At 40.3% G+C, this 507,407-nt stretch overlaps 6 protein-coding genes across 18 annotated transcripts; 1 reads left to right on the forward strand and 5 right to left on the reverse strand.

Moving 5' to 3' along the window:
* Positions 1–7,207: 7,207 nt before the first annotated feature.
* Positions 7,208–46,981, reverse strand: DNM1L (dynamin 1 like). 8 transcript variants are annotated; one of them, XM_030469642.1, is made up of 21 exons: positions 46,690–46,952; positions 36,266–36,413; positions 32,812–32,898; positions 30,307–30,345; positions 29,116–29,162; positions 27,964–28,035; positions 27,391–27,477; positions 26,494–26,656; positions 24,485–24,605; positions 23,715–23,846; positions 23,219–23,425; positions 22,905–23,025; positions 21,515–21,670; positions 21,311–21,400; positions 20,233–20,325; positions 18,631–18,687; positions 17,340–17,417; positions 14,948–15,118; positions 14,182–14,291; positions 11,604–11,763; positions 7,208–10,215 (listed from the first exon to the last, which is right to left on the reverse strand). In XM_030469642.1, the coding sequence occupies exons 1-21, from the start codon at positions 46,789–46,791 to the stop codon at positions 10,159–10,161; spliced, it is 2,298 nt and encodes a 765-aa protein (XP_030325502.1). In that variant the 5' UTR covers positions 46,792–46,952; the 3' UTR covers positions 7,208–10,158. The 8 variants fall into 8 exon arrangements, with proteins under 8 accessions (XP_030325502.1, XP_030325503.1, XP_030325506.1 ...); XM_030469643.1 differs by having other exon boundaries at positions 32,812–32,892; positions 46,690–46,948; XM_030469646.1 differs by lacking the exon at positions 32,812–32,898 and having other exon boundaries at positions 46,690–46,981.
* Positions 46,982–55,437: 8,456 nt separating this feature from the next.
* On the reverse strand, positions 55,438–158,605 carry FGD4 (FYVE, RhoGEF and PH domain containing 4). Of its 2 annotated transcripts, none has more exons than XM_030461089.1 (17): positions 121,033–121,484; positions 94,470–94,634; positions 87,204–87,384; positions 83,780–84,257; positions 77,739–77,828; positions 76,343–76,488; positions 72,938–73,094; positions 71,709–71,847; positions 70,648–70,706; positions 69,858–70,004; positions 67,977–68,149; positions 65,889–65,919; positions 65,620–65,715; positions 65,092–65,217; positions 63,160–63,300; positions 61,662–61,802; positions 55,438–61,463 (listed from the first exon to the last, which is right to left on the reverse strand). In XM_030461089.1, the coding sequence occupies exons 3-17, from the start codon at positions 87,293–87,295 to the stop codon at positions 61,206–61,208; spliced, it is 2,274 nt and encodes a 757-aa protein (XP_030316949.1). In that variant the 5' UTR covers positions 87,296–87,384; positions 94,470–94,634; positions 121,033–121,484; the 3' UTR covers positions 55,438–61,205. The 2 variants fall into 2 exon arrangements, with proteins under 2 accessions (XP_030316949.1, XP_030316941.1); XM_030461081.1 differs by lacking the exon at positions 121,033–121,484 and adding an exon at positions 158,525–158,605 and having other exon boundaries at positions 61,114–61,463.
* Positions 158,606–176,459: 17,854 nt separating this feature from the next.
* On the reverse strand, positions 176,460–336,506 carry BICD1 (BICD cargo adaptor 1). 4 transcript variants are annotated; one of them, XM_030453167.1, is made up of 11 exons: positions 336,249–336,506; positions 251,617–251,829; positions 219,994–220,146; positions 215,674–216,111; positions 209,363–210,457; positions 201,865–202,016; positions 195,022–195,339; positions 193,886–194,076; positions 193,710–193,718; positions 181,899–181,974; positions 176,588–176,727 (listed from the first exon to the last, which is right to left on the reverse strand). In XM_030453167.1, the coding sequence occupies exons 1-11, from the start codon at positions 336,459–336,461 to the stop codon at positions 176,640–176,642; spliced, it is 2,946 nt and encodes a 981-aa protein (XP_030309027.1). In that variant the 5' UTR covers positions 336,462–336,506; the 3' UTR covers positions 176,588–176,639. The 4 variants fall into 4 exon arrangements, with proteins under 4 accessions (XP_030309010.1, XP_030309027.1, XP_030309018.1 ...); XM_030453158.1 differs by lacking the exon at positions 193,710–193,718; XM_030453150.1 differs by lacking the exons at positions 181,899–181,974; positions 193,710–193,718 and having other exon boundaries at positions 176,460–176,727.
* Positions 336,507–368,709: 32,203 nt separating this feature from the next.
* RESF1 (retroelement silencing factor 1) lies at positions 368,710–380,546 on the reverse strand. The gene is given in 5 exon segments (XM_008495718.2): positions 368,710–369,132; positions 370,258–370,332; positions 371,145–372,423; positions 372,425–376,472; positions 380,460–380,546. Coding segments are annotated over 4 exon segments (5,505 nt in total). The 5' UTR covers positions 376,433–376,472; positions 380,460–380,546; the 3' UTR covers positions 368,710–368,989.
* Positions 380,547–456,957: 76,411 nt separating this feature from the next.
* On the forward strand, positions 456,958–481,487 carry AMN1 (antagonist of mitotic exit network 1 homolog). Its single transcript, XM_008495717.2, has 7 exons — positions 456,958–457,062; positions 459,730–459,862; positions 461,612–461,756; positions 472,563–472,780; positions 476,692–476,748; positions 479,923–480,034; positions 480,646–481,487. Exons 1-7 carry the CDS (start codon positions 457,001–457,003, stop codon positions 480,717–480,719), a joined length of 801 nt encoding a protein of 266 aa, XP_008493939.2. The 5' UTR covers positions 456,958–457,000; the 3' UTR covers positions 480,720–481,487.
* A 2,977-nt stretch (positions 481,488–484,464) lies between these two features.
* ETFBKMT (electron transfer flavoprotein subunit beta lysine methyltransferase) lies at positions 484,465–492,837 on the reverse strand. 2 transcript variants are annotated; one of them, XM_030468851.1, is made up of 4 exons: positions 492,753–492,837; positions 490,446–490,884; positions 486,061–486,191; positions 484,465–485,359 (listed from the first exon to the last, which is right to left on the reverse strand). In XM_030468851.1, the coding sequence occupies exons 2-4, from the start codon at positions 490,763–490,765 to the stop codon at positions 484,995–484,997; spliced, it is 816 nt and encodes a 271-aa protein (XP_030324711.1). In that variant the 5' UTR covers positions 490,766–490,884; positions 492,753–492,837; the 3' UTR covers positions 484,465–484,994. The 2 variants fall into 2 exon arrangements, with proteins under 2 accessions (XP_030324711.1, XP_030324720.1); XM_030468860.1 differs by lacking the exon at positions 492,753–492,837 and adding an exon at positions 492,554–492,678.
* Positions 492,838–507,407: the final 14,570 nt, after the last annotated feature.

Here is a 507,407-nt window from a genome sequence, read left to right on the forward strand (position 1 = left end):
TACCACAAACCTTGAATCTACCAGCCATAAGCGGCCATTTTCCCCTACTGCTGAAGAGAGTCCCAAAACTCCGAACAACCGGGACTGACAAACAAATGCAAAGAGTGACCACTGAAAACTGTGGCTGGCCCTAGCCCTCACATGGAACCCTACCCACAGCACCACCAACAATCGGCCTACGGGTTTGTGTGTTACCACAAACCTTGAATCTACCAGCCCTAAGCGGCCATTTTCCCCTACTGCTGAATGGGGTCCCAAAAGTCCGAACAACCGGGACTGGCAAACAAATGCAAAGAGTGACCACTGAAAACTGTGGCTGGCCCTAGCCCTCACATGGAACCCTACCCACAGCACCACCAACAATCGGCCTACGGGTTTGTGCTTTACCACAAACCTTGAATCTACCACACCTAAGCGGCCATTTTCCCCTATTGCTTAATGGGGTCTGAAAGGCAAAAAAACCGGGACTGGCAAACAAATGCAAAGAGTGACCACTGAAAACTGTGGCTGGCCCTAGCCCTCACATGGAACCTTACCCACAGCACCACCAACAATCGGCCTACGGGTTTGTGTTTTACCACAAACCTTGAATCTACCAGCCCTAAGCGGCCATTTTCCCCTATTGCTGAATGGGGTCCCAAAAGTCCGAACAACCGGGACTGGCAAACAAATGCAAAGAGTGACCACTGAAAACTGTGGCTGGCCCTAGCCCTCACATGGAACCCTACCCACAGCACCACCAACAATCGGCCTACGGGTTTGTGTTTTACCACAAACCTTGAATCTACCAGACCTAAGCGGCCATTTTCCCCTATTGCTGAATGAGGTCCCAAAAGTCTGAACAACCGGGACTGGCAAACAAATGCAAAGAGTGACCACTGAAAACTGTGGCTGGCCCTAGCCCTCACATGGAACCCTACCCACAGCACCACCAACAATCGGCCTACGGGTTTGTGTGTTAACACAAACCTTGAATCTACCACACCTAAACGGCCATTTTCCCCTACTGCTGAATGGGTCCCAAAAGTCCGAACAACTGGCAAACAAATGCAAAGAGTGACCACTGAAAACTGTGGCTGGCCCTAGCCCTCACATGGAACCCTACCCACAGCACCACCAACAATCGGCCTACGGGTTTGTGTTTTACCACAAACCTTGAATCTACCAGACCTAAGCGGCCATTTTCCCCTACTGCTGAATGGGGTCCCAAAATTATAAAACAACCGGGACTGGCAAACAAATGCAAAGAGTGACCACTGAAAACTGTGGCTGGCCCTAGCCCTCACATGGAACCCTACCCACAGCACCACCAACAATCGGCCTACGGGTTTGTGTTTTACCACAAACCTTGAATCTACCAGCCATAAGCGGCCATTTTCCCTTACTGCTGAATAGAGTCCCAAAAGTCCGAACAACCGGGACTGGCAAACAAATGCAAAGAGTGACCACTGAAAACTGTGGCTGGCCCTAGCCCTCACATGGAACCCTACCCACAGCACCACCAACAATCGGCCTACGGGTTTGTGCTTTACCACAAACCTTGAATCTACCAGCCCTAAGCGGCCATTTTCCCCTACTGCTGAATGGGGTCCCAAAAGTCCGAACAACCGGGACTGGCAAACAAATGCAAAGAGTGACCACTGAAAACTGTGGCTGGCCCTAGCCCTCACATGGAACCCTACCCACAGCACCACCAACAATCGGCCTACGGGTTTGTTTGTTACCACAAACCTTGAATCTACCAGCCCTAAGCGGCCATTTTCCCCTATTGCTGAATGAGGTCCCAAAAGTCCGAACAACCGGGACTGGCAAACAAATGCAAAGAGTGACCACTGAAAACTGTGGCTGGCCCTAGCCCTCACATGGAACCCTACCCACAGCACCACCAACAATCGGCCTACGGGTTTGTGTTTTACCACAAACCTTGAATCTACCAGACCTAAGCGGCCATTTTCCCCTACTGCTGAATGGGGTCCCAAAACTCCAAACAACCGGGACTGGCAAACAAATGCAAAGAGTGACCACTGAAAACTGTGGCTGGCCCTAGCCCTCACATGGAACCCTACCCACAGCACCACCAACTATCGGCCTACGGGTTTGTGCTTTACCACAAACCTTGAATCTACCAGACCTAAGCGGCCATTTTCCCCTATTGCTGAATGAGGTCCCAGAAGTGCGAACAACCGGGACTGGCAAACAAATGCAAAGAGTGACCACTAAAAACTGTGGCTGGCCCTAGCCCCCACATGGAACCCTACCCACAGCACCACCAGCAATCGGCCTACGGGTTTGTGTTTTACCACAAACCTTGAATCTACCAGCCATAAGCGGCCATTTTCCCTTACTGCTGAATGGAGTCCCAAAACTCCGAACAACCGGGACTGACAAACAAATGCAAAGAGTGACCACTGAAAACTGTGGCTGGCCCTAGCCCTCACATGGAACCCTACCCACAGCACCACCAACAATCGGCCTACGGGTTTGTGCTTTACCACAAACCTTGAATTTTCTAGCCCTAAGCAGCCATTTTCCCCTACTGCTGAATGGGGTCCCAAAAGTCCGAACCATCGGGACTGGCAAACAAATGCAAAGAGTGACCACTGAAAACTGTGGCTGGCCCTAGCCCTCACATGGAACCCTACCCACAGCACCACCAACAATCGGCCTACGGGTTTGTGTTTTACCACAAACCTTGAATCTACCAGACCTAAGCGGCCATTTTCCCCTACTGCTGAATGGAGTCCCAAAACTCCGAACAACCGGGACTGACAAACAAATGCAAAGAGTGACCACTGAAAACTGTGGCTGGCCCTAGCCCTCACATGGAACCCTACCCACAGCACCACCAACAATCGGCCTACGGGTTTGTGTTTTACCACAAACCTTGAATCTACCAGACCTAAGCGGCCATTTTCCCCTATTGCTGAATTGGGTCCCAAAACTCCAAACAACCGGGACTGGCAAACAAATGCAAAGAGTGACCACTGAAAACTGTGGCTGGCCCTAGCCCTCACATGGAACCCTACCCACAGCACCACCAACAATCGGCCTACGGGTTTGTGCTTTACCACAAACCTTGAATCTACCAGCCATAAGCGGCCATTTTCCCCTATTGCTGAATGAGGTCCCAGAAGTGTGAACAACCAGGACTGGCAAACAAATGCAAACAGTGACCACTGAAAACTGTGGCTGGCCCTAGCCCTCACATGGAACCCTGCCCACAGCACCCCCAACAATCGGCCTACAGGTTTGTGCTTTACCAAAAACCTTGAATCTACCAGACCTAAGCGGCCATTTTCCCCTACTGCTGAATGAGGTCCCAGAAGTGTGAACAACCAGGACTGGCAAAAAAATGCAAACAGTGACCACTGAAAACTGTGGCTGGCCCTAGCCCTCACATGGAACCTTACCCACAGCACCACCAGCAATCGGCCTACGGGTTTGTGTTTTACCGCAAACCTTGAATCTACCAGCCATAAGCGGCCATTTTCCCCTACTGCTGAATGGGGTCCCAAAACTCCGAAAAACCGGGACTGACAAACAAATGCAAAGAGTGACCACTGAAAACTGTGCCTGGCCCTAGCCCTCACATGGAACCCTACCCACAGCACCACCAACAATCGGCCTACGGGTTTGTGTGTTACCACAAACCTTGAATCTACCAGACCTAAGCGGCCATTTTCCCCTACTGCTGAATGGGGTCCCAAAAGTCCAAACAACCGGGACTGGCAAACAAATGCAAAGAGTGTCCACTGAAAACTGTGGCTGGCCCTAGCCCTCACATGGAACCCTACCCACAGCACCAACAACTATCGACCTACGGGTTTGTGCTTTACCACAAACCTTGGATCTACCAGACCTAAGCGGCCATTTTCCCCTATTGCTGAATGGGGTCCCAAAACTCCAAACAACCGGGAGTGGCAAACAAATGCAAAGAGTGACCACTGAAAACTGTGGCTGGCCCTAGCCCTCACATGGAACCCTGCCCACAGCACCACCAACAATCGGCCTACAGGTTTGTGCTTTACCACAAACCTTGAATCTACCAGACCTAAGCGGCCATTTTCCCCTATTGCTGAATGAGGTCCCAGAAGTGTGAACAACCAGGACTGGCAAACAAATGCAAAGAGTGACCACTGAAAACTGTGGCTGGCCCTAGCCCTCACATGGAACCCTACCCACAGCACCACCAACAATCGGCCTACAGGTTTGCGTTTTACCACAAACCTTGAATCTACCAGAGCTAAGCGGCCATCTTCGCCTATTGATGAATGAGGTCCCAGAAGTGTGAACAACCCGGACTGACAAACAAATGCAAACAGTGACCACTGAAAACTGTGGCTGGCACTAGCCCTCACATGGAACCCTACCCACAGCACCACCAACAACCGGCCTACGGGTTGGTGTGTTACCACAAACCTTGAATCTACCAGCCCTAAGCGGCCATTTTCCCCTACTGCTGAATGGGGTCCCAAAAGTCCGAACAACCGGGACTGGCAAACAAATGCAAAGAGTGACCACTGAAAACTGTGGCTGGCACTAGCCCTCACATGGAACCCTACCCACAGCACCACCAACAATCGGCCTACGGTTTTGTGTGTTACCACAAACCTTGAATCTACCAGCCCTAAGCAGCCATCTTCCCCTATTGCTGAATGAGGTCCCAAAAGTCGGAACAACCGGGACTGGCAAACAAATGCAAAGAGTGACCACTGAAAACTGTGGCTGGCCCTAGCCCTCACATGGAACCCTACCCACAGCACCACCAACAATCGGCCTACAGGTTTGTGCTTTACCACAAACCTTGAATCTACCAGACCTAAGCGGCCATCTTCGCCTATTGCTGAATGAGGTCCCAGAAGTGTGAACAACCCGGACTGGCAAACAAATGCAAACAGTGACCACTGAAAACTGTGGCTGGCCCTAGCCCTCACATGGAACCCTACCCACAGCACCACCAACAATCGGCCTACGGGTTGGTGTGTTACCACAAACCTTGAATCTACCAGCCCTAAGCGGCCATTTTCCCCTACTGCTGAATGGGGTCCCAAAAGTCCGAACAACCGGGACTGGCAAACAAATGCAAAGAGTGACCACTGAAAACTGTGGCTGGCACTAGCCCTCACATGGAACCCTACCCACAGCACCACCAACAATCGGCCTACGGTTTTGTGTGTTACCACAAACCTTGAATCTACCAGCCCTAAGCAGCCATCTTCCCCTATTGCTGAATGAGGTCCCAGAAGTGGGAACAACCGGGACTGGCAAACAAATGCAAAGAGTGACCACTGAAAACTGTGGCTGGCCCTAGCCCTCACATGGAACCCTACCCACACCACCACCAGCAATCAGCGTACGGGTTTGTGTTTTACTGCAAACCTTGAATCTACCAGCCATAAGCGGCCATTTTCCCTTACTGCTGAATAGAGTCCTAAAACTCCGAAAAACCGGGACTGACAAACAAATGCAAAGAGTGACCACTGAAAACTGTGGCTGGCCCTAGCCCTCACATGGAACCCTACCCACAGCACCACCAACAATCGGCCTACGGGTTTGTGTTTTACCACAAACCTTGAATCTACCAGCCATAAGCGGCCATTTTCCCTTACTGCTGAATGGAGTCCCAAAACTCCAAACAACCGGGACTGGCAAACAAATGCAAAGAGTGACCACTGAAAACTGTGGCTGGCCCTAGAACTCACATGGAACCTTACCCACAGCATCACCAACAATCGGCCTACGGGTTTGTGTTTTACCACAAACCTTGGATCTACCAGACCTAAGCGGCCATTTTCCCCTACTGCTGAATGGGGTCCCAAAAGTCCGAACAACCGGGACTGGCAAACAAATGCAAAGAGTGACCACTGAAAACTGTGGCTGGCCCTAGCCCTCACATGGAACCCTACCCACAGCACCAACAACTATCGGCCTACGGGTTTGTGCTTTACCACAAACCTTGAGTCTGCCAGCCCTAAGCGGCCATTTTCCGGTATTGCTGAATGAGGTCCCAGAAGTGGTAACAACCAGGACTGGCAAACAAATGCAAAGAGTGACCACTGAAAACTTTAGCTGGCCCTAGCCCTCACATGGAACCTACGCACAGCACCAACTACTATCGGCCTACGGGTTTGTGCTTTACCACAAACCTTGAATCTACCAGACCTAAGCGGCCATTTTCCCGTATTTTCTTTGTCTCCAAATGTTGAAGGTACACATATATCTGCAAATTTCAGGCTTTTTTTTAAAGCTTTAGTACCCATTTTTATCAAGTATTAAAAGACTTTTATTTGTTCTTACACATACAAAATAAAAAGGGAATAAATTCTTTGCATACAAGGTTTTTATTACGATCCATAAACTCCGAAGAAATTTTGTCTGTCCCTCCTTTTGATCTAACTGCGAACAACCCAAGCCCTTCTCTGACTCTTTCCTAAGAAATAGCTGGACACAAACAGTACTTGCTGTGACTGTGCAAGCTAGCACAACAGAACATTTGAACACCTAGGCTGAGAGTCAAGGATGACTGAAAAAAAATCAAGTATTCTTTTTTAGCCTGGTCTTGTTTCTCATGTACTTTAAAACTGGTACTTCAGGTAGTCAGACAGCTTTTTCCAATATAAACAAGCAATAACAAATACTATTATATTTCACGTGAGTACAAAGTTCAAGAAGAAAAGTACTTATTATTTGGGCCAGATATTAAAAAACAAATCAGAACCATTTTTACAGAATCTAGAGAGAAAAGAAACTCTCAAGTACTTGAGCCTAACACGATAGTGGCAGCTAGCAATGAAGAGGTAAAAGGCATGAAACAAGTAAACTAGAAGGGGCACAAGAGCACCTTCAGGAGCATATAAAGTGTCCTCCAGTATAAAACCACATTCATGTCTTCTACATTTTCCTCTTAAATTTTGAAGTATTAGTCATCTGTCTATCACCTCAGAGCACAGGTTTTTACTGGTAATAAGTTAAAAAGCAAATGCCTTTGAGATGTTAAGTATCTACAAAAAAAAAGCTAGCAGCCACTTTCCCAGCTAAACAATTTAACTGTGGAAAAAATCCCTCAGCTCTAGATAACTGATGTTACCAACAGGGGCACAACAGACTGGCAAGGCTGTTTTCCCTAATGTACTCCTTCAAGCAGGGACCTGGGCTTGCAACATTCAATCTCACACCTTTCCAAGTCACTCCTCTGTAAAGCACAGGGTAAAGGCAAGTTTTACATGTTTTATTATGTTTACTTCAGAATACAGTTTGAAGCACACAGACAGCCCCCTTACCAGCTGTTTCACCAAGTGAAATGTGTAACTGCCTACTAAAACCCCCAAATAATTTATTGACAAATTCTATTCATACAGGGATACTATGTATTATTTACAGTAGTACCACATGTAGATCAGGTATGAATGTCAAAACATTCACTCACCTTAAACTTAGCTACAGTAGTTACTCTCCCCCATGATCGTGGGTGTCACTAGACAGAAAATTATTTCACGTTAGCTGGAATTTGTGCATTGATCACAAAAATACTTCCAGGTAAAATAAAATAAAGGTGAACAAAACAACATTTGTAAATCATCGGTCTTGGAATTTTTCAGTCATTGCCTTCATTTGGCTTTTTTCTGTAGCTTCCCCCTAATTTCCTTTAATGGTGGCTGTAACTGCAGCATTTTAGGTATTTTAATTTTCATTCCAGAGAACAGATTGTCTAAAAACTATTAGTGCCCACTAGTTGCCTGTCTACACTATTACTTAGTCAGCTATCCAAGAACAACATAGAATTGCATGAGGGCAAGTGCAAACATAAGTAAGGCTGTACAATATTAGTAGGTATTACTATTAACTTGTAGGAGCACGTTAGTCTTGCCACCTGAGCTACACATCAGTTCAAGGCTTTATCTCGGGGCTAATTAATTGTGTGTCTTATCTGTTTATTTAACAACAGGATTGTTACATCATGGATTTTTTAAGACTTCCATTAAGGATTACAAATCAAGTTGATTGCTTGGCATTCAAACATTACCAAATTGAAATTTTTTGTGAAACTTGAAAAAAAGCCATAATATTAAGAAACCAAAAAATAACACGGTGGAAATTACATATGACATTACAGAGCCAGTAATCACTTGCACAAATTTCTTAAATGAATTCATTTGCTATACACAGCATTCAAAAACTTCAAGATCCAACATATTTCTTCACAAGGGACTGCTGACGGAACTTTGGTGGTTAAAGTTTAGGTAGTAGCAGTTCACTTATGGACAGCTCTACCTTCTTGAAAACATACTTTAGATGTCAAAAGTGAAAGAGAGAGGTGTCAAGTGAATTCCAGTCAGAAATGCAATGATTTTAACCAAACTTTTAAGAACTTTCACTGTTCATCAAAACTGATTTGAAAAGTGCCTTGCACTTCAACTTCACTACAGTAACATTTCTTAAATATGAAAACTACCATCCCTGGATACTATGCAAGAATTTAAAATTACTTTCTTTGTATTCATTACATGTAATGCATAAATCATGACATTTTAGGTTGTTTAGAACTACAGAATATATTTCTGCATTCTGCATTAATTATTTCAGATGATACATAAAAGTATCCAAGAATTGCCTCTGTCAGACAGAACTCCTTGTGCTTACAGTGCTGACCATGAGGAAAGATAAATTTTTAACAGACCTTGTAAACTGAGATTTTAACAGTTTTGGACTTTCCAATCTTTAGTACTTTACAGAATCATTCAATTTTTGTTAACTGATGAAATGGGGAAGGAGCTGGATATGATAATAAAAAGTTGACTGTGTTGGCCCAGTATTGTAAAAGCAAGCCATGGATATTAATTAACAGCACTGTCCTATTTTTCATGCAAATTGTGTTAAAGATATAAAATATTAGCAACACCATAGTAGACATTTTTTCACTTTACGCAAAAAAGTGAATCTGCTTGAAAAGTACATGCAAGTGTGCTGGCTGGAGTTTAAATAAATTTTTATTCATAAACATAAAAATGTTTACTTTTTAAAGGCTAATGTGATCAATATTTATCTGTATGAATTACAGTCAGAAGAAAATAATTCATGAACATACTTTCCAACTTATATTTCCCTAATATTAGGATTGTCCTGAGGAGAGAAAAAAAAAAAAGCAAAAAAAAAAGCAGCTACTTACAAGCACAGTGAAATTTCCTCAAAAGTAACTAATATCTGGTAGAAATATTTCAGTCCCACAGACTTTCTTTCATATTGTCATACATTCCAACTTTGGAAGAAGTTGTGGGGACCCCCTTCTCCCTGGCCAGCTTAATTTGTTTGTTAAAGAAACACTTATTATTCCGTAACAGTTTTGAAATCCGTTTTTATTTGTCAATTCTGTCAGAACAAATTTCCTGTCGGATGGTCCAGGGGCTTGGTCCCAGGGGGGAGGAAGGGGAAGATGTTCCTGTACCTGATTGTAATCCCCAACATTTATACACAAGCTCCAGTGCACATGAATAAATTTGCACCCACTTTTTAGTAGGCTCCTATTGTTCGCAAGCTCCAGGCTAACTCTTCCTACATGATACTTCATTAAATTTCAAAGTTTTGTCTGCAGTTTCAACATTTGGAGAAAAAAAAAAATGGGGACACAGATACATAGTAATACGGTAGACATATCTACTGTGCTATAAAATTGATACTTCCATCTGTCATAGTGCATGCAGTATATTCATGAAAGAAAATATTCGGTGCTCTCTTCTCTTCACAGTATTTAAACTTCTATTGTAAAAGCAGCTTAAAACTATGCCACAAGACTACACCGTCCATCTTAACCACAGGCAACCTGTTTAGCAAGTCAGGCACTGGAACTTGAATGGTTTTTCCCCAAGTTCGAATGAGGCTGTCACTGAGACAGTAGACTTGGTCTGCTTTAATTTGCACCAGAAAGCTGGTAAAGAAACATTTAGAGCCATTTATTATGTGGATTAAATACGACTTATTTCGCAAAATACAGCATATATTTGTTTGCAAATCAAACCAACTGTCTTTACATGAGCAGATTTACACAGTTGCAGTACACAGGTAAGAGTTCATAAATAAAAATTCTATTCCATATACCATGCCTAGGAATTTTCAAGTCAATAGAACCTCCAATGCATATAAATAGCGTGGCTGGCAGAGTCTTCACCAAAGGTGAGTCTCCCGGATCTCTGCAATGATCTGACTGGCTCGCTGCAGGGCCTGCACACACAGAAACACCAAAGTTACTCAGTTTTTCTAAAGAGGTTTCTGAAAGAGATAACAGCAGCAGTCCAGAAAGGAGGAGGTTAAAAATCAAATTAAAGCTACTAATTTGCATTAGGAAATGAGTGGTAACAACAACATTGACTAACAGCCCTGAAGCCCTCCATCTGCAAAAGATTAGGCTAGTGGAAAATGCTGCAAAGCAAAAGGTGATGAATATCACAGCTTAGTTTAGGTGTCATTAAATCGTTTTGCTAAAGAGATAAGAATTAAAAAATAATTGAAAATTGAAGTTCAATGGAGAAGCAAAAAGAGCTCATTTTCATAATTTTACCTACTTAGTGTTCAAAATAACACCTGTCTTAACATTTTGTATTTAAATTCTCAGGGACAGACTTCTTCACCACAGACCATTTTAAGGCTTTCAATCTTCTTCAAAATAAAAGGGAAAGTGTACCTATTTTATATCACCCAGCATTCTGATGTATTTCCTACAGTCTAACCAACTAAACTTGGCAAATTTAAATGCTCAGAATACCAACTGATACATTATTTCAAGTATTACTCCAATTTGGGAAAATCTGAGCTGAGATTAGTCCTATAGAGTTTACATACAGTTTAAAAGATTCTTAACAGACAGTTCCCCTCCCTAAAATGTTGATGGTATAATAGGGAAGATGAAACTTGCTGTAGGTGGTCTTGGACAAGCAGTATGTCAGGGTACCCAGGTACCTTTCAAACATGCACTGCCTGACCACACTGCATATGAGAAAGCAGCAGCTCTTGCTATTTATCCAGTGAGCTCAAGTGGCAGAGGGAATCTTTTCTATGCAGTTCAGTCCAAAGCAGCATTATTTCTGCTGCATCTGTAGCAAACTCTGATTCACCACATAATTGAACAATGAAGAAATGAACGAATTCTGAAGACAGGCATGTCACAAACACAGAGGTCATCACATAGAAGTCCCAATATTGTCACTCCATATTATGGGATACCGTCTGGATACACCAGCCATTAGCCAGTAGGCTCTGGGGGAAGCATACACGTGAATGGCAACTAAAACAAGGTATGCTTAATCCTCTAACAAAGAAATGTGGGACACTGTAAAGTTAAGAAACAACAAATTATTAAAACTAAATATCTAATTGAAAAGAACACCATGTTAGAGCTTCTGCTTTACACTCAAAATGCAGTTTAAGTCACATTTTCCCAAATAATCAAGCTACACAATACCCTCTGGTCACACACTTTTACTTGCCCTAGCAGAGAGAATACTACACTGGCATACTCCTAAAAAGCAGCAAAGAACACAGGCAAGTCTTCCAAATATCTCACATTTATACGGTTTTAATTTAATTAACTATTCCCCACAAGCTCCTAATACCTTTAGCATGTCAGCTGCCTCTTTTCTGCGTTGTGCCATGTCCTCAGATTCCGTCAGAAGGTCATCCAACAACAAGGATTTATATAGCTGGCCTACCAGCTCGCTCTGCAGAGTATCTTTCACGTGGTTCACCAGGAAATGCATCACTGCCTTTGGCACACTGTAAGCACATTAAGATTGTTTCTTTACAGAAAGAATCATTCAAAACCAGGTCTGTTCTCGACTGAAGAATGCGGAGAGTGAGCAAGTGGCTACACATAAAGCTTGGCTCCAACTACCAGGAATTTACCACAACTGTAACCGTAACTAAAAACTCTCCATTCTCAAATGCAATAATTTGTGCAATTAAGAGCTGTTGAACATCTTCCAAACAGGATATCTGCATTGTAGAGGACATTAATATATTTATATATATATAGTGTAAAAATGACTTTGCTCACCAACATGAGTCCCACAATGCAAGGAGTAACAAAAAGCTAAGGATTTCAACCCTGTATCAGTCTTAACGTGGGAATGAGAAGGCAATAAAAGAATTCATGTATCCAATCTTACTTAGAAATTAACTGAAAACAGGATCACTGTTCAAGCACTGAGTTACATTATTTCTGATAAAAGAAAGCACAATGTGAAGCCAATTTAAAACTGCAATAGAAATAGAGTTTGTGAAAAATGTATTTGTCTAGAAAGGAAGCGGGCAGCAACCAATGAGAATCAAGACCAATCCATCAGAAAGACACTCCAATGTCTAGAGTAACATTTTTCAGCTCTCTGTCAGGCTCACCTGAAAGAAACCACTGTCTTAGCTCTGATTTCCATGCCACTAAGCTTCCTGAAAAAAATTCAAAGTACTGAATCTAGCTGAACCTGATTTCCTTAGGACTTAGGATGTGTGTAGCAGTACTCTTCTGAAAAAGTGAGGGGAAAATATTTACATGAATATTGACAAAGTCAATTTATAATACTAATGCAGTACCAAAATCTGGGGATATACACAGAGGATCAAAAGTGCACTTCAGGTTATTTCATAAGAGTGTCAGTAACTGACAAAAATATACTCATGGTCAATCCCAACTGAGAAGTTCAACAAGTTCATTTACACATCCTTGTTGGTGTAATTGTTGATGCATAATCAGTACTGACTCATTAAGTAGTGACCACATCATTCTTCTCGTGCCCATACCATAGCCCTAAACTGAAATCAATATAGATCAACAGTTTTTGCTCATGCCCAGAGTGCTACATTTGTCACTGTAGAATTAACAAGGACCATGCAAGTCTGAACAGTCAGACCCAAGATCAACCAGGATCCACCAACACATGTGAGCTTTTGGAATCAAACTCCCAAGTGTGGATGGGAATTTTCCCACTACATTCTGCTGCTTTAATGGTTCATTACTAATCCAGCTGTGGGAAGATTCCTGGGAAATCACAATGACATCATACAGATCTATGAGTACTCTAGTAATTTAATTTACATTCTCCTTTCAAGCCAATACATTACAAGTTCTGCCAAAAGAAGAGCTTAAGAAAGAAGCCTAGAATATTCTGGAAATCACCTGGCTAAGAGTAAAAGCAAACTGAAATTCAGGCTCAAAGGTGCATGGGTACAGAAAGTACCCAAACCATCCAAGCAAGAGCCTGAATTAGTTCTGCAAGTACTATATGTGATGGACATAAGTACCACCTTTGGAAGTATTTACTAAAACATTTTTTAAATTAGATAGGGGTTTCCTAATTAATCCAATTCATAAGCCTTGAGATGGCATTTATTTTTTTTCATTATGCATGCATATTTATGGCAAAGAATGTGAAGGGGTTTTTTTAGAGTATGTAAATGAGGTAACTAACACTGCAGCAAAATTAAGGTAAACAAAGTAATTGCCTGCCACGAAATACTAAAAATTGTATTAAGAATGTTATTTTACTGGACACAATAAAATTCTGTGATCTCACTAATCTGCTTCTCAATCTTAGTTTTCAGATTTCCCTATTTCTCCCCAAATTTCCCATAAATACATATAAAAGTGTGTATATATGAAGTTAGGTCTTTTGACAAAGACTTGAAGTTTTACATTATTCACTACACACACAAAAAGTATGGCAATTCTAAAGCAAAACTGTAAAGGTGTTTTCCATAGTTGTGTACCACAGAAACACCAATTTAATGCTAATTCCATCCTTACAGCTAAGCACTAGAAAACTTAGCCACAGTAGTTCCTTCTCAGCCTGCCCATTTGAAATAACAGGATGGCAAAGCTACACAGTGAAAAGAATTCACTCAAATTATTCACTGCAAATTATCCATCTGCAGTGCAGTATCCTCCAGAGAAGTAGGTATCTCCTAAATAAAGATTTTACTTAATAGAATACAGAACTCAAACTACTACAAAAAATAAGTGCTTCTTCAGGCTTTTCAGTTCTGTGATGTTTTACTGCTGCTACCCCTTCTAAAACAAAAAAACCCCAACATCCTGTATTGTGTCTCTGCTTACAAACCTAAGTGCATAATAACATTATATACATGATAGATATCACAGCCTTTGTATGGCTTAAACAGTTCTAGAAAGTTTTCTTTTACCTGTCCTGAATGTTCTTCCTGACAATAAGGAAGTAAGATTTAATAAGTCTTTCAATCACTTCACAATCTCGTTGTTCACGGGCAGAAAGTTTGCGTGCAACAGGTACAGGCTGCGTAAAAAAATTAAAAACTCATTTTACCAATTCTGCTCATTTGCATAGGTAAATAAAACTCAAACTGTGGAGTCTAAAATAAACTATTGCTTTTTAAGTCTGATAGTTTGATGGATGTAACTTGTCTTGAAACAAACATCTATTTCTTCAGAAATAAGATCTGATACATCAGCATCTAGACCTGTGCCGCAAAGGTCAGAGGGCTCCCTACTAAATTCTTTTTAAAAACTCACTAAAGGAACTAAACCCTCCATCACTTACTGGATCTCCATCTTTTTTTTTAACTTAAGTGGGTTTTGTCTCTAATGACTCTTTAATATAAAAACACCAAACGCAGTAAAAAGAGCAGGAATTTATTTTAGTTGAGACACGAGCTCAGACTTGTTTCTGAAGAAAGAGCAACCTAGACAAGGAGTTCAGTGACACTAGAATTTGTGAAAGGAAGACAGTTATCCCAAATCATAGGCTAAAACTGGAGCAGGGGAAAGAGGAAGGAAAGCAGAAGAGACTGACTAGATCTTCCTGTCTCTATAGTGACAATTATTTACTATGATACCATATATTAGTAGAAAAGTTACAAGATCTGGAATTCAGATGCTTTCTTTCCTGAGCCTGAACTACACAGAGAAGGTTTGTATCTTTTCATAACTCACCACATCTAATAGGTTTACAGCATGTCCCTTCTGAGGACTAGCAGGCAGGGGGGCTGCAGCTGGCTTGGCTTTTTCCTCTGCCGATATCTCTTCCACTTTTGAAGGTTTCAGCATTCCTCTCCAGTTGCCTGTTCCAGGCTCCTGAGACACATCTCCAGCTCCAGGAGCAGCCTGCACAAACAGTACAATGAAGAAATATTGTGGAATTAGACTTTGGGCACTGTAAAGCAGTGTTTGATCAGGTCTACTGTTACTGAGCTATAGATAGGACTGAGAATGAAATTTTCCTTATTCCCTTAATTTTGTTCTTCACATACCCCACGCTTATTCTTCCTCTTGATGACATAACATACCAGTAAAATAAAAGCTTCTAAAAGCTGTATTCTTCCTAATAATGGTGTGAGAACACTTGGCCCAAAGAAGCTCACCAGTATTTTAAGTACCTACAAATCACTTTTGAAATACTGAATCGTTTTCCTAAGCCCTTTGGCTTTTAACACTTCCATACAACCTTGGAGCAACACAAGCTATACTACCAGCATCATTATGAAAGTATGTTTTGAAGATCACCACAGCTCTTTGAAGACTTGAATTTAAATTCTTTGGTTTTTATTTAAATATAAACTGAATAAACTGAAGTTTTTAACAATAACAGCTAAAAAATATGCACATTTATGTTTACAGGTACCACAGCTATCAATGTATTTGTGCTGCCAGAGCCAATCTGCAGATGCACCAAATCAAAACAAAAGCTCCATCCTCTGGAAGTGAAGATCAGAGTTTCTGGGAAATTCAGGTAAAGAATGACTCTGATCTCCTGAGAAACGGGCATAACACCCATCTCTTAAACACTAGGAATCACTGAACAAACTAAGTAATAGTGATATTCACACCATGGAAAATTAATATGAAGCAAAAAGACAGTCGGACTTGATGATCTCTGAGGTCCCTTCCAACCCAGCCATTTCTATGGTTCTATGATTCTATGATTCTGTAACAGTAACCTTGTACCTTTCTATAAGCCTAGTATCTGCTCTATTTACTACTGTGCTTTAAAATCTATTAGAAAAATCTGTTAGAAAAACATGCAAGGCTTTGAAATACTACTACTACTGCTTATAATCTTCAGATACAGAAGGAAATACACTAAATTTATCTATTATGTTTACAATTAAAATACCCCAGCCTGATGCTGAATCTAATTAAAGAGTGAAAAACAAAGCATGTCAAAAATTTTATTAAAATTGCAGAACTGTTCAGAAGTGCTCTAAAAAATACACTAAGAATTCAAATCAACCTCTGCTAATAAGAGAGAACCACAGATGAGGAACGCTCCATTACATTGGAGGACAGCTATTCAAAATGGCAAAAATCCCTTGGTCATTCTCATTCAGTATTACCGTGGAGCCTGCACAATCTCCAGAAAAGTTTCATCAACAAAGTTACATTGTTACACAAGAAAAATAGTTGCTTAGATACCACCTAATTAAAGGACAGGTTTTGTAGGAAAGACAATTAAACAAAGTTTGGCAGCTTCCTGCAACTTCCTAAGTCATAACAGTACCCTCACAGTAGCTCTTGATTTAATTTTAATGACTGCAGCATATCAGAACCTCTAAAGCTCTGATGAAAATAATAGTTTATATTCTGCTGCTGACTAGATTTTAACTACTTTTTTCAGGACAGAAATGGCAGCTTTGCCCTAGGAGCTGAATGTGCATATGCAATGAAGGAGAAAGCCTGAGTCCTCTTGGTCTACCTAATATACAACCTTCTGACTACCAATCTTTTCTGACTGCAAGTGAAAGCAATTAGCAAACAAGTATTTACAGTAATGACTTGTTATTTTTAACAGGAGAGACAGCAGACCTGAGTATAAGAAACGATTGCAGAACACATTTCACAAATATAAGTAAACCAAGGACTGAACAATTACATGAAACAACAAAAAGGAGGCTCAGTTTGAACACCACCTGTAAAGATTCCCTGCAGGAAGCAGGAAACTCACATTTTTAGCTTATCTTCTGTCCTCCTTCTTTAACTGTCAACACATTAAAAACATGCAGTTTAACAACCATGCTGAACACTTTTGATGACAATACTGTTGCACCAAACAATCTACCAACTACAGCTTGAGACAAATTATGCTGGAGGATTGCACCACAAAATAATGCAACCAAGAGTTCAAACAGAAAGCAGTGACTCTGCCACAGACTGGCACAGCTTTACCTGCCACTGCACATGCTAAAATCAGTAATGCCAGGTAGTCTCTGATCTGTAGGGCATACTGTGTCAGTGACAGAGCACTAAATACAAACTGCTTTCCATACTATCTGTGGTGCACCACAACAGAAATGTGCATGCAGTGCTTATAAGAAAAATCAAAACAGACCTTGCCATCAGCCTCAGCAGAAGCAGCAGTAACAGTCTCCTGGGAAGCAGGTGCCAATGCACCTGGAGCCTTAGTAGACTAAGGAAGGTAAAAATGCAGGGAGGAGGGAAAAAAAAAAAATTCAACTGAAGACCACCAAATCTACCTAGCAAATGTCATATACTTTTACCTACTAGTGTCTTGAAAAATCCAGAAAATAAAGTATTTTGAATTTGCAAGCAAAACAGTAATACAAGCAGAAAAAGAAAAAAAATGAAAAAAGTATCTTCAAGACAGTCAAGAGACCTTTGGCATTATCTTCAGTTCCATTTCAGTTCCTACACTCATGATATAAATATGAAGTCAATAAAAAGAAGGATCAAAGAGAAGTAAAAGCAGTCTCTAAATAGCTACCTTAAATTTTCAGTTCATCCATCAGCTGGCTTCTACTGATTAAAAGCAGTAATATCAGATCCATTCTGGGACTTGGTCTCACTAAAAAGCTAACAAACTTAATGAATCAATTTCTGTCACCTGTAGTAAAGGTTGTTACAACCTGTGAGGAACTTTAAAGTACGTTCTCCATATTTGGATTTTAAATACTTCACATAATATTAAATACCTAATTGTCTGAAACTCCAGCTGATTGTCAGATCATTCATTTCTACAGCCAGGCAATGTTTTCCATGACATTTGGTTCTTCCACCCATGTGCTTACTTGTCACTGAACTAATCCCAAAACCTGGTAAAACTAAGCAAGCTCTAGAGACAAAATACATGACTGAGTTATGATGAGCAACTGCAATTGTTAGCTCCATCACCTCCCACAGAAAGACAGAAATAAATTGCAGTTTTAAAAGCAACTTACAAAAAGAAAAAAAAGAAAAAAAAAAAAAAAACCAAACCAAACCAAAAAGCAACCACTGAGTGACTATGTAGGTACTCTGAACATTTTAAATCACTTATGTTTTGAAATCAGCGTATCTCTGGCTATAGATTTCAGACTGCAAGTTCTTTCTCCATCTTTAACATCTGCAGGCACTTTAGATGACATTCAACTAAAAAGTATAATATTGATGTAAATTTAAAGGCAAGTCTTCGGAAATCCCAGAGTTAAAACCTGACAAAACCTGCATCTTTGGAGGAAGAAAATAACATTCCACTTAACTGTCTTATGAAATTGGAAGAAAAAGAGTCAATACCTGGAAGCTCCCAAGACAGCATATCAAAGCTGTCCAAGACTTGGACTGAATCAAAGAAGAATGCATTGAACTTTAAATGAACAAATAAATAAAAATCATCATTTATTTACCTTGTCCCGTGGCACAGCAGAAGGCAATTCCCGGGCTAATCTGTTACGCCTTTGTTCCTTTAAAAACAATCCAGCAAGATCTCAATTATGTATTACTCTGTATCAGCACACATGCAAGATTCATATTTTACAGATTATTTGTATTTTAGAGACAAACACTAAATTTTCTCATCCAGTATTGGGTAGTAACACCACAATCCTATGAACACCTCAATTATTTGGATAAAAATATCGATTACCTCATCAAAACTTATTTTTCAATGTAAAAAGGCTTGCAAAACCTTTTGCAGCAAGCTCCATAATAAAAATCAAAGCCTTTAAAATCAAGATCAAAGCCACGTCATTTGTCTTAGCATTGATACTCTACAGCACTGATTAAACTTAGAACTTTGAAGTAATCTAAAAGAACTTGATTCTGTGGCCAGCAGGTTTAACTACGATTAGGCCCAAAAAGGAGGAGCAAAATTCACTTTAATGCAAGACAGAATTTGAAGCAATCACAACAAGATCTGGTTGGGTTTTTTCGGAATTATGAATTGATTGTTCATTGAATAAGGATAAGATTTTTTTACGTGCTTTGTTTCTTTAAAAATGCCAATGTCCTGTTCAGGAAAATGTTTAGAAAGAACTAGCTTAAGTACCACGTTATAATACAATAACCTGTGTTCAACTGAGCCAAGTCTTAAGTGTTGTACTCAAGGGCAGTCTGCACACACTTGGTTTCTGAACTAGCTTCAAGCACAGTCTAGCAAGGCAAACTCCACTGCACACCCAGTCAACACAACACTTACATATAGAAGAAAGTAAAAGGTTAAAACTAAAGAGCAGAAATAATATAAGCACTTAAGAGAAGAATACTACTACAAAAGAGTGTGTTGGATAAGCAGGGGAACACAAGATTATTACCGAGCTCTTAGCCAGATGGAGGCAGTACTGCAACAAAATCAGATAGCAGGAAAAAATTGAGCAGATCAGTTGTAGAACAACTGCTTCTATAGGATGATGACAGCAACAAGAATTAGCAATCAAAGCTGGGCTTGAAAAAACAGAAAGACTATTGAAATTGTAAAAGGCTTATGGGAGGCTGATGAAGAAAATTGTCCTAGGGAGACTGAAGCATGCTAACACAGATTCAAAAACAATGCTGAAAAATAAGAATTTAGAGCTTGAATAGAGAAAACACTTGTATTATCCTTTCCTGTATAAGAGGAATGTTGTAGCTATTGACACATTCTGTCAGAGGCAAAATGGAGTTTCTTCAATATTAAGTACTACTTCCCAACTATCTATTTAAAATTTCTCTTCCAAAAATTTCACTTAATAGCCAATACTCAGCTGCCCACTTTATTTTCAGAACAGCAATACAAGCAGTCAGTTTTCAGTGAACTAGCAACCACTGTTCCTGAAGGTAACATGCATGTAACAAGTCAACTAGGCAAAAGATAGAAGCATATACTATATTTGTAATCTATCACATTTTTATACTTCAGAATGTGGAATCCTGCTTCAGTGAAAGAAACTAAAAAAGTTGTTCTTTTACCAATTATTTAGGCTCTCACTTAATGGAATCAAAAGGCCTATCAAGATAATGCATTGTCTTACCTCTATGTTGTTATTCATTAAACCACAGGCATCAGCAAAGTCTGGATGTTTGGTGTTGATATAAGCTAACTCAATGGCCACAAGATTGTGAACCTGCAATACAACATCATTCACAGGTCAAAATTGCAGTAAGTAAATCTAGTGCTAGTGAAGAGCAATGACCCTCAGTGCCTGAAAGCATAGTCTAACTGTCCCCACAAAAAACCACCTTTGCTGTCCCAAAGACATTAAAGTTCTGGTTTAGAAAGCAAGAAGGGCATTCACTCATTCATTCATTGGAGTACATTCAGACCTTCAGCCATTTTGGGTGTTACAACAATGTCAGTTTAATCAAGCTCAGTCCTCTCTAAATAAATGAAACTCAGCAATGCAATCAGTGTAAGCTGTACAGTAATGAAGTGAGCTAGTAGAGTCAACCTTCAGCCACAAGCTACATACAACATCTGCATCAGTGAGAGATGGCTCACTATGGGGGACAGTGAGCATACAGAATAATTTTTGCTTTATGCATCAGATACACACAGAGTCAATAAATGAAACACTTTGCTTCCCCCTCAGTAAGCAGACCAAAGCAGAATTTAATACTAAATCATATTTCCTCAAAAACATGAATTTTTATTTCTCACTAACTAAAGGGCATTACAAGCACAATCAACATCTTCTGCTGGCTTTATCTCTAAAATACATAGTATAAGAACTATAATTTAATTTTAATAATTGCACCCCAAACTTGATAGTAAATGCACAGCTTCTGTTACAAGGGAGGGAAATACACCAATACCAGAAAGACTAGGAAATGTTAAATCCAAGTTTTAGTAAAATTCTTCTTAGCAAATTAAAACATAGGGTACAATAAGCTGAAGAGGGTTCCCCCTACCTCTCTGGTCTTTATGCACCTACCTTCTCATGCAGAAATAGTTTCAAACCACCTAGATACTAAATATCTAGCTATCTAACAAATCCACGTTAAAATTCCTTTAGTCATTTGGATTCCTGACGTTACAGAGCAAACAGAAGCATCAAGAAGATCCCAGAAAACACACGTTTTCCAGTGGAATTATAGAAGGTGGAAAATTACCATTTCATTTGTGACAGGAAGTCTTCTCCGCAGAAGACAGGTTACTACTTCAACTATGGCATCGTGCAATTTAGGAAACCTCAATAATTCCTAAAAAAGAAAACAAAAATTTACTGATGGAATGTCCAGAATTTTTAGGGAAGTGAGGGGGTGGGGAGGGCTACCCAGCAATTATAAGCATAATTCTAAAATGTGCATTTTTACCTGTGTACTGTAATTACTACAGTGCTGGATAATCCTCTGCATTTCTTCATGAACCAGCTCCACACAGCGCAAGCTGGGTTCTTCTAAACGTTTGATCTGCCTTTTTACTAGCAGTTCAAATGAAACTTCAGGAACAAACAAGGCAGGACGGGGACCCTAGTTTAAAAGGAGGCAAAAAGCTGCTAAATCCTGTAATAAAACTACATTCATTCCTAAGAAGTAGTATCTGATGAAGCCCAGAATAAATCTGGTCACAGTGCTCAATGCCAGAACACTCTGAAGAGGTCTTAGAGTAAAATATGCTACAAGAATACTTAGAATACAAACTTCATATTCGTGAATCCAACTTTCAATGAAATTTATTATAAAGGCAAAGACATTATCTTTCTAACTTCAGAGAGAAGAGTTACCATTATTTCACAGTCCTGGATGTACAATTTTTACTGTAATGTAGGTGGGTTTTCTGTCAAGTATAATCACAACACAGTGTCACTGACTTACACTGTTTGGGATAACTTAGTTTATGACCATACAGAAATGTACTGATTTGATGGCTGTTTTAGTTTTTGTTTGTTTGCTTTTGTTTTTAGGTTAAAAGACCTTAGAAACACTAAGATGTAATACATAACATAAAAACAAGACATCTCTCCTGTCACTAAATGTTTTCATTTTACATATACAGAACATGCACACAGATTACTCATTGCTGCAGAGCACCCCCAGCTTTGAGTAATTACTAAGCATGCAGAAACTTGACTGCCTCTCCACACCCAACAAAAGAGTATGAAAGCAGATCTCTATGTTTGACATTCAAAGTCAAAATTAATTAAGAAAGTAAGTAAGAAATTAACATTTTATATACTGCAAAATTTAAAAGTCAACTTCATCTGTTAATTCTTAGCAACACCAGTTCCCATATTCACAAGAATCCCAGTCTATCATGTAAACTGAACCACTGGAGAACTGTGTCCCTTACACAGAATAAAAATATCTGAAAGTATTCTAGCCCATTCACTTCATACAAGAGTCTTCAGAAGTGCTTAGTGCAAAATAAATGCAGAAACAGACTTCTATCACCATTTCTGTAATACATGATAGCTTCAGTTTAGGGTTGCCAAAGCAGGGCCTGAGCTGTAAATTTCAGCCTGTAAATAACAGTAATGAGATGTAAGCACTGGCTTTAAACTCATTCTATATTGGATATTGGCTGCAAACTTGGATAGTATATTTTCTTCACTTCAAATACCAAAAGCAGCATTCAGCCTCTTCATACTAACTCATTCAGATGAGATCAATAATTGGCAAGACTGAAAGAGAACAAACTCATTGAAGCCTTATTTTCTAATCCAATATATTGGCACAATGCTTAGAAATACAGAGTGACACTCACAGTGGCATTTCTAATGGCAGTGAGAATATCAATTGTGTTAAGGCCTCCCAGTGGGTCAACAGATTCTAAAGTTCTTCCAAAGGTCTCATGAAAAATATAACAGATTCTGGCTCCACCACATCTGAAAAAAAAAAAATAACTGAAGTAGCGAGCAAGAAAAAAGTTGGCATTGCAAAAATTTTTAAAAGTTACATGTATTCAACCATTTTTTTAGTATGTTATGCTCTAGTGTAATACTAGTGGCAATGAAAGCCCCCAAGAGCCACTGCTCTAGCTGCTTTGTTCAATTATCTAGAAAACCATTTGGCACTTACAGCTCTGAAGTCTCTATGTATTTTGCTGTTCCTTCAATAGTGTTACAATATTCCGTGGCAAATTTGGTAATAAGCTGCAATAAAGTGGCACTTTTGTCCTCAACAGGTTCTCCATAGCTGTTTAGTAGAGACTGGTACTGAGCAGCTAAAACGTTTATTCTGGTTTTCAGTTCTGGTAAGCAATCCCTGATATGATGCATCAATAGTCTAAAAAAAGAGAACAGTCCCTCATTAGAAGGGGAAGTTTCAGCTTTATCATCTCTATCAAAATAGAGAAGAAAAAGAAAATAATTAACAAAGGGAAAATATTTACTCAGGAAAATTACAGTACATTCAGAAACTGAATTAGGGAGCAGTTTTCCCTTATGTATCCTGTACACCAAAAGAGAAAGAAAAGGTAAAAATAGATGTTTACACATACTTCTAACAAACCAATGTAGATCTTAAAGTATCTTTAAAAGCACACAATTATTTTAATTCACATTATATGCAGTACCTGTTCAGTGTTCTAGCCAGATACTTGGTTCCATTTCGATTGGCTAGAGAAGGATACTTCTTTTGAAGAAAACCATATTCATCACGAATGGAATCAGCTACACTCTTCTTGTTGTTAATATCCAACTGACTCCTGAAGTTAAAAGGCTGAGTTACACACTACTTAATAAAGTAAAAATAATACATAATTCTCCTTTTTTAGACAGGACATCTCCCAGCTGGTTTTTGCTGTTTGTTTTTTTTTTTCACCTTCCTTAAACAATATAGGGTTTTATGTGTTGTTCTGTGTAGCATAGCCAACAAATCAGCATGGGTAGCAGCTGTATACAGACTAAGCAATGCTTCTATGAAAACTAAAGGATTTTTGACCTGGGTAATGTAAAATATTACAGTGATCAGTACTATAGCCATATATGTATGCAGTTGGAACTAACACATACAAGATTCAATGATGAGAAGCAGCCCGCAAGGTAAAAAACAACAACAACAAAAAAAAAGAATGAAAAAAAAAACCTAAAAGAAAAAGGAAAGCAGAAAGGACATTAGTTATTTTAGAAGTGTCCCTATTCCTCTACAAATGAGCAGTTGGTTGAGTGGAAGAACAACAAACAGGCTCAGAACAATCTGAGCAACAAGCTTCTCACTTGCTTATTCAGAAGTTTACTTCAACATTAAGTCACCTTACTCTTAGAGCCACACTCACAGTTAAAAAATAACACTTACTTCATATTAACAGAGTTTTAAAAATAAAATCAATGAGCCCAGACAGACCTGTTCACAACTCCAATAATGCCAAGTTTGACTGGGATCACTCTTCCCATAAGCACATCCATAGCATCAGTGCCAGCATCCATGAGATCCAACTTTGTGATAACAGCCAGGGTTCTTCGACCTACCAAAAGAAAAACTCACAGCAACTTGTAGCTAAAACTCAAAGTTCCTCAAACAAACCAGCAAAGACAGCAAAAACCATGTTAATAATCTATCTGGAGGCCCTTGTTAAAAGGGGTATTAGAAAGTATTTGCTGGGTATTGCTCCCCACATACATCTGGTTAAAGAAGGTTTAGGTGACCATGCAGTTTGAAATATCACTCATTACTGATTATGACAAACATTTTTGCATTCTGCCTAAGGCTAGAAGTATTACTAAGCACTTGTGGAGAAGAGTAGGGCAGACAGGAGACTCACAAATGTGAGTGAACTGAACTTATTTCTAGCATATATGTAGGGCCAGACTTAAGGGCAATCTGGTTGAAACTGTATTTAAAATACCCTCTACCCACTAGAGAAGCTGCTACAGGAAGCAAGAGGCCCAGTTCCAGCACAGTGCATCAAATGTAGTGAAAAGCTCCAAGAGACTGTGTAGCTTGAAATCCATCCACAGAAGCAGCTCTGGGGGACTTAATTTTGCTAATGAAATATATCTTCATTTAATACGTGACAATGCTCTCTGAATTAAAACTAAGCTTCATACTGGATACTGTGGAGGAAAAAGTAACCAAAATTTATTAAATAGGTAAATAGTGCACATCTAAACAGGTAGCCTAACATACACAGGATTTGTCTGGCACCTTAATATTTTCTGGGCTCCTGGTTCTGAAAAAACGTGTTTGCCCTTTTTCTTTAAAACATAACACACTTTGAGTCTAAAAATAAACCAGTACCTCAGTGAAATCAGTGGGCTCTTAGGGCCTCGAACTTTCAGATGAATGAAAGTCAGAGTCTACCAACTTTATTACTTCAGGTTCTCATTACATGCTGTTATTTCAACAGAACCCGCAACACAATCTGCAACTCCAGATCTTTAAGGTCTAGAATTTTGTGAAAGAATCCAGAAAGTCATAGCTGATCATTTTTACAGTGGCAAATTAAAAGGAAAGGTTTTACTGCCTTGAACCAGGACAATTTCACTAAGTCTGCCAGAAGAAGAGGTTGTCCCTCAAGGTTTATGTGGCTGTGGAACCCATAAAGGCTTAGGCAAACAGGCCAAAGCAGGCAAGTTTGAAAACACTTAGGAAACATTATACTTTACAGGAAGAAAAAAACTGAGGGAAAAGAATGCTAACAGCAAATATTTGCCTATTTTCAATATATTTATTTTCCAGGTATACTCTTCCATATTCTTTCAAATCACACACTATCACTTATTAGTCAACAGTACTGATAGCACTTCCCACAAACAAGAAGCAAGCACCCAGAGGCTTCAGATCTGTTCCAAAATACATAGGTAAATATGTAATGATATCCACTTTTTTAGATAAAATCAATTTAGTCAGTCCTGTTGCATAAATGCAGGGCATCAAAATTGATACTGAGAGTCTATATTAATATTATTCTTACTAAAAGTCACTAACAGTTTAGTTAACTGGCAATTGCTAGATGCCAGATGGCGTATTTCCTCTACTAAAAGGAACAGAATTGGACAATAAAACAAGGAAGTCACCCTAACAGCCCACTGTAAAGTATTAAAAAAAAAATTTCAAAACCCCCAACATTTGGTAATTTTGCTGCTCTGGAAATTGATGAGGATCTTATGATTAGTAAAACAGTTATTTTGGCCTGTTCATAAGCAAAAAATCTATTGGATACTGACACATCACATTGTCTGAGTTGCAGAGACTGCAGCAGCAAGTCTTTAAGCAAATATAATAACTGTATTTTGTAGGAAATGCAGTGACATTTGTTTTCCTTACTACTTTTTGCCCAAGCTTCAGCTTTATGTTAGGATTTATTTTAAAGGGAAACTGAACTACAAGATCCTTTTTTTCCTTCTGCTTACCATCTGGATCCACCTCCCGGGCAATTTTAAGTGCTTCTGAAGTAGCCATGTCTGTGTTAGCAGCTGTGACTGCCAAAATGATTGAATTTGGGTTGCTGATGAACTGAAGGATTAGCTCTCTTATTTGAAGTTCGATGTCCTTAGGCTGATCACCAACAGGCACCTAGAAAAACAACAACACAGAACTGTTTAAAGTTGTGTATTTATGCCAGTGTGAGGCCTGTCATTGAAAGTTCATGCCTTATGCCACAGTTTGATAGTTTTCCAGCCCAGTTTGATAGTTTTCCAGCCCTTTGTTTCCCCTTCATGAACAAATACAAAATAAAAGATCTTGAAAAGCATCAAAATCAAAACCTGTCTTACAGAAATAAAAATCAGTTCCAGTTATTTGGTGCTGTTGTCAAGATAACCACCTGCATGACTGGCAGGCTTGAGCACACATGTGTGCATAGGCAGGGAAAGAAGTCATCTTGTCATGTTCCAGCATATCTTCACTTTATACAGCTTCTTACCCAAAATACTTCACAACTGCTGGAGAAGCAATGGGGAGAACATTTTCAAACTTGTTAGCTGCCCATCTATGTGAAGATACATCTTTGAAACTTCAAGTACTACCTGTTCTATTAGAAAGAGCAGCCTGCACAATGCTTCCAGTCCCTCAGCTGTATGTAGAAAGTAGAACTTAAGTGGATCTACCTCTTAAAAGAGTGAAGAGCACCAGATATGTAAACATTACACAAGAAGATGGTGACATCTCAAATTTATATAACAACTACTTAACCTGAGGGAAGCTGTTTATCTAATAACACAGAATAATGCCGAAGACTCAACATGCACACCTTTATTTCTAAAGACACTCTTCACAATGAGTCAGAAGAAAAGCATTCTGCATCTTACCTTTGTCATTCCAGGTAAATCCACAAGGGTCAGATTAACAACATTAGAAGAAAAAATCTTAAGATGAATAGGTTCAGGACTGATCCCCTAGAAATATGTTAATAATAAAATTAATTACTATACTGTATTATTTAAAAGCACCCATTAAGAAACCCAAAAGCTGTAGTTTCATACTAGAAAAGCTCTCTTTCATCATACACCTTACAAGTACTGGTTGAGAAAAACCAAGCCAGCCACATCTGTCTATCAATTCTTTGGAAGGCATCCTGTGTCCCCCCCCCTCAATATAATGGACAACAGCTCTTACAGTTCAGTAACTACGTAGACATGCAAGAATTTTTCGTGGTATTATTATGGAAGCTCTGAAATAAAGCAATAGTAATTTTCTGTATTTTCTTTTAGCTAAAGTAATTTATTTTACAAACACAGTGAAAAAATCTCAAGACAGCAAGTAGCATCACTGTGTTCTTCATTAGAATAGTTCAATACTTTTCACTTTTAGCTGCCAGAACTGCTTAAGAAAGGTTTAAGCAGAAAGAGAATCTTCAGCAAGACAAAGATTCAAACATTTACCTTATTATTTCCTGAAATCCTCTCCGTTTCATTTTCTATTTCCTGACGAATTTCATCGAAGTCTGTATAGATCTAAAGTATGGAAGAAAAAAAAATGTTTAAAACTATATCAAAGATAGTACACACATAACCTACTTGCAAAATAACGCTACTTCACTAAGAGGTAGTGAAAAACTGTGCATACAGAAGGTGAGATAAAATAAGAATTACTATTAGCCCCTAAGCTAATGCTAACAGCAGTCACCACTGCCAAAAATTACAGAAATTACAATGTTGCTATTTAATCTGTTGATTAATACTGAGATGTCAGTTATTAGCACTTATTACTCCATCAACGTCAGACAAGGTATACCATTCCTCTAAAGGAAATTTCAAATACTGAATTCCATTTCTAATCTAGCTGCAGTCCTCCAAAGTTAATAAACGACATGTAGCCTAAACCCATTCTCATCTTGAAGAGGACAAAGAACAAGGACAGAGTTTTACATCAAAATTTTTCTACTCTTGTCAATTCTATTCCCTTCAATCAATCCGAAACAACTTGGCACAAAGCTAGCTTTGCACAGGTTTCCTCTACAGATTTCCTTCAATGTCTAGCACTCCCTAGATGTTCAGTAATAAACACTTAAATAATTCATCTGCCAACAAAAGAAGGTAACTGTCTTCAAGTGAAGAATTAAGCTTTGACTCTCATTTTGAAGTCCTAGGTCATCTCAAGTTTCCACTTCTTGCCCTTGATGAGCATTAGGCTCTTCCTTCCTCTTCAAAGCTTTCTAATGAATTTTAGAAGTAGCCAGTTCTTCAGTGTACTGAAATGGCTTGTGATTATACTTCCTTGCCTTTGCAATTTCCATTCTAATTTCACAAATGCATAAAAAAAAAAAAAAAAAAAAAGAAAAATTAGCAAATTAGCACATAAAGAATTAAGGCACAGACAACCATTGATAAATTTCCTGTCTAAAGTTCAAAATAATGTTTCCAGAGGTTTTCTAGTCATAAAAAGCAAACCAGAAAATCTTTAGTGCTCTGGCATAGAGAACAATAGGTAGAATAACCTCCTATTTGGCAAAGTCAAGGGATGAGATATATAATTAAGTACATCTATGACAGCATATTTATGACAGTGCTACTCCATCATCAGAATAAACATACCTTATTTTTGGTATGAAGAAATTTACCCCATTCTTCAGCATCTATCTCTGAAAACAAAGAACTGACATGAGGAAGAAGAAGCAGAATGTTTCAATGACATTTTTTCAAGAGCCTGTTTGTTGAAAACTACAATGTGATTTATTTTTTTCAAGCAGCAATATTAAAAGTAGTCTGCTTTCTAATGTTACATATTAAATAGCTTAGTACAAATACATTTAATATTCTATATTTATGATACTGCTTACTTAAACATAGCTTCTCAGTCTTTTTAGTATTAGACAAGGTCCACCTTCTTAATTGTGATTGAGCCAATCAGCTGTTCTACCATTTTTCAGAAATGATCTAGTCCATTAAATATCAGCTTGTAACAAAAAACATATTAATTATTAGCAACAGCTTCAAAAAAAAAAAAAAATCTGAAAAAATACAAGCTTTTAGCATCTTTTCTTTACCATGCAAGTGAGATTAAATTACAGCTGAAAGGAAAAGTTACAATAACCTGTAGAACCAAAACCAAGCAAACAGAAAACAGGCAAGAATTCTGCATAACAGTGAAGTCTCAGGAGAACATGTCTCATCCCAAATCTGTCAAAGACCAAGCATCTTAACTCTTGTCAATCATTACTGATGTCCAAAATTACTTGGGAGCTATTCAGGAACAGTCCCAGAAACAGCAAAGAAGGTCTTATCAATTCCTGTTTCATAGCACAGGCAGCAGTTGGAGCGACATGGTAAGAAACACTTCCACAACTAAGTTTCCAAGAATTACCAATAAGTTCCATTTCAAATTTTTAGTGTGTGGCAATTTCCTGCCTGCTTCCCAGTATGGCTATCTGGTTTGAAAGAACATTTGGCAAACAAGCTGCTTACCCTCAATGATGTTACCCTTCAAAACATTTTTTCTGCTTAGTTCTCAATATATTGATCAATAGAGAATTTTTTTTTAAGGATTTGGGAATTAAGAGTGCAGGAAAATAGCAACGGCATGGAAGCAAAAAAATCATCTCATTCAGGTCAGAAAACTTAAAATCAACCAGATCACAAGACTCAGCAAAATAATCTATCAACACAGTAGCCAAAGTGTAAAAGGAAAAGTGTAATCAACAATAAAGTGGCATGAAATGTATGCAGTTAGTGTACATAAGCATGCACTTTATGCATAGGGAGAAAAAGCAAGTGGATAAAGGCAACCTTTAGAAAGGTGTCTTGGATTTTTCCATGTAGCAGGGTCTGCAGTTAAAGAGAAACAGCACTGAATGATGTTTAAAATTTTTAATCATGTTTAATATAGTATTTTATTAACTTTCTATACCAGACTGTATTACAAAGTTGCATGCAGACAGATATGCATGCTATTCTAACTGCTGATGAGAATGTTTAACACATTAATAATATGCACAGAAATAAGATCTTAACTAAACAGTTACAAATTATGACTATAAATCCGATATTCTATACGTTTACTTGATTATGACTTTATAGCTATTTATAAAATCCCAATAGCACACAATCTCTGAACACAGAAAACAGCACCATTAGGTTATGGAAAGCTGAATTTATTTGGAAAATATGTTTCTCATTATTTGTTCATGGCAAGAACAAGAAAATGTAAGGAAACATTTTTTATGTCACTCGAAGCAATATTACTGTGTAGGAAATAAATCTGAGGTTTGCATCAATCTTTCTAATGCTAAATTTAAAAAAAAATTATGCCAGTTCTGGGACATATTTAAGTACAGACAACACTAGGTATCACTCTTCCAAACTTCTATTATGGAAAACACATTACAAAACTTTTTATTGAAGGGTTGATGAGGTTACACTCTGTGTTTTTATGTGATACCAGTACAGCACCATGAAAGTGCAACAATTAAAAAAAAAAACAGAAACTGGTGAAGACATTCATGGCATGTACCTGCTAGGCAAAAAATCCAAGCAGCACAACAACAGCTTATCAGTTTCAAAAGCCTACTACACCTGGGGAGTTATTTAAATGTCTTGTTCAGGTGGGTAAGTCAAAAGTTTATCATCAGTATGATGATTTAGATGGACTGGAAAAAATCTAAAAGACAAATTACTTTTCTCCTTACTGTTCTGCAGGCACATAAGCTACGAAGAATCCATTGTTAAAGGCAGCTTTTACTAGTATTTGTTAGTAAATAGGCAAAAATGCATACCAGTCTCTAAAGAAAGTGCAAAATGAAAAGGCTCATTAATTCCAAGTTATTAAGCAAGTTTAAGTTTATTGTTAGTGCAGAGGATATATAGCAAAATTTGTATGCAGAAAGAACAACAGTATTTTCAAAATCATATTGCTCATCTCCTCTTTAAAACTGAATTTAAGAAAGTAAAGACAGGCATAAAGCCAAGAAGATAGAGCACAATACTGCCACCACTAAATTTGAAAGACATGGGCTGAGCACTTTCTTGTTATATCCTTCCTATGAAGATAATATCCTCCTAGAACACGCTGTTTCAGTCTCAAATTACTAGTTTTGCAGTGGCATAAGAAATTGCAGCCAGGTACTAGGCTTAGTTCTATTTATTAAAAAATTATTTCTTGAAGTTTAATTTTGTTATCATTTTCTTTTTCTGTTTTTTAAATATATTCTAGCCAGAGGCATTGCATTTTAACTTAACGTCTATCCATAAAAAAAGAATTTGAAGTTTTTTTAGCTTAAACAAGCCTCAGGTTTTCTTTACTAAACACAACACAAAAGAAAATTGAAGCCATAATAAATGGCTTAGTCTTGACCTCAGTCTTAGTTCACATTAAAAAAAAAAGAAAGAAACAAAGAGTAAAGGAATAAATATTCCTGAGGCACAAAGAAAAATCTCATCTGGTCAAAGTATACATTTTAAAAATTTGATTTTATGCAGCAGGGAAACTCTTGTCCCACTCTTTGAGGAAGTCTGTACTGACACTCCTTTATGTTTGGGAAAAAATTCCCCCTACTTTAATTTAATGCATAGGAGTTTTTAGGAAAAGAGGAAGGATTTGCATTAGTCATAATGCATGGATGCTCAAGGTAAGGAGAAAATATTCAACTATTCACCTATATTCAACAGCCCAGTGTTCTGATTCACATGTAGAACATTTTTTTTACCACTACTTTCACTAGTAAATCAGTCTTCCCCTGGTTATGTTACCTCCTGGCAAAACTTTTCAGGCAAAACTGTCAGGTGAATTAATTTCCTGATTGGATTCATGATTCACTGCTAGATAAAAGCATGAAGAAATGACATTTTGGTCATTATAAAATGAATTTATACAGATTATAAGAAATCATTAAAACAGCTGACAACAAACATCCTGCCTTTCAAAAAATTATCTTCTGAATAAAGCAACAGTCTTTTCTGGCTTTTCTTATCTTCAAGTGAGACCTGAAAACTTTAATTAATATACTAGAAAGCCAGATATAATTACAGTATTTTTCTCAGGACTGCCCTCCACTAAATTCTTATTTTTTTATCTCCTAAGCTGCAATGCTCCTTTAAGAAGCTCAAATACAGTACAATACTGCCTGATTTCTGTTATTCATGGATCTCTTCTTCCTTTCTAGATCAGTAGAATTGTTCTTCATACACAATGGGAGCAGAATGAAGCTGTTAGGAGTCATAAAAGTCTATCAGCATGGCAACAAAAACTTCAAATACTAAAAAGGACAAAAATCAGCAAAGGATGTACAATTTTACCTGTTTTCCTAGCTTTTTCTTTTCCTTCACAGCTCTTAGACCCATTTGAACTCTTTTTTCTCCCCATTACCTCATCCTTTCCTAGCTCTCCAAGTAAAAAGAAAAAAAAAAAAGCCAAGTTATGAAAAAAACACACACACATCACCCAATCCCTTCTTTATGTTGTACCATTTTTTCCATCCTTGACACTAACTAGATGGCAAGCTCTTTGGAGTGAAAGTTCTTTTCCTCTTAAGCTTCTCCAAAGTTAGTTGAAAAGAAGCAGCCCAATATTGTTTGGGAGCTAGGAGTATGACACTCCTAGTTCTAGAATAGAGAGAAAAAAGCAGACAAAACAGTGTTGATTTAGCAAGAGAGATGTCTTAATTATTCCTCTGTTCCATCTCAGTTATATCAGTTCAGAATTTGGAAAATGTTCAGCTTCCTATCTTGGCCAAAAAGAATTTACTAATTGACCATTCCTATCTTTCCTCCTCTTTTCCATTTCCATTTGTTAAATGGGTAAATTACTATAAGAGGTCTTAGCTACAAGGAGAATTTAATAATTCAAGAGACCACAGCCAGTTGTCTCATAAATGCTGCTCCTCTTACAATTTGATAAAAGAACACCACAGTGTGGTATCCCCACATCAAACACTCCATATGTGCTGAATCACTAGAGGCTAACAATAAACAGCAAAAGCATAACGAGAACATTTCCTTCACAACAAAGCACACACACCTGTAGGAGTTATGTATCAATCTGAAATATTATGTTAGGAAAACATAGCACTTCATATTTAATGGAAAATTCATCTCTCCACTACTGTCTGCCTATCTTAATTTATTGCAGTGACCACTGTAAAAGGAGATCACATAAGCTCATCACTGACTTTAAAGATCACCTCTGCTTTTCCTCAGTGTTGCATGATAAAAAATAGAAGTTCAAATATTTGGCTGCAACTCTTTACAACTCTTTCCCAATGAACTCACAAGAATCAAGTAATTTTTTTTTAATTAAACAAACAAACAAGCAAAAAAGCTAAAACCAACCCAAACCTACCAACCAAAAACCCTAAGCTGATATGAACTGATAATCTTTGGCAGTTCACATGCATCATAAGATGTCAAAATTAAGCTGTTGGTGAGAGACAATTTTTCCTTCACAGTTATTTAGACAAGGCAATTGTCCAAGCTGAAAGTAATACCAGAGCAATCCAAAGTACTCTGTGTTAAAAGGAAGAAAGCTTTCTGGATGTAAACACTCAGACAGAGGTAAAATTCAAGCTTATAGGAACCACAGACTAATATTATTTTTAAATGGTGTATTCCTATGTAATACTAGTACATTCAGGATGGATAAAGGTGACATCACAAAACAGAAAACACAAAACAAAGAGGCAGTTGCACAAAAGTATCTGTGCACACAAAGAGTTAATTATAAGCACATTTAGAAAGCAGCATGCTAAGAGACTGTTCTTCATTCTCTTGTCCAACATTCAACTGGTAAAAAAGATACCCCTCAGCTGGCTATAATTTTTTTTCTGCAAGACTATATAGATTTGCCTCTGGTAAATCCCAAACACATATTTAACCATACCTCAGCATCCACCTCAGAACAAAAAAAGACCTCTAATACCCTAGTGACTTAGTACAAAGTCAGACAGCATAGCCAGGATAAGAGATTGACATCTTTTTTTTTCCTTCCAAGCTACTTGAACCCATCTTCTTAAATGTAACACCACAATCTGCACACATGCTAAACCAGATCAGTAACAAAACCGTTTAGACCACAGTTTTCCTGAATTTGGAAGTAGTTTCAAATCCAATTGATAAGTCATAAAGGTTTGTCTGTTCTTACCAAATAAGCTCACATTTCTCTCAAAGGAACATCAAGAAGAGATTATAATAACACATTAATTTTACAAATTGCTTTTTTCCCCCAAAGATCTAAATGGGACTTAGACATTTTACTTTAGCCTAACATCCTTATGCAATATCATTATCCCATTTTAAACTTAAAATCTGAAGCCCCAGATCAAAGGCAACAAACAACAGAAAGGTTCTGCTTTGACTCAGAATACTCTCAATTATAAAATCATCTTTTATACCCATAAAGTCACAGAGCAGAACAAAATCATATCCTATCCTATACAACTCAGAATCAAAGCACTCTGAAAACTACTAGAAACTATAGACTGCAAAATTTAAGTAACTTAAAACCACATTTAGAGATCAAACGTGCCACTTCTAAAAGGTTGCCCAGAGACTCTCAGAATTCCCCACCCTTATAGGTTTAAGACCCAACTAGATAAAGCCCAGAGCAATCTGGTCTTGAGTTCAGATTTGGCCCTTTTTTTGATGAGTAGGTTAGACTAGAGACCTCCTGAGATCATTTCCAATCTGAAACGTCCTACAATATCTCACAACCCAGCACATTCTGGATTGCACACTAAAAGTTCTTAATTATTATGAACTCTAATTGTGTTCACTACTTGTGGCAATCATGAAAACTGGAGCTTAAACCATTTAAACTGCACAGTATTTGTAACTATTCTTCAGAAATGAAAGGCCACCATAACAATTACATGAAAACAAACACTGTAGGCAACTTCTGGTATCTTGATTTACAACTGCCAGGAGTAAATTCAAAAAAATTTGAACAAAATTGCTACTATTAACTATAGCCCAAGTTTATCACTCCAATAAAATCCTGTGTGCTTTTTGCTGTCTACATCAAAAAGCTAAAAATCTATCTTACAATCAGAAGGTAGCTATGCCCCCACTGTTCTTCCATAAGATCAAGAGCACTTGTTAGTATAGAATGAGCATTTAAACTCTCAAGGGACAACTGAGATTACTTTCTTGATCTGCTGAAGATAATATAAAAACACTACAGAAGACAAAAGCTGCAAAATAGACACAAGCATTCAAATTAGACAACATTTATATATTGTTCTTGATGTTCATGGCATACTGTGCCCATTAAAGCAGCATCTGTAAGTTACAGAACACACTCATTAAATTTTTTGTCTACTACAAGTTTGCTTTCAGTTCTCCTTCTTCTGCTCTCTTTAGAACTTAGCAATTTCCTAACTTTCTAAAGCATCACATACTCATCCCCACAGAGAAAAACCTTATTTATATAGCAGCAGAATAGGAGAAAAAAAACACATACTAGAAAATCATTATCATAACTGAAATGCTTTTTTTGCCTGCTAAGAAAAACTTAAAGGAACACTTTAAGGAACACTTAAAACATTAAAGGTATTTTCAATATCCAAAATACTTTGACTTCAAGACATTTGTTAAATGGACAAGACAGATATGACAACAGCTGTGTTTTCTTCTAGGTAAATTTTAAAAAGCACATTCAAGTTGTAATCTTAAAACAACTCATTTTCCAAACAAATAAACAAGACAGATTAAAAGTCTCTGTCCTACCAGGCAAAACACACTCTTGGATCACACTTACCATTTTCATCTCCAGCTGTTTTCCGACCATCCTCTGGTGAAACGTGCACCAGCTGCAGAATAAGGGGTCTCCGGGTGACAACTCCAGTACCTCGAGGGAGCAGATCCCTCCCCACAAGACTTTCCAACACAGAACTCTTTCCACTGCTCTGAAAATTGGAATACAGCTACGTGATTTTCTTAAACATGAAAATGCTGTAATATTTTAGTTTAAATTTGCTTCCATAACTCCTCCAAACAATGCTCTATTTTGTCCTCTATTATACAGAGGCCAGAAGAGCAACTGATAGACTCACTGCATCTAACACAGCAGTACCAAGACACACTGCATAAGCACTGAAGGACCAGTACCTGGGTAAACTTCCTTGGGATACTTAAAAGCCATGTAGGATAGATGTATTTCTATGTCTTAAGGATAAATTAAACAAATAGTAAGTTTTTGAAAATTCAGTATCCTATTTAACCTTCTCTACCCCAAATTTTAATCACTCCGGAAGCATTTATAAAACAGGAAAAAAATTGATTTTCTTTATAATACTCAGAAGGATATTCTACATCTTCTATGCGAAGTGAAACATCTAACACTTCACTCTGTAGACTAAGGAATTCAAAATTCTGTTAGTATTAACATGGGCTAGCCATGTCAATATTAACAGGAGCATTAAATGAAAAGATATTAACAACCTACACTCCAGTACATAAAACTATTACAACTTTGTAGCCCTTTCAGTTTGCTTTTTTGGTACATTGTATTGTATCAGCTTCAAAGTGCAAATATTGGTTTATCCTTTAAATATATAAACAGACATTGTTTTCTAATTGCCTCTCCAGTTGTGTGTGTATATTTAAAAGTACTTACAAGTGAACTGATTGCAAACATCTATCTACATAGTAACAAACTGTAAGAAGTTGCAAAATACTTAAAGGCTGTGAAATTACAAACTGGCTTTTGAAGTATATGCCTAAAATGTTCTCCTGTAGCACTTCTGAATAAACCTGGCTACATGGTCCAATAAGCAGCTGTGAACACATGGGTTAACAGTGATTCAAGACTACTACCACGTTAAAAGCAACAATAAACGACGGTCTAGTAACTGCAGCAGTAGTGGACCAAGGGTTGGACTTGATGATCTCCGAGGTCCCTTCCAACCCAGCCAATTCTATGATTCTATGACCCAGAGATATCAACACAATACTTGGAAAGACCTTTTAAGATTTTGTCTTTTCAATATAACTGTATTAAACTTTTCAGCAGGGAAGTCTCCATTAGTGTACCTTGAAAAGCCTGCTCTGACAATCATTGCCTTCAGCTAGGAAATGTTTCTATATTAATGCTTTAACCAAACAATACTCTTAAAAAAACAAACAGCCCAACAACCAAGCAAGATACAACCAAGAGATAGAATGTGCATTAATGTTACACAACCTCAACTCAGCCTACCAGTTCTGAATGAACAGAATCAAGCTTCAGATCAGTCATGAAATGAAAACACAGCCCAGCATAATATGAAACAAAAGTGTCATATACCTTTTAAATAACATGCAGTTAGTGAAAATTTAGGTGACTTTTCTAAAAATAAAAAAAATAGATCAGCAGAGATAAGGTAACACAGCACTAATAAACAGCACATTTGTACCAGTGCTGTCAGACAAGATAGGAACATATTACATGACAGAATTATAACTTAGGAAAACAGGGCTTGTATGCAGAAGATGAAATAAAATACAAGGCCAGATCCCTAGAAAGCTGTAACAATTAAAATGAATTAATGCCTTCTTTTCTCCTAACATTTCACTGTTTATATATGCCTTATAGTATAGGAAAAATGCTGTTCTATAAATGCCATTTGTGTGAATAGGTAACAAACCAATAGAGATTGTGTGTATTTTTCCAAGAAAATCTAAGTCAAATTTGACAGCAGTGAGGTCAACTGTCTAGAAAAACTAGGGAGAAGGACAGGGTCACAAGAAACAGAAAAATAATATTTTAAAGATTTTTTTACTTGAAAAGGCTCCCCTATGATGTGGTTAATTCGTCAACTGACCTCTCCAACCAACTCTGGCCACCTTTCATTCAAGGGCAGGACATTGGGCACTGAAACCTTACCAAAGAGTAAATGAAAAACAATCTGGCCACAGCACAAACTAGCTTGGGAAAGCCTCCCTGGTCCTACTGAAGCACACTTCTGAAGAATTACTGATAACACAGAATGCCAAGCAAGAAATCACTTCTGCCTGCTCAAAAAGGTGAGACATGATAAAGGTTCATCAGCTGCATAGGGAAAAAAATAAAACCATCAGCGTTTTAATTATTAAAAATATTTGAAACATTTCTTGAGCAAGTTTTCTTACACATGTGCAGAATGATGACTCAGTTTCAAAGGGCTGAAGGTGAGACTTGGATGAAATGGCTTCTCCTGAACATGTAATTGAAGTAGAAAAGGAAGAGTAATAGCTGAAGTCCTTAACAAGAGCCTCCCCCCCCAAAAAAAAAAAAAAAAAAAAACTAAAATCCATGGGACAAGTGCACACTACTGCTCATTTTTTGTCTTAAGAGTGGTATTGCAGGCAGCTGACATGGGCATACTCCAAACAACGCATGGAACTAAACTACTACCTTTTACACTGCTCTCACAGTTGCCTTTGGATGTAGAAGGAACAATTTGGATCCTTTGCAAATATGAAGTCATACATAGGATGAGACACTACTCTACACTTCAGGAAATTTGTTTCAAATTGCATTACATTCCCTTATTAAAGTCATCTGTTCTTGGAACATAATACAGCATCTAATGACACATCCCTTAACACAGCCTCAATACATATCCATTACTAAGAACTGTCTGGAAACATGGTAAGGAAAGCAATAAACACAAAGCTGACCTTTTTCTGCCAGCGAGGGTGAATACAAATTCAGGGTCTGTTCAGAATACAAATTCAGTTAAGCCAGTCCTTTATACAATAGATATAGACTGAGAATTATACCAATTACCAAAGGTACCACAGAACTCTTAGGAGTAAGTCTGCAGCAGCAGCATGTTTGTTTTGTCACCCCATTGGAATGCTCGTCACAGACTGAAATCCATAAATTTATTTCATGACAGATCCAGAAAAGCATTAATAAATTGTAATCTTTTGTGGCAGCTCAGTTAGGTTTTCCTCTGGACCCTAATACCTGATTGGAATTTGAAGTATCTAGAAGATGCAATATTGAGAGGAATTTTATCTAGATTGCTCAGAGAAAAAAAAAAAAAAAGCAACTACAGGAGCATCTTGCTGTCTGCTGCTTCTTTAACCACTGTATCAAACTTCCACACCGAGTATTTTAACTGTTCTGTTAACTATCATCTGTCTCATCTGTGTCAAATTACACCCAGATGGTAAAACTTTTTCCCAGAAGTACTGATAGGAAGAAATGATGCACACAGGAATTAAATATTTTAATTCAATACACACTTGCAGTACATATGATGTAAAGCTTATCAGCTTTTTCATTGCCTCTTTAAGAGTTACATTTTCATCACTGTCAACATAATCTACAGGTCAGCCTAAAGCAATCAAGGATGAAGGCCAGAATAACAGAAATGTTTGCACACTTACTCTCACATATTAAAAAGCTGAAATCTCTTAAAAACTGTGATCCACTCCAAAAAGCCAGCAAGTCTAGTCTCTGACAGTCCTAATGATATTTCATCTGCTTCATTTCTTCTTTACTTGTCCCTGCATACTTCAACTGTGTACATTTCTTAACTTCCAAAAGGCTTTTCCTCCTATCCATTATGCTAATTCTCTTGAGAAAATACGATTTTTAATCTACTGTAATACTAACCACATTTTTCAAGAATTCAGTAGCAGCAGAGAGCAGTGCTTGGCTCTATAATTGTCCAGCTTCATTAACAGCAAGAGATGACACTTTCAAAAACACTTCAGGGTTGTTGAGAAGCCAAATGGAAGTGACTTTGTACAGGAAATTCTGACGTAACACCACAAACAACCTATCACACTCATCCCAAACATTTACTTCATTGGCTTTCTTGTTCTTTTTCCAAGTGTCCAATGGGATTCCTAATTTTAGAAGACTTGAATCCTATGCCTAACAGCATGCAAAGAGGCCTCCTCCTTACGCAAAAAGAGAACCGTGACACAATCTCTCTTCTACTATTGATAGTTACCCTTCACTTTGATCCCTGTCTATAGGTACAAAGATCTAGAAGACCCTACCTGTGAAGACAAAAGCAAAAACACCAATTCCCTCAGCCTTGACCATATTCACTGTCACTAAAACACCTGACACAGTCAGTAGTGAGCCCATATTTTCCTTTTCTTTTTTCTTAACTGCTTATTCAGTGCTGGAAATTTTTCCTATAGCCTTTGGTGTTCCTTACCAGTTTCAACTCTAGTGGAATGTTGGTTTCCTTATTACAGTTTCTGCATATGCAAGCAGCATTTTTATATCCTTGAGCTAGCTTATCCTCACTTCTTCCCGCACAAGTCTTCTGCGTTGCCTCCATCATGAGTTCCCTCCACACTGCTCTCCTTACATGTCTGATCATTTTCTGATCGTTCTCCTGAGCTTCAGTGAGGTTGTCCTTAAAGGCACACTAGGTCTCTTGACCATCAGTGTCCTGTTACTCACTGGATCCCACCAATTAGCTCAGTAAATAAGCCACAGCCTCCTCTGATCCTTAAACAGTCCAAGTAGCAAGAAGGCACCAGATACAAGACTCAGCTGTAGGCTCACTGATGCACAAGAACCATGAGATTGTTTACATCCATTTGCTGAGAATGCTGCATATTTCAAGTATTACTAAAATAATAATGAACTTGTATCAGCTGCAACAAGTTTCATGTCTTCTTACAAGAATCTGCTGCATACCTTCTGTCTATCTTTAGACTTCATAAGTGCTTTGTGATGCCAGTGTAAAAAAAAAAAATCATCTGTGGAAAAGACCTTTATAAGGAAACATGTTCAATAAACTACTGGAAATTCAAACAAGAAAACAGGTTGAAAGAGGTATATACTTTGTTCACTCCTTTTGATAGAAGCTGATAAATGTCTTATTACCTGATCAAATAAGGAAAAACTGAAAACAGCTCTTGAAACAATAGAGATGTACTGCCAGACAGCACACAAAAATAAGGAAGAAGTATCAGTATTCCCCTATGACTTTTTCAGTGGCACAACAATAAAACATTTGAGAATGACAATAAGGAACTCCAAAGTAGGAGAGATTTCTCAGTGAGATATAATTCCTGAGGAATTCTCTCTCAAAAAAAAGCAACATATCTATTTCGATGTCTATGGTATAACTATGGCAATTTTTCAGCTTCCACCATAAAAAGATTATAAAAGTCCTGTTGGCTAAATTATACTCTTAATAATACATATTGTTCACTAGATTTTAATTCTTTTATTGGGAAATACAACCTAATGCATTTTTGCTATGATCTCATCCCCAAGAATAAGACAGGTTCTTTGAAAAGAAGTTCTCTGCAGTAGCTACCCTGGAAGAGTTCAGCAAGCTATAATTAGAACAGGGCAATATTTCTTTTTTTCTTTCCTTGTTTTGCTAACATGAATTATGCTGAAATAAAAGGTCAGCACACATGCAATTCCAGAGCAGTTCCACTAGAAAGCTGCTTTGGTTAGAATATTATGGAAAAACTTTCCTATGTGAACTAGGGACACACCGAGCTATGTTACTTCTAAACAGCCAACAAATTAAAAAATGTATTTCCTAATCAGAAGATAATTTTCAAGTTATAAGCAGGTTCAGTGAACTATTGTAAGGCATTCTTTGAAACAAAATTATACTTCTAGCAGGATGCCCAAGCTGGTGGATCCCAACTTGAAAAAGCAGTGAAACCAGCATAAGTCACTGCTGGCTGCTGCAAACACATTTTCTTTTTGACAGATACTATGTTTGGTAAACATAAGCAGCTAATTAATGTCAACCTTACTTTGCTGCTTGTCTGAAACAGAGACCAGAACAGTCAGGACACGATTTGAGAGGAGGAAGCGATAGAAAAAAGACAAGCAGTTACACCCAAGACCAGATAGAGTGAATGTCAGATATCAAACCAAGCAAAAAACCAAACAAACCAGGAAGTTTGCAAAACATTTGGAAGAAAACCAAAGCTCTCCCCAGCCAGCATAGCCAGCACTGAAGGTCTGCTCCAGCTACATCTTTTACAAATGCAGATACAAATGTGGTTCTGCATCTGCTTGAAATCCCAGGAAAGATCTCTGGATTAAAAAAATAAAAACAAAATTCACAAACCAAGACAGTAAGAAAGACTGAGTGGAGCTTGGCATGGGTTTTTCCTGGTTGCATGCTACAAGCTGAAGTTTCCTTCACCTAAATTTGGCTTCTTGCAAACACAATGAAGGACACAAAAATAAACTCAATAAGCTGAAGTGGCTTGAATTTCTGTTCTCCTGACCTTCTCTGACCTAGAAAGGTCACAGAAGCACTGCTGAGCATCTGCAGTTTTAGACCACGTCTGTCTCTCTCAATCCAAATGTTCTGCTTACAGCATCCACTGTATTCTTCTTATCCCAGCAGACAGGACTGTAATGAGTTTCCCATTGCTGTCAGTTTCCAAATAGGCAAATTAGCATCCTAACTGCTTAGCCTAACAGAATATACAGTAATACATAATTCAAATGCTCAGGCTATCTGTCATCTCAGATCAAGAAACATTCCTCCTTGCCAAAAAAAAAAAAACTGGTCTAGCACTGAAATCTCAAACATGATACTTATTCCAAACAGCAAAACCAAAGAAACAGATCTAATGCTCATCTGTGAGACAATTACAGAGGCTAAGAAAACAGGTCTTCTGAGTGGAATAAAAAAATCACACAAAACAGTCTATGTTACATATTGTAAACTACATCTGCCTATTTAAAGTCCCAAAATAGCATCAAATTAAGATTGAGAAAAAGTACCATATAAATCTGCAACTGAAAGGCCATTTTAAAATCTCATTGTGATTTTATTCGTTTCTAGATCAATCGTACCATGATGTCTCTACTAGAATCAACACTACCAAGTGCAAATAAAGCCCACAACTTGTTTTCATAATGTCAGTATCTGAAGAACTTTACTTCAAAACTGACACTAAAGTTCATATATTACTAGGTCAACGACTTCTAAAAACATAAACCAGATTCCAATAATTACATGATCTGGAAAAAAAAAATAAAGGCAGTTCATTTTCACACATCTCTAGGCAGAATCTTTGTGGTTTCTTTGTTTTTTAAAGTTTATTCTAAAAGCCATACCCACTTTTGTAGTGTAGGCATATCATTTTTGTAGGCATAGCTAGCATTTATGTGCCCTTAATATATACAACACTGTGACTAATCAAACATATTGCCCTTGCTTCCTTTTACTATAGTTTTAACACCTGGTTGAGGCATTTCAATACCACCTTGTTCTCCCTTACGAGTACAGATCACAAAGCATTGCTATAAAACACATCAGAAGGTTGAGTATTACAGCATGCCTGAACAAATATTAATATAGTACTCCCAGCCTGGATATTACTTTTTTTTTTTCACTTCAGTAACACAGTTCTAAAATTAGAATTAAAAAAATGATCCAGGGAAAAAAACACTACACCTATCTAAGAATGCCAAAAAATCCTCTGGAATAGTAATGAAAAGTTGACAGTCTGAGGGTGTCCTCTGCATTCTTTCAGCAGCAGTCTTCATTTTCTTAAAAAAATCTGTACCAGGATACAGACATAACTTACACGGTATTTATGTGGAGAATGAGAAAGAATTCTTATAAGACTGAGTCACAGGAACAGCACTAGAAGAAACAGAAGATGCCATATAAATGTATAGAATTATCTGACAAATATTTTGTAATTAGTACCACATCCACCGAGAAAGAGGAAAAGTTAAGACTTCAGTTGCTTAGAACACAAGGATGGTAGGAGATTAACCCCAGAACAAGAGGAGGAGCAAAGGGGGCATGGGAAACACAAAACACTTAATACTAAATTAAGAATTATAAGCAGTTTCTAGTTCTACATACTCAAGAAAACAAAGAATTAACTTGACGCACAGAGGTAGAAATAAAGAATAATTTAAGATAGACACAAGCATAAATCACTACAAGGGTGGTGATGCAGAAGACAGGTGAGAAAGATAAACAGCAAAAACTCCTTTTAAAACTCCTTAAACTCCTGAGCATTTTTCTCCCTGAATACGTAAAAAAAGTCACTTAAGAAAAGCAACAAGCAACTGGAAGGAAAAAAAGAAAGCATAAACAATTAACAGTTACAAATATCTGGTAGAATTTGTTTCCTACAAATTAAAATGGAGATGCAAAATTCAAAACTCTTTGTGAGTATTATTCAAAGAAAAACACTGCATATGCCAGTAGGCTCCAAAGAAAAGAACTGTATGATCAGACTTAAAGGCCACACAGCACTTAACCAAAAGTATCTCAGGATCCAGACTGGTTCACACATTTCAAAAAAACATGGGAGTAAGCTACCAGAAGCAAAACTGTAAGCTCTAAGGCCATATTTGAGACACTCCAGAAATCTGGTCCACAAAAAACTAACTTCAAATGAATAAAATAATAAAATTTTATTTAAATTAATTGCATAAAATAACTACATACAGAATGAGTATGTCAGTAAAGACAATAATTACTTCCAACAATCCTAACTAAAACCAAATCAAATATGCAGCTTACTAGACATATATATTGCTGTGTATATTATTGGAATCTATAAAGGACATTCTTTCAACATGCTAAGAACTAACATAGTTCAAATATTTTTAACAATACACTGAACGTAGCACTGAACAGATATTAATACTGATGGGCAGACCATTGAAGTCAAATGCAGGTCAATCCTGTCTTGATGCTCAGTATCTACTGACACAAAAAATTAACTAGGGCAAAACTCTTTAATAGGGTAATTTTAAAAAGGTGTCTTCAAATGCATTTCATAAAGTGAAACAGAAAAAATACTTTATTAAATTTACAGAGAAAAATGCCACACCCATCTTGCACTTTCCATTGCATAACTAAAAAAAAAAAACCACAAAAGAAACCCCAAGAAAACCCAGCTTGCTTGTACGACTTTTACAGTAAAAGAGATTTAATGTCTTCATAAAGCGATGGACTCCTGTCAGCTACAAAAATAGCAAGTACCTAATATAGCTCACCACTGCAAAGTCTCTTCCACCCAATTAAAGTATTCTAGATTTATTTTATAAAGTAGCTAATACAAAGTCAAGGAGTCTAGGTGATTTGTATTGGTTAAACAGAATGACAGCCAATTGCCTCACAACCAGTTCAATACCACAGTTGGCTTTGAGCAAACCTATTCCACGCTTCAACAATGTGAAGGCTTTTAACATACAGAGTTCACATGTTTTAAGTCATACAATGAAATCCCTAATTGCAGAAGTGCTGGTAGTACTGCCTTAGGTAGCTCAAGTAATATCGGATATTGAATAAACACGGTTAATTTCAGACAAACAGAGAGATCCATCAACTTTCATTTTCAGAAGGGAGAATGAAAATGAAACGTTAATAGAACAAAACGAGCGTCAAGTTTTAGCTGTGTTTAATGTTATGACTGCTGCAGTTCTGGTCACACATGTTTTGCTGTTAGAAGTTTAGAGATGAAGAACGGCAACCCACTTGAAGAGATCTGAAAAGCTCTGAGCTATCTCCGAGCCCAGCAGAGGCTTTATCGGGCTGAGCCGCTCACGCCGTTTCTGTCAGAGCCAAGAGAGGCTGGCTCTGCCCTTCACCTTCCCTCCCCAGCATCAGCCGAGACAAAGAGGTCTCAACCGGCAGGAGAACCCGCGGCAACGGGAAACGACCCACGCCCGCAAGATGGGCCGTTCCGCTACCACGCTCCGTTTATTCAGCCCTTCCCGGCGGCTGTCAGTGAAGCCAAGCCACCGACGCGCCCATGGAGGCAACAGGGCTGGCAATGAGATCCCGGGGGGGACCGGTGTGTCACCCACCCAACTCCACCTCCCGGTTTTGGGGAGGGCCGAGGCAGGGCCACGGGAGAAGGAAGGGCAGCCCTGGAGAACTCCTCGGCCGTTCAAACCGTTCAGTGCCAAGGCGGGTGGTGGAGGAGGGAGGGAGGAGGACGGTGTAAGAGGCACTCCCGTTACAAACGGTGGGAGTTACAAACGGGGAGGCAGAGGAGCCCGGGGAAGGAACGAGGGGGACTCGGGCAACCGTGGGAGGCCGGGGCGGGTAAGACGCCCGCTCCTGCCGCCCGTGTCCCCCCTGTGCCCTTGGCGGAGGCAACGGAGGGTCAGCACCACCGGAGGCGCGATGGACGGCTCGACTTCGCCCTCTGAGTAGCGAGGGGGCCCCGCCGCCCGCTCCCGCACCCCAGCCCGGCCTGCCCTGCCGCCCCGCCTCGCCTCACCTGCGTGCCCACCACCACGATCTGCGGCAGCTGGATGATGTCGGCCCCCACCGTGTTGAACACATCCTGAAGCTTGTTAATCACGGGGATCAACGCCTCCATAGCGGCGGGGGGGGGAGGGAGGGAGGGACAGGAGGGACGGGGACAGGGAGGGGGAGGAAGGCGAGGGCCGGGGGAAGGCGTCGGCGATGAATGGGCGCGACGGGCAAGGGCTCCCGTCAGCCGCCCCCTCCGCCTGCCGCCATTGGCGCCGGCCCCCGCGCACGGCGCGGTACCCAGCAGGCTCTGCGCCTCCGCCGAGCGCAACGTCGCCGCCGGGCATCACGGGAGTTGTAGTGCAGCGGGAGGCGCCGGCGAACGCGGGCGCCCCCTCAGGCGGCGGCGGCAGCGGCAGCGGCGGCCATTGGGGGCTGTTAGCGGCCGTTGGGGGCTGTTAACGGCCGCTGTGTGCAGCGGGAAGCAGTGTCTGCCCAGGGGCCTCAAAAAGCAGACAGCGTAGTCGCTGTGATCCCGTATTACAAGCCATTCCCAGGTTTTACATTTAATTTAATTTTTTTTTTTTTAATAATAAAGGTGATCCCCCTTGGAGGATGGCCCATGAGTTTGAAGTGCCCCAGTGAGGCCAGGTGTGGGAGGCAGGCCTCATGGCCAGCCAGGGTGACTGCTGGTCTTCAGCAAGCAGCGTGGTATGGCCACAGACGTTTGAGGTCCTGTGTTTTGAGAACTGCTGGAAAGCAGGGAACAACCAAACGTGTCCCCACTATCACCTCTGCTTCACCAGGTGTGGTGGCACTGCTGCCTGACTGCAGCAAGGAAAGGTGCTGAACAGCATAGTGTTAGACCTTGTCAGCTTCTGATCTCACAAAGCCAACAGCACAGGAAAACAAAATTGCTGGGGGTAGGGAGGAACCGCGCTACGGAAGTCTCTTCAGAGGGATAAAACAACAGGAGAAGATCTGGTCCTGCAAACTGCAGCAAGCTTCTGTTTGCATATTAATTACAATGGACACATTTAAATTGACTGTGTTTATTCTGTTTGGTGTTGTGTGGATATTTTTGTTTCTGCTCTAAGTCTCAGATAATCTCTGCGGCTGAAATTTTCTGACTCAGATGCAGACAGTACAGGTGGATGAGATGTCTGTCAGGGCTTGGAAAGGGGGAAGCTCTGTGAGATCTAATACTCAGCTGCATTATACAAGAAAATAGAATGGAAGCAGAGGATGATTTGTGATGCGAGAGCACAACAAATAAGCTGTCTGATCTTGAAATGTCTTTCCCTTGAGTGCCTTTTCTCCAAGATAAATTATGAATATGCTTGCACTGACCTGAATTCTGGCTTTGTCCTTTCTTGTAAGCCAAGATAGTAAAGTACTTCTGAAAACATTCTGGATAGCACTAGAGATTATATTCTTATTCTATACAAATTGGTCTTTTCCCATCTTTAGGTCTTGAAACCCTCAAATTTTGAAGAAAAGAACAGAAAAAGGAAATACTTCCTTATCTATTTATCTTTACAACAAGGTTTCTTATTCTTACCTGGGAAATTCCACACTGCTTGTCAGGTGAATAGTATTTTGTGATAAAAGCATGAAGATAGCTGAGCAAGTTGAAACACTCAAAAAACAGTGTAAAATTTTGTGAAGAAGGTCCTGAATGAGCTGCTGGGGAGGGGTTCTTATCATCACACGGGCATGATTATCCAGCAGTTTCACCTCTTAAGCTTTCAGTGTGCTGGAACCAATTGCTCTCAGAGACAGATCTTTAATACCAGGATGCCAGTTGCCATCTGCCCCTTCTCCTTCCAGGATAATAGCAATTGCTCCCTGCATTTCACTCCTGACACAGCAAATACTCTTTTTAAAGGGTTTGCCATTCTCCCACCACTTTTATTTTCATGGACCAACCAGCGGTTGTGAAGTTGAGCAACTGCAACCTGATTTTTATTTTCATTTAGATGAAAACTGGGACATACCAGAAAGCATGTAGAACTGGAAAAGGGTCAGAGAGGGACAACAAGGGTGATGAAAAGTGTGGAACAGCTTCAATGTCAAAACCAACTATACTAAGCTAAGAGTCTTCACCCTACAAAAGAAATGGGGAGGAGCAGGGAGGATTAGAGGTCCCTGTAATCATTAGCAGCCAGGAGTTGGTCGAAGAGCACCAACCAAAAAGAGTTTTATTTATTCTCCCTTCCAGTACAAGTATTTTGGAAGGATCTAATGACACTAAAAGGAGCCAGAACAAAACACAGACAGTAGCCCCTGATGGGTGGGTTGCTGAAATCCTCGCCAAAGGATGCTGTAGACAGTGAAAGTTTAAATGGTGTTTGGACGAGTTTAAGATAAATGCCTTGCATGTATAAATAGCTATGTAGGAATCAAATGTAACTCTGGATGTTTCTGAACTGACAGTGATTGGAAGCTGGAATGACATGATGCAAAAATAGCTGTTTGTACTTGCCCTTTAGTCTGTTCCGGGATATCTATTCTTGGAATTTCATCAGAATAATACCTCAAAAAGCACACAGAAAATATTAGTTGGAGAACCAAGCTGAGATACCCTAGCCTGTGCAGCAAAGATGTTGAAAGGCCTGTCAAGGGCAGGATACCCAAATGGAGATAAGACAACTAGGATGCAGGAAGTTATTTAATGAAGGAAAGCAAGGAGAGGGGAATAAAGAAGATATGAGGAAACATTGGAATGCAGAGTCTAACATACTGCCCATTCCTGGCTAAAAAGTGGGATCTGGAAATGCCTCTGCTATCAAGTGTCATGTCCTGCACCAACTTAAAAAATCCAGCAGGGGCCTCAGCCCAGTCAAAGGCTGTGCCAAAGGAATAAACATTTTAACAAGGAATGGTTGTCTATAGCTTTAACTCCAACTTTCCATGGCTGATTATATTGTACTGAGCAAGAAACAAAAAGATCTGATAAAAGGCAGTAGTAGTCAGACTGGTTATTTACCACAAGTTAATTGGCATGAGAAAACAGGAGCTGCCCCACTGAATCTGACCTGATATAGTCTATCTCAGACTCTCATCTCTAAGGCTGTTCAGCATCAGCCCTCTGAGGAAAATATAAAAATGCAGGAATAAGATCTTCTGGTTCCAAAACTGCCCATTAAATAATTTTTATATTGCTGTAAAATCTGAAGTAGACAGTTCAATATTTCTTCCATTTTATGTAACTAGAAACTGGATTGCTTTATGTACCATATAATAGCTATTTTTTGTCCCATCATGCTAAGTTCTTGGCTCCAGTGACATCCTATGACAGTAAATTTGCTGATTTAATTATGCATAGTGCAAAAAATCCATTTTGTGCCAGTTTTAAAATTGTCATCTTCTAATTTCATTGTAAGCCTCCTTCTTCTTATGTTTTAAGTCAGGAGAACAAAATTTCCAGTATTTCTTCTCCATGACAGGAATTTCTTGAGAGTTTTGCATTATCATCTGCTTCCATTCTTGCTCAGACAGCTGGAGTCTCTTTAAGATTGACATACAGACAGTAGTGGGGAAGTCATTTGCCATTTATTTTATTTGCCAGACCAGGAGACCACAAACAAGCACCTTGGTAAAGTACATTTCCTTCTCAACATACTTGCCTAGAGGAAGAAATATTTGATTATCATAATCAAAAGTATCAAGTATGTAATGCAATATTTGCACTGCATCCTTAGTCATCCTACCTTGTACTGCACAAACACTATTAGCAAAATACTTGTGTACATCATTCCTTAGTAATGTCACCTCTTGGAATCATGTAAGACAGCAGTTATATGGGCCTGGCAGAAGCCAAACTGAATGGTGTTTTTGTATTCTCCTGAGCAATCTCCTCACAGAGATAACTTTAACACTTTATTATAGCTCGTCCACCAATCTGCACAGTAAACACTATTAAAAGCTGAGATAAATAAATTCCTGAAAGCCTTTGAGAGAATAACCCTTTGTTCGAATGATGTACACAGATTTCCCAAGCTGACTTTTTCTAAACCTTGTTCTTTTTCCAGAAGAAACAGAAATCATAGGTTTCAAATCCATAGTCCAGGGACTGTGCTGAATTGGCAAAGGAGCTCTCACTTCAGCTGGCTGTGAGAAGGTCCAGTGCTGGTAGGAATTTAGTTTTCAGTGTTACCTGTGCTGAGGCTCAGGCTCTGACAAAACCAAATAATCCTTAGTTTTGTTGGAACAAAACCATCAAACTAAACAACTGAGAGCTCCTTATTTATGTTGTCTCACTCTAGTGACAGGGAAGTTATTTATTTAAATTAATTGAATATTTGGGCTGTCACACAAATTCTCATAAAACATGCTTGCAGAACTGAAAGCAGGTTTCAATTTGAGGAAGGTGTAGGGCACAGAAGGTAAGAGCTACAGAGCAAACACAGCAGTCAAAGTTCATCAATCAGTAACAAAGCCCAAGCACTCAGTAAGACATCTGTGTTTCTGACAAGGCCAATAGAGGTATAAGGTTTACCTGCAGATGAAAAAAAATCACTGAGTCATTTTGAACTGATGTTCAACAGTGGTCTCTCCCTCCTCCCCTCATCTTGGGGGGGAGAGATCTCTTGGAATACCCAATACAGCAGTAGCAGCTGCTTCAGTGAATGATTTTCACCACTCCTGTTGCCAGGGCACAGTTAGATGTACCCGAGCTGAGAAGTTAAATTTCCTCTCCAGTTGAGGTGAGTTACTGAATTTGTCTGCTGAGCATTGCTTGGTGATATGAAGTGCAAGTGCACAGTATTAAGTCAGTAGCCTTATGACTTCTAACCAAAGCAGATTTGTTTTCCTCATGTCTTTGATAGGCTCACCAACAACCTCAGCATTCATTATAGGACTTAATTATCAAAGGATGGACATTATAAATAAGTTGTTTCTCACTCTCATTATGCAGTCAAGTGTAGGAAAATTTTCACTTGGTATTTCCGCATATCATTGTAAAAGTTTCAGCTATATCTTTTTGACAGGAGTCTTCTGATTGTTTTGTATATAGTGTGTGGCTGAACAGAAAAATCAACAGGTGGTGGTGTGAAACCTAAGGATTTCCTCCCCAGAATTTGTGTCATCTGAGGTCAAACAATCTCATGGATAACAAATTGCCTAACTGAGCTTAAAAAGTGATTTAAGATGTAGAAACACCCACTGAAGAAATTTCCCATGGATTTTACAAGGTGTATTCTTAAAGCAATGCAAATCAACAACAATAAATTTGAAAGAAAATATGAAGTATTTGCTGCTTGCATAAGGAATGATTCACAATCCAATTGGAAGGTGAAGACTAATTCATTTAAAGGGCTAAGTTTTGTAACTAAGTGCAATAACCTCTTGTCTGATATCAAGACAGTAACTTTTGATTAGAAAACAAAATGCACACTTAGTTAGCATTCAGCTGAGACAATATAACTAGAAAATTAAAATCAAAAACCTTACCCCAGCCAAGGATGTAGGATGTAGCAAACAGCAAATTTGCTGGTATTCAGGAGGAATTAAGCTTGTATCTTCTACTTTGGGATCTAATATTTTCATTAAGGCTGTCTCCTGTGATCTTTTTAACATAAAACAGTATGCCAAGAGGAGCATTTCTTATTTTAAAGATACATGTTTTCTTGAACATGCTGCTTTTTATATCATAATTGTCACAGTTTTAGGTTTAAATTGGAAATAAAACATTCGAGCATATGTGATTTACAACATTAGAGCCTGCACATAAGACTAATGGATACCTCAAGCACAGGTACCTTATGCTCTTTAGTTCAGGTCCGAGTTGCAGTTCTGGAGTGGACATTTTATGTCTTTACCCATTTAGCATCACAGAGTTGTCTTGGTGTGCATGGATGGGAGTCTTGTAACATGAAACAGAACTGCAAGATGCCCTTCAGCCACTAAAGATCATTCAGTTAAGAGGAACAGCTTAATCCTAGTCTGAAATTAAATACCAAAATACAACATAGGCAAGGTAGGTCTTTCATAAATACTGACTCCCAAAGCCTTAAGCAAAAAAACTGGGTTTCCCTTTTGCAAGCCAAGAAACATTCATGTAAGACAGAACAAGCAAAGCAAGTAGCTCTACATAGCTGTGCAGTAAGTCTAAATGGAATTATGGTTGAAATCTCATCTTCCATCATGAGGTCATTAATTTAATTTCATACTGTGGGAAGGCTCTTGCATTCAGTAGCAATCAAAGTCCGAACCTCATTTCTGTGAAGCAGGGACCCTTGCCTAGAGATTGGAAGAATGAGTATGTTAAAACATGCTTAAAAGAGCACAAACATCCAGGCTTATTTCAGAACACAAGCTCATCAAATCAGAGATACAAGTTCAGCCTCCACTGGACCAAAGAGAGGGTTCATCTCCCCATGTTCCCCAAGAAAGAGTGCCATGGTTGCCTGAGACAGGAGCAGGAAAGGGCAGAAAAGAACATGAGGCTTTGAGAGGACAGAGAAAGGAGAGAAGGTAGTTCTGGATTCTGCTCCCAAGACAATTTCTGTGTCTGGAACCATTAGTTATTTTAATATTTCAAATACAGAAACTAAATCTAAGAACCTCTGAAATCTTCAAGCTAAGTAGGGTGGTATTCAGTAAAACTAATGTGAAGAAGTTTTGGCAACTAGAAATCCATCTGCAGTCCACCAAATCTTACCCTAGATTCATAGCTAAGGCTCTGTTTCACAAGGACATACTTCTCCAGTACTTCTGACAGCAGAGATTTCCTTCATTTACTAAAAAAAAAAAAAAAAAAAGAAGAAAAAATATATGCATATTGAGATTTGGTGGCTGAAATCCTTTATGAATTCTCTTGATAAGATGATGCCAATAGTTAGAGACTATGTGAGTTCTAACAAGTGATAAGAAGCACTTAAAAAAACCCCAAACACATAACATAACAAAACAAAACAAAAAAAGGGGGGGGGACACACCAAACCAAACCAAAAAACCCACAAAAAACCAAATACCAAGTCACAGCTGCAGCAAGTGTAAATCCCACAGCTGCAGCAAGTGTAGCTAACAACTGGAAAACTTAAAACTTTAAATCAGGCAAAGGAACTTGAAAAATAAGCTGTAACACAAAGAAATGTAACAGTTTGATACAGAGAGCAGCTAGCATTCTGCTTATGACACCAGAACATCATAGTCTTGAGACTAGCAACAGAGACATGAGGTAGACCCCAAACAAATTAAGTCAGCCAGGGTGTATCCTGATTTACCACATGAGCTGGGTCTGAGAAGGTTTAATATTTTTGTGACTGCCTAGTGCACAGGGCCAAGAGGCAGAGGGCAAGAGGTTCCAAGACAAAATGGTCAACAATGATAAGGATCTCTCTGCTTGTTCATTAGAGACACCACAGGACCCTCCAAGTGATTTCTTTAAAGAAACAAGCTCCAAGTGATGTGTTTACATAAGGCAGGTATGCCAAGTGTCATGTGAGGAAGCTCATACAAAGCCATGAACAATTCTGTGGTAATGAGAGGTAGCATTAGTCAGGCTCCTATGGAGGGCCAGAGAAGATGCCATCTACCACTAATTTACCAGCCCTGGACTTGATGGGCTCCTGGGCAATTTGCTACCGAGTAGAAGTATCAGTGCGTATTAAACCAGCTGATAAAAAGAAATTAAGTAGGAGTTGTGATTATGGATTTCATGTAGCTTTAATGTTATAATTACGTTTTCTTATTGAAGCACATTTTTAGGATAGATTCTGCTATTTTTATCTCCACATAGAGGGCACTACATTGCGCTTACTGAATAATGGTTCTGGAACAGTTAATCACAGGGCATTCACAGAAAAATTAGTGGGAAAAAATATGTAAGCAGGAAGGAAAGCATTACTTTTTGTGATTCATCAATACTTATTTTCAAATTGGGTTTGCAAAGAGAAGAAAATGAAAAAACTAAACAAAATCCTTGTACACAGCTCCTCCCAGACAGGAACTAAACTGACAAGTAATACAGTAAATTTTTCCTCTCTGTATTTTGGGGAAAGTCTTTTCTGCAACATTGTGCCCACCTGCAGAAGAGTAGAAGAAAAAACCAGATACAATCAAAACAGGCTTACTGTGGCCAGATGATGGGAACAGGAGGAAATTGCAAATGGTTCTGTCTGTTAAAGGGCACTTAGAAAAGGAGTAGCTGCAGCCTACATGGCACTTCCATCAACTGAATGTGTACTTAGCTAGCAAATGAATGTAAAGAATCAAAGCTGTGCATGCTTAGGGTCATGATCCAGCTAAATTCCTGATCATTTTTGCTTTGCAGCACCACTTCAATTCAGTGCACAAGAAAGCATCCTGAGCACCTGCTCCCTGCTTTGTTTCACCATTTTGTTCAGATCAGTGCTTGCCTAACAGTAAGAAAAATGTGGGGCTGCACTGAACACGTTTCATTCTTTCTGCACCTTTCAACATGGCATCGTTGAAGTCCATGAAGTTCTTTCATAACATCCTGGTCACATGAGAGAACATTATTATTCCCATTACAGAAATATGGATCTAAACGGTGAAGTATTGCATCTATTATAGTCACAACCTAAAACATCATAGCATCATATAAAGCCCTTTACATATTCAGAACGTATCTTCTATCAACTTAGAAGTACTTGAGTATCCTGCACTTCAGCAAATTAGATACCAGTGTTCCAAAATTGGTAGGTCCCTACAGTCACACACACAACTGGAACTGCAGTTCAAAGATTTCATCAGCAAAGTAAGCAGTAGGTGGGCAAAGAAAACCCCAAACAACAAACAGGTCAACCAGCAATACTTATTTAATGATGCTTTTATTTTACAGGATACAAATTTCTTTTCATTTTAAGTACTCAACAGGAATTAAAGTGCTTAATTTTTACAATTCTCCACCCACCTTATGACCCAATATACATATGTTACAGAAAATATATACAGTATTTGCATTTTTTTTACATTCATATATTTCTTGACCATAAAATGACCACCTACATTTGCAGAACTTACAACAGCATTTATATTTCACTTTTTTAATATTCTTCACTTTATTGCAAAACCAAAACAAATTTACACCTCTTCCAAATATCAGTATTTTTAAAAGTGTTTTCTCAAACCAGAAATGTTTCCATAATGAAAAGGAATATGTATAGCCTATAATTCTGATGTCAAACATTACTTCTGATCCAGCTCCCACTAAAATTAATGTATTAATCCACCTTGAGGGCTGCTGAATAGAGAACATGCTAATTAAAAAAAAAAACCCAATACTTGTATTGCAAACTGTTTCCTATATGCAACAAATCTGGCTTCTTTCTTCAAAATACTAGGACACATACATGCAAAAATGCTTTGACACAGTTCCCCCCTTTTCTGAATTTTTTAGCCATCAATAGTTAATGAATCTACAAGGATGAACTTGAAACTGAAGCAGGCTGGTGTTAGTGCAGTGGCTGAAAACATGTTTTATTCAAAGAAATCTGCTTGAAAATTTTAGTCAAGAAAAACCACGTTCTACGTTCACTTGTGCTAGGAAGAGGAAGGGTGAAAACAAAATGCCATAGTTGAGTCTGGGAAGAAATTTAATCACCAGATTTTCAAGGAAGCAGACTGAATGCCTTACTGAGCTCTGAGTGGCTTCATTTTTAAATACATGAGGTTGAAATAGTAAACCTGCCACAAAAGCAGATCTACTTTGGTTGATTTTTTTTCCTCTGAAACGTGTACTCAATAGTCAATATACATTATATTTTGAATGCAGCACAGTGTATTTTTTGATTGTAAAATACTCCTTGAAAACAGGTCATCTGAATAATAATCTCAAATATATAAATACACATATATACATATACACACACATACATATGTATATGTGTATATATACACACATATACAATCATTAAGTTAAAGTTATGTTCTGTTAAAGGAAAAAGGATCTAGGAAACAATCTGACTAGCAGATTAAGACTCCTATCCAAGGAACATACTTCACTATGGTCCCATGGGTCAGCACCAGCTAGGTCAATTCCTCATACCAACAGGCCACAGACTGGAGAAAAAAATGTAAGTCCATATATTTCATTTCAGATTTCAAATAACACTACACCACAGACTAAGAATGATGCCCATTTCACCATTGGTTTTATCCTCAGGATAGTCAACTCTGACACAAAATTATTTCTCTTCTTCAATCATTTATTTTTTTGTTATAAATTTCCAGCTGTTTGCACTCACCCTACATCAGTTGTCTCCAACTGAAACCTATCTGAAGCTCAGCTGAACACTGTGATTCCAGATGAGACATAGTAAGACAGCAGCTCTCAAACTGGTGAAATCCTGATTTTCCACCAGTGTCTTTGTATAATATAAGGCAGATTCTGTGTGACTTCTAAGTAAAAAAAAGTATATTAGCTTCAGCAGGTCTGCACTAGTTTACAACAGACCTCTAAATAGATTCATGGAGAAAGCTCCTTTTTTATTGCTTAGAATTATTTCTACATGGAATGTTTTGGGGGTTTTTTTTGTGATAGCCTTTCTTTCATTATAAAGAGCCACTACCATCTGTTCTTATTTAATCTTGTCTTCAAATAAAAGGCTGACCTGTTTCTGAACCAGCTATGTGGTGATGTAGGTTTAAAAAAACCACAGACAAAAAAACAAACAAAAACTAAAAAATCCAAAACCAACAAAGAAACCCAAAGAGCCTGTCAAGTGTTTCCACATCTTGCCCCATTATTTTTAAATATACATAGATATTATAATTATTTTTTCCTCCTGAATCCACTTGGAACTCTTCAGTGCATGGTTCTATAGCTCAGCTAAAATTTATGCAAGTGGTACATATTTATTCTACATTTAATCAGTGCCCTGGCTTCATCCTTAATTTAAAAATAGGAATAAAAATCCTCTTTCCTAAGAAAGGGATTTAGAATCTTCAAGGAAATTTATAAAGCACTTTGAGAAGGTTTTTCATGAAAAGTGCTACTATATATTGCATGCATTTAAGGTTTAAAATTAAATGCATTTTGGAATAAATAAAACTACTCAGTGTAAAGGGAGCTGAAAATACCAGATCCTATAGATTTCACAGAAGCTCTTCAATCAAGCAGGAGTAGATGATATCAGAAAACAATTTTCAGAGGATCTGGAAGAATGGTGCAGGTAGCATGATACACCATTTTTCCATGATGGGGGAAAAATACTGTCATATTGAAAAATGTATTAATACATGTCCCACACATAATGCTAAAATTAAGCCACAGTTCTGTTGAACACAGAAAAAACACACACAAAACAACTTTTGAACTGCTTTAAGCTGCACAGAAGATTGGTCACTATTAAAGTGAGAAACAAGCATTTCTTGAACAGAAAAATCTCAAAGATTAAATAATTCAGCAGAGCCTTTCATATACATCCATGTATTATGAATGAATGCTCAGTTATAGTTAATTCCTTACACACACAGCTTAGTGCTAGTGGATTTACTGCCTTAAAAAAAATAAAAATTAACAGCTGAATGGCTTATACATTGTTAGAATGATGGTTTTAATTTTACTTCTCTGGTCATGACACCGAAGCTGCAGCAGTTACTACTTTGAATTTGTTCCTTCATGGCCATAATTTACAACTAAGAGAAAAAATTTGGATGCTTTAAGGGGGGCTTCTTTGTGGAGAATAGAATAAAACAGTTAGGGTGGTTAAATCTAGAAGTACTTCCTCCATCTTCTGATCTCTAATATTGGTGGTACATACTTTTCCTACAAAATACACAAAGAACCATGGATTTGAGTGCCAAGATGTTCTGACTCAGACCAGTTCCAATGAGGCAACTGATTATGAGAGCAAGAAAGAGGTTTAGCTGGGGAAAATAAAATATTCCATGCAAAAGAAACTTTAATGACTGAGAACAAACATGAGGCTACCATCCAAATAAATAACTCCCAATCCGAATTTCATTTCAAATTGTTTATGCCCAAATGCAGGGCTTTGTCTGGGAGATGCTGAAATCATTCAGGCAGCTTCAGAAACTCCATAACACTATTGCAATTGCTGCTTCTGATAATTTCCCTAATCATTCATCTGGAGTAGGTGTTCCTACTCGGCTCAGAACTAAGTTTGCAGGAGCTTGGAAAACGGAATACACGGCCTGGTTACAGTCATACCAACACATTGCTTTCAGAATAGCTAGTCTATCTTATCTGGGGACACCTATAAGGCAACTCTTCCCCATACATTCAACACCTTGAACATGGGAAACAATGCTTTTATATATTAGGGTATGGTCAGATGACCCTCCAGATCCCACAAGTCTTTTAGAAGACATTCAGTTTCAGGAGGTGACCATGAAAGGAAGTTAGCCATGGAGAGTTCTTCTTGCTTACCTGAATATTCCCCCATCCCTCATCAAGATATACACAAGATGACAGACACTAGCTAGGGAGACACAGCCAAAAAATTGATGGCACACATCAAAGTGAAACAAAGCGAGTTGAAGCTGCCCATAAATAACTACAGCTGACAGTAGAAATACTCTTAGGGATAGATAGAGATGTTAGGGATAGAAATATTCTCTTAGGGAATTACAGAAGAGCTTGCCCATCAGATCAAAGGAGTACTAGAGTTACATGCAGAATAATCTGGACACGAGGAGCATCCAAAGAAGAATTCAGAACTGATATGTGCGAAGTCAGTAGTAGAGCTGGTACTCTACAATGCCATGTCCTGATCATTACTAACACTAGGTGTAAAGTTTTGAAGGCTAAAGGCCATGTTGGAATTGTGCAGGTGAGAGCAAAATCCAGCCCACTAACATTAAGTTGCCTGACACTAAAAAAACAGAGGTTACTTTTAACAATACCTTGTTAAATTCTAAAGGAGTATATTTTTTCCCATAGTGTTGCAGAAAAAGTGGGAACGGGAGTTCGGTGGATACTTTGGCTGAAAAATCCATTATAAAAAAAGCAACACTTTAAACCTTCCCTCCTGTTACTAACCAAACTGCACTTGAACCTGAGCTCTTCAGTTTGACATGATTTAAAATACAGATCACAGTTCTAATGAGAAGTAAGACTCCTCAGTGTTCTTAGGAAAAGTTGATTGCAGAAGTTAAATATTTTCTTTCCTTGGAGGGGTCAGAAAAGGAAAGATAATGATTATTTTAATTGTCTACTTGATAGTCAATCACTACCTCCTAATTTGCCATATTTCATCTGAGGAAGTTATAGCAAGAATTTTAGGGAGGTCATTTGCCTTTGTGTGTAAAAACCCGAATATGAATGGAAGTTGATATAGGACTTAATACTGCAAAGCCAACAAGTCCTTATTCCCACGATGCAAAATGCAAATAAGGTCAGTTAATGCAACTTGAGATCTGCAGGCTCATACTTCATATCAAATTCATATAAAGTAGGCTCTACTTCATAACAATAGTCCTCAGAGATTGTTGCCATAAATAAGTATGACAGTAGCTGATCTGCAAAAATTAGAAGATACGAGTTCAAAATGTTCTTTTGTTCTAATAACCATCATAGCAAAAATACAAATTCTAAGAAGGTTACTAGAATCTGTTGCTTTTCTCAAACCACATACTGCATTTTAGTAATGAACTACAGCACTCTTAAATATAACAGTGATAGGACACTGAAGTGACTACTCCTTTTTCAAACACAAGTGGAACTTACTTGTCCATTGCATGCCACTTACGTTACTGCTATTTTTTAATCCTTAAAAATATCAAGATCATTAAGTGTCAGTTATTAAAACAAATCACTGAACAATATTTTTTAATTTAGGACTGTGTTTAATTTCAAATAGAAAACATGCCTTTTAAATAAATTATTCACTAATACGAACCCAGTATCATGAAATCAAAGGAAAAATCAAGTATTGTACATTTTTAATACTGTATATATATTATATATTGTTTTCTCATATTTTAGGTATTCATTTCTAGCTTGAAAATCATTAGATTGTTTCCTTGATAAATTGAAACTTTAAAAGCCAATATACCTGTGAAGGCAATTTGCATTACTTTAAAAAGACAAGTGAACACAACATATGTACAGAGCCACGGAATTCAATCTAAAAACTACATACATGAAACCAAATTGTCCCTGCGTGTTTAGCTAGAGATCTATTTTGGCAATGTGGAGGTATATCTTTTATCCTGTTGCAAGTCCTAACACATAAGTAGGAAGCTTCAATATTTGCATTCTTTGCATCTGAAAGTAGCAAACGTTAACTGAAGAGCAACTGGATTTTCAAAAAAATTTGCGTCATGACAAACAGTGAAGTTAGGAAGTTTTCTTATAGCATTCACATTTTTTTTTAAAGTCTCTGAAATGGACCTGTACACTGCTTTTATCAACAGAACATAAATATAAGAAAAAGATCCCTAAAAAGACCAGAATTTTTCCCAAACATAAAGTGCTAAGATGTGTACGGTAGTAGGATGTTTCTTCTGGTTGTTTTTATTTTTGATTGAGCAAAGAAAGGTTAACGCATAGGTTAACCACAAATTCAACTGAAACCTTTTTAAAATGCCATGTGTTCTTGAGCTTCACCTTTCAGATGTTTTAGAAGACTCAGGTTGCTCTTCTACATTCACTGGCACTTCATTTTGACATTCTGTTGTCTCACCTTTGACAGCCAAATGGATAACTTTTAGCCATTTCTGTTTTAGTTCCTCATTGTCTGCAGCAAAGCTATGCACAGACTTAGACTGGGTCAGTTTGAAGCTGTGTGGGAGGTCAGCACTTCTCGGAGTGTCATCTACTGTATATCCCAGAAGTGGAATTGTAGCCAGAGCTTTGACATCCTAAGAAGAAGGAGAAGTTTCTAATTAAGAACACACAAATAAACTGCTGGAGAGCTTCTACTATACAGGATGAAAAAAAAAAAAAAAAAAAAAATCAAAACCCCGTATCTTTCCTCCATTCCCAAGCTGTTTGACTTCTCTTCTCCTAATGTTAGTGACAGTAATTATTAAAACCTTTTCCATTTTCTCTGTACGTACCTGTGGAGCACCATACATGTAGAGCACAAGAGCTTCCTGTTTAGGTATAACACACCATGCTTTCTGCCAGGGCTTGGATTTTTCCATGTACTGAAGAAAGCTACATATGACACTATTTCCAGAGACTTCTGCAGATTCAATCTAGGAGGTAGTATAAAGCAGAAAAAGTAAAATAAACTTTCCTTAAATAAAGACTAAAATCACCCAGAACAGAAAAAAAAAAGAAATAGATGGATAGCATCTGCAAAAGAGCTTAAGCAAATACCCAAGAAAGATCATGACAGACAAATTTATGGAGACAATAAGTACAATGCAAACATATAAGCACAACGTGTGCAATCTGGTCCTTCTTTCATCACTAATTTTGGATTATACACTTCAAGACCATTTTAAAAACTCACTTTGATGCTACAGCTAATCTTTCTTTTTATCTTAGTATCTACAACAATGTCTGACTTCTTAAAATAACATCATGTTAGGCATCAAGTGCTGCTCACTACCCAATACAACAACTACTCTATTTTGGCAGTCAAAATATTATGACAGGATCAGATGCAAACACATTTTTAAGAATAACATAAGAATGCAAGCACTAATTCTAAAGAAAAGACTAGATAGATTGCTTAAAATCTGAAGACAGAGTGACTGGCTACTCAGGTTAGTGATCCTGAGAAGAACAGAAAGACAGAATTATTATGTGTTAAAATTTCCTTGCATAATTTTTTTCCCCCTCTCCTAGTAGTGATGCTGCTGGATGCTGCAATATTGTTGCCAACTACTGACACTTCTAAGAGACACTATTGCTCCTTCCACTACCTTAAAAAAAACCACCATATCAAGAAGCAGGAGCCTCTTGACTAGAAAGCAAGCGAGCAAATCCTGTGATCTCTACTCTCTCTCATTTAAGAGAATGTAGTAAAGTGTAGTCAAGATAACATGGATTATGACCTGTAATGAACTATAATCTCCATCTTTTTTTTTTTTTTCTTTTCTTTCCCCTGTTGGTATTCAGCTCAGGGTTCAACCCTTTTTTGCTATATTCCAAGATAAACATATGCCTTGGCAAAGTTAGGATGATAGTCCTCTGTGGTATGTCAGGCACTTTAAAAGGGCTGATAAAAGGGGATTTAAGAAATGTGAAGCTCAATTGCAAATGTATGTTGCCTATTTCACCCCCTGCCCATAAATTGCAAAGTGCAGAAGATGAAAACTGAAGATGTACAAGGAAAGGTACTCTCTGATCACATTAGCTGATGTAATGTAAAACAGCAAACAAGCTCTAAGGTTCGTAATTCCTCAATTAAAAAAAAGGTTGTAAGGAAAAAGTAGTCTCATTCAAGATGAATGGTGAAAACCAAAATCCATCAGATGGAATAAATTCAGTCCACACCCCTCTTTGCTCAAAGAGAAAGCATGCCCACAATGCTACCATTTTTCATCTACTGATGAGCTGAAACTGTTTGCTACTATGCACATATAGTATTTTGAAATGACACACCTCCAAGATGCCTTTCCTCTTCTTTTCTTCACTGTCTGTACAACCAATTATAACATGATAGCAGTCCTTGCAGACTTTATTCAACTTATTGCCATCATATTCTAGGTGTGCCTTGTAATCAGAACATTTCCAGCAAACCACCTTAGAAATGAAAAAGAAAAACATACATACAAATTTTCAGTGTTTCTAAAATTTTCTAAAGACAGAATTTAATAAAAAATATTATTTTATCTACCCAGTAATATTTTGTTTAATTATTCACAACAAGAAATACAATGGCTTTATGACATATCAACTTAATTGAAAATAAGCATTTTCAAAATTTGTGTCACTGCTTAACCAGAAGTGCCTTTTGTTATTTACCTGGTGGGAATTTTTTACTTTGTATAAAACCACATCAAGCTTTCAATTATATCTGTAGGTTAAAAAAGTTAGGACTGGAGTCAGATTATAGCAGAAGCCATGCTGCAGAAAGAAAATGATCCATTTTTAAAATTAAAGTGCAAGGAGATGTGGTAAAACTACAATAGATGTTATATATTAGATTAGTTAGGAGTCTAAGCAAAATGAGGGAAAATAGGAATGCTATTATCTTAAGATTAATAGAGGAGTTTTAGAATGATCTAGAAATAATCCCCAGGTGACAACAGTATAATCAATAACTGAGAGCTTCTGAAGAGGACTGCAGTGTCCTGTAAAGCACAAAAGCAGCACCATGAATGCAGTAAGAAAAAACATTGGGAAGACATCACACAAGACAACCTGCAAGACAAAAATTAAACCTGGGCTTGCACTACCACCTGCTGGAGAAAGGCAGAGCTGCTGGATGACAAGAAAAAAGAACACAGTACATTTGCTCATCTTTTATTAATTTCTGAAAACTCTCAAGCCATACCACTAACTCACAGTCACTTTAAAATAAGTGGCATTGCTACTGTAGCATCATAGAATCATAGAATTGGCTGGGTTGGAAGGGACCTCAGAGATCATCAAGTCCAACCCTTGATCCACTACTTGATCCAACACTTGATCCACAGTTACCAGCCCATGGCACTGAGTGCCACATCCAGTCTCTTTTTAAATATCTCCAGGGACGGAGAATCCACTACTTCCCTGGGCAGCCCATTCCAATGTCTGATCACCCTTTCGGTAAAGAAATTCTTTCTAATATCCAACCTAAACCTCCCCCGGCCCAACTTGAGACCATGCCCTCTTGTCTTGCTGAGAGTTGCCTGGGAAAAGAGATCAACCCCCCCCTGGCTACACCCTCCTTTCAGGGAGTTGTAGAGAGCGATGAGGTCTCCCCTGAGCCTCCTCTTCTCCAGGCTGAACAGCCCCAGCTCCTTCAGCCTCTCCTCATAGGACTTGTGCTGGAATCCCTTCACCAGCCTGGTTGCATCCACACGTGGAAAGCAGAAGCAACACCGTCTCCCCTTCCTAACCTTCTCTCCTTCCCTGATGCTTCCTGCATGTTTACAGAGTAACACACTGAACCCAGCTGGGATGTTGTTAACTCAACTGAACAGTTTTAACTGCAGGCATTCATGGTCTTCTTGCAAAGAGGAGAGAGAAGGTAGTAGATTGGTAGGAGGAGGCAGCCAGCACTTCCTGATGGTTTATGTCAGTTTAATGTGGTCTTGAAACTTGAGATCAGTGGAGGCCACTCAGGAGTAACAGTATTGTATGTCCAGGGGCTGGGGACATTTTACACAAAAGCCCATCTTCCACTGCTCCAAATTACTTCCAAATTTCCCATGCCAGCTAAATGAGACAGAGGATCCTTTGTGGTATGCCTGACACAGCTTCTCCTTTCAGCCACAAGCACAGCAGGGTACTGATGCATAACAAGCAGCCATCAGAAGTCAAGTAGGTGCTTAGACCTGTTCTCCAGGCCTCCTCAACAGCTACAGATTTAGCCAGTTTTGCACTTACATGTCCACATGCCCGGCAGTGGTGCCTTCTCCTTGTCAGTGCATTAAAAGGCTCCTTGCATTTCATGCACATGGTTACTTCATTGTCTCGTATCCACCTCGGTGCTCTCTTACCAAGCTCAGCATTCTGGAGAGGAGTGAGAGGAGGATAGGAAGATTTAAAAAAAGCAGTAGAAAAAGTTTTGCAGGACTTTAAATAGAGAAAATAATTATTCTCTCCCTCTAAAAAGGAAATGGCAAAACAGCTCAATGTGCACTTTGAAATCAATACAAGAAACAACAAAGACTGCAGTCAAAAATTGTTATGCATCACTGAAAGGGTATTCTGTTAGGCATTTTAAGAAAATAAGAGGCTTGTTTATAAGGCTTGGCATCATGAAAAAAAAACAATTACCAACAAGATGACTGCTTTGTAATTCCTCTGCTATATTAAAAAAGAGTTCAACAACAAAGTTTCTTGCAAACTTTCTCTGGTTACTGAAGAACAAAACGGGTACTAGAAGGTTACAAAGTAGTAACAGCAACTTACAGAAACCTCCACAGGCATGTCTTCGTATTCTTTAGCAATAGCATTTCTGAAGGTTTCATTCCTTTGCTGAAAAGCTTCTATAGTATTCTGAAGAGCCTAAAGAAACAACAGAGAAATTCCTCAAATATAATAAATTTAAAATGGACTCTTGGCATTCTGACAAGTTATTGATTAACAGAGGGAAGCTATACCCAGAAAATATGAATATTACTTTTTTGAGTACTTTAGTGAAAAACTATTCAGAAAATAAAGAGTGTAGATGAATTTACCTTTATCCATTCTTCCTTATCTTGTTCAGAACTAAAAGAAATATTTGACACATTAGTACAGAATGAGTTTAGGAAACATCTCATTATCAACAACTTCTTGAAAAAGTCAAGCTTCTGAAGTAATTCTCATTAATGTAAATTTTAAAAATGTTAATAATTAACTATGCAACTTAAAAAAAAAAAACAAAAACACCAACACAATGAAACGGAAAACAAAAGTAATTTCCTTAATGCTTTTTTTGTTGTTGCTGTTGTTTAAACTTGTCCACAATGACAAGAAGAGCATCCAACTAAACCAAAGGAAAATATGTGTTTTAATATTATAAACCAAACAGAAGAAATCACCCTTTTCTGCTTCAGGCTATTAAGGCAGACACATATGACAGCATTAGCACAAATAAGATATACAGAGAAGACAGAAATGAGAGAGGAGCCATATTCAACTCTGATATTGCATGACAATCTTGTCCTCAAATATACCAGCAGGATATTCAAATCTTTGGAAAAGCATCTTCTATCACAAGGAATGGCACTATTAGAAACTACTAGCTAGTGCTAGTAATGAAAACAGTCTGCAAACTTTAAGTCAGAAATTAGATAAGAATTAACATCACAGACACTTTGAAACCTTATGAATTAAGAACATTAAGGTATAGGGTATATACAATACTCACACATTAATCAAGATTATTCTCATATAAGAATAAGATCTTGTTTGATACTTGTTCCATCACAATTTTGTGCAGACTTAAAGAATTCTAAAAGGGTTCATAAAACAAAACTGGAAAACATGGTTTTATCACACCTAAAATAAACTAATGCTATAAACTTTCAATTACCAGTATAGAGGAATGTTAACAAAATGAATTTGCTTTTTTGCATCATTTTTCTTCCAATTAAAATATACTTCTTAAATGGTATAGAGAAATGCCATGCTTCACCACTGAAATGGGTATATGGAATAACAACTTGCTCAGTGCTTAGCCAGACATGATACAGGAACTTGTAGTAGATGTGATAGACAAAAACATGCCTCAGAAATCTTGAGAACCTTAGTTGAAAATATTTCCTGACATTTTTCAAAGTATGTATTTAATTTCAAAATCAGTGGTAGTGTAGGTAAATTTCTATATACTGTTTTCTTTCTATATGCACTTCTGTATCTCTCATTAAATATTACCAGATTTTCCATAAAGGTAATTATCGTTTGTCCCCAAATACATGGCATCAATCACAAAACTGCATCCACCGTTGACTTCCTCCTGCTTATTTAATCCTCACTTCTCTACAGTGACAACCTGACTTCCAAGAATAGGATATTTATGCAGTTCCAAAAGGAGAGGTGGAGCACCCTACTTGAAGTGGAGCAGCCTAGACAGGGAAGGTTCAGTCTAGGTGATGCAAAAAGCAGCATCAAGAATTGAGCCCAACAAGAGGAAGATACAAGAACTAAGAAGGAAAGCAGAAAAGTGACAGTCAGAAGAGTGCAACTGGAGGAAAAGGATGCAAGAACTTGCCTTTCAGGGTGAGGCTGATGCCTGGGATTAGAATAACAAGTAGACTGGAAACAGGAATGGAGCAAAGCAGGTGCCCATCTACCACTGCAGTAAACTATGTTCTGTGGACATTAACCCACCAAGGTGGAGAGTTGTTTTGGGTGGGCATGCCATGAGATGAAAAGAAACCATTTGTACCAAGGTGGCTAAGGTATAAAGGGCAGTAAACACACACTAACACACACTAACTAACTAAAGCGTAACACACACTCAGTGTCCCAGAACACTCATGTCAGACTGACTGCCTCTGTACCAGCCAGGTACACTGCTTTTCAGTTTTCCAGCCAGCCCACTCACAGCTATCTTTAGTATTCATGCAAAGCAAGGCAAAGTGCTAGATTTTATAGATGCATCTTCAATCCAAGTGATTCTTGGACTCAGAATATATGGGTTTTGGCAACCTTTCACTCTCACTGCACTACACATCACTTGTATTAAGATGAAGCCAATTGTCCCTTGCTTCAAATCTATCAGTCCACTATTTTGGGGTATATTTAATCCTCAAAAAATTAGATTAAAATACTTTGCTTACCTGGCCTGTAACTCCAGTGTTCTCTCTTTTCCAGACACTTGAAAAGTGTGTGGATATTCTTCATTATGAGTTTCTATAATCTTCATACCATCTATGCCAACTCTGGTTCGAACTGAGAACTTTGATCCTACCAAGCTGAATTTGGGGACGCAGTAGAGCAACATATTGTTAAACTGGGGGGAAAAAAACCCAAACACATGACTTTGCATTAACAGAACCAGAGATACAAAGATCTGAGACAATATTGCAAAGCTGACTGAGTTTCTTACTCAGTTGATACAGAAGACCAGCAGAGCTCTCATGAAAGACAACTTCTTTCACTTTGTTTAGAAATGCAATTAAAGGACAGCTTCATTTGAGACAATAATTCCTCTGTATATGCATCAGTCTCCACAGCACTTATTATCAACTATACACAGACTGTCATTGTAAACCTTCCATTAGAAAAAAAAATTGCATCCTTATGTCCCAATTTTGAGAAAACTAAACAGCAGACAGAGAAGTATTTTCTTCAGTTTATACACTTATATTTACCCTGTACCAAAAGCATTTGTTTTTTAGAGGTTGTAACAAGTATTGTTTGAGGGCATTATTTGTCTTTTCTCCAAGAAAAGTTTTTATTCACTGAAACCCTCAATATCACAGGGAAAAAAAAAAAGACATGAGCAGGACAAAGATATATTCCTTTATTAAAGATTAGAATTTCAAATAATGTTTAAATGTCTAAAGCCCCTGCCTAAAAGTTACTAGATCTGTGCTGTTTCATTTTCTCACATTATTTCCCTTCACATTTTCTCACAATTAATCATTAGAAACTCACTTCAGTTAAATAATATTTCATAGAAAAGCTGTCAAGCCTATGGTCTAGTCTGTATCACAGAGCACACTTGAACTTTTTACCTCTCATATGAAATGTGCATCATTTTAATCATCTGTCTAGGCCCATTTCAGGACTAACCATTCAATGATTTCTCTTTTTGTTTGAAGCAGAGATAAGCAGGAGTCATGCCTCAACAACCTCTTATTGGCCTTTATTAACCAGAAGATATTCAACACCAGAGGCTCATAAGGACAAAGGTTTTAGACATTTTTAATGCATGGGAAGAAATTAACTATATCCAACCATTTCCAAGGGAGTTGTAAAGGAGCATGGCTGTAGTGAGTTAGTTTCAAGACAGGACACAGACACCTGACAGGAGGATGACCTGCCTTGATAACAAACTCCCACAGCACCATGAGACTTACTGGACCCCAACACACAGTCCATCAGAACTAAATTCCTAAGATTTTACATTACATTTTCATGAGAATGTCAAAGTTCCCATGTTCTAGAACCTGCAGTTATAATCAGCTGCCACTTACATAAAGTGTGTTTCTGGACACTGGTTCCACTTATTTAAACCAAGTTTTCTGCTCTACATGGTGCTTTCAAGCCTGTCTGCCAGCTGTATAATGTTTACCCATGCTTCAATATCACTAGTGGAACAGCACTGACATCAGCTAAAGAGAATTTCTTTCTCTCTTTGGTAGTTCTTTCAAGTTTAGAAAGGTATAGAGCCACTTCAGCAAACAGATGACTATGCTTACAAGGAAAAGATACCGTTCTTGCGCAGACGTATTGCGAGAAGCAAGTTTAAGGATAATCAGCTGCCACTTACATAAAGTGATTCTGGACACTGGTTCCACTTATTTAAACCAAGTTTTCTGCTCTACATGGTGCTTTCAAGCCTGTCTGCCAGCTGTATAATGTTTACCCATGCTTCAATATCACTAGTGGAACAGCACTGACATCAGCTAAAGAGAATTTCTTTCTCTCTTTGGTAGTTCTTTCAAGTCTAGAAAGGTATAGAGCCACTTCAGCAAACAGATGACTATACTTACAAGGAAAAGATACCGTTCTTGAGCAGACGTATTGCGAGCAGCAAGTTTAAGGATCTGTCCTTCTTTTATCAGCTCATTCGAAGGGTTCACAATGTCTTCCTCTTCTCCCAGCATCTCATATATCTCTAATAATTTCTTTAGATTCTCCTTTACAGTGGAAATAGAATTATAAAGCTTAGTGATTAAAAGAATGGATCTTTAAGCATGTTTAAATACAACGGTGGGAGCTTGTGTAAGTCCGGAGAGTGTTAGCTTTGAAAATAATAAATTTAAATATATATGCTATGTGTCTTCAGTCATACAGACTGATAAACTTCTTCTGTAGAGAAACAAATACTTTTAGAAATATTATCTCTGTTGTAATTTTTTAAATGCAGCTATACACAGTCTTCATCATTTCACATCCAAAATATCTCAAATATTTAGTGAAGTACCTATAGTCTGATATGGTACAGTAACAGTAGCTATTCTTTAAAAAAAAACATTATCTTCCCAGATGAAACATAGTTAAGAGTCCAGAACAGTGGCAGCTATCTGAGCCAGGAGAGAAATCCAGTCTGTCCCATTTTCCACTTAAGAGTGGAAATGCCAGATTTGTAGTGGTGCAGCACCAGATTTTGTATATCATTCCCAGGAGCTACATAAATACATTAAGCAGAAGCTACCACTTGGACTCAGGAAAATCTATTTTTAGCATTTGAGGGAAGATTTGCAATTCAGACTTCTAGCTTCACCAAATACTCAAATATAGTCTATTAAAGAAGTGAACAGGAATACAAGGATCATTTACCATTTTTCTTATTGCACTATTCGAGTGACTTGCTGCAGTGGATATAATTTCCAGGGATTCTAGACAGAAGAAGAAGAAAAAGAAGAAAAAAGTAAAACCGTTATTGTAAATATTTGTAATATGAGTTGTTTCACCTGAAAAAACACAGTTTGACATTTTGGGCTACTTTGAAAAAAGAAGAGAGAGAACCACGACTGTTCTAGTCACAAAAAATGTGATTTTAAGTGCTGAAGCTCTAATTTGTAATCTGTAATAATTTTCTTCTTCTTTCCAGATTATAATTTCTGATTGGTATCTGACTTTCTTATGCTTTTCACTTTACCTTGGTTACTTTGTATTGATAATTTAAAAAAGATATTTTAGTGTGTAATTTACATAATAAATGAGGATTTTGTGGAATTACTTATTTTTTTTCCCCTCTTCCTATGTAATACGTAGGAATGAGATGTTTAAAAGAATATATATATCTGACAAGAGATTAGAAAAATCTGGGGAAACACTTTGAACTGTTCTTGTGTACATGCAAAGGTGAATAAATTTCAATCTGGGCTGTTCTTTTTTCCCCATAGGAGCTTAAAAATACAATAATGAGCCTAACTCCACTGTTTTACAAATAAGGGACATGCATTCCAAATGTGCATAAAGCAAACCAAAATGCCAAAAAACAAAAAACAAACAAACAAAACCCCCAAAACAAAACCAAACAGCAAAAAACCCCAAACCAAACAAAACCCCCAAAAAACAACAAAAAAGCAAAGAAAACCCACCACCACAATTCCTGATCATCCACAAAGCAAACAAATCAAAACCTATGTGCTATCCCAAAACTATAGAAAAATTTATGTGCTGCAGGATACTAAAGGCTTTACAGTTTTTATACTACCTTCCCTTTACTATTCCAACAGATAATTTTTCAAAGAATCCTCCACTAAAGACATCCTATCACTCTTTGCAGAGGGACTTTGCCTCTTCACTTTATTTTGCCTGAAAATATCTTTAATTTACAGTATCTTCTTGGTAATATCTTATTACAACTCTTTTAATGGATAGAAGGTATTTACTTTCAGCATCTTTCCAGTCTAGGGAATCCTGAGGCAGTTTCCTTAGGTAGTCCTTCAGAAGCATCTCGTAGCGTGGAATTCGTTGTACTGGCTCTAGCATGTGGTGTTGCAATGTCAGATTTCCACATACTTTTTCCTTCTAAAAAACCATAAACATATTTCAATGTAGTAGGCAAAATGTTATTAGGATGTAGAAAAATAAAAGTTCTTATTGATTTATAGAACCAAATGATTAGAAATTATTTCCTAAAAATAATTGCGAAAAAAGTTTTCTAAGTATCCAGTAGAATTAACAAGTAAAAACGCTCCTAAAAACCTCACAAACTCCACTGTGTTTTAATTTAGTTTCGTAATAATTTAGAAAAAAAGAATGTGAACTGAATTAATAAAAACAGTTAATGACATATTAGAACACCATTCTTAAAAGACACCTTTACAGTCCATTTATCAGTCCCAGGAGGGAGTGTTTTCAAACATAAAAAAATGAAACTCAGAGGTTTTATTCATAAGATAACACCCTTCAGAAGTGTTTTAAGATGCATACACATTTGCATAACCTTAGATGCATTCAAAAGATGTCATTAAAATACACGCAGCTCTCCTCCCTGGCTTAGAATCACAAGACCCTGCAATGAAGTACAATTTAACCAGAAATCCCTCATCCTTGCTCTAGCTGCTCAGTCTGCAACTGGGAGACACACAACCTGCTCCTCCAGAGAGAGACCTACAGGGAGCACTAGAGGGCATAAAAAGCACCTTTGGAAAGAATGGTGCATTGCTTAACTCTTAAGCTTTTGTTACCTTTTGTGGCTCAGAGTTTAGAATTATGCATCTATTTCCAAAGTGGAATGCTCTGCACAACAGCCCTGGTGGGAGCCAACAGAGGTACTTAAGGATTCAGTGCAAGCACCTACAGTTGCACTGATAAACAGGATTTACTTTTGGATTCTATGACACAATGTAATATTTTCTTTGATTCTTTCCATGTTTTAACCTTTTTTCTTTGCTGCTCTGTGTTGCACTGGAAAGGCTGGATTTGTGTGGGCATTTGTGTCTGCGTGAAGAGAAAGGGAGAGGAAAAAGAATGCTGTGTGAAGGCGACAGAATCGAGAACCCTTAATTCTAAGAGGTTTGGTATTTAATTTTCTCTTTAATCCTTTTTCCACCCAGACCTATATATTTCAATATATGCTTGTAGTAGTTTGAGACCTACATTACTCCCCCATTACCTGAATGTCTTGAATAATGAACTTGAATTGAGGTGACCGTTCAGTCCATGTTTTCACCAATTCCATTGCATTATCAAAATTCTTCACATACTCTCCATACATCTTGAGGAAAGGAGCTAACTTTTGAAGAATATCTCCAATCCTAGGGGTAGTATTCCTACAAAGTAAGAGGAGGGAATCTCAGAGCAATCAGGAAAGAAGAAGGTTACACAAGGTTACAAAACATTTCAAGTATTTCATAGAGAATTCTTCTGTTTGGGGTTGACTCATGTAGAGTTGCAATGTAATCATTAAAACTGACCTCAGTTAACACAGAAAGATGTTTTTATCCTCTCTGAACATGTATAAGCATATAGATAACTACAGAAATAAAAGCTATATATAATAAAAAACTTGAAAGGCTTTGTTTGCAAAACATGGCCTACTTTATTTTATTTGCAGTTCTTTAAAACTACACTATCTTCCTTTGACCACAATTTACCCTATAAATATCTAGCCCATAGTTTTGTTTGAGGACTAAATCCATCCTGTATAGCCTCCATTCTGTGTCTTTTATAAATACATATATTTACAACTTTTAAAAATCAGTATTTATCTAAGAAAACTATGAAGCCTATCTAAGAAACCTATGAGAGAGAATTTCTTGGATTCCAGTCCTTTGCAAGAACTTTCCCACAGTTTCCCAGTTATTGATAGAATCTTCAAATAAAGCAGAATAGCAAAGAAACTGATGGAGAGGAAGAGAGAAGCTGCACTCTCAATGCACACAAAGAAAATGGAATGGCACATTTGCATCTCCAATACGAAAGACCTTTGACATTTCATGGAATCGATTAGAGAATCGTGGAATACCAGGCTGGAAAGGACCTCAGGGATCATCTTGTCCAACCTTTCTTGGCAAAAGCATGGTCTAGACAAGCCCCTGTCCAGTGAATCTTAGAAATGTCCAATGCATTCTAAAAAATCAAACATGAAATGGCTGACTTACTCCTCCTGATTTGCAGCATCTCATTTAAAACTGTCACAGCTGCAAGAAAATTAAGGAATGGGCTGTAAAATCACAGCACAGAAAAGGCAACTACAGCACAACTCCCTTCTCTTCTAACATCCAGGCTAACAGGCATCCAAGGAAACAAAGTTGCAGGTTCAAAGAAAAACAAATCATAGGAACAGGTCAGATCTGTAACTGCCCATAATTGCCAAAGATGCTAAAACCTTGTGTTGAAAGACTGAAAAATTGTTCCCCCATTCTCCCCATGAGACTTTCACACTGTGTTCTTATATTCTTCCCCAGGTATCTGCTATTTGTTGGCTAAAACCCACAGAGTTAGATACATATTTTGTTTTATGTAGGATCACAGTGTTATGCTGTGTGATGCTATTTTCATGGGAAATAGACTGCAACGAGGCTGTTTACAGTGTTTTCAAACCTTATGTTGTAAAAGTGTTATTCAGGTCCAGCTGTTGCCCAACTCATTCAAAATGCAGCTACCAGCCAAAAAAAGCTTAGATCCACACTGCCTTTTCTTCTAAGAAAGAAGAATCTGCTTCTGATCAGTTTCAAGAACTATATATTTTCACCTCCAATCTTCAAAACAAACCACAACTCAGGGGAAGTGCCAAAAAAAACGCATCCATCTCTTTTTATTAGAAGCTAAAGAAAAACCAGAAGTGCATTAACCTACCAACAGAGCACACTTAAGGATTTTCCATGTCCAGCTAAAGGAACTGCTGAGGAAAGTGAACCCTCTATGCAGCACAAGCTGTTGTTTCAGAGACTGGTGAGGTGCAGAGAAAACATTCCCAGATTTTTCTTGCAGCAGTGATCAGATATTGTTCTCTTCAGCTGTACCCTTTCTTACTCCTCCCCAAAGCATAATGTTTTAAGGACATTTAAATAGGCTGTCTCAGGTGCAACACAGAGACTCTTTCCAAGCAGTGTGGGAAAGTGAATATCCTTATGATGCAATTAATTACTTTTGCACCGATGCTCATTTGCACTCTTCAACCTTTGAAACTATGAAATTAGACACATATTATCAGGGTGCAATTTAGCATCCTGCAAATAAGGAAGGTAGTGCAACCCATTTTCTGTGCTCTGTAATGTCTAGAGCAAAATTTTAAGAGCATATAACAAATTTCATTTGAAATATATCCAGCATTGACATAATGTAGTGTCAGCTGCTTTTTTAAACATGATTATAGTAACTCTACTTCTCATGCATATGTACTCTATTTTAATGCAGGGATTTATATTTCTTATGATTTCTTTTTTAATTGATTAGAAGAAAAGGATGGGTTTACATTACAGTTATTCTGCAAGGAACATTAGTTAAGGGGTAAACTTTCCTGTATTTCACTATGCTTATGTTTTATTTAGTTCCTTGCATTATAGATTACACAGGGCTACCTCTATTTGTGGATGGCAGCTATTGTATTTGAAAGAATCATCATTTTAAAGTCAGGAGACATAGAGCTGCTGTCTAAAGCATGACTGTGTGGTGTGAGACTTTCACATGTCACAAAAATACATTATTTGTCAATTTTTAATGTGATTTTTGATAAGTGTTTTATGAAAGTATAACTGGAAATTTTATGCTGACAAACACTTGATTCCTCACAATGAAACTCTCTAGGACTTTGTCTAGCTAACATGGGAAACAGGTGCTGAGGTGAAACAATATTTGTCATTTTTAAATTATTTTCTAAAAGAGTTGACCTGTTTTCCCATATAAGGTAGGGGAGCAGCAGTGGTTTGGGAGTTGTCTGGTTTCAAGGTTTTTGGTTTTGACAGTTTGAAAATTGAAAATACATGGCTATAATTTAATATCTCCAGAACTGCATACACCAAATGGGATACTACAATATTCTTATGTGATCATTACAGGGTATATTGACAGATAAGCTCTTGTTCTTGCATTCTTCAAATACAGGTCAAGAAAAGATGGAGGGAAAATATCTCCAGAATATACTTGAAATGGGTTATTTTTTTTAACAGGAAACCATGCAGAAAGCCAAGAGTGTATCTCACCTAATTACAGAAAGAAATGTCCAAGGTTACTGTGCTAGCACAAAACTTACTTATCTCAGTTTTGAAAACTGTGCAATGAATTCACTGGGTAAGCCCACTACTTCAGTCTGAAGCCCTAATTCAGGGAGGCATTTAATAATGAGTAATCTCACTGGCTTCAGCAAGACACAATGTCCTTTATTTTGAGCAAATGACGCAAGTCCCCTCCTGAGTCAGATCCTGATGAAGAGAGGGAGAGCAGATGTTCTCCTACCCACTCTTCTTCCTGGGCCTAGAGCACTTCATTATGAAGGTACCATCCCTAAATCAACCCTGTGAGAGAGTTTCTACAGGCATGAATTTAATAGTATATCAACCAGAGAATCACCTCTTACCATTCTTGCATTCTTTTCTCAAGTTCTGGAAGTAAGAATTTACTGTGGAAGGCGTTTATCGATGAAATATTAGAGAAGATTTTGTTGATAACTTCAGCTGGAAATGAACCTTTGTTGGCTTCTTCAAGGAGTCTGGAGTAGAACACCTGCAGTACAGAAAAAGAACCTCAAACCTATTAGCCTGTTATCTTTAATCAATGGATGAAGACCTATCCAGCCACCTCCTTCTCCAGCTGGGGTAAGGCAGAGCAGACATAAGGAAAGCCAAACAGAAGTAGTGCCATTCTGGATCAATTCCAGGCATCCTGTCTGTTTTAAAAGATAGATCATGTCAGCTTTCCCAATCTTCCTGTCATATTTTCCATTCCACTTCTGCTTTCTCTTCAATCAGAATGACGTCTGATCACCATTAGCCCAATCACTCTACTCATACACTGCATCCCCTTATCTTTTTAAAATCAAAGTAATTAGATGACTGTGAGCAGTCCCCACACAGCAGTTAAAGCACAAAAGGATCCCAGTTCTGACTGGAGTCTACTGTAGTCTCCAAAAATGCAAATTATTTCTGCCTCCCTGACTTTTTTTTTTTTTTTTTTAAGACATATAATATATCCCTTCCAATGTGCACCAGCTAGGTAAATCCACTTTCATGAGGACTATTACTTAGAAATTTAAGCAGCAATCTCCAATGAAAATATCATGGCAATGCCTAGGTATAGGTATGCAGGTAAAATGAATGTAGGCATTATGTGAGAGAACAGACAAGGCTTAAAAAGAAAATATTCAAGAACTACAGACTTCCACATGTAAGAAATATCCATTTGATCCAACAATGCACAAAAATTCAACCCTTTCCTTGCAAGAATAGTAATTTTGTTCACTTCAGTGGACTTAGTCAAAATATATAGCAGGAAAATAAGACAAATACAGTTTAGAATGGGCACCTTCCTAGGTTCTTTGACACTAAAGAAAAATGATTTTCAGCTGGCTCAAATTTAAAAGATGTATTACTTTTCTAGTGGGTAGGTGATTTCAGTATTATAAAATTCTTAATCATGTCACCAGAAGCCAAGTAACAAGGGAGCATGATGTTATCCATACTCTTTCTTGGAAGCACTACCCGTATGTGGCTTGCACTACTAGTACTTACAGGGACCATCTATGCTCACAGAACCTATTGCATTAATATCCACAAAATTCTAACACTTTTAAATACGTAGTGTTCTTAAAATAGAAATATAGGCTAGTTACAGGGCAAGAGCAAATGACTGACTGGAAAAGTCAGCAAAATGAGAAAAACATACCACCTCGTATGTAGTTTATATACACATTTATGCATAGCTGTTCAAATGAATTCAAGGCAAGACAATAAAAAACAAATTGAAGAAGAACGTACCCCATCTAGGAGGTCAAGTCGGCTAACATAGGCTTTCTCTGTTTGCAGAAGTTCACTGGCAATTTTGTGGCGTTTCTGGTCATCTGTCTCCTGGGAAAAAAGTAAGAAGAAAAGAATATCTTAGGATACTAGAGAAAATATATTAAAAACAAACAAACAAACAAAAACCAAACAAAAAATAAACCCTGAAAAGACATATGATGACCTTATGTTTCAAAAAGCAACTGAAATCCAGATTTCACATTCACACACCCCGTTTTGAAAAATACAAACTTTCCAGCAATCTAAGCAACAAACAGAAGTCAGAGGAGGAAAAATAATAAAATAAAAAAATCAAACAGCAGGCTGAGTAAAACTCAGAGCCTCAAACATTTAATATTTCTCAGTTTGTACAGGAATCTGTGCCAGAGAACCAACTCCCCACTTAACAGATCAGCTCACATCCTGGTAACTGAGTACCAGTGACCTTTCAGAGCTGGAAGAAATGATTTGCAGAATAAGAGGGAACAGATGGGATTAGTTTGTGTTCGCCCCCGTTTCAAAAGTTACTTGAACTGCATGTTCTTTGCACGGTAAAATTATTGAAAAATACCGTACCAAATGTTTTAAGTTCATCAGTGTACTCATTGGTGATTAACTGCTGACTGCATATAGAGGGCTCCCTCACTGGGTCTTTGTGTAAGTCACTTCTGCATCTTAAGGCACGTTTTCACTTTAAAGTCTTACATTCTACAATATGCATTTTTCATCCTTCTGCTGAACAGAAACTTAAAAAGTTCATTCGAATTTCATTATTAAACTAAATATATTAGCATAAAAAATGATGAGTTGCTGTGACAAGTTATTTCAAAACAAGCAATGAAATCACAGTCTTCTAAAAGCTGAACACATTAAGGAAATGCCTCATGCCCACAAAGGTTGGATTCAAATAAAACGTTTCTTCCATTACAAGATTTTAATTCCAGATTTAGTGCTAGCACTGGAAAGAACTCCTATCTAATGACATTTGAGCCTTTCCTAAGTAAATGGTAGTCTTATCAGGGAGCTTATGGGGAAGTGCAAATTTTCTAGACAAACCATGAAAGATTTCATTACAAAAAAGAGCTTGGAGGACTTATTTCTGATTTCAGACAGCACACTGCTTTCCACAGGAGTATGACAAAAATTTGCTAGTACATTTATAAAGCTGGTTTGCAGAATAATGAATACTAAACACAGTGTTTTCATTTAAAGGACTTCAGTTACTTTTTTTCCCCTTTTCAGTACTCAGTCAGTGTTCCAGATTTGAACACATTTCAATTCTAATCCGCAGTGTTAACAGTGACACTGCTACACGGCAAGCCTCCACCTTAAATACAGGCTTTCAGCAGTGAGTTCAAAGCTCTTCATTAAATCTCTTTAAATCAGCATAGCAACCACAGAAAACCTACAGAACAGCATTTCAAGTGCTGTCAAGAGACATTGCAGGGAGCTGGGGAATTAGGTGTTACAGCTCCAGCACGCTGTTGCATACAGCCTTTTACCAGGGAACTCACATGTGGACGCAAGGCACAAAGCCATGGAGGCTGCTGGTTCCTCTGCCATTGTATTTTATTTTTTTTTCCTCTCTCCAGCCCCCCACTTTCTCCCTGAAGCACTGCTACAGAACCAATCTGCAGTTTTCAGAGGAAAATTAGCTAATTAAAAGAGGCAAAATCATGCGTAGCAGACTTGAATATATCACTCAAAATAAGAAATTGGAAAAAAGCATTTAGTCCTCACTACTGAGTCTCCTCTCACTCTCCCACATATAATCTGATGCCAGCTTCCCCAGCCTCTCAGTATCAACCTTACACATTAATTCTAATTAATTCTTAATTCTTCAACCATAGTCTCTTCTCTATGTCAATCACAGTACCCAGCACTGGAATGGAATGTGGAAAAATTACACACCATGGATGAGTAATATTTTAATCACAGTGGCATGTTCATATTCCAGCATAAGAACACCCACCTGCAGGGTTAAATAAGTGCAAGTATAGCACAAACTAGTATTGCTACTTTTCTTTTAGGGAAGTCTTAAGTTTCCTACTTTATAGCTTAAATTCCTTCCACTTTCTTTTAGGAAGTCCTCAGTTCCCCACCTCACCATCCCAGTATTTTCCCATGTTACATGAACTCCCAAGCTGAGTTTTCACTACGAGCTCCATCTTCCTCCCTATTCATTCACCTCTTCAGTGTTTTACGTAGTATCCTATCTGAAGGAAAGCACCTGATGTCATAGAATCATAGAATTGTCTGGGTTGGAAGGGACCTCAGAGATCATCAAGTCCAACCCTTGATCCACTACTGCTGCAGTTACCAGACCATGGCACTGAGTGCCACATCCAGTCTCTTTTTAAATATCTCTAGGGATGCAGAATTCACTACTTCCCTGGGCAGCCCATTCCAATGTCTGATCACCCTCTCCATAAAGAAATTCTTTCTAATATCCAACCTAAACCTCCCCCAGCACAACTTGAGTCCATGCCCTCTTGTCTTGCTGAGAGTTGCCTGGGAAAAGAGACCAACCCCCCCCCCCCCTGGCTACACCCTCCTTTCAGGGAGTTGTAGAGAGTGATGAGGTCTCCCCTGAGCCTCCTCTTCTCCAGGCTGAACAGCCCCAGCTCCCTCAGCCTTTCCTCATAGGGTCTGTGCTCGAGTCCCTTCACCAGCCTGGCTGCCCTCCTTTGGACCTGCTCCAGGACCTCGATATCCTTCCTAAACTGAGGGGCCCAGAGCTGGACACAGGACTCGAGGTGTGGCCTCACCAGGGCTGAGTATAGGGGCAGAATCAATTCCTTGGACCTGCTGGCCATGCTGTCCAGGAGGTCACTCCAGCTTCCATCCTGTTGGAAACAACAGGTCACAGGCTAGTTTTGCTGTAGTGATATCCATCTCCTGTGAAGCTTTTCTTGATGGAAGTGGCCGACACCTGCCCTGAGGCACACGGAGTGACTACATGTTCAGATGCATGGGTGGACATATGGGTCCTGGCACCTCCATGCACATGGTACATTTGGTAGAAAGACTCACTGTTGCAAAAAGTCAGTGCTGCAGCTGGTGCATATAGAATCAGAGAATCATTTTGTTTGGAAAAGATCTTTAAGATCATTGAGTCCAACTGCTAATCCAACACTGCCAAGTCTACCACTAAACCGTGTCCCTGAGCACCACATCATCATGTCTTTTAAATACCTCCAAGGATGGTGACTCAACCACTTCCCTGGGCAGGCTGTTCCAGTGCCTGACAACCCTGTCAGTGAAGAAAGTTTTCCTAATATCCAGTCTAAATCTCCACTGATATAATTTGAGGCCATTTCTTCTCATTGTATCACTTTTTAATTAGGAAAAGAGACCATCAGATTTCCTGCTTTCAGGAAATTCATTTGCATCCACCCCAGCTCTGCCACAGCACTTACCATAATGTGCTCCATAATGACCTTTACCCCCAACTGCCCACTCACCACTCTCTGAAGTGGGCACAGGGAGAAGAAAGGATTCTGCTTCTGCAGAGCCAAATCTGGGCATTCTGAGAAGTAGGAACCAATTCTTAAAACATAATTTGGACATAAATTCTGAATTATATTTGTAACAGTAGGATTGACATGGAGTGATTTGTTACCAGAGCTGTTCAACAAAATCCTTGGAAAACCTTGTTAAGATAATGGAGGACAATCCTTAAAAGAAAAAAAAAAAATTAAAACCATGGAAAATATGAAATTAGTATTCAGCTCCTGAGAACTTAAATGCTTCCCTGAAGAACTACTTAATCAAATCTAATCATTAATAGTAAAAGAGAATTTTAATTCTCTTTGAAGTTGCAAGTAGACTTTATTTTCTTGGGATACAACCATAAATGCACACATCTCTTTTCACCAGTAGGATAACAAGAAAATAGGAATTAACAAAAACCACAAAAACCACAAAAAAACCCACCACACCAAAACCAACTGCAAGACTAACATTATTTCAAAATAAGCCTCATTTTCTTTAAAAAGCAATTTTTTTTCTTTTATTTTGCACCAGTCCCCAACTTATTTCACCCCTACCAGCTGTAGACACAAGTGTATTTCTGCTGTACGGGTATTCATTTACAATGCAATCACACCACTTTTTCCTCCCTGAATTAGGAAATGTGTCATACAGGACACAAAGAAGAAACTTTGCACTAGTATCAACAAAAATATATATCAGTTTCATAAACTAAACTTTGTCTCTGACTCACATGCATCTGTTCCTACTGCTTTTACTCAATTTTACCTACACTTGCTTAATTGAAAAGGGCAGAAGAATGCTGTTAGTCTGTGCAACTCCAACTGGATTGCATCCCAGTTTAAGATTCTTTACTCACTAAGTGGGTGCTTAGCAAAATCACAGACTGTCTAAATGCTCTTGCTTCTTTCCAATTCTTGTTTGGACACAGTGAGAGCTGACAGCCCTACCAGATCTCCGGTTTCTCAGCACTCTCCCCCGAATTCCAGACAGCATGGCAGCAGCTACTTAGTGCTCAACAGCACTAATTTCAGCCTGTACCTTGCTTTAATCCAAACTAATTCAGTGTTTGATTCAAAATGTCGCCCTTAGATTAGACTGTGGTACATGTGCTTCTTAATCACTAGACCAAAGGGGATGTCCTTGTATCACAAGTGAACTGATATCTCAGGAAATGCTGCTGTGACCCAGTTCACTTTTACAGATTCAGTTCTCCACTGATGCTGACTGAAGGGTCACCCTGCATGGCTTCAGTTTGTTTCAGTTTTTTACCCTTCAAACACCAGCAGTCAATACCTCTCCTAACAATCACCTTACAGCTCACCATTTTACTCTTGATCAATACAGGACAGATCACATCTGGGAATTCAGAACCTCAAAGACAGATTTTGAGGAGATTGCTGACATTAAGAATTTGCCCAGGTCCTTCCTGCCTTTTACCACATGACTGCCTCTCATTTCTGCTTTTTCCTGAAAATGCTGCCAGCCTCTTACTGTGTAACTTGGATTCAAGCTTAACATCATTGCCCCTGGAGCTTTCAGCACTTTATTGGCACAGAGAGGGGAAACAGGCATTACCAAACAGGAGACAGAAACATAATGAGAGGTGTGGCAGGTTAAAGGTGCCTTGGACCATCACCAGGCTTGTTTAGATGGGAATCATAATATTCATTACTGGCAAAAACAAATGCCCTGTGGTGGTTTTGGATGGGAGAGAGTTAGTTATCTTTATATTAGCTAATATGGGGCTATGTTTTGGATTTGTGCTGAAAACAGGGTTGATAATGCAGAGATGTTTTAGTTGTTACTGAGCAAGGCTCATGCAGTCAAGGACTTTTCTGCTCCTCACACCACCCCATCAGCAGAGGCTGGAGGTGCACAAGAAGTTGTGAGGTGACAGAGCTGGGACTGAAAACCCCAACTGACCAAAAGGATGTTTCACACCATATGGCATCAGGCTCAACACATAAAGCTGAGGAAAGACAAAGGAAGGGGGAAATGTTCACAGTGATGGCATTTTGTCTTCCCAAATAACTGTTATATGTGATGGAACTCTGCTTCCCTGGGGATGGCTGAACACCTGCCTGCTGGTGGAAAGTGGTGAATTAATTCCTTGTGTTGCTTGGTTTGCATGCATGTTTTTTGCTTTTCTTATTAAACTGTTTTTATCTCAGCCCATGAGTTTTCTTCCACCCTTCTGATTTTTTTCCCCATCCCACCAGCAGGGATGACCCACTTTTCCTACATCCCAGAGACCCACTTTTTTTTCCTACATCCCAGAGACCCACTTTTCCTACATCCAGAACTTATGCTCAGGTGTTTACATGAAGGATCTCCAGCTAACCAAAATCAAGGGCTTGGAGAGGTCTCTTGAGGGAGAGAGGGAGGGAGAGAGGAAGAGAGGAAAGGGCTGAGGGAGGGAGGGAAGGGTGAAAAGGAAGGAGGGAGGGATGAAAAGGAAGGCGAGAAAAAGAGGCTTATTATTTTGATATTTTTAAAATAAAAACCTAGAGTAAATTTGCTTTTACCTTTGTTTCTACAGGTTGATCTTGCTTACTGACTTCCTCGGTTGGTTCTTCCTTCACATTTGTATTATTTTCTAGAGTTTCATTTTCAGATGGGTGCAGTGTATCACTGCTTGGAGTCCTGTAGCAGCTGTTAAGCATCTGTTCTTCACAGGCAGTCACAGTTTGCAATGACTCTCTGGAAGTACTTTCTCTTTCACCATTTATCAAGCTGCTGTCAATGACATTATCCGGTACTGAGGTGGAGTCACAACCAAGTAATCTCCTGTCCTCATCTTCTGTCTGATCTTGTGCTACAACTCCGTTGGCTGTGTGTAGCTGTGGAACCTGAGTGTTGTCGGTATTACTGTTTCCCTGTTTTTGTAGTGGGTGCTGGGAGGGGAGTTTTGGCTGAGGTGGTGGTCCTGACCCATATCTTCCTTGAGATTTCGAAATGTGGAGAACAGAGGAATCTTTCTTCAAATCACTAGGATTTAGCGGGCTAAAAATATCAAAGAAACAAAGCATAGATGAAAGAAAAAGTTATACTGTTACAAAAAATCCTCTGCATGGGGAGTAGTAGAGTTGCATCATATAACCAATACCTCCCAATCCATTTTTTCCTGTGTTAATATTAGGAAGTTCAGGCCAACAAGACTTGAACTGCATTATTCCATTGAAATACACAGAAACATGCATCTTTTATTGGAAAACCAGAGCACTGTTCATATTGATTCATTACATTCTCATCTCTGTTCAATCTCTCATTTGTAAAATGGAAGGAAGGATGATCAGCTACAGTAACAAATAAGGGAACTGAGGCACTGAGACATGAAGCAACTCAGTTCCCCAGAAGATTATTGGCAGAAATGGAGAAAGATTCAGGGTATCCCAAGTCCCAGTCCAGTGCTTAACTAGCAAGCAGCTTGTTCCCTAGTTGCCCTTTAATTATACAAAATGCATGAAAAATGTCCAAGAACATTTGTCATCCCTTCCTTAGATCAGCATGTTGCCAGTGGAGCTTTAAAATCTTAGCCCCTCTCTTCCCCCAGTTTTTGTACTTAGCACTGCCCTTAGCAGTGCTGCATCCTTCCTGAAGGTTTTTTCTTTTTTCCCCTCCATATTTTATTTGTCCTTAAAACACGTTATCCCTTCTTCAAAACTTCCACTGTCTCTTTCTGTTTTATTTTTGAGATTTTGAATTTTAGGTTATTGTAAATGGTAGCCTACTCTGTAAAAGTGCTTGGCTTCATTACAGTTTTTATAAAAATAAATAATTGGAGTCAAAATAAAACCTGTACATTTTTGCCTGAAGAATATTTAACGAGCCATATTTAACTTGCAAAACAATAGCATGACTGTCCTCTAACATGCTGTTCCTGGTATGGGCCATCAATCTTCTGGAAAGAGGAAGACTGCTTTTAAACTCCATGTTTGTTCCTTATTTATAGGACAGTTTTCACTAATACTGCAAACGTATTATGCATTTTTGTACTCAGAGCTCAAAAATATCTTACACCGTCTTCATCCTCTCCCAATTATAGAACAAAAAAAAATTTAAATCAATTTTACTTCAGTTGTGCAAAGATTGTTTTGGGGTTGTTTTTATTTATTGAAAAAAAAAAAAGGCTTAACTCCAAGATTGAATTAATTTACATTTTTCAACTTCATGCACATGGCTAAGAGGTTTAATTAATTTTTGCCATGTCTACATGTTTGTGGGCTGTTGAGACTAATGAAAATGTTATCATAATTGACAGTCTCAGTTTGGAATTCATGAATGTGCTATGTAGTCACTTGAATACTAATAATTGCAAGTGAAGTTCACCTTCATGGAAGACAACTTTTGAGACCTGAGCTCTTTAAAAAGAAAAACAGGAATGGCTTCCACAGCCACAGCAGAATATCCCAAAACTTAGCATACTAATGATGAAAGTTTCTCATAAGCAGAGATCATGGAGTTAAGGAGAATTTAATCACTGGACAGAGAGTATTAGGTGTACTTAATGAATGATGTTGCCTAGTCCTTGAAATAAAACATCCTGATTTTTAAAAGTCTACAAATAAGAAAGATTTCATTGCTTTCTTTATAGCTTCTTTTAATTGCATACTATTGAAAGAGTTTCTGTACAAACCAGCAGGCATGTCTAGGAGGAAGAATGTGCAGCTCATTGGCATAGGGCACAATGACCCAGAGGAGTTTCCTTTCAGAAATTATGAAAATATTTTTCTAAGACTAGAGGCTTGGGTAATGCTTTGAAGGAAGAGACCATGAAATAAAGTGATAACAGGGTTGGAGATATGAGTTAAAAGACTTCCAGTGCTGCAGTGATTTCTTTTCCCTATCTTTTGGCAGCTGTCATTAGAGCAATGCAATTAAGTCTCTGCCAAATGATGGAAGTTTCCTGCAGATGAAGGTCTGAAATTATTTCTATTCCACTGGACAAATGTATTTCTTGCAATGCTCAGCTGCTTCTGTACAAAGGATTACATTTCCCCCATGTTGAGGGGGAAATGTTTCCATGAAAGTCTTAATACTCTGGCCCCTCAGAAGGGCATGCTCTGCTGTACACCATGCATTCATTTTGTCCCCACAGGGGCTGTCCTTTCAGAACATCATTATCCTGAGCTAACACAAGAGAGCATATCCAAAACCTGCATAAACCAAACTCTCCCTATCACTGGATTGATTCTTTAACTGCCTCTCCGTCACGGGCTTTCTGGAAGGTTTCTCTCTTTACAGAAATAAAAGACATTCTTCTGTTCTAGAGATTATAATGCTTGTCAGGTACAGCTAATTAAAGATGCACAAGTAACACTGTTTTGTGAAAGCAGAGTTCACTGTGGTTCATGTTTCTCAATGCTCCAAATGTTTCCTATAGTATCAAAACTGAGGAACACCAAGATACTCTACCAAAATCACCAAGTACTACAAGGCAAACAGTTCAGTGAATGCATGCCATCTCCATACAAATAGCTCATACACTTCACCTTCTTTGTGTAAAAATTCTGAAGAGGCTAAGTCAGTTTAAAAAGAAAAAAAAAAAAAAATCAAGATTTTAGGGTTTTCTAATTGCTTAGAAAATTAAATATATTTTCTGCAAGAGCAGAAAATTAAAGATTAGCACCAGTGTTTCATTCCAATGTCAGCACTTATTTCAAACAGCTGACATTTTCCAGGATGCTTTAAAAGTGTTACAAGTTTGTGTTTGTTTGGTTGGGTTTTTCTTTAAGAAAAATTAAGATTTAGCACTTTATGAAAAAGTACACACCGTACAGCCTGAGCTGGTGTACATCATCTCAAAATGTATCAAATTTTGCCATGAGCTCCTCTAGCAGGGGTCACTTTGAGCATTACCATGGTACCAACATCCTTCCTCACAAGTTCAAGTTCCAACAATGCACAAACACACCAGAGTGACAAACCACATCAAATCCTATTACATACCTGCCTCCCTCAAAACGATTTATGAGATCTGAGACTTTACTTGACTTCTCCTTTGTAACACCAGAAGCAGGGGTGGGGGTCTCTTCCTCCATTCTTGGTTTCCGATTTGATAAAGCTTTGTGTGTAGGGGTTTGGTATGGAACAGGTGACACCTTCTGCAGATGAATTGGCTTTGGAGGCACTGTAAACAACAACAACCATCAGCTGCTCACAATCTGTTTCTTTGAAGCATCAGAACATATGAGTTTTGTGCATAAAAACTTACTACAATAATGAAGAAAAGATGCTCTTGGCTTTAAGATAAAGTTGCTTTATTAATTCAGGGACTTCAGATAGCTTTTATGTACTGTCTGGTATCATCTATCTTGTTATATTTCTTGTATAAAAGCTGAACCACATGCTTCTGTAACAAGCTAGAAAATCAGTTTGGTTGTTCTTTATAGTGTACACATATGTAGCCTCAATAAAAGCAGGGTTTATTGGAAAAAAAGAATTACATAATTAAAGAATCTAGCTGTGCTATGGAGCTCAGGAGAGAGATATAAATTTTTACACCAAAACTCTGATGCTCTCATTTTTCGCTTTCTCCCTCATGACATCAATACTAATAGCCAGTGGAAAAAGTATTTGTCTACATCTTTGAGCTTCCTGTACTCACTGAACCTTTCTCTATTTTTACTGCTGAAAACGTGGGCCCCTGAAAATATTTTTTATTCTCCTTGCTTTTTCCCCATTCCTACCATAAGTCCTTCTAACTACATTGTTAGTGAACAGATACCATTTAATACAGCAGTGACAAAAAGCAAAGTGACACATAAAGTAACTGAACTCACAAGTGCTGGGGATCTTTAGGTTAACCTTTATCCTTTTACACAGCTAAGCAGCATCTGTGGCTGTCAAAGGACTTTGCAGAGAGGGCCCAAAGGTATTCCACTGTCAGGATAATGCACCTCCCGCTCCATCAAAGAAAAAAACTTAATGGAAAGATCCTCAACTCCCAAGAAGACAACTCTGTTCATTTCTACACATGCTCACAACACATATTGTGGGGAAAAATGAAAGTGTTTGTTGTAAAAGTAAGGAAAAAAGATTGTATCTGTCCTTTTTAATAAAAGGTAGGCATAAACTGGCAGGATTAGGCAATACGCTGTTAGTGGAATTGGTGGCCCCAGGGGCTTGGCCACCACTCCCCATGCACCACAGGCAGTGGCCCTCTGATAACTACACAGACCTGCCAGGGAGCAAACATGAAGGAAAAGAGGACAGAAATTGGAATTAGGAATCATGTGCAGCTCTCATGGTAGAAAAATTAAGCACTACAACAGGATACACAACAGAGAGATGTGAAAAAGCCATGATCCTTGCATTGCTGACTCTAGAATAGCTTACTGACTTACCCTGGAAAACCTGTGCACCACGGGAATTAGCTTAAATCCCATCATCTGATGTTTGAAAGTATTGCTGAAAAAAATCTTGCAAATATGCTATCACAGACTATGACAAATTTGATAAACACTTGGTTAAGGGAGATTTTCTATCTTTACCTTAGATTAAATATAGCAATATTTATCTATGCTTCCAAAAACCTTATCACACTTTAGTGGGATTGTAGTGACCACTGCAGTCTCAAAAGTACAATGAGGGACTCTGTGAAGAAATAAATGTACCACAAAAAGCTTTAGACTTCATATCAACTACAAATGCTTTCAAATTCATTAGAGGGGGAAGGAAGAGAATTCCTGTAAATTAGATTCTTTTTGTGTATATGTGTGTATCTTCGGTCTTTTCAAGCTTTATTTTGTATTTATTAATACAAGCAAAAAAGCAAATTTGAAGAAGGATGCAACACAGAAAGGACAACTTAAAATGCTGCAACTTTCAAACAGTGACAATGCAATCCTGAAACAAGCAGAACATTAAATTGTGTAACTGCTTAAGTATGTGTGGTAACTGAAGCCCCTCCTGAGAAGCCCCCGAGCTCTGCTGAGCCCCAGCTGCAGTACAGTGGAGCAGCATTCCCTCCATTCCCTCTTTCTGGCAGAATTAGGCCAACGAGCATCAGATAATTGTCCAAGCACTGAATAGAGTTTTGCTGCACTGATAATGGCAACGGGACAGCTGAGAGAGGCCTGACAAGTAGGCTGGGAAAAAAGCAGGACACATAATTGAAGCTTGGGCACTGCCATCCCCTTGGGGAGGAGATGGAAGGGAAAGGGGACACTGGGTGGATTTACCAACCAGCAAGGACTACGCTAGTTTGTAGAAACCCCTCTTGCTCTTGCAGTGGGTTTTCTATAACCTGCAGCCCTGTACGTCTCCTCCAGTTCTTTTGTACACCTCATAAAATGTTAATATCCTCACAAGGATATATTAAAACTACTAAACTTGAGGGAATTAACTTCTACTGATAAAGCAGAAGGAATTAGTTGGAAGCTATTTTTATACTGGATCCACTGGGACAAAAATTAAATTCTAGGACATTCTGTAGAGGTGCCACACACTTTTGCAGCTACTACTATTAAGAAAAAGAATGAAAAAAAAAAAAAAAAAAAACCAAACCCAACATCGTAGCAGCATAGCAGCATTTCATTAAGGCAAGCACAAGCAACCTTTAGTCTAACTGGGCAATCCCAATATATTGAAAATCCTTGTAAAGTCTTCAGGAAAGCCACAAATCAAACAGCAGCACCAGTTCACTACAATATATTTCTTCTTTACTCCCTGTTACCACCTCACAGACAGCATTTCCCCTATTCAGCTGCTGCTGTAGCTACTATAAGCTTTAGAAATAGAGCAATGGGAAAAGGACTGTCACAAGATCAATGGAAAAGAAAAAGAATCAGTAGTGGAAGAAAAAAAAATAAAATCCCACTAACCTTCCTGTAAGGTCAACTTTGTTAACAGGGATTATGGAAAACAAATTCCATTAATTCTCCCCTCAGTGTACTTCTGAAGTGTTTTGTTCTAATCAGATTATTTTTCAATGTGCACAAAGCAAGGATCTCAAAGGAAAAAAAAAAAGAAAAAAAAAGAGAGAGAGAAAAGACTGGTCCATTGTAATACCCTGCATAATACAGAGCTCTGTTCAACTCTATAAATACTCTTCTCTCCATATTGTAGAGTTTTGAGCCTATTAGGAGGTATGACCTGCACATTCTGCCCAAAGAAAACATGGCAGTCTACCCAGGCAGCTGCTACTATGGATCACTGAACAAAATACCCAATCAATACCCAAGCTGTAATGCCTAGTCCTGTATTCACTTTTGTAAATATATGTAAGGAAAGGGAAGGTAAAGCTACAAACAGCTGCAAAGGTACAACCACCTTTTCGTATTAGCAAAGGTCATTTATCTCTTCTCTTCCCTTATGCATTTAATCCGTGCTGGTTTAAATGTTTCATTTTTATTCAGTGAAAATACACTTAAATGCTCCTGTGGTAAGCAACTACAGCTCTCCTGGCTGAGTCATCCTTCATAACCTCCTTGCATGCTTCATCATGTTCATCAAGATCAAATGAGCACAGCAGGGTAGACACCAAAGATTTATACTCACAAGAACAGTACAAAATAACCAGTTTCCAAGACTCAGCAGGAGTGGAAAAATTCATCTCCTCCTTAGGATGTGCATTTCCACATTTTTATATCACATCAGACAAAGTATCTTCCAATAATATATTAAGAAAGAAGACCAATAATAATCAGGTATGCTTTGCTCTCTCATTTGGCATCTTCTTGGAGATAATGTTTGGGAGTAAGAAGTTTTGTTGATAAAAGAGGTATTGCTACAGGTTTCTTAAGGCATCACTAAGACTAGAGAGGTCTGGCTAGAAACAGCTCCCAGTTTTAGTTGAATTTGCCAGGCTGTAGAAGTTGCATTTGCCAGAGAAGTACAATGTATGGACCAGACCTTTAAAAGCTCTTTATGCTTTTCTTTATGCTTTTCTAGGCCCAAGCCAATGAATACCTTCAAAACCACAGACTACATTATAATTAACTGAGAAAAGGGGACAGGATTGATGCTACACAGTAGGTAGTCAGATAAAATGGACAGAAGTCTGTGTGTCCAAACCATTTCACAGTAGCACAAACCAGGCCATCTTCTGGAGTGGAAAATCCACTCTAACCCAAATAAAAATGCCTCTTCAGCTTCAGCAGGATATTCATAAGTAATCCTAAGCACTCATTAGAAAAATTTAAATGAGCAACTGATGCACAGTCTTGAACTGACAAGATACTTCACTGCTTTGAAGAAGTGTTGACATTTCAACATATTTTCCATCCTACAATAATACTGCCTGGTAAAGGCAACAGTTTTTCAGTGCCCAGTATTTAGTAATTGGACTTCACAGGAACTCATGCAAGAGGTTCAAGGAGCAATTGAAGAAACTAGAATAATCTGGTCAATTTTTACATGTCACTCTACTTGGATTCTTCTATTGTTAAGTTCTGGATTACACAACTTGATCAGCAAACAGGGCTATAAAGATGATCAGGGGACTAGAACATCTTTATTATGAGAAAAGGCTGTGGAACTTGTGTCTTTTTAGCCTGGAGAAGAGAAGACAAGAGGGGGCATTTTATCAACCTTTATAAATAATTTAGGGGCTGGTATCAGAAGGACGAAGCCATTCTTCCATGGTGCTCAGTGACAAGACAAGAGGTAATAGACACAAGCTTGAACACAGGAAGTTCCATCTAAACATGAGGAAAAACTTCTTTACTTTAAGAGTGGCAGAGCACTAGAACAGCCTGCCCAGGGAGGCGGTGGCTTCTCCATCTCTGGAGAGATTAAAACCCACCTGGACATCATCCTGCTCAACCTGTTCTAGGTGAACCTGCTCTGGCAGAGGTTGGACTAGGTGATCTCCTGATGTCCCTTCCAACCCCTAACTTGCTTCCAACCCCCCCTGTGCTTCTGTGAATGCACAGCACTGATGCAAAGGCAGATCACATTTCAAAGGTGGTAGAGACTGTGGTTGCTTTTCTCTGCAGTCCTGATTTCTTTGCTCAACTCCCTCATCGGCCCTTCAGTCAGTTTCAGGCTTTGCTCCAAATTTTAGAGACTTTCATGGCTCAAACTGTACTCAGCAGAGAAATCTGGCATATGAATTGCTAAATTGTTGATGGAAAGAATTATTGGGGAACAAAAATTGCCCTTGTACTGTCAGTGTATCAGACAACTAGTTTGTTTTCTCCTGGAAATACCAGGGAGGGGAAATGAAAACAGAAAGAAAGAATTATATAGTGGATTCTGTGCAGAAATCTATTTACTTGATCCAGATACCCTGAGTGATATATTCACAGATATCTAAACTACTTCTCATAGACCAAGTACAGACAAAGTACGTTCATAGTCCAGGGTCTGAAACTGGCATCACAATTCAGGTTTCACCTCTTGTTTTGTTTCACTACAAGAACACACATTGTATTTGCATGACTAGAACAGCAAAAACATTTCCTACTCCTGTAAACCAAAACCATTTCTGTATCTGCTTATATAAAGTTGCTTAAAAAAATAAACAAATTAGTAACTAGATTTTAAACCAATAAACTAGAGCAGCTTATTTTTCTTGAACCATTTGGATCCCTGAATACTTATTAATTTACTTTGCTTCAATTAAAGGCCCAAAGGATAATACTATATAACATTTATATGAATGATGCAGGCACAAAACACTGTTTACAACAGTATTATTGAATATAATCTACACAGCTGCATTTCTTTGACTACAATATTCCTGGCTATGCCACATGTTTGAAGAAAAAATTTTTACAAGCACAGAAGTCACGGCTAGGAAAGAACAACAACAGCTGTGTAATGGGCTCTAGTAATAGCCAACTGCTAATTTATCTAACAGCTAAAATTTATAATAAGTGGGCTGGCATTATTTTTGAAAAGCTGAAATTGCCCATTTCTTTTTATCCATTAGCAGACTTCCAAAATATTTTTCTTAAGAAGAACACATGCTCTCTTGTTAACTTAGCTTCAGAGAAGGCATTTCAGAGACCTAGGAACTGGTGCAGAAAGACTTCTCAGATAAGTAATGTTTACATATGACTGATAAAAACATCTGAGTTAGCAAACAATACTGGCAAGAGATCTATAAAAACAAACAATAGAAAAATATAGCTCTATTTTGCTCTTATTCTCCTAAGTAAACAAAGATTTCTTGACACCTCAATAAATTCCTTCCCTCCTCAACTCTAAGATGAACTCAAGACTGATGCAAAATTCTTCAAGATTTATTTTCTCACTAATTGGTACACAGACTGTTAAATCCACTAGATGATGACCTTATGTTGTTCTGGTTTTAATAGGTGCCTTCGATGTGATCTAGTTTTCTATAAGTAATTCTTGTTTCTGTCATACCAGCACTGTGTCTCAGAATCCAATTCCCTGAAAGAATTTTTTGTTTAACTCTTAAGGTGCAAGAAGTTCTTATTGTATACCACTCCTAAACAACATCAGTTCAGATTCACTCTGAATACAAGATTTTCAAAACACATTGACTTTTTGTTGTGATCAGCCTCAGCAGAATCATCAGTATCACTAAGCAGTCTACATAAAAAAGATGCTTTGACATTTAGATATATACAGTTAACATGTAGGCTAGAAACCTATTAATTTCTAAAAGTAAAGATGCAATTTCTGTACAAGAGGAAGGGAAACCTACTACTCTGCAGCTTGGTCAGCTCTTACTGCACAAGGTTCTTATGTCCTTCCACATACTCCTGCAGGAGGGCTCTTCTCAAGCTCAGCTAGAAAGATCCTGAATATTTTCCCCAGTACTCCCACCTTGAAGCCAGCCTGCCAAACTGTCCTAGTTAAAAAACTTCCACAATCTTCCAGCTCAAATACAGTAATCACTTTGAAAAATAGGCCCTGGTAATAGTTAAATACGAACAAGGGGCTTATATGTTTTCTCCCACCTCTACATACCAGCTACTTGGGCAAAGAATGAATTTAGCACTTGCTGCCCAGCAGTAAGCACACAGCAGATACCACTGGACACTTGAGATACATGCATGTAGATGTACCTGTACTTTAACCTGTAAGTCCAAACTTCCTCCTGAGAACCTTTTTCAGACACATATTATCAGAAACTACAGATTCATACAGCATTTGCAGAACACTTGTATTTCAGTAACAAGCTTCCACCCCACTATTTTCTTTCTGTGGTAACATGGTTCCTTTAACGTGCTCTGATTTTCTTGAAATCTGAGATGGTAAAAAACTTCTGTAATCAAAATATTTGAGTCTACTTACCTTGTGGCTTTGGATTTGAAGCTGAACGTGGGGACTGTTTGACTGGCACACTTCCATTTATTCCCTGAGCTGCTTCATTGCGTACATTCTGCTCAACTAGCCTGGTTGTGGCACTCGCTGGACAAGTTCTAGACAATATTATGGGCTTTGGACAGATGCTGCTACCTGAAAAAAGAAATGGGTACAAAAATCCAAGAGTTAGAAACAGGATGAAATACATAAGGCAGAATGATCATAAACACATTCATTAACACTTCTCTATAGAGAAAAAGAATACTTGTGTTCCCTCTAAAGACAGTCCCTTCCTAAAAACAAGCTTTACATTTCATTGAAATATATTATGTTGCTAAAAACCTTGAAGGGCCAGATGTAACCTTTCACTCTTCCATTGCATTCAATTAGCAAGAGGTGTCCTCAGAACATAAAGGTGGCTGATCCCAGAATGATGAGGGTAATAACAGAATGAGGCCCACAAGGTATGGAAGCTTCTCAGACATTTTGATGCGAGTCAGAAATTCCTCAGCTCTGTTTCCTCGGGTATCATTCCATACACCAAAAGTTGCAATGCACCAGCCCTGTGCCATATCCTAAAGAAGGTACTTTAAGTTATATTTCTGTCTTTTCTACAGGAGACGAGAGTACTGAAAGCTCCTATACAAAGGGGATAGTAACAGCAAAGAGCCAACAGTCTGAATTTCCCTCTCCTACAGAATCCCATACCATGCTGTAGCAGTTTAGACTCCAACTGGGGAACCCCAAATTCAGAAATATATTTAAGAGAGAGTAACTCCTGCAGGATCAGTAGGATGCACAAGTCAGGTTGGCAATTGCACATAATGTATAGACCAATACTCAAATCACTCATAGCTTTGCAATGGGAGTAAAAGCGTGAAGCCTTAGAGTTTTCTGAAAACTATTTTGACTGCAGATACGACATTTAATATGCATCAAAATTTCCAAGTCCCCATCTGCAGCTCTGTAAGGGGCATTGCTGCTGCCAACTGTTTAGGTTAAGGCTGGAAATCCCCATTGCAGTGGTACCTTATTTATTAAAGAATTCATTTCCCTCAGAAACCAAGAATAGGAACTAGTTATACACACACAGCTTTATCAAGGCAGCTACTCCTGTTTAAGATTATCACTCACAATCACTTTAAGATGAAGCAGATGCAGAGCTGCTGCTGAGAACAGGGCATCTCTGTGGTCTGCCACCCCTCCTCACCATTCACACCTTGCCCAATGCCAGCACCAGGGCTTGCTCATCCACACAGTGAGTGATTCTGCCCCTGTACTCAGCACTGGTGAGGCCACACCTTGAGTCCTGTGTCCAGTTCTGGGCCCCTCAGTTTAGGAAGGAGATTGAGGTCCTAGAGCAGGTCCAAAAGAGGGCAACCAGGCTGGTGAAGGGACTCGAGCACGGACCCTATGAGGAGAGGCTGAGGGAGCTGGGGCTGTTCAGCTGTTCAGCTGAAGAAGAGGCAGCTCAGAGGAGACCTCATCACTCTCTACAACTCCCTGAAAGGAGGGTATAGCCGGGGGGGGGGGGGTTGGTCTCTTTTCCCAGGCAACTCTCAACAAGACAAGAGGGCATGGACTCAAGTTGTGCCGGGGGAGGTTTAGGTTGGATATTAGAAAGAATTTCTTTACGGACAGAGTGATCAGGCACTGGAATGGGCTGCCCAGGGAAGTAGTGGATTCTCCGTCCCTGGAGATATTTAAAAAGAGACTGGATGTGGCACTCAGTGCCATGGTCTAGCAACCACAACGGTGGTTCAAGGGTTGGACTCGATGATCTCTGAGGTCCCTTCCAACCCAGCCAATTCTATGATTCTATGAGCAGCAGAAGCAACACAAGTGAAACCTGGAGTAAATTTTACACATGCAATTTTTAGCAAATTGCAAAAACACCAAGTACTCGCTCCCAAATTAGCAGCATGCATTTTGGCAGGGCTGCTCAGTTCTGTCCATATAAGTAACCAGCAACATAATCTAACTTTTAGAAATACAGTTGTTGCCCTGTAAACAAAACTTAAAATCCCATTATACTTACAAAAATCATACATTCTGCAGCTTTCACTGGGCTAAGTATATTCCTATTATTATTCTTTCTGACTTGATTAAAGAAATACTTGCATACCACTGATATTCTCCCACTTTATAATAGAGAAATTTTACTTGAAGTCAGAAATGCAATATGTAACAAAATACTACCAGACAGCTACTCTGTTCACTAGTGCAGGATTAATACCACATCTTATAATGGGGATGCCTAAATACACTGAAGATGAGAGAAAGGTGGGGAATAGTTTTTAAAAAAATTAAAATGGGGGCAGGCAAGAATGTAAGTGAGAAAGAGGAGGTAATTAATTTGATAAGCACTTAATTATTTTGCTTATCACCTGGAAAGCAATGAGAAGCTAGAATGCTTGCAAACATGCTTGCATCTGCAAGAATGTTTCAAAGCTGGGCAATACATTATCTATTTTTTCAGAGTATTTTAATTAGAAGTAACTTGGAGCCATCCACATTTAAGTAGAAATAATCAGACAGCTTGAAATGCCAGTAACATGGAAAAAAATGGTTTGTTTGTATTCACAGAAGGTTAAACAAATGTTTCACAATTGGTTAGGTCCCCCATCAGCAGTTCCATAAGCTTCAAGAAGACAATCTCAACACCATTCGGTCTTCTGACAGATTGATTTTCAATCCCACTTATAGCACAAAGTGCATCTACACTGTTCCAGCACTAATTTTTACTACCACTTTCAATCATACATTCTGAATGAGAGAAATACAGCATTTTTTGATGTAACCAAAGTCTATGGGAAAAGGGCTATTCTCTTGTGACTGCCAGGAAGGAAAAATTAACTCTCAAAATTGCTTCCCTTAAAACTATATGGCTATGTATATCTGATGTGTTAAGTCACAAGAACACTTGCCATAGTGGTTGTAGCCAACTCTAGCCTAGGTTGTACTGCTAGATCTTTCCATGGAAGATCAATACAAAGCATCACCCTTCCTATTCATCCCTGGACACACATGGTGGTTCAGCTAAGAATCTATCAACCAAAACATTGGTTTAGCCTCAGTAACACAGCCATACAACCTCCTGATGAGTTCAGAAGAGCAGTAAGTACACCTCGAATACTGTGTCCAGTTCTGGGCCCTGCAGTTTAGGAAGGATATCGAGGTCCTGGAGCAGGTCCAAAGGAGGGCAACCAGGCTGGTGAAAGGACTCGAGCACAGACCCTATGAGGAGAGGCTGAGGGAGCTGGGGCTGTTCAGCCTGGAAAAGAGGAGGCTCCGAGGAGACCTCATCACTCTCTACAACTCCCTGAAAGGAGGGTGTAGCCAGGGGGGGGTTGGTCTCTTTTCGCAGGCAACTCTCAGCAAGACAAGAGGGCACGGTCTTAAGTTGTGCTGGGGGAGGTTTAGGTTGGATATTAGAAAGAATTTCTTTATGGAGAGGGTGATCAGGCATTGGAATGGGCTGCCCAGGGAAGTAGTAGATTCTCCGTCCCTGGAGATATTTAAAAAGAGACTGGATGTGGCACTCAGTGCCATGGTCTGGTAACTGCAGCGGTAGTGGATCAAGGGTTGGACTTGATGATCTCTGAGGTCCCTTCCAACCCAGCCAATTCTATGATTCTATCACTGACACTGCAAGAGATTGATTCAACTCATCCACTTACTCATCAAACACAACAGGAGCTGTAGCAAAGCCAAGACAAGTGTGAGCAGCTTCCTGAGAAGGCAGAAAGTGGCTTCTAGCCCAGGTAGTCATAACAACAGATTTGTTGAGGCCTAAGCAGGTAATCTAGTAAATCAGGTGATGGATTTTTCCCACAGTTGTGTCCAAACCTGCCCAACAAACAAAGTTTCTAGTAACTTGGTGCCTACCCTTCACTGACTTGCCTTGTTTGTGAGGTGAACCAACACTAAAAGTTTATACTGCTGGTACATTACCCAAATAGATTTTAAGAATTACTGAACGAAGGCAAAACTATTTAAAATTAGAAGGATAGAGGAGGAGAGCAGGAAGTCTGGAGGTCCAAAGCTCTCTCAGGAAAAAAACCTCTACCTTCCTCCAAAATCTCTTAAATGCTGTCCTTTCAACTTGGTTATACATCTGTGGTTTGATCTATCCTCACCTCTCCCACTGCAGTGGTGACAGAACTGAAAATGCTTTGCAGCTGGAGAATAGAGCATGAATTCATATTAATACTCCAGTCTGTGCAGATGAGCTCTAAAGGTTAAACATCAGAACAGCCTTTACTGTGGTGCAACTGCTGAAATGCTGTGAACAGTTGAAAGCCCAATGCTGTAAAAAGATTTTTTTTTAAACAATCCCTTTTGCTGAAGTCAGGAGAGCTGTCTAGCTGAAGAAATTTTTTTTCTTTCTAGAAGAAAATGCTTGCCAAAAAGAAAAAAAAAAAAATTAAAGGCAGATATCAGGTTTAGAACAGATCAGCATCTGTTAAAGGATTAGTTCAGATACATACACTGGCAAAATAGAAACATATAGGGTTTTCTCTTGAAAAGCTGTTCTCCAGACACAGGCAAAAATATTCTAAGTTCAATATAAGAGGTAGACCATATACTAGGAATAATGAAGATGTAAAGCATGTAAATAAGGCTATTATTTTTCACTGCTTAGGAACATTCTTAGGACTACCAAACAAATATTATCCTCACTTTTGTAGCATTTATTTCATGGAGTACCTAAATCTTGAAGTAAATATGGTAAGCATGATTTGTACATAGCTAAAAGTGTATTGATGCTACTCTTTTAATTCAATGTGAATGCACTCACAACAGTGATGGTGAAGTTCAACATTTGATGGTGAAGTTAAACAGATAAAACAATACTGAGTTTAAAAGTGGCAGGCATAACACTTGTTACACAATACTTGCTAAGGACTATCTGTGAGCAGCTATGCTATTCTTCTTCTATGAGAAAATCTGCTACCTTACACAGTAACAGAGAGCATATGTTTCCAAATTGTGGTATGTGTGCAGAGAGAGCAGTAATATAGAAGAAGAACTCAAATAACCTTCACCAAGTTTAGCTGCACACAACACACAGATAATATGGTAGATAGTCTAAGGAAAGAAACAGCTTTGACTTTTGAAAAAATTTCAGTTCTAATAAACTAAGATGGGTTATGCAGAGCTTCAGTGATAGAACCCAATTCAACCTAGACACGTACCCATATCTGCTTGAATTAAGATTAAACATTGCTGCACTGGTCTGACTTGAGGTTATTTACAAAACTTAAGCATTCCTTGTTGCTTCTCTTATGTTTTCTCAAGCTTTATAATTGCTGGTTGGAAGAAATTATGTATTTTTCCCATAGTAACTTTATTTTTTTGACTGAAATAGAACTTATAGTAACTGCTACTAAAGATCTACGGTTTACCAAATTATCAGCCACAGATACCACCACATATAAATAGGTTACATACTTCAGGATTATAAAGTCCAGACTTCAACAGGAAGCACTGAAATGTTAAAAAACTAAGATTAAACATCAATAACCTTCTGATCTTCTGTATATCATGCAAACTAAAGGATGAAATGGTGAACTTCACATTCCCTGCAAATGTCCTGCCAACACTGACTACAGCAGGCAGACTCAGCATGCCTTAGTCTGTCATACTGTCTGGCTGCAATCTTTTTTCTTTTGGCTCCGATTTAATAATCATTTCCATGCAGGCAGTCCTGTGCATCTGCTCTAAGTTTTAGTAAAATGAATAAGGCAGCATTTAATGGGATTATTGTTCAATATTTGTCTAGATTTTTGATTAACACAATAATATAACATGTGCTGCTGGTGTTGTTCCAATAAAATAAAAAAAATGCTGTACGACTTCACGTGGCTTTTTCCCAGACTGAGTCAAAATCATTTCCTTAGTAGTAGTCTTCTCCATACAATATGCACTGATTACAGAACATTCCTCATCAGAGAGGGCACACTCTGGATTGGGGAGATGAAATGTGAGGGAAGGGAATGCAAAGCAAGTTTAAAAACCAAAACAAAACAAACCCAAACAAAAATAAACCACAAAAAACCACCTTCAGCATGTGGAGTTTTTAAAATTAAAGTTATTTGATGGAAGTCCAAGTGGTGTAAGCTAAGAATGTGAGCTAGTTGTCTAAAACAAAACTGAAGAAGAAACAGCAAATAACTTTTTAAAACTGTATTTAAAAGACACTATTTTGAGCCTTCTGGTAACAGTCCACGTGTAGTCACCATCTCCTACACCTTTTCCTTGCTGGAGCACTGCTTTTATACTGCTGTCTACAGTCTCAAAGTATCACTGCTCTCTAATCACCCAGTTTTTGGAGGCTCCTAGTGTTCAAATGGCACCATAGGGTCAGAGAAGCTGGGGGTTTAATGGTGACTGTAGGGACAGAATTACAGAGCACTGCTCGTGATACAGGTGGTGAAGGCTGCAAGTCACAGAGATAAGGTGTGACAATCCTACTCCTGGCCAGTGCTGTTGTACTTTGCTACTCTCCCCTCTTCCCCCAGTGCAGGGAAGGGAGGCATTTGGGCTTTGTAGCTTCTCCAGCTGGCTGGAGCTCCAGAAACCTGGCACTGCTGCTTACCTTCACCCCAGGAGAGCCAGGATGCTGGAGAGAGCAGGCAGAACAACCCAGGGCAGTGGCTGAAGCACGGCAGCATCTCCCTTGCCTAGAAACCACTGATGCAGGATAGGCTGCTTGCTATTTCAAAGCAGTAGCTTGTGACTGAGGTCCTCTGACAAAAACACAGCAGTCTCTTAGGTACTCAGGAGTCACCTACACACTGGGACAATGGCTTTGCTGATGGTGGTCATGCACCAACTATTTAATGGAGGTTTCTTATATGAATAGAGACAAGCAACATTCGAGCCATGTCTCTAGAAAGGCCTAATATTGCGTTAAGAGCTCCGAGTATGAGGAACTGTGTTTACAGGAACCAGGGACTGCTCTTTCACATACTTAGTTTCTCTATTACACAACATTCCCTCAAACCCTTGTTTATGCTTTGGTCTTTGAACATGTATTATCAAGCTCAAAAATCTAAAGAGAAAATATGCCACAGTGTTCTTCTACTTGTAGAGATTTTTCATGGCTTGTTTTTCATAAAATAATGTCATTATCATTTTCAGCTGCTTCGGATATTTTTTCTTTCTTGTTATTAATCCCATCTACAAGATTAAAGAGGTGACCAGAGTTCTTGACCCTACAAGCCATCTACCAGGAGCTTCATGTAGTTAAGAACCTCAAGGTTACCACACACACAAAAAACACCAAGAAAGAAAATGGGTACAATAAGTAACAGCAGCTTCATTGCCCCAGGATAAGGCAGGGTAGGTTGATCCTATAAGTTGAGTCAGCCACCCTACATGAGGTAACTTGAGGTAATTCCTCCCTCCTTGTCAGCACACCCATTGGCCAGTGCCATAACACAGGATGGCAAATTTCAGCTCAAGAACTGCTTCTCATATGGCAGTATTCCACAAGACCATGAGCACATTCTGACTGTGTATCTGAACCTCTTTGCCCTTCACAATCATGCTAAAAATAGTGAGCCCTGTATTTAAGGGTCACTTCCTTCCCTCCTCACCCCTTAACAGCTCTTTATAGCTTCCTACATGTGTGACAGAGGAAGGGGCTTGAGTAAGGTTGTTTGGCTTTCTTGAGCTCCTGCTGCATTAATAGCCACTTTGATGATGAACCCAACCATGAGAAAGATGAACAGGACACACCTTCACTAAATTTTCCACAATTTTTTCTTTCTAGTCTTCTGTGCAGTGCTGTGTGAGGCAGCAATGTTCCCTCTACAACTATTAACACTGATATTTTTTACTACAGATTTTTCAATTTACACCAGTGCTTTTTGCACGGAGGGCAATAATAATTTTCAGAATGTCCTGAGCTCCTAATTAATTAATAAGACACCTATTTAATAAATAAGAAAACCTTTTCTGAGACAAGACTGTGGCACCAAGCCCTGTGTGTTTCTTTCCCTTCATTTGTCAAGCCTTAAGATGATTTATTTTCTTATTTTCATAGATAAGACCACCAGCATGACAACCTGCTGGGCAGCACAGTCTAACTTCAAGTCAACAAGAGTACCTGCACTACTGGGGTCATGTAAGGAAAAATGCAGCCAATCTCCTCTCTCCTACAACACACTGGGATGCCTCAAGATGATACATCAGCATATACACACTATGCTGATGGAGTGATAACTCAGACACTGAGAACTCCACTACTTAATAAGTCATTATGAAATAAGTGTGTTGAGATTTTAAGAAAAATATGAACAGGCTTTCAAAAAACACTGGTGAATGTGATTTAACTACGAATTTCACCATTTTGCAAGGTATTGCTTCAGAAGACTTGTCTAACAAGTCAGTCACTGACCTTTTCATCTCCTACTCTGCAAAGTTATTGTTTTACTTATTTCACATACACCTCAACTTAGAGCTATTTTAGAAAATATACACACGCTTTGAGACACGAAACCAGATATTTCAGCTGATGAAAGGACTGCTAAGGGAAAGCAGTTTTAGAAACAGGATGCTAAAAAACAAAAAAACCAAACAACAACAACAGCAAAAAAACACGGACTGAAAGGGGGAAAAAATTAATCTAATTACACAAGGTTGAAACTGTAACTGGTCTATTATTTTAGAAGATATGAGCAGAAGTTTTACAAACCCTGTATGTAAACTTTGAGAGCATTCAAGTAAACATATAAATACACAATATAATATGTCAAAAAAACCAGAACAGCCACATATCCAAAGAGAAGTCAGTTATGCAATACAAGCCCATAAAATCACTGACAGTTAGAAACTGCTTCCCCACATCCAGTTGCTGAGGCAATTTGTGTCCATCCAGCACCTGCCAATCCAAAGCCCATCCAGCAATCAGCTGTCATGGTCACACTTGTTCCACCCACTCTTCCTTTCCCCTCCCCTCCTCCTGGCTGCTGGCTCCCAACACTCTCTGTGCATCAGTGCTGGCATGCATTTAGCCTTAGGATGCAGTCTGGGAAAGTTAAGCCATCAGAAATGTAACTTCACCAAAAAAAAAAAAAAAAGGAAAAAGTGGCATCCAGTTTCATGTATTCGTTCACCTTAGATGCACTGGAGCTTGGGCAAAGCTGCAGATTCAGTGATGGGGAAAGGAAGACATAATTCCCTTTCCAGAAGAAAGCAGCTACCAGATAATAGTAATTCTTTTAAATCAGATCTCATAGGGGTTGGAGCGAACAGTAAGGAAGGAAAAGAAAAAATAGATCCAAAAAGTATTCTCTAAAAACATACGGCTTCAGATTTATAGTAATATGCCCTAATTAAAGAACAGGCTGCAAGGGTATTAACCACACAATAACGTCGCAACAGGCTACCAGGCAGTTACTACTTTCTGTCTTCTGAAAGATTACAAGTAAATATAAAATGATGAATTTGATAAAATAGAGGCAGAGAAGAGAAGGCAGTTGCTCATCCCTCACAGCAGCCCCAGCGATGCAGCTGTGGGGCACTCTGGCTGCTCAGTGGCAAATGCCTTTCCTCCCCAAGCCAGGGGCAGGGGCTGCCAGGCTCCCCAAGCACTTCAGTCTCCCTGCCAAGTAATTAACCACCATCATCCACGAAACACAGGAAAACAAGCAGCTCCCTGGGAATGCTCACTGGCAAAACTGCAGTATAAAGAACCCAAATCTGGACACTTCACAAGAATTTAAGTTCTTCCTGCTTTTGACCTGGTTGGAAAAAAAAAAAAAAAAAAAAAAAAAAAAAAAAAAAAAAGGAAGAGGAAGAGTAGCCACAAAAAGCCCAGCTTAAGTCCATTTCAGGCCTTCCTGTGAAGTAATTGAGAAAGGACTTTGCTTGCCTAGTCCCTTTAGAGCCTACCATAATTATGCCAATTTTTACACTGTTTCTTGTCCATAAGGAACAAAGAGATCACCATTTCAGACTAACTCATAAGCATTCTTAGAGTTCCTAAGCATTTTTACAGAAGGAAGTCAAATACAAGTTGCCCGGAATCCAGGCAGGGAAAAAATCCCTTAGCCCCACATTGCCATAGACAACCACTGTTCATGATGTCCAAAGTATCCCAGACTAACAGACTCCAGACTAACAGACCAGCACATCAGTACATTTACCTCTTGAACTTTATACAGATTGAAGCAGCATTACATTTTATGCTATCAGATACAAGAGATACAAATTCAGAACCCTATCATCTTCTCTTTTTTTTCAGACACCCCCTGACTACAGAATGAATTTAAAATGTCATTTCATAAAACTTCTTAAGTTGGAGAATTAAAATAATTTTGATGCAGACTTGAATGAAGATTTACCATGCTGTTCTGAAAACCTTAACAGTCATCTCTTTGGGCGTGCAAATGGATAGAAAATGCTCTAAAAAGAAGCCAAAACTCAATGAGATGTAAAAAAACATTAAACCTCAAAAAATTCAAGAAGAGAAATAATTCTGTAACAGCTCAAGCTTTGTCCAACACATCTGAAGGATGTTTGGCATTTCACTTCAAAAAAGAAAATGTTTGAAGGTCCCAGGACAGACCAAAAAAAAAGAGCTGCTCAAACCCGAGCTTCAGCTCCCCTAGACAGAGTGAGACAGCCTCTCACAAAGAAGAGAAAGTTTTATCCCCTCCACATCTCTGTAGCTCCCACTGCTCACCTTCTTACCAGCTCTGGCACTCTCTGGGTTTCTCTCTAGGCAGATATCTTAGCAGATATTGGTTTTATCACAGGAGTTTTGTGCTGTGTGAGTGAGTGAGTGAGGGAACTGAACTGGCACATGGATGAGACCAGAAGTTTGGGAAAGTCCCAGGGAGGGACTGGGCAGCCTTTTGGCAGCAATTGGATCACTTGAGCTGTTCAGACAACTGCAACCCAACAAAATGCTGCTGACTACTATGCAATATTTACCATTTTCATTAGAGCCTTGGTTTTTGGCATCAGAAGAAAGAGTATCAAAATATTCATTAAAAAAAAAGCTGATGGCTTGCATGCTGGGGAAGAAAGTTTTCCAAAACAAAGAGTAAATAAAATCTATGAAATTACTCTTAAAAGATAATACTTGCTTAAGGCTAAAAATTTAATTTCTTTTATAATACAAGGTTTGGCAATACTCCAATCCCTCTCCACCTTACATGACCTAGCTCAGTTTCCCCTTCTTTTTTTTTTTTCCCTCTTTTTTTTTTTCTTCTTTTTTATTTAGTGAAAGGTCATGATTGTAAGGGCTTTTTTTTCACAAGCAAGCAAAAGCAGTCACAACATGTTCAATATTTTATGTCAATCTAAAGAAAGATTATGTTTCCTAACTACCTACCCTTCTCAAGGTCAAACATTGCCTGTCAAACTGTAAGGAACACACAGGCACTACATTTCTAATCTCTCAATGTTGAAGGAATTTAATCCTTGTGTTTTAGAATGATTATAAACCCATGGGGTGACAGTGGAGGGGATGGGGAAGAGCAACATTCCATAGCTATCTTGAATTTTTAGTAAAGACAACAAATTCACTGAGTTTACAAGCCCAGACCTATACCATTAGTCTGTCTGTCTCTGTTTATATAGCACCTACACATAAAAGATTAAAATAAGACTTAGGGTGCTGCAGACAAAAAGCAAAGCATAGTGATAATACCAGTGAAAATAAATCCCCTGCTGTTTATTTTGTTTACAAAGCAAAATTTTGTTTACAAAGTGCTTTAAAGTCAGTTTATCAGCAATGCTTTTACCCTACAGCAAATACAACAATTAAAAAAGAGGGGAAAAAAATTAAAAATAGAGGAATTCTATAAAGTTCCAGTCTTCAAAAACATTAAAGCTCCAGAAAAGGTACATGCTGTGTCATTTCTGTATTTCTTATTGACCTCTACTACTTGGAAAAACTGCTTTGCTCCAGCACCTGGACACACTCTCAATTGCAGGTGAGTGAAAGCAGCAATGAATAAACTGACATGTGAATCTTCCTACAGGCACTGCCCCTTCAGCTATGTTGTTTCCTTCTCACCCAGCCCCAGCAGCCTGTACTGGAAGGATTTCTCTCCAGTTTGGACTGGAGGCAGCCAGTGCCTCAGGAAGTAACTCACTGCTTATCTCAGGTGCTATTTAGGAGCATGCAGGGCTATTTCTCCACTTGGTTTCAAATCCATACAGATTGCAACTACTTGCTGTGACCTTTTCTATGCACCCTGTCTATATCCATAGTCTCCTGACACCATTTTGAGATGGTATTTGTAAGCTACAGACTAACCTCTTCTCACCCTCAGGTATTTGCACCACAGTTCCTATGTTAACTGCTTTCAGACAGCTTCTAAATCGAGTCTGGGAAAATATGCTGCCTGGGAAATGCCATGATAATATAACCTCTGTCACCTTAAACCACACACAAACATATTTGTGCTTCATATATTTGATCTCTCTCTCAAAAAAATAAAAAAATAATAAAAAAAAATCATAGCTTCACCAACATATCTGACTTTCAGACTGTCACTGCTATATGCAAGCATGCTGTAGGTCTCTGCAAGTGACATAGTGTGAAGTAAGCTAAAGGGCAAGAGGGAAGATGAGTTGTAATACCAAAAATAGTACCTAAAGCACCACATTGAGTTTCCTGAAAATCCATAAGAGCTTAATGCTCCATTTACAACAAAGGAATGCATGTTATAGATCCTAGAAAACAGCTCTGAACAGCTAGACCACTGGGGACAAGAAGTCTCCTGCATCCACGTGTCGATTCTTCTCAAGATAAGGAACAATTATTATCAAAAGCTAGAGGAAAAGGCACAATTTCAAACTTGATAATAAAATAAATAAGGATCCAAAAGAACAATTTTATAACACGTATTGTTTGTGCCCAAGAAAAATCAGGTGACAAGTACTCTACAACAGGAAAGTTGGGGTAGAGCTCTCTGCACGCATCTGCTCCATGATAATCTAGAAAATCACTGAAACTCACACAGCCAGTAACTCCCTTCCTTCTGTTTAGTCTCAGAGGGCTCTCCAGAAGGACACTAGCATTCTGAACTGAAACCTTCCACAGATCTGTTTCATCTAACTCTGTGGAAAACTTAATTCAGAAAATTCACTGTCTTACATTAAGTTAAGGTCGGGTAAGCCTTATAATTTACTTTACCCTAAGTTGAACTTTTCTCAGACTAAAAAATCCATGTGATTACAAATAAAGCAGTATTTTCAATAGCAGTGTTTAAAACTATGTTACGAGAGTATTTGAAATGGAAAAAATCCAAACCTTTTACTGGATGGTGCAACAAAACATTCTGTAAGCCAATTCTGCACATTAAATGAAGCATAAGCATCAGTAAGTGGATTACTGCAACATCTTATGTGAAAAGCTCAATGTAAGTCAGAAGTGAACAACTAATTCCTAAAACGATGAGAGATAAAAATCTTGGAGCCCATGCTGACTTATAGAAGTGTCCTATAGAAAACTTGAAGCTACAAACACAGTTCAATGAATCTGGCAAGTTAGCCAGGAACAGAAACCGCTTACAAACATCACAGAACTAATTTGCTTTTGAGAAACTCTCGAGCTGGTGAAAGCAGCAGGAAAAGGAGCCAAAAGGAGCAGAGTTTTCAGTGTGGCAGATGTATCAGGCAAGCCGTTCAAGAGACTGCAAGCTTTTTTACTGAGAATAGGAAGAAAGAGCCACCAGAGCATTCCAGCTGTATTGCATCACAAGGCAGCTGGATGTTCACGGGTTTGTTTTCTAAAAACTGTGAAGTTTAACCCTTGGTGTCTCTGGACACAAATACACTCCAGCTCTTGAAGAGGTGAAGGTTTAACAGAAACATCCCCTTCAGTCTTACCTGGTTCAGAAGACATGGTTTATAAATATAATCCAGTACCACTGCACGAGGAATTGGTTTTGCCAGGGTAATAACCCTATGCCAGGCTCACATAGACCCTATTTACAAGACCTATAAGTTGCCAGAAAGGACTTCTCGCCAGATGTCTGCTATATGCTGACAGCTTACATGCTGGGTCTTTCAATTACACTATGCTCCTCCTCTGAGAAGGCAAGCCTGTTTTGAGAGGAAAAACGTAAGCATGCAGACCAGACGGCTTAGAGAAGAGAGTGAAGTCTATTCACTATTAAAGAGGAAAAACAAAGGAATCAGCTTATGCAACCTACAAAGTGCTGGAGCAAGGAGGAGGAGGAGGAGAAGGAGGGACTACTGTAAGATGTTTTGTCTAATGCTACTCGAGCTACTACTGAAGTTTTATCACTATTTATTGCACTGCTCTTTGAAATTAAAGCAGTATTAAGGTGAAAGGGCATTTCTCTGGATGGTACTTTGTTCTCTCTTTATACTTTATGATGCTCATTTCTAATAATCTTTTTCACTGAATAATCTGTATTTAAGTTCATGCCAGAAAGAAGTAAATACGACATGCAGCACGCAGGAACAGTGACCAAAAAAATGTTACATTAAAGAACTGTAATGAAAATGTCAGCCTTTTTGGCACATAGTGAAATTAACTAGAACAATTTTAAAACAATTTTCAAATGGCATAAACTAGATATTTTGCTTCAGGGTAGAATACAAAGATATTCGAGTAAACCCCGAACTGTGAAAAAATCAGATTTTTAAAAAGCAAACCAATTAACGGAAAAGGGAAGTTACTGCAAGTAACTTTCCCCTATTGTTCACAGCTCTCACACCATGTGATCCCCAGCTGGCACACTTTCATCCCAGCAGGAGAAAGAAACGGATTTAAATCCAGCAGCCCTGTCAGTTTGGATAATGCGAATCAGAGCATAGCAGCCAGCTTGTCATTTGCTGCAGCTGGGGTCATCTACAACCACGATGCTGATCCAAACCACAGCTCCCTACAGCCCCTTCCACATCCGGCCACTCGTAGTCCTCACATTCAAGGCTACGAAGAAGCACGGTGCTCAAGAGCTGCTCTGAAGGACAAGTACCAAGGGTTACTTGCAAAACAACCCACTGTTATGAATATCTGTTTTTCACTGAGGAGACAGTCCTCTGGAACAGGGCAGCCAAGTACTTCCTTTCTATTACAGATGATGAACAGAGGGGTTATTGCCAAAACCAGTAAAAACAACTGTTTTCCCCCAGTTATTTCAAAGCTTGGTGCATTTTTCTTCTCGAGATCACCAGATACAAGTTCCATGCATACGGATTTGAAATGTCAGTGGAACCCATTTTTAGCACTTTGACCAAGATTTGCATGAGTTGTTTTTGTTTTGAGCATTTATATTTAAACTGCTGGGCTAGGAAGTTTCATTTCCTCATCCTTGATCCTTCCAGCAAGTAATCCCAGGCTCCTTCTTAAAGACACATACAAATTTTATTCACCCAGCTCATCAATTCACCATTACAACAGAAAATAACAATAGCTGAATTTCATAACCAGGCTAAGAGAACTCCCATATGTTACGTTTCTCTTTTGAAGTCTTACTCCAAGGATTCTTGAGTTTCCACCTGGAAATACATCTACAACAGAACACCTGCTCTCTCCAGAAAAGCCTTTGCAGAGATACATTTTCTGCTCCATTTCCCATATCTGAAACAAACCCGTTTCCTCACCAGTCTGGTTTGTCCAGCTTTGTAAGGCTTTGTCAGCCTTTCTTCAGCCTGGGGTACTCTTCCCAACGCAGGAAAACAACTGATAATGCCTCTAAGACAGATTTTAAATTCAGATATGCTCAGCAATGAAGTTTTCAATTTTCACACAAGCAACACAGTAAGAAAACTGTAAGGAAAATAGCTACAAAACAATACAAGAAGCAATTATTTTTAGATAAGCAGCTACATAAATGCTAGTTACTGACCACTGTGAGCAAAGAGAAGAGAAGGGGTCACAGAAGGAAAAGCAGGGACTGGATGGGAAATCAAGGCTCTCTTTCCGGGAAACATATATAACAACTGTTACAAACTTTGTGAAGTGACGCATGTGGGAGGGATGACATTTGAGCCACCAGACTCTGTGCTCCATCAGTCCCTGACACAGGGGATGAGGCAGAGAGCAGGCAAGAAGTCAGAGCTCCAACCAGCCTGGACCAGGCTGGCAAACCCCTGGCTCACAACAGTCCACAGAGAGAAACCACAGCTCTGCTATTGCTCAAGGGAAGAGAAGGAATTTTACATGGTTATGGAAACTGTGGATGTTACTCCATTTCCAGAAGAAGCAGTGTTAAAACAGGTATAAAAAAGTCTCCAAAACCCAACTTCAAAGCACATGCTTAACTCCTCCCTCTTTAAAAAGGGTAAAAGATTGTTTTATCTCTATTTGATTAATTGGCAGATAAGGGCATTTAGGAGATATTAAAACTGGTATAATGGGCACATCTTCTCAACCTATTCCTCTGATGTCACATGAGTTTTGTAACTTTGCTTACCCTAAGACATCTGCAAAGTACAAACTGCACAATGTAGTTGTATTATTAAGTATTTGTTGAAAACTCATCAACAAAATGTGTATCTATGTCTTACCTCTCACCAGACCATGCCTGTGAGCTTAAAAAAAAAAAAAAAAAAAAAAAAAAGTTAATTAAAAAATAAAGCTAGTCTTAAGCTTCTCTAAAAAGCAGATTAAGAGGCATGGAGAACAAGTAAATAAATTGTTCTTCATATTGTGTAATTAAAATTGTACCAACAAAACAAGTAGTTGGTGAGAATGAGTAAGATAACTAGACAAACTAAATGCAGCATGTTTTTGATCCAGAAACTTGCGCAGCAGATTAGTTCTATGAAACCAAGTTACTTCAAAACTACTGTCTCATATATGATTTCATCACTCCAAGAATTAAAGTTTTTTTACAAGCACCGTGAAAATATACATGGCACTTACTTTGTTTTCCACCTCCAAACACTTTTCAAACTAAACATCACAAGCTTTCTCTCAGGCCCTTATTTTGTATATAAGGGGACTCAAATAATTTACATGACTGATTTGAATATTCTTAATGTGATGAAGCTGGCACTGAAAAAGAAGTCACGTGTGTACTGTTAGGAAGCCTGGAAAGCTGGACTCAGTATTACAGAGCTACATGAGCAGCCACACTGATACACACCCCCAAAAACAAATCAGCTCATGTGACAGTGAATCACAGCCCAGCATGCAGCCTGGCTGTCTTCAGCTGGCTCCTCCTTACTACAGACTTTGGGCACCAAGTGTTTGAAGAGATTTGCTGAGGATACTGCATCAGGACATGACACAAAGCTTCTGCACACCAGTGACGGAGAGAGACTTGTGCCATCAAAAGGATCAGTAACCCTCATGTGGACCTAGCACAGAATGCACCATGAGCACTTCTGAACTGCCATGTATCAGTGCTTTGCACTGAAAGCACTCCCCAACTCTTTTTCCCTTTAGGAGATCTTTAGACATCTCAGTGAGTCCAAGGGAGATGTAAAAGCACAATTTAATTGGCACCTTCCACAGGGATACCAATACCATAAGGTAAATGTGGTTGACTCACCCTGTTATTTACCTTTCCCCTGTATGCTTGAGTATGTCAAAAGCACAGCAGTTTAGTCCAGAGCAAAAATCCAAGTATGCAAAATAGTTTCTGAGGTGCTGTTAAAAACCTCTCTCAAAATCCCAGAAGTAGTCTGAACAGAGGTCCAACCTGGCTCACAGCTATTCTTAGACAATAGGATTAGCTAACAAGATAGCCCACATCCTTGTCCCAAAGCAACTTCAAGATCTGTCAGACCTTTAATGTGCTGCCCTTTTCATTTTTCTTGGTATATTTTAAAATCAGTAACAAGTGATTTTATACAGAAGGCTGGATGGTTATAAATCATTCCTGGAAATAAAAGAAAAAGAAATCCAAAGCACACAACTTGCTAACTCAGAGGACACTTTTAAAACTGCAGATACTCAGAAATGTGTATTGTCTAGGTCAAAATCTGGGAGACAGCTGCACTGCCCCAGGCATGCTAAACAAAAGTGACCATGTGCCCTTCCTGCCTGCACCTTCTTACTGTACTGAAGCAATGAGTATCCTCTACTTTCTTTTTGAGCCCTACGAAAGAGCTCAAGTGAAGCCCACTACCACTGCTGCTTTCTGGTTTCTTCTGATTGTAGTGGCTGACACTGCAGGGTCTTCCTGACTCTGATCACCATGGGTAGGTAGTAAAACTGCAGAGTCAAAAATAATGCAAAGTAAGTGGCTTAAGAAGAAGTCAAGCAGCCAAGTACCAAGAGCAACAAACATGGGAAACCACCACATGGATGTTTAGGCATTTACCCTCTCTTCAAAGGAGAAGGAGATGAAGCACAAAAGGATGTCGTTAATGTTAGAGTAGCATTTCAGTTTAGTTTTTCTACTGTCAAGATTAAGAGAACCCACTCCCATCATTTCCCCTTGCAGCTATATCACATTCACCTCTTACAAAAATGTCCAGTCCACGATGAGCCAATGCAACCTTGCAGGCAAAACAAACTGTTTCATTCCAGGTGAGCAAGCTGCATCAGTGTTTTGTACAACGTGACAAGCTCCAAGAGTTATGTCATGATCATATTGCAGCAGAGCTCAGGGCAGAGGGAAGGAACATGGTGGCCTTTCCCAGTGCCAGGCTGTCAAGTTACCTCCCTTCCCACACCTCAGCTAGAGACAGCAATGGGGGGCCACCTGAGAACTGCAGAGATTAATGATCATAAAATCATAGAACCACAGACTGTGTTGGGTTGGAAGGGGTATTTAGAGGTCATCTGGTCCAACCCTCATGCAGTGAGCAGGGACACCTTTAACTGGGTCAGGTTGCTCAGAGCCTTGTCAAGCCTGACCTTGAATGTCTCCAGGAATGAGGGTTCCACTACCCCTCTGAGCAAGCTGTTGCAGTGTTTCACCATCCTCACAGTAAAGAATTTCTTCATAATATATAGCCTAAATCTGTCCTGCTCTAGTTTAAGCTCACCACTCCTTGTCCTGTCACTACACACCCTTGTAAGCAGTCCCTTTCCAGCTCTCCTGTAGGCCCCTTCATCTACTGAAGGCCACTATAAGATCTCCCCAGAGTCACCATCTTCCAGGCTGAGGCGTGCTCGGGTGCTCTGGCCCTTGGATCATCTTTGTGGCTCTCTTTTGGACTTGCTTCAAAAGGTCCTTGTCCTCCTGTGTTGAGGATACAGAACTCCAGGTGGGGTCTCAGCAGAGCAGAGCAGAGGGGCAGAATCACCCCTCGAGCTGCTGACTACGCTTCTTTTGATGCAGCCCAGGATGCAATTGGCCCTCTGGGCTGTGAATGCACATTGCTGGCTCATCTCCAGCTTTTCATCCACCACTACCCCAAGTCTCTTTCTGCAAGGCTGCTCTCCATCACATCATCCCCCAGCCTGCATTGATGATGAGGATTGCATTTACCCAGTTTGCAGGACCTTGGATGACGCACAGTAGCCATGAAGTGCTGACAGGGACCCATGAACGGGTAGATGAAGGATGAAATTCATGCATGGTTGCCCAATATCTTCAAGAGAAACAAGAAGAGAGAGTTTGTGTGCAGCCCAAGAGCTTTCTTATGCCAAGGCAGTGGCTTGGTGCCAGCAAAGGAACATCCTGTCTTCCTCTCCTTGCACTGGGTCTTGTCTGAGACCACAGCAAACCCATTCAGTTCAGTAATCTGCCATAATCTGCCAAAACATATGATTTTCTTCTTTTGGATGGTTCTGTTAACTTAGCAGACTGATGTGGCCCACGGGGTCTGATAAGCATCAGAGTGAACAGGAGAAAGTGGGAAAGAAGGGCAAACTCTTTCCAGAAAGTAGAGATAGTCATCTGCTCTCTTGTTAAGATGCATCTTTTCAAGGTTTGCCATAGAGGCACGTGAAGAGGAAAGAAACAGCTGCATGACAACTGAAGATTTTCAGGAATATAATGTATAAAAAGATGGTAGAAAATTGTAGATTAAGCAAATGACCAAGAAAAAACAAGTGAGCATGCAGAAAAGAAGGGAGAAGGAAAAGACAGAAGAGGGCTAGGCAGAGAGTATGAGGAAGGGGTATCCAGGATTGCTGCAAAAAGGAAAAGTAACAATAGTATCTAAAAAAATATGGGTGTCTAGCCCTCCAGCAAGATGATAAGCACTATGGGAAACTCTGGATCTGCTGCCTAAACAAGTTTGTTGAAAGGACACTTTCACAGACAGTTCTGAAATCACTCTTCCATCACACCCTCCCCTAGCTCTCCTAGTTGACATGCAAGGAGATTTAAGACTAGAAATCTCAAGGCAAGTGTTGTGATGTGTGAACAAAACTACCATGCCATGATTAGAAAGTAAAAAGCAGCATTTTTCTATCTTTTTTTAGCTTTCTTCCAGTTCAGATGTGTTGTGTGCCCCAAAGGGAAAGACTGTGGCTGCCAAAAACTCAAAAACATGCAATAAAAGTTCTTAGGGGAAAAGCCTGCTTTTTTGCCCTATGCTTGCAAAGCATTTGTCCGTGTAGCATCTTGGTGTCCACAATTTATTCCAAGCATAAAAATAATATCAAAAAATAATTCTGTGGTGGTTCTTCAAAACCAAAAAAATATATTAAAGATCATTGACTGCTAATTCAGCAACATCTGCTTCATTTGCAATTACAAAAAGAGTGCTTCCACGGTGGGGCAACCATATGCTTTACAATAACCAGATAAACCCATTCTTCTGTTGCTTAAAGCATTTCCCATTAAAAAAAAAAATAATCTGGGGGGATATGGGGGGAATCTGTGACTTATTTTTCAATTAATCTTTTCTAGAAAAGAAAGATCAGCAATTTGTGGTTTCAGATATGGGAAGTGGACAAAGCTTTGCCTTTATCAGCTAGGTTTGATTTGTCAGTTCTCCTGTTTTAAAAGAAATGGCTTAACAGTTCAATATTTCTTGTACCTCACACACACACATATATATACATACATATATATATATAAGAAAAGTGAAAGTTTCATGTTATGATTTAAGGAAATGACTATGACTATTTTTAGTGTTATCCACTCTATTTCAATATCATCTGGAATACTGTGTTCAGTTCTGGGCCCCTCTGTTAAAAGATGGACAGGGAACAGCTTAAAAGAGTCCAGTGCAGAGTGATCAAGATGCTGAAGGGAGTGAAACATCTCCCTTATGAGGAAAGGCTGAGGGAGCTGGGGCTCTTCCGCTTGGAGGAGAGGAAAATGAAGGGTGATCTCATCAATGTTTATAAATACATAAGGGGTGAGTGCCAGGAGGATGGAGTCAAGCTTTTCTCAGGGGTGACTTAAAATAGGACAAGGGGCAATGGTTATAAACTGGAGTATAGGCAGTTCTGTGTAAATATAAGGAAGAGTTTTTTCCCTGTGAGGGTGACAGAGCACTGGCACAGGCTGCCCAGGGAGGGTGTGGAGTCTCTGGAGACATTCACAGCCCACCTGGATGTGTTCCTGTGTGACCTCCTGTGGATGACTCTGCTTTGGCAGGGAGGGGTGGACTGGAGGATCTTTTGAGGTCCCTTCCCACCCCTAACTTTCTATGATTCTATGAATAACACACAGTTAATAAATAATACAGAGCTAAGACCCTCTGGCTGTGAACTTCTGCCTTTTCTCATACTGTCTTCATTGCTTTCTCCTTCCCATGACTTCCCCATTGAGACATTTTCAGGCCTCCTGCCTCTCCCACAAGCTGATGCCTCTTCCCCAGTGACAGTGTCACCTCTGATGGTGAGGTTCCCCCTTGTCACTGCACTCTCCTGCCAGCCAGGACATATAGCAAGAGCAGCAGAACCAGGTAGTGCTAGGTCAGAAGAGCAGCTCTGGTGCCCCACCAGCTGAGGACAATGTTGTAGCTGTTAATAAAGAAGCCCACAGTATCATTGAAGCACAGAATGGTTTGGGATGGAAGGGACCTTAAAGATCACCTACTTCCAGCCCCCTTACATGGACAGGGACACCTTCCCTACACCAGGCTGCTCAAAGCTTCATCCAACCTGGCCATGAACACTTCCAGATATTTGTTATGGCAGAAAGCAAACCCTAGGTTGCAGAAAAAGTGGGAAAATTGGGGGAAAATGGTGGACAAGGTGATTTAAGTGCAGTGTTCTGGACTAGATTTTTAAAAGGATGATTTACCCAAAATAATGGAATGCCAGCAGACAGTACTTTGTTTCAATCTTTGTTACCAAATGCAAACCTGATACTCAAGAGCTGCAACCACAACCCCTATTTATTTAGGCGGCTGAATGTGATTATTTCCCCATCCCGCCACCCTTAAAGTGTTACAACAACTGTAAATGAAACAGACAAGATGCAACACTGTTTAATTCCAGAATTATTATAATCATGAAGGCAAAATACTTCTCTGGTGGTGAGAAAACCACAGCATCAAAGTACAGTCCAAAGGACACACAAATCAGAAGGTTTTTACAGATAGTCAAGAGCAAGCATATAAAATCCATAATAAAGAATCCTCTAAAACTCAGAAGTTGGAAAAGCACTTCTACTAGCCATCTGTCAGGACAAGAGTATTTTTCTTCCCTTTAATTCAAAATTTGGCTGCTTTGAGTTCCCCTTCTTCTGAAACACTGGAGAATGGCAGTGGCTACTGAGTCACAGGTAAACACCACGCTGTTGGCCAAGTTAATTTCTCAAGTGCCTGCCTAAATTTTCTGCTAACAGGAATCCCAGGATTCCAGCAATTACTTAAGTTTTTCTTGTTCTGTTTCTGAAGCACACTGTAACATTGCCTCTGGTCATTTATCACAGCTTAATGTTGTGTTTAAAGTTTATTTCTTTTCAATAACTAGGAACCACCTGTGATTCTCATTGGAACACCTAAATGAGACAGAAGTTACACAGCTGCCTGTGATTGAATGAAAAAAAAAAAAAAAAAAACACCACAAAAACCCTTCAGTGATCAAATGGCTCCTTCCAGTCCTGAGCTCCACATTCCCAAATGTACTCAACTACTTGCTTTGCTGAGATTTTAATCAAAAAGTAAACAAACAAAAAAACCCTTTGAAATAATTCCACTTTGAGATTCTGCTCCTGGCATGCTGTCTTTTATCCCCACCCCATCCTTCTCACAGCTGTGAAAAAGGATTACCTGGGAGGAATGTTTTCTGAAATCATTTGAAGAACACCTCTGATTCTTCAGGATCCTCAACTAGACACCTCAACAAGAAAGCAAAGAAACACCTCTGTACTAAATGTAGCCCCCTCTGGAAAAGACAAAAAAAAATCTGCCCTAATTCATAGATATATCATTAATCTGCACATCATCAGTAGCTCACATTTAGTTACTCATAGTCTCACTGCACCAATTTAGCATGGTGATCAAATTTAGAAGAAAATTCAACAAATTTGATGTTTTCTAAAATCTAGTACAGCGATTTCTAGGATTCTGGGGGAAAAAAAAAATTAAAAAGTGCTAATGCATGCATTTTGTCCCCAGTCATATGAAGCAGAAAAGACACAAGCAATTTAACATTACTGAAGCCCAGCAAAGAGCCCAGCAGCAGCAGTGCCTGTGTCAGCAGGTTTATCCTCCTACATCCAGTGTCTGGAGGACTCCATAATTTCATGGGAGCTGCAAAGAGAAGAGTTTGTAAACAGGCAGCAGGACTTTCCAAAACACTTGGTCCTTCAGAGGGAGCTGCAGGCTTTAACCTGGAAATAGCCAGGCTTCTATCAGGAGACTGTATAGAGCCTGGGATTTTTGGTTTTGTTTCTTTTGATGGTCAGAATACACAAGTAAAGAGCTGGAAAAAAAAGTGTATTAAAAACTGAGCATGTTTAAAAGCTCTGCCAAGTAGCAGCCTGAACACAATGTATAAATAAATCCAAGTCATGTCAAACAGCATTCCACAGTCATGTGTCAAATGAGAAGCAGAAAGACTTGTCTGTTTCCTTCAAACAATTGTGATCGTTTATATGCAAGCCAGCTTCCTATATATTGACTCAGGATTTTACTATTTAGTGACAAGTCTCCTGATAGCTTAGTATGTACAGACAGTATAAACAAGATTATGATGAGCCCACTGGATTTCTAGACACTATTTAGTTAAGATTTCATCCAAAGGGTCTTTTTTGGGGTCTTTTTTTGTTTGGGTTTGTTGTTTGGGTTTTTTTGTGTGTGTTTTTTGTGTGTGTGATATCACGTACCAACATGGAGCTTAATCTCTTAAAAAAAACCCCAAACTACTACTCAGTATCACCCATCACCTCTGCTGTCCCCCAAAAACTGTTTTTTTAGGATCAATCTCCTTCAAGAGATCATGTAGCAGATTACACTGACCCTCATTTGTTCGCATTAAGCATAAACATCAGAGCTGCTTGTAATAATCTACCAAAGATTAAAAAAAAAAAATCTTATAAAAAAACCCACATCAATTTCAAGCAGACATTTAACAGCTCCTCTATTACATGGAGATGGGATGTCTAGTATGAAAGGCCAGATGCTCAAATGGATTAAACAGTGTTTAGCCTTTAAATCCTGCATCTGCAAATCAACACTGACCTAGTGACCTAAAGTAAAATTTAATACGGAAAAAAACAAGTATTCAAGAGCCACATATAGATCATACAAAAATAAAATTAAAAAAAAATTAAACCCACAAACGTTTGCTCAAGACTGTATGGATATTTATGCAGTGCCCATCAGAGAATATAATAAGAGCTGGAAAATGCCAAATGTAAAGTCCCCTATTTATCCTTGAAACAGGCTTAGCAATAGCAATGGAAAAGCCAGCTTCTCAGCACACAACCAGCTAGCAATCTGCAGAAATCACCTCTGGAAGGAATATACAAGCCATTACCTTTATTTCCATGTGATCACTTGTCTCTGTAAGGACTTGCCAATAAGACAGTAATTCACAGCCACAGTGAATCTGTAGGCAACAGCTACCTTGCTAAAAACAGACCGAGGAACAGAAATACATCCCACACCAGCTACAAAATAACCTTGATGTGGTTGCCCTTCCCTCCAGCCAGGTTCATAGTAACATCTGAAGGGTGAAAGTCCGATCTCTTTTAAAGCACAAAATCCAATCTGCCTCCTCCAATCTTTTTAACAATGCAATTACAAACCAGCAACTTCCACACGTGAAGAAGTAAGTCCACTGCAGCCCATTCAAAGCAAGCTTCGCATAAATCACCCACCTCTGTGGCAATGCAATACTTACATTCTGGAGTAGGAAGGGGTTAAAAAAAAAAAAAAAAAAAAAAAAAAAAAGTCTTTAATTACAAGATGATAGAACTTCCATTAAAAGCGCTCGCCCAGTTCCCCAGTTCTACCAACATGTGAGTGTGACATGACAGATGAAAGGACTTCAGGCATACATAACAGGCTCCCACAAGCACAAGAAACACATACCACAAACAGTTAAAGCACTCAAAGAAATAAAACCCCCTCAACCTCCTACACACACTTTTGTAAGGCAGCAAGACTTCATCTCCTAGGTTAAAAATTTATCCGAGTCAAATATGTTGCAATCGTGACTCATTAACGCCACTGGTAACTTTCCTCTCAGACTCAAAGGCACTGACATTTTAAATACATAAAAGCAGAGGACTGGTTGGTGGAATTATGACTGACACAGTTTTAATTAGAAGGCTCTAGTAGTGTCCTTCTCTAGACACTACCAGTGTCCAAATAAAAATGGCAGTCTTGGCAAGAGGGATGCAGTGTAAGAGCAGTATTTGAAAAGGGAAAGCTAAACATAACTAAACATAATTGCTAAAACAATATTTTGTCTATTCAAGGTACGAATTCATTTTAATGCCCTTCATTTAAGTTGGTAATTTGAACTACACACAAGCACTCACCATTCATTTGTAATGAAAAATTAGTACTCCTAACACCTACAGCACAACAAAAAAATGTCTTTTATAGGACATGGAAGCCTTGCAAGCATATATTTGTCATTTTACTTTTCTCTTTTTATGAAATCTGGCCACCAACACAGTCACAATATTTGCAGAGTATCCTGAAAACTTGTGTCAAGTCTCTGCAGAATTAAGCTCTATAAGAGAAAGAGTCAAAAATGTTTGGTCAGTTGGTGAGTTGGGAAGAGGGACAGAGGATGGGAATGAAGAGTGGAAAAGCTGCTCCTGCATTCTGCCTCCCTTATACTGCTTCCTTTGAGTAAACTGCATAAACCACCCTAAACATCCATTGTATTGCCAGCTCTGTTTTAACATTTCCCCCTTGTCCCACCCTTCATGCCAGTACGAAACCCAAACATGCATCACATCCAAAGAAATCACTCGGACAAAATGCAATCAGCGTGAAAAGGCATGTAAATCAAATAGATTTGGCAGCCAACAGCATTTCATAAAGACAAGAGATATGAATTGGTCCATTTGTGTCAGTTCGGTCAGTTATTGTTCTGACTTACTACTTTAATGACCCCAAATTAAACTGCTTGAACTGAAACAGACAAAGATCTTTAAAATACAATTTCCCCCACACACCCTCTTAACAATAAGCGTTATTTCCATGGTGCTACTATCCTTAAATCAAAAAGCCCCTGCACCGATTAAAAATTACCTATGTACACATTGAATGTAGTACTGACCTTGCAAAAAGCCGTCTCCTCTTGGCTAGAAATCATTAATAGTTTTGGTAAAAATCCTTTTATGTGCTCCTCCAGCTAGCTAATTCCAGCCTGCCATTAACGCACTCCATTGCAGATAATTGCCGGCAGCACACGCTCCCCTGCTTTTGCTGGTTCCAAACCCAGCAAGGATAATCACATTCCAGCGGGGAGCAAACAGATGGCAGCCTCCATGGTAACCAGTCCTCCCCAGCTAGTGGTAGCACTGGGAAGACTCCCGGGGACTGGGCAACAAGCGCTCTTTGTGCTTCAGCCTTGCAGAGCCGTAATGAAGGGAGAGCCAGCTCCTAGAGCTCACTGGGCATGCCTAGCAGGTGCCTTGCCTTCCCAAGCAGGCAGAGCACCTTAACAAAAGCTTGCAGCCAGGTTTAACCTTGATGCTGCCTTGTCCCATGTCACGCAGGGGGGGAAGGAGGGGTAAAACACACGCTGAGACGGGGGTGAAGCTAGCAAAAGAGTTTTCGTTTGCTGTTAAAACAGAGGGTTCAGAGAAATCAGCTGAGGAGTGATTTTTGCCCTGACCAAATGATTTGCTGAAGGCAGGTTTACTTCCCCTGAACAGGTTTCATTTTAGCCACGATGGGAACGCATGCTGCTTGATCTTTTATCTCCTGGACTTTGAAATCACTCCTGTCAAGAACAGGGTAATCACCCAAGCTGGGTTTTCTGCAACAAGAAGTACACAGACCTTTGCTTTTGGTTTTTGGGCTTCTGTCAGCTTTATCTGCTCCTGCATCTGTCAAGACCAATGCTGATTCAGCAGCAGGCAAAAACCACTGGGTCTCTCTGCTGCACGACCTGGCTGCTAGGGAAGGAGAAGGGGGGGAGCAGAGGAAGGAGAAGAGAGGGCGTGTCTGGAAATGCCCTTATTTTTTTTTTTTATAAAAGCTGTGCCTGAAACCACTGCTCCCACCAGGCAAGATCCTGTGCAGCTACACAACTACACCGATGGTGTGCACCAGCTTGGCAAAATTCCCACTGATATTATCTGGAAGGGAGAAGGGAAGTAGCTTTTCAAGATAGACAGATAATGATCTTGCCTGCAAAATAAAAAGACCTTTGAAAGAACATATTAAATCCTAATAAGTTGCACAGGACCACGTTTCAAAATACTTAAAAGTCTGAACCTCTGGGTGTGAAAAAGCACACTACACCATAGTCCATAGCTTGACTGTTGATGCACTAAGACTTTCTCTCCCTCTCAAAACCATGAAACATTTATGCTTAAAAGCACGTTCAAAAAAAAAAAATGGGGAAATTTAAAGCTGAGCCAAATTTGCACTTCAAGTTTCTACACGCTAACTTAGGTCTCCTGATACTCTTTTGTGGAAGGGAAAGTAGTTTCCTTTCTCTCTTAAAGGCACACTTGACATTGTAGCTGGTCCTGAAGGGAAGCATTGGCTTCTGCAAAAGACTGAAAAAACCCTGTGCTGGAGCCCACTATAACAAAAATGCCCATCTTTTCCTGTGGGTGACTCCAGGCACAAAGCTCCATAATTTTCTTTGCCCCTCACAAATTTACAGTTCCCGCTATCCTCACTGCATGAAGAAGTGAAGTTTTATCTCCTAGCAAGCATAGTGAAGTTTTTCTCACACCACTATTAACCTGCTAGGGCATTAAGAATGGAAGCCCCTACAATAGCTGCTGACAGTAAAGTCCCCACCATGGCAGCAAAAGAGGACCTGGACTTCAGAGAGGGATCATACAGCTTCCAAGGGTGCTGCATGCACCAGTGACAAGTGTGGGCCCAAACCCAGGTCTGCCACCTTTCCTTCCAGGACTAGTTAATAGACACATAATGATAATTTCAACCCATTTTTGTGCTCTAAATAAGCAATCGTCACATCACCAAAATTTTCTTAAGCAATCATGGGCACCAAAGCTAATCATCCATCAGCAACAAGGGCTAAATAACATAAGGAAGGAAGCCAATTTCCTATTTCACTTGCCAGTTGCTAATAATAAAAAATTTTCCATGTTTCAGCATTATGAAACACACCAATAGCATTTCTTGGTTTATCTCTTAAAAATAAAGACCATGGTTCAGAAATTCGTTTTAATAAACTAATATATTTGATGTATTTATGCATTTCTGGGGAAAAAAACTTAGCAATTACAATTTCTGGCAAACGAACTGACTTCTAAATTGCAGGGATTCAAGTTCAGTTTCAGTCTTTTCTCTTCATGAAAGAGACCTCCTACAAAGTAATTTTTGAGATTTATGTTAATTCTAACTTTGCATTAAAATAATGAAGCTGTTTACTGATATGTTATAAGCTATTTTGGGACTGGAAAGCCTGTTCCAGACACTGATAAAAACCCTTAGATCTTCTGTTATTGAACAAGTACTGGCTGTACTCACTGTAGGGGGCTTGCTAGCAGAATGAAGGGCACCAGCAGTCAAAATCTGTTTCAGCTTCTTACTTGGAGTTTATTTAATTCTTAAGTCTCATTTTATGAAGATACAAAGCAAAGATTTGAATGAACCACATGGAACAACCTTTACACAAAGAAAGGGGCAATGGGCACTACAAATTTTGGCAGAAGCAATAGGCAAGTTATTGGAGCAACACTAAAATGCATCCTCTGAACCTCTGACAAATGCTTTTTTCAAACTACTTGAAAGGCAGAGATGAAAAAAGCACAATCAAAATGCTTTTGCAGAGGGTGGATAAGGGAAAGAAAACTTAGCCATTTCCCCTTACTCTTTGGCTCAATCTGAGCCAGATAGGAGTTTAGGAACAAATTGCTTTCAGCTGGAAGATATTAATGAAAAATAAACAACATATTGACATCCTGTCTTCTGAAATGATTCCACTGAAGGGATTCTCTTTTATAATTATGACACCGTGTGCTTCAAGTTTTGGGGGTCCCAGATGCTATCTAATAAACAAAGACTTCAGGATTTCACTCAAGTCATTGCAGACTCAAATTAGGCTTTAGAAATGCATGTTTTTCAAATTGAATATGGATGGGGGCTTTTTCGTAATGACTACTGAAAATCTATTCACCCAAATCAAGTTACAGGAGTTAGAATAAGGCATATGGACAAAAGTTAGGCTCCATTCTCTGTACAAGATCGAAAAACTTTGTTAATAAAGCAAATCACAGCATCCAAGTGATGCCAAGGCTCAGATAGGCTTGGTTTTGAAATTTTTCCTATTTCTCATACCTGTTTTTAGAGTTTTACTAAAACAACCTTATAATCCCTGACACTTGTACCACCTGTAGGTTACTGCCAGAGGTAAAGCAATATAACAGACCATTGATTTGCTCTATTATAGTGTCACCTGTGTTTCTAAAAAGAAAGCAACTTCAATATAGTATGTATATATTTCTTTTAACTTGATAGCATCTGGTATTGAGGAAGCCCACTTCAATGGAAATAGGATGTCTACACTTTTAAGAGTATAAAAAAATAATTCTTCAAACAATTTTAAGGGCTGAAATTTGTATATTTTTCTGTGAATTGTCCAGAATCCCACAATCTAAAATTTTCCACGATAAGCACAGGAGGGCTAAGGGTTCCATCCTGGTCCTTTACAATCCCTCTGGATGACAGAGACTCTCTTTTAGTCTTACTTCATCAAGTAGTTGTTTTCCTAAATTTAAAAAAACCAAACCAACATACAACTTGGCAGGAGAAAAGCCATTAATTAAGCCCTGCAGACAGCAAAGACTTCCTCAGCAGCATCGCTACATGTATAAAGCAAAAGGAAAACTTAAGCCTGGTGAGCTATAGCTCTTACTTGCCACATTTTCTCTCACCCTGTGGTTTTGCATGAGCACATGCTTCTTCAGCATCACAAGAAACAAAATTAAGGAGTGTTTCTTATTTCACAGGGTGCCCACAATAGCCTGGGAGCATTGCTGGGTGCAGGAGAAGAGTCAGCAACTGCTTTGCTCTTGTTCTTCTGGCTACCATTTGATTATGTCTTAAGTGATAAATTTTTCCCTTCTGAGCTGCTTACAAATAGGTGATCTGGAGAAGGGAGACGACCTATCTCCTTCTCACCAGTTCAATGACATGGACTGTCTCCATCCACTGCAGCAATCACTCTTCCAATATTACAACAGCTGTTTTTGTGGGATTTCACCATTGGCAACTACGATGAAAGGACAGCGAAGAACCACAGAGTGAGCTCACACTACGCCATCTCACTGTGCTACTTGGTGTACAAGTCTGGAGGTTATCCTTCCCTCACAGGTAGTCCCCTAGAATAATATTCAAGTTATAAAATTAAATACCTTACCGAAGTAAAAAAACTCAGGACTTCTACTATTACATCTCCAAAGATAATTATTTTCATATCAGGATCATCACCAGCTGAATACACTGAAACACTTATTCCATAAACTGCAATTGCTTCAGTTTCCAAATACTTTATGGCACCTCTTCCACAGAACTGTATCAGTAGTACCTCCAAGTTAGTAATACATGTAGAAAAGGGCATTGATTTTTTTCCTTAAAGCAAATGTCAAAGTATATCTAGAGTTAGTCAGACACTTCAATATAATTTTAAAAGTATTCTGAAAAGTAAATTACACAAAATGTAATTCTAAAAAAATCCATCAATCCAAAGGTCCTAAAATTCCTTTCTCTAGTTAAGAAAATGCTTGTGAAAACGGCTTTGTAAACACTGAATTATTTTTATGTCAACAGTAAAACGTAGCACATGGAAGAACTGTTAAGCAGAATGTACAAGACCACAGCCTCCATGAAGAGGACAAGGCATGAAACAGCTTATACTGGGGGTTACTACCCATAAGCAAGAAGTCTACAGCTGGTTTTGCAAGATGTGCAAGAACAGAAAGAAAGGGAGAGCCAACATCAAGGGGCTTACATCTAACAGCACAGTAAACTGTGACACTAATGCTTTTCAATCCATCTGCATTAAAAAACAAAAAAAAAAATTAAAAAAAGGCAGCAAGAGGGATGACAAAAGCAGAACTGGATTTACTGGATTTAAGCTGAAAACTCTGTCAAGGTAGGACAATTCAGTTCACTGTCTGGAAGCTTCCAACAATAGGGCACAGCAACCACCAGACATGCCTGATTATTTCTGTACTCGCACAGGGTGTTTCCATGGAAAAGCAGCAGCCTTCTAGGTTTGACATTCAGCATATGACAGCAGAGAATGCCAAAGCTCAGACATGCAAGGCCCAAAGAGAGATCACAGACAGCTCTTTGAATGTGGTTCTGAGCTACACAAGAATAAATCCAGCTCTGGGGCAGAACCTAACCCCAGGGGTTCTGCCTTGTGCTCTTTATTTACCAGCTAAGATCCCAATGAAAGCAGAACAGACATCAGAGGAGCACATGGGTGGGAACTGTGGCCACGGGGCTTTCCTTTCTCTTTAGCCTTTAGTAAAGAGTTTCTGAGAAGTCTGGATGGGAACTACAGGACTGCTCTTCTACCATGGCCTAGATAACTCCCAACAGAACTTGGAAACAAAAGATAGAAATGGTGTCTCTGGAAGTACAATACCCTGTACTTTCCCACCTCTATAAAGTATCTTCAATAAAAACTACAAACTGTAGGAAAGTAAAGAAACATAGAGGAACCAGACTACCATTAAAAAATTCAAGATGTAATGAGTATTCAGTGTGCTGCTCTCTTCCATGCAGACATAGGAAGTCCTCATACTGCATCAATTAAACTTGGGAAGAAAAATTTGTTTTAATTCCAAAAATATAATCTATGCTTAACAGAGGTAATCTGGGGTACAGCAGGAGCAATGGTATTTGAGCGTTACTAAATATTTTACCATAATTCTTGTGTTTTAGTCCATTTAGTAAGTGGCTAACCTATTAGTGGCAAAGAATGCAGAAAGATTCTTAAAATACATTTAGCAGATCCACTCACACAGTACAACATAGATTCAACTCAAATTCCACTCCAAACTCAGCAGCTACCACTCTGATGCCCAAGATCTAGAAACACCAGAGTTAGATACAACACAAACACTTCCCTGAGCAGTCTGTAATGGTTTTCTGATCCAGGAACAGATTAATTTTACAAAAGAACTTGTTTTTCCCTAGCCTGAAGCTCCTTCAGCAGATCAACAAATCAGTCAGCATTAAGCCAGCTAAAGAAACCATGTTCTGGTATTTGATCAGGCAGCCGTGGAGCACATCCCAGAGCTGGCAGCTCCACTGCCAAGTGGGAGGAAAAGCAGGAGAGCACAGTTTGCTGGTAGCTGTCAAGGCCATATCACTAAAAGCTAAAAATTCCACCCACCTCCTGTGCCAGCTCACAAAAATGAGTTAGCTTTTTTTTACAGCCCAAATTTACAGTACTACTCAGGCTGGTAGTATGCGTTCCACTGGAGTAACCCAAAATATTTCTGGTTTTATTTCATACATATTTCAATGGCTCCAAGTTCTCTTTGCAGTCTATCTCCTCCCACAGGGATGAGCAACCAGCTTCACATTAGTAAAAAAATGAAAGTTTTGGCAGAGACCATTTAGAAAACTCTGATGAGTACGGGGGGTCTTGGGCACAAGTAAGGCTGGGCCCGTGACAGGTATATAGCATGCAGCACAAAACCACAGATCCTCTCTTTTTCAGATTATTTCCAATATAAGTAATAGGCCCAGTATAGTCTATTACTGCAAAGAATCATGCTTGCAGTAAGAAAATCATGGAGGTTTTTATTATTATTAACATACAACACAACAAACAGGGAGCCGTATCTTTTGCTACAAAGGGGTGTGAGGGATAGTGAGTTTAAAAAAATTCAAAAATTATAATAGCATGTGGGTCACTCTAATACCTTGAAAGACCTAGACTTTTTTTGTTTCTTTTTAATGGCAGAAGTACTTACAACACATACAGATAAGGAAAAAAAAAAATAAAGATCAAAACTTCAAGGTAGTCTCTACTCCTCAAACCATCGACACGTGAGAAATTTGTAATGGCTGACATATATATAATGTGCAAAGTGGAACTAATAAACTGCTCTTGTCAAAAGAATTTTGGAAACATTTTTGGAGTTTTGACTGTCTTTGCTATAGTGCTGGTGAGCTCATTGAGTCAAAACCATGTAATACAAAAGGGGGTGAATATTTAACAGCATTTCTATGTCCCTCAAGTAACACAATATAGTGCAAATGTGTATATATATATACAGTGCAGTGAAATACTCTCCATACAGTCTGCTTGTGCTTCCAGTTTATACAGCTAGAATACAGGCACACTCATTGATAATAAATATTATCTAAGCTTCACTTTCAAGAAAACAGAATATTGAGCACTGCTAGCTAATGATGCGTGTGGGCTGCAGCAGCATGCACCACTTCCCTCCCATCCAGTTTATCATAACCACTCTCAGAGTGCATGTGACAGAAAAGTAGGAAAGAAAGGTTAGGAAAGTGTCATAAACCAAGCTCAAACTTGAATATAAACCCACTGTGTGTGGTGAGGAAGGTCACAAGATTCAACCCCTCACTGCAGGGATCAATGCACTCGTGCTCTGCTTCCCCTGCTGCTCACCCAAGTGATAGGAATTCAGTTCAGTGCAACTCCCCTCTTATGCTGACAGATGACTTCCTCCTCTACGACAGCAAGAAATATACTTTCTTGTTGGTATTAGCAGAAAAATGAGATCTAGACCACAGAATGCATTCCTGCATAGCCAAGTTTGACTACAGGCTGCTGGAGAACTAACTTGACTCCTGCTGTCTTCTGATTCTTTAAGAGAGATCTAGAAATAGATCAGCTGCAGGACAGGATGATAAAACTATGTATACCTTTGTTTTCAAGTATTTCTGAGACTCTCCTATAAGCCATCAATTTACTCTTAAAACAGTAATCTGTTCTTAAAAACAAGCAAAAAACCAAAAAAACAGGTCTACTTACAGCTACCCATGCTTTATATAGGAATGTCATTACTGTGAGCAGGAATCCTTATAATCCATTTTTTTTTGTGAGAGTAACTCTACCCATCTGGGAGGCAATCCTTAAACTGGGTACAGAATGAACACTATCAACTCACTATATTAAAAAGGAACTTCTGAATTTCATAACTTACTGACATAATTCAGGAAATAAGCAACCAGAAATGTTTCAACACATAATAACAGCAGATTGTGAGAGTGGGCAGTTAAAGAAAAAGTTTCAATAACAACTCTGTATCTATGTTCTAAGTCCACCTTATATAAGCTATCTTCCAGCCACCTCTTTCAGACCTTTCAAGAATCCTCACTTCTTAAGGAAAAAATGTGCAGCTCTGACAATGCAGAATGGCTGTCACTTAATGTAGAAGAGTGGTTTGGTAAGAGCTAGAAACACAGGAATGAATTCAGGGAAAGGACTCTTTTAGGTTGCTTACACTTGTAGTATCACTCCTCTTTTCATACTATTAAACTTTAAAGTAATGAATTATTGATTATCTTCCAGCACTAGGAAATTCATAACCATGAGGCTTATCATTTGAACTTGATGTTCTTCCAAATTTGTTTCTCATTTTTCTGGTTTTCATACCTAGATTCAGCAAGAGGCCTGTGAGCCTTCTACTTCTACATGTTTGAGCCATGCATGGAAACATGTAAACAGTGATTACCAAAAATTTCTGATTTTTTTCTGCATTGGCTATTTTACTACTGAAGTGGTGTTAGAGGATTTTTGGACAGAATAAAAGACTTGACATTTTCCAACATGCCATATTAACAAACTCAAGACAAAAGCCCATGGCATCAGGCAGAGATGATGGCAGCAGCTTCCTTTAGAGTTTTCTAGGTAGCCAAATACTCACTTGTCACACTACAAACTCCATGCAGCTTCTTTACAAGTCCATTTAATACCCACAGCTCATTTTAGGTATATTACACTGAGGGAAAAAAAAACAAAACAAAACAAAAAAAGCCTATTTCAACTGATTTCTGAAGACATGAAGTGTCAGCTATATCATACAAACCACTGTGTGTAGCTAACTGCCTCTTTCAGAGAGCTTTCTTCCTTTGCAGCTGCAATGTGTGAACCCCTTTATTAGTATAATTTACAGGCATCAGCTGTAAAAAAGAATTACTTGGAAAAACAGGTAGCATCATCTCTCACTATATTAGAAGTCCCATCTCCTGGCAACAGAAGAAAAATTACAGCAAATCTGAGATGCCACAGGACAGAGTTTTCTAGCCCTCATACTGAGAAAAGTTTCAAATCACAAAGAAGTGATAAAATTAAGCTAGTAATAATCAGAAATGTTTTATAGTGGTTTGGGGGTTTGTTGTTGCTCTTATTTTGAGGAGTTACTGAAGGCTTTGTTGACTTTCATAACAATAAGACACAATCATAATGCAAAGCAGAAAAACAAATGGATAAATGCTTGAAAAAGCAAGATTAATTGCCCCATAGATGCTAGAGGTGCCTGTAAAACTGTGGTTTACAAACAGCTGTGCTAGAAAGATTCCAGGGAGACCAACTGGAGCTCCTTCTCTTCAAACTGTTTTTTTTAAAACAGAAAGTGGAGCATTTGTCAACTGAAATATTGATTCACGAAGGGAGAAAATTTAAATTTCAGAAAATTGTCATGTAATGATCAGTAAGACAGCTCTAGAAATTAATGAATGAAGAAATAACAGGAGATTACACAGTGCAATGTTCATCTGGGAAGCATAATTGATATGCTGAGTCCATCCTGGGAAGATGGCTGTGAGAAGACCATCAAATACGCACACCATACCTACCTCCTCTTAATAGAAGAGAAAGAAAATACAGTGCAGCCATAGAGTTCAGGTAATGAATTTATATATTGTTTTTTAGTGGTTCTTTAATAGAAAGCTTTCTACTGCTACTAGCATAAGTCTCTCACTTTCTCCTAGCTGCTAGCTGGGCTAGCACACCCACAGCCTCAGCACACCCAGAGAAAATGGAGTTTAAACATCATCATCTCTAAGGCTGTCCACCATCTCATTCAGAAACCCTTCATAGAATCATAGAATTGGCTGGGTTGGAAGGGACCTCAGAGATCATCAAGTCCAACCCTTGAACCACCATTGCGGTTGCTAGACCATGGCACTGAGTGCCACATCCAGTCTCTTTTTAAATATCTCCAGGGATGGAGAATCTACTACTTCCCTGGGCAGCCCATTCCAATGCCTGATCACTCTCTCCATAAAGAAATTCTTTCTAATATCTAACCTAAACTTCCCCTGGCACAACTTGAGACCATGCCCTCTTGTCTTGTTGAAAGTCGTCTGGGAAAAGAGACCAACCCCCCCCTGGCTACCCCCTCCTTTCAGGGAGTTGTAGAGAGTGATGAGGTCTCCCCTGAGCCTCCTCTTCTCCAGGCTGAACAGCCCCAGCTCCCTCAGCCTCTCCTCCTTCTCACCCTTCCCCTCAAGTCCTGAAGCTAGCATTTGAAAGCTCAGTATAAATTATAACAATCTTCCTACAATTTCAGATTATCAAAGGAAGTAACAGCTGAACAGAAGTGAACTACACAAAACTCCTGCTTTTCATTTTACAGAGTTACATTTTATTTCAGTGCTAGAACCATTAGGACTGACTGTTGTCATCAACAGGAAGACACCTGCATCCAACAGTCTACAAAGAGAACTTACTCATCCAGACCACAATACCTAGAATACAGTAGCACTTTATCATATATTACACTGCCATTTATTTAAACTTCTATTACTTTAAAGTTATATTAAGCTTTGTATGACAAATGATAAAGGCAGCACCATAAGTGATTTTTTTTGGTCTCTACAAACAGGCTATTTCAAATGCTTCAGTAATTGCTTATCTGAAAGGCAATTGCCTTATTTTAAAGCAATCCCATACTATCATGGGACACAATATAGCAAAATCTGCAGTTTAATGGGTTTCAGACTCAGTGATTAATCAGTCACTCTATCCCATTAAAAGTAGAGACTTTAATAAGTTGTGACTTTCATACCTGGAAGCCACAAAATGGAGACACAGAACCCTAGAATACACTTTCAACTCAGTCCTGCATGATAAAAAACAATTTCCAAAAACGCATCTCGTCCTCAACTCAGATATTTAGCACACCCAAATTCAGGACATTCAATTCTCAAACCAAAGGCACCTACATTTTTGATTTCTCAAAAGTGATGCTAAAAATGGATATAAATACTGACCCAACACAACACAGCAGCAGTAAAAGACAGCCAAACTGCCCACAAGTGTGTTCCTCTGAAGACAGTATACATCCTCTGCATCTACCATCTCCTTCTAAAACAGCAGCTGGCAGCTAGAAACTCCTGTGTTGCTTATTAAATTGAGGTAGAGACTGCTCAATCTTGCATTTTGAAAAGGAAAATTCAACCTTTTTTTTTCACCAAGATCTAAGAATGCACCAAGGAAATAGTTGAAAAAGACTCTAGTCACAGTTATTTAGACTACAAGGACGCTAAACCACAAGAATTCTTACAGTCTTCCTCATCAACCTCTGGAGATTTGAGGGATTTTGTTGTTTAGATCTGGGAGCAGAATGATCTCAGAAATTCTCTCAGGATACATAGGAAGTTCCATACATGATGACAAACACTCTTAGTATTTTCCCCTCCTCCTTAGACAGCACATATCTTTGTAGGATATGAAAACTAAAGTCTGCTGAGGGTCTCTATTTAAAAGACTACCAACCTCTAATCCAAATTAAGCAAAAATGTTATGTGTGTTCAAAGGAATTTTACCATGTTCACACCATGGTCTCTCCCACTTAAGACAATAGCTGTGCTCTATTATAGTCAATAAACTTTTTTTTTTAATAAACAACCAAGATGAATCAGTATTGCCTTTTTATATTTTGTTGCTCATCCACCACATCCTAGCTAAGGGACAAAGCCTCATGTATACTTGAAACAGTGGCTTTGCAGAATTTTATATTTTCTACTCAACATCCAATTTCAGTAGAATAGTCAATAGGAAAAAAGAAACCAGCTAACTCCTTGAAACAGAAAAAATTTATAACAAAAATGGAAGCTCATGCAGCCCATCATGTGTACCACGGGTGTGCAAGCAAGAAAGCTAAAGGTAAAGAGGACATGATAGAGAACACTGACATACACGTAAGCACAAAAGTTTGTTTTAATTTCAGAGGAGGTGATAGTTTGGGGGACTGAGGTGGGAGGCTGTTTGTTTGCTTTTAAGTCTATAAATAAGCTAGGCCCTGCAGTTATTACTAATCATGTTCAAATCACACCAGGTTGCCAACATCTGATTGTCTTTACACTGGTACATTCTGCATGTGTCCCTCTGAATTAAGATGAGAAATTACATTAATCAGCAGTGGCAGCACACAAGACTTTTTCATGCAGCAAGATCCAAGTAAACTGGATTAATATTTAACTCACAGAGCTAAACAAGAACAAAAGCTTTTTACCCTAAGTTTACTTCATGTCAAAACCTTTGTGCTATCTGTACTATTATTCAGTAAATGCACACATTTTTAAATATTTTAATACAGAGGATGATCAATGTCATAAAACCTCCCAAATTTTGAAAGATACCCACTGTCTTTTGGAGCTCTCTCTGAACAGATTCTCAACAGCTGCCCTGCATTTTGCCAAGGTCACATACACCCATGACTCTGACTCACCACTGTAGAGTGCAAATATTTCTACTTATCCTTCAGCTGCTTCCTAATCTTTTTATGGTTTAGGACATCCTTACCATGACTTTGAAATCAGTTGCACAAGCAAAGACACACTGCATCCAAAAGAGCTCTGTGCTAAATGCACAAACCTTTAAAAAAAAAAAAAAATCCTTTACAAACCACAAAACAAAACAGGTAAGTTTTGGCTTTCTCAAAATCTCTTCAATCTTTTCTGTACAGTACTCAAACATATTTGGTATTGCAATATGTTCTAGACATCCATCAGAATAGAGTGTTGAACCTTTCCATCAACTACCAGGACTGACTGGAGATGGGTGGGAAAGATCTCCCAGAACTGAAACTATTTGTCTGGTTGATGATAGTCTCATAAGAGACTTTCAAAGCAGATGCCTAAAGCTGGGCAATCAATTAAAAAATCAAGACACTAAATACCAAGCTCTAATAGGCTTGTATTTGTTGTTCCCATTTGAGAAATCCACTTTTGCAAGGTTCTGTCAGGCTTTTATTTCATATGTGCCAGCCCCCGATGATCTTGGCAAAAAGGACTTGCTGCACTTTGTCACCACCTTTCTTCCACCAGGGAGCCCAGAACTGGACACAACACTCCAGATGTGGTTTAACAGGTGCAGAACTGGCCTTGAAAGATTCACATCCCCTGACGTGCTGCAATTTATCCTGTTTCATCACAAAAGCTCACTGCCTCTTCTTCATCAGCTCCCTATTTCTGCAGCACTGCACTCCCAACCACCAGTGTGTACCACTGCTCAGATTTTCCAACTCAGATACCAACGTTTTCATTTGCCTATGATGAACTGCATGAGATTTCCCTAAATCTGTTTTTGCAGCCTGACAAAGCCCTTCTCCATATAGCATCCATATGCTACCCACATCAACTAGTATCATCCACAAACATGCCAAAGATGCCCTTCTTTTCATTGTCCAGGTAGTTGACAATGTGGAATAATATCAACCCCAATGTTAACCCTGGAAAAAGGAAATTCTTCTCCTTTCCCTCGCTTTCAGGCAATAACTCATTTGACTGGCTCACCAGTGTCCTCCAGAAGACTACTAAAATTGCTTTAGCTGCCAGAGCCATAGCCAGAATCACTGCCTGACCATCGTGTCCCCACCCAAAGGGCAACATTCCAAAAATGTGAGGACAGCAGGATAAGGTGGCTTTTCCTCCAAGCTCAAATACCACAGTTTAACACTGCAAATTGCTTTACTCTGAGAGTAATTTAAAGTACCACAAGAACATCATCAGTAACTATTAGTCATTATCTTTTTACATCTGCTGAGTTTCAATTTTTTTTAAGTTCTTCCCTGCCTTGAATTGTTTGTGTAAGTTGCAGAAATAAAACATTAACAAGAAAGAGACAAGAACTTTGCAAAACTGCTTTGGTGGGTTTCTTTCCCCAACGGTCTTATGAAGAGTTTTAGATGCCAGTAACTTCATAGTAGGGAAAAAATTTTATATTTTTGGTGTATGAAGGCATGACACAACTATTTGTATAAAAATAAAGGGACTCACTAAATGTCAGATTAACGTGGTAGGTTTGGGTTCTTTGGCTTTTATTTGACAGGGTTGGGATTAGGAAGAAAAGCACAGAGGAAAACACAAATAAACAATTTCAATTTATCATTATTGACAAAAAATAAATTTGCATACAATTTCCACAGATTAAGAGCACCATCACCTTGAACCTTAGCTAAATCCATAAGCAAACTCCCTAGAACACCATGTGTAAGAAATCTGGAAATTAACAGCACTCACTGCTGCTAAACTATCCCATAAAACAATGGAATCCATACTCCAGAAAAAAACTAATTTGGAATCTTTTTCACTCATCTAGAATTTTTACTAATGTCTCTTTATTATAGGTTATTTATAACAGGTTGCTTAGTGTAGAGAGAAATAATTTACAGGAATACTCCGGGGCAAGAGAAAGATTCATTTTAGGCAGAAGATAATAGATTATCAAGACCACACCATAGGAAACATGTTGAAGTTAGTTTAAGAGAACTTTTGATTCAAAGATGGCTTCACCTTCTATGAGATAAATAAGCTCTATTAAAAACTGGAGTGGAGCACAGTACATGTTAATCCTTTGTAAAGAAGACAGCTGACAACCCTCTCAGTGAAAAAATATTTCCTAACATCCAGCCTAAGCCTCCCCTGGCACAGCTTCCATCCATTCCCTCTGGTCTGTTCACAGTTCACTAAGGAGAAGAGGCTGTTTCCCTCCTTGCTCCAACCTCCCTTGGAATAGTTGAAGGGAGCTATAAGGTCTCCTTATATAGGAGAGTCTTTCTTATATATATGAGGTGTGTATATATATATATTTTTTTTTATATATATCTTCCTTATACATAAGGTCTTCCTTAAACAGGAGCCAACAAAGAAATTACAATATTATCCTAGATGGAGAATTAAAAACATAAACAATTCCATGACAAAAGAGAACAAATCTGATGGCAAGCTACTGAAGTACTTTAAAAAATTCAAACGCTTTGTGTCTACAGATAAATTTTTTGTCCTCAACATATTCCTTAAGGCTGCATCGAGAGTTCTGTGTGGGTAACCATAGCATTAATAATCCCAGTGAGTAAGACTCACAAACAATCATTAATTACTTGAGGCTGCATAGATATTTACAAAGCAAGAAAAATGAACATGCACTTCAGGATGGCATCCATGGTGCTTTTAAGCAGATAGATATAAGGAGGGGGAAATGAACCAGGAGTCAAAATAAAAATGGGACTTTGTTCTATCACAGGCTAGAGGAAATCACTTTCCCATTAAAGAACAAACAAATATCATCAACTACCTGACACAAAAGGGAAGAGGAAAACAACAGGAACACTTGCCAGCTGGGGAAAGCAGTAGTCAAATGCCAAGGGGCTGCAGCTGCTTGTCTCCACCAACTTTAAAGAGTTAGCTGTTCTAAAAGTATACTCAAAATATGCCACTAGGGAGTTTAAGTACTGACCTTGTAAGGAAAAATTCCATGGAGAAGATAGCAAATTTCCAGGATACCAGGGATTTCATTAAAAGTAGTCCTGTGATTTCCCAGGTTCAGGATCAAAAAAAGCTATTCCAAAAACGTAACTAATGTTGCTTTTTTCCTGCTGACACTCCTACCCACAAAGCCGCCAGTCTCCCATGTGCCCATCTGAATTCAGTTTCGCACATCCCACTCCAAAGGGAACAACTTCTAGACTGAGAATGTTGCTGCTACTACAACATAACAAATCTATTTTTACTGGGTGATGCATGGTGTTTCTGGGAACAAGAGCAGATCTCTCAGTATTTTAAGATTTTTCATGCACAGTTCTCTCAGAAATGCAGTCTCTTATGATTTTAGAGAAGCAATGGTGATAACCATTCTTCCAACCTGGCCTTAAACACCTCCACAGAGGTGTCATCAACAAACTCCCTAAATAATCTATTTCAGCATCTCACTACCCTCATGGTGAAGAATGTTTAAAACCATTACTCCTTGTTCTATCACTACTGTCTGGGGAAACACCCCACCCACCTTTCCTGTAAGCCCCCTTCAAGTACTGGGAGGCCACTGGGAGGTCTCCCTGGACCCTTCTCTTCTCCTGGCTGAATATGTAAAAGTCCTAAAAGTAGTGAAAAACAAGGCAAGGAAAAGTATCAAGTTTTTCCCCACTTACCAGTGTGCTTGCAAATAAACTTTGAAGTATGACTTTTTTTTTCCTAATTTTTTTTTAACCAGAAAAATCTGTCTGCATGGCACAGCGTTGTTATCAAAAGCAGCACGAAGGATGAACAAACCAACTGTGATAACTCTCAGAGTTTAATGTGAATCCCTTCTAACAGATGATGAAGGAGGAAGTGATGTAAAGGTGACCAAGCCAAGGGAAAAAAAAAAAAAAAAAAAAAAAGTGATTTATTATATAACACCTAAACTTCAGTTTCAAATGTATCACATACAGCATGAGCTGGAAAAAGCACAGCAAAGACAGGTGCAGGAAGAAAACCAGAGCCACAAGCAGAGTGTCATGTCCTTTAACACCCCCAGAACCAGCTGACACTTGTTTCCTGACAACCAGGAAACACTTATTTCAGCCTATAAATTTTTAGCCAAAAGTTCTGCTACTCATTCACTTGGATCAGAAGCAACTCAGTGATGTAAAATTTAGCAGTTTTGAGGTACAGACAAATATAATTTTGTTCTTCAGTAGTTACAAAAGTGGCCAATACCCAATGTGTGTGGGAAGCTACTCCACACTAAAGGTGATTATTTGCTAGAAGACTAGATGACTATCATCACGTATTGTTACAAAAGCATAAATATCTATATAGCAGGCATGACAAAAAGTAAAAGCCACTGGAAACCACAAAATATTATACTGAGAAAGGGGCAGAATTCTATTTCTACCTGACAGTCCATGATCTTACAGCTTTCACCTCCATCATTAGCACAACAGAAGCAATTTAGTCATGGTTATTGTATTTCACTGCTGTTTCACAGCCATCAGCATGGCTATTACTTTCAGTGATGGTCAGACAAATCTCTAAGGCAGTATACACTTCCTGCTGAAAAAGCAGCCAGCCAGTCATTTACTTTTCTATTTGCAGAACAAACTGGCCCATGAAACAGGAACTTCAAAAAAAAAAAAAAAAAAAAACCAAAAAACAAAACTACTTCAGCCTTAAGAATCGTATGTAGGGGCACAGAAGGAGAGAGGAAAACTAAAGACAGAACAGGACATCAAAAAGGTTAGTCATAAGTATAGTCTCTTGACTACAATCAAGAGCAATTAAAAGCAATAATAATAATTTAAAAATAATATTCACACTGTAAAAGTAATTTTTAAAATGCATTCTTAATAAATATGTTTCTTAGCCAACTGTTTCCTCTGGCACAGATACATATAGAAAAATGGCATGTAAAAGTTCAAGTGTTAAGATGACATAAAGGATGTTTAACAAGTTTAGAGTTATCTATCAGACACTCACTATATCTTCTGGAGAAGTGAAGATAAGACTGTGTCCGGAATACAGTCAAGACAAAGAAGGAAGTTTTAAAAATAAACCTAATTGTACACACTGACACCAGTTTCATTTTAACTATTATAGAGAGAGTATTACCAAAGAACATTTTCATTTTTAGTATTTAAAAAAGAAATGGACACAAGTTTGACAAAGAAGCACACTGTTCTCTGATACCTGGGTGTTCACTAGGAACCTCCACTACATTCAGACTGCATTTTAATAGAACCAATTTGCATTGCAGTTGCAGTACTGTATACCACAGTCTTTATGCTCCACAAAATTCATGGCTATAGTGCAGTCTGATGCAAAAAATGGGAAGAAAAAAAAAAAAGAAAAAGACCATGAGCTATTTCTAGGTAATGTCACCATCCTAAAACCAAGGCCAGGCATTCACAGAAAGATCACATAACATGGCAGTAGGCAAAAGAGTAACAGGACTAGTACATCATGACCTACAGAAGGCAGAAGCAAGGACAGACAGCCTGGAAGGAATAAGGAGAAATTGTCTGAACAGCCAGGGATCAGGTTAGCAAAATAAAGCCCAGAAAAAATGCCATCTGGCCAGAGACATCAAGGGTGACACAAAAAGCTTCTACAGGGATGCTGATGATAAAAGGAAGACTAAGTAAATTGTGTGCCCACTCCAGAAGGCAACCAGAGACATGATTACCCAGGATTTGGAGAAGGCTGAGGTATTCAATGACTTTTTTGTCTCAGTCTTCACTGAGTGTGAAGCCATACCACCAAATCACAGAGGCAAAGGCAGAATCTGGGAGAAGGAAAAACCACCCACTGCAGAAGAGCAGGCTGAAGACCATCTAAGGAACCTGAAGCTGCTTCTCATTTAAGTCAATGAGACCTGGTAAGGTTTATCCATGGGTCCTGAAGGAACTAGAAAATGAAGTTGCTAGGTCACTATATATCATGTTTAAGAAACTGTGGCAATCCAATGAAGTTTCCACTGACTGAAGTGGGACTGAAGTTCTCCATTTTGACATGGAGAGAGGGCAAAAATGAAGGAAGGACAGAAACTCTGTGCTCTTTCCATTTAAACTCTCAACTGACTGATGAAATAAGACTTAAAGGCACACATGGGAATGTGAAAATGTATGGGAAACATAATCCCCAGTTTCAAAAAGGGAAAAGCAGAAGACCCAGGGAGCTACAGGACACTGGGTCTCACCTCTGTTCCTGGCAAGATTACAGATCAGATCCTCCAGAAGGCTCTGCTAAGGCACATAGATAATAAGGAGGTAACTGGTGACAGGCAGCAAGGCTTGACCAGAGAAAACTCCTGCCTGACAAATTAAGCAGCCTTCTTCAAGAGGGTTACAGCATCAGTGGATAAGGGGAGACCAGTTAATGTTATCTACCTGGACTTTCACAAAGCATTCGACACTGCTTCGCACAACATCCTGGCCTTTAAATTGGAAAAGATTATTCAGACATCTTGGAAACACCACAGCAAAGAAGTTTTAAATGTCTATCAAAACAGGCTGGCAATCTAAAGCCCATCAGCAGTGCCCGTGGTCAGTCACTGCACCATCTTGCAACTGCTAAGTTTGAGCAGATCTGACAGAAAACACTTCCAAAAAGTCTATTCCAGTAAAACACTAATAAGGTTTTAAGTGGTCACTGTTCTAAGTGTTAATTGAGAAATAAAATATTTTCAATATCTGAAGCTTTTTTAAAGAAATGGGTCCATATATGTCAGCATAAGCTTGCAGATGATACATTCAGGAAATCAAGGACACTGCAAGCCCATGAGTCAGAAGAAGGCATTGATATTTTGCTCTGAAAGTACTGTGCTACAGCATGACCTTACCCGGACTGTTTATAGGGGACTGTAAATGTTTCTGAGAACAGCCTTAATCACTACCAAATCAGGCTAAACAGTGTAACAAGCATGACAGATTGAAGAAGCAGATTTGGGGTTTTGTATTAGATTTCTTGCTTATGGCATCACCCCTACCTTGAATAATTAAAATTATTTACTAATGTTTCATGGAGGAATTTCCAAAAGGTCTCTCTTTCATTTACCTTGCTCCAAAGAGAAATAAGTAGTAGTTTTCCTCTTTCATGAGAAAATGAGCAGCTCTTCCTCAGTACTTTCCTCTGTAATTGTGGAACTAAAGAGCATGACAGAGACCTCAGTGATATTTTCTTCATCTGAAGCCAGATTTAGAATAGCCTTAGAAGAAATACCATGCAAAGACTCATTTTCTACTAGAAAACTCTTCTCTATCTTTGATCCTGGAAAACTCACTCTGACAGCTACAATAAAGAAGAGGTTATAGCCACAAGCCAACTATTCAGATCACCTCTTAGAAGTTGGCATCCCAGAAAAAAAGTGGGAAAAGAGCTCATGGGAACAGCACAAATAGCAGAGTAGACAAAATGGAAATCATGCAAGGCATCTGACACTGTCCTGCCCAATATTCTCATCTCTCAGTTGGAAAGACATGGACTTAATGGATGGATCACTCATTGGGTAAAGAACTGGTTGGATAATCACATTGAAAGAGTTGCAGTCAACAGCTCAGTGTCCAAGTGGAGACCAGTTACAAGTGCTGTTCCCCAGGGGTCAGTACTGGGACCAACACTGTTTAAAATCTTTTTTGGTGGCATGGAGAGTAGGATTGAATGGACTTTCAGAAAGTTTGTTGACAACACCAATCTGTGAGGAGTGGTCGACACACCTGGGGGAAGGAAGGGCATCCAGAGGAGCCATGGCAGGTTTGAAAGGTAAGCCCATGCCAACCACATGAAGCTCAACAAGGCCAAATGCAATGTCCTGCACATGAGTTGAGGCAATCCCAAGCAGAATCACAGGTTGGGCAAAGGATGGATTCAGACCAGCTCATAGGAGAAAGACTTTGGGGGTTTGGTTGATAATAAGCTCAGCATGAGCCTGCAGTGTGTGATAGTATCCCAGAAAGTCAACAAGCTGCATCAAAAAGAATTGTGGCAAGCAGATCAAGAGCGGTGATTCTCCCTTGGTGCTCCTCTCTCATGACACCCCACCTGGAGTAATGTGTTCAGTTCTGGAGACCTCAAAAGAAGAAAGGCATGGAGATGCTGATGCTGGTGCAGAGGAGGGTCACAAGCATAATCAGAGGACTAGAGCACCTCTCCTATAAAAATAGGCTGAGAGCACTGGGCATGTTGAGCCTGCAGAAGAGAAGACTCTGGAGACACCTTATAGCAGCCTTCCAGTATCTGAAGGAGGCCTACAAGAAATCTGGGGAAGGACTTTTTATAAGGCCAGGTAGTGATAGGAAGAGGAGTAATGGCTTTAAACTGGAAGAGGGTAGATTCAGGTTAGACATTAGAAAGAAATTTTTCACTATGATGGTGATGAGATTCTGAAATAGGTTGCCCAGGGAAGTTGTGAAAGCCTTCTCCCTGGAAGTGTTCAAGGCCAGGCTGGATGGGGTTTTGAGCAACTTGACCTCATGGAAGGTGTTCCTGGGGCTGGAACTAGGTGATCTTTAAGGTCCTTTCCAACCCAAACCATTCTGTGATTCTGTGGAATTTTAGGGGCAGTAGCATGCCTGGCTACTGCATGGGCATCCCACACGGTTAATGGAATGTGGCAGCAGTCTTTCTCAGGAAGGTTTTTAAATCACTCAAAGAATTTCTAAACTTGTCTGCCAAACACTTCATATTTCATTTATCCTTCTGAAGCAAAAAAGCAGCTCACAGACTGGATGCCTCTCCTTCACATTTTGAGGAATAAAGCCCTGTCAGACTGATCTATTTGACAAAAATCAAAGTTGCATGAAAACGACGTGTAAACCATTCTTAAGAGTAAGCTAATGGAGTCTGTAAATCCCACCCAAAACCTCTGTAATTACTCACACAAATAAAGTACCCAGACATACCCTTTGCAGTCCTACATGTCTTGCATTTTTCCTGAGCTATTTCCAGAACTTTTGAAAAAGACGTTCTTTCTTATTTATTCTTTTTATTTATTTTTAAAGAAAGCATGCCAATTATCCCACAGATGAGCTATGGAAGCATAGAAGGGCTGCCTTAGCAGGTCAATAAGGCATCTCCGGAAGGGCAGCCTTGCTTTGTTCCCCCTTCAAAGACAGATCCCAAGCACTGCCTTTGTTAACAGCTATTGACTGCCCTCTCTAATGACTGCATCCTACATCTCAGATATTCACTGCAGCACAAACCTCAGCTGTCTGCAAATGCCATTTGCCCAGGCTCGGTTTTGCTCTTACTGACAAGTTAGCACTTTGAAAAGGGGCATGCAGGCTTTTTTTTTTTTTTTTTTTAATAGATAATACATTCTATTGTTGGGTTCCAAAAATAGCCACAATACCTAGAAATGTACTTACTGATACTAATCTACCAAATTATGTACTGGAGTCTGTTGGTTTGGTTTGCATGCCTAAAGGTAGAAATACAAATCCAGTATTCAGACTCATAAATTAGTGAACTAGTTTTCAGTATCTCAGCTAAACAGGCTTGTAAGCTGTAATGTTTGTACAGAAAACCCTAGCTGTAGAATGGAACATTTTCAACCTTACTAGCTAGATTTTGTTTGCCCTACTCATGATTTAGAAGCAAACCATGAATCCTAATTAACTACAGGTGGGACTTCAAAAGGCTATTTTAAATCTGACTAATATTGTCAGAAGACTTGAATACAGTTTAAATCATTTATTCATTTGTCTTCTTTTTGACCTTTAATGTTTGTAGGTAGAGTGCCAACAACTTTTTTGCTTAAATATCCACTACATTAAATATTTGCTATAAGAAAGTAAGTTCTGTAGAAAATTATGATTCCCACACCACAGCCTTATCATTCTGAGTGACTTTTGTCCGGTAAGTAATTTATTTACTTACTAGTAAAGACAGCAGAGAACACTTGTTAAGAAATTATAGATTAATTTCTTCTCCTTAAAAGATATTTCTTTCCACATCATGCTGGCTTCCTGTTCACACCCTCAAGACCAACAACCCCAAGGAAGCTGAACAGTCAACAAACTGAAGGGCTCCCTGCCTTTTAGTTCCCTTTGTGACTTTCAGGCCAAAATGAGAGAGACCTTTTGTTCACCAGAATATTGCACTTTTTCAGTTATCTTACAAATATGATGTTTTTTCAGTTAAGTGCTTTACTCCTACCTTCTGATGTAGACTGCTCAGACTAATTTGCTCCTGTCAAGGAGTACAAAAGAAGATGGTAAGACCCAGCACAAGCTCAGAACATTTACCCTTCGTTATTCATGTAACACACTGCATGCAGAACACATATTCCAGAAAGCAGATACTTAAGTGAACTTCAAAAGTCCATCTGGATGAATGGAAAGCACTGTAGCTACTAAGGTAGTATATTATTAGACTGCATTTCACCATTCTTTACAGAATAGTTTTGTTGCCTGCTGAGTATTTTCCATTATTTCCATAGGAAAGCATGAGTTGGCATCAATAACAAGTGAGGTTTTTGTCACCCATACCTGAGGTGACCGTACGTCTTTTTAAGTTATACTTCATCCTTGCCAGTTTATCTTTAAAACAGGACATCCACACTTAAGGGATGATCATAAATACGCTTCATCTAACTCCAGTTATTTTGCTGGAGTAAGAAGTCATTTTCATAGGAGATCTAGAACACAAGAGAGATCACAGCTTCCAGTAATTTCTTTTCAGTTTCACAAGTATTATGGTAATGAGATCATATCAAACAATTTTGCAATAGCCCTGCTGCTGAAACACCTTCTATTCATTGTATACTATCTCAGTGCTTTCAAGAAACATTTCACCATTTCATTCATTTCACCACGATGCCTTCAAAGCAGTCTTGGTATCAGCAGAGCAGTTCAAAAGCAATAACAAGCTAACTAGTTCCAGTTTCAGTAACTTAGTGAAAATATCCTAAAAATATATAGAGAAACATCACAGTCAGTCTTGTGGACTGTACTCTTTCTGAGTGGTTTATAAAGCAACATTAAACATTAATACTTAAATGTCCAACAAGACAGAGCTATAAATGGAATAAAACACTTGGAAAATACACCACACTTCTCACTTATAATCCCAAAATCTAAGAACAGCCAGTCAGCCTCCAGCTGCAGCCAAACAGAAGATTTCTGCCTGGTGAACTAATAACTCAGTAAAACCAGAACTGACTTTCCCAGTCAGGTCAATGATTTGAAGTAGGCAATGAGCTACACTTGGGAGAGATCAATTACAATTTTTAAACAGCTTTAGAATAGCAGCACACTTAATTCAGAACCATGGGCCAGGTGTTTTTACTAATTTTGGACATAATATAGTACAGGATCCACTGTTTGGCCTACAATTTGACAAAACAGTCCATGGGAGCATTTGTTCTTATTTAGATAAAGCACACTTGACAAGTACATCTGCTTATGCTCAAAAAAAATATAGTTATTAACTCACATGTCATTCCTTGTTATGCTGCTCAGTAGCAAGAAGGAGGGACAAAAGAAAGTGGCTATTTTGCCACTGTCAGCAGATTCACTGGTGGATTCCTATTCACAGCAGCAGTCACAAGCTTTCAGAGCAGTCTCTGAAGGAAACTGTGAAGTGCTAAGTTACTCAGAGCCCAGGAAAACGAGAAAAAGGTTGCATATGCCTTTTTTTTTTTTTTTCTTAAGGGCATCTATTGCCATGGAAACAGAAAGCAAAACTGAGTTTGAGAAAATTTTCCCTATTCAACATAAGTAACTGCACTCCAGATATGAAAAGGTTAGTGCCAGAATTACAGCAAAAGGAATTCTGATCACTAAAGACATAAGCATCTCTTCCCAGCAAGCATCTTTATCCATTTCCATTGGCAGTTTATCCTCAGTTCCAAATTTTTGATCTCCAGCTCCAAGTTAACCACTCATAAAGAAAGAAATATGAAGGTAAATCATTGCTTTCATTCTAGACCTCAAATTAAAAGTAGAAAACTAACATGCTAAAGCTACTTCTAAATGTAAGCATTTTTTAATTATTCATAGATTAACCTGTGAAAGAGAGTTCTTTTAAATTAAGCCTGAGGAGGAAAACAACTCTGTGTTCTACCTGGTCATATTTCACCTTGCCCATAAAAGACCAGGTTTGATTAGATATAAATATACAGCTGATAGGGTAGAAAACTTCTTACCTTTCATACCACATGGCCAACTTACTCAGCACAACCATTTCTATTGAATCATAGCATTGCCAGGCACAGAATATTTGCCAATGATTCAGAGTTAAATTAAACCCTAGAGAAACAAAGGTTGTAGAGAAACTAAGGTTTCCTGGTTATAGGTCAGTACAAGACTTTCAAAGAGTTAAAAAAAAGTTTAATGTCTGAACATTACTCTTGAATGTAGCACTTTTCCACATTACCCAGCTTTCTGTTTTGTGTAAAAAAATATGCCAAGCAAGAAGCTTTATCTGAGCATATGTATAAAAGATACAGGGAAGGATGCAAAAGAGTTTGATAATAGATGGGATGATGAGAGCACTCAGAGACACAGGGACCTGTTGTAATTCAGAAGAGAGTTTGTTCCATACAGTCACCAGTACCCCAAATATGATCAATAGTGTTACCAGTTCATTTCACTGGGTATGAAGAGTTCAGAAGCTCTAAGGAGCTTCCCTGTTTTTAAAATCATGCCCCTAGCAACTGCTGAAGCAAAATGCTGCAATCTGTAGAGTAAGAAGGAAAAACCAGACCAATGTTGCTGAATCAGAGGCAATGGAAATACAGCAGTAGCCCCTGCTGTCAGAGCACGACACTACCGCAGTGGTGAGGTAGTGTCCTCCAGCTCCAGCCCAAAGGATGCCAGCAAAAAAAAGCTGGAAAACCCTGACAGTCTAGCATCCAAAATTCACCTTTTCCACTGTTTTTTGTGCCTATAGCTGCAGTGAACACAGTGGAGAGAGAACAAAACCAGGCTTCCTGCTTCCAGCAAGCAAGCAATTTTTTATTTTTTTTTTTTAAATAGAGAATTCAGTGAACTGCCATAAGGAAAATAAGGTTGTTTTACACTCAAACATGAAGTCAGAGAAATTACTGCATTGCCTTTGCCTGCCCATTTTGAGCCTAGGAAGTGCAGGATCCCTAACGAAGCTTTGTGTACTGACACCGAGTTAAACATTTATCTGACAAGACTTGCTGACATATTGTTGGATGTCATCCAATGTTCTGTTGTATTTATTTAGAATAAAATACAATATGCAGCTGCTCATATTTTAAGTTTACATAGGTACTGTATACTAACATTGAATTTTCACATTTTCAGCATAACAAGGCACAGTTCTGTCTGAAAACCGAAAATGGTGGAAGTTTTGAAAAATATGTGAATTGAATAAAATTGTTTAACTTGAAATTGCCTTATTAATTTTGCTGTGTTTAAAATTACCTTCACTGAATTTAAATAAAACACAATTTTAGGTTTCAAAAATCAGATTTTTGTCATATGTCTAGGGTTAAAATATAAAGTTACCTTCATTTTAGCCTCTGTGAAGCAGCAAAACACAGGCATGTTTTTATTTCCTTTTTTAAGCTAAACACCTAAATTAAAATTAACAGAACAAGCATACAGCTGGCTCCTAGTTAATATCAGATAAGTGAACCAGAGAGGATATGCAGACATTCTCCACAAGCCACTAATCAGGAAACAAACATGCATTTTTCCTGAAAGTTATGTTCACTGTATATTCCTAAAGGTCTCTGCAAAGTCCAAATTAAGGAACAGGATAAAATAAAAAAAAAAATAAAGTCTTGCAATATCAGACATGCCTTAACTATTATCCACAAATTCAGTTCTATCTGTAGAGGAAAAATTAGCCTTGTCAGCAGCAGAAAAACTTTGAAAGACAAAACTAAAAAACTGATGGCTTGATTGTGTCAGCCTTTTGCCTTGCATTCTCAGTAGCCACTGTGCTAGGGGAGGTAGACAGGCAGCATTACTTAAACATAGATGAGGGTACACAATCCTGAAGAGCCCCCTGCATTTGTGTAGCCCTTTTCTCTTTTACTCCATAGTTGTATGGCAGACGTGGTTATTTCCAATACAAGACAAAAAACATGAACTGGAGACTCTGAACAAAGCAGAGTTTAAAAAACTTGAGTTAGATGTGGCTAAGAATCAGTGCTCCTGACCTTTCTTTGTGAAGATGAAGAACAGTAAGTCAGGCTTAGTGTCAGAAAAAGATAATCACATTTTACAATTGAAGGCTTAATACTTAAATCTATTAACCATACCCAAATACTTGTGTCCAAACCATGCCCATATTCAACCAGAACCTAATACTTAGGTCCAATACAGTCTATCAAGTTACATTACAGATTAGATCAGTTGCCTGCTTTTATACAAATTCCCTCTTTTATACAAAGGGAATATTTTTGGATTACCAAGAAAAGCTCTATGGAACAACTGCTTATATTGCAATGTCTGTGCTGAAGCCAACAGATTGAGAAATCAGTCCCTTTGCTACAGCAATGCAGAACTGCAGCTGCCTGAAGTAGCCTCTGCAGTAAGAGCACTATGAGCTGGCAAACATATTGTCCTCAGGGACTGTTTCTCTTTTTCTTTGTATTTTCTACATCACAGTCCTTTATTTTCTGCTGTAGCTCTTGAAGGCATTCCTTATTTTACAGAAAAGTTTATAGCTAATATGACTGTAGATTGCCATTATGGCCCAAATAGTTAAACAATGACCCAATGTTGTTTGTAAAATAATAATAATTTTTCAAAAGCAAGCGTTTTTTTTTCCCCTACATTAGTTTCCTGCCTGTAGCAAGCCAACTATAAAAAAATGTTATCAAACTTGTTTATTTTACATAACACTGAAGATTCTTAATTGACCTGCAAGGTCAGAGTAACAGTCAAATTTACCTCCAATTTGCTAAAAGATATCAACTAATTGAAAAAAAAAAAAAAGTTCTACACAAAAGGATTAAAAAAACAACAAACAAAACCCACAACAAAACAAAACAAAAAACACTAGAAGAGGAAAAGGTCCCAACCAACCCAAACTAACAAGAACCATTATACAGTTAGGGACCCCACCCCCCAGATGATTAATGTTACAATTAGCATTTAAACAGCAGCAGCTCATTCAACAGTATAAAATCCCCATAGGGGGAGAAGGCAGAACATTCCACACAGAAACACAGATTATTTTCTTGTCCAAGAACTTGAACATGCCATTAAAGATCTTACAGTAAAAAAAGAAGATTCACCTTCAGTAACACAGGATCACCTAAATTACTCTACATGGCTTGTTAGCAGCTGCTGTAAAGCAGTTTAGAAGATCTCATCTAAAATTTGACACCCTTACCAGCTATCAGTTCTCCTGCCTTTTCTGGACATAAGCCCACACACAAAGAAAAATTAAAAAAAAAAAGAAAGAAAAAATTCTTAGTATGAAGAGTCCTCTCAGCACCATGCAGTCAGCTTGCAGTCCTTTCTCACTTCCTTCCTTAGCTTCTGCTTTTCTAACCCACTGTGTATACCATACCTGGAAAAAACCCTTATCAGAAAAACTAATCCTGCTTCTACACCCTGAGCCACAGTAAACATTGTATTTTAACTTCAAACAACCTGCCCTTCCAAACATACCCAAAAAAACCCCTGTAATACTTCAGATATCTCTGTGTATTTAAATTCTACCAAAAGCAATGTACTTTTTCTGTATTAGTAACTTTGTTTTGATTCTTAAATCACCAGTTCTGAAGATGAATATAATTAGCCAGAAATACTAATTTCCTAACTCAATTACTGATATTTATACAAATAATGCATACATTAATATTCAATTAAGAAACTGAAGTAGCTCAGATGAGAGAGAACGGTGGTACATGAGAGGAAAGTGAAAAAATCATTCTGATTACTCACTGCAAGAAAATGTCATCAAGCCCTCCTATTAAAAGAAAAAAAATTTTAGAAGAAACATGTTCAGATATTGTTTGCTTTAACAATGTTACAATTCAGGTAATGTATAGGTTGGTCTTGTTTGAGTTTTTTTGTTTGGGTTTCATTTTTTGATGGGTTTTTGGGTTTGATTGTGGGGTTTTTTGGGGTTGGTTGGATGGGTTTTTTTAAGTCATCTGTAGACCTTTGCTTTGATTTTTAATTTCAGATGCCAGTTTCATGGTAGAGAACCTACGATTCTGAAACAGCTTAAGCAATGGAATGTCCAAGCCTCATAGAATGATAAAGGCTACCAATACAACCCTTAAGTAAATAAATAAAAAGTCACCCTACTCCAGCTTACTGGCTAGAGCTTAGAGACTAGACAAGAAACAGCAACCAGTTGGGTCAGGATCCTCAGCCAGAACCAGAAGCACTGGCAGGGATCTCTACACTCTCTCCCTTCCTTTTGTACTTCCAGAAGCCCCCAGGGATGGGCAGGAGAATCTGCCCTCAGATTTTCCCCATCGAGGCCTCTCATACTTTCCAGAAGGTATGTACCAAAGGTGCAGATGAAAACTACTACATTGCACTTTTGCTTTGAGGACCACAAAGCCCCCAGAGAGAACACACAGAAGCTCCATCAAGAATCTAGATGGTGTAGAGAAAGCTTGTGGCACTAAACCAGGACCTAGGACCACCTGCAGCAGGACCACCAGCAGCCCTGGTACTGCAGTGCAAGTGCTCCAGGGCAGCTCAGGTCTGGTGGGTTTCAAGTATGCAGGAACCACACAGGTAAAATGTAATGAGACAGCTACAGGGCTCCTTGCCCTAATAGTAGCTGGAAGTCCCTACCATGAGGACTTGGTCACAACAACGACCAACAGAACCAAAGGCCTAGCATGGAAACATCACCCAGCACATCCAGCACGGGTTTATGAAAGGCAGGTCATGCTTGACTAACCTGATCTGCTCCCATGACAAGGTGACACCATTTCCCACAGCATTCTCATGGAGAAACTGGATGCTCATGGCTTAGATGGGTTTTTGCTTTGTTGGGTATAAAAAAATCCTATCTGGCTGGCTGGGCCCAAGGAGTTGTGGTGAATGGAGTAAAATCCATTTGGCAGCGAGGCAAAAGCAGTGTTCCTCAGGGCTCAGTTCTGGGGCCAGTTCTCTTCAGTACCTTTATCAATGATCTGTATGAGGGGATTAAGAGCATCCTCAGTAAATTTGCTGAAGACACCAATCTGGACAAAAGTGTTGATCTGCCTGAGGGTGGGAAGGCTCTGTAGAGGGATCTGGACAGGCTGAATCAATGGGCTGATGTCAACTGCATAAAATTCCACAAGGCCAAGTGCTGAGTCCTGCCTATGGGTGACAACAACCCCATACAATGCTACAGGCTGAGGGAAGAGTGGCTGGAAAGCTGCCTCCTTGAAAAGGACCTGGGGGTATTGGTTGATACGTGGCTGAATAGGAGTCATCAGTGTGCCCAGGTGGTGAAGAAGGCAAGGAGCATCCTGGCTTGTATCATAAGTAGTGGCCAGCAGGACTGGGGAAGTGATCTTGCCCTTGGCATTGTGTTCAGTTTTGGGCACCTCACTATAAGAAATACAATGAGGTGCTGGAGCATGTCCAAAGAAGGACAACAAAGCTGGTGAAGGGCCTAGAGAAACTAGGTGGAACATCTGAGGGAAGTGATGTATTCTAGTCTGAGGAAAAGTAGGATGAGGGGAGACCTAATTGCTCTCTACAACTACCTGAAAGGAGGTTGTAGCAAGGTGGCTGTTGGTCTCTTTTCCCAAAAAAACAAGCAACAGAACAAGAGGAAAAGGTCTCAAATTGCATTGAGTTTAGTTTGGATATTAGGAAATATTTATTCTCTGAGAGGGTTGTTAAGAACTGGAACAGGCTGCCTGGGGAAGTGGTGAAGTCACCATCCCTGAAGGTATTTAAAAGATGGGTAAATGTGGTTGGTGCTTAGGGACATAATTTACTGATGGACTTGGCAGTGCCAGGTTAATGGTTGGACTTGATGGTCTTAAAGGTCTTTTCCAGCCTAAATGATTCTGTAGTTCTATGATTCAACTAATAAAAAAACCAAATCTTTGATAGGTTAGAAAAAACCCAGCCACCAAATCAGTCAGAATTAGTTTTAATTGTTGGTCACAAGTTTCTCCTTGTGATCCTCATCTACATCTGGGCAGACTAACATCTATTTGCGGGTGAGGGCAAGTGCCTACACTTACTTGTGAAGAGAATGCTAGACCTCTAATTCAACTATGTTATCATCTCTTCTGCAAGATATTTGCTCAGAAGTCAGGATTTTACATCTCACATTACAGTTCCACCTCCTTCTTTCTAGGCTATTTAACTTATTGTACATTAAGGTCTGTGATAAGCTTAGTATTAATACTTAGTAACTAACACTGTTCCATTGCTCTTCCCTACTTTCTGCTTAGTGCATTTTGCCTCCAATTATAACCCATTTTGTGCTCAATTTTAGGGAATTTCTGTGTAATCACAGGTGTCAGATTGCTCTGAAAATCACTAAAAATAAATTTCCTTACCTATATGGCTTTTCAGACTATGGTAGCAGTTTAATGTTTCTCTTCTGCTGCTCTTTCTCATTTTTCCATGGCTTCTGGTATCACCTTACTGATGTGTGCTGGTCAGAATCTCTGATTTTTATTTGGTTCATCAACATTTCAACAAAACTCCATCCTTCCTTCCTGACATTAATTTCAAAAATTGTTTATTCTGCCAAAGCCATCTCTGCTAAAATGCTCCTTTCAAGGCAGCTAGTTGAAGAAACCATTAAAAATTCCTCTTTCAATTTCTTCCTTTGACTTTCTTGTGTTATTGACAAAACTACTGCTCAGGGGATACTTGTTCTCCCTTTGTCAGTACAGGAGTTTGTTGATACCAGCCTAAATATACCAAGCTATCCACAGATATATATTTGATTAAACTGTTTTGACCATTCAGAGCTGGAGGCAAAGTTTATACATAGATTTTAACAATGAAAATGAGCATTCTGATCATGTAAATACAAATATTCATCCTGGATTGCCTTATATGCAGGAGAGATATCACATACAGTATCTCATATTGGAAAAGAAAGCAACCCTCAAAGAAAAAAGAGTCTCAGCTATAAGATTTGCAGCTAGCAATTTAGTTAAAATATTGAACTGACAATAAGGTTTTGAAGAAAACCTACACAGCATTAATGGAACAAGAGGAAAAAAAATCACACACGCACTTCATTCTAAAACTTGCTTGCTCCATATTTTTCCTTTCCCTGTGACAAACTGTTAATCCCAGGAAAATAATTTTCTCCTATAGCAAATGCATAACACTGCTTTAACGCATAACAGTGCAATGTACAGCAACTGGAACACTTTATCACAGATCACACTGTACCCAAGACATACTGACAAACAGCACCAAATACTGCCCAGTTCTGAATAGGATTTTGACTGAAATGGTGGGAGATGAGATAGTCCCTCAGTATGACTTCAGAAGTGGGTAAAAAGTCTGATAAGTGCAATTGTAAGCAGCACAGGTATCGGCATACAAGGAATAACATAATAGCTAAAGGTAAATAATAATTTTTTTCTTTTTTTTATGAACTGTTTCCTTTCTCAATATCTGTGCTTTACTTGTCCTCCAAAAGTAGCACATTCCTTGAGCAAGCTCTCCTTTTCCAATAGAAATCTCCCAAACATATTTATTGATTTATCTGCAAAAGCAACATGCTTCTGCAATTTTGTACAACAAACTTATTTGTATCATGTGTGCACTATTACTTTCTCAATTTCAGCTATGCCTAAAAGCCTTTCAGAAATCACATTTATCAGCACCTCCACAATTTTGCCCTCTCAGGGTATATTCTAAATAAGTCTGTCCAGCAAGGGGCAGACAGGTTATTTTCAGCAAATCCATGTGAAATTAAAATTCTTCTTTGAAACACTTTGTGTACTGTCACTAGCTAGTCAGGCAGGAAATACAAAATTGAATTTATTTAAGAAAATCATCATCTTGACAACCAGGATGTCAGCATTACAAGACCATCAATAAGAAATGGGTAAAATAGACATTATATTAGGCAAGGGCTAAATGGACACACTGTGCCAACCCAAAATACACATATAAGTGACCTCAGTTCTGGATATATCTGAGCCAAACAGGCTGTAAAGGCTTTAAAGGGATAAATTTAATCCTAAATGTTGGAGGAGAACAAAGGGGAAAAAACAGTAAAATTGTATTCGGAAAGCCAAGTTCCATTTCTTGACACTTTCACACAACGCATTTGTTTCAATAGGAGGCACGTGGGATTAATTTGACCCCTAGAAACAGGAAGCTCCCTAATAAAAGACAGGAAAATGTAAATTCTGCATAAAGCAATTTTTATACTTAACTTTCCCTCAATTTTGAAGGGAGAAGAATATTCAGAATCAGTTTCCTATATTCATTGTCATCTCTCAGCATTTTTAAGTACCAACTTTCCTTGATAATTCTCGACCTCAGAAAAATTTCAAAACCACTGCATTCACCAGGAAGGTGTGTAAGGCAACTAGTTCTCTTTCACAGTGGTCTCTAATGCATCTGTAGATTCCCCCTGCTTAGATTAGTCCTAATGATATATAGGTTTTCCCTGAACACACTGCATAGCAGTAAGATTTTGCACCATGGCAGACCAGTACTACAAAATGCAGGGGGTATCACAAAGCCAGGAGCAATGATAATAATAGTCCAAAGCTTATTATTTAAGTTTCAAAAATAAAACACAATCAACAACAATTACAAACTATCAGGCAGGGCACAGTTTTCATCCTAGCCTTTACAGATTTAACCACTGAACAAAAGCCCTTTTTCATAGACTAGAGCAGCACAGTATTGGAGTACCAATTAGTTGTCCGCCACTGCAAGATGGAAACCCAAAACACTAATGAATTTTTTTTAACATAATCCCATAAAATCATGTCCATTTAAGAGGCAGAGTAGTGGTGGGGAACTTTTTTTTTTTCCTGTCACTGTTTGCAGATACCTTGCTGCAGTGAATGCTGTCCTGAATGCAAATCACCTCAGCTCCCTAGGAGGCACACTGCAATGCCTGAGACTGCCAATATATGGTACAATGCCAACAGACATATATTTAGGAAAAAGGCAACAGAAGAAAACAGTTCAGACAGGGCATAAATGTGCACCTACATGAAAAAAGCCAAGGAACAGGGCAAGATGAGAAAGGCACAGAAGTTAAGCCAGTGTGTGGGCAGCAAGGTGCAGGGTCTGTGTGCAGAGGTGACTGTGCTGATGGCAGGAAGAATGTACTTGCTATGAAACCAATTTACTGTGTCCTTGTTCTCTGAGCTGCAGTTTTAGAGCTTAATCAAGTCGACTAAGTGGAGATTGAACCTTCTAGGAAAGCTTAAACCCAGGCAGAATCAAAAGTACTGCCACGCTCACACATGGCAGAGCTCTTGGCTTGTAAAAGGGGATGACCAAGGCAGCAGCAGCAGCATCCTACAGCTGCTGCTTGTCAGGGAGCTAATTTTGAGTTAACATGCCCATGTGCATTTAAAGTGAAGGTTTGTTTGAGATGTTATCAACTCTAAATTCTAATTTACAAGAACATCAACAACAACAAAAAGACACAGAATCCACATTAGTTATTCCCTTCAAAAACAGATTATTAATCATGCAACTCCACTGACTGCTCTTCTTTAAACTATCTCCAGATATTGGCCTTGACATTTTCCAGCCATTTCAAAGTATCTATGAAGATTCAAGTGCTCTTTTTTCCAAACTTTTAAATTATTGCCAACTTCTAATATAAAACAATTTTTTGCTTTATCTTGCTTGTAGTTAACACACCAAACTTTATCAAAGGCAAATGTAAAAAAAAATTCAATTGCAACTTTGCACATACCAGTGAACCCAAACGACTTGGACCATAGTGTGCTGAAGAGAGCAGCAATTTTTTGTTGGAACACTTAAGATTGCCATGCACAACAAAAGACTGATACTGAAACAGAAACCTTAAGGAGCTCTTTTAAGCACTGGAAATGTTTTCAAACATCAAGAATGGAAATACTCCCTGATCTGCTTCCCAGAATAGAAAACTTGTGATATTCCCTACTTAGTGTCAAAGGTTGTGAGGAAGCTATCGAGTGCACAGGAATTGTAATAGGTTTTTTTAAGTTTTCTCACTTTTACTAGTCATAAGTACTAACTACACTAATTACTAACACATAATTTACTAATCTGAGAAGAGTTCTGAAATGCCTGCTATATACATAGTCCACATCTTTTTTCTACTGCATTTATATTCAAATGCATCTCATGTAATATATCTAGTCTCTTCAGCTGCTTTCCAGACACAAGATCTGAGACAACTGCCAGGGTTCTGTCCCCAAGCAGTAACTGGCAGATTTCACACCACTTAGCAGATACAAAGGTTGGAGAGGAGATGGCTGGGCTATGCTACCTCCCCCTTCTCCATAAGGTTTCCAAGCAGGCCAAAGGCACACTGCTGCATTAGAAAACCCCTTTAAAATCCAGTTAGCATTTTGCATGCCAGAAAAGTATAAACATCTGCCTTTTATATATATTTATTTATATACATATCAATATGCAGGCTGTGTGTATATATAGATATATTCCTCATATATATATATATTTGAGAAAGAACAGACACAGCTTTATGTTGCACCTGTTATAAAGTTTATACTTGCAGATTCAAGGCAGTCTGAAGTCTTTTTATCAGCAACAGAAGCAAGCACAGTCTATTCCAACTACAAAGAACAGCAATGGAGGCTACAAAGCTATCCTGGGATTAGAGGATGCTGGTGAACATGCCAGTTGTTCCTGACAACAGGAGGAGCAGATAGGGAGCCAAAGTCCCCCCACCTAGAGAAAAGAAGCTGTTTGTATACACACAGTTTCATCACCTCATTTTCTAGAATAAATGGATTATGAAATTTAAAAAAGGGAGTGATTGTGTACCTACATGAGGAGAACTAAAAAATCATCACTGATTCTCTCTTTATTTCCCACATCTTTGGGATTTATTTTGTTAACTAAATTTTCAGAGTTTTTCATATTGCAATCATATTTAGCTACCACGAGGGACATTTGAGAAGTAGGATGTTGTTCTTACAATGGCCCTCTCAAACCTTCCTGCCATCTGAAAGCCACAAAAAGAATGCACACACTGAAAAGTCACGCACTGCACATATATTTAGTAAGTAACATTCACCTGTCGGGCTTGATGTGTCCACAGATGAAAAGGGAAACAATAAATGTCTTGATGAGTATGACACTGTTGCCTAGGAGTCTAAGTGAATAGCTACAGAAGCCTAATGAAACTACTGTAGCAGCTAACAGAAAACACAGGGGCCCTGTTGCTAGCATACCCTGTTAGAGAAGAATGAAGTCCATTAAATTAACATACTACAAATAGAACCGTCAATTTTTCTGCCCTGATGTAAACATGAAAGTATAGAGCCACAGATTCAATAGAATCCTAGATTGCACCCCCCTGCAGCGAGCAGCAACATCTTAAACTACATCAGGTTGCTCAGAGCCCCATCCAACCTAATCTTGAATGTTTCCAGGGATGGGGCACCTACCACCTCTCTGGGCAATCTATTCCAGTGTTTCACCACTCTCACTGTGAAACATTTCTTCTTTTTCTCTACCTGAAGTCTACCCTCTTTTAGTTTGAAACCATTACCCCTTGTCCTATAGCTACAGCCCCTGCTAAAGTCTATCCTCATCCTCTGTGGGCTCCCTTTAAAATACTGAAAGGTCACCATAAGCTCTCCCTGGAGCCCTCTCTTCTCCAGGGTGAACAACTTCTCAGTAAAATCTTGGAGGGGGAAATCTCACCACCAAGGAAAAATTGTGAATTCAGGATTCATGCACTCACCCAAAGACACTACACATTAAAGCTAAAACAAAGCACACTATGAACTTTCTGATATTCTGGTATTCTGATAGTCCATTTTTATCTGTACACAGCCATTGTCAAGCAGGCCTGCTGCTTGGGAATTTGAAGCAAAACATCACATCCTTTTATTTGACACCTTGTCATTCTCAGCAATGTAATTAGTGTGTGTTAGAGATTTCAAGGCTTATTTTATTCACTTTGTCCTGCCACGTGCATAAAAATCAAACTGCTGCAACATCACAAGCACCTGCCTGTCACATCAGAGTCACCAGGTTTGGGCACATAATTCGGTGTGCGCATTGATTTGCTCATAAGAGGCAACTTTGGGAAGCTTGGATTTTATGATAACATCTTTACAGCTTGGCCAAGGTAACACAGATAACCAGCCTAAGCTGACCACCCCTTTGAGCAGCACTGCATTGATGTCTTAGCTGGTGCCTTCTGGAGCATAACACGTCAAACAAGTCTTAGCAGAGGTTTGTTGCTTAAGGGGGGAAAGATAAGAGACACTGGCAGGAGCAAGCGTGAGGCAGGAATCTGTCAGAGGAGGGAGACTGCTTCCCTGCCAGTCTCGGATCTGTTAAAAGTGCAACTTCGGAAGTTTTCGTGCCAAAGTGGAGGGGTGAGGGTCTGACCTGAAGGGCCTGGCAGGCTCCCTCGTTATCCCAGCTCAGCCCCTCCGAGCAGTGGTTCCCCAGCCGCCACGGCCGCCTGCGGGGACACGGGTGGAAGCAGCCCGCACCTTCACCTCACAGGCACGCACGCACGGCCAAACTTTACTTCAGTGAGCCTGCTCCCTGATTTCGACACGGAAACACAACCTTTTATTTACACAAACTGCCCGCTGCCTGCCGAACAAGCAGAAGAAAAAAATAAAACAAACCTTCCCCGCTGCTCTCCCCCCCTGCAGGGCCCCTGCCCCTGGCCCTGCCAGCCCCACGCCCCGCTGCCCAACCGTGCTCCCCCGCCCCCCGCCATGCGGGGCCCCAAGGAACCGTCGTGGTCCTTACCTGCGGGCGTCCCGCGGGCGGCCGCCCCGGGCGGGGTTGCGGCGGGGCAGGTGAGCGCTGCTCCATGGCTGGCGTCGGCGGGGTTAGATTTCCTGCGAATGGCCACCCGCCTGAACCGCGGACCTTCGGCTCTGCTCATCATCCTCGTTGGCGGGGGACAGACGGAGAGAGGGAGAGAGAGAACCCGCGGGATCCTCAGAGCCCCCCCCGCCCCGGGGATGGCAGGGCCGGCATCACCCCGACGGCAGCGCCTGCCTGCCTCTCACCCTTCCTTCCTCCCTCCCTCCCCGGACAGCGGCTCCGGCCGCCTCCCCCGCTGGCCCCGCACCTGCCCGCCGCTCCCCGCCCCTCCCCTTCTTCTCCAGCACCTGCGGTGGTGCCTCCTCCTCCTCCCTGCCCTGCCCTGCTCTACCTGCCCCGGGCCCGGCCCCCCGCCAGCATGGCGAGCCCCAGCTCTCCGTCTCCCGTCCCGGCTCGGGGCTAGGCGGCAGCTTCCCTGAGCCGAGCCCAAATTCCCCCCTGCGGACCTCGCAGGGAAGTGGGTACCGCAGCTGCTCTGTTTCCTCCCGGCCGGTGGCTGAGCTTCTCCGGGTGCCTCCCGTGCCCCCTCGGCCCCCTTTTCACGCTTAGACCCACCGTGCTCGCACTCTGCCTTCTCCCACCTCTGAAATGAATGCGTTCTCTGGACAGACGCCTGAGCCCTGTAAGATTTATCAGTGTAGGCAAAAGAAGTTGGCCGTAACACAGTCCACTGCTTTCATCAAGAAAATTCTCAAAGACATCCATCACTTTAAGTCCAAGCACTTTAAAGGGAGGTTTGATGCCAAGGATGGAGCTGCAGTGCTTTCAATGATAATAAATCTAGCAAAAATGGTTCATTCAAGCCAAAGCAGTTACCTACCCCTGTAAGTTTTAATTAATGTCAACTGTGAAAGACATTCAGAAGGCTATCCTGCTATAAGACCTAGGACGTAGTTTCATTTATATAGGAAGAGCATCTGAAAGCATCTATTTACCTGGTTAACTGGTACATGATGTTTGCAGGCAGCCCATCTCTACCTGTGCCACCATGAGAAAGGGTAATATGCAGGATGAGAGCTTTTGAGGCTGTCAGACAGCTTGAAGTTATGAAGTTAAAGGCAAAACAGCTGCAAAGTGGTGTTCTCACTACATGGGGATTTTCTGGGGCTTGGAAATTCCATCTTCTACAGCTTCTTTAAAAGATGGCCTCCTGTTTTGTAACACACTGCCTCATTTGTTACCAGCCATGCTTGGAGTATTCAGTCGCAAAAGAGAAGGAGTGCAGTCAGCTATACTCACAGAATCACATCATGTTAGAAGTTGGAACTGACCTCTGGAGATCACCTAGTCCAACTCCCCTGCCAGAGCAGATTCATGTAGAGCAGGTGGCACAGGATGACATCCAGGTGTGTTTTGAATGTCTTCAGAAATCGAGACTCCACAACCACTCTGGAAAGCCTGTAAGAAGTTTTTCAGTTGAACCTCCTGTGTTCCATTTTGCCCCTTGTCCTGTCAATGGATACCACTGGAAAGAGTCTGGTCCCATCCCTCTGGTCCCCACCCTTTAGATATTTATAAGCATTGATGAGACCCCCCCATCAGTCTCCTCCAGACATGATTTCTCTTTGAAGATGGTCCAGCACAAACTTCAGTTGCTATAAAGCCTGTGAATGGCTGGAGCTTAGAATAATATTCTGGGGAAGTACCCCCCTGCACTTTCCCTGCTCTTTTTGCCAGTCAGCAATGGGATGTGGTTGTTTGAGCCATAGACCTCTCATGTTCTTACATCTTCAGTAGTAAGGTTTTATGGACTGTTCAGGCAAGCTGCTAACTTGCAGCTTCCTTGTGTTCAAAAGCTACCTTTAGTCAGCACCCACAGAGTCATGAATGCACCATGGCTACATCTGCAGGGAGGAGCAGCATGAGGGAGCATCACCTTCTCCCATAGTCCTGTGCTATGGGGGCATGTGCTGAGCCCTTTGCAGCAGGTTTCCTTGGTATGCAGGAGCCAATGGTAACACACATCCTCTTGAAGTCAGGGCACCACCTGTGTGAGGCACCAGCCATGTCTGGCCCATGGGAGAAAGCAGAGAGAGGCCATGGTGGTCCTACTCATACCACACATGTAGCAACAAAAGAGCATCTCACTGCATCCAGTGAGATCAGATCAGCAGTGAGCATGAGGATGAGCAGGTGCAGCTGGAACATGTGTCACCATGTGCCCAGGATCTCACTGTTTTCATCTCCTTGTGAAACCAATTCTCTTCCAGAAGTGGGTTGATATCTTGCAGCCTCCTCCACCCTCCTTTCATTTTCCACTAAAAAATGAAACAGTCAGATCCCTTCCTGGATGTTATTTATGTGCTAACAATTGCAAACATTAGGTTTTACATTTGCAAACATGCAAAAGGAAAAAAAAAAAAAAAAAAAAAAAGCAGTGACTCAGGTAAAAGGTAAAGGATTGCTTTATCTCCTGACTTCAGTCACCTGACCTGGGTTGGGCATATGAAGATGGGTACCCTTTTGTTATGAGGAGCACCAGTACTCGCTGACTTTATTGCAAGAAGCTTGTAAACATTAGCTACAGACAGGTCATGGATGTGTTCCAAGGAATAATCATTAGCTCCTTCAGATAAAAATCTTCCAGAGCACTGGTGTGCATTTCCATCTTACCCTGGATTCAGACCAGTTCTGGTACTGGATAATCTTTAGTATTACTGATTTAAACAAGGAAAGAGAAGAAAGGCAGAGAACCTCTCATTAATAATTCTCAAAGCACTAATGGAGGAAGTATTACAGGCCAGGGGAATGAGGTATTGCGGGAAGAAATGTTCAAAGTGTTCCAAGATGTCAATACAGTAGTAAAATACAAAATGCTGGTTCATGGGACTGAAAGTAAGACTGAAAATAGAAACTGTTTCTCTCAGGGGTCTTAACTGAGACTATCCTACATCTTAAGAAATTGCTCCACTGCCAATCTTTAGCCAGGAATGATTATCATAGAATCATAGAATCGACTGGGTTGGAAGGGACCTCAGAGATCATCAAGTCCAACCCTTGATCCACTACGGCTGCAGTTACCAGACCATGGCACTGAGTGCCACATCCAGTCTCTTTAAATATCCCCAGGGACGGAGAATCCACTGCTTCCCTGGGCAGCCCATTCCAATGCCTGATCACCCTCTCCGTAAAGAAATTATTTCTAATATCCAACCTAAACCTCCCCTAGCACAACTTAAGACCGTGCCCTCTTGTCTTGCTGGGAGCTGCCTGGGAAAAGAGACCAACCCACCCCTGGCTACACCCTCCTTTCAGGGAGTTGTAGAGAGTGATGAGGTCTCCCCTGAGTCGCCTCTTCTCCAGGCTGAACAGCCCCAGCTCCCTCAGCGTCTCCTCATAGGGTCTGTGCTCGAGTCCCTTCACCAGCTTGGTTGCTCTCCTTTGGACCTGTTCCAGGACCTCGATATCCTTCCTAAACTGGGGGGCCCAGAACTGGACACAGGACTCGAGGTGTGGCCTCACCAGGGCCGCGTACAGGGGCAGAATCACTTCCTTGGTAACACTAATTACTCAACTTTGTACTTGCCTCTCTAAACACGGAGCTTTGCTCCTGGAAAGAAGACAGCTAAGGAAGCAAAAGGAAACGCACACGTGCCAGAAATCCCAACCAGATGGTAGGAACTATGTTAATTTTGTTTTCTGTGATATTATCAGTGAGCAATAGCTTACTTCAATGTCACTCTGGAAAATAAAGGTCACCTCAGGAAAGATAATGGTGAGAACTCCACAGTATTAGGAGATTGGTCACAAAAGCTCATTTTCTTGAGAAAATCCTCCCCAAGCAGGCTGATGTATTTAAAGCAGCGAGGTGACAGCTTGCGATAAAAGAAATTGATGCAGTCAGTGAATTCCCAGTAACTGTAGAGCATTTGTAGACTGCAGAGTGGTGCAGGCTTCTCAGAGCAGCTAATTGCTGCTTTTCTTTTCACTTGGTTACAGCACAGACCTGAAGCAGCTGGTTCAAGCTGGCTCTGAACCGCCCTACACCAGCACTGGGTCTGTTCTGCCTGCTTCAATGGGGCAACAACCAGCTGCCCCTTTTGGCATGTCTTTCCTCCTTTTTTTATCCACTGCTCTCAAGATCTCTTGTTCTCCATCTCCAGGGAGAGACAGAGAGTCTTTTGGCAATGTCAGCAAAAGGAAAAACATTTTTTTAAGCGTAAAAAGTCAATCTGAGATGGATATCATGCTGCAAAACATCACCCTAAGTGATTAAAAATTTAGTGTAATAAGTGGAGACAGGATCTGAGAACAGAAAATATTGAATAAGCTCAAATATAGGCAGTCCTGCCAATTCTGGTTAAAATATATGAAGGTCAGAAAATTACACTGTCTGAATAAAAGCTTTGCAGCACACCCACCCTAGGTAAAGTGCCAGAAGAGTTCCATATCCCTCTGCTGCACTGTAACTGAGGTAACCAGCAGGCTACAAGTAGCCTGTTCAAGTGTGGGCAATAGCTGGGACACCTGCTTTCTGTGGAGGTGGTGAGAAATGCAGTGGTGGAGACTTGATTTAATTACTTCTTTGCATGCAGGAGGAACAACAGGAACCCTATGGAAGCACACTGAGGTGTAGATGGCAGGCAAGGACAGCTGGTAAGGTTTAGCCTCAAGAAAAAGTTGGCGGAGTGCTTCAGGCATGTGAAAGGCTTGCATGTACTCATGCTGCTGGAGCCTTAGCACTCAGGGAAACAGGACTTTATAGGCAACTTATAGGCAAATAGGACTTTTAATTTATGAGGGAACAAATGCTCCACTTTTTTTGTAAACCTCTTTGTATTAAACTTTTCTTCTCCCTATGGAAAGAACTTTCAGAAGACTTGATTTTTACTAACTCCTTGAGTGAGACTATTGTTATTGTCTTTGGTCAAATTTCTTTATTTTTTCTGGATTCTAATTTTATTTTCTTCTCAGTTACACAATAAATCTATTCCTGGATCCAATTTATGCCCTCGATCTTTGGTTTCTCTGAGTACCTCTTTGTGCAGAGTAAATCTGTGTAGTAAGATATTTTTAGAACATTAATGTACAGTATCCTGAGAAAGAAGATGCATGAACTGAGCACCAAGCAATTGTATAATGTTTCTCAACGTGAAAATTATTGGCTTGTTTAGAGCTACTTTGGACAGTACCTTCTCAGAGGTCTGACAGAAAAAATCTACTCTCCGTTAGATACAAAACTCCAAATGAAACCCAAAGTGTAGATGCAGCTTGTCATATAGAAAATCCACAGGTAAATACATATCTATCCAAGCCAAATCCTGCCTAAGTGAGGGTGCAGCTCATCACACATTTAGAATCATCTGTGAACTGCATATTGTATAACCCCAAAACCAGTTCTGCTAGCAGGGAAGTAGAACAAAGAACACGAACTGATAGAGCAAAAGATAAGAGTATACTAATTAGAGAAGAATCTCACTCATCTCAGGCACTCAGACACATTCCAGATGAAAAGTCTCTCCCAATGGCAGCAGCAGTCACAAAGCAGCTGCGGTGTGTGCAGCAGAGATTCACAGAGTAAGCAAGCAAATCTGAGCCAGATACTGAATCTCAGTGAAATCAGCAGGCAAACACAAAGAGCAGCTTTCAAAGACATATTGTGACTTTCAGCCTGAGGCTGCAGTCTGGCATCTTAGCCTGAGGTGTGGCTTACAAAGATGAGAGGGCCAAGCCTGGTGCTTGTTCCCTTGTGCAGCACCCGGTGTGTGTGTGGCAGAACAGGGTGGGGACCCTGAATTTGTAGCATTACACTGGCTTACAGGAAAAAAATGCACCCAGCTTTTTTGTTACTCACTCCCCACCCAAAAGTCTTGAACACACCATATCTTACGAATGGCTTTGCTTCCCCATGAGAAGGAGCTGCAGAGTCAACTGTGTGAATTATGAGTCAAACCTCAGAAGTTACCTATGACAAGCACTCCACAGATAGACAAATCCTACTTATTAACTGTTAGAACAAAAAAGAACAGGTAGGCAGCTCTAAGAAGAAAATCCATGGCAGTTTCTTTTCACCCAGACAGCAATATCTGTAATACAGACCTCTGTTCTCTTTTGTTTGTCTGTGTGAGAGAGAACACTGTTGTGCTTTATTTGTTTCCTTCTGTTGCAATATTGGGCCCTATCAAAGACAGTTATGGGAGTTACCCAGCTGCAGGTGTTGTCCATTTCCAGCCTCTGTAATAAAGAACCCTATTTATGACTCCTACGGCCAGGATTTCCTTCTTTACCACATGAAGTCTACTAGATGAATGGTGGACAGCCCTGCAAGAACAGCACTATGTTAATCTAAAGAAGAAATATTACTGCTATTTACTACCTCAGTGTTAATTTTGTTTTACCCCTTTTTTCTACACAGAAGCATTTTGTCTATTGCAAGCAAACCCATAGGATTTATTGGCATTATATGGATGTGAAGCTATCACACATATCCCTTAGTTTTACTGAAAAAAAATCTGCTCAGAGGGAATAATTGCTATTTAGTTTTGTTAAGTTAGTCTTGTAGAATGGCATTAATTTAATCAAGACTGATTGCTTTTATAAGTCAGAATGTTCTTCATTATCACCACCACAGGTTAAGGAAATACGTTTCTCACTGTCCAATTAATGTCAGACATTTGATACCATTAGCAACAATTCTTTAGCTTTGATTTGGATTAATTACTGGTGAAAAAGACTTCCATAATGTCATGTTAGTAAAAAGAAGACAGAAAGTAAGCCATGCTTGAGGAAATGGTCTCCTCTCCTCCTGTTTCTTCTTCTGAAGTGACAGTCAACTGTTGGTATGAAAAAAAAGGCTTTATAACTATGGTCTAAGCTCTGCATTTGAGACATCTCAGTAGGGTCTGATTCCCAGGGTAGGATTTACAAGTCTTTCAGGGGTACCTCACATCCACAGTTATTAATCTCACTAGCTTTTTGTCAGATCAAGCTAACTTCAGTGTTCAAATTGTTTGAAGTAAGTGAAGCTCCTCCTGATATGTCCTGCATGGTCTCTGTGGTCTGATGGGAAGATAAGTGTGCCAGCAGGATCCTGAGAGTGCTTTTCCAAGGGACCACTGGAAACATGGCCTGAGGCCCATGCTAACCCATCAGTGGTGGCAGCAGCCAGCTCCCAGCTCCCATCCCTTCTGGGCCCTTCAGTTTCTCCCTTTTCTCAGAGGGGCTCATGCCTGGAGAGGTGATGGGACTGTTGGTAGTGACTCCTGAGGAAAAGATGAAAGCTTGTGTGAAGGAGCTGGTGGCTGCTCTAAGCTGTTCCTTTGGCATCTTCCCTACGTGGGGTTCCCAAGCTCCAGAAAGGACTGCAGCTGGGAGCAGGAGCTCTGGCCTCATAGGAATATATGACCATGGAACAAAGTGCTGTTTGCCATAATTTTGAATTTCTTCCCAATGCCTAGCATGAGCGTTGCTCTCTTGAGTTGGTGCTATGCCGTATGGGATTGGACTTTGGTTAAAGAGCCACGTACTGCTAAGGTGCTGTATACATTAAATATTAACCATTCTCTCTTTATGAACGCTTATCTGAACATTAAAGCAAAATGTTTTGGAGCTCTCCTTGACAAATCAGCAGCTGGAGAGCAATTGGCAGCTAAAACATGTTGTGAAAAGAAAGCTATAATCACTTCTTCAAGCTCTGGAAGAGAATATACCAGCCTCTATATTGCAAAACTCCCTTAACTTTGTTTCTTTTCCTTCTGGTAAAAACCAAGCTGTCAGGTACAGATTGCTTCTAATGAGGCATATGGTACATGCACAGGAGTTTCAGCATGCCTCTCAATAATTTATATTGACTTAAAACAAAGAGACTTCAAAGCTTTTGCTGCATTTGCAGACTCCTCTAAGTTAGCTTCATCCACCCTTGTTTTCCTTCATTCTGTTCCACATTCCACAGACTCCCTTGGATCTTTCTGAAATGTGAATACTTGGAGAAAAAACTATGAGAAGTATATATATGCTGCTCCTGTTCCACTTAAACTCACTCTTATTTCCTGAATCTCAAAAATAGCATTCCACTCATATTTATAGTTTTTTAAGTGGGTTTTTACCTCCAGACATTAAGATTGTCTAATTTTGGAACTGAGTACTTCAAGCAAGATTTACAGTTTACATCCAAGGCTTTATGAACTGTAAATGTCTGTAACTTTACCACTCTGAAATGTGCCATGCTTCTGCATTCAAGCATAAATAGCACTAAATATAACTGCATAAATGAGGAGTCTGAAACTTCAGGAACACTAGAATCCTAATTAGAATGTCATAGTTTTACACTCGCTTTTTTGAACTCATACTTTAAAAGGAGATAGTCACTTTTAAAGGAAATTCAAGTTCTCTACCAGAAAAAGAACATCTATATTTTAGTGAGCTAACATTGTAGGGGGCAAAAAAAAAGTTTTTCCATGTTTAGGCAATGTTTTCATCTAGGGCCTGGTGAGTCAAATTGCCTTTTTAGTTTACAGGCCTGACAGACAGTCCAGAGGGGGGCATAGGTCTAAGGAAATGAAAATCAGAAAGCAGATGCTAGCCCTCAGCTCTTTATAGTGAGGACCTATTAATACTGAGCTCTGCAGAAATAGGGAATGAGCTCTGAACCAACTTAAGCATTAGAGCTACACAGGTTCTGGAGCAGGGTATGTATCACCAGGACTAAATAACTCTCCTTGCCAAGAACACCTGGCTACCACATCTAAAACTACTTCGGTATTCCAGTGTGTTGAGGCTGGATGTGTGTGGAGCAGTGAAGGTTTCCATGTAAAGAAACTTGGCTCCCTTTGTTGAGTGTTAATGTTTTCCCATCACACAGTCTCAATTTCTCTGTAGGTGAGAGATAACAGCACCCATTTTGCAAAGCTGTTTCAGGAATGAATATGTGTGGAGTGCTCTGAAGATAAAAAGAGCTACTTTGCATTTGGCTTAGATAACAAAACCTTTGAAAGCAGTGGTGGCTTCACAGAAGCATTTTCTTTTTAAGTATGTAGGACTTTGAGATTGGTGGTGTTTGTATGCAGTTCATTTATATAGATTCTAATTTTACATTTTGCATGGCTGAAGTTGAGTCACAGTTGGGTTACAAAAGCACTTGCCAGTCATACCATTAAGCTGCACAAGATGCTCCATCTATGCCCACAGTCCTATCACCTGCTCCACACAGGTGAATGCCCAACATCCAGATGGAGCCCACTAAAATCTACAGTGCTTGGCTTACACCCAGGGATCTCTTAAAATCAAATTTCAAAGGAATTAACTGAATGGCAGGTCCATTCATTTGGGTTAATGCAAGTTTCCCAACCAACTGTGAATGACATGGGTGAAAACTCCTCTGATTCTAAACTAACATCCCTAGTCTGGGTTCTGATGGTGGCATCCATGTAGCTATGAAGGACAGGTGTCACTTTATTTTAGGGCATTAGCAAGCTGTATTGCTATAGGAAGAGCTACCTTGAGATCAAAATTGAGCCATGTGAGTTTACAGAAGTCATCTACCTCTGACAGAGGTATCTTACCACTATAGCAAAGTCACTTAGTTGCACAGGGGGATAGAAAGCTTCTGTGCTGTAAAAACCAGTAGCTCTTTTTCTCCTGTGATCTTAAGGCCTTTCCTGTCTCTTTGAGAGGAAAAAAATACTGAGGGGCCAAGACAAGCCCCGCATTCGGAATTTGGTCTTCAAGGAAGCTCTGTACTCATTTAGCTTTCTCTATTATATTCCTAATCTGAGTATATAGCCTGGTTTAATGCCTTTACCAATACAAAGCACTGAACAGCAAAAATCAATTACCTCAACAGAGCTAATCAACAAGACTACAAGCCTGCCCAGGATGAATTAATTTCAGTGGTCACAACTGTCTCATCATTTTTTTCCAGTTTCCTGATAACTCACTCAAGGGAGATGACAGGGCCTCTTCTCACAACCCCCCTCATATGAAACTTTCTCACAAGCAACATTTTCTTAATCATGTATATAACAATAATTTAAACTTCTTTTTTTTCTCTAAAACCAGCCACAAACCTTAATTCTGAAGTTAAATACCTCCAATATGGTAGAAGAGATTTTCTAAATAGTAATGAGGGAAATACATTGTTCTAGTCAAGGAGTCATTCTTGCAAAGGTCAATATTTTTTACCGGGTTATTAAACTTCTGCTGAGTTGTCAGAGTATTGAGCCTTATTTTTGTGCAAAGTTAGCAATTTCTTCTTTCATTCAGGCAACCACTCAAACCTTCCACTGAGAGGAAAGCAGTTGTGACTCTGCCTTTAGCATACATAAGTAGATGAGAGCTGGCTTTACTCCAAATATTTTTTCCCAAGATGTACATGACTATTATTATCTATTTTATCTTCATTTTCCCCCCTTATTTTGCTCTCTATATAAAATCTTCTCTTCTATTTTTGTCATTCCCAGACTGCTACAAGATATGGATGTCAGGCCCTCTTTGATATGACTCTCTTCATAATTATTACTGGTCTCATAGAATCTAGGTTTCAATATTGTTCAAAACTGACCAGTAATTTTTTGTGTTCAACCTGAGTTACTAGTGTCTTATCAGTGTCTTATGGTGTTAAGAGAATCAAACTATGGCTCCTGCTGCCTTTAGGAATAACTGGGAGTTCTCTGCATTTCTCCAAGCATATCTGCAGAATTTACCAAGGGAGGAATACAGAAAGACTTGCAGTGACAGTCACAGTAAACTTTTGCTTTGGGATTGTTTCCACTATCATCTGGTGTATCTTTATGGAAAAACAAATAATTCATTGTCAGAAATTACCTCCTGCTCCAGAACAAGGGGTAACACTGCTTCTCAAGGGAGATATTACACAAGCACTTTTATTGGAAACAAAATAAATATTTTTTTGGAGGTTGTGGTTTGTTGTTCCTTAACTCAGACTATTTTAGTGACTTTATTCATACCACTGTCTCTCAGAGAGCTGCACTCGACCAGCTGAAGGGGTGATACAGAGGAAGGGGAAGCAGCAATGTGGGTTAGAAGTTTCTCAAAGCAACTTTGCCATGAGAACGTTCACAAAAGGGGCAATCCCCTGTGAAACTGCTGTAAAAAGATATGCTGAGGAAGAAAAGTCTGCTTTCTCCTTTTTTTTTTTTAATTCTCAGTTACTCTTTTAATTTAAAATCAAAGGGGAAGAACACACACAGCAATGCCATTTTCAAAGGCACTTCTGCAATGAATGCAGATAAGCTGGGAGACGTCTCCCTCCCAGAGAAAGAGGAAGGAAAGAGAGAAGTGGGAAGAACTTAGATAAGTAACAGCTCATGAACTGCATTTCTGTCACCATGCACAAACCCTGTTATTATTCCAAGTACCTTGCCAGCCAGCCAGAACCAAAGCCAGCCTTCCAGTAGTTCCCATTGAGTCAAACATCACAGGAGGCTTGCAGGCACAATCCTTCCTCCAGGCTCTTCCTGTTCCATTTCTAAAAGCTTTGCTACTCCTCAGGCATCCTGCCAGCAGTCAGGCTGACTGGGAGAGCTGCAGCAGTCACTTGCCTGCCAGGGCCATGCTACTGGACCACTGCAGGACTGGCTGCTGGGGCAGATTTTTGCCCCCCAGACTGCCAAAGCCAGGCTCTTCCACAAGGGAAAATGATGTTTCTTTGTAGTGAAATGAGGCAACCAGGTGCCACTAATTGCCAGGGAGTGAGCATGAGCTTGTGTCAAGCCCACCTGTGCCTGATTAGGGTGTTGTGCTGTATTTGTGTGCACAACACAATTAGCTTGTGTTTGGAAGCTCACCTTTTATTGGCCCCCTGGTCCTGCTCATGTGCAGTGGGGACCCACCCTAATCAGGCACAGGTGGGCTTGACACAAGCTCATGCTCACTCCCTGGCAATTAGTGGCACCTGGTTGCCTCATTTCACTACATTTCTTACATTAAAAAGCAGGTATGGTGCACTCAGCTGTAATCAGCACTCTCAAGTCAATTTTATGCTGACTTCACCTCTCCCTTTGCTTCCACATCCCCTGAGGGTGAAGATTTGAATGTTAAGAAGCATTCCAGGACTGACACTCTATGCAGATGCTGCAGCATTTCAGGGATTACTCAGATCTGTTGGAAACACAGCACAGGGAATCCCTATTAGGATCTGCCTCAATCTCAGAAAATTCATATCCTCTTTTCTTTTAATGCTGCTTTGTCTTCTCAATTTTCTGTCTCATGCCTTTCAAACATACAATTATGAATTAAGAACTAAATAAATGTACAATTCTAAGTCAAGCCAACACACTGCAAACTGATGGAGATAGAAGTAGACCAGACAGCATAACATTAAATGAACAAAAATGGCCAGTTTATTCACTGGAACAGTTATGCATTACACTGTAATTTTAATTGGAACATAAAGATGTAAGAATCAGTATATTGGCTTCTTTTAATTATTTTCTTCAGCACTAGAGTGTTTTTCCCAACCATTTGACTGCATGATCATATTACACATGTACAAGCACAGATTGTATGAATCCCTCACAAGGCATTAATCTAGGATTGTCTACAAGGACAAGGAGGAGGTAACATGGGAATTACTTCAATTTTAAAAACAAATGATACATTTTTGGAAACAAGAATTATTTAACTTTTTTGCTTTTAGCATAAAGTAGCAACAAGAAGATTTTCCAATATCCAGTCTTTAGCAAATGAACATATATATTCTTTTAAATTCTTCACCACCTAGAAACACTCCATCATTTAACCCCAAGAAGGCAGAACAACATAATATCAATTCAACATATGAGTAGCTGAGTTATTACAGCAGTAAACATACAGTATACAAATTTGTGTTTGTCACAAAGTCCACCAATGTTAAAACTCTTTTGAAAGGAACACAGCAATCTGTATGGTTTGTTAGATACAGAACATCATGCAAATGGAAACATTCAATAGATTACAAAAGTCACAAAACGTCATGGGTGGTTTTTTTGTTTTTTGGTTTTTTTTGTTTACAAAGGATCAAGTTAATGAACCCTTTAACAAACCACAGGGCTAAAAATCAGCAGGGCAATAACTAATAAAATGGACTTAATTTACCCACTGGCATAGCACACATAGCCATATCTGTGAACAGAAATAAAACCCACAAACAAACAAACAAGCCAGTAAAACTTAGATAACTCTCATTTCTTTTTCATAGCTACTTAGCTAGCAAACCAGTCTACTTGAACCTTTTAGCAATCTCTTGTGTTTATTGATTCCCAAAATATTTGTGAAATCAAGTAAACATATACTCAATAAAAACTGCTTAACTCAGATTACTAATGCTGAGGAAAAAACATACACTCTTTTTCACTCTTTCTTTTACAGCAAATCAGGATAATTAAAAGAAATACAGAGTTTTGCAGTGAGACATTTTTGAAACATAAGGCCCTATCACCCAGAGTCTGCCTGCACATTAACTCCAGTCATGGAATCTAGAAGTTTTTCTTCACCTTTTGTCAGTTTTTCATTTGGTTGCCACTAGATTTCATGAAGGGGTCTTTGAAGAGCTGCACATGAAACATATTAAAATCCAATAGAGATTTAAGCCATGCACCTCAGAAAGAAAGACACAGACTCTCCATGATAGTCCTCTTACCTTTCCAGCAGGAGGCATATGCAGATCACACAAGAAATAAGAATTTTCTAGCAAAGTTTTGGATATTGAAAAGCTACACAATGTTAAGAATCTCATGCATGCATTTTACATTGCATATTTAGGTGCATTTGTGCCTGAAGGCAAAAGGCAATTGCTTTTTTGTATCCTTTGCTTAATTATACTAAAAAACACACCCCATAATGGCTTAAAAAAAGGTCCGAATATTGTACAACGTTTTCAGACTCACTGCACACACAGCAAAGGAAAACTGAAGAAAACTGATGACTGAGATTTTTAGAGAGATAACTAGAGCAATTATCAGACTTCAAAGGTAAAACATCAGTGTCTGCCCTTCTCAAATAAAAATTTCAGAAGTACAAAAGAAGTAATTTTACGAGAACCTCAGTGGATACACATCTTTCACCAAAAGAAGGAACAGACCTCAGAAAGGCTGATAGAATCTATCAGCCTTATGATGATGATAAACCCAGCTATAGTAGAACTGGTAGCACAACTACTGACTTTGGTATTGCACTCTGAATGATAAAGTTGGTATCAAAATCAGGACCAGGCTCATAGGCGTTATTCCCAGTGTGATGAGGACTGGGTCATACTTTGCTAACAGCTGACTTAATTATTTTCAACATAATTATAATGAGCAGCCTTCTTAGGCGAGATCCTATTCCATAAATGAGGTTATATTTCATAATGTAATCTCCTATCTGTTCACAAGTAAATATGGCAAGTGGCTTAAACAAGTTCACAATCTTTTAAATTAAAAAATAAACTGAAAGTCACCTTGGCATTAAAAACTTGCAGAGCTACCTTAAAGTTTCATCCTAAGAACCCTACTGAACAGCTACAGTTACCTTAATTTAGTGTGAAAAATGTGGATGGAGAAAGCACAGATGCCAGCCTGTCAATCAGATCAATCAGAAAGAAAATCACTATTGCCTTCATCTAGAATGCAGAAATATCTATATGATTAGCATGAATAATGGTAATGTTTCCTCTTTTGTAAAAGTTTCATTGGTCTTCTGACTGATAGAAAATACATCTTCCATATTATTACATTTCAAACTGTATTTATTAATATTTTTCTGCCCTTATATTTATTTCTTTTTTCCCCCACATATTTCCTATAAACTGAATTTCCATACGTGGATCATTTCCCTGAACAAGGAATATGTTTTCACTAAATCAGAAAATAAAACCCCAAACCAAAAAGGCCCCAGAACTGAATAGACCATTCCAAATCCAAAGAAATTTCAAGGTCACCATAGACAACAAAAGCTGCATTTGAGATGTAAAAGGGGGTGCAAGTTTTGACTTGTTTTTTTACTGTGTAGGATACATTTCAACCTTTCTGAGTATACTTAACTGCTATAAAATACATGTAACCATTTTTCTTCATCTTTAAAAATCAGAATATATACCAACACATCAAAATTTGTTTGCAACCCTTAAAGAACAGGCTTTTGTTTCTGGTTTTTGTCTGTATGCAAATATTTTCTACAAAAAACTCTCACAAAGGTGTATGTTATCAATCACTACATAATAAAGGACAATTTATCATCTCACGTTCAGGATACATATTTTATTTTGTACTGGTTAACTGACAATAGTTGTCCCAGAGACCTACACAGTTTTATAACCTACAATGCAATAACTACAGTCATTTGTACATTTAAGTTTTGTTTCTAGTTCTCTTACATTTCCAACACAAGTTTGATTACATATAAAAAATGTAAATTGAAAACTTAGAAATTAAGAACTTAAAGCTTAAGAGAATAAAAAATTTAATAAACCTATTTATTTCTATAAAACGGGGCTACAATTTCTATACCATTGGATGCTGTTTCGTAACTCTTAACCCACATGGACATACCAGTACAATTTTTCAGTTTCCCAAAGTTGCTCTGCAGATCACAACTGGAAACTGATATGCTTCTTCACAACTGGTCTGATACAATATTTTTTTCCACTACATTCACATCTGTATAGAAAAGAAATGTCTTACACTGAGTCTTTGTTCAACTAAATTTTCAGGGAAAATGTGATTAGAATATGAAAATAGGAAAAACTATTCCAAGTGCAGCCAAGTGCAGTTCTTATTACAAGTAACTGTATTCAAAGTACAATCCAAATCCTTTTTTCTTTTTCTCAATGCACAGTAACTGGCATTGCTGGACACAGCTGTGGCCACTGTATGATATTCATACACCAGTCTGACAGGTAAGGAATTCTGAGATGCTTTTTGAAGAGGCTTTTGCCTTAGACAAGATGTTAGTTTTCAAAAAATAAAAATCAAAATCACAGCTAATCTCAGTGTCAGACATTCTGATAGAGTTGAACAAGGTTTCACTCTTCTATGACATTACAAGACATAGGTTAAGTATGATATTGAATAGTGATGTAAATGTATACAAGAAGAACCATGCAAACTGCATGGAAACCCAAGACGAAACACTGCTGAGTGTTGTCTGTTTGATCTGATCAGAATTGGATAGCAGTTTATTCCTATTTTCTCCACCTCTGACTCTGAATGTTTTGTTACAATAGCTCAGCTGCTTTGCCAAGGTTACAGGACATACACTGTTGATGACATAGAGTATTTCTATTTACAGCACCTTCGTTAACTGGTACTATGGTAATAATGATTTGTTTAGGCACACTGAGTGGTCACTGATTCTTTCCTCTGCTGATGTTTTGTGTATTGTAACATTTGGTAAGCACTGTTGCTAACACAAGACTGACCTCTTTTTCTCAGATTCAGGCAGAATATAAAAGAATTATTCCAGCCACACTTACAGCGATTTTTTTTCCCCACCTGTTCTGTACCTTAGGCTTGTACTGTGTTTCCCGCTTGTAGGTCATACATATGCTGCAGAGAAGGAACAAAGATGTGGAAATATCTAAGCCTTCCTTCTGTAAATAAATTAAGGCCACCTGACAAAGCAAGGAGTCTGATAGTGACCAACAAGTCAGCAGGCAGGCATCACAGCAGACTTTGTTTCCTAGCTGATGACCAGACGGGAAGCTCATAGATGCTGAACCAAAAGCCCCTACTCATCCACTTGCCTTGCTGTCAGGTACTGTGCAAAATAAACTCCTCTATCCTTGGTTTTTTTTTTTTTTCTGAAACTTACTACTTTTCAAGAAGAAACCCAGATGTTTTCAGCTTTTACAGGAAAGAATCTTTAACTAGGAACACTGTGCACTGTTGCGATAGAGTCTGTGTAGTGTAGATCACCTGAGTATTTGTCATAAACTGACATGAGCTAAGGTTCTGTGTCTGTTGATTTTTGGCAAGGAAAAAAATGCACTACAGTAAAGTCCCACTAACTCTGATCCACACCATTACCCCTACCTGCATGAGTGCTTTTCACCACAGAATACTTCACACAATATGCATACAACTTTGCCATTCAAACGAGCCTTTCACATAAGGCCTTGAGCTAATATCCTGAATATGGGAGTGGAAAGAGAATGGTTTTGATTAGCACACAGCATTTTACCTATTTTAGATTTTCTTTCTCAGATACCAAGTAGGAAGTAACCCCAAAAAACAGCACCAATTCATCTGCTTGTCTGAAATGCAAAAGTATAATTACAATGCAAGCAAACAACTGAAAACAAATCAATACATCATCCTTTAATCTCCTTCTTAGGCTTAATAATTATCTTTTAGTGAAGAGACAGACCAAAATCAGAAGCTAGTGTACTAGGAATTAAAAACCCAAGTGTATAAACAATATCAGTGCAGCAGCCAAATATACAGTCATTGCTAACATTCCAATCCAACCCATTTCCAACATTTTTGTGCAATAAAAATTGGCCATGTGCTGGCCAATGTAACAAGCCTCTTAATATTAACACAGTCATTCTTCACTTAAGCTAGTTCTGCTTTTTTTTTAAGAACAAAATCAATTAAATATTACTCTCACAAAAAAAAATTAAGAAATTGTATTTTATAAACACAAAATTCTGGTGCAAATAAAGTAAGAAATAAATATCACACCCTTAATGAAAAAAAGGAAATTGAACTGATTCCTATGGCTGAACTGAGAGGATGTGAGGGTAGGATTTTTGTAACATAGTTTCTTTAAACATTGGCTTAAGTCTCTCATTATTTCAGAGGTAAAGCCAAGCAGCTGGGAGGAACATTTCTTGTTTTTTTTTTTTTTGTCAAGATGTTAAATTTCACTACACTTCAGTTGTGACAGCAAAGTTTGAATACAATCAGAGGAACCATAAAAAGTCTTCTTGATAAGTTGGGCTCTGTGCTTTGTGTTCTTCTTCTCAACCTTCCCTCAGTCACCAGAGCAGGGGATATGAATCCAGACTTGTCAATGAAGCAACAAAGCAGGATTGTCCACCAACTTGCTGGGAACAACCCCAACCTTTGTTGCATGAGCTCCACTCTGTTTGCATTTTCTCTTACGTTGCATATGAAGATTAAGGGTAAGGAGGAGGCTTAGAGAGACAGTTGAGAGGGGCACACTGAGAGCTGGAATGTGGCTGCTCTTCTGGAAGAGCATTAGGACTGAAAATTAAAAAGAAAAGAGAAAAAGGGCTTAAAATACATGGGAAACCTTTTATGTGCATGTAAATAGTACAGGGCTGGAAAGAAACTTCCAAAGGGCATTAAAACCCATTTCTAAATCTGTATCTTTAGGTACACAGTATAGATGAAGAAAATCCTCAGTGCACACACATTAAATGACACTTGGATGCATACATGAAATGCCATGGATCTCCTCCTTGCCAGTTCACATATGCAATTGCTGTTTGCATCCACTCATGAAAAATGCTGTGTGGAGAGATGAATGCATGTGCAAAGTGGGGAGGCAAATATGCAGGACAAAATACAGGTGCCATCTTTATGTGAGCATTAAAAATTTTCTCTATGCAACTGGTTAATTTTTTTTTAATGAAGGACAGTGCCAGGTTTCATCACTTTGTGAAAACATGACCTCTTACTGAACGTGACCTATCTACTAGCACATTCTTACCAACACAGTGTAACCTTCCTCATCAGGCCACATGAGCATCACGTATTTTTTGTAATCAACACTTCCAGAGGGTGGGATTTTTGTGTTTTGTTTTCTTTTGATTTTGTGCCTTGAATCCTCTTGAATTGCCATATAGTTTTGTTACTTAACTGTTTTTCATGTACAATTCAACTGATAACAGCATTCACCCCTTAATACTCTAAATGTGCATTTATAGTAGTGCCATGTTGTGCAGAGAGGTCTGAGCAGCAAAAACAAGTGGGGCTGGAGCAGCAGCCTAACAGTGGCAGCTAACACAAATATGTCCCACTTCCTGGGACATATTCCTGGGGGAAGAAATCAGGGTGCTCCTGCAAAAAATAGCTTCAGCTGCTCAGATTTGCTCATCTAAAGGCAGCTCAGCAGTCTCCCCTACACTGCAGCAGGCAATTCGGACACAGCTTAACTGAGTCCCCAGATGTGACCTTTCCTGTTTTAAAAGGGTGAATTTCAGCTCATCTTGCTGATACCCTGCTAAGTGAAAGCCATGAAAATTTCAAGGAAAGCATGTGGCAAAACAAGATGTCAAAAGAGAATGCAGGAGAATGCGATTTATTTTAAAACCCCCAGAAAAAAGTTCTCTCATGTATCTGGGAAGAGTTTTTTCCTGATGCTTCAACTGCTCTAAAGCCTTGAAATTATTCCAAGCTCAACAGTGTGATATATGATGAAACACAATCATTTTTATTCCTATCTTCAGGAAAATTTGCCTTTTCCATTTTCCTTCTTTAGAAACCATGCTGTCAGGTATTATCTCTGCAGCACAGGCTATTGGGGTGTTGGCAGAAGGAATGCAATTAGTCTATTGCTGGAAATAAATCAATTTGAAATGCCAGAGGTATTAAAAAATCTGCCACTGGAAATGCCAGTGGAAAATGACTGTATTTCCACATACAGCATTTACTTAGGGAAACAGAAAAATGACATTGTGCTTGCTTGAAGACAAACAAATGTGCATCATCACCATTAAGAAAACAGATGGCAATGTCCACACTTTCAAATCAGAAGAGCCTAGTAGACTATGACCCAAATTCCATAGGTATTGCAGTTCTGCAGGAGCTACAGTCCTTGCACATCTGGTCTTATTTAAATATCATAGATTTGCATGTCTTAAGTTAGATTTTGTTTCCCATTAATTCTCCTGAAGATGAGTTTCCTGATTGCAAAGTGGCTGGTGAGAGTGGGTTACAGAAGTTCAGGACTTCACAAGTTTTGTGTTCAGCTGTCTGAATATGTCACCCCTAAAGTGTTTAATGATATAGATTATGTAGTTTACATATATTAGTGTAATCCTGAGTACCTAGGAGTAAATATTTAGCCTAAAATCTTTCTTCAAGCTTAGCAGTTTGACTTGTTTATGCACTCTAAGAAGACATGAAACTTGTCTTGTCTAAGTGATTCTTTCCATGGCTGTAACTATCCTTTTGTAATATTCTGCCACATGCAGATACAGCATCTAAAGAGGGATGTGAGCCAGATATTTATTAACTCCACTCAAATGAGTCTGTCAGTAGTGACTGCAGACAGGCCCAAAAAGTCTCTATTTACTCTCAAACTTATCCATTCATCAGGAGCCAGCTTCTTGGCTTCAGAACCTTATAGGTTTTTGAGATAGGCTTAGGAGAGGCACTAGTCAAGTCCTTCAGTGTAAGAGAAATTAACTACAACTTGAATGTCATATTTGGGGAAGACAAACCAGAGGGGGTCATGTTACCCTAAAAAAGGCTACTTTACCCTGCTCCCCATTTCTTTTCTCAGAGGATTCCTGTTAGAAAGGAACAGAAACTCAGCAGACCTTCTCTTTGCTCATTAGCAGAGATGTGTTTGTCTTTTGGGGCTTCCTTCTTAGTTTGAAAAGAAGTAACAAGTATTCATGCTCCAATGGACAGGACTGGTAAGGAAATGGCTTTAGTTAAGACTAACTATGCATAGCAATGGCCTGAAAGAAGACCTCCTTGAGATAAGTAAGATTCTCCTTTGTCCATAATACTGCTGTGGCATGACCTTCAGTACAAAGTCAGCCGTGGCTACAAATACAATCCCAGACTAAGCTCAGGCTAGGAAGCACTGTGCTTAGAATGATATTCATTTTCTCTTCATGGCAATTCAGCATTTCATCTCACTTTTCGATGCACAAACGAAATATAAAATTCGTCTCACTCTTCCCTCTTTGAAGTAAAAATAAATAATAGGGGTATTAAGAGGAGGAAAAAATTACAAGGTTATGAAGCACTGTTGCAGCAACACATACACCTCCATTATTTGCATTTCCTAGTACATTTTAATCTCATCTTCACACTGCTGTTACAGCACCCTCTCTCCAGAAAAAAACCCATACATCTAGCTGATTGGTGCAGATTACTGTAGCAGTATATAGACAAAAATAACAACTGGCAAGAGACACATGCAATGCAGTGTGCTTTTTATGGTAGTACAGGTGATCCTGGCAGCGGGTCCTGGAGCTGAGCTGTTGGGCACATTGCCAGTTGCAGGCAGTAGAGGATGGCAGGTGAGATTAATAGCACAAAGCAATAGGGAGACATGGAAAAACCTGAATCTGTTGACTATTAACTGAGAATAAGGAAGGACATTGTTACACGCTCCCCACAGGATATGTGCAGCTTTTAAAACATTTGGTTTTAATCGACATTTTGTAAACCTCTCTTTAAAGGCCACTATCATTAGGGGATCTATTCATTCAGCTGATGAATGAAGCCTATGTCATTTTTTGTGTTAACATTATTGTCTGGTTTTAAACAGCACTTTTTTGCCCTTCCCCCAGCACTCAAAATGCTAATTGTGTGTTTCTAAAATCAATTGGGAAAAAGCATGCAAAGCCCTTTGGTGTTAGTAATTACTCTGTCTTAAAGATGCCATGCTATGGTGTCTGGCACTGATTGTAACTCTAACAAATCAGTAATAGCAAATATAAACAGAGCAGTGATATTTTCAGAATACAGCCATTTCTCTGTAGTAATCTTTTACCTGATTTTCAGTTCACTTCTTATGTTACATGAAACAAAAGCATTATTTCTTATTAACAACTAACATCAGTATAATTGGCAGTATCAGACCTTTTGGATTTGTTTTTTGCTTCTATTAATAGAGCTTGGATCTATACTTTGGCCTCTGATAATGAAAATGAGTTTTTCACTGTATTCAACAAAAACCTGAATATGGTCTAAAGACAGTCTTTTTAATATTGGAGGATGCTAATATTTTAGCCTTGTCCATCAGACAGGGAGCTACAGATGCTAGGGAAGGGTGAACACAATCCAGTAATTTTCAAGGTAGGACTGGATTTGCTTGCTTGCCCGATACTCCAGGACCTAGAAATTGAGGTTGTGCAAGGAAGGCAGAGTGAGACTCATGCATTTCACTAAGATTTCTGCACTGGAATCAGTGCACTTTCACGTTTACCAGAAAATCCAGAATTACACATGACCCACTTAAAAATCAGGGTAGGTAAGGATGAGGGAAGCCTCTCTCCATTTGATGTAAAAATTCAGAGTGAATCTACATTATTCTACATTGTCATAAGGCATATTAACTAGTTTGAACATGATTACACAGAATGAAGAAAAAAACCTGTGATTTACAAGTCTTAAGACATTTCACAACCCTGGGTGAAATGGCACTGAGAGGTCACATTATTTCAAGAGTAATGTTAGAGACTTAAAAAAACAAGCATACCTCTCTCTCAAAATGGGTGACTCCAGGGCTGGGCGCAGCTTTAGTCTGCTTTATTTGGCAATACATGATTGAAAGCATGTCTGCCATGCCAGGAGGCACTATAAGATGACAAGGAACAGTACAAGCTTGTGCCTTCCTCCTCTGCCAGATTTTGGAGATCATAACCTCAGTAAATCTAAGGTGGTCCTTTAAATACCTTGGAATTTTACTCCAGATGTCAATTATTTTATTTCAAGCATTCAACAATTTATGGCATCTTGCTGGCTTGCATTAAATCTGTTGATACACATCACTGCTTTACAACTGTGGAGCTATGTGGCTGAGGGTTAATATGTCAAAATAACACTTGTTTTCACTTCACCAGAAGGGTAGGAATCTAGTGGTAAAAACACAATAGTCATTTGAAAGTCAATAATCCAGCTAAGAGTACAAGTGCATGTTTCTGTGATTTGGCCTTTGCACCACCTAGAAGCAAGGACACCAGGAGTTTACTTTTAACAAGAGGATTATGAACTGATTGCAGTGGGTCTGAGTTTCCAGGTCAGGGAGAGGTTTCTGAGAGGTATCTGCTAGAATCTCACAAGTGCCTTTAGAATGCCATCTTACAAAAGGGAAACCTACGATTAGCCCTAAAATTAAATGTCCTCTATTAAATTCATCTAAATTCATCTAGCAGCAAAATTATTATTTTGGTATCATTGAGAAACTCTGCATTAAAAAAAAAAAAGGCCAAATTAGAGCTGCAAGATCCAAATTTGCATTCTTTTCCATATTTTTACATCAAAGCGAATGAACGCTGTGATTCATGTTGGTACTGGCACTGCAGAAATTATCACTGTTCCTCAAGCTGTTAAAAGTTGGCTGTTAGTGCAGCAGAACCGTGGTGAAGAGCCTTGGTGTAAGGAAGAGGACAGGAGCTGCAGATGTGCATGCACCTATGTGCAAAGAGAAAAAAGTTAGTGAAGTTTACCTGACAGTCTGGCAATCTGGCCCCCTGGCTAGTTGTGAGCCGTGTGGCGGTATGGAGGCAGCAGGCTGCTGACAATCTACAAGAAACTGATAAATTAGACATATATACAGAGAGATTACAGAGCAAGGGGTTAGTAACAGTAGTACACAGGCTATGCATCTGATGGAGAGATTTAGTGAGGAATGTGTTCTTAGTTCCTTATCGCACAGGAACACCTTTTTTGCGACAGTAATAACATCAGCTGTTGCCCTTTTTCTTTTCACAAGAAGCAGGGAAGAGATTTTTGATTTTCTTCCCGTAGCATTGGCAAATTTTTGTTTAAACAGACAGCAATACTGGGCTGTTTTCAAAATCTGGGTTTGAACATTGTACTCATCATTCTTCTGTGGGTGATGAAAGACTGTTTACACCTAGTATAAAAAATGTCATTAAAGGTGCCCAGAATTTACAGAGAATTTACATCCAGATAGCAGCAATTACAGATTCATTATGGTCTTTGAGAAAAAACTTGTAAGAAAATCAACGACTTCTAAACAGTGTTTGCAAGATTACTTTTTATAAGTAAAAGTGAGAAATTTATCGGTTTTCACTGTTCTGTCAGGATTGGATTTGGATGCATAGTTGCATTCTAGTTCTTAATTTATTAAGTAATCATAAATAAACCTTTGTTGCTACATTTTTCTTGTGACATTTGAAACATGAAGACAGTTTTAAACTCAATAATATCTGTGGGACACAAGGAATGTAGTTGAAAAAAACACCTGCTTTCTATCAAGACCTACAGATCTCAAAAGTTGCTATATAGCAGGCTGGCCTTTCATTCCACAGCCTGTGTGAATCATATTGTCAGGTCCTTTTGAACATTATAATCTATAGGTGATATTCTGTGACCATCTGGAAAACTACTGGAGACCACTTTCTGTCTCCAGCAGGCTTTGCAGATCTGCCTCTCTGCCTGCCCACCCTGATTCTCAACATGACTGTTCAGTGGGAAGGAATCATTTTACCCTGAACCTTAAAAATGAGACAACTTCATGTACATGTAAAAAATTTAATTTTGTCTATTTTTTTTCAATTGGTTTGCTACTTAAAGCTCAACACCAGGAACCATTTCTCTTTACAATGTGGATGTTTTCAAACCCCACTTCTATTCTTTGTCTCAGCCAAGTGGAATAATGTGTAATTTGCTGTCAAGAGCCTTAAGATGACATCAGGTACAATGCAGAGGAACATACCTGCCTGGCAACACTGAATATTTTCCTTTCATACAAGCCCAGAGTGCTTCTCTCCCTACTTCCTACCAAGTGCTGACCTCCAGTGGGTGGAAGCAAATGTACCCAAATCACTAGGTTCTAACTGCTTCAGCCAAGAAGAGAAGGATTTGGACCCATTTTCAAGTTCACAAGTACGTACGTCAAAAAAATATATGCACAGCTAGTGCTGACACAATTGTGCCAGGAAGCAGAAATAGAATGAGAAAGGTTATTGTGCCATCCTCTCATTTACTGGGTCAGTCACTATAGTCCTCAGAATGTCTTTTAGCTGAAGAGTGCAAGAGTTTGCAGTATATTTGGAGCCATGAACAGAAGGGTCTGACAATTCAGCTAAAAACTCAACTAAAAGGAAAGGTGCCTTGGAGGACAAACAGAGCAGGCTAACTGCAGAAGGGAAATTATTGTCAAAAATAAATCAATAAATAAATACAGTTAATGTCTTCTGCAAGTTTGTTTGCTTAGAACAAGTACATAGCAAAGCCATCCCTCACAGCTTATTGAAGATAGTTACTGAGAAAAGAAATATAAAACAGAATGCTATGTGATGAAAAGGTGCAGACAGGTTTCATAAGTAAAGAAGAAATTGTTCTTACAGGTTTTGCCAGAAAAACCCAAATGCCTAATTTATGATGCTGTTCTAATATCTTGAACATCCTGCAAATATTTTATGATGCCTCTTCATCTGCTAGATTTGGCAGAATGTGTGAACAGAGAGCCAGATTCTGCAAGCCTTATACAACCTGCATAATAACTTCCTGATGTAAGCAAATTCCCTCAACTTCACCTGAAATGACAATTCTCCCAGGCATCAGCAATGCTCACACAATCTGGCTCACACTCATACCAGTATGAAATTCTGTGGTCTACATGACTTAAATGGATGAATTGTACTCCTGCATGTGAAGTTTTTGATGATTATGCTAGGAAAGAGCTAAGCAGCAGATATATGGCTTACACATACACACTTCAAATTCAAAGGAGCTCTTATCTGCTTATGTCCAAGTAGCTGTGCCAGAGCTAGCTTTATTCCTTATTTATTTAATCCTTTTAAGTATTTTGAAGGGTTTATAATCCTGTTCTCTTATGCCATTACATTCATTAACAAAATGGAGCAGGAAATAATTTTTAAAGGTGAAAACTAGAAGACAGCTTTTGGTCCTTCCCTTCTACTAAAGAACTCTTGCCTGTACCAAATAAAGGTGATTTTTTTTTCTTTCTGAAATACTCTATTGAAGGTTAAAAGCTTCAAAGACTGCCTTTAATGCTGTGATCAATGTCACATGACATGAAGATGATGAGAGACAGACAGGATCTCTTCTACTAAAAAAAATTTAAAAAAATATATTGGAAGAGGCTTGAGTATTTTTCAAAACTCAGGGAGTCTCAGTCAAGCCACAAAGGACAGCTTGCTATGTGTGTCGAAGGCAGCTGAGGAACAGACACAGATTATACTTTCTGAGGTGCCCTCAGAAAACACCACCACCAAAATTTATTAATAGTTATTAAATACAGACTCTGCCATCTCCAGTTGCTGTGGAGCACGGGATGAGCTGGCTGAACCTATTCATAATTCTATCAACCTATAACCAAGAAAAGAAGTTCAGTTACCATTTCAGCTACATAAGGCAAAGAGGAACTCATGTACACAAAAATGTATACATCAGTTTTCACTGAAATCAGCAGAACTTGAATCTGTACTGAATCCTCCTGCAGGATCAAACAGTGTTCAACACTGCATCTGCTGGAGCTTTGAGGCTTGACTCATTCTATACATTAGGCCTATACCAGTTTCCCAGTTACTCACATTTTTAGCCATTCACTGGCAATGGTGAAAAGGGCTCAGAGTTTTCCTCTCTCAAAGATTAGCCAGTGCTGATTTTCCTTTGGAATCTAATGCCCAGTCCTAATTGGCCTAATCAGCTCCTGATGTAAGAGCATTAAAACCACCAAGCTCAGAGAACCTACATCTGCTCAGATGTGCTGCCATAAATGATCTTCTGAAAGCAAATCTCACACACACACATAAAAAAAAGAGTATTTTCCTGTGATTCCCTCTGGCTCAGCCACAAAAACTACACATTTCCCCTGTGTCACAAGGTGTGCTCTGCCCTCCAGTCTGTGAACTGGGTGACTCCAATCCCCACGGGTCTACTAAACTGGGTTGTGAGTGTCCAAGAGATGGGCATGCAGCCTTCTGTTTGCATGGGCAATGTCTCCAGTGAAAAATCCTACATGCAAGCATTTTCAGTACTACCTGCTCAGGACCCAGAATATTGCAATGGAATATTTCAGCACATTTTGACACTCTGTGATTAACTGTAATTAACTATCATTTATACAGTCCTGTCAGAGACTGAAACTAGTAAGAAACCCAAGATTCATTTGGGATGTTCTGAATGAGTGACTGATATGTAAAATCCTTCAAACTGTATCTATTTTGGTTATTCAATGGAGAGTTTGTTGCTTCTACTTGAAAGGGTAAAGCTGATAGTCAAACAAAAACAAACCAATCTTTTTTGTCCACATAATGTAACATATTTGATATTTCTGATACAAAAAACATTGGGGAAAATCTATTCTTAATAAAAGAAAAGCTCTCAAGAAATTATCATGACAAAATGTGAGATTGAGGCTTTTTTAAGTCTTTTAAAACAAACTCCCCTTAGCATCCTGTTGACTACTTCAGGCCAACAAAGTCCTTTTGTAGCTAGAAGTTTTTGAGCTATCTCATTTTGTGTCAATTGAACCTGTTCCATTAAGTCTGAGGTACTTGACAACATGTATACGAAGATGTTATTGACAATTTACTTGAAAAGAGAAGCTGTCTCCATTTATATGGTAATGAATTTTCTTCTTCCCTGAGGCCTCAATTTAATGGGAGAGAATGAATGTCTAATAGTATAAGTCAAAAGGACTGGGCAAAGAACAAACCAGTAGTTTTCTAGTGGTGTAGAGGCAGGAACATGTTGCATAACACAGCAAGTCCTGCAAAGAAAATAAATCAATCCTCTCTGCTCAAAGGTGGGGAACAAGGAAAATTTCCAAAGTGAGATGTCAAGAAGAAAGGGCAGAGGGTGCTAAAACACTTGCCTGACTTGCTGAGATTATTTCAAGCTCTAATCTGACAGGATGAAAAAATTCTCAGAACTGTGTCTCAAGGTGATGGGGCCATAAGTTTATGTTCTTATTTGAGTAGCTGGTTTCACTTCTTATTTATCTCTGTTTTTCTAATGGATGCCAAGTAAATTTTGACCTTCCTCAAGGCCAAGAGGAACTTAAAGTGGTAATGGTTATCACAAAGAACAGCTGGTGAGAGGACAGCTGTGGCTTACTATAGGAAAAAAGCACAAACAATGGTACAGGTCAAAGATTAGAAGTGTCTCTCCCTTGTCCTGCTTCCAGGGTCAGTTTGTGTCTGGAAATAGCCCAGTTACTTCTGCCCTATTCACAGCCCTAGCAGGTCAGCAAAGTGGTTGCAGCTCTGTGTTTCTGCAGATCATCTGGGAAGGAGAGGAGCACAGAGAAGCAGCCACTTGGCTTCCACAAGGATCCTTGCCAGCCTCATTCACCACAGCTTGCTCAGAGCAGGAGTGGCTCAGGTTGTCCTGGTCTGGGAGCAAAAGAAGCAGCTGCCAGGGCCCCTGTACAGCCCCACTATGCCTACAGCTAGCATGTAGGCAGCCTGATAAACTTCATCAGGTGCAACTTAGCTCCTAGACAGACACAATTTCCAGTACCCAGACTCTACCTGAGTTTTACCTACATTCCCATCAAACTGAATGATGGGTCGTTGGTTGAGAGAGACAAATTGATCATCCAAGTATCATTTTTGGCTTAATTCATGATAAAGATCTACCACAAAATTTCTAACTGCAAACATCCAGGTAACTCATATCTTCAACTTGCTATTCAGAGAAACTTGGTGTCTTAGATTGTTGTTGACTGGAGATGTTTCTATAACATTGAATTCTTCCACCACTTATTTCTTAGTATTTGCAAAAATTATTTGAAGAATAGTGGTTAAGAGATGTGAGCATGCTGCTGAACTCCCATTCACAGGCAGAGCTGGGGGCATCAGCAATACCAATGTACTGCACTAAGGTGTAATAGGACAGTAGTAGGATGCATCTAAAATCCTGTCATCTCCACATTTCCACTCTTTTTTCTTGCAAAAATAGCTTGGGAATGCCCCAATGTTTCCACACCCACAAGCTTCTGATGCAGGCCTCTCTTTCTGCTTCTCCTCTCAGATCTTACTTTCAGGGCAAGGTCATCCAGAGGAAACACAGAAGAGAGACTTCTGCTAAATGCTTTTAAGGAGTGAGAGAAGGTGACTGAGCTTACTGGAACAGATAGGTTATTTAATTGCTATTTTCTTATCACATTTAGAGAAATGCTATCTGCTTTGGCAATTCCCACAAACCAAATCATGGAGCTTCACTAACAACTTCATACACTACCTGACAGGCATAATGTAGTAGGTCGCTGATTCAGTGTTTTTCCAGAACATGTCAGGTTTCTTGGCTGTGAAATTTTTCATCTATACAAAAGCTACACTATATGTAGTGGATTTTTCCTCTTATTTTTGCCTTATTTTGCATTACTTGATTTCTAATATCTCTCTAGACCTGAATTACCCCCAACCTAGAGAGCTGTTTCCCCATCAGTCCAGGTGTTCCAATGGTAATGTGACTGATAGCTCAAAGTATAATTATAAAGCTATATCCCAGCCTTGCACTTTGCTGTAGCTCATATTAGGAACAATTTTTTTTTTTTTTAATAACTAATACTTAGTCATTAACAATTTAGAGAAATGCATTTCTCTCCAATGACTAAGAATATTAAGATTTTTCTTGTCAGCTCTGCAGGCTTTTTCACGCTTTCTAAATCATGATATGTTTATGCTGTTTCTCAAATTGTTTCTGTGAATGCTTTAAATAATTCCTCATTAAATCTACTGAGAAGCTAAATAGTGGGTTAGTAAAATAGCAGAAATGGAAATGGTAGAAGCTGAAAATACATGTTCAGTTCCTTTTTTTTACATACAGTTCATAAAAAGCACATTTAGAAAGGTCTAATGATTTATGAAATACTTATTCACCAGAAGATATATACATTTTAAACATTTCAAAAGAGGAAAAGTCTCAGAAATACAGAAATCATCATACTTCTGTCTTGGTTATCCACTCTTAATGGAAATATAAGTGTTCAGGAGACATTTCAGATGAGTACGAGTATGTCCAAATCAAAAATACTAGTACCATTTTATAGGTAAAGGAGGACCCAAGCCAAAATTTGAAGTCAATGGGAAAGGTAAACTTATTAGGCTTTGGAAGAAACAACACAAGGTACAACTATAAGCTTTCATTGCCCTAAAAATACAGGCAGGGAGATACTTACAATTAGGAATACTAGTCTTGATTAAGGAATTGCTGGTGAGCTTATTCCATACCTCAGACAACATGCTAAGGAACTGCTCTATTAGAGAGCTAAAATATCAGAATGTCTAATTTAAACAGAGACCTTCTTCATCTTTTCCTATTCTATGAGATGAGAAGACCAATACTGATTATTCCTGTGTATTTGATGGTAAAAATCAGTCAGTCATGAAACCACATTAAACTTTGTCAAAAAAGAAAGATAAAGATGGATGGCTTTTGTTACCAACATTGTCAAGATATTTCAGTAGCTGTTTTACACAATTGCCTGATACCAAAGCTCAAAATTTTCATAGAAAGCAACAAACATCTGGTAAAACACCTTGAAGATGTGATGCATCAGCTGCATACCTATTTAGTTAGAAACAACCAGAAGTCTAAGATTTTCCTGCAAAACTTAAACAAATGGTGCTAATGTTAACAATTCCATCCAGCAGTGACATTAAAACTTAAATACAGAGAGAAAAATGTCAATAACTTTTTAATGAAAAATATACAAAGTAAGGCATGGATTTCACTGCGTTCTTTTTTTTTTTTTTTTTTTCGTCTTTTCACAAACAGCTTGAGGCTTCTAATAAGTACAGGTTTTATTTTGGACCTGCTTTCTTTACACAATGAACAATACAAACAAAAGTTAAATAAAACTGGTAGAACTGCAGTGCATTCATGCCATAATAGCTAAATTATATTGGAGTAGCTAAATCATATTGATCAGCATGAAATGTATGGTTTCGGTCTTATCAGTGAAAACTGGCAAGCTAAATGCAAGAGAGGGAAAGCAGAGAGCAAAAAGGTCCTGTTCACAGTGGCACCGAGAGGTAAAAGTACAGCTAGCCAGCTGACTTCTTCATCAGTTACAGCCAACTCATGTCCTTGGTAAGGATCCTGTTCTTCAAATTCAAAACGGCCTCCACAAGGACAATGCTTGAAATGTCATAAATATGTAATGCTCATTAAGCTGAGTTAAATGAGCATCTCAGATGCAGGACATAGCCTCAACAGCAGGAAGATGCATAGATATATCTGTATATATGCACTAATGCCACTCATTAAACAATGGACACACATATACACAAATATGCCATGTTTACAAAACCCACAGAAAAATAGAACAATGCGGAACAAAAAGTGAACACATACAAGTAATGACTGAATTATCCTTTCTGTGAAGAGCATCATGTCCAAATGAAAAAAATAAAATAAAAACCCAACAAAACTACACCTGATTTTAAATAGCCTTGATAAAAACACATAAAATCCATTTTTCATGGAGAGCAGAGATAGATTAGATCAATACTGCATGAGTCTTGCCATAGTTGGTAACCTGCCCCATTACACAAGTTAGAGACATCTTTCCAGCACAGGATCACCATCAATGTAAGTACATTCTTGGTAGACAAAGCAACAACATATTCATAGAAAAGGATCTGAAGAAGCATCCATGGATCTCTAAATAAAGGGCAATTCGCACTCAGACTGTAAATTTGAGTCGTCAGACTCAAGTTGTTGATTTAAAAAAAAATAATGGTTCTGAAGAACTCTCATGCTTCAGCTGCTTTGAATGAAGCAAATCAAACTCATCTCACTGAAAAAATCAGAGTATCCTGTCTAGTTAGATATTATATTGCTGCATATCTCAGTAGTGATTGCACAGTTCACCACCTACTCTGCTTTTCAAAAATAAACTCTCACTTAATGTACTGATTAATTTATAGTGATAATGAACTAGAATACAGAAAAAAAAATAACACAAGATCATAAAAAAAAAGATATATAGATCCTAGTTGTGTTGATCTTCCTTTTCATTGATCTTTAAAATTACCTCACAAAGGAGGTGTCAGACATATTTAAAACCATTCGCTGGGTGACCTGAGCAGTCATAAAGCTCTACAGAGCACTCTCCAAGCAAAATTCTGTTCTGAGCTGATAGTGTCCCTCAAAGGATTTTCTAAAAGAAGCTGTACTTTCCACCATGTTCAGATTTCTGAGAGTCCTGCTGTTTCAGAAGTGAGAAATGCATAAAAAGACAAAGTCGAGGCACTGAAATGACAGGTGTGCCAGCAAGGTTTAGAAACCTGTGAGGAGCTTTCTGACATTGGTACTTAAGATAAAAAGCAAAGCTGGAACTATTTTTGGCAAAATATTCTTAAACGAACAAAAAAATGTGCTAATGAAAGAAGACACAAACCTGCTGTCAAAAATGCATTCCGTCTACCCTTCCAATGCTGTAAGGTACACAGGTTCATCTCCCCAGAGAGCCCCCACTGTGGAGAGCAGCGTCAGCCTAAGCCTCTCTCTGTCATTTTTCCAATCCCTTTATCCGAAAATATCAATTTCATACCCAGGGCTTATGCCCATAGCATTCCTTCTGAAGATGCTTTCCCATACCTTCCCACTGCTTAAACAATATGAAGGCATGCCCAGGTCTCTAACCTGTTCTTTACAGGTGACAGCACCTCTGGTGTGTAAGGCAGCTAACAAAGGCAACTCCTAAGCAATTCTCTTGGAGTCCCAGCTTAAAGAATTAAGTGGAAGACTGCTTAGGACCTGTATATGTGGTCAACTGAGTTTTTCCATTAAAATTTGTCTTCTTAGCTTTAAGAAATATTTTCTATGACAGATGCTATACGTTGGCATGTGGAGATCCTACTAGGAACACTTCATAAGAATTTTCCTCAGGACAGAATTTCTGTTCATCTATTGAAATTTTATGGTAAGAATGCAAACAAACAAGTGCTATCACATTGTTATTCATATTTTACTTGTTTATAAGCACCAAATTACTTAGTTTTGCATTTGTTTTTATTTTTACAAGTTTTAGAAGCACTAAATGGCATTGATAGAAAACAATGAATTAGTGAAGTAAAATCTAAATCCGAAAGGACAAAAACTGGGGACTGGAGTAAATCAGCTATTATGTTTAAACCTGTAAGCCTAGCCTTTTTAATATAAATTAAACAACTGACTTCAGCTGGACTTTGAGGTAAATGTGTCACATTTTAAAGCTATATTTTCATAAAGTAAAATACCTGACTTCAGAATTCTCTAGAAGGGAAAGGATTCTTTATTACAGTCTTACGATCCGATTTCCTAGGAACTATGAATTAATTTACTAGTCAAAGTGTTCTCCTGTGTGAGGCTTTAAATACTGAAATCTGCCTTGTGGTACCTATGAGTGTCAACAATGTGGAAAAGAAATCTCTACCACGGATTTGGGTGGGGGGAACTTCAGTGGAGACTCTCAGGTGAATCACAGTTGACCCTTTAACTAATCCTGTGTAAAAGAGAATGCTGCAGCCATTAGTTACTCTCCATCACATAAGCCTGTTGGGAAACTTTTTCTTTAAGTGCATCAGCCACACAAGGATCTTAGAAAATGTAACTTTAAGCTAAAAATACAGAACTTGATATTCAAATTTCAGAGCTTCCATGCTAAAACAACTGACAGAGAAAAGCGTGGCAGCAGGACACTGACAGCAGACTTTGGCTCGTTCTTTCCTCAGAAAAGTCAAGATAAACTTATTTTGTACTTAGGACTCTGGGTTATTAAGAGGCATCTAATGACTTTATATTCAAGGAGTCTGAATGTAACTGCAAAGGAAAGTTCATTTCTAATATAGTGTCAAATCCAGCCTTAGGCTTTCTATATGCCCTGACTTCTTCACGTCATTATGAAAACAGCCATGTGTTGGACACATACTGTCTGAATAAAGGCTAAAGAATAAAGCCTTTAAGTTGTAAAAATATGTGGAAGGAACAAAGAAATGCATAGCAAAGCTAAATGCATACTATACCTAGGAGAAATGAAATGTGGTACTTTGGAAATGGACTCAGTGGTATTTTTAGCCACTGCAATTAGGAGCTATTAGTCTATTAGAAAGGCCAGATAAAGTCATACTGCCCCAGCTTGATGTCTGAAGGATATGCATGCTGATTTAAAGTTGAAGGAAGAATTAGAAAACTCTGGTAAATTGTATGTTAGAAGGTTGCCATTTTGGGGATTTTTTTTTATTTTCAAAATGGGGAGTATGGTTATACAAAAAATACAAAATCCAGTTCTTGAAAAAGATGAAAGGAGCCATTAGAAAGAAAATCATCCTTATGCTGTTGTAGGATGAATAGGAAGGAATACAAAAGACACTGACAGTGTTTAGGAAACAGATTCCTGTCTTTGAGGACAGGAATTCCTTCTCCCATTGCTAACAGAATACTTAAAGAATTGCTGGAGGATCAGTATCATTCATTTTACAATTTCTAAAGCCTTTGCTTCTTTCCCCTTCCCTGCTAATTTCTCCCCAGGAGCCAGCTCTTTGATTTATTTACTGCAGCAGTCCTTAGCAAAATGTCTTGAAATGTCTTGTTCAGACTCTGCAATTTTACACGTGTCCCCTGAGTGGGTGTTACTTGCATGGCACTACTCAAAGGTGGCTTTGAAATTGCTGACACTGAGAGAGTTAACCTACTATAGAGTATTGCTCAGTTTTCCAGAATAAACATTTACTTCAGCAGCAGCCACTTCATAGGTTTTAGCTTGTGGTTTTGTCCATTTATGCTTTTTGTGTATTACAAATTAAAAAAATAAAATTAAAAAAAAATTACCACCAGACAAGAGCATGCACTTTAAAGGCTAAAAGTTCTGCTCAGGTGCAGAACAAAAGTAATTATTAACTTGTCTGTCAGAAGAAGAAAGATGTCATAACCTTTGAAATGCCATCCCAGTTTGCATTTCCTGTCTACACCTTGTTCAAAGCAGGTACTTTGACAGGAAACGAGGAACAAAAGCTGCCTGCAAAGATAAGCTTCATGGCTCAATTCATATAAACTAAACCTTCTGTGAGTTTAACATCACCCTTTGGAAAAAATGGATTGAGTGCTCCAGGGTGAGCAGAACACAGGGGCCGTGACAGTGCCTGTACAGTGCCCATCATCCCCTCACTTGTCCTCACGCTTCTGACTCCTCTGTCTTGATGGGTTTGTGTCTTCCTTGGGGCCCACCAGCACAACCAGCAGACTAAGCACAGGGGTGCAGCCTCTGTGGATGCCAGTGGGACTGCACCCACCTATACCCACAGCAGGACTTTCCCCACTGCATCTGGAACCAGTTTGGGCTGCTGTCAACAGAATGTCATCTCCTGCCACAGGGCCTGCAGGAGGAGACATTTTGCTTTTCGAGTCTCAAGAAGATGCCCAAATTAGATTGCATCTGCAGTGCTGGGAGGGTCCCCTGCTCTGCTAACCACTCAGCACCACATGCACCCAAGGAAAAAATGTTTACCTGGTGTGGCCACGGTTAACCTTTTTTCCTTGCTGAGACGGTGCCCATGGATGAATTCACTCATGGAAGGGGGGCCCCTCAGAAGATATGATTCTGTGGAGGCGGGATGAGGGGGGGCTCTTAATAATTTCTGGAGGTAGGTCCCTGAAGTCCTGGGATGGCTCTGATCACAAAGGGAAGGTGAGAATTGTCTTGCAGGAGATCCAAGAAAAATACATATGGAAACAAAAGAGTTTTACTTTAATTACCTTTCAAAGCCTCGTGAATGACAATATAACGTTAAATTGCTTAACAGGCAAAAAACAACTAGTGTTGCCACCCCATGTCATTTCCACAGCAGAGCAGCTTGCCTGCACTGGAAATCTTGGTTTGCATTAGGGGAGGAGGAAATGAGGCTGAGTTATATCTCAGCATCCTGGAGTTGACATGTACAAGGCTCTCTGGATGTTCTCTTTTATTTGCATTGTGACTAGAGCATACAAGAATCCTTTTCTCCTTCAGAACTGTGGAGATCCCCACACCTGTAGAGCTTTGGTAGGGCAGTCACAAGACAGAACTCACTGCCTGAACAGCAAAATCTTTGTATTAGGTTATGAATGGCAGCCACCCCCTTTCAAAAGATTGCTTGCTCCCATGTAGAAAAATTGATCTGAGTGAACACATCCATAATCTTTTTGCACTGATGAAGAACAAGTGAGCCCCAGAGCTTAACAAAGAGATGCAGTTTCTTGTGTTAAGCACTGTAATGCTCATAGAACACAATCCTTTTTTTTTCAGATGCTCATTATGAAAAGCCTTAAGGAAAACTTATGGAAGACTTGTTAAAGAAAAAAACATTCACACTAATATTAAAGACATACGAGATGCACTGAGACACTGACAGAACATAGTTGAAAACACTGCATTAAGGAGGAGAAAATAACATAGTAGGTGGATCAGAACCATATGTTGCCAGGCTTTGAATTCCATATTCATATCCTCCCCACCTCCTTCTCCCGAATCAAAGTATGAAAAAAACAAACAAACCATAAAAAAAAAAAAAAAACGGAAAGGAATTATAATGTTAACAATTCAGTGAACGACTTTAATGAAAGTCTGGCCACTGCACTGTACTGTAAAGATCACTGCATGCATACCTTTTCCTCTGAGTGCCACTGCTGACCAGTAAGTTTGGTTGCTGTGGGCCCTGACTATGCAGGAGGAAAGTGTCTATGCTTGGCACGGTGGCTGATGCCTCCTCACTTACTTTAGGGCTGCCGATCTTGCTCTTTCCAAGCTTGCCTTTGCTGCGTCGGGACTGCTCGTGGTCAAACTCTAAATCCTCCAGTCGCTGGGTAAGGGCAAGTTTTTGCTGGATAGCCATGCGTAACAGAGAGTTTAAGGTCTTCTTCTCATCCTCTGCAGCCGCAAGCTGCCGCTGCATCTCGTCCAGCTGTGTCACGTACTCATCACACCTGGGAAAACAAACAACGCAGAAATCCAGGGAATGAGTCCAACAACCATCACCCTACTTGTGATCTCAATCCCAGGCTGAAATGATAGGGACAGACTCATATCCAAGCTTTTGCTCAATCTAATCCTGGGAGCCTAAATTCCTCCATTCCCACTCTGAATAAACTTGGATTTTGATCTGAACACCGACACATCCCTCTCAGCAGAAGAACCTGTGTCTAGAATATTAGAGTGGTCCATGATAACACGACATGTTCCTAATGCAGATGATTCAATCAGAATCAGGTTTGGGAATTCTCCACAGGTTAGACCACAAATAACAATTTGGGAGGCTCATTCAGCTAGTAACTCACTAGGGATAAGGCTATCTGCTAATCAGATAATACTGTTTCTCACAGCCAGTAATATCTACTTGAGCAAAATATTAGAAAAAATGATGAAGAAATGACTGCAAGTACTTTGAACACTTGACACATCAGACTTTGTGAAACAAGAAGTGCTCAGTGGTGTGCCATAGTTAACTGATTAAAGAGGTATTATTCAGGAATCCAAACACCTGGAAATTATTTCATATTTACTGCTGAGTCTCATGGACATGTGCTCAGGAATACATTGCTACGGTCACCTGCTCCTTTTTAGCCCTCAGCCCCTTTTATCTGCATGAAAACCTGTACCTTTCTCACATGCTTTAGATCTCTAGAGCTAGACTTTGAAATAAAACACCCTTTCTCATGATTTTGTAAGCATTTAAAGCTGATTTCCGTTTAGTTTTGCTTTAAACAATGATCCTTAAAGTTAATAGGAAGAGCAAGGCATTTCAGGATGGTCTTAATCACTTTTTGAAGTGAAATAGCTTCAATTTCTTAACAATTGACCATCTAATCAGTAAGAATCAAGAGCAATAACAGTAGAGAAAGGATTAATAGATAGAGCAGTACTGTCTGACCAAACAAGTTGTGAAAACACCCAAGAATTTTCACATTAAATGATGCAGCTTTTGTTAAATCTTCTTCTCATGTGATCTCTCTAAATCCAAATAGCTCTGCTGTGTAATTACAATAGTGTAATGGGTCAGGATTTAACTTCATCAGTATCACCCTCAGAAAAGAAGCGTAGAAAATAATTTCAGTTTTCATTCTCAAAATGTGTGACACAACTTTTGAATTATTGCAAACTGAGGGGTTAAACTAAGTCCTCTGAAACTTTAATCTTTTCCTTGGGAAATGGAAATAGAGTATACTTGAAAATTCATAGTTATTCTTCACACACATATATATATATTGCACTCTCCTTCTGAATAATTTGGCACTGGAAGCAAAGTTACTAAGTCAGCCAGAGTTTCATCTACAGTTTCAGTATTAGCTTTCTTCTACAGGACCTTGATAAGCATGACTCCCTTTATTAAACCCTTGAAGAAACGAGATGTTTTTGAAACATTTGTCGACTTAAAGCCAACTTGCATACCTATTTCTGCTCTAAGCAATGTCTATTAATTAGTGAGTTATTATCAGTTATTTTGACAGAGACATTACAATGAAAACAGCATTCAGGAGGCTTAATTCATTTGAAATAGAAATTACTATAATGTCTGTGTTATCAGAGTTCCCAAAGTCATTCTTGTAACCAGATAGATCTCATATCCACCTCTTTTATTCTCTCCTGCTTTCCTCTTTCTTTTGATAGGATTTTTTTTTCTTCAAATATATTTTATGTTGAACATTTCAAAAAGTAACACCTGAAGCACAGTATCACAAGAGGAGCAAACTGCCTTGCTTTAGTATGGCCATAAGCCAATTCTGGTTTTGAAAAAGGACAGATTTTCATCAGGCAAAGGATGTATTTTTGGTATTTAGGCATCTGCTTTTTAAAACAGCATAAGGGAGCAGTTCAGAAACATAGGCTCCATGCAAGGAGGTATTACTAAAGCAGACTTAGACAAACCTGCTTTTCATTATCTGCTGTTTCACTGTTATGCTCTTAGCTGGTCCCACACTCAAAACAAATTCAGCCTCACACATACATTTTCCAACTGTTCTCATGCACAATTTGCCCATCCTAGAACCCCCCCATAACAACAACCCCACATTCTTGGCAGCTCACTGCAGCCTTTGGGTGGTTCCTGTCATCTGACCTCCACAATGACTCAAAGTTTCCTATTATTTTTCACAAACACATGGTCCATTGTCTCTGTGTTTTGTTGCTCAAGCATATGTATTTTTTTCAGAAATAGTGTTCAGAAAGGTTAAATCTAAAGCAGTTGAGCAAAGGCCATAATTAACTTTAGGAACTGCTGAATTAAGAACCTCAGGTCCCCTTTAAGTCTGCAGCAGTGAAGGTTATTCCATGTAGTGGGAGGCAGCTACTGCCTGCAGCCATTGCATTTCTCTTCACTGAAACATTCCCCACGTCGCACAAGTGTGGGATGAAAAGAAAAGTGTTTCCAATTAAAAACTAAAAAGCCTTACACACATCCATATTGCCTCTTGCCTACATGTTTTATAGATGCCTGTGAAGTCTCACAGTATACTAAGGAAGAAAAAGGTCAAAAGCTCCTAAGAGGGATGACTTCTGGAATGGCATGGTCACCTGTGGACTAAACAGGGCTTCAGGATGCACTGGGGCTCTGAACAGGTCCTGCAGAAGCACTCAGGTAGGAGGAAATAACAAAATTATTTGTTATTTTGTCAGGTCTTTGAGTCAGAGCTCTTTCCCATTTTCTCCCTTGCCCCTGGGTGGGTGTAAGCTGCAAGTGATTATTAAATGAACACCACTGTTATTTTGCTGTCTGCTGGCCTACTTATCACCAGAGTGAAAGTCAAGATTTCACCTATTTCCCATTTCTCTCGTGTCAGAGAGGAAGCAGACAGACAAATAAGCCCCCTTATTGTGTATGAATTGATCCAAGAAGATTATATAGGAGTCTAAGGGATTACTAGTTCCATCTGTCTCTCCTGTCTAGGAATGCAAGCTAAATACCAAGTCAGGCTTATGTGCAACTTAAGTAACATAAATCATAGGAGAGCTTGGGCTGAAACCCAGGGACAGTGAGAGATTCCCCCTTTAGCCATATAAGCATAATTCTCTTCTGCTCATAAATGTTTTCTCATGTAGCATAGCTCCAGAATCTCTCTGAACTTCCGATTCCATCTCTTCAGCACACTTTTTTCTTTAAATATTAATCATAAGAAACCGTCTAGATGGATGGACACATCCATGAGCACATGCAGTGTCAGGACTGTGGCAGTATCATGTGCAATATTTCTTGCTCTCTTTCTTTTGAATATCTCTATTTAGACTGGGAAATCAAGCATATGTAGGGACTCATTAAAATTAGCTTCCTGAATCCCTTTATGATCCTGCTTTAAATGATGGGTTTCTTCTCTGTTTCAGCCCTAGGCTTCTCCCAGGAGAAACCCCTGCCTTAGATGGGAAAATTAACTTTTTAAATAATTTACTTTTCATTTGCCCTCCAGATAAGTGCTGGCTGCCCATCTCATTGTTTCACCATCCCACAACTACCCCCTGGGTCAATGACTCAAGGTTGGAGTGAGGGGAAACAACAGGAGGGCAGGAAAGGTGCAGTCATACCATTTTTTTTTCTGGTCTAGGATGATCAGGAGTAGCCAAAGAGAAAATAAGCAAATTAAAGACAAGAACTGCAAATGTGAAGGGGCAGCACATGGCCCTGGCATCAAAGAGGAACTTCAACTCTACTCTGCCAACCACATGCATCCCCCAGAGAAGAAGGCTGCATACACTGTTGCTTTCATATTCTAAGAGATGTGTTTGGAGGAAAGGGAGCTTGAACTATATGGAGGACATATTTGACATATGTGAAGTAAATTCAGAAAGGCATCAAGGCTAATGAAGAGGAAAGGACGAAGCTGAAGAGACCAGAGGCACAGAGATTTTATATTGGAAAGCAAACATTGCCAGAAGGAAAAATCAGGAAAACTAGAGGTACAAGCTGGACAGAAGGATTTCTAAGTAGGAGAAGAGAGGAATCAAAGAAAGAACTTTAAAAAACTCAGAAAGCTGCACAAGGGACAGGGGAAATCAGAAAAATTAGGCCTTGTGCATAGGGAAGCTTAGGAGAAAAAGTCATCTTTGCTGTTCAGACCAGAAACAGGTATGCTGTGCTCTCCTTATAATATGATCTGCCCTTTACCCAGTGCATCTGAAGAAGAAAAATCCATTTGGGGGCCAAATGAACAGAAATAGCTGGTTTATGAATAAATATTACTCTAGCAAACAATCTATGAAATAATTTACAGGTGTATAATATAACTCAGAGGGTGTTTTCCCAAAGCACAAATTCAGGAGCAGGTTCCATGTGATGGAGGATTGTCATGGAAACCACTCTTTTATTTAACAAAAGACTAAGCAGTTGGTTTTTTATGCTGAAGGCTGCAATTAGATCAAGTGTTACTGCTTGGTGGATCTTACAGTCTTGAATTTTCAGACAGCTTTCTCCTCTTAAACAGATATCTATAGTATATTAGCTGTCATTTAAACAAATGTTATTCTAAGTGGAGTATTCAGAATGAGTTAATGATTTGAACATTTAGGAAGATTGATTTAATTATAAAGGCCATTAGATTCCAGGGTAGGGAAGGAAACGTATTATTTTACAACAGAAAAATCTATAGGAGCATGCTGATGTGCAAGACCTTGCAGTGAATGATTTTTTTATAACTCTGCTCAGAAAATAGTAGGCAAAAGTCAAGGGCAGGGACATGTTCTACAGGCCATGCAGAGAATGTCCAGGCAGTACTACACTGTGTTTACCAGCAGCAGTAGATGCTTTAGGTGTGGTTCTTCTCTACTTATGTTAGACACTTGCAAAGCGGAAATCTGTAACTCATACAGTCACTCAGATTCTCTTTTGGAAATCATAGAAGAGAAACAGAAGCTTTGTTGCATCCTGCACAAAAGATGTCTAAGCCTTTAAGACTAATTCTCATAGAAAAGATGCTGCTGTCTCCCACTAGATTTAGGATATGCCTTAAACTTAGCGGAAGCATGAATTAAGGATGCTGAAATAAGGTAAAGAACATTCAGTACACCAACAACCTAACATTCCCCTTAAGAACAACTTCTAAATCTTCACAAACTTGTTTTACCTCATAGGTTGATGATTTATGCTCCATGGAAAACCCTTATTTGCTTTATGCTCATGATGCCACTCCTCTCCTCTGGAGTTAAAGGCCTTCCAGGTAGTTAGTACATTCGTGTATCTCCTAGATTAAGCAGCTTGCAAATGAAGCTTGACACATGCATTTCTAATACACACACACACACACACACACATCTTTGCTTTCTTGAAGACAATCTTTAGATGCCAATGAAATCAATGGAGCTACCTTGGATCACACCACCTGCTGAGCTGGTTCTTCATTTCCATTAGGGCACTACACGTACTCTTCTGACGATGGACCTATGATGAATTTGCACACAGCACCAATGTCATGGCATGTAAATGTCCCTTCTACCTCCTTCCCACCTCTCCCAAATGCTGCTGCCACTGTCACTGAGCAACAAAGGACCTTAGATGGCTGGAAGAGGTGAGATGGCACCTATATACCACAGTGACTACTGGGCAAATATTGTCATGAGGCCTGGAAGTCTTCTCACTTATGGATGAAAGCACAAGCAAGAAATCTGCATTGTGTTTGACCATAAGGGGAAAAAGAAAGCCTTGATTTAACAGAATAATATCCTGATTATACTAATTTATTTCCTTGGTTGCCAACTAAGACTTTATTGATGAAAGCATTGATTCTTTAAAAAAACAGTTTTAGGTGACCTTTTAAAAAGCAGCGAAATCCAAAAGCTCTTCAAAAGAAGGTATGGGAGAAGGGAAGATGAGAGATGATTAATTACTGTCCTACCCAGAGAAGCCATGTTACAAAAGATAAGTGAAGCCTTTATCCTGTGAAGAAGATAATAAATTGAAATCACAGGGGGATCAAATAAGAATTCATGCTGGGCAAGAAATTGCAGTGGCCTCACAATTATTAGTGTTGGATTACAGCACAGGCTGGTTGATGAAACCACTTACTAGTGGTAAGTAATAAATCTCATGATAATGAGATATGGGATTCTGAGGATCATCATTAACCATCCGATAGCTTTACATGACAGAACCACTACTTGCTTCTGAATGTGAAAACCAGGAACATAAATCTACTATTAGATTTCCACTTTAAAAAGCCCTATAAATGCAAATATACTGGAGGTTCATATTGGCATTCATAATGGTTTATTCAAGGTTGTATTGACATTGCTATTCTTCAGCTTTATTTTCCAAGACACACATCTCAACAGCACTGGAAAGGTTGCAGGTTTTGCACGTTTTGCACAGTGCGTACTCTATAAGACTCGTTCACCTTCATCCAGCAAAACCCTGACCTTGTGGAAAATAATTTGTCTCTTCTTCTAAGCCCCCAACATACATGACTCTGATCTCACTTACCACACACATATTTAGTTTTACAGTGCTGACCCAGTGAAACTATTTCCCTTACCTGGTTGCAAACATTGCTCTCAAGGACGAGAAGGTTGCTGCATCTTCCTTCAAAGCCTTTAACTCATTCCGTAGTTTGGTCATGGTTTCAGTCACCATTGCTTTCTCATTTTCATACTTATTCTTCAAATTGGCCAGTGCCACTTCAGCTGTCTGAAAACAGAAACAAGGATACATGCTTATGAGACAAATATCTGATAGCAAGCTAAGATGCCATGTTTGATTTTATTTTTGGTTTCCTTCTTCATTTGCACAGTAAAAGAAGTCAGCCCAGAGCTTCATTGCACTACACCCTTTAATGTCATCTTTTAAGGTGCACTCCACAAAAACAGGGAAAGGAGAAAGCAACTGAAAGGACAAAGCCAATTTCAAGGATCCAGCAACAACTCCACACCTTAAATGTTGCTGCATCTTGAGGACTCAGACAAGCGAGTAAATTACAACAGTTTAAAGAGCTCCTACTGTGTAGTCTGAGCTGCAATAAATAATTAGGTGTGGCCCCTGACCACACTGCAAACAGGACACACAGGGTGTAAAACAGCCTCAGTAGCTGAGTTGGGAATTAACATGTTTTGACTTGTGCTTTCTGCCAGCTGAGGCTTTGCTTGGGCCAGGTGACTTCCAGGACCTGAGAGCTTGCTTTTATGAAGCTGTGTACTTATGATTTAGTCATCCTATTCTTTTATTTTCTCTGCTTCCTTCTTTCTTTTTTCACCCATTAAATTGACTTAATTTACTACCCTACTGCTTTTACAGTTACATTTGTCTTGGTTTTGCAAGAGTTGAACCTTCTTCCTTATCTATGAAGTTTAATGTAATTTTGAAGTTATTAAAAATACAAAGTTTCATGGATGCTTTATACCTACTGCTGCTATGAGACATGAAAAATTATTGCCACAGAATGAGATGAAGAAAAAGATTTTCTTTACTCAGAGGGGGCTAAGGTTGTTTTTTCAATTCAGTTAGTGGATAATGAGTTGTATCATCTCATGTAGGCATTCAGTTTCCCATGTTGATCTTTTGGGTTCTTGAGCCATCACCAGGGAAAGAAATGTAGAAGAATATTAGTTTAAAGCAACCAGCAAGGGGACATGGTAAAAGAAGGTAATGGCCAAACAGGTGGAAATCTATTCTAAACTCAGTTTTCTGAAACACGATATGTTTCCCACTAACAATGTTGCTTAGCAAAAAGACATACAGGCATCTCCTACTAACATATAACTCTAATAAATCTGTGTCTGGGGAAATAGAATAGTTAGAAATGGCAGTGTTAAAATAATTAATTTTCTCAATTATACATTCAGTTATAATATTTTCTCTACTTTTACACTACATGACATTAGAGAGAACAGATTTTTTTTAATAACACTGGTAACTACTGTCATTTTAAATGGATTTTTCCACGGCAAATGTGAAATTATCACCAATACGTGTTTAAAAACAATAAACCACCTAGTGTTATGTTAAAATAAATGCTGCTTTTCTCAACTTTGCTGACATATGCTTTGGTGTAATGTACGATGGTAGATACAGCAGATGTAGATACAGCAGAAATCTTCAGCTTTTCACCTGCGTTCAGTGATTAGCAAAATGTAGGCTTACAAAGTAACATGGAGACATTAAAAGGAACAGACTTTCAAAAAAAAAGTGTTAAACTGGTTCAGCAGTGGGCTTATATTTCCCATGTAAACCAAATCATTAGGCATCACTGAAACCATACGCAGTGATCAGAGAGATCATTGTGATCCCAACATTTTAGTCTGCATGTCAGGGTAAATTAAATGGACACATAACACTACAGGATGAAAAATAACGTAGAAATAGAATTTGCCTGGTGAATAAAGGTAACAGAGAAAAGACTGTGTCAAATCCTCAAACCTTTTCTTTCTTCCTACTAGAGTTTCCCACAAAACAACATACAGAAAACAAAGCATAAATTGCAAAACACATTGGAAGTGCCTGGTGGCTCTCCATGTACCAGAGAAGCTTTTGAACACACCTCATTGCAGGCTGTTGAGGGTCTCCATTCTGAAAGTCCCCTATGTGAAGAAGGAATGGGCACAAATACTCTACTAGAGAAGAAAAGTGAACTAATAGTGGAGTTTTTCATAGGCAAGAGAAAGAAGGAAGCTGGGAAGGTTTTTGGAAGGTTTCTGGAAGCTTTCTGTTGGAAGCTTGGAAACTAGGGCCAGCAGAACAGCAGTGCATTGCTTTGTCATGAGGCTCAATAGGTTCTTGTAAGAGCCATTTAGTGGGCACTAATTGGTATGGATGCACAGGCTACCCACAGCTCACCAGTTTGGGTTCTGGATGAAGCCAAATTGCTATCAGACTCCTTGGTTTAGAGGATGGCATATTACTATGCAGCTAAGTCAATCTCTGTTGGCTAGCTGACACCAAAAGAATAATTACCCACTCCTTCCCCATCCCTACTCTTTGCAGATCTGGTGTTTTTCCTTTATGCTTGCTGTGAGACAGTTTGGCAACCATGAAGATCCAGAAACACCCTGAAGCCAAAATGGGAATGATGGGAAGTGGGACTGAGGAGAAAAAAGGAACTCAAACTCAGTTTTTCAGAGGTATGTTTGTGCCTGGTCACCCCAGCTGTACTACTAGACTGTGCCAAGAGTGACAGGGACAAAAAACCCTGAAACCATAGCTTCGTGTTACTCCTCCTCTAGCACCAGCTCTAGACTAAATTATTTCTACTTGTTCCCCCCTTCAGCTAGTCTCCAAAACTTTGCCCCTTGAGCCATATAGGTGTAGTTTTGCCTGAACCCAGTTCTGAAAGATAATTTAGACTTTGAAGACCTGGGGTAATGGTGTATTCAGAGAGTGCTCTGACAGGAGGGATGGAGCAACATCTCCAAGTAGTAGGTGCCAGAAAGAAGCATATCACTATCTGTGTTTGGTTTTAATAGGTTTTTATAGATTTTAATAGGTTTTTCTTAAGGATTTGACTTTAGGTCATGGCTAGCTACAAAATGGTGTCAGAAAAATCAGAGAATTCTGCTCCACACAGAACTCTGACCACAAAGCAACATGCATGGAAATGGAGAGCACAAGGAAAAGACAAAAACACAGCAAAATGTGTGAATCCTCTTCAGTGAAGTAAAAGACAGAAGAGGAGCTAACAGCATGCCTGTCAGACAACCAGTCATGCTGAAAGAATTGGGCAAACTAACTACCCAGCCACTCAGCAAGACATCTGTAGACACAAGATTAATAGCTCACAGAGCACAGAGCATTTTCTGTGCAGAAGTCATCACCTGGAGCTGACAGCAAGGCCAAGAGAGAGAAGAGAGCTCCAGATCCTGGACTCTTGTGGAGCACAAAACACTATCCAGGGAGGGAGACCTGGGGCAGGCAGAGCTCAGCTCTTCTGTCCCCAAAACCCAGCCATGGAGTTGCTCAGCCTGAGGTGGGCACACACCTCCCAGAGCCCTAGGGCCCAAGGCAATGCCACCAGAACTAATGTCTTTTCATCCTTATCCTTACTGAAGAGATGCTTGTCCAAACCCAGCTTCCTAAAGGTTGTCACTTTAATTCTGAAATCTGTGAATGAACCTCATTTTCTCTATACAGATTTTGCATCCTAGGAAGACATAGTATTTCATTTGCCTTACATTAGCAGTGTGAGAAGGAAACCAAGTAAAAACAATGTTGCTGAAAGAAATATGAGGTCTTACAGTGGTATTTTTCACACAAGAAAAAGAACAGCAGCTCATTGTTTTAGTGCAGAAATTGTACGTGCTAGTAGATCTTTCTGCTCAGCACTGTCTCTATATGTCAGGATATTCTGTTTCTAGATAAGGTGCTGTATGCCTAGAATTATCTGGCTATTTTTTCTGAAGGACTTTTAGGGATACCTCAGTTATGGGAGTTTGAAACACCATAGTTATTGCCAGTACAGATGTGAAGGTCTTGCTGTCTCCCCACTGAACCATTTACCTACAAGAACAACTGATCATTTTTCAATCAGAACTTCAGGATATTCAATTCTTCTGATAGGCAGCTAGCTTTCTGAATGCTATTAGAAATCAAAAGCACTGTTGAGCTGGTCCTAAAAGTTATTATATCATTTTGACATTATTTTACAATTAATGCTACTTGTTAATGCTACTGCTACTTAAGTTTGCACCACAAAACTGGTGCTGACACAGTAATTGTAGCTACAAATAAATGGATACATAAATCAAGACAAGGCAAGCAAGAAAGCTAGAAAGATGTATGTGTCTTGCTATCTTGAACAACTGATTTAATAATCTGTTTTCCTGGGCTTAGGTTTGTAGCTGCTTATTCAAACCTTGCCCTCTTTTTTGTATCACAGTGTTTTCTGTAGGCTGTGTGTGGCCTAGCCTAATGTTTATATAAAAATATTACTTACATGAAAAATTTTCTAAATATTACTTAGTGTTATATAGATTGAAAATAAGTATCATCAGACGCTGCCAAATGCATTAAATTAGGCGAGACCTTGCCATGTTCATATAGAAATTTACCATCTATAGTAGAAGGTCTCAGAGGTGTGGCTGCCCTGCTACCCCGACTGCAGAGGGAAGGGACAGGCACAGAGCATCCCTCACGGCTCCCCTGCAGTGGAGTAAAACCCTCTGAGGAGGCGTGAACACCATTCGTGTCGGGAGGCAAAAACTCTCCCCCTTTTCCTCTCCCCATGAACCATTTTCCCCCGCGTAGCTGCTTAACAGAAGGCACCAGCGCACCGCGGCGAAGCGGCAATTCCCACTTTAATCCGATGCTGCAATACTTCTGGTGGTCACTAGATAGCAGCCATGCTTCCCCGGTTCAAAGCCAGACTTCCCTCCTAAAACACAACCCGAAACCCCAGACCCACGCCTAACCCACCAGCCCAGACTGCCGAGATTCTCCAGGGAATCCCCGACCAGACCTTCCCATCTTTACAGCTCCTTTGACGGCGCTCACCTTGCTGTCCAGTGTAATTTCAAGCGAAAAAAAACTTCATCCAAAAAGCCAAACGAGGGCTAAGAAGATGTTGGGTTTCTTACGTGGCAGCACCACAAAGTGTGATGTGGCCCCGCTGGAGACTGAGGGGGAGCCCGGCTCTCCCCACTGCCTCATGCACCAGACCATGGAAGTGATGAGAAGACATCCTTACATATTAATGTCAGCTTCATTAGGGTTCGAGGAAGGTTTTTAACTTACTAAGATTCTACCTCGCCTGGTTCTGGAACAAATGTGAAAAACTGAGCCAGGTGACTTCTGCCGGATAATCTAAACTGAAACCCAGCAAAGAAAAATGTCCCCAGCCTGCTGCAGCCTCAAGGCTTATTTTGGAGGGAAAGAACCCAAGGGGAAAAATCTCCTGTTTTTTGGGGTTTGGTTGGTTGTTGGTGGGTTTTTTTGTTTGTTTTGTTTTGTTTTTTTCTTTTTTAGTTTTTGGTTTGCTGTTTGTTTTTTTTTTAAACATCAAATGTGCTTTGGATCCTGGCATACCATCACTTGAGGCTGGCAGAGCTGCTAACACAATTCATTCTTATCACAATTCTCACCTTCCCTCTCTGTAACCTTAAATTTCTCCTATCCTTTTATACGATTACATCTTCTAACTTGACAGTCCGAGAATGTTGATATTAGGTTTGCATGAGCAGTACTGCAAGATTCTGTACCCAGTTGTACAGCTACCAGCATGTATGCTGCTATTCAAAAATTAAAAGTTTAATTAATAGCACCTCCTTACTCATCAAATCTATTTTTCCCATTTCAGTGAGCTCATTTTAGAATGATGACTTATTTCTAACAGCAATAAGACAGCAAAACTGAGATAGATTCTCTGGTAGTATTAAAAAAAAATATTATAGGTCTATGCAAATGGAACAAAAATCTTGAATTTTTAATCTAAACCCATATGCCTAATTACATCTTAATTACATTTTAATTACACGGAAAATCCACATATAATTGCTCAGAGATATTATTGCTTAGCTAGAGATGGCATTTAATTACTTGAATTACTCTTTTAACATATGTTCAATCGGAGGGGGGGAATGACATAAAAGACTCAACATATATTGAAATATTGCTGCAATTTAAAAACCCCCAATACTCTAGAAATGCAGTTAGACATCCAGCAATCAACCAACTTGAAACTGTAATTTGAGATTACTTGACTACTGGGAATTTTAACATTGAAACCCCATCACTGTCATTAGCCAATATTATCCCAAGTCGTTAACCAGGATTCATCAGTCTGTGTGGTGATCACTGGGATGCTTTCAGATGAGAAAAGTCCCAAGAAGTCTGGAATGAGGAATTTGACACTGCAGCCTCCTGCATTCACACTTAATTGTGGGCATAAATAAGGAGATGCACCAAAGTAAAAAAAACAAAAGAAAAGGGTTTGCAGACCCAGGGTCTAATGGATACAAGGGGCTTGGGAGGATATACTGTGCAAAGCAAAAAACGATGGTCATCTTTAAAAACCATACCATAACATGGCCCTTTTTTGGCATATAAAATGCTGTAATTCTCGAGTTTTTTTCATTGGAACAAAATAAGAAATTAAGGAGTTTGATGAGGTTTCTTTAACTGCAAAAATTTTCAAAATAAGAATTTGAATTGTTTTATTCTCTTAAATTAGAGCATTATAATTAATCCTGCAGTTACTTTTTCAGTCAGTTTTATTCTGTAATGATGTCGTCCCTTTTCTTAAAGTAATCAAGCACCCAATTTTGTCTCTTAAAGGATTAAAAATGTTAGAATGGCAGAAGTAATTATTTCTGACTAAAGAGAAAAATATTTTTATAAACTGCAACCTCTTGTACTGAAACTAACTCAGTATTTCACTTACTGTCTCATCAAAGAAATGCCCAGCTTCAGTACTGGTCACTGGTCACACACTTATTATGCCTGCCATTCTTTTTGTGAGGCGTGCTTTGGATTTTGTGGCATTTATTTTTCACCCCCTTAACTTTTCTGGGGGGCATGCAAGTTTTGCTGGCTGGTGAGAATTATAGAGAGCCAAGAATGCAACACGTTACTTGGACCATCAGCTCCATTACACCCCACCAGTGGGGCCACCAGCATCTGCTGATGTGCTGGTCCATGCTGTCTCACCTACACTTGCCTTCCCCATTGCTCCATCAGAACCTGTCCTGGAGAGAGGTCAGCACACAGCTGAAAGCCTCCTGTTTTGTTTTCTAATGTTGGGAAACTTTTTGTTTCACGATAATAATAGGAACAGGCCCATGCATCAGGCTGGGTGGTAGTTGATGCCTCCCTGCCCCTCTGCAGAAAGGCTCTTCTGCCCGTGCCCTTGCTGAGAGCTGAGAAAAGCAGAGCTAAAGGGTTGAAAGAGGAGGCAACGAGGAAGGAAAGAAAGGTCTGCCCTTGCCACGATTGAGTGAGAGGCTAAATAACCTGTGAGTAAAATCTCTCCCCTGAAATACTCCAGGGAAAGCTCATAAGTGACCCGTATAAATAACGGAGGTTCCAGACTGACTGCTTTATTGGCACCTTACCTGCTTGTTGGCTTTAAGCACTGCTCTCAAGGTTGCGATCTGCTCTCTCTTTGTACTCAGGAGTGATTTCAGTTTCAGTATCTCTTCCATTAAGGCTTCCTTGTCTTTATCGATCATGGGCGCCAGCTCCCGGGCTGCAGCACGCTGGCGGGACAGCTGCAGCGACCGATCCACAGCCTTCTGCAAGTGCTTGATTTGGTCCCTTATTATGGCGTTGAGGTTGTAGATGTTCATCGGCTCCTTGCGGATATCACTGGTGTCGGAGACGGGGGAAGAAGGAGGGGCTGTGATGACGGGAGAAATGGTGGGGGTTTTCGTTGGGCTCTGCTCCTTGCCGGGCTCTGCGGCCTCTTTGGTCACCTGCTCAGTGGGGGTTCTGGCTTCTACAGGTGATGCCATTCCCCTTCTGGCGAGCCGTGGGGAAAGGAGACCTCGAGGGTCATCTGGTCCTTTCAGGCTCCCGCTGCGAGTGACTCTGCTTTGCCTGTAATAGTCCAACATGACCCTGTTTGGTGTCTCGTTGTTGCACAGGCAGACGTGATGGTAGAGCTGAGCCAGCTCCTCACTAAATGTCACCAGCTCATCCTGGGCGGTGTTGAGGGTATTGTGGTTTTCGTTTGCTATGCTTGTCATCCTTTGCAGTTCCTTTTCCATGTGGATCATTTTTTCCTGGCTTTCCTTCGTTGACTTCTCCAGGTTTGTCACCTGTTCATCGTACGTTTGGATTCTGCTCTCATACTTAGCCTTCTCTTCAGTGTAGTTTTCCACATATTTATTATACTTCTCCTTTAAGGCTTTGATTTCTGCTTTAAGGTCTATCACCTCAGTAACAGCTACTTTGTATTTACATTCTAGGATCTCCAAGCCATTGATGTCCACTTCGTAGTCGTGTGCTTCCTCACCAGGGTTTCGGCCCTTCTCACAGTCAAGCTCAGCTTTCAGCTCCTTGTTGCTCTGCAGCCCCCTCATGGCATTGACGTGCTCTGTGAGCCTGTGGACCCGCTCGTGTTGCTCTGTCAGGGCTCCCTTGGTGTGCTCCAGCTGGGTCTGAGACTCCTGCAGGTTGGCCAGAAGAATGGCCTTCTCTCTCTCCACCTGCAAAACAAGTCAAGGTAAGAAACCTGGGATCCCATCGTACCTGCGATGAGCACCAGACTCTGCAATAACATTCACTTCTTCCACTCCCCCAGTCTGCCTAGGAAACTCCAGGTTTTCCAAGTTATTTTAGCCACATGCACCTAAACCAGGAAATGAAGTCAGAGAGAGCCGTGTAACCTCTCAGAGGGTTAGGAAGTCACAGACTGATACAATTGCAGTATCACTAAGTCACAGTTTTAGACCGTGAAATTTTACACTTGGAAAGAAGCAAGCAGCAAGCACCCAGTCAGCAAGAGTGATGAAATGAGACTTCTTACAACATTTGTTCCCTAAGCATATGAACTGTATCACTGTCAACTCTACACCATTCCACTGGTACAGACACAGTGGAGTTTGAATTTTTATTTCCCATGAATAACTCCACCAATTTATTAATATCTTTGTACTGTTAAAACTTTCATTAAGGCTTGATTACTAAATGCATATACAGCAAACAAATGGCTGCATACATTTCCACATATTAAATGAGCATGTGAAGCACTCAGGGTTCCTTATGCCCAGCATTTAATTTAAAACACAATCCATCCTTTTAAAGACAAGGCAGAAAAAAAGTGGGATTTATGGTACAACAAACAAACCACTGGTTCTGAGCTACTGAGTTTTTCTTTGAATATCCACAGAGAAATGCAGATGTCAAACAGCATAAGAAGTCATGGAAGACTCCTCTGCAAGTTTTCATACCCATTATCTTAAATCAAGTGAACAAAATAATTTAAAGTTTGATCATTTCATCTGCTCAGGTATTTGCTATTCATGATAGCATCCTTGAAAGACTGCTATTTCAAATTTTAAGTGTAATGCTCCAACTTTTTTTTTTGAGCCTTTATCCTGTTCCGAGTTGTGAACTGGGAAGGAGAGGAAGGCACAAGGAGATGGGATCTTTCTTGCTTCCATGGCTTTTGCAACAGGATCCCAAGCCTGCCAGGTTTTCTGCTCTCTCTGTCCCACAGCTGCAGTATCTCAGCCCTGTGTTTACACATGCCATGAAAACAGAACACTCCATATTCCCTTTATGAGTGGCTGAATTACTAAGTCTGAGAATTCAAAGCCATCAGTTCTGAAAAACCCTTTAAGAAGTCTCTCCTTTCCTATCAGCATCCCCACAGGTAGTGTTTGCAAGACAGTCAAATCAGCCACCCAGGATCTGATTGAAGGAAAAGAAAAGCTTTTTAGTGCCATCTCACAAAATGTTCCAAGCCTTATTTTCTCTTAATGAGGCTTTTGAGCAGTGGCTGATGCTTGGAAGTATTAAAGCACTAAAGCATAAGATGATTCCTTGGTTTTAGAGACAAGCCTTCAAAAACCAGCCTGCATCAGAATCTGCAATCTACTGCAGGCAAAACCAGTAAGAATAAAAATAGAAGCCATGTTAAAAACATCTTTAAAAAAAAAAACAGCCTAGTTTTCTTGTATACAGGTGATTGATGGTTTAAGATTTAAAAAAAACAGGAGTAAACCTCATTATTATTTTATGACCCAGGAAGAGTCTGCCTCTTCAGATATAGGGCACTCTGTTTTAGGCACTACATAGTCTGTGCAGAAGAGGACAGCCAAGTACCATGAGTAAGTATATTGGTACCTTCCTTCCCTTGACATTGCTCCCCTGTTGCTGCCTCAGTCTGCTGGATGTCCTCTCAACCCCTGTGTCAGCCCACTCATGTTGAAAAAATCCAAAATAGTGCAATCTTCCCCTTTGCCAAGTGCATCTTCTTAAAAGGTACCTTCTCTACACAGAGTTTTAGGTCAGACTTGTCCTAGGGGGCTTCAGAGAGCAACCCAACCACAGCCTCTTCACTAGCTTTCCTCTGGTTTTTTTCCATCAAGCAGTCTCCCTCAGGTCTGCTCACCCCAGAAACTTTCAGCTGAACTCTAGTTGTTACCACCAGGTATAGAAGGCATAAGTATTAAGTGCATTACCCTCATTGGATAATACAGGTTCCTTCCGGCTGGTAAGGTGAGCTACACATCTGCATGAAAGTCTGAGTTTTTGGTTAATTTAAAGGATCCTTCCTCTCAACCTTATGTTGTGAAGTTGTATGAATAATAACAACACATACATCAAAGGAAGTTGACTTGTATACCTATTTTGTAATGCATCCTTTCCCTTCAAATATTTGAGTTTGATAAGATCACCTTCCCAATTTGCAAAAAAAATGGTAAATTTTTTACAAACTGTAGAGAAAATTTGCAAAATTTTACCATTGTTATTTATCTACTCTATGCCTCTCTCTATCTTTTTTTTCCCTTTTTCTTTCCTCTTTTTTTTAAGAACATCAGATGAATTTCTTTTTCTTTTTCTTTTTCTTTTTTTTTTTTTTTTTTAAGAGACTTAATCCAAGTTTTCATTGGATGACGGTCTCAGTAATAGGAGAGCACAGTGTATGGATGAAAGGAGCCCAAGGCTTTAAAAAGGAAATGGACAATTCTTCCCACTGGACAACAAACATGAAAGCAGAGCAGAAAGCCTTGAGCTTTTGCAAGGTAATCTTGGAATATGAGAATTTTCAGCAAGATATTTGTTACCAAGTGGATTTAAAAGACAGAAACAGAACACGTGCAACTAAGCCTCTTCTAGGGACCAGCAAAGATCATGAAGCAGCAGCATCTTAAAGTTGCAAGAAGCTGTCACACTACCTATTTTGGTGAAGGCTTCTTTTTGAGATTGAGGAGTGAAAAAATTTTGCCACACCTCCAAAATGGGAAATGGGAAGTTTGCTTCTCTCCAAAAAGGAGCCTACTGTCCTACAGACAAAAAAATAGTTTCCACAAGCAAGTTTGTTCTTTTAGCACTTTTCTTATACAGCCTCTTCAGGGAAAACAAGAGGAATACCTGCTAAAAATTGAGGTGTGGCTGAATGAGCACTAATGTTCAAATCCAGATCTTGAGTGTCACTTCACCTTAATCCAATGAAGAGGTATCTGACAGTAAAGCATTTCCTGGGACGGTAACATTTAAGTTACTCTCCCAGGGAGGGCCAGGTCTGACACTGTAAGGTTGGATCCAGCTGTACCTAGGCTCCTCTCTGAGAAGGAGTTCAGAAAGAAAGGGGGTCCAATCTGTGTCTCCCTGGGTGCCCTATCCAAAGATACAAAAATATCGTGGAGGAGAAAAATCCAATTTTGCTGAAGAATTACCTTGTGCCAGCTTGAAGTCGATAAAATCTCCTGTCTACTGTGAGTAACAATTTTTGGAGGAACTTATCACATTTAACGTGTGTGACCCTAGGTGAGCCGATGTAATTCAAGGGAGAAGTTGACCACTTTAAAAAAGTACACATCAGCACTTTGCAGTAAGCCTTTTTCAGTAGCTAAAGAAATCAGGTCTCCAGCTAGGTCTGTTTTTTCTTTATAATCCTTAAACCTTTAAATGTGACTAGAATACTGAGTGATGGTTGCACCTAGTTGTGTCAAAGACTTTGGGACGTGTCAAAGACTTTGTGACCAAAAGATGGTTATATTTATTTTCTAGGGTAGTCCTAGGGTCCTACAGGACCTAGACAGTTTGTGGCTAGTGAATGCCAGAAGGATAACTCTTTGTTTAAGAAGTGTAAGACAAATATGTAATGTTAAAGTCAGAGACCATCAAAACACTCACAGTATCTATCAAGTAGACGTTTGCTGATTATCAAGCTTAATATTTAATTTAATAAAATAAAGGCAAAACATGCCCAAACAATCTTGTTGCTTTTTTTTCATGTCTAAACAGCTCTCTTTTCAAATTTATATTGCATAAACATCTTTGTAAATTATGTCTAAAAATGCTTATGCTGTGTTTTAAAATGTGAACATTTCAAATAATTTCTTCAGAAATTGTGGGGGGTTTAAATTTTTAATTTGATTTTCTGAATTAGATCAAAAGTTGTATATAATATATATGTGCATATATTATATACATAAATGTGTATGTACATATGCATGCATATTTTTATATATATGTGTATACACAGATAACACACTCCTTACACTTCTATACTGGAAAAGTTTCTGATAGAATTTTTCACAGAAATCAAATTCCAAATTTCAAGACTTTTCACTTCAATTATGTATACCTTGCATCAAAGTTATTTGTGCAGAGCACTAGATGTCATCAACATTTGTCATGTCATAGCTCAGCCCAAAACTTCCCACAGTGGGTTTGGCAATGAAGTAAATAGAACAATTAACTCTTCAGCAAATATGGGACAGACCACATAGGGATTTATTGTTCTCTCGCAAGTATTGAAAATTGGGTTTGCTCTATTTTACTTCCAAAATACCTTTTACATTTTAGGCAGGGGAGGATATACTTTTACTCCCTTTAGACAAGGCACTTTTTGGAAGCCTGCAGATAGAAAATGCTGGATGTTTCCTTGATGGTGCCAAAACCTTTCAAGCTCTTGCGGCAGAGAAGATGCTCAACAGCTTGTGCAGCGGGACCTTTTCTCCATGTAGTACTGGACTCCTTTCTAAGATGATGTCAGCATCGGAGCTGGCAGCTTGAGGTTTTTATCTGGCTCTCATCCCAGGCTCCTATACTGGTTATGTCTGGGTTGGGCTTGGATGAATAGAGAACAAATACTGGCTTGTACGGTCCCCAAGGCACCCCCTGCAGCCTGTGCATCCGCTGGGGCTGCCAGCATGGACAAGGGCACTTTGTGACACCTCACACGCCACATGCTCTCCGAGTGCACAGTTATTAAGAGGACCACTCCTCTCTTTTTGTTTTCTCTTGATGGTCTGCCAAATCTGTTCAAACTGAATTTAATGGCAAAAACTCCCTCTGACTTGCAAGGGAGCACAATCAAGTCTGTATTTTAGTGAGGTTTTTTTTTTTCTAAGATCATTTTGGACATACCGAAGAGTACGTTATTGTACTTGCAGTTTCAGGGATGTTTCCCATTATAAAAGCAAGAAAAAAAGACCATTTGCAACCAGAGCAACTAGGTTCCTTTTCCCTCTTTGCACTAAACATCTGCTTAGATCACATTGACTTTTGCAGATACTCTGTTAACCAGGCCTGTTTCTAGCAGGTATGAAGAAACACCAAAGCAGAAGTCTGAGAACAAGACATATACAGTCAAGAACATCACTGGGGGAAAATCATTGCAAAAGATAGCACTAGGGTTCATAGAATGTGTGTCTAAACACTTGAGGATGTTAAATTCAGCTCTTACCTGCATGAGCTGCTGTTTCAGTTTCTGTATTTCTGATATGTTGAGCTCACTGAAGAGGTCAGAGACGGGGTGCAGAGATTCCCCTTTCCTACCCGTGGCAGTTCTGTAGTCACCATTGAGTTTCACGAGAGGCCCATGGATGTGCCCGTTCATTTTGTCATCATTGTTAGGCTCGCCTCCATCCTCTGCAAACTTCAGTCCATCTACTGATATATTAATATGGTTATTATACATACTATCATTGAGATTGATATACTGGGCGAGTTCCTTCCTCAGATTGTTCTTTTGCTCTCTTTCATTTTTTAAAGTTTCCAGAGCTTCCTCCAGCTGGTGCTCAGCAATCTCCTTCAGCCGGATGGCATCTTCCAGCTGACTGTTGAGCAACACTGTCTCCTCCTCAAATCGTTTAATCTCATGCTTTAAGCCTTCGTATTCAACCTGAATTAGACAAGACAGAGAAGATTCATAACACTAAAACTTGAGTCATGAAAACCTGCCATTTATCAGCCCTATTGAAATAGGTGTTACAGAAAATACAGCTTGAACTATCAGACACTGCCTGCAGCTGCAAAGGATTGGCAGCACAGAAAATGCAAATGGAGCTCGCCCTGCTAAATATTCCACTGCTCGATTCTTCAAGCATATGAGAGTCAAGAAATGTAACACCTTTTTCTGAGTAACATGACAATAAACAATGTGTTTCACGGAAAGAAGGCTGTTTAGTAGCTGATATCCTGGTAACCATACATTTATTATGATTGCCATAAGCAATGTTGGCAGGTACAGAACTCAGGTTAATATAGCCTGATTTATTAAATGTGTTCTGACAATGACTTCTCATCTAAATTTTTACCAGATGTAAAGTCACTCAGGAATTGATACACTAAAGTATCTGGTGTCTTAGTAGCATTCAAATACAAAAACTGTAGAAGAGCCTCAACTCTTGTCTAAGTCTTGCAGCTATCTCCATTACTCAGGAAGCAATTGATTTTAAAAGAAAACAGCAAACCATGTAATCAGTTTAAATTCTAAGATGCCCCAAATCATTAGAGATTTTTAAGCTACCAGACAAGTGTAGGGAACAGCTTACCCAGCCACAGAATCCTTGCACTGTATGCTGGGGATGACATTTGGGAACATTTGGCAACCTGTTGTTCCAACGGTTCTCCCCAAAGCCCTTCCCCCAGTGACCTGCTGCAGCCTGGCCAAGCTTGGAGGGACTTGCTGGTCCTCAGAAGGCAGGTTTCCTGCCCCTTGCCAGCATTTTGCCAAGGTGTTTATTGGCACTGTGGGCTGAGAAAAACAACAGCTTCTTCTGCCTTCCTTAAAAGAGAGCTCCCATATTTAATCAGTCCTTTCTATTGCACCTAACAAGAAGCAAAGCCTAGGTAAACCAAATCTTCCCAAAAACAGTTGCTCAGCAACATCTAGATGGTGAAGCTGATCCCCACTGCAGAGCACCTTCCGATGCTACCTTTCCTCATCTTCCTTTTCACCGCTGGAAAATCCCATAGCAATGAAAAGGAAGAGCTTTGTTTGTAAAGGTAGTTGGCCCTCCTTGATAAATTCTCCTGGAAAAAATTAACTTTTTTTTCACTTTTAATTTAATTCGAACCATATTACTCCTCCACCTTTTGATTTGTAAATGCAAAAAAATTCCCAGTATTGGGTGAAATACTTTACTAGTTTGTTGAAGGGAACAGTTTATTTTCCATAGAAAAGTTTTTTTTACGTAGATGCTTTTCTCATTCAAATGCATTAATATGCATTGCTATCTGCAGTTTTAAGGCACTGTCTAGAATATTTTTTCTTTGACATATATATATGTCATTATATATATATAAACAGACTACAACAACATTCTGCTGAAAATAGAAACATCAGCAATTCCTATTGGAGTAGAATATTTGTCAACCTGCCAAGAGTTTTGCACTCATAAGCCTTTGGAAAGGCAAACTTAAAAACCAAAGAACTAATCTTCAAAGCCAGAGAATGGACACATCTCAAACAACAAAGAAAGTTCCAAAGTCATATTAGTAAATGTTAAATAGAAAAAGAAAAACCATGATACTCTGAAACCTAAATTTGGGAACTTTACATTTTTTCTGACCAGATTGATTCATCTGAAAAATTATTAAATCCAATCAAGTAGCTAGGTTTATAACTTAAGGTCATGGAAAAAAGAAACCTTTTAATTTGAAATCCATATAAAAAGAGATCATAACCATATCATCATCATCTGTATGGCTGCAGTGATCTCATGGATTTCTGTTTACAGAAGATACAAAAAACTCCAACCCAGATAATGACAGTTCAGCATTAAGCCTTGTAACATACGGTTTTGTAAACTGAAGTATTGTATTATAAAATGGTCTTGAAATTTCATCTTGTAAAACCAAACTATTTTAAGAATCACAAGCACATGGATATGTAATGCATAGTTACTGCTAAAGCTACCCAAAATATTGCAGTGTTTTTTCTTTCCACAGACTGCTGTTCATTAAGACTGAAATATTATGACAGACATAAACACTCGCAAAAAGAATTTCTTTGGGAGAAAACTAGGGCAGTCCATAAAGGGGTCTTTAATTCCTGATAGTGTGAGAATGCTTTCTATGAGGTTGGTCAGGGTAAAAATCCATGCCTCAAATGGGGATATTTTTGGCTTGGTAAATAACTCTGACACAAAAATGATCTGCTATAAATTCTGTTTCAGGAGTGTGAAAGTCTGGGCACCTTCATAAATATGGAAAAGATGTACCCATTTCTATTACCTGTGAATTCCCTGGGGCACAGCTCTGTTGTTTTAAATGTTCAAATAGCATTTGTGCTAGAGCAGTAAAGGAGCAGTAAAAGGTTGCTGAAATAATACTGCCTACTCCTGCAGGAATAAGGCAATTTTGTTTACAAGTCTGCGATTAGAGACAGTGATGGTCTTGGCTGTTTGATAAAAGCCCTAAGTGAACCAGTAGGTTGGGACATAAATCAGGGGCTGAGATGCAGAGCTGTTACTGCTTGCTAGCTGTTAAGGAAATGGCATTAAGGAGAGCCAGGTCATGCTGGAGAGGGTCTGAAGTGTGACATTATCCAACCTGGATAAAAAAAATCATAGAATGTCAGGTTCAAAGGGACCTCAAGCATCATCTGGTCTATTAATAATTAATAATTAATTAATCTTCTAATATTGTTTATATGGTCTGTCTCAGCACGCCATTAAGCTGAGACTTAAAAGTTTTCCAAAGTGGGAGAATCCACTGCTTCCTCTGGGAGATCATTCCAATGTCTGACTGTCCTTATGGTGAAAAATTTTCCTCTTGTGTTCAAGTGGAATTTCACCAGGAGAAAGGGGCCCATTGGCTCTTGCTTGTCCATGTGACACCTTGTAAAAAGGGAGTCTCCATCCTCTTAGTAGCCCCTCTTTAAGTACTGGAACATCATAATAAGGTCTCCCCTAAGTCTCCTCTTCTCAAGGCTGAACAAACCCAGTTTTCTCAGCCTTGGTATCAATCTTAAATATCGATCACAGCAAAATAACTCTTCTGATGAGACAACAAGTATCGTTTGTTCAGTTTAAAGGACAACTGTCCTCTTGGTTCCTTCCTCAGCATCAAAAGAAGCTTTTCTTTTGTAAGAGGGAAAAGAGGAACAGACCCCAAGATTGTTCGCATCTGGATGAAAAGGGGGCTGCAGTTTATGGTGGTTCCTTGAAGTGCATTCTGTACTGTAGTGAGAATTACAGTGTGTTGGTTTGACATCAGCTGCAAACTGGGAACATCTGACATCCCTTTACCTATTTCTGAAGCTTGCTAAACTCACAGGTTAGCATGGCTGAGAAGAAAGCAACACTGGCACCGGGAAACCCAAGGAGCAGGTTAAAAAGGGAGAATGGAAAGACAATTATTTCCTCTTTTCCCCATTTTAGAAGAGGAAAGGATGTGCAGGAAACCAACTGAGAGAAAACAGAGGGCTGAATTCTGCTACCAGATACTCAGTTCATCAAGCAGGGAGGGGGGAGAGGAAAAGCAGGAAGCTAAAACATGGAATTGGTTCTACTTTAATAATATCTCTGCTATTAAAAAGTTCTGCAATGACATATTCCACAAAAATTTTTCTAGAACTGAGAAAAGGCCCTCACCATATGTAAAGAGTGGCCAGCAACACTGTTTCACAATCAGTGTTTGGCAAAAACCCAACTGAAAAAACCAAACAACCCAACACATAAAGCAACTTCTAGCTAAGTGCTCTGTGGGATCACATTATCGAAATTTGAGAACATAGGGTCATTTTTCAGCATAGAGCCCTGAAGCTGTTGATGCTTACTTGATTTTGTTTCAGTGTGGACACCAGTTTCTGTAAAGTGATGTTTTCTTCTTCAAGCTCAGTGTAGTCCTGTAGGAGTCTTGCCTCTCGAAACTTGTACTCCCGAATTTCCTCTTTCATCCGTACCCTCTGCAGTTCCACCATTTCGTTATTCTGATGAGAGAAAATGCAAGTAGTGTTACCATTCACACACAACCACTTCAGTGACAAGTGGTGCCTTTAAAAATTAAAAAAATATCAACCCTCAAATGGAATTGATTTAACTGTGTAAACCAAAACAGCAACAGTTTAAGCTGAGCGGTAATTTCAGGTGTGTGATCAATGCAGAAATGAGAATGCCTAATGAGAAAGCTTGATTAAAACAGTGGCAAGCTTACATGCTTATTGAAATGGAAAACCTGGCAAGGCTTTATCATCTCATTAGCTTTATTGCTCTACGGTACAGTTGGTTTTAAATAAAATTACTGCCTGCTTTCCACCAGTGGATGTTTTCCGCATTCACGCAGAAAGGCAATGAGTAAAGGCACCTGTTGAGTAGAGACATCTGTTTCTGAGCAAGGTGCACTCACATGTTTGTGTCTGCAGGCACTGGAGTGGCACAGGTAGGCAGGATGGTTGTAAAGTGCTCAGCAAAAACCTGACAAACGCATCACTGTGCTGAGTAAGATTATACCCAGCACTTCTGAGAACACACAAAATCACCGTTTGATTTTTCCTGCTCACATACACGATTCCCAGACAGCCTTATGAAAGAGGTCATGATGGATCAGTTTCACCAAAAATTGCTTTCATGGGATTCCAGCTCTGACTGTGTTAGAAAGATCCTACAGATATAATCCTGACGTAACACAAACTACAGGAAGATGGAGTTAACATACTGCTAGAAGAGAACAGTGATGACACAGTTAGTATGAGCAACACCCCTCCCCTCTGCCTTCAAGAGAGGACTGATTATTAGGAATATTAGGAATAGGCATAACTGGTCACATCTGCTTGCCTGCAGGAGGAACCTGAGCATTGCTACAGCAGCTAGTGGAGGGAAGCACTACTGCAGCCTAAATGATGGGGCAGAGCACACCTGGGAAGCAGTAATGGGTTTCTGTCAGAGATTCCAGTGTGGAGGGAGGGCAATCACTGGCCTGACAGCCACTTGGAAAAGTCAAAAGTTAAAAAAAATCATGACAGGAGAAATTGCAGTCATCAAGCTCTAAATAGATCAATCTGTACAACTTGCTCTCTAGTATGTAAAGGATAAACCACATATTCTGAATTGATGATAAACAGAACTTTGCTTAGCACCTAGGCTAAATAAACAATTATAAACCACTGGAAAATAACACTGCAAAGCATGAAGAAAAAAAAAGTAAAAAAAAAAAGTTGATGCATGAAGCTTTTTTGTTAAAGAAAAATAAAACCTATCACCTTCCCCCTCCTGGCAGCTGATGAAGAAATCAAGACCCTACATGGTTTCTGAAGTGAAGGCATGCCTCCTATGGTTCAAATATCCCCAGTGTCAGAAGAGTCGCAGAGCACTAGATAAAAGAAACTCTCTGCAAATATTCCTGCATCTATTATTGCCTCATAAACCTCTGAGTAAACTGTAAGAATGGCATTGGAGGTGATTGAGGTGAAGGCATTTTATACCTCAGGGTTGCCTTTACACATATTTTTTCTGCCAGCACGTTTTCATCAGTGGCAGTCTCTGATGCTTGCTAGGTGTAGGTATACATTTGAATCTGAGGAGGAACGTGGACAACACCAAATGCACAGCTCTCCTCTGTCAAGTATAATTAAACCCCTTTGTAACTCTTCTGCTGTTCGAAGTTCAGTCAGCCCAGATGACACCCAACTAATGCACAGTCAATGACGTACATTGAAAAGAATGCCTCTCCAAAAAGGGAGGAAGAAGAAAGGTGGCCAGAGATTGAGGACCCAAGCAAAGAATATTTACTGAATCCTGAGTTCTTCTTTCCCTGAAAGAGCACAAGGTGTGCTACTTGGAAAAAGCCACTCACATTATCTCTGTAAGGTCAGAGTACTCCTTTGTTTTTCCCATTACAGCAAACAAAGAGAAAACCTGAGCTCACATCTTGCTGGAGTGCACCACCATTTCTTTAAGAAGAAAAACCTCACATTCCTTTACCACTTGTAACTGCTTTTTCGCCTACATAATCTCAAAGGAATAAACAGAAGCACTTTGAACAGCATTTCACCTCCTCTTACAGCTGCAGCAACTATCTCTGCATAGCAACCTCTGCTCTTCATTACTTGTGGCATTTGATCAAGGACAAAACAGCAGGAAAAGGGAAAACTCATGAGTTAAGAGTATCCCCAGCAAGCCACAGGGCTGCCTGCCATGCTTCCAGTGACCAGGGCCAAGTCTTTCACTGGAACCAATCCTCCTGCTTTGCTACAGGGGCAAAACAAACTCAGCACATGAGACAATACTGCATTGCCTTTTCAAAGCAATGTAAAGCATGAATTTTGTCACTCTGATATTATTCTCTGTCTTCCCAAATCCATCCTCTTCTCTGCAGACAACTGCATGATGCTGGCAAACATCCATCTGCAAAGCACTGTGTGGTGCTTTCACTGCTTCCCATGAAAGGTGATGCTGCCACGTTACTGGGAAAGTGCTTGGGATTATCGAGGTTTATGAGTAAGTAACCACAGGACATGCTGGAGGGATGTTTTCTTTCCTTTGTTGGAGATCTCTACGCATTTTGTGGAAGTGAACTAGTCTTCAATCTATCATGAAAAAGTCATGCTGAGCTCTTTCTCTGTTACTGTACGGAAGCCAGATAAATTTGATTCAATCAAATAGTCTGATTAAATATCTTACCTTCTCACAACCTTGTATTGTTATTTTGAATTATTTAAAATATGTAATTCTTAAGCAGAGAATATGAAGCAACAGAGGATCACAGAACCATTTGGGTTGGAAAGGATATTAAAGATCATCTCGTTCCACTTGCATGGGCAGGGATACCTCCTAGTAAACCAGGGCAGATCTTACTGTATGGATACATCCAGTGGCAATAAAATGCAAACTTTTTTATTTGGGCATTGCATCAGTGCTCTTCTGAGGTAACTTGGATTTATATGAAAACAGTGAGGAAGGATTTCCAACACAAGGCAAATGGAGTCTGTCATCAGAGCTGCTATCTATAAGAGCCACTAGAGGACAATGTCACCCAAGATATTAGTTAAATAATTTGTAATTAAGCATTACTGGTAATCAAGCACTGATCATTAAACCTGCAGGACTGGACAACACAGCCAGATGCTTTTATTAGGGCACTGTCTCAGGACTTTCCACATTTCCAGAGGATTCCTCTATGAACTAACTACTGGATCTGTAAAAAACAAATTTATCCAAGAGGTGGAGCTAACGATACACAAGAAGCCTTCTAATGGCAGTAAATTATTTTCAGTACCAGTACCAGCTGAGCATGGTGCAACAGTTTTAATGGATCTGTGCCAAAGAAGAAGGAAAAGGCCTTTATGTGAAACTATAGAAAACAACAGAGTCCTTGTCAGCATTGCACCTCATTATACGTAAGCACTAATTGTGGAAGATGTCAGTCACATAGCTTGTCTAATGAACCTACACAGAACAGAAGAGACCATGAGAAATGGAAAACAGAAGGCTCAGTTGAGATAAATTCTGTTCAGGACATCTATCCACTAGTACTTCGATATATTTTTAGATTTGCTATATATGAAAATTGAAAGACATCTCTAGGTTTTACAGGGACAAGGACCATTTCTGTACAGTAAAACCATTGCTTCACTCCTGACAAGCTCTGAGCATCAGTGGAACATAATATTAATTTTTTTACCTCCTACCAAAATTAAATGCAACACATGAATAAATCATTCAATTTTGATTCAGTGTAGACTTTTAAAATTACGAATTCCAAATGATACATATAGAACATCTTCTTTTAACTGGGTGTGTACATTGAAATACACTGTGTAATACCAAGTAATTGGAAATGAGAAGGTATTTTAACATGAAATAATGAAAATGTCTAATTTTTAAAACAATGAGAAGAGATTTGAAAAAAATATATGTACCCTCCAGTCATTTTTTTTCAGACCCTTCCTCGAGTGTTGCCCATGGAAGCCACATGTTACAGCCTTGTGCCTATTATACCTAAGGAAAGAAAACTGGACAAGGACAAGGACCTGAAGCTGGGTATTCTCATCTTCAAGATGAAAGTGAGCACTGATGGCTTTTGATTTCCTGATCTGTGGACCCATAAACTGGACTTCTTTAAAGTCAGTGGTGTTTTGAAGCTTTCTTTTTAAAGTTACTGCAGTTCTACTAGATATTCTGGTTGTCCCCTCTCTTGGAGTACATGACAGACCCTTTTTATTTCTGCTTTTGTCCATCAGTTTTTGTCCCAAACAAAATTGAGGAAACTAATGTTCTTTTTTTCATATTTTTTTTTATAATTTTCAATTTTTTTTTCGTACAAATTTTAATGAGAAGACTCCAGGTCCTTATTTGCTGTGAAACATACTATTTTTCATATTACAAAACAAATTTATAATCAGAAATTAATTATATGCCCCAAACTACCCTTATCTCTTGGAAAATGCAAGCCACAGCACGGTGCTGTGCATAACTTCCTAACTTCCATAACTCATGAGTAGGAGAACAATGGAAAATTTATACACTTCCAATTTAATGGCATTGTCTTACAGCTGATGCAGTCTAAAATGCCATTTGATCTGATGACAAGTTTATTGCACTAGCAATAAACTGAATGAAGTATTAAGTTTATGCTCAGACTCTTTTCCATAATCTGATATATGTTGAAAAGACTCACTGCACATTTGCATGTTTACTTTACTCTGCAGAGAAAATAAAAGCTGTATTTTTCATGACAAACGATAATAGGAATATACAATTTAATATATAATACAATTTAACTGAGGTTCAAGTTTAACTACAAACGTGTTAACTTCACATGGGGAAGCACTGCCAGCACAACTTTGGCAAAAAAGAAGTTTGGGACTTCCTTCAGGATCATTTAATGACAAAATTCACCCCATTTAAAAATGATTTTGGCCTCTTTTTGAAACTATTTTTTATCTCTACTTGATAATATGCAAGTATAAATTAATGAGAAATTAATGAGGAAAAAATAATTAAAACCTGAAGTATATTTGATTCATTACTTTTTGAATATGCAGATATAACCTTAGAACCTCAAAACCCAATTATATCTCCTCTTCAGAAGCCTCTAATGTGAATTATGGGTGCCTTTTCTATTTTCTGCAAACAATGGAAAATCTAATTCTGCATCCTTCTCACCAGTAGCAATGGTGAGGATGTAGCAGAACACCAGAACACCACAGGAAAGCCACCCCTCCTCCTTTCTTCTGATGGAAGAACCCAGAGAGGAAAAAGGTACAAGGCAAAGACTCAGAAATACACTTGCCATGCTAGGGAGGAGGTGGCCAGGGACAACCAGCTGGTCTGCATAGAAAACAGGTCCTCATTTTTCATTCTGTAGTCATAAGGGTAATTGTGAGAAGAGAGAATGAAAGAGGGAATAGAAGAGTAAAGACCATTTTCTTTCATTTATCAACTTTTTTGAGTCCCCAGAGAAGGTCCTTTAGACCTTAAAGTTTCCTTGTCTCTTACACAGGAATACTCATCTTGAGGTAAAAGAGTGACATTTTCCATGTTTCTAGATATATTTAAAGTCATAATGGGATTTTGTGGATGATTTCCTGTGACCTGGTCAGACCCTTGATGTGGAATTTGCAGCTTGATGATTCACGGATGTAGACACCCCAACTAACCAGGGACAGAGCATCTCTTGCAGAGTGGTTTTTGCCTCTCTTTCAATACACAGGTAGCTTATCACAAATTTTTTTTTTCCCCTCATTGTTAAGAGTCTGCATCCTCCTTTTTTATCTGAATTTTTCTGCTCCCAGCATTTGAGGTGATATTCAGGTGGTATTATTAGAGTCCATGACATTGTATCTGACCTAACCTATAGCTTTATAAAAGCATGATACAAGTCTTCTTGTCCAAAACCAGAAGCCACTAGCTTTTGAAATTAGGTAGGATTCTGACATTTCTTCGTTTTTGATATATCAGTGGTTGTCTCAAAACCAGGAAAAAAACCAAACATGCTATTGTGCACATGATATTTTTGAGAATGTATCCATAGAACAGCATAAGTATCTATAATCTTCCCTTTTGTGGATTTACTTACAGAATGACAGCATTATCAAAGGCAAGAATGAAGAAAGCCATATATTTGTTAGTTGTAGCACACTGAATAGAAGCCAGACCAAGATTATATATGTTTCAAGTTCCTTCATCAGTTCCCAGCTCTTAGATAAAGCATTTACAATACATCTAATAATTTAATCATCTGAAGTGCTCAATGTATGTAATTGGAATTGCTAAACCTAAAGAAGGTGGATTTCTACCAAGAGCAACTAAATGGCCCATTTATGTACTTATCACAGAGGCTGAAACCCATAATATTTAGCATTATAAATCCTGCTATTTATAAATCCCAACAAAATACCCATTGTATTGACATTCATAAAGGTATATATATATATAAAGTAGAACTAAGGAATGTCCTGGTTGTTAATTTTCCTGCTGAGTATCATGGTTGTGTGATATTATAATGACTTCTTTGTAAACTGATATAAACTACGTATCTCTAGTCATACATATTTATCTCAAACAATGGTTTGCTTGACTGCATTTATAGCAATTTATGACTGAGTATTAATGCATTCATTACATAACGTTATATATCAACACATTAATTATAAATAAAATTATAAACATTATATTATAACATTAATTATAAATAACATTAGCAACCTATAACAAACGCTGCTGTGATATTCCTAACTAATTTTTCAAAGGAACAGAAACTTTGCTAAACTAAACTTTAATAAAACAGCATGAGAGGAAAGACCCCAGGGTTAGAGCACAGTCCAGTTAATATGATCCTTCTGCATGTCTGTAGAAGGCTGTCATATGTTAACATATGAACACTGCAAGTATCAAAGTATCGATTGGTCTGGATTAGTTTTGTCATGAGAAGAACATTGTGGAGGTCATTAATGTTTAACCTTAAAATTCTGCTACTCATCTATCTCCTGCAGATCTAGTGGCATTAAACATTCCTAAGTGGGAGGATTTATTTCTAAATACCACATATAACAGGGTAAAAGAAAGATGATGACGCATCCATCAGCCTTGGAGTAGGCTGATATCAACTGCTTGCAAACGCAGTGCCCTCCACAAAAGTCTTCCCACAAGTCATCCAGGTTTACAAAGGTCTTCAAATTTATCCAGGTACCAGGTGACCCAGGGGCTGGTCAACACCCAAAGGCCTGTCCTACACCCACTTGGAATTAGAGAATAATTTAGGCTGGAAAGATCCTTAAGATCATCAAGTCCAACCATTAACTTGGCACTGCTAAGTCAACCACTAAACCATGTTCCTAAGCACCACATCCAGAAGTCTTTTTAATACCTTCAGGAATAGTGACTCACCTTGGGCAGCCAGCTCCTGTGCCCGACAACCCTTTCAGTGAATCTAAACCTCCCTTGGGGGAACTTGAGGCCATTTTCTCTTACCCTTTAACTTGTTACTTAGGAGAAGAGAGCAACACCCACCTGGCTACAACCTCCTCTCTAGTAGCTGTAGAGAGCTCCAAGGTCTCCCCTCAGCCTCCTTTTCTCCAAACTCAGCACCCCCAAGTTCCCTCAGCTGCTCCTCACAAGACCTGTGCTCTACACCCTTCAGCAGCTTCTGGCACACCCATGTTGCTGCTGCCACCCACCCATCCCCATTGCTGCAGGAATAGGTTCCCCTGGGACCCCTGTGCGGGTGAACAGCATGGGGTGGGAGCATGGGATGGGCAGGACCTCTTAACATCACATTCTAGCTGAATTATTTTGCCACATCCTCATTATTCCCACTGCACTGAATAGCTCCTGAGTAGCAAATACTCTGACTGTGCTCTCTGAAGCGGGGCTGTTGTGCCCCCTCCACTACATCACTGATTATCTCGTGTCTAGCTGGGTACTATTATAAAGATAACAAAACCCCAATGGCTCTTGCCAGATTCCCTGAGAAAAAGAAGAAGAAAAAAAAGAAAAATAAAAAAGAAAATAAAAAAAGAGGAGGGGGCATTTTTGACTGAATAGCAATTCATCTTTTTGGGCCAGATTACAACCTTTCTTATGAAGGTTGTTCAGTTTCTATCCACAGTTTAAGAAGCCAACAGCAGTGATTCTACATGACAATGCCTGAAGGCAGGCTTTTTTGATGGAGGATTCACACAGGCCTTTTCAACCTCATCAAGAAAGGAAGATCTGGTTTTAAAGCCTAACTGATCACTTGGGAGAAGCATCTGCTGGTTGTATGTATCTCTTTGAGAGGCCATCTGTCAGGTGCAAAGTGCCAAATTTCCTTCTAGACCCAAAGGGGCACAAACTAAGCAACAAAAGAGAAGTTGTGCTAATAGGATGTGGATCTTTGATCAGTTTAAGTTCAGCTCCCATGGCCAGTGCTAACTTCCACATCATCAGGGGCAGTAAGCCACCCCAGAAAACTAACCAACAAATAAAAAGTTAGTTGTATTTATACTCCCTGACACTACTGACAGAGAGAGGACATGCAGACACTGGTGCTTGCAGCAGGTAGGGAATAGGCAGACATGATATTTCTAGTTTGGATATGCTCAGGGCTCAGCAACAACTATGTGATCTATTCCAAGGATCAGAGATGGAAACCCAGCCTCATTGGTGTAAATTGTAAAATAAGTAAAAAAATAGTCTCCAGTAGAAAAAAGTTTTCACTATATTCACTGAAATGTTGAGGCATAGGAGCAGTAAAGTGAATTTCTGAGGGTGGAAAGGAGGAAAGACAGCAAACACCTAAATAAGAGGAATGAGCTTGACAATTTTAATACCCATTATGTTTGGATGGTATGGGAAAAAATGTCCCTGTTTGATGACTGATTGCTTTTGCACTAGTTTCTGCTGTCTTATTTTAACATTTGATGTGATGATGGTTTTGGAGCTCCCTGTGGTAACCCATCTATGAGTGTGCCAGGCAGCAACTCCATTCTCTGATGTTCCAGGCACAGAGCTATGCTCCCTGTAAGCTTTCCATTCCCCATGGCAACTGTGTCCCCTCCTTATGACTCAGAGATATTTTAATTACAGCTCACTGCTAGTTCAGTCCTTCATTCCTTATACTCCTTACACCAGTAATCAAGTCAGGCTATCAAGGGATGCACATGCAGGGCTCTCAGCACTACAAGACTATCCAAACTCTGCTTTTTTTCAGTTTGGCCAATCTTTGGTCTTGTAAATAGCAGCAAGATGTTGTACTATCAGTATCTGTGAGCAAGTGCTTCTGCTTTCTCCTGCTGCAGGAGGATCGTGCTGCAGCACCATGTTTGAGCTCAGGAAGCTGAGAGCATGGCAACCCAGGGATGGCAGCAGTACTAATAAGTCTGGTCCCTGAGACAAGTGCAGCTAAATTAGTAAGAAGCTGAGTTCAAATTAATCAGACATGTAATTAATCCTGATCCTCAGCTCACAAAAGATCATAAAAATAACAGAAAAATGGATCTCACAGGTTCCCCATGGCAGCAGCTAGTCCTTTTGTCTTTCCCAGGGCAGAAGGAACTCCATCTATGTCATTCCTGCTATCTGTCTAATTTCTTCTTAACTACTTCCAATGACAGATCACATCACCTTTCCCAGAAACTTGTTTCCTAGCTTCAGTTTTGCCTTTGTCATGAGAAACCTTTTTTAAAATGTCCATGCTGACACTGAATGCCCAGTCTTTCATACTGCAAGAGGAAAACAGTATTTCCTTCCCTACCCACAAGAAGCAGGAAAATAAATGTGTCTATTCTTCTTTGCAAAAGTCTTCCATTTATCCACATTATCCATCTTCAGTCACCCCCTCTCTCCTCTGCAAATAGAAGAGCACTTGAGAATTGGGAATCTCAGATAGCTCCTACCACTGAGAAAACTCATCAGCTGTCCAGGCATGGAGATGACAGAAGAAACGTAGGAATATGGGCAGTGATGACAACAGTAACTAGATGTTGGAGGAAGAAGGAGAGGAGACCCCAATTAACAATCCATGTTCCTTCTAGTACCCTATTCCTTACTGTGGATGGGGAAGGGAAAAGGGGCAAGGGGAGGGGAGGGAGGGGAGGGGAGGGGAGGGAAGGGAAGGGGAGGGAAGGGAAGGGAAGGGAAGGGAAGGGAAGGGAAGGGAAGGGAAGGGAAGGGAAGGGAAGGGAAGGGAAGGGAAGGGAAGGGAAGGGAAGGGAAGGGAAGGGAAGGGAAGGGAAGGGAAGGGAAGGGAAGGGAGGGAAGGGAAGGGAAGGGAAGGGAAGGGAAGGGAAGGGAAGGGAAGGGAAGGGAAGGGAAGGGAAGGGAAGGGAAGGGAAGGGAAGGGAAGGGAAGGGAAGGGAAGGGAAGGGAAGGGAAGGGAAGGGAAGGGAAGGGAAGGGAAGGGAAGGGAAGGGAAGGGAAGGGAAGGGAAGGGAAGGAGAGAAAGCCTCCTACACTACAGCCTCCCACCCAACCCCTCAGCAGTGATCCCTTAGGGTGTAAGGGCACCCATGTATAATATTGGAGTGCTAGACTGTAATTCTCCAGATACTGTTAAGAAAATTCTAGGAGTGTAGGATTTCAATCCAAAGTCTTAATTGCTCCCTCTGATTTCTAAAATCCCAGCAGGCCACTGCTGATTGGCAGCTTATGATCCCTTTGTTTCTTTCTAACTGATTTTCAATATAAATTATAACACAACATTAGAGTATGACTGCTTTTAAATTTGCTCTCAGTTTTTAATGTACTCATCCACCACCTTTATATGACATCATTACTAATGAAATCCAATATCAATTTCAGCAAATAATTATTTAAAGGCAAGTTTTTCAGTTATTATTCTGTTGCATGCCCAATGGCTTTATACAGCACAACTGAATTCAGCAATACACTGCAGCAGAATAGTCAGCCTGAGAAAACAACAGGCATCCTTAGGGAGGAAAAACAACATTGTACTTGAACTAGGTCAGAACTCAGACACGCAACAGAGATGAGATGAGATTTATGAACTCCCCTTTGTCAATTGATCAATGTATTCCATGTCATACCCAGACTGTTTTGGATCATTCTCAGTTTTTTTTTCATCACTGAAATATTGCTACCAGTGTCTAGGGAAGACAACCCAGGCTGCTAACACTCATTGGGGTTTTTATTATTATACTGAGGCTGAGTTTACCCAGCATCTCAACCAGAGATTTGGGGCTTCTTAAGAATCAATTTTTCATCTTCCTGATCTTATGTGACTATGTACAAATATATATATATGGGACACGGGTTATGAATCACATCTACACACCTGCAGGATACTCCTCTTTGTGCAGTGTAATGTAGGACATTGTCAAATACAAGGGCAAAAATGGGACAAATCCCCCAAACAGAACTTCTGTGTGAACTACAGCTTTTGGCAGTTCATTACCCCTGTGTCAGAGACTCCACACTTGTTTTTACAGCCTCAACCTTAGATGACATGGAAATGTTTGTGGCACAGGTAATTTTTCTTCACCTTGTACAGGGCGCAAGTACTTCTTGTGAAAGACTGAAAGTATGAGCAGAAAAAATTAACCCTGTGGCTGCCTGTCCTCTGCCCTCACCCTGCCTCAGTCAATGGAGTGGCCAAACTGCTTCAGTATGGGAAGTCAGTCAATGAACTTAAAAGTACTACCCATTTTTGTGTTCCAGAGTATGGCAGGAGTTACTTTCCAGAGTTTGGTGTCTGCTGCAGGAGTGGCATAGCTGTAGTGAGCACAGGAAAGAGAGCTGAGCTGCTTTAGGATGAGAACATCCTTATTATGAATCAGAGACTTTAACTGTGTGACTAAAATTGTGAACTAAGGCAAAATCCCTAGGTTTCCACAAACATGGATTTCTTGGTGCATTTCAAAGCCTCAAGTTAAAGTTAAAAATCCATTTCTGGCCTTGGTCCAGAGAAAATAGGAACCATTGCTTTCCCTGTGGACATTTCAAGCTGTCATCAGTTAGTGGGAAGCTTTTGGAGACAGATCTCACATTGCAGCAAAAGGGTAAGACAGCAGCCTCCGAATCCTAGATGTTTCCTACCCCTCCCTCCCCCCATACTCTTGAGCCCCTCAGAGACCATCTTAGTTGAGTTTCAGGAGCATCTAGACAGAATTCAGATGTAGTCTTAGTTATCAGCCTGACACACAAAAGTATCACAGCTTCTTATAGGGTCTTATTTTGCTTACTCTTATATATAAACGTAGCCCAAACCAGGACATTCAGTCAGTCTCATTAAGGGACCAGAGATGCTTTAGCACCGTTCTCACAGGCTGCTGTTTGACCCTGTCCATGCTGATGTTTTATTTAGAAACTACTTTACTCGCTAAACTCCATAGGTAAGAGTAAGCATGGTAGTTTTCTTACAGAGGAGATAGATTTCAAGCAAAACTAAACAGTCCTGTTCCAAACAATTTCATTTTCTTTCTTCTAGTTCTCTTGGAGAGGTGCTCCCAGAGGTGACCCAGAGAAAGCCCAGTGAATCTTTTCCAAACATTTTCCTCAAGCTTATACATTGTATTAAAAGATTTTACTATCCAGAATTGTTCTAAACTCAACAGTAAAAAGCATCTTGTCCTGCCTAACACCACCACAAATCCCATTTTTCATCTCCTCTACCATTTGTGGTTCTTTTTCTCCCCACTGCAGTCCACCAAAATGTTTCTTTCTTCTGCCTCTCCAGCCTTTACTTCTTATTCCCTGCTTCTTCAACAAGAGACAGGAGTATGCTGAACTTGCAACACAACATATACAAATTTCTCTCAGGTGTCTTTCATTTGAGTTAAACAGGGCTTAATGAAAGGCATAGAGATTGCATATATAAAAGCTAAATTCAAAGTAGCAAGAAATAAAAGACTGTAAATCTTGCAAGCTGCTGATCTGCCATACTTCATCAGCAAAGTGCAGTAGTACCCCAGTGATGATAAATGTTTTAAGTTCTTTATACATTTGCTAAAAAAGAAGAAAGTATGATCTCAATGACAAAACAAAACAAAAAACAGAAAAAGAAAACAACAACAGCAGTCTGGCACTGTGCTCTCCGTCTCATGGACAGTGTTGGTTACCCCTGAAGCTTTATGAAACTGAAGATATTTTCTGTCATTTGGTTCTTTTTCTTTTTTCTTTTTTTAATATCAAAGCTTTCTCCAAAATTCCCCTTTACTTTTAAAATCATATTCTCATATTCATGGGAAAAACAATGAAAAACCACACCCATCATTTTGAAAAAGAAAGTCCAACTATTAATAAAATAGTCGTGATATTCTTGGTTCTCAGCTTGGGAGAAGGGGCTGGGGAACATTGTGGACATGAATTTCTGTTTCCACAGTCCAGACCCCCCTAGATGAAAATGCATATTTTATCATATATTAGCTAGTGGGTGTTAATTAACCCATATTAAAAACTTGCAATGGAGAAAACATCATCATAACTTTGCATGATGATGGCTGAGTTCAGCCTCTCAGGTGTTCCTGAGGTAGCAGGTTAGCAAGGGGATTTTAAAACCTTATGAGATAACAACTGGAAAAAACCACATTTTTTCTTTCTTTTATGTTTGACAAGAGCCTGAATGTTTGCTTGAAATCAAGAACAATAATCAGAGCTTGACTAATCACACCTGAATCTTGTTTTTCTCTTACTGCAGAATTATCTTGATACATTTCACCTCAGTGTACCAACCTTGTGCTAAGAGATACGCAATGCCACAAGCCCAAGCATCAGCACTTTTCTACAGAAATCCTAATTCTGATTCAAATCCATGGTAAATCAGGGGAAGCATCTGGACAGGAAACTTTAAAATGCTGTCAGTTTGGTGAATGTTGAATATGATCCCAGGTTTTGGTAAGCACGGGACTGGAAGGGACAGGTAAGAGCCACCAACCTGTGGCACAGCTGTTTTCTTGCAATGACCTGGAGGTCAAGCACCACTCCTCTGGGCAAAGGCTTCCCCTCTCCCAGCCCCAGGAGATGTCTCCAAGATGGTGATCCTCCTGATGCAAACATGAATTTCACAACACCAAAACGGATGTTGATCATGCTTTATGCTGATAAGGACAGACAAGGCTTTGGATAAAGCTCAGTAGGGCTCTTTGGAAACACTGAAATGCCACAGTGCTTGTTTTAGACAGGAACTCTGCTTTGTTTTCCAAGGTGAAAGGGGATTGCTTTATACAAGGCAGTCTACAGTAAGCTGGGCTTTCACAGAAGAACAAGAGACAGTGATGCAATTTTTCCTGCTTAGAATCTCAATTAGAAACATGGATTTAGCACCAGTACACAGCTTTCAAAATAACTGGGAAATAGGAGAGAGGAGCAAATGCAGAGAAGGGATTTCCAAACATGAAAACAAGAGAAAGTTGTAATAACCTATAATTTAATAAAAAGCAGAAAGGATAGTAGGTTCTTTAAATAGTCAATCAGGGAAAATGAAGAATATTGCTAGTATTTTCAGTGTTTAAGCACACAAAATAGTGGTGACAGAAACTGGGTCTTCTTTTGCATGATATAAAGAAGAACTCAATAGATTCATACTGGCACTGCTAAAAGCTCATGAATATCAAGAGCACTGGGGAAAAGATTATACCATTTGAACCTTGGGTAGGAAACCCCAAAAAATTCATTTAGTGCTGTGGACATGAGAATCCCAGGAATTTCTGAGCATTAGGATGCAGCACAAACTTCCTTCATCATCTCACATGGGTTGCCAAGTGTCAGGGGAACAACCAAATGAAGGAGCACAGCCACATTTTAGTAAGTGGGACCTCAGCTTCTGTGCCTCAACTTCCCCACTACAGAAAAAACCTCATCTAATGATAAGAAATGTGCACAAACCATATACCTTAAGAACTTAGAACACTATTAAAACAGTCCAAAAATTTGATTACCAGGTAAAACAAAACTTGCTTTTATATAAAGAGGTTGGAAATTTGTAAAAGATATCTTGATTTTTTAAAAAAGTCTTATTGCAAACAGAATTTATTTCCATGCAATTTTATCTCTTACATGAATAAGATTAATATGCTCTATAAGAACAAACTGTTTAAATTATCTCACGAAGTAAGCAGGGAGCTAAACAGATGGCAGCACCACTGAGACAGCAACAGGAATCACTGCTCTTTGCTTAGCCAGATGATCTTTAATGTCTCCATAATGCTAAAAAATTATTCACCTATGAAATGCAAGGTTCTGAGGATGAGGCAGAAAATTTTCTTTTTTTTCCCTTTGTATGGAAGAGTATGGACTATCTAGACATCAGCATTATAGTGTCATTAACCCCAAAAGGAAACCGCATACAGAGATGCCCCATTGATACTAATTTGTAGGCTTTCCTTTTTGAAGACTACTTATTTGATAGAGAACATTTATTTAGAATATACCTGAACCTTGTGTAGACTGCTGGTAGCCATGTCAGGTAATTTTGTTTCTTTGTAGGCAGAAGTTAGTTCAGGTAAGATTTCCTAAACTGCATATAAACCTCTATCTTGCCTGTAAAGTTGACTGGTTTAGAGCACAATTAGTGTGCTCGGCCAAAACATGCTTAACAGCATTACAAGGGGTCATTCCCTTACCCGCAGAAGGCAACCCATGGTTGGTTTGGGGTACTTTTAAACATGTACAGCTGTAGGAAACACACAGGGAGGGGGGGGGACACGACAAGAAATACCTTGGTCACAGAGAGAAACAAAGCTTCCTTCTTCCTGCTCATTTATTCCATCCTGCCATATGTTCCAAAGCAAAAGAGAAAGGTATTAATTACAGGAGTTGCTGGAATACTTCCCTGCCTACAGAGCACAGCAGAACCTTTCTGGAAAAGAACTGTTTTCATCACTATTTTCATTATCAGCTAGAACTCACAACTGAGTTTTTAAAAGCAGTATTGCACATTGAGGCTGAAAAAATTATTGTAGAGAAATAAGATAAATCAGGTGCCTCGAATTGCCAGTGAGTGGGTGTGAGTCCACCTGTGCCTGATTAGGACAGGCCCCTATTGGGCATGAGCAAGGCCAGGGGGCCAATAAAGGTGGGACACACACCCACAGAAGGCACCTCAGCTCACTCTGGTGTGAGGCATGGAGAGGCCAGCAGCTCGTCGAGCCTCTGGAACAAGAAAGGCTCTTCCTACTACACTTCTACCCTGGAAGCGCTGTGTGGTGGCTGGAGTCCTGGAAGAGACCAGCAGCTCGTCGAGCTTCAGGAGCAAGAATGGCTCCTCCCGCTACAAATTATCTCAGTTGTACTGAATGGAAAAGAGCACTATGGAGCCTGTGTTTAGTTTGAGGTTATTTTTCTTCAACTTGGAATCCCAATATGCAAATTCTTAAACAGCAAGATGTAGAAATTTTAGTAGCAATGAGGCAAATATATACTAGATATAGTTGAGCTGAGGTCAACAGTGTTGCACTGGGGATTAACTTTGGCCGAGATACTAACAGACTAACAGGTCTTTGGTGCCTCTTTATATCTAGGTGAAAAAAGAAAGAAAAAAAAAAAAGGTACAGCATTTACAGTCTCAGAAACTTATCCTTCACATAAGCAATTGAAAAGAGCAAGTCAAATTAGGCCACAGAGTGGAACAGACCTTCTAAAGTCTGATCTGGCACCAAGTAAGATGCTTCTTGTAGCCAGCTGTCTGTACCCTACAGGAAAAAAGCCTCCCAGGGTAACTCTTGTGCTCTTGTGGCACAAGAAGGTTAGAAACATTCTCTGTGCTGCAGAATTTTATTCCAGTTAAAATCTTACATATATTTTTCACAGTAACTATGAGGTTTACTGTCCCTGAACCAGGGAAAATGCACAAAGCTGAGATGATAGTGACTTTTCTATGATGGGACAACGCTGGAGGGTATAACCTCAGCACTCCCTAAATCTTAAAAGGGATTTCTTAACTTATTTGAAGATGCAATTCATGCCTGAGTTTGCCTTCAGGCTATTTTTACACTGAAGATAGTTGAAATGCATGTGTCTGACCTCAGTGAGGCACAAAATTATTAAAGGTTTGAGGCAAAAAATACACTGAAAGATGGTAACACATAGTTAAGAAGGGAATACAGTCCTCTTGTGAGGTGACACATGGAAAAGATGTTTGTGTACTCAAGAGATGACATATCTGCAGTCTCCTTTTACTCAGAAATAACAGCAAGTGAGATTTGCAAGAGCCGTTTCTTGGCTGAAAAAATCCCAAACTAGTGGTATCTGCTCTTGGTGGTTTGTTTTATTTTTCCTTATTAGCACTTCATAAAACACAACCATGGATCCTACTTACTTTATACAGTAGAGATCTTGGCAAACAAATAAAAGCTTACCAACCCATCAACCCTAATATAATGAACATTAAGGGTCTGTATTTATCAGGGAAAGGGTATTACTGCTGCTTTGGTTGTTCTTTCATATTTACCTCACTTCATAATTCTACTGCTTATCCACTCCCAGAAAAGCCATGCTGGAGCCACAGGAAATCCATATATCTTCCCTGGGATAAAAATCCTCTTTGAATTAGCCCCAAGTGCTATTTCTAGCTGCCAGCCAGCTACCCAGCAGCACAGGAAAACTCCCCTAGGACCACATCTCATTGCAGTCAGCGCCCTCCAAAAATTCAGCCATGCACAAGAGAGCTCAGCACAGCCAGCCACACCTCCATCACATTGCTTTTAAACTTCCCAGTACATCTGGATTTAAGGGAAGGTAGGATGTGGCTTGAGTGGTGTGAATATGGTTTTCAAGAAAGTTTGAGACATCTTTTTTTAAAAAAATGCTCACCTTAGGTATACTATCTCTGCTATTACAATAATAAGTCTAGTCTTTATCTATTCTTCATAACAGAAGTTCTTCAAATAAATTTTAATTTTCAGTGAAGCTATTCACTCCAAGGTACCTGAAAATGAAAGATACTGGTACTGCATGGACTTGTTGTTCAGCTGGCCAGCTGTGAGGCTAGGATACCACCACATGTACCAGTAGAAGCTACAGCACAAGGGGAAAGGTGGGAGAGAGACTTCATTTTACTGAAGGGCAAAAACCAATCCTTCAGTGATTGTTATTTCCTAAAAGAAAAGTCACAAAAAGTCTATGAAAATACTGAATAATAATAATAATAAAAAAATAAATAAATAAACATTTCTGAAGAACAAAGAGATCGTTCCCAAACCAAATGAAATCAAAATGTCTGCTTCATATATGACCTTTCTCAGACCACATTATTTTTCCCCACCCTTGGCTGAACAGTAATAGGCTATAAAGGCAGTGCAATGAAAACCAACACTATAAAGTGAAAATTACCACAAGAAACATCTAACTGGAGAACAGCATAGCTGAAAACACAGGCTCAGTCTACATATTCACAAGAGGAGGCAGCAATAAATCACGTTTAGAAGTTAACCCCAATCATGCTGAAATAATGGAAGTTCCTAATGCAGTACAGATGGAAGCTGCAAAGCAGAAAACAAGAGGAGAAGGCACCTGGCTCTGCACCCCAACAGCCCCTGAGTTATGTGCTTCAGTGGAGGAAGTGACATGTGTTTATTTTGTTTTACTGTTCTTTTTGCAACCCATTTTAGGACACCATTGAATGACACCATTATAGGGCCTGAACTGTTTTTCAGCTGCTTCTCTAGCTTTGAGAATAACTTGACCTTCCAGACCTCAGATGGGAGTGATGCTTAGAGCTGCCTCTACTACTTCAACATACAACTAAACAGGGAGTTTTCCCATTAATTCCAGCATAAAATACTAAAAAAAATAAAATGCTTAAATACATGTAACAAAGAGTGACTCTGTTTTTTACAGCCCAAACCAGGACATTACTAAAACTGTGACAGAAAAGCTCTGATAATTGTGTATGATTCTTCTACCAGAATTTTGCTGCAGTGGTGAACAAGAAATAGTCAAGATAACATTTCCTTAAATAGATACACGTAATAAAAAAGAAACCAACCTATTTGGTTTTACTGTCCTGGGCTTGCTTACAGCCCCCCAGGGAAAAAGTCAGTGCAACATGGTATGAAAAATAGAGCAATAATCCAGTCTTTGTATTTGGTTCTTGATGGAAAGAAATATTACCTCTCCAATTCACTGTAAGTCATTGCCACATTTGTCTATGAAGTGACAACAGGGTTGAAAGCAGAAGCAAGGAGTCTTACAGTTTTATTTAAAGAACAAATTTTTGGATAATTATTCTGCCTTTAAACAGATGATCATGGCTCTTCCCACCTCAAGATAAAGAAACAATATCTCTGATATTCCTGAGTTCAGCTAAGAACAAAACTGTAGACACTACCACGGAAACTTCAGAGTTTCATTTTGCAGCATGCATTTACTGGGTCTGAAAAGGAAATCCAGTTCTCCAAAGTAAAGAGGTATAAAACAAGGATTAATCAACATAAATGTGGTTGAAGCTGAGCTGGTAGTTGGTTTGCCTTGCCTTTCAGATTGCTGCACCATGACGCTATTCATTGAATTCCTGCAAAGTTGTCCCCAGCTCACTAGGGGACATTCACAGCCTGAATTCAGCAGGAGGTAGGTGGTGTAGATGATTAAAGGTGATCAGTACAAGAAGAGTTTATTACTATTGACATGTTAAAAGGAAGATGGTTCTCTAAACTAAAACAGCAGAGGGGCTGTACATTTCTTACTTTAAGTTTCCAGATCCATATAGGCCTTTTTTCCTTCCCAGTGCTCTAAAACTTTTTCACCTTTTGAACTGTCATTATTTCTTTCCCCTGAAGATAATAGAATTTCAACTGGACTAACAATAAAATAGTATTTTTAAACTATTTCAGGGTTAAATTTAATTTATATCCTACAAAGTGAATTATTTTAAAATGGAGTTATTTCCTCCATCTTCATCTTATAACAAATTTGGTGAGAAAAAATTATGTAGCCAGTTTAGGAAGAAAAGATTCATAACTTTTAGAAGGCAAGAAAAGGGGTAATAGAAAATTCGTAACTGGCTTTTTAAAAGCATTTGCAAAGGATAAAAATGTAAATTTAAAAATCTAATACATGAAAGCTGTCAAGGGACTGACTTCAAGTTATCACAGACATTTATAGCACGTGGACAAACCAAGCTATATAAAAAGCAATTGTATCTCCTAGCTAACAACAAAAAAAATATCTGTTAATGTCTCAAAGATATGCAATAAAATTCATGTCAAAAACACAGTAATCACATAAACCTCCATCTACAGCTGTATCTTAACTGCTTAACACTTTACTGCACAATAAAATGCTTATGAGAGTTGCTGACAAAGCAAGGAAAGCACTAGTTCTACAAAGTGCCTATGACCAGGTCTGAAAGTATCAGTAAAAAACAGTCACTGGGGTTCCTTGGGTACCTTTTATGCTTCTGCTTCAAAACATGCTTACTTGTCTTTGTGAATTAGAACTTCCCTTCTGACACCTTGCAAAGGGTTCTATGTATTCAGTCCTCCTCCCTCATTGTCCCTGAAGTCTTGGACGACAACCAAAAGCCATCCTCTTCTTCTCAGATTTTTGGAGTAAACCAAGGCACAATCAGTTTAGGGAACCTCATTGTTGACTCGTATAGGCCAGAATATTAGATTTCTTTAAGTAATATATTCCTAAATACTCGACAAAAAACACTTGTCCATACTTATCAGTTATATTTTTCAACTTTCTCTTCCCTGTTTTTTCTTGCCTGTCCTGAGCTCTCTGCATGACCCATTTGGAAGGAGCAGAAATCACTGCATGTGAAATATCACTTGTGAGAAGCCATTTGGAAAAGAATTCCTTTCCTTTCTCCACATTGACCAGGATTTTGCCCTTGCCATTTTCATCACATATACCTACTAAGCACAGAACCAGAATCTGTTATCTTCTCTCTACAGCCATTTTGCCATTTCTCTTGGGCAAATCAGACAAGAGGGAATATAAGCAACAAAGGTAAAATTACCCTTTAGCAGTAGCCAAAACTGACAGTATTGCATTTATGAATAGTGTTGCCTTTGCAGCCCATTTTCATGACTTAGGTATGCAGGAGTGATTGGAAATGGCCCATTTTTAACACACCTCATTCTGAAGCTGACACTGAAATGCCACAGTCATTCTTCATGTATAGTTAATGGCCAGCATTAGAACAGACATCCTGACCATTTCACTGCAATGAAAATTATATCTTTAGAAGGATGCCTTCAAGGCATACTTGGCTGAAAGAGCCAAGGCACTGCATTTCACAAGCAGAGGAAAGGCTACACAGACAGAATGACTGAACAATGAAGTAAAAAATTGCATTCATAATTAGTTCTACCTATTTAACTGGGGTTTTTTTGGTTTTTTTTTAACAATAACATCACAGGGCAGGCAATCTCTGATTATGTATGAGCGTCTGCACGTACACATCTAAAATATTTGCCAGCAAAAGTGCATTTGTCTCAATCCTGAAGCTTAAAACTGGATTTGACCATCACAATGAAAGGGTGATAACACTGTCTGACCTCTGCCTGACCCGCTGCCCTCCTTGTGGATCCTGACTGGCACTGACTGTTGAGAAAAACTAAAAATAACCAGCTTGTCTCATACATTGTAATAAGGGCAAAGGGAGAAAAAGAGGTGGCATAATTGAGTTTATCCCTGTTCACCCTCCTGTCATCTCTGCCTTATGTTTCTCCCCTTGAGAACAGAGTTGGTTGCAGAAAGCACAATTAGCAGAGATGATGGGAGCCAAGAACTTATTAATGATTTCATACTGGTGTCAAACTGGTAATGAGTTTGGGGTTTTGCAACAGAAGAGGGAACTGAATGGGAGGATCCTACTCCACAGAGGATGGCATACTTGAGGATGGCACCAGATTGCCACACAGAGCAGAATTCAGTTTGTAAGGTATAGGCCAAATTAAGCCCAAGGCAGAGATACCACCATATAGACCACAAAAATAAAGCCAGAAGATATTTTCTTCATTCATACTTTGGGCTTTGCTTCTATGTGGCCTCTTCTTGTTTGTTTGGTAGTTTTCTTGCCAATCAAGTTTTTCTAGTTGCTAACTACCCAAAGGTATGTACTGAATGTATTCATAATCAGTCTTACTCTGCACGTAACAAATCATCCACTCCTGGGGTCGGGTCACCAGCCATACTCCGTGTCTGGGCATCTTAAGTTATTTCCCTAGGAAAAAATAAATCCCATTTCCCAAAATTACCTAGTAAATCCCAAGAGAAACCCTTACACATAAATTGATATTGATTAAAGGACAAGAAAAAAATAGACTATAAAGAAGAGGTTTTCTTAACAAATAAGAGGAGCTGTGGAAGCTCAAATACTTTGGCTGGTAATTATTGTCCGTATGTGATCATTATGCATGAGTTTCTCTCATAGTCCAATACTAATCACAGCAACAGAATTGGTAGGTTTTTCTATTTTGTTTCATGGGTGTCACCTCTGAATCAATGGCTCTTCAGTGCCATCAGTTCTTCACTGCTTAAACATGAGCCATGTCAAAAGCAGGACTTGGGTTAGGAAAACAGGCGATGATGCGTCCATACACAGAGAAGTCAACAACAGAAGGTAAAGCCAGGCAGAGCAGCAATTCATACAGGGACTCCCAGGAGAAGAGAAACATGACTCTGCAAGGCTTGTGTACCAATGTCTGGGAATATTGTTCTGTAACACAAATGGTTATAAAGGTATAAAACATTCCAGAATTTCCAGGCACATTCTATCACTGAATGACTGAGGACAGCATTGGTCTCCCAAAGAAGCTTTAACCTTTTTTTTTTCTTTTTTAGATTTGGGACTGCTCAAGATATTTAAAAAAATAAAATTAAAAGGAATTAATTGGAACTGATACAACAAACTTACTTTCTTTTTCTTTTTTAGTATTCTTTACCAGTGGCACACGTTACTGAAACTTCCGCTCTATTTGCTTTTGCACTCAGGCAGTGAGAACCTTCAGCAAAAATGTCTCCTTGTTATGTTTTTATCTGGAAGTGTGCTTAAGCTTTTGAATTTGAGCTTCAGAAATTCTGGCACCAGGGCATTCTTCCCTTCCCACTTAATCCCAGGAAAATGAATGAAGTCACAAGGAACAAGTCAGTGCAGCTCCTGGGCTCTTGCTCCTGAGAGTCCAGCTCACATTGCAAGGATTCTTTAAAAACTGGCAACGTAGCTAATCCCAGCACTGCCAAAGCCCTTCTTACTCCCACACCATTTGAATAGACAAAAGCCTTAGTTATTCTTAACCAGCAAATTAATACTGAAAAAAGTAAGTCAGCACAAGCAGTTCTTATGAGGGCTTTCTCATCTAGAAGCTAAAACAAATCAGCAAAAAAGTTCTGCATTTATAAAAGATTAGAGGCTGCACAGAACTAAAATTCTTGCAAGTTCAGAAAGCTGCTAGTCCAACACTCATGGGTGTGTGATACCTGATAAATAGGGATGTTACATGATGATGCTTAACCTGGCATGGCATCCCAGCCCAGCCTCCTGCATCATGGGGTTGAGGAACTTTCTGAGCTGGGTCTGGGGTCTTCAGGCACAGGCAGCACTGATGGCCCTGTCCTCCATGACATTTATCTCACTCTTGTTTAAACCCAGGTATGTCTCTGGTGTCCACAAGCTGTCCTCTCAGCACATTCTCATAGAATACCTTGTACAGTAGGGTGCATAAAGGGCTCTGACACATTACCTCAGCACAAATAAGGGGTCATTATTTCACAGATCTTATGTAAGAACAAGCACTGCCAGATCCTGTTTTGATTACTTACTGCCCAGAGATTACAGAACACAGCGGAAAGTACACCCTCTTTTATTTTCTATTTGAGGCCTTGCAAAGGACTCTTTCTGAAAGAAGGAGGTGGGAATCTGGGTGCTTATAATAAGGCACTCTATTTATGCAACAGTCCCTTGGTTATGCTCCATCATGCCGCCCGTCCTTTTTTTGACCTCCCTACTGTCCATTGTTTGACTCTGTTATTCACAGCAGAGCTAAATGCCTGAACCTTGCCAAAGAAAACAGTGTCATGCATGTGTCAGATCACAAGTTTGAATCCTAAGTCATTTGTTCCAGGCTCATTAACCGGAAACACAACCAACCCAAAGCCGCTTTTGGTAGCTTATAAGTGTATCTGAGGGCAAGAACAGCAGAACAAGGAGATGAAGATTACACTGAGAAAAAAATGCCACAACAAAATGGGTTTGTTCTACACCATGGACCTTCCCATTCTATTACAGTTGGCACTTATGAGGTGTATGATCTTGGAAATACAATCATTTTGTGAGCAATTATAGGATTATAGCAATTCAGGATTAAAAACCGTATTTCAGGAAATACAAGGGTGAATCTTGCCACTGCCACTTTTGGTTTCACCTACAGGAATGAGTGGTCTGTTGGCCAATGCATGAAACAAGAACCTCAAGAAAGTGTTTGGTGGTAACTAAGTAGTAGATGAGGCCAAATGGCAGATGTATAAAAGTAAATATTTCTCTCTTAATAAGGGAAATCAGAAGCTGTCTACATAGGAAAGGTCTTGCTGCCTGTACTTGAAGTTCTTTAGCAAACAGTATCAGGCTACTAGAATATCTATTGCTTTCACAGCATGAGGAGAGATTTGAAGGACTGCAAGTCGCAGCTTGCTCTTTTTTTGCTCTTTCCAAGTCATAAAGAAAGTAATTTTGTTTCTTTTCAGAAGTAAAGTTATCATAAAAGGGAAAGCAAATGCACAGGACAGAGAAAACCATTTAACAAGCATATGTATCTAACTCCACAAAATAAAACCCTCACAAATCCACTGTAAAAACCACATGAAAACTAGTTGAGCAGTTTTGTCAGCTAACACCCATTGATGACAACCTCCACAGTTTTGTATCCTGCAGACTGCCCTGTGCCACAAAGTCAGGCTTTACACTTCAGCGTGGTCTGCTGCTGTTTTTTCCCATCTCAGCCAATGATGACAATTGTCACCAAACCCATCTGCACACTCCCTTCATTGCGGGTGAGCAGAAGCTCTGCAGTGGACCTCTTACAGAGGGATTACACCTTGGCCCACATCAGTCTCAAGTGACCAGATTTAGATGATGGCATAAGAAACAGACTGATAAGATGAGCTTTTCTTCATCAAGTTGTCAAGCACTGGAACAGGCTGTACAAGGAAGCGGTGGGAGTCACCACCCCTGGAAGTATCTAGAAGATCTGTATATGTAGTACTTGGTGGTGCATGGTTTAGTGGGTGGACTTGGCAGTGCTAGGTTAATGCTTGGACTTGAAGATCTTAAAAGCTTTTCCAGCCAAAAGGATTCTATGATTCTATGAACACAATGTGAATGACATTGCAAGTGTCAGTGTCAGAAAGAAAAAACACAGCAGGGGTTAAAGGCTGGTGGGAAGCAGAGGACACCACCATAAGGGAGCAGGTAAGATCATGAAGGATGTTGTAAGCATTGTCACAGCCATTTAAATCACCTCACTGACAAGGATAACTCTCAAAGCACACTGACTGGTTTTGTATTCTGTGCATGAGAAATATTGGACAACTAAGAGGGGAAGCAAGCTAGAACACTGATAAGAGCTCACTCTAAGAGAGCTTGTCACTATATCCAGGCTGCCAGAATGTGATTCCCACAGGCATGTGGTTCATGGCAGCAATTCTTCTCCTGGACTTTTTGTTTCCGTATTTTTCTTCAACACAGACTTGAAGAAAGTTACCTGACTTGGTAACCTGGAGGTCAGCAGTTCAACCACTAGCCACAGATATGGGAGTTGTGGGCCAAAGACCAAGCTCTGAGGGATGGAAGCAGCCTTTGCTGAGGGCTCTCACCCCACAGAGGAGAGGCTGAGGTCCTGGTCTCTGCCCCAATTAATGTTTAAGTATTTCTTATTAAACATTAATTGAAATAGGGACTAGAACTCGTTCTCTATTCCCTGCTGGGTGGCTCAGCCTTTAGGCTACAATCATTCTTGTGAGCTTGCTCACTCTCTCTGACCCACAAAATTCTATCTCCCAACAAAATGGAACAGCTTCATCTGAAGGAAGGAAGAGCTGGGCAACAGACTGCTAGGGCACTTTTCTTCAAAGGGAAAAACAGGTTCATAATCCCTCAGATAGAGAAGAAATTTGAACCCAAAATCTTGCCACAATCAGAGAACCAGAGAGGAGAACGACATCACCAGGTAATGATGTCTGCTAGGGAAACATCTCTTTAGAGAAGCCCAGTAGCACCCAGAGCTACAGTCAATAGAGTAAGAGTAGACAATAGTAACAGACCTCAATCTAAGCCAGAGGTGCTCCTGAATGTATCTGGAAACAGACCATTAGATGGGCAGAAGGTTTTACAGGTGGAAACTAAGGCACCTGATGACTGTAGAAGCTGCCAGCAGTAGATGACAATAGAATGTGTTTAGGATCTCAGTTTTGGACATAGCTGCATCCTGTATTAATTGGGAAGCACTACGTAACCAAATCGTGTTATAGTCTAACCCTAGGGCAACAAAACAAGAACATGAAATTGGTGTGGGCATTAGCTAGATACGTGTTCGTTTTTGAAGTTTTTAGGCTTTATTCAGAATTACCAAAAATGAGAGAACTCAACTCTTCTGAATAAGAATTTCTAAGTAGGAAATAGTCAATTAGGAAATTTTTGAAGGTGTATTCAGTAGAGAAATGCAAGTTCTTAGTATTTTTAAGATAAAGGTCAACTCAAACACAATGTCTAAATTTTTTCCATTTCTCATGTATTTACATATTACAGATTAGGCCACTCTAGTATGAGGCTGGATTTCTGAAATGGTCATACCTAGCAATGAAACTTATAATTATTCACTGAGGAGAAGTGATCATGCTTTGCACCATATATAGGATCCCCTCTAAAACAGCCCAAGCCATCACACCCATATATTTCCCAATTATACAAGATCTTTGTACAGCTTAAGTGAATGAAAGTTTATCTATTGATTTCAAGGGCAGCAGAGCTGCACAACTTCACCTTAGATATTTTTTTTCAGCTGCTTTGAGCACATAATCTCTCACCAACTTATAGTTTTCTCCCAACCCAGTTTTCCACTGCCTTCATCCCTGCTTTTGTCCTCTGGAAGCCCAGGTGTGTTGCCACATCCCATTAACATTGCCATCACATAAACTTCTCTGTTCATCTGTTTTATCCTCAGAGTGCAGGTACCCAGGTGTGAATTTCTTTCTGCAAGCTGAGCAGCTGCTGCAGTGACATTCAGTAGCACGGACTATTAACCCTTTGCTTCCCAACTTTGTTACTCATCCTCCTTTTCACTAGTCTTGTTGGGAACAAAGACCTGATCCATATCTGCCAGCCTCTTCTACCCATGCATCTACCCACTTTGTACAACTCCTAATCCTAGTCAAATCTCAAACCATTCTGTCACCTTTCACTTCCCACTTTCTACAGTTCACCTGCTTCCCTTCTTTGTGTCATGTTCTTCTGCTTCTTTTGAGTCAGATGCCCATCTCCAAGGCACTCACTCTCCTTGTGAAGGATGACTATGAACTTACCACAAGAACTTTCTGCTCCAGCTTCAGAGCTGCATCATTTCTGCTTGCATAACCCCCTCTGTCAGTTATCACTTTCTCAGACCAGTGATTTAATCTTCTTCATCCATATATGAAGTACTTATCACTACTGTAAGGACAGATTTTTCAATGGAAAATGGGAGAACCAGCCACTCATGTCCCAGCTGTGAGTAAACAGCATTTTTAAACAGGAAAAAACAAACTCTGGAGAATCAGAAAATGAAAAAATATTGCAATTTTTTTCCTTAATATTTATTATGTAGTCAGGTGGTTTAAAAGGGATAAATTGAGCTAGCAAGCATATGGACAGGCCACGTACCATAAACTCAGTGATTCATAACATGCTTCAAATCTGGCCTCTACTAAAAATTGTATCTCTGGCCTCACTTCTAAAATCAGTGTTTTTCCTGGTTCAGATTAGAAAAATTTTAAGAATTTCCACCTAATGTTCTACATCCCTTGTGTGAGAGCTTGGTGCAGAAAAGGAATGAAATGAGCTATCTGCCTCCCAAAAAGTATTTTATTATACTTATGATTGTTAATAATATTCCTATCCAAAACTCTAGGGGTTTTATTACATTAAAAATAACGCTGCTGTTTCACTCTTTTGATCATTTAAACATGAATCTAGAAAGCCATTTCTGTGCAGGGATTCTTCATTCACCCTTCAGCATCAGTGTGAAATAAATACTTAAGTTCTTAAAAAATATGTCTTTTTCTAGTGATGAGCATTGAAATCAGTTTGTTTGCTTTCTCAGACTGAAATGCATAATTTCCAGAGACCTGAACCTGATACCTTCCTTTCATAGCAAAAGGGATTCAGGTCAAACTGCCCCGCCCATGTTAGGTGTGACCATATGGTTAATCCTTGCAAAAAACACATACATTTTTTTACTCTGTGACTATGGAATTCCCAAGATCCCTAAAAGCCATCAGCATTCATGCGAGTGTGTTCTGACAGCTCACAAAATGCTCATACACATTCATGTGACTATAGATTTCTGTTCAAATTCAAAAAGCAAAACCTATTTGGAAAGGAACTCCCTTGACAGGCTACAGAATGGAAGAGCACTGACTTAGTTATTTCAAGGTCTGTTACCAATAAGAGGGGCCACTTTTTGAAAACCTAGCTATCACTCTTCAGTATCATAAAGGACTGAGTGCACAGATAAAGTACTGTGAATTTCTGTTGCCTATGCAAAAAATGCCATTTCCAGAACCACAAAGCAGTTTTCCAAACCTTTTATATGAAGTCTGAAGGGAATGATTACTTTTTGGTTTAGCTTATAAGATAGCATCATAAAATTTAAAAAACAGCTATAAAGTTGTATATTCTCTTGGGGGGAAAGGGGAGAGCCAGGGAAGGTAAGAGACAGGACACAGTCAAATAACTTGCACCAGAATCTACTTTACATGGCTCAGTACAGTGGCTAACATAAAGACCATCCTTTTCTCTTCCACTCTGTTTTCCCCTCTAGCTAGATTTTCAAATATACTGGTTAAGGAGTATATTTGAAAAGAGCAAATTACTTTCTAATTGAAAGTAAATCTAATTTACCTGTGTTAGAATCTTCTAACAACTGTCCTTACTCCAAAACGTTCCAGACATTTCATATAAAGAATGGGGGGGGTGTTCATCTTAGTGGTTGTCAAGATTTGTAGTAAGCTAAGTCTGCCTTTTCCTACCAGCAGTACCCAGAACCAAGTAGACAATGTTCATAAGTACTTACAGTAGAAGGGCATTTCATTTCTGTAGGCACTTGGACATCACTGTCTTAGGATTTATATGTTTGGAACAAGGTATACAGAGCTGGGCAGAAGGGTGAGACTCCTTTGAGCACAAGGTGAAATACTAGTAATTCTGTGTGACAAGATCCATAAGAGCCTGACACAAGTGTCAGTCACCCTCTCTCTTACTATATCCAAGTAATTAATCATAATAGTTTCTAGTGTAAGCTTGGTAATGAACTGACTGCAGTAATCCCCTTTATGTTTAAATACATAGATTGTAGTTCCATGAAATAAAATTCAGCATAGTCAAGAACTTTATACTTGGGGTCTGACACCATCTTCACAATAACAGTTTATCAGCCTTATTTTTTTTTCAAGTAAATTCTCTTCCTGCACTTTAATTAACTACTAGGGCTTGTTTCTGTTTAGCATCAGAACAGGAAATAATTGCAGCTGGTCACACACAGGGGTTACTATTATCTTCAAAGAGATGAGGCCAATCAATATTCTGTGGAGGAAAGGTACTGAGACGGCCTCCTGATTAACTTACAGATCAATAATCGTGATATAAAATGGAAGGGAGGTTTGCATTTGAAGGAATCCCAAGGAGAGTCCAGAGAAAGGAACTGAGTAAAAAGACCTATTTGTATTTTCTCTAACTTGGTTGCTCATTTGTGACTGAATGTCATTAGGATTCCGCTTGCCTGCAGGCTTTAACCGAATGGTTAGGTTGCTTCAGCAGCAGCTGGCTGCCTGCTACCAGAGAATCTTTTAGGAAATTATTTTAGCCTGAGTAGAGATAAACTTGATTTTTTTTTTTTTAACCACCACAACAGCAATTACAGACATCTATTTTATTTGGATCTTAAGAATACATTTACTTCTTACTGAAAAATGACTTGCATTATGGGCGAGTCTAGTGCAGTAAGGATGTTCAGTAGGAGAGAAGGACTTGATCCCAGGGAGACCTTATCCCAGCTGTTTCTGTTGGGTAAGAGGATGCTGTTCCACTCAGCTACAGAAAACAATCTCTATTAATTTGTTAAATTCACATGAAATTAGCATTTTGCAGAATCACCCAGGAAAGATCTTTTCCAGCAGTTGGAAAGTGAGGAGGGGACTTAAGTACAAGCATTCTTGAGGAAAGTAGGGAAGATGTGGTGTTACTTCCATGTGATTGGGGTCTCTTATCTTCCATTTCATCTCAGTTTGTGCTGGCCAGCATGGCCAGACACGTGCATCTTAAGGAGTGTATATGAGAAAGTCAGCAAGAGCCGACTTGCTAGCAAAACTGAATGAAAGAGTCATCTTCTTCTCATGTATGGTCTTGTGTTGAGCTGTGCTACATAGAATTATATTGGTTGGAAAAGACTTTTAAGATCACTGAGTCCACCCACTAACCCAGCACTGTCAAGTCCACCACTAAACCATGTCCCTAAGCACTCCACCTACAGGTCTTTTAAATCCCCTCCAGGGATGGTGACTCCACCACTTCCTTGGGCAGCCTCTTCCAATCCCTGACAATCCTTTCAGTGAAGAAATTTTTCCTACTACTCAACCTAAACCTCCCCTGGCAAAACTTGAGGCCATCTCATCTGGTTCTATCACTTGTTACTTAGATCTTGCCAACTAACTAGAAAGGGTAGATGAGCAATCTAAATGAGCACTAAGTGAGATATGGAAACAATAGTAAGTGAAAAAATTATCTCTGAACTCCCAGGTATCAAATTATTAAATACTACTAATTTTTCCATTGAAATTAAACAATAATCACTGTGTCCCATGTGGCAAATAACTTCATTTGCCTTCCTTTTTCTCTACAGGAGAAGAAAACTGATGAAAACTTTACCTACTAATAGCCAATCCAGAAATTATGTGAATGTTGAGAGAGCAGTTACACAAAGATCAGAATTGTTCAGAAAGTGCTTATGTAAAATTCACAAGCATGCAGGTGCTTTAAAATACAATGCAAAATACTGAGTATCTGGGAAGTTATAGATTCCTGAATAAGGCTGTATTATATTTGTAGAGGGGGGGCTTTGTTGTTGTTTAGAAACAAAAATTATGTTTATAAGTCATGTTGTTTTTTCCTTTCCAAACCACAGGCCTCTCAAGCCAGGTAGTTTCTGGGATGATCACTGATGAGTAGGTGAGTTTTTTTTTTACTTCTTGTAGTATTTTCATTACTTGGATCCACACCATCTATGACACTGAGAGAAAATTTTCCCCCTTGCTCCCTTCACACCCTCCTTTACCTCTTTCAAGTCTTGGACGATTGCAGTGAGTCTCTCATTCTCTGCCTGAACATTGGTGACCACTGCCCTGCTCTGCTTCAGCTCGTTCTGCATCTCCAGAATCTTCCCCAGGTAATAAGCTTCTTTTGATGCAGACTCCTGCAGGAGAGTCTCCTCACGTGTTTCACCATCTTCAGCCACTTTTCGGTGAATGGAGAAGGACTGTCCAAAGGCCTGCAAGAGGAAAACAGTGCATGTTATAAAACTACTGAAGCCCTAGGAAAGTGATTAGCAGTAATGAGCAGCTGCATAGCCAGCAGGAACGAAATGGACCTCCGAGTCCCAAACCCTGACCTAGTAACTACTGCCTTAGCAGCTTCCCACCATCTCATTTAGCTGAAATGAAGCATCTTGAAGCTGTTCTTATTTGTGTTACAGATTTATGGCCCCCATCCAGGTGCCCTCCACTGAGAGCAAGATGGTGCTCTGCTAACTGTCCATTAATTAGCGCCAATGTTTAATTCTCCACCATGAGGCCAGCTAATAATTCGTCAGCTCCTTTTTTCTCTAGTTCTGCAAAATAAACATGAAGTTTTTTTCATTTTAAAGAGCATAAAGAGCTGACAAATATTTCTAATTTGCTTTCCGTTTTCAACATTCATTTATTGTAAGAGGTGGCTTCATGGTATAGAAAAATTTTCCCATAACTTGTAAGAAAGATAAAAGTTAGGTATTTTTATGGACTGTAAATTTATGCATCATCAAGCAGTGGACATCTACACTGCTGATAAGCTAAACACAGAGTTTGACAACCCCCTCATTTAATTTGTACTCAGTGTTATCTGCTTCCCCTAAAAATAAACTATTTAAATATTCAAGAAGTTTCTAATCATATAGGTAATTTTCAGTGGTCCTCTTCTTATTACTGGTTGAGTGGTCAGTTTAATAATGCAGTATTTCTCACTGACAATTTCTGATGTTATTTTGAATAGCTACAAAATGCCCTGGAAGAAAGGAAATACAAAGTATAACAGTAAAAACTATTAAAGACAGAAGGGAAAAACTTGCAATAATACAACAGTGTAAAAAATAATGTAATAACATGAAAGTAAAGCAAAAATAGTAATAAAATATTAAAACCATAAAAGCTTAACCTGTTTTGTTTGGATTACCTTTAGAAAAAGACACTTGGTTATAAATGACATGGTCTAATTCTGGAAAAAGCCAAAAGGAAGGCCTCCAATGTTAACATTTAGCGTAATCTGGGCAAGAGCTCTTTCATATATCTTAATTCAAAGAAAGTTTGTTTGGAAGACCATGACTGCTAGTTTCTCTCCCCAATATAGGAAAGACAGATATAACTCATAGCAATATATATTCTTTCAGTAGGAAATTCTCCCCAAAAGCCTAATCTGTACACAGTCCTATGAAACCACAAAGCAGACTGTACATTTGCACCCACTGTAAGCAGTGGCTTCCTTTACCTTCCCATCAATAAGAACTACGTGGCAAATGGAATCCATTGATTTACTGTTGCTACTCACAGTCTTTTAGAACACATTCTAAGTTTTGCTGGCACTAGGACTGAAGCAGTCCCTTAAAAACTTCAAAGCAAAAGCCTGTTCAAAAACTTTTTAGCTTTTAAGTCTAGTTCACTTACAGAATCCTGTGAACTCAGCACTAAAGGATTCTAAAAATATTCAATAATGTATTAACCCAGCTGTCTTCTCTAAAGAGTGCAAGTTACTGAAATAGCAAGCATCAGCAACTTGCCCGAGAGGATCTTCCAAATAACAAGAAATTCAATTTAATGAAACTGTTCGCTGTATCTGTGATCCTAAGAAGACTGTCTCAGGAACACTGCTAATAAATTATAACTTATTCTATATAGTTATATTCAATGGCTCACTGTTCCTAATTTGAAGGTGAAGAAAAAGCAGCAGTCTAATAAAGACCCAGCAAGACAAGCGTAAAGGCCATATGTCCAGGGGAGAAATCAGAACACAGCAAATTGGACTGACAAGGATAGAGAAGCTCATGAAGAAGTAAGCTGGAGCCTTCTCTACCAGAGAGCTCTAGTTAAAGCACTATGGGTAAATACAAGTACACAGTATTTTTGCGTTCCAGGTACATCCTATCTTTTCCTTAATGTATTTTGAAGGTGCATTTGAACATGTGTGATATTTGAGGATGGTCATGAATACAAACTCTTGGAAGGGTGCATAGCCTACCATAAAATTACTGGTTACTAATATTTCCTTGTACCTAAGTCTACAGAAAATGTCAGAGAATATATTTCAAACATTTTTTCCTATGAAACCAAATTGTAACTTACGTGTGTATCATATGATTATTTTTCTTTCTTAAGCTGCTGCCAATATGTTAGAATTCAGGGGAAGAAAAGTAAGGAAGGGTAGTTCTCTTTCCATATCAATGAAAGTTATGAAAATCCATGCAACAAGGTGAGGGACATCAGATGCCTCTTCATTAAAAAACAAAAAAACAGTCCTGCTTCTGTATTTCAGGGTTTGTATAGGACATCAAAATTTTAAACTTTCCAGATGTACCCACTTAAGGCCTTCTGTGAGACTGACCACTTTTACTTAAGCCATATATCAATATTTTTCAGCTGACAGACAGTTATTTGTTCTATTTTAATTTCACGTTTTAATAATTTCATAGAACTGTAAAATAGCTTGGGTTGGAATGGACCTTAAAGATCATCTAGTTCCAACCTTCCTGTCAAGGACACTTCCCACCAGACCGGGTTGCTCAAAGCCCCATCTAGTCTGGTACTGAATGCTTCCAGGGAGAGGGCATCCACAATTTAATTAATTTATCTATTTCTTTATAAAACCTTATAAACTTTCCATGATATTTCTATTAAATTTGCTCACTTACTTCACTGAAGCCATCCCAACAGTGTAAGGAGTTTATCACCTGAAAAAATGTTCAGGTCAACTACCTTTCTAAGAGGCATCACACTTGTCTTCCAAGAATCACAGTTTTCCAAGCCTGGATGTGATCGTACACCTCAGACCACCACGTTGCACAAACACCATGCTCAGCCAACAATGTGAACATGCTGCAGCCTGGGAGAGCTGGAACAGACCTCCTCTTCAGCCTTCACAATTACCTCCTGAATATGTTGGACAGGAAAGAGTCCAAATACCCTCAGGAGCTGGGAAATCCACATTGCTAAGAGCCAGTAGAGGATGAGTTACAAATTGTAGGAGCATTTGTCACAAGCACAGGCATTTATATGTGAGAGCTGGGGCATTGGCAGCAGGTAAATGGAAAAGGGAAAATATCAGCCTGCTATGGAAGCCTGACTGGGGAAGTATCTTTCCTTTGTTACCACATGACTCCAAGGGAGACAAAGAAGAACCCTGCCAACACAGAGCAGATATTCCTGGTGCTCACCTTTGGAGAAAGATATCAATACTTTCGTCAGATATTCAGAGTGCAGATATATAGTTTGGTTCACGGTCCCTTGGTGGCTCATACTTTCAGCAATCACATTGCAGAAATCTTCTGACAAAGCACATCATCCAAATTCAAATCTAGATTTGGGGGAGCAAGGAGGCAGCTGTATAGCCCTTTATGGCTTCTCTTCCCTTGAAAAACACCTTCCCAGCATGGCAAAAAAGCTAAGAAAAGTTCCTTAAGAGAAACCAGTCCAAATTTCCCATTATACTAGTCCCATCACTTTGCTCAAGAATTTTCTTGAAAGGATGGTATAGACTGAGTTAGGAGATACTTTACTTATAAATTGCTCACAAAATCTGAGTAACAAGATACTATTGAGCACACTCTATATATTCTGAGACCCAAGCATTGTATAACAGTATTATGATATTTAGGGGTGTCTTAAAAATTTTAACTTTGAGAGTGAGAAAATAATGACCAGTACACGTTTGAGTGTATGATGGCAGCAGAAACTGTGCACAGGGAAGATGACAGCTGGGTCATGGAGAAAGGTGTCACTTGGAGGAAAAAGATATTTGCCACTGAACTCTAAATGACCCCAGATGGAAATTCCAGTGTCAGAAGCAATCTAGCATGAAAGAAATAATGCAGTGAGCAAAATGAGCACAGATTTGTAAAAGACCAATAGAAAAATATGACTGTTCCAAAAAGATACAGGAATATTTATAGGACAAATATAAACTGCTATGAAAAAGTAATGTGCAGTAAATGACATTAAGTGATATCTATAAAATGAAAACTGCATTTGAAACTTTTTTCTCAAAGGAAAAAAAGAGAAGCTAGATGTCTAGTCTAGGTGCAGTTTAAAGCACCACTTATGCATAAGATGAACTCAAAACATAAGCAGGTAATAAAGAATGCTATTTCTTAATTTTGGTTTTATTTTACTAGCCACTTCCTGGGGCAGGAATTCTTGAGTGTTTGCACAGAAACTCACTCTTCTAGTCTGTGATAATTAATAAGCAATAAAACAAGACCTGACTGCTATCAGGACAACCAGGCATCCTACCTTTATAGCTTTGACACTTAATGTAGTTTTTCTGATACATAATGCAACACCGTCAAACTTGTTCAAAATATTACCTTTTCCAGATGCTAACTTGCTGTAAAATGGAATGTATTATGTATTGGTTACCTCCACACCCCTAACACAAAAGCAGAGGAAATGAAGTTTGGGATTATAATTATTATAGAAGTTAGGTTGTGTATTTCCTAGGCAAATGTCGGCATGGCACCAGAAATGGAAACCTTTTTACTAGAGTTGCCTAATTGGGGTTAATGTCAGGGACAGTATTTTGTGGCAAAACTTGAAGGTCTTTTTATTAGTCAATATTCCCTTGGTCACTTCTAATTTTGTGTCTCTCTTTCAAATAAGAGAATGTATATATTTATTTATTAAACTTACTATTTTATTTTATTTTCCTTTCTTCACAATTCATTAAACAAAGCTCAGCATTCTCTTGCATTCTTCTGCTAAGGAGCCAGCAGTGGCAGACATGGGTCTGCAAGGAAATCCCCTTTTAGACACAGCTGAGCAGGGCGTGGAGTGAGTGGCTGTGCAGGTTCCATCCTTTCCCTCAAAACCAACTGGTACAAACCTGCCCCCTGTAAGATGTGTCTAAAGGGAACCACCCCATACTATTTCCTTAACTTACCTCCCATATTTTATACCCTGATCACCCAAACACTGCTGAAATGAACCTGCTCGTAGCAGTTTCTTCGCTAGTAAATCCAAGACAGCACCCCAAGAATCCCTGAGGTTGGGAAGGACCTCTGAGATCATCCAGACCAGCCTATGACCTAACACCACCACATGGGCTAGACCACGGCACTAAGTGCCACATCCAGTCTCTCCTTAAACATCTCCAGGGATAAGGAGGTGTTTCAGCCTAACTTTCAGCCTAACTGGGGATCCCTCTCCCTGTGGCAAATGCTCAGTTCTGATCCCTTTGTCATTCCCTGTTCCCTCATGCTTTGGGTATGCAGGTTGCTCAGGGTCTGTGTTTGATTCTTGAAGAACACAGGAGGCAGCACTGAATCTAAACCTTCTGGTTCCTGGAAGTGATGTAGTGAGAACTACAAAAAAATGCCCTTGCAGAAGAGACTGATGGGTCCCAGCCACATTATATCTGTTTTCTTAAAAAGTGGGGAAGTTTTATGCTTCTAACATTATTTAAATTAACATCTGACTGAATTATTTGAACCCAGACTATAAGAAGGCCTGTAACAGGAGGAGCTAGATGTGGTTTACTGTGTCCAGTTCTGGACCCCTCAGGAAGTTCAGGAAGGAGATCGAGGTGCTGGAGCAGGTCCAGAGAAGAGCAAGGAGGCTGTGAAGGGATCCAGCACAAGTGCTGTGAGGAAGGGCTGAGGGAGCTGGGGGTGTTGAGGCTGGAGAAGAGGAGGCTCAGGGGAGACCTCATCACTCTCTACAACTCCCTGAAAGGAGGTTGGAGCCAGGGGGGGGTTGGGCTCTTTTCCCAGGCAACTCTCAGCAAGACAAGAGGGCACAAAAGGTCTCAAATTGTGCCAGGGGAGGTTTAGGTTGGAGATGAGAAAGAATTTCTTTGTGGAGAGGGTGATCAGCCATTGGAATGGGCTGCCCAGGGAAGTAGTGGATTCTCCGTGTCTGGAGATATTTCCAAAGAGACTGGATGTGGCACTGAGTGCCATGGGCTGGGAACTGCAGCGGGAGTGGATCAAGGGTTGGACTTGATGATCTCTGAGGTCCCTTCCAACCCAGCCAGTTCTATGATTCTATGATTCTATGATTTATTCAAAATTTAAATTAAGTCTTCATGTAGTTGACATGACCTCCTGATGGTGATTTAGGATGGCTGAGAGAGGTCAACAGGCTTTCTTTGGAAACCCATACTGAAGTGATGAAAGGCTTTGAATGCAAATAATAGGCATTTTTCAAAACACAGACAGATGCACGTTTAGTCAGACTAATTAAAGAAGAAGGAATTTAATAGGCATTGCATGCATGTGTGATGGACAGACCATGCAGGGAAGCAGATTGAAAATTTAGAAACAGATTGGGAACACAGCCTGAATCAGCATGCACATACACAAGCAAGAAAACTAGACCATGCACTTTGGGGTTGACAGCTGAACACAGTCTGTTCTTTTACAGCTATAGAAGTGTCCCATTAGACCGACTCCTCCTGAATTCAAGAAAGCAAGATACTGAACTCTCCTGCAGACTGGTAAAAGATCAAAAGATGCTGGATCCTATCATCAGTTCCTCTTTCAGAATAGCAAACACAGATAGATCCTAGGATTAACTAGTCTCCTAGTCAAAATGACTATGAGATAACTGACCAAAATTCAGTGGTACCCAAGCAACTAAGTACTGGTCATTTAATAATTTCCAGACTCAAGATGATTAGTTTTACACTCTGTGCCACATAAACAGGATTTTTGTGCATTTGTGTTTCATGGGTTTATTTTGGTTTTTTGTTGCTTTGTTGTTGTGTTGTTGTTGGTTTTTAATTTTATTTTTTTATTTCATGTAACAACATGCCATTCACTTCGTGAGAGCCACCTTGGAGAAAAAATGCTAAATGCTTTGTACTCAAACTGACAAATGAGGGTTTCATCATTTGTTTTCATGAAATTGGTCTGCCTTCTGAAAAAGGTGGAAATTAAACTTTCAAGGACAGTCGGTTTTAATCCATGCTTTGCTACAGACACTTGATATGACCTTAAGGGTATTGTTCCTCAACTTCCCATTTGAAAAACATAGAGGACAACATCTGCTACATGGTGAAAAGGGCTGCTACAACACACCCAGTGACGATCTGAGATGCAATATGCTGTAGCTGTGAGCACAATATAGAGAACTATGATAAATCTATTAATGTTACTTGAAAAAGCTATTTGATTACTTCCTCAAGGAAAAAAGCATTTAACTTTATTTGCAAATACCAGCTTACTCAATCACCCTGACTCAATAAAAATGCAAATGCTGGTGCATAGTAAAGTCATGTATATTAATATCTGCATGAGTGATTTAAGCTACAAAAAATGTGCAAACCAACGTGCTAGAGGTTTTATCTATGCCAGCAATACTGAGGACACCAGATACATGAAAAACCTAAGTCACACTGAGGCCATTTACAGATGCAGAACAGTAGGACAAATGTAAACAATTCCTAGTCCTTTCCCCCAGAGAAGCTTTGGATAAAGCCTGCACAATGTAAATGTCTTCTGTTTGTTCTCAGTAGATCTCTACAGTGTCAACAGACCTGATGAAATTCATATATCAGATGCTAATCAGCAGAGCCTTCAGAAAGTACTGGGGGAAATGAGCATTTACATTCAATTTGGCTACAGACATGGCCCTGCTTCTGCAGTCCCAGTACATACTGTGCTGGTTTCAATCACTATGCCACAGTGTGAGGCTTCAGGCAACCATGCTGATTTTTTATAAATAAGGAACAAAACTATTCCTAAACGCCATGGTTAGGAAATATTTATAGACAAAAAAGAAGAAAGCACTACCATGAAAATGAACATTCAATATTAACCTCCACTGTCCCTTAGCAAACCAGTAAAAGGGAGAGTGAATAAGGATGACAATTTAATTGCCTTCAACAGCACTCTAGATGAGGATTTAAATTCCCTGCCCTGAGCATTCCCTCCAGGCACAGAAAGCACAAGAAAGGGGAAGCTTGTAACAAAGAGCACCACTGATCTACAAGGCACCTAATTAGGTTCACGCTGGTAATTTTAAAGCAGCTCTGTTCAAAATTATTATAGCAAATAATTAAATTATTTCTATAAGCAAAATAATTCACACATTATTAACGAACCACAATTTGGCTTTAAAAATTGCACCAATGTCTATATTGGTGTTTACATGAGCTCACATTACTATCAGGCCAACCTCCAGCTATTACAAAATTCTAATTAAAACCAATACAAGCACTACTAGAACAAACATGGCAGGCTGTCAGAGATACATGTTTTTCTAAAACAAAATGTTTCTGAAGTCTGAGATGGAACATACCTTCCACAGAAGCTTTTACCTTTGCAGTAAATAGTAATATGCCATAAGTTTTAGTTAAACTTAATGGATCAGTTTTTTCCTTTTCTGACTGCTTTTCTTTTTTTCTTACTATAAAATGACAGAGGTAATTGCAATGCCTTCTCCCACACTTGCTTGAATAAAGCTGCAAAAAATGTGTGCCAAAATCCAATTCTTTAAGAATTGTTTGCCTGCCAGGTCACTTTAGTTATTTCACATTAGTTCCCCATATGTAAATTCACATTCCATAATGAGAGAACTGGTAAAATGCATTTAAGGAATGGTCTGAGCAAAGCCATGTTGGTAGTGAATAATGAAAAGACTGTTTTGAGGGCAATACTGTATAGGGAAAGATTATCTTCAGTTGTAAAGCTGGAAAGAACACAGGAGAAGAAGGAAAAAGTCTTTCATCACATCAGATTAGGACTATCTCAGAGCCACATATGAGGAAGCAAAGGCTGCATGCCCAGAATGTCTTTTCTGGAAGAGAAGGGAAGAAATAAGAAGTAAGGACATATTCTAGGCACAGATGCATCTCAAACAGTGAAGTTGGATGAAGCAAAAAAAGAGAAAGCTGCTTCTTAGGAGATAATGCTCTTTGCACATTAAAATAAAAAAGCAATGGAAAAATTCTGTACCAGTATCTGCTGCAGATATATGGAGCGTGCCTCAACAAATGTAAAATAATAAGTAGAAAACTATGATTTGATTGTCATAATACTAGGTTTGTGCCAATTTTCAGAACTACTTATGCACATGTAGGTTATCTGCTTAATGAATCTCCTAAAAGCTTTAAACTAGCTGGGTCACATTTCAGGAAGGATTCTGAGATTTTGTCTTAAATTAGAAGGACACTTCTATTCTTCTATTCTTCTGCTAAAACTCACTCAATTACATTTCCATACATCATGGAAGCAATAAAACTATTTTATTTAGATCTATTTTAATATCTTACACTATTTTCTTTCAATTAAAAAAAGGAGAGACTTAAACTACAAGCCCTGAGTATATGGTGAGTGGCAGTATTTAGTATTTTTGCCAAGCAGCTAAATGAAGGATTTTCTTCTCTAAGAGCACGAAAACAAGTAATACAGGCACACTCTTGTTTTCAAAGCACTGTAAAATGTTACCCTGGGACAGAGATTGTTATGTTTTAAACACTCCTCTGTGTCATACAAACAGAAAAATTGATAAGCTGAAATGGATATTTCTGGTCTCCACAATTTCACAGAGAAGGAAAAAAAAATGCTGCCTCCTTTAAAATATTTTTTGGAGCTATGGTAAAGTTTCAAATAATCAAAGCAAAGGTATCTTATCATTGAACAGACAGCTATAGACAAGCATAAGGATCTGCTCTGTTCTTCTTTGTGTCTCTCAAACGTTTTCAGAACATTGTCTTTGGGGCTTGCCTCCATGAGGCACCAGCTAGATGGGGTACCCTAATGCAGGGAAGAAGAGAACTGGCTACAATAAGCATGTGCAGACAGAAAAACTAACAACCTGATACATGCTAATTTTTTCCAACAATGTGCAATCCTCTTTGAACCTTTTCTTGAGCCTCTCAAGAGGCTGGTTTCTACAGTTTTTGTAAAAGAAATGGGAAAAAAGAGGGAGGTTACCTGTCACTCAAAACGAAGCGTCTCTTTTGATGCCTTTGCTCTCTCTGCCCCGCAGGGTGAGCATAGCAGCTCCATCTCTGTGACAGAAAACACCAAACTGGCTGTAACTAGTTTTTCATTGCCCTGCTTGGAATATGGCCCAAGGACAGACCTGCCAAGCTAACAGGATTCCAATGGACTTTTCAGGAGATTCACACCCAGCACAGGTAAAAGCCCACACCAGGAGCCATCCAGCAGGATGCTATTTGGGGAAGTAGGAGCTAAAGATGGCTCTAAAGTGTTGCAGAAGGCTTTTGCAGTCCTGGCTGATCAAATAGTAAATCAAAAGCATGTTACTAAATGCACAAGGAATGCATAGGAGTGGAAGGAGAGACCTGACTTTACAAGCACAGCAAAGGGCTTGATTTAAAGCTCATTATCAATAGCTCTGTGAAACCAGCAGCCCAGGAACAGCAGCAGTCAGGAAGGCAAAGTGAGTGTCAATGCTGGGAGTGCCTGAAAGGCTTCCTAGAGAAAAAACCTGTACATCTCTACAGCTGACCTCTGTTGGGGAGAGAGCTGACTTGGATTAATCCTAACATTCACTAATGCTTGGAGTTTGAGACGTTTCATGCCAAAATACATGTTCTACTTCCTGGATTAAGGTAGGTCTAAGGCTAAGATGTTTGGGAATCTGGAGCATTTGGTACACAGGAAGAGACTAAGAGAACTGGGTTTGTCCAGCACAAGTCAGAAAAGTTAAGGAAAGGGAGACCTTGAATTCTTCTGGTGCCTGAAGCAGGATAGAAAAGGCAGGCAGATGCTTCTCACAGGTGCAAAGTGACCATGGTCACAATCTGAAACTGATAAAGTTCTCCCAAGATAAAAAGAAATCCATCCTGAGGGTAGCACAGCACCAAAATAAGGGCCCAAAGTAGTGCAGTTATCCCCATCCTTAGAGTCTTTCCAAACTTGTGTGGGACAAGAGCTTGGGAAAACACCTAACTTTGAGCTTCAAGCAGGGGATAGACAAGATCACTTTTAAGAACCTCTTCAAAACTAACTTATGTTATGATTAAGGGAAGGGCATACCTGCCCTACAATACACTGGAACAGCAGGTATGCACCCCACCTCCCATGAAGCATACCCTTGAAAGACCTATGACTTATTTCTAGTCATTTGCTTAGGTATCTTCAACACGAGTCTAAAAATGAAGGTGACCAAAAAAAAGACCATTGTGATTCTAACTGTATTTAACTTACATTCCTATTTTCTGCATTCCTTTCTGTGAATCATCAGCACAGCAGTTTTGACTACTCCATAGGTGACTAATAAGAATATAATCTCTCCCTGTGACTACACATGACGTACTTAATATCAGCATGGGGCAGCCAGAGCTTGGCTTAGCACAAGTAGCTTAGACCATAGAGTTTAAGGAAAAGTACTTCATGTTCCAGTTCCTGGAGCTGGAGTATTTCAGTTTTGGGGGGAGGGGGAGCACACAGCAGACCATCTCCTGGAAAAATAATTTATAAACCAAAGGTTTAAAAGGAGAAAGATGATTCAGGCATTTCAGCAGCTTTGGGCATTTATAAAATCTCCTAAAAAATTTAAATTGGAACAGTCTCTAAATGAAAGCATGCCTTTCAAAAACAAGAAGACAAAATTACAGATCTCTTATTTATTGTCAAAGGAAAGTTTAGAGTGTTACCAGCCACGGATTTGCCATGAGGAACTCCATGCTTCCATTTGCACTGATCAATGCAGTGCACACACACCTGTTTCACACAATACTATTGCAGCTGGATAATCTCATTCCTCCAGAGCAAGTGTGATTTTAAGGCATATGCTGGTACTGATAATCACGTTACAGCAACAACAGCTTGCCTACTTAATACTATATAAAAAAAAGTGATACTCAAAGAATGGGACTGCCACACACTGCTCCCACAGTAATCCTTAGGGAGTTTTAATTCATTTTGTATACGGCAAGAAGATGAAAAAAACAAACAAATCCAAAATACACACCAAAAATCCCCTGGTTATTTATTCAGCCAAAGTAAAAAGGGTGGGAAAAGAAGTTTATCATATGCTGCTAAGTATGAGGTCTACTAATGAGAAGAGGGACTTGTCTTGCCCATGAGGCTGCATAAGAAGGTAGATGGTCTGGCACTCCTCTGAGTACTACTGCATACTATGGAATTTGGGGAACTGGTGGGACTGGCAGTGCTAGATTAATGGTTGGACCTGAAGATCTTAAAGTTCTTGTCCAGCCAAAGTGATTCTATGATTCACACCAAATGTGCCTGTCTAAAACCAACCTGATGATAAATTGAAGAAGGCAAACCATGCCCCACTCTCTACATTTGTGAACCTACTTGTCTTAGGGAACAGGATCCTATGTGCCAGCCTGACATAAGCAAAAGGTAATAGTCCAATCGAGATTTAGCTTTAAGAAACCTGCAATCTAAGCCATTTGCACAAGCATAGCTGTTCCCAGTGCTTTTGCCTAAGGACTCAGCTGTCCCTAGCACTAATTTCCTTTTACTGTACAAATACAGAAGACAGCAGCGGTGGCAATGAGGATGGGATTTGAAAACCACATGCAAGCCACTGAGATCAGGAATGAACAGGCAACGTCCAGGATTGCAAGCAAGTTTACAGAATGTGTCCACCTTGCCTCAACCAAAACCAGAATCTTAAGTAGCTCTCAACCTTAAACTCTGACACAGTGTTAAATAAATAATGCTGGCTGGTGATGAAAACTCCCATTTTTGAAATAAGCTAGCAAATGGCTTGTTAGGAGCTAAGGATAACAAATTTAAGAGGATAATATGGTTTTGCTTTGTCAGCAGCTTTGCCTCAGGGTGACCTATCTTCCAGACTGTAAAATAATTGTGTAAGAATATGCAAATCAAGCACCCAGGACTTGTACTGAGAAAGCAAACAGAGTTTTCATTTGCTTCTGTGAATCCCAGATTTCACCCCTGGGTATTTATTTCTGGACAATATTCTGCCTCCTAATTCACTACTCATGTAGAAATTGTAAGCAAAGTGCAGACAGTTTAAACAACTAACTTTTGAATATCAGCAAAACCTGCCAATCTATGCTTTCAGAGGCAACCCTATTTCCAGACTACTTCACCATCATCATCATCAGAATTCTCCATTTAGAATTTTCTTCTTATTACAGTGGTTTTTGTGGAATGGAGAGTCTTCTTTCCTCCCTTGAAGCCCATCACTGGAAGTGCTGCCTGTGCTCCCACAGAGCAGAGGATCAGCAGCACAGACAGGAGAATATCCCAGTCAGCAGCCAGCAGGGGAGTGCTTAGCTAGCAAGCTAAATCTGTCACAGCACCGGATGCAGGAGATTTCCTTTTTTTTTTTTCCCCTCCCAGAAAAGAAGCTTTCACACATCTCTGAAATTCATACTTAGCAAATTGTAAAGGTACGTACTCCAGAAGGCCACTTGCACCGTTGCAAGATCAGAACACAAATATCAATGCCTTCCACAAATGATTAAGGTGAATGACTTCCAACTCTTCTGAAGAGATTCAAAACAGGGGTATTAAGAATTTTACACATGAAGTATAAAAAAAATGTTTGTCTATGCATGCACACATGCTCACAAACACACCACAAGAAACAGCAGAACAGGGGTTAAAAGGAAAGTTAGCAGTTATTTGCTAGAGTGCCATATAGATGATTTCACGTAAAAGACAAGAATCATAGAATCATAGAATCATAGAATCCTTGGGGTTGGAAGGGACCTCGAAAGATCATCTAGTCCAACCCCCCCTGCCAGAGCAGGGCCACCTAGAGCACTTCGCATAGGAACGTGTCCAGGCGGGTTTTGAATGTCTCCAGTGAAGGAGACTCCACGACCCCCCTGGGCAGCCTGTTCCAGGGCTCTGTCACCCTTACAGTAAAAAAATTTTTTCGAATATTCAACTTGAACCTCCTATGCTCCAATTTACACCCATTACCCCTTGTCCTATCACTGGTCACCACTGAGAAGAGCCTAACTCCATCTCCCTGACACTCACCCCTTACATATTTGAAAACATTGATGAGGTCACCCCTCAGTCTCCTTTTCTCCAAACTAAAGAGACCCAGCTCCCTCAGCCTTTCCTCATAAGGGAGATGTTCCACCCCCTTAATCATCTTAGTAGCTCTGCGCTGGACTCTTTCAAGCACTTCCCTGTCCTTCTTGAACTGAGGGGCCCAGAACTGGACACAATACTCCAGGTGCGGCCTCACCAATGCAGAATAGAGGGGGAGGAGAACCTCTCTTGACCTACTAACCACACCCTTTCTAATGCACCCCAGGATGCCATTGGCCTTCTTGGCCACAGGGGCACATTGCTGGCTCATGGTCATCCTCTTGTCTACCAGGACCCCCAGGTCTCTTTCACCTACACTGCTCTCCAGCAGGTCAGCCCCCAACCTATACTGGGACATCGGGTTGTTCTTCCCCAAATGCAAAACTCTACACTTCCCCTTGTTGAATTTCATCATGTTTCTCTCTGCCCAACTCTCCAGCCTGTCTAAGTCTCTCTGAATGGCAGCACAGCCCTCTGGTGTATCAGCCACTCCTCCCAGCTTAGTGTCATCAGCAAGCTTGCTGAGGGTACATTCTATACCCTCATCCAAGTCGTTGATGAAGATATTGAACAATGAAGAACAAACTGACTTATATCTAAGGTGCCAAGGTTAGGTAGAACAGCAGTAGAGCTATAGAATATCCCAGTAAGGAAAAAAAAAAAATTGAAATTTAGAATTCTTGTGGAGGAACAATACAACAATATGAGGCGTGCTGTGAAAACCACCATCTCTTCCTAAGGAATACAATTTAAAAAAAACAGTTTGTTATTACCAGTCAATAAGAACTCAAAACACATGATGAGTACCTGTCCTATATCACACAAATCACCATGATGTGATTATTTGTGCACACACACATGCCTTGGTTCTTGAAGGTATGCGTGTATGAGAGTGTGAGTGAATGAAATGAGAACACAATGAGGACAGGTAGGTAGAAGTCAAGCCTCTTAAAAATTCTATAAAATGAGCATCACCTACCCCGTCCATAATATCCCCAGAAGCACTAACAGTTTACCTCACTTTGGAAATGACTGATTTGGGTGTTTGTTATTTTTGTTTGCTTTTTCTTGAAATAAAGTGTAGTTCTCCAACATTAACAACACATTACAAGGCTTCTTCATAATACCCAACTACACAGCTATGAAGGAGCCCAGTGCAGCTGGCATTTTGCTGAAAGGTGTACATCACATTTCACAAGTTTCTACCCACCCTTCAGTATTGTAGCAGTGCAGCAGGAGGAGTCAGTGACCCCACATCCTTGCTGCATTCTCCTGGTTGTGGGGGCACTGGATAGCCTGTGATACCAACCAGCCAGGGCAGATTGGCCACAGCTGCTTCCCCAGCGTATGCCCCCATATCACAGATACCATATGAATGCTCTCCACACTAGGAAGATCAATCTGTGTACACATACACAATGCATAGATAATCAAAATGTGTACTACACAATGTATTTTCAATCTTAAGCATATGTACAGAGCGTTGCCTTGTCCTTGAAATATCACGTGCACCTGTATAAGATTTATAATTTTATTAGTATAAGGCAGAGCATATTATTCAAGGGACTTTCCAAAGCAAAGTCTACCTTCCAAACTTGACTGCTATCAGTGGCTGATGAATCTGAATTATGATTGAGACCCTGTGGACCATCAGTGGAACAGAAAGGCTGGTGACATCCACCAGGGACGGGACCAACACAGTGTGCCATGGGTCACCAGAAACTCAACCAATGCCACAGCAGGTGGGGCGTCATGATCAGCAGGGATGCAAAATTACTGTCATTCTATTTATATTTCCATCCTTTATTGAATAACTTTTTAAACCACCTTTAAGTTTTGGGTGCCTTTCTACTAAGATCCCAAAAGGACCAGAACATCCTCAGTACAAAACAAGTTATCATAAAGAGTTTCCACGTACTGTTAGCCTATTGCACACAGTGTTATAAAACACTTCCAGAACTCCAAAAGCACTTCTAATACACATTTGATATTTACACTGAATCATACTTGATGATTCATTAGCTGAAAAAATACTATCACAACATAACTTCAGACACAGATGATGCAGCACCCTATAGGGATGCTTGGTTTTGAACAATTTTGTAAAAATTAAGGCTGCATGTCCAGAAAACACCTCAAACCTGAACTTCTGAACTTTCAGCTCATCTACAAGTGCATTTATTAGAAGCACACACCAACAAAGAAAGATACATAAAGTGAAAGACAGTGTGTCACCAAACATCACATTTCTTTTGCAATGGATTCAAATATATTCCTTTGTGTCCAAATACAGCTATAACTACATGTTTACTGTTGGCCACCTACAAGCCAGCCTTTTAAACAGTGTTGACTCCATACAAAATCTCTGAAGAAGACACTTAAGTCAAACATAACCACACTTAAATCCCTATATAATCAAAGGAGGGACACCACAAAAATCCAACCCACTTAAATGACCCTCGGAAACTGAAAGCAGGTGTGCATCTTGACACACTTCTGAAAAATACTGTAAATGCAGTTGTGTATGCACACTATATGGTTGTGCAGCACCTCAGTAACAAGGTAGAGAAGAGACTTTCATGGAGCTCAGCACCAGCTACCAGGACAGGATGTAGGCAGCAGTGAGCAAGAACAAAGAAGCCCTTCCAGACCTGACTGCAGCTCCTCATTTCTCAGCACTTCAGGTTTTCCCCAGGCTTGACACCAAAAAGACCTTAGAAGATCCAGGAAGCATGGCCCAGGGAAGTAGCTGAGTTACCATCCCTGGAGACACTTGAAAGATGTAGATGAGGTTCTTAGAGACATGATTTAGTGGTGGATTTGGCAGTGCTGAGTTAACGATTGGATTTTATTATCTTGTTTTTTTCCAAACAAAACAATTCTACAGTTCTATAGTCCTGTGTTGACAAGTAACATCAGATGGCAGAGCACAGAAAAGAGGCTCCACAAGAGTAGGAGTTCTTCACAAAGATTCAACATCAGCCAACCCAGGACACTGAATCCAAGCCACCTCCAATAGTTTCAAGTGTTGGTTTTGCTTTACAGGATGAATTGCAAATCTTCAAAAAGTGGTAACACATCATTGGGAGCTATGACACCTACCCTGTCGCCCCCCCACCCCCAAAAAAACCCACCATAAAAACCAACAAACAAACAAAAAAACCCAAAAAAACAAAACAGGGAAAGTAGAATGGAATTAAATATTTTTAGTAGATTTCTAGCATTATGCTACAATACAACTGTGTCCTGATATAAATGAGAAAAGGCTGGCAACATACATAATATATTTATATTTAAATTGAACTGTTTTATAATGGTATCTCTTAAAGAAATTAGTCAGGACAGAGTTCAAAGAAGAAAAAGATCAACTTAACTTGTCACAACTCTGCTGTTCATTCTACAAATAGCCCCAACACAGCCTGTTGTATATGTACACGTGCACACATGTAATCACACTCCAAAGCTGATGCTTTCAGAACACTCCAGGAAACAGAGATGTTGGGGGTTTTATTTAAAAGACTGTCCAAACTCCTTAGGCTGCTTTGAAAATAGCAGCTCATGGTTGTTGGGGGTTTTTTTTCAGGACTATTCAAACAATTTCATGAACATGCTCCAAGCAGTTTTACAAAGGTCTGTTCAGCAGGTGCAGAGCTGCAGCTCAGCTGGGCCAGCCATGTGTGTCACAGCATCACGGAGCTGAGAAATGCAGCCACATGCTGAAACTGCACCCAGAGAGACCAGAGGAATGGTAATAAAAGTGAGAGGAATCAAGTATCCAGAACCTCATCACAGCCATGGCTGGGCCAAGTCCACCACTTATGCGGTCCTGATTAAATGTAACAACAACAAATGGATGATAAAGATAAAGAAAAATGGGGATAAAAGAAGTAATTATGTAGCATAAGAGAAAACATTTGATTTCTTGCCTTTACAAGTTCTTCCAGGTACTGCCTTGCATGTTCTAATTTATTACAATATAAGTCATGGAGACATTATGCAAGACTGAAAAAATTCAACACAAACTAGGGTTGTTGAGCTGTGTTACAAACCAAAATGAGAGGAGTAAATGAAATGCAAGATGGTAAATGTTTAAAATATTTGACTTCTTGGGAATGCAGCAAAAAAATGAGACAGTCCTGCTGTCATGGCAGTATATTTATTAGGAGGCTATTCCAAATGGGTCAAAAGGTTAAATGTCTGAGCCACTGCAAGAATTACAGGAGGCAGGAAACTATTTCATTAGATCCCAAGATAATCATGTTTCATTGCTGACCCTGGCAATACAGCACAGAATACAAATAATATTAGAATGACAGCACATGGCAACCCTTGGTGACAAAGAATAGGTACATGTGGAAATAAAAACAGGGACTTAAGCTTTTAAGTTCAGTGAAATATCACAGAGGAAGGTCTAGGGTTTCAGCAGGGCTGGAGTAAGATGACAACATATTTTCTGTAGAAAAAGAATAATGTCATTTGTTGAAAGCATGGATAAGCCAGGCTTCTCAGGACAAAAAGCACTGAAAATAGCCATAGAGAAAGTGGCCAGATTTCACCCTGAGATAACATCATAGTATTTGCTACTATTCAGACTGAGATTATGTGCTCAACATACAGCAAGGCTTTATATGACCTGCACTATCCAGGAGATTAGACCAAATTGTTGTAACAATTAGTGTAAAAGCAATCATTCTTACTCATTACTTGAGTTGCTGAAAACATTTCCCACTTAAAATATTTTAAATTGTATCTTTTAATGGAAAAACTTTTCTTGGAAATTTCATTTATTAGCTGCCTCATATAAGGGGTCACCTATGTCAGGCATCCTGTTTTTAGGAACACTGATCTCTTACTGTAGAAAAGGGTAAGCTAAGGACCTGGAAACATATTATGCACTTGATACCTTCAAGATGAAGCAGCACTGCACAGGAGCTGCACATCTGTTTCAGCAGGAACCTGTCCAAGCCTGCTTCCAAGGGACTGAGGAGGTCACTCAGGTCCTGTGAGTGGCCACCCTCTTCATCCATCACAGCTCTGGAAGCAAGCCAGACTTTCTTCCCCTGGTCTCATTGAAACTGCATTTTGAATACCACTATGAGAGAGGGGATGAAAGAAAAGCCAAAGAACCAACAGGGAATATATTTCCACCCTTTCATTTCTGCTTTGAGAGATGTCAACTTAAAACTACTCCCAATTGATTTTGATTGCAAGGGGTCTAATCTATTTCACCTATCAAAAAAAAATGTCCTCTACCTAAAGAAGCAAACTGATTTCAAGGTTAGAAAATACCATGAAACAAGAACTATTTAATCAAAAAGGAAAGATATTAAATTAGACATTTTCAGTTGAGAAATAGCATCGACGCTTTAAAAACAGACATCAAGGGAACAAAGCCCTAGCAAGTACGGCAGCTTCTTCAATTTAAAAATCAAGTCCATTGCACTATAACCTGAAAAGGACAAAAATACCAGTACCATAGCAGAATTTAGACAGAAGTCAATAACAAGTTATCAGAAAGCATCTGTCTGTATAGACCATCCACATATATGGATATCCAGGGATATCTGAGAACCCCAAAGGACAAAGTAATATCACATCATACAACCCAGTTCACAGCAGGAAAAATGAGAAAGGGGTTATTTCTTTTAAGCTCAGCAGGCCTGCACTCTGGTAAGCCCACAACAGAAAGGATTTGTCTGGGGGAAGACCCTGCAATCTGAAAACAGGGGCATAGCCAGAGGGCTGCAGCACATCACACAGGCCTTTCACTTCTCCTTTACCTCAATGGGAACAAAGCTCAAATAGCTCAAAAAATCAACAAGACACAGCAAACTTGCCTAGAATTTATGGAAGCTCAAGTGAGCAAAATTCTGTAGCAAAAGGATTGTGCCATATCTGTAGGGCTCCAAAGGCTGTAAGCAGCCTGACAGAAAATCCAAGAACCCAACAGACATGATGAGGACTCAGTCAATACTGTAGTCCTTTATCTTCTATGCTCCATGCAAATGATCCTGGCCAGAAGACTTGGCATGCACAGCTGGGTGTACCCATCATGTGGTTATGAGCACGAGTTATAATTATGAAAAACTAAGTGCAAGTAAATTAATTGCTCAATCAAGTTAATTTTGTGGAATAAGTATCACCTTCCTCTTTTAATGAGGTTCCTCATTGAGTTTTGCTGCAGTAAGTTTCTGCACTGTGATGGGTGGTCTACAGGTAAACAAGCTGAGGAAAATAAGCAGCTCTATAAGGAAAAAAAACCCCTCAAACTCTCAAAAAACCCCAAATCAATCAGTCTGATAACATAAAAACACCACTTCATTGCCCTTTTTCTTCAGAACTGGGCCCACGCTATTGATCCCTGATATCACGGTCTGTATCAACATACATGCAAGAGCATTCTTATTATGATTAAAACTAAAATGTATTACAAGTATTCGATTTCAAGTTTGCTGCTTAGGCTGTGTTGGTCTGGTTACCTATTTCTGAAGAGTAGTTGTAAAGCTGGAGTGAATAAACTGATGGAGAATGTGGACAAAATAAGCAATTAAGGGCTGATGAAAGTCTGTGAGGAGGAGAAAGATCCCCTCTCACTGTCAGTCTGTGACAGTGTCAACAGCCTAAGTGATTAATGAAAAGAAAGTCTGTTTGTTTTCCCTGCTTTGCTGTAAAGTAGTTTAGAATATGCAAGGATTCTACATGATTGAGAATTACAGAATTATCCAGGAGGTGGTGACCTGACTGCAAATGCTTGGGAAGTACCCAGGAAAGATGGATGGAAACTGCCTCACCTCTTTGTCTTGTCATCTCAAAACCAGGGCAAAATAAATTCTTGGTTAGAAGTGGAGGGCTCTCAGTGGGGTCCCAATCCACAGAGAGTGGACAATTTTAATGGCAGTTGGGAAATGCAGGATGAATTTCTGAATGCATGTAATTTCTGAGTGAAAGTAAATATGAAGCAGGGAATTACGTTAGGAGCATCTGAAAGGCATTAGTGTCTTGGTAAAGCATGGTGTATGAAAAAGGAAGCAAAAAATAAGAACTGAAAAATAAGAATAAAAAGTCTGAAATCAGTATTAAAAAAAACCCAGAAGCCTGAAGCACTGGAGCAGGAGTTGTGGAAGTTGCCTCTATGGGTAGAGGAATACAAAAACAAGGATTATAATGCAATAGCAGAAAGACTGTGAAGAGCAACTGTGTTAGAGATTTCCAGCAGAAGGAGGCTTCAGCAGAAAATGAGGTAGCCATCTGTTTTAAAGAGAGGACAAAAGAATGAAATAAAAAAATAATTAGATGAAGCACAGGCTGCCATTCAAGTCACACTGGAGGTGAACCAGACTGCTAATCACATACTGGGTAAAGATCAAATACCAGCTTCAGAAAGTTAATACAGAAAATAGGTACAGTAACAGCCCCAAGATTTACAGAAAATTCAACAACTGGAACAGAAACATTGCAGTGTAATTCACATTTAGCCAAACTTCATGAGCGTCCCCATTCCACGGTCTTCCTGCATTCCATTAGAAAAGAAACAAATCAAATGCAAAAACTTTGTGACAGAGCACATTATAAACACAGAGAACCAGGGATAATGAGCAAAGCAGAAGAGTCAATTATTACTTAAACGAAATTAGATGCCAGTCAAGTTAAAACCATACCAAATTACATGAGGCATTTAAACAAGGAGATATGAGTGATTTGCAGGGCAAGGGTAATATACAGATCAAAACCAAATGGCTCAAGAAACTAGAATACTAGATGACAGGATTGTGTTCAATTCAGAAATACAAGCTAATCCAATAACTAAAAATGAGGTAATAAGATGGACTTGATGAGTCTTGCAGTGCTTTAAAGGCTTTACTATATTATCAAGAGTGCCTTGATGTTATACACCCCTCAGATCTCTCATTTTCTTATTGCTCTTCACAAAGAAGCAACTACTGGGAGTTGCATCTGTGTTTGCACTAAAGAAGAAGAGGAAACATAATAAAGATAGCTTCAAACTAACAGCATATGAAGGATGAAGTCATCTCTTGAAGGTGATTATTGCCCTACCAAATAGCAGCAGCTAGGTTGGGTGAGCTTACAGGCAATTTCTTAAGGACTGAAACATTTTTACAGGAAGACTGCAAGATGGACATTCTCATGGTTATTTTTTTAATAAGAAGATTCTATTCTTCTATGAGAAGATATATTCTACTATAAGAAGATACTAGACTTCCCTGGCAGCCCATTCCAATGCCTGATCACCCTGTCCATGAGGAAATGCTTCCTGATATCCAACCTAAACCTCCCCTGGTGCAGCTTCAGCCCATGCCCTCTCCTGTTGTCATCACTTGCCTGGGAGAAGAGCCCGACCCCCACCTGCCTACAACCTCCCTTCATGTAGTTGCAGGGAGTCATAAGGTCTCCCCCGAGTCTCCTCTTCTCCAGGGTGAACACCCCCAGCTCCCTCAGCCTCTCCTCAGAAAACTTCCCTCCAGTCCCTTCACAGCCTCATCTGGAGGCCCCACTGGACCTGTTTCATCACCTCCATGTCTTTCTTGAAGTGAGGGGCCCAGAACTGGACACAGTACTCGAGGTGAAGCCTCATCAGTGCTGGGTACAAGGGGAGAATTCCATCCTAGTCCTGCTAGCCACTCTGTTCCTGACACGAGCCAGGATGCCACTGGCCTTTCCGGCCACCTGGGCACACTGCTGGCTCACGTTCAATCAGTTGTCAAGCAGTACCCCCAGGTCCCTCTCTCTGCACAACCCCAGCTGCCAACTGGTTCCAGGGCCAAAGGAAACAGTATTTAAGAGGCTTGGGTACCAAAGGGAATCAGAGAGACTACATACATAGGCAGATCATGAGTCCACGTGAAAGGCCTGGTGGTACAGCTGCTGAGGGGGAAAAATAAAATAAATTGGTAACCAGCAAGGAAAAAGGACTGTTATGTATGTGAATAAAGATGGACCCAAAGGTCTGTCCTAATACTACAGAAAAGAGTATGTATTTTAAGTACTGGGGCTTGTTTTCCTAGTCAGTCTGCACACCTGGAAGTGTGTGAACAGGAAAACAACAGAAAAATGACTACAAAGTTTTATAGCCTGCATTTAACAGCAAATTAAGGTAATTAATATAATGGTCTATTATGGCCTTCAGATTTATTCTTCTTTTAATAGTCTTGACCTTTAAAAAACACATCTGAAAGCAGCTCATTATGGTATTTTCCTAAATTTAACACTGAAGAACCTACACTGGTAACTACTAAGCTGGCCCCCACTAACTGAAAGCAGTGGTTTAACATCTTAATTATCCTGGCACTATCACTATCCTCAAAAGCTTATTTTTTAGTTTAGATACTAATGTAACTCATCATATTTCCAGAATCAAGGTCAGATATTAACATCGTTTCATAAAAAAAAAAAAAAAAAAAAAAGGGGGAGGGGGTTAAAAGACAGACATTACAAGTTAAGCATAAAGGAAACAAAGAAACTATTTTGTAAACTTAGGAAAATGTCCTATGTAACCATACTCATTTCACATTGCTTCTCTGTGTGCCTCAATCCATCTCTGTTACTTGACTAACTTAATTATTCATTAACTAATAAAGATTATTTTTCCTCCTAAATAGGTAGAGCTTATAGATACCTCTTCAATATGAATAAATAATAGCATTACTGACAGGAATATGCTATTCAGGAGAATGGTGAGCATAGATCAATGCTCATTTTATACATTAAGTAGATACCACAATGATCATGGCTTTAAACGTCAGCACATCATTTTGATAATGTTTTTCAATATTGAAGACATAAGGCAACATTTTTCAGATTATTGAGTACCTGTATTTACATATCTCAAAGGTCTTTGAATCTTAAAAAGGCAGGAGGTCAGTGCTTCCTAAATATCTAGCTGTTCCCTTGTAAAATAATTTCAAACTGGGCATTTTAAAGTAATTCATTACTGTTGTTATTTTAGAAGCTTCCAGGAAATATTAATTCTAGTTAGTATTTCCCCTCAATCAATTTCCCCTCAGAAAGTGTTCCCTAGACCTAGGACATTTCATATTTTTAAATGCAAAAAAACATACTAGCCTTCCAGGTTGAAGAGGAAGGAGCCTAGGATCAGATAAAGAGAAATAATTAAAATCCCTTTCCTAAACTCATCTTGACAATCCAGGGCTGCACAAACATTTTTTTCTTTTGCAAAATAGAAGATACTGCTTATCATACTTCAATTTTGTTGTTCAAATCATCAAGTTGGATTTGACAGGGTTAGTCTTCAACCCAGTTGCTTTAATTTTCTATGGAACTTTTGTTAAGGGCAGTCCTGACACAAGTCTTTATTCTGCTTTTAATCAGACACACACTATAAGAATTATTAATGGACATAGCAGGAAATTAAAAATGTTTACACTTTAAAAAAGTGATATCCTCTTTATAAACAAGATGACAGAAAGCCTTTAGCTAAAATAAGCCAGATACTTCATATTCCCTTTTTCTATCAAATTACAGAATTTTACTTTGTAAGTAGTTTGTGTGTGTATAAATCACTGGTTGATGCTGAAATTGTGTATTTCTACTGACCTGTCAGAATACTTCAGAAAATGCATATAAATATTTTAAGATATATCACATAAGAGGAAGGGAAGAAATGCTACCACAATTCCTTCTTGAAATAATTGTGGTCAAAATATGTCCATAACAGTAAAATTACACAGCCAATTTTAATGATTCTGAAACAGCCTCCTGATTTGCAGAAAATATCCATGTTTTAAAGTACCATGGGTGTCAGCTGTGATTCTTACTCAAACCATAAGGGTTAGTGCATTTTTGTATGAGGAACTGAAAGTTCCTGTTATGAAGAGCTGCTTTGAGATAAACTAATTCGATTTTAAGCTGTTAAAAGACTGGCAGTGAGTGACGGCCTGGCTGCTTGCCCTATTATTTCTGCTGAACCCCTCATGTTAATAACAGAACATTTCTAGAAGAGTTTTAAGATAATACACTGAACTAGTGAGTATTCCTTATTCCAGGTAATCTAAAAGTAATTCACAGTGACTGCTGAAAAATCAGCAGCTGATGGTGTGCTAAAATCCAGTACTGGTGATATTCAAGCTGGAGTTTATTGTGAAGGATGGTGTTGAAGCTATAAGGCTTCCCAAAAATTCTTATGTAACTTGTAGAGAAATATGTTGAAGTGCAATCAGTAACTGGTACAAAATAAAATTCCAAAACAAACATGAGCCTTGAATGATCCAGAAAGCAAAAGTGATGCTGCTTCTGCTTTTTCAGGGTGGTCCCACCTGCTTTTACACAACTATAATTCACAGGTATTTAACACAGAAATAATAAGGAAGGTCCAGTCAGTGTTTCTAAAATATAATTTAATACATGTACAATAAGCCACATGTATGCTGTGGTTTGGGGTTGTTTTTTTTTTTGTTTGAGTTAGGTTTGGGTGGTGGAGTTTTTTGGGTTTTTTTTTTTTAGGTTGATTGTTTTGGGGTTTTTTTAAGATAACATGCAATACTCATGAGAAAAGCAGAATAGATAAAACAATAAATTATATATTTTATACTTGAGTATTAGATCATGAGCTTTTGTCATATTTTAAGTATTCACAAAACTAGAGCTTAACAAAAAATCAGTAGTTTAAAAACTAGATAATTATATTGGAACATAGATATGCAGACTGACACAGGCATGTAAGTAAATTTATTGAAGCAGAAACTAAGGCAAATAGGAGGTTAATGCCAAAAGTCTGAATCTATTAAATGGACAGAGTTGCAGGGGTGCCAGCTATAGACCTGCCCCACATTATTCACTAGAATTGTAGATAAATGATTTCTTCTAAATCCAGGCTACTTGTCTTAGTATATACATTTTGACTGCTGGTCTCTATCTCTTTGTGGCCAAGGATCAACAACACTGGCCCAAATTTCTTACATGACAAGAAAACCCAGATCTCCTGGTTCCACAGAAGTGATACAGCTCCATCAGCTGTAGCATCAATCAGTGGGTAGGACAACAGACAGACAAGTATGAAATGCTATGGGAGATGGAAGCTAAGAGAAGAAACTAAGAACTTCAGTATGGTAAGAGCCAACAAAGATCCTTCTGGAACCTTAACATTCCCACTGCTCCTGACAGCTACTCTGTGCAAGATCAGCCTTAATACACACAAATATCCAAGATACCTAGTGCCATAAACAGTCCAAATAGCCTTCAACTTCAGAAGAAGAGGTCCACTGAATTTATGAAAGCCATCTATTTGCTTTCCCCATTCTCTCACTAATAGTGCATCTAACATCCATTTTGTGAGAAGAGTGAACTGCTTACCCAGAATCCATAGACTGATAATGCTGCAATAGCAATTCAGACACTGACATGACAGAGACAGCAGCATATTAGTGCATCTCAACACCTTCATCGATTTTATTGAACAAAGCTGCTCTCCATTCCACAACTGTGTCTGTAAGAAACATTCTGAACTGCTTCTTTGTATAAAAGTTCAACAAATGCCGAGTATTTCAGAACACTCCTTAGCATAAATGTAATAATTTTTTCCAATGGAATAAGGAGTGACACTCAAACATTCAATGTCACATTTACTTCACCCACAAAAGCATCCTCACCTCTTCAGGAAGACAGGGAGCTAGGCAGCCTCTTTTAAGCACCTGAGATACTGACACAGCTATAGGAAATGCAGGTTCAAGGCTGGTTAGGTTTGAAATTCAGTTTTAGAACACTGAAAGGAAGAGACATTTCTGAAAATATGAGAGGAGAAGCCCAAGAGGAAAACAGTAATTCAAAGCACATTTCTAACAATCACAGATTAATCTTCCACTTGTTATGACATGCCACTAATATCCTGCATGTCGTGGATTTTATATGCATGTACAAAGATGATCATTCTTCTACATTAAAACTTCATCTGCTATCTAGGTCAGCTGAAAAATTTTCACATAGAACACATTCCTGCAGTATGAGCACAGTGGGCAAGGGAAGCCTGCAAGCTGTCTTTTCATACTAATATACATGATTGTAAAAGAAAAAAAAATCTTTTCATTTTTTTTTCATTTACCGTTTCTCCTTTCTGGGAGAGAATTAGATATCCATCAATTATAATTTCAGGCTTATCACTTCACTTTATGGTAAGTGTACTTTCACACCTAATTACTCCAATTATTCTATCAGCCAGGAGACATTTGATTTCCTTTTGCAGGTACCTCTGGTTTTATTCACAACATCTTCTACAAAGGTCTGGGACAGAATTCACCTTTCTCTACTAAACAAGCTGAACAAGCTGTTTTTCATCACCTATCCTTTTCTATGAATGCTTCAGAAAGTCTGTCTTAATATATTCCATGAGGGTTTCGTGCCTGCACAGCCTGTATTTTTAAGACATCAAATTGACAGCATCAAATTCTGCAGAGTTTGGGTATTTTTTTTTTCCTTATATACATCAGATCATCCTAGGAATACTAAATTGTAACAGCATAAGTAGCTGCTTTATGACAATGGTAAAGAATAAAACATTTCTAAATACTAATGTGTGTGTATATATATCTATAACGTAGTTATTATGAAGACCATTATTTTTTAGTGCAACGAGAGCATGCAAAAATTTAGATTATACTTTCTTATACTCTTTTCACCTGGGAGAGAAGGATTGCTTATAAAATCTATCCCTCTCTGCTTTGGATTTTGTCCAAGATGACAGACTGTCATACAATGTAGCCTAATCAAATACTAAAGATTATTTTCCATGCATATATTAAGGATGGATTTCTTTCAACTTCTTTTAAAAAAATCATATGCCTTACCTACAGAAAAACCATACTCAGAAGTTATACCCTGCACATTTCAGACTAATTTTTTAGCTGGAGCTACACATTCTTATAGTTGATTTGCTTCACTGTTTTAGACAATACATTTTTCATTAAAGGAAAAAAAAAAAAAAGCCACCACAGAGAAGTGTTTTTGCTCCCACTCACTCCCCTACACAATTTATTCATTCAGCAGTCCTGGAAATTCAGCAGGGAATTATCAGCCTTCTGTTCAGTAACACAGACCAGCTCCAGGGAAAGAAGCAAAAAACATGAAGCTGTGAATTGTGACTGCCACCAACGCAAATCAGACTCAATGCCCTTGCTGTTAAATTGCAGGAAAGAAGGCAGACAGAAAATTATTTGATGTTACTGATAAATGCTATAGAAATAAAATGACAAAGACAAATCAGTGAATGAGCTGGTTAAAAAAAAAAAACAAAAACCTAAAAAACCAAACAAAAAAAAAGGAGCTCTCCCTTCAGGACCAATTGTCCTGAATCAAACCAGCTACAAGGAACAACTTTGTCTTTGTTTCATTAGCCCTGCTAAAGGAAGTTTGGACCCAGCTTTACCTCTGCCAGGGAAGGGTGGCCAGGCTGGCCTGTCTGCCAGCTCCCAGATGATGCCTTGACCACAGATAATCTAAGGAGCTAATGATGAAAGCATATTAGCTCAGCTATTTAGGTCTCAAGCAAGAAAATAATTTTTTATGGGAGGAATAAGTGACTGAACTAAAAGCAGATCAGTAAGGTACCTCCCTCAGGTGGCTACAGGAGACTCCACTGCCCAAGAAACTGACTGGCTACCATGCCTAAACTTAGAAAAAGCAAAAAATCTGACCATCTGAAACAACTGGTGCTACAGAGTAGCTGAATGTGATGGCAAGGAAAACAAAGAGAATTTCTAATGGTGTAATCATATTTCAAACAAATCTTTCCCAGCTACTTGCAGAAAGGCAAGACAGAAGGCAAGAATTAAGCCTATTAGGCAATTGTCCCTGTATGGGAAAACATCCCAGCCACAAAATGGATTTCAGTCAAATAAACTTACTTAACACCAGAAAACAGAACATCTGTTCATGTGTTAAGTATCTTCATTCATTGTTCAAATCTATCTTTACTATCCCCTATATAGTGCTGTCTTGGAATAAATGATTTAGCAATGGGGTTTGGAGATTCCTGAGAATCAATCTAGGTAAGTGATTCCTTGTTCTCATCTTATTCCAGACCCCTAGAAGTACTTTGCAGTAAAGTGAATTTAAGTCTACTGACATTAAATCTACATTTAGGTCTACTGCTTCTTCAGTTATTCATTCAGTCCTTAAAAGAAATTATATCAGGGCTCCTAGATCATATATGGAAAGCCATGCACAAGCTTCCATATAGGCAGCTGGATTATACACATTTTTACAAGTTACTGGGATCTAGATTTGCTCTTCCTATGTCTTCCTTTGTGTCATTAAATAAAGGTTGGCTATGAATAATAGCTAGAGCAGCTGACAAACATTCAAGTATTATCAACCTCTTTCCAGATGTATGGATTAGTAAACTTTGTTTATGCTTTGAGCTTCCATGGTGAAATAACTACTTGCTTTAAAGCCCTCAGCCTCACCAAATTCAAATGGAAGCTTGAGACATCTCATCATGTTTTTAGAAGCAGATTTGCTCTCCTAACTCATACAAACTTCATGGACACAGGAAGTGATGGTGATTTGCTCTTTATTCAACACACAATATGAATGTAAATATCAAAAAAACAGTAATGTCCTTGCACTGACACTGCCATCACCCTCATCATCCTTTAAATGCACCCCAAAAAGGATGAAAAAAAGGAAGTGAGTTTACTTCAAGCCAGGATGAATAAAAGCAGTGTAGAAGAGATCCAGCATTATTACAGGAAAACCAGCAGCACTGCAAACATTGGTTTCAGAGGCAATATGGGAACAAGATTGATCTAGTTGGTTTTTTAAGTGGATTTTCAATAAAGATGCAAAAGAGGTCTCAATACAGGAAGGCACTTGAGCATGTTATAACCTCAGCAAGTAAACAGGGCTCCAGGTTTCCATGGCACTAATAACAAAGAAGATTTTTCATTGGATTAGGCTAGAGAGCCTTATTTTCTCATTGCAGCTGCTCAGGTAATTATTTCAGGCTGAATAAGGTCTAGAATATTCACAGACACATCCAACACAAACTGAAAGAAATGACCAGACAGATATACTGACCAACACATTCCCCTGGCTATAGTTTACAATTCTAAAACTGAAAATTTCTCAGTTACATGATATTTCAGGGAAACTTTCAGAAGCTCTAAATAGATGATATAAGTCACACAGTATCACCTACAAGTGACCTTTTTAAAAGTCCTTAAAAAAAATGTGATATAAAACAATTGTGGGTACTTTTTTATATTTAGTGTTGTCTTAGTAGTATTTCAGAAGGAGCAGATAATTGTTTAACTTATTTCAAAACAGTCAATCTTCCAACTATCTTTTAGATATTGTAATATACTATAATAAATATTCCACAGAAGAAACAAGCTCTTGGTCTGTTTCTCAAGTTTAATATAGAAAGACTAATGCACACTTGTTTTTTAACAAAACTGCATGCTATTAGGAAAGCAGGGAAAATAAATACTCTTCCAAGTGGGCAGCCAGCTGGTTGAGGTGGGAATCTGAATCACCAACTCTATCCCTGCTCCACAGGTTTATTTCTCATGGACACTGGAATCTATCCCAGTGAACCAGGTACTCTTTGCCAAGGCTGATTTCCCATCCCTCCTTCCCACTTTTCTACCTTCCTTTCAAGATGCACTGAATAGTCAGCATCACACAGCAACCTACTCAGAAGTGTACGCTTACCTGATAACTTCAGCTAGTTTATGTGGTTCTGCTGCTGCAGGGCTTATTAAAATCAAATTCAGTAACATCACCAAAATGCTAGATGGTCTCATCAGATTACCTTATCTTTTTTTGGCTGAGTTTTATTTGCTGTCTGCAGTAGTATCAAAACCCATAACAGTCCAGCTTAGTTGAAAGAAAAATCTAGTCATGTAAACAAACATCCCAAACATTAACCTGTTCTGTTTCAGCAACAGGAACAAACTTAGCAAACATATAACCCTGAGCAAAACATGCACTCAAGTTTCTACTCCGTCTATTCTCCTGTGCTGTCATAGCCAAAGCCAAGTACTACTTCAGGGTCCTCAGTCTTCTGAGAAGTCCCAAATAGCTGTCCACATGCACTCCTCTTCCACAGCCTACTCAGATAAGCAAGATGGAAATGAGAGTGAAACAGACTGACAGCTACAACAGAGCATCCTTCTTATCAGATGCTTTAGGGCAGGCTGGTTACAGACCTGCCAGCACAAACACCCCAAAGCAGGAATTGGGGCTGGCATGGTGGCTCCCCTCCCCTTTCTTCAAAGTGTAGCTCATAGAGATGCATTGCTTGGGTCTGAGGCAGTCACCATCCTTCTATCTTTAATTGTTGATCCAGGAAAATAAACTCACAGAGCACAGTTTTTCCTTAAGATAGCTGGTGTCTAAGCAATGTCCAGAACAGCTTACCTCTTCAAAGATACTAAATGTTCCTTTAACCTCTATACTTTGCTCTCAAGAGCAGCTTAAGAGTTCCTCTTTGACTTCTTCCAATGACGACAGCAAACCAAACAAAAATATTTTCATGAGGTAGATGAATAGAGCACAAAAATTATTCTGAAGCATTGTATCTGACAGAAACAATTCCAGACGTTAACTTTAGAAAGAAAAACACTTAATATGTCTTATGTCTTTACTGAGCAGATCCAGAATAAAAGCCACAACAATTTGGCTGAGGAATATGTTATATTTCTAATGTAATTCAAGCTTGTTTATCTCATTAAAACTTCCTGTTGTCTTCTCTATGTTCCCTGACATGGTCTTTTCACTTCTCCTGTAGTAAGATAGGGAGCAGGCTCCAGGCACCTGGTTTGGGTTCAATCATACATTTAGCTCTCAAACTGCTACATTTTCAAAATGAGCAATGTGGAAAATGTAAGAGCTCTACGAATCAAGGATATTAAAAGTGCAGAGAAGAGCATAAAGGGCAGCCACTGCCTGGAGAGCACAGTCCCAGTTCTCTCTACTGAACCTCTCAGCTACCCAATACCTAGCTGTGATGAGACCTTTTCCTCCAAGCTGATTAATTCCACGGTGGTTTCACTAGTTTCAGAGTCAGCAGAATTACAGAACTTGAGGCTAGGAGATCGAATTGCATGAGAAATATTTGCATGGATTTTTAACAATACATATTCAGCAGGACCAAAGAAAACCTTTAGTCAGTTGGCAGGATGTCTCACCCAACTTGCAGACGTGCCAAAATTGCATGCATTTCCTCTTCTCCCTCCATTAGGGATATACAACGGAATATACAAGCAAAAACAAATTCTTGCAAATTCCTCTAGGAGAGAATTAATGTTTTCTCTTCAGAAACCACTTTAACTTAATATTGCCAAGGAGGCATGTGCAGATTACTTTGCATCTTTAATTAGTAAGTAACAGGAGAGTTGCAGTTGCTGCCTATGCATGTACTTTCACCATCTGCAAGTAACATGCTCTCCAAGAGCATCCTATTATATTTCAAGTATTCCTGTATCTGTCAGCATTCCAGGAATTAACAGAAATAGGATGAATCCATTTCAAATGTTTTAACCCATTGTTATTAACACAGCTAATATTCATGTCGTACTGTTGCTATGGCTTGTGAAGGGCAAATTCTATACTAAGATTATTTTAGCTAATTTTTTAAAATTCTGGCCTAAGCTACAGTCAGTCAGCTCCTGCATAGGCACTGGGTTTACACCCAAAGCTGATCACAAGTGGGATGACATTCTTGACAGAACATATGAGTAACTGAGATATTACTTTTTGCTAGTAAACAGAATTGAAATGGAGTCACCATCCCTGGAGGTATTTAAAAATCATGTAGGTGTGGTTCTTGGGGACATGGTTTAGTGGTGGACCTAAAAATGTCAGGTTTACAGTTGGACTCAGTGATCTTAAGCATTTTTCCACCTAAGTATGTTCCAGGACAACCAAAGAAACTCAAAACAAATTGAGGAGGCAAAAGTATTGAGAGAAAACGGGGCCTTGAACAAAAGCATCTCTAACACAACTCACAGCAATAGCTTTATTACAGAGCTCATGTTCACAACGAAGGGTATAAATGTCCAAAGACTCTTATTTACAGTTCTCAATGAAGATTTCTTGCTACTGAACCAGTGCTAATATATGGACTGGTCCCCAAAGCTTGTATAAACAACTGTAGCATGGAAATATGCTGAAAGTCCTATGACCAAAAAAACCTGGGCTGGATATGCTGGAGAGTGGATAGGTTACCAGCATCCTTCTGTAGTCAACCATGCTGGTCTCCTGGAAAAACAGAACAAAAAAATTCCCTGTACCTTTAAGGTTTTTCCATTATAGGTCTGAGCACCAAACAAAAGTAAGGATGAAAACACAACTCTTTCTCACAAAAAAAAAAAAAAAAGGAAAAAAGGTTTGGATCACAAAACCCAAAGCCCCAATAGCAGATGTAGGCATAAACCTTGATTTGATTGGTGTAGCTGGAAGACTTGAAGCAGCAGTCAGGAAAAGTATACCTATGTGAAAAAAGGAGCTCTTAGGCAGTGCTTCAGTCTGGAAGAAGAGAAAGGTAAGAGACTGAATGCTGAGCATTTCTGTTACCTTGGTTTTGACAGGTAGATTGCTACAGTTACTGCCTAGTCATATATTTAACTAAATTAAACACATCCAAATAATCCCACAGATATTAAACAAGAGGGAAACACAGTGGTAAGGGTTACATAGCACAAGTGCACAAGTGAAGATTCTTGGGTTAGCCTGAATTAATATGAAACTGAGCACAGAAGAAAGAAGCCCTGCAGCTCCCCATCCAGGGGACGGATCTGTGGTGGCTGGCGCATCAACACAGGATTCACTTCTACACTTACAGAGCTGATGGGCTAAACCCACACTTACTGTATTATATAAACTTCTGCTTTAACTATGTTGCAGCCCAATCTGTCTTAAAATTGAAAGACTGTACTTGACTATTTAAACTTGGAGTATGTAAGATGAGAAAATTAAAAAAAAATGCTAGGACTTGCTTGCACAAAAATCTTTTCCAAATTCCTCTTGTATATCGATTCCTTTAGAGATGAGAAACTGGGTATTTCATTCTCCCCTCTTCTGCTACCTTCTTCAGGGGACTGTGGCAATGGAGTATACCTGAAGCTACTCCTAGCCTGTTCCTTTCTTAAAGGGATTTTTTCCACTGCACTATTAATGTGCATCCAGTCTTTCTGTTGAAGATGGAGTCCTTTCTCTTACTGTTGTTATATTGTTTTATCTCTTTCAGTTAATTTATCTGACAGAAATACGTGATCCTATACTAGCTGCAGCCCTGATGACTTAATTTTCCTCTCACTTTTAAGGAAGATCTTTTCGGAATTGGTATTTCCAGTGTATACCTTCATCCTTCTTTCTAAGTAAAGGCTTTAGCATAGGTTGCACAATTTGCCATATTGTAAACAGCTGATAAAATCAGATATGTTAGGAGAAACAGTCACAGCACATGCATCATATCAGATGGATGACTCCCAGCATGACCAGAGTTCTCAGTAAATACAGCAAATGACATAGTAATAAAGCAGATGATAGACTTGGCACTTAGAGGTGGGGTTTTTTGTTTTGGTTATTTGTGTGTGTGTGTGTGGTTTTGGTTGGGTAGGGGTTTTTTGTGTGTTTTTTTCATTTGGTTTTTTCTTTTTTCTTTTAAACTCACTTCTTCCTCCTCCCATATATACTGTACTGGCAACTCTCCCTCAACAGCATATGAAAATCAGACTAAGGGAAGTCAAGATGCTTTACCAAGGACTGTTCAAGGACATGGGCAGGCTTCCACCTGGCTCTTCACTGATCCTTCAGCTAACGAGATTAATTGGCTACTAACACTATCATGGAAAACCATCTTGAAGCCTAGAATTCAGCCATTTCATTACTTAAGAAGAGTTTTATTTTTTTTTAAGCAACAGTCCTTGGCACCATTCTCTATACCCAAAATACCAGACATCCTCACATTCATAACAAATGCAACCCCACTGTGTTCCTAAAGAAAAAATGCCAATCCAATTTTAGCTTTTGAGGCTCCACAGGGATGGCTTCTGACAAGGTAACCCAGACATGGTATGGTTTCATTTCATTTCATGCCAGTATTTCTTGTCTGCAGTGTTTGTAAATCTGCATTTAGCTGCCCTACAAGCTTACCAGCCCTTAGGACTTCTGTCTTCTCACAATGACACCTCAAGTTCTTCTACTGTTTCATCTATTGCTCCCTACAGTAGTTTCAGCTCTGACACTTTGTCCTTCCTTCTGTAGGAGTGTCTGTGACAGAGCTCAGAAAAAATATAATTGTGATTAGATGAAAATCAACTCCCTGTGCTCATCCAAGCCTGGGGTTTTGATGAAAATCTTTTTGCTTCTCTTAATCTAGAAAGATTATTTTTTTGCCTTCAAGGCCATGGTAATGAAAATGTTTCCTTTTTCCTTTAATCTGGAAAATTCTGCTAAAATTTGAAATACAAGTGAGAGTAGCCAAGCTATACAGCAATATCTGCATTCACGTGCACACCACAAAAGTGAACTTTGGGCAGAGAGAATTAGGTTTAAATTGCCATGGAAGTAACAGAAAACACCAATTTCACCTAAAACTGGAGCACACCCCATAACAACCCCACTAACAAACACCATAACAAACAGACATTATGGATAGCAGTAGAAGCCCCTTTCTTGACTTCAGACAACCTTGACTCAGGCCTCAGTGAAGTCCCCACTTACTGACCAGAGCCAGCAGGTATGAAATTTACCAGATGATATTTTTTTTAAAAAAAACAACATAAATCTATTCATCATACACTGAAAATTGATCTATTGGAATTTAGTATGTTTAAAGAATAACTGCCTGCAAAATATGTATTAATCTGCATTTAGTCTCCTGTAATTTCCAGCTTCCCCTGAAAGAATAATTTGTATTAAAAGTGTCTGAGGTCAAAGACCAGCTTGATTATGACTTTCCAGTATGAGAACATTGCTACATACATGAGAAAAAGTCATAAAAAGTCAAATTTGCATTTTAAGCCTTGGATAGCTGTCACATCACTAAAGACAGGAAGACAGGTTCACCTCTTTCATGGAGCCTGAGGCTGTCCTCAGCAGTAGAGCCACAGAGGGGGTGGGAGTGTGGTATTTCCATTGCTTTCAAGGACAAAGAGGAAGGCAAGAAGGATTTTTGTTTCCCTACTTCACTATCTCAAACTTACTTAAAGGCATGGGATATCATTGTTATTGGTTGTCTCAAACCATCAATCATTCCACACTTGAAATACATCCAAGTAAGCCTGCCATACATCTTCATTTTGAAGGAGTAACTTCCCATTTATTTCATTATTTGCCATTGCAGCTTTAAATCAAGGACTCTTTGCTCAGAACAGAGTTAAGGGCACACATTGAGCTTACCAACAAAACAGTTAATTGCAAAGAATGATGGCAATGAACTTGACCACTGAAGAGGAAATCTTGAAATATTAACATTTTAAAGCTTGTAATCACAGGAAGAACAGTTCTTTGTGTTTAACTGAAGATACCAGATTTGAAGTTGAAATGGAATATCCTCATGGATTTGAAATAGACTACAGACCCTCCCAACCACATGGTAAAGCACAGTAATTGTACCATCTATGGCAGAGAAACAAGAATTTGCACTTCATCAGTAAGACTTGCACAGATACTTAAACCAGTAAATTTCTCTTTCTACCTAATCCATTACCTGTGTGATTATACCTTTACATCTTTCCACAGGACTCAGAATACTAGTTCAAGAAACCTGGATCTATCATAAGGAGTTTCTGACAATAAGGCATTGGTTTCATTATGATTTGCTTCTTGCATACACGTGTCAAAGTAAAGAAGGTGAAAAAAGACAAGACACAAATATGATTTTGCTTATGAGATTCGTTCTCCCTCTACTTTAGCAGATACAGGACCAACCTCTATTTTAAGACATCTCTTGCATCATTATATTGAACCACTTAAGAGACTTAAGAATAAAAAAGAAAAGCTGACCAATTTTTCTTAAGTGATTCTCAGTATCATCTAGAAGAACAAAGATTCATAGTGCATATTCTCAAGACATATTAGAATGGTAAGCACAGATCTCCAGATGTGCTGATTCTCCTCATCTTGTAGCACATTATTTTTTTGCTGATAAAATAAAACTATCAATAGAATTATTAGATCAACATTGCATTTCCTACATAATTTCTATTCTGTGCTATTTCAACAAAGTGGTAGAAAGCCTGCTAAATGGTAGAATACTCAACCATAAATTCTCTGTCTTTGCCAGCCTGTAGGTACAGCCACTAAGGTACAGTTGGTACATTTCTCCTGAAAAACTGTATCAAAGAACCTCCAACAGAACTGTTCTCGAGGACCCTGCAGTGCCCATGACACATTATATCCTGGTCTTACCAAGAAGGGACTGAATTGAATCCATGTAAAGGGAGTAATACAGGGAAGGATGAAGCTGGAACATACATGGAGAACAGGTTCCCATCCACAGAGCATCAGCCTTCTCTGCACCCCTGATCAGAGAGGGGAGGAGGATTAAATAGACCTTCTCCTCCCTTTCAACCAACTACCTCCTCTTGCTTCTTAAGATAGCAGCCTTCTTTAAGAGCTGAAATGAAATACAAACTTCTCTTTTTGCCCTCAAATAAAATTATCCACCCACCTTAATGCTACCCAAAAAGAAGTGGCTAAACAAACAAGTGTGCAGAAATAACAGAAGGAGCAAATAATGTGGTATATTCCCTTTGACACAGCACTTGCTGCATTTAAGACCATCCGTAGGAAGACAGATTGAAATTAGGGTTATACCTGCAGAAATCAGTAACTTCACTCTCCAGTCTCAGTTTATAAATTCTGAATTATCAGTATGTTTTTGAAATCTCCCACAAATTCCCTTATCTATTGCAGTAGAAGCAAGGACAACAAAAGGGAGGAAAAAATAGTGACATCTTCCAGAAAACATTATCTTCAATTCTGCAGATAGATGCTTATCCAGCTTCTGACCACAGCATCATGCATCAAACATCCTCTGCAACAATAAAATCCAATTTAATCTTTATTCAGTGCCTGACCAATGAAGAAGACTAAGATGACAGCAGTGCAACTCCTTGATTAATGCATCCAGACAGCTGGAATATCCGCAGTCAGAGAGCTGAAGAGTGGAAATAGAGTCCCACTAAAGCTGTCAAGAGGACAGAATATATGTGTTATCATAACTGGACTGGAGTGCACCTCAAAAAAGAGTTTCATTTTATATGTGCATATATCTGGCAAACTCGCATCCTGGTGAATTAATACGGTGTTAAAGGTGTTATGGGGCTCCTTTATCTGAACCTTTCCACATAAAATTCATTACAAAGAAACAAAACTGTTAGATATAGACATTTCTGTTGTGGCAATGTTGGTCTGTCTATACCCAAGATAGCAGACAAGGAAAAGTATTCCAGCTATGAAACTTGCATGGCTGGCAAACAAAAACTATAAAGGTTGCCTTTACTAAAATGAACCCTTTCTTTTTTCTGTACTCTAAATTTTATCTCACTCAATTCTGTACTTAAGAATACAAAAAGAAACAAAGTACTTATTTTCTACCTACTATGCCCAGTTACAATAAGGTAAATGAAAGTTCAGAAATGTCATAAATTGCACTTGGTTAAATATTAGCTTACAGATGCTGATGCAACATGCATCTTCAAAGTAATAGCATCCTGATGTACTGGATGCAGCTGGGATGGAGGGAACTTTCTTCGTAGCACCCCACATGGTTCTGGGTTTTGGACCTGTGGCTAAACTAGCATTGATAACTCACCAGTGATTTAGCTGCTGCTGAGCAGTGCTTGCACAGCACCAAGGACTCCTCTGCTTCCCACTCTGTCCTTCCACAGGGAGTAGGGTGGTAAAGAATCACAGAATCAGACTGGTTTGGGTTGGAAGGGACCTTAAAGATAATTTAGTTCCAACCCCCCCCCCCAATGTGAGCAGGGACACCTTCCACTAGACCAGGTTGCTCATAGCCCCATCCAACCTGGCCTTGACCACTTCCAGGGAGGGAGCACCCATAGCTTCCATGGGCAACCTGTGGCAGTGTGTCACAACCCTCAAATTAAAGAATTTCTTCCTAATTTCTAAACTAAATCTCCCCTCTTCAAGTTTTAAACCACTTCCCCTTGTCCTCTCCCTGTGTAACAGAGGATGGGAGAGGACACAGTGGGAACCAGCTGATCCTAACTGGCCAAAGGGATAGCCAAAATCATGTAACATCCTGCATTGCTATAAAACTGGAGGACAGCCTGCCCAAGGGTAGTAGCTATTTGCCCAGCATCAGTCTTCTGGTGGGAGGTGGTGAGAGATTGCCTTTGGATTCCTTGTTTGTTTCTGCTTTCTGATCAGTAAATCAACATTTATTTACAATTTGTTTTGGGGTTTTTTGGGGGTTTAGTTTTTCTGGCACGGTACAAAAAAGCCCTAGAAATTACCATCTGTATTGATAACTGGGTTGCACTGCAGAAGAAACTCAGGAGGGCAGTCAAACATGAGTGTCTCTTACCAACTCTTTGAAAAACAGAGCCATGACCTAGGAAGAGAGGGAATATCCATTTTGGGAAACAAAATCTGTAATTTAAATTAGAGGAGGTAACAGCTTATCAGCAGACAGGGCGAGGAGGGCTGCTGCAGTTCAGCAGTCACAGCACAAGCTCTGCTGGGTACCCATCACACTCAACACAATGAAAACCACCCTTCAGACAAGCCTATCAAATCATTTCTCAAAACCCACCACCCTGAGACAAACTCAGCTCCCAGCTGTTTGTAATATTCATGAAGCTGAAACTTCCGAAGAGAATGAGTGTGAAAATTTAGTTTCCTTCACAGCTCTGCCACTGACCTGATCTAGACATAAATTGACCATCAGACCATGACTGATTAGCAGACCCAAAGTGCCCCAACCACACTGCTGGGCTCTACCTCCATCCAGCACTACACCATCTCCTTAAGCAGGTGTGCAACTGCTTGGGGACATTTTAAGTCTCTGCTTTGTTATTGCTAGCTACAAATTCCCCATAATGCTGTATAATCTCCAGTGATTTAGCCTTTAAAGCCAAAGGTATCAATAAAGTAAAAAACTGCTCTACAGAAATCACAATATTAGTTCTTCCTTTATTGACAGGCAATTTGAATTAAAGAAAAAGAAATGGTTTTCACTGTGAAAGAAAATTAGCAAACAATTTAAATAAACATTAGGGAAAAAAAAACAACCAACAAATAATAAACAGGTAAAGACCACGAAAGGCTAGTTCATAATACCACTTATCTCATAACAACACATTGCCTGATTTTGGGAAGCCAATACTTTTACCTACACATTTGTGTAGGTTAAAACAGAAATAAGCAGTGCCCCAGTATCTCTTCCATGCCTACTTGTCCTCTGCCTTCAATTCACCTTGTTAATTCAGTTTCTGTCTTGAAGAGATTGCTATGTATTTTATACAGTGCCATAAACTTGCATAGAGCCTCCAGGCTCCATGGAAGAATAAACACATCAGTAATAACAAAATGTCAAGTTATATCAGATTCAGAACATGTCTTTTTCTGAACAGTTTTTAAGCCTCTTCTGTACATGACTAACACCTTTTATTTATTTAGATACCTGTATATATGGTGCATGCATATTTGGTTTTATATATGTATATACGCATATCACATACTCATGTTTTACACATATATATAATTTATAATCTTATAAATATTGTATATTAGCATTTATTAAATTTATACATATAGATACAGTTCATATATATTTTATAGTATAGAATGGTGACTGGTCACCTGCTTCCTCCCAGCTGTTGAATCCATCTCTCTGTAAAGAAGCAATCCTTTTGCAAAAGAGAAAAGACTGAGGGTAGAAGAAGTAGAAAGGGATGGTAAAGTCCAAGAGAAAAGAAGAGAAATAGCAACAGTTATTGCACTTCCAGCAGTGCCAGTCTCAGGACATGGGCAGCAGGGGCAGATGCTTAACCGCAGAGCATTTGAAGACCACACAGGTACAACCCAACAGCCCTGGGAGCCTCAGCTCACATACTTCCTGATGGAGGAGGATGGGAGTGGCTGGAAAACCCACAGAACAAGTTTCAACCAAACAGCTTTTAAAAAAAAATTAAAAAAATTAAAAAAAAATCCAAGACAGACCATTTCAGGAGAGAAATTACACCATGGTAACTTCCTTGCCAAGTTTCTTCTTCTATCAACTTGCTGCTTCATAAAGCAGAACTGAAGCACTAAAATGATGCATTTGTGGACTTTGTCGTGTTGTATAAGCTTGTAACTCAGTAGACCTTACGGCTGCAAGTCATTTGTATTGATTTATTTACTTCATTAGAGAAGGGAAGATTAAATTCTGCATTGATGGAGAATCAAATTGAAGAAGGAACAGCTGATTAGACATTTTAAAATCGCATCTTAAAATGAAGTTTCCTAATGACATACTCAAAATTAAATACTAAGAGGAGAGTTAGACAATCCAAATCTATAGTTAGAAACTTAAATCACTCATTTTATTTTTAGATGAACAAGTTATGCAGCAGCTTTTACCAACCATTGCCTTACTTCCCTACTTGATAAAGCTTTACAAGAGCTGGTAACGTCATTATGAAAACTCTTTAATTGCATAAATGGCTTGGCAAGTTTTTACTCCTGGGTTTTGAAAGAACTGTGTTAATGGAGACCACTAGTTTCCTAGAAACCCAGCTGAACACTCAGTCAGGGAGGTCTCATCCTTCCAGCCACTACATACAATGCAGTAAACGTTGTGCCTTTAAAAACTCAAACCATTTTGTCATTTTTTTCCTTTGATGTAGCCTCTCTAGCAGCATGCTGACATAGTCAACATTAAAACAGTAATTTGGCAATCATGAAATAACAAACTTTAATTGAGAAATTAATCTTCCCAGATTAAGAGATATAAATATTTTAATGTACAGAAATTAAGATAAATGGGAAAAAGGGTGAAGTCTGTGAGTAATAACACTCACCACCTTTCTGTTGGACATCTCAAAATACTAAAAAGATAAAAAGGCATTATTTTTCTGATTTACCTATGGGGAAAGTTGAGAGAAAATTGCTGAAGGCTACAGAGGGAGCCAGAGACATAACTAAGGAGCAAAGCTGAGGCTCTTCACAGTCCCACTCCATTGCCCAGCTATTGTTCCACACCTTATCACACAAATCATTACAGAAATGATAATGTAGAAATCCACTCTCCTCTTGACCTCCCCAGCATCACCCTTCCTTTTTTGGCTTTCCACAGACCACTTCCAACCTACCTTCCTTCCCTCTTCGAATAACTTGGCCACCTGGCAAGGTCTGCAAGAATTGCCTTGAGCATCCCAGCCAGCACCAAGTCCAGCAGAGACCACAGTGCTAGGACCTCCTGCCAGTGCTGCAGCCTCCGTGAAGATAACTGGGAGGGGTGGCACCAAAGAAAGAGGCACAAGGGAGGATCTCCTGAGAGACTTTAGTTCTCAGTAGGGCTGAGTCAGCTCTATTGCTACTTCATGAAGATACAGGAACGAATGTAACCAAGCATGATGTCAGCAGTCCCAGAAAATGATCTGTCATACCAACCTAATGGAGCCTGAATCCTTAATGCGATATTGATTCTGCTAATGTTCCTCCATGCTGTCAACTGCAAGCAAAATACCTCTTAGTTACCCAGAAAACTACACTCGGGGTCATGAAGTACAACAGCCAGTATCATTATGAATAGGTTTGGGGTTTGTTTTGTTTTTCCAGGCAGCAAAAGGTGTCTAAAATTCTGCATTCAGAGGTAGTCACTGACACTATTATCTCTAAGAGGAAAACAGGCCATGCCTAATTCCAGTCAAAGTGTATTATATCATCTAAAGAGAAGACATCTCAATGCAGTAGGCATGTCCTAAGCAAGCAGGCAAGGCTGCCAGCACTGTGGGAGTTACAGACCAAGCTGCTGCAGCACTAAATCAACATTTCAGTGCTAAGTGCACATTTTAAAGGCTCATGTGGTCAGAGGTTTTAATCTTTTTTCCATTTCTTCTCACTGTGCAAGTAAAATACAGTTACCACCACCACACCAAATGGCTAAAAGTACACTCATATTTAAATCCCAAGGTTGCCCACTTTAAGTCATATGCTGAACATTCACCAGCTCCCACTGATTTCAGAAATGCTGTATTACTTCTGTTACCAAGCTGCAGACACTGGAAACCCAGAACTGATTGGAGTGACCATGGAAATTCTGGTGGCAAAATGCTCCTTATCTGAAGGTCAAACTTCTTCTTGCTCTTTTCTTCAACCCCCTGCCCTGTAGGACAGGGACAAATTCTAATCCTCTTCCTTCCCACAAACCACAGCCAGCCCTGATCTTCCTTCTCACACCTTCTTGTATCATCACGATTAATGAAGTCATGTCCATGTTTCCAATAAAGAAAAGAGAAGTAAGAAGCCTCTTCATTTAGGGGGGAGGTACAATTCTACACATGCATCATCTTTGCCCTTTATACTGTAACTCTAGAGATACAAGCTCACTAAGCAGAGAGCATGGTGATGAATCTCAGTATTTGTACTTGAGACTACTCTTCTCTTCCTCCCCCATGTCTTATACAGGCTACTCACTGACTTCTTCTGCAGCAGGGATCTCAGCAGGTTTGGAAAGCTAATACAAAGATGAAAAGCTGTGGCAATGCACCTTTAATCCATCTTCCCCTTTTCTTCAAATCCAGGATCAGCAGAATCCCTCTGAAAAAAATAGTTGCCCCACTTCTGAAGTGCTGAGAAAATATTAATCATGCAGACAGCTGCAAAAACTCCTGCCAGTGAATAAATTATCAAATGCCTCTCAAAAAATGCTATACCTACAGTTAGGATATGTGAGATGGGTCATAATCCTGAAAAATGAGACCCTCATCTGTCAGATTCACAAAGCCAGGGACTTTATATAGAAATGCTATGACTTTCCTTCACATAAAACCCTCCTGCCAAATCTGTACCTTTCTAAAATAGTAACCTGCCTTATTCTCTGGCTGAGAACACTATTTTTGGATGATGCCCCCCTACAAATAAGGATTGCTTTGTTTTGTTTGCACTTTATCCATCTGCAAACAGGTAAAAAACATGGTGGGGGGAAAGTCATTTTTTTAGTAGAGACCTCTGCAAGACAGACAAAATGAAGGATTAAATACATTACACCTCTGAGGGAAGTTAATTGTAAATGTAGTTCTGCTAGAAATGATTCACCCATAAATAACGATGCCATTCACAAGTTTTCCTATTTTCTTCAGAAATATTAATTAAAAAAAATAATAATATGAACAGACAAATGCAGTCAAGCCGTAACAAGTATTCACTTGTTGGACACATATTTTGTGTTATCCCAGGTTAAGTTCTTTGGAGGGAATATTTTTTATTAGATTTGGTTTTTATAGATGGCAAATGCTCTCAAGCAAAGAAAGCCTTGTGAACATCAGATCTCCACTGATCCTAGGAATTTCCACTAGAAAAGTAATAGCATTTAGGACACATTATCACTGAACTGAAGTTTCTATAGGGAAGAATAATTTTAAAAGAGTTTATGCTTCAAGCATAAGACCTGCAATCCTATGTATGACAACCATAGATTTTTCATCATGTTTAGGGAAAATACTTGACTTTATAGAACCATTTTACTCATTACTTCACATACAATCCTTTTTCGCAGAGAAAAAAACCAAAACCATATCTAAAACACATACTAAAATTTGCAAATTACCACTTGTGCTTCCTAGTACTTAAATTCCGAGATGATCTTAAAATGGTTCATTGCTTTGATTTGGGTTGAGTTTTTTCATGCCTTTGAGACATAGTACCAGGGAATCCTCAGATGCTCTCTACCTTTTCATTTTAGTTAGGTCAGTTAAATTTGTTGCTCTTTTGTTTCACAACTGAAAGGTTTCAAGAAGTCTGATCTTTTTTTTTACTGAAGTGAGCATAGAAAAAGAATTGAATTTTTTTTGTACAAAAGCTTGTCTGGCTTACCACAGAGCCAGAACACCTACGGAGAAACGAATTCACTAGTCATAAAACAAGAACATTTATTCAAGAAGATTCTCAAAACAGTTTCTCTCCTTCACAATTTATGAAGCTGAGTGACAGTGCTTCTATAGTAAAGGAAGTTTAAACGTAATTAAAATCAAAAATCCACCTAGTTCAGTATCAGTCTTTACTCTTTAATTCCTCAGAGCTTTCATAATTTCCAACCTTCCTGGAACCACTCAAGCTTATGTTACACACAGAAACAAACAAGACCCTTCCCTCTTCCCCATGAGCAGTAATGGTGCCACAGAAGCCAGTCAAGCAGGCAGGAAAATTACTCTAAAGCCCAGAGAGCACAGCTCTGGGGACAAAGATTTCAGTGTTGGTACCCAGGCACTACATGGACAGTTCCTCTGAGCTGCTTCAGCTCCTGACAGCAGCATCTCCTCAAGATCCAACATCATGGGAGCAGTTTAAGCTGTGAGATTCACCAGGCTGTGGTCAGGGACAGTGCTGATGAATGACATTTCCATCCAGCATGGGAAGGAGCTTAGCAGGAATCCTGTAGCTCCCGCCACACAGTGCTTAGATTATTAAAGATTATTATTTTTTTTAACCCTTTCACATCCAACCACAAGATTAAAAATTATTTTAAAAAATTAATAAATTTTTAATCCAAAAATGAATGGGAGCAAACCCTGGAAACATTTCTAGTAGCTTTGTAGGACAGATGAAAAGGAACAAAAGAGCTTGCACAGGCAGGAATGTAAGCAGTGTAATTCAATCACAGCATACTTTGCACCACAAGTAATGGATTTCGGGGCACCTTGCAGCATTAAAGGAACCAATCAGTTTATGGAGAGGGGACTCCTTCACATTCCAACTCAACAATGTAAATACCTTCAGAGACCTTTGCCATGGGTAGAGTTGATAAAATAAAGTGAATTAGCCAAGCTAGCTCAATTAAATACACACAAAACCCACTACAAAGCTGATTATATCTTCAGCACTGGCTACTAAGAATACTAATTAATATAATGGGTTTTTTAAAACAGTCAATTAGTATTTCATTCTGTAGATCATCATTAGATACCACCTTTAAGTAAAAACCTGGCACTATCTTTCACAATTCTTTAAAATAAAGTCATACTATTGGGAGAAATAAATATAATTTTAAATTCTTTTTCTTTTAAAAATGTGTTTTGGCGATACATAGATTGGATTAAAAATATTATTTTAACTTATCCATTTTGCACATTCATACCCTGTACAGGCCAGTTTCCAGTACCCTATGTATCTATACCCAGAACACGTATGGACCACATATGTCCAGTACCCAGACCACAAACACCAACTCCCACGTGCCATAAGAAGAGAGTGAGAGAGATGAAAGGCATCAGTACAGGTCAGAAGAGAAAGAGGATTATTTATTAACAGTAACAGACTTGTACCACACATTTAAGGAGAGACAGCATACTTTTCAGGGCTGTCTTGGAAAACAGCTTACTTTGAAAACAAACAAACCCAAACAACTTCACAGATTACCATTCCTAATTAGCTGTTGACAATACCTGAGTTATTTAAAGCTGCATCTCACACTGCAAACAACACAAACCCAAAATCTCTCATTTTTTGCTTTCTCAGTAGTATTGTCCCGAGACTTTAGGAGGGAGTCTTCAAACTTTTGTTGCCCCTGCAGAGATGCTAAATTTACACATTATAGTTACCACCACGGGGCAGCTTTTCTACTGCTGATGTTTTGAAACTGCTCTGGATGCTGAGGAATGAGATGCTACGAGTCCCCTTATGAATCCCAAGACATGGGACTTCAGTGACAGCATTTTACCCAGATGAGTATACTCAGGGAATATTTCTTACCATTTCAGAGAAGCTGAAAAGCAGAGTCATGAAAGAGATTCAATATACCTTACTTTTGCCTAGCAGCTCATGCTCTTAAATCCCTAACAACAGCCTCTGTTGAATCTTTCACAGAAATCATAGCAGTGCTCCATCACTATGAGCAACATAAAACCACTCTGAAAATATACAGCAGCACATCTTCCATGAGCAGTTCAGTGTAGCAAGATACAAAAAAAGCTGAGCTGCTACAAGAGAACCCACTGGTCCCTCCACTAGCATCAGCACTTCAGAGAATACACTCAGGAGCTAGACTTCATTTCACCACCCCTGCACCTCAATCTCCACTCCTCCTGAACTGCAATGGTGCTGTCATTAAGGAAGGATTTCAGCTCCATATGTATATCATATCTTGGACCACAATGGGGAAAGCCCCTATAGAAAGAGCTGAAAGTTAATGTAAAGGAAGCTTTGCAAATAGTTCTTGATGACATGACCAAAGAACAGAATTATTCATGTTGCTGAGTGCAGGAAGAGGTGCTGACACAGGTACTTGCTTGGATGAGAAGCTTTCCAGTCTCCTAGCCACATCAAACTTCTGCTTCTAGAAATATGCAAGCATTTCTTACTCTTTCATAGAAGTTACATGAAGCAATTCCTGATCTACTTCACATCTAAAGTGCTCAGAATTAATTTGGTTTTATTTCCTCCAAGACTCTTGTCTGCCTATCTGATAAAAAAGGCAGTTTGCCAATTGTTAGAGTTATTTCTTTCATCTCTGATATTCAATAACATCTCTCCAGGTCTCAGCAGATACAAGCATACTGAAGGAGAGGTTTACTTATTGATGTATTCCAGACCTCTGATCCAATAAGCCACTTATCACTGCCATACAAACAGTCAGATACATTTAACATAATGTGTTAAAGAAAGGCTATAAAAGGATTGCACCACATTTTCCAGGGGGCTTCTGAACAACCTGCTAAAACATGAGGGCAGGGTCTGCACCTGTGAAGCAACCACACAACAGCTGCATCTATGTTCTTGCACACATTAAGAAATTGCAGGCACAGTATTAGACACTTCTTATTCAATTTTTAATTGAATAGAACAATGTATCTTGGTAAGATGCTTCTACAGCTGACCTAAACTCACTCCTTGTCAGGTTTACTTTTACAGAAGTGTTTGTTTGGTTTATAAGACAAAACATGGCTCATTTGGAGTAGTCAATCCATAAGAAAGCATAATATGTGTACCAAATACAAAGCTTTGTTTTCAAATATTCAGTGTTCTGAGACTGGCCTAAAGGTCATTATGCAATAATCCAAACATGCATAACTTGGATGGATTTGTCACACCAGTTTTTCAGATTTAACATATAATTAGATTGTCCCCAACATCTTCTGCCTGTTAGTTTAAAATAACTGTATATATCAAACCTTAAATTCAAATACTCCCAAATGTTGCAGTTATCCAGATGTAGACAGCAAACTATGTCCCACTGTGCCATCATCCCTAAAGCCTCTCCCTTTTTTGATGGGCAGGTATTGCATATTGCAGTTCAGCAAAGCAATCTTTTGCCCACGTGCAGATCTTAGATAACAGCCTATTAAAAAAACGTTTAGTTTATTTTAAAGCCCTAGCAAAATAATAAAATAGAACTAGTTTTAAAGGCATATTCCATGAAAAAATAATGGAAGAGGGAGGCATAAAGGCTAGGGTTTTAAAGTTTCAGTATCTCAGGGCATTTGGAGTGGTTAGCAGGGAAGGAAGCTCAGGAAGTTTTCATAATTACTGCAAGCTGGACAAATATTACAGAAAGTAGCTCTCACTATGTGCTAGATGCTCTTCACAAGGAGAAAGCTACATATTATGATTTATTACAAATTAGACAAAATAGATATAGACATATAAAAAATAAAGCAACAAAAAAATTAAACCTCACCAAAGTAGGATCAGCAGGAACCATTTTAAAAATCTTCCAATTTAGATGATGTTTTCTGCATATTTATGCCCATAATTCCCCACACTGCATATATAAACATCTCATTTCAAACACACTCATCTTGTCTCAAGCAGCCATGGAACCACCTAAGAGCAAAGTGCTGTCTTGCAGGATGTTTAGCTTTGGGTAGAACAAATTTAGAGTGGTAACTTTGGAAATACTTTGAAGCAGTAGTTCAGAGAGATTGCTGAGAACAGTTTCCAAAAGTCAAAGGTTCCATGGACAGGTAGTGTTCCAAAAGATGTCTTTTCTAAAATTAAATCACTGACTGGGCCTTCTCTCTCATTTCAGTCGGGTTTGTGGGGTAGGGGCACAAAGGCACTAAAAGCAGTGAGAAACCAAACCTTCCCTCTAGGGCTACCAAGCATCACAGGAGACTTTAAAACTTTAAAACTGCTGCGTTTGGCTGGAGGGTGGCTCAGAAGCAGCTGCAGAACCCATTTTGGCACCTCCAAGTGATTGTTAAAGAGCAGATTGAACCAAGGAGGGCTGCAGGAATGGCTGAGCATTTCAACCGCACCTCAGCATCTCGCTCAGCACTCCAGCATCTCCTCCACTATGCACACAAAAACTCCAGTTCAGGGTGAGATCATGCAATAAAAATATCTGAAGGATAAGATATAAAGGCTCAGATTTTCAGCTCAGCCTTCCAATATTAAGATGTGGTTTTCTTTTTCAAAAATCCTTATCACAAAGCTTCTTCAGCAACCAGCAGTTACTTCCAAACAACATGGGAGACACACATGTAGTAACTGTGGGCACAGTTATCTATTCTCCAGATCAGATACGCAGTAAAGCATATTAGGGGAGGACTAGGAATCAAAATACCTACTATGAGGTGCTTTTGTCAAGAATATAAATTAGTAGTGCTGATGAGCCATCCATATCTCACATTAATTTCCACCATTGTGCAAGTCTCCTAAAATACCACGCAGTAAAGAATACCATGTTATAATGGATGATCTGGGTGACCCAGTACTGTATAACAAAGTTAGTGATCAGAAAGCAGCAGAAAACCCCAACTAAAATGCTTTCTCTCTACCCTTCCCTTCCCATTCAACCCTCCCAAACTCAGTCTCCAGAAATACAATTTCAAATCAGTTCAAGGTGCTCGCAGATGCTTTGGATTCCCTGTTTGTTTCATTAGGACTTGGCACATTCTCCTTTTGGCCTCTGTTATTTGGTAACAAACAGCAAGCACCCACCACTCACCCTGCACAAATACTCCATCAAGTTGGTTTTGCACCTAGGTGAACACTAGAAAGCAAAAAAAAAACCCCAACTTTGCATCTTCAAGCATGTTTCTTGTCAAGCATGTTAGCACAGAAACCCATGCTATGAAGCAACATGCAGCTTTTGCTCAAAGCCACCTCCCCCAGGCTCACAGGGGGGGCTCTGTCCCAGCCCCCATCCCTCCTCCCAGGATTCATCAGTCAGACCATCCCAATGGAGACTCTGCCCTGCTGCCCTCTGTCGCAGCAAACACAGACACGTTTGTGACAACTGCAGCAACTTTGATGCCCATTGGGATTTTACTGTCATCCTTTGTGATCAAACAATCCATAGTTTATCTGTTTCTGGACAGAGTTTTAAAATGTTGACAGGTCAAACAGGGGATGATCTTTAACTGTGCCCTTGGTGTATCTACAAGTACCCATCCTATTGCTGCAAACACATTTGGTCAACTGGTTTCCGGACTATATCTTCATGGCTTAGGCTCGAGAATGAGAGAAGCATTTTGTCACTGAAACCAAGGTAAAGATGTAATTTAAAAATAATAAAAAACCCCACATACATACACACACCACTTTGATCTCTAACCACTTTTCGTATTGTCCATAATTTTGAGCAGATTATTTTCCCTCCTGTAGATCATAAATGACATCCTAGTACCTGCTACATAATAACTATTTTCAAGTTCCATAATTATTTTTATTCCTGCTTATGTGGATACAGACATTTCATATAATGAAGTGAAAAATGTATTTTCAGAAATATGTGCCAAAATATCATTCGTTATTTCCCAAAATGACAGGAATGAAGTGTGAATTCCCCTCAGGAGTTGTTATGAGCTTCAGAAGTCCCCTGTCACTATGTCTGCCTTGTTGGTATTCTAGCAATGCTGCATTGTCTGAAGAGGGAAATACAAACATTTCAAGATAACAGCAGATAATAATATTGACATTTTAGTCTAGTAAACAAATTTCAGCTGGACAATGTGGTTTGCATACATTAATCATCTGCCTTTAAACAGTTTGCTCACCAGGTTGCTCCAAAATAGCTTAAGTAACTGGATACATGAATACTTTCTGTCAACGCTAGAAATGAGGGGGTTATCACTGAATTCTCCTCCTTCCCATCAAGCCAATCTGCAACAGAAACAGGAGGCACACACTTCATGGAAGAAGCCATTGCTATAAGAGAGAAGCTGCCCCATTTCTGCATGTAAGCCCATGACCATTCTCAGCTGGCATAAGAGGACAATCCTAAGTGTGCTATCCCAGACTGACGCCCCGGGTCTGCTTTGCACCATCCCAGAGACAGCCCTTTCTTGGGCAGAAATAAGTGAACTTTGTGTGGGAAGCACGGAGTCAGTGCTTGGGGCTCCAGATCTGGCAGGAAGCCCCCCCTGCACTGGGTAAAACTGAAGTGATTGCTGAGAGCAGGGCTCCCCTCCAGAGAAGTCCAAGCAAGAGATCTGGAGCTGGCTGGGATCAAAGAGAAATTCAGGAAATGAGCTGTCTGGATGATCAGCAAAGAGGTCCCAGCAAGGCTAAGTAATGATCCAGGAATTACAGAAATAGAAAGCCTACACAAAGGGTAGGTTACCACGACTGCTTTACCTTCCTCCATTTCTCTTGCCCCATGTAGATCCATAAAACCACCACCTCTGGCATCAGTACAACCATCTGCAGCTTCATTAAGAGAGCTGCAAGTAGATTTGTTCCCATCTCTCATGAATTCAGGCTTTCCCTCTGAATTATTCCCCCCACTACAATTTGAACCACCCCAGACAGAAATGGGTACACTTCCACAGAGGAGGAAGCAAGCATGGAGTTCCTCGTGCTTAGCTGGGAGTGAGCAACAGGCTCAGGAAGCAAATGGAAGAGTGGAGAGGACCCAGCAGTTCTGCTCCTCTGGCCCATCTCTTTACCACTACCAACATTGCTTTGGCTATTCAGAGAGCTGTGTCTTAACCCAGCTCAGAGAAAATACTTTCCTAAGAAGCACCTGTCAGAACAAGTATTTGTGCACACCCCGAGACCAGAGCCATGCAAACAGCTCAACAAACCTCCTGGTAGAAAAAGCAACCTTCTAGAGGAGCATAGGGGATGCAAGATCCCTGGTACAAAGGGTGTCATCAGCAGAAGAGCAAAATAGAACCTCAGAGTCTGGTAAACACTGCACTATACCCAGGATTGGGTTTGGGGCAACCACTGTGAAGTGTGTAACACTGCCTCCAGGGAAAGCAACCACCTACTACCCAATGCACAAGCATAACCAGAGCTATTAGGTCTCCCCAGGTAAACAAAGCTTGGGCAGAACCAGTTTACTCAGTTTTTGTGCTAGAAATGCAACAAACCATTCACCTGAAAGGAAGGCCAAGTCCCTCTGCCCTTAGCCAGAACTAGGAGGACTGAGGGTGTCATGTTCCATCCCTCAGGAGGACTCCTGTAGGCAAAGAAATCCTCCTCACCAATAAAACAGCAGTCTGATCAAAGAGAAACTGCCTTGTTCACCTTAGTTGAAAAAAGAAAGCAGCCACACTTTCAAGGGTGCCAATGTAGAATAAACTATGATGAGAGATGGGATTTAACTGTCAGGTGTTGTAATTCCACTTACTGTTTTCCTCATCTCTTTCATATCTTGGTGGAAGACAAAGTCAGACTTCAAAGAGGAGTTTTACAGATTCTACCTTTTGCAAAACAAATCTGTAGCATGCAGACTCCCATTGTGTCCCATTTAAGCCAGAGTCTGGCTGGAGATGTACAAGATTTCCTCTGTGTAGATGCACAAGGACTTCCAGCATAGGAATGATACTGTATCACCAAAAAAGAAAATTATCTTTATGATCTACCTCAATTAAGGAAAAAGCCCTTAAACTACTTAGAGCATTCATCATTCAGTCATGCTATCTTCCACTTGACTTGATTCACATCACCACCCCACAGCCATTGCCTAGCTGCAAGTAGCACAGTCTCCTAATACTGACAAAAGCTCCATTTTAGTGATGATGACAACAGCACATATTCATGGGCTAAAAGGTTGAGTTTGACCAAAGCCTGAAGAAGGAAGGCCAGGAGCTATATACAAACCTACTTATCCACATCCTGCCACCACCACCAACCACTGTGTGCATGTTCTCTTGTGAGATTCATCACTGCACAGCAGGAAAGTCACCATTTGCTCTGCAGTCTCTCAATTATTTAGAGTATACACTTTTGCATGCAGTTGCTACAATACTTTATTTCTATAGCTGTATATATTCTGCCTCAAGTATATTCATTGCTGACTTAAATAAAAGCCTGCCTTTAAGCAGATAAATTGTCCCAACAGAACTTACCATAGCATCTTGCAGTTCTATGTGGACATTTTGGCAATATTACCAAACACGTTTTGTCACAGCAGGGTAACAAGAATAAGCTCACAGTAGTTTTGCTTAGCAAGGATTAATAACATCAGCCGTGATGATGAAAACCCAGCAAATGATCAAATTCCGTACTTAAAAGCCTGCTGGATCATGTAATAAGCGAAATACATTTTTATACAAGGCAAAAAAAATTATTCATGCTTTATGAAGTGAAAATATTTTGCATTGTCATCTGTCTTTCCCTGACTTTAAGCTTTAAGCTGATGGGGCACTAAATGCAGAAAAATCAATCACTGCCTATAGTATGGAATGAATATCCAAGAACCATTGAAAATAAATTATTTACTGCCTGTAGAAGTGATATACTGTAGAAGTTATATCCTTTACCTTAAGCTGCACTAATGATCTAGAAATTCAGGTATAAATATTCATTTAATTGCTCTTCCCAAATCATAAACAATCTATTACGGTCCTGAATGCAGGGCTGACATTTCTGAGGTAATAATTAAAATATTTATTACATTATTAACTATTCTTGCAAAACAACCAAGCACATCTTTCATTAAAATCTAAGGAAAACTAAGAGAGAAGGTAGAAGAACAACATTCCTCTACCACAAGTGCCCACAGCTACGTTTTGTTCTTGGTCAGCCAGACATCTTAGCATAGCCTGGGCTGTTTGATTTGCACTCGTCCTGTCCTGGTGGGCCCTGGCTGCTCCATCTACTAATCCTGACTGGGAACAGAACCCTAGAGAGAAGGCACATTAAAAGCCAGCTTTTTTGGCATCTTCATCCTCCATTCAATGCAGATATTAACATAACTTTGTGCAGCCCAAGAGTAGTAAGGCAGGGAGCTGGCCCTCAGGGCAAGGTTGAGAGGATAGATTGGAAGGGATGATCTCACTCACTGAGACTCAATCATGTTCAGAAGCCAAGTTTTCTGCCAGTTTCTTTGGATTTTTTTTTTCCCCACCTGTAAGTAGAGAGCTTAACCTTGCACGCCTGAGGAGGTGGCCATTGAAAATAGGAACGTGCCTAAACAGATAACACATCTAAGAAGGAAAATGCAGGCCATACAACTGATAATCATGGAATCATTTAGGTTGAAAAAGACCTTCAAGACCACTGAGTCCAACAGTAAACCTAAGGCTGCTAAGTCCACAACTGAACCATGTTCCTAAGCCCAGAGATAGCGGTCCCACCACTTCCCTGGGCAGTGTGTATCAATGCTTGATAGCACTTTTGGTGAATAAATATTTCATAATAGACTACCTAAACCTCCCTTGTCACAACTTCAAGTCATTTCCTCTCATCTATCACTTGTCACTTGGGAGAAGAATCTAATACCTAACTTGCTACAACCTCCTTTCGAGTATTTTTAGAGATAAATAAGGTCTCCCCTCAGGATCCTCTTCTCCAGTTTATCTGAGTTTTGCCTTTGTGCTTTGTTTTGTTGTTCTGTTTTGTTTAAAAAAAAAAAAAATAAATCAGTAGTTCTGCAGGAGCCTGAGATGATGTGCATCTTTGAAATGTTGTCAATCACTTCAGTGATACTGGTGAAATATTTAGAGCATTTAAACATCTCAGACTCAGATTACTCCTGCATTTGCACTCAAATTTTTAAAACAGTTTTGCAAGAAAAAAAAAAAAACAACAAAAACCTATATTCAGCAAAATCGAATTGCTAGCAATGGAAGTATCACCCAAAAAAGAGTTTAAAAAAATACATTGAAACTGCAGAGGGGACAAAAATAGAATCACACTGTCTAGTATCATCACTCTAATATACTATGCAACATTATTTATCTTTGAAATAACCATGTTACTTTTCTAGCACCACAGGAAGTTTCTTTTGTTAGTACTGGGGAACCATTACACACCTCCAAAAATTAAAACAGAAATAGAATACTGTGAAGTTTTGAACCAGACAAAGTGAAAACCCTTTTTTTGTGAACCATACTAGAGGAAGAGATATGCTACTTCCCCTTGAAATAATCTCATCCTATGGAATTCATGCACCTCCTGCTTGTTGCATCAGAAGAGTTACATACATCTCAATGTCTTGTTTGTGTTGCTGGTGAAACCCTTTGAAGCTTTCTTTAAATCAAATTTCTTCACAAAAATGCAAAAAAACCCAAAACAAAACACCAAGAAATCAGGAAGAGAGTGTTTTGCCATTTACCATGAACATTTTTTAATAATATAATTAAATGAATGCAGTGAACATGCAAAAGGTATTTTGAGAGCAGTAGGGAGATGCAGAATTACTGGTGCAATAAGGTATCTGAATCACCTACCCTTAACTTCAAGGACTTCAGTACAGGACCAAAATGCAGAGAAACAGCAGCATTTAGATTTCTAACTAACCAACAGCACATGATGCCAGAAACTAATAACTAATTAGTTTCCAATTCAGCTGTTTGCATCTTTCCTGAAGCAAAACAAATGCCATATTTATCTTGCTTTAGTAACAGTAACAGGCAGCTATACGCAGACACATCCTACATAACATTTCAGATTTAACTTTAAATAAATTTTTAAAAAATTGTAACCCTACGAAACAAAACATCCACAAGGCATCATATTTATGTTATTTAAACTGCTTTGGTCTGATTGCAGAGGTCTTTAACTACAGAGGTGAAAAGATACTAGAGCTTTCACACTATACAACAAATCAGGTGGTTATCTTTAGACTCACAGGCTAACTTGCACATGCATATAAATCCAGTGGGTAACATCTGCAACGAATTTGAGTCAAAACATCACAAAAAAATCACTTGAATCAAATATGCTGTTTTAACAGGAAGTGTCGCAGTGGGTGTTTGATGCAAACAGATGCGAGACGGAGACTTGTTTGATGCAAACAAATGTCCAACTTTATTGAATCAGAAGGCAATATTTATACACTAATCTAAGAGCTAATGCCACGTATACATATTGCTGATTGGTGATTTCTACATCTCGTTACACACGTTTTAACTTGATTGGCTACAAAACCTTTAGCAACAATTAACTAACAAAGCTTATCTTTCACACATTCGAGCTTCTTCGTGGATGTTGCTATCTTGCCGAGTCCCTTAATCTAATCGTCTTGCTTACTCCTTAACCTTCGAGTGTTCTAACGTGCTGTTCCTTGTGGTTACAAAATATGCTTTAAGCAGCACTGTCCTTGCACACAGCCCAAAGCTTATGTTGAAATTATCAGCAATTGTTCGGTGCTGACAGTCTGAGGCTGTACTGCCTCAAGGAAGGTTAGCAACTCCAGAGCTCAGTCAAACATGCTCAAAAGAGGCAGGATGCAAACACCCATCTTAGCATCCACTGAGTGATGCACAGTGGTAGCAATGCCCAGACACCCCAGTGGCACTTGCATGTAGTGGACTATAATTCCCACTGCATTGGTAGGACACCACAGTGCATTAAACTCAGCACATTCCTTGGTAAATAAAAAATTCAATGTGGCAACACTTAGCCAGATGCCAGACCCATTTCTACCTGAAGTATCCCTGTACATAACTACTAGTATTCAAAGTGATAAACAGCAACCATAGCTTCATAAACTCCCCACACTGATTTGTGATTCCAACCTGTTCTGCAACTCAGGCAGGAAAGCAATTCCTCCTGTGCAAATAGTCACTTAGAAGAGATCTTCCCAAAGGACTCCAAGCACTTTCCAATCAACTGTTACATCCCAAGCCCCTGACAGGCAAATTCCCCTTGAGCCAAACCATGGCCCTTGGCTGCATTATTTCTTTCCTCCTGTGCAGAAAGCACAATGGACTTATTATGCCTTTAGTATATCCAAATGGTAACTCCTTGCCTGAAAGAGTTTGTTGTCCACATCCCTAAATACACTTATGTCTTAGCTAGTGATGACCACAAGCCTTTTACCTTAGAACAACCTGCTTCTGAACTTACAGAAGATTTTCCCCCTCTTTCTTCCTGCATCATATTACACAGCACTTTTTATTTTAAAAAGCTTTCTCTTCCTCTCCATATATCTCAAAGTAGATACCACAAATTCTCCAAAGCCTTTTCCATGCAAACTTTCTTCAGATAGGAAAGATATTTTGATGAAGTTCCTATGATAACAAGAAAAAAAAAAACTTGTCCAATGACTTGTAAGGAAACATGGTCACCCTAGAATCCTAAATACACTTCTTGGGGGCAGTAGTATGACTAGAACTAAATGATGGTGGTGAAGGTAAGCAGAAAAAAATTAATTAAAATACCAGTTTGTATAAATGAAAAAGCTTTTTCAACAAAAAAAACCCAAATCTAATCTCTGTGTGCTTGTCTGTACAAATACATTTATTTTCTTCCTAAAGCCAAATGTATATTTGAGTTTGTTTCCAAAATAATAGCATTTTTATCATTTAAATGAGAGATTTCTCAGCCTTAGGTTTCTGTGATACTGCAAAAAGTATTTCATACAAAAAAAAAACCCCACACACAGAAAAAAACAACCTAAAACCAACAAAAAAACCCAAAACCAAACCAAACCCAAGTTTGGTTACATCAACAGCTTTCACCAGTACTCTGTACCCTGGAGGGCTGCAAGGTGTATCTGAGACAAAAGTAATCTCCTGGTTCTGTGCCTGCAATGTTTTGTTGAGTGAGGTGCTTACCCCAGTGCCAAGAATCACACAAGCCATGGTAACACAAATACTTGCCAGTGATGATACCATGAACCTTCCCAAGCAGAAAATCATGGGTGTGAAATAAGGAGAAGTGCCAACCTGCAGAGGAGGGTGGTGACCTCCTGCTCATGCAACCCATCACTCCATTCGATAACCTCTGCACAGACAGCAGTGAGAGTGACTCCTCATGGTGCCAACATCCTGCTCATATATCACAGCCAAAATGCAGAACAGCATCTTCTTTGGGAGGTGATGATCCAGTTATGTGCTCAGCCTCAGGAAAGGGGTGTGATGAGCCATACTGAGCTCATGAACACTCAGCTGATGCAGTGGGCTGAGCATCCACATCACCCTCTCCACAGTGGTCTGTCAAACACACTTAGCTGCAGGGAAGAAAGTGCTGATCATGTCACCCAGCAGCCACCTCATCCCACTCAAACAACATCCCACTGCTGGGAGAAAATGCCATGTTGGGCTTGCATTAATCAGCCAGAGGAGCTTCAGAAGCATCTGCTGCCACCATGCCACTCCCAGACCATCATCTTCACAAGCAAAATTGTTTGCACCACCTGTTTCACTGCCACACTTTTTAGTTTTACCAAATGATACCTAACTGTAGAGACAACCTTGAGGTTTTACTCCAGGACAGAGTCAGTAAAGGTACAGTGTCAGGTTACTACCTAGCAGTAACATCCACAAGTGCCCTTCACTTAGAATCTGGTGGCATCCTGTTGATCACCTTGGTTACTCTAACTTGAAGTACCCCAAGCTGGTCATGTTGAGGTCCTTCAGGAGGAATGAAGGCTGCACTGAACCTCCCTAAGATTCTAATAGCCAAATGCCAAGGCATCATGCTGAAGGAGTTCAGTGTAAATAATGCAAGTCTTACTTCTGTTCATCCCTTCTCAGAAGAAAATGGCTGCTTAAGAAACTTCACATTCAATTATCATGATTTTGAACTTTAGCAGACTTTGAAACTGATACAGTTCCAGTAATAAATTATTTTGCATCTTATGAGTGCTGACAGACTTCTGTTCTGAACAAACTTGCTCATTAGAGAGTTGTCAGAACCATTTTTGACCTTCACTCTATCTTTTTTTCACTCCCACTCAACAAAATGGATACCAGAGGACCCACTTTGAAGTAGTTACTCAGCCAGCCTACCCCTATAGCACATGAAGACCTTTCTTCAGGCTGGCACTTGGCTTTATTTTGAAGTACCTGACTCCAGACCATTCAGATCAGGTGGGAGTGATGTCACCATTATGGCATCAGCTTATTTGGCATCTCTTCCCTCTCTTTTTTTTTTTTTTTTCCCCTAAATAAGCTTAATTGCTCAGAAAGCTTGGTTTGTTCTGATATAAGCTACAATATTGACAAAACTGAGTTCTTTTCAAACAGCCATAGTGAAGTCCTGGATTGACATCCAAACACATTACATGAACACAGACACACACCACCACCCTCATCTTAGAATCAGATTTAGTTAAGAATTACATTAATACCCAAAAAACTATTTCCCTCTTAGTTTACTGATGCAACTTAGAACACTTGCACTTTCAGTGACATGATGTTGAAGAGAAATATGCTGTTGTTTGGGGGGCTTGGGGTTTGTTTGAAATTCATTGTGTATCTTTATCAAAGAAACTCTGCAACCTTGGAAATCACTATAACACTGAGCATTTTTGCAAAACTTAGAAAAAAAAATCATTATCTGCAGCTACGCAGTAAGAAACAGAGATATGAATCAGTATTTTTCATGTTGCACTTGAAAGTTTTTGCTACCAGACTCATCCCATTATATCTCAAAGACATGAAGCAGTTAATTTTTTCAAAATTCATTCTTTTTAAGAGAAATTTTTATACATACTTTCACAGCTAATGTCTAGGGTTTTTATTTCCTTCACTTCACAGTATTATTAATATAAAATTGCATAACACCACCCAGATATGATATCCAAGAGCAAAAACACAAGGGCAAATGTGTTCTTTCTTTAAACTTGCAGGACCATTTTCTGGTGAGGAGTAGAGACTGCAGAGATTGTTTCTAATTAACAAAGTCCAGGTCTGATGCTATTCAGTATTCTCATGAATAATGTTAGCAGCTACAAAAGCTCTGAAGAGAAACGTGACATGGTAGAAGATGAGCAATTCAGTACAAATCTCAACATGATTCTGTGTCAGAAAAGAGCAAATTCAACCCTTGGATGTATAGAAAGATAATTAGGATGCAAGAATACAGTTTTTCTCTCCAAGTAAGGCATTAGCTTCATGGATGTGGGATTAACTGGGCGTTCAATAACCTGCTTCTTTTAAAGGACACCAAGACTTCAGAGATGATGCCAAGAATTACAATACTGTTTCAAGGTTATAGGAAAACTCAGCAGTGAGGATAAGGAGCTCACTCTGTTCAGTAGATGGAAGGAGATGGCCAGGAAACTTGACTAGGGTACCTAAAAACTAAACCTTGAGCAGAATTTTATATGTTCTTAGCACTTTTTCTTCAAGAAGGGAAAAGCATAAAAAGAACTTCCAGCTGGAATTTAAAACCAAACACATTGACAACTGAGATTAGGTAAAAGTTTGGGATTTTTTTGAAGGAATTAACAACTAAACATAATTGCCAATGAAATGGTAGAGTCTGCCTTTTGGTATCTTTACAGCCAAATTGGATGCCTTTTCAAAAGGTGCTCACAACACAAATGCAAACCATGGGGTTCAGCACAGAGCTAACAGGAAAATTATATCCCAGCTCTTACTCCTGAAGCCAGACTACACAAACCATAATCCCTTTTTATTCTTAAACTCCATTAATTTGTTGGTTCAGCCAAGAGCACAACTGAATGGCGTAGCAGTGAGAATTCTGGATGGGATTTATCTTCCCTAATATCAAGTTATCTAAAAGTTAGTTGTCCAACCTAAATATGCCAATAGCTTCTAGGAGTCAAGGCACTTCCAGATGCAACCTCCTGGAGTCTGTCTGTCCCTCTCCCCCTGTTGGGTAAGATGAGGGTCCCCAAAACTACATGATTAACATCTGGGTGACAGAAGGTCATGGAATAATATTGAGGTCAACAACATGAAACCAGACTTTCATTATAGCATGTAACACCATGAAATACAAAAGCACAAGCTTGTTACTCAGACAATGGGAATGGAAGAGGGTAGATTTAAGTTAAGACACTAGGAAGAAATTCTTTAGTGGAAGGGTGGAGATCTATCATCACAAAAGGTTGTTCAGGGAGGTTATGGATGCCTCAAGCCTAGAAGAGTTCAAGGCCAGTCTGGATGGGGCTCTGAGCAACCTGGTCATCCAAGGGGGTTGGAACTGGATGATCTTTAAGGTACCTTCCAGCTTAAACCATTCTATGATAATGAAATTTCTGCCTAGCTTATGTCAAGGGGAGGTTTGCCTTCATCATCAGTGACCTTATCATTAATGACTTCTAATCTTGTCCAGAGCGGACAAGCAGGGCCCTGCTCCAGAGGGTTCAGAGTCCAAAACAAGACTGAGCAAAGATACATGGAGGCACTGGGGAGAAAATGGAAATGAACAGACAGTACTGGTCAGAACTGACTGCTGATGTGTTAGACAGTATTCATCAAACAGAACCAGCATTATTCCAAAGAAATGGTCCACAAAAAGAACCAAGGGGAAAACAATGAGATTCTTCATAGAGGCGTAGAGATCATCCCTCCCCAATGTGCTGCGAATTCATCTTACAAGACATCACCCATCAAACATAATATTTCACCATCATGCAATTTAAACTTCTTTATCATTGACAGATATAAGTATTTAACATGTGTAGCAGGGCACAGTTGAACTGAAGTGCTTCTTTACTAAGAAAGTTCACAGTAGTGACCCATAGTAATATTGCAAGGTGAAAGCTCATTTTCTGATGGGCTACCAACACAGCTCAGATTTCCAGCTTAACTGCTAGATAAGACTTTTTCTAACTACTTTCTCTCTCTCTCTAAAAAAAAAAAAAAAAAAAAAAAAAAAAAAGCATTTACATATCAAAATAGATAGTGAATAAATGCTTGCTCTTCTAAAATAATCCCATAAATGTATTTGCCACTGTCATCATTTGAACAGGAGGAACTAATGTAGTCTTTGAACACAAGCCACAGAAACATTTTGGAAAGTCTAGACAGCTGTGCACGATGCAGTTTTCCAGAAAATTACTCCAAGCCCTTGAGAAAGAAAAGCCTAGTAATTGGAAAAAAAGAGTACAGAGTCACTGAAAAATAAGAAATCGAGAGATAGAGTCATTTTAGTGACAGGAAAAAATATCACTTTCCAGAACAGGAAAAATGAATGGATAACACACATGCACCAGCAGTTATCTGTAATTTAAAAGTAAATAAGTATGTCTCATTAGATATCACTTCCAGGGACAGGTACAGGGCATTATAACTCTGAAAAAGGACATGTTAAGTAACTTCATCAGACCAAGTGAAGCAAGCTCTAAAACCTGGTAATTATTCTTCTCTGCTAAGCCCAGTTCTGTTAACAATCACAGCACATCTGGTTTTGAAGGCACATTGCTGGTTCTGTGCAGGGAGGGTCCTTTAATTCTAACCTCTGAGCTTTAGGACAAAAAATATATAATAAGGGGGAAAAAAAAATATATATATACACATACACTTTTTTCTTTGAGCCTTTTCAAGCTACAAATGTGTTTTTTCTTTTTGAATATTGACAAGTTGACACTAAGCAGGTGACCTCTCACCTCTTGAGAGGCAGAAAAATATTCAGACAATGCAAACCATGTTGAAATACTAACAGTTCTGAGATTAGCAAAGTTACTTTCTATCTGCTGTTGAGCAAATCTGCTGTAAAAGAAATGAAAACAGGATGAACTTACATTTAATTCATATATCCAGTAGTAGTGGTCTTCATAGTGTCCATTGACATTTTGATCTCCACAATAACTGGGAAGACCAATTGCATTCTAGGTTTCTTTCAGCAATTTGATGTATCCAGGCAAGTAGCAAGGACAGGACTAAAGTTTCATTATAGACTAGTCTAAAACACAGGTTTAATTAAAGGAAAAATGAGACAAAGCCAAAAAATGGCAGTATCATTTCTGTGAAGAATACCCTGCCTTAACAACAACTAATTTTTTCATTAAAAAACAGGTGTTTATATGACTAAAGAATTTTTTCAGCCTATTTTCTATTTAACTAGTACAGAGGCTTGCAGCTGAGCAAAACCTCTAAGTATTTGTAGGCACTCACCCATTTTCTTTCACAGAAACCATTATGAACCCAACAGCCTACGCTGCCCTTCAGGCAAGCCTTATACTTTAAATATATACAAGTAGGCAGAAGCAACTGTAATCATACTACACAGAATATAAGAAGTTGAAGCCCAGAAGCAAGACCACTCTGTGGCTGCAACTTTTCATCCCAACATATCAGCTCAAATGTCTTTGAAGACCACGATGAACTGAAAGGTTCATCCAGCTCCTCGTTCAGACAAGGGGAGGTTCATAACCCTAAACCTGTAATGCTAAACATTAAACTCGAGTCCTTTTGTGCACCTCATAGAATAAGAAAGCCTTATTTATCAGATTAAGGGAAACAAAAAACAAAACAAAACAACAAAAAAAACAAACCACAGAAGGGAAAGCAAAAGGAAAACATTGATCCATCAAAATAGTCAGCTTCATACATTCAACACAGAAACATCACTAAATTATCAGCTAACAACTAAGGAGGTCAGTCTCTTTTCAGCTCTACCACATGTATAATACTTGGTTAGCCTGTGGGATCAGCCAGAACTGCAGCCAAACTAGAGGCACAATTTTGTGCTGAATTACCAACACTTCTCTTCCATTGCCACCTCTCTTCCTCTCAGAAGACAGGACAGAAGAAATGACATTTAAGAACTTCATGCTTAGAATGTTACAATAGAGCTACCAGCTTAAAAGAAAAATTGAGACTAAATGTCATGCACAGCTACTCGCCAACAAATATGAAAGTCACACTGAATTCACCACTTCCCACCCACTCTCAAAAAAAAAAAAAAAAAAAAAAGTTTTTGTTCCATTTCCACAGCTGAGCTACTAAAATTGCAGAGCTTAAGAAAAAGCATTATTTTAAAAAAACCTTAGTTACCCAAACACATCTAAGAAGTTTCTGGTACCTCTCAGGACAAACCAGCAGAAGCAGCACATACTATACAGCTAAGGCACATTGCAGAGAGAAACAATACTCATGGCTAGGCAGCTCCTAGAGTCCTGCAGCCTCCAAGCAGGGTATTTCTATGCACTTGGGAAGTGATCCAAAGCCAGGGAAAAAAAAATTTAAAAAAAAAAATCTAGTGATCAGAACACAGTATTTTCTCCTAACATAAACACCAGTAACAGGTCTAGAAAGACTCCTCAAGCACTCCATATAAAACCCACCCAGTTTACCCTTACTGCTCTGACACTTACCCAGCTTCAAGCAAAGCGCAGGTCCACCACTCTTCTTGGGGTACCCTGCTTCTTCTTGTAGAAGGAAACAAAGCTTTACAGCTTCATTACTATTAAAGCAGCACAACCTTCTTAAAAACCCAAAAGGCCAGCACTGAAAAGCAGGCAGCTCAAACAGCCTTATCTGCAAGAGAGGGCAACATTTACAACCTGTTTCATCAGTGTAAACCCATTTTCACATGCAGCAGAAGCCAACCCTCTGGAATGTGGCTCCCTGACATCGAAGCATCACTTCACGACAAGGCAGAGGAGTGTGGCAGGCCCATCTCCTTCCTTTACTGTAAACATGGCAGGGTTATTTATTTGTATTAACCTCCCTGAAGCATCAAAAATTTCCAGAATAGAGGTAACAGACCCTGAGCCAAAGCCCACCCTTAATCACAGCTCCAATCACAGCTCCTGTGCTGTCAGGTGCCGGGTACTGAGCCGGCCAAGCCTTCAGGACACACAGCTGAGGCAGACACACACAAGCTTTCAAAAGCATCTGCTTTTTCCTTTGCATAGAAAGGTCCAGCTCAAAGCAGTAGTTGTCAGCTCTGGTGTGAAAATTAAGGCAGGGAAACAGCTCCTTGAATATTACTTAGGAAAAACCTACAGTTTTTTCGTCAGGATTCATATGGCTTCCTCTGTCGCAACCACAGGCTATCTCTACCCCTCCAGATCTCCTTTCCCTTCTCCTTTACAGCTTATTTATTTCTCACCTGACCCTATTGTTATGCCAAGCCTATAAAAAAGGAGTCTCCTACATTTCTCTTCTCCATTCAGCATTACCAAACCCCCATGATTAAGGACTGTAGGCTTTCCTTTTCCCATGCATTTTCCAGAACTGCATTAAGGAGCAATCAGGCCATCAGTAGCAGGCAGTGAGGAATGGGGAAGATCAATAGGTAAAGGCAGTAATCCTTTATTCTAGTAAAACAACAGCAGGAATAAGGTATGTGACTGTAGGCTTAATTATCCCTGACTCTCTACCTGGTCTCTTTGGATTGCTCTAAATTCCTTCCTGTAAACCCCAGTTGTGCAGAAAAAGGGGGTCAGCCTGGTTCTCTTCAAATGCATCAAACCAGCCTCTTAGCCTGAGGTACTGTCTCTAGAAAAAAAAAAATATTACCATCAAAATTCCACAGCTCTTTAGACATTGCCTCATCCAGGAGATGGGGGATCAGCACAGGGATGACTTTATCTCCAGTAAGGCATGGAGCAACACAGCAGCAGCCACCACCAGATTTCATGTACACATGTAAGCATGTCCCCCCAGTTGTCCCCTTGCGTGTCTGACAGTAAAACAATCACTTTATGCAATACTGAATCCATGTGAAATAAAAATGAGCTTCTTCATGACTGTCTGCATATACCTATAATAAACCACTTCAACATTCAGAACTTGTGGGAATGTCTGTGTAATTCATAAATTATGAACAAGACTTCTTTAAGCCCAGATGATTACTACAGGTATACAGCACTATGCAGAAATATAATATTTACATAGAAATGCCTTACTAAATGTCAATATTATAAAGCTTACAATAACTGATTAGAGTATTTTGGACAAGAAATTTAGCAAACAACACAGCTTTTTTTTTTTTTTATGCTGACATAGGCAGTCCAATTTCCCAACTGTATATTGTATACATCACAGATCACAATTACCTGCATATCATATGAAGACTACAATAAAAAAATAAAATCTTGAAATGCTTTCACTCATAAGTCACCAAAAATATTTGCAAGAAGGAGAAATATTTTGGAAATCTTTTATGTGATTATGGCCCAACTCTGGAAATTATGGCCAAAACAAAAACAATCTATTGCAGGAAATGCAAATAATATTCTAATATGAAATTAACAGCTCCTACAAGTTTTTTTGCCCATACTTGTAACACTACTTTGTACCTCTGTTACAAAGAAGGTAAAAAACTTCCTATTCCAGAGAGTTGCTCAGGGAGAAACTTAATGAATTACAACAAGGGCAAGTGTAGAGTCTTGCATCTGGGAAAGAACAACCCCAAGTACCAGTATAGGTTGGGGCCTGAGCTGCTGGAGACCAGGGAAGAGACCTGGAGGTTCTGGTGGACAAGGATGACCATGAGCCAGCAATGTGCCCCTGTGGCCAAGAAAGCCAATGGACAGGGGAGTTGCTGTTTATTTGTTGCTGTATGATTTTGAGGGAAAGGGAACTAACATTCATCCGTTTCCCTCCCCTTACTTCTAGCAGTCACGGTTCATAGACCCTGAGGAAGATCTCTGTTTAGAGACGAGGAAGATGCAGCCCTGTGAAGCTTGGAGGAGAGGACATACTTTAAGGGTCCTGATGTTCCATGGGCATCTACCTATCCCATTATCATTGTCTGTCCTGTAAGATGAGAGCCCTGCATATGCAGAAGTTTCACATTTAAACTGCACTTATTACTGGATAAAGTTAAGAAGAAAAAGAACAAGCACAGCACATTTCATCAAAGATAAGGATAAACAAATCTTCAGCGATGAAGACAAAAAAGACACAGACAAAAAAGACCTGGATGTCTTGTGTTCATGTAACACCTATACCCCAGCTCCCAGATAGTTCAGAAAGTCTCCACCAGGTTTTTAAAGCTAATTCTGCTGGGGGACAACTCAGTGTGCAGTCTTCCTTTGTGAGATATGCCTTCTGTAAAGCTGATCTCTTGCTTTGCATTGATGAAGATAAACCTCTCTTTTATCTATAGGAATGCAATGAGGGAATTCAAACGGAGAGGTGAAGATGCTCCATGGATTTCACATGTGCAAATACGAGTTTTAAAGCTATTTTTAAGAACTCTTTGATTTAGACCCACAAACTCAAAGTATGGCTGTGGTGGAAAGGGATCTCTTGAGGTCAGATGGACCAAGTCTCTACCACCTAGCGCAGACTGCCAAGGACCTGATAACTCTTTGCTAACTTAATGTTGCTTTACAAGGCCTTGCTTCAATAAGACTCTTAAGGGAAACTTAAGCTATTTGAGACCTTCTGGGGTAAAGTGGGTCTCTGAAGTGCACATCCCTGTTTGCTGCTCCAGTGAGTTTCAGACTTCTCCTGTAAAACAGTCTTTCACAAACCAGAAAGTTTATGCAAGCCTATGGGAAATACAGAAGTTCCTCAGCTCCCTGCCCCTAGCCTGCACAACTTTCTTCATATTTTCATAATAATATAAAAATATATTTAAAACCCCTAGCTGTACAATGTTTGTGTTGATCCTTTAGTTCAAGTTAGGGTGAACACATTCTGAAAGATGTACTGTGACATACTGGCAGGTGATTAACTTGGGGACTGATGCATTCATGTTTCCTTCTTATGTCACTTAGGAATTTGGCTGTCAGACCATATGTTCACTTGGGGGGAATTTTACAGTACATTTGCTGAATGTTACAGCTAATATTTTAAAAAAGGCACAAGTTCTTGATTAGCCAAGAGGACCAGACTCTGCTCTGTTTTGTTCCAGTATAAAAAAGAAGCTGCCTAGTTTGTAAAAGATGACACTTGCCTTTTTCATGCCACACTGCCTTGAGGCAAAAGCCTCCTCACAACTATTACAGAAGAAAATCTCCTTTCTGCAAACAGATCCCAAAGCTGAAAATGAGAAAGGAATTTGGCTTTAAACCTCATTAAGATGCATTTCAGCATTGAAGGTGACCCAAGGTCAGCAATACCAATTTAGACCTAACCAGAACATGATCCAAGCAGCAAGTCTTAGGCTATTTCTTCTGGGCAAAAGTCTCACCTTTTCTAATAACTTGGAATCTGGTGGGTGATTATGACTAAATTTGACTGAAGGATAAAGATTACAAAGGTGATTAATTTCTCCTATCAGCTCTGTGGAAAAGTACAGTCAGGGGTAGTTGTCTTGATATTGTACAAAAAAAAAAATAGGAAGAAAACTAATTTTCCTTTTGAAATAAGTAATATGTGTTAATTTTATAAAAACAGATGGGTTTACCTCTCATAAGAACAACCAAAAAAACCAGTTCACAAACTGCACTGCTGGGACATCTGTGCATTTCTGGCTCAGAAGGCAGAGCATTGCCCACTGAGCCACCAGTGCTTCCAGTCTGCTGCCAAGTCCTCCCATCAAAACACCTTGGAGTTCTGGGAACATCATGCTGACAGTTGCTATTAGACTTGTGTGACTTAACACTACAAAGGACCAAATTATTTGCTAGCATCAGTCTGTTGATTTCAGGAGAGGTACAGAAATCAGGGAATTCAGAACATAATTCACAGTGCTGTCATGAAGCCCAATCTTTTTATTTAAAAAGAAAAAATTGAAAAAAGACTTGCTGTTCCTGGCTTCATGCCTTATGAAAACAGATAAAAATCACCTTCTGTATTAGTACCAGTGTTTTTGGCTGCAGGCCACAACATACTCTGGTGACAACAAACTGGTGACCAGAATAGGTTTTGGTCATGGATACATAAAATCCACAAATAGAAGTGTAATTACTGTAGTTACCAGAGTAGAAATAAATCAGAGATTGAAGGGAAAAAAAAAATAAATTCAGAAATTACTATCTTCTGCATTAGCAATAATGTACTGGGGTTGCTTGCATTCTTCCTTTGCTTACTGAGAGCCCAGTAGTCTAAAATCCTAAATGACAATGTGATTTTCTCAGTCTTTTTTCTTAATTATCACATCGCCAGCTGTCAGCTTCCTGAAAACGTCAGGTCTGTGGTCCTTGTGAGAATAAGGTTTTTATTATTAGGAAAATAAGTCATGGGGAACTCAAGGGGAATACCTAACTTTGGATACCTAACTTTAAATTTCAGAGTCATTAATACCTTACTTGGCAGAATTCTGACAAACACTACAAGGAAGGTTGTTGAAGTGGTCTCTGAAGGCCTCTACAGCCCAGCTTCCCATACATATGGGGAAGAGGTTGGACAGATGGAGCCTTCAGACTTCCATGAGCCAAGTGGACAGGAGGAGCCATGTTCCTTTCTTCCTTACATTGTACTACCACCACTCACTACCCTCATCTACATGGCAACCTGTTGGCCAGATGCCACCTCTCTGGAGGCAAAGGGGATGAAGAATGGCTGTTGAAAGGTTGTGACATGACAAAGCAACCAAATGCTTTATTCTTCCTTGAGGCCCAAGATGCCCCATGGATGAAGATTCAGAGTCACCACCATCTCATAAATTACATAAATGGGAATAAGAGCCTACCTCTTGCAGCTGGAGCAGCTGGATCACCTCGATGGCACTGGCAGTGCACAGCACTGCTAATTCCATGTGCTCCCTAAAGTGAACTGGATGCAGAGCAACAGGGGATCAGTGGTTTGCTTTGTACAAATTTTCTTATTTTCCTCTTACTAAGATCAGTGACAGCTGAAAGCCACTCCTAGTGAGAAGAGTCTTTAATCAAACAAGGGTCTGTTGCATAAGAGCTCGATGCTGCGACAAAAGATGCACAAAGCAGTGAACTCTTTGTTGATTTAGTTTCAGGAATTTCCACCACTGCCCACACAAACAAAGCTAAAGGTTTGTGACAGCTGCTTGTGTTTCAGTTATCTCTTTTGGGATCTCAGAGTTCAAAACCACATTCTAGAGAAGCAACTGGCAGAAGGAAATTATTTCTAACAGCCCATCCACAGAAGAGGCCCCATTATTATTATTAATTACTCATATTGCTTTAGAACCTAATTTTCCCAGCCAAGAATAGAGGCTCACTGTGTTACATTCAATACAAACAGGCGGGCAAGGACTGGCCTTGCCCCACAGAAGCTCCACATTAACCACTGCCAGCTCTGCAAGAAGCCTGAGTTAGTGCACAGCGTACCCTTGAGAGATCTTAGCAGATCCAAGCTCTCAAAGAACAACAAAAGTCACACCTGGCAGATTTAAATTAGGATTCCCTGAATATTCTTATTATAAAGGGCATCCCCCCAATAGAGCTTGATGGGGTAAAGCATGTCCTTTGACTTTTTCTTATGCAGCAATAGGAACAAGGGGTATTTTGTGGGATGAGGCTACCCAGAGAAAGAGGGTGAGGAGAGGTGGAGATGCATTTTTTTGCCGGGATAGGCGGCTGGAATTTGGTGTCCCCTGCAATGAACAAAGCAATGTGGGGAAAGAGCAAAGAAAAATGAAGTGTTTCAACCAGCTGGAGGGATTAGTAAATGCTGATGTGAAAATCTCAGTCACAGCAGAGAAAGAATCATGGTTTGGAAAGGCATGAGTAGGAAGAAGAAGGAAGACTCACAAATAGTGGGATAGCAGCCAGGAGTAGTCAGCTTCCAGAGGGAAGAGGACAGAATAGAAAGGTCAGCTGGGGGTGAGAGCTAGTGTTGTACTCTGGGATTCCAGGTACCTTCCATGTGCATGGGGTTGCCTTAGTACATGGGAGAGGGACCACAAATGGATGGTAAGGCAAAAGGAGCAGTTCCACAGGAGGCAGAGATGCAGGTGAAGAGCTACTGATGGTCTCTAACAACAAGGGCTTCACTACTGAAACACTGCCAAATAATGAATTAAGAAACCAAAGAGATTTCCATAAGTTTTCCATGCTCAGTTTTCCCTAAGTTTTGATTGTGTTATGAGAACAGAACTACCAGCAACACCATTCCTAAATGGCCTTACTGGTCACACTGGCAGCACTGGGAGGTCCTGCCAGCGTGTGCTCTGGTCAGTGAGTACAGAGCAGTTTATTGCTTTGGCTTTATGGTTGAGCAGCTTTTTAAAATTGAGGAATCTTTGGAAAATAAATGACTGGACAAGATCTGAGAAAAGTCTGTTTTCTTTGCAACTTAGCTACAGATTTCCTTTGAAGCTGTTGCTGAACAACCTATCTCTCCACAGTTTCTGGGGCTCCATTACTTCTCTGTAAATGCCCCTTATTTTTTCTTAATAGCAAATCCCTAACAAGGCTGTCTCTAACCTTTTAGTTATGTGCCTGGAACTCACTGTGTCAGGCATCACAGAATCCCCAGGTGCTACTGTCATGCCATTAATAACAATTTATCCCACCCTGCTGAGATCTAGTAGGCAAAACAGCTCAGGAAGCAAGTGGTATTTTTATTTTTTAACATTTCTGCTTTAAGGGAGCGTGTTCTATTCTTTCATGGGGAAGAACAGAGCATCCACACAAAGAAGCAGGCCTGTTTACTAATAAAATTAATTTTTCATACCTGCTAACTGGTTTGTGCTATGTTTCCATTACTGCTTCATAGATATGACACCTGTCAGACACCCACTCAGAGTGGTTACTCTAGGGAATTTTATTTCCCCAGAGGCTCTTCTCACTAAAGACCCCAATCCATGTTGATGACCATTGAAGCTGGATGCAGTACCCATCCCTCTGGCAGCAGCCAAGGCCATGCTGACTCATTGCCTCTGGCTGTTCCCCCCCCAGCCATCCAGTGCCAGTGCTCAGGGAAGTGCCTGACTATTCCTAACACTGTCACTTGCAAAGCTGTAATTCCTTTCTCCACAGACAGAACAAAGCATTAAACAGGCAAGCTCCTAAAAACGTTGCTTATCAGATCGAGGACTCCTTTTTCGGTGATAGATTACTTCTTGCTAAAAAAAAATTAGGTGATAAAAGACTTGAAATAGAGGCCTCTCAGTCTTATGCAGAGAGCTTGACTAAGGGAACAGATGAGTTGAGGAACCTGGCAGAATAGTCTCTGCCACAGGGTTTGGGGGCAGAATTCAGGATCCTCTTTCCCAAATTCTTCAGAGTGGAATAATTAACAAGTGAATCCTTGGGTGAGAACCAGAAAAGAGCAGCTGTCAGTATCCAGCCCAGCTTCGGGTGCCTAACTCAAGTTCTCACTCGTAAAGAAACCAAGGGCCACATTTCAAGAATAATCTTGCAAATAAGGGATCTTCATAGAATAAAAAGCATACACATCATGGCCTTTAACTGCAAATCTGATTATTAGACCCAGGGAAAGGATTATTTATACCAAAAAAAGCTAATTGTATCTTTATATATGCCAAAGAAGTCTTATTTGCCATTTTAATTTCTTCTCATCAGTCCAATCTGCTACAAAGGCAAATTCAGCAGCCATAAACCAGAAATTACTCTGCATGTATCAAACCTCAACCCAAGCAACAGTGAATAAAGTATTTTTCTGACACCAAGTACCAAAGCTACACTCAAGGTGTCACTTCATTTCCCATTCTAAAATAAAGTTCTCTCCCCAAGCAATAAGTCAGAAAATACTTGAAACCACAAATCATAAAGTGGTGTTAAGTAGATGACAGCAAAAAATGTTTAAAGCCAGGAGCCTAAATGTATATCAAAAAATCTATATATAGTCACCTAGACATTCAAAGTATGTGGGCAAAAAGAAGTCATATAGATTACAATACAAGGCTGCTCAGCCTGGTAAATAAAACAAAAAAACCATTTTCCATGATAACTAGAATCCAGACTTTAGGGTCCAAATTTCCAGGTATCTAAATTCAGTTCAATCACTTTAATATAGATTTTATTTCAGGAACAGTAAGCATATGAGAATATATAGCGTTATTGTAACTTCAAATTCAGTACATTCAGAAAAAAATGTTATCATTTAACTGTGTCATTTCAGATTTGTGACTAGTTTTACACAGCTGAGCTTATAACATCTTTAGTGAAAGTTCTATTATTATCAGACAGCAAAGCTCTGCCTTTAACTGGCAGAAAAAAAACCTTACCTAATGCCCAAGAAATGGAATTATCTAATGCCCAAGGACTCCTAACAGACATCATGTGCCTCCAAACCCCTTGTTTACATACACAGGCAATTATATTACATCTAACTACTGTTTCTCTTACATATAGTTATGCATCATAGACTGTATTTCACAGTTCCCTTGTTACCATAGCCTTACAGAATACTTCAAAATTTTTCACAACCCAGACTGGTATTTTATGGGTAAGGAATTGATCAAGTGCACACTTTTAGCCTACTATAGATGGAAAATCCATCAGCAAGGCAAGTGCATGCCCATGATCAGTTACTGAAACTCAGCAGAGTAATGACAATTCATTAAGCTGCAAGAGTAAGATCACATGGTTGAGACTCAGTAATTATACCAATTCTCCCTTCTTTGGTGAGAAGAAATCTGAATTCTCATTTTTTAATACATTTTATCACTTACATCTTGATGACAGTGCTGTTTGCCAGCAGGTGGTGGGCACAGACTCAACGATTAAATCATTGCCTGGTTTTACCTCTGACTTAACCCATGTAGTGAGGACTTCAACATCGGTCTTCAAGTCACACCTGCTATAAATGGCCCCGAGGCACAATTCTGAATATAGGGTACATTGCTAGAGATAGTATTCTTCACATCAGATACTTAAATAAAACACTTCCTAACTGTTCATAGGTGGGAATCACATGCAGTTATCAAAGAAAAGAAGGACTGGATGCAAATGTTCCCCTTAACTAAACTCAGATGAGCTCGCAGATGAGTTGCACTGATACCTGGAATTATCCAGAGCAGTGCAACCTTTTAATGCTTTGTAAAAACTCTGTGAAATATTCAGGGTATAAGAAATACTTTTCCCACCCACCTTCAAAAAAAAAACCAAACCAAACCAAACCAAACCAAAACCAACTTGTCCTTATGAATACTATGAACTATACTCCTTACAAGCTACTGAGAGAACATTTTTAATAACAGGAAACATAGATTCAAGTAGGACAATAGTTGTTAAATATTCTGAATTAGGCACCAAATTGCAAACCAGATGCTGTTCCTACACAGTCAGTTTTGACTCAGTTGTGAACTCCTCATATAAATGCTCTGACTCTCTTAAAACTTGAATGCCAAAAGGCTGAGTTCTTCCTTGCTGGAAATACGGGACCAGGCTTCTGTGCAGTTTGGCATCCTGCATCTTGCTTTGTGATAAGAGTGGGTAAGACTCCAGTCCTGAGCAAGACTAAGATCCAAATCAAGCTGTGTTCATGTCTGGCCAACAGCCAAGCATTTATAAATGAATTATTTCACCAAGCCACCTGTTCCCCTTGCCTGACCCAAATTCCTACCTTTACTCTTAGAGGCTTGCTGATCCTTTTCAGTCATCGTATCTGATCTTTACAACTTCCAGGAGCTGGTTTCCCTCCTCTAAGTATCCAAAACAGAAGTTAAAATACAACTGCTAACATCTCCCACCTGTCCCCCATGAGGCAGCCAATGACAAACAGCACTTCCCAGTTCACTCTGAGTACACCAACATTTCAATCCATGCAGAGTGATGTGAGGAGCCAAGGAAAAGCTGTTTGGTTCTGATAAACTTCCCAATGTGCATACTGATTGCATGGCATTGCTCTTTTTATATAACTCAGTTGAAATGTCCCCAGAAGTGACTGACTGAAGAGAAAGGTGACTTAATCTGGGAACTGAGGATGTCTTTTCTGCTACTTGGTTAAGTACAGTGTTGAATATTACTGTTAGCACAGGGAAACTGCTGTCTGTGTAGCTGGATTTAACTCAGCTGTACAGTGCAGGGGCAAACCTGGTGTGATTCAAGAGAGGGTGACAGGATATGGCATGACTGGGTAGATTATAGACCCTACTCTCATCACTGGTCACAGGGACTGAGTGCACTATTTGACCTCACTGAGCATCAATTTTCCTGTCTGGAGTTAAGTTAAAAAAACAAACAAAAAAAGAAAACAGAAATGAAACAATAGTTCAAAAACCAAACAAACCTAAGTTTGATGTTTGCAAAACCTGATTTAGAAGTATCTTTTTCCTGTGCACATACTCAGCTACCCTGATTTTAAAGCTCCCTTAAACGTTGTCTTACAAAGGATAATTTTAATGATGTGGCTGCTACAAAGCAGAGCTGAGAAGTCATCTGCTGTTTCATTTTTACCCCATGTTAAAACAATATTTCTAAGTATTTCTAGGATTCCCTCTTGTCACTGCAATACCTGGGCACATTATGGAAAGTCCAGTAAGCCACAGATGACCAGATTTTGTACATTCACACAATGACAAAAGGGGTCTTCAATAAAGAAAAAAAAAATCAGCTCCATATCTCATGGAGCAGCAAATCAACACTAATGAAGATGTAGGGTAAAGACTGGAAAAAACCCAAGATTATAAAGTACATAAACCATCATGGACAAAAGACAAATGCTGTACAAGAATGAGAGGCAGAAAATGAGAGGCTGCAGACAGAGCAGGAGTGAACCACAAGAGAGATACAGAAAACGGGAGTGGACCAATTTCAGTCTTAGTGAAAGCCTTGTGATGTTAATAGTTCTCACAGGGCTGTCCCAAAACCATAGATTTAGGACACTGGCCTGCTTTTCCTTTTAACTATCAAGTTAATTAAACTTTGATGGGGAAAGACAAGCAGAAACACAAATACCACAGTTGCCAACTTATTATTTTAATACCAACCTCTGCAAAGAAGTGGAGTTCCCATTAAAACACTGATCTGCAATCTGGCTTAGTATCTTCCTGCTTACTTCAGCTTTAGGCACCTGCCCTTGCTGAGATGCATTTTTCACCTTCTGACGAGTCATAACGACTTCCATCTGTAGCTGCTCTGTACTCAGGGACTGCTTTCACAGTCCTGTATGAAAAATTGATATTTTCTCCTATCATCATCTGCTGCTGGCAATGCAAGCAGCCCTGGGTACAGGGCACATTCTCTTTACCTGCCAGATCAGTTCCACTAATTTAGGAATACATCCTCTCTCCTCACGCATGAAACAGGGTTGTTGAGTTCACAAGGAAAGAAGGAGGGCTATAAAGTCACACCACAACAGTAAGAGAGTACAGCAGAAATGAATGCGTGCTTCTCAGTCTCCGCCACTATAAATTAAAATCATCCCCAAGGAAAAGTGTATGGCACAGAATAGTATTGAATGACACATTATCCCCTCAGGTATCAGACAAACATGGGAGGGAAATCTACAGCAAAAGCAACTGTGCAGCATTCCTATGTAGCAGAGCCATGAGAGATGCAGAAAAAAGCAGTGGATCAGATTTTATTGCAGTTGTTCATCTGCTGAACAAAACACCAATGTGAAAGCATGACAGAAAACAAGGTGCTGAGAAACACACATATTTCAGCTTGTTTGAAAAACTGTTCAAGAAGAAAGCTCTTCTTCTGGAACACCTCAATACAGCCAGAAAAACATATGCTCTTGCACATATTTGCCTCCAACTGCCAATTGCACAATGTATATGAAGGTTGTCCAGGTGCAAATTTACTCAGTATATTATCTGCCTTTGAGAATGCTCCTTATTTTACCATGATGAATGTTCACAAATTACTGTTTTATGCCAAATGTTATCTTCTCCACCACTGTTCTGCCCCTAGTTGCACTTTCAAGAAACCCAGGTGTTCAGTCTGCCTGCTGTTGTGCATGCAAACTGAAAGAAAATCTACAGCGCAATACAGAAGGGAAGGGAAAATATTTTGCCTAAAATAAGGTGGAAAGATGGTAGCAAATAATTTTTTTTTAATTCATTATAAAAGGCCTAATACAAACAGATGCAGGCCTTTAGTTTAAAATCTCATCAGTGAGCCCTAATTTTACATTCTTGAGCCTTAGACAGGAAGAACTTTGCAATAATAATGGCTGGATCACCCATTAACATGTCATTCAGTAATTTTTGATTTAGTACTAATCAAATATTTTCTAGAAAATCTACAGGAAATTAACTTTTCCATGATGTAAAATGCAGTTGAACTCAGAGAAGTTCAATCCACGCGACTTATTCAATCAGAACCTTCAGATTAGAGAGGGATTTCTTAGATGAAAGAGTGTAATTAAGAAAATAATTTAACGGTGGGGAGAAAATAAATTGAAATCAATTTAGATTTATTTTAGAAGTGTGTGAGTCCCCAGTGCTTAAAGATGACTATCATTGCTCTAAGGTTGGCTATTGGAGGAGGTATAAAATCTCATGTTTATCTACACTGGCTTGTGAGGATACAATGCAATTATTGAGGGCAACTGGTGATAGAAGTTCCTGGCAGAAAAAAAAAAAGAAAAAAACACCAACAATACCCATTCATCTACATTTTTATTTGCACGCTGCCAAAGCTTCAATAATAGCACTAATTTCCCTTAAGATGATTTCAGCTGCTTATGTTTTCTGTGAGCTAATGCACAGGATTCATTTCCTCTTAGCAGAAGCAATCCTGCCATAATTTGATGAGCATGTCTTAACATCAGTACCTGTTTAAGCCATTCATCCCAACCTCCCTTTCCTCAGCATTCATTCCAATCCTCATGCCAACTTTTTTGGCAACAGAGGTAAAACAGTTTGTGGGAATGTACTGTGAACCAGACCGTGCAACCAATCTGGGTTAGAGGGACCATACACCCACTCCTCAGGGGTGTACTTTTTAACTGAGATCAATTTTCTACCCTTGTGTGAGAGTATAATCAGTTGCCAGCTGAAACAGGGACAGGGGTGACAAAGGGAGCTGCGGGGTTGCCTTACTGAGAGAAGAGCACCCATCAAACTACACTTTCAGTAACATCAGGCCATCTCAAGCTTTATGACAAGAGAAAATGAAACTCACGGAAGAAGTGAGGCTGCTGATGGTCACTCTTTCAGGTAGCCTGCTGTCTGAAACAGTGCTGCTGCTGCTGGGTAACTCACAGCAGGTTGCTACTGGGATTTAACTCAGCACAGTGGGCACCCTCGGAGACCTTGTCATGTTCAAGGTCCTGGGCTGTCCACCTCCTTTCTTCCCTAGTCCGACCTCCTGTTCACAGCAGGGTCATCTCTGAGCTCAGACTGTGTTCCCTAGGGCTGTATCTACTTGGGACTTGAAAACCCTCATGGAAGGACATCCACAGCCTCTCTGGTTGGCATTGCCTGTTCTCATGGGGAAACAATTCTTCCTTAAATCCAGTCTGAACCTCTCTGCTTTTGGTTCTATCACATCAATGCACCACTGTGAAAAGCCTGGCTCCATCTTCTCAATAACCACCTTGTAGATATGGGCACCCCACTGCTGGGTGCCCCAAAACAACCTCTTTCCCAGGCTCCAAGAGCCCACATCCCTCACAAGGCAAGTGCTTCAGCTTTTGACCATCTCCATGGGCCACTGCTGAACTCCATCCAGTTTATCCACGTCTTTCATGTATTAGGGGAGCCCAAAATGAGATGCTGCTTTCTAAATGGGGTCTGACAAGTACCAATTTCAAAGAGATAATTACTTCTCTCAAGCTACCAGCTCTGCTTCTGCTGTTCATAATATGGGATGCTGTTTCAGTGTCAGGGCTTACTGCTGGCCCATGTTCAGCTCACTGCCCTGTGGTATCCCTAGATCCTTTCTCACAGACCTGCTCCTCAACTAGTCAGTCCCCAGCCTCTAATAGCTGTAATAGCTTTGCAAGCTGCTTCTTGATTTTGCTAAGGCATTCTGTGCAAGCAGACCTCCCCAAATGAATGGTTCAGAGCATCTTCAGACTCTTTCTGTTGCAGACCCATGCTTATGAGGGAAGAACAGGGCTGTTCTGGATCCAGCTCCTGAATAACACATTCATCACTGAAGTTCTTAGATTTCCTTGTACATGCTCCTTTCAGCATGTAAGAGTTTCCCATACTGTTCTGCACTCTTCTCCTAACAAGGCCAGATGTGAAAGGGAAATGGGTAAAACCTCTTCCAATAGTGCCATATGCCTTAGAGACAGAGGCAGTGTTGGCTGGGCTTTGGAGGAGACAGCACTGTAGAGACCATCTGAGTGCAGTCCCTCCCTCCAGCTCACTCACCCTTGTCCTGTCCTCATCAGAGCTGGATGCTGGCAACATGGCCCTTCTGAGTGACACAACAGGATCAGACACCAAGGACAAAGTGTTGAGATCAGGATGAGATGCTGAAAATGTTCAGCCTCATTCAGCAGAAGCCCACAAATGCTGTAATGTGAAGGGGGGTTAAGATATACTGATATGGCATCAGATCACAGCTTTCTGATAATCTTTTTGGGACACATTCATCTTTGGGGAGAATTCAGAACAGCTCATTGGGATTTATGATCCACTTCACACATTTCCAAGCATCCTGTGATGCTGACAGGTGTGTAGAGCAGTTCCCATTTAATAGGGCTATATTTGGGTTAAGAAGTGTCCCCCACTTCTGCCTGCTTTTTGGGTCTAGAAAAGTCCCAGAAACTGCATGCTTCAACCATGGAAGAGGCAGAGATGTGACTCCAGCAGCAGCCATGACAGAGGCTTCAGAAAACAGTGGCAGAATTTGAGAGGCAGTGCTGGGTCAGAAGGGAGAGGAGGGTGATGGAGCTTGAGTTACCTGTATTAAGTTAATCCAGGGAAGAGCAGAACATAAAAGAAGATGCCAGAGAGACCTCCAGCTATGTTCTTCAAAAACCCTATTCAGTCACAGACAAGAACTGTTTGTGGAAGCCCCATTACTAAAATGACTAAGCACTTCATAGTAATTGACAGAAAATCTCCATGAAGAAAAGAAAACAAGAAATTTTGAGCTGCTAAGTATAGGACTGCTCATAATCGCCTCGTTTCCAACAACTTACCAAGGGTAACTGGGTTCAAAGTAATGCAAACACCTAATTGCATCTTCAACCTGGAAATCAGATGTGTAATCCAGGGAGTTTGTTTCCATAGAATTAAACACAGAAAAGTGAAGAAGCCAAATGAGATATTGCCTACATTAGTCAGTCGGGGAGGGAGTCAAGGAGAGGGACTTGACAATCTACTCAGCTTCTATGTTCATGATTTGATACTCAAAGAGAAACCCCTGCTTAGGATTTCCCAGGCTTAATTGCCTTGCAGAGTTACACATCCAAGCTGACTTCCACCCCCATTTTACCATGACTGGGAGTGACTAAAATTTCTCCCCTTTCAAAACATTACAGGACATCAGTGCACAGTAGCTAATCACAGAATCATAGAAGAGTTGAGGTTTGAAGGGACCTCTTAGGATCATCTCGTCCAGTGCCCCAGTTCAAGCAGGGATAGTTACAGCATGTAGCTCAAGCAAGAAGATCCATTTGAAGCTATTTTACACTTCATTAAAAGAATGAAAACTAACAACAAAACATTACCTTACAGCAAGTGCAATGTGAACACATAAGACCACAAAAACTAAAACCACTGGAAAATGGCTTACATGAAACATGCTGGTCATTAAACTCCCACCTTGACAAGACAGGGAAAACAGGCTACCTTCAATCCCATGACTAATAGCAATGAGTCTTATTCTCTGCATTCTTATAGGCTGCAAGTTAAAAGGCGCATCTGCGAAAATAACTTTCTGAACAGGGGCCCTAACACTATAGTGTTTTCACCACAGTGCCAAAATAGTTTGAGACATAACTGACTGAGGTAAAGAAATACAATTTTCAGAGTGAAAAGAAAACAATAGCATGAAAATTCATAAAGCTTTAAACTTAATTATGTTTCCCTTAACACTACAATCTTGTCTAGCATCAGGACCACGAGTACTCCATCTTGTAACACTGAAAGCTGTTGAAGTCAACAAAACAGAACACACCTTTTCACATTCCTCACATTCAGTTCATTTTTTCAAATATAACATTGGTACCTGGTAGATATCTCAAGTTTTTCCTGGACGGCTTATATGAGTAGTAAGTGCTCTAATTTGGAAGAAGAAGTCCTTATTCAGTTACTGATTAAATTTTCAAAGTTTTTATAATGTAAATCAATCTCTTAGACTAAAGCATCAAAGCCTTATGCTAAAGCAGAGACCTCTGAATACAGCACAAGAAACATCAGAGGTTACTAAAACAATTCACATTGCATGGTAGATAGCATATATCCTGTATACAAGTATTAATATTTAATGTAATGTATTGCAATTTGCTTTTACTTCAACATCCTATAATAGCCTTACTTTCTCATCTCACTCTCCAACAATGGGAATTATCATACAGCTGAGGCTCTATATTGCAATCTGTGTGGAAAAGGCCCTGCTGTAGTTCACTGGAGGAGCATGAGAGAAGACTTTAGATGCTAGACTGCAAAGCTATGTTTGAGTAGTTGAAGATCTCACAGACCTCATGGAATTGTTCTGGTTAAAAAGACCTTTAAGATCATCTAGTCCAACCATTAGCCTAACTACTGGGTCTAGTGCTAAACCTAAGCACCACATCTACATGTCTTTTAAATATCTCCAGAGATGGTGATTCTGTTTGTTGAGAAAGTACGATGAGCTCCTAACGAAAGAACACGGGAATTTAATAATTAAAGTTAAAGAACAAGGACTTGCTTCCAAAAAAAAAAAATTGATCCCAGTAATTGAATCTGTTCGGAGAAGGTCCATAGAAAGAGAGGTAATAGACCTAAGCATAATCCTGCCCACACTCTTGCATCTGCTGTTCCTCATGAAGGGACAAACTGTTTCAGCACAAACCTTAGGCTTAATTTCTTTACCCCAACGACTTCATAGAGGCTGCAGATGCAGCAAGGTAAGAGCATAAGCACAGATCCTCACTAGCAGACTGGGAGTCTGCTGAGCTCCTCTTAGTTAGCTGTGGCTTTTTGATGGCCCACCTTGCAGACCAGACTCTGGCTGTTATACAGGACATCCTCTGCAGGGCCTGATGGAGGCAACACACAAAAGACTCTTCTCCACACATTTTGGAGGAAGCCTTAATAAAAGAATCTGTCTTTGGTCTTCTTCTGGCATCTTGAGAGCTTTCAGACAGTCTCCTACAGCCCCAATTCTATAACTTCGAGTCTCCACAAGGCTGTTTGCCCAAACTACTTGATTTTGCCTCACTGGTGTCATCAGAGGACATTTGCTTATGTCTCACTGTTACAAGTCTGATCTGTGCTCAGGGAACAGTCATAATGGAGGAGGGAACAGACAAGCTTAGAAAATAGATTACAGTGACAGGATACCAGCAAATTCTTTTTTGCAGGGCTTCATGTGCAGTAAGTTTCCCATATACAGGTTAGAAGCAAGAACAAAACCTCTTGCAGCCTGTGTGGGGGATGGAAATGCCCTACCTGCAGCTATGGGGAACTCTGGAACTGAGAACTCTGGAGACCTGAAAGAGTCTGAAGAGCTCTGAAACTGGCTTGGCATCAGGAAAGCTACAGGATTTATCCTCTTCATGGACATTTTCAGTGTCCATGCTGTGGCTGGCACAGCATGAAGGCATGGCCCCACGGGAGACATTCTGGACTGCAGAGCATGCACTATCCTTTTATCTGTGGCCATGCAGATCCATGTGTTCTTTTGGTTTCTCATCAGTCTTCTCTTGGACATCATTGCAATGGGAAAACAGGTAGCTCTGCTTATCTCTTTCCTTGTTTTTTTTTTTTCCCCCTAGAAATTGCATTGCACTTTTCCCTCTTTAATTCTGCTCCTGCTAGGTCATTTCAAATAGCACTGCCTTCATGGTAGTGCAAGCTATCCCTGTATCTGTGATTACTGATTTCAAAGTCCTACCTCTGTATCTCTATCCCTGAATCTGTGATTACTGATTTCAAAGTCCTAAGCCAACTGCAAAGGCTCAGGGCTTGGGGGGAGAGGAAGACGAGAGATCAAGTTTAAAAAGATCAATAGGTTTTACTAAAAAAGAGCTTTATTCTTCTTATTTGAAATACATTTTTTTCAACTCTTCTGGACACTGAACCAAGTCTGCGGCATAACTCATTTAACTGCAAGTAAAATGAAACCTTTATTTTATTAAAAATCTTTCTAAAAGCACATCATTTAGTATTCTAAGGGATACATTAATATATAACCTAAATTTATTAAGTGGCTACCCTCAATAAGGAATATATCCATGATTTCTAACTGGACAGAATTTCTGCACATTACATATAACAATATATTTCTGTAGAACAAAAAGATACCTTTGAAATTTGGCAGACTATCTGTCTGATACTTCATCTCCTCTTTTCAAAAGATGTAAATTAGTATACTCCAAGACAGTATAAAACCACCACAAAATGTAGAGACACAAGTGCTGCATATGTGAGTACACACAGCCCTTCAGTAGCTCCTGGGTATGTGCACGGTTATCCGTCTCAAGTTACTTGCACATAGGAAGAGTGGTGATATTTCAGAGTCACGTTCAGCAAAGCTGAAAGGCAAGGTGTAGCACTCCCCTGCTTTATACTATCGATGTTGCCAAAACTCATTTGAAAGATAAACCAAAAACACTTCCCCGATCAAATATTTTATCTTTTCAGCATGACGCATAAGTTTAATTTCCACTGATGAAGGGTGACCTCAGAAGTACTGGATGGCTACTTCATCCCCCCTCAATGGCAGCGATTCCCCTTGACTGGTAGCATCGAGCAGGTCTATAAATAACTTCCAAAGGAATCGTCTCTTTCCCCACGCACTGCAGGCAACTGTCTACATAGATCCTGACTCCTTATATACTAGGTTTGCTCAGCACACGTCCTTCGGGCTTTTTTATTTCCTCTTCCTCCAAAAAAAAAAAAAAAAAAAAAAAAAAAAAAAAAAAAAAAAAAGCAAGCAAGCAGCCTTGGAGGATGTAAGGTATGTCTGAAGGCATCCTCCAGTGCTGCAAATCCCTGTCACCAGAAGTTGTAGCTCCCGGTGGCCGGGGCTGGAGAACGGCCCCGACTCTAGGGACATTCCCCAGGACAAGGGGGTTGCAATCTTGTGTAATCCGTCCTTAAAACCCGCGGTCCCGGTTGATCCTCCGGTCCCGGGAAACCCCTCCTCCCTACCCCACGAATCCCCGCAGCCACTCCAGGGCCCGAACATCTTTGCTCGCCCACCTGCAGGGGGCTTCCCCGAGGCTCCGGGGAGGGACACTCGTGGGGCGACCCCGCACCTCCCCGAACCCGTCAGAGCTGCACATCCCCGCGCGGTGCGGGGCAGCGGGGACAGACAAAAGCTTGGGTTCTCTCACCTCCTTCAGCTGCTCCAGCTCCTGCTTGAGGCCGTCATACTCCGCCTCCAGCTCGTCGTATTGCTGCTTGAGGGTGAGCTTCTCCTCCAGCACCACCAGCCCATACTCCGCTGCCTGGATCTTCTCGTGGGTCGTCTCGGAGAGCTCCCGGGTCAGCCGCTCGATCTCGCTCTTGTAATGGTCCGCGCCCTGCAGCACCTCCTCCGCAGCCATAGCCCCGCCGGCACTACCGCGCCGCCGCGCCGCCGAACCAGCCGGGGGGCGGGCGCGGCCGAGGGGCGGCACCGGCACCGCCGCCGCCGGCCTGCGGATACTGATGGGGATGGGGCCGGGGCCGCCTGCGGCAGCCGCCGCCGAGCGCGGGGGGCGGGCTGGGGCCGGGGCCGCCCCGACGCAGCCGCGATCCCCCCGCCTTCCTCCCTTTGCTCCCCCCGCCCCGGCCGCCCAGGAGGCAGCGGGGCCGTCCTCGCCTGCCCTGGCCCTGCGGCAGCCCCGGCTGCCGGCGGCGGCTGGGCCAGGCGAGCCCCCGCTGCACCGGGAGGCGGCGGCGCGCTGGGAGGCCGGGGCGGCGAGCGGGACGACCGGGAGCGCGCCTTGATGCGGCGGCTCCCGGGGAGATGTTGCTGCGGGCGCCCGCCTCTTCCCGAGCAGCCGGCACCTCCGCCTCCCTTCCCCTCGGTCCCTCCCCTGCGCTCTTTAAGATTACAGCGTCCTCAGGTTTGGCATTCCCCGCCGGGGGAAGAGGGAGAGCAGCGTCAAAGCGCAGGAGCGCTTTGGGGCATGAGCGAGAGCGGCCGGAGGGATGACTGCAGCCAGAGCCCGGCTCTCCTCACGCCGGGATGCGGTCGCTCATCCCGCTGCGGGGCTGCGTGTGCGGGGCTGCTGCTGCTGCTCCCGCCACCCCGCGTCCCCCTCCCCTGCGGAGCTCCGGGCAGGCAAGCGGGGCTGGGCAGCCCTGCTGAGGCTTTAGCGCCTCTTGGTTTTTCTCATCATGCTGCAGCTAAGGCCGCTTTTAGCAGCGGCGGTGCTAAAAACAGAGTAGGAGGTGCAGCCCAGTAAAACTGCGGGAGCAGGGGAGCTTCGAGTGTTCGCCTGCCATTATCGGGAAACTGGGATAGAAAAGCTGCCCGATACTTTCCTTCTGCCAGGTGAATGCAGATGGCAATGGGCAAGGAAAGCTGGACGTGAAACAGCGGCGGGATCGGGGTCCGAGCTGAGGCCACGTTTGTGACCATCAGTGCAAGACCTCTGCGCTACCCACCCGGCAGCAGGACAAAACCGATTCAGATCAGATGCTGTCCCACCATTGTTTCTCTGTCAAATTAAGCGGAGGACCTGATGCACAGATTATGTCAGTTTTATGCTGGCTTTATGCTGGCTGCAGAAAGACAGATTCTACTTGTCCAGCATTAAATGGGAGTGCAGACAGACAGTAACTGATCTCATACAAAGCCTGCCAGGAAAAAGTTAACAAACCAGATTAGGAGCATTTTACATATTTGAGCTGGAAGAGCAAGTTCATCTGGATCAATGTCATCATGTTCCATGTCACAGGGTTTTTTGTAGGTTTGGTAGGAGGCCTCTTAACCCCAAATTTACTGTTTCTTCAAACTATAGCCTTCAAACAGAGACCTGATACTACTGATGTCAGCCAGGTTTCACCCTAAGTGCTGTCATCATGACTGGGTTTTCACATAATTTTTTTTTCTTTCTAGAACATTGGCAAGTTTAGTTCTTTGAAGTTTAACAATTGAGTTAGAATTTCTGGGAAAAGGAAAGTGGTTGTTTGTTGTTTTTGGTTTTTTTTTTTAAAAAGAAGTTAGATATCTAAGATAGATATCAGTGCCCAGTAATGCATGGTTGTATTGAAAATCAAAGACATAGATTCCCTTTCTTGCTGACCTGTTAGTGCACTTTTAAACAAGCCACATCCTCCCCTTTCTACCCCAGCTTCCCCATGTCTAGGAAAGAGGTAAAAATGTTTAGACTCCTCAGCAAAGTGCTTGCAGATCTGAAAATGGAAGCACTAACACTAGTTATACAATATATACATACCGGATATAGTATGTGTCTATTTTATAAATACAGGTGCGTGTATACAGAACTAATACATTGTAATCTAGCCCACATAAGCACTTCTTGCTTATAGATGTTCTGTCAATTTTATGTCTTAAAAGCAGCTTCAAAAAATGAATATTTTTAATAACTTCTCATGTAGAAGCAAGTATGAATACGAATAGGAAAGAAAAAAATGTGAATATTAGGTAAGGAGAGTGAGTGGCTCTCATCAATGACTGAATGTCAAAACAGGCGGAAACACCAGTACCCCAACTATAACTGCAACTGTACCCCTAACCTCAACATCCTTTTCTTAAAAGAGGGTGAAAGATTCCACAGACCAGACGAAAAATCCTCAAAACACAATGTGGAAGAAAAATGTTTTCTCAAGAGCTTTTAGAAGTTACTCTTCCTCAGCATTCAGCCTAGGCCACTGTGCAGGCAAGCCTGTCATGGACACTCGTTCAGGAATGGATTAAGAAGCAAACAGCATAAAACCAGTACTGAAAATGGGTGGTTGGGTGAAGGACAGCGTGCAAAGTGGCTGGAGCCTATGGCTAATGTATCCTTGGTGCAACTCCGCTTAAAGCAATTTAGTCAGTGTTGGCACTCACAACATGAGGGCAGCCTCACCACATGTCTGAACATCTGCACCCCAGTGGGGAAAGCCTGGCATGTCAAAATGTATCAGTTTTTCTGCAGTGCCTCACAAGAAAGTTAAGGAAAATCTTAAGATTAGAAGGTGGTGTGTAGTCCAGATATTGTGCATTGGGCAGAAGTTGCCAGTGGATGTAGGAAAAATTACAGAAATAAGAGGCTCTGTCACTGCTCTAAATTGGAAACACCCAGCATGCCGTGATTTGCTACCGTTAGTACACATTTATTCTGTATTGTGCCTCCTAAACATACACAATATCAAACAAGCTGTTTGGGTGGTATTTGTCTTTGGTTTAGAAGTCTCCTGCTTTGGAAGTGTTCTTCAGGATGAAATAAGTCTTTCCCAGAGCTGTCAGTTTTCCACTGACTACAGAGGACTTGACACAGATGTACACATTCCAACATATACATTTAGTTAAATGTATCCTCCCTTTCATGTCTTATAAGACACGATATAGACATGATATCTTTAAGACGTATCTTATCTTAAATTATTTCACTGCCCAGGTATGCATCACCTGGCATTGGTTTAAGTCCTTCTACAATGCTCTTAACATTTTCTACCTCCTCAGCTCAAAATATGTGCCTGGATTTCATTAAAGGTTGGCATATCACCTTGTATTGTTTTTTCTCCTTCGTTTTGCCCTGCTGCACCCCTTTCACATGAGTATTTTAAATCAGTCTTTAATCATTTAGTGCCATGCTACATACCCTCAGAAAATGACCCTCCTTATGATTGCATCCATTCCATGGGCAGAAATTACCCTTTGAATTCCTGGCATGTGGCACTGGTAGACTCTTAAGGGTAGTAGGTTCCAGTATCAAAAAATGCTTTTCTGATTACACATTTTTTGAGGCAATCAAATATTCAAGGAGAGGCAAAATTATATAGTTCAAATCTCACTCCAGAGAATATTATCCAAATTCAAGAAGTATTTAATGAGCTATATGAAATGAACCACTGCTTCTACATCTTGGTGCAAATGCAGCTATTAAAGCCACCCTGTACTGCAAATTGCAGATGGCTGAATCACTGCACCTACAGAAATCTCTTTGATCCATTTGTATGGAGCATCTCAGAGTACTGGCACCCAAATTTAACAACTGTTAATAGGAAGTGTTTGGCAGGCTCACCAGAGTGGGCAGAGGAAAAAAAAATTATAAAAACCAATCTGGACTTCCTAAAAGTGAAAAGAGAGGAAAAAACACTGAGGGAGGGCAGTGCCATAACTGCACTGGGTCTGGTTTGGAAACCAAGCTACGGGAGCTCCCATAGTCATGGGAGATGACTATGAAATAAGGACTAAACTGCAGCTTATGGTCCCATATTAAATGATTTTTCTCCTCAAAAGTGGTTAGTATGGGAGAGTAATGAATTCGTACTTAACAACGTGCCTTGTCTTGAAATTGAAAGCCTAGGATCTGCAGTGCATATATTAAATACAGCTCAAAAAAAGGACTTACTTCTTCTAAAGTTAGCATTTCCCTTACGTCACTTATCATGCATCAATGACTAAAAAAATTACAGACAGTGATGGCTGAGAAACTGAAATTTTCATGTGAAACCTGCTTATAATGCTGTGTTGATAATATTAGGAAAATTTGACTCATATACTAAAAAAAAAATGTAGTTGACTTACATTTTTTTCGAGTTACAAGGTAATATTTCAGCACTCAGGAATAGGTTGATTGTGGCCTTCTCTCAAATGCAGCTCCTAAACACATTACAATGAATACAGAACACGAAACACAATGAAAACAAAAATTATATTTCTATTAAGTGAGTGTGGCATTTAGGAAAGAGGCCAGATTTATGATACTTATCACACAAACTCAAGTTTTAGTAGATTTTTGTTAAGATACATAGTAGAGAACAGGCTATGTGTATCGAAAATGCTAAAAAAAAAAAGTCTTACAAAGAAGGAATCTGGATCAAAGATATATATATATATTTTTTCCTCAGGTAAGAGAGGAGTCAATGACTGACTTCAGTGTGGATTTTCCCACTCATGCTTTGTACAATTTGGGTGAGGTTACTCATCTATCTTGTTAGAGACCTCTCTAGGACTTCTTTGCAATAGTTCCATTTATACTACAAATGCTGCTTCTTGTAATAATCACATTACTGAACACACAGACAAGGACTGGAATATCAAAACCAGTATTGCATAAAGTTATTTCCTGTGAATTCTGTATTTTGAAATCTGACCCTTAAAAGTAAAAATTGATACCCATAAAAAAAGCTGGAGTTTTTTTCTTTGTGGGTTGTTTTATCACAGTGTTTTGGGCTATTTTCATTTGCCTTATGCTTTCTGAGACAGGTAAAAACCAGCTTCAGCATTTCCTTACCTCCAAGAGCTTTATTTTAAAAAACAAACAAACAAACAAAAAACCCCAACAGATTAATGAATGAACTTTTGAGGTCCAGGAGAGATGGACTATAACTGAACCTGCAACTTAGCAAGACATAATGAGAATGCTGCAGTTGCCAACCCTGACTTTACAGACCATAAAGCATGACTTAATTCCTAGGGTTATCCTGGTGGGAAACACAGTAAGGTGGTTTTGGGGTTTTTTTTGGGTGAAGAATTTTTCATACAAAATAAAGTCTTTTCCATAGGGACATACAGCAAAGTTTTGTGTCCTATTTTAACAACAGCTAGGCAAATGTTTCTAGCTGGGAAACAATGGTATGGTCTAAAAGCAGAGTAAAACAAGCCCACAGAGCCAGAGATTTTCCTGATATGAACTACTATTTGGGATGGGGATAAAGTTAATTGGGACTTTCTGTGAGGTGGTCTCCTGAGGCCTTTTTCATTCATTCTTGGATGATTAGGAGTTTCTGAATGTGCAGCAGATGTAGCTTGGCATGGGGAGTCTGTAAGGGGAGAGCATCACATGTTTGGGTGCTGAATGTTACTGTTGCTTACAGGAATTCCTAGGATAGCCAGGGGAAAAGGCAAGAGGGGTGCAGCTATTTGCCTATCTTTGTTTGCCCAGCTGGGCAGCAAAGGATCAAGGGAGAAGAGCAGAAACAATCAAAAAATTTGCCAGCATTGCATAAAATTGGGAAGAGACATAACAGATGGCAATCCTTTTGATGCAAGGAACCCATCTGCTACTGCTTCCCCCATGAACTCCTGGAGATCCTATGTGGAAAAGCTTTAGAGACAGCCTGTGAATGGCAAATGGGAATGTGAGTTATTCAGGAGAAGATGGAGGTGAGAGTAATTCTGCTCATGGAAAGGGACATGACAAGAAAGGGAGCTGTGCTTCTGCTCAGCTCTTGATAAGTCTCAAAATAGGCTTGTGAAAAGCTGAAAAAACTCAGCTATATAGGACAGCATGCAAAGCAAGTGATCCTTAGTGTCCCATATTGAATACAGGAGAGTAATAATATCTTCTGAAAACCCATTTACAAGGAAAGTTCATGCAAAGATCATACTAAAACTATGATACCAGATTGTACAGCCATGCAGAACATGTCAGTCCTGTTAATGACATTGTCTCTGATCACACCTCTTGTTCTTGGCTGCTTTGATGATGTATACTTCATATTATTTAACTTTTATGCCTAATGATTATTATTTATTATTCCTGTAAAGATGAATAAGTTCAAAACTCTTACTGGTTTTCTGGCTATCTGAAAATTCTGTTATCATCTCATCTATGATATGAATGGAACAATCTCTTCAAACTCAGATAGAGACACATTTATCTGAAAGGAAGATGGTATGTTGGAGCAGTCAGTATAACCATGGGAAAATAAATATGCTTCTGACTTCCAACTGCTCTGATGTCTACTTCTGATTACTCAAAGCCATTGTTAAAAAGCAAGTGAATAAACAGTAAACATCCTTCAGTGAGAAAATTCACCACCCCAGAGGAGACAATACAAGTGCCCAGCTAAAAAGAGAAAACTAAATACTAACCCTTCTCTCCTCCCTGCTTTCTTTTATTGTGAGAAAATGGCAGCTGCTACATTTTAAGAGATCTGGCAATTTGCTGATGCTGGCTGCAGAAGGGAAGGTTGATTTGCAAACTTGTCACTGATTCTCTCTGCAAGTGATCTGTCAGAGTAGAAACATGTTTGGAAAATGAATTAGCAGAATAAGGGACTTGGTTTTGAACCAGGGATTCCTTGCAGGGATGACTGGGGGAGACGTGTCTCTTGGCTGACCTCTGTGCCCTTTAGCTGGCATCCTTTGACTCCAGTGCATGGAAAGCTGGAACAGAGGCACACTCACACATACACTTCAAGGTTATCCAAAGGAAAGGGCAAGAAGAATATTATTTTTTAATTATCTTGTATAACAAGCAGTTGAGATTTGGTGTTAGGTAAAAACAGACAAAAAATACCCACAGACATATTTATTTATATACTTGCTTATAAATACTGACATTACAGGAGGGTCATGACTTTATCTTGAACAAGGTTTGAGTAACTGAGCATAATGAGCTTTGGTTGATAAGAAAATGCAACCGACTGAATGTGGTGAGCCTGGGGACAGACTGTGGATCAACAACCAACTGGAGAAAAATATCTGAAGCTGCTGGGAAAGCTGCACAGTTGTAGACAGACTTGGCTCGTGGCCTGTGTCAACATTTGGCTGTAAGTCCCAGAGCCCTAGAGAGTAATAGAGATGGAGAGAGGCATTGCCCTGAAGGTCTTCAACAGCTCATGGAGGCAGATTGCTCAAAGTAAAACCATCATATGTTGGCACTGAGATGCTGAACAGAACCCAACACAGAGACAGGTTGCACCAAGCAAGTGTCACATTCCCCTGGGCTTCACTGTGTCAGCTCAGGGTGCCTGCTGAAGGTCTCATTAATTCTGTGTGTGTGTGTGTGGGTGCTCATGTGTGTAGCTTGTCCTGATACTGTCTGTCCCTCATTTGGTCAACTAAGAAAGTTGAGTTGGCAGTATCATATTGTCTGGTGTTTCTTTTCCTCTTGTGACAGATGGGAACTAGAGAAATAGAGAAGAAGAGAAAGAGGGATGGAAGGATGACTTTGGCAATGGGGGTATATGAAGAAATTTTAAAGAAAATCAGAAAACGCATGGGAAATGCTTGAGACATCAGAGAGTGGCTGAAAAGGGAATTGTTGGCAGATCAGAGACAGAACCATGGGTGGGAGGGATTCCTCCAGCCAGCATGACCTCCAGGGATGGCAACCTGCCATCTGATCCTTGTCAGCAATGTCTGGGGATGTGAATGGAGAATGAAAGGGGCCCTCCCTTCCTGACCCACAGGAAACATGGCCCAAGGGTACATCGCTGCTCCCATGTGTATGGGAAATACATGTCAGGAAAGGAGCTGCTAGAGATGACAAGCCAGCCACTTGCCCCAGTGCATGGCTCTCTCTTCAGCCTGGGTCTTCCTATACTCCAGATTCTACTGTCTCAAATAAAGAGGCTTGAATAAATACATCAAGAGAAGGTTTACTTAGGTGGTTAAGCACTAAAGAAGTGAGAGACCTATTATAGAAAGCCTTGTAGACCAAACTTGATGTTGAAAAATGAGATTATATACGGTAAAACTGTTGGCAGCCTAAGGGGAAAAAACCCCTCACTATTAAGCAAAGTTTTTTTTAAAACTATTGCTATTAATCAGCAGTTATGGTTGTAGTGATGGGATGGAATAAATACAGACAGAGGTTATATTAGCTGTTCTGAGACTTTCTTTTTAACTAGAAAAAGAATGATCTTTTGCTATAAAAAGAGTGATCTGTCTAAAGAGAAAAGCAAAAAATACTGCAAGTGACCAAAATTTCCCAGTGGATCACTTCCCTGACCCAGTTCAGTTCATAGCATCACAAGCTGCCAGGCTGGGTCAGAGAGCAGGACCAGAGAGGGGATGCTGGGACTCTGGGAGCAGGCACTCCCAAACACCAGCCCTGCAAGCTGTCCTGATTTGGGATTAGCTTAAGTGTGGCTAAATGGCTTCCTGACTGCATTAAACTCTACACAACCAAATACTTAAATCTTTGGAGTGTGAGGTGGATTGATAACAAAGCCTTTAAAGACAAAGGTCTCTGATGCCTTTTCTTTCCTTTTTTTTCCACATCACACAGATCAGCTCTTTTCACTGGATGGCTCTGTATTAATGGTGTCTATTCCTTGAGTTGGGAATGATGTCTGAAACAAATCAGTGCTTCTCTAACCAATATTTCATGCTGAATGTTGCAGACCTGCTAATACATGTGAAAGATGTTCTGCAGACCACAGAACATCTTGTCCTCTCAACCACTAAAGTAGCTCCATGCTGACACACAGGGACAGCAGAACTGTACAGTGCCCAGGGGGAGGGTTTGGTCTTTCAGAAGGTGTAGGTAGACTTCCAGATATATTTCTGCACTTCCCACTGCATCATTTGGAGGCTTTTCTAAACAAAAGGTAGAAGTGGGCAGGGACAGCACATACCTACTGCAAGAATTACTTGCAACAGGCATCAATGCTTTACATTTCCACTCTGCTCTTCCTTGTGGATTTGTGTATCAGTAGTTCCCAAGCAACTTCATTTGGTTCCCTGGAGGACAAAAAATTCTGCTTGTTTTATCTTGAGGTTTCTTTGTTTTTCTTAAATCCCCTTTTGGCAATATTTAGCACTTTGTTCTGAATATTCCTCTTCTTTTTGTCCTCAGCCTCTTCCCCTTTGCAACTCCCAGCTTCCCTCAGGCTTCTCCTGATGCCACACCACTGATAATACTAAATTGTCCTACCAAAGGTACACTTCTTCAGGTAATTTATTTTCCTATTTATACTGCATAAAAGACAAGAAGCCTGTCTCCTGCAGAGCTGTTAATGAAGTGAAAATTCTCAGCATTTCTACATATAAATTCTGATCTAAATAACACTGTCACCACTGGAGGTTTCCACTGCTGCATACTGACAGGACAATGATAAAATATAGATGTGATTACCCTCATCCTTATCCTTAAAAACACATATAAAAGAAGTATATACACCAATGAGACCAATTATTTTTCACTCACTATAATGAAACGTGCCAATGGCAGCAAGGACTCATTGTGAAGGTATTGATCTCATATCCAAGGCTATTCTGGTCCCAGAGGAAATCATACATCTCCTCCCAATGGCAGCTGTGATTCTGCCATTCCTCACAGCTGGGTGTCCAGCCCAGCCTTGAAAATTTTACCCATGGAAGCTCTGCAATTAGGGAATCTTTCTGTAGCTTCTCCCTCATTTTATAACTGAAGGAAATGGCTTGCCTGACAATTCAGGAGGCACAGTAAGTTGAGGAAAAAAGAATGCTTGCATTTATTTTTGTTTATTTTCGCTAGACTTCTTAACAATTGGAAGCAAACACAAGGGAAAAAAATGGTTTTCTGTGAGATGAGGCATAAAAATTTCTGTCATTTTGGCTTTAGGTTTTGTGGTGGTTTGGTTTGTTTTTTCCAGAAGAGTTAGTGCTTCAGAGTGACAGAATTGAATTTACTAGCCAGGAGTTACAAAAAGATCTCCTAGTACTGCCAGGGCTAGCAAAGTAGCAGAGGAAATGCAGCAGTGATGAATGCAAAGAGCAGTGGCATGCTGAAGAGTCACCCTAATTCTATGTTCCCATAATGAGTTCTCATGTCAGCTTTTATCAACAAGTAAAGTATTTTCCCACATCATTACAAACAGTTCTTTGCAAGATGAAGCTTCCTACTCCCCAACCATCAAAAGACCAGGAACTGAATAGAAACTCTAATTTTTCACCCCATAAAGCTGTGGTGTACCAAATCTTGTGTGAAGCTTCTGGTCGCTTCAAAAACGAGATTCTGCAGCTAGAAAGTACCCAGCTCATGAGGACCAAATTACTCAGAAATAGGAAACAATTTCTGCTGTAGAAGAAAGTTAAGAGATTTAGTTTCTTGATCTTGGAAAAGAGTTTATTGAGGACATGACAAAGGTCTAGAAAAACAAATAATGTGGAACAGGTGTCAAGGGTATGATTAGTCATTGTTTTTCATGAGACAAGAACTATGAGGCACTAAATAAAATCATCAGGAGAAATTTGGAATGTTTTTTTCAAAACTGACTTAACTCAGAATTTCTTAAATAAATCACATGAACTGAAGAAATACATAAAAATAATAAGGTGAGTAAAAGCCTGGAGCTCCCATGTACACCCAGTAATTTTTTTCACATTCTTTGTAAGGGTGATGGGAAGGAATTAAAGACAGATTTAAACCAACGTACTACCTTATGAATCAGTAGTTAACTTGCCCTACTGCTAACATCCAAGCCAATACCAAGGATGGATTAGGAATCAATTAACAAGAGCTAAACATCGCTGTTATGATAAGGAAGAATAATTACTAGGATCATGTCGACAGATAGTAAGAAATCACTATTACTAGAAGAGAAATCTATTTTCTCAGATAAATGAATAATCTGTTTTTCCTCAGTGTCTCCATAAGAGGTTTAGAGAAAACATATTCAAATAACACACCTAGGAAAGTTAATAAAGTTAATATTCATCATTCACAGAACACCTGAGACTATTTCAATCTAAAAATTGTATCAGATTATTCAGGTACAGACTAGAGATTTTTTATACCCCCACTGAACCTTGCAGCTTTAAAAAGTTGCTCTATGAGTGTGATTATTTATCTTTTTTGTTACAATGCATATTACTCAAACTTAAATCACATAACCTTAATGACATAACCATAAATAATCCTTACATGCATGAAGAGCTAAATAGTGTCTTGATACAACACAATATCCATTTAACTGGCCTAGATACACAGTGAAGTTTTGCTTCCATTTAATGTTTGTTTCTTTGACTCCTTTCAGAGTCTAAAATTTAGGAGTAGGTGGTAGATGTTCTTCAGGGGGCTTCTTTTATCTTATTTCAAATGAATGTTTCAGTGTATCTCCTTGGGAGGGCAGTCATTTACACATTTTAGGAGGAATCCATTTGTCTAATAAATAAATTCCATTTGTCTTCTTTTCACGGAATTTTCCTGCCCTGACAGATCTGTATCCCTGGTGTCAGTGGCCAGACAGAAGGGGTGTTCAAAAACTTGAAAGATACATTTTAAAAAGTAAGTTGTCCTCAACCACTTTTCTTCATCTGCATTTTTCTGTGCTTTTGTGATTTACATTGTTACCAAACCTCTCTGATGTCAGGAGGATCAGTTATTTTCCAACAGAAATTCCCATGTGGGTCAACCTTTCTGATCTCATAATATTTTGCAGCACTGGAAAACAAATGCAGTCAAATGATCACCAAAACATGAAAGCTGGAGCTAGAACACAGTTTTTAGCCTCATTTTTCTTATTATTCAGTCCAAACGACTTCATTTTTAGATTATACCACTTTGTACCCCTTCTATAAATACTCCATCTTTTCGCTTTGATGCAAGCTCATAATTAATTTATATTAACAAATTTAAATCCAGAACAGGCACCCATATAATGATTTGCAGATTTTAATAGTTCTTTGCCACATCCTGTCTCTTTTTCCATTTATCATCTACTCCTACAGTCTCTTACCAGACTGAATAAACCTTAATCCAACTGGTAAAGACCTGAGTGAACTTTACCTGCAGAAGCTATAATGCTGACCCCAAATTTGGATCTACCTGTACCTTGTGTAAACAGGGCTGGCTCTTCAGCACTGTGCCCTTCACATCCTTGGCTTATACAAAGTGAAGGAAAAACAGTAGAACCTGCATTCAATTCCTTTACTCAACTTTTTGAAACATTTCACCCCTCCAGTCCTCACCCTTCTGGGCAGACACTTTCTGCTTTGCTCTGGCTGATTCCAGACTCAGTCTTCCTGATTCTGTCTTCTTACTCTCTACAGAAATGGACCATCAAAGAACTCCTTATTAAAAATTCCCTGTCTTCTGCTACCAGATGGCTTTTCCTCAAGGACTTCGATGCTTTGCCAGGTAATGTAAGGCTTATTGCAAGCTGAGATAATTGGATAGGTTCCTCAGGAGCCAAAATTATTCTGATTACTTTAACTAGATCTCTCTTCATTTATTTTTCAGAAAATATTAAAGCAACACCCAAAGATCTAAAAGTAATTAGTTAAAAGTAATTAAAAGTAATGCATTATGTCTCTTGCTCGTTTTGCTTTTTTAAATTTTTCATCAAGGACCAACAGATTGACAAGAAATATATTACTGATTACTGTTGGGGAAACAGTTCAGAAATATACAGGTTGTGAGCGATCCTGACTTACTTCAATTTAGGCCACATTGGGTTAATGGTTATTGAGGCCTAGTTAGAGGCTTTCTGAGAATGAGCTAATGGGAAAGAGATAACTTAATTGGCAACAGAAGAGGAAAATAATTATGTAAGAAAAAGGTTCCATGAGAATGGTATGTGTAATTGGAATACAAAGCCACCTGCATGATAAGATGGTGTAAACAAGGCTTCTCTATATAAAGTGAGTGCAAGTTGTTAAAAAACGATTTCATACAATCATATTGATGTGCACATGGAATCCTTAAGCCTCTGCAGACTGTTTTCCCACAAATTACTTTTTTGTTGGTCCATTAGAATAGCAGAGTCACTACGTGCTAGTTTCTGAACACAGCTGCATCACTTGATCAGTCTTTCTTGATTTGTGCCCATCCTGATACCTGTCACAGGAACACATCCCAGGGCCAGTCCCTGGCACTACCTTGCCTTGTTTATACTAGGTGGAGTTTTTTCTGCCTGCTGAGTGAGAAATGGGTGAAATAATTTTCAGTGTTTACTATGGCAAGGAAGAGTAGAAATTAAACCTGCTGTATTTTGTACTGTTACCCTGTTGATCCAGTGGTTCCATTCTTAATCAGATGTTATTAGATTAGGACAGATTTCATAATGTTCACATCTACAGTTTTTATATCCTGAGGTTTACCACATGCTGTAGTTTCATCCTTTACCAATTGAACTGTGCCTCAGTTCCAAGAGGTTTTCATGACTATACATAGAAGTGCTATGTAACTTACAGCAACTAACTTATTTAGCTATTTCCCCCCTGTATTTCAGTTGTCTGAGAATAAGGAGTGCTTTGAAGGTAGAGAAAATCCTATGAGCAGTCATCTTTACAAGAAAGTCAGATTTCTGAGATGCTTGCATGACAATCCAAACGTGAATACCAATGCCAGATATTTTAGAAGACATCTGTACAAATACCAGTTTAATTAACATTGTAAGACATTCAGGCCAATCTAATCACACATTGAATCTTAAAATGCAGGAGAGGTGAAGGAGGTCTGGTCCCTTTAATACACAAAGTATCCTCACAAACCCCTGCAGTGACAGGCAATATGAATTGCACTTACTTTTATTTACTTATGTTCACCTGAATTCCTTAGATCTACACTTTATATTTCAGAGGAACATAGTGTCTGTGAAGGCATGCAGATGTCCTTTGCTTAAAATCAGTTTAATAGTTTTTTGGTTTGGTTTGGTTTTTTGTTTATTTTTGGTTGGTTGGTTTGGTTTTTGAGACCTTTGGTTTGTTTTTTCCCCTTTACTTTTCATGTGCAATATATTAAAGAAAACCACATTTTATTATATTTCATTTTATTTGGAAATTAACACTGGTACATTTCCAGTCAAAGGTTATAATGGCTTTCAAGTCTTCTTTGGCCCTTGCCTTTTGTTGGTTTTTTTTTCCAAAGCTCCATATTATTTTTAATGACTTATATATTTATTTTATATCAAGCTGGTGAGGGGCCTAGAGACACAGTCCTCCAGATATGTCCTCACGAGTGCTGACTGGAAAGAAGGAGTGCCACCCAAGCTGACCTTGGATGTTTCCCAGTGTCACAGCACAGAAAGTTCAATGATGATTATGATCAGCAACAATTCAAGATTTAGTAATGGCATGAGGTAGTCCAAGGGGTTAAATTTGGCAGCAGCACTCAATCATTAACCAATTTAAAGATTTACAAGTGCTTCAGGAGTAAAGATTATAATTAAAAGTGACTTGATTACAGGTTTGAGGATGACAAGATTCACACTAACTTACTATAAGGCATTGTCAATCAGAGAGTATCTTTATATACGTCCATATGTATAAAGATAAAACATACAAGCACATGGAAATATTTGGATCCAGTAAAATATATATATGGACACCCAGATTAGTGAAGGCAAATGTGTACATTCAAACAGATAGGTAGAGACACAGACAGAAGAGGCTATCCTATAATTAAAAACTCCTTCTCAAGTTAAGAGTAAATACAATGCATTGGCATTCCTCAGCTGGAAATAATCAAGACTTGAAGAAAATTACTTACCCTGTCTCTTCATCAGCTTGGTCAGCAGACAGTCCTCAAGGAGCTGGTATATGGGAGACATCCTGTCTCAGGGGAGATGCTGGTTACATCCACCTGTGATCCAAGAGAGCTCAAAGTGTCTTACTTAGAGCTGCTATTTATAGGGTCAGAGATAATTTACTTTTGTCTGGTACTTTTCCATTTCAGCCCTCCATGGATGGCAAAAATATTCTGGTATTTTCCACCAGTTGTGCAGGACCAGAATAATGCCAGATTTGGAGATGCTGGTATCATCCCTTTTGAGCCATGGTCCTGGTACAGGCAGGACATGACCCAGGTGCAAATGAACCAGGCTGCAAGGAGGCAAAGGATTGTTACTACCATGCCTAAGAGATAGGGAAGGGGGGAGCCAGGTACATCCAGGGGGTGCCTTAATGCTCCAGCCTCATGCATTTTGAAGTCCATGGGGGAAGAAGAAGGAAGGAATGTAAAGGGGATGCTTTAACATACTGTTCTTCCTTTTACTATCCACATTCATCCTAGGCTGGATTTTGGCCCAGAAAAAGGAGGAATCACACTTGGCATGGAGTGCCTCAAACATTAAGTAGAATAAGGCAGGGGGGTGGGGAATTGAACCCCCACACCAGGGATGGGATTTCCACCACCTCTTTGGGCAACCTGCTCCAGTGTTTCATCTACTTAGACTTAAAAAAAAAAAAACAAAAAAGTTCTTCCTTATATGTAGTTTGAATCTACCTTCTTTTAGTTTAAAAACATTACCACTTGACCTATTGCAACAGGCCCTACTAGAAAGTCAGTTGTCCTGAAAGTTTGTCTTCAAGCACAGCAAAGGGATGGTGACTGACCCTTTGTCATTTAGCTCTCTTTCCATCATCACTTCCCAATTTAATCCAAGCCTCTACACTTTATTGAAAAATAGCCAGTACTGGAGAAGTGACAATCAGTTCATTCATGCCAGAGTTACCTTTATTGTTAGTTCTGACCACGACCACCACCTCTCCACAAAGGCAAAGCACCTGGGTACAATCAGAGGCACATTGTAAACTTTGAATTTACAGCAGAGAGCAGTGAGACAATGCCAAAAGGCTTGTAAGGAACAGGCAGATGCAGGTCAGGCTGAATGCAGTCTCCACACTGTCATCTAGTGGATTCAGTAGTCATATCCAGAGCTCAGTTTAATACTACACTGTAATTTCAGTGGACATATTGCAGATAAAACACACTCCTTTCTTTCTAGTGCAGTTTCTGCCTTTTCTTACCCAGTTCTTTTGGGATTGCTCCTTTCTGAATCCCCTTTTTTATAATCTTTTTATTCTCTTTGTTTTACTCACTTTGTACAATAAACCCTTTTCCTTTGGGTTACTGTAGTTCCCAGGCAGGCTAGTTCTCCATTGCCAGCCAGTGACTGCAGAATGTCTTTTCCTTTGTTACAGGAAAGTATCTCTTTTCCTTCCATAAGGGCAGAAATAAGCTTAATTTCTTGTCTGTGAAAGACAGAATAAATCTCCTTATAGATTTACTCAAAGTGGTTTAGGTGCCTTTTGATACACCCCCCCCCCAGTCTTCAAAGACTTCTTCCTTATAGGTAGTTTGAATCTACCTTCTTTTAGTTTAAAAACATTACAGCTTTACAGGCTGGGTGTCTGCCTGTCTCTTCACATGGTGCCTTTGCCTCTCCAGGTTCCAGCCCCACACAGTTTGCAGCCTTCTACTTAGAGAAATTGCCCAATAAACCCCAAAACTACAGGGATAAGGGAATTATGGTATACGAGTATTCTAGCTATGTTTGTCTGAACTTGCCAAGTATGTAATGATAAACTCAGAAGTATGCAGGCATGATAAATATTAGCAAAGTGGTGTTAGTAGGACAAGCACTTCCAAAATCCTGAGTTCTACTGGTTCAAGGAGGTCCACAAGATCCACCTGTTGACCCTCAGAGTCCTGCTCGTCCAGGGTGTCCCATCTCATGCATTCAAGTGTCCTGGGGAAGGTTTGCCTTGGTAGCTGTGGATTCCCAGACAGTGGGATCTTCAATACTGATACTGTGCTGCTGAGTCTACCTCTTAGCCTTTGGTTTTCCTTTTTATCCTCTAAGTTTCAGTCACCTGGGACATTCTGTACTTCCTCACTTATACAGACAGATTGCTTATTATCCCTGGGGAATCAGCTCTGAATCCATTCCAGAGGCAACCCCTCACTCTATCCACATCCCACAGCTGCCTTCCTGAGGAGTCAGCTCCCCAGGCTCACCCAGGGATAAGTGATCTCTTCACACCCTCTCTGCAGCTGTTTTAACCACACTGATTTTACAGCATCCGCCCTCTGATCTACCAGATGCTAAATCAGCAATTAGCTAAATATGTTCACGCCGAGTCAGCAATTTTACTACTGCTGTAGAGTTACAGTCAGGCAGTGATTTGGCCAGACTCTGTCCCATCAGAAGAAATGCTAAATATATTTGAGCTGGCTTGGCAATTGTGTCACTGGCCCACCTCAGCTCAGCAGCCCCTTTTCTGTAGCAAGGGTGTGTGACAACCTTCCCCCCTACACACACACACACTGCCTGCAGCTTTTCTCTAACAAAAACTGAGAGAGAAGGGAAAATAAATTATCAAAAGTTGTAAAGGAAGAATACGAGGCCATTGGCATGCAACAGAAATGGGAAGTGATACTTTAAACAATGTTTAGTCTCAGAGTTTACAAACCACAGGCTAATAGTCCAGACTAGTTTTTCCTCTCTGTACTTCTGCATTCACATCTGTAGCTATCAAAAACCTCTTGCATGAGTGCCTTCTGAAGTAATTTTAAATAAAAAGCTCCAGTTTAATAACCACTTCAATAACTCCCTGCCAAAAAAAAAAATATATGAAAAGTCTGTTCCACAGTATAGATCTATCTGCTTTGCCACATTCATGGCTGACCTATGAGATGGGGAACGAAACAGAAAAAAAGAATGAAAAAAACTAGGTACAGATAAAGACAATGAGACTACTTACCAGTTACTGTCACAGGTAAAACTGACTTACCTCAGGGATTATAACAATTTGTTGTCAATTAATGTAAATATTTGAGTAGTGATTTGGATTTTTCTTTCAAAAAAGGTAATAAACATTTATACATAGGAAAAACACTTTTCCTCCCCCATTCCCAGTCTCCATCACTCCAGGTTACTCTCCTCCCCCCTTGTTATTACCTCAGTCTCTTCACTGAGTCAAGAGGCAATGCAGGGGTTGGAGTCATAGCAGTTTCTTCAGCATGGGTCCTCCATGGGCTGAAGTTTCCTTGGGGTCCTTCAGCATGGGCTCATCAGGGGCCCAAAGTCCCTCAGAAGAGGTATCATGGTCTCCCATGGACAGCAGTTATTTTGGGAATGTCTGCTCTGCCATGGAGCACCTCCTGCAATTTTGGTGTGTTCCCTCTGCTTCTTTTCACTCTTGCATTTCCTCCCCCTCTCTCTCTTTGGTGTCTCCTACTCATTCTTAAAGATGTTTTCACAGAGGCACCACCAGTTTGGGCTGGGGAATTCAGATGTGTCCTGCAATGGATGCACTGTGGACCCAGTTGGAACCAAGGTAGCCCCTGATCTCCTCCCACAGAGGCCCAGCCTACATCCACCCCACTGTCAAGACCCTGTACTGACACTCAATATAAAATTACATACTTATTTTGAGAAAAAAAAATAAAAATCACATGTGCATCTTGTTAGTAAAAAAAGAAACTATCAGCATGCTGTTATCAGGCTTTACCCTCCAGATTTCTTCATGGAGTCTGTGTCATTAAGACATTGCCTAGAGTCAGAACCAAAGGGACATCTCAGCCTGATTAAAACAAGGAGCCGTCCAAAATCATACATATTTACTAATTTCAAGTTTATTCATCAGGCACTTGACCTCTCAGTCACTGCAGATCTTTCGAAAGAGATGTTTGAAGAAGTGAAACTGCACATTTTCAATCCACTTGGTGCTTTCTGCAAACTGTGCTTCCTAAAAGAAAAGTCTTGTGATATATGATTGTAATATATGTTAATGAATTTGTATTCCTAACCAGTAAATTCAGAATTCAACTAAAAAGAAAGTGAATATGGGGCTAGACAAAGCAATTGAGACCTATAATTTTCCACAAAAACAGCGTAAGCAACACAAGGCCTTAACGAGACTAACTTCTGTCTCAGCGATAATTGAAGCGTGAGCCTTGTTCTTAAAACAAGGCACTGCCAAGGCTAACAAGGCACCAAAAGAATGAGAACATCTGCACAGAGACAACATAAAAATGCCACAACCAGCAGATAAGGGAAAAATTATGGCTAGGGTCTCATTTTGCTCTGTAACAAGATAATGAAGTTGGAGAAAACAAGAAAAGCAAAGAGTTCAAGTCTGACGACACCCCCGATATCTCCCCAAGAGAGGACTCTGCCCATACTCCACTCAGACTCCACCCAGACTCTGCCTATCATGAATATTGTAATAACAGGATGTAATCCCTATGAATATCATAGAATCATAGAATTGGCTGGGTTGGAAGGGACCTCTGAGATCATCAAGTCCAACCCTTGATCCACTACCACTGCAGTTCCCAGACCATGGCACTGAGTGCCACATCCAGTCTCTTTTTAAATATCTCCAGGGACGGAGAATCCACTACTTCCCTGGGCAGCCCATTCCAATGCCTGATCACCCTCTCAGTAAAGAAATTCTTTCTACTATCCATCCTAAACCTCCCCTGGCACAACTTGAGACCCTGCCCTCTTGTCTTGCTGAGAGTAGCCTGGGAAAAGAGACCAACCCCCCCCTGGCTACACCCTCCTTTCAGGGAGTTGTAGAGAGTGATGAGGTCTCCTCTGAGCCTCCTCTTCACCAGGCTGAACAGCCCCAGCTTCCTCAGCCTCTCCTCATAGGATCTGTGCTCGAGCCCCTTCACCAGCCTGGTTGCCCTCCTTTGGACCTGCTCCAGGACCTCGATATCCTTCCTAAACTGAGAGGCCCAGAACTGGACACAGTACTCGAGGTGGTTCCTGTATATAAACCCACCCCTTTTTAATATTCATAGAATTGTAATCAATATAAGGTAATTCTAGAGTTTTAGAGGTGTGTGTGTGAGTGGAGCGGAGACTCCCCATGCACCCAGCACTGTTTTGCTCATTGCAATTTCAATCTTAGTAATTAAATTAAACCATTAACAGAATATTGAGTCTTGGTCATTTTTAACAGTCTCAAGAAGACTTCTGACCAGCTCCACGTAGTAAAAGAGCACTTGGAGCTGTAGCATCTGGGCATCACTGGTTATGTGTTTGCCACTTCTTCTGTTCCAACACACAAGACCAATGGAGAAAGTGAGGTTCTCATCAAAACACTGCAGAACAGCTCCCTGTGGATTCTTACCTCCCTTGGAACAAAACATCCTATAAGGACAGAAAAGCTTAAAGCCACGTGCACTAACCCAGCACAGAGGGCATCCCCACCAGACAGCAGTGGGACTTCTCATCTTACTCTGGTTTGTTTTGGTTTTTTTTTCCCTTAAGAGCCTTTCTTTACGATGTGTATGGGAAACTATCATCCGAGTGCTAAATTAATGCAAGTCAAAGACATTCAGGGACTTGTATTCAGTAATAAAACTAGCACAAGTATCCTCATGGTACAGTCATTACTAAACATCTCTTTCATCTTGCTCATTATATCAGGGTGAAGGTTTTTGAAATGGATCTATGTGAGAGACAGCAGTGACTTAGAGTACATTGTTAAAGCAGAGTGTAATAATGTCTTTCAGAATTCATACCACAAAATCAACAAAGTTTGCAGAGCCATTAAGCAATGAGGACTAACCTTATTTTTCTATATAGTTACCTCCAAATATTAAATTGTTATGATTCTGTACTTTATTCATAGTCTCTTTCTCATACTCTTTCTATAAAGAAAGTATCTTTTTGTTGTAACAGCCTTTTAAAAGTTAAGGTAGAGGAGCTCATGCATATTTTAAGTATTTTTTAAGGGCTTATCAGAGAACAGATTTGCTTTAGATGTATTTATCTCGGAACAGGTTCAGCCATGGTTAGCTGCATGAGATACAGAGAGAGCACAAATGCTGAGGAGCAACGACAGATTTCCCTATGGAAAGCTTTTCTTCTTGGCTCATCTACTGAGCTGCCCATTTATATTGTAATTGCTGGAGATGCCCACAGGTGAAGATGACAGTACCAAAGACATCTTTGGTCCTCTGCTGTGCAAGTCTGTGCCAAGTCAGCATGACCACTATAAAAAGGTTTGATGTTAACGTGTGACATTTATGCACATATACAGACTGCTGCTTCTCTGGAGCAGATGGTCATCAGGCTTCTTATGCTCTTCTCTGTAGATACTCCTTGTAGCCACAATGCTGCTCCTTGCAGGTATTTTCCTCTGAGCAGATTTCTGAATGGGCCACAGCCAATTTATCTGTCATGGCCATTTGTCAAAGAGATTCCAATACTGGCAAAATTACTATGGAGTTAATACACTGGAACCACACAGAGTGGTTTAAAATAACAGCAAGCTGCTGAATACAGCAGAACTTAACCCAAACTGCAAATTATTTTAAAGGACATTTGCTTACAGAGCTTGAAAAATTACAAATGTGTGAGAGCCCCTGACATATCCCAAAGATAATTGCCATTGAACTAATTATCCCATACTGATAAGACAATTTTCCCTTTGTCAATATGATAACAAAAGAAAGATGATTGTGGAATACAAAAAGCTGGTAAAGACCTATAAAACAGCCTTGAAGGTTTACAGGAATAATTAGAACTGAGATAAGAAGATTCTAGCTTGCATACCTTATTAACCATGAATCCCCAGAAGAGGAGCCTTAAGAGATAACAAAGGAAACACTGTGCCACGAGGCATGAGGTCAGGAGAACTCAACAGAAACTAAAGGAGGGCAGGGAGAGACTGAAACCACCAGCTCCAGAAACATCCCCTCCCCAATTAAGATCACTCCTCACTGAACATGCACCTTGACATAAAAGGACAAGTAGTGATGAGTTACTAGTTAAAAAGTGTAAATAAAATCAGATCTTGATGCTTGCTGAATGTGATGAATATGCCATAGTTTTTTTGCATGGGGAGTGCTAGCTTTGGGGATTTACCACCTCGCACCCTTTTCTGCACAAAACTGGCACAAAGAAGAACCTCAACTCAGTGCAGATTGGAGAATTGCACATCAGGTGAAAAGACCCCATTTTGGGACAACAAATATGCCTCAGCAAGCCAGTTCTGATAATGACCAGGGGGAAAAAAAGTAATTTTTTTTAGTTATATGTTTTTTGCTGTCTTGCTGTCAGCTTTTTCTTAGTGTGTATGATCTTTGCTGTTTTACTAACAGGATAATTCTTAATATTAGTATGATGATTCTATTTGTCATTTCCTCCTGCAGTAAGAATGTGTTACAGGGAGGAATGTGAATCTCATATTTATGGACAGTTTTTCAGAACTTGCCTGTAAAGTGTGCTGCCAGACCTACTTAGGATTCTGCAAATAACTAAAGGGAAAAGCCTCTTCCATCAGCTGCTGAGCTGTTGTCATGGTCCTGCTGGTCTGTACTAGGAAAAATTCTACCCAGCTACAGAATCTGTCTGCTATGCCAGTCGATTTTTTGTGTTTGTTTGGGTTTTGTTTTGTTCTAATTAAATGCCCTAGAAGATGAATTTGTATGGTGGGCCACAATCTCTTGCTGGTATCTAAGAAGAGCAGTCTTTTTTTCTGGTTAGCTGCAGAATGATTGTATGCTCAGGTAGAGTATTTATCTTAGTCTTCATTCATATCCATTGTATTTATAGCCTGTTAACTCCAATCTGTATTGTTATGTCTGTTGCTCAAAGCCCTCCTGAGAGAATGCTGTGGACTAAGCAACAACTTTCAGGTTTTTATTAATACTGCTTTTCTTGCTCCTTAGGTCTCTAAGCATGAACTAGCACCTCTATGCCAAACTTAATTTTGGTTCAGTTTAAAGGTGAAGACTGCAATAAATCCTCCTTGCCTATGCTTCTGATTGTGTTTCTGTCAACCCTGCATTTTGTTTCTCCACTGCCTGAGATTCTCTGTACTTCTGAAGCACAAGAGAAATCTATTTCTTTAATTACCCAGTTAAATCAATAAAAAAGATGGACAGGCAGAAAAATATTGCAAGCAGCAAGATCAGCCAAGTGCTAATCTCCAAACAGATGCTCCCCAGCTGTTTCCATCAGCACCCTCTCTACCGTATCCATTCTTTGGACCCATATTTTCTCTGCCCCAAACACAGCACCTTAATTTCATGCCACATCGTTTCCTGGTAGGGTACAAGTCAGTGTCTCTGGTGGCTAACTGGGAATCACATGTATCTGATTTGTGGGCTAAACTGAAGGCTGAGTTCTTGACTTTACTGCAGTGTTGGGGGATGGAAGTGTCTCATCTCAAACCAGCCATCAATGTCATCTTCTATGGGTGCTGCTTGATATTGGTCAATAAAGTCCAGTAAGTGCATGAAAGCACAATAACAGCCTGATTTCTTTTAAAAATGTATCTAATGAGTTGTAAAGGAAAGGCACTATGAACCAATTAACACAGAGTGGCTTTTTACTCCCTGTTAGCTGTATCTCCACATTTTCTTCTGAAGATCATCTTCTACAGTGATTTACAGCAAGATTATTTTGTTCCAAAGATTACCATAGTCTATTGATCAAGTGTTGCTATGGCAGAGGGAGTTTATTTTTAAATTTTATATTGAAGGAGAATGATATTTATGACTTGTTCAATAGCACTGATTCCTGGAGGAAAGAGGATAGTCCCATGGGGACATGGGAGGGCCTGAGGTGCATGATGGTGCAGACTTAGTTTTACAGTCCTAACATCCTTTCAGACTCAGGCTTGTTTCCCATGTGCTTGAAATATTAGTGCCATAACAACATAAAACTGAAACAGAAGACCTAAGATATTTTACACTGAGGCACCTCAGTCATATAAGGACTGAAATAATTTTATGAATAATCAAGCCAGCTTTATAGAAGCAAAGCAGTGATACTCAAAAGTTAGAACTGAACAGAGAAACATAAGAAGTAAAATGAACAAATCACTACTGCAAAACACTTAAGCAAGTAGCCATGGAAATTAACATTACAGAAAGCAGATACATTGGCAAAATCCACTTTATGCCATGATATAACCACAAAGGTAGGAAACTTTCTCTTCCTCTTGTTCATTAAATAACACTGAGGCAAATTTGAAGTTCATTTGAACTTCAACACACTATGGTTTACATCGTCATAACCTTAAGAATAAGAATGGTGTCTTCCTCACAAAGTCACAGCACTGGAACAGAGATGCTTGCAGAGACCCACATGGATCTGTCTTTTTCCCACAGCAGGCATCAAAGCTTAGGAATGAAGTTTTCAGCCCATCTTTGAGTAGGCACTGTGCCTCATTGGGATAGGTTTAATTTCCTTCATATTGTTGCCCGTAGTCAAGACACAAACCAACAGAGTCAGTTTATGCGGTGCTTTATTCGGGGCCCGGGAAACCTGAGGACTAGCGTCCCAAGTCAGGATTCCAAAGACCCTCGCTTTTAGTTCAGCTTTTATACTCTTTTACATTGTCGACTACGTGCAGAGTTACATATGTTCTGGTTACAAACAACCACATAAATCATGTAGATAACAATAGATTGACATCTCCAAACTATAAATCTAAGGTTTACTGTTTAACTGCCCCCACCACCTGGCCCACCATCTGGGTATAATGTTTCATCTAGTACAGAGTGTGTCAGTTTACCTTTCCTGTATGTTCTTCACGGCTGGCCATTTCTTTTGATCATTGTTCTGCAGAGGTCAGCACATTCTTAGCTAGTTCCTGTTAACCTCCCTAGGCCTATCTGGCTATCCTAATCCTTAGCCTAACTACGTTTAAAATTTTTCTTTTACCTTTACAAGTGTAACAATATGGTGCCAGGTTTTCCATGTCTGTGGGTACTCAGTTGCTGGCTGAGTCAACCCACCACAGGCTACCAAACTTCGCTTATTTTAAACACCATAAGAATGGAACTCAGCTTCAGGTTGTCTAAAACTTTCTTCAGAAACAGTTCAGGGATTTCAAAGAAAACACTGGAAAAACTGTGCTGCATTCACAGGGAAATTTCAACATCTTTCTGTTGATGGTAAAGGCTGGAAACCTGGACCATGGTGTGGCTGTGTGCCTTTTGGTCTTCCCCAGAACCACCACCACCCCTAAAGAAAAGGGCAAGCAAACAAAACCAGACCACCCTAGCCTGGATTATCTGCTTCCATATGCCCAAGGGGATTTGCTAAGACTCAGAGCTAAGTGCTCCAAAGCTCCTACTGCCATGGGCACACTCCAGTTCAAGGCTGCAGGGAAGAAGCTACCATTTCAGTTGCTTTTCCTGTCAGCTGGAAGATCTTTTAGGAACAAGCAAAAGAGCTGGAAACAAGGAATGGTTTCACCCTTGTAGCCTTAATTGTGGTGAACAGACAGGATAAAAAAATATTAAAAATAAATCTCCCTAGATTAAATGCAGAAGTCTAAATACAAGATAGGCTTTGCATGGTTGAGCTGGTAGCACTGTACTGGAGCTAGGGACCAGGGAAAGTTTCAAGGCTGACCTTTGCTGGGATGGAAACAGGCAGAGGAAGACAAGTTGGAACCCAGGAAAGTGAGAGGAGGAAAATATTTTTAAAAACAAGGTTGCAGTGGCACCTTTGCATGTTCAACAGTAAGTCCCAGTGAGGCCGAAGGCAAGGTTTCCAAAAGGAAGGGCAAAATATTTAGGTCTAGGAAGGCAGACAGAGAGGGACTGAGACATGGAGGTAATAAGTGTAGCCACTACAGGCAAGTTTAAAGGAATACTTAGTTTAAAAGACCAGGTTTCTGGAACAAAGGCTGTATTCTGAAGTACAACTCACCCATCTGCCACCAGGAAAATCAGCCTTGATTGGAAAGCAGAGCACACACTTGTCTAGCGCTCAGCTAAGGAGGAATCAGTAATAAAAAAGATTACTTACAACACATGGGAAGGAAAGTATCGTCAATACCAAACGTGGTGGTCACATATCTCAGTGGAGGTAGGAATGGAGAGCAGTAATAAAGTAATAATTGTAATAAAGTAATAAAGACTCTGTGACTGGGCCCAGCCAGACTGGGTTTATGAAAGGCAGATCCTGCTTAACTAACTCCGTCGCCTTCTACAACAAAGTCACCTTCTTAGTGGATGAGGAAAAAGTTGTTCATGTTGGAAAGACTTTAGTATTTTGTCAGCACCCAAACTGGGCAACCCAAGGAAATTCAGATTAGACTCCCTTGCTTTCTAAAATCCTTCTCCTAATGGGGCCTGTCCCACTAAGTGAGCAGGAGTAAGGTTTGTGCCCAGCCCACTTGGTGCATAAGGGTAGGGTCAACCTTTTTTGAAAGACCTGTCCTACACAGTGGGCACAGGGCAGGGTTAACCTTTTTAATTCTCTGGGAGGTTGTCAGGAGGAACAATTATCCAAGAGGTTCAAACAAGCACCCTTTACTTCAAATTTAAAGATTACGAAGCTGGTAAAAAAACCCAAAACCCAAAACCCAAAACAAGCAAAAAAACAGAAACAAAAGAACAAAACAAAACACTATAGTATCACTCTCAAAGCAATGGGTTACAATTAGCAAAACTTAGCAGAATTAGAAATTATGTTACCCTTATGTCCTGAGAATAAGGTTTGAGACAGAGAGATACGAAGGGGATAGAAAAGAGAGCAGGACCCTTGGATTCAGTGTCGATCTTGGTGTGAAGTTGTGGTCCTTGGATTGGTGCTTGCTGATTAACTCTTATCAGGTGAAGGATTAAGGTGAAGATAATTAAGGAAGAGGGTGAGCAGTGGGGATGGAAGAGCCAATGTCCACTACAGATGCTAACTTCTCTGGTTTTGTTGATACAGCCTCTGCAGCCTTACCTCCAGCCTTGTTAAGGCCACAGAGCTTTTGCTCTGTTCCAGCAGTTGCACAAGCGAATTGTCTGGTCCTGTCACTGTATTTGTCTGGCCATAAAGCCTCCAATATCCACACAATGTCCAAGTCAGATAAGCAAGACGCGCGTCCTTCCACCCCTACCCTTTATCTGGTAAAAGATAAGTGCACTAAATTAGCCTACACTCTTGCAAACACAATAATTGGCTTGTATGGAACAAAGAAACCTCTATTCCCACACCCTGACTGCCAAGGTGGATGTTTTGAATCATATATTCATTTCAGGACTCTACAAGACATCCCATCCATGATGGGTACCTTCAGCACTAGTCAATACCCCCATGCTCACATCCACCAGTTTACTTCAAGCAACACAGCACTGGTTTTTCTTTCAGAACAACCACATCTAGGTGGATGTCAGCATCTGCAGTATCGTGGCTTCAGTCAGCACCACAGGGAGCAGGAGAAATGGCATCTGAGTGAGAGCATCTGACACAGTCCTCTTAGCACACATGCAGCAGCTACGCAGTAAGTGCAGCTCTGGCTTGAGGCCAGCTCTAAGTGCAAAATACTTCAAGTGCAAAAGCTTACACAGTGTTGGCACAAGTCACCATGTAACCATGGCCAGAGACAAGACTCTGTCCTTGGTATAAGAGAAATAGCTGTATGCAATGGGATTCAAAATTAGCATTCTCTCTTATTTGGTACAGGGTAGTAAGCAAACTTCTCCAAATATTTAGAATGTAATCGTTATGCACCAATGGACTGAATAATTTCCTACTGAAAATAATTCACTCAAGCAGTTAAGCCAGCCTCATGTATCATTATGCAGAACAAAACCCAGAGTGATTTCTTGACAGGAACTTTGTGTTGATTTCACTGGGTACACCAAAGTCCACAATGAATCTTCTTTAATGCAGGAGGTATAACAAAGGTGCAAAACTCCCAAGAAAGTGCTAAGTTCCCATCATTGTTAGAAACTTCTCTAGTGGAAATAGTTTTCACAGTCTAATAGTGGTTTATCCAGCCAGGGGAAAAAAAAAAACAAAACTTATTAGGCCAGCTGTGGGAGGAAGGGAGTTTAAAGCCTCCTGAATAGTTCTCTAGTTTGAGAGAATAAGTAATGGAAACAGAAGACTTCTTTCTCTCAAAAAAGTAAATTTTTAATTCAGCACAGATACTGATATAGCTAATAAATTATAATGTTATGCTCCCCTGGGCAATTACATCCAAGATGCCTACAAGCATACTTCTTCACAAATGTAGTAGTACTGAAGGCTTAAAGGCTTTTAATTAGTCATGCCAACCAATTCCTAACTCCAAGTCAGACCAGGAAAACAAAAAAATGCTGAAAAAAAACCATTCCTGATGTGTTTTCTGCTAATTATACACTGTTAGGAGTTCACTAGAAAAAACACAGACCTGCGTCCAGTTCAAGTCCTCTTGTAACCATGAAACCCTTTAAGAATGAGCATCTGGCACTTGCTTTAAACCTGCTTTTCATCTACAGTATTATTGTCAATGACTGTTTAACTAAATGCAATGAACACAACTTTATGCTTTTAAAACAAATAAATAAATAAATAAGACAAGGCATAGCTTTCAAAAGTTTATTTCAAATATAAAAACTGGTGAAATATTGACAGAGTTTTTACTTTCAGTATAAAGGTTTAAACAGAATCAGTTATCATTTTCTTTTTAAAAATACGATTCAATTCAAAACTCTGAACAGTAATGAAAAGGCACTTAAACAAAATATAACCAGCAACGAATATAACTCTTTTGTCAAAGTCAATGTGTAGTCAAACATTATCTAAAACTTTATATACAAAGAAATTAATTACAGTCTGGTGTGAGCAACCTAGTCCTGCAAAGAGTGAATTCAAAACCCCTGCATTTCAACAATCACATTTTGCTTTCAAGTGTAAAGAAAGCAGTGAGAGAAAAAAACAAGAGAAGTCTTCAGTTAACAGCATTGTGTTCAGGTAAGAAATCAGAATTCAATTTATACAACTTCTGCAAAAGCAAATGTAAGAAAACTGGGTAGCAGCATAAATCATAAAATCATAGAATGGTCTGGGTTGGAAGGGACCTTAAAAATCTAGTTCAAACCCTCCTTCATGGGCAGGGACACCTTCCAATAAACCAGGTTGCTCAAGGCTCCATCCAACCTGGCCTCGAACACTTTCAAGGAGGGAACAGCCACAACTTCCTTGGGCAACCTGTGCCAGTGTCTCACCACCTGCTCACTAAAGAATGTCTTCCTGATGTCTAACCTACATCTCCCCTCTTCAAGTCTGAAACCATTTCCTCTTCTCCTCTCACAACACACCTGTGTAAGAAGCCCTACCACAGCTTTCTTGTAGGCCCCCTTCACGTATTGGAAGGATGCTACAAGGTCACCTTGGAGCCTCCTCCAGGCTGAACAACCCCAGCCTCCTCAGCCTGGCTTCACAGGGTGCTCCAGCCCTCTGATCTTTTTAGTGGCTCTCATCTGGACACATTCCAGGAGCTCCATGTTCTTCTTACACTGGGGACTCCAGAACTGGACACAGTACTCCAGGTGGGGTCTCTCAAGAGCAGAGGGGGAGAATCACCTCCCTCCACTGGCTGTCTGTGCTTCTTTTGATGCAGCCCAGGACACAGTTGGCTGTGTTGCAAGCACAGATTGACAGTTCATGTTAAGCTTCTAGTCTACCACCACCCTCAAGTCCTTCTCCTCAGGGCTGCCCTCAGTCTTTTGTACTCCCAACCTGTATTCATGAATGGGATTGCCTCAACCCAGACGGACGCAGAGCCCTGCACCTGGCCTAGTTGAACTTCATGCAGTTTGCACAAGTCCACTTCTCAAGCCTGTCAAGTTCCCTCTGCATGGTATCCCATCCCTCCAGTGTGTTAACTTCACCACAGTTTGGTGTTGTCAGCAAACTTGCTGAGGGTGCATTTGATTCCATTGTCCATGTCGCCAACAAAGATGTTAAACATTGCTCTGAGTACCAACCCTTGAGGAACACCACTTGTCACACATCTCCATTTGGACACTGAGCCACCGATCACAACATTTTGGGTGTGACCAGCCAGCCAGTTCTTTATCCAGTGAGTGGTCCAACTGTATTGCTACAGTTTAGAGGTAAGAGTGTTGTGAGGAACAGTGTCAAACGCTTTGCACAGGTCCAAGTAGATGATGCCTGTTGTTCTGCCTTTGTCCACTGAGGCTGTGAACCCATCATAAAAGGCCACCAAACCAGTCAGGCTGGACTTGCCCTTAGTGAAGCCCTGTTGGCTGTCACCAATCACATTTGTGTGTGACATTTGTCACCTTTGTTATCTGCTTGCCTTACAGACCCTTCAGGAGGATCTGCTCCATGATCTTGCCTGTATTTCCCTAGGTCTCCCCTTTACCAGTCAGCAGAACTTCACTAGACTCCTACAACATTTCAAACATGATGGACAGTGGCTTTGCAGCTTCATCTGCCAGCTCTGTTAGGAGCCATGGGTGAATCTCATCAGGTCCCATGGACTTGTTCACCTTCAGGTTCTTTAGGTGGTCTCAAACCTGGTCTTCATCTGGCGATGAGGAAGTCCCTGCTTTTAGCTTCTGCAATTTGGAGGGTGAAGACAGAGGCAAAGTAGTTACTGAGTACCTCAGCCTTCCCGACCTCTTGGGTGACCAGCTCTTCTGTCTTCCACTTATCATTGACATACCAATAGAAATTTTTCCTGTTGTCCATAACCCCCCTGGCCAGATCAAATTCTGTCCTTAAGTTTTCCTAACCTGATCTCTTGCTTCTCTAACTGCATCTCCCAGGTTATCTGTCCTTTCTTCCATCCTCTCCAAACTTTGTTTTTACCCCTAACTGTATCCAGGACTTCATTGATCATCCACACAGGCCTCCTGGCACTCCTGCTTGCCTTCCTCTTCACTGGGACACATTAGTCCTGGGCATGTGGGTGATTCTTGTATATGGACCAGCTTTCCTGGGCTCCTTTCACATCTAGGTCTTTATCCCATTCAACCCTACTAAGCAGATCCTTGAAGAGACTAAAGTTTGCCCTTTTAAAATCAAGTGCCATCAGTTTTCTTCACACTTTCCTCACTGCTCTATCTTGAATTTTACAGTCTCATGGTCACTGCAGTCTGCTCTCCCACTATTTTTTACATCACTCATAAGAACAAGGTCTAGCAAAGCTCCTTTTCTGGTTGGTTTCTCTACCATTTGGAGGAGGAAGTTGCCATCAATGCACTCAAGGAACTTCCTGGAGTGCTGCTGCTTTGCTGTGCTGTTCCTCCAGCAGATGTTGGGGTGATTTAAGTCCCCCATGAGGACCATGGTTTGTGAGGCAGCTCCTCTCTGTCTACAGAGGGCCTTACCCACTTGGTCATCCTGGTTGGTTGGCCTGGTGCAGACCCCTACTATGGTATCACTTGCCCCTGACTTACCTTTAATCCTGACCCACAGGGTCTCTGTCAGCTCCTCATCCATCCCCAGGCAGAGCTCTATGGGTTCCAGCTGATCAGTGATGTAGAGACAGACATTTCCTGCCTTTCCTGTCCTTTCTAAACAGTTTATACCCAGCCATCCCCACACTCCAGTCACAGAAACCATCACACCACAACTTGGTGATACCAATAACATCATAACCCCAAAGACAGGCAGACGTGTCACTTATCTTGTTTATTCCCCATGCTTTGTGCTTTTGGATAGAGGCATTTGAGATGTGTTCCCCTCAGAGCAGCCTTACTGGCAGGGCTTATATCTACCTGTACATATGCCTTCCTGTTGGCCAGGGATTCTCTTTCAGGCCCAGGGCATCTGTTACTGCCCTTAGTGGAACAAAAACTTCTGTTGAACTGAGGTATCAGTTTTGCCACTAGCATCACCATTCCTAGGATCATCTCTGGTGGTCACAGTTTTATCCTCACCCCCCTTCAAACCTAGTTTAAAGCCTTCTTGATGAGCCCTGCCAACTCCCAGCCAAAAATCCTTTTCCCTCTCCTGGATAATTCTGCACCATCCTGTGCCAGCAGGTCTGGTGCCATGTAAACATCTCCATGATCAAAAACCCCAAAGTTCAACCTATGGCACCAGCCCCAAAGCCACCTGATGGTCAGGTGTGCTTTTCTATTCCCTTCAGCACTCCCTGCCAGTAAAGGAATTGAAGAAAACACCACCAATGCTCCTGAACCCTCTACCATCTGGCCTAGTGCCAAATGGTAAATACTTCATGGTATGCCCTGATCTAGATGTATGTTTGAGGATTGTATATTTGTATTCCCAGATTTAAAAATAGTAAGATTCTACAAAAATAAAGAGCCTTATTAGAAGCACATCAGACTAGCATAACTAGGAAATAAAAAGAGTGATGCTTGGGAATACACTGCAACCCCTTTTCAGTAGGAATATTTTTCCACTGCCAGCAATGGAAAGTAAGAAAAGCAGATGTTTTGCAGAATCAGACAGGAAGACAGACTATGACAATTTAAATGAGTTTGAATTCTTTTGGTCAAGATTCAACTCCTGTATCTTTAAAAAAGAAATGTATTCAAACATGCCAGAGAAACAATACATTTTAAAGGGCATTTTCAGCACCAAAGCTTACTTGTGCAATAAACAGGGAATAAGACTGAATCATTCACAAATATGAGACAAATAAAGGCAGAAATTGCCAATATAAAAAAAAAACCTTTTTTTCTTCTTTTTTATAACTACTCAGAAATATGAAATGAACAGGAAAAAGCATTTTTGTGTTGGCATTTTTTCTGCAATGATACTGAATAAAACATATTATACAGGAGTGCTATCAAGGCTTTTGCATCTTTTTTTCCAAGTACATCTTCCTGTAGGTCTGAAACATATCTTTTGAGTCTTTGATTGGAATATGAAGAGCCTCCCCACCTCCATCGAGGATCTGTATAGCTGTATCAAGTGGAATACTGTCCTCAGCTGAAAGACAGAGAAGCAGGTTAAAGCAAAAGTCTAACAGTCTCATCTTACTCTGCTCTTTATGCAAGTGGTACTTAAGGCCACCCACTGTGAAAAAGGATGCCACAAACTTCCTTCCTAAAGCACCAGACACCTCAGATTTGTATCAGTCCTCAATGCATCTTTAAGGACTGTTTCTAAAGAATATTAAGAAAGGTGTGAATAAAAATGTGCATTTGTGGAAGTAAGAGAAGAAACAAAAGGAAGGGCTAAAAGAATGGCAGACACCAATAGCCAAGGACACACTCAACAGCAGCAAGAGATGTAAACACTTCAAAGTGTGTTGTTTGTATCAAAACCACAACACAGGTAACTTGATGGCAGAAGACTTGCACTCTGATAAGAAGACGATGGCAACAGGATGCCGATTGCACCATTTTGCTTCCTGTCAGACCAGTAGGAAAACAAGGCTATAGCTAGAAAGATACATAAAACAAAGAAACAAGGACAGTGGGGAGCAACCTCACACAAGATCTACAAAGGATGGAAAAAGCAAGATCCCAATATAAAAGATGCCAATGTTCTATAGGGTACAAGAGACCACTCAAAAGGTAATTTGCCAACTAAGAGAAACAAGGAAGACCTAGCAGTAGCACCACTTTTCCTCTGTGTGTCAGGGAAGTAATCCTGTCTAGACTACAGGAACACACCACCTGGGGTACAGGTGTACACATGGAAAGCATCAACTTACTATGGAAACCAAATAAAATTTTTAAATCAATTTATTTTTATAGTCTCACACTAGATTTTGTTAAGTCACATCTATATTTTGAAGTGGGAAGGAGCTAGCTTGGCCTTGACCTATTAAAACTATTCTCGAATCTTCTGACTAGTGCTACCTCCAATTCAGTTGCTCATATGGATTCAGGAAAATTTCAACAATTTCCAACAACATCCTTATGGCAATAAATATCTCCACAAATCTTTGAACTCATATGCCTAACTCTACAGTATCCATTTCAGCAGCACAGCTAACAGAGTAAACTAAAATACTTTATTAAGATTTACTACTACAAATGAACACTTAAAACTATGCAAAGAATATTTAACTTATATCTCAAAATGGATAATCAGAAGCCATTTCACCTGTGAAGTTTCCTTCCAGCTTTTTTTGCTTCACGGGATCATATTTTAACCAATCTTCTTTTTTACTCTTGACACCTAAAAAGAAAATTTAAAAGTATTTCTGAGGTTCATTTATCATGTGTTTTGGTCTCTATTCAGCACCAAGTTTCAATACATAGACTAGCGCATGCGAAAGTAAACTTCCTTTGAGTGTGAAAATTACTTGCAGGGCCTGCTATGCATAACATAAGATCTGGTTTTATTTCAAAACATAACACATTTGACACAAATACACTTCAGAACATACCACATAAAATGTCAGGAGACTGGGGAGAAAAGGAGAGGGGAGAAAAATGGCATCTTAACACAAAGATAGCAAATATTACGGAAACTGTGTGGACCAGGTTATGCGAGGCTCAAGCCCTCTCTCTCTTCCTTGGGGCCACAAAAGATATCTCCATCTGATGTCTACCCAGCCAGATCTATACACAACCAGGTGATACACAAATCACTTGAATATAAATCAGATCACCTTTGGTATTCATGCCAAGAGAATCTGCTTTCTACAAACAAGCCAAGACATCTTCTACAAGTAGGTTAGAAAGCCTCCTTGGCAAGTTACTTGAAACTGCCATGCTCTAAATTACTCTAACCTTACTCTGTAAAACTCAAAGAAAAAAAAAAACACCATAACAACACAAAATATTAAATTGAAGGGAAAGTCTTAAATTCTTCTTCAGCATAACACACAGCTACAGTTTTTCAGAAAGCTACGCTATTTCAGCCTTCACCTTCTGGAGTCCCACATTTTCACTGTCAGTATTTTTGTGCAACATGAATTTTAAAAGTACATACTTTTTATTGCAAATGAATTTATTTTCAAAATAAAAATCAAGATAGCATCACACCTGCCACAATGGCTTTATCTCTTTCCAGGGAATCCTTTGCAGCTAAGCTTTCTTCCTCAGTGGTTGCATTTCTGAACAGTATCTCTGGACACAGCTTAAATTCCAGTACTTCTGAGCTGCATGTTTTTTCAGCTTCTGAGACAGAAGGATCCTTTTTCACACCTGGGCTGTTCTGTGACACTTTGGACTTCAAGTGCCAGACAGCCCTGACAGGTGATGTCTCTAATTTTGTCAGATATATACGTTCCTGTGCCATACGTTTAAATGCAACTCTGTTCAGGTATTGTTTTTTTGGCTCCTTTTGAAGATGCAGTTTTAATCTGTTATTTCTTCTATTTAAAAACAACAGGTTTTTATCAGGAAATGTTTTTTCAGAGCATTTGTCTTTGTTTTGACCATCCAGACGTCTCTCTTTGTTAGAAAAGTAGTTTTTAGACATGGTAGAAGATCGCGCCCTTTTTCTCTGTAGTTTAAGCATGGAGCGATCTGCTAATGAACTCTTCACTTTCCAGCCATTTTCTCCATTAAATTTTTTAGCTCTCTCAGTATTTAGCAAGCAATTATGTGAAAGCTGTTTGGAATTCTGTGCTTCGGATTGTTTTGATTTTTCTTCTTCCACCTTTGTTTTCTTAGAGACTCTTTTCATATTTTCCTTCCTCTTCCGCTTGCACGACTGCTCCTGTGAAGGATGAACTTTCACGGATTTATGCTGAGAATATTTGTGGTTTCTTGTCTTTAAGTCTACAGTGTCAACGTTTGGGAACTTTATAGCATCAGCATGATGACTATTCAGTTTGTCACGTTTTATTTCTGCTGATACTTTGGCTTTCTCTTTGATGTTGGTTCCTATCTCTTGCCCAAGCATCTCCTTTTGTTTCCTGCAGTTCTGCTCTTCAGTTGAGTTCTCTTCACAGGTTTTAATTTTTTGTCCTTGATTAAGTTCAACTTGCTTCATTTCAACAGTTTCTAACTTGGTAAATTTGTTAATGTCCACTTTGGATTTCACAGCCAAACCTGTTTTGGTTTTATCTTTTGAAAGGGACTCAATTTTAAAAACTCTCTTTTTCTCTTTGGATGACTTTGTCCTGTTGTCTGTCTCAGTATTACCAGCCTTTTCTGACAACTCTTCTGATACTGTCTGATGTTCGTTTTTGTCACAAATAAATTCTTTGCCTAACAATCGAGTTTCTCTGTTGCTTTGCATCTCTTCCTTCGAGCTGCTCCTTTTAGATTTATCAGCATCTGGATTTTCAGAGAAATCATGTGATTCGTTTTTTTTCCTGCTTTATTGTAGGTGACTTATTTTTGTTAGTCACCTTTAGCTTAGGGTTTTTAGTTGTTACTGAGGGGTACTTGCAAATAGCTCTTTTATTTTCACTACCACCATCTGGGATTTTTTCAGGAATTGGCAAGTTTCCCACTGCACAGTTGTTCTTCATTACAGCATCAGATTTACTGTTGTTTTCTTGTCTCTCTGCAGTGCTAGTACTTTCAGCTTTTGAAACTTGATCAGAATTTTTCTCTGAAACAGGTATTTCAGGTTTAATGGGGGACTGTGGTGTTTTACATGCTTCAGACGGCAAACCCACTGAAGAAGAATCTTTTGTATTTATGGGGCTGGAGGTTTCTTGTGTTGTTTTCTTCTCACATAGACTCTGACTCGGCTGAACACTGCCTTCCAGGTTCTCCTCAGGTGAAGCTTTTTCTGACTGTTGACTCACTACTCTGTTGCTGTGCTCAGGAAACAATTCCTGCACCTTATCAGAGCTTAACACTGCAGATTTTGTCTGAGCTACTGGGTCTTTCAAGTGAGAACTCTTGTCACAAATTTGAGCCTCTTTTTGAGGTGGATTCTCCATTTGCTCAGCCACAGCATCTCTTTGTACTGGTTCTTTTGTCAGCATATCAGCACCTTCAATGCCGAATGGAAATTCTTTCACTAGTTCAGACAGCTGACTGTTCAGATATCTAATAGGTTCTGCTCCAAAAAGATTCATGTCTTTTTCTGTGCAATTTTCAATAGACATGTAATTTTGTTTACTGTTGTCTCTTGCATTTGTTTCAGCAGTTATGCTGACTGAGAAATCCAGTGAATTTAGAGCTAACTCCTGGTTTATACTAGCAAGAATTTCTAAGTCATTTTCAGGATACTTGGAAGATGCCTTGAATGGCAGTTTTTGTTCTGAGGTAGAAACTGTTTTATGAGAATTGCCACTGCTTTCTTTTTCCACACGACCAGTTTGTATTCCATCCAAAATCCTACCTCCACTACTCATGCAGCTGGATGATTCTTCCAACATGTTTTGCAGCAAGCTCCCTCTTTGGGAAGTACTATTTGTCAGATCATTTTTATACAAGTCCATCTCTTGCTGCTTTTGGGTTGGGACAGATGCATTTCCTTCTGATGAGGCACCACGTGTCTCAGGGCCTGACTTGAACATACTTGCTATTTGTGGATTATAAAATGTATCACCTTCAACAAGAGAACATACACTAGAAATACACAACATGTGGTCTTCTAACACAGCTGCTGATGTATCTCCTGTCTCTAACACAGCTTCCTTGTCTCTTACACCTTTCTGAAAGACTTGACTAGAATTATTTGTCTCCAGTTCAGGAAGAGAAGGCTTGTTTTGTACTACAAGATGCATATTTTCTCTGGCATCTCGTGGAGATTGACTAACTTTCCTTTTGTTTTCATCATAGGAATCATTTACACTTACACTGGTTTTTACCATTCTGTTTCTATCAGCTGATTTGGTCTGTTGCAAACATGAGTCCACTTCCTGCACCACAACACAGTCACTGGGTGATGACTGAACAGTTTCTGTTGTTTCCTTGTTGGTATTTACCACACTTAAGCCATCTTTCCCCTTTTCTTGCAAACTACATATACTTCCTGAATCAATCACTGGATAGGTTTTCCCTGTAGATGGTGGACATTTGTCTGCCTGCTCAGTCTCTGTTCTCTGCTCAGAAAGCACTAAAGGAGAGACAACTGCAACTTGGAGTTCAAAACTTTTTACCAAATTGCAACTTGATGAATCAAGATTTTGTCCTACAGAAGCAGCTGATACAGGTAAAGTTGCTTCGGCTGTACTAGACAGGACATTATTTTCTTCTCTAGTTTTTGTATTTTGGCTGTAAGGTGAAATCTGATTTGCTGTGGCATTCTGACTTGACTGGCTATTTTGCACACTTAGGGATTTTGACTGATGCTTTCTCCATAAGCCCAGGCATGCAGTTAGTTCTTCCACAGAGTATCTATAGTTGTTCTTAAAAGATGCATTTTCAGGAAATGGGGTATTTTTCTGAGCTACAGCACTCTTGAATTCACCAGATTCTTTTTTTTCTGATACAAGAGAGTTTGTGTGCACTGTGTTTGTCTGCTCATCTTTCAAACTTTGTGCTTTCTTCTCACCAGTGGAAGCTTTTACAGAGCTTCCACCTGAGACAGATGTATCTACCACTGGTTTTTCACTACACAAGAGATTAGTCAGTATTTTATCAGCAGTAGCACCAGCTGTCTCCTCTTTTAATGCATTTGTGCTGCTTAATACAAACTGGAGAAATGATGAGTTCTTGGGGTTAGCTGGCACATTGTTTGATGCAATTTTGACAGAGCCATCTACTTGACTACAACGTGAAGCACTGTTCAAGGACGTCACAGGTTTTTGAGAAGAGGCCAAGGCATATGGATCCCTTTGTGCCACGCTGGGAGCACTCTCAGGATTATTGAATTGAGCTGGGAATTCACTCTGGGGGGGATTAGGAGCAGAGCTTGATGAAAAGCTTCTCTGATCCACCTGAGGGTTACTCTGAACTACCGCTAACCCGGTGTTATCAGCACTGGTAACTTTTTTGTGGTTTCTTTCTTCAGGTGAAGAGTTAATCACATGACTCTCTGTCCTCACTGTTTCAGATGGGGAAGGTGGTACACTTTGGTTGGACACCTGTGGAAGATGATTAGCAAGAATATCTCCATTATTTGAAGGAAGTGCAGGAGTATTTTTGCCTTGTTCTGAAGCTACAAGGAGTTGTATTTTATAATTATGCATCTTTTGAAGCAGTGCAAATTTTTTTTTAATATTGAGCAGCTTTTGAGCCTCCCAAGCTAGTCTGTCCCTTGTAACTGGTCCTCCATCTGCTACTCCTGGCAAAATTTGAGAATTAACAGGTCCATCCATTAAACTATTAGTCTGGCTTTCCTGAACTGAAGCAAGATCACTCAGTGATCTTGAAGCAGCCACCGAAGAAAGAGTTTCTTGAATTGCATCATCCAGTTCTTTGGAAATGCTAGGAGATGTTTCATTAAAAGGCTGTTTTGCTGTCACATTTCCACCTGAAGTGCTGACATACCTAAGTGACTGACTGATTTCTCCAGATGGCTGTTTCTGACAATTTTGCTGAACACTGTTGAAACCAGAAGCATTTTTTAGGTCTGATGAGTGCCTCTGTTTGCTAATGGTGTATCCACTAGGGACATTTTGAACTGCCTGAGGTACACCTGTTGAAGTCTGAGCTGCAGCTCTTGAATCACAGTTAGCAGGCAAGAAAGATGGTACAGAACATCCACTAGGAGCTTCTGATGTCACCTGACTTGGTCGATACTGTAGCAGCTGTACATTTGCTTCAGTGTTTTGGTTCACTGAGGGCAAAAATTTCAACTGAGTGTTCGGATGGTATACTTGGCTTTGGGCATGTTGCCCGGGGGTAAAAAGAGGCATGGAATAATTTGGGGGTTGAATGTTACATAATATTGTACTTGTAGGATTTTGCTGTGGCATCGTGCTACTGTTTGCAGTGATATACTGAGGTTCCCGAAGTACATTCCTCGAGTTATTTCCAGTGTTCATTTGAGGAGATAGAGGAGGTAACTTTCTGTGGGAATACACGTAGGCATTATAGTCTGGCCAAGAAGTGTGAGACATCTCTGTCCACAAATGTTGTGTTTGATTGGTTGGTTTTGGAGCAATTGGTACATAGGACAGTGGTCTTCGATCAACTGCATATTTTGAGATAAAAAAATCATTACCAGCTACAGATGCTCCTGATAAGGCCTGATCTGAAGTTTTGTACCCTTCAGCATTTACATGAGGCAAAGCAACATTACTGCTTGGTAGATACAGCCTTTGGTTATTTCCAGCATAAGTGCATGCATTTTTAGATGAACAGGTGTTTGTCTGAGGAAAAGCATGTGCACTAGAAAACAACTGAGGGTAACATGCTTCTTCACTTTGCAGGTTCTTTGCATCAGCATTCTGGAGTGGTCTTGCATTCCAGTCCATCTTTTCGTGATAACTTTTTCTTCAGCCCAAAATCAAAAATCTAAAAAAACAAAATAAATTCAAAACTTTAGATCAAAATCTATTTTACTTACCAAGTTATTTTGACTGCATTATGAATACAAACGTTGAACTTATATTTGAAGATTATTCTACTAATTGTATTGTCATTCAACTTCTTAATTTAACAATAGATTGCTATATTTAACAATCATGTCCTTGAATTAGATAACCGCTGAAGAAATTTAAGACATTTATACATTCCAGAAACATGACTGAGATATGTAAACAAGACTAAGATGTTAACTAGTAGTAATTGTAAAAACCTTGCTAAGCTGAGGAGAAACTCTGACTTTAGGCAACACACAATTTAGCTAAGAGTAAAACCCAATTCTTGTCACTGTCAAGTCAAAAAAAGTGAAGAGTACAACCTTAATTTGTCGTCATTATTAACTGGATTAAGAAAATAAGTTTGTAACTGTGATCACAACATTTTTTTATAACTTTACTACAACAAAAAGTGCTACTTTAAAAAGCTGTATTTGGCAGAAACCGCTCACCTTCAGGAGAAAATTTGAGAAACTCAGTATTAGTACAAGACGCCGAAAGACAAAGAGAAGACTACTCCTCACACTTAATACTTTCTCACCTTGACCACAAACCTCAGAAATCATCAGCAACTACTACAGAGCCAAGTGTCAATTTTCCATTTATGGACCATCAAAAAGGAACAGAGAAATACCCCCACTGAACACAGGAGTAACAGCAAAGCTCTTCAACAAAATGCCTACACCCAGACTTCTTTATCAGATAGATTTAGTGAAGTCCTATGTAATGTCCCTGAATCACTCTGTGGAGACACCTCACACAGAGATGAGAGGGGAATTTGGACCAACTATACAAAGACCAATAAGTTCAACTGTTTTAGGTTTCTATCCTAGAGAAGGAACAATACATCCAAACAGGGGAAGGCTGTGTCCTACAGTTTTCTAACAGCCTTCATCTACACAAAGCATCTGCATTCATTTCTGATAGGAAAGATCTTGGGTTTTATTGGCAATGTTTGTTCCTGATTACTTCTTCTCAGAGGCCCTCCTCTAGGAAATACATACAGAGGAAAATAAATCAATCCTAAAACAGAATAAATTGTTACAGGCTTCTGATCTGCTGGATTAGGTGAGACACTCCAGAAGAGATTCAATGATCTAATTCATTGAACACTGTAACTTAGCATTGAAGTCTGGACACCTGCTCACTGGAGTCAGAAAACACTTAAACGGGGAAAACATAAGGAGAGTATGAGACTCAGTAATGTAACACAAGTTCAGCATATCAAAGCCAGCTCTGTGGAAGATCCTTTGATCACTCTGGAGAAATAATCACTGTCTTCCAAAAGCATGTATGTTTAATTCATCCAAGTCCACTGATAAAGAGGAAGAAGTCAGCCTCTTGCCCACCCTCACCCATTCATTGGGGGAACTGAATAGGACAAAGTAGGCCTTGATACTGTGCGAGCACTGCTCAGCAATTGCCAAATCACTGATGAGCTACCAATGCTGCTTTAGCCCCAGATCCAAAACCCAGCACCATATAGCTGCTGTGATGAAAATTGACTCCATGCCAGCCACACCCAGTGCAGGGCTGCAAGCAACAATGGACTATAAAGGTCTTGCTTGACGGCCTTTATTTAGAACTATTGTTTTATTAATTTTAGACTTGAATTAAGGGTTGATCTTCTTCCCTAGCATAAGCACTCCCAGGATAATCCATCAATTGTCCCAGCACACCATGATGAAACTCAGTGTGCTGAAGACTTTAAAGCTATTGACCCCTACAAATTGATCCTTGTGCTCCAGCACTGTGGCTGCCCTGGGACAAGCATGTGGAGAGTGCAAGCAGCACTGAGGCTGTCCTACACCAATTTCCCCATGCTTCAAAAGTATAAATAAATTAATTAATGAGGGACATAAATAGTCGTTAAGTAGTGCATGGCACAGAAAGCAATGTGAATAAAAGTAGTTCACCTGCCCTAAGTTTGCAAGATGATAACTAATGAGCACACTAATTATTTCCATGTAGGTACTGAGCCTTGTCTGTTTGGCTTTGTACAGACTGACCTAAGCTTGCTGTGTGTGTTTTTGCTGGCCAAAGTAGATCTGGTTTGAGCCTGGGGGCAACTGCACATGGCATCACATTCAAGCCAACATGCTTTGCTGATAATGGTTCTATAAATTTCACTTACATGAGGGAATTTAAGTTAAAACCATGTTTTGAGCCCCCACTTTTCTTTTTCTTAAATCAAACTGGACAGAAAACTTTATTTATACATACATATAAAAAAATAGGAATACTAAGAATAAGCACCTTCAGCTTCACTTTTCTGAGTTTACTCATGTAAACTTAACATGAACACACAGTCAAACAGCATTAAAAGCACACTCTCTAGGCACTACTCCTATGTGTAGGGCTTGTGCACAGGACTAAGAACCACATGTGCACTCACAGAGCACAAAAAAGAAACTGGTGTGAGGAAATTAGTTCAAATGGTGCTGTCGTGGGCAGATCTGCTGCTGCTATCTACCCCGTGATGGAATAAGTTTCCAAAGGCAGAAAGTGAGGTTTACTGGAATAAGGCATTCATTAAGTAGGTAAAACAAGTAAGCCCACTCTGCAAGTGGGCTATCCTCCTATTCCAAAATCCTTACAATTTTCCTGATAGGTATCACTCAATCCCCACTAAGTATCCTCACACAGCATCCCAACTAAGGGTGGTTCACAAGCCATGGACACTCCTGTTCACCAGGAGAACTCTGAGAGGGCTCTGGCAAGCAGTTTTACACACCCTGCTCTCAGTGCTTTCTATAGTCAACCCCTGACAGTGTCATTTTGCTGTTGCCAGGCAATCCCAGGGCCCTACTCAGTCTACATCATCATCTCATAGGTGCCTACAAATTTGGGATCTCCAGGGTCCTGGTAAGCAAGCACACAGGCTTAAGGTACAAATTCCCAGTGAGACACATAAATCATAACAGTCAGATTCAGAGTCTTATTTGACAGAAGATAAAACACATGAACATGAATGCGCAAGAATACACAGCTTGTTTAGGGCACCCTAAGAATCATTGCTAGTATATCAGGAATCATACTTAAGAAAAATCATAACTACAGTGAGCCCTTCAAATTTGTGAGTCAAAAATTTAACATCAAACATGGGCTATATTCCCAGAAATGCTACTGACAAAGGGATCTGCCACAGCCTTGGAGATTATCCAATTCCAATCCTGAAGCAGTAGTTAATAGAGGAATATAATGGAAATTTACTAGTTAACTAACACAGGTAGAGATGATAGAGCATGTGCGTGTAACAGTGGAATATAGTAGTTGCTATGGGAAACGTATCTCTGAGAACAGAAGATGGGATGTCTCAAGGTTGCTAAAGTAGGAAAAAGCACCAAAACTGGGTAAAGCTAGTTCTGTGCTTTTGGAATGCCAGATAAGGAAGAAAAATGTTGCAGATCGTCTGTAGGTTGTCCAGAGTGCAAGGTGATGAAGAAGATGAAGAAATGACCACCAGAGGACCTAGAGACCACCTGGCGGCTATAATGCACATGCAGGATTGGGTGGCAACATATGTACTCAGAAAAGCTATGAATATGTTAATAACTTATTGGAAACTGTATGAATATGCATGTCATATCTGCATAAAAAGCATGCAATGTGCAGCCAGTGTTGCAATCAAGAATAATTCCTTAAAAGTCTCCCTGGATTATTAAATCTTTGATTTGAGCATTCACAGTACCAGAAACATACAGCAAAGGACAAGCTGACTAAAGATTCTGAGAGTTCAATGAAGGGAAAGAATGTGAGAGAGAATAAGTGAGCCAGCTTCACTGTCTTATGAGTAAAGCGAGGAGAAAGTATACCTGTCCTTTGGTTTGTCAAAGTCTCTGGCATGGGATTCAGACCTGCCTACTCTCACTCCTTCCTTCTGCTATTTACATTAATTCTTAAGGAATCTTTCCAGACTTACATGTCTTAACAGAAAGAGGCTCTTCACTTGAAAGCAGTGTTTGGGGAAGCATCCGCAGAGAATCAGAGCTGCTGGGAGTCCTGGGCTCAGCTGGGGAATGGTAGATGGATGCTTCTCCTAGGAACAAAAGAGAGACATCAGAGAGCCATTACCTTGGAAAGGTCGCCCAGGCCATGGGCATCAGCTGCTAACAGCTCCTTTAGCAGCAAACATCTCCCCTCCAGGTGCCTGTCCTAGGGAAAGAGACTAAGGTACAATGCCTGAAAGGGGAATTGCACCACCATGAATCCCCAGCCCACATCTCTCAGGTGCTAGGATCCATGATCTGCCACAGCACAGTGATTGATTCAGAAGCACTTGAGCTTGACTGCCCATTTACTCTTCTTTCATTGACAACAGTTCCTGCCCACTCACTATTAGGCATGCCTGGAAAAGCCTTCCTGCTTAACCCTTGCTGCTTTGGATCTTTCTGTGAATCAATGAATTGCCTGGAAGCAAGCTAGAGCTCTGCAAAAAAACCTTATAAAATACACAAGATTAACAACCACAATGCACTTAGCTGCATCACCTTCCTATCTTCCCACCAGAACTCTGTAGCACATGTAAAAGGGAGATCAAATATCTGGGGTAACACACAGTTTTAGTCCATCAAACTCCCCTTCCAAACCTCTGCTTTTTCAGTTCCAGCCATTTGAAAAATTCTTAAAGGAACACAGTAGTGTCATTTCAAAGAAATGATAAACAAAGTGACTCCATGACCAAACTCTTGTCTGCACCCGACACCTCTAGTGGGGTATGTGGCATAAACATCAGTCCTGGCACAGCCAAGAGAACAGACAGCATGCTTTCCCCCATCAAGTCAGGTCAGTAAGAGATGGAAATGCAGGGTTAGTATTGTATAACGCAGTATTTCCAAGCAAAAAAAGGAAAGCAGCAGCAGCAGCACAGAAGGGAATAGAGGTGGGATTCAAGTCTGGTCAGCAACCAACAACTGGTCAGCAACAGCAAGTGGTCAGTGACCCAACAATAAAGGCAGTTCAGTCTGACAAGACATTCTTTAATTTCCCCAGGCCCATGGGATGGTAAAGTCATTCATCTGAAGAAGCCCCACCCTGCTTCCTGCAGGTCTGTGTGACAAAAAGAGGACTGACTGCAAGGTTTCAAGCAAAAGATTTATTTGAGCTACACTTACAGATTATTGAAGACATCACTGCTACAGGTGTAACCAATACAATGGAGGTATGCACTAGTACACTTTTCAAAGCATGGTAATACTATAAATATGTTTCTTAAATGCCTGTTCCTTCAGGCAAGTTACCTTGACCAGCATCCCTAAACAAGGGGACTTCAGGATATGACACTTTGGGGACATGGCTTAGTTGGCATGGTGGTGTTGGGCTGACGATTGGACATGATGATCTTAGGGGTTTTTTCCAACCTTACTGACACTGTAAAGGGGGTGTTACAGGCCATGGAAAAGGTAAATCCTCAACTGCCAGATACCCCTCCATCAGATTAAGGTGGAAATGTCACTCAGGGTCTGCTTCTCACAAATAATTTTTTATTGGTGTACTGCTAACAGGTTATTTTGCAGCAATCTTAGGACTCTGTGATTTGCAGACCTACCCACTATTAGGAAAGGAAAAAGTGGGAAACAAATGGAGAGAGATTGAGCACTCATCCTGGATCCAGTGTTGGTCTGGCCAATGTAAGAAGGTTGGTATCAGAGAAGCTCCCAAAGCCCACCATCACAGTTGCACTTCTTATAGGCTTGTTTTGCTTAAGCCATAATTTTAAATCTTATGAGTAAGTGTGGTCGAGGCATATTGAGTCTGAGGAACTGGAACAGGCTTCCACCCTCTCTGCTTCTCTACTGTCACCTCTATATGCAAGCATTCCTCCCTACCATTATGCAGGAATTACTCTGGAGAGCAAATAAGGTTTTTTTTTCAAGGGATTATAATGTTGTTTTGATACTACTTCCCACCATAGACCCCAGAGCTGGTCCCCCATACCACTCTGGTGGCTCAAACACACTTTTTCCTTTGTGGTGATTTTTACATAGCAGATAGAAGGAAAATATGGGGAGAACCTAAAGGCTAGGCTAATAAAAACACTGATTAATTAATTGCAAAGGCAATTGCTAATCCTATTCATATGACGATTAACACAATTGCTATCTTAACAATCCAATCCCACCACTCTGTCAGTCCCAGTTTCTTGAGCAGGGAGGTGACCCATGACAGCGGGTTAAGTCCACCAATTCATGGCTACATGGCTTTGAAGAGTTCTCCAGTTTGCTTGACAGCTTCCTTCACCTTCTGGTGGGCTTCCTCTGTGGTAGTTGTGTCATTATGGTTAGCACTGCAGCATTCTCCCTGTGTTAGGTTTAACATACCAGAGAAACCATGCTCCTCTAGTAATAACATATCCAATGCTAATCAATTTTGTAAGGCAAGCTTAGATATTTGCTGTACCTGTGTCTTCATTTCTTTAAATGTGACCTTGGTCCAACTGCATAAAACATGCACTTGCCACGTCAGATTATCTAATACATATTGATACTGGATTGTTACTTTGGCAGGTACAAAAAAATGCTTCTAAATCTAGGCTTATTTTTTTTCCCCCAGCTGTCACGATTTGGAGTTTTAGCACTTGAGATCCATTCCCCCCCCCTCAGTTTAGGAAGGATATCAAGGTCCTGGAGCAGGTCCAAAGAAGGGCAACCAGGCTGGTGAAGGGACTTAAGCACAGACCCTATGAGGAAAGGCTGAGGGACCTGGGGCTGTTCAGCCTAAAGAAGAGGAGGCTCAGAGGAGACCTCATCACTCTCTACAACTCCCTGAAAGGAGAGTGTAGCCGGGGGGGGGTTGGTCTCTTTTCCCAGGCAACTCTCAGTAAGACAAGAGGGCACGGTCTCAAGTTGTGCCAGGGGAAGTTTAGATTGGATATTAGAAAGAATTTCTTTACAGGGAGGGTGATCAGGCATTGGAATGGGCTGCCCAGGGAAGTAGTGGATTCTCCGTCCCTGGAGATATTTAAAAAGAGACTGGATGTGGCACTTAGTGCCATGGTCTGGGAACTGCAGCGGTAGTGGATCAAGGGTTGAACTCGATGATCTCTGAGGTCCCTTCCAACCCAGTCGATTCTATGATTCTATGATTCTATGATTCTATGGTTCTTTGGAGTTACTGGCAGCTCTTTTACTGATGCGGCTTTTCTTAGGCCGATTAAATACTCGAGATGGACACATGGAAGGGATTCCAATGGTACACGTTAGCCCTGCCATCTCATACATGTTCAGATGGGAGTACATTTTCCCATCTGAGCATGCCCACACATGTGGGAGATTGGGCTTTGCCACTACAAGGCCTGGGTTTCACTAATGCTAAGTAAGCTTAGCCAAAGTTGCAAGGACTCGCGTCAGCACTGACCTTGACAGAATGTATCCACCTTGAGCTATCTGGAAAGCCCCGGAATGAAGAAAAACAGAGCAGAGCATTGTGATCACTGAAGCAAGATGTTCTGAGAACAGAACAAGAAAACTGCAAGAGGTAGAGAATGTTTAACATGTAACCAATAGTGATCTAAGCTTTTGTAACCATTTATCAATGATGTAATGTCATAGTTTAGTTTAAAAGGTATAAATACGCTTGATGCTCTAATAAAATTGGATCCTGACTGATCACATTGGTCGTGTGTCAGCTCCCTCTTGCGACACACACGGTCCTGCTGGGTGCCGGGTATTTGGCTTTTTCACAGTGGTATAGGTCACCTCTTGGGACCTGCTGCTCTTGGTTTTCTGGGTTCCAGATCATAGAATCATAGAATCCTTGGGGTTGGAAGGGACCTCGAAAGATCATCTAGTCCAACCCCCCCTGCCAGAGCAGGGCCACCTAGAGCACTTCGCATAGGAACGTGTCCAGATGGGTTTTGAATGTCTCCAGTGAAGGAGACTCCACGACCCCCCTGGGCAGCCTGTTCCAGGGCTCTGTCACCCTTACAGTAAAAAAATTTTTCTGGATATTCAACTTGAACCTCCTATGCTCCAATTTACACCCATTACCCCTTGTCCTATCACTGGTCACCACTGAGAAGAGCCTAACTCCATCTCCTTGACACTCACCCCTTACATATTTGAAAACATTGATGAGGTCACCCCTCAGTCTCCTTTTCTCCAAACTAAAGAGACCCAGCTCCCTCAGCCTTTCCTCATAAGGGAGATGTTCCACTCCCTTAATCATCTTTGATCAGGACCATGGGTGGTTGGAATGCCACACCTTTGTGCTACAGCCACTTCTGAAAAGGAGCTGTTGCAACGATTATCTTGGTTTTTGTAACCATAGTTTGGAAAACCCCAACAGGTACACATATCAAGGATAAAAGTTCTTAATTCAGAAATATACCAGGTTTCAAAGGGATCTCCAGCACCAGTGGAACAATTCAACATGCGAGAAGAATTTAACAAATATGAGTAGCCAAAGCCCAATTTTTTTGTATGCTGTGCCATACTCCTACGTTCCCTTATTTTCCAGCATAATGTTTCTCCAGAGGGCAACTGACTTATTGTCCTATCACACCCATCCCCTTTTACTTCCCACTCCAATTGCTCCCCTGGGGGAAATGTGGAAATTGATCCCAATGGAGGGTGAGGGTTAAATAGTTGCTTTAAGGACCATGCCCATTCGTACCTTCTGTGATTCATTAAGTGTGGAGTCCCTGGCTTACTAGGGACTTGAATGCACCACTCTGCATTTCACTGTACATTATATTCATGCTCAAAATAATTGGTACCGGGGGGTTGGGTCCCACCAGGGCACTATAGTACAGGGAATAGAGGTGACATTCTGCGTTGATCTGGTTACATCCAACCGATAGCCGGTTTGGTTCCATAAGAACTCCCAAGTAGGGTTACTTGGAAGGTGATACAAGGCCTTTGGTTTCTCTACCCAGGTTCCGTTTTCATCCCAGTTTTGTTCTCCAGACTGTTCGAGAAAGGGTGATTCAACAATTCCCCACATAACATTTCCACCATTTGTATGATTAAGGGTTGCCAGATCTGCTTCTAATATACTGGAAAGGTTTGGCCACCTCGTAACAAATTTAAATCCATCTGATGTGGAACCTGGAATTGCAATACATATTCTGTGATCTGTGTGATTCCAGAGGGATACAAACCCTTGTATCAACTTCCAATGTAAAGTGCACTGTCCACCCAAGGACTGTGCTTGCCACATGGCAAGTATGAAGAAAAGGATCTTCCAATCCATTTTCTTTTGTAAAAAAAATAGTACAAACAAGACTGAAGAAATAATACAAATAATAACTATTTTGATGACAGTTAACACTAGTCTTCTGATTTCCTTGTGACCTGTAAAACACAGCACAACAGATGGGCAAAATCATTAAAACAAGGGAATTATCCACCAGATGTGGATACGGTATGTTTTAGTGTTGGCATCTTCCACCACCCAAGTTTTACAACCCAATGGGCTTTTTAGGACTATGAGCACCAATACCAAGGTGAAAAGTTCCACCAGGACAGGCCAGCCAGACTGGTAAGGTGCTGTGCTTGCTGATAGCTTTGTTCCCAGTATTTGGGTTCAATGGGGCAGTGAAGAAAGCCATCACACTGGGGGACCCATTTTTTCCGCAGTGACTATTCACACAATATACCATGTCTGACAGTCACTGGTTCCAGCCTGGCTCATGGGGCCTCTAAAACTGTTTCAGTAGACCACTGGTGTGCTCAGCAATGCCACTGGCTTGAGGATAATATGGATAATAAGATGAAGATCCATTGGAGTCTCTCACCCCATGCCCACTCCTGGACAACCCTGGCAGTAAAGTTATCCAATCAGATCAACTGAGGTTTGGATACACATCTGAACTGTAATTTCAACCCTTTGGGGTCTGTTTCAGCTACAGTCAGTCCCGACCCAATTTCAAACCCTACTAAAACATATCCTTTCCTCTGAGACACTTGAAAGGGGCCTACATAGTCTACCTGCCAGGCTTCACTGAGGCCCTTATGGTGCCTCTGATGAAGAGAAGGATCTTTTAAAAGGTGAGGTCCCTTCAAGAGGGTGTGACAAGATCCACACACAAGGATAATGGTATTTGCACAATTCCTTTGGGAGCAGCTGTCTTGTAAGGGACAAGGTAGCCGAAAAGACATTCACAAGACCAAGATTTATTGTAAAGAGTAAAAGGTCTTTAAAATTGGACTAACAGGCACAAATTGTATTACCTGAATGTTAGGGTATTGGAGTAGCAAAACAATTATGTACCTTAGCAACAGCATACACCAAATAACTGGATAATTGTTACACAAAGGCTAATTGTTAAAGTAGTAGCAACTCATAAAATCATAAAGGTTGGACAAGACCTTCAAGATCATCAAGTCCAACCATAATCCAACTACCACAACCACTAAACCATATCCTGAAGCACCATGTCTAAGACCTCTGGGGATGGCGACTCCCTCCACCTCCCCGGGCAACCCACTCCCAAGTCTCACCACTCTTTCAGTAAAGAATTTTTTCCTAATATCTAACCTAAACCTCCCCTGGCACAACTTAAACCCATTTTCTCTCATCCTATTGCTAGTTACTTGGGAGACCAACCATAAGGGACTGGATGGAGGAACCACCCTCCATCAGACCCCCTTAGACTGCTCCACAGAGAGTGGGCACCAAGTCACCTTTGCATCACACCCTATACACCCCCTCCCCTGCACCCCTTCCCTCTCACCCCAACAAATCCTCATCAGCATTTCTAAAGGGACTAATGGAGAAAAAGGAGACAGATAGGGATCTGCATATGGCCTGGGGCCTGCATGCAATAGAGATAAGGATTGGAGAGTGAAGTGGGAGGAGGTCTGCTCCAGTTGTTCACTTTGAAATGTTTTAACCACACTTACTAAGTGAAACAGGCCTATTAAGTGAGGAGCTGCATTGGTGGGTTTAGGGAGTCTCATCAACATCAACCCACTGCCCTGGATGGCTCAATATTTGGATCCAGGACTGGTGATTTCCACTCTTGCCCCCTCTCCTGTTCTGTCTCTGAATTGAATGGGACACCTCCAGCCTCCTGCTGATAAAGTGCAACTGATTGATTTATGCTGATGACATCCCTCATCCTGGGGAGGAAAGCTGGAAAAACGTTTTCCCTCTCCTTGAGCTACCAAAGGAGCAGTGAATCATTTGCTGGAATAGTGGGAATTGGGAGGGCGTATAAGCAACACTGATGTTTCCATTTCCCCACCATCCTGCATCAGGCCTTGCCCAGAACTGGAATGCCATCTCAAACAAGAAACCCTTGCTGGACACATCTGGACCCATAGTGGTGACTTTCTCAAACTACCTCATTCTTTTCTTTCTTGTTTTCTTACTCTTTTCTCTCTCCTTTCTCTCTTTTGCCTCACAATACATTTGCCGTATCTCCATGGCATTAGCTCATTTTGCTTGTGTTATTTGTCAAATAAAACTTAGTGCTTGCACTCAACCCTTAGTGCTCAGACTTAGTTCTCACGGATCCAAAATTTTAAGTGACATCAAACCATACCACCAGCAGCAGCCTTCATACAACTTCCCTTCAGGCAGTTGTGGGGAGCAATAGATCTCCCCTGAGTCTTCCCCAGACCAAATAACCCGAGTTACCACAGTCACTCCTCATACAACATGCCCTCCAAACTTCTCATCAGCCTCATAGCTCTTCTCTGGACAAGCTCCAGGACCTCAATATCTTTCTTATACGGTGGCACCAAGAACCAAATGCAATGCTCAAGCTGTGTCCTTACCAAGGCTGAGTACAAGGGGCACTATCAGTTCCCTCAAAAATCCTCTACTGGAGAACAGGGAGACAGAAGGAAAAAACCAAGAAAACCTAAGCAAACTCCTTATCCACCAGTTCTTGTTTTGTCTCCCTTTGGCCTAGCTGTGGCTAAGCTAAGCTCTGTGTTATTCAACACAGGAGAGCAGCTGGCATTGTAGATATCCACTTGTCCTTCTATTTATACTTCCAAAGATATTACCAGTTCAGAGTTTGTTATCCCCTTTCCTTTCCCATGGGAACTCTCCAACTCTAGGCAAGGGGCAGTGAAACTGAGAAAGAGAAACAGAACCATAAAGGGAAACAGAGGCAGGCACTCCAAGACAGAGCACCCTGCTAGATGGGCCACCCTCTACTAATGGCTTCATGATATAGATCTCTACCTCCAGAATGCCATTGATTTATGTGCGACCATTCCAGTAGATGCCCCCACTTTTTGCCTCCTCTTCCTTAAGCAAGGTGCCCAGGCACATCAACAAGTCTACCTAGTTGTTTGGACGGTAGGCCAAGTAGTCTCTTGCCTGGTGTGCTGTGACCCAACACATAAATATATCCACTCTTCTGGCTATATCAAGGATTTTTGCTCACTTTTCCCTTTCCTGAACTCATATCAAATTAACTTCACATCCATTCTGATCCCAGAAAGGGAGTCATTCAGTGCACTTTTTAAAGACAGCATATGAGATGGTATAGACATATACCAGACCCTGAAGCTCCTTACCAGTTATCACACTACAGATTGCTACCAGCTCTCCTACTTGGCTGCTTCCTTCTCTCTTTGTCACTATACTGTCTCTGGTATCAACTTGGAGAGCTACTGCTCAATATTTCCAATCCTTCCTTTCTCTCCTGGCAAAAGTCAGTAAACCAAATATTTTGTAGGTCCAATTTAAACTCAAGCACTAACCTTATGGGAGATGATGGGCACCCAGTTCAAGTCCTCCTTAGTAGTCTCCTGAGCAGGAAGTATTTTAGAAGAACCTTCCCCAAACACAGGAGTGGTCTAATTGAGCATACTATTTCTTGAGAGTTGAACAACTCCTGCAAGGAGAGGGGTCCCTCCTGTAATGTTTTTGTTTTGTCCTTTCAATATGATTGGTTGTTGCTGCACAATCTTATCTGCTTCCTGTAAAGTTCATAAGGTCTGTAAAGTTCATAAGGGTCTCCTCACAGGCCAGCTGTATTGTTGATTAGAATCTTATCTCTTGGTAAGAATGGTGAGGTTTTTATCCCCTGATTTACATTACTGTGTGAATGGCTATGCAGAGTGGATAATACTGTCTGGAATGCTTATCTTTGGCAATGTGGGAGGAGTTTCTCCTTATCTTTATTCATCTATGGATGAGGTTCACTTAGGTATGCTCCATTTTTTAGTTCTCTTTTGCAGATCTTCTGCTTTCTTGCTTTCTCAGGCAGCTGAATACTCAAGGCATATTATTTGTTGAGGAATTTCAAGGCTCAAGTCAGGTTTTGGTTGTTTGAAAGATGTAAGCACTACCCTGTTTAGTCTATGGCTTATCAGACAGCTCAGGGCTGACCTACCCACACAGCTTCCCATGGGTTCTTCTTCTGCAGATCCAAGACTGTGTCACTGTATGCACTAGATATTACGACAAGTTTTTACTATGAGCCAGACAATCCATACAATTGGACAACAATAACAATATTCATGCATGTCTTTAAGGACCCCAATATTAAGTTCTGAGTTAAGTTGGATTTACTGAATTAAGTTTAGCCCAGTATTAGTGAATTACTGGATTTACTGACATTTTTACCACATTAAATGTGGTACTGATTAATGTTACTGTGCAAGGCTGACATTGGAGATTCAAATTGCTTGTCTGCATTAAAATAATGAAGTTGCCAATGGTCAGAGATAAGAAACTTAAGGGCTAGACCCAGGTCTTTCCACTCTTCATCTTTGTTTGGTTTCATACAATTTTCTTTTGACTTCATTAGAGTTGGATGCATCCCACTGGAGACAAGCAACAGTCATTTTCCAAGCCTATGTAAGTGGATAGTGCACAAACCAAATCCTATGAAATTTAGATTTAATGTTGGATATGGTTTAAAATGTTTACCACCTGAAATACTAGCGACATATTGCTTCCTCATTTTGTGAGGAGTAGTTTGAGCACCACATCAGCCTCCCTCTTCTGTCAACAGGATTGTTAAGTTACAGTCCTTAACAGGAGCATAATCATAGAATCATAGAATTGGCTGGATTGGAAGGGACCTCAGAGATCATCAAGTCCAACCCTTGAACCACCATTGCGGTTGCTAGACCATGGCACTGAGTGCCACATCCAGTCTCTTTTTAAATATCCCCAGGGACGGAGAATCTACCACTTCCCTGGGCAGCCCATTCCAATGCCTGATCACTCTCTCCATAAACAAATTCTAATATCCAACCTAAACTTCCCCTGGCACAACTTAAGACCATGCCCTCTTGTCTTGTTGAAAGTCGTCTGGGAAAAGAGACCAACCCCCACCTGGCTACACCCTCCTTTCAGGGAGTTGTAGAGAGCAATGAGGTCTCCCCTGAGCCGCCTCTTCTCCAGGCTGAACAACCCCAGCTCTCTCAGCCTCTCCTCATAGAGTCTGTGCTCGAGTCCCTTCACCAGCCCTCCTTTGGACCTGCTCCAGGACCTCAATATCCTTCCTAAACTGAGGGGCCCAGAACTGGACACAGTACTCGAGGTGTGGCCTCACCAGGGCTGAGTACAGGAGCAGAATCACTTCCTTGGACCTGCTGGCCACACTGTTCCTGATAAAGGCCAGGATGCCATTGGCCTTCTTGGCCACCTGGGCACACTGCTGGCTCATGTTCAGCTTCCTGTCAATCATATGTTGATTCTCATTCTGCTTGTGCCATGACCAAGGCCATACAGAATGTCCAAGGCATCTTATTACTGTGATCAGAGGAGCGGCCATGGTGGCCAACACTGACACCCATGATAAAGCTAACTGCAGTTGTAGATGAAACTTGAGAAAACCTTAGCCCAAAACTTCAACCTGGACCAATGTGGGGTCATCCTGCTGCTAAGGCTTTAGTCAGAGTTGCAGCACTGCCTTCCCTCAGACATAGCTCAAAGTGCTACACAGGTCTGTGAAACAGGCTCAGGTGGGGAAGAACTGGTCTTTTTCAGCAACTAGCTACCCTGAGCCAGTGCTATGGAAATACTAACATACAATCAATATGCCTCCCTTCTTGCTTGCCACTCAGGAGGGATGGCTAGCCTGGCTCCACAGCTGTACCCTGCCTCAGCAGGGTAAGACCTTGCAGGCTATTTGCAGTGCTCAGCAGTTTGGGTGCAGAAGGCCTGTCTTATAAGCTAGACCAAAGACTGCCTCATTGCAAAATCTTCACTTTTGCTTACAGTTATTAATTATTTAAATTGGGATTAGGACAGTAGTTGATATCAAACATCTACAAAAACACAGTGATTGCATGTTAGTACTAAACCTTTAAGGGTAACCCAAAGGAACATTTACTCAGCACTGAGCTACCTTCAAGCCCAACAAAATGTCCGAGCTGCAGTAAATGTAATCCTGAGAGCTGTAATCAAGAGAAGGTGACAGCAGAATCCTATCTATCAAGGGTTGGACTCGATGATCTCTGAGGTTCCTTCCAACCCAGCCAATTCTATGATTCTATGAACTCATAGAAGTTTTCCAGAATAATGCCACTGACACCAAACCACCCCTGCAAGCCTGCCAGGTCTTGGTATACTTTATGTATAATGCAAACACAGACTTAACTGTTGCGTGTGTATTGACTATAGAGACTCTTCTACTGAAAGAACCTACCCTACCATATTTACATTAAGAGGGATCTGTGATCCATCCCATGGATCATCAACAGCAGGGCTACCAGACAACACACAGACATTGAAATTTGCATCCCTGATGTAGGATGGAGTTTATACATCAAGGGAATTAATCAGAAACCTCTGATATACATCTTAATTCACCATGGGGAGCCTGACATTTCTCAGTACACCCTGACAACCACACTAAGAGAGCACTCATCTGTCAGCAATAGCCATGTAGGTTTGTGATCCTGAATGGCCACTAACAGCAACTGGAGCTTTGAATCTGATGTTACATCCAGATGCAGTTTTGTTAGTTTCAACTTTGTGTTTATTGCTTATAATTATTCTGTGTTGGGCAAATAATGAAACAAATTATTTTAATCCAACATGTAAAACATATGCTGTCAACTGATTGTTGCATGTGCAATGGTTTATAAGCAACATTAATTGTAATGCTTAAGATAAGCTCATCATATAATTGTACTCTTACTACTGATCTACAGTATAATGTATATTTAGACAAGAGGTAACCATCTGACTACTCTATGAGTTAATAAAGTGCATTGACTGTAGTGAAGGGACTGAGTGTGACAGATACACTCAACTCCTTGACCTAACTAGTGATAGTTTGGCTCAGCCTTCCAAGGAGGTAAAGGCCTAGGCCATGACTGGATCAAAAACTTTGTTAGTTGCAGCCTGTTCTTTGAAAAGCCTTTGAAAAGGAACAGAGAGACACAGTGAGCTTTGATGCATATGAACTGAGAAATCAGAACACCAACCATGCAATTACCACATGAATAGCAGGTGCCTCTTCCAAGACTAATTTGTCAAGGACCAAATTAAGTTGTAGGTACAAGCAGTATTATGCATACCTTTTCCATTGCACATAATTTGACTATGAGCCAACCACTTTATTCCATAAACATGAAAGCCTGAGTGAGCCTCTTCAAGATCTACCTGCTAAACATCAGCCTGCATGGCAGTCACCTCCCCTTGAGTTGGGACACATCTCAAGGTTACTCCTTGAGGCTGAGAGACCCTTCCCAACTGCCCATCTTTCACAAGTGACCGATATCATGCATCACTTTGTATCACAGGGCTTTAAAATAATGTATTGATATCTTTGAGTTATTATTATATCCTTTGTACATAAGTAACAGATTGAACTTTGTCACTGGACTTTCCTAAGCTTCCCTTTAAAAACATCCTATTTCACTAAAACCACTACTGCAGTTACTTTTGGCAGTGGTTCTTTAAGCTGTGTGAATGTCCCCTGGGATGACTGTAAATAAGGCACTAATTATAAAAAATTCTTATTCACTATTAAAATCCTCCCTTTATTGGACCAAAACTATATGTATTTCAATGTCAGCCACTGATGTAGGCTGTTTTCCAGCTCTCCAGGACACACAGTTCAGCAAACATAAGCATCCAAGAACTGAAAGGACAAAAGTTCAGCTGCAGGCCCAGCACAATTTTGTTCTCTCATTTCTGCTTCTGGACTTCTAGCAGCCACTCTCAGTAAACCAAAGGCATTTACAATGAACTCAGTGTGCTTGATATACAGTACTGCAGAATCTTTTTACAGCAGCTTGGCAGACCTGCACCTGTGGTAGAACATGGCCTGAATCAAGTGAACAGGTGCCCAAATAGTATATACACACCAAGAATTCTCATTTTCCTCAGATTATAGCTGTATTTTAATCTCACAGAAGCACCAGCACACAGTTTTTCTTGCCACAAGGATTCATAGTAGTTACATAGGAGAATTTGGTAGAAAAATAGCCTATTTCACAGATTGACAGTTAATCACAGGCTAGTTACATCAACTTTAAACATATGAAGACTGGTCACTTCTCTTTACAGATTCCCACCCCACCATTTCCAGCAGTGTATTTCTCACTTTTTTCTCTTGGCTTTGCTGTCTTAATGCCATCTGATGCTACAGATTAACACCACAAAAATGGTTAATGGGTAAGCCTGTTTTAGTTTTACACCTATGAACTTCATGTTGAATCACACTCTTCCTCCCAGCCTTCCTTTGTGCTCTTAGCTGTGTCTCCTCCAACCTCCAGGATTTTTTTATGTGACTTTATTCAGTATTATCCAACAGTATTCCTGAGTCAATTTATTAGTGGCTTTTTTGTTTGTTTGTTTTGGATGTTTGGTTGCTTGGTTTTGGTTTGTTTTAAGTGAACGTATTTCATTCTTAAAGTCTTCGGATCCCAAATCTAGCATAGCATTCAGAACAAACAAGACCTCTTCAGAACAGATGAAGAAATAGGACAGAGATTTTTCAATTCAAGCAATGACCATTAAAACAAAACCCATAAAAATCACCCTATTCAAATTACCTCATTAGCATAGCCCCAATGCATTTTAAGAGATGCCAAGACTACCTCCAGCAACTCTATGGGCTGGTGGTTCCTCCTGTCCAAGCCTAGAGCCCAGCCTGGACATCCTTGTGTCTCAATTGCAAGCCCACAGACACAGCTGATGCTTTCCTGTCTGCAAGTTCAACCATTAGCAAGGCTGAGCACACATCCCAGCAACACATACAGGACAGAGACACCAACAAAAAAGGTGCTGCCTTCAACAGCACCTACATATGACTCACATAAAACATAGAGAGACAAGTCCCTCCCTTTCCTCCTCTTTGGCTGGTCAAGACTGAATGTCTCTCTAAAACCCACACACTCCCTCTCCGTACAGTCATAAGCACACACACATTCACTGATCCATCAGCCAACCTAAAACTGGAACTGAGCTTTATCTACAGCAGGAAACTCTGGCAACACCAGCTGACTGACTGTGAAACTTCTAATCTTGCATGAGAAATCAATAACAGTTACTATGGTCCAATAACACCCTGATTAAGGTTGTATTACCTATCTCAATCAGAACGAATCTTACAATGGTAAGAAAGGTACTACAATATGGTGGCTTATATCAACTAATAAAGAATACCCAGAAGAGTGAACAAATAACCTCAATCGCCATACACTATGATGCAGAAGAAATAAACCACATTTTGAAGAGAGTAAAGATGCACAACACCACTGGTGGGACATTCTCTTTGCATGGGCACCAGCATCCTCTGGAATCTTTAATCTCATGTTCCATCCTATGGTAGTCTTGTTGGTTTTGATTATGTTACGTCTCTCTCACAATACTATATAGGAGAATGCTGACAATGAGGTAGAACTCTGAGAGATTCCAGGAACTCTAAAATATTAGCAGGTATGCTGAATAAAACAAATGGGGGACTGATAGTGTTTAAACTGAACCCCCCCCTTTCCCTGGAGGCCTTGATACCCAAACAAATATATATATAAATACCTCTTCAGTATGAGGAAGGTCTGGTGTCCATCGGTGCGTAGAGCCAAGGGAGTAAGGGAGGCTTATCCGGCAGAATTCATCAGGGGGCCCCAAAAAACGTCCCCGGGCCCCAAAAAGCGTCCCCGGGCCCCCTTGGATCACAGCACAACGGAGTCCAGTCCCATCTGGGTCGCCAAAATGAAGCCCAAAAAGGCCAAGCAAAACTGTTTAGAGATAGAGTTTTGAGTCTTTAAAAAGCAAAGGTATTTATTTTCGGGAACTCCCAGCTCACGCTGGACAAAGAGTTCCAAGGGTTAAGGGAAAGGGTTAGGATATTTATACATTAAACGGGGAGGTTACATCATCCTTACATACATATTCATAAGATAGCAACATGTAATCATAATATTCATAACAGGCAGAGTCTGGGCAGAGTCTGGGTGGAGTCGTCTTTTTGGGGATATGTCTCAGGGTCTTTGGGGTTCTTCAGATGAAGTAACAAAGTCTTCCTCAGGGTTGAACTTTTTACCTTTCTTGCTTTCAATGACTTCATCCTCTTGTTACAGAGCATAATTGGACCCTTGCAATAATCTTCCCCTTATCTGCTGGTTATGGCAGCCTCATCCTGTCTTCCGTGCAGGTGTCTGCACTCCCCCAGTGCCTAGCTAGCCTTGGCAGTGCCAAGACTTACACTCCTAATTATCTCTGAGACAGAAGTTAATCCTGTTAGGGTCTTGACATGTCTCAGCTGCTTTGTTCACTTCTTTCTCAGTTTAACCCTGAATTCTTCTGGTTATGAATACAAATTCATTAACATATATTACAAGTTTTAATTCTACATAAAGTAAATTCACACAAAAAGCTTGGCCTGATCTACTTTCCTTACAGGAGTTAATCCTGTCAGGATCTTTTCTCTTTTTCACTAGGGATTAAAACAGTTTACTTGAAGAATCTTAGAATTAACCGAAACTTCGCATTCCTAGTGCTATTTGCTGTCCACCAAATAAAACTTTCTATTTGCAGAACTTTCCTTCATGGTTGGACTTTATTCTTGCAGGATCCAAATATTAAGTAACATTGATCACAGGATGAATCATAACACCTTGCCAGAGCAGGTTCATCTACAGAAAGCTGCACAGGATGGTGTCCAGGTGGGTTCTGAATATCTCCAAAGATGGAGACTCCACCACCTCTCTGGGCAGGCTGTTCCAACGCTCTGCCACTTTTAAAGTAAAGAAGTTCCCTCTGATGTTTAGATGCATCTTCCCAAATTCAAGTTTGTGCCCATAACCTCATATTGTCACTGGACACCACTGAAGCATTGATAAGATTCCTCCCTCAATCCTCTTCTACAGACTAAAAAGTCTCAAGTCCCTCAGCCTTTTCTTGTAAGAGACATGTCCTAGAGTTTAATCACCTCCATTGCCCTTTGCTGTACCCAGGCTTCCCTGGTATTTTTCCACAGAGCTCCTTTCTAGCAGGTCAGTCCCCAACCTATGCCGATACATGGGGTTACTCCTCCCTAGATGAAGTACTCTACACTTCCCCTTAGGGGTTTCTCTGCAATTCTCCAGCTTGCCCAGGTTATGCTGGATAGGAGCACAGTCTTCTGGTATATCAGACACCTCTCCCAAGTTTTGTGTCCTCAGCAAGCTTGCTGAAGGTACACTCTATATGCCTTCATCCAGGTCATTGATGAATCTATTGAACAGAGGTGGACCCAATACTGACCCCTGGGGAATACCACTTGTTAAAGACCTTAAACTAGACTCTGCACCACTAATCACAACCCTCGGAGCTCTATCTTTAAGTCATTTTTCAATCCACCCCACTGTCTCTTCATCCAACCCACCCTCCTTTCTAAGCATGCTTATGAGGATGCTGTGGGAGACAGTGTCCAAAGCTTTACTAAAGTCAAGGTAGACAACATCCACTGCCCTCCCCTCAGCTATCCATCCAGTCACACCATTGTAGAAGGCTATCAGGTTAGTCAGTGATGCAAACACTTTAAAAATACAAAATATGTATCTTGAATCAATTTTTTTTTCTTCCTGCTCCTTTAGCAACATGCTCTCAATTAACATATCTTCACCTCACCATATGCCTGACAGACACCTAAAAGATAAGAATGCTTATCAGGTCACCTCCTGGTGCATGGTGGAGACAAAGACAATGAAATCAGCAGGACACCAAAAAGACTGAAAGATAAGGATGACTCATCTCCGGGAAGTCTGTGTGCATCAGGGACTTATGCTAAAGAGACCCCTCTTCTTTTTGCTGTATAAAAAACCCCAGAAAAGGAGAAGTTGCAGTTTTCCTCTTGACCCCCCCTTCTCTCGGCACTTCGGTTTACAGCTACGGGGCAGCAACAGCGGAGGAACCGAGAAGCGGAGAACACAGATCAGCAGGAGCGGCTCCAGCCAGAGGCTAAAGCCAGCGCACGGTGATAACATCTTGATTACCCTCTCGTCTCTTTTCTTAACGACTCTTCTCTCCTAAGTAGCTAATAGTATAAATTCCCTCCTCTTAACGGTGGCATGATTGTTTCTTTCTCCCTGAAATAAATCCTTGTAACTTGTTTATATCATAAAGCTGGTTATTTTTGTAAATTCATGCGTCATCTATGAGTAGTGGCTGAATTTTCCTCACAATCAAAATGTAAAATAATAAATTGGATCGTAACAGTCAGAACCTAGGGTCCAAACTCTTATAGTCAGAGGTTAAGACTAAATCCAGCTGCACACACTCTTTAAAAGGAGTTTAGAAAGCAAAGGGACCAGTTTAAACCTTGCAGGTCCAAGGAAGTGATTCTGCCCCTGTACTCAGCCCTGGTGAGGCCACACCTCAAGTACTGTGTCCAGTTCTGGGCCCCCCAGTTCAGGAAGGATATCGAGGTCCTGGAGCAGGTCCAAAGGAGGGCAACCAGGCTGGTGAAGGGACTCGAGCACAGATCCTATGAGGAGAGGCTGAGGGAGCTGGGGCTGTTCAGCCTGGAGAAGAGGAGGCTCAGGGGAGACCTCATCACTCTCTACAACTCCCTGAAAGGAGGGTGTAGCCAGGGGGGGGTTGGTCTCTTTCGCCAGGCAGCTTTCAACAAGACAAGAGGGCATGGTCTTAAGTTGTGCCAGGGGAGGTTTAGGTTGGATATTAGAATTTCTTTACGGAGGGGGTGATCAGGCATTGGAATGGGCTGCGCAGGGAAGTAGTGGATTCTCCGTCCCTGGAGATATTTAAAAAGAGACTGGATGTGGCACTCAGTGCCATGGTCTAGCAACCACAACGGTGGTTCAAGGGTTGGAGTCTTGATGATCTCTGAGGTCCCTTCCAACCCAGCCAATTCTATGATTCTATGATCTTGGTGGGAGGGTCTTCCCAGATTCTTGCATACCAGGAAGATAGAGCCCACCCACAAAAAGATGAGAGTTCAATACAAGGCTGAGTGAATATCTCCCATGAGTCATTGATTGAGAGTTGACCCCTTTGCTTTCTGGACTTCCCTCAAGAAGGAGTCTGGTTGCACCCGAATCCACTCTTAGTCCCAGACTTGGTCAGAGGTTTATGACTAAAGTATTTATTATATGTATCTATGAAGAGTCAACATTTGCCTGTTTCACACTCCTGCCCAGGACTTTCAGTGAGATAGATTTGCAAAGTTGTAAAGATAGGTAATTAATTAAGGTAAAAGATATAGCACAGTCAGAATTCCTGTTAATAAATACACTTGCTGCAAAAACTGAGATCAACTTAATAATTCCCAGGTAACATCTGGCAAAGCTAGAGGCACAAGTCTTACCAAAGAGCCATCCTTGCTCCTTGGTAAGGTCCAGGCCAATGGATCCATCAAGACCCAACCTCTTTCTCAAAAACAGAGGATTACAAAAGCCAGTTTTATACCTGTTGATGAGGCAGGACTGGGTCATTTATCATGTGCCCACCAGCTCCTAGCAGGCTAATGATGCTATTAACCAACAAAGAGGAGGTGGAAGGAAAATGCTTGGTACAGATGGAGACCCCTCCTCTGGTTTTGTTGATATAACCTCTGGCTATGAGGCCTTGCCTCTGGCTTTGTTAATACAACCTCTGGCTATGAGACCTTCACCTTCACCAGAGGTTGTATTAACTGCAGTCGCAGTAATGCCCAGGCAGTAAAACTTTCAACATCTGCACTCTGTCTTAGCCAGATAAGTTACTCATCCTCCTGCCCTTGCTCACTGTCAGGTAAAACCACACTAATTAATTTACATTCCCACCCAAGGTTGGCACAGGGTACACACATTGCCCAGCTTGCATTCCAGACTTCAGCAGTTACGGTCACTCAGCACCTTTGAAAGACCAAAGAAAGCTGGACACAGCAGTGTGAGCAGTTTCCCCCAGCAGCCAGCATCAGGCACACAGGCTCTGACCCACGGGCCTGCTCCAGACTGAGCCCATCACTCACTCCACTCACCCTGCTGAGGCTCCCACTAACTCCAATTGCTTGCACTGCAGGGGTGCCTGCACCCCCAGTCTGACCCCAGCTGCTGTCACCAAATCCACTCACATCTTTTCCCTCAGTAGATGGCACTCTGGAGAAAGTCTGTGGGACCTGTGGAAACTCTCCCAAGAGCTATAATCTTTCCCATTACTGATGCTGAGACAACCTCTCACTCTAGCTGTTGACAACATGGTCCAGATGTGCCCAAACTTCCAGTCTAACTCCACTTGCTAGCCCAGTTTCCAACTCACTCTGGTTTCCTCATCAGATGGCACCTAGTCCTTGCAGCAGTCACACACAGGGAACAGAGTGGAATTACGCAGGGAGATAGTTAAGGATTCAAGAAAATAGGACTGACTCAAAGGGCTCCGTCAGACAAACCTCCTGACAAGTCACAGTTTACACGACTGCCCCCTCACTTTTATGCCCTCTTGTGTCTGTTCTCCCTCTGCACAGTTCCACCATCTTCTTCCTCCCACTCACCCCTGGGACTCTAAGGTTTGCACTCCAGTCATCTTAAAAGCCTAGGTTTGCCTGCAGTTTCTCAATGGCCCATCAATTAGACTCATACAGTTTGTTTCTTCTGTCTCCTTCACATTTCCCTATCACGTTTATCACTAATTTTTCTCTAATGTTTTCACTAATGTTTGCCTCTCTTCCCTATAATTCCACTTGACAAGGTCTTGGAACAGATACTTTTGTTGAAATGAACACTCTCACATCCCGAACACACTAATGAGCATCCCTGAGGAGGTCTGCTCCTTGTTACCATCCCCAGCATTCTCTGTCTGTCAGGTTTCTATCTCTGGACATGTGATTTATTCCTTCCCTCTTACTGTCTGCTTTTACATGGAAAAGGTCCTTGAGCAAATAACCTTAATGAAGCAGATGCTCTCACAGCGTTCCATATACCCTTACACTCAACACAGTCCCCAGTTTTATTGCTGAAAAACAGTGTCCTGGAAATGGTGCTCCTTCACTGCCAACACAAACCATATTTTTAACTCTTGGTATGCTGTTTCTTCTGCTGTTTTCTCCCACATTTCCACTGATGTAATATTTGTTAACAAATCTGAAATTATGTTTCAATCCAGTTATTTGTGGTAGGGCTGCAGAGCTATTAAATACTTAAGGGATGTTTAAGGAAAGGAACAAGTATGGGGGAAAAGGGGGTATGTAAGAAAAATGAGAGTGAAATAGAGGAGACTAAAAGGCTGATCACAAATAAGCAAAGTTCTGTTGGGACCACAGGTTCACAGCTCTTAAGTTGAAGGCTAGCAAATGAAGAGACCAGGAGGAAAACCTGGAGGAAAAAACACAAGGCTTGGAGGTCTCAGTGCCAGGAACTGGAAAAGGAGCTGCAGTCACAGGGCTAGATATATAGTCAGCAATTGGAAAGACTATAAGGGTGCAAGAGTTCCAAGGGCCAGTGCAAGTCCAAAAGGACCTTGGTGTGTTTGTATTTTTCCATGCCAATGTGCATGGGTGTGCATGTGAAATTTCAAGCTGCATTAGCCAGAGCAGATGGAAAAATCAAAAGACACAACTAACAGACTATAGCAAAGCCTATGACCCAATACTCCTATACTCTTATCATTTGTATACACAAAATCAGTAATAAAACAATTGCTAAAAATCTTGGTGAATTATCTCCAGTTTATGCTGAATAGAAGATTTATAAGACTCTAATTGGTAACTCATGCATGCCTTGCACTACACAGACTTCTGCATACTACACTACCCAGAATTGCTTAATACCCTTCATTGTACTAAAATTGCGTTTCTTGTGGCATGAAGTAAATAATAGCTTGAGAAACTACAATTATACAATTCCATTTTAAAGCTTATTTAGAGACAGTACAAAAATCACAAAGCACTCCTTGGCACTTGGGAATGGGCCTGATTCAGAGACCTACAGCTACAAAATCACATTCTGCTGCAAGAGTCGCAGAAATAGAGGTCACAGCCAGAAGGGCAGCAGCCAAGAGGCCATTCTTCTCACCAGCAATGAGATAAGACAGATAAAAAACACACCACAAACCAACAAGTGGAAGTGCTAGAGACAGAAAAATCTCAATTTGACATAAGCAGCATCTAAACTAAGCTCAAATAGATTATTAGGAAAGACAGTAAATTAATGCATTTTCTGCAAACACCATTGACTCCAGACATTTGGAAGAGCTATGCTTCATAAGGAGTTTTAAAATTCTAGTTTTCCACAATACCAAGCAACATACCACCCCCAGCAAGAGATGTCACTGTTCAGAATAAAACCAAACCTTCAAGATCAAATTTGATTGCTTGATGGTATCAACCAAGCACTTATTGCCTACATTCCTCAGGGCAATTTTGACCATAGCTGTAAGCATGAGAAAGCAACTTTTAAAACAAAAGCAGAAGACTTACAGGAAAGGGCCCTAGTAGCTGGAATCAGATTGATTACACAAATCAATGTTACCTAATAGCCTAATCAGAAATCTACAGATGAAAGTTTTCTAATACCAGCATCAGATTCCTTTGTATGGGAATATCCTTACCTCTAGTACAGTTCACATACATATTGAAATATATAACTTTAAGTATATATCTACAGCACATGCTTTTTAGTTTTATTACTATGATGGAAGAGGTCAGCTAATGATACATCAGCATCCAAAAGATGATTTTTCTTAGATGGAAGGACATTCTTTAGAATATACCCCTATGTTACTGCTGCAGGTCTCTATTTATCATACTTTATGGAAACCACTGCAAAATGCAAAGCAACCATGAAATGTGCTTCTATCTCCAAAGATCTCTTAAGCTCCCTACAAGTTTTAAGGCCCACTCAAATAACTGTATTACATCCCATGTAGTTGTACCTCCTTGAAGAAGTATTGCTCTGAAATCATTCAACATCTAATGACTACTAACCAGAGAAAAGTTTGCAATCTACATACAGAATACTGGCTAAAGTGCATATTAAGAAGGCAATTGAGTTTCAGAGACAGAGAATAATCACAATATTTCACCAGTGCATACTAGAAGAGCTCTCTGGCATATCTCCATTTTATGGAAGCCATTTAAACCAGCAATAAGGCATATTGCTAGCCTCAAGATCACAGGAGTGGGGTTTTTTTAAAACTGTGATTTGCCTGTGCTGTGATAATGACTTCCTTCCGTGCTGATGTGTAAAGTTTCCCCATATACTGTAAGTTACACCATCACACCTCCACTCAATAAATGGTCTTCCTTGCAATTCCTCCAAATATAAATCCTACAGGATTTTTGGTTTATCTGTTCCCTGTATTTTGCAGCTTTCAGACTACTGAGAATTTACAACTCTCATGTTTATCAGAAATACAGTAAATAGGCAGAAAGATCCGAGTAGTGCATATGAATTGAATGTGTGAAAAAGCAAAAATTCATTCCATCAGCAAGGAGAAAGTATTAGGCCTTAAAAAACAAACCAACAAACAACTGTGGCTGTAACAATACTAAATATAGATTAAAAATACTTCTAATGGGAAAGGCAGGTTAAGAAGTTTACATTTTCCTCAACCCAATTTTCTTCTCCATTTCTACCTCTTCAGTTGCTCTGATGGTGCTGTTTGTGGCACTTTAGGACAAACAAGACTATACAGACAGTCAATATAGATCATATAAATAAATAGTAAAATAATTACATATTTCCTTTGTGGTTTTGGGGTTTTTTTTATTAAGATCACTTACTTTGGCAATCTTATTAATGAGTCTCTTCCAACAGATTCATAGCACTCAGGAAAAGAGCAGGAGCTCCTTACTGGTCTTTGCACCTACAGAAGGAAAAACACAAAGTCATAGAATGGTTTAGGTTGGGAGGGACCCTAAACCTAAAGATCATCTATTTCAAATCCCCCTGCTATGGGCAAGGACACCTCCCACTAGACCAGGTTGCCCAAAGCCCCATCCAACCTGGCCTTGAACACTTCCACGAAGGGGACAGCCACAACTTCCTTGGGCAACATCCTTAAGTCTCACCACCCTCACATCAAAGAATTTCCTCTCGATATCTAATCTAAATCTATCCTCTTCCAGTTTGAAACCACTAACCCTTGTCCTATCACTACATGCCCCTGTAAAAAGTCCCCCCCCTGCTTTCCTGTACACTCCTTCAGGTACTGGAAGGCTGTTATATGTATCCTTGGAGACTTCTCCAGGCTGAAAAACCCCAGCTGTCTCAGCCTGTCCTCACAGGACAGGTGCTCCAGTACTCTGATCATCTTTGCTGCCTTCCTCTGGACTTGGTCCAAGAGCTCCATGACCTCCTTGTGTTAGGGGCTCCAGAACTGGATATGGTACTCCCAGTGGTGTTCATTAAAAGATTTATTAAGCTGCAACTGCTACTTTAACAAAGTACCAATAATCTATACCAACACCAGCACTGGACAGTCTCCAATGTCCCTGATTACTAAAAATATATCAGACAACTTTCTGTCAGGTTTTGACATCCAACTCTCTGTGAAAAAATAGCTTCCTTTCATTAGTGTCCAGTATCGGTTCATGCAGGCAAATAGCAACCATCTGACACTAACAACCATAATATGTGTTATCACCATTTTTCCTTGCCTTCCCTCCCCCTCTCCCCTCCCCAAGAGTCACCACCAGGCTCTCCAGTTTCTCAAAAGCCCTTTATTCAGGCTTAGCAAAGCATGAGCTGCTCTAGAAGTTAACATAGCTGAATGGCACCTTCTTGGCCTTCTGCTCCCTTCACTCTGCTGTCTTCAGCCTTCCCTCCCGACTTTTTTTTCAACCAAATATAGCATTGATTGCATTGATTAGGACCAGGAGAGACCACTAACACAGTGATGAAGTCACACATCTCCAACCCCCTGATCTACGGCTCACAGTTGCATCAAGTGAAACTGAGCAAGCTCAGCACATAGGAGATTTAAGAAACCACTTCCCTTTTTTGCAACCCACTGTCAAAAGTCAGCAGGCATAGGTGGTGGCTCAAAAGGTTATAGTAAGCCCACCCTCAACTTAGCAAGGTGCACCATCACACTTTTACTCCACCAGAGGTGCTTAGGCCTCTTATAATAATTTTTCCTCAAAATAATAATAATAGTTTTATAATAATTTTTCCTCAAAAGAAAAAAAGCTGTGCAACATTGTTTTGTCTAACTTTTAGAAGCAGATACAAAAAATACTATTACTACTAAAACACACTTGCCTACAGAAAACACCTAAGCCAGTAACTTGATGGCTTTGAAAAAGCCAGTGTTTGAAGGACAGTCTCCTACAGATCTGAGTATTATTTAATTAATTTTTTTTTTTTAAGAGTGGCAGGAAGGGGGTAGAGCGAAAAAAACATCTGTATTTTAAGTAGAAAACAGAACTGAAATTACTAAATAGAAGTTCTTCTAAAAACCTGGCAGACCAATCAAGAGGAGAAGGTTTTAGCTACTATTAATCAAGAAACCAAAATAATCCATACCAGAATTGATAAGGAATATGCTGCAATGTTTTATTCTGCCTAAACAGCAGATAATAGACTATCTTCTGACACACACAAAATACTGTTTAACCTTGAACTACAAAGAGAGCTGCCATAACCTGCAAACATCATGACACTCAGAATCCTCTGCAACAACCAGTTTTGCTCAGACTGCCAAGTCTGGGTTATCCTCTGATTCTTCAGTCTAATACCCAGATTCAACTGCTTTACTATTAACTGTTTTATGTGAGTATATATACAATGCCACACCACACTGCTATAACAATGTTAAGAAATTAAAGATACAAGAACTTCCCCTGGGCTCCAGTAGGAAGAGAATGAAACTTATCAAGTTACTGATAAGCATTATTAAGCATCAAAATATACACTAATAGTTGCTATGTTAGATTTAAGTTGCTTAATTCAATTCAGAAATTATTGTCTACAGGTAAAAAAAAATTAACAGTAACAAAGAGAGTAATGCTACAGATAACACAACTACAATTGCAGCAACTGGCAGTGTCGCACAGTTAAGCATCCCTGGCCAGGCAGATGTCACTTGGCTACTGAGATCCCAGTCAGCTCAGCTGCAAGACCAGCTTTTATAGGGAAAAGTTGCTTTACCTACATGCAATTACTACCAATTGTGATCTCAAATTACACCACCACAAACCACAGACCCAACAGCTCGTTCACCAAGAGCTCAGTATTTCTGTTTAGTCGCTCTCTGCAGTGTGTCCTTGCAGGTTTTTTGTGTGATCGACGTTCACTTGAATGTTCTGCAGGTTGCAGGCAAGTGTACATCTTGTTGATGCACATCTTCCTAGATAAAGCTGCTGAGTGGGGAAAGTAGGGGCTCGGTCACCACAAGCCCTTCATCCTTTAAGTCTGAAGTGTCACCTGACCCACTGCAGTGAGTGACACAGGAGAGTGAACTGATAATTCCTGATAAACATCTTCAACAACTACTTCAGGACACTGGTTAAAGCTTTGCTTTGAGACACAAGGGAATTTTCATATTGGCACAACAATCGGGAGAAAAGGAATTCATTTTGTTAACATTAACATAAACGAGACGCTGAACTCAAGTCTGCTGTCTCTGCCAGGAGTATCTATGTAAATGTTTTAGGACACTGGCTAAATCAAGGAATTCGGATGATAAGAGCCCAGATAAGGAACTTCAGATGTTATTGACAAGTTTTACTAACATCATTCCCAGCTGCTAGAGCTTGAAAATATTTACCGGGAGTCACGATGAGCTGGGTTTGTTCTGTTCTATTTTTAAGTCATCCCAAGAGGCTAGTTAAGATCAGGGAAAGGCCTGACATTACCACAGACCTCCTAGAAAGAGTTGAGTCAACCTAACAACTTCTAGGAAAACAACCTCCAGCATTCCTATGGGCTTCTGAAGTACATCCAGCTCTGGGAAAACCTTCTCAGGTTCTAGCTGATGCCTCTAGTTTTTACCAATACCGAGAGCATACAAAGCATATTTCCCGAAGGATCTGGAGAAAGGTTATAAAGAAGTGCTGATGCGGTAACTTGCCTGTTTTCTCACATTCAATCAGCAATCCTTTCAACTACACTACTCAGACCTCAAAACAACCCAAACAAGAAACAGCAGGCTATACCTCTTCAACAATATTTTTTCCCCTTTATTTATATTAACAAGTTTCTCGGTTTAACCACAAGACTCGAATGCTCGGGTCCCTCTTGCACAAAGCTGAGCAGCAGCTCCTTACCGCATTATCCTGCGATACCTGACAGGCTGAAGCAATAAAAAAAAAACCACAAAAAAAAAAAAAAAATAGCCACCAAAACAAAAACACGGAACTTCCATCACGCTGCCACTTTTTTAAAAAAAACAATGATATCTTTCAGTCCTATCTCCCTGCACTGCCATACCTTATAGAGAAAGGCAGGGAATACGCTTCTCCCGAAGGGTATCGGTGAGGGGGGGCGGTGGGAAGGGATGTTTCTGCAATCACAGAGCTCAGCCGAAAAGCGCGCTCGCAGCTCTCATTGTGCTTGCTCAAGCCACTCGCAAGACGTTTGGGGGATTTTAAGTGATGCTCGCCGGTTCTGCAAGGCGAGTAGCTCCCTACCTGCCGGCCGCCCCGCCTCACCCTGCCCGACCCCGCTTCGCAGCCGCCCGGACGAGGCCTCCGGCCGCTCCGAAGAAGGGATCGGGGAGGCCGCCGCGGCCCTGCAAGGGCCTCGCCTGCCAGCGGCTCCGCCCGCGGCCTGCCCCGCTACCCGGGGCAGACGCCGGGAATGGCCTCAACACGGCCCGAGGAGGCAGAACCCACCACCCACCGCCAATCCCGACGGAGGGGCGACGGGGCTCTGGCAGCCGGGTCAAGCAATTCCGCACCGCCGCCGGTCCCCGTCTCCTTCCCCTCGCTACGGCCGCCAATCCCCGCTTCCTTCCCGTCCCCGCCTGTTCTCACCGAGCCCGGTGCAGCCAGCCGGAGAAGTCACTCGGCGCTCAGAGGCGGAGCCAGCGGCCCTTCGCTCCAGGGAGAAGCGGAAGGAGACCGCGACCACCAGCACTGACGCTACCGCCTGCGGCCAGAGCAGCGGAATAAGCGCCAAGGCCCGCCCCGGGGCGGGACCCTCCGTGAGGCGGGCAAGCGGGGTAGGGGAGGTGGCAGGCAGATCCCCGCCTTCCCGCTGAGTCCCGATGGGGGACGTGAAAGGGCTGCGGGTATGAGGTGCTGGTGCCCGAGCCTGCAAGATCTCGGTCAGCGCAGCCGGGAAGCGGTGGGAAGGCAGCGGGGGGCAGTTCAGATGCTGCGTCCGGCCCGTGCCGCCATGGAGAGAGAGTTCGACAAGCGGGACCAGAAGTTTGCGTGTGGTTCCACTGGGACGCTGACAGGGAGTTGTGCAGCGCGATCAAATTTGATCCTCGGCTTCTCAAATCACTCCTGACTGAGACCCTCCCGCCTGCCTCCTATCCTCAAGGCCTCCCTGCCTCCCCCCCTTCCCTGCCTGCCTCCCTCCGTCCTTTCTCTGCCTGCCTTCCCCCCTTCCCTGCCTGCCTCCCCCCTTCCCTGCCTGCCTCCCTCCCTTCCCTGCCTGCCTCCCTCCCTTCCCTGCCTGCCTCCCTCCCTTTCCCTGCCTGCCTCCCACCCCTTTCCCTGCCTGCTTCCCTACCTACCTTGTCAGGTCCCTAGAGAACTCCCGCATCTCCTCACTTCAGGCACACCACAGTTTTTTTAAGAAAAACACAGTGGTTCTTTCCTCCCTGACCGTGAGCTGAGAGCTAGCTGGGACTTCCAGGGAAGCCTGCAATTAGAAAAATTGGGGAACGAGAAATAGAAAGGCTCTGTAGTACGAACTGGGTAGATGAGGGGAAAAAAAAACCCAAACATATGAAGAAAATATATGTAAACAGTACTTAGAGATCAATTTCACATCAGAAAATTGCCAGAAGGCTATGATCTATTTTAAATGCCTTAAATGTACGTTTTAAACAGCAAGTCTATAGCGAATAGACTTAGTGCTTTAATAGACTTAGTGCTTTAAGTTAGGTATCCCGAGTAGCAGATAGGGAAACAAAGGTTATTATATAACTATATGGCCAGGGAGAGTAATTTTTATTAAGCTGTGTAAGTGAGCTGTCTGTGCTGACTCACACGAGTATCGGGGTGCAGGTGTGACATACAGGATAAGGAACTGGGTTGTGATGGAAGCCAGGGCAGCAAATCAGCCCTCTCTGTCCCAAGTTCCACTTTGTTGCTGAGAACAAACTGGTGATCACACTGCGATCTTTTGCTTTCACGTGAGGCTTAGGAGTCTGTGAGTCAATGCCGTGCTTTTATTTTCGCTTTCCAGCCATGAGGCTCCACCCTACTCTGACAGGCAGGTTCTATTAAGTTTCCTTGAAAGGCTAAGAAGTGACCACAAGGTCGTATATAATTATAGCATTATTACAATATAAAGGTTTTAGCAATCCGTGCAGCTTACTGTTACACAGAATTCCTAGTCATTAGCACAGCTTTCCTATTATCTATAATTTCAGTTAACTCGATTTTTAGTCACCTAGGCCCTCTGCAGATTGGGTCAAATTCTGAATGATCAGGGCACAGTGGAATGGTCATAATATAGATTCTGACTTTTAGAAGTACGTGTCTGACCCACTCAGCCCTCAGAGGAAGAAGAATGGGCAAGGCCAGTACTCTATCCATCGGACAGTCAGGGTGCCTACATTCCCTGTGCCTGTATCACATTGGGAAACATGAAAGCCCTAGCAGTCTGGATGCTACTTAATGCACTTCAAAAACCTTTTGGATAAGCTAATGATTAGTTTATGTGAAAGACAAGGGGGGTGAGGGGCAGTAATTACCTTCAACACAAATACCAATCTGTAGCATGGGAAGGCGGATGGAAAGTATGTAGGTTCCAGGATGGGACTGGAACAAGGAAGTGTTAAAGTTGGAACAGGGATTCCAGGACCTCCGAGAAAAGCTTACTTCTTGGGTACTCGGCTTTGGTACCTATTTGCTGCCACCAAGTATTTGTTGCTATTTTAGTTTTAGGATTGCTGGTATTATTGATATGTGTACTAACATAATGTGTCTTTTGGTGTTGTAAGCAATCTGCTATGAGTTATGAAGATTGGAAAGGGAATAAGATAAAATATTTTGCTGTTACATATTATCGTTACATATTATAAAGAAAAGGGGGAATTGATGAAAAGCTTTAAATTTTCTAACATGGGAACAAAGAAATAGACAAACAAGATATTTCTGATTTATTGCAAGGACCTATAGCCCAACAGGATGTGCTGCTGATAAGTCTAGAGAAAAAGCTAAATTAATCAGTTCTGGGTCACTGCATCAGCATTTTTTTGCATAAAAGCCCAGAGACAAAAGTACACAGTGAAGAAGACTTCCTTCAAATGACTCTCTCCCACCACCACCACCAGGAAATAATGCACAAATATGAGTGGGAGGAACTTTATGGTAACGAATTCCAACAACTACTTTGCCTAATCCTGCCTATCCTTGGAAACATCATGCGGATGTATCACTTGACTGTAAAAATTGTTGGTGATGTACCTGTAAGGTTCCAGTCAGGCCTTGCCTCAAATGACAATTGGCAACTGAAAGCACTATTCCCCTCCTCCAACAAATGGCATACAGTATGGATAGAGAGGCCAGGAAGGAGGATTGAAATGTTGCCTGAAGCTCTGCATGGGACTTGGCACCCCAGGCCATGGAATCCTGCAGGTGATGAGTCTCTTTATCTTTCTCCCTCTCTGTTACAATCAGGTTAAGTGATGTGTTTGTCTCCAGTAGTCTGTAGGCCTTGAGAAAAGGCAGCTTTAGAAGAGATAAGAGGGACAATGTTTGAGAAAAAGCTTGAGAAGACATAAGAGAGATAAAGTTTGAGAAAAAAACAGCTCCTTCACAGGCCCAGGTTTGATACTGTTAATTAGGAAAACAAAAACTGTTAATTCTGCTGAATTCTGCAAGCAGATGGCAAACTACAAAGGAGACAACCAATGAGCAGAATTTTGCAGGCCAAGTCAGGACGAGCAACAATTCAGCTGTGGCACAGCAAGAAATGGATAGTAAAAAAACAAAGACTAACCCCTTGCCCTTCTTGTAGGCTGGGACCACTACATGCATCCCTCGCCTCCCTTCTCTGCCATGAGACCTGGATCACCTTTTCTGCTGGATTCTTGAGTAGTTACTTTCCTCTTTCTCTCTCATCCTCACTCTCTCCCTCTACCTGTGGGTGATGCTTTACTTTCCCTTCCTTTCTTTCTCTTTTCTCTTCTCTCTCCTCTCTCTCTCTCCAGAGAGGCTACCAACTATAGTTTTAATGCCTACCGGTTCTGCATGTGTTCAACAAAATTGTGTAGTTGCACCCGATACTGTGTTATCTTTACTTTGTCCTTGTAGGGTCCAACAAAAATCTCAACTTCCATCAGTAACAGCGTTGTTCCCAGCATCCTGGAGCACAAACACTGTTACTGACCCATTGCAATGAGAATTAACTTTATAATTTTCAGAGCAGTGGCAGCAGATGAACTCCGTCTTTACTTCATCATTACCAATGATAGGTGGGAAATATATTTCCACTGAAATAAACAGTGTTGCTGTGACGATGGAGATGCTGTCAAGCTGTATGTTTTTTCATATTACCTAGATCCATGTCATGGACCTGAGGTCACCATGAGGTCTCTGGGGCTTGCCCCATCCTGCCCATGGCCCAGGACTCCACGTCATCCCCTTCCCTGGGCTGTCAGTCCCTGCTCCATGGACATTGTTGCAGTTCCCATCTCCAGCTCCCACAGCCCCATTGTGCCCGGCTATGAGTCCCACTGAGCTGTGCCAGCCTATGTGTCAGCCTCCTGTCCTGGCCTTGACCTGTCCCCGGGGCCCAGCCTGGCCATCCTGGGGCTGTGTCTGTCCCTGGTTCCTCTCACTGGCTGTGACCCTGACCCCCAATCCATGGGCTAATGTCCCAGCAGTGCCTGATGCCAGGAGCTGCTCCTCAGCTGGGGTGATGGGATGGGCCTGGCTCCCAGCCCTGCCCATGAGAATAGCTGGCAGGTGTCCAGTTGAGGCTTAGCTTAGGTACGTCCTTGCCTTCACTTATATATTTTGTTTTTTGTTTTTTTTTATAAAATGGTTGCATATCAAACAATTTGATGTGGCAGTAGCTAGAAGCTGGGGTCACTGTAACCTGATGATTATCAGCAGGGGCAGGATGTTCGCTTTGTAAACTGGGGCTAGATCATGCACATCAAGCCACGTCCTTGACTCCTTGCCAATCCTCCAAGTCCTTGCCTTGCAATGAATAACACTGCTATCTAAGGGATACAAAACAGCAGAATAGTCTCAGTAGTCCACACGTACATGTGCTTGTTTTTCATTATGTCATTTCATTGATTTGGTATGACAGAGGACCCATCCTATTTACAGTCAAAGATGAACCTTCACCTTTATGCTGCAAATTGTGTTCTGTCACTAACTTCAAATACAAAAACATGCCCAAGTCTCTGCATGTATGTATATTCAAAAGGATACCTTTACATCTATCATTACTACTCTTTCAATCTTATACTTTATTTTCTCTTGTATCTCTGAGTGTTCCTGATGCATCTCAGTTATCCAGGTTAAAATATATCCCTCTGAAAAAGTTTCTAGTTAAGTCAAGGGCATAAAGAACAGCATCTTAATTCCAAAAAAGATTTGGAAGAACTAAACCTCAGATGCCAATCAACTGTCAAGATCAGGGATAACTGGTAATTTCAGTCCTTCCTGCTATTATTCACAATCGTCTGTAATGCCTCTGTAATGGTATGGTTTTCATACACCACTTCAGCGGTCAGGTTGACAGAAATTAATTCAGTACTTGCAACCTTTGTTTCATCTGATGACCTTGGAGTGTAGTCATGGTCACTAAGCCCTTGAAACAAAAGTCTTCCAACTGTCAGTGACTTGTGGAGTCACACATGTGGGGTGCATTTACAGTTATCATGCAAATGTTATATGTTTATTTCTCTGTCTTCTTTTCCCTTTCCCATTTTCTTAATCTTCCTGTTTCTGTTGGACACAGATATTTGCTATTGCTGATTGTTTTACTTGATCCAGGCTTGCAACTTCTTTAACAGGCTTATCTATCATTCTTTTCAGTTTCCTAATCCTGTTCCTCTGGTGAGCTTTCACATGTCTGATCCACATATGCTTGCCAAACTGACTCATCCACTTAACCAATCTTTAGGTGGATTATTATTTTAAATAATCTTCCAGTCTCCTGACTCTCAACTTCCACCACCTCTTGGCTCAGATCTGAATCTCCATCCACTCAGTTTTGATCACTTGGAGGCCTACAAGATAGGATTTCTCACTGAGAAGTTTGTTCCCATGGATGTTTAGGGCTGCACATGCAATGCACCATCTTTGACTTAACACTGAGCTTAACAGTGAACAAAATTTTACTTGTACTGAAATCATGCATTCATGCCTCAAAGCCTCTATGTTCTTTCCAACAGGCTCTTTTTTTTGCCAGTAGTTGGGCATTCATGTTTTGGTCCTTCATTATTAAGGGCATGCTATCATAACCTGAAGAGAATCAGATTTAAACTCATACCAGTATTATGCCAGAATCAGATGGATATTAAGGACAAGTAGTTCAAAAAAGTGTTGTATGCCTACATTGTTTTACCATTAATGTATGAAGTGAATCTTGAAGGTTGCTGCAACAGGAAAGTATCTAATCATTACACCTATTAGAGGACCATATTGGAATGTACTGAGACTATTAGGACCCTACACACAGATAACACTATCAAAATACTAGATGTTAAGCTAAAACAGAGAAAACATGAGCTAGGTTACCAAGGAGCAATATCTTGATAAATGCAAAACTCATGGAGTCACAAATGGAATCGATGTCAGGAAATTACATCTTGACAGTGTAGCTTTGAAGCCCAGCTAAAGTGGTGTTGCCATTACTGGCACAGAGGCCACAGGCTGTGATTTTGTTTTGTACTGCCTCAAGGCTGGGATTTGTCAATTGTTGCTTTGTCTGGGCTTGCCTTGGCCTGCCTGGGGCTTTCTTTGCCTTCGCTTGTTTAGCTGTAACAGCAGCTGCCTAACAATCAGATTACTGATAATATTACCTAATTTGTTTTAACTTTACTTAGCTTTGTACAATGGCATCATATACTGATATTGTAGTTTTTATGTATTTCCTTAACTATATCTAGTGAAAATAGGTCATTATTCTGTGTAGAGGGCATTGTCTGTGATCTAAAAGTGTAGACGAGTACAAGTGCATGATGATAGTGGAGGTCTTGAAAGTACAAGCACAAGATGATACCAGAGGCCCCAGGGTTATAAACAAATCATCACTTGGGAATTACTGGTCACTGAAGGAATGCAGCCTTGGGAGCTGGATAAAACCAGTTTTAAGGATAACAAGGAGAACAAAGAGCAAGTATCCAACCAGATGTAAATTAAGCCAAAGGTAGTGGATTTAGTTATAATCAGGAATTGTGAAGTGATAAAGGAAGAAGATGTCCATGTTATGAAATATATCAAAATAAACTGAAGCACAGCTTCCAGAGCGAGGAAGAAATCCCCACCATCAACATAAAATTCCTTCCAATGAAGAACCAGGGACACCAGTGATGCATTGTAACTCCCTGGCAAGTAAGACTTGTCACTGTCAACCTTTGGGGACAGAGGGGAAGTGGGAGGGTGAGTCTAATGCCAGAGAACAGGGGTATGTACTAGGAAATTTCCAAACAACACTTTTAACAGTTCAATTTGGACAATGGTACCATTGTTACCAGACTGATAACAATGTTTTGTTATTAAGACTTAAGTTGTGCGAATATTGCTTTCTAAACTTCTTCTCAGAGAAGGGTCTAGGTGCACCTGACACCAATCTTAGCCTCCATAGCACTAACCATAAAGAACAGTTTGGACTCCAGGTTCTGTCACAGAGTTGGTTTATTCCATCTCCAGATGGATGTCTCCAAAGAGGGACCCCACCTGTATTTTATCTGTGCCTTTTAAGGCCCAACAATCTGTCCATGCACTTGTTCAAGCAACATTCATCCAGTTTTCTTCCATGATAACTACTTCTCCCCTTTCTGTTTTTCTCTGCCCTCCTCCATCCAAGAGCCTTCATTCACCATCAGCCTCTTTCTCTCAGGACAATTTCCCTTCATTCTTCTCCAACTACTTTTCATCCGAATAAGTCTTCAACAGTACAATGACTCCAACTTATCTTTTGGTTAATCCATTTCACCATTGTATAAGATAATTTTGATTATTTCTCTCATTGTCTACATCTTGTTTCTATACTATTCCAGGTGCTAGATTAGAAGTTTAACTAATGCATGATCACAGGACTTAAGATAAAGTTTAATTAGAATTGCAAATAAGGCCTTATTACTACAGCTCTACATGCTAAGTCAAGTAACTTACAGAATCGTAGAATAGAATTGTAAAATAATTAAAGTTGGAAAAGACCTTTACAATCATAAAGTCAAAACATCAACCCAACACTACCATGCCAACTAAACCATGTCCTGATGTGCCACATCCACATGTTTTTTGAACATCTCCAGGGATGGTGACTCCACCACTTCCTTGAGCAGCCTGTTCCAGTGTCTCAACATTCTTTCAATAAAGAATTTTTTCCTAATATCCAATTTAAACCTCCCCTGATACAACTTGAGGCCAAGTTCCACCAGAACTTATGTCAAGCAGTTTTCAGCTTGTCCAGACCTTAAACATCTGTACAGTTAATTCTAATGTTCCTTTAATCTATCAATCTCAATGCTGCTAGAGCCAACCTGTTTCTGTTTTCAATACATGCAGGTGTAAATTGCTGGTGCAGTTCTGCCAGTGGCATTCTTAGCAACCCCCTACAGTGGCTGGCATTTCAAACATAGTTTTTAGATTTGGTTTGGTTTGTTTTTTTACTGTTTGACATTCCTGATGTGACAGTTATATTTCCTGTCATCTGACATCCCTCTGCACAAACAGGGCTTTGCTTTGATTTTTTTGTTTTTGTTCTATTTGATCAATTCTAACACCTTGCTCTTTGTATCTCCTGTAGCTCTAACTCTGCTAAAACCTTACATTTGCCTGCAGAGGCCTGTGCCTTAGCTTATGATAGAAAATCTCTCCAATCCCCCATGTGCCCCATAAACTTTTTAAGCTTACAGTTACAGTTGTAGAGAATCTTTTGCTGATGTATAGGATGTCTAAGTGTGTAATTTGTAGTGGGCAGCCCATAAGACTGTTGTGAAGAGAGTCAGTGATCCACATACCTAATTCAGGTGTCTGCTACCATATTATGACTACCACATGACTGTTGCTCAAGCCTAATAGATGTGTATTTAATCAATGTGTAATTAAGCCAGGTGTTTAATCATAAGTACATGTGTACTATGCTGTTCTATCCACTTGAAGTATTGTTTGTCTTTGATTACCATTTGCAAATATTAATCCTAGCAGCTGTAGGTTTATTAATACGACAAGGATATTAAGGTATATTGCCAAGGGACTTCTCAAAGCTAAGGCCACATCCCAGACCTGATTGCTGTTGGAACTGATGAACCTGTATTGTGATCAAAGCTCTGAAACAATCCAGATGAACATCCATCTGTCCAACCATACCAAGATGGGATCTGTAGAGCACCCCATGCCAGCACTAGAGGACCATCTGTTGCAGTGTCATCCCAGGGTTCCCAGCAATAGTAAAGGATGTAAAATTTTATGACTTGCTATCACTATATTCCTGGGATATTAATATAAATAACTATTTTTCTTGAGAATGTTTGAGCCTTTCTTGTTGGGACACAAAAAGAACCAACACTATCTGATGCAAAAGAGTCATTAGCTCTTTAAAAGAACCTGCAGTTGATGTGAAAACTTTCATATGAAACTAGTATAAAAGTAGGATGGCACTGTCTATAACACAGAAGACTACTGAGGGAGTGAGGTAGCAAAAAGAAGTTGATGCATACATCACTTACACACACTAATATAAAAAAAAGGTAATCCCTGAAGAGAGAAAAGAAAGAAAACAAAGAAAGAAAAAAGAAACATTTATCACTAAACTGCCCTTCCCTATAAGAAAACTAGCACCTGACTAACAGTTCATTTGGTGTGGGTTAAACTGAAGCAGGATAACAGCCTCCTTATTGCTTATGTTCCCTTTACACAGATGCAATAATATAAATATACTTAGCAAAAATTCTTTGTTCTTTATCTGTTGTAGTATCATTCTCTTGAGTTTCTATGGTCAGCTTTTTAGATCAGAACTTGCAGACTTGCCACCTGCTGCTGGTACTGTTGTAACTCAGTTATCTTCTGTGCAAAAGCAGTTAAATATACCTGAAGGTCTATAATTTCATTTTGTATTCCCTGGTTTAGTACCTGCAGAATGTAATTATTATGTTGTTGCATTTCCTATTTGACAAATCCATCTCTGAGGGTAAATGGATGGCATTTTTTTCCTTTTTTTCTTTTCACCAATTTTGTATTGAGCATGATGTCTCTGAAAACTTTTCTGTTAGATAGGGCTGCACTGGTCTCCTTTCATCAGTCCAGTGTCTAGGCCTCTGCTCTTGGATTATCTACAGGAGCATGGATGTGTACTCTACCAAAAAACTTCTGTTTTCTTTATTTCTTTATTTCTGTAGTAATGTGTTTGCCTCTTCTCCCTAGTGACTAGTGATAGGACAAGAAGAGGAAATGTGTTCAAATTGCACCAGAGGAAGTTCAGATTGGATCTGAAGAAAGAATTTTTCACTAAAGTAGTGGTGAAATATTGGAACAGTTTGCCCAACCAAGTGGTAGAGTCACCATCCTTGGGGGTATTCAAAGAACAGGTAGACATGATGTTTCAGGAGATGATTTAGTGATTACAGTGGTGTAGGACTAATTGTTGGACTTAATGATCTTGAAGGTCCATTCCAACCACAATGATTCTATGATTCTGTTTGTTATCAGTCAACACATACAGCTGGTCTACCCAGAGCTATCAATCCCTGCCTTTGGATAGGCCTTATATAGCCTTTAAGAGTCACCAGTTACTGTAATCTTTGCCTCTCTATCTAGTAACTACTTTCACTCCATGGGAGTCTTAGGCAACACTGCTGAGTCAATGTTCTGCTTTTGTTTTCCCTATCTAGTTATCTTCTGGATCCTGACCAGTTCCTTTATCTTTCCATCATCTTACCCTATGGTTTCATATTCTTGCTATCTGGTTATTGAACAAAACCATACATAGTGACCCAGGTGAACTTCTGACCTTAGATAACAATTTATATCATTATTTTATCCCTTGGTCTACTGTTTCTTGTAATGTTTCCTCTTGCCTTAGTACATTTCCCCTGTCACTTCACTCTGAAAAACCTGAGTTCCAATTAAAAGTTCAGAGTTCATTTGCAGATTAGGATTTCAGGTTGCTTTCTTTTTTAATGTGATTAATCACTAACAGAATACATATACGCTAAATTGATAGTTTTATATGTCTATTCTGTTGTCATGCAAGATCTAGCTGGACTCACCATAGAAAAACTCTTTGTCCCTGATGTGTTTTGTCTGTTGTGCTTTCCAGTTCTTCTGTATCTTTTTAGTAAGTATGCTCTCAGTATAAGATAATATACTGTCATAGAGCTTGGTAAGGCATATTCAGTATCTGTGGACCTGTCAGACTATGATCATGTAGTGTTGTAAGAGCTGAAGCTTATCAAATGCCCTAAAAGTAGACCTACAGATTTCTTGGCTTACTCTTCTGAAGAATATTTGTGTCATGCACAACACTGCATAGAACCATAGAATCATAGAATTGCTCAGGCTGGAAAAGACCTTCAAGATTATTGAGTCCAGCCTTGTCCTAACCCTATTAAATTATTTCTGATGACCCGCCACTAAACCATGTCTCCAAATACCACATCCAGGCAATTTTTAAACACATTCAGGGATGGAGACTCAACCACCTCCCTGGGGAGTCTGTTCCAGTGCTTAACAACCCTTTCTGTAAAGAAGTTTCTCCTGATATCCAACCTAAATCTCCCTTACTTGAGACCATTTCCCTTGTCTTGTCATCTGTCACCACTGAGAAGAGACCAGCCCCATTCTCACTACAACCTCCTTTCAGATATTGGTAAAAAGTGACAAGATCTCCCCTCAGCCTTCTTTTCCCCAGACTGTACAGCCCCAACACCCTCAGTCACTTCTCATAAGGAATGTTTTCCAAACCCTTCACCAGCTTTGCTGCCCTTCTTTGGACTTGCTCCAACACCTCAGTGTCCTTTTTGTATTGAGCTGCCCAAAACTGAACACAGTACTCAAGGTGGGGCCTCACCAGTGCCATGTACAGGGTCAGGATTACTCCCCTAGTCCTGGTAGTCACACAGTTTCTGACACAAGCCAGAATGCCATTGGCCCTCTTGGCCAGCTGAGCACATTGCTGGTTCATATTCAGCCGACTGTCAATCAAAACACCAAGATCCTTTTCTGCCAGGCAGCTTCCCAGCCACTCTTCTCAAAGGCTGTAGTGTTGCCTGGGGTTGTTGTGACCAAAATGCAGGACCTAACACTTGGCCTTGTTCAATTTCATACAGTTGGTCTCAGCCCAATGATCCAGCCTGTTCAGGTCCTGCAAAACCTTTCTACCATCCAGCAGAACAACACTCACTCCCTCATGTGTCATCTGTGAAAATTGATTTCACCTGTGAAATTACTGAGGCTGCATTCAATCCCCTCATCAAGATCATTAATAAAGATGTTAAACAGGAATGGCTCCAGCACTGAGCCTTTGGGGGACACCACTCATGACTGGCCACCATCTGGATTTAAGTCTCACAACTCTTTGGGCCCTGCCATGCAGCCAGTGTTTAACCCAGCAGAGTTTATGCCCATCGAAGCCATGGGCAGCCAGCTTGTCCATGAGGATGTTATGGGGGATGGTGTTAAAGGCTTTGCTGAAGTCCAAGTAGACTACATCAACAGCCTTTCCCTCAATCCATTAAGCAGGTCACCTTGTCATAAAACAAATCAAGGTTTGTCAAGCAGGATCTGCCTTCCATGAATCCATGCTCATAGTCTGGTTGACTTTTAACTGTTCTATGATGGTTCTTGAAATAATAACTTAAACCCTTATGGAATATTTTGTAACAAAACAAGAACAAAACTAAGCCAGTGGCTATGAGCTTCAATCCCAGTGACCATTTGTTCAGCTCCTTTCTTGGGTTTCCATAATTTTCACATGGAATCATACCAGTCACAATATTCTGATGGAAACACTTCACCCCAAAGCTAGCATGGTAGTGCCTTGCCTGCGCAAGGCTAGATTCAGAGGTAATTTATAGATCTGCCCCTTTGCTCTGTAAAATGGCTCTTTAACATACTTAATTTTACCTAAATGCTAGATAGTGCACTGTTTTACATGGGTCAGCTTGCAGCCTAGATTATTTGCAAATGGGATGCAGAAAAGAGTCTGAAACTGCCTGCAGTGCTCCAGCTCTGAAGGGTATATTTGCCTGTTAGTTCTTGATTCAAATAGGCTAAGCTTGGCTGAAGCCTTTGTAGAGAGATCTATGGAAATTTAAATGCTGCCATTATTTCCCCTAGGATTTCTGTAATGGTTTAATTTGATGCCCCAAAAGCCAAGGATAATTTAGGACCCTGAAACTGTGTTTTATAACCAGTTATCTACAAATCAGTTGAACAAATTTTTCTGTGAAGTATGGTTGGGATTTACAACATAGAAAGTGCATTCTCCAGAAATCATGTCTTCTGTTAGATACAGAAGTGCATAAACCTCAAATGTCCTTTTCCGGGAAAGAGTTTCAATCAAGTGGGTGAGTGATATTGACAAAGGCAAATAAATATTCATTTCCCCTTGCTGTCGTTTGCAGGAACACTGCAAAGGTAATGCAAATGTCATGGTGATTGCCATGGTTCTTATGGTACTGAGGATGAATATTTGTTCTCCTCTGACTTGTTAAGGCTGTGGCTTATCTGATTAATAAAGTCTTGGGGTACTGGCTTATACTATTTTTTTTTTTCTGAGCACAGGTATTTAGTGCTTGCTTGAAGGATTATCAGGATTATTGCCTGACTGCAATACAGGACATTTTATGGCCAGTACTACTAGCCTCCTGCTTTTGTATAGTGAGTATTGTTCCTTCTGCAAATTCCCTGAACTTCTGTGGTGTTTTAAAATTATCTCTTATGTGCATGTAGGTTATGTCATATAGCACATACACAACGAGTTCTTTTATATTGTTCGATTAATCTTATGGTGTTTGTAACAAGGCAATTTAACCTCCTCTACTTTAACAAAACACCTACTTTAACCATGTAACTTGAACAAACTGTGGCAGCTACAAGTGATTTAGGCTCTAAGTTCTAAGTAGATGAGCAAGTGGAGGTGTATGGGGAGGGTATGACAGGGTGTTTTACATCTTTTTCCATACAAGAAGTTTGCATAAGAGATACCTTGATGTGGAGTCACATGAACATATCTTAATCATGGTCTGGAAGGAACCTCCTGGAATCCACCATGACTCCTCTCTCTCCTCCAAACATGAGGTTAGATAAAGTTGTGCAACTCTTGCCCCAAGTATTACGCAATATAGAAGTTTCTTGTGAAATTAATGGCTCCTTAGAGCCATTAACACATACCAGTCACAGGGCCCTTTAACACTGGTTACTCAATCAGTAGACATCACTACAGCTATACTAGATTTATATGATAAGACTTCCAGTAGAGACTGGTTGTTGCAGGTAGCCTGCTTCCTGGCCATAGCTGTAGCAATAGAAATCTTTTTTTACCATCTGTGGCCCACTGGGTTACATCCTTATGAGTACAAATCTAACTGCTGTGGTCATCATCTAGAGCATGATGGACCTGGTATGACCAAGCTAAAAAGCTTGCTTTGGCAGCTGTTTGCCAACAGCTGGAAAAAACTGTTTCAGCAGACCTGCTGGCTCAGCAGCCCAGCTGAATCTAAACCTGACTCTTGGTGGAACAAAACCAAATCCAGATTGTCTCACTTTCTCTACTTGCACCATATTTTTCCCAGGAAACTACCTACATTCTCACAAACCTATTCATTTCTAAGCAGCAGTATAAGTGCTGAGATCAGTCTCCTTGGAATTCACCATTACTCCAATTTTCTAGACAGAAAAGAAATAAAAAACTCAATAAAACACTATGTCATTATTAGGCAGGCATTCTTTATTATGGTGCTGGGCAGGACCAGGACTGCTCCAATAAGGGGTGCAGCAGTGACACTTTTTATACAAAAAACCCCATGAGAAATGGTGCAAGGTACTTAGGTATTTTTACAGACTTGACAGATATAGTTACATCATTAATCTTGCAAACCTAACAGGTTCAGTTATATGAGGATTTTGCAGATGTCATCGATTGTTTCAACAAAAAAAAACAAAAAACAAAACAAAACAAAACAAAACACTGTCTTGCAACTTACCTTACCCAAATTTGCTCCATTTCCTTAGTTTCCTACTAGCTATTTTTGCAAAGCTACTGCTCCATGCGGTTTTACTAAGCTGCTTTTCCTCATGATTTTTGCTAAGCCACTTCTCCTTTTGTTAGCTACTTTACAGACTATGATTTATACTTTACTTACTTGGTGAATGCATTTTCTTTACTTGATTCTCTCACTTACCTTGTATCAAGACACTGTAGGAACACGTCTTTCTTGTGTGAAACATTTCTTTTGCATCTAGTCCTTTCCCCTTCATGTGCCTTTCAGCTGTGTCCCAGCTCTGCGACATCAAGAGCCCCATATATTTTTTGTGCCCCTGCATGTTGCAGTTTCCACTTCAAAATCCACAGTAGAAAATCGGTTTGATACAGAAGAGAGTATTTTCAGCAACAAAAATAACATTCCAAACATAAGTTACCTGGCCTCATCATCTCCCACTGAAAGGAGAAGCAGCAGTGCAAGGGTGAGGCTGGCACTAGAGAGATAGGAGGCAGGGTGAGGTCTGGAGGAATGAGATCTAATCCTATCACATTAGCTCATTTGCTTGTGAAACCACAGCCAGAAGATAAAGTTGCATGATAAGGCTGAGCCAATTTGATGGCTCACCACTACTTTTTATTTTTGGTTTCTTTTTCTTTTATTTAATTTTGAGGAGGGGTTTTTTTGTTTGTTTGTTTGTTTTGGTGGTGGTGGTGGGTTTTTTGGGTTTTTTTTTTTTTGTTTTTTGGGAGGGGGGTTGGGTTTTTTTTGTTTGTTTGTTTGTTTTGGGGTTTTTTTTCTGGAGGGCAGATATTTTGGGTTGTTTTGTTTTTGTTGTTGTTGTTGCATCTTTGAACTACATTCTTCATTTGGAAGTTGACTTCACAACTGCCAGCAGTATTGCTTATTAGTTACAAGTGAAAAACTGTGAGAATACTTCTAATAAGTATGTATTTTTGGAGATCTTCAGGGCTGTGTGCATTTTCATGCCCCTTCAGAGTATCACAGGCAACTCACTAGGGCCAAGCCAGGTAGTGGAGAATAAGAAGTGAATCCAAATGCACCAAGTTAATACTATTCAAATCAGGTGACAAATGTTTATTAATAAAGAGCTTAGAAAGTATGAATTTTCAGACAAAACTGTTCTGGTGAGGTACCTTATTGGAAGGGAAATAAACACTTTCACAAAATGTCTGGATGAAAGCAGTTGCTGTTTAACACAGAGCTCCAGATTGCTCCCTCAAAATCCATTGACTCACAGAAGGTCAGATCCAAAGCAGCAAGGGCTAAACAGGAAGGTTTTTGCAGCCATGCCTGAGGGTGAGTGGGCAGGAGCTGTTGGGAATAAAAGAAAAGTAAATGGGCAGTCAAGCTCAAGTGCTTCTGAATCAATTGGACTCTGCTGTGGCAGCTCATGTATCCCAGCATGTGTGATGGGTGTGGGCTGAGGATGCAGTTCCCCTTCCAGGCATGGTACAACAGTCTCCTTCCCTGGGACAGGGCCTGGATGGAGCTAGGGAGAGCTGTTTGCTGCTAATCGAGCTGTTAGCAGCTGATGCCTATGGCCTGGTCGACCTTTCTAAGGTAATGGCTTTCTAATGTCTCTCTTTTGTTCCCAGGAGAAGCATCCATCTACCATTCCCCAGCTGAGCCCAGGACTCCCAGCAACTCTGATTCTCTGCTGATTCTGATGCTGCCCCAAACACTGCTGATAATCATCAGGAAGGCCCATGCCAGGCTTATTCGGCCTATTATCCACTCTGAACAGGTAGTCCCAAGAGGAAATCCTGATTCTCTCTCCTCCCTGGTAAAATGACTCAGTTCAGAAAGGGGTCACTAGAAATTCCCTAGAAATGCTGCTTCTTACTGACTCTTACAGTGGAAATATATAGAAATTTATAGTGAGAGCTGCATTAGCACAGTCTACTGGAAAGGCTTCAACCTATGTTCACAAGAAGACAGAAGACATCAGCAGCTGTTTTGAGGACAAGTGAGAGACATGCTCCTACCCTGGGAAATGAGGCTGTCCTAGCTACAGCTCTGATACTGAAAATCTCAGTTGCAGAAAGAACCCTCTAACACTTATTTTTAAGCTTATTTATTCCAGGCTGCAGGAAGAGAGAACAGCTACATTCAGAAGTGCAGTGCATTGGAGGGAAAAAGGCTGAAGTTTAAGTAAAAGAAACAAATCTCATCAATGCGTCAAATGTGGCTGCTGAGAGAAGATTGTTAAAATTCCTCTTACCCATTCCAGAAAGAGATTATGATCATGCTTACCAAACTCAAACTGGTGTTTGTTTAGTATGATGTTGTGGGTTTTCTTCTGGATACCACAGGCTTGGCAAATTGGTGTCCAAGAATCTCTCACAGTTTACTACATGAGGACAGATTAGGCAGCAGACCAGTTTAAATCACCTGGAGCTGAGGTTTACATAAGCATTAATTGTTAAATTTTGCTATTGGTAGTGATTTCTTTTGAGAGGAAACATGGGGAATTGAACCTTGAGAAGATTTCAACCTTCTGTACAAAAGAAAGGAAGAGACTAGGACTGCTGCAGAGATAACGTTTGATCATGTTTATACCACTAAAGGCTAAATTTGACCACCATTCTTTGAACCCTGTTACAAGGGCAATAAAAGAAATGAGCTCTGGCAAGTGTGTGTTTGAGATCTTTGAAGAAGGCTGTTAAGGAGAGGAATTTAAAACACATTTTATAGGAGCATATAAGAATTATAAGCATGGATAGCAAGGACATTATCTTGCCCAGTCTACACTAGGCTATTAAAATCAGACTCACTGGCAAGCAATAAAACACTAATCCTCTAATGTCTACCCTGTTTGCTGTAGTGATTGGGAAGTTATTTTACATCCAACTGTTATAGATGGAAATACACATTACCAATCACTATGAATAGCCAATCAAATTTTATTAATTACAGCAAGCAAGGCAAAAAGCAAAATCAGCGCTGGGCAGCAGGGGAGTCTCCACTCCGCCAACTGCCACACACGATAAATTCTTGTTCTGTCTTTTATATTGTTCCTTTTCTTGCTGACGAGGCATTCAGCTTGGTACTCTGCGCATATGTATCTCTGTTGCTAGGGGGATCGTCTTCTACCTCCTGGGGGTCGTGGGATGAGGGCCGGCAGTCTTCCTTATCTTGGAATTCCAAGGTTGTCTCGCAAGGGTATGTTGACTTAGGGTTACTTGACAATCTGTGATTAATACATCCTGTCCTGTTAGTACTTCTCCAGTGAACAAACCTATTTAACTCATTACAATACCCCCCTTTTTCTTTTGTTCAATTTTGTTCACTGAACCTCTGTAGTTCTTGTTTAGCTAACTCCAACGCTTCCTCCTCCTGTGTTTCCTGTATTTGTTCATATTGAGTTCTAATAAGCATTAAATGAACAGCTTCTAAACGTCCTTTTACTATAGAGATTAATTTGTTAAATATACACGGTCCAAAAGTTAGTCCAAGAATAAGTAAAACCAATGGTCCTGCGATAGTAGATAATAGGGCTGTTAGCCAAGGGGAATGATTAAACCATGTTTCATACCAGCTCTGTTGCGCCTCTCTTTCCCTTTTTCTTTGCTCTAAACGTTTTCTTAGTTCTGTCATGGTATCTACAACCACCCCTGTGTGATCAGCATAGGCGCAACATTCTTCCTTTAATGCTACATACAATCCCCCTTGTTGCAAAAATAATAGATCTAATCCTCTCCTATTCTGTAAGACTACTTCCGACAAGGACCTTACTGATTTTACTAATCCATCAATGGCTTGTTCTATTCTACTCAAATCTTCATCTACTGAGATTCTTAGTTCCCTAAACTCTTTTTGCTGATTCACTAGAGAGGTAATTCCGGTACCAGCTCCTATTCCCCCAGTAGTGAGGAGAGTGGCTATTGTTAATGCAGTAAAGGGTTCCCTTTTTACCAGGTGATGTTCAGGGGCAGTTTGCTGTTCAATAACATAAGCACCAGAATGATAGTTAATCTTAGGTATTATAGATACTTGAATACAGTAGTCACTTGAATAATTGAACAGTTTGAGGGAAAGACAAGGAGTAATTCCTATACTATTACATATCCACTTGGTGTTCGCAGCAGGTATCAACCAGTCAGCTGGCTTTTCATCTTGCCCCTTTATAACAATTTCACATAAATGCTTTTTGGCTTTGGGGATATTTCCTATACATCTCCCTTTTCCATTTACTTGGGACATTGTTAATCCTTGAGAGGTTTCTTTATTCTTTTTCCAAGAACATTGTGCTGGCTTAGTTCCATTGATTCTTTTTGCCTTGCTTACTGTAATTAATAAAATTTGATTGGCTATTTATAGTGACTGGTAATGTGTATTTCCATCTATAACACAACTAAAGCAGAATGCTCAAAAATAGAAGTACTTAATAGGTTAACAAAACCCCACATTTGCAGTAAATCTCAGCTACTCAGTGGTAAATGTTGGTACACCTACTCAGAGAACAGAAGGGCTGTAAAAAGCACTGGTGTGTTTTTTTAATTTAAGACACTGTTTTGCTAATGGATGGAGTCAGCACAAAGGATACATACACCAAATGTGAAAACTGAGCTTATCTTCACTGAGCTTGTCTTCATCGTTTACAGCAATAAAATAATAAACGAAATAATACAGCAGGAATAATACAAAACAAGGTAATGCACCTAATCTTTACTAAATAAGGTCAACTAGAGTGATTAAGAAAGATACATCACCAATTGCCCTAATAGTTTACCATCATCAAGATCTGCAGTCTGGGGAACCCCAGTTGCAGTGAGAAATTGGAGCACATTTTCCAGCATCCGGGATACAGGTCATATTTAATGTGTGCATTATTGTAGTGTGTCCTATGCATTGTAGGAGAGGTCTCCAAAGTTGCTGCAAGAAGGCCCAGTTATTACACTGATGACTAAACAAGCTTACATCACTTCAAATGCAGAAACATCTGGTTTCACTCTCTTTTTAGGTTCCACCCAAGCCTGGCCAGGGCTCAAGTAGGAACTGAGAGAGTTTGTTTACCTATTTGGTTTTGACCACATATTTCCAAACAAGGCCTGACATCTGGTTTTTATGGCCTTGACAACCTGCCTCCAACCAAGGAGAGATAAATACTTCCTCATAACATTTTGTCTTCCCTGATTATTATATTTTATCTAAGCTGCATCTTTAGCTAATGAGTACTTCACTAATGATCAGATGCTGGTATTACATCTTGTTGGAAGGTTCATCTCGAGGTCAGCTTTGGTTCAGGGCTTGTTTTTTCAGGTCCCAGTACTTCAGACGTGCATGAGTTTTGGGTTTAGTTTTTACTCTGCCCATGAGCATGTTTCTATTCTTTTGAGAGACTAACTGTGGAGACATCTGGAAAGAACAGGGTATTGTTCTTAATTTCTTATAAAGAATACAGAAAACGTGCAAACTACTATTATTCCTAAGATTCTATGTTTAATTACAGTAATTTTTTCATACTGTAATTTTCCCTTAATTTCATAACTCTTCTTTTCCTTAATACTTTCACCCCTAAATACTTGATAATACCTATGGAATACTCTAAATAAATACATAAAGGACTTTAGTTCCTTGTATTTTAATTATTTTTTTCTATCATTAGTGTTTTTTAAAAATGCCCCAGAACACAACCCACTGCAGTTTTTTATCTGTAAGATAGTTGTTCTCAGAAAAGAATTCCTCCATTTAGGTTATGAATTTGTTGACCCAAAGACCTGCTTTCTGACAGTAGACAACCTGAAGCTGGAAGATAAAGGAGGAGTGCCTGGTAGGTGCCTTGAATTACAACAAACAGCTCTACTCAGTGCATTATATTGATGCTTAATAAACTCATTTACTGATTCCACAAAGCTGAAAAAGTCATTGGCCAAATGCTCCTCTTTTCAGTGGGAGAGGAAGCATTTTGATAAACACTTCTGTCACTCAAGAGAGATCCCCTTCTCTCACGATTTTTAATGTCCTGCTACCTACATGCTAACTTCTGTATTCAGATACACAGTTATTATATGATCAGTGCTAAGTTTCTGTAGGTAGCCCCATGATGAGATCATAGTATGAAAATTGCTCATAAGTGAAGTTTAGCATTCTGTGCCATGAGCTCCATACCCACCAAGAACTCAGAAGTTTAACAACAGCAAAGAAAACTTTTAGAAGTTCACAGTGTACAAGTGCAAGTGGTAAGTCTATGCACCAGCCTGACCTTCTGAAAGGTTAAGCAGGATCTCAACACTGCTTAGATTATAAGGCACTTCCCTCCTTTTAAATTTACAAATGCAGAAATAATCACTGTGAGGATAAATCAGTAGTCCTATCACAACCACTGTACAAGTCTGATACCCAGCTGGCAACACCAGTTAACAACTACTTCAAGGCAAATAGCCAACCCTAGCTCTTTAATTTTCTTTTAAAGACAGAAGTTGAATATGTTGTCCTTGGTCAACAAGGCCTCTGCCCACTCATCATCCTTAGCATCTGGGGGCCTCTTCATGGGGAACAGGCAACAAGCAACTCTCTACTTGGACAGAATTCATACACTTTACTACAGCCAAGAAATGGGCTGGGGCATCCACCAGCTGTAAAACAAAACCTGAAACCCTGTGGAAGAGATCACAAAGTTCAGCTTCCCTGGTGCCAGTTCATAGAGAGACACCTTCCTCCCCCCTTAGGGAGGACCTGCAGGGCATGAAGCCAAAGAAAAAGTAATGTCCGGGAGGCAATAAGGCCTGCCTGTCAGTAAACTGGGGGTTTATCAGCAGATAAGTGATAACAGCACATATATTTTAATTCTAGTTGGTTCTCAGGGACAGCTGGTGAAGTTTGTAATAGAGATGTGAGCACAAATTTCAATACTAACGCAAGATGAGAAAAAGCTGGGCATGAGACCTGGATGGCAAAGGGCTAAGATTGCTGGCATGAACAGAGATAATGTTGTGTGCCAAACTACCAAGGTCAGTTTATGGCTCCCAGGTGAGAATATGTTGACTATTCACTTGAAAATTAAAGATTATTCTGAAATATTTTAAGTTTCAATGTGTTTGAAATGGAACAACATGGCTCCTGCTTAATGGCAGTGTCTGGTCCTTTTGCTCAGGCATCAATCATCAGCCATCAAGACATCAACCCCAGCAGAAGGCTGCAGTGATATCAAAATTTTTAAAGGATTTAGTCAAAATGAGACAGGTTTAAATAAGTAATTTATAGTGTATCACTTGACCACATAACAGTAATTAACTTAAGGCTAAACAATAAGATAAGGGAAGAACTAGACATTAGAAAGAGGAACTTTGAATTAAGTTGGGCAGTCAGCCCAGGAACCATATAGGACCACTTAGGTCAGTCCCAGTAGAGTACCTTGAGTGAATTTTGCTAATTATAATACGATAAGCACACCTCCAGAAGTTAAGATACCAGCCTCTGCTTGAAGACCCCTAACTATTCAGTTCGTGCTGCAGAATTACAATGTGCTCTAACTTTAAATCAAGATGTAGAAAATCTTATCCTAGAGCATGTAGAAACCAATAAAAGATTGTAAGTATTGCATATGTTAATAGATGGATTATGATGATTCTAAATATTGTAATAACCTGCAGTGACTCCTCCAGATACCTTGAGAAAAATCAAAGAGCTGCAGATGCCCCAATCAAGGAAGAAGTTAGAACAACTGAGGGGAACTTTAGGATATTGGAGGAGGCATATACCTGGATTTTCTATTGTTTTCCATTCTTTTGAGAAGGCAAACCCTAGGAGTAGAATCAGAACATAAAGAGAAAAAAAAATTCCTATCTGAAGAATTTAAAAGATATCAATCACTGGGACCAATACCTTCCTATGACACTATTAAAGCTGAATGGGGCTTCACAGAACATTTTGTGTTACAGTAACATTTTTTGTTACTGCAACCTGTTCCAAACTGGCCCTATAGGCCAAGAAGACCTATGCTATTTAATTCAACCATATTTAAAGAAACAGAAAAACAGCATCCTGAATGGAAAAAGAAATTTCTTATTTAGTCTGAGCAATTAAACAAGTTGAGAAAATACATCATGGAAGATGTCCCTAAAAGGGTCTGATCCCCCAGAACGAGTTGCACAAAATCCCACTATCAGAGAAGGGTGCACTTACCTAACAAGAGTTGCAGAAAATATGCAGTTTACTGAAAGACATGCCAAGGTTTCCAAATTACAGATGGCCATAAACACAGATCCTTTAGCATCTGTTGTGCTAAAGGGCAAAATAATTTGGCAGAAAATAAACTCCCTTGCATTCCAGCTTGTCCACAGCTATCAGAGAGGCTGGGAGTGCCTGAACTGAGGTTTTGAGTGATACCCCATTTGTTATTACTGGTGTGGTTGTGTTCAATATATTGAACTATCAGAATGATGGATGCAGTAATAATGTGATACACTCTCAGTCTAGTTGTGTTCCATGACCATATTTAAGGAGTTTAGTTGCATTTAGCAGGAATTCTCATGGGTAGATTAATGAATAGTGCAGTTTGTTGAAGCAACAGCTGCACAGATTTATTTGGACTGCTGGTGATAAATGCACTGTCTGCAAAGAACAAGCAAGTATGAAGAATATAAATAATACAGCTTGGCTACAAACATCTTAAGCTATAAAGCAACTCCATGGAGTTTTCTAAGCTTCCCAGGGAAGCACCTGGTACAACAGTGTTCAAAAGTTACCCAAAGGGGAAGAGAGGCTCAGTCCAGCACCTGATTTCATAAGTCAGAGGTCGTCTGTGATAGTATCTTCCCTTCGATGACATCTTCCCTGACATACTTCCTCTCTTTAACCATTTTTATACACTTTTATCTTTCAGGTGGAGACTGAGTAACTCAGTCCCTGAGAGTTACTTCAGTGCTGTACCTTTCCTAAAGTGTGAATATGTTTGATTTCTAAGACATGTCCAGCAATTATTCCACAGCATTACAGCAATCTTTTAAACCTTCACTGTCTTGGTTTAGTGTTCAGGGCAAACCAAAACCCAGAGAACAGAACTGCTATTACTCCTCTCTACCCTCCCAGAAGGAATATAAAAGTGGAATAAGGAAGAGAAACTTCAAGGTTAGCAGTTAAAACTAGAACAGTTTTACTGGAATAAGGAAGGGAACATCATGGGATGAGGAACAAATATACAAATATATATACAAAACCTGATCTTGATGATGACTAATTTAAGTGTCTGAAAGTCCACCATGGGAAGGGCCAACTCAGGAAAACAGTCCACTGATCCCTCCCTGTTTTGCCTCCTAGATCCCCCAGGGTCCTAATCTCTCTCTAGGCCCAGGTAGTGATACCATAGAATTATCCTGGGCCCCATCAGAGCATAACATTCACCCACTCACAGCCCCTCACTGATGGTGCACCCACAGAAAATATTTGGCTTATGGATGGATACTTCAGCAAAAAGGGCAAATGGCAATGGAAGACTATTGCAATTAAATGTTACCACCAGACAACCAGTAGTAGAAGAAGGGGAAGACAATACAGGAGAAATAATGGCAGTTGTTTTGACAACACAGAATGGAAGACAAATATACGTAGACTGTTAGGCTGTGTGGGCTGATACCACACACTGATTCTGTCTGTGGGAAACCTTGAAATGGAAGTAAATAGAATCTCAGTTTGCAGAAACAGAGATAGGCAATTATTACTTAATAAAGCCAGGAAAACACCTCTGAGGATGTAAAAGCTCATGCGAAGGATAATCATCCAGCTCCAAAGTGGAATCAAAAGATAGAGGAGGTAACTAAAATTAGGAAAATCACATTATAACCTGAGTGGTATCAATTGGGAGAATGGTTACATAAAATTTAAGCTAAAATTTACCTAAATTAAGGTAAAGAAGCACTTTGCTGCATAGAGCAATGGCTGGTCTATAAACTGAAAAACTTGTGAAACTATTCTTACAGAATACCCCCAATGTAGATTGAAATTATGAGCAGATCATCCTGCTAAAGTCCCACATCTACAGATCAATGAAAAGAAAACTTTATGGTCTACATAGCAAATTGATTATATCAGACTATTCAAATCCTCTTTGGGATATTAATGAATCCTCATAAAAGTGGAAGTAGTCTCCAGCTTCTCTATGGCAACTGTCAGAAAGCTGATGGGTAAAACAGTGTGAGGTTTGCTTTGATTCACAAATTTACCTACTCTTGATGCTATCCAAAGTGATAACGACTCCAATTTTTGTGTAAAGAAGTGCAAGACTGGGCAAACCAAGAGGGAATTAAATGGATATTCCACACTCCATACTATTGAGTTGTGGAAAACAACTCTACAGCTTGTAAAGTTATAGATATGAGGGGTATGTTTATTCAGTGCTGGGCACAGGAGGGGATAATTCCTCCAAAATCCATGCACACCAATCTCACAATCAGGCTTTGTTATATACACTGGTGTTTTACATATTCATTAGATTTCACAGTATGCCTATACATACGAATCACCTGCTCCTGCTTTGTATTAAAATTAGCCCCAAGAGGTCATTTTCATCATCTCCTCCCTCCTGCACTTGTGTAGTGTCTCCTGGTGGTGGTCATGGGGGTTATGGGGCTGAAGTAAAAATGAAGCAAAGGGCTTTCTCTAGGTAAACTTTTCACCTCTTCTTCTCTGGGCATGCACATTTCTTCAGTCTTCAGCCAAGGTTTCTTTTCTCAAGGTTGCTATAGTTACCAGTTTAGCACATATATTTCCCTTATAAAGTGATGACTACCCAAACAATTTCTTAGCTTCTATTAAACAAGTATTCTTTGTTAGTTTCTGTCAGGTCAACGTGACCCCTAGACAATTACTAGGCATTTTATATTAACTCTTACATCACTACCTGCAATCAAATGGGATGTTAGAAAGAGCTAATGGCTTATTGGAAAAGAAACTCAAACCACAGGAAGCTCACTGGGATACATGACTTTCCAGAGTACAACATCAATTAAATAATTGATATGGGCCTACTGGAAAAGCTGTAAACTGAGCATTCTTTGTAAAAACTGAGCTCAGCTCTTCACCTATTGGAAAAAGATAATATCTGACAACATTACAGTCAGGGCAGCCTGTGACTGTCAATCTACATCCATAAGTACTGTGCCTATGTCCTTAACCAAGCCTCGTGGCCAGCTTGCCTGGGAATCTAGCAATAGTGGTGGGGAAAAACATAGAATTAGCAGACAACGGAATTTTCCTTCTTTATAATGAGGTACCCTGTTCAGATTCTCCTCATCAAAAAGAATCTTTCTTTACCCTGCAGGATGGCAAAAAATGCTGTGTTCCTGTTACTTTCTCAAACCCTATAATGTTGCTTCTCTAAGCTTGTGATCAAGGAACCCTAGAATGGCCATGCTCTCAAGCTCATTTTATGTATACCAGGAGTATGGGGATACACTCTAGTAAGTGAGATTTAAAGCTTTCCACCATGGTCATGCAGAGAAATATAAAACTAATGGAGCTGAGATATGTATGAAGCTTATGAAAAAGTTCCACAACTTCAGGGAACACTAGAGAAAGAGATTAAAATAGAATGTCAGATGATCATGAGAAAACATCTCAAATGTTTTTTGATAAGAAAACCCCATCCTCACAAAATTCTGAAATTGGACCATATGCAATCAAAAATACAGGCCAGCAAGAAGTGTTACTTAACCTATCAAGGTCTTTTAAGTAAGTAGAGCTATTGATGCCAATTAATATCTCTACAATCAAATGGACCTGTTCACCATTCCTAAGTATGTGTGGGATGGTTATTATGGTCACAAGGGCCAACCCCCACTTCTCTCAGACAAACAAGGAGACATATGAACAGTATCATAGGGACAGGATTGGAAGTCTTAAACAGTATAGATGCTGAAGCACTTATAAATAATGTAAGCACAGCAACAAATGATTTGAATAAATTAGAACACCTGTTGCAGTCCTCTACTAGCACTGGAAACTAACCGCTGGTTCTCATCTCATATGATGCCTCAGTGGGAAAGAATTAATGAAAAGGGACCACCAGTTAGTTGTGGATGCACTTGCTGGAGCCCAAAATAATATTCCTCTATCTTGTAGTTGCATCCAATCTCAACTGTGGATGCAATCTATAGTGGCTGCAACTATAAGGGATGGTGAAGAGGGCACTTTGCCTACTGAAATATGAAAGGTACTTTGGGATAATGTAACTAAATTTGAATCCAGCTCTGGTGGTATTTAGTAAATTTTACTTGTAATCCTATCAACAATAAGGCCATAGCTTTTGTCTTAACAATACACAATGCTTCAGTATACACTGTATAACCAACCATTGTGTCAGGGTTAAATTTCAATGGGGCTATACCCTATTCATTAGAACACAGAGTGTGGCACAAATTAAATGGAAAACAAATGGCAAACTATTGATGTTAACACATGTGTTGTACAGGACAAATAAGGATTTATTTATGAGAGCAAAACCATCGAAGACCAAGATATTTGTCTTGACACTGAATAAAATCTTTGTTGTGGAAAAACAGAAGAACAGACAGTGCTGCGTGGGAGAGAGGTTCCTCATGGGCTGCTTGATCCTGCTGGGAACAGAGTGGTGTGACTACTACATAACCTGGGAATAATCCGAGGAATTTGACTCCTGGAGAATGTTATGGTCTCCGTACCAGGTGCATGCGGTGGGAACAGTTAGATAAGGTTTTATGTTAATGCATGCTTATATATCAAACTGTATTATTTTGGCTACAGTGCTGAACAGAACACTTTTAGAATGTAAATTATAAATCAATCAATAGATATTGGGTACCTATATATGTGTAGCAAGCCACACAATAAATTATTCTGGTTGTGCACAGCAGCAGGACCCGTGCCTTCATATCCTCTGACAGTTTGTCATTTTGAAATACATCCCAATGAAACTCCTGAAACTGTACTTGTATTTATCGGAAAAGGATGTGTTAGTATAAGAAAGCCCTGTGATTTTATAATTGTAGATATCATTACTGTAAGATACAAGCAATTACTCAAATATTTGTGTTTGTAACTTTACTAAAGTTATGGGATAAGTTTTTAATTTTTCATCTCATGTTAGGTATTATGAATTATTATAATTGGATTACACATTGACTCAAGATTCATTGCATACCTCCATCAGACTGAACCTCATATTGATGAAGAAACTACAACATGATGAATCGTGTCAGCTGCTAGAATGCATCTGAAACAATGGACAAAAAACTCCAATCATTGTTCATCATGATACAAAAGAGAGACCTCATGTCTTGGAGAGAGTGAAGAAGCATGGAGAACACTTCTTGGATGGTCATGAACAGGAGTGACTAACTGTATACACCACACAGTTCTTAGTTTTCTGACTCTTTGATATGGTTATTGCTTTTAATTATGTTGTATATAAAATATTTGGTACATGATAAATTAAATAACTCAACTTCAACCAACCCAAACATACAAATTAACACATGAATAATAGCAGTGCTTCACTATCTCCTTACTGTGGATCTTTAAGAGTACCCTTTATGGCACAGAGGCAAGAGGTGACCATACCACTGCTCTGTGAAGTTAAGCTGGATTGACTATAGGCACAGGGATTGACTATAGGCACAGGGTGGAATGTGGCTGTGTGCTCCTCTCCTTTATCCTCTGCTTAAGCCATAACCATCACCGGGGGCTGTGATGGCTACAACCAGCTTACATGGCACTTCTGGGGACAGATGACAAACTAGTAGCCAAGGGCTGTCTGGAACAGAGATCCAAACATCTTGCTGGTATGCAAATGTGATTCTAAGTCAGTCACATCAATCTATAAGTAGGAGATAGGCCATGGCCCATTAGGCTATCCCAAAACCACAGCGTGCTGCATGCCAGGAAGTCCCCTTGAGCAGAGATGCCTCTCAAGGGTACTCCTCGAGGTTTAGAGAACCCTTAGCATGTCCGATACTCAGTAAGTGAAGTGAGAATAATTGCTAAAAATCCGGAATCTTAACTAAGTGATAGACAAGATTGTGCAAATATAAGCCTTTAGACATAAACAACTGACCAAGACTGGGACCAGTACTGGATCCAGCTGCACCTGGACTCCTCTCACAGAAGGAGTTAAGAAAGCAAGGGGGCCCTTTTTGAACCTCATGACTCAATTGGAGGGTTTCCTTGACAGTTTTGTTTGATCCTGTCCTCTATGCAGTAAATAATCATGTGCATCTTGCCATTGAATCTTGTTAAACCACATTTAGAATTTAATTTAATTAACTCATTGTTTTAGAACAATAGATTGTTGCTTCTCTATGGCTGAAGAGGCTCTCACTCCATCCACAACAGGGGCAGAACAACATTGAATGAAAATTCAAAAGATTCAGGCACATTTCTGGGTACTGCATCTATAAATAGGGGGTGGGTCAGAGAAGGGAGGTATTTTTAAAGTTATCTGTGTCATTTTATTAATACCTTCTTCAAGCTAAAGTGAAAACCAATAAATGGGAAAGGTCATTGCACAAACTTTCTTTCTAGCACATAACAGCGTGATCAAATAAAGTCCTCATCCAGAGAAAGGCTGAGATCAGAAGAATCAATCCCTCATCTTAGAGAGAACTCAATATAACAGGAGATGGACTCTTGCCACTATACCACTTCAGTATATTCATAGGATAAAGTTCAGGCACAATCAATAAAACAGATAGTTCTTCCCTGCCTGACCAGGTGTCAGGTGTTTGATTCAAGGTGACCCAGGACCTACACAAAATGATTGAAAAGCCACTCCCCATTTTTTGCCATTGTCACTGTATGTAATAATTTCAAAAGCAATTAAGATACTTAAAGGAAAAGGGTTAGTTAAAACAACAAATAAACTCTGCTCTGCAACTCAGCAACTACAATTCTACTGATTAATTTTGCGAAACTTCTGCAGCAAAGGAGAATTATTTTATTTCAATGGGTGAATAAAATGTCTAACTTCAGCTACTATTTTGATTGGGCTAGCAATCAGGGTCATGTACCTCAATTTAGAAACGGACTGGCTAGGAAATCAGACACACTTTTCAAAATCATGTTAAACGTTTGATGACTCTGTTGCTGAAGAGCGATGCACCTGACTCAAAAGAGAGACACAGCAGTGTTTTACTGAGGTAAAACAATGATTTTAAGAGGTTCCATAGAATTCAACAAAGTTTGATGGCAGCATTCACCTTATCAGTGTATGCTGATATGAAGGAAACAAACAGAAATATTGAGTTAGAATGGCTCATCCAGGGACTGGAGTTGTGAAAGAGTAAAGAGGACCTTCCTGCTTCCCTTTCTTCACCCATTCCCTGTTTCCTTCAGCATCCTGGAAGGATTCCATCCATTCATCTGCCTGTGGTCCTGATCCGTGCCAGCCCATATCTGTGTGTTCCTGCCTCCAGCTCCTGACTGCTGCCAACCCCAGCAGTCCAGCCTGGACTTTCCCAGGGCTGCCCTGCAGCCTCAGTGGTGATGTGAGAGTTACTGGGGGAAAGGGGGGAAGGAACGTGGTATCAATTTTCCTGTATATTTGTATATATTTAGTAATTTTTCCTATTTATCATTACTGTTTCATTAAAGTTGTGTAGTTTAGTTTCCAATCCATAAGTCTCTCTCCCTTATTCTCTCTCCTTTCTTTATCAGGGAGGAGAAATGAATAGAGAGCATCTATCACTCGGTTTAATTGCTGGGCCAACGTTAAACCATGACAGATTTATTGGCCCAAAGTTCAGAGAAGGTCCTTTTGCTTTTTTTAACTCCTTTTTGTAGCTTAGTCTCAGGCTTGCTCAATGGCTCATGTTTAATGGCATCATGCATTCAATGTTTATAACATTAGAGTAGCTGTATAGATTAGTAATATTTCCCAGTATTAGCTCAGCATGCTGCTTGTTACATTACAAAGATCTCTCAGGCACAAGGAGTAATGTTGAGAGGCATACCTGCTCAAGGGGAAATCATTGCCATGCAGCCTCTTGCTTCAGCAATGAGAGCAGAATGCTTTATATAGGCTCCCCATGTTTATTAGAATGAAGAAGTTGGCTGCTAGTCAATCATATAGACAAGACAGATGCCTTCTTTTAGCTCTGCTATCTTGTTCTCTACTTTGCGGTACATACTTGCAGTTATCTCATATTTTTGATTTTTAAAGCCACCTTTTGAAATGTTTTTCAAAACACCTTCACTCCCTTGTATATGAGCCAGGGGCTTTCCAGCTCAGGGGCTTTCAGCCTGAACTGAAGTACAGCACAAGTCAAATGTATCCCTCACATTGTCCCAAATGAGAATATCACAGTATACTATATCTATGCTCTTGTTACTTAAGAATACAAATAAAAATTGATATTTCTGCTAATTTTCAGGCAAAAAGCACCATAAAAGATGATGTGGCTTTACATGGGAGAAAACTAGGCAATAGATAAAGCAAAGTGTGAGGAACTCTGTGGGTAGTTCTGAGTAGAAGACTCAAGAGACCTAAAATGAGGTTGGCTGAATCTACACTCAAGTAGATACAGACTTTTATCCATTCTGGGTTTTCTTTTTTGTTTGTTTGTTTTGATTTTGGGTTTGTTTTGTTTGGGGTTTTTTGTGTGGTTAATTTTTGGTAAATTACATTTAGTTCTTATGTTTTTCATTTTTCAGGGTTCGTTTTTTCCCCCCCATATCAAAGAGGAAGATACTTGAAACAAATAACTCTCATAACAGTTTCACTAATGTGTAACTATGTAGTTATCATGAAATTGCTCCTGATTTAAGGTAAAATAGATTAGACTAATTCTTACAGATCTCACAGATGTCTAAGCAGACAGAACATCTTTTCTGTGATCTTTATCCTCAGATCTCCAGCATCTGTGGCTTCTGCTCATGGCACACTTGCTGATGATGTATCCTGCCTGGTGTCAGACCTGGATGATTATTGACAAGAACATCCCAAGTGCTTTTCCTACAGCAACCATAAATGAAACACCCCATGGAAGTTTCTTTCTGCCATAGTTCCTTTTACTTTTTACTTTTGTCAAAAGTTTAACACGGGGCCAGCAATTAAACAAATGACAGATCAAATTAACCTCTCTTCCCCTCACAGAAAGGGAAAAAGAGTTGGAAAATAAACTACACAGCTTTAATGAAACAATAGTGATTAAAAACGATTAAATATATAGAAAACCAATATTGCACTTTCTACCATACTCTGAGCATGACACATATGGGATTGAATATTTAGTTTGGTCAATTTTTGGTCACTTGTCCTGTCTGTTCCTCCCCACAGGGGGGTGGCAGGTGGCACGTGGCACCCCTTTTACTCCCTTGTTTTTTCCAGTGCATAAGAACTCTGGCAGAACCTTGGTTTCTATAGGAGTAAGTATAGGCAAGGGTCTTTCTGCAGACCATTCTCCAGTAACTATGAAAATCAAGCATTATCAGCCCTAGAAGCAGACACTGACTGAAGAACATGGGGTTAATTTCAAAAAGTGCAGTTACTTAGAAGAGACTTAACTGAAAAATAAAATCACAAAAAAAAAAAAAAAAAAAAAAAAAAAAAAAAAAAAAAAAGCAGTGTTGTCCTGGCTCAAGCCAGGAAAGCTTTAAACAGAATACCCCAGAAATGTTTGCATTAACATCTGGCCCATACCTCTGTATGTCATGATTAGGCAGGACCATCCATCTCTCTGTGTCTAGCTGGGATGTTATTTCCTCAGCAGCAAATGTTTAAAGTTTGGTGCTGACTTAATAGAAACAAATCACTCTTGATATATGGCTGATAAATAACACATGTGGGCTCATTAGATTTTGAAGGGGAGGACAAGGACATGATAGGCAGGCTGGAAGTCTCTAAGGGTCAAGCTTAAGCTAAAGAAATGTTTTTGTGGCAAAACAGAGAACACGAGAGTGAAGGCAAATGCAGCAACTCCTGATAGATGCATCCTCACAGAAGCAGCAAAGTTGAAGAGTGTTTCCCTCTTCCATATGAGCATCCAGTATCCTTGGCTTGGTCAGCTCATAGAGTTTGACAGTGGTTACCTGGCAGTCACTTGTAAATGCCAGGGTGTATGCTGAAAGGTTGGTTGATGTTAATTTTAAGTTTCATTAATGAATAAAACTGGATTTGCAGGAATTTTCAAGCTTTGTAATCTTTGACAGTTTCTAAATCAAGCACAAAGAGAAGAATAATTAAATTATTTGCTACAAAACCTTTGGTTTCAGGGGAGATATTTTGATCAATATCAGGTCCAAAGATTGTTCTTAGACATGCTTTATTATATTGCTCTAAAATTAAATCTCAAGCAACCTTCATTGCTCCAATTACTCTCCACTTCCTTCACAAATCTATATGATACAACCTTCGAGTTTTACCTCATTCAACTATTCAATCATCCTGAATTTTCGGTTGCATAGTGCCTAGTAATAGCCTGTGTCCTTTGCTTGTGCTTAAGGTCTGGAAACCATCCAGAAGAGCTCCATTTGCTTCATTTTTAACTGATGCATTTGACATTCTCAAACACCTCCTGCAGCAGGGACACCATGTTCAGCTTAAGTCAGTCTGCTTCATAAAATAATGATGAGAATGTCTCCACATCATGACTCCACTGGAAAAAATAAGGAAACATCTAGGCACATCTGGACTACAGCTTAGCACACAAAACTGCTTATTGCTCAGCACTGGGAGCTGAGTCCACCAGCTGGGCCCATTGTTTCATGGATACAATGGAAAAGGGCACTATTACAGCTTATAAGATTTGTGGACCATGCTATTACAACCTATAAAGTGAGCTAAACATTATATTTGTGTTAGTTAATCACCTATGGTTAGAAACTTACAGCTTGAAAGATATTAGCTTACCTCTCCAGGTAAACTCTCTCAGTCCCAGGGAAGTGACCTTGGCTGTCATCCCAATCAAGGGGGAAGGATCTCCACACAGACCAGCTGTATATTTGGAGAAATGATTCAGTTCTCAACCTGAATCTTAGGGGTTTTATCCCCTGGTTTAACTGACTGTGGGAAAGGCTATGCCTGAGTGGATTATACCATTATCTTTAGTGGTCTGGTGGAGTTGCCCATTGTCTTTCTTTATTCATCTATGGGTGAGGTTCACTTAGGTATGCTGTACTTTTTATTTATTTTTTGCTGATCTTATGATTATCTGGGTACACAAGATTGTCAGATGAAGCCTGAACCAAACCCCTCAGCTTCTCTTGATCTTACTTTCTCAGACAGCTGAATAGTGGTTGAGTTGAGACTCAGACTTGCTTCACTGCCTCTTGTCTTTCAGGATCCTCCTGCCATTTATCAACACTTATGGACCTCTTAAAGGCTTTTCCATTTACAATTTGCAGATGAGGATTTTTTGTAATGCTGATAGATGGTAACTATGCTACTGAAGAATAGATAGACTCTTCAGTAACACAATGGCTCGTTATTCAAACAAGCTTAGCACTGAGAATACACACAACACAGCCTGCCTTCAACACTGTTATCTTCCACCTCCATTTCCCTATCATCACGTTTTCCTTCTCCACATTTCCTCCCTGTATAACTAATGAGGTTCTCATATGCTCACTGACATAGCTCTGCCTACTCTTTCTCAAATCAGATTAGTGTATTAATATGTTTTAGTCATCCTTTTAAATGAAAAAAAGCAGGACACAAGGTCTGCTTTCTTACTGACATGCACTGAGTGCAGTTTCAAATGACCGCAGAGTTCACTGCTCAGACACAAACTACACTGGCTAACAGCATGAGATAATGTGCCCCAAGAGAAACACTACACTAGTTAGCATGGAAAGAGGATCTTACTGAGGCTAATGAATCAGAAAGCAGGGACAGCTAGTGACTGTTGGACTGAGAAACCAGAGATAATGCACATGCCATGCCTTTGAACTATCAGTAACTGGGATTCGGTGCAAGCCAGTCTAAAGGAGCTCATCCAGAAGTAGAATTTCTAGAATTGTGTAATTATGGTGCATCTTGTTGCCTTAGTATTAACTTATGGACATGTCCAGGAACTGAAATTATTTATCAAATATATTGCATAACTGTTGTAAACTATTACTACAGGAAAAAATATTAACTACACTCATTGAGACATTATAAGGGACTGACTCTCAAGGGTCAGTGTCAAAACACCCTTGGGAGCCCTCAAACAAAACCTCAGCTGCATCCCAAAGGAATGCCTGAAATAGTGGTGGAAAATATGGAGACAAGTAGAAGGAGCTGCATATGTCCTACATAGAGAGATAAGGACAGAGACAGAGATAAGGGCAACTATCTAGAGATGATAGCCAAGTTGAACCAAGAGCCAGGATCATAATGCATGGTAAGAGATTCAGGATTAAGGGAGTCCATAGGCTGAAGGCTGGATCAAGGTTCTCCATAGCTAGACACAGGCACAACTCTAGTTCAAATGGTGACCAGCACTCCTTCAATACAAGTCAGGAAAGGAACAAGAGCCCAGGTCTCAGCTTAAATAGAATTCCTGAGCCAGTGCTGTGGGGAGGAGGTCCCAGGTAGGGTTGCTCTGGTCTGTTAAGGCTTATTAGTATCGTCAGGGCCTGCCTTTTGCTGATAAATCATGCATGTCCTGCCCATGTTGGAGTGCAGGTCTTCAGGTGTGATGCAAACAACATGTTGTGTGGTGCTTACCAGTTCTACTGCTTTGTCATTTCCCTCCTTGGAGATCAACACAAGCCCCCTTAACCCTCTATTGTTTTTCCTGCTGCTTTCAAGTGCAAATATTTCCATTCATAACCCATTCACAGCAATTCTAACACTTTATGAATAAAAGCAATAAACCAATAGGTGTGTTTAGCTTCAAGTAAATATGAAATGGAATCTCATCCAAAATCTCTATGAACTCTCATTGTCTCAGTAGTAAATAACTATTATTCTAGCAGACTAATTCTATGTATAACTGTCTATTGTAATATTAAAGAAGCAGGTACTTTTGGAAAGGATTTGGTATTTTTGGTATTGCATTTTTTCACTCTTCATATCACTTGATCTTTCCTGGAGATTACAGAGAACTATAATAAATGTTTTTTCTTTTCCTATGATGAAAGGGCCTTATTATAGTTCTTGCTTTTTGAAATAAGTTCCTACCTGAGTGACACCTCTTTCTAAGCCCAAGTAATTACTGTGGACTCAATGGTGTAGTGTAATCAGGACCAATATGGTTTTGTTTGGACCAGAGAGAATGTGGAAGTAAGAAGAAGACGTTATGATGATTGATAATGGATTAAATTAGAATACTGATACAACTGTAGTGTCCTAGAAAATAATTAGTCATAGGCTGACTGGTTAATATTTCATATTGCAGAAGTAAAACTAAGCTGACCACTGGAATTAGTTCTTCAAACACTGTCTTACAATGATGTTTCTAATGATAGTGAAGACTGCCTTACTGATTCATCAAGGCAACACAGCTGCAGATATGTGATTTTCATTAACAAAAGCTGTGATGAAATATCCATGGAAGCATCATAAGTGTTATTTTCAAAATTAAATTAATGCAATCAGAGCACTCTGCTTGACTTCAAAGCACTTAACTGAATGTGTTAAACTGACTACATCACTCTAAGATCTCTGGGTGGGTTTATATGGTGTAGTTCAAGAAAAATCTGAACTTCCATGGAAAATTAGAAATTTCTTAGTACATGCCATGAGCTAAAAGGCACTGTGTAGGAAAAATGTTGTAAGATGTAGTGAACAGTCTTAAGATCTCTAGTGAAGCCCCTAAAACAGTTACTTTCAAGAGATAATGGGTTAAAGCATAGGATATAGAGCATCTGGAGAAAGCTCAGCGTTTAGGAAACCACATAGAGCAATAAATTGGTTAAGGAATGGAACACAATGGCAGGGAAGAGAGATAGGAACAGGCAGTGATAGAGCTCAGCGCATTTCAGAGCCAACAAGGTCGGCTTGACCCAAAGGCCTCTGCCAAGCTATGGGGGCCAAGCCAAGTACATCAGAGATTGCCCAAATTAGGAAGGAGTTCAAAAGTTTAAAGGAGGAAGACTCACGGGACGCCCCCTGCCAATGATGAAGGCAACCGGAACGACCACCAAGATGCTCCTCAAAAGAAAGGCCCCGCCCTACGCCCCGCCTATACCACGCCTCTATATACATATGTATGATTATGTATGTACTATGATGTAATTCTGTAATCAAAACGTATAAAAAGGCTTGCATTTGTCACGGGAATTCAGAAATCCCTTTGCGATTTCTCCGACGCGCGTCGTTAATAAGATACCTCCTGCCTGTTTGACTCAAACCAAGTCTTTGAGGCAGTTTATTCTCGCCTTTTGGGGCAAAATTCGGCATCACTAGTATAAAAAAATTGAAGTAATTTTTAAGGTTTCAAACTGAGTATGATAGATGAATAAGATGTAATCTGCAGTGTAATAAAAGTCTGCCAGTTGTAAACAGTCAATTGAAAATCTCTTCAGGATAGCTAAATGCATCTTCTTTGCAACAAGTCTGTTTAGCCAGATGTGCCTATCTGTGTACCTCATTCCAAGCCAGGAAAATATTTCACCCTTTACAATGAGGTATTCAAGGCACCCAGTACACATGATGCATTAACTACTTCTGAAAACTGCAGCTTCCCACACAGAGATGTCTGTGTCATTATGTCTGTCTGTCTAAAGCTCTGAAGCTGCTCTGGAGTGGTTACAGCTTGCCTCTCAAAGCCCCTCACTTGCTTATCAGACTCAGAAGAGGGAAATAAGACTGTAGCTGTTGTTAAGAATCGTTGTCATGACTGCAATCTTGTCGACTTTTTCTCACACTCACAGCCCTCCATGTTGCATTGAGTGTGAGTCTGAAGGGTGTCTGAGGAAGGCACTCCTGAGTCACAAGGTTCTGAAAGGACCCCCTTGCTTTCTAAGCTCCTTCTGTCCTGCACGACATCCTGGTGTCTGAATTGTAAAGGTATGGATTCTGTGGATGGAACACACAGTGGATAAGGAATTCACTGAAAGTTCACGCTCATAGAGTTGTGGTCAGCAGCTTGATGTCCAAATGGAGACCAGTGGGGCTGGTACTGGGACCAGTGCTGTTGGTGGTGACATGGACAGTGGAAATGAATGCACCACTCAGCAAGCTCACTAACAACACCAAGCAGTGTGGTGTGGTTGACATGCCAGAGGGAAGGGAGATCACCCAGAGGGACCTTGATAGTCTTGAGAGGTGGGCCCATGCCAACCTCAACAAGTTCAATAATGTCAAGAGCAAGGTCTTGCACCTGGGCCAAGGCAATCCCGAGCATAAATACAGACTGGGTGGAGAATAGATTGAGAACAGCCTTGAAGAAGAAGATTCGGGGGTGCTCGTTGATGAGAAGCTCAACATGAGCAGTCAATATGTGCTTGCATCCCAAAAGCTGTATCTGGGGCTGCATCAAAAGAAGAGTGACCATCCGGTTAAGGGAGGTGATTCTTCCCCTCTACTCAGCTTCCTTGAGACACCACCTGGAGTGATGCATCCAGTTCTAGAGGCCCCAACATAGGAAAGATATGGACCTATTGAAGCAAGTCAAATGGAGAGCCTCAAAGGTGATCAGGGGGCTGAAGCACCTCTGCTATGAAGACAGAATGAGAGAGTTGGGGTTGTTCAGCCTGGAGAAGACTCCAGGAAGACCTTATAGCCTTCCAGTACCTGAAGGGGCCTACAGGAAAGTTGGGGAGGGACTTTTTGCACGGGCACATAGAGACAGGGCAATGGGGAATGGTTTTAATCTGTAAGAAGGGAGGTATAGGTTAGAAATTAGGAAGAAATTTTTTGGTGTGAGGGTGATGAGACACTGGAATAGTTGCCCAGGAAGGTTGTGGATGCCCCCTCCCTGGAAGTGTTCAAGGCCAGGCTGGATGGGGCTTTTAGTAACCTGGTCTAGTGGAAGGTGTTCCTTCCCATGAAGGGATGTTGGAACTATATGATCCTAAAGATGTCTTCCAACCCAAACCATTATATGATGCTCAGAGAGGAGTTGTGGAAAAATTGGCCAGAGTTGTCATGCTTCTCTTGTATCAGCTTTGGGATAGAAAAACAGGCTAACTTAGTGCTCTTATATCTTCCTGACAACGAGCAGGGGAGGAGAACAAACAAGTCACTTACTTAAACCAAGATCCAGTCCAGATGTTGGAAGTTATTTACAACCTTGCAGTCTGGAAGTTTTCATGATTCTGGTGATTGAAGCAAGTGCTGGGACAGGGGCAGAGGTCCTGTAGCCAGATGGTTGTGTCAACAATAGCCAGAGGCACAGATTGATTGGCAGAGTTGTGTCATGATAAGGAGGAGTCCACATCTGTCACAAGGTTCTATTTCCACCTCTCTTAATAAGAAAGGAGTTATGGGATATTTAGTAAGGGACTCCTGCACAGAGAGTGGGAAGGCTCCTGAGCAATTCACAGGTGGCACATTCAGTTCTTGTTACAGTAAACACCCCTCAGTGCCTAAGGAACTCCAGCACCAGTTGTTTACCACAACCCTGTGGTAAATCCTTTCCTCATATGAAACAATGAACTATAGGTGAGGATAGACACAGTCATTTTGGAAGGCTGTCAAGTTTTTATCATCTTAAAATTGCAGCTCTGAACGATGCCACTCATCTATCACTGCTCCTAAACATTTCTAAATTCAGTCAGGCATTTTTTAGGTTTAAGGCAGCCTCCCGTCATTTTCTTCTTCTTAGGTTTTAGATGAAATAGATGGAGTAATAGCTTTTTACACAGCACCATTTGTTTTGCAAAAGGAAAAACAAAGGGAATTTTCAGTTGCTTACTGAGCTACATATGACTACTAGAATTGCTGGTGCAAACATACACACAGCATGGATGTTCAAAATAATTGAAAATAAAGTCCTCACTGAAAGAAGCACATCATTTATTGTGCCTGGAGAACCAAGCCATAATGCTGTATCATTAAGTGGGGGAAAAAAAATAGCTGCTGCCAAACAAAGCACAGTTGAGACTATTAAATCATTTTACTGATATTTAAATTCCTCTGTCAACATGCTTTTTTTTCAATGCAGTGACATCCTGGCTCTCCTTAACTACTAAACAGAGCTCTGAAGTGCAAGTGAAGTAAGATTTATGATTACTTACTTTAACATAGGTACATCTGGTGTCATAAACTGAATGGAATCAAGCACATTTAAGTAAACCTGAGAGACCAACATGGCAGTAACATTGCCATAATTAGACAAATAGTAATAACAAGTATAATACAAAATCATGATGTAGATGGATATATTCTTTTAATGAATCATTGTTTTGTTGGGGAAAAAAATGGAAAAGAATGTGTGCACAGCTCATTCACTGACATTAAAACAAGAATGCTGTGCATAAGCAGCATGTGCAAAGGTTGTCAAGATGCCACACCTGGAAAGCACTGTTTATGTTATCAGAAAAAAGTATTCTAAAGGAATATAAGAATATAAGGAATATAAAGAATATATATATAAAGAATATATATATATATATATATATATAAAGAATATAAAGGAATATAAGAAAAAAAATGAACTGCCTGTTGGAAAATCAGCCAACCACTGTATAAGGGTCACATAATTTTTTATGATACATTGGGACTATTGTACAGTTTCATAATGGTATCTTACATATGAAAATGTTCTTCATAAAAATGAAGAGTGAGTTCTTCATGAAAATGTTCTCTTAATATAAAATGTTCTTCAATAGACCAAGTGATGGATAAGCTGTGCTAAGGAAAGCTTCTCCCTCACATACACACAAAAACAAACACCCCATTACCTGAGACCAACCTCAGCTACCACTCTGACCAGATGGTGTAGAGTTGAGCCCAGGGGAACCTGACACTTTCTCTGTCTGATTTGGTTCAGTGTCAGGGGCAGCAGCTGGGGCAGCACCTTGGCCCCAGTTTGTAATGGTTCCGCTTCATGACCTGTGTTGACCAAAGAATCAGAAATGTCCACAAAGGACAGGTCATGTGTGTCAAAACATCAAACAAGATCACCTGTACATCCTCTTGTAATGTCTGTGAGCTACTGTAGCAGGACATGGACTGGGACTACTGCCGAAAGGAGGCTGGGTCATTCAGTGCTATGGACAGGCACCAGCTGGAGAGACTTGGTCTCCATATACCTCAGGATCACCAAGTCCCCATTACAACATCTTCTGATACAATTCCCACTATACATTATTACACCTTTTGTTTCTGCTAACGTGTTCCTCTGTCATTCATCAACCCAGATCCTCCTCAGTACTTGCTCTTGGTCTTGTTGGTCATGACTTACCACTCTCATCCTCTCTTTGCATTGTACTCAACTCTTGGCCATGCTTAAGAACTGCAGGTGCTCCCACTATGACAGCAGCAGCTGGCATGATGGGCTAGGTGGATCCTTACACAGAGTTCAGAATAAAAATTGCATCAGTTGGAAGAGATCATTAGCCATGGCCTTCTGCAACAGGGATTGGCTTGTTTTAAAATTACTATTCCACCGTGCATTCTGGTACCTTGTTCCTTGCCAATTTAATTCTATGTCATATTAATACTGAACAATAGCAAGATTTGACACTGTTGCTAATAAAATCTAATAGTCACAAAAATCTTCCTTTAGAAAGCACAGCTAAAAGAGGCAATGAATAGTTAGTACAGCAGTTTCTGGGCTCTTGCTTTAAGATCTTCTGGGACCTTCTTCTGGGATCACCGTCAAAGGACCTCTGGGAACCCTTCTGGGTAATGTTGGAGATCTCAAAGCAGTAAGAGCTTCAGTAGGACTGTGTTGGTCTGATGCAGGGGGAGATCCTCCTTCAGCCTGAAGAGAGATAAGCAGTTTTTGAGGTGTTTTAGTAAACAACAGAGCTGCAAGAGGAGATCAGCCAACAAAGCTGTTAGAGGAGATCAGCATGCTGTGTATCATCAGAGATTGTGCAAGAGACTGACTGGATATTGTCAGAGACCCTACGGCTTCAAGAACCCATGGAGGCATGTACTGAGGGAGAGTCAGGCTGTCTATCTATCAAGGTGGGAAGTAGAGACACCTAAATGGTAAACACTGGAAGCCAGTGACTTCCAGTGTGAGGAGAAGACTCATGCTTTGCCTGAAGATTTGTAATTACAAAGTATGTTCAGTACCATGGTTGGAGAAAAGAAGCTGGGGGCTCTGAAGTGAAACATTTGAACTGACTGAGGGTGAGCCATGCAGCAGCACCAGAAGAAAGCACTGAAGGTTAGTAGATGGTTACTTCTCTGCTGTAGGGAACAGGCCTGTCTGCTGACCTGTTGTCTGGGGGGGTCTTTGCTGCTTGGTGGGGACTCTGATTTATGGTATAATGGAGAGCCTGCAAGGGCTTCTCTGGATCTGTGATTAATAGTCCCCTGATGCTTTTTTATGTGGGCATAAATGACATTGCTTTGGGAGACCTGGAAAGTATCAGATATGATACACATACCTCTGGGGTGGTGGTCAGGGGCATAAAGGCCTACCTCATGCCTCCTTAGCCCTGCTGGTTATCAGCTGTGGGGTTTTGGGTTCTCTGAAGATGGTATGCTCTTTGAGGGCTGAGGGCTGCTTGGATTATCTGGGATCCACTGGACTAAATAGAGAAGCAAGGGGGGAGCATCTTTGCCAACAGGATGGTCGACCTGTTAAGAACTTTACACTAGGAATGACAGGGGAAAGAGGGTGACAATCAAGTGAGGCAGTGATGGATCAGGTTATCAAGCATAGGGTGTGGGCTCGTGAACAGAAGGGACTTCATCATCCTAGGAATGACAGGGGAAAGAGGGTGACAATCAAGTGAGGCAGTGATGGATCAGGTTATCAAGCAAAGGGTGCAGGCTTGTGTGAACAGAAGGGACTTCATCATTAGCTAAAGAGGTCTGAAGTGGGGTCACCCCAGTACATGCATACAAACAAGTGCCTACAGGCCAGTATTTCAGAGAATGCCCTTTCATACCCTTTCCAGGAAGTCAGTGTGCTGGAGTGCTTTCATAAAATGTACACTGGCATAGCAGAGAGTAAACAGGAGCAAAGAGAGATCTGTGCATCTATGGGGCTGCAATTAAAATGCATTATGTTTGGTACACACCCACAGAGCTACAGCGCAGTTATTCTGAGATGCTTTATGGGTGAATTTAGTCCTTTCAAGATGTATTCTGATGGAGGAAAATCTCAACATTCTGCATTTGTTCACAGTTGATTCAACAAAATACTAGCAGTGATTTATTTTTATGTTATTCTAATTTTTTTTTATCCATAAAACAGCCATAAACTTTCAAGACAGGGGTCCTGGAAGTCCCACAAATGCCTTCAACAAACAGTGTTGCTCTAGCAATTCTTCCCCCCGAAAAGCAGAGAAATTTTTAAGGATGAGTAAGATACTAAGATACAACCTTTTTTGAGTGATTAAATGCTTTTTCAGCAGTCCAATAACCAGCAGCAGTATTTTTTGTAGGTTTCTGTATAAGGATATATAGAGGCAGGACAATGAACGATGGCTTTAAAATGGAAGAAGGTAGATTTAAGTTAGACATTAGGAAGAAAATCTCCTCTTATAAGGGTGATGAGACACTGGAACGGGTTGACCAGATAAGTTGTAACTGCCCCATCCCTGGAAAAGTTCAGGTATAGGTTGGTTGGTTGGTACTTTGAGCAACCTGGTCCAGTGAGAGGTGTCCCTGCCCATATCAGGGGAGTTGGAACTGGATGATCTTTAAGGTCTTGTCCAATCCATTCTATGATTCTGTGAATCAAATTGGAATCCTGGAGATGTGGTATAGCTCATATGATTGGATACAGACTATTTAGGAAAGATAGATGAGGAGGGTAAGATTCTTTTTATGTGAGAGGGTAGTGGGACCACATGGAGTCCTGCCAGATAATGAGTCAGATGAGTTTATGGCTCAGGATAGACCAACGTGGGCAACACGGTATATGTAAGACAGCCTCTTCAGGATGGAGTTCTATATGAAGCCTTCCATGGTCAAGTAGGTGTCTCATAGACACTGGTTTTCATGAGGGATTTCAGCCACCTCAGTGTCCATTGAGAGGCAATCCAGCAGACCTGGGTGATTTGACCATCAAGTTACCTCCTCACAGAAGATTGAGGAGCTGATTACTGCTGCTGGCAGTGATTCTTACAAGAAAGTTAGAGTCCCAGTCAGGGATATGAAGGTTTGGGAAGCCTTAAAATGGACTTCAGGATCATGAAAAGAAGGAAGAAGGAAAAAAACAGGATCATCATCCGGGACTTCAAGAGGCTGGACTTTAGCCTGTTCAGGGATCTATTTGGATGAACCCATTTGATATGATACTGAAGAGCAGAGAGGTCCAGGAGAGATTGTTGCTGGTTTTAGCCTCGGTTTCCTCTCCACACCCAGGTGAACACTTTCTACAAGCTCAAGAATGGTCTGTCCTTGTGTGAAGGTGTTGAAAGCAGAAATGGATTCACTATAGGAATATTGAGATTAATAGAGATTAAAGGAAATTTTTAATTAATTGAATAAATGTTTAAGATTTGAGCAAACTGAAAACTACTTGTCATAAATGACTTAACTTAGCATAAGTAGCTGGAGTAGTAAGTCCTTAGGCCGTAATTGTAATTAAACTTTAGCTGAACTCCTGTGATTGAACCTGAGTTAAACTTTAACTCTACCACCTGGAATGGTATAGAAATAAGATCTAGACAATGAGACAATTTATCAAAATTTCCTTATACAATGGTAAGATTGATTAACCAAAACATAAATTAGAGAGATTGGACTGCTAAAGAGTTATTCTGATGAGAAGTAAGAAGAGGAGAACAAAGGGAAATTGCCCTGAGAAAAATTGGCTTCTGGTGAATGGAGACTTTTGGATAGAGGTGGGTAGAGCAAATCAAAAAGGGAAGATATAATTATTGTGGAAGAAAATTGGATGAAGAGACGTGCATGTTACTTGAACAAGTGGGTGGACAGATTGTTGGGCCTTAAAAGGCATAGTTAAAATACAGGTCAGACCCCCCTGTAATAAACAACTCTGTCATATAACCTAGAGTCTGAACTTTTCTTTACAGTCAGAGGCCAAGATTGCATGCAGCCTTACCCCCCTAGACTCTTCTCTGAGCGGAGTTTAGAAAGCAAGGGGGTCTAGTCTGAACCCCACAACTTGGCAGGAGGGTCTTCTTGGATTCTTCTTCAACAGCAGAAAAACCTGCAAAGATGGCAGGAGGGTCTGCATGGATGAAAAATAATTTGAACTAAAAAGGAAAGAGAATCATACAAGAGGTAGAAGCAAGGACAGATGACTCAGAAGGAATAGAGCCACTGTCCAAGTGGAGTCAGTCCATCTGGAGTTGTGTGTGGGTCAGCACAGGCAGGACAGAGAACAATGACAAAATCACAGATTAAATGCAAGGAGTATATTTAGTTTCATTCCCTTGCCAAATGGGGGATCCCCAAAGAAGTACACAAGAGGGATGCAGGCATTTCTGAGCTCATTCCATCCTGGAGGATTGCTGACCCTGCTGCTTTTGCCTGTTCATGGGGATCTGTGCAGGCATAGTTAACCCGGGTGCTTTGATCTTCTCTGCATCAGGACAGGAATTTCAAGCATGTCCAATCAGGTGCCTCTAAGTCTATCATAGACCTATGTTATCTAAACACAGTGTTCTACTTGTCATGCACAGAGGATAAAAAAAATTAGCATGATGTGATGTATTTTTGACCCCATATGCAGGTCATTTGAGCATGTTTATAATCTTCCTCAACAATACTCCATAATTAATCCGCATTCCTTCTTTTTCCTAAAGGTAGAACTGACTCCATTTTGTCTTTTCCCCATGCCTGTATAAAGCCCTTAAATATAGCTGGGCACAAATAGTACAATTAGAATCATGGAATGGTTAGGGTTGGAATTACGTACACATGCTTTATAAATAAGTAATGGCAGAGGTTGTTTTTTTTCCCCTTTCCAAGTGAAAGAAATTCTCCTAGTGTGGGCATATGATTAAATGGTGCAGTTCCTAGAAGAGTGGCATGTGGAGTGGTTAAATGTGGTCTTTTTTGGTAGAAGCTATTGCTGTAAATAGTGTTTCCACTTCCAATGTGTAGCTGCCTGAGCTACCAATGGAATAATCAGTAACTCACACATAGAATTAATTAGATTGGATCTTAAAGGTCATTGAGACCTACCATAAACCAAACACTGTCAAGTCCACCACTAAACCAGGTCCTTTATAGAGGAGATGACAGAGATATTGGTGATATCCTGGTCTTGTTGGAATATCCAAACCAGACATAAATAAGTCTGTGTGGCCTGATGGGATATATCCATGAGTACTGGGGGATCTGGTTGATGTCACTGTGAAGCCACTCCTGATTTTCTTTGAAAGTTTTTGGTATGCTAGAAGTTGTTCCTGAGAGAAGGTAGAAACGAGGGAGATCCAGGGAACTACAGCCTCACATCTGTCCCTGGGAAGGTAACAGAGGAAATCCTTCCAAAAAAACATTGCCGAACACATGGGCATAGTTAGCGTGCTTTTATGAAGGTGGAACTAACTATGAAGTTCACTAACTTCATAGCCTTCTGTAATGTGATGATTGACTTGGCAGATGAGAGTAGACAAGTGGAAATGTTTAACATTATAGATAAGCTGATGAAATACAGAAGCACAGCATAGAATCCTAGAATAGCTTGGGTTGGAAGGGACCTTTAGAGGTTATCTAGTTCAATTGCCCTGCAATGAACAGGGACATCTTCAACCAGAACAGGTTGAGAGAGCTCATATTGGGCTGGATAATGGTATAGGGATGTGGATTGGAAACAGCCTGAATGAACTGATGGGTTCAAAGCATCACAAATACAAGCTGGAGACCAGTGTGGTTAACATTAGGGTCACACCACTTAACAATTTCATGAATAACCTTGAGATTTGGGAAAAGTGCACACTCACAAATTAGCAGATGACCCAAAAAATGAGAAGAGTTGTTGATGTAACTGACGTGTTGAAGGAAGCGGCAGAGATGAACCTAATGAAGTTCATCACGGGGAAGTGCTCTCCTGCATGTAATAACTCCACGTACCATTACAAGCTGAGCCTTTACTAGAAGCACCTTTACAGAGTTTATGTTCAAGCATTTCCCAAATCATCTGCTACAGTATTTATCAGTACAGTTTCTCATCTTTTCTGCAGCTGCCTGTGTTGGGATAGAAAGAAAGTAAAAGAAATATATTCCGAATCTTATTATTTTAGAATTTATTATTTTAGAATTAGAGGTGGAAGAAAATAGGAATGTGGAAACATGTAAAGGTTTTACCTTGTAAAGAATGGTACTTTGTTGCGAGTAGAAAAACTATCTACTCAGCATTTATTTAAGTAGCGAGATAAGGATAAGACTCTGCATATCAAAGTTAGTTGAGTAGAGATAGAAGGAAGCTGGTAGTAAAAACAATTTGGAAGTTATCACACACCAGCTGGACATTAACCAAGAGAAGAAAGGTGAAAAGGACACAGAGAGGAAGACACCTTACTTCATCGGAGGAAGACTACTTACTCCATCCTGACGACTGCCAGAGGGAGGCACACAAGCGCAGAAGGGGCCCTGTCGTAACTCACCGATGAAGCAATCTACACATGCATATGTATTAGAAAACTCTGTAACCTGTTGAATATGTAATTAGATTGCGAAATTTTCCGAGATAAATTGCATCCGTGTTGTGACTGACTTTGGAGCCAGATTTGGGTGCGTTCCCCTGGTTCCCGGGGCCTCGAAATAAAGCACCACATATAACCTCTCCCGAGTGGTTATGTGTTTGTCTCCACGCTAACACCTGCAGCCAAATCAGTGTAAGAACAGAATGCAACTGCTTCTTAAGATAGTCTGATGCTGGTTTCAGTTTGAGATGCAGCACAGGTATGTGAAGTTTGGCACTTCGAGAGCTGCTACAGAAGCAATTTAGGAGATTAAACGGTTAATGTCTCTCACTAGCCTAGTAATTCTTCCCAGCCCACAAGGTGAAGAATAGTAAACCTACCCTCAGCACAACCCAAGTCTCACTTAGCCTTTACCAGGCTTTACCAGACTAGATGATGGGAGAAGCAAATGTTGCAAACTGAATCATGTAAAAAACAGCTTGAGAACTGGTTGCTTGTCAGCTGGGAATGTCTGCTGTTTAGGTTCATCACATAGGCACACAGAATTTGCCAGTACTACACAATATGCAATCTGTCTGCAGCTTTGTCTTGCCTTTTTACCCTTACCAGAAAAGGGATCTCCAGAGAGGTATGCAAGCACTGCCTGCTCAAGCCTCTACCTCCCACCAGCATGGCAATTTTTGTCTTCCCAATGCTAGGAGAAATATTTTTAATATATTTACTTGCAAACGCGTTTTGCTGGAAGAGTGTTTTCCCAGACTGCCAAGAATTCCAGGAATGATTCTGCTGTAACAGAGTAAAAAGCCACAGCCTGCACACAAGCTCTATCGACGTTCTTTCCTCTTTACAAGCAACACATTTCCTTTTGTTCATTGCCATGTCATGTCCTTCCAGGGAACTAGTCCTCCAAGTCACCAGCCACTGGGGAAACTCATCTCTTCCCTACATTTCTTTAGGGATAACTATCCCTCTGTGGCAGCTGAGGCCAGCCTGCTCCTGTAGCCTCCCTGGTGCTCAGGCTCCTCATGGACATCTCTTTTGTACTGCCAAGGGGAAAGCTAAAACAAAGCTTACTCCACTGGTTTCGTGTGCCTCCTGCTTTTGTTAAAAAATTCACATTCGGCCCATGCTGATTGAATAGAATTACAAAGATAAATATTTATTAGTGTGCACGAGGTGTCCCAGCAAAACTGGTCACATCTGGGTGATGTTTCTTTAGGTTTTTTTAGTTTTCACCATGAGGGCATGATAGGAATCACCACATTCCTTACCAATGCATATTGCTAACTATTCAATAATAAAAAACCTCTATTTTTTAGATTTCTCAGCATGATCGTGCATCAACATTCTTGTGGTTTATCTGTTAATCCAGATGTTTCGGTCACTGACTTCAGCAAGTTATCAGGCATCATCAGCCACCCACGTTTCTCTTAGATTAATATTGCAAGAAAAAAGGTTTCTTTATTTTAGTAGGTCACTTGTTCTTTTCAGCAACAGGAGGTGATGGGTCTTGGGTCTAAAGATAATGGTGCAGCAAATGTAAGCTAACGATGCTAATGATGCTTTTAGCACTTAAGAACTGGTGACAACGTGTACCATACTATTAAAAAAAAAAAAAAAAAAAAATTGGAGGTAGAAAGATCTGGCAACGAGCAGGTTCTCTGCAGATCAATGGAGATGAGGAAAACTGGTGCTGTGGTAGGACTCAGTCACCGATGGCGGGACTGAGGGAAACAACTGTGCCACTTGCTGGAAGGCTCCTCACCTCCCCAAGCTCCCCCTCCGATTCTTCCAGGCTTGGGAAGATTCTCCGTGCCAAGCAGTAAGCACTGGAAGCGGGGAGGGGCAGTCCATTCGTGCCAGATTTGGTGGTTTTCCCAGTATTTCAGGCGCCTCCCTGAGGCCCTCCCAGCCATGGAGAGGCCGGCAGCAGAACTACATCTCCCGTCATGCCCGCAGAGCCCCCAGGCCGCCATTTCGGTACCGCCTCCCCGAGTCGTCGGTTCGGGGCGGTGCCATGTTCCTCGCCCTGCCCCCGCCGCTGCCATGAGCCGCCTCAGTAGTGGTTGGGAGGGAACCGGCGAGGAAGTACCGTTTCTTCTGGACCTGTGAGTACCGCCTCGAAACCCACTCCCTGTGCCGGCCAGCTGCCGCCCCCTCCCCTGTCACTGTGGGAAGTCCGGTGGGTTCGGGTTGGACCGCTGGGCTCTCGGCCGGGCCGCGGCCTCAAGGCGATACCAGCGGGGCGGCCCTGGGAGCCCTTCTGTGGCGGAGTGCGGGGAGAGGGTCTGTCAGGTTTGGGTCGGGGGTGTGGCGGTGAGAGGGTTTGGCAGGGGTGAGTGTTCGGGAGGAGTGAGTGACAGGAGGAGTGAGGGGGTGTTGGCAGGTGGATAACGCGGCGGTCTCTGGCAGATCTGGATTTGGAAGGGTGGTTGGGCTTCGCCTGGCTAGTGTGTTCGCTTCTCTGTGTCTTGGAATTCTGAGGGGTTACTGAGGCATCGGGGCGTTCGCAGATGGGGACATCTGCATGAACAAAAAGCGAGGACGGTAGTAAGGCATCAGTGTCAAAACAGAGCTTTCTTTCGTGGCTGTCTATGAATCCAAATTGTCCGACCTTGAAGAATGCAGCAAGGTGCATCTAGTTTGTTATTTGCCATTAAAGCCATTTTAGTATCCGTTCTTCTGCTTCACTTCTTCTGTGTCCCACTTCCAACAACTGCTCCATGTGTCATAACTTGCTGTAATCTGCACCTTGATGTAAGTTAGAAGAGTTCATAGAATCATAGAATTGGCTGGGTTGGAAGGGACCTCAGAGATCATCGAGTCCAAACCCTTGAACCACCGTTGCGGTTGCTAGACCATGGCACTGAGTGCCACATCCAGTCTCTTTTTAAATATCTCCAGGGACGGAGAATCCACTACTTCCCTGGGCAGCCCATTCCAATGCCTGATCACCCTCCCTGTAAAGAAATTCTTTCTAATATCTAACCTAAGCCTCCCCTGGCACAACTTAAGACCATGCCCTCTTGTCTTGTTGAAAGTCATCTGGCAAAAGAGACCAACCCCCCCCTGGCTACACCCTCCTTTCAGGTAGTTGTAGAGAGTGATGAGGTCTCCCCTGAGCCTCCTCTTCTCCAGGCTGAACACCCCCAGCTCCCTCAGCCTCTCCTCATAGGGTCTGTGCTCGAGTCCCTTCACCAGCCTAGTTGCCCTCCTTTGGACCTGCTCCAGGACCTCGATATCCTTCCTAAACTGGGGGGCCCAGAACTGGACACAGTACTCGAGGTGTGGCCTCACCAGGGCTGAGTACAGGGGCAGAGTTAGTCATAAAGATCTAATTTCTGGTTTATGTAAAGAAAATATACACGTTTGTCCGGTCATAAAGTTTAAGGTTAAAGATCCCAGGAGGCCTTTTCTGTTCTGTATCTCTTGACACACACGGAATAGGTGAGTGTGCCATTTGACACTCTGTAGACAGCTATAAACTGATGCAAGAAGTCTGATACAATGTGAAGCAGGGAAAAAGTAGTTGGAGGTTTTGCAAGATGGAATGGTCCTTTATCGGGTCATTACGGAAGTAAAGCACTGATCAGTTTTCACTGCCCGTGAAAAACAGGTTTTATGGTTTCTTTCATTAACAAGACCTGGGGAAAAAAATCTGTTTGCCAGGTGAATGCATTATACTCTTTACTTATGAATTGTAGTTATTGCTGTGTGTATCCAGACCACATAAAAGTATAGATGCCAACTACAGTAGAGACAGGTACTGTGCACGCTAACAGCAGCTGCTCTGAGTTAACTAGTAGGGTGAGTTAATGGAAATATGTTGATTCCACAAAAGCAGAGTGTTTTGTGGGATGGTAATGTTTTCTTTCAACGTTTTCAATAGGATTTAAGAAGAAAAGTTTGACTATGGAATCTAACTTGGGTAGATCCATAGATAGTAGAACCTTCAGTTGAAAGTGTTCCATTGCTTGTGTGGATTCATGTTAGGTTTCTAAATAAGAGGAGGGTGGTGGGGAGTTACCCTTCCCTACCTCACTTCAACTTCCTTTTCTGAAATAGAATGCTTTTTAAGGTTGTGGCATTTCCTAGACAACAAAATGCATTACACTTTTCAGTTATCTCTTATGTTAGTCAGCTTTATTCTAGCTTATGTTCCTCATTTACCTAGGGACTGGTGAGTTGTTTATTTTTTTGTTGTTATTGTGGGTGGTTGTTGGTTTGGTTTTTGTTTCTTTTTTTGGGGGGAGGTGTTGTGGTTTTTTTGTTGCAGTTTTAAGCACAAGGTTAAAAGAGTAACACAGCACAATTTAAATGAAAAGAGTACAAGCTAGGCAGTGAACAAAATACTGCATCTTGAAAATACCTCCTTAATGTTTTAATAGAGGTAAAAAAGAGTTTTCTCTTCTCTGGAACCAGCTGAAGATTTTATTAACTATAGAGTGGATGTTCAGATGGTGAAAAGACTTGTCTTAAATCTATATAAATCTATATATACATATATATATACTACCAGCAGACTAATTCTGTGGGCTAGGTTGGTGATCCCAATGAAGGGTGCTAATTATTACCTACAGCTGATTACACCTGCACAAAATGCTCAGCTGATTGACCCCAGGGGCAGTAACTGAAGTGGTGGTAGGATGGAACAGCTGGAACTGATAAGGTTTGAAGGCAGCACAACCAGATGCAGGAGATGATGTCTTACAGCTTGATTATTTTTGTTCTAATATGTAATACCTTTTTTTGACTGTATTGTAACTTTATTTCAGATGTGTTCGATGTCTCACAAAGAACCTTTCCAGATATTCTGCTGATATAAAGTCATTACCACCCAATATAAAGGATAAACTGATTAAATTAATGAGTTTGCAAGGGCAAATAACCGATTCAAACATCGGTGAGGTAAGAACCCATTCAAAACTGTTCTGTCTGTGGTAGCTAATACACAAGGATATACCTAACTAAAACTGCATGAGACAACAGATATATTCAGGCCTGATTACTCTGCCCATATTGTTACAACTTTTTTCTTAAAATCTATGATACTTATAGTCCTGTATTAATAGTGACAGTATTATGTTTGTAGTAATGTGTCATTTTAAGGTGTTCTCCCTTCAGTGGTAATTGACTTGTGTAATCACCTGACATAAAGTATTCCTTTTCAGTATGAGAAATGAGGCTCCTGTTGCAAACCAGTCGCTGTTCCTGAATGTAGTATGTTTCAAGAAGCTAATGCATAATTTAATAATGAAAAGATATCAGGAACTTGTTAGACTTCTGTTATGTTCTAGTGACATCAAGCACGTTTATTTAAATCTTGATTCTTTGAAATATGATCATACTAGGGCTGGAAATCGATAGATAGTTCTAATTCTTCCATCCCTTTTGCTTACTTGTATCTGTCAGTGTTTCAGTTTTAAATCCATTCATGTAAATGATTGGTAAATTCAGGGGCACGTCTGTTTAGGTATCTATCTCGTGTCATCTTGTTTAGCTTCAGAGGGAGGTGTGAGCACTGAGGAAAGCTAAAGCTTGGCCTTGGTGAAACAGAAAAGTAATTCTCTGTTCATTCCTGCTTTGACCTATACCGTGTAAGAAGCAAATAGTATCAATTTCTCACAATCAGAGTGGTGGAGCCAAAACTGGAGAGAGAATCAGAAGTACTGTGGAAAACGCACAAACACAATTTTTTATCTTTAGTATGCACTTTTTTTTTGAATTGTAAGCAATAAGTATTTAAGTAAAATCAAGAGTCTTATTTATTTATCCTGTCTGGCAAATTTGAGCTAAACAAAATTTGACTATCTTTTCAGTAAGTAATCATCTGTAAGCATCCTAAGAGATGCTTGTAATTAAAACTGTATGAGTATGTGCATAAATGCACAAAGCCTATTTGGACATTTTTGGTCTGGAAAAAAAGCTAGAGTTGAAGTTATAATCTTCCTCTCTCACATCTTCTCATCTGTCTTTCCCTTCATTCAGCTACTGGTCTTCTCTTGGAGCCTGTTTCCATCTGACACTGGGATATTCTGTTCTGGTTCTTTTCTCATGTGTTTTTCCTTTCTCTGATTCTTCAGTTTCCTACAATGTTACATAAAAGCCTACCTATGGTCTTGTGGGAGTGCAAAAGCCTATTTAATGAGGATTTGGTATGGTAATGATAATGGGATTGCTTGGTTATAAGAAAGAATGTATGCAGGTGAGAGTAATACTTTGGGCCAAAATATCTTTCAAATATTGCCCATACCTATTCAGTAGATTTAAGTTTGTTCACAGTCAGTATTTTTTTAGGCTTCAAATTTCTGCCATCAAAGCTGTGCTAATAAGTTTGAGGGTGTTATCCTTGCCAGACAAGTCTGTACTCTCAGAAGCATTAGTGTTAGTAACTCTAACATCAGAGTAGTACTTCCACTGTTTCAGAGGTGGTGTTAATGTGTTCCTACTCCAGATGTGATCACATATACCATATTTTCTTCAGAGGTTTTAGTTCCTAGGACTGGTCCTAGGTCCCCTTCTCTAGTCACTATTTTCAAGGAGTTCTATGTGATGTCTAACATTACAAGTACTTATCTAACTATTACAAGTAGATAAAAAATATGCATGTTCTATGACATTGCAGAATTTGACTGAAATGGTAGGTTTTTATTACAGGTACTGCATCCTGCTGTAGAGTCTCTAGATCTCAGAGACTGTCGTATTTCAGATAGTGCATTATTTCAGCTTTGTAACTGCAAGCAATTGAAGAAAATCAACTTAAATTCTTGCAGAGAAGACAGATTGGGAATCACATCAGAAGGTATGGTGTCTGTGCACAGATAATTGGGATCTCGTTTTGGGTTTATTTTTCTTGTTAGAAAAATTGCAAAATGTATCTGGGGTAAATTGCTTTTTAAATCCCTCATGCTTCACCAATAAAATTTGGAAGTCACTTCTGTGGTGTAAATTATAGGCCTAGAGCACTGATTATTTTATGAAAGAGAGGTGTCGGTTTACTCTCATGATTTCTGGTAAAACTATGTGACATTTGATCATATCTTCTACTACATATTAATTATTCCTTCCTCAGAACATGTTCCAAAGCTTTACCTGTACGTACAGATAGGGTTGAAGTTTCAGGCTTGTTATTTCCCAAATTACTTTTTTTTTTTTCCCTTTGTTTAATTAAATGTATTGATTATTAAACAGGCTTATAGCATCTCCTTTCACTTAAAAGGCATGACTTATTTTAGGATTTCAGGTATTACTTTTAACTTCAAATTTCAAGTTCTATCAGGAGCTATTCGCTTGAAAGAATTAAGCTTTATATTTCAAACAAGTTTTGGTTTATGTTTTGATAGCACTTACTCCTTTTCTCCGTTATTAACTCATCCTTATTGGAAACTGAGGCAAAGTATTAATGTAGTACTCAGATAACTGATACAGTACTTTAATGAATATTGGTTTGTCCTTTCTTATCACTGCATAGTGATACACTTATCTTTTTACTTCTGTAACTGGTTAAACTTTTAAAATTTGCATTATTTGCATATGGCCGAAGTCTTGCATATCATGATCACCATAACATGGTGATTCTCTCTCTTCCCCTCCCCCCTTATCTCCCTATTTCCCCCTTATCTCCCTATTTCCCCCTTATCTCCCTATTTCCCCCTTATCTCCCTATTTCCTCCTCTCTCCCTATTTCCCCCTCTCTCCCTCTCCCTCTTCCTCTTTTCTTACACACCTCCCCTGCCGCCCTGCACACACACACCTTTCTAATTTTTGTTTCTCCTTATAAATATATGTATACATACATACTTGTGGGCTATTTGTTTTCCCTAAGAATTTCTCCAGAATAACCTTTGATTGTTAGAGAAATAAAATTGATATTTTTGTTTGAAGCGAAAAAGACCTGGTGTGATGTTTTCACCTTGATCTGATCAAGGGGTATTCCCATGCTCTGAGGGGGCTGTCGTTGGTTACCCTCAAAGGGAAACCCAAGCCTAGGAGGAGAATTGGATCCAGCTGCACCTGTGTTGCAAGTAGCGGAAGAAATAGAAATTTAGAAGTAGTTATGCTAAGGTTTGGACTGGTCAAGCAGGCTGGAAAAACAGGCCCTGGGAACGGGTCTTGGGAAACTAGCAAGGAATGTGCTGAGAAGAGGGGATCAATAATCAGAGGAATTAGTCGAGCATATAGAACATGTAGGAAGAGTAAACTGACACTTTGTACTGAAGATCAGGGTTGGTGGTGGGAGTCAGTTAAACAATAGTTTAAGTTAAACAAGTATAAGATTTATGGTTTGGGGATGTCTATCTATTGTTATCTACATGATGTATGTAACTGTTTTGTAACTGAAGTTCCGCACATAGGCCTCGTTGTAAAAGAGTATAAAAGCTGAACCAAAAACGAGGGTCTCCGGAATCCTGACTTGGGACGCTAGTCCTCAGGTTTCCCGGGCCCCGAATAAAGCACCGCATAAACTGACTCTGTTGGTTTGTGTCTTGACTACGGGCAACAGTTTTCTGGCGACCACGAAGGGACTCCGGAGGTGGCCGGGGCGGTTCACGTGCTGATCCACTCCAAGCCAGCACCAGGTGATTCCTGGAGGAGACATCAACCCGTGCCCGACCCCGCGCCCGACGGACGACCATAAGGTAAGCCCGAAGGTGCTTTATTCCTTATAAGACGGTTGGTATTAAGGGTTGGTTGTTTGGAAGCCTAGGCACTGGTCGTAAGACACAGCAAGTAGAAAGCTGTGCAGATCCAGCACTTGCCACTCGCAGCGACGAGTATAGGCAAGTTTGGTATTTGGTATAGGAATTTGGTAATCGGCTGTATATTGGTTTTGTGTGTGTGTGAGTGCGCGCAAGTATAAGTGTCAGCATGCTGCCGTTTAAAACTTTCAGAGCTCTGTCTTGTAATGACAATGATGTTCCTGAGGATTTGCCTCTCGGCTGTCTGTTAAAACATTGGAAAGAAGGTAATTTTGGGCAGGAATTGCGGAGGAAAACCTTGATTGATTATTGTAATCATGTGTGGCCTGAATATGAAACGGGGGGAATGCAGTGGCCACGGAATGGTACAATAACCCCTGAAATATTAAGTCCTATGATGAGTTTCTTGCGGGAAACTGAGAAATGGGATGAGATACAGTACTTGGATTTGTTCTATTATCTGAAAGGAAAACCTGAGTGGCAAAAGGCTTGAGGATTGTTGGTGTTAAAAACCATGAAAGTAGAATGTGATAAATGCCCTGGTTGTAAAGAGCGTAAAATACGGTTCTCAGAGGAGGAGGAGGATGTGTCTTTGTTGGTCTCCCCGAGCGCGCCGCCGCTTCCACCTCCTGAGGCTCCCCCGGTAAATACGGCTAGGGTCCCTCTTCCTTCCTCATCCGAGGAGGGGATAGAGCAGGAGGATTAGGTTGATCAGCCGAGAATGCCGCTTGCGGAGCGGACTCTGAGAGGGAGGCTGGAGAAAGGAGGCGGTTTTTCACAGCCTCAGTCGATGGCTCCACTGCGAGAGGCAGTGGGAGCGGATGGAGGGAAGGTTCCTTTTTCACTGAATGATTTAATAATATGGAAACAATCGGCGGGGGCGTACAGGGAAAACCCTGAGAAAGTGGCTCGGGTTGTGAAAATGGTAATAAAAACTCAGAATCCTGATTGGAATGATTTGCAGGTGTTGCTGGACACTATTATGGATTCTACAGAAAAGGAGATGGTGTTCAGGGCAATGACGAATCGGGCAAGGGAATTGATTAGAATGCAGATAGCACAAGGATCGGTAAATGAGTTGGTACCAAGGGAGGACCCTGAATGGAATCCCAATTCTTCGGCGGGATACAAAGCGTTAAAAGACTACCAGGATTTACTGGTAGAAGGGGTCTGTGAGGGGATTCCTAAAACAATGAATTGGTCTAAGTTGTATTCTGTGAGACAGGATAAGGGGGAATCTCCATCAGCATTTTTAGAAAGGCTTCGGGGGCTTTGGGAACCAGGGTACAGGGGGACGCGGAAGGTTAGGACCTAACCAGTGTGCCTTTTGTAAAGGACAGGGACACTGGAAAAATGAATGCCCACTTAATCAGGGAACCCCGATGGGCGGAGGCTTCCCAGGCAACGGAGCAAATGGAATGAATCCGTTCGCGGGAAGTCCACAAGGTGTCACTCAAGCCTTTATGATGGGGAATTACCAGAATCAGAGCTGACTAGACCGGGATCTGAAGGTCATCTTAGAGGTCGAAGGGGAACCGATGGAATTCAGGATAGATACAGGGGCTAGTTACTCGGCAATGAACAAATTAAAGGGACCTCTAAGCGACTCTACAGTGTTGGTTGTTGGGGTGTCTGGGGAGGTTGAAGAAAGAACATTCCTGCGGCCACTCGATATAAAATTTTGGGGAAAGGAATTTGATCATCAATTTCTGTATATGCCAAACAGCTCGGAGTCTCTGCTCGGGAGAGACTTGCTTTCAGTATTGCAGGCAAGAATAATTTTTGAAAAGTGTAGGGTAAAACTAGACATACCAGAGGAAAACCTGGCAAAATTGTTTGTAATTAAAGAAGTAGGGAAGGAAGAGATACCACAGGAAATTGAACAAGCAGTCGCGCCATGGGTTTGGGAAACATGGACCCCAGGTAAATCAAAAGCGGCAGTACCAGTGGTAGTGGAATTAAAAGAAGGGGCTCAACCGGTGAGGGTACGGCAGTACCCCATCAGTCTGGAAGCTAGGAAGGGAATAGCCCCCATGATAACTCAATTCTTAGGTTTAGGAATTTTGCAGGAGTGTGAATCTGAATTCAACACTCCTATCTTCCCGGTCAAAAAGCCTAATGGCAATTACAGGTTAGTACAGGACCTAAGGGCAATCAACTCTATCACCAAAGATATACATCCCATGGTGGCAAATCCGTACACATTGTTAACATCTGTTTCTGAGAAATTTCAGTGGTTTACAGTAATTGATTTAAAGGATGCCTTCTTCTGCATACCCCTGGCACCTGAAAGCAGGAACATCTTTGCATTCGAGTGGGAGAACCCCGACACGGGACGGAAGTGCCAACTCACATGGACCAGGCTTCCCCAGGGATTTAAATCCTCGCCCACCATATTCGGTAACCAGCTGGCCAGGGAACTTGAGGAATGGAAGACTACCCAGGTAAAAGATTCGCCTTTCTCTTATGTGGTGTTGTAGTATGTGGATGATATTTTCCTGGCTACCACAGAACAGGGTCTCTGCCTCAAATTAACCATTGCATTACTGAATATGCTGGGACAGGCTGGATACTGGGTATCCAGAGAAAAGGCACAGCTGGTCAAACAAAAGGTCATCTGTTTAGGATGTGAAATTTCGCAGGGAGTTCGTCGTTTGGGAGTAAATCACATACAAGCCATATGTGCAATTCCAGTACCCCGCAATAATCAGGAACTAAGATCTTTTCTAGGAATGATTGGCTGGTGTCGACTGTGGATCCCCGACTTTGGGCTGACAGCCAAACCACTGTATGAGGTTGTGAAGGAACCGAGATTTAAGTGGGGACCCACGGAAGATAAAGCGTTTCGGGAATTAAAACAGGCCCTCAAGGAAGCACCTGCCCTGGGCCTGCCGGATCTAACCAAGGACTTTCAACTGTATGTACATGAAAGGCAAAAGTTAGCCTTGGGGGTGCTCACTCAAAAACTGGGGTCTTGGAAAAGGCCGGTTGGGTACTTTTCTAAACAATTGGATTCAGTAAGTGGAGGATGGCCAGGATGCCTAAGAGCAGTGGCAGCCACAGTAATCCTGATCCAAGAAGCACGCAAGCTAACATTGGGCAAGCACATGACAGTTTATGTACCTCACATGGTCATAACAGTATTGGAACAAAAGGGGGGGTCATTGGCTCTCATCAAGCAGGATGCTCCAATACCAGGCTCAATTGAGGGAACAGGATGATGTGAAGCTGAAAATAACAAATCACCTTAACCCAGCAGAATTCCTCAGGTCCACCCAGGAAGAAGGATGAGCCACTGCCGGACCCTGATTGGGAACTGTTCACGGACAGGTCCAGCTTTGTGGAAAAAGGTACCAGGTATGCAGGGTATGCAGTGGTCACCTTGCAGCAGATACTGGAAGCAAAAGCATTGCCCCCGGGCACATCAGCGCAGAAGGCAGACATTTGGGCTCTGGTAAGAGCCCTGGTGCTGAGCCAAGGGACGAAAGTCAACATATGGACTGATTCCAAATATGCGTTTGGAGTAGTACATGTGCATGGGGCTCTGTGGAAGGAGCGGGGACTTCTTAATTCGCAGGGGTCGTCGATCAAACACAGGGAAGAGATAATCATGTTACTGGAAGCGATTTACAAGCCATCGGCAGTTGCGGTGATGCACGTCAAAGGACATCGGAACGATCCAGGAAAAGAGTTCCAGGGAAATCGACAAGCGGACCAAGTGGCAAAGCAGGTTGCCAGAGAAGTATGGACTCAATTAGCTTTGCTACTGGCTCGGGGCAACCCTGCTGCTGCACACATGGAAGACAAACCACATTACTTGCCAGAGGACGAGAAGCTGGCTCAGATGTTGCAGGCACGAAAGAACATCAAGGGTTGGTATGTGACCCCAACAGGACAGGTGATCCTGCCGGTAAGGATCATGAAGATAGTACTGGAAACAGAGCACAATAAGTGTCACTGGGGTGCGGAGGCAATGGTAAAATTTTTGAAAAACGAAATATTCTCAAACCAGATGTTAACGTTGGCAAAAAGAGTAAACGCAATGTGTCCGGTGTGTATCAAAAACAACCGAGTGGTAAGAAGGCAGGTACAAATGGGTAAGTTGCAGGTAGGTCCCAAACCAGGAGATTATTGGCAAATAGACTTCTCTGAGTTACCAAAGGCCCAAGCATACAAATATCTGTTGGTGTATGTGTGCACATTCTCGGGATGGCCAGAAGCTTTCCCTTGCAGGACCAATCAGGCAAAAGAAGTGGTAAAAACACTTTCGAAAGAAATCATCCCTAGATTTGGGGTGCCGTTAGGGCTATCATCTGATAGGGGTCCTCATTTCACTGCAGGGATCGTGCAGGAGATTTCTGTAATGTTAGGAATAACTTGGAATCTGCCCACGCCCTGGAGACCCCAATCAAGTGGTAAGGTAGAGCGGATGAATCAAACATTGAAAAACCAAATTAAGAAAATTTGCCAAGAAGCAAAAATCCAGTGGCCGCAGGCGTTGCCTTTAGCTCTGTTAAGAGTTAGGATTAAACCAAGGGAAAGGATAGGGGTAAGTCTGTACAAAATTTTGTACGGCAAACCCTACCATGCTGCTACTTACCAGGGGGACCCTCATTTGGTGGGGGATCAGGTGATATTAAATTATGTGTTGTCTCTGAATAAGACTCCTACAGCACTCAGAGGAGCGTTGCAGTGGAACCGACCCCTACCCCTGGAAAATCTGGCCCACGACATCCTTCCAGGAGACCAAGTCTACATAAGGAACTGGTCAGTGGAGCCACTGAAGGAGACATGGGACGGTCCTCACCAGGTGATCATGACCACCTACACGGCCGTCAAGGTCAACGGAATCGACAATTGGATTCGCTATACCACGGTCAAGAAGGTCCCCATGCAATGGTCGGAAGAGCCTTTGTCTCCAACAAGGATGGTGTTCAGAAGCAGACCTTAGGGATACTGATTTTCCTAAGCTTGATGGTGTTAACAGAAACCTTTGTAAAGGTTAATGTACCTGTACCTTACCTGTTGATGCCTGAGGGATCTGATGTTAATCTGACCTGTTTGTTTACGGATGACCAGGGAGCTGGATCCACCGAAATTATCATAAAATGGAGATGGGATACGGAGGATGAATTAATTATGGAAGGGGTAAAGACAGTTTGGGATGAGTCGCGCCAGGAAGGAGCAACTATCCTGCAGCTACCCGATGTGACCCGGAAAAATGAAGGAAAGTATACTTGCTTAGTGCAGGTACGGGACAGTGTTGATTATGGGGATGTGCAGTTTCTTACAATAACTACATCCTATGTGGAAAAGAACAGGAGGGTGACGCGACAGGTTACTGACGACGGAAGATTGATCAAGGGTAGAGGCCAAGAAAATTTGGTAATAGGACTAATTAGAGACTTCGGCCTTATGCAAAATGTAACGGAAGTCACAGCTTGCTTACCATTACCCCAGGCAGCAGGTGAACCCATACCATGGGGAATAATACCTGTGACTGAAATGCCGGAGTCGTTGAGGAATGTTTCCTGGACATGCCGGTTTGTCCCTAAGACAGTAGAGGCATGGAAGGATTTATGTATGACCACTCAAGTAATGACCGAGGCTGATTGTAAGTTGAAGCCTAATTATTATGGCTGGATTCAAAACACGAGGAAATGTCTAATCAACTTCCCGATAGATGAACCATGTAACAAAATCACGATAAGGACTACTACCGCACGAAATGAGATGAGCTGTCAAAACATTACTCAGAGTCATGACACATGGAAAGATTGGAAGACCTTATGGGGACCCAGTATCTTAGAACATTACACTTATCTCGGGAAAGTACAATGGTGCATTCAATGGTCAGGGAATAGAAACCAATCGTACTACAGGATATCTATTACATCTACCTCCTCCAGACAGTTTCATGCTCAAACGGAGGAATGGAATTGTACAGAAGTATTTACATGTGACACTCCGGAAGATCGAATAGGACTAGTACCAGTAAAGATGGCATTAAAGTGGGGATGTGAATGTAGGGGATATAATCACACCATAAATATAAGACAAGGGATGGAACCTATAGATTGTAGGCACACAACAGTTCACAGTCCTGGGAATTTGGTATGGGTCTTGGGACATGTGTGACTAGTGGAGTCCCTCAGGGGTCGGTGCTGGGACCGGTGTTGTTTAATATCTTCATCAATGACTTGGATGAGGGTATAGAATGTACCCTCAGCAAGTTTGCTGATGACACTAAGCTGGGAGGAGTGGCTGACACACCAGAAGGCTGTGCTGCCATTCAGAGAGACTTAGACAGGCTGGAGAGTTGGGCAGGGAGAAACATGATGAAATTCAACAAGGGGAAGTGTAGAGTCTTGCATTTGGGGAAGAACAACAAGATGTTCCAGTATAGGTTGGGGGCTGACCTGCTGGGGAGCAGTGTAGGTGAAAGAGACCTGGGGGTCCTGGTTGACAAGAAGATGACCATGAGCCAGCAATGTGCCCTTGTGGCCAAGAAGGCCAATGGCATCCTGGGGTGCATTAGAAAGGGTGTGGTTAGTAGGTCAAGAGAGGTTCTCCTCCCCCTCTATTCTGCATTGGTGAGGCCGCACCTGGAGTATTGTGTCCAGTTCTGGGCCCCTCAGTTCAAGAAGGACAGGGAAGTGCTTGAAAGAGTCCAGCGCAGAGCTACTAAGATGATTAAGGGAGTGGAACATCTCCCTTATGAGGAAAGGCTGAGGGAGCTGGGTCTCTTTAGTTTGGAGAAAAGGAGACTGAGGGGTGACCTCATCAATGTTTTCAAATATGTAAGGGGTGAGTGTCAGGGAGATGGAGTTAGGCTCTTCTCAGTAGTGACCAGTGATAGGACAAGGGGTAACGGGTGTAAATTGGAGCATAGGAGGTTCAAGTTGAATATTCGAAAAAATTTTTTTACTGTAAGGGTGACAGAGCCCTGGAACAGGCTGCCCAGGGGGGTCGTGGAGTCTCCTTCACTGGAGACATTCAAAACCCGCCTGGACACGTTCCTATGTGATGTACTCTAGGTGGCCCTGCTCTGGCAGGGGGGGTTGGACTAGATGATCTTTCGAGGTCCCTTCCAACCCCTAGGATTCTGTGTGATTCTGTGTGTGTGTGACATGGCCAATGGACATCTCACCTACCCTTAGATGGGCTAACCACGCAGATTACCTTGGGTGTACCGACCCTGTGTCCATTTTGGAAACAATCAAAATTAACGTCAAAAGAGATACGAGAGAGACAGAGAAGAGATATTAGTAAGGACCTGGATGCTGTAGGATTGGATGAAGAAGATGGGTGGCATGAACCCTCGTCAGGGGTCTAATTTGGGTGGGTGCTGGAATCTTTGTTTACACCAATTTCCACTTATCGGAATCGGGAAATGTTGTTCAAATTATTGGGACAGACCGAAAGGTTGGCAGCAGTAATGAAGAAAGGATATAGGGACCTGAATTTACAGTTACAGGCCACTACTAGGATGACCATACAAAATAGAATGGCCTTGGACATGATATTACTAAAAGAGCATGGTGTCTGTGGGTATCTGCACGATAAGGATGGGCATTGTTGCGTACACATCCCAAATGTCACCCAGGAGGTAGAAAAAGATATTAGTCAATTAGAACAAATTGAGGACAAGGACCACGATGTTCAAAAAGAGGCAGAACACAGTTGGGTTGGAGCAGTATTCAGCTCCCTAGGGATCCAGGTCTCTGGTTGGATATCATCAATTGTACAATAATGGAATCATGATAATCATAATCGTTATGGTTGCTTTAGTAGTATACAAGTGTCTTTTAGGAATGATTGCAAAAGAAGGCCAACACACTCGGAGGGTGATGAAGGCCATGACCCGAAGAGAAGTGATCGTCCCACAAGACAACTCACCCCCACCCGCCTAACAAGAAAACCAGCAGCTTGAGGGGTTGAGCATCCTTGCGAAGGAAAATTGAAGGATGCTCAAAAGGGGGGACTTGTTGCAAGTAGCGGAAGAAATAGAAATTTAGAAGTAGTTATGCTAAGGTTTGGACTGGTCAAGCAGGCTGGAAAAACAGGCTCTGGGAACGGGTCTTGGGAAACTAGCAAGGAATGTGCTGAGAAGAGGGGATCAATAATCAGAGGAATTAGTCGAGCATATAGAACATGTAGGAAGAGTAAACTGACACTTTGTACTGAAGATAAGGGTTGTTGGTGGGAGTCAGTTAAACAATAGCTTAAGTTAAACAAGTATAAGATTTATGGTTTGGGGATGTCTATCTATTGTTACCTACATGATGTATGTAACTGTTTTGTAACTGAAGTTCCGCACATAGGCCTCGTTGTAAAAGAGTATAAAAGCTGAACCAAAAACGAGGGTCTCCGGAATCCTGACTTGGGACGCTAGTCCTCAGGTTTCCCGGGCCCCAGATAAAGCACCGCATAAACTGACTCTGTTGGTTTGTGTCTTGATTACGGGCAACACCTGGGCTCCTCTGAGGAGACTAGAAAGCAAGGGGGCCCAATCCAAATCTCCTTTGGTTGTCATCTGGGTTGGGTCACAGGACGTGACAGCTGTGTCATAGGTATTCCTGGTTCCAGTCCTGGTTCTGAACTATTGTTATGATTTCTTGAATTGACTTTGGAAACAGCTGTTTGACTGCTTATCTTGCTTTTTGACTGATACTCACTGCACCACCAGTGGCACCTAGAACTATCATCAGTCTGCTTTCAAAACATGGATTTTCTTTTTTTCATACACTCACTGATGATACTTCATGTACATAATATCCCTCAGGTATCCACCTGCAGTATGTAGGGGAACTCAGCATTTAGAAATTTTGATCAGCATTGTTCATTGTAATTTTCTAATCCTTGAATTAAAATGAATACTATTTTAAATGGCTCTGTTTCTTTGATAGGTATCACAGCACTGGCCTTATCCTGTCCTTACTTGCGTGAAGCATCTTTTAAAAGGTGCTCCAGCATAACTGACAGTGGAGTTCTTGCTCTTGCCCTCAACTGCCAGTTCCTACAAATAGTGAACTTGGGCAGCTGCTCAGGCATCATGGATGCATCTCTGCAGGCATTAGGAAAAAACTGCGAGTTTCTTCACAGTGTGGATTTTTCATCTACTCAGGTAACAATGGTGGCATTTGGTTAGTTGACTTCTGTTCATTTATTTTTAAAAATTGTCATGATTAAATTGAAAGGGGATCTCTTTAGCTCTACTCTTGATAAGATTTAGGACCACAGTTCACTTCCAGTTTCCTCCGCTCAAGGAAAAGGAATTATATATTTTGCATCTTGATAACCATAAAAATACACGTTTTGGTATTACAGCATGTATTGTGGAAAAGTTAAACTTTTCTTAGAATCTACCTAATGCTGGAGATTTTTTTCACTGTCTTTATTTGGTGCAATTGTTTTCTTCAATTTATAAATTAATCCAAAATATTTTTTTAGTTAAAATGGAATCTTGGACAGATGACCTGTTTGCAGTTAGGACAAACTGACCTGAATAATAGTCATACAGGGTGGCACACAATAGAAGCCCCCAACAGAAACAAAGACTCCATAATGAGTTCTAGTTCAAGAGCAACTGTGCTTTCTAAATGGCTTCTCAGAGTTATCTTGTGGAGTCAACATGGAAAGAATGACATTTAAAATGTCAGAAAGGACAAATAAGAGGATTTAACAACAGTTGGTATTTAGCACGAGAAGAAGAAATCAGATGCAACAGCAATACTGTAATACACTTCATAAATCCAGTAAGGTAATGAAGTGGGAGACAGGATTTTTTTTGCTTTAAGTGTTATTCAGTTGACTGTAATGGTGAGCTGTGGGAGGCTTATTTTAGGACTTCAGGATTTCAGGTATTACTTTTAACTTCAAATTTCAAGTTCTGTCAGGAGCTATTAGCTTAAAAGAATTAAGCTTTATATTTCAAACAAGTTTTGGTTCATGTTTTGATAGCGCTTATTCCTTTTCTCCATGGGAGAACACATGTGTGGGAGAACACAGCAACTGGAGGCTGCATCCTGAGTCATATCTGTTGAAGCAGGATGCGAGAGCAGAGGAATGCTTAGCTGTGTGTTATACTGACAACAAGTTATAAAAACATCAAGAATCAAATAGACTAACCATGATCCATTATCCAGCTGCATGTAGAGTAGAATGATGAGCTAGAAAATCCAGGCAATAAATACTAGCAAAGGTATGTAGGAGGGTCAGAGATAAAGGGTTGCTTGTCTGTGTGAGATGCAGCAGAACACTGCTGGAATGGATGGATGTGACAGAAAAGTCACTGGTATGTTTGGTCCATGCTTGCTGACAGACAGATAAGAACATCAAACAACTTGAGATAAACAAAGAGGGATGGGTATATATATAAGAGAGGGCTGTAATAGCAAATGGCTTGACTCTTTTGCTGTTTTACTTCTCAGTCTTTTGTTTACTGCTGGGTTGGAGCTGTGGGGAGACAGGAACAGTGAGTGATTAAAAGTTGAATGGGAGTCAAGCACATAGCATTTGTAATGAAGTGTCAGATCTGGAAAACGTAGCAGGTTCTTACTTAAGGTGCTATTATTCTTGCAGTTTTTCCAGAAGTCGGGTATCAAAAGTAATTTTAATCTTTTATTTGATGTTTTTTGTTATTATAATCCTGTTTCTCCAAACTGTTTTCATTTCTCTTTTGTTCTTTTGCCTCTTTCTTTATATGAAATAGCTGTTTCGCTGTATATGTGTTAAATGAGATTAAAACTTACTAAGTTACTAAATATTTCTATGTTGTTTTTTCTCTCTGATAATCATATGATGATAATACACTAGAATTCCAAGCTTATTTGACTAAAATTAAAAGGCAACATAACAGGTATATATTAAATAAGTTTAGATGAAGCAGAGAAACTATGGATGGCTTATACCTGCAGAGGCTGCAAGTCCTAACCATGCTCTTGTGTTTGATTACTGGAATGCATAGTAAAGATATCAAGTGGAACTGGAAAAGCTGTGTGAAAGATGAAAATAGTGAGAAAGTTGGAAAGAAATGAACAGGCAAAGAAGGGCACAGCTCACTTGCAGGAACAAGGAAGCAGATTTGAGCTGGACTACAAAGGGGCCAAATATCTCAAGATGATATAACCATTTAAAAAATAAGCTCATCTGGTGACTGCAGGGATGTGGTAAAATAAGTATTAGATATAAAAGTGCAAAATAACAAGAAACAGGGCAGGCAAGGTAAGGATTGAACTAAGAAGGAAATATAGCTCTGTATCCACTAGATGCAGAGAGGGAACGTGAATGGAAGCTTGACCTGAAGAGCTCTGCTACACTGGTCCAGGACTGTTTAAGATAACAAACATATTTATGTTTATTTACCAGTCTGTTTATATCACCATCCTGAGGAGGCAGGTTTTCTACATTAACCCTGCACCCTACTGCTCTGCTTCTAGTGTGCTCTATATCACAGCAGTGTTAACAGGCAGAAACACAGACTCAAGAGTCCAAATCCCAGAATCAATTAAACAGTGGATTTCTTCCTCAGTGGGTGGCAAATAACTGTGGGGGAAATCTTACCTGAATGGGGCTCTGCAAACTGGAACAGTTTTCTGTGCAGTTTAGTTCTCTGCAAAATGTGTTGGCATAAAGCAGGAGTGTTGCAGGTTGCTGTTTTATCTGTCCAGACACTCCTTGTGTAGAACAGAACAGAGCTCAGTAAGTAGTGTGCTGGTAGTTGGCTGCTGGGACTGGGCTGTGTAAGCCTTCCCTAGTGATGTACACAGAGTTTGTCCCAAGAAGCTGATTTATTTGTGGCTTGGTCATAACAGCAGGTGGTTTATCCACAATATAACAGAATATCCCTTTATGGGAATGGGCAGTTGTGACATTAGGGACAGTGCAGGTAGGTATTCAGTAGAATAGGAAACAATACTGCAACACTGTAGTCACAGCAGTGTTTAGTTTGAGCTTCTACAGGGAACTGAGGGGACTTTGTTTCAAAGCAAGACTAATTTTGTGCTGTCTGACTGTCAAAACCACACACTCACAAGCATCAATAGAGAATCATTCACTATCTTGGGCAGCTAAATGTGCTGTCATCTTAATAACCTACCAAGCTGGGTGCTGACAATAGATGCCATGCCTACAGGCTTGTATGTGCATTCATGCTGGGGCATCCCTGTCCCTTCTCCATTTCCACTGATCTGACCCTTTCTATTAGTTTGGTACAGCAGACTTGCAATAGAGACCCAGAAGGCAATAAGACAGTTTGTGCAGTGGAAATAATCAGATTTTTAAACAGAAATGAAGCCTGTGGTCTGTGGATTCTAACTGTCAAATTTGGCTGAGCCTTTCTGGGTGTATTTGATAACTACAGTTCCTGGCTTTTCCTAACTTCTAAGGAAAAAAATGTTTCTCATCTGTCCTCTCTCTTGCAGGTAGTCATTGCCTCATGGCAGTCTGTAGCCAATCACTTTGATAAACCTTTTAGTGTGGGTGTATGATGACTGCTCTAAGACTGCTTGTTTGAGGGATTTTAGTCTGATAAAGATGGTTTGCTTCAAAATAAATAAGACAGCAAATGAAAGACTTTTTTTTCCCCCTCTCCTAACCCAGGAAGCTTCATTCAGGAACATTTCTGGAAGTCCTGGGATCAGGAGAAAAGATTGGTCTAGCAGAAAGAGAAGTGTTTAAAACTCTGTATATTTAAAGAGCCATGCTTGGACAGTAGTAGTGTACCCACAGTTCAATGAGACAAGGAAACGTCAGAAATAACAGTTACACAGCGGGAAACATCTCTGTAGAAAGCCAGGCTGGATCACATGGTAGTAAAGTGCAACAGTATTTAATAGACTGAAAAAAGCATACTTTGATTTTTTCACTCTGCAGGCTCAGCTGGGAAGAAAATACTCTAATGTTAAATGTATTCAGTGACTGCAGGGGGTAGATAAATTAAAATATAATTTTTTTTTTCCTCTCCAAAATGTCTACATTTGAAAAAAATTGAACTTAATTCCTTTGTGTTCATAATATGTTTGTTTTTTCCCCTAGGTAACAGATGATGGTGTTGTAGCACTAGTGAGTGGAACATGTTCAAAGAATTTAAAGGTAACTTATTTGACCTACTAACAAATAAATTAACAGAAGCAAATACCTGGGTTTTTTTATTATTATTATACAATAAGTATTACTTCTGAGAGATGTTTTTGTTGACTGACTTGAGCCTTTCTGTGTGTATACATTTGTCCTGAGTTTGTTTACGAATTGAATGTTTTCTGTTTCTCTGTAGCAGTGCTGCAGACCAGATTTTTGAGAACCTCATTCTTCTCAAAATGAGTTTGCTTCCATTGAATGTAGTGGGCTTATTTTAACTCGTTTTAGAGAGCTGTATAACAAATGCAAAGGAATGTTTAACTTACTCTCTTTTTTGCTTTATTTCTTGATTCTGAACACTGAGGCAGAATTCCTTATGTTGATAACTTCATGGGTTTAAGAAATCAGCTAGCACTTCTGCATATTTAAATCTCTAGCTCATGAAAGCAACTGTGAAAATGAAGTTGTCTTTGCATAAAGATTCTCTAGGCTCTGAGGCAGTGATAAAATGAAGAAGAGGCATCCAGTACCTATATGTCGTCCCATAAATTATGTTCTACCTTTCTTATATGGTACATTTCTTATATGTGTGCATGTCTTTGCTTTCATAAAGGCTGGTTCTGAATCCAGGCTATTAATCTAGAAACTAAGGGGTTAAGAAAGTCTTACTTTTGTTAGTTTATAGTGTTTAATAAAAGAAGCAACCCTAAACAAAATACCAAATATGGATCAACTGACAGTATTAACAACCTAGAAAAAATATATAATTGTTTTATTTAGAGAGTGAACAAATTTGGGTTTATTTTTGTCCATCTGATTTTGGGTGGTTTGGACAGATTTTAGTCTCTATAAATCTTTTGCTACAATATGAAATTATTATTATTATTTTTTAGACCATAGCAATGAGAGATTTTTTTTAAAAAATGTACTAGAAGTGACTTGAAAATATTGTGGGTTTAGCTGGTTACACCTCTAGCTGTAGCAAAACATTGATTCTAGATGTTCTGAATAGCTCTGAGACTGTGCATGTAGTCTTCATGGGACACTTCTTGCATCCAGCCTACAAATGTAAAAGCAATGTGTATCACTGTGATGTGAATTAGGTCATTTGGACCAGCTCACTCTCAAAAGTCTTCAGTACCTTTTTCTTAAAATACAAATATTGTAATAAATTTCCATAAGTTTGTTGTAATAAGTTTTGGGTTTGCTGTTGAGTAGAGTGGAGTTGTATAAAGCTCCTAGTGCATTCCTAGAGGGTCTTAATCTATTTCCCAGCAATGTTGGTATAATTACTGTGTCAGTGTTATCCTTTCCTCTTCTATACTACTACAGTCCAGTGTTCACAGTGAATTACATTCTTGTGTGTAAGCCCTTCTCCTTCAAGCCATAGAAATGCAGTTCCATTTATTGTTATTAAAAATTTTGAGCTTTCAAAATGTGGCCATTGGTGCTTCCTGGCCACACTGCTGTAACTGTTTTTTTCTTCAAAAGTGCATGGGTTTTCTTTTGTGTGTGCTGTGGGTGCCTGTGGGAGCTGTACTAGGAATGAGTTAGGTAGCATACATAAGCATTTATTCTTGGAGCAAGTCCAGAGGGAGGCCACAAAGATGATCAGAGGGCTGGAGCATTTCTCCTCTGCAGATGGGCTGAGGGAGTTGGAATTCTTCAGCCTGGAGAAGAGGAAGCTGTGAGGAGATCTTATAGCAGCCTCCCAGTACAAGGAGGAAGCCTACAGAAAAGCTGGGGATGGACTTCTTCACAAGGGTGTGTAGTGATAGGACATGGGGCAGTGGTTTTAGAACTGGAGGAGGGCAGATTTAGATTAGATATTTTGGAAGAAATTATTTGCTGTGAGGGTGGTGAGACTGGCACAAGTTGCCCAGTGAAGTTGTGGCTGCCTCCTTCCTGGAAGTGCTCAGGGCCAGGTTGGATGGGGCTTTGAGCAACCTGGTCCAGTGGGAAGTGTCCCTGCCCGTGTCAGGGGATTTGGAACTGGATGATCTTGAAGGTCCCTTCCATCCCAAACCACTCTGTGATTCTGGTATAAGATCAGATTCATCAATATGATGTTAAGAAATGTAGTGTTGACGTGGTGACCTTTGATTTCAGAAGAACTAATGGGAAATTTCAGTCATGCTAGACTAACCATGGATTTTATGGGTTTTGCTTGTTTTCCTGTGGGTCTTAAAATTCTGTCACTGTAACTAGCAGGCACATTTATAAAGCTTCTTACTTTACTGAGAGGCATTCAGATTCTGCATCCCACTTGCTAAATTAGCTAAAAGCTATACATATAGCATCTTTAGTATATCTTCCATGAATACTGTTCTTGTTTTCTGTCATCATTTTGTACAAAGTTGCATTTACTACAAAAGGTCTTTCTCATTTCTGTGCTCTTTCAAGATCCTTGAAGTTTATAATTTGAAAAGAAACTCTTTCACAATAAAACAATGGGGTTATTTTATTTTGACTCCAGGATCCACAAGGTACAATTTCTCAAACACTATTTTCATTAGATTTTATTCTAACTTTTCTGCATTTCTTGTTCTATGTTATATTTATTGGACTGTATATGAATTGTGTTGTTTAAGGTTATCTGGGGGGGGCGTGGGGGGAGAGAACAGTTGGTGATACATTAATTTATTTTTAATGTATTCTTTCTCTAGCATTTACAACAGGTACTAGTTATACAACTGCAGAGAAATGAAGGAGAGACCAGGTCTTAGTGTAGCCTTGGAAGAACTTTATAATCTTCTTTTAAGAACTAATCAGATAGATAGATATTAGGAGCTTCAGCAGAGAGTTGTGAATCCTGCCTATATTGGAAAACCCCACAATTCAGTTGAGATTCTGTTCTCCTGGAGAACATATTGCTAGGAGAATGTGTGTCATAGGAAAACCAATGGGATTCAAAGGGTTTTCTCAGTTGTGCTGAATGATACATGTGTTTTGGGAAGAGGTTTACATTTTTTGGTTTTGTCTCTTCATAGAAAAGCTGACTCTTTTTTCTTGAGGCTGTTTTTCTGGTCTGTTCAGGACCACATATAGGGTCAATCCACAGAGGAGTGCATCTTTGCATTGGTTTCTTCTGGTTTGGGGATTTCTGAAAATGGTTGGACAAAGGAAAGCTCTGCCTCCAAAACTGTGGGTGCTCTGAGCAGGTTTTTGTCACTGCTCTTTTCATAACAGGAGGTCCACATGGAACGCTGTGTGAATCTGACTGATGTTGCTGTGGAAGCTGTCCTTACTTGTTGTCCCAAGATACACATTTTTCTGTTCCATGGATGCCCACTGATAACAGGTAGGTCAAATCATGCAGGGAGTAAGAAGAGTAATTACTTCCTTATTGTACCTCTTTGAACTCTGGAAAAGACCACTATACTTCATAAATAATCTCAAACAAATAATAATTTACTAGAAAAAATTATAATCGTACGCTGTGATTTTTCAAAGCAAGGTGAGAGTTTTGCTTTGAAATGTGGCAGCCTTCAATTTTATTGCTGTTGTTTTGTCCATTTTTTTCCCTCCTCAACATAATGGTGAAGTTGATAAGAGTTCAGAAAAATATGTTAGCATCCTAAATCTCTGCTCCAAAATTATGGAACAGCATCTTTCAAGAACCAGTGGAATGGAGTAGGACTGATGGGGCTGAAAAAAACAACTTTAGACAGGTTCTGATCTGCCTTGGGTTTTTTAAGCTTAGTTGGTTGGTGAAGCTTTACAGATACGTGACTGGAGAAAGACCCGGGTGGGTTTGAATTACTACAGGTAAAACTGATGTGTGAGATTGCAATAGCAAGATAAGCATAAATGCAGGTATATAATAAAAATATTTTGCTGTTTGCCTAATTTCTGACTGCTACCCATTTATGTTCTGAATGAATAACAAGAAATTCCTTTGTTCTTTTGCAGATCGTTCCCGAGATGTTTTAGAGCAGCTGGTCATATCAAACAAAATCAAGCATGTAACATGGACAGTTTACTGATTATTTGTTGTGTACTTAGGAGTGTAAAGTTTACAGATGGGAGAGCTCTAAGAAAGCGAGCACCTTGGAGAAATAGCTGGTGACTTCTGTAGTACCAGATTGCTTGCCTCGTTGTTTCCACCAGAGGTCTCCATCACCATTCCAGTCTTTCCTGTGAGTCTTGGCTTCCCCGTTGTCTCTACTTGAGAGCCCTGTCTGTCTTTGCATCACTAGCCATATTTCATTAAGAGAAGAGTTAAACTGTAATTAATATTGCACGGCCATCACTCAGCCTCCTTGAAGTATTGGGTTCGGCTACTGCTTAGCATTTTAGCTGCATATACAAACCCAATTTAACTGAGTCTGTGCTCCAAGTTTGTATTATGGTAGTGTAGTTGCAACTAAATGTACCAAGACCGACATAATATTAACTCTAATGCAGAAGTGTGTGTAAAGTTGGGACTGTAATCTGACAGAAGTCAACAGACAGAAGTAGTGAGTGGAGGTAGCATTAACAGCAATGTGAATTTTAAGTAGTAATAAACAGTCTCCTTTTACTGTGTAACTTTTGCTACATCTAGAGGAAAAAAACATAGGCACCTTTCTTTTTATGTTACTGATGCTGCAGATGCCTCGTTTTATTTACCATAAAATACTTGCTGGATTTTTTTACATATCCAAAAGTAAAGTCTGTGAACATGTAAACAAAATTGCCTTGAAATTATTGCGGTGATGTAAAAAATTTCAGAGTAGTAGCTATGACCAATAAAAAGAAATCAGTTGTATATTGTAGAATCATTAATGATTTAATTCAAAGAAACCTCAAGGATCATTGAGTGCCACACCCTCCTCAGGGACACTTTCACTGAACCAGATTGCTCAAAGCCCTGTCCATCCCAGTCTTGAACACTTCCAAGGAGGGGTTATCCACTACTTCTCTGGGCAACTGTTACGAATCCTGGTTTAGGATCCTGCCATCTATGCTGATTTTTCTTTTTAATTTTTTTTTAAAGTGAGTGAAATGCACCACACTCAGAAGAGAAAATTTGGCAATATGTTTCAACAATATATTTTATTGATAACGAAGCTGAATGGTAAGATGCACTTGATTAATTACTGCATTTTCAGACTTGAGTTAGAATGATACCCCCCAGAGACACAAGACACAGAAGGGTAAGGAACAGTCTCCTTTTGAGTCACAAGGTAAGAATTGACCCCCTTACTCTCTCAACTCATGGAATTTAGGTGCAGCTAGATCCAATCTTATTCTCAGGCTTGGTCAACAGTTTATGACTAAAGAATTATCTGTACACAGTTTCTAATACTATTAAGTAGCTCCACAGAGTAGTAATGTTTCATTATTATTAATTCAGCATCCTATCAGTAACTTACCAAAGATCTGCCTTGGTCTCTGTACCTTGAGCAGCAGCCTTGAGAGATGTCCAAGCTGAAAGGGGAGATCACTGCCATGCAGCCATGCTGCCTAGCAGGGAGAGCTCAAAGGAGGCTCATTCAGTCTGTCATAATAATGAAATAAAGTGGTTGGCTGATTGTCAAATTACCCCCAGTGAGAAAGGTATGCATGAGATTTCTTGTGCCCAGGGCTTCCTTTGTTCTTTGATAAATTAGTCTTGGAAAACCCACCTGCTATTTATATATTAATCACATCATTGGTCTTCCAAGCTCATGCATTGGTGCTCACTGTTTCACTCTGCTCCTTTGTGGGTTTCAGAGAACAGACAGAAACTAACAGAGTTCATGTCTTTGCTTCAGCTCAGCCTTTACCTGCTTTGGAGCCTGTACCAAATTGTTGCTGATTTGTTTAAAGGGTTGGGTGCATCCATCACAGAAACTTGTTCCAGTGTCTCAGCACCCTCCCAGCAAAGCATTTCTTCCTAATATCTAATTTCAGTCTACTCTTCTCCATCTTAAAACCATTACCCCTTGTCCAGTCACTACATGCCCTTGTAAAAAAGTCCCTCCCCAGCTTTCCTATAGGCCCCTGCACATACTGGAAGGTCACTCTAAGGTCTTGTTGCAGCATTCTCTCCTCCATGCTGAACAACCCCAACTTTCTCAGTCTCTCTTCACAGGAGTGCTGCTGTAGCCCACTGGCCACCTTCATGGCCCTCCTCTGGACTCACTTCAACAGGTCCATGTCCTTCCTATGTTGAGGGCCCCAGAACTGGACACAGTACTCCAGGTGGGATCACACAAGAGTGGAGCAGAGGGGAAAATCACCTCCCTTTATCTGCTGGCCATGCTTCTTTTGATGCAGCCCAGGATACAGTTTGGCTTTCTGGGCTGCAGGTGCACATTGCCTGCTCATGTTGAGCTTGTCATAGACCAGCAGCCTCAAGTCCTTTTCCTCAGGGCTGTTCTAAATTCCTACTCTGCCCAGCCTGTAATTGTGCCTGGGATTGCCCTGATTCTTCTTGGCCTTATTGAACTTCATGAGGTTGGCATGAGTCCCCCTCTCAAGCCTGCCAAAGTCCCTCTGGATAGATGAGCAGATACTTACTTGCTCTTGTTTTGCCTATGTTCCTGTATGAAAATCCTTTTAGGGGAAAAAAACACTGGTTCTCATAAGCATAGCTGTGAGTGAAATAGGACCAAATCTAGTGTCTGAATCAATAAATCTAAGGATGGTAGAATTCAGCAGAGTATATTTTCTGTATGCAGTTTATTTCTTCCCCAGAAGCTGAAATTTGCAACCAGTTATATATTGTTAACTGTAGTCATACTAAAGAAAAAAAGAAAAGTAGAATGAGTTTATTACATGATGAAGCAGTGTCATTGAAGTTATGGCCATTTGCTTTCTTGAAGCAGAATAACCTCTAGTGAAACCTATATGACTTCTACATTAAACTTTTTTAAATGCTAGCAATCTTAGTATTATAGAGGGCAGGTAGCACACTATGTTGATACTCTGCATCTGGAGGTAGCAGGCTTTAGGTGATCCCTACATGGATTTTGTGACACTTAGAAACCCAAGAGTTTAGGCAACCATAAGGAATGTGTTTAATTTATAATTTAGTGCTTGTGTTTGGATAGCTCTGAAAACTTGTTAAACTATTCTTTGTGACCACGTACATCTGAATCTGCTCCTAAACCTTTTTCTTCAACCACCCTTGTTCTCTGAGTGAGCACCACATACTTCTTCACATTTATATGCTTCTGCCACATCAGCTGGTATTTGGATAGTTGTAGGTACATTGTGTTCTCTTCTGCAGTTGTTAGTTCTGCATTACTGCTTGTTCAACAGCTAATTGCTAAAGGTGACAATTCCTACAAGATGGCTCTGAAAATATTGGTTCTTCAAGTGAATGCATTTACAGCCTCTTCCTTCTGGATCAAAAAAAATTTTTTTAATTATTATTTAGCCTGCAGAGGGTTCTTCCTAGGCAGATGTAGCTAAGAATGACTCTGGAACTTGCTGTCCAGCATTTCATCAATGGAAGAGACTAATTATATCCAACTTTTATTCCCTGTTTTTATTTAGTTACCTTCTGTTCAGAAACATCACCGCAGGAAAGATTTCTTCATCCCTCTCAAGCTTCCCATGGTGATAGTTTGTGGGTTTTACCTCTGCAAAATGAGGGAATGCAGATTGTGTGACCTCTCTCTAGAGATGAAGTTACCTGATAGCTATTACTATTTAGTCACCTTCCACTTATTAAAGACATTTAGAAAAAAAACTTTAAGAAGCATATTTTAGAATTGTGTACAACTCTTAAATAATTACTCTGGCAGCCTCAAGGAAGGGTAAATTTTTATTACAGAGGGGAAAGGGGAGATTTAAATTAGTTACTTTGACATTTAGAAGAGATATCCAGAAAAAGAGCAAGGCACTTTAAGTTGAGCATAGTATGAGCTCTAGTAATCTAGCAGAGAGTCTTACGAAGAACAGCAATAATTTTCTCTGTAAATTGGCTGCAAGAATCTGTGAAAGCAGTGCCAGTAATCTTTCAGCCACTGCCTTCTTCCTGCAGCAGTATGCTGGATGTCCAGAACATTTCACAATAGCGTAAGAGAGCAAGACATGAATATACATGAAAAACATCAAGCATGCAAACTCTTACATGTAACTCTTCTTTGGATTTGCACTCCAGCTCAGCCCCTTTGAATACAGGTTTCATGTAGTTTTTACCTCAAAGGGAGCAAAATCAGTACAGTGAAAGCACAGTAATCTACTTTGTATCAAGAGATATGTTCTATGTTTAATTCTCATTTTCATTTTACATACTTACAAAAACAAGCCAACCACATGAGACAAAATTCTTTAGGAAGTGAGCTTCAACAGTTTTCTAAGCTATTTGTGGGCTGATAACTCCAGACAATACTTGATGTTAATCCATTGTTTTCTTGTCTAGTATATTCAGGAAGTGAATATTCTATAACTTTGTGCAAATGGCTGTGAATGCTGTGGCTTAAAAACTGATGCCTGCCAGGGTCACCAATGAGCACTTCAGTTTGCTGTATCCTGATGCATTTTCTCAGCCAGTGATGCAGACCATCAGCAAGTTGTTCATCATAAAACATATCTCCTAGAACAATTAGGTCCCAGTTGCCAGCCTCTGAATTAATGATGTTCTTAATGGTGATGGGGAAGGGATTCATGTGGTTCAACTCACAGTTCAAGATCATTGCCATTCCTGCAACTGAAGTCAAAGTAAAATGCAAGTTACATTTTAGGACTCTGCTGTTCAGTCCCCTTACAAATTTCCTTGACACATCTGTCTCTTAAATGTTTGTGTATCCTATCTAGGGACTTCCACAGTTTACATTATGGGGCAAAATCTGGCATAAAGTGATGGAATTTTGTCCTCATTGCACCATGACACAGGGAAGAAATATTCTTGGAATGGATACAAATGAACACCAATCACAAATAAAACCAGAATATCCAACTGCCTTAATCTATGGATATACTTCCTCCCTAACCAATGAGTAATTAAATTATGAATAAACTGCATTAATAAGTCAGTTATGGGAAAACTAAGTCGGGGGAAAAAAAGGCAAAATCTAAGTCCCAACATAACAAAGTGTAGGAAAATGCTGTGGTCCTACAGAAGCCTTTGTGCAACCTGTGCTTGGACTTTTCTGGTACAGGAACACTTGACAGAAACTTTGCTGTTTATTCATTTTAAGTATCTGTGGAAATATCCTCAGTGCAAGAGAGGCTGGTACAACCCAGCTTCTAGTACTGGCAAAAAAAAAAATTAACCTTTTCAGCATTCTTAGAATCCTGTTTGGAACCTGAATTTCTCCCAGATGAAGCAAAGAAAAGCCTGAGTTAAATGTGCTTTAAAAAATATTTCTTTAATTTTTTTACACAGAGATGAAAACAAAAAGGTCTTACTAGGGTCAATGTCATTAGCAAGGACTTGTGATGCACCACTCATCATAGCAGCTATTGCTGTTGCTCCACATCCACTTCCAAGATCCAAAACTGATCTTCCTTTAACAACACATGGATTATCTAGGATGTACCTGAAAAAAAAAAAAAAAAAGCCAAACTGTTAGAGCACAAATTTCTCAGTTTTGCATTACACTGTATAGGAGCTCTTACCATACATGTAATGAAGCATTATATCTTAAAAACACAATTCCCCATGTGCAGCCATTACCTAGATCCTTATTTGTTTCTGCTGATAGAACAATCAAAAACCATCACCTTTCTCTCATACTTCTACCCCACCTCCCCCCAAGAAAGAAGAAACCAAGTGTAGTAAACAATGTTTCATTTCAAACAGCTCCTTTTCCAATAGGTGAGCTAATATCTATCTAATAAATAGACCCGGACTACAAGGTGACTAAAATTCTTGGCATCAGAACAGGAAAGTAAGGAGTTCTAGAAATTAATAAAAACAAAGTGACTGAAGAAACATGAAGATGTATGCGCAGTGAGTATTGCACCCATCAAAGGACAAGGCCGAGCCACTGCCCTAAAATACTGCTTATGCAACTGCTTGGGAGAAAGAAGACTTTCTTCTCTTTTTTTTTCCTGAGCAGACACACAGATGCAAATACTTCTGCTTAATGTTGTTGGTGAGTACCAACAAAAACATGAGAATAAAGCAGCACTAAGCAGAAAAAGTATCTTTGTTCAGTTGCTGACACCTGCTGGAAAACCTGTAGGTTGGAAATGGAGAACTGAAAGCTGGCAAGCAGTGGTTATGTTAAGCACTACAAATTATGCAGTCATTACTGAGGGTTCAGAATTCTAACAATTGCCTTGAAATTCAACAATCTTCTGCAAAGGGGAAGGGCCCTAAGTGACAGGGGCAAGAGGCCTAGGGGACATAAATTACTGCAAATTGCCATAAAATTTACTACCCATTGCCAAAACTTCTGTTACAAGTAGAAATAGGAAAGTATTCTACATTTGTGTTGTCTTCTGGCATGGAGGCTGATGGATGACTCTTCATGCAGGGTTACTGGTCAGCACAGCTGTTGCAGGTGGGTTCCAGTGCAGAGAATTGTAATGGAAAGACTGGTGCAGATGGTGGGTGGGTGGATGGATGGACAGATGGAAATGCCTGGATGTAGAAGCACCAGCAGGAATGTCAGGAGGAGGCCTTATACAAGTGTCAAGTATTAACGGCACGTAGATCCCTGTGAACCCAGATTGGAAGAACAAAAGACAGCCTACCCTCAAACTGGATTTGGTTTGAGCCAATAAGGGACCACAGCAGGAAGGCAGAGACCAAGACCAAAGATACAGAATACCCAGACCAGGAACCCAGGAGACATGATAAGGACGTGACATCCATCCCGTGCCTCCTGTTCTACATTTCGTCATAAGGAATCCTACCATTCCTACCATTCCTTGGTGCTTGTGAGTATGTGGTTATGAATTCCATGAGTGAACCTGGCTCAGTTCCAATGAAAATCACCTTCTCCTGTAAGGTCTGGCAACCAGCAGCAAAAGGAAGACTAGGAAAGGTGTGGGGCCCCTCAGAAAGGAAATAAGAGAACTAGGGATATGGAGTTTCTCAACAACCTCTTTACTTCAGCTTTCACTGGCAAGGGCTCCAGACACACTCCTGAAGTCACAGAAGGAAATGGCAAGTGTTGGAAGGAAGAACTGACAATTGTAAGTGAAGATCATGTTTGTGACCATCTGAAGAACCTGAAAGTATACAAGTCCATGGGACCTGATGGGATACACCCATGGGTACTGAGGAAAACTGGCAAATGTGGTTGCAAAACCACTGTCTATTATATTCCAAAAGTCATGGCAGTCCTGTGAACTCCCCACTGATTGGAAAAGGGGAAACATAACTCCCATTTTCAAAAAGGGAAAGGAGGATCCAGGGAACTATAGGCCAGTCAGTCTCACCTCTGTGCCTGGTAAGATCATGGAGCAGATTCTCCTGGAAGCACTGGTGAAGCAGATTAGTAATGAAAAGGTGATTGGGTATAGTCAGCACAGCTTCAGCAAGGGTAAATTGTGCCTGGCAAACCTTGATGCCTTCTAGGCAAAGGTCACAGCATCAATAGACAGGGGAAGAGCAACCGATATCATTTACCTGGACCTCAGCAAAGCCTTCGACACTGTCTGGCATCACATCCTGGTCTCCAAGCTGGTAAAACATGGGTTTGATGGATGAACCATTTGGTAGTTAAAGAACTGACTCACCTGGAGTACTGTGTCCAGTTCTGGAGCCCCTATTACAGGAGGGACATGGACGTGCTGGAACATGTCCAGAGAAGGACCATGAGGATGATCTGAGGGCTGGAGCACCTCTGCTATGAAGACAGACTGAGAGAGTTGGGGTTATTCAGTCTGAAGGGGAGAGGGCTCCAAGGAGACCTTATCGTAGCCTTCCAGTGTCTGAAGGGGGCTACAAGAAACCTTCTGAGGTATGTTTTAGGGTGCCAGGTAGTGATAGGACAAGGAGGAATGGATTCAAACTATAGGAGGGTAGATTCAGATTGGAAGTTATGAAGAAGTTCTGAGAGTGGTGAGACAGTGGAACAGGTTGCCCAGAGAGGCGGTGGAAGCCCCATCCCTCGAAGTTTTTAAGGCCAGGCTGGACAGGGCTCTGAGCAATCTGATCTAGTGGGAGGTGTCCCTGCCCATGGCAGGGGGTTTGGAACAAGACAATCTTTAAGGTCCCTTACACTATTCTATGATGATACTGTTACTCTAATCCTGCAGCAGTATCTGCTACTTTGAAGCAGATGTTTACAGATGTTCTCTTTTCTAAAGATGTTCATCTTTTCTAAAGGGCACCCAGGCAGGACATTTGTGCAGAGGCTCAGCAGCTCAGCTGGTTGGCAATACTTGCCCTGCAGCCTCCACTTCCCTAAGGAGAGGCTGTAGTTGAGCAACAGGATGGGGGACAGGGATGGGACTGCCACAGAAAGCACTCCATTCCCCCTTCTAAAGGCTATGTTTGGTTTTGTAATGGCTTCCCTGTGGTAACTTCTGCAGAAGATGATCTGGCCTAATGCTTCAAGTCCCTTGCTTCCAGCTGAGTGGTTCTCAAGTTACTGCTAATGTTTGTGGTGGCTGAGGACAGCTGGAAAGGACTGCACCTCCTGGCATGCACACAGTGCATTACGCTGCTGTTGGAGACTGCTGTCTGCTGTGCTGGGTTTAGGATGCATCTTAGGTTACACCAAGAGGAACAGCTTGAAATAGGAGATTCCTGATGTTGTAGAAATGCCAAATGAGAAACGAGAAGAGTTATGGAAGCAGCATGTTTTCAGGCTCCCTTTTTTCTCTACTTGTCCTGATGATGCAGCTAATTTCTGACATCTCCAGTATATCAAAACAAGTGCATAAAAAATCAGTCAATAAAGTACTGAAATATCTGGGCATATGAACCATACAATAACAAAACATAGATATTGCCTTACATAATTTAATTATGCAATGTTTAGGAGTGCTCTAGTTCATCAACATGGCAGGCTCATCAAGTCACAATATTACTGTAAGACTCATCCTTTTCCTGGTTAAAAATGCCCTCCTATTTATGCTGTCTTGCAGACAAACAGCAAAGCCCCAATTCAGATCCTTCCTTTCCCTCTATGGGGGGGGGAATATCTGATAGCTTATTCTTTGCTGTAACAATTACAAACTTTTCCTGCTGTTCAAAATGAAATATTTGATTTTTAAAGACTAACTGGGAATCAGAAACATTAAAGACATTTGGACAGTAAGTGGACAAAACTAAAACATGGCTTCTGACATGACTAAAGGACAGCCACAATAGGACTTGGCAATAAGGCTGCTGGAATCCCAAATGATGAAAATGGTTCATGCTAATCATCACTCCAAGCACATCAGCATAAATCTACTCACACATCCCTACACTTGTCTGTCTCCAAAACCAACCAAACAAAACAACCCAACTACCCCACGTGTAATGACAAAATAGCAATACTGCTGTTGGGATTGACAATGAGTGACAGAATTAAACACATCACTATGTTTTGATGGCAACCACACAGCCCCTTTTTCACTGACCCAAATTCAGCCCTGTTGTTGATGCGTTGCCACTCGAGACAACAAACTGCAGCTTATGAGCCATGAGTTATTCTATACACAGCAGGTGCTGAAACTGGAAAAAGCAGAGATTGTGTATCACTTGTATAAGCAGGGAGGAAGATGGATAATGCTCTTTCTTACAAGGCAAACACACATCACTAGGAATCACTCAAGCAGAGCTAGGTCTGACACCCTGGCCCACAACACACAGGACTTCAGCAACTTCGGTGATGCATGCTGCATACCTGGAGAGGGCTTGGCCTCCTGGCCAGTAAATTGCCCAGAAGGGGTCCCCATAAGGCCACAGGTCAGGTTTTTCCCTCCAGAACCTGCAGTGAGGGGTGAGGAGGCGTAGTCGTATCTCTGGTGTGAGATGCCCACTGCTGGTGACCTCTGTGTTCTCCTCCAGAAATGCTCTCACCTCAGGGTCCAGAGCCTTGCCAGAGCTCCAGTGGCAGCAGCGCTTCCAGCGAAGAGAGGGGCCACCCCTCCTGCTCCTCCAAGCTCTGGCAAAGGTGTTCTGCCTGCCCACAAGGAGGAGGCACTTCCAGCTGGGGAAGGCCATGTCTCCTCAAGGACAAATCTTCCCCACGGAGAACTTGGAGTACAACTTATCTGATGAGTACAAGAAGGCTGGAAACAAACTCACGGGCTGTTGTTTCTCATAGTGATGGATCACAATTCCTGAAAGAAAAACAATGCTATGTAAGTGATGTTTCTACAGTGACCTCAAGGCTAAGCATTATCAGGACTTCAGGAAGAGGAGATCGATGTGCTCACTATTTTGTAATTGTTTTCTCTCTCCCATGGTGGTTTTCATAAAAAACCAGAATAATGCATGAAGAAAATCAGCTTTAGCCCACCCCTGTCAAATTTGCACAACAGGAGAACTGTGGTCAGCTTCGCCATCTAGAGCTGTGCAGGTTGTCCTTAAAAATAAAAAAAACTAGAGAAAGGGTCAGTATGAAAAATATGCTAATAAAACAAAGCCTTAAAATATGGTATTTCATTACTTCATGTTGGTTTTATTTGTATCTTTAGTAAAAGTTCCTATGTGTTCAATAGCATTTTTGTTGTGTGCTGTCCTCTAGGTACTGTAATATATGTTGATGAATTTGTATTCCTAAGCAGTAAAATTCAGGAAAGAATTAAACTGAGAAAGAAGTGAATAGGGGGATAGACAAAGCAGTTGAGACATGTAATTTTCCACTGAAACAGTGTGAACAATACAAGGCCCTAACGAGGCTAACTTCTGTCTTGAAGATAATTAGAAGAGTAGGTCCTGTTCTTAAAACAAGACACTGCCAAGGCTAACTAGGCACTCAAGGAATGTGGACATCTGCACAAAAAGAACATAAAGATGTCACAACCAGCAGATAAGGGGAAAGCTATGGCTAGGGTCTGATATCTCCTTGTACCAGTACTGTGTGTTAGTTTGATTGCTTACTAAAAGCTATGAACTTCCCCCTGACAAACTTTGCTGTTTAGGCTGACAGGCCAGGTATGTCTTTGCTTAAATCACTGGGGTGAGGGCTTTGTATTTTTATTACAAATAAAGAGATGCAACTGAAAGTTTTGCATTTTTCCATATTTGAGAATGCCATTCAACAGAGTCCATGTAATTAATTAATGTAATTAACAACTGCCTTCCCAAAGGCGGAGCTATATAATCCCCATCTGCCTAAGGGAAGTTAACTGAAATCAGAGATATAAATCTTGCCAGTTAATGCTGTGTGCTGCTTTTTCCCCCATGAACTGCTGCAAACCAGCAAGGCTGAGATTTGCTAGCATGTATTCTGCATTGCCTGTCATGACGGTTACTCTTTTTAAAATAATTGACTGTAGGGAAATATCTGCCAAGAGCTCTGTGCTCCAAATGCCAAACTGGGCTTCAGCGTTCAGTGCAGGAAAGCATCGGGATAGCGTTTGGCACTCCTGGCCTCCCCATCTCATTGGAAATAAAATTAGTGAGCAAGCAGAACTTGGAAAAGGGGACAAAAACAAGATCAAGCAAAATAAAAATAAAAATAAAAATAAAAATAAAAATAAAAATAAAAATAAAAATAAAAATAAAAATAAAAATAAAAAACAACCCCCAAACACCAACCTAGCAAAAAAAAAAACAAAACCCAAACCAAAATAGCAACGAAACAAAAAACCCAATTCCTACGTTTTGTTTTGGTTTTTTTTTGACAGCAGCAGGTGCCTTTCACAGCCTAACCACACCGACCCCACGTTTCCCACCCTGGGAAGCCAGATCAGATCAACCAAGGCCTGAGGCCACCCGCTTCGCCCCTTCGTGACTTCGCATCCACCCATCCCTCCAGCATCCCGGGGCGAGCTGAGCACCCACCACTCTGCGAACCGCGGGCTGAGGCAGGGGGAAGGCCGGCACCGGGGCCACAGCCTGAGCCGCCCCATTCAGGCCCGGCCGCGCCGAACCGAGCCGCTACGGCTGTCACTCTTTCGGGCCCGGCCGGGCCGCCCGGCCACGACCGCACCGCCCCTCGCCGGGGCGGGACCGATGCCGGGCGCTGCCGGCCCACACGTACCTGCACCCCCGGGCCGCAGTCGCTGCTGCCGCCGCCGTGGGTTGCGCCCCGCTGCGCTGCGCGGAGGCCGGGCGGGGGAGGGACGGGCTCCTGCCCGCCCGCCCGCCCTTAAAGCGGCAGATCCGCGGAGCGTGGGGTGTCGGTACCGGCTCCGGTACCGCCAGCTTGGTGCTTGGGGGTGTGGGTTTTTTTCGGGGCAGCGGCCTGGGCCTGCTCCTCTCTACCTCTGAGTCGCTGATCAGCGGCATGTGCTGGTTTCATTCCTGCTTCATTTAAAATACCTTTTAAAAGGACTTGCGTTAATGTGAAACTCGTTCTGTGTTTTGAAATGTTAATAAAAACCTAAGTGGGAAAAGGAGTAATAACTGGAACCTGTAATAATAGCTATAGTAATAATAGCAAGGAGTAATAACAGTAACCCTGGGAATGCTCAAGTCCGGGGGTTTGATCAACCTCGCCTAGTGGAAGGCATCCTCAACCATGCAGGGGGGTCAGAGCTACCTGGTCTTTAAGGTCCCTTCCATCCCATACTTTTCTGTGATTCCATAATCTCCAAACTTGACGGTGATGAAAATGAGAACTTTTTTGGTTTTGTTTTTTCTTTTGAACATCGGATCAAGGCTGCTGTCAAACGTGGTACAGCCTCACCAAGGTTTCCCAACCTGAAAAACCAACACCTATCAAAGGTACTTTAAGACCAGCCAGCCAGTGCTCTGGTGCCAGGTCTGTTCCTTGGGTGAGCTGAACCTTTGTCTTCTCCTCCACATTTCTTTTCCCCCTGTTCCAACCACCCCGTTAATATTTCCACCGCTCTAGAGAGCCCTTTGCTTCTCTCCTCACCAAACTCTCTCAGATGTGGAGGCGAGGAGAAGGCTTCCATTGAAGCACTATTTTGTTGTTGTCACTCATGGAGGCACAGCTCTGCTTCAGATAAGCACCTGGCAGCCTACAAACAGTGGTGGTTCCTCTGAGGCCACAAAGTGTTTTTTCACCAGGCAGGGTCTGTAACTTGCTTGTGACTGGGAAAGCAACAAAACCATCCTGTGTCTACCCCTTTGCCCAGCCACTGTCCTTCAGTTCCACCCAGAAAGGGCTCACTTCCATTCCAGGCGGGCCCAGGACTGAGCCCTTGCTGGGGTTTCAACCAGGCCAAGCTGGGGGTGGAGGTGGTGTCTGGATTCCTGGCTGGCTGGTCCGTGACCCCACAGCCATCCTTCCTGCAGGGGCTGCTTCTGCTGCCTTGATTAGACTGCTCCAGCCAAGGAAGGCTGGAGAGACTCTGCAGCTCTCCAACAGCACTCACCAGGTCTCTACCCCATCTCCAGTCTTGTCTGCCAGGATTTAGGGAATAGAATCATAGAAACATGGAATAATTTTGGTTGGAAAAAGCCTTTAAGACTATTAAGTCCAGCCGTTAACCTAGTGTGCTGCCAAACCCACCACTAAACCACGTCCCTAAGCACCGTATACAAGCATTTTCTGACAATAAGAGTGACAAACATGCTTTTCTCTAGCTTCCCTGTGGGGCAAAGTGTCCTAAATTTCGCATGCTGCGGTCTGAAAAGCTCTTGTGCTTTGCCTGAGGTGATGAGCCTAAGTCCTGCATCACTTAGGGTGCCAGATTTTTAAAAATAAATCTGGCAATTACACCTCCTGGCGTGGATCTGCCCATATCGCTGAGGTTATGAGGCCATCTAGTGATCGGCTGGCTTAGTACAATTAAAATGTTCTCTCCAGCATGTAAAAGCTGCTTATAAAGCAGAACCTTTTCTTTAAATGTGGGTGATTCCTTCTCTACTGGGCTGCAGAGTCCAAGGTACTGGGACAATGCACTGGGAGAAGTCCAGGACAGAGGCAGAAGCTGGTGTCATCTTCTACACCCACAGACACATTAACCTACTTGAACATCTTTTACTCTTGTAAAGCAGGACTCACGCTCAGTTTTTGTAGGAATGATCCCTAAAGGACATCATTACTTGGAGCCCTTAGGAGAAGTTTCAAAGGTCTTGAGTCTTTCAGCACCTCTTGCCAGTTCTTTCCAAGGAGGGTGATGCTGAAAATACTCCAAATACCCAAAACTGTGAATAGAATGTGCAGTTCAGAACAGTGGTCTTTGTGCCCTCTAGGTACTCACCACCATGCTAGAAATAAAGAACTCTGTAATGTAACAGAAAAAGTGTTATCAGTGCTGATCATGATCAACATCAGCTCAGGATGCCACAGAAGATGTGGTTACAGATTTAAGCATGCTGACAGGCAATGATACTCCTCTACCTTGCACGTTTTATTTTATGCCTGAGAAGGTTCTCAGAGAAATCTGTCAGGAAAGTTTTTTTCACTTGGATCTTCAGCCCCTCTAACTGGGTATTTTAACAAGTAATTTCACAGGTCCAGTTTTTCTGAACTCCTAATCCATGGTACTCAGCAGTTATGAGAATAGGAAGTCGTTGCTGTCTAATACAGACTAATATATAGAGGAAGCTAAAAATTGTTCCCTGTCTGCTCACACCTTAGGGATTGCAAGGTGAAATATCAGAGGTCAAAGAGGAAGGGTGAAGTCCTTACTTCCCAGTAATGTTGGCTGGGATGTTAAAACCAGAAATCCACGCTTTCTTATTTAACCACAAACAGTTAGTTATTATTGTATTATGGATTCTTAGCATGACAAAAAAGCTCTGATACCAGTGATAGCTGCTATCCCTCTTGTGAAAGTCTGAGTAACCCACTTGGGCTTTCAGGGCATGCTTTGTGCTGATTACTTCAGCAAAATATTAAAGCCCATCCCCTGTGAGAAAAAATGTTTAATTTCCAAAGGCTTTTTGCTTTAGATGGTGACATCTTGAGGATTTCTGCTACTCAGATGTCTGGCTCACTGTGCAGCCAGTACCATTGCTGTGCTGGAGTTTGTTCTGAGGACAAGGACATCTTTGATCACAACATGAGATCAATTTGGTTTATCACGGAGGAGTGCAACACTTGCAAAATGAAGTTGTAGAGAAGCACAGGAGGGACTCCTCTGTGTCCAAGGGAATTACTGGATTACTGGCTGATGATACAACTGCCCAAGCCTCAAGGGAATTCTTGTTTGAGCCAATTAACACCAAGGAAACCAAACCACACAAGGACAGAGAGGAGGAGAAGGCAGAGAGGAGCTGCCTTCACATTAACCAGCCCATGACTCATGAATCTTCATTGTTCAAAGGTTAAACTCAAAGGAAGGCAGGCCTGAGGCTCAGCAGCCAGGAGATCAACCAAGCTCACTCCTTCTCTCCCAGCTGTCACAGCTCCAGTTCTCAGTCCTAGTTTTTGCCAAGCCAGCTGCCACAGTTTGCTGCAGTGATAGGTGCAACTTCACAGAGGGGAAGATGGATGGATTCAGAGAGCTGTTGATTTGTAAAAAGCATCCCAACAACTCGTTGTCAACAGTCAGGGTTTTTGTGCATCAGAGGACAAATTTGCATTACCCAAGGGCTTCAGAAGTAAGTCATTATCAAAATGTAGCTGGTGCATTAGCTCATACCTAAGGTAAACCTGAAGATGAGAGCTCTGGCAAGGTGAGGGAGAGGCAATTCAATTATTCTGTCGTGCTTTCAGCTACAGTCCACACCTACTCATTTCAGAATCGTTGTACATCTTTTGCTGTTGAAGAATAGATATCCTAACAAAACAAATCACATTGCCTGTAATATGTCCTGAAAGCATTTGATGTATTTTTCATAGCATTACCTTTCCCTGGTCCCTTGCCAGCTGCATTAGGTTAGGAGCAAAAATGAGCAGCAGCTGACAGAGATAAAGACTTCAGTACCTTCTGTCAGGGGATGCAAGAAGGGGAATCTGCAAAGTGTGGGTTATTTATTGCTTAGGGTGTTTTTTTGTTTGTTGGTGTAGGTTTTTTGGAGGGAGTGGTGAAATGATGAGAAGCTGTATTAATCTGATTTGTGCTAATGCAGACTCAGTCTTTCCCACCTGGATGCATTTCTGTGTGATCTGCTGTAGCTGACCCTGCTCTGGAAGGGGGGGTTGGACTAGATTTTTTTGAGGTCCTTTCCAGCCCCTAACTTTCTATGATTCTATGTTTCCTGACATGAGGAGTCCTTGTAAGAGGATTGATGGTAAGATGAATAAGTTGAAAACTATAATTTCTGAGATAATTCTTGATTTTATCTTTGACTATACGTGTAGTTAAAGTGGTTTTAGCCTCGGCTGTCTGCTTGTATAGTACATAATCAGACATGGGAGCATTTTTATAATACAAAGTCTGGAAAGACATGCAGAGTCTTCTGGTTTGTGCTTCTTTGTATTATTTGGATACTTGTTTTGACATTAAAACTAGAGTATATGTATTTTAAAGCTCTGTTTTTTAATGGCTGATGTCTCCTTGAAAAACGGAGACTTTGACTCCCATATATCATCTTAAAACAATGACTCTTGGGCTCCTAAGTTTCAGATCCCACCAATATTTTCTGACCATCAGCTAGCATGAATGAAACTCTACTTTGGAGAAAAATTAAACAGAAAACTGTCCAGCCTGATGGACATATCTGTGACTAATTAATGCATCCAGAGATATGTTCTATAAAAACAGGTGCTGAGGTTTCTTTAGTTGCATAGCAAGAAGATTTCAACATAGGCAGTAGTGAAGAGGAAGCAGTTCCCATGTTGGCACAGCCACTTTTTGTGTTACAACTGCTTGTATTAGTACACTGAAAGAGGTGGAGGGGAGGGACAGTTTGCAGTGGACTTTGTTCATAGCCCCCTTCCATATCCTATAAACTGAACTATCCCTGTTGTACTTTTTGTACTGCTGTGATGTTACTGTGATCATCTGTAATAGCTTTCTGGCTGCCAGTGTCCTGTCTTGGGTAGCTGGAGGTCTGGGATCACAACAGTCTGCAAGCAGCTTTTGGGTAGCCCCAAGGTTTGGGCCAGCTCTGGAGCAGCCCAAGGTGAGGGACATGGCTGCAGAGGGAAGAAGGAAGGACAAGTTTGTAGCGGAAGGAGCCCTTCTTGCTCCTAGGGCTGCTCCTGAGGCCTCAGGGTTTAGCCCATTCCTGGACGATGTCCTAGGGCTGTTCCTGGGGCTCTGGGATCTACCCCTTCTTGCCTGCTCCTGGGGCTCCTCAAGCTGTGGGCTTCTCCATCCTCACTGAAGAGTGAGAGCCCTCTCCATGGGTGTCAGCTGCTCTCTTATTGGCCCCCTGCTCCTGCACATGCTCAGGAGGGAGGCCAGACACAGGTGAACCCACACCCACTCATCAATAACTCAGGGCACCTGGTCCTGTCTCACTACACAAGTTGTCTTCAGACAACCTGGAGCTGCCTAAGTTTTCCTGAATGAAACAAAGACATATCTTCATCCCTCCTGATTTCTTATGACAGCAAATCCATCCTGTCTACATTCCCTGAGTGGCTTTGTCCCACATCCCTTCCACATGCAATGTATCATGGGCAGTATGCAAGTTTCATGACTTCAATATATTTATTAGACCTTAGTTTTTCTCAGAGAGGCAGGACCAATTTCAAACAACAGAGTAAAGTCAATGTTTACTCTGGAGCATAAAAATACAACAACAGCTTGGGGCCCTAACACAAACGATGCTTCCCCCAAACTTAGCTCTCTTTGTTGTCACATAGGCTGCATTCACACCTGTGAATGTAATTTAAACCTATGATTGATTTTTTTTTTTTTTTTTTTTCCTAGGCAGAGCAGAATTTATTTTTTCTCCAGAAATAAAGCTTCAAGCCATAGTATTTTTGGTCATCCAACTTTAACAGTCATTGGCACCATGGATAAGATAAGCATATCAAGTTTTCAATTGCTGTATCAATTCACAGCAGCCTGGTGATTTTTCTAATTCAAATTTTGTAGTGTCCCCACTGTTTCACAGAGTCTGGCACCAGCTGAACTCCCTTTGCCTTCTACATGATAGCCTGCCAAACATTTGGACTCTTTCTTTCAGGGACCTGGGGACAAAGGAAAGGATGGATATCTGAGACAGGCATGGGCCAGACAGGTGGTGCTTACTGTCTAGAACCCCTAGAGGTAGATGTTTGCTAAGCACCTGATACAAAACGTCACTTCTGGCAGATGTTTGTTACTGCATCATGGGAAGATTTCAGGGCCCTCAAGTAACTTCATTGTGAGTCAGGATCATGATATGTCAGGGACTCTGTTCCGCAGTGTTCTACAGTAGTATCCAGAAGCCGTGGAAAACAAGGGATTCTACTGTAAGGATACCCAGAGGAATGGAAGTTCAGCTCCCCTGCAACACCAGCCAGCTCCCTTGCATGATGACAGGCCTGGAGTTTAAGTCCAATGTGACCAAGGATCAGGTTTTGTACATGGAGGCATGGGAAGGTCACAAAGGACTGGAAAAGGTCTCAGTCTTTGTACTTAGCAAATTTCAGTGTTCTCCTACAAAGTGCTAGTTCCACTGGCTTTCCAGCCATAGTTACACAGTATACCCTACAAAGGGTGTTTAGCACACCTTTTCTTTAGGATACAGGCAACTCTGTTGCTTTTGTATCAACATGACCAGATCTATGGGGGTTGTTTACAGAACAATTTAAACTGACACCAGCCCACATGTAATATCTTTGTGCATTTCAGGCTTCTCCAAGCTGGCTTGGTGCATTGGCAGCACACCCCAGCTTCCTTCACCACAGCAGAGGACATGGTGCAATGACAGCTAAATAATTTGGGTAGGAGTGGGCTCACTCCCAGCCAGACCTGGAAGTTACTGCAGGACTGGGCAGGTTGCACGGGTGCTTCCTTGTCACAGCCTTAGGGCTCCTAATAGTGAAGGCAGCCCAAGAGCCCCCCAGCCTTGCTCTGTGGGATCTTGTATGTTGGGTTTTACCAACTGAGGCTTTTGGCTTCATGCAAACAGCTGCATCCAGCTGCAGGAGCATCTTCAGGCAGGCTAATCCTCACTCTGAATAAATGGCCAGAGGATAACAGAGCAAACAGGCTCTATTATTCTCCAAACAAGAAACTGAGCACTTCCACATTTGAAATCAACACATCTCTGCTGTATGTGCTAAGTGCCAGGGCCTTGAGGGCACCAGTGGGTCCTACTGGCCCTGTCCACACCCTGCGGCTACCCCCATCCTGCCCTCTGCCCAAGAACCCATTTCAGCACTCCTGGTATTGTCAGTCCCCGTCCTCATGATGCTGCAGCAAGGCTGCTCCCCAGGTTCCTACAGCCCTGCTGTAGGAAGGGCCCCACCAAACCATCTGGATCCCATGGCCATCATGGGGCCATGTTCCCAGTCTGGTTCCCCTCCGTGGGCCTGATCCTGGCCCACACCGATGAGCTGACATCAGAGTCAGAGCAGCCAGACACACAGAGAGTGTCTAGCACTAAAGTCTGCTGCTGCTCTCTTGCCTTCACTTCTCTTGCCCTGTCTGGGTAGTGCTGAGCATTCGGGAGGCAATGGCTTTGGTTTAGCCTAGGAGATGCATTTACTGGGATTTTGCTGTAATGATCCAAGCATTTTGGCCTGGAGGGAGGTGCTGAAAAAGCCCTTTGACATATCACACAGTGCCAAATGTTCCCACCTCTCTGCCTGATGGGAGCCACTGGAATTGCCCAGCATGGATCCAGGATTAAATAAGTTTTCTGGCTGTTGCTTTTCAAGGAAGTCACCAAGAAATGTGATCTCCAAGGAGAAGTGAATTTCTTTGATCTCTGCCATTCTATTTGATGTGAGATCAGAGCTCATTTCCAGTATTTCTGAGCTAAACCAGGAGTGCAATAAGCCAATGCAGAAAAGCTGCAATCTAGGTGTCCTCAGTAGCAAGTCTCCTAAGCAGCAGGTACTTCAAGGCAAAGTGTTATTATTAGTCATGAAGAGCAAGTGACAGGGAGAGATATGGCTGAACCTTTGGAAATAAATATTTAGACTTCTACTAAAAGTAGGAAAACTGAAACAGACATTTTAGTGCTTTGATTTGCAAGAACTGCTTTTAGATTCAGTATATAACATCACTACAATGAAGTGAATACATGTTATAACAGAGGACATAGCAAAGCAGCAGTCCTTGCTGAATGAGGAGTGAATTCACAGTGCATATTCATCACAGGAAATACTTTTCTTGTGTCCTTGATCTCATGTTGTATATTGACTGTGGATTTGGAGGATTTGGATTTCTTTAGCAGGCCCTTGGGCTTTCAAGTGGGCTAGGGTGCATTGTAATGCAGATACAGGGTGTCTGGCACTACTTACTGAATTAGGCTTCAAAGGGAAGTTGGGGAAATTGAAATTGGGGAAGACAAAATCAGGCTCTAATTACATTTGTACAGAGGCCAAAGGCATTTTGACAAAGAGCTTATCCTGCTGTTCATGGATGGATTTTTTCCAGAGCACATGAAGGGTTGGTTCATGCTCCCACTGGTATCAGCAGACACACGAGTGCCTGATTTTTAGAGAGTGAGATAAAATGTTTGTGATTAGACTTTGAACACAGGGCTGTTACTCGTGTGGATGCAACAGCTTGCATGCATCTTCTCTGGAAGATTTCCCTGTGCCAGAGATCAGGTATCTGGGAGCTCAGACCACAGGCACAGCTCTGCCTGAACCCCTGCCACCACAGGCAGTACTGCTATGGGTATGTGGTCCAAGCAGCTCACCATCATCTCCTCCTGCCTTTCTCCTTGCCACAATATATACTTTTGGGTCTTTAGTGATTGTTTTTTCTTTTTATTTTTTTTTTCCAAAGGGCCACAGCCCCTTCCTCATGCTTTATGTGGGCAGGTATGTTGCAGGACTCCATTACCTTCTAAGGTCTTTCCCAAGCAGGCAGTTTGTAAAGTAACACTTAAAACAGAGGAATCTGAGTTTAGAAGCAGGGGAACAAACATCTTCATCAGACAGCAAAAACAATTCCAAAATGAAGAAGACAGGCTGTCCAGACCAAATACCTGCCTTGTCTCAGGCCTGGTGTGAAAGGAATCCATCAGCAGATGATGGCCCTGGGATGCATGGGCTGGAAGTATTTGGTGTCAGGGCTGCTGCCCATGCAGAGGTGCATCTGCCTCCTGGTGCAACACCAGCAGGGCTGCCTTTAGAAACAATAGAGCTTTGTCCCTGACAGATGTTCAAGGAGAACCAGCATTTGCTTTCTTTTTATGTGGGTAGTTAAAAACAGAGTGCACTGACCTGATTTCCAGGATGCTGGTGCTTTTGCAAGCCAGGCTACAAGTAATTTGGCCAAGGTCATGCAGCAAGTGCATGATGCTGTCAGAAGTGGATGGAAATCTCTGTGTGGGTGCTTTAACTTGATGCTCCCAACACAACACCTTCATTAGTGTGTGACATGCTAGTGATTTACCCAAGCAACATACTTTGCTGGTTAGGTTTTATCTCAGTAATGGCTGGAACACTGTGTCTTCTACAAGCAAAGAGCAAAAGGCACACCTCACTCTGAGCAAAATATGGTTTTCGAGCTCTGGGTCTTGGCACTGAATCATACAAAAGGTGATGGTTGCATACAATCCTACTCCAGATTTCATGATGGAGCTGGGGAGGGAAAGCTCACTTAATCACCTGCTTGGCAGCAGGTGGCACATTTTGCAAGCTCAGCATAAAATCAAAGATGGAATCAGTGAAATGGCAGGAGTCACTGCAGATTCTCACCATTCTGTGCCACCAAACACTTGTCAAGGAAAGAGCAGGGTGATGAAGGACACAAACCTCTGAAAATGGGGCATGGTAACTGCTGGACTTTTCTGGGAGATATTTCTGAGGTGGTGTTCATAGTCCATGTGACCTATCATTCTGGGATGCTATTGCTACTTCCCCTTTGTGATCTGAACCCTTGAGAAGGGTGATGGAGGCTGGGAGGGGATGTTGTGAGCACAGGAGATGCAGCCAGCTCTGAGAAGCAGGTTTCTCCTCAGGAGAAGGCTGGGCTGCATCCAGTGACACTCAGCTTACAGCGCAACAACCACACAAATTCTGTCCTTGCCCATGCAGTAGGATGAGTTTTCTGATGGCAAACTGGATGTTCCTACCAAGAAGGCAGACAAGGCCACAAATGTTTTTTTTTTTTGTGAAGGGAACAGCAGGAGTGAGGGAAGGGGGAGAAGGTACCATGAGCTATTAAATCATTTCAGTTGCCTCATGAAACCTCTCCCCCAAAGATCCTCTCCGAAATCAGATAAAAATGGAATATGTCTATATGTGTTTGCAACGCAAGGGCATGTGCATGATGTACATAAAATGCAGTGAACTACAATAGGGGATTAGAGATTTTAAGCCTTTAAATTTTAAATCATGGAAGCTTCAGAGATCCTGTGGCAGAGATGCAGGAAAGAAGTAATCTTTTACTTTGTTATCTATAATTCTGCTGTATGAATAATAATTACACAATGTGACTGAGGAAAGCTGTGTGCTTTTATTCAAGCTTAATCTTTATAGATATGAGGCCAGTATAGAAGATGAGCTACTTGCTTTAATGGTATTATAATTTGATTTAATATTAAAAAATGTGCCTGCAGTACCTACTTTCTAAGCAATGATGAATTGCACTGGAGGAAATGTTCTTTGCTTTATGTCTTCTGGCTAGTGATCTGGTTTATTTGGTTTAAAGCCCTAAGGCAGCCAATACCTTTCCAATGCTTTAAGTAGTCTACTTGGATAAATTCAAAAAATAAAAATTGCTTTCTTTGCTAACCTTGTTATAAAATCATCTGCTGTTGTTGGTTTTCTTCCTGTTTCTGCTATATGCTCTTCTCTGCTTTGTGCCAGAATTCAGCTTTGATTTTCCAGTCCATCCTTATCCCATTACTTTCAGCAGCAATTCACAGCACTATGAACTGCTCAACTGAAAGTCAGCCCTAAATAGGTCTTCTGAGCATTGCAAACATTCCTACTGCAACTCAGCTGTTTTCCCTCTCTTCTACCCTACAGCATCTCATGACCACATAGACATTTGAGCAAAATAGGAGATGCTTTCAATGGCAAATCAATGTGGCCTGGCAGCTGGTGAAAGATCTTCCACAGAGCGGTGTGAAGGAGTCGACCCATCCATCACCAGCAGCGTGATTTCCAATTCATTGAAGAACACTGAAGAAAATAAAAGGCGAAGCAACAGTGTCACAGCAAGAAGAAGGGATGCAGCCTTTAAATAGCAGGCTTTTTCCACCACTCTGAAGCATCAGACATGGGCTCCTCGCAGCAGCAGGACAAAGATCTTGACAGGCCTGGGGTCTGATCTTTTATGGCAGTTCCTAAGGGCAGGGGGGGGCTGACACGCTTGTTAGCATTCAGCTAACAGGTTTGGAGAAACAAAGGCTTGCTGAGAGGTTAAGGAGCAGGAAAGCTGAACCAACTTGATATTGAGATAAATATTCACTGCAACTGAAGACACAGATAAGTAAGGAAGAAGAACAAATCCACCAAGCCAAAAACCTTTCCCTTGCTGTGTTGCACCACTGGCAGTCCAGCTGGTGATGGGACAAAGCTGCTGCCGCAGGAGAGTAGATCAAAGCAAAAGGTCCCAGGCAGATGTGGTCTATGCTAGTAAGTTTTCTGTGCTCATCCTGCTCTGAAATTCTCAATACTACCTTATCCCTATTCCTTGGAGAAACATTAAGAAGCTCCTAGTGCTCTGACACTGTTTTGTGCTCAACTGTGCCAGAGACAAGCCTTGTCTCCCCAGGATTATTGTTAATATGCTTTGAATGGGCCACATCCAGCCCACCCATGCCCTTTGGGGAGCTTTAACACCCTTTGCTGGGGAAAGGAAAAAATAATCATAATCCCATCCTGTTACTTCTGATCATCCCAGATGTGACTCAGAACAATCCTATCAGTCACTGCCTCTTCCCAAACTTAAATGCTTTTCCATGGCGTTTGGCTGATTAGTATATGCAGCAATTCATAATGCTTTGGGGCCTCACCCTGGTTATTCTCTTGTTCTTGCAAATTTCACAGCTCCTTTGTGGACTTGCCTGTTACTGCTGCGAAATTTAAGCAATTGATGTTACAAGTAGAGCAGAAATGTTTGGTTTGTCTCTAAGGCAGGGCAGTCCCTCTAAATAGGCACTGATGTCATGGCAGGGTGCATTTGGATGATGAAAAGCCAACCCAAAAGGCTAGGTTCTGGGAAAAAGTAGTGCAAAACATCTCAGCATGGAGAAAAGGCAACTAGGGACCTTGAGAGAACAGCTTGATACTTTCCTGTGCTTTAGCTCACAAGACAGTGTGCACCAGCTGATAGAGAAGTGCCATTGCACTTTTCTCAGATACCTGATGTGGGATGAGTTCATAGTGCAACAGGGCATGGGGTGGGCACAGAACTCTGCTGGTTGCTGTAAGCCAACAAAACTCAGTTGACTTTGCTCTGCTTTACAGGCTTGCTCTGGCCAAAGGCAAAGGTATTTGACACCTTTTCCCAGGAGCAGTAGTTTATAGCTGGAAAGAAGAAGGAACTGACTTACGAGGGACTTGGTTGTGTTGCTATCCATTTTGTGCTGACATAAATGTAGCTGAAGAGTGAAAGAGAAATAAAAAATTAGCTGTAAGTACATATCCACTACACTTCCTGGAGTGGAGGAAAGTATTGCCACTGGGCAGGAAGAATAGGGTCTCAATGCAGCTGAGCTCTGAGATTTTTTAAATTATAAGTGATGATGTTGTCCAGTAAGCCAACTTTCAAACCTATTTCCACTGTCAAAATACCCTAAAACCTACAGATTCCTTAGGATGCAAGCCAGAATGGAGGAAAAAACATGAGAGTGAAGATGAGCAACCCAAAGGCAGTGTGAATTGTCTAATGCTAGACAAGCTTGGAGAGAAAGAGTGGAACAACTGAAATGGGGGGATTTAGATAAGAAAAATCCAGACCCAGAGACATAACATGATTTATCAGAGTCCAAACACACTTGGCACAGCCAAGTCTGCTGGCACTGCAGAGGAGCTGAGTGGCCTCTTTGGTATTATATTTGTGCCCAGAAGATTGGTTGTTTTAGAAGAAGAAATCACTGGCCTCATAAAACTCCAGTAAGAGTGTCTGTGAGACCTGTACATAGAGGTGCAAGAGCTCAGTGTCGCAGCTCTTCCAGAAAGAGGAGTGAGTTTTTTAGATTTTAAACTTGCAATCTTATGTATTGTGCTTTTTTTCCCTTTTTTGATGCTATATGGATTGCTGACTTTATTGAGATGGAAGTGGCTGTGCACTGAAAATTCAAGCGAAAAACACAGTTCTGTACAGAAAACAGCTAAACCAAAGCAATATGAAACCACATGCTGCCCAAGAGAAAAATGTGAGAACCCGTGTATTAAATTTGGGGTTAAGGTTCGAAGTAGTCCTATTTGAAAATCCTTTAGAGAGGCTGGTGAAACGTTTGTCTTGGAATTCCTGGAGCCACTGGTGACATCAGCAAATTCGCAGATGACACCAAGCTGGGAGGAAGTGTGGACCAACTCGAAGGCAGGAGGGCTCTGCAGAGGGACCTGGACAGACTGGAGAGTTGGGCCGATTCCAACGGGATGAGGTTCAACAAGGCCAAGTGCCGGGTCCTGCACTTTGGCCACAACAACCCCATGCAGCGCTACAGGCTGGGGACAGAGTGGCTGGAGAGCAGCCAGGCAGAAAGGGACCTGGGAGTCTGCATCAACAAGAAACTGAACATGAGCCAGCAGTGTGCCCAGGTGGCCAAGAAGGCCAATGGCATCCTGGCCTGTATCAAAAACAGCGGCACCAGCAGGTCCAGGGAGGTGATTCTTCCCCTGTACTCAGTGCTGATTAGGCCACACCTCGAGTACTGTGTCCAGTTCTGGGCCCCTCAGTTTAAGAAGGATGTAGAGGTCCTGGAACAGGTCCAAAGGAGGGCAACCAGGCTGGTGAAGGGACTCGAGCACAGGCCCTATGAGGAGAGGCTGAGAGAGCTGGGGCTGTTCAGCCTGAAGAAGAGGAGGCTCAGGGGAGACCTCATTGCTCTCTACAACTACCTGAAAGGAGGCTGTAGCGAGGTGGGAACTGGACTCTTTTCACAGACGACCTTCAACAAGACAAGAGGACACAGTCTTAAGTTGTGCCAGGGGAGGTTTAGGTTAGATATTAGAAAGAATTTCTTCACGGAGAGGGTGATTAGGCACTGGAATGGACTGCCCAGTGAGGTGGTAGATTCTCCGTCCCTGGAGACATTTAAAAAAAGACTGGATGTGGCACTCAGTGCCATGGTCTAGCAACTGCTCCGGTGGGTCAAGGGTTGGACTAGATGATCTCTGAGGTCCCTTCCAACCCGGCTAATTCTATGATTCTATGATTCTATGATTCTATGATTCTATGATTCTATGATTCTATGATTCTATGATCAGGTCCTCCAAAAACAGAAGCCTAGAGCAAGAGAACTAGGTGGTGCTTCTCCAAAGTAAAAGCAATTAGTTTTGAATGCAAGTCAGAGGCTCTTATCTGACCTACAGCTGAATAAGCAAATACATACAAGTTAATAAACAAACCAAACTAAATAAAATAACCTAGCTCTTAGTGCAAAGTCGAGAAAATAAATGGTCTCCTGACAAACTTGTATGTGGATCTAGCAAAGTTGAGCTTGTTACACCAAATGCTGCAACCAACAGAATTAATGATTGTGACACAGGATTTATCTTGTTTTTTCTTGGATATTGGGGTGAGGAAATTGTTTT

This window comes from Calypte anna, chromosome 1 (genome assembly GCF_003957555.1).
Source record: "Calypte anna isolate BGI_N300 chromosome 1, bCalAnn1_v1.p, whole genome shotgun sequence".
NCBI classification, from domain to species: domain Eukaryota; kingdom Metazoa; phylum Chordata; class Aves; order Apodiformes; family Trochilidae; genus Calypte; species Calypte anna.

Excerpts from the sequence above, each read along its gene's own strand:
- DNM1L (XM_030469642.1), bottom strand. The coding sequence starts at position 46,791 with ATGGAGGCGTTGATCCCCGTGATTAACAAGCTTCAGGATGTGTTCAAC. Across the intron at positions 21,671-22,904 it reads CTGCCATTAGAAATGCCACT|GGTCCCCGTCCTGCCTTGTT; the intron begins GTGAGTGTCACT and ends CTTTTAAACTAG. Across the intron at positions 15,119-17,339 it reads CTGCTGAGGCTGATGGCAAG|GCTGCTCCTGGAGCTGGAGA; the intron begins GTCTGTTTTGAT and ends CTGTTTGTGCAG.
- FGD4 (XM_030461089.1), bottom strand. The coding sequence starts at position 87,295 with ATGGAGGAAGAGACCCCCACCCCTGCTTCTGGTGTTACAAAGGAGAAG. Across the intron at positions 84,258-87,203 it reads AATCGTTTTGAGGGAGGCAG|CCCGCTAAATCCTAGTGATT; the intron begins GTATGTAATAGG and ends TGATATTTTTAG. Across the intron at positions 65,716-65,888 it reads ATAAGGAAGAATGGATAAAG|GCTCTTCAGAATACTATAGA; the intron begins GTAAATTCATCT and ends TTGTTTCTTTAG.
- BICD1 (XM_030453150.1), bottom strand. The coding sequence starts at position 336,461 with ATGGCTGCGGAGGAGGTGCTGCAGGGCGCGGACCATTACAAGAGCGAG. Across the intron at positions 251,830-336,248 it reads AGCTGGAGCAGCTGAAGGAG|GCCTTTGGACAGTCCTTCTC; the intron begins GTGAGAGAACCC and ends TTCCTCTTGCAG. Across the intron at positions 216,112-219,993 it reads CCACACTGAAACAAAATCAA|GTTGAATACGAAGGCTTAAA; the intron begins GTAAGCATCAAC and ends TGTCTAATTCAG.
- AMN1 (XM_008495717.2), top strand. The coding sequence starts at position 457,001 with ATGAGCCGCCTCAGTAGTGGTTGGGAGGGAACCGGCGAGGAAGTACCG. Across the intron at positions 461,757-472,562 it reads ATTGGGAATCACATCAGAAG|GTATCACAGCACTGGCCTTA; the intron begins GTATGGTGTCTG and ends TTTCTTTGATAG. Across the intron at positions 476,749-479,922 it reads CATGTTCAAAGAATTTAAAG|GAGGTCCACATGGAACGCTG; the intron begins GTAACTTATTTG and ends TTTTCATAACAG.
- ETFBKMT (XM_030468851.1), bottom strand. The coding sequence starts at position 490,765 with ATGGCCTTCCCCAGCTGGAAGTGCCTCCTCCTTGTGGGCAGGCAGAAC. Across the intron at positions 486,192-490,445 it reads GGAGGCCAAGCCCTCTCCAG|GTACATCCTAGATAATCCAT; the intron begins GTATGCAGCATG and ends TTTTTTTTTCAG. Across the intron at positions 485,360-486,060 it reads TGCTAATGACATTGACCCTA|TTGCAGGAATGGCAATGATC; the intron begins GTAAGACCTTTT and ends CTTTGACTTCAG.